General features: G+C 40.8%; 6 protein-coding genes, 2 long non-coding RNA genes and 1 other non-coding gene across 16 annotated transcripts; 2 read left to right on the forward strand and 7 right to left on the reverse strand.

The window, feature by feature from the left end:
- Window positions 1-16289: 16289 nt before the first annotated feature.
- PPP1CB (protein phosphatase 1 catalytic subunit beta) lies at window positions 16290-47317 on the reverse strand. The gene is made up of 8 exons (XM_039568941.1): window positions 47024-47317; window positions 33056-33187; window positions 29463-29693; window positions 29011-29115; window positions 24176-24247; window positions 20948-21099; window positions 19262-19396; window positions 16290-18641 (listed from the first exon to the last, which is right to left on the reverse strand). Exons 1-8 carry the CDS (start codon window positions 47073-47075, stop codon window positions 18537-18539), a joined length of 984 nt encoding a protein of 327 aa, XP_039424875.1. The 5' UTR covers window positions 47076-47317; the 3' UTR covers window positions 16290-18536.
- Window positions 47318-54005: 6688 nt separating this feature from the next.
- Window positions 54006-71815, forward strand: LOC109143810. Its single transcript, XR_002044182.2, has 3 exons — window positions 54006-54070; window positions 57824-57949; window positions 71497-71815. It is a non-coding gene; the product is annotated as an uncharacterized LOC109143810 (long non-coding RNA).
- On the reverse strand, window positions 71120-74065 carry LOC120411789. 2 transcript variants are annotated; one of them, XR_005604311.1, is made up of 3 exons: window positions 73941-74065; window positions 71715-71781; window positions 71120-71276 (listed from the first exon to the last, which is right to left on the reverse strand). It is a non-coding gene; the product is annotated as an uncharacterized LOC120411789 (long non-coding RNA). The 2 variants fall into 2 exon arrangements; XR_005604310.1 differs by lacking the exon at window positions 73941-74065 and adding an exon at window positions 71875-71957.
- Window positions 74066-87911: 13846 nt separating this feature from the next.
- On the reverse strand, window positions 87912-169724 carry PLB1 (phospholipase B1). Of its 3 annotated transcripts, XM_019282398.3 has the most exons (58): window positions 166239-169719; window positions 162444-162481; window positions 161278-161341; window positions 160737-160795; window positions 159272-159303; window positions 158348-158391; window positions 157312-157396; window positions 156765-156816; window positions 155534-155620; window positions 154987-155049; window positions 153598-153680; window positions 151134-151200; window positions 150375-150479; window positions 148802-148891; window positions 144502-144570; window positions 143611-143691; window positions 142056-142122; window positions 141296-141354; window positions 140152-140225; window positions 138619-138662; window positions 137664-137772; window positions 136720-136771; window positions 134713-134793; window positions 133114-133179; window positions 132317-132417; window positions 129548-129629; window positions 128776-128880; window positions 128034-128129; window positions 127511-127582; window positions 126835-126894; window positions 126375-126435; window positions 125595-125653; window positions 123730-123797; window positions 122689-122732; window positions 121348-121456; window positions 117594-117645; window positions 117368-117448; window positions 116196-116261; window positions 115694-115794; window positions 114752-114833; window positions 114223-114327; window positions 112479-112574; window positions 111304-111375; window positions 109650-109721; window positions 107330-107390; window positions 106561-106619; window positions 104000-104058; window positions 102758-102801; window positions 101449-101548; window positions 100006-100057; window positions 98165-98245; window positions 97138-97203; window positions 96490-96584; window positions 95248-95329; window positions 93813-93917; window positions 92614-92709; window positions 89050-89124; window positions 87912-88583 (listed from the first exon to the last, which is right to left on the reverse strand). In XM_019282398.3, the coding sequence occupies exons 1-58, from the start codon at window positions 166285-166287 to the stop codon at window positions 88362-88364; spliced, it is 4401 nt and encodes a 1466-aa protein (XP_019137943.2). In that variant the 5' UTR covers window positions 166288-169719; the 3' UTR covers window positions 87912-88361. The 3 variants fall into 3 exon arrangements, with proteins under 3 accessions (XP_019137943.2, XP_039425917.1, XP_039425918.1); XM_039569983.1 differs by lacking the exon at window positions 98165-98245 and having other exon boundaries at window positions 166239-169720; XM_039569984.1 differs by lacking the exons at window positions 87912-88583; window positions 89050-89124; window positions 92614-92709; window positions 95248-95329 and having other exon boundaries at window positions 93819-93917; window positions 166239-169724.
- A 13440-nt stretch (window positions 169725-183164) lies between these two features.
- FOSL2 (FOS like 2, AP-1 transcription factor subunit) lies at window positions 183165-200723 on the reverse strand. Its single transcript, XM_039569008.1, has 4 exons — window positions 200150-200723; window positions 193918-194172; window positions 190223-190330; window positions 183165-188774 (listed from the first exon to the last, which is right to left on the reverse strand). The coding sequence occupies exons 1-4, from the start codon at window positions 200246-200248 to the stop codon at window positions 188265-188267; spliced, it is 972 nt and encodes a 323-aa protein (XP_039424942.1). The 5' UTR covers window positions 200249-200723; the 3' UTR covers window positions 183165-188264.
- A 16386-nt stretch (window positions 200724-217109) lies between these two features.
- BABAM2 (BRISC and BRCA1 A complex member 2) lies at window positions 217110-388893 on the reverse strand. Of its 2 annotated transcripts, none has more exons than XM_039569042.1 (12): window positions 388789-388893; window positions 385247-385406; window positions 369057-369133; window positions 357011-357105; window positions 341572-341766; window positions 337604-337678; window positions 303415-303524; window positions 265809-265908; window positions 263774-263844; window positions 262217-262299; window positions 247570-247723; window positions 217110-229314 (listed from the first exon to the last, which is right to left on the reverse strand). In XM_039569042.1, exons 2-12 carry the CDS (start codon window positions 385372-385374, stop codon window positions 229251-229253), a joined length of 1152 nt encoding a protein of 383 aa, XP_039424976.1. In that variant the 5' UTR covers window positions 385375-385406; window positions 388789-388893; the 3' UTR covers window positions 217110-229250. The 2 variants fall into 2 exon arrangements, with proteins under 2 accessions (XP_039424976.1, XP_010392026.2); XM_010393724.4 differs by lacking the exon at window positions 388789-388893 and adding an exon at window positions 388429-388551.
- Window positions 388894-389084: 191 nt separating this feature from the next.
- On the forward strand, window positions 389085-460690 carry RBKS (ribokinase). Of its 3 annotated transcripts, XM_039569043.1 has the most exons (9): window positions 389085-389223; window positions 408676-408808; window positions 414095-414158; window positions 416845-416907; window positions 424024-424188; window positions 429214-429305; window positions 430563-430700; window positions 438916-439104; window positions 459460-460690. In XM_039569043.1, the coding sequence occupies exons 1-9, from the start codon at window positions 389174-389176 to the stop codon at window positions 459631-459633; spliced, it is 1068 nt and encodes a 355-aa protein (XP_039424977.1). In that variant the 5' UTR covers window positions 389085-389173; the 3' UTR covers window positions 459634-460690. The 3 variants fall into 3 exon arrangements, with proteins under 3 accessions (XP_039424977.1, XP_039424979.1, XP_039424978.1); XM_039569045.1 differs by lacking the exon at window positions 430563-430700; XM_039569044.1 differs by lacking the exon at window positions 416845-416907.
- On the reverse strand, window positions 460535-466696 carry MRPL33 (mitochondrial ribosomal protein L33). Of its 2 annotated transcripts, none has more exons than XM_039569047.1 (4): window positions 466642-466696; window positions 465759-465777; window positions 463061-463167; window positions 460535-460919 (listed from the first exon to the last, which is right to left on the reverse strand). In XM_039569047.1, the coding sequence occupies exons 1-4, from the start codon at window positions 466661-466663 to the stop codon at window positions 460870-460872; spliced, it is 198 nt and encodes a 65-aa protein (XP_039424981.1). In that variant the 5' UTR covers window positions 466664-466696; the 3' UTR covers window positions 460535-460869. The 2 variants fall into 2 exon arrangements, with proteins under 2 accessions (XP_039424981.1, XP_039424980.1); XM_039569046.1 differs by lacking the exon at window positions 466642-466696 and adding an exon at window positions 466381-466549 and having other exon boundaries at window positions 460607-460919.
- A 26463-nt stretch (window positions 466697-493159) lies between these two features.
- On the reverse strand, window positions 493160-493246 carry TRNASTOP-UCA. Its single transcript has one exon. It is a non-coding gene; the product is annotated as a tRNA-Sec (tRNA).
- Window positions 493247-497591: the final 4345 nt, after the last annotated feature.

Raw genomic sequence — 497591 nt, forward strand, 5'->3', positions numbered from 1 at the left:
AGCTCCACATAAATACAAGCAGAGGCTGAGATTCTCAATGCCATTGGGGTATGCACATACTTCCTGTTAGAAGGAATAGGAACTGGACACGCAAATCCCTCTAGTGGACTTGAAAGCCTCTTCTGTGAACAGTTTGTGACACCAATGTTTATTCTTCCTGTAATTTCATTCCCAAAGTCTTTTCTTTAACTCTGCAAGCTGCTGTATTTAAGAGAGAGAAGTCTATGTCAAGGCTGCAACATATGGACACTGTACTGACCCATAGATAAATCCACACCTGCATATCTACACCCTCATACAAGGCTAACAAGATTCCTTGCCTTTCTAATACCCTCTCTGAACTTTGGATCAAGTTTCCTGTATGAGCTGCTATGCCTTCAAAGAAAGGAGGACATAATTACAGCTCTCAAATGGCCTGAGGCATTCAATTTCTTATTTATTTTTTTAAGGCCTGCATTCAACTTACATGAAAAGGGCAAACAGTAACCTAATGAGACATTTTAGTTATGGGAAATCCTGGGAAAAAAACTGCAGAACAGAGCCTGCAGGCAACTGCACAAATGCTAGTGAAATTTGTGATTCTGTGAGGTTTTCAGAATAATATCAAATGACTGGAATAAATATGTTCAAGGAATGGGCTGGATCTTTTTTAAGATCTGATTCTGCTCTTAAACTGTGTCTCTAGTATAGAGATATGCAGGTGGATGCCTGTTACATACCCAACTGTTAACCCTTTAGATTTCAGCTGAGCCTTCTTCAGGGCTTTTTTTAATCTTCTTAACAAAAGTCCCACTTCAACAATTTTTCTGGGTGAGATTAAAAATGCAATTATCCCACATAAAAAAAACCAAACAAACAACACCCAGCAAATAAGAACAGGCTCTGAAAACTGAACTAGAGATTTGGAACAGAGTTTCTGTGGAGTCTAGGCCGTGGCTTTGGGGAAAGAGTGCCCTAACATGGGCAATTCCCCATCTCTTTATGGAGGATTGGTCACCTTGGCCTCAGGAACTGGAGCTGGTGGCTGGATGGGCTACCCCCCACATGCCTGTGCTCTGGCATAACTGTGGGGCCATCTCTGCCATCTTCTTCCTTTCTATCACAATTTGTAAAAACATAGGAAATTATGTCAGAAGTCAGCATTAGAAAAAATTAAAAGATTGGTCAGTCAGACAGATAATGGTCAGAAAGTATAGGGATTACCCTTGCCCATGTAAACTTATTTAGGACATTGCAAAACATCTTGCCTTCAATTGCAGCATGAGATAAATGATGCCCAACTATCTCTGCTTAAAGGTTGGTTGTCTTTGATGCAATGGTTTTAGGTCTGTTTGGACCTCAGAGACCGCAGCCCTGCTGGGCACAGTAGCTAAAGGGAACAGCCATGTGATTGATTCCAGGGGCTCTCTGGTAGCCAGGACCTGTGCTTTGCCAGCAGCTGGGGCTGTATGTGTGTGTCAGCACTGCAAGAAGCTCACGGGTGAGCCGCAGTATCCTACTGCTTCCTGGAGGTGATCGAGGCCAGGCTGGATGAGGCCTGGAACAACCAGATCTAGTGGGAGGTGCCCCCCTGCAGGGGGGTGGAATGAGATGGTCTTTAAGGTCCCTTCCAACCCAAACCATGCTGTGATTCTGTGAATAATGTATAGACTACATGGGAAGGGACTGGGGACACTTAGCCTCAGCTTTGGAGAACATCTGATTCCTATCTGATGTTGGTTCTTAACTAGCAGTACACAAGACAGAAGAGCCTACTATTCCTCTGTCACAGTATATATGTGAAATTAAAAGCAACTGCAAAATTTAGGGGATGAAATAGCAGGCCAAAAGCCACATTCTGCTTTGAAGTACAACCATGCAATTTTGTTGAGGTCAAAGAACATGGGGAAAAAAAAATCAGGTTTTTATTTTTAATAAGAAGAAATTACTTGAATGAGTGACAAAATATTGCTTAGCTAAACCCCAAGGGACAAAGAAGCTTCTCAAGAAAGGATCAGACATGTAGAGGTTCTAATTACTGACTGCAGAAAGTATGCATGAACAGGATAAAGATGTGAACAAGGAAAGATCGGAGCTGGCATTAATGTACTTTGCTGCCATGTCAAAGAGCTACTATTTATGATCCTGATCTGGATAAGTGATTGAACACTTCCATGAAGTTCAGTACACAAATAGTCCTAATGACTGAAAGGGAACTACCACTGTGTTTAATTAAGTACACACTTCGGTTCTCCACTAAATCAGTGTTTAAAAGGACTAAGGACTGCTAATCCATACAAAAGCTTCCTTCTAGGTTATATACTTGAAGAATGTGATTGAATAAATTGATCTGAAAGGCTAGAGTACAACTACTGTTCTACACTACTTTTCAATAGTGCAAAACTTCCAAAAGAGAAAGCAAAACCAGCAGAACCCTAACATTAGCAAGCCCCATTGGCTTTGAAAGCAGTACTGAAATCACAGGGTGGAAGTATGACAAGAAATGTCAGAATGTTTCTGGTTTTGCTTTCATCTCCAATTAATTCTCAAGTTTGCACAAAGCCTTCTCTTTTGTAACACCTATTTTACTCCCTAGAAAAGAATACAGACTCAGCAAATCTTAAATTATATACTATTTCAAATCTTCTATAATTTACTACTCCTCTTGGCATACAAATTATTCCACAGAGGTTGATTACCAGATTCCACAGAGGTGGAAGGCAAGACCTGTCCTCTCACTCTCACAAGTTAATCTGATTGATTAAACAAATCCATCTGAACAACTGATAGGTACTACTGCCTTCAGACTCTGCAAAATCAAAGTCCATATGGCTACAATACTTCTTCACCAACAAAGTCCCAAAACCCTTGATGAGCAAAAGTCATATGAAGCAGACCTGCTCTCTGCTGAAAACATCAGAAGGAGAGAAGAAGCAGTATCACCTTATTTCATCATTAGCATAATAAAGTGTCTCCTTGGGACACGTCAGCAGCATGAAGATAGCCATGTTTATCGTGAGTTTTCTTTCCTCCTCCTTAGAGAACAGTCTCACAAGAGAGTAGCCAGTTGACTGCTTGAGTGAGAACTCAATTTCTTCAGGTTGTATTGGGGTGAGGCCCCCATGGCATCATCTTCCTCTTCCTCATATAATCTTACACAGGTTCCAGCATCTTACACAGTCCCTGGAGATGTGAGCAGTTTATCTCAAACACTTTCCTGAGGGGCAAACTGAGGCAGACTGCTCTTGCCCTGTCAGCAGAGGGTTACAGAATACGATATACACAATCTCCAAGGGCAGTTCTTACTTCCACTAGCTCAGCTCTATTGCATATCACCTGTCCAAAGCCATTTTCCCTTCAAAGGACACCCTTTCCTTTCAGGAGACAGCTGGCAGCTTTCTCTTCATTAGTAACAGTTTTGAGATAAACCTAAATGAAACTTCAAGTTGCTGAGGCTTCCAGGTCACCTTTCTTCCATAAATACAGGATTAGGCTTTGGAACAACTTTCCTGGAATTCAAATTATACAGTCATTAGATACTGAACAGGATGACTACAATGAGAGGAGCTATTGGAAAGAGCTTCACTGAGGTTTCAACAGTCACTGTGCAGCTTCCTTCAGGATGCATTTATCAGTCTTGCAGGACTTGCAGACATGTCTGTAGGAGTAAACTAGAGAGGGCCTGGCCTTGGGGCCAAGCACTGTCACACAGCTGCTGTATTATTTAGTTTTTAGCATAAACCTTGACACTTTCACCCATGCCAAAATGCCATTTACAAACATGTAAATCCCCATGTACATCCATTTCCACACTGCCCAAGAAAGACCTTGCAATGCACAAGAACTTACTGTAAGAGTGAGAGGGCAGAAGATTTCTGTTATGTGGACTTCCTACATCCCACTACAGACATTCTTTGGTGAATACTTGATAAAATACCTAAGACAAGAGAAACGGACTGAGGTGAGTGCTTGATCTGAAAAGACTCATTATGTACAGGTATGTATTACAGGAACCAACTAAGCTTAGTTTATTATTTCATGGTTATGTGGAATCATACAATCATTTCCATTAGAAACAACCTCTAAGATCATCAAATCCAACCCTTAAGTAGTGGCAGTTCTTCTCTGGGTGTGCCTTCTCACCAAAATCAGTGGGAAGTGAATAGGTGCAAGAGGACACTGACCTTTTCACCAGCAAGGTTGTGCCTACCCTACTCCTGTATCAATGGAAACTGAGAAAGGAGATCATAGAAAGAGGTAGCTGCAGCCCTGGGGTATGCAACAGTACCTGTGGCAGAGAGGCAGCTCAGAAAGGAGGATGCTGTTGCCAGAGCAAAAAAAGAGTGCAGAAGTTCTGGGCATCCTCTCCTGGACTCCCACAGAAAGTTAGGTTTTGTTCTGGCAGAGCCAGAAGGACAGGAGGCACTACCACCATGTGCCCTCCCACAGGGTAGAACTCTTCCTCTGGGACACAGGGCTCAGCTGGCACAGGCAGTGCAACATCTCATCAGCTGAAGCCAGACAGAGCCTGTTTCTGTTTAGCAGAAGTTCCAGCTGCTTTCAGAAATCCCAGTGATAAAGTACAAGCCAAAAGAAAGAAATCCAGATCCTATCTTTCAGTTTAGTTCCAAATTAGCAACTGTAGCCTTTAAATTGTTGCCTTTTTGCCATCATCCATGAGAAAATCAGTTGCTTGTCACGCTTCAATTAATACACGACCCGACAGGTTTTTTGTTGAGATCCAACAAACGACAGTCTGCAGATAAAAATCATCAGACAAACTTCAAATGAGACTTTTATATTCAATAAAAGGCTAATTCCATGCAGTAGTAGATAAACCTTGATCCCAAATAGATGGCTTTTGTACAGTGTGAGACTAAACCTTTGCCTTCCAGGGTTTTTTTTGGATACTACTTGCTAATGATCCATGTGGGATTCTGGCCAGAAAAGCTGACTCACTAGGGCTGGCCTGCCTCAAAGTACAGCCGTCACAGCACCGAAAGCTTCACACTGGGAATGGCTGACATTGAAAAAGAGCATTTTTCAGTGCCCAGGGCACTTTGTGCAGCTTTCATTTCTATTTAGCTACTTTTCCAAGGCTTTCCATGTCCCTTCAACAATACATTTGCTGTGCAGTAGGGATCAAGAAGAGTTAACAAATTATCTTTATAGCCATTCCTTTTCATGGAAGTGAGACTAAATCCTCATAACTGCAAAACTGCTGTGCCTGGGGCTTCTGAAATGAGCTGGACGTGTATATTCCATCTGTTTAAAGAGTAATTACAGGGATCAACATAAGCTCCTTGCTTTTTATGGAACAACATTTGCTCTTATTAGTGAAATAGCATTTTGAGAAAGTCAATAACTACAGAAATACATTGGTTGTGGATACAGCTATATTCTGTAACTCTGAGTTTTATGAATTTGAAATCAATGAACATTTAATATGCCTGGCAAATTACAAGTTTTTTCTCTAAAATACCTGCTACAACAATGGTTTGAATTAAAGCAGTGTGTGATACAGGGAAATCTCCTTCTAAAGCAAGACAATCACTTGCTTTAAAAAGATATTAATACACAGGTGCTTCATCAACAAATAGTTAAATCTCTCTACCTATCAAACATGGGATATTGACACAGGGGACCTTCAGGAACATGCCCGTATGGCCATGAGACAACAACAGATGGTACATGACTGCAGTTAATGTTCCAATCTGTGGCAGTTTGGAGTTCTTAAAAAAAAAGACAGTCTCACATTACCTCACATCATAAATAGAGTGTGAACTGTTGCAATAAAAGCATGAGGGGGCAGCATCAAGAGTTCAACTCTGGAAGAGCAAGCCAAGGAGGTTTAGAAATATGGTAGGTCCAGGGTACATAGACTGAACTCCAGGTGGTTCAATCCTCCAATCTCCCTGCAGCATCTCCACAGTCCTTAAGAACATCATGCCAGGAGGAAAAGTATTTGATAGACAGATGACCTGCCACTGAAAACAGTTTGGGTTTTTTTTTTCCTGTTTCTAGACATTCTAATACAAGTGACTATTGCTGAGTGACACTGAACTCTTGAGAAATACTAATTTTAAGGGGTCATCATTGTGCCAGATAAAGTCTTGCTTTGTGGAAAATAGTGAAAGAAGCATGATATAAATTCTATCACTATCTTTGTTATAAATTACAGAACTCAACTGAAAGATTCTTTTAGGTAGCAAAAGAAACATCTAGATACTATTTTCCTAAATAACTGCAGTTCACATTTAAGTCAGTACAGGCCTATCTCTAACTTTGAATGAAAGGCCACTTTGTCTACTCTTTGGCCAGCAGCATCACACATTTCAAAGATGTACTTGTTTCTTGGGGTTGTTCACACTGACTTGTACTGTTTATAAAACAGTGTTACCAACCATCAGCACCTCCAGCTGAATAGCCATAAAATAGGTAGCCTGGATACCAGGAAAACACTTGCTAAAGCAGCACTGAACATGCTAACATACCAGAGTATGTTAACCTTTACTGCAATTAAACTGCTTCTTTCAGCTTTGCTTTTAATGAGCTTGGGTGTCTAGTGGGATAGAGGTTGGCCAAGAAGTCAGAGGATACTTGAAAATGTATATATATATACACACACAAAAAGCTGCATGAAAGGATGTAAGAAAGGACATCAGCAGAAGCCACAAACTAATAAACGTGAAGCAGAAGCAACAACAATAAAAGCAGATTTTCAGACTGAAAAAAAGTGGATACATAAAGACCACCATAAGTGGGTATGAAACTATACAACTAGCTTATTTCCCACCAGGCCTACAACGCTTAGTACTCCCAGAATGGAAATACAAAAGCTGGATGAAGTCATATGTGGACCATTTTCTTGGAAAATGAAAAAGCCAGTCATACTGAAACAAGGTAAACATCAACTGCAGCACACCACTTCTGCTTTTCCTATAGAAAAATGGATAAAAGCAATTGATTTTCCAACGTTATTTCAGAGAGGAATTTTGAGTGGTTTCCAGTAAAAGTTAGCAGTAGGCTCAGATGCCTATTTCAAAGCAGTGTGTGTGTCATTCCACTACTCTCCCCTTGTTTCTCTTTTAATTTACACACGACAGTGTGTACTATTGCCTACATGGACAGATGTAAAATGACTTCCATAACATTAGCCTGTGATATTAGAAATTTAAGTATACGTACTGGGTTTTTAAGAAATGGGACACATGCAAAATAAATGCACAACTGAGTTTTAGAGAATTACAGACACAAAGTTTGAGGACAGGAATAGCAAGAAGCATCTTGTAAAGTTGCAGAAGTCCAACTGCTACCTCATGTACAACATGCTGACATGGGATCTTTCACAGGTACTAACAGATGGTTCCAATGGGAGGAATGCAGACAGATATCTTTGTCTTCATATGAATCATCTCTCAAAGCCACATGCAAGACCACTGCAGCATACCCAAGCATCAGTCCAGCATAGCATATGTCCTCCTCTGGGATGTGCTAGTAATAAAGCTGAGCAAGGGTCATGATTTTTTTTCTTGTCTCACAATGCTTCTTCCTCTGTTGAACTGACTCTAAGAATTGCAGGCATCAGTTCCAAACACAAAAAGACGAGGCTGGCATCTAGCAGCAATCAGCACAGGGAGATGAGCAGCCAACAATGTAAGGCAATTTAAACACTGCACATCAACACCACAGCAGGACAGTGCTACTGTCAATATGACAACACTGTTGTGATCGAGGAACTGCAGTGTTTGCTTCAGCTACCGCTTAGAAGGGTTATTTATGGGACAGCAAAAACACAACAAAGCAGCTTCTGATATGGGATGAGATTATTTTTCTTTCTTTGAATAAGTTAAAATTAAGATATAAAAAAGCAGTCAGATAAAACAAAGTCTTAGGAAGAACTAAAGTTTTGGCTTTGTTCCAAGCAAAAAACCAGAATCCTTTATTAGGAAATAGTGGCCAGCATTGCCAGTACCGTACACAGGACACTATTACCGTCTTTTAGTAGGAGTTTAACCCTGGCTGCAGGCCTGAATCAAGAACTCTCATCTTCACTCTAATCCTTACTATCACTGTTGGCAAAAAGTCCTTCGCTATTTTTGTTTTCTGCCATCATACTTATCTACCTTCAAAGGTTGTGAGGCAGATTTATTGCTCCGATACTTGTAGATTAGAGGCTACGCTAACATAAAAGCAGGATAGGAATGAATGATGTTTGCAGCACCGAGAAACATTTCTTTTCTTAAAGCACTAACATTATGAACTTCAGCCCCCCCTGAAAAAGTCTTCTGCAGTTTGAAGACTAGAACATGAAAACCAGTGGCTGAAGAGATTACCGTAACAAAGCTATAACAAACCCACATGCACAAACTGGCACACAAATACAGTTCGAGTAACTGGGTACAAAAATTACCACATCCAAACCCCCTAAAAATAGCTGACCATAAATGCCTACAAATAATTAGTTATTGATAAATTACATAAAAAAGCTGCACTTCACCTATCTAAGCCCACTTGTTCAGACGTGGGTGACAAAACAAGTCCTGGTCTCCCTTAAGTGAGGTTCAAATGTGTATTTGCTGTGCACTGATGCCACCGCCTGGCCATTTTCCTAACTCAAACTCCTGCCTCTACTACTGAATTTTACTGAGGTTTTTCTTTAAGGTACGAAAGCAGGTCATCTGAGCGCAAAAATACTTAGCCCATTAAAATTTCTCTATTGTGACCTACAAAAAGAATACACAGCATTGTATGGGAATAAATTGAAGCCTGACAAGTATGTGACAGTCAAGCTCTTGCATGATTACCAGAGGTGCCCAACAAGGTATGCTCAATCCCACCTCCACATGCTGGTCATAAGCCTCAAAGCTTCTTCATTTCCTCAGTTCAACACTACAGAGCCCTGAGGGCAAAAGCTATTTGTTGTTCTCAACTACTACCTACTACTAGAAGAACTGAATATATTTTGTAGCCAGAACAAGTACATGCTATACTCATCCCATGCAGATGTTTGAGCCAATAGTTCACCAGAAGGCTGAAGACACTCAATTATTCTGAGCCCAGCCTTTATTGAAGCATTCTTTTTGGAGTTATCACGCCCTTCTAGTTTCACACGTGGCTCAGTCTGTACGCTAGAAAACCACCAGTCATCAAGTCAGGTAATTTGAGGTGGAAACACCTCACATTACAATATCTGGGCTGAACCGAAACAGCTCAGCAAAGTCTAAATTGTATTCTGGGAGAAGTGACCCCATAATCCTCATGTGGATAAGCACAGACAGGGCTCTCAGGGAGCCAGTGGGGCCCAGAACTTCAGGGATACAGAAACAGATAGGTATGAGTGGATTAATACAAGCTTCTCACAGGGATTGAACATGGTCCTCTGGGGACTAACAGCCCAACCTTAACAGTGTATCTTAACATAAGGGGCAAATATACACCCCAGTGTTGAGGAAGGTTGAAGGACCAGTAAGCAGTCTGTATAGGCTGTGCTTCCACACCACATGACCTCATGCTCACCCACCTGAATAGTGAGAGTATCTGATGGCCAGAAGCATGTGAAAGCTTCTTGAAGGATCAGACCAACCTCTGCTTCCTGCAGCTGGCTCATGACTCGCTATCAAAAAGCAGGATGTGAGAACTCTGGAGGGAAATCAAATGCCTCCTGAAGATACTGGTGTTCCCACCACCTTCCCAGTCTCCTGCTTCTGAGCTGTAATAAGTTTAGCACACAGGCTGTCCAAGAACTGCTGTCAGGCCTGCTCTAAGTTCTAGGCAGCTGTGACCATGGCTGTCTACAAGCTCTTCCTTCTCTATTCCCTTCTCACTTTTACTTTAGACTGCAGCTATGAACAGCACACCTTCCAACATGGCCTCCCCTTAGTAACCAACACCTGAAATTCTTGTAATACTTGCTTGTCTACCTCCCACTGGACTGCTACATATTTGGCAAATCATGTCAGCAAGCAGGACAACACATCCTTTTTCTCCTGCCACCCCAGGGGCACTTAGCCCACAACCGACCCATGACTGCAGCTGCCTACTGAAATAGCAGCTTTATACCTGATATCCAAGTCTCTAATCCTGAAGTGACCACACAGTGATTCAAGGCATCTCCTCTAGAACAAACTTCATGCTGTTGCTCCCAGGGCCTGATTAAGGAACGACAGCCGTGAAACCTTTCGGGCTTGTTGGAATGTAGAAGTGAAAAAACATTACTACAGTGTCAGCAGGTAACTGCCTTTCATTCCAAGTAAACTGACACCTCAACCAGTATTTGTCACTGCTACTGTTCACAGGATTTCGTTCAGTGTTCTCAGCTCATCCCCTACAGCACTTAGAGAGGAGAAGACAGTGCATTGTCTCTGGAAGTTGAGGAAGGTTACACAGGTCCCTTACCCTCCTGCGCAGTTAATGTAATTCCTTGAATAGACCTCACGTGGCAGGAAGTGACCACTTTGAGGCAAAATTGTTTCATGGTAGATTTCTCCTACACCTCACAGCCATATGAAATAGCTTTTAAAGGCCTAAAGCAGCCCTCCTGTTCAGATTAGCAACTCACCATCTCTCACACAAGGCCCCATGTACCAGTTCCATACGAAGCCTCACATGCCTGTCCTCCTCCTCCACTCTAACAAGCTGGATAAGAAAACAGTACAACAACCCGGATTGAATCTCAGTTGCACAGGAAGCTGAATGCTTCTGAAGAGATCTCTTCAGTATCACTGTAGTAAAGACAAATGCTATGACACTTCAAAGTGTTTGTTGCCCTGGTCTTCAAGGCTTCTTCATCCTTCTTGAACTGTACCCCATACCCCAACTGCTGGTCCTCTGGTAGTCAGGGACTACTGAAGTGCACAGCCTCTTCCTACTGCTGCTAGGTTATCCAACCGCCAAAGATTTCACCCCTCTCATGACAGACTGAAAAATTAGTATTTCACTGCAGCCTAAGGTACCACCATACTGCAATACCTAGGAAGGCAAAGAGACTTTGCCACCATTGTCCCTCCCTTCTTTTCTGCCCAATCAGAGCAACAAGAAAGCATGACAAAAAGAATAGAAAGGATGTTGAGGAAAATGTTGTATAGGTTGTAGGACAGCAGAGTAACAGACTTCAGTGGGACTCAGTAGTTTGGATCATTGACACCATGGGCATACACTCAGAACAAACTTCTGCTGCATGAAACTAACCCAAAGGTCCAATTTGCATACAACAGCAGAAGCTCTGCAATCCAAACCAGTACCTGAGGACAACCAGGAGGATTCACTTCAACACCACAAAATTGCCCTGAACTAGTGTTTGTAGACAACCAGAGGAACCTGGCTAAACATCCAGTGATTCCCTCAAATCAGGTCTAAACTCTGCAAATCTCTTTTCAGCAGTACATGCCTGTACTACCAAGCCCATAAGTAGAATGAAGAACCACGTAACTAAAACAAACACAAATAATACAATATTTGGTTAGGTAAGTTGTTAAAATTTAATACCAGCCTTATTCTGATAGCATCTCCCAATTAGAACCCCACATAAAATCTAAGCCCAATATTTATTTCTTTTCTGTAGTTTTGATTTACACCAGACCTAAATATACTTCATACTTTCTTATGTATTTTCCACCAGTCTTTCTCCAGTCACTGGAAAACGATACAGCTAATCTATATTTTCACCATACTTGGTTAGACTTGAAAACAGAAGATGCCAGAGTGGGGAAGAAATTCAGAAATCTTCACCTAAGACAGAGCTTAACTTTTCTACACTTCTCATGGGAGCTCTGATTCTCTCTACCCCTCACTACACCCCTTTCAGAATCCTCAGATAATTTAAGAGATTTCACAAAGTCTGCCAGATTTATGGGAAATAAATCTGTACATCTAACTGGGATAAGCCTAGTTTCAACGCAGCAAGATCTGAGTTGGTTATGAAGCCACGCACCACACACATACTTCAGTACCGATCATGGAATAAGATTTTCACAAGATACAAGAGCAGGACAAACACGGAATAAATGCCAGCTCTGCAGTTGTAGCAACAGCTTTCCATGCACTATCCTTCGAACACTAGATGGCACCTGCATGCCAGACCAATTCTAACAAGAAAAAGTTGTTACATCAACTGCATTGGGTCTTTTTTTATTAAATAACTGTGTTAAATCCTTGTATAGTATTAGTATAAACAAGTCAGACCAAGTTAAAAAGTATGTGTTCTTACTCTAAGTGGTAAAGGCAAGGCAAGAGCCTCTAAGCCTATCATGTCAGTTGTTTATCGTACCTTTAGGTAAGAGCCTTGAGTAGGAATGAATACGGTATTTGTTCTCCAGTACTGCTTCAAGAAAAGGGCCTTAGGTCTTTCAGCTCATTCTCTTAACTCAGCCTCCTGGAAACCAGATGCAATTAAAGCGCAGCTAAGATGTCTATTAAAATGTAATTCTCCTAAAGTGTTCCCTCTCACAGCATTCCACGGAAGTGTTACGCATTCCATCTTTGTGGAAGTTGCGAATGGTCACCCAGGAACAGGAACCCGAAATATAAAAATGAAATATTCTGGGGTAGCTAATGGAAAACTACTGATTTATACATGCCCAGAAATTTGACAAGACAGTGAGTGAGCTACATGGGGAACTGTAGAAATGCTGCTTGGATGCCAGAAGGAGCAACATGAAATACTTGTAACTATTTTCACATTACGTTTGCTGGGACTCCAAAACAATGGAAAAAAACTTACACTGGAATATATTCACTTGCCACAGTTGTCCTCTGCATTCATCAAGGCTATACACTCCTCTGCTTCACATCAGGAGCTGCACCAGTTTTATCCTCAAGATACCATTTTTTCTGGTTAAGCCTTTTCAATAATTAATTGGATCCATCCACAGCATTCTCTTTTGCACCCTTAAGATTCAAACCTTTAAAGCAACAGGAGCATGGAGAACTCTCTACCAAGAAGAAAAATCAGTAGCTTAATTTTTTTGCTTTCTGCAAATATAATTTACTATTTTTTGAATATGAGCCCTCTGTAAGAATAGACAAACTATAATCCTTTCTATTTGCTTTACCTCCTCCATTTAACAGTAACTTGGGTGAAGTTAAAACACAATCTTAACATCTGGGCACATCTAACCTATTTAAAGAAGATTTTTTTCAAGTGGTGCTCATTTCTACAGTTCAGCCTATGAGCTTTTTATCTTTCACATAAAGCTTACATCTTCACCTGAAGACACAAAATAGTTTTTGTTGTTCTTTATCACCTGCTTTCTGATATGGCTGCTTCTAAGACTTTGTCTGCAGCAGACTAAAAGGAAGCTTGGGCTGCAGATTCTGTTACCAAAGGCAGTGGAACCCAGGAAAGGGGCTGTGCTAGGCCACATGCAGTGCATACACTCTGCTTAAAGCTCCACCTGTTCTGAATGTCTCAGGCAGCACTAAGTTCTTCCTGGAAAAGATTATTGTAGTCATGTACTGGCAAGGGCTTGTGGCAAATTTATTTTGAATTGTTCTTATAAAGTCTCATTTCTTGTGACACAGAGATGCAGAGATTAATGAGCTGAAACAGGATACTAGGAAAAAGAATGAAGTGTCCTTATTACCCATTAACATTATTATTTATTTTAACAGGGCACAAGAAGATACAAAACAAGTAACCAGACAGCTTAGCTGGTTTCCCAACACCTTGAGGGATCTGCAGGAAAGATGCTCAGGCACTACCAGTTCCAAAAATCCATAGAAGATGAGAATTTGGCAAACCGAAAACAAGTACCTGAACTTGTGTCTTACCTGCATAACTTATTTATTGCTCCAACACTGACTTACAGCCACATGGCTTTCCAGTGTTCAGCCCAAGAAGGCCTGAGGCTCCTTCAGCTTTGATGATCTCGTACATGCAGTGAGAACGCTTGGTTACAAGCCCATGAGTTGCACACAGCCACCTGGTTAGATGCTGTCCTCAAAACCTTGATAAACCTTAGGAACAAGGCAAACAAAATCCATGGGTTTTTTCCAGGAGAAAAAAGTATACAGCTGCACTGAGATTGAACTGGAAAGCTTCTATTGCTAATTAGCAGAAGCAAAAAAAATGACAGCAGGACAAAAACATCCAGGGCTTTGCCTAAACGGCCCAACCCTGGTATTGGTTAATCGAGTTCCTTTTTATCGACAAAAACAGCTATGTGCATGAACTTTATTGCAAACTCTGACTTGTACTAAAAAAACCCTCCCTGCCCTTTAAAGAGTATTAGCCCATGTGAACTCAGACATTTGATTGTGCTGTTGTCATCTCTGCCCCAGCATATGGAGACATTCTCTCGTCCTTGCTTTTTTCAGGAGTGCATTTGAAGTCAAATATTCATATTTATCCTCATGTACATTCCAAAGCAGCTGGATACCAATAATGAACCAAGTTACAATTCAAGTGAGTTCAAAAGCAATACAACATTGACAGTACCACTGTCTCTGCTCTTTGCTAAGCTGCAATGTTACCTGGCAGGTTTGTATAAGGCATCTTCATCTCTACTAACCTGACAAGGACAGTCCCAGAAACACCAGCCATGGACACAAAAATTAATAGTCTGCCAGGAAGAAGTTCAATACCTAGTTAAAGCCTAGGCTTTTGCAACTATTATCTACATAAACCTCTACAAAGCAGAATCCCTTTTCTGTTAACCTCTGAGCTTTACATTAAAGGACAAGCATGGAATATTTGTGTCTGTCATCTACAAATTCTGAAGATTCCAGCTATCCAGAACAGTTACTCTCAGGTCACCTTCAGTTCAATCATACTTGACAGCATTAGTGTCTTTTCTATTTCTATTACTACAGAGCAAAAAAATGTGTCTCCCAGCCCTGAACCAATCATATGGAGCTCCAGCAATTTAATCTGCTTCCACTTAGACTTATCGAAAGATAAGCCACTGACAGGAATGCTTCTTCATGTAAAAGATACTTTTCTGCTCATCAACTCTGGCAGAAACAGCACGGTGGATTTCTGTGATCAAACAAGCTTACAACAGGGATGTAGGTTACTTACAATACAAGCAATTTCCTCCTGCAGATCTGAAGTATTTCCATCAGTTTCCCAGGCACTTAAATACACAGCAATGCACAACACTGGGTTGCTACAAACTGTGTCACACCTACCTGTTGGCTTCCCTTTCAACATAGAGTACAGTACAAATGGAGATTGTCTTCGTAACAGGATCCTGAAACTTGGTGACACCCAGCAGCAGGACACTTACAGTTAATCACACTCAACTTGGAAGAAAAATGACCAACTCAGACTTCAGCAGCCACAAGTATTCCTGTGTGTCTAGATGCAGCAAACCAAACACAACCCACTAGTTTAAGACCCCTTACAATGTAAGGCCCCTTACAGAGTCTATTTCTACAGCAGTTTTTGAAACTACATCAGATCAGTACAAACAATGCTACCTCAACAGAAATAGTGTTCAAGGTATTAGAGCAGCACAATCACAACTACATGAAACCTTTTCCTCCTTTAAAGCAGCAAACAATTACTAATGCATAGAAAACACTGAGCACTAGAAAGCATACAAAAAAAAGTGATGTAAAACAAGAATCTTGTATCAATCAACACAAAAGAGACCAAAACAGCATCCCTTGCAGCATAGCTTAAATTAGTGTTTGGGAATCACAAAATGCCCATCAACCAGAAAAGAACAAGACAAGAGGTTGTGTGCCATGTGTACTCTACTATAAATAGGGAATGAATATTACTGTCAGATAAAGGTGTGGGGGGGAGAACACGCCAAAACGTATCTCAAATGGTGTAATGTTTTATATGCCTCTCAACAGCCCATTTGAGAATCCTCCCATTTATTCCCAGCACACTACACTGGGCTATTTAGCAGCATTTAAGGCTTGTACAGACAAGATGTTTATGTGAAAAAAAATTATTAGCCATTAGACCACTAGCAACTTCCATGGAAGAAAGTTAATTTTATCTGAGTAGAATTAGTTTCAGGTTATCTTTTCTACCTCTCCCAGAACAGACAATATTAAAAGCAGAGATCTATACTAACCCTGCAAATGTAAGCTGAAGTGGCTAGTTCTGTTATGTATCAGACTTGCTTTTAGTATGGAATATCAGTCATATCTGTAGGGGTGAGATTATTACATCATGTGTGTTTTCCAACATACAGGATGATAAGGGATATTAGCAGACATCCCAACTCTCCAGAAATCAAAACAGCATTCAAATAATTTCCAAATGACTGCTGCTATATAAAAATAGCAATTCTTCAGAATACCAGTACCAGATGTGGCTTACTAGTGCCATAAAATAAACTAAAAATATCCTATTTCTTTAGGACACAGAAGAAGGCCCGAAGACTTTATTTTTCTTTTGACATAGCATCTGTAACACAAGCGAGCATGTTAGGTACTCACATAACATACAGCTTTACACCTGGACATTTTATGATACAGAAGACATTGTTCCAGAAACTAAAGAAAAGAACGGAAAAGTGTTAATCCAGATGTTTGGTTACACAGAGGCTGGCACTTGGTAAAACCCAGCATTTTCAAAACTTGCAAAAGTAAACCTCAAGTAAGCAATGACTTAGCAGGAAGTTACCATGTCAATGCTTACAGGTTAGATTTCATTAACTACCTCGTCACAAACTGCAGTTACTCTCACACAGCTCTCATCACTGACTTTCAAGAACAAGTGTCTTTGAACAACATCAAAAGAAATCTACTTCGACATTTTATTCTAAGCATTGAAAATGGTGTTTGCTTCAAAGTGGGGTAAAATAAACCATTGTTCAAAACCACAGACCAACCCAGTATAAATCAGTAACACATAGATATATTGTAAGATTTCCTTTTTTTTAAAATACAACCAACTCCACACATTTTGAGTAACAGTCAGGTATGTTAAAATAACCAGTCAGACTTCATTCAAATGAATTAGACAATTTTTACTAAATGAAAAAACCTACATTTAAAATATGCATTTAAAACAAAATGGAATTAGAAAAGAGACTTAAATCCATTTTAAAGAACTTGCTCACTGTGTCAGAAATCAATATATCTCTTGCATTATATAATGTGCCAGTTCATAAAACGCAAGTTACCAGAATCCTCAATTTAACATTTTCAAAGACAATACTGAAGTCAAGAGTTTTACATCTACTGATGCACATTTAGAATGGTATAAATCTGCAGCCTTCCCCCAAAGAATCTTACAAATTTGACAGTATTCAGTAAAAGCTTTTGTAGTTGTGTCCAATAAGGATTGCATCCTAAAGCATCACAAACCTGTGCCTTTCATTTATCCTACTATATATTTTGTATCTTCTCTATACCTTGCCATTTGCCAATGTTAACTCTTTTAATAGAGGAGAGAACTGAAAAGAAATACTGCATAACTCTTGATCACATACAGAAATTATTGCTACTATAGTACACTACAAAGCAGAAGTCTATACAATAGTATATGAAATTTGATCATGAAAATCCAAATGATAGAATCTTCAGTGACATAAGCCTTACAGTAAGTTGGACATTCCTGTAGCATTTTCAGCTCACCACCCATCATCTAGCCTATTGTATGTTGATGAACAACCATTTAAACACACCCTCTTATGAAAAAGAATGTCAGCTTTCAAAGGCTTAGCAAATAAGGATCTTCATGTTCTGTGGAACTATGTAAGATGAATTTTGATACAGGTAGGAAGTTACCTGGAAGCTAAGCATGCCAAAGGTGTTTCATGCTAATAAAAACTAAAGCCAAGGTACGACTTAATCAAGTTACCAACTAATAGGCAATACCATTTTTGTCCTAAGTTAAATGAAGTGCCATCGCACAGTGTAACGTCAATAATTTAAAATAGTGTAGTGCACAAATTCATTGTGTGGCAGTTTAAGTTAAAAGGTCAGGACAGGTTTTTCTGTCTTGATGTATGTTGGCTGACCAGCTGTCCAGTCTGGGCATTTGGGACTCAGTTTGCCTTTCAATCACTACTTTACTATAAACTTTGCATTATAGTGGGGCACATGGCATTATGATGAAAAAACAGGGGATTAGGGGGAGGATAAGAGATCAATGGCTGTTCCAGAAAGCCCCTCCTCATACCAATTTCAAAAAGCCAGGAAATAAGACTAGATACCATATTTGCATCATTCTAGCTACAAAATAACCAAAGAAAAAGCAATCAAGCAACAATAAGACCACATTACACAAATGGAACATCATGCTCTCATCTGGTTTAACTATGACACCAAGTTTTAATTGGGATGTTGGTCAACTTTAAAAACCGTGGTAAATGTGAATATGTAGTTGCAATAGTTTTTTCCTAATTTTTTTTTCCTCTCTATGCTGGATATTAGAACTTGGAGCTATACTTGTTACAATACAGTGTCGCACATCTTTCTACTAGAAAAAATTAATAAAGATCCTTTACCCGTCTCTTTAAGTTAAACGTGTGACATCTTAAAGGGTGTCAAATGGCTGGATGGTTTTACAGTGCACACTTATTATATACTGTAATATGGAGTTTTGTCCTTGACAGATCTGATGGTGTTTTCTACATTATTTCCTTTCTTCACCTCTTCTTCGGTGGATTAGCTGTGCGAGGTGGAGTGACTGGACGCCCAGAATTCAGTCCACCATACTGGTACTTGGCTTTCTTTTCAGATGGTTTCAATATCTTAGAGAAAATAAAGAAGTTCCTTTGAGTCAGCAACAAGTAAGAACATTTCAAATACTGTTAAGCCCACATGAAACCTTGTTCAGTAGGAACAAGAGGGGTGAGGATAGTGGGGGAGAGGAAATCACATCGCAATCCTGCAAATTTCTTACTTCTACATGCAACAGTAATACTAACTCTAAATTCTTCTAGTGCTAGCACTATGTTGAGGTGGGAAGGGGAAAGAAAAGGGGCTGAAAACACATCCAGGAAGGAACTAAAATCTGAACAAAGCAGCCATACTAGAAGGCTCCCTATAATCCATTAGTTTGCATAACTGTGTACTCTGATCACTAGGTATGACAAAAAAAATAACCCAATTAAATATTAAACTTTGAAATGAGCATTTGAATAGAATTAATAACTTAATATGCAGTAGTTTGGAAAACATCAAATCCCAGTTTTCTGGAGAACAGTTGGTTTGCAGTTCCAGTTGTTCACAAATGCCAGCCTCCTGTGCAGTCCTTGCTGTAACCTAAGAATATTGCTCCATGCTAACCATCAGCACATCAACAAGCGCACTAACTCGGTCCATACAGCCCGCCACCTACAGTCATACTTAATGCCCACATATACCATACCTGGAAGGAACACATCAGAGTTTCATCCACACTCATCATGCCCCCTGCATTGTCAAACTCTCCACAATAATTTGGAGCTGAGAATAGGGTGACCAACTGCCGTTTAGCAAAGAATTCGTATCCATCTTCAACCACCTGTCAACACCAGAGTAAACAATATGGCTTACATAAGCAAAGTAATTTTGAAGAAAAAAAAAGAATCTTGAGGAAAACTGGACTTTATATTAGAAGATGCAGGAACTCATCAAAAAGCTGATTTATGTCTTGACTTTCAGACAGGACAAATTCACTCATTTTGTCTTACCTGACATTGAATGCCAGACCAGGTAACATACCCATGCCCATATCTGACACTTCAAATGTTAAACACACATCAGCTTGACTGTTCAGTATTTTCATAGTTGAAGTCCAATTATGCACTGCCAGTGTAAGGATTCCCAGCATTTTATGCTTTATACACAGAATGTGGATGTTTGACCTAATTAGTTTGGAGCACACAAGATTTGGATATCACCTTCACTGCAACTTGTAACAATTAAGTTTTGCTTACATTGGTTTTGATTACACACAACCTCAAGTGTAGGTGATTTTAGAGCATCGAAATTATTTTTAAAAAGAGTGATTCTGCCGTATCTTCCCTAAGAGCACAATGCAGCTTTAAAATAATGCAAGTAGTACGACCCATCAACTAAGGATGTTCCTTCTTTCCCAAAATAAAAGCTTCATGTTACAATGTAATAAAACTAGTGCACCCAACTGCTTACTTTGGTGCAATCATCATGATCTTTTATAAGACATCAACCTTCTTTTATAAATAACTGAATCGACTACATGAATATAGGAAATTGGCAGCAATCTTAATCAGCAATTAAGAAATCCAGTCAGCATATGGAATGAATACTACATCTTCTCTAATGTTTTAGCAGTAAAATTACTAAGATAAATATTTAAGTGTTCTAATAGTGTACCCAAGCCTAACAGTGACACAGAATAAAGAGCCTATTTTTGTTTCACAGCAGGGGAAAGCTTCTAAAATTGACTAAATAATGGAACTGAAATGTTATACAGGAAATTGAAACCTGATGTCCACCTAACTAGCACTCTTGCTTAAAGTAACCTAATAAAAAAAGTGTACTAAAGATTGACAATGCAAAAACAGCCTGACTGAAACGTGCAGAAAGAAAAACAATCCATGCCAAAGTACTCCAGATGGCTGAACCAAAATACAGGCAACAGTAGAAGTTTTTATGTACAGAATTGTTTGTAGAGAGTCAAAATGCATTTAATATTTCAATGAAGCGAAGCAGAGGTAGTTTAAGCCAGAACTACCAGGGAACTGTCTACTGCTGAAACTGAAAAACTCAAACTTCAGTGTAAATCTCAAATTCAAGTCACTCTGCCTCTTTAGAGCCTGGCGACTTTACCTCTGATGTTCACATACATCCGTCTAACATTCAACAGTACAGAAGGAAGAGATCAGTTGAGAAATCCAGCATTAGTATTCTACTCCACTGACATTAGACACACAGTTCAACGTGAGCCAACAGAAGGACACAGCCTTTACAGACCCTGTATCAGGAAGACCTTTTTTCTCTAGAAATAACACAGTGCAAATTAAGTTTCAAATATATACTACTGATAAGGAGCAGGAGAGGTTTTAAGAAGCAACAGCAGCAAAATTCATACCTGATGAGCTCGACAGATCAAATCCAGATCATGACGATTCAGAAATTTACTGACCACATCAGCACCAAAAGTGAAAGAGACCCCACGATCATTTTCACCCCAACCTTGCACATCTTTGTCTGGGTCAGACCACAGCAGGTCACAGAGCAAACCTTTGAAAGATAGCACAAGTGAAGATGCCAGTCTTAGGAGATATTTTATGATGTAAACCAGTTCTATTGTAATTACCAGAGTAACTCTCCTAAAGAAAATAAGCCTTAACAATAAATGCAGCAATATTTAAACTGCAACTCAAATAAAGAGTACAGTCTGTGTCAATTTGGAGTTTTCCCCCTCACCACTGAAAATGCCTTTAGATGAAAAAAGTCAGAGCCAAACAGTTCTCTGAAATAATTTTTTTTTTTAATAGTCAGTGTGTTTACAGTGAACATTTGAGGAGTTTAAAAATACTGAAGTGCTTGTGTATTAAAAGGCAACCATCAATTTCACAGCTCACCAAGAAAGCTTAGTGTGAAAGCTGCGGCAAATTTAAAAGTCCTATGCAAGGCCAATCAAATGCAGCAAGTAAATTTGTACCATTACATTTATGAACATGGAACAGCTTTGATTCTTACCTTTCCTACCATTCAGGAGGAACCCTAGATGACTAAAACAAAATGTAACACAGCAAAACACTGATATATTGCTTCAGGTAGCGCTGTCAATTTGCTTGGACCCCTGTTGACTTTTTCAAAAAGCCTCGTGACAGCCAGTCTGGAATTTAAACTAGAACAATAAGCCTCTCTGGCATTTTAGCACTGGTCAAGATATTTTTTTTTGCTGCCAACAAAAGGTCAGCTAACTCTGGAGTTAACACTGGCTATTTAAAAAGATTTCTCTAGATCAACTGCAATGCCTTTGCACATATAGAACTTTCTATGAATTTTCACATAAGAAAGAACCAGGCCAATCCAACCACAACACAAACAAACCCCCAAACGTTTGAAAGGCATTTCATAGCTTTCCATGAAATTGTACTTTCTTTACCTGTGATGACCCATAGGTATTTAAGTACTTAACAGCATTGTTTCACAATCTCCTTCATCTGACATTCAGAAGTTTGATTTACATTTACATCTGGTTACTTGCTAAGCAAAATATTGAAGACGTTATTTCTTAAATAACAGATCCTTCAAGCTGTAATCAAGCAAACCAATGTCTGAAACGTATTGTGCAACTAGACCATTTCATATTTACATATGTTTATCAAATGGTCTTTGGCGCCAGACACAGCTCCTCGCTAACAACAGGCTAAGATTTTATTTGTTTTTAGAAGACAAAGAACAGAACAAGTACAACTGCATTTTAGGCAACATTTCTATCTAGAAATAAACTACTGAATACAGACAGTACATGACACAAACTTAACTTTACTGAAATGTAGTTCTGTATTGAGTAACTTGTTTTTCAAAACAATAGTTGCACTGCAATCCCTAATGGTTTCTTACCATGAATTTCCAGCAAGTGACAGAAGCTGCTTGTCTCAGCTGCTTAGCAAGTGCTTCCTCTTCTATCCTCTCCCCAAAATCAAATCATCTTTAGGGTCATACATAACAATACGCAAATCTGTCCTAAGAGATCTTTAAACTGCATTTGAAGTTGAAAAGGCTTTTTTCATCAGGCTAGAAGAAGCCATCATAATGATCTAATCCTGGCACAGCCACATGAACACCTACCAAAACTTCTGTATCAACACAAACATTCCCTGAGTGACACTCCTTCACAAAGGGATAGCTTTGAAGGGCTTGAAACGGAAGTTAGACTACTTCAGTTTATTTTTCATTTTCCATGAGATTTACTTCCATTATGTAAAACTGGTTTCCTTAAATAAAGGATGAAGACCTTTGTCACTGTAGCATAGCACACATGCCTCTGATGGGACATTTCATTTTCACTCTGACAATACACACACAGCTATTGCTTCTGAAAGCAAAATTAACACAACAAAACACTACACAAAACAAGAGCCTTTAAAAGAAAAAAAATCTCTATACCTATTTTTAGGAGGTACTAAGAAGAGAGATGATTTTAGTGGAGTGTCCATGGAAACAAGAACTACATTCTGTAAGGGCATTCCTGAAGTGGGGGTGGCTCAAGCAGTATTATTCGCCTGCTGAATAGAACCATCTTTTCTGGTAACGCTGATCTATGCAAAGATTGGCTTGCTTGTACTGACATTTATTTGGTTATGCATTGAGTGAATAAGTAGCATAAAAGGACAAGCAGTGTAGTAATTTATACTCCCAAAACAACCATTCACCAGTCTACAATGCTTCTCACTGTCAGGACTGTATATACTGGCTTGCACAGAAGTGGTGTTGTTTAAGGGACAGTAGATATATTAACATTAGTCCCTGAGTTACTACCATGCATCAATATTAAGGAACATTATAGGAAACAGAATTCTTCTACTACAAAGTTTAACTGTAATTGTAACTTATGTTTAAAAAAAGATTTAGATCTTGTATCTCCCTCTGAAAGTTAATTTCAGACCACTGTTGAAATCATCACTTTAAAAACTATCCCATTGTACTGCTCAATAGTCTTCTCAATCCACTAGTAAAAAATCTGTAATAAATGAGACACTGAGCAAGATTGATTAAACCATTCAAAAGAACATTGCACAGAAACCACTAGCAATTTGCACCCAACATTTATAAACAGAACAACAACCTATCAGAAGAAAATTTCACAACTAATACATTGATAGATGCAATTGAAATCCCAACTGCAGTGAAGTAAGAGCTGTACTTCTCAAAATTAAAGAGGAAGGAGACAAATAAAGAGAATCCCAGATACTTCAACACTCAGGAAGCTTTGAACAGTTATGTTATTGGATAGAGTAAAAGATTTGTGTGTGCCCAGCCAAGGCAAGGGGACTAGCTATTCAGTTTCCTATATCTTTCATTAGATTTCTAAGATGTTTTTAGGGAAACTTGTGAATAATGTATCCAAACTTGAAAAACATACCCTACTCTGTTATGACAAACAACAACACCACATACAACAGCTTTGAACATATCCAACAACATAGCCATCATGAGGAACAAGACTCACACCCTACACAGGCACCAAGGAATACTGTACTATGAACAGAGGCTGTGTTAAGTCACTACATTGCTTGCACAGAAATTGATCAAACCTGTTTCACCATTAAGACCTATTTACAGTAAATTCCATGTCACTCACCTGTGTCAGGAACATCTGTAGGTCTCATAATTCTCCGGATCTGCTCCATTGACTGGAGATCTGGAGACAGTCCTGTAAAAGTACAAGAAAACAAGTGACTCATATACACATTTTACCTGTGGAAAGGGTTCCAGAGAACACAAGGTTTGAGGTTCAAAGGCACACTGCATCCATTGTTTCCACTGCAACATAAACAAAAGGCAGTTTGCTATAAGACAATTACGTTGCTGAATAGAGGGACAGAGAATAACGCAAGTGAAATTAGCAAGGGGTTCTAATTACCATCCTTTTAGCCATGGAAGTTGTCATCTACTGTAGCTCAGCTGCTTAAGTCAATTATAAAATCACAGTACTTTGATTACTCAAAAAAAAAAAAAAATCACTTAGTACAGACACAGCTATCTTTCTACAGTTTAGCCATTAACATGCAATTACAACTAATTGCAACTAAAGCACGGAATTCCAAAGCCACCCTTTGAAGAGTTTACACACCCTAAAGCTCCTCTGCTTGGGGCATACAGGCATAAAAGAGAGCCTACTAAATGCCCTAGCATCTTAACATGTCCTTAAATAAGGGTCGTAGGTGTCTTAAATGACTTAGGCCAAGGTATCTAATTAAGAAAGCTGCAAATTTGAAAATAGAACATGAAGACCTAATTTGTGATGAAACATATTTCATGTTAACAAACCATATCCATTTGACTCAGTCCAGAACTCTGAACAGGACAGAAGAAAGTTGTCATTGGAAAGGGGTCACCATGTAAAATAATTTCAGCTAGTTTGCACAGTGGCAATGTGTATGTTACAAGAACAATGATATCTGACAGGAACCAAAGCATTTGATACAGACTTGAGGAACTTTTCTTCAAGCATGAAGATTTTAGATTATTTTTGTTGAAGCAGTCTTATGGTAAAAGCCTTCTATCATCATCAGCTTGCTAAAGCTGTCTATGCTATTACCTTGAGGTTGCAAGGACAGCAGAAATCTGACAGTGAACTACTTAAAGGGAGTATTAGTCAAGTCTATAAACACAGCAATACAGGAATAATAACGTAAATTCAAGTAGACAAACAGCTTTTAAACTGTACTGAATGTATCACTTCCCCTTCCCCAGATCTGATCTATTTGCACACACATTACATTAGCACTCAGCACCATACCCAGAGATTGTAAGGGGCAGTCTCAGTGAAATAAGCACAACTAGTTTGTGACTTTCTATGACGTTACAGCTCTCAGCATTTCAGGTTGCACCCAAAATACATCTTTAATCCCTGGAAGTGTTCAAGGCCAGGCTGGATGGAACTGAGCTTCCTGGTCTAGGGGAAGGTTCCTTGCCCACAGCAGGGTCATTGGAACTAGGTGATTTTTAAGGTGCCTTCCAACTCAAAGCACTCTATGATTCTTTAAAAGCAAATGTTATTACAAACCATGTCTCAGCCCTGTGGCTGTTGATTTTTGTGCTATTTTACACTATTGTAAAATAACAAAACCCTAGAGAATTGCCTGCAGGTTTGCAGACTTCTTTGCAACCATTTCTTTTCCCAAGTATTTTCCTAACTCCCCCTGCACAAAAAGAAATGGCTAATGTCCCAAATTCATACCTACAGAGAAAAGTCCTACATGATCATTGTTAAATGAACGATATAAGAATGCAAACACAAGCTAAAGCTCACTCTAAAGCTGCTGCCACTACAGTGATTGCTGTAAACCTACAGCGTACTAAAAGTATACTATTAAGTTGTTTTGTCACAACAGCTAAGCACAGAATAAGTATCTTTCAGTATACTTAGTACCCTATCTTTTTGAAGCATAAGACCACCTCTCCCCTAAGGGAAAACAGAAAAAATTGTCATTACTCCTGGCAGACTCATCAAATTTGATTTTAACTACTCTGACTGGGCAGAATTGGTAAAGTAAGTGCGATGGGTACTGACTTTATTGTGTAATCTTTGTATGTAAATCAAGTAGAGTTAAACATCAACATCCATTTCATTGTCATTAATGCCACAAGAAAAACAAAATTCCAGAGCCTGAAAATACTACATAAATGCAGTATTTTACTGTACAAACACAACTCCCATCTCAGAGCTTAAATCCAATGTGGTAAGACCAATGTATTCCATCAATATGACACTACAATATGGACTTCATTTATAGAAACTTGAAACTAATCATGTAAGTTCTCTAAAGATCAGAGCTAGAGAGTGGTGTCATAGATAAGAGGACCAAAGCTGTACAAAATACAATGCAGAGAAAAAAGGAAGTCAGGAATGGTTATGGAATAAGCTTTAATGAAGTGAGATAAAGAGTAAAGTCAGAAGTTAGTTGAGAGGACAGCCTTAAAAAAAGGACAAATTATGAGATGTATGAGGAACATGGGAAGAGAGGGAGGTGATGGAAAAGATACGATGAAAGATCTTTTCAGTAGCATGAACTTTTAGAGACAGGGATAGCAAGAGTGGTTTGAGTTATACTGTAAAATGGATAACTCAAAACAGATGCCCAGAAAAGTTTAGGTAAAAGAGATGACTCAGGATATGAAGCTATTGTAGATAGCCTACTACTAGGGGTTGAAGTTAGGTGCCTTTTGTTTTACTATGTTATGCGGTTTTGCAAAGTTTTATTATATCCCAGAGGACAATATTTTTAAAATAAACTATGCAAAAATGCGCAATATAGTAAAAAAGGCACCTACCTTATATCTACATGCTAGCTTCAACCTCCAGCAGAGTTGAATGGTTTGTGTTGCTGCCTCAGTGTCTATTAGAGTAGTAACATCATGAAAAGGCGTTGACAGTCCATTACTTCATTGGATCTGGAATGCAGTTTGGATAGGACTGGAGAAGAGTGGAAAAAGGGCAAAACTTATTTCTGTGCTGAAGGTCCACTTCCATTTATTAGGAGCACACAGCACATTAGTAACCTTTTCACTTTACTTCACAGCTGCAGATCAGTTGACTGACAATAATTTCAGTTACAGACTAAGCCCGTACAAGTTTAAGGGGCAATTAGCAATGAGTAAGGAAGTAAATACTGCTTTTTCCTAAGAGGATCCTTAAAGCATACTACGCACAAAATAACCTCTTCTTTAGTCAATTAGGAAAACTTAATTCCCACCCCCCCAATTACAATGAAACTTTAAATCTTTTTTCTTGAAAAATAGCTCTCGAGGCTTCTTTCTCATAGTGCAGGTCTCAAAATGCATACACACAAAACTACCAGTTTTGTCATAGCATTCTGCTCAACCTGCTAAGCTGCTTTGATTATCTTCCACCTAAACTTAAATGTTTGCCTGAAACACTACAGTATTTTGTTGCTATTCCTTCACTGTTTTCCAAAAAACCCCCCAAAATTCAAAAACATATGTTGATAGTAAAACAGTAATTCTTTTACACGCTGGTTTGGAGGCAAATTTATTACATGGGTTTTTAGCCACTGATACTTGTCTACCTAGGTGCAGAAGTGACTTTATATCTCATTCTTAAAACTATGAGATCTAGTCTTTAAGATAGGTATCAGTTCTCAAAAAAAACCCACCACCACACTGCTTGAGAACTAGATTAAAAGATGAGCTGTAAAAAAAAGAAGTATTTTAACATGTCAATGCTACCCAGAGGCTGGCAGACCGAACTGTATTACTGCATTAATTATGTTTTTACAGGGACTTAACATCTCAGAGCATATTATGTGTACAACTCCGTTAGCTTTCTCTAGCAGGCATTAAAGGCAGAAGCTTTCAATACAAGATGCAAGAATACTCCAGATCATTTTTAAAGCACATTCCATACAGGCATATCTTGCATTGATACCTGTAATTAATAAAGGCAGGATGGCAGCCATCAACAGAACCTCATGAAGTCTGGAAGAGTCTGCTGAGGAAATCTGGGGCAAACACTGTTTCTAATTCCAAAGGGAGGTGTTCAAACTAGATGTTTCTGCAGTGCTTTCATTTCCACTAATTTCCATTTCACTGGCAACACAGGTGTGACACCTACCAAACCATTTCTAGATCACTCAGTGCAAGGCTTATTAATGGAGGCAGTTGCAAATGCAGCTGCAAAATGGCAGGATGGCTCCTACTACAAGTAATTTCAAATTCTTGACAACTGTTTGACACTGCAAGCTTCTGAAAACCAGTTAAGCATCACTGCCTGTAAAATCATGGGGAGGCCTGTTCTACAAAGAAGAGAGCCCAAGTAAGTTCCAGTATTCAGACAAGTCACAGCCCTCAGTCAGATCAACACCAAACACTTTTTTCAGTACAAGAACAGAGCAGCACTGGGACAGGTACCCATGGAATGCAGACTGTCTAGCAGCAAAGGCTTTATGGAGTCCATGCAAGCCATGTCCATTCCAATGTTAACAAATGTCTTGCTTCAGGCTGCAGGCTTGACTGTGTAACCTCAGAGGTCCCCTCCATGAAAGTGTTGTGAAAACAGGCCAAAAGTATAGACCCAAAAGTAGAGAGCCAAGGTTACTTGTGAAAGCCATTCTTCACTGCTGGGGATGCTAGTGTTAGCTAAGGCTGCACTGATATACAGTAACAGCTCACGTGGCAAATTAGGCAATAATTCTAGCATTAAGTATCCTTCAGAGAGATACACTGAGGGAATACTTACAGATGCACTTCCCCTCAGGCACAAGAGGGCCACGTGTATCATTAAGAATGACACCTGTCTACTGACAAGCACACAGAAAAGCGTGACCTTTACAGACAATACAAGGTTAAATATCTCCAGCTAAATATCAGGTATGCACAGCCACACTCCATTTTTGTATAGCATTAACCCAAAATCAGTTGAGACACAGCCTTTAAAAGAAGCCATTAGCTTACCTCCATGACAACAGAAGATCTTCTCATCCACAATGGCTGCAATAGGCAGACAGTTAAAACAGTCTGTGAAGGTCTTCCACAGCTTAATGTTAAACCTCCGCTTGCCTACGAGAACAGTGTGTGACATTAGGAAGAGAAAGCTGTTTTTTTAAAGCCAACCTGTAATACATATCACAGCCTGAACAAAAATGTTAGCAAACTGTCTTCATAGGGTTTTATTTCTGTTAGCATACTTAGGTCTCAATCTCTTACAACAGCATTTCAAGGACAGTAGAAGAAAAAACAGTAATGCTCCAGAGTGACTTTAACCTTGGCTGGAAAGTATTTTTAGAAAGTTTCAAAGCAGGTTCACAGAATATTGAAACTCTTGCAATACAAGAGTCACTACTACAAGTGTTTCCAAAACACAGTATTAGTCTGTTACAGTCTTTCAAAAATAGTATTTTTCTTACATTCATCATAAAATCCATAGATTCGATTGATGCTCGCACACTCATGATTTCCTCTTAGGAGAAAGAAGTTTTCCGGGTACTTGATTTTATATGCCAGTAATAGGCAAATCGTTTCCAGAGACTGTTTGCCTCTGTCTACATAATCTCCAAGGAAAAGATAATTAGCTTCTGGTGGGAATCCTCCATATTCAAATAATCGAAGCAAGTCTGTATACTGACCATGGATATCACCTGAATAAAAACAAAATGTTTACTGAAGATTAGTGCAACAACATAAAGACTTACACAAGTCAAGAACTTAAGCCAGCTAGTTAAGTTTTTATTCAGTGAACAGTGATCTTAAAAAAGGCACTAATATTACCTTCAAAAAGTGGCAATATGCATCACAAAGGTAAGAACCATGCTAGCATTAAAAAGCTGAAGTACTCACAGGATATAAATAACTTGCCATATCTGCAGAACTGCTATGTCAGGTATGAAGTCAATCTGAAACCCAAAAGCTACAGAAGTCTTTACAATAAAGCATAAGCTTTCTAACCAAGCCTTAACTTGTATAAATTAAAACAAAGTTAGAAAAAAACCCTCTAATTGAACAGGTATATGACCAGGAAGCCACTGTATCAGGAAAAAGTCACATTATTTTCTGCAAAAACAGATCAGAAAGAATTCAAACAGACTGGAGAGAAACTGAACATTGTGATGGCAAAGCACACTTACTTCAAAGGTCAATTCCCATAACAGTGCTGTACTAAGAATCCCATCCCCCAGCATTTAGGCTAAATCTTCCTTTGACGCACATAACAAGCAATACAGAGACTCAAAGACTGCCATCCCTTACAAGGTACTCAACCCTACAGCTTGTTCTTAGGAAAAATACCTGTCATGCTACTCTTCACACTTCCAGCTTTAAAATTAACTAGGCTTTCTACAGAACAGCTCTGTGTGGCAATTATACCACCACAGTGTATCACATCACAGCAGCCAAAGCTAAACTATCCATGAGCTGTCCCCACGGGTGAAGATGCAAAAGTGGCTCTACAGTAACTTGCAGCACACATGCAGCATATTCCAGCTGACTGGAAAACTCATTACCAGAGTGACTGGATGCAAAACAGATATGCCAAAAGCCTTCAGTACAAGCTGTATGCTATTTAGATTCAGTACCTCCTGGTACTGTACACTAAGCACTACATAAATGTATTTTCACTATTGCTGCTAGTTCAGTGGCAAAATCTTGACTTTGCTCACCAGAGTTATTTTCCAGTAGAGCACGAGCTACTATGGCCTCAAAAGAGGAAAAAGAACAACCCACACAACTTTTTTCACCCTAAAAAAAAAAAAAAAAAAAAAAAAGGTTCCCAAACCTGTATGCTCCCTGGTTCAATTCTTAAAAGCATACAGTGGTAAGAAGAATACATGCTATATTACATTCCTTTAAGCTTTCCATGAAAAATGCAGCACTTCTTCCTTTAGGCAGCACTCTTCCATAACTATTTCTCACTCGGGGAGAAGAATCACTTTCCAATTTTCTTCTAATGAAGGTGATCAATATCTACTACTCAATTTCAGACAACTTGAAGCTTCACTGTCTAAAATCTTTTTCAAACATATGTTGCAACAAGAATGATTCGTATTCTAATTGATATTTAGAAGTCTCCAGGTCACAGCCTGACAAAACCAGAAGACTCCTCAACGAATCATTTCTATGCTGAGTCTAGGGTTCCAGAACCATGTTATCAAATCCCCAGACTCCAGCACTAACAGAATTAACTACCAAGTAAACACACTACAGAAAATACTATCATTGTGTTGTCTATAACTACTTTCAGTTACACACGTGCACCAAAGGGACAAATGCACTTAATGGGTAAAAACATTTTACAGAAACGATTTTATAAAGGGACCAAGGCATTTACCATTCCATTCAAGGCACTTAGCATTTTAAGATACAGCTTCGTGTGAGCAGAAGTTGAAGTCTGCCAGATATAAAGACTTATGTTAAAAACCACATCTATTTTAAAATGGACATTTACATAAGAGCACCTTTCATCTTACATTAAAACACAGCCAATTGAAGATGTAGAGCTTATTTTGAACTGACTTGATTGTAAGACAAGACAATCCTATAATGGTTCCTCAGGCATTGCCTGAACACACTAAAATAATAGTTCAAAGCAGTACCAGCTGCATCTTTTGCTTTTGGTGAAAGCAATCATCTTTCTTTCACTTTTATCGAAATGCAGCTTTGACAATTGTTCTAATATTAAATTTAGATGCACCTGACACTTCCTGGTGCTTTCACTGTGTTTGGAATCCGATTTAAAGATAAAAAATGCCCTATTTAACTGTGCATTGGCTACCCTATTATTGCACACCTAACAATGCTTTCAATTGCCTCCATTTAAGCAGATGAGGAAAAGCTAACTTTGAAGTAGGCCGACTATTCTTTGCAGACCTTGACTTATGTACAATCTACCTGAGTTTCCATGTTTTCTTCATCTAGGAATACAATAAGACTATACTACAGTGAAAAGTCTAAAGAAAACACAATGTGATAAAGCTGCACTTTACCTTCAACTTTATGTCATTAGGCTAGCTGGGCTGGTTTTTCCTCCCCACCCTACCAAGCAATTAGTCATTTAAAAATGACTTTGCCATTAGTGGTTTGTTTGTGGGTTTGGCTGTTTTATTTTGGGTTTTGGTTTTTTTAATTGGTAATATCCTCTCTTAATGTAAGAAACATTGCAGACATTGCATCTGCCAGGAAGAAGCTAATCTATGTTTGAGGATGTAAGAAGTAATGAATACAAAGAGTGTTTCCCCTTTAATATTATGACACTTTAACAAGTCTAATTCAAGGAATACTAAGCTTTCGAAGACATTGCCTATTGTTAACAAGCAAGTTGAAGGATGATTACAGTCTGGTATTTACAACACTTTTTAAACATTTTCTACAAGCTTGTAGTTACAGTGTACTTCGGAAGAAGTCTAGCATCTTATAAAGGCTTAGCAAGGTAAAAAACACCCATGTTTTAGTTTTGTGTTTCTTAGTAATACTGATGTTTGCTAAAACTTGTGAAGCACAAGGAATTTGTTACATGGTAACTAAACCTAATTTAATAGTCTCCATTCTGTTTTACTCTCCCAATTGAAAGACTAACAACGCTTTCAATTTTTTAAGTGTTTCATTTCACAAGGCCTTTATTTTGTTGATGCTTTGAAGTGAGCAACTGCAACATGCAACATTTGAGTTTTTTAAAAGCACCTAACTGCTTTCTGAAATAGTGATCAGAAGAGCAGCAGCTCTGTGCAAGCAAGGGACAGGTTGCAAAATTTGTACTACATGAGGGCACAAGCAGCCCTTATTGTCAAGGAAACTTGCTCCAGAATAGTGTAAGAGCATCAGCAATCTACCAAGTGCTAGCCGCCTTTTCCTCACTTAATCCAATCTAAATTGAAAACTATATTCAAGATTTTGAAGACCTCCCTCTAATCTCAAGATCATTCGCCTGTCTCAGTATTCTTCCAATCCCCCGACCATAGAACTAGATTAAAACACCTACATAAAACACATACATATCAAGTTTACATACCACAAATTTTCAGAGGTGCCTCTAGTTCCAGAAGAATAGGCTGGCTAAGAAATATTTCCCGTGATTTTATGCACAAGCCCCGAACTTCTGCTTCGGTCATCTGAACAATCTTCCCAGGACGACATCCTCGTACTGAAATGAGATATTTAACAGTTCAAGGTAACTACCACACAGATATACAGCAATAGCTAAATGCAGATGATCTGTACTTAAAACCTGTATTTGACAAAAAGCCAGCATCACATTCCACATACATACCAAATACCTTGGAATTATGCTGTCCAATGAATTGTAAAATTAATCTCTGATACTGTGTAATCTGTGCTTAAAGATCTTTATGCATCCAGGTTCTCAGAAGAGAACAATTTAAGCTGTGCTTTTGTCCATATCTGTATAAATAGCAATTCTAAGAAGTATTTAATTTAACAATCCCTTTTATGCTAGAGTATTCACAAAATACTCAAGAAATTCACAAAATTCTCAAGAAAAATCTTGAGAACGGAAAACCTGAAAACATTTCTGCATTAGCACAAGGTAAACTTCTTTAGGACTGTTAAGTTCAACAGGACTAGTTAAATACAAAGAAAAAAATCATAGGCATGATTATGTTTACACTTTCAGCTGCTTTCAGGAACATCACACTAAAACTACATATGAAACTTTCATATATAATGGCTCTTAAATAACTGAAACCTTTACAGCCAAGAACATTCTAATTAGAATGAAATTGAATTCACAAAACCTGTAAGTCAGGTACTCAAGACCTATATTTAGCATAAGTTTTCAAAAGCATTCTCATGTCACTGCACTCCAACCAACATCCTCTGGCAAGTTTATCTGCAGCTGCTTCTTTCTACAAGTATCTGTATGATTCCTCTGTCAGAGGCTTTAATGTGTCTTTAATGAGGCAGCAAAATAGAACAAATGTGTCTTCACTTCGGCCGATCCAGTTCAGTCTTGCATCTCAGCATAAACCAAACTTCAGAGTTCAAAGTAATAAGCCAGAATCTATTGCTGTCTACCACAGGTGAACATCCTGTCCTGCCATCTGTTTTAGATGAAAAGAACATTCAGCATTAAACCATGGTAGTACCTACAAGGGAAAGTAGTATGAAACTTCCGCAGCTCGAATCCAAATGCTTTCAAATTCAAGCACAGTAAGACACTACTCCATAAAAATTTTAGCTGCAACTTCAGTTAGTCTAATAAATTTGTGAACAGAAGAGCAAAAACTAGTTTTTCATGCACAGCAAATTCCTAGGTCACCTACTTACTCTCTCCGAAACAGAAGAGTAAGCTTGCAACTTCTTTTTTAAATTAACACAACCTTTTCCTTTTATTTCTGCTTAGTTCCTAGAAAACCTACTTTATATAGGAGATCACTATAATTACATGTAGCATTATCTACATTGTGCAATGAGGAAGAAAGGATAGGAGGGAAAATGGTTTGTCCTAGGTCACCTAGTACTACAGTCCAAAGTGTTAAGCTCAAAAAGCTCTGCTCTGGTTATCACTGCATACTTGTCCCAGTGTAAGTGCACATGTGACCAGGCCAACACAGTGCTATAAATATTTATTTTTAATAAACACCAGACATGCATTAAACAGAAGTTAGGAAGTAGTCATGGGGATGTGTGAAAAGGCAGAACTGAATAGTGGTTTTCAAAAGCAGGGAAGAGATGTGAAATTAGATCCTGGGACAGCTAGTCTGAGTGCCAAAGCAGCAGAAAGAACAGTCTACCTGAAGTTGAGGATATATTGGAAATGCTTAGCTCATTAGAACCTCACAAGAAAAAGGCTGAGGCATATGGGACTTCTTTCTGAATCACTACCAGGTGATAGTTAACACATGGTAAGTCACATTGCTCTTGCTAATTAAGATTTCAACTATACTTGAGAAAACAAACAGCATTTTAGTAACACTTTTCATGTTGTTATTTTTCATGCATTAAGATGTTGAGTTACATATTAGAAGAATACAAAGTCAGAAATAATCAAGGCGGCTTGCAAGCAATATATGCCTACAGGCTTCCATTTCATCACACCTCAAACATCCGAGCAATGTTCTTACAGGCACATCTTCAGCCCCATTACTAGCAAAAAACCCCAGAAAACTCAAGCTTGACAGCTTTGTACAGGACGTGACTATCCAATTTGTGAGGTACCAAAGTGTTCCAATGAACTTCATTTCAAACGCTTACGTTCCAATAGCTTATAACGATCCCCTTCGGAGACCTGAAACTCCTTTTAATAGGCACAATGAACTGCCTTTATACATAAGCTCCCACCTGAACAAGCAGAGTCTTCATATTACAATGGCTATAATTTTAATTAAACAATTGCTCTATTTTAGACCCATAGCTTGCAAAAAAGTCACACCAAAGAGCCATGCAGCACAACCAGCTTTCCAGTCATGTCTTCCCACTACAGACAGTGGATTCTTTTTACCATAAACAATGACATTCTCTTCTGTATTTAACTACTTTCATTATGTTTTCCAACACCAGAATTATGCCATTTCATACAGATCAAAACTAAGAAGTGGAACTGCACACTTATTATATCCACTCTAGTTTTGGAACTCAAACCTGGGAAAGCCCGCTACGTACAACATCAATGTTACCAGAAGCAGCACCAGACTAAGCATTGAGATCAAAATTGAGGTAACAGTTCATGTAGGGCACCCAAAATACTTAAAATAACTTGGATCCAGTCAATATTTCTTACAACACCAGCCTTTAGCTCCCTTTGAAACTCACATGGAGGTTTAAACTTGGAACATTTGCTTTATAGGATTGATGCTTTGAGTGGTGCTGGATTTTTTCATGAGAAGACACAAGTGAACATGCAGCTCCTGACTTCATAATTAACCGCCAGTCAGTGCCTTGATGCTAGCTCTTTACTTCTAACAGTAAAGCCCTAAATGCTCCAAGTCCTCAACAGACAAATCAACCAAGTAACTTATTACCTCACTTCAGATTTTCCAGGCTAAGAGACACTTCTACAACTCTGACAGGTGTATCACTCTCAGAAGAGGAGGCAACACACACCTGATGATCAGTCACTTCCACCCTTTGGGAAGGGTGCAGATCTGAGCCCTCGCACCTTTGCCAAGGCACTCTCCACCCAAACAGTCCCCAGCCCCAGAGAAAACACATAAGTTCAGTTACATTTGAAGTAATACAAAACCTGGGGCTTCATGACAAATAATCATCAATACTAGTTAAGATAAAAGCAGTTTTCTCCCACAGTTCACTGATCAGCAAAAAGGGTACTACATATTGAAAAATGAGAGGCTCCTGTGACCCTGAAAGCCTCAGCACTTCACTGGATTCACAAAGACACTGAAAGGTTTGCCAAGTAGTCATCTGGAACAGATGTGCCACAGCTGTGGTACAAGTACGACTAAGCACTTATTTCAGCAGCTTACATTACAACTAGAATTTTGTTCAAGTTCCCCTGACTAAACTGAGCCTTGTATGTACTGTAAACAACACTGCATTTAGTTTTTCAAAAGCCAAATCCCCAAGAACAGATTGAAGGGGAGGTTCTAAGAACCAGATCAAGAGTGTAAGAGATGTTTTTCATACTCATTTACAAATTACTATAGCTAACCACTCAAGTCATAGCTTCACACATTGCAAAATCTGGAGCTCACAAAAAGCCTTTAACAGCATTTGGAAAACCACCATTTTTAACGGCTGACAGTTACCCAGAGCAGAAATACCGTATCAACATTTAAGGTAAATTAATGCAGATGCTGTAAACAAGCTTTGATTTACATAAATTAGCCTTTCGATATGGACAGTAGGGACAGCAATTCCTGTTGAAATACACAAAAACATGTGCATAGTGCTTTGACAGAACAAGCCTTTCCTGAAGTGAGCTTCAAGCAGAGTGACATAGCAGGGAATTAAAAGAAATAAAAGCAAATATATGCATTGAATACTGAGACTTATTTTAGCACAACAGATCCTATAGTCATCCAAAAGCTGCTATAATTGATACTAGAATAATCTCTGCATCTACACAATCTTTTGTAAGCAACCTTAAGAAGTCCAGTAACAGTAATTAGCAATCTAAGACGTGAGCTGCACAGCTGCAGGTAAGAAAAACTTCGACAAAAAAGAACATATTTTTTTTAATCCCTCCAAACTCATGCCAGAGAGTAGTAGATTATGTAAGCCGATACTGGAAAGAAAAAGGAAAGTGGGTCAAAAATAGGCTGTTGGAAGTGCCACTTACATCGCTTCTTTCCATAGCCTTTCATGAAATGGAAAAAAATCTATTTAACCTGTTCTGTCATACAGCTTCTGGTGTGCCTTTCTCTAAGCAACTAAGTTGCTCATTTTGTGCCATCACTAGTAGTTTCTTCAATTACTAAGTCAGCTGTGGTATGCACAGCTACCCTAAGCATTTACATGGTGTTGGTCTCCAAGATTGCAGCACCCCGCCTACTAGACGTAACACTGACAATTTTACCATAACATAAAAACCCAGAGACTCCTCCCTAGTATCATAAAGAATTGGGTCAGCATTATTGCTAATAAGCACTCTCCTTTCTCTATACTCTCCTTTTTTTTTTTGCAGACAGGCATTTATGTGGCCACACAGTAGCCACACAGTAAACTGCATCAGTGAACTGATATTTTCTTTCTAGAACAAAGACACAACAAATCAAAAGTGTAATCTAAACAGTTCCCCAAGTTGAAGACTACATCCTCTGTGAACTTGAGCTAGGGCTAGTGAAAGAACAAGCAGCTGGTTCTGCTTCTTTTCACAGTACCTGCAGTCAAGCTTATTTCTGAAATCATGGCTTTAGGAATCTATTCTGCCAGAGCAGATCTAAAAAAAAAAAACAACCCCAAACTACAACACAAGATTGCAAGCATGCAATTTTACAAATTGCGCACAAGCAATTCCCTTGAGCTTACACTCCCCCCCCATTCTGTGGCATGTGTAATCGTTGGTGATTAACAGTTCCAACATTTAACTTTTTTTCTTTGTACTTAAAAGTACTTTGGAGTATTTGGCAAATGTTGAACAGCCTGCCAGTAGTAGGAGCAGAACAGATTTGGAAGTTAAAGGTGGCATTACCTATGACTTGGGAAAAAAAACAAGCAGTTCTCACACTGATTTTGGAAGCACGTTCTGAAGTTATCTGCTCTCAGTATTTTTAACATCCAAATTACATACTTTTGTGAGTTTAAGTCAGGAATCCTATACTGGGTTTTAAAAGCAGCTCTCAATTTTGAAAGCAAAACTTCTACTCCCTCAAAATATCTTCAGTTATTTAACTTGTTCAGCTGCCATCCAGAAGCGGCCACTCCCTACCTTGCAGCTAAACAGAGTTAAGCCAGCAACACAAGTTTTAAACTTTCAGAACTGCTGTGACAGAACTAAGCTTAGAATGGCTCTCATTCACGAGTTACACTGGTGGACAACAATAATATAAATGAACCCGTTAGAGCTTTGCTCAATTCAGCAGGAACATATTGCTGAATACACAGCTCTTCTGCAGTGTACCCAGCAAAGCCCTGTACCCTTCCTACCATACATCACCCAAATTTCCCACTAAAAATAAAACAATCAGTCTTCTAGGGAGTTACTTTTCCTGAAAAACTGTGCTTTTATATCCAAGTAACCTTAAAGTCTTTCTAAAATTGCCTTCACCAGATGACCTTGACATTAAGTATTTTGCTGAAGAACAGCAATTGCCTGTGAACTCATTTTAGCAGGCTTATTTAACATCAAACACAAATTCACTGCAGAGTAAGAGACAGCCCAAGCCTTTAATGGGAAAAAAAAAAAAAAAAAACCCTAGCAATGAAGTGGCGTTGTTCTACCCAAACTTGAATTTACATTCTTAAAATACATACTATCCAGCAAAATTGATACTCATGGAGAAGAATGTAAAATTGCTTCAGGGGATGCCCCAGTAAGCCCATGAAAACATGCAAGTGTACCTACACCAACCTTTACCCATTCCTTTAGCTTTTCATGGACCACCTGCTTCCTTACATAGAAGTTCCATAAACTAACTGATGTCCCAGTCATTCCGCATCATACATGGTTCCAAGAATTGCTGAATTCAATGTTGAAGGACAAGATCACATGTTCTGTATTTACTGTTTGCTTAAGTACACTTGAACCTAAAACTCAAGCAACCAGCAAAACAGAAGGTAGAAGCCTCTCACTATGCTGTTGTCATGGGTTAGCAAGCATAGTCCCAGAAGGGATGTCCTTGCTAAGGGGTGCTTACAGCTTCCTCTGGGAACTGATAGAACCTATCAGCTGGCCAGTTTGAATATGGACAATTCTCTGAGCCACTTAAAGTTGTGATCACCTCTGTGATCCACATTTAAGAATAGGCAAACCCTCCCCAAGCTCTCTCTCGTTTCCGGCGCTGGGACAGGTGGCTGCGGGCCCCGTGTGGGGGCCAGCGGGCCCGGCCCAGGCCCTGCTCGGGCCAGGCTGGGCCGGGCCACGGCCATCCTGGAGCCGATGGACCTGTTCCAGTCGTGGAACCCCCCCCACTGCCTTGCCGTGGGCAGCCGGAGCGGCTCGGCTCTCCCCCCTCTCCACTTCGATGAGAAAAATTCAACATTCCAGCTGCAAAGCTGCAAGGCTGAGGTGAGATTAACCCTTTTACTGCTGTGAAGAGCTGAAAACCTGAGGGAAGAGAGAGAGGAGATGCTTAAAGCTGAAATTCTGTTGTGAAGCTATGATATATCAGAGTATCCCGTTGTAATTCCATGAAGATATGGGGGGTGGAGTGTTCAGCTCGTAAGCAAAAGCACCTGTGCTGAGATAGGCAGATGCTGACGCAGCTGTAATTTCATGAGAAGTTTGGACAGGGAGAGATGAACCAGATGAGGACTTTGCTCCAAACGGGAAAGGAGAAAACCTCAGTCCCTAGAGATGAACCTGATGAGGACTTTTGCTCCAAATGGGAAAGGAGAAAACCTCAGTTCCTAGAGATGCTCCCAGAGATAGTCCTAACAATGAAGATGAGGAAGACCCTTTGCTCCCAGGGAAGGAGAAGGGCCTCTGTTTTTGTTTCTGAACGGCTCAACCTTAAAATTGTACCCCAAAAAACTTCAAGAGTGGACCCTCGAACGCGGGAAAACCAATTGCTATCTGTGTGTGTGTGACCTTGAACAAGCTGCAAGTCGGGGGAAGGGACTCATGCAGGCAGAGAGACTCCTCTTCCTAAATGGACTGAACAATATTTGGAAGTGGGCGGCTGTCTCGTTGTGATACTGTTTTCACAGCATGAGCAAGAAGAGACTTCTCTTTCTAAATGGACTGAACAAGGTTATTATGGCACTGGTAAACAGACTGAACATCTTAAGGGTTGTCTTTTCACATTGTCAGTGGGAGAAGGGAGGAAGGTGGGGGAGGAGGAGAGTTCTGAAGGTGGTATAATTTTTTTTTTCCTTCTTTTAGGTCTGTTAATAAACTTCTTTATATTCTTTCAAGTTTGGTGCCTGCTTTGCATTTCTCCTAATTCTTATCTCTCAGCAGATAAACAGTAATGAGTATTTTGGACCAAACCACTACAGCTGTATTATACAGTGATAGCAATTCCTGTCCTACTCTACTTGGAAAGCTAACCTAGCACAAAAATTTCATGAAACAAAGAATTTTAGCTTCTTTCTCAAAGGCTGACTTTCTTTTCCCCTAAAACAGGACTAATAAAATTCCTAAAATTCAAGGAAAGCAAAGGTAAATTACAAAGTTACTTCATAACTTCTGAGAAGTACCAAAGAGAGAAGTTACTGAAGCTATGATACAAAAAGCTTGGTGTAACTTCTGAACATCACTGTCTCTGGTACTTAACCAATACAGTTACATGGGATATAAACACAAAGAGCTTTGTATCAAGCTTGGTATAAAAAAAAAAAACAAACACAAAATACCTTCCCCCAGCGCCCCCCCCCAAACCCCCAAAAAACACAGAAAAGATGGTGCTGTGAAACTAAGATGTCCTAGGCCGTGTACTAAGACAAATCACACAACAGAAGGTTCATTTCAATGTTCAAATTATAAACCAGATACCTGTTACATCTAGAGGCACCTCAGGCTGTAGTTAAGAGTAGATTCCCCTATACATCCCCCTTCATTATGTACTGCATCTGACCTTACTGAGTAACAGCCAAATATAGTATGCTGCCTTCTCCACAGTCTGAGGTTTAGCAGGGTGCTTTCTTCCCTTGTAAAAAAAAGTTACATACCTACCTTTCTTGGTAACTAATGAGCATTTAAGACAACTTTTAATACTTAATAGTTACAGTTATCTTAAATTAGAACAGTGTTTCTCTCCTTTTACACTATCATTTTGCTGTGCAGTGAGCAGGACACTGAACGACTCAAGTAAAACCTGTGCTGCAGAGTATCTAAATGAAACAGTTACTGAATCATGCAGCCTTCAAGTGGCCAAATAGCCAGATAGAATAAAGAATCCCAGCAGACATTGCCTGATGCTGGGCTCTTGGCCTCCAGTGCACTTTTTCAAGCCAACCATTCAATTCGTCATGCACTTCTAAAGCTAAAGATGAAGTAGCTGATATCTGCACTGCTGTACAAACCCAGAAACAAACTTAATTCTTCTGTCCCTCCTCTCTGGTTAATACAATACCTACCCTCCTAGAAAAACATCAAAACCATCGATTTTCTTTTTCTCTTTAAAAACTAACAATATATATATTAAAAAAAAATCCTTTGCAAGAAACTCCTTTAAAAGTTATTCTTGTTTCTTTTTCTAGTAACAAATTATCCAGTGATTTCACACCAAGCCAGGTAATAACTCTTGTTTATTCAAGATTCATCACCATGGTTTGTTTACACTGTTTTGCAAGAGATCGATAAGGTCTATTTTTCTTCTCTACAACTGCCTCTCTTTTTCAGCATCAGTTACAGAGCCTGGAACTGCAAGCACTACTACCATATCATAATACCACACCGTCAGGCTGGCTGGATATATTAATTAGTTAGGACACTAACAAAATAAGAAATATGTTATTGACCATAGCATGTTTGACCAGTATGCTCGATACCCTTTAAAACTAGTAAGGAAAAATCTCAATTATTTCATAAGAATTTAAAATCCAACTTTCATTTTAAAAGTTAACTTACATTCAAATTTCTATGTTTATCACAACCTGTAAGGCCTCTGAAATCACAAGAAAATGAAGCCTGCAGCCTTCTTAGAAGACATCACATGAGACAGTAAGAACACCAAGGCAATCACAAAAATCACCCTTTTAGCTGAACATTGAAGCAATAACCATTCTCTACATCTACTAGTAGTCTGACAATTGTCTTCTTGGGTAAGTACTTCCTAGCTTCCTTGGTGCATTGGTACTATCAGAACTACTAGCCCTCAGTCTCACCCAAAATAATTTTGTTTTAGAAAAGATCCACATTAAGTTCAGTCAGATTAATTCAAATTGTAATTTTGATTAGGTTAGCTAGATTTAGGCAAGCAAGGAGTCTCACCTAGACAAGGCAAATTTGTTTGTACAGCAGTATAAATGAAGCCTCAGTGCAGAAAGCCATCTTGTACCTAAGGTTACTCTGTGTCTGGGTTTCCCTAAATACAGCCTCTCTTCCATATGGTAAACTCCCTAGTGTTTACGAAGACAGACACCTATAAATTTAAAAGAGCAGAGATTCATTCCAGCTGGGCTGCCTTACATGCAGAAATTTTAAGAAACAGACAGTACAGGAAGCCCAACACCCTAAAAGAAATATGAAAGTCTTACTTAACACCATTCACAGCACTCTTTACAAGTCAAGGTTACACCTATTCCAGTATACTTGCTTTGATATAGAGGCAATCTTTTCCACACATCACTAAATTTAAAGTGGCTCAGAATCTGGCTTAAATGTGAACCTAGTGCACCCATTTAGCTCAGCATTGTTGCCAATTTCAGGGCACATCCCAGACAGGGATACATAGTATTTCTAGATTAGGCAAAACACAACTAGCAATTTCAGTTGCAGAGTCCAAGAGAAAAAACTACATTGAGAAAAAAATTTCTCTGTTCACATTGGAGAGTACTATTCAAGAAGACTCTTGAATTACAGCCTTCCAATACTTACAGAGGGCTTATAAGAAAGATGAGAACAGACTTTTTAGTAGGGCTTGTTGTGATAGGACAAGGGGACTAGATTTATACTGAAAAAAAAAATATTAAGACTAGATATAAGGATGATATTTTTTTTCTATGACAGTGATGAAACACTGAACAGGTTGCCCAGAGAGGTGGTGGATGCTCCATTCCTGGAAACATTCAAGGTCACACTGGACAGGGCTCTGAGCAACCTGATCTAGTTGAAGCTGTGCCTCTCACTGGAGAGGGGCTGGACTAGGTGACCTTTACAGGCTCCTTCCAACTCAAAGCATTTTATGATTCTGTATTCCACATCTGACGTACTCATGGCAGTCTTGTGTGTGCATATTCCTGTGCTATCCACAGCTAGAATGGACTGGGAAAAAATCTATCCACCAGATGGCATAGCTGGGAAGGTAGGAAGGAAAAAATAAAAACACGAAAAAAGTACACACACTGAAGCAAAAATAAGACCATCATCTTTTCGTACTGTAACATAACATAGCTAAACCTACCCCGTGATTCTGAATACCAGTACAAGAAGGAAACACTCTTTAAACAAATTTGGCTTATTCACTTTCATGGTCACTTATCACTCTAGAAGTCTTCTAGCAAAGCTGTGGAATTCTGTGTTTAAATGACCTGTAAATCTTTGCAGATTGACTCATGACAGACAATAAAAGTCAAAGTGTCTCCAAGATAGTGAGGCAGACATGTCAGAGCACCAGCATCTCCCTCATTCTTCTAGTAAAGCAACAGGAATTACTTTAAATCTGGTAGACAGTACCTGGTAGACAGAGACAAAACAAAAGAAAGCATTGCTATGTTCAGACTTTATGTATACACTTGAGTTTTACTTTCCTCCAAAGAGTGGTTATTTATATATCACTAACTAGTGACAAAGTACTAGACATTGCAAGAGAAAGTGAATTCAAAAAGAGCTCTTACCATTCCTAAATTCACCACTTAACCAATGAAAAGAGGATAAGAACTTGGTATGTGCAAAAGAACATGGAAATTAAAAGCTAGTGTCCTAGAAGACAATCAACATGCATCACACTCTGGTTCAAGTAAGTCTTTACGAAACTCCCCAAATTTAACTCAAGAATTAATCAATCTGTCTTTCAGCACTCAAAAGATCTCCAAAGTAAGTAAGTGTACATTCAAGATAAGCATACAGGCACACTCCTTGAGGACTGGGAAGATGTTCTTGATGAATTCTCCCAAGCAGCCCAGCTGTAGGCCAGTTCATATTGGTATCTCAAAAAAAAACCCCAAAACAAAATCACAATTAAACATGAAGAAAGAAAATCCAAGGAGGTAACTCCAAACAAAAGGCAAGTTAATGTGTCATATAACCTAGAAGTAATAAGGATAAAAACAGTTAGAGTAACCTAATTAAAGTAGGAGCAAGATCTCCTGACAGTTAGTATCACAGGCTAGAAACAGGTGTCACCACCCAGCAACCCAATGACAGCAGTGAAGTTTCCTGCTGCTGTGGCTTTTGATACGTATTTGCTACCTCTGAAAAATTATGCGTAGCAGGCACTGAGAGGCAATTGTAGACTGTTACTCAAACTTAAAGCCATACATTTCACTTAAAGCAACCAAAAGGACTAAATACATATTGCATGACAACATTTAATGAAAGCGTCTTCTTATTATTTCACTGTGCTTACATTTACACCACAAAAGCCATGTTTCCTTATCCTTTTAAGTCAAAGTTGAAGTGTGAGTAATGGAGCCAAACAACTTGCTTTGAACAATTTAACTGGAGATAACAGTCAACAGATATTTTTCCACGCAACCAGCGTGGGGAGGGATTCATACTCACTTTACCAGAACAGGTCAGCTAAGCAACACAGCATGAGCTCCAGAATGTGAGCTGCCAATTGTACAAAAAAAAAAAAAAAAAAAAAAAAAAAAAAAGCTTCATTGTGGAACACTACTGTTTGAACCACAGCTTAGAATGCTATATGCCAGCAGTGCAACAAATAAAAGATGTAAAAAAGGAAAAATAATCCACACACAACACGTTCCTTTAATTGCTGCAATTTTTTTCAAACAAAACCTGTAAGAATTACCTGTTACGTCTCAGACACAAGATGTTGTACAACACACTCCTCTACTGTTAGAGGATGACAAGCAAAGAGAAAACACCCCACTCCCCTTAAAAATCTCCCTAATCTCTGCTCAGTTAAAAACAGCAAAGAAAAATTATAAGCAAGGCTTGGTTCAGAAGTTGTACATACATACATCCCTAACGGTTAAAGCACTATGGAAGACAAAAAGCACAGGCTGCTCAAAGACAAGGTAAGAATCATAACCCAAAAAGCTACAAAGTTGCAACACAAGTATTTATGGCGTATATAAACTGTATGGAACACATACAGTCTTTAAAAGTCTTCAGAAAAAAAAAAAAAACAGAGTAATATTTAAGAGGGAACAGAACAATCCAACAAGTTGCATGCCAAAACACTGCAGAATCCCCTCCACTTAAAGCTATCTATATTTAAATAACTACACTACTGTGGAACAAGTACCTTTCAGATATATTATTTAAAGTGTCTCAAAAACCCCAGAACCATAAATATATATGTATCTTGATGTCCCCCTAAAAAGTCTGCCCTAAAAAGTCAACATTTACTCGGTTATTATTTAGTCTTAAAAGCCTACCTATTAATCTGGGTTTCAACATCCAGAAAAAGGGAGTTTTATCTGCATTAGCAATCTAAGAGAAACTTCAACTGATACCTGTTTCTTCATACTACACTACACACCTTAAATCACAAATATAAGCACAACTGTTCAAAGACTTTATATATTTTTAAATACTAATTTTGCTGCTCATAATTTTCACATCGAAAAAGATGAGATAGAAGCTACTAACAAGTCCTTAAAGCCCTAAACCCGCTGCTTTGTAGTAACTCGGCTGAACAAAACTCAGCCTTACTAAACTTGTTTCACTTCCCGAACTATACATGCTCCACAAATTCCTTTCTATAAGCCTTCTGCAATGTGACCCAGCTATCTAAGGAGTACAGCAACCAAATAAATGAACAGCGCATACCCATGCAAGTACCCCCGTCTCACCTCCAGCATACCAGCTATTTGTTGAATGTGGAAAGAAAGACTAATGGGAGAAGAGGCCCAAGAAGACTAAACATTCACGGCATAACTTAAATAAAAGGAAAACGCTAGCAGTAATTCACCAGCTTCTCCAAAAACAGGCAATAAGTCAGCTTCTTCGTTACTTTAAAGGGCAAAATCACTATTTAATACACACAAAACCCTACATCACGAGAGCCACTTCTGGAGACTGCCCCGTAGGCACGCTGAGGAATGTCAGCGCACTAAATCCCTCTGCTCCCACCGACACTCACGTACACACAACCCCACACCTAACGCAGTTCGCAGACGTAATTTTACACACGGAGGACTGTGACTACAACCCGACCGGAGGGGCGGGGGTGAAAAGGCCGCTCAAGAGCTCAGCTAGCGAGGCGTCCCCAGCTCTCCCCTCAGCCCGGCAGCTGCAGCGGGGTGAAGAAGGGAAGATAGAAAACGAGGCTTTTTTTTTTTTTTTTTTTTTTTTTTGCTGTTAAATAGGAAGGCAGCCAGACAGGGCGGGCACCCCCGCGCACACCAGCCCCTCCTCCCTCCGCGGGGCTGCAGGGCCGGGGCTCCGGGCACCGGCGGGACGCGCAGAGCCCGCTCCCGGCCGCCACCCCGGGCCCGCCGGCGCAGGGAAGGAGCTGCCCCCGCTTGCCCCGCACCGCACCGGCAGCCCCGGCTCTTCCCGCGGGGAGCGGCGGCGGTGCCCTCTGGCTCCCCGCGGCACCCCGCTCACCTTCCAGCAGCCGGGTGATGAGGCTGTCCACGTTCAGCTCCCCGTCCGCCATTTTGTGGCCACCAGACTCGGTCCCGGGCGGGGAGAGGGCGGGGTGGAGGGCGCTCCACGGAGGAGGAGGAGCAGGGAGCGGCGGCCGCAGCGACAGTAGCTCCCCCCACCCCCCTCCGGCGGTCCCCGGCGGCCGCCCGGCTTCTCCCGCTCCCTCGCAGCTAAATGGGGGGACGCAGCCACCGCTCCTCCCCGCGCCTCCTCCCCTCCTCAGGAGCCGCCAGGGCGCATGTGCCGCCTCGCCCGCCGCCGCCGCTACGCGCCCCGGCAGCGCGCAGGCGCGGCGGGCTCGGCGGCGCAGGCGCGGAGCGGGCCCGGCCGTGCCCCGGTGCCCGCCGTGCGCCCGGCGTGTGCCCCCGGCCTCGGGCGGGCCGCAGGAAAGCGAGTGCCGGGAGCCTCCGCGTCACCCGAGGGTCACCCCTGCGCCTGCTGGCACCGCACCTGTGAGATCTCGCCGTTTATTAAAGATTAAAAAAAAATCTGTCATAACTGGAATGACGAGTCGTGCTCTTTAGAATGCTCTTCTAATGCAGTTGCCAGAGAAAACTCCGTGGGTCCTGTTTCACTGCGGCTGGACCTGCTAAGAGTACTTTTTTGGTGATTTCTGGAAGTTGTTTTTTTTTTTTTGAGATGAGCTCTCTGAAGACATGTTTACATACTTCTGTCAACAGATGCTTGCCTTGGATGGACAGAGAAGTGCTTTAAAATGTAGGTGGTGAAAGCCCACTGTGAACTCGGAGAGCAGATAAATACATGTATGTTGACAAAGTAACAAAGTGCAGATGTTCTAGAAAAAACAGACCTCTCCTTTATATGCCTAAATATAGACGTTGATGTAGAAACTTATCTCTGTGAGCTTGAACTTGAATTTTTCCATCAGTCCGTCTAAGCCAGCAAAGTCCTGCCACCTTATATAATGTCGAAACCCAGTTTTTTATCTCTTGATTAGAAGAAAATGAGTATGAGCAAAACAAAAGCAATTAGGACAAGGTGGGGCCATGATTAGGTATCAGATGATGCTAGGTGTCCAGACAGTCAGGTGAAAGAACACTCTTTTGAAATGCCTACACAGGTGGGCAGGATATATGGAAATATAACTTCAACTCACCTGCTAAAAGCACATACAGCTATCCTTTCTTGTTTTTCAAATTCTGCTAGTGGTAGTGGAAATCTAAATAAAAAGATCCTAAAATGTTTTTGTTTCATTTTTCATTAAACTAGGAAAAATAATTATTCCACTTTTTAAAAGTTCATCCTTATCCCAACTACTTTATTGCTGCCAAAACTAATAGATCTGCAGTCCCTCTTGAGCTTTTAGGAATTGTCCCAGTTTTGTTTCACACAACCGAACTGCCCTGAAGGTTATTTTAAGCCATCAAAACATCAGGTTCAGACATAATAATACATTATCGCAGAACATTCTGCATTGACAATTAAACGGGGATATGAAATTATCTTTCACTGTGGCATAAAAATATAATTAATACATCTTCCCAAGTGCCACAGAACGATACACTTTCAGGTACACTGAGCAAAACCTAATCCCCTAACAACTGTTTTTACTAGGCATGTCAGCATGTTCCAGAAACAATTCAGCAGCGTATCATAACAACAAAATAATTTAATAAGCAGAGGTGCTATGAAAAAGAACTAGCTGCAAAAAATAGCTCGCTTCTTTCCATGTAGATTCTATGCCAGTGCCTTGTTTTATTGGGAACGTGGCTGGGTGACAGTTACTGCCCAGCTGTACCTGGGTTGTCAAGAGGGTGGAAGGTCACCTCACTGTGCTGCATAAGCCTGTAAAGTTTGCACCCCCCTTCCTTTGTAGCTTGAGCAGGGACACAAATGTGTGTGTTTCTCCCTCAGTGGGTTAAAACTTGACGTGTCCCATTGGCATAATCCAAGTACAGTAAACAGAATTAAAAGATCAGAGAATGAGGCTCATTGTCTTCTGCCATACAGAAAGAAATAGTTAATGTGGAATGAATGCATTTTCTTTGGTCAAGGGTAGATGGTCAGTAATTTTTGGCATTGTACTATGCACAGATACAGGCCAAAGACAGCTAACTGGTGATTCAAGTACAAGGGGGAACTGGACTGATGCTTTGTCAAAATCTCATTAATAATGCTCACCTTTCTAACTTGTCTTACAGTTATTTTGAAAATTCCTCTCATGTCCACCAAGATGGCTTTGCTCCTAACCTTCCCCTACTTGGTCTCAGTAAATACCCTAAATACCCCATTGTGTCAACTTCCCTCTCCTTATCCACATGCTGTTTCAAGGTCCTTTGATTTGTACTGCTCTTCTGTTCAGTCTGTCAGATCAGAAATTTCCAAAGAAAAATGGCAAAACAACTATGTGTTAGCAAATGTCATTCCCTAAACTGTGACTGTGTAGACCTGAGTTCTCACTTAGGCTACTGCGAATTTGAGAGTTGCTTCCCCAGCTACAGAGCACTGACTCAGCATCTCTGCTGTTACCTACTCTTTCCTGGTAACCTTATGTTGGTTCAGACAGAACTTTTGCTACTCTCTGCATTTTAAACTTAGTGCACTACATACACTTTTATGTTATTTACGATGTCATTGTAACTTTCAAAAACCATTGCCCTCCTAGGTGTGTCATCAGTTACCTGGGTAGACAGTACATGGTAGTATTTTACAGCATTATCCCATCACTACTGCTCGTTTCTAATGTACTTTATCACGTTGGCAAACTGTAACTCAGGGCTAACTGCAGCTCTTATGTGGATGGGAGGGAGAGGCCAGTAGGAGCCATGTGGTTAGTTTTCCAGTGTGTAATTAGGAGCATATCCTCCCTGAGTGGCAACAGCTAAACCACTGCTGCCTCCTCAGCGCCCTTTTCCAGCTTCTTGCTTGAAACAGAAATTAGTGATCCAAATCTCCAAATCGACAGTGTATTTTCTTAGGAGAGTTTGTTTACAAATATTTATAGATCCTGTCTCTTTAGTCAGAAACGGCAAGAAACTGTATCAAGGTAATCTCAAAATAAACAAAATCTGCAGATAAATTATCCCTGTTTTGCCCAAAAAGTGTAGATTAAGAGATAGAAGAAGAAAAACTAACAGATCCCACCATGCAGTACTTTATGACCCTCTTTTGTTTCTCAGTATTTGCACTAAAACTGGGTAAATAGCTGGTTTTGGTTATAATCTTTTAAGATGTACAAATAAAATAATCATTCTTCTACACTGAGCTAAAACCAAGACTTTCTCAACCTTCCTGAGAAATTAAGGAGGAGAGTCCCAAAGTAGCCAGTGGATTGCATTTGGAGGCAAGGATGTGAAGAACTCTTCTCTGAACTGCTACATCCATACTGGTTCTCTTGGTATCCCTGCTTGGAACTGCAACACTTGGTATAATAATTAAATACCCAATGGCCCAGGGACTCAAGTCTGGGTCTGTGTCCAGTGAATGCCCCGTAGTGCTGTTCTGTCTCTCTTGATATAGCTTTTGTTTGAAACACATCATGAGGTCTTTGATTGATACACAAACGCTTTGGCAATAGGATTTTTTGAAGAACAAGATTGTTTTGTAGATTAATACTGACCCTTGATTCCTGTGAATGTAGTTATGCCATCATTGCTTTCTATGCATATTTAAAGGCAGGGCAGGGCAGGTCTAGATGTTCCCGGGAAACAAATTGTTTATGTCAAGAACCAATGCTGAAACAGTTTTAAAAATTAGAATAGCTATACTAAGACCTATATTGAAATCTTGTTTTTTAAAAAAGAGCACCCCCCCTGCCCTATTCTGACAGCTCCCGGGTGGGTTAGAGAGTCTGGAAGGCAGGAGAGAGCCTCCTGGGAGCTGCATGCAAAATAAGGACAAGGTGAGGCATAACCATGGGTATGTATCAACAGGTTACTTCATATCTCTGTGTCACACTTAAAAGTGTGAGAAGGGTTGTTTTATTTTATTTTCTTTAAATTATGTTTATTAGCATGTGATACAATTTCAATTCCCCTGACAGCCTGTCCTACTGCCCACAAACTGTGAGAAATACACAACACTTACTGAGGCGTTACTCCCCAAGTGAGGAAGGGGGACGGACTTCTGAAGCAAAACAAGGAAAATAATTTGGGCCTGCAAGATCTGCAGTTTGCAGAATGTCAATCAAGCTTACTATTACTCTGCTTTGGAGAGAAAAAAATCTTCTGTTACTGTTTCCCAGGAAGAAACAGCTGCAAGAACTGAAAGTGTCTGCATCTATTTTCCTCGGCAAACATGGGAATATTTAGTTTCAGCAAAACCAGATGGTTTACGCCCTGTGAGTATGCTGGCATTTGACACCAGCAGCCAGTTTCACAAAGTGCATGCAGAGAGCTAGAAAGAACTCCTTTAAACTCTGGGACCTGACACAAGAAATGAAAACTCTGAAGGCAGAAAAAACAGATTGACAAAACCTATATCCAGGGATCTCCAAGTGCTCTCTAAATATCAATAATCAGACTATGAAGTGATTAAATTTTGACACACATTTCTCACAGAGGGTTACACTTAAAATGAGAAGGTAAATAAGTTCCTCCAGGTTATGTGGTGAGTCACAGTCTGGTCTCCTGCATGCTCTGACTGTCCACGTCTCTTCTTGTTAATGTGTCTCCAGTGTGCTGTGTCCTCAGCCATATTCCCAGGACACAGTTTTTAAATGTGAAACCATTACAGTTAATAGCACAGGGACAGGATTGCAGTGTATGCAGCATAGATCACCGTAGCTGGGGCATCTGAGTGCTCTGTGGGCAATTTATAATGTGCTAAGAGATTTATGAGCAGCCCTCAAACCTCTTGCTAGTGGCAGTTGCAGTGGGTGTTAAGTGACTGAAGATTCTTAATTATTTGATGATTTTTATTGATTTGTGTTGTTATTGCTTAACATGACTGTAGTAACAAGGCATCTATCAATCTGAAAGTGTTTTCCAGCCAGTGAATTATTCAAGTGTGTGATTCTTAGAGGTAAACTGTTCTGTTGGACTGCTGGGAGGCTGATTTGCTCAAGAGTACTCACACCTTGCAGGGCAAGCCTACGGGAGCTTTGGACATCACAGTCACTGATGGATGCAGCACAAGTTCCTGAGCCAAACCCGCCCCTGCTGACTAACTCCCTGTTGTCTGCTGCATGTAAAAGCAGCCTTGGGAAGGATTGCTTTTTACCTGCAATTTCAGGGGGAACCTTCCCACAAAAGCATTTTCTGGACAACTTTGTGAAATATGTATTTACTGTGAATCACTAGGTATTGCTTCTTCTTAGACCTACAGCCATAAGCCCTAAAGGGATTCTAGTCCTGGATCAGGAGACAGCAAAGGCCTGCACTATCTCCTTCAGTTTCCTGGAGAAGAGTTGTGCAGTGCTCCAGTTTATCCCATCGTCTGCATGATGGAGGGTGTGCCACCGAGCACACCTGTCCTGCAGTTGAGGCAATGCTATAATTTAATATACTTCATGATCAGCATTTTGAGAGTTTGAATTTGCTATTTCTCCATTATGTAATTACATAATAATAATAATTTAACTAACATAATGTACGTGGTGTTTTGCTGTTGCTTCTTATGTAAATTAGAGATATTTAGCAATATGTTGCAAAATGGATATGGGTATTTCAGACTGAGATCTAAGAGGTTACTTTGATTCAGAATGAAATAAAAAGAAGCTGTTGGAAAGACCTATTTTATAAAGAAATAACTATTTAATTATAACTCTTCATCCCATGGCTTACTCACTAACATAGAAACTGCAGAGCTTCAAAGAGTTTAAATTTTTAAAAAAAGACCAAACAAAACCCGTCTGTACTTCTGTCTTTTTAAAGAAATTCAGATACTTAAATGTAGGTTCAGAAACTGAAATTATATACAAATGGGGAATTTGAGGTTGAATTTTGAAAAAGCAGTGTGAACAACTAACTAAACATTAAGGAAATAGCTAATCTTTAGGTAGGAAAGAACACTTATTTTAGTCGTTAATCTGCTCATAAGAAGCAGAGACACTCTATATTTAAAGTACACTCCAGAAGAACTAAAAAGAAATTTAAAGTAAAATTTAGATATCAAAATATATCAGACAGCTTGACTTCTACCCAATTGTAACAAACACTTCTCATTCCTATTAAATTATGCAGCATTTTTATTATCTATTAAGTAACCTAATTTAACCCTGTTGTTCCAAAAATAGTTCACTTGCATACAGTACGGCTCAGAAGAACAGGAGATGGGGAGACCACAGCAGTGAGTCACACTGACAGGTTTAGGCCTTGAGTCAGCAAAACCTGGTCTTACTCTCAAAGCCTGGATGGGCTTGATTCAGAGGAGGCCATAGCTGTCATTTGTGTTTGGGGGTTGTACACCATGGTCTCCCAAAAGCGTGTCCCAGGTCTGCAGACACACACATGGCCGTGGTGGCCACACTGTGCTTTCCCTGGTGGCAGCACTGGCTGCAGGTGGTCATTCCAAGCTCCTGCTCTCCCTCCCCACTGTGATTTGCCACCCTTGCCACCGTGCTGATGTGTCTGTGGGATTGCACTGAAAGTCAGGTGCCTGCAGTGATCCAGATGAATAACAACTCCCTCTGGCTCTCTGGAAAGCAGTAGCTTTAACCCATGTTGCTCTGGGTGATCTGGTGTATAGCACACCTCCCAAAGACACATGTCTCAGCCCGGCTGAAGACTGGAGACTGTGGTATGAGGCTGAAACTGGCAGTGGCTGCTGGTGGAGGGGGCTGGCTGAGCTGTCCCCCAGAGCGATGGTGTGGGGTGGCTGTACCATCAGTGGGCTAGCAGGGAGGCTACAGCCCCCAGCTGCGGCTCTCACATCCTACTGAGTCATCCCATGACTCCAGATAAGCCATGTGCCTTATCGTGCCTCAGCCTGCCACCTGCAAATCAGTGATAACAAAATTTAAATAATTCAGAAGAATGTAGCAAGGCTTAGTGGAGGTTTGTAATACGTTTTGGACTCGTTACATACAGTAGAGTGGAATTTAAGGTATTGCTGTTACGGAGTGTGTTGCTAGTAGTGCTGTCTTCCTTTAATAATCCCTGCAAACTCCCTGTCTTCCTACTTTCATTACCAGTGCTTGGCTTTGGTGTCATTGTGTTGCTTGGACACCTTCTAATTTAAATTTCATGTTTTGATTTCTGGGTGATAACTTCAAACACCAATTTTCTTCTGCTACGCTATGCAGCCTTTTGCTCATTTTAATGAAACCTAGCAACCATAATGTAAATTGGAAATAACTACAGCCCATTAGACTATTGAAATCCCTGAAGATTTGAATTATTCACTATTAACAGAACTTGTATAATTATAGGTTAAGATATCACTTAGGCATTTAGCATACATCAGCTCCACTGTTAATTTTTAGCTCTTGATCTGTATTAGTAACCTCAGCTTGCTAAATTAAAGGATATGCCTCCAATTAGCCTAAATTTAACATTCAAGAACACATCTCTGGTGGGATGATGCTTATAAGTTTAGAATATCCAGGCAATTTCAACTGATCTACTAAGTCTCTATCACAAGTGGAAGAGAAAACATTTTCTTGCAAACACTTCTGTGACTTTCACAGGGGTAAAAGAAAAAAGGACAGAGCTGCATTTTGTGTAAAGTCCAAAGCCAGAAGTGTGACAAGCATTGCAGCCCTCTGCCCCTGTAGGGATCCCAAAAAAAGTTTGTACCTGGGACAGAGGCAGTTGTGTCATTGAATGAGGCCTCAGAAACCAAAACACTTAGTCTGAGGCAACAGGAAAGCATTGAGATACATAGAGAGAGAGAAAAAAAGAGAGAGCAGTGACACTTAGCAAAAAACCCCAAGCCAAACCAAACTAACACTGTAAACAACAAACCAGCAAAAAGCTATTACTTTTCCCCAAGAACTTTGGCTGTGTTTAACACCGCAGGGCTGGGTAGGACACTTCTGTTTGTGCACTGTAGATGTTAGCTGTGTACTGCAGTGCAGGCAGTTGTGGCACCTGTGCGAGGTGTGGTCCTCGCAGAGTTTGGTGCTCTGTAAACAACACTGCACAAGCTGAGTTTCAGAGCTAAGCCGTGCAAGTCCCTCATTCAAAGCTGAGCTTCTTCTTTGGGATTGTCCCCAAGAATCACAAAAATTAATTACTTTCTTGAGCAACTTTTTTCCAATTAAATGACCAGAAAAGTTAGTGTGACAGAGTTAAAATCTCATGTACTCATCCTTTAAAATAAAAGCACTTTCTGATCAGAGTAAACTGTAATTGGCTGGGATCTTAATAACAGGCTTTCAGCCACCACTGGGTAGTTTTAACTCCTTCCTGAGAGTCAGAAACACGCTGCAGTACTTTGATAAGACTCAACATTTGTCTTTTTTCTTCCAAGGGCAGTGAGATGACTTTCTCTTTGCTAGTGTATAAATTAACTCTTCCACCAGGAAGGAAAGATTCCTGGTAACCATCTGTGTATTTTTCTTACCATTTGGTACCTGCTTTAGATGATTAGCTTGCACTACATAGTCCTAGGTAATCACACTTTCACTTCTGGAAAGCCCTTTTAAAATATGTAGCTAGAAAATGGTTTAGGCTTCAAAGCAAATGATGAGTCTGTTCACACATGCTGGTCAGAAGTTGGAATAGAATCTTAAAGCTTTTGTCTTGGCCAACACTGAGAAAAAATAGTTTTTGACAGTGTCCTCTCTTATATCCATAAATTCAATAAAATAAAATTCAGTAAACATGAGTGATCTTGGTAATGAGGCGAAATGCCAGGCACTTGGTAGCTGTATAATTGTGTCATAAGTATAATTCAAAAAATGGTTGCTAATATTGATGAGTGTCTCCATAGGAAAGCTCTGGATGATAAGAAATCCTCTTCCTGGGAAATCTGCTTATAAACTTATAATGGCAACCATTACAGAGAAGGGAAAAAGCACTAAACTGGAAAATGCTATTAAGAATGTAATAGAACCCAAATTATTCAAAGCTTAGTCATTACATTCATTCAGCTAAACTTGTTGCAAAGTGTGGATTTTATTGGAAACAATTGAAATCAAAAGATTATACTACCAATACCTAACTTTAGTGTGCCCAGAGCAAATGAAAAAGAAAAAAGAACATTTTCAGCTCACAGCACAATGAGGATTTTTCCAGGGTTTGTTTTTTTCACTTAGGAAATTGGACCATGTTATATAAAACCTCTTGTCATGTTAAGCAGTCACTGTAGTATGTACATCTTTTTAATTAGACTTCCAAAATTATGGGGGTGCCTCACTCCTTAGACAGTTCCTTCTGGCCATGCCAAATTCCAAAATCTTAATGCCTGTAGTTGTCCTACCAGCCTCCAAATGAAGGCTTTGGTTGGTGAATCTCAGATTTGTGACATCCCCCACGTGCTTGCAGTCATTTCAGAACATCCAGGGGTGGTCCAGCACAGGCAGTACTGATACTCCAACTCCTTTGTTTCATGAGGCTCCTTGAACTCATCATTCCTTTGGCTGTATTGCTTGTCCCTGATGCCAGGATTATTTGTGTCCTGCGTCAAGTAGATGCCATCTAATATAAAATCCATTAACAGCTCTGAGAGCAAGGACCGAAGCTGAGGTGCCTGACTAATTCAAGGCAGCTCACTGATGAGCACGTGGGATTTTTCATCACCCTTTGGAGGCTGCTTATTCTACTCTGTGGTTGCTGGGAATGCCTGTATGCCTGACTTGAGTGCTTTGAATCACCCTACATGGACAGGGACTGACTTCTCAGCCCTTGCAATGTCTCAGTAGAGCTGCCTTAGCAGTCTGGCCTCCTCCTCTGCCTCTCCTTGTGTGGGTTTATGCCTGAACCCTTGCAGATTCCTCTTTAAAACTGTCAAATGTTTAAGGAGTTTGGATTTCTCTCATCTACTCTGGAATTTTGCCTTTAATTACTTAGAACAAAGACTTTTCCCATTCTAATTAAACACCTCTTGCCTCAAGTGCCGACTATCCGTGCCTTTGCACGATCATTTACTTTCAAGATTTTGAAAGTATTTTTCACTTGCATGCTCCAGATGGCTTGTCAGTGACAACATTCATGCATTTAGTTCTTTTCTCTCATTAAGCCTGTGGATTTTCAAAATATTTCTGGAATGCAATCTTACAGTTTTCTCTCTCTCTTATTTTTTTTTCTTTTGCCCTTTTCAACCCAAATGCAAGAAGAAGTACAAAATAGGTGTTTTCATGTCTGAGTTGATGTTGATTCTTTTTGGATAGGGGAAGAGTGGAAAGGGTACAGGCAGAACTTATTTAAATTAGTGATGTCAACAGTCAGAAGTACAACAGGCAGGTAGAGTACTGCTCAGTTGCTGTAACTCTTTAAATTTGACCTCCTGCCTAGCCTTCCTGGGCACACCTGCTCTGTGAATTGGAAGAATGAGCCAAGATATCAACAACCCGAGCTGGTAAGGCTTCCTCACAGAGCATCACACAGACGCAGTGTAGCCACAGCAGCCCATCCACAGACAAGGAAACAGTCTCCTGCAGCTGGGTAAGGCAGCCAGAGCCAGCAGCTGTATGGGGCGAGGGAGAACCTGCTCCGTGCAGGACGCAGCCTGCCTGGTGTCCCATAACATCTTCTCTTAAATCCCTTTTGTCCCACCTGCACCCATGCACCGATTAGTGAGGAAGTTAGAGCTGGCATGAGTTATGCAGGAGAGAGTGAAAAGTCATATAAATGTGCAAGTAAGTAGGAGTAGGACAGGCAGGACTAATTTTTCGCATGTTTTTGTACTTCCCAGGGTGTTGCTTGTCTCATCACACCACTCTCTGCTGGTGGGGGAATCCCATTAATGCAGTCCTTCTCTAAAGGATCAGGCCTGATCCTCCCTCCACAAGGCTGGCATCCTTGTGCTGACTTGAACTGGGTGAGAGTCAGACCCACCGTGTGGCTGGGGAAGGGGAGGTTTCGGAAAACAAATTATACATTGTTAAGTGGTTAGAAGACACGCTGGTTTAAATAAGCACTTAGCTCGCATTTACGCTTGAAAGTTTTGTCATGCTGGTAGAGTTCTGCCAGTAAACTCCTCCTACATAATTAGAGGCTTTTTGCCTATAAGATGCATTCCAGTCTGGCAAGTGATATAAGCCATAACATCAAAACCACCACTTTTTTTTTTTTTTTTTTTTTTACATTTTTTTTTTTTTTTTTTTTTCTGGTGTATTTGTGTCTGTGTAAGGGCTTTTGTTGAAGCAGTTATGTTATAAAAACCACCCTACAAAACACAAAACCTTCAAGCACAAACTGGAGCCTTGTCTACCCAGCCAGATGTTACTATGCTTTAAATACAGTTATGGAAAATCAAGGTAAAGTTGTTAGAACGTGCTGACCACAAATGAACAGTCATCAGAGATTAAGTTAAATCCCACTCAGCACTATATGAGCTAACCATATATGCAGAGTGGTATAATCTAATTTGACTTTTTCATAGCTGTGGTTGGACAGGGACTGTTTGGCTTGCTTTAAACTATATTAAATTTTAATAGGGCCGGAGTGAAATCTGCTTTATTCCAGTTTATTTTTCACTAGCATTATAACATATTTATTCTGACATCCATTACTTTGGTTGTCATCTCAATTAGGTGTGTTAAGCGTTCTTCCTTTTAGGCTTTCATGTTTATTTTCCATTTTTTTGATACCATCAACTCTAAGCCTATCTGAGATCCCAATGGGAAAGAAATGTCTGTCACTTTGATACTCCTCTGACTCTTTAAATGCAGACCCCCTAAAATTTTTTCATCGCCTAAGTGAAACTATTTTCAAGCATTAATATAGCAGATTATCAATACAAATGACAATAAATCTTCTTAGCTGAATATCACTTTCTAAAGGATGTCATTAGGCACACTCAGATTCATTTCCCCCGTGGACAGTAATTTGGTCTTGCATTTCTAATAGTCTACCACATTTTAATTACTTTTCTTTCACATGAATGCTGCTAGCTTTCCCCAACAATGCTAATGCTGCCCTTCAGAAAACAATGACAAGTTTTTATAATTGGCAAGGCTAGTCCTGAAGAAGTCACAGAAACTTATTTATTAGGCCCCATTGAAAATCAATACTATCTTACACGTGCAGTGCAAGTTTCACTCACTGATACCCAAAGTCCATCTGCTAATGAAGGACTGGAGCCAGATTTGCCCTGGAATCAATCACAGTTTGTTACTGCATTCAGAGGAGGTAGATTTAGGCTTACACTAAGTAAAAGAGAAACCTAGTTTTTCTCTGAGGTGCAATTAATTCTGCAGTGTGATGTGGACCAGATCAACCAGCCCTGCTTATTTCCCAGGCACGAGAATGCCCGTGACCGTGCTGTAAGTACCAGCTAACAGTGTGACCAGGGAACAGTTTGTTAAGCAACAGTCAAAGCAGGAAATGCACAATGCTATATCCTGGTGATTCCACTGGCAAATGTGACTGGACAACGTAAATAGCCAAGCTGGAATTAAACCAGGCATTGTATCTTTCTTACAGAAAGCACTGGGGCTTTCCTGCTTGCCACAGAGAGGGTTTGTTCCTCATCCCAGGCAGGTATTGTGGCTCATGATGCATTCGTACTGCGTCTGGCAAAGAGAGTCTGTTGTGTCACTGTGACCTCTGTAGGACTTTATGTGATGATAATCCTTGGAGAGATCCCTGCCACCAGCACTTAAAGCTACGGAAAGGACGAACTGAAAGGCTGAACCAGGAACCAGGAGTGCAGTAGAGCACTGGCACATGCTTTCAGTCATGGGATACTAAATAGACACAGTGACTGAGGTTTTCAGAGGACCATGAGAAAGTCAAACACTTGGATATACTTTTCATTGTTTTTTGCCTGCAAAAACAGTGAAGGACTACTGGCTGATATTCCACTTCAGGCCAGAGCCTCACACTGAAATAATGAAATTCTTGCTTCACTACTCAAGCAAACAGACCCAAGAGCATTTTTTCTAAACACAAACAAAAGCAAATGCAATTTTGTTGCTGGCACACAGCCTCCATGTGAATTGCACCCATTACTTTTGCTTTGGTGGCTAGCTGAAAGCAAACACATACGAGCCTACATAGCTGTTTAAGGTCAATCCTGCCAGGCTAACAGTAGGGTTTTCTCTGACCATCTATTTATCATCTATCATTGTCATCTGTATCACCACAGGAGAGTGTCATCTCCTCTTTGCTCTAAGTGTTTACTGTTATCCTCTGCAGCACCAATTGATTTCCCAGTACAGATAATAATAAACACCCAAACAGTTACATAATCCACCTGCAATTTTCCAAGAGAGGACATAAAAAATTATGCCTGTGAAAAGCAGAAACTTTCATCTTCAAAGAATACTGTGTAATTTTGGGAAATAGCCTTAAATGTGTAATTCAAGTGTAGAAGTGGGAACTACACAATTCCAAAGAAGATTCATTAGTGGTTATGTATCTTTTAGCTCCAGGCCACTGTGTGAATCAGGACCAGGTGAGTGGTGACAGAAAGTTGTTACTACCTGGCAGACAAGAGGAGAAGACGTGGTGTTCCATCCCACTCAGATTTTTCATGGGCTGCTGACCACAATACAAAGACCCTGGATTGAACAATGTGCACAGATTAATCATCTGACTCTGATCTGGGAATAATCCCTTCTGATTGGGGTAGATAAGCAATTGCCCTGCATGGCAAGTAGTCTTACCATTGCCCTTTCTGCACTTATTGTATGAAAAATGAGGACAGGCAGACCTGTAGGCAGTGCAAATTGTCCATTTGGGTCATTGATTTCAGAGTGATTACCATCGCCTGTGCTGCTGAGGAGCTGGCCCAACAGGGTTTATATACGTTGATGGAAGCCAGCAGATTTTTTGTGAGCATTACATACACTTTTTATATATGTCTACTGTAGATTAATTCTCCCATCTTTTAAAGGTACAAAATATGTTTCTCAAATCACTTGCAATCAATCAATATCCAATGCATTGGATTTTTTCCACCCTCTTGCTATACCAGATTTCACTAATTTTACAGCACATTTGAGTAAAACACATGGGTTTAGATTTTTATAGTGCCTTATGGTATTTTTGCTGGGAAAGTACTTTCAAAGTGGGGTGGGGTTTTTTCCTTTTCTTTTTTTTCTGTGTGTGCATTCATTAATCCAGTCTCAAATTCTGATATTTCTGTCCTTTTCAACATTTGATAGATAAGAACAGGACATACTACAGTACACTCAGAATTCCCATTTTACTGCAAACTTTTAATTTGCCTCTATAAATCACATAACCCATTCTGCTTCTGGTGGATGATATGTGTCCCCAACAAATGATACACCAGGTATTAGTGGTATTAAAATCTAAGAACTCTAAACTCCAACCTAATAAAAAGTACACCTGTCATTACATATTTCAATACATGGGCAGAACACCTTTTTTAACTGTCTTGAAGGAAGCAGCACAGGTGCAGTCTCATGCTTAAGAACAGCCATTTCTGCTCCTTCACATCACACGAACAGCAATAAATAGCTGGTGTGATTAATGAGATGAACTAAGACCATCTCCAACCTGATTTGAGTATTTAGTTAGTCAAAGCAGTTGTTTACTTCCCATATGACAAAGCAACAGGGGTTACTATAATTAATAAAAAGTAATGATAAATAATTTTGAGAATATGAGCTTTATGAATGTTTACTGAATGTTTTAACAAACAGATGAAAAAACCCCAAACTCCTCCAAACATGAATACAAACCCCATGTTTCCCTGCCCTGGCTTTCTGGATGTGAGCCGTAATGCCCCAGTGGCTCAGCTCTGCTCCAGTGTGGGCAAGAGGAGGGGACACCAAACCCACGTGAATGAGGCCGCTGGCCAAACTCCCCATTTGTAGCACGCCTCTGAGGCACGCACACCCACGGAGCTGTGGGTGTGTTTTCAGTGCTGTAGGGCACCCAGACAAGCTGGGGAGAGAGCCTGGGCAAGAGGAAGATTTGCATCTCCCCATGGAGAACATGAGGTGGAGACAGACCTGACATGGGGGCCATGTCTCACGGCCTGCACTGTTGTCAACCTGAGCAGCACAGGCCAGCCTGGTAAAACAGCACCATGTTTACCCTTTGGTATTCCTAAATGAGATCCTCTAATGTCTCTTTTCCATCTCTGCCATTTCATGTTTATGGGGTGCCACATACCTTCTCACCTGCCTAGAACCTTCAACACACAAGACAAAAAATAAAACCCCAAAGCATCTCATCCCAGCCACAGAGCTATGCAGTTTCTCAGCATTTGCTTGGTTCTTTTTTCAGCAAAGAAACGTTACTCTGGGGGAGAGGCACAGGGACCTATTGATCTGCTGACTCAGATGTCAAAGGGGCAGATCACACATAGCATCCCAAAAGCTTTTCTGTTGCTGAGTACCCTACTTCTGCAGGGGCTTAGCAGCCCAGACTCCTGAAGAGGGATTTACTCAAGTAACATGTTGCTTTTCCCAACAGCATTTTCTCTTGCAAACACCCATCTTGTCAATGAGCAATTCCATAACCATTAGTGACTCTGGCTTCTCAGTGGACCAAATATATGTTTTGTGTGCTTGAAGAAGATTTGGTGCTTTTGACTGGAGCTGCAAATAAAATTCACTGAAACACAGAACCAACTTTGGCTCCAAGAAAAAAAAGTCCAGTGACGTAAAAGTTTGGTGATTGTAATGGAGGTTAAAGTTATTTGACCTGGGTTGAATTTCAGCTTGAAAGAAGGGCAAATTGAGAACTTGCAAAGACTTGAAGAATAATTCCATAAACAAAAAAGGTACTTTATCAGATAAGCATTCCCATTAATTTTTATTCAGTCTCATTCAAGAAAGTTATTTTTTTGGTGCCAACAGATTATGTTAAGATTAGTTCTGAACTCCTACAGAAAGAGGTTGGCTGTCTCTGTTTCTGAGCCATGACTGAATCCTGAATGAGAAGAGGACAAAAGAAAGGTTTTATGGCACAACAGCAGACAAATGAAGAGCCTACAATCCTGGGAGGAGACTGACAGGGGCAGGCTTGAGGAGAGGCAAAGGCATCACCATTTGCCTATCAAGGGTAGTCTGAGGTAGGGGAAAGTAGTAGGTAGGTCTTTCTTTCAAGGTTTGATGTGGACAGGAGAACCTTACAGGCAGCTGCCCAAGCTCTTAGTGCAGAGGCCTTCTCTTCCAGAAACAGGCAAGGTCCTATCTGTGGCCTTGTCACAGAAAATACATGAAAAATAATATAAATAGTATCCACTGTACATTGGGATTAAAGAGAGAGAGCTGTGACATAGTGCTGATTAGCACATGACTTTATTCTGCTTTTTTGCTTTGCTCTTCTTTTACTGAAGTTCTCCACTATTTTTACTACTCCCTCTCTCTCATTCAAGCTGTGTTTGAGAAACCATTCCTCTCCATGGACTACAGCAGGCTTTGGATCAAATCCTACAATACATTTGCAGCTTGTTGAATTACTAAACATACTTGCTTCACAATCTTTGTGCTATATATTGCTTCATCAGATGAAACAATGATAAAATTTGATCCTATGGTCTAATTCCAAGGAAGGCAAACACCCTAGTCAGAACTAGCATGCCAGCTCAGCTTTTGAGTCCTTTGGAAATCTGGGCTCCTCTAAGCCCGGGCTTTCACTGCTGGTAGTTGGCCAGATTTACAATACAATAAATTACTTGCTCCTGGAGAGAATTTTAATCAGATAAATGCAGTGATTTCTTTATACTGTCTGGAGGCAGTCTCTGAAAAAAAAAGTATACAGCCTGATGTGACTGATTTAGTGTTATTTTATAGACATACATGCATTCCCTATGATGGCTTACTTTTAAGAATGTTTGTTTTTTGAATAGCAATATCTGTGTTACTATCACTATTAATCCAGGAAAAGGAAATTTGTGGCTCAAAGTCCCTTGTCCATATGAGTCCTCACTCCCAGTACACTGAAAGCTTGAGGTGAGTCTAAATTTATGGCTTCTCAAAGCCTGTTAAGTATAGGAAAGGTTTTTTCTCTTCTGATTTACCTAGTAAGTAACCATAAAGAAGCCTAGAAGGAGAAAAAAAATGGTTCAGAATAGGTTTCTCTGCAGCAAACACTCAAAGACTGTGAAAATACTATAACGGTATCACTACTAGAAGATAAAGCTGGCATAAAGAAATAATATGTATTTCAATGTTGCAAACAGTGAGGTTAAAAAATTAATTAAAGAACCTTGCCCATATACAAAAGATGGTAGGCTAGTCTAGTCTCAAACCTGTAAGTGGGAAAAAGATTTGAGGTTTAAAATGAGTGTCTCAGCTGGTGCTTTGGACAAAGACTTTTGACCAATAATTAAATTAGTAAAATCATGAGTTAAGTTGTTTGGGGTTTTGGGGGGTTTTTTTGGTTGGCTGGGTTTTTGTTTGTTTGCAGGGTTTTTTTGGTTGGTTGGTTTGGTTTTTTTGGTTTTGTTAAATTACTAAAATACTATACCTGCCTTTAGACACCAAAACTGCCTCCGTGTGAGAGAAACTAAGCGCACACAACCATAACATGATGGCCGCTTCTGTAGCTTTGTCAAGGAGATCTCACCTGCAGGGGCTAGGGAAAGCTCCTGCTCAGGGTTCTCAAGCTAGGACTATAATAAATACATGGAGACTTTGATACACCTGTCTTTCTTTCCTTCCCCCTTCCTTTTCTTACTAGCTTTGGTATCAAAGACCTTCACCCTGTAACACTTGTTACTTGGACTTCGGAGTAAACGCATTCAGTCCCCATGAAACCCTACAGAGAGCACACTGCAAGTGGGTTGAGTGAGCAGGGAAGCACACTCAGCCACAAACAACTCTCATGCCCGTAACAATTCCTCCTAACTGCATCTGAACATCTGTCATTCATCTCTCTCTTTATATTTGCTAGCAGCTTTAGGAATATCTAGGCCACTAGGCAGATTTTCTATTCAAAACCTGTGGCCCAAATTCTTAAGAACACACATTATATCCCCTTAAAAGGACAAAGAGGAGTGTGTCTGCTTGTTTACATTTGTTTAGAAAGCAGAGCCAATGAGCTAAATTATGATGCATTGGCATAAGAAACAGTGGAAATCTGCTTGAGTAAGACAAAGAGTACCAATATATTTCTGTTTTTTGATCAGTACCTGCCCTGCATTCAACACGCCTTATGATGGTTAATTCATTCAAAAGTATAAATAGTACAAACTAGGGGATCAAGCCTAGAAGCCAGCAGCTGTGTCCCCTGCCTCCTCACATCCAAAATGCCTGATGTTAAAGAAGACTGCAGCACAGCTACTTAATTGTTCAGCCATTTAAAGGGCAACAAAACCAGTCAAGCTTTTCTGAACCCTAGTCTTACATTGGCTGTCAGTTCTCTAAAAAGCATCTTTTCACCTTAGAACACAGTCCAGAACAGTAAGAGACTCCACAGTGAAGCCTCACATACAGGAGCATTTAATGAAACTAACACCCAATGGTATAAGAAAGACAAATTGTGTATTTCAATTTGATTGAGAACACCCTATGGCCACTGGAGTGGAAGGATTTTTTATACTGATGGCATGGGCTGGGAGTGTGCTCATCTGGTTCTGTTCCCTGGCCTTAGCTAACAACTTCTAGCATCACCTTGGGCACACTCATTATCTCCAGGTTACATTTAGGAAAATCCCATGAATGGCTTTCCAAAGCTGGGGCTTTTTTGCAGAATTCTTGATGATGTGAAATTATTAAATCAGGATTAATGGTGTTTCTAAAAATACTTGTGCAGCACAGGTTGTTCAGTCCGATGCAGGAAAAAAGGTTAAATTATACAATGTAAGCAGACGTTCAGCTTAGATGATCGTAACAGTCCCTGCTGGACTTAATATCCATGAATCAATGTATGACAGGGGATAAATGCAGTGGGACATTATGTGTTTACTGATTCCAGTCTTTTTAAAACCTTTTTCCTTTCTTTTCTTTGAAGCCTCAGACACTGACGATTATTCTAGTCTGAATCACAGAATGATTTGCTTTGGGAGGGACCTTAAAGATCATTGAGTTCCAGCCCCCCTGCCATGGGCAGGAGGACACCTTCCACTAGACCAAGTTGCTCAGAGCCTCATCCAGCCTGGCCTTGAACACTCCAAGGATTGGGCATCCATCTCTGGGAAGCCTGTTCCAGTGCCTGCCCACCCTCACTGTAAAGAATTTCTTCCTAAAATCTAATCTAAATCTGCCCTCTTTCAGTTTAAAGCCATTCTCCCTCGTCCTATCACTTAAAAAGATTAAAATCTTAAGAGATTAATGGCTTGATCCTGCAAGGCAAACTTTTTAAAATATGGTAGATTGGAAGAATTCTTTGTCAAAAACACACAGAGTAGCTGCCTTTGACAAAAGAAACTGTTTTCAGTGTGAGCTTTAATTTTGACTGTTCGTCAAAAGTAGATAACTCAGTGCTGACTTAAGGCAGTGGTAAAGCTTCCACATGACTTCAGTGACCCAACCCTTCACCACTGCTCTTATTCCATCCACCCAGCACAATGAGTCAACTGATTGCATTTAGGAATTTGCTGTACACCTGCAATTTATTGTGCTGTCATCTCAGAAAGAAGTACTGTTGAAGAATGACATAGTCTTTCCTTTAGAATTTACTGTACCAATAAAATTAATCACTCAACCTCCAGTTCCTAGAAAACTCCACAGAGGAAATCAAATTCTAAAGAGGGTCCTTTCTTATCAGTACCAACCAGGTAAAAAGTGAATCACTGCACAGGCCTCAATGTGAAATACAGATGGCCCTGGAGTGGCAATCAAACTTTAAAAGTTCATGTTTCACAGAAACATCAAGGTGGGGAGTTGGAAAAGGTTGGACTGATTTGGAAGTGCTCCCACAGTTTGAAGCATTTTTTGGTTTAATGTAGTTAGCAGTGGTTTCAGGATGCAAGGAAGAGCCCACCCGGGGCAACTGTGATTTAGATAAGGGAGACACATGCCAGTGGCTGAGTCAGATGAGTGACAACACAGAAAATCCAATCCAGCCTTTGCTTTGAGTCTGGCACCTATCAAAAGCTGCCTCCCAAGGAAACGTATGACACGAAGCCACGATCTGGTATGGGCATACCACCTCTGGAATGGTGAGGGCAGTGAATGAACACAAAGCTGGTTTGTCCCAAGCCCTCCCATCCATGAGGCTCAGTGTAGAGGGGTAGGTTTTACAGGACCAAGGGAGTCCATACTGCCCTTCCCATACTGTTAGCACCACTCGGCATAGCACACACACAGTGTGACTCCATGGGAAAGTGGCCACACCACTGAGCTTCCCCCCTTGCTCCATCAGGAACGGTGTGCTTTACAAGCACTGATGTGCAAAGACCCGTAACTCGTCCTTGAATGGATTTGCTACTCCATTCAGGAGTTAGCAAAGTAAAACATGAAAACTCAACAGCCTGAACATTTTTCCAGTGCCTCACAGTTAGTGTCTAAGAGTTTTGAAGAAAAAAAAATCTGTGCCAGGAACTTGAAATCCCATTACCTATTAGACCCAAGTCCACACTAGTCCTGTTTATTTTTAAGAGAAAGCTTAAGGTTATTCAGCTATTCAGCTGAATGAGTAAGGAATATAATTTTCATGAGTCATTAGAGGATATACAGAAATCAGTAGAACTATCCAAATTTTGCTGCTAATTTGCTATGGTTAGGTCACTTAAACTCTCCATTCTCCCTTATTCCTGCCCATAAAGTAAAGACAATTCTAATGACTGATCTTATTACAGAAATACTGGAAGATTTAATGAGCTAATATTTTTTCCAACAGAGGAAATATGTAAAGTACTCAGTAAACGCTGAATGTTATCACTAGTGCTGGAGCAGTGGTGGATAGTAAGAGTGCCAGCCCTTTTAGCTAAGGGAGAGATAGAAAAAAAATCTTTCATTGAGAGAGAACCAAAATTGAAAGGGGTTATATTTTTACAAATTTTCACAATTGCATGTTCCAGAACTTGCTTAAAACATTGTGAAGTCACACGACCTATTTGCTGCGTTTCAAAAGCAAGAGAGTGACTCCCTCATCTCCACAAACACTTCAATCTTGCTTTTACTGCTTCTTCACATACAACTTGCCATTACATATTTTAAAATCCCTACGCCAGGCAAAATTAATTAGTCCAAAAGTCTTATGGAGATTTACAAACTTGCTTGATAAATCCTGTGCTTCAGCCTAGGATGGTTTTTCTTTGCACATTAACAGATGAAAGCTACCAGAAATTATTATAAAGCACAGGGTAAGAAGCTCAGGTAGTATAAAAGTACTCTTCAGTTGGCTTAGGTTGACTTATACTTTGAGGATCTGGACACAAACCAAGAGGAAGCTTGCCAACAGAGCTTTTCCTCAGCAACCGTCTCTTAGAGAGGCCATTGCAATCCCAAATAATTTCCTCTATTAAACCCCTGTTCCAGCTCAGGAGTTCCTTCCTTTTGCAGCAGCAATGGGAAAATGCAACCAACAGCATCAGATCCATCTGCACGAGTAGTTTAACTACACAGATCCATGATTAGTATTTCAATTTGTGTACTGTGCTTAACAAAGAAGCTTGAGAGCCAGCTTCAATTCATAAGGAAACATATTTTTCAAAGCCATCTGAGCTGACACGTTAACAAAAGAACACTATCTGACTCACTGAAATCAAGATCCTCCTCAGCAATAAAAACCTGGGGAAAGAGAGGATTTGCATCTTGCCCAGGATGTCAACAGGATTTGCTCAATGACAAAAGACACACTGATCACTGGCAGCCTAAACCCAGCACAGCAGGCATCAGCAGTTAGTCCTGTCCTTGTAGATATCTTAAATGGGTTCATAATTTCCCTCATTTCATCAATTTCATTAAGATGAGAATGTTCACATCAGTAAACATACACATTTGGACAAATAAGCTTGTATGATGAGATTACACTCTGTACTGGAGTTTGCAGAACAGCACTGCTCCCAGAACGTGCAGCTCTGCGCCATCAGCTGCCATTACTTTTGTTCTCAGTGCCCCTGTCATAACACACAGGGCCCCAGCAAGTAGTAAGTGATGGCAGCTGACATGGGGAGTAACTGAGGCACAGATAGAATTGGTGTTAGTGCTCCTCTGCTGCCAGAATACAGCCCAGGTTTGTGGTTTGGGTTGTTAAGGAGCCCAGCAGATTGATGTTTTTTCCTATTTTTCCCTTCACTGTAGCATCAATTTTGTTAGGTTTATAGCTCTCGCAGAAAAATGTCCTGCTAAACACAGATGACAAAATATATAGTACATACAGAAAACATATCCTGTAGGGACCTTTCAACATCATCTCCAGATATCATATTTTTCTGATTATAAAATAACTCTTCAATATCTCCAGCTGTGCATGGAGACATGACATAAACCCAACACAGTAGTATCAAGGAATTGATCTGCTTGCATCTTCTTTCCTGCCACCAGCTGTATGAGAGTCATTTACTTAAAAGCAACTTTGGAATTCAAGTATTTTGACCTCAAGTATATCAAAACACCTCTAGGCAACCTCCATGCAGGATCAGCTGAGTATAGCCCCATTTCTACCGACATGAGGAATAATGTCATTTGATCTCAGTCTTTTTATCTTTTCTAATGCTTTTGTCTCTTTTGCCTACTCCTCCTGTTACCTGGTGTGCAGCGTGCCCCTTAAGAGATCCAGGATACATTGTCTCAGAGAAACAGCAATTAATTATTAAACCTGTCTCTGTAACAGCCTTCCAGGTGTTGAGACAATCTGTAAGCTAAGCACTGATGTTTATCTCTGTAACACGGCACTACTGCATGAAACCTGTCAGCTGAACTGCTGCACAAGCCTTTTCATTTTTATCCGTTTTTACTTTTTATGGAATCACCTTACAATGGAAAAATGCCTTTTTACAGAAAAGAAATAGACAATCTGTGGTTAAATCCTCCCTTTTGTCCACTTCTGGGCAGGCATATGTCACCATGCAAAACATCACCCTGATTTCAGTACTGTACTTACCACCTTTGCTGTGTAAGCAGTCAGGAGCTGGAAACCTGGAGCCAGGTTCAGATCCAGCACTTGCCGTTTCCAAACCAGCTCATTTCTTGTGGGATTACACATCTTTACATCATCTGGCTAATTTTAAGGTTGTCCATGGAAAGGGAATAGAGTGGGTGAGGGCTGAGAATCTGCTGCTGGCAAAAAAACTCCCAGAACTGTGGGGTGAGATTTTGTGCCCTGCAGTTGCCCGATGAACCTTTGGTGATTAGATTTCTTTTGTCTGCCTTTATCAGTATTATTACAGTTATTTTTTTCATGGTCTATAGTAACACGTTAAAAATCCCTCTCAGGGATCTAAAACTATTGTCCTAATCGCAGTGCAAACAACCTAGAAGTAACTTAATAAACACTAGAAGAGTCCAGGTTTCTTACGGGTTTGTCTCTCATGGTTATTCAGAGGTACAAACTGAGGCACTTTTTTTGATGCCTAACTACTGTACCTCCCTTATGAATTTTTTGGTATCTACTAAGATACATTTTATCTGCTACTTTTCTTTCTGGCATGTGACTTCAGGGTTCCTCTCTGCTCCAGCTGGCTGCCTACTTGCACAAAACTTGCAGAAATTCAATTAGCTTTGAGCCCATCTCCAGCAGCCAAATTAAATCAACTGGTGTGTTCAACAGTTATCTGAAGATGTACAGAACATGACCACCCTGTTTCCTGAGGAAACCAGACTAGCAATTCCTACTTCTAAGAGTTAATCATTTGCAATGGATATATGAAATAAATGGGAAAAAGAGAAGATGGCAGAAAGGCTGAAGTTAGGTAATAAAGAGCCGAGCATTCCATTGTGCAAGAAAATGAACATTAGTCACAGTCCAATGCTGACAGCTGCACCTCCTTTGCAACCAGGCAAGGCATTTAAAGGAAGGATGGGCAGCCAGGAGGAAGGTGGCAAGGTGGGGTTTGGTCCCAAATCATCTTATATGTACAAGGCAGCGTGGGGGGAAACTCCCCTTGAAGGGATCTAGTAGGGACAAGCTGTTTACCCCTGGATCCAAGTGCTGATCCAAGGAGACTCACCTGCCTCTGGCCTTGCCCCATGACATGCCATTCACTCCAGCCATAGCCTGGGGCTCATCTTCCAGCTGAGCATCTCATGGAAACAATCCTGCTGCCTCAACCCAAATGGAGCAAGGGGAAGCTTCCTTTATAAATTCAGACATGAGCAGGTGGAGAGCTGCTCCTGTGGAAAGTCAGGAGACACAGTAACTTTTTCCATTGTTTGCAAAAGGGGTGTCTGCCCACACCCTCCACAGGGAGGGGAGGTCTTGGAGAGGGACTGTGTTTTCAGGACCTTCTTTACAAAAGTGAAATGCTTGCATTTTTCAGTATGGGGAAGGGAAACGCAGTTAATGTGTGTTGAGAGACATCTCAACATGTTTCTGACATTTTCTGTGTTACAGGAGACATCTGGGCTCTCACTTTTCTGCATGGGTGGATACTGGAGGTTTGGATGGAAAGAAACCCCAAATTTAAAGAGCTTCTGTAGCATGTTTTGGCTGATGTGGGTCCACTGAAAAGCAGCAGTAAACAGGTGCTGGTGGCTGAACGGACGGATACGTAGGCCACGATGATAGAGACAGGACAGAGTACAAGATTCTGCGGAGCTAGGACTACTCACAGGTTTGGCTGTTTCACGTATCCATAAGGCAATGTCACATTTTCCATTTGGTCAAATGAAGATGGCCCTGGAATAAATAAATGTGAGAATTGTTAGCTGAAGCAGTGACAAATCAGACGTGTGTACTTTGCCTCTAGAAAAGCTGCTTTTTTTCCTCTACCTGCATCAAGAGCACAAGCTGGCTCCAATCAGCTCTTTCCCTTTTCTAGCTCTCTGCTGTCAGAGCTACCTTGTTCCAGGAGAGTTTTTTCCCCACTGGCTAAGCCTGATGCTTTAAGGCCTGTGCAGGCTTTAAAGCTGCTTACAGATTGCAAAGTGACCTTTCTTAGACTCCAGACTGAGACTGACTCACGTGAACTGAGAGTCCCTGAACATGGGGGGCAAATAGTCTTTCATATTTCTAAACTGTCAGATAGTCATTAGTTATAAATAATAAACATCACGTGGCTTGCAAAACATATATCCAGCCTATTTAAGAGTACTTAATGCTTGCGGTAAGTTTTTTACCTCCAAGTATTTTTATCTTAACTGTGGTTTCAGCCCTTGGCCTCAGAATTGCCTACGGGAGGGAAGGAGAAAGGTAAATATCATACATTATACTCTTGAGAGGTGAAGAAAAGAAAAGGGGCAAGCAAAAGACAGAACTTGGATGAGACCCAGGAGAAATGAGGATGGACTTGTGCACACATTAGCCATCGTGGTTGCAGTGCTTTGCAGAAAGGCTGTGCTTGCTGCCTGCTTCTTGCCAGACACCAGGCAGGAAGACTTTGTGCAAGCCCCATCCTCAGCATCTGACCTCTGGGAAAGGCAGGACAGGAGGCAGAGCGGGTGCCTGCTCCTCCCAGCTGCACCCCAGTGCTGACTGCGGTGCCAGTCTGCAAGGCAGGCAGGGGTTACACAGATTGGCTCCCCAAGAACATAGCATGATTCCTCTTTCCTCTCTCCAGTTCACTAAGCCCTCATTTCCTATGCCTCTGCTAGCACAGTTCAGGCTGAAAAATAGTCTTCGTAATGGCCAAGCTTGTTTGCTTTCTTTGGGGATGTTTATTTAATATCTCTTCACTAATGAGTCAGGCTTTTTCTATGATCCACAAGGCATCAATATTGCATGTGCTCAGAGACCTGAAGGCTAAGAAATACATGGATGCTAAGCACTGCGTATTTCAAGCGGCAAGAGTTTTGTTAACAGCAACAGCTAAACAAGCCAGGGAACAGCCTGAACTTCTGGAGTCAAAGCGAGATCAAAGCACACAAAGGTTAATTGGCAAAATGCCACAGGAGCCATTTTGCAGTGGGAATTTATGATTTACAAGTGTACCAGGAAAAGACTGCTTTAATCACTAGATTATGCTAAGTACTTACCAAATTTAATACAGTAAACCACTATTTTTTTCCTACTTCAGCATCAGAAAGCTTCCCTTCTTAAATATAGAAACATATAATCAGATTCTTATCAAATGGTTTTCCCCTCCTTCCCCAAGAAGAGCATTAATATTATAAATAAACACATCAAGATCTCTGAGAAAGGGCTGCAGAGGATGGGGAGAAGTTCTACCTCTTCCTCCCTGTCCCTATCCTGTTTTGTGCGTCCCACAACTATTTGCTTGGAGGCACTTGTCCCATTTGCCTGTGCTGCCCTCTGGGTTGTTTTCTCCATGACTTGGAGTTGTCCTGTGAGCACAGAAATCCCCTGATGCCCTTCCGAGTAGCCCTGTGTACCTCAATTGCCCAGCATGCTCCTTGGACAACAACTTTGCCAAAACAAGGGGGGAGGGGATGCTAAGGAACCCCAGAATCACATGTTCCTGGTGGCAAGGACATGCCACCCAGAGGGTCACCCCACAGCCAAGGGACGCTGCTGCAGGAGCAAGGCAGCAACGCTGGCTCACCACCTCCCAAAGACAGCATGTTAAAAATTCCATTGTGAGCTTAAATGGTATTCATAGACACCATCAATTACAGAGACCCTAAATGCATTGAATAAAAATCCATTTAAAGATCAGTGCTCTTCAAGACTCCTAAAAACAGCTCAAAAAGATGATATCACTATAACCCTCTCCTGAATTTCATGGTTTCAAGTAGATCTCTGATGCTCAGCAGGGTTTGGTTCACACTGAGGCTCAGCGCCTGACACCGGTATCCATCAAAGAGCAGAACAGAGACAGCAGGAAGCAAGCTCAGACTGACCTTTTCTGTTACAGGGAACAGGGCTCACAATTCCCTTACCTTCACGAAACAAGATTCAGCGGCATAACATCAGTACAGAATTAGTGTAGAATAAACTAAAAATCAGTCTCACAACCTTCAGGATTGGTAAAAATCAAAAGACAGCACAGGAACAGAGCCCTATCTCTAAGCCAAGGCAAACAGCTGACCTCTTGCTCCGTTTTTAAACTCCAACCTGCCCCTCCTTGTCTTTGACCATAACTGGGCACAGCTGGGCGCCCGCCGCTTGCCTCCAGCCGGGGGGAGGCTGAGGCAACAAACAGAAAACATATGTGAGCTACAGCCCTTGCTAAATGAGCTGTACGCACTATTTTTCATTCTCGGTGTGGTGGCATTTGAGGCAGTTGTTGGAGTGCTCACAGGGGTGCAGTTTCTTTGGCTAAAGCTGGCTTTTTGGTCATCTGAACCTAATTTACGCAGCTGTAGCAGATGTCCCAGAGCCAAGGACACAGGGATAGCAGCAGGCAGTGCCAGTATACCAGCAATATGATAGGCACAGTACCTCAGTCGTCAGTGGATACATATATTGTTATCCTGATTTTGACTCTCAGGTCTAAAATGAGTTATTTAAAGTTATTTAACCTCTTGAGTTTGGGTTTCCCTGGCTACTTATGTTTTTATTTGTGTTTACCAATTCATCAGTGCTGCGTGCAAAAATAAGATAGTGCTTACAGGCTATTCTCAAGAGAAGAAGCATTTTTCATTCCGAGTTTTACTGGAGCAATGGTACTAGAAGCAGTAATAAGGCATAAGTTGCAGTAATGCTGCTTATTCCCTTCATAACTAACCTACAAGGGTGGAGGAATATTAAGTACCATGTAGGTCACTGATTTTCTTATTCATGCAAAATCTCCACTGCAAGTTTAAGCAATGCCCATACCTATCATGCAACAGGGTAAGCTGTGATGCAGTTTGCTTTTTCTTCATTAATGTCATTTGTTTCTATCCCTTACTCAACCCCTCTTTTTTTCTTTATTTTTTCTTTATTTTTTCTTTTTTTCTTTTTTTTTTTTGTTAACTGTTCTGCAGAAAGTCAAACCACAGTCACCTTTCTTCTACAAACAAATCCAATTAGTTAAGATTGTGGATGGATTAAGATTTAAGACTCCTCAGAGATGCCTGGATGGAAACCCTCTAGGTTAGCTAGTTCTTATTCAAAAACACACAAACAAGGATGGAGGACAGCACCACATTTAACTTGGGGACTGGTGGGTGGAAACCACCAGATAATTAAAGATCTCTCTTTATCACCCTTGAAAAGGGTGGATCAGATAAGCCAGGATATGACCCATTACCGACAAGGACAGGTATGTAGGTCACTGTGTCACATGGAAAGACGCAGAGCAGAACCCGAGCAGCAGCCTGCACGCAGTGGCCCAGATCAAAGCAGAAACTGGGGACACCTTCAGAAAGAGCTCTGGCCATGGATTGGGGAACAGCAGAACAAAGAAAAGCACCATGCCCAATTCTCTTTTCCCTCTGGATAGACAGATTGCCATCTTGGCTGCTGTCAGGAGATAGCTGATGAAAAAAATCAAACCCTGTAGTGAAGAATTCCTAGGATTTTTTATGGCCAGAAATAGGGAGAGTAAACAGGTGCAGGGAGTATGCAAACAGCTGCACGTGCAGCACGAGTGACTTCTGCTTGGTCCCACTCTTCCTGGAGTTCTTTCATCCAGAAAAACTGTCAAAGCGAGGAGAAGGGAACAAGGATTTCTCTCCTAAGGCACGGAACACAAATGAGGCAGATGGCAGGATTGATACAAAGGTTTCAGGCATTCAGTTTTTGAAGGAACAGGTTAGGAGAGATCTGAATCCAGCTTCAGCAGGGTGAGCCATCAACTAGTCTGCAGCTCTGGCTGAACAGCTGCTATTGCTCTTGGAAATAAAAGTTGCCAGCATATAGGTGCCAATAAAGTCCAATGCCAACATGGTCAGTTAAGACTGATGGCATGAGATCATCCTGGAGCACCAGCTACCCAGCAGGAGTCAGTAAGGGTAGAAATGCTGACAACCACTTCTCCACTGCTTTCTAGTGATGCCTGTTTAGGTCCATGTGACTCCAGAAGGCACCATGCTTGTCACCTGCCGGGCAGTTCCCTTGATTATATGGTGTTGCACAGCAACGGGATATGACTGTTTCCCTGGATCAAGACGTGGGTATTTCAGGACACAGTATTTTAGATAACTGTTTACACAGTCACAGCTGGCTGCAGTAAAGTCATCAAGTGTTTCTGAGGTTACTTAGTACTGCAGGAAAACTGAACAAGAATCTGCCTGAGCTCCTTCACCATGGCCTCTGTCCCAAAGGGTGCCACAAACCCATGAAAGTGGCAAAGGCTCAGCACTGCAGCAGAAGCTACTTTGGGTGCTAGCAACTTAAATTTTGGCAGCCTTTGGTCTAAACAGCTTGAATATTGGGGGAGAATTGTAACACTGCAGAAGTCTCTTTTATGATGAGGGGGATTAAACACTGGAGCAGGTTGCCCAGAGAGATGGTAGAGGCCACACCCCTGGACACATCCAAGGCTGGCTTGGACAGGGCTCTGAACAGCCTGATCTGGATAGAGATTTATCTGTTCATTGCAAGGGGGTTGGACTAGATGACCTTTAAAGGTCCCATCCAACCCAAAGACCTCAATTGCACCAGCTATTCTGCCCTCATCAGAAAGGTACTGTTGCACTCTCTACTTCTGCTGCTACCAGCTCTGAGCAGAATGGTGCCAGTTTAGCAAGAATATCTGCCACCAACAGAGCTTATTGGAGGATAAGACCTATCTTGTGTGAATGCTGAGTTGGGAATGCATTTTCTTTTCACACTGTAATAAATCTGAATGTTGCAACCCCCTGGAAAATAATTGTTTAGGGTTGATCATAATGCAGAAACAATTTTTTTGAGTCTGCCTATGGAGTTTTTATGTCTTTATGAAAACAAACATTTCATAGGGAAGAAAGAAATTTATTCTAAAAAGTCCCCAAAAGTGAAAGCGAGACACTTCACCACCATCCAAACTTTGCAAAACATGAATTTCTGTAGAACTGTATTTTTTTACTGGCCTGCTATAGCTGTAATTGGTTATTGTTTTCCTGTCCAATTCTAATCAGTATAGCAATATCCAACAAGGTGTGTTGAAAAACGACATGGTATTATATGGGCAAAAATGTACTTATAATGTATTTGTAATGACAAAAGAATGAGGTTGGTAAATGTAGTTTATTTCACTCTGTGGGAATGGTATGAGAGATCTGCAAAAGGCTGGTGGGCACCAGGTGAGCCTATGCTAAAAGAACTGCAGGAAGAGCTGTACCATCAAATCTCTTCTAGGAAGCAGTAGGCAATGTGAAAATATTAGATTAGGGGCAGAGTGGTCATTTCAAACAACTTTGCATTTTAAATTGGCCAGCAAGCAGAAGGTTGAGAGAGACCACGAACGCAAAACTGGGTTCCAGTATTAGCCAGTCAAATTCTGAACTGATGTCAGGAACACGGTGATGATTATATCATGATTTTCACAATATTTGGTGCAGATTCCTACAGCTCTTGCTCCTGCAAATCTGTAATTACATGAACATTCCTATTCCCATTTAAAAGTAAAAAATATTTCCAGCCTTGAAAGTTTAGAAAACATTAACCAAGCACTCCAAACCAAAAAACATAAATAAAAAAGCACATCAAACTAATTATTAAATTCCCCCAAACTCTCAGGGTTTTCAAGCACACATCTCATGCTGTGTGATGGTCTGAGTTGAGCTGATAGTGCTGGCTGCTCAACTGGAGAAAATTTGATTTTCTTGAGGGGAAGGTGACTAAGAGCGGGTATCTGTTTTTAAAGATAAGAGGCTAAAATACAGTGGCTGTGTGGTTGGTAGGAAGGAATAGCTGTAGTTCTCACGTGGCTTTTTTGTGTGTGTTTGAGGGATGGAGCTAGGAGAAAGACTAAAAGTGGATACTAGCTTTCATGACAATCTTTACTTGCTCCCTATCTTTTTCATATATTTCTTACACGACACTACAGAAGTTTTTGGACACCTGGGAAATGCATCACTAACTGAGATATATATACACATATCCATGTGTGCATATATTCACATATATGTATATGTGTACTTTAAATGTCTGCAACCCTTTAGTCACCTAGGCCCTTGTACGAAGCAAGCGCCACAACATGCAGGAGGTTAAAATAGGAATGTAGCTGCCACAAATCCGTCTTTAATCCTCATTTAATTACACAGGCCAGTGGGGCCTTAACACTGAGACAGCTCTGTGCTGCAGAGAGCTCCAGCACGTGTAAAGGGAGCAGCAGCACTGGATGACACAGGACCGTGGAGGACAGACAGATTGTGAAGTGAAGGCTGTAATTAGGAAACCACTATATTGTGAAGCAGGCAGCCTAATGAAAGCAGCTGATGAAACCAGCTGACTGCATCTATATTGACAAGAGCCTGCTAGCATCATTAATATCTGTTATCATTTTCCCCCCACCCCAGCACATCTCTGAATGTATAGAGTGAGGTAACCTCCCACACCATAATGACCAAAATCCTTAGAGAATTGCTATGCTGAGAACTGCCCTGAATTTCTGTGTTGTGATGGCCACTATGTTGGGTATGGGGGGGAGAATTTAATCTCTGGGCCCACCTATGGCAAACAGCCAAGAAAGGATGGCTGCATCCTACTCCTGCTTCACACATGCTCCCTCCTGTGTGAAGGACATGGAGGAAATACAGAAAATACAACTAGGCAGTGATAGATGCAGAGGAGTAGACTATGCTCAATCCCAGCAGAAGGATAACAACAAATGCAAGGCACTTCCACAGAGCTCTTCCTCATCAGGCTTAAAATGCTCCTCACTCACTTTAGTGAGTTCATCACTCCTGGCTCTTCTGAGAGGGGGTCAGAGTGCAATGACCCATTGTCCTCTCAGGAAGACTGGGGCAGAGGAAGAGAGCAAGGTGCTTCTTTGAGGCCTGACACATGAACAGAAAATGAGTCTGCTATTTTTCAGTGCTTAATTCTGAGAAATTTAGCTTATATGCCTCAAGAAGACCTTTGGAGATTCCTGGCTGATCTGTCCCTTGCATCTGGTACCCTATACTTTTTTCGTCCCTGAAAGCATTTTGTGCAGTTTGGCTTGGAGAAGCTGGTTCTCTGTGTATGCTGATGGACTAGTCCCCTGCTTTTCAGTTTAGCTGTTAATGCAAGTGGAAATACATCCAGGAAGAAGCTTGCCCTTTTGCTGCCCTTGATGCACCTAGATTGAGCCTACAGGATTTTGAGTCTCCAGAGCTCTCCGTCTAGCAGCTTGTGAAAACATTCTGAATTTACAACCCTTTTATCCAGCAAAGAAAATAAATCTTCCTTGCCATAAATGCTAATGTTGGTGCACTGAGAAATCCAAAGGGAGGCTGCAGAGGGAGAGAGAAACATTCCCCATGCAATGATTAAAGTGCCAGTTCATGAAAGCTGACGTCAGCGAGTGCTTTCAGGGTGGCAGAGCGTTTTGCATTTATCCTTTCCTTGTTTGTGCTCCATCTGGATGGGCTCCAGTGGAAAAAAAAAAAAGAGGAAAAAGGAGAAGCTAATGCCTTTCTAATACACTTCTGAATTCCTTCGGTTTCACACAGGGAGCAGGCTCTGAAACATCTAACTTCTGCTTGCCCAGTTCAGTGAGATAAAAGAAACCGAAGGCAGCTGGAGCTTGGGCCAAACTAAATCATAATTAGATTATCATAGCAAACAGTCAGCTGGGGCAGCTCAAAGGAAGACCAAAGGAGGGCACATGGGTAAATAACATCTTAGGATTTGATAACTTGCAGGGACAACCCTGTTTCCCATCAAGAAGATTCACCTCAACCCACAACTGTTTAATATAAAGTTATGATGTTTCAAAACTCAAAAAAGCTACAGGTTTCTACCAAAAATGGTCTGGTGGGAAGACACCCAAAAGCAGTTCCCCAACTCCATGGTTGGGGTAGAGGATAAGCACAGACAGTACCAGGCTTCCTATTGAAGCAGATTCCCCTTCCCCAGGATTGAGCAGCACAGGGAATGCCGCAAACTCCCTCTTTCCATGACTTTTATTTTATTTCTAAGCTGCGGTTGGAGTCAGTGGGAAAGGCTAACCAATCACTGTGGTCACACACATGCTCCAACTGCTCCAACAATTACACTGCAGGGTTTCTTGCTGGAGATGGCTACTGATAATTTGGTTTTACAACTACAAACTGGTACTGTCATGCAGCAGGGATGGTGATTGCCCACAACAGTGGTTTTGGTCTGTGGTCACTCTCTTAGCTAGCAAAATTACTCGGTAGAGGCAGCTCATGTTGATCAATACTGGAGTTAGTTTGGCAGTGAAATGGCCCTTAAACACTGAAATAACAGCTTTGCATTTACTGGAACTATTCAAAAGAAACAACTTTTCCTCCTCCTCAGACATGATGATGATTTAGTGTTAGTTCCCGTTTCAAAAGTCAGGATGGCAGTATAAACAAATCAAAAGGTTCCAAATCAGCAATATTTTTCAACTATATGCTTTCAACTGGAAAATTAAGTCAAAAGGCAAACATCCTGCATTGTTAAATATTCTGAAACTAAAGAGCCTTTGAAATAACATTCTGAAATGAAAACTTTCACTTTAGGTCCACTTTTCCCCATCATTTTTCTTTCATCAAATAAAAAATGACAGACCAACAGCACAATAAAAAATTTCCACTTCATGAACCTAATTCCTTCTCAATAGCATCCACTTTTTTCTGTTCTGGAGGACATACCACCACCATGTAAACAGATCTGAGATCGGATCCCTGAAAATCCTGACCCTTCCTGCTCTACTCAGTGTGCAAGGATCCCTTCAGAGCTTAGTGCAACCTGCAGCCTTGCACCTTACAGGCGGGAGGTGGAACCCAGTCAGCTAATTACTGGGTGTGGAATGCAAGCGGGAGCACGATGGGAGGGCAGTGAACTTCCCTGTCGTCTCCATTCCCCACCCCGCCATCCTCTCGGCCCGGGCTGCCACCACAGCGCTGCCAAGCGCTCAGTGTCTCTGCGTGTAAATGGAGCATGGGGCGGACCCGATCCTCAGTGGAGTTCGCTGCTCCCCACCCCTCTCTCCCCCCTGGAACAAGCTGCCAATATTTTGCCGTATTTGCATTCAATCTAAGGCGAAAAACAGGCGTCAAGCTGGCAGAGCCACCAGTTGCTCCGTGTTAGTGATTGAGTGATAAATTGTGCAGTGGTTACACAACTGGGCTGTGTCTGTGGAGCCAGGACTGCTGGGTTTAATCTCCTGCTCAATCACTGACTCACCACGTAGCCTGGAGAACATCATTTCACCTCTGCACATAAATTTCATCATCTTTAGTTGGGGGGTAATAAGGCTATCCCACAGGAATGTTAGGACACACAAATTACCCTCATAAATATTTGTGAAATTCTCTAGATGATGCTTCAGCAAATGCATTAAGTTTTTTGTTGTTGAATAAGCAACAGCCAGAGGAATGTCCTAATTGTCAGGCTGGCTTATTTACTCACCTTGTACCAGAGATTTCTGGTAGCTCTGGCAAAAGGGTATCTCAGGTAGGGGAAAGGGTGAAGAGATTGTTTGGCTACTGCAGTAGGAGCAGCAGCAGGAAAAGGTCAGCTCCCGCCACAAAAACAAGTACGTGATAGATAAATGTTATGTCAAAGGCTAAGTGGCATTGGTGGCATTTTCAGCTCAGATGCACAAGCAGCTTATGCAGATGACACAGTGATGCAATACGTGTGTCTAATCCTGTTAAAAATGTTCCACAAAGTCCCACGTCATTTCTCCAGAGTACACGCTGAACTCTGGGTTTAGACTTTGAAAGCAGTTAGATACCTGAAGTTCTGCTTTTGTGCCTTCCCGGAGGTGTTATTTTTGTTGCCTACAGTGAGCATCTCACTGTCTGTCCTCCACCGGAGGCTGTCTGGGAAGCACAGCCTGGGTGTGTCAGCGCCTCTGATCCCCAGAGGGTCTGGGATGAATACTCAGGGACACTATATGATTCATACAGTCACTCAGTTTGGCTGTGGGATGTTTAGTAGCTGCTGCAACCCAGGCCCTAGAGGCTGTACTTGCAGACAGGCAAGGTTTCTGAGGGTTCCAAAGTCTATGTTGAAGTAATATAAGATGGTTGCTGAGACAGCTAAGGAGAGAGAGAACCTAGAAACTTTCAGAAGATGCAACCTTGATTTTTGTTGTCTAATCCATCCCAGCTGTGTCCTCCCCACTTACTCCTAACTCCTGTTTTTTACTTTGGTCTGAAAGCTGATTCAGAGGATACCTGTGGGCAACCTGTGGGTAAATCCTACCTGTGTAGGTAAATCCCTCATGGGTGGAGAGCTGCTGAACCAGGCAATTCCCATGTCTTTAACCAGTGCAAGAACACAGAAAGTACCTTCTGCCTCATCCACCCACTGTGAAGCCCTTACACAAGGCCCAGCTTCCCTGTCGTTGTTAAATTGAGCCACTGCTGAGCAACCCTGGCTGCTGTTTCATGTTGGGGATTATCTCCTATCACTGCCTAAGCCCATTGGGGCCCTCAGGTGGTGCTTTGTGTCACCTAAGCAACACAAATGGTAGCTAAAGGGTTTTCCTCCATGGCTAGTTTTTAGATTTTTATAAAATCTTTGATGGTTATGATAGAGATACTTTGAAGGTATCACGCCCCTTTTCTTCATAGCCAGAATAATTTTACACCAGTGAGAAAGCACTCTTAGATGTTTGGAAGCAGCTGGTTTCTCCAGCTGAAATAACTCACTCCAGGGTCAGCAGCAGGAATTCCTGACTGCCTCTCATGGAACCATGTCCCTGCAGCACCCCTAGTCCAAAGGGACTATTAAATCCTTCTTGTAGGGAAGAAGAAGGCCTGGAAACTACAAACACTCTACAACAGAAACACATTCACGGATCCCATACTTCATCCAACAGAGGACATTAGCACATTTCCATACCCAGCTTCTACCAATCCTGCTGAAGGCCTGCTATTAGGGAAAACCCACACAGTTCAGCAAACGACATTTTCTCAGTGAACTTAATGTAGTTATGACTTCATCATGAGTGACAGTTTCATAGGTCACAGAAATGGAAAGACATAAGGAAACTTCCTGTAGCCTGTGAGTAGTTCCAGCCACCCCTTAAATAAGCTTACCTGTGTTTAATTTGATTTATTTTCTAAAACTGCTCAAGCCCTGTGCTTTTCTGTCTTTTCCCTTGGGGTACTGTTGTCTCCAGTGGTCAAAACCAGAACAATTTTTCATTTGTGCTGTAATGGTCATCAAAAGCAGCTAAAGTTAATAATTATCAAAATGAGTAGGAGAAATCTACCATTCTCAGAAAGACAGTGAAACATCTGATGTCCACCAAAGTTAAGTGGTGGCAAGGACAGGTAAATGGAAGATACTCAGCATGTGATAAGCTAAAATGTGCCAGACTTTCTTTCTCCTTCTTCCACCTCCCCCTTTTTAGATACAGACTCCTGGACTCCTGCTAGAGATGCTTCTCAGGTCCTGATTGAGCAAACCGGGTCCTTGGAACAGAATTAGTTTTAACACAATAGTTCACAGGAGCATGCTTCCCTGTTGTGCTCAAGGATCCATGATATCCAGAAAACTTGTTTTATTTAATTAATATATGAACTACTTTATGGATAGAATTTTTGTCCTACTGGTCCCAAAATCCCCGATACCTTCCTTCTAAAAAAAAAAAAAGGTGGGGGGAGGGCAGGAAGAGCAAGCATTGCAAACCTATGATCCTCCAATAGCAATTCTTTAAATACTCCGGGAAGCATGAATCACAAAAATGAAGAGTTGTAAAAATCCAGAGCTTTTCCTTTCTTTAGGTGGGGTGGTTTCAGCTCAACAGTTTAGCTAAATATCCCTCAAAGTAACAAAATTCTTGCCCAGATGTCCCAGGCTATCACATACTGCCTAGCCGTTAAAATGACATCATTTGTCATTAGCACATCTCACCACCTAGAAGGTGGTGGGAGGAAACATTTAGCAGTCTCCAAAGCCACGCAAAATTCTCTGCAGTTGTTTTTTCTGAACTTTCCCGCTCTTCCCTAAGTTCACTGAGCACCTAAACTGGACTTCGAGGCAAACTGACCCTAGACCTTTCAAAGCAGGATGCAGGCACTGTACCATGATGAAAGGAATGTCCCTCAGCAGTAACAAAGAAGGCCAGAATTTAAACTCCAGAACTGCTGAAGCTGCAGGCAAATGTTTGTCAACACTTGTCAGGCTTCATCTCTTCCCTGTTTGAAGAACAGATTATTTCTCAAGACCAGGGAACACTGTAACATTTACTCCCAATGTCCTTCTCGACAACCTGAGCTGTTGGCCAGTAGCCACAAAGGTCCTTTGGACAGTGGCCACTCATGCAGGCTGAGCTGTGGCTCTTCTCCAGAGGGAGCATTCATAAAGGCTGTTTTCTCAAGGTGTTAGACAATCACTTCATACAGAAGAGGTGCTTTTCAGTGGTGGGCAAGACCACCATTGGTCAAAGCAAAATTCTTGGCTAAAATGGCAACCAATTCATCCATTTTTCCATACGGAGTTGAAGTTCCTTCTAAGCCTCTCTTCTTTTGTGCTTCAGTAGGCAATCTGTCTATTCTGCATCCACTGAGGCAAAATGCCATAAGGGCATTTGAAACCAAGGGCATGTCATTACAGAAAAAAAAAGAGGGATGGACAACTGACAGGTAAGATTACTGCCTGATTTAATGTGATACTGAATGCAAAGTATCCAGACCTAATCAGTTGTCATTCATTCCAGATTAATGTTACCTCTGCTTAATAAGCATGGAGGGAATGTTCAGCAGTAACATCTTCATGGAAATAATTTTGCTCCTGGAACAGCTGCAAACTGCACAATTCTTGAGTTATTTTTTTTAATGCCGGTGCAGTTCATCACATACTTTAGTCTACAGAAGAAAGATGCCAGAAGATACTTCCATAGACTAAATAAGAAACCTGCCAGTTCCTGCTCCAGCTCCTGCATTCAAGCTACACCAAAACTACAGAAAGTAGGGGAAGTCTCCTGTTGCATTAGCAGAACAGAGCCAGTATAACTTAAGCTTGATGGTTTCCCAAAAGCATCAGTAATGGCAGCATTCCTTACAGGGCTAAATGCCACAGGGAAGTGCACTCCAAAGCAGAATCACCCAGGCTCCTGCACAAGAATTATTTCCACTCTAGAATCCTTCAGGATTCTAAGAACCATGCTAAGAACCATCTTTCCTCTCACTTCCCAACTGGCTGCACGTCTTAAAATTTAGAACAGAGTTTATCATCCTAAGTAAGAAAAGGGGATGTTTAGTTATTCTAGCAGGTGGCACAAACATGAAACCCAAGAAGTGCTTGTACCCATCTCTAGGCAGGACAAGCCTGATGTGAGAGGCTGCAGCATTTTGTGACTCTAATTCATGCTCCAGGACTCCCATGCCACTTCTGCATGCACACATGATTTGGAAAGGTAAATCAGCGCTGAACTACTGTTCTTGAGTTTCTTTGAGATACCTAGTACTGATGAAAGGCTCTGTAGAGAACTATTACCTTTTTACTTCTTCCCAAAACGAGAGTTGTATGAGCAGTGGCTATCCAAGTTCCCAGTAGGGAAGACGATCCACAAGAACAGCATTTAGGGATGAGAAGAGATAGTAGCCTTTGGATACTTGCTCTGGTTCCTCACATGAGCTTATGTTTCCCAATGTGTCTGAGGTGTAGGTGCTACGGAATAGACTGAAATCTTGTCCCTTGGTTGGAGGCCATGTTTGCTTCCGTTTCCCAAGCTAAATAAATATCAGGTAGATGCTTAATGACCCACAGTGAAGACAGGGACAGGAAGAGCATCCCGTGCTGCACTGGAACAAGATGCAAGTGCTTCTGTTTTACATTCTAAATATATCCCCATTTTGTGCTGCCTGTAGAGGTCACAGACACACATCTGTGGGTAAGATGCAGGTAAATAAAAGTCCTCCTGTTAATAGCCCTACCTTTGAGAGCAGACCAAAGAAGAGCTGAGAGCAACTACAGCCTCTGAATCCTGACTATGTAACTTGTACTCTGCCCAGCTCTTTTTACCTTAGCAAGGACAACGACAGGAGTGAAATGAGGAGTCTGAACAGCTTCTGCGTGCATAGTAGTAAATTTAGGAAACCCAGAACACTTTCTTCTTGGAAACGTTATAATTTTCTACTCATTTGCATTTCTGGAGTGGAAATGTAGTACACAACACAAAAAACTGCACCAGTGCAAATCTCACTTTGGCTTCAATAAAATTAAAATGTAAAGTATTTACCATAGAAAAAAAGAAATATTGGGAAACAAGATCATGTGGAACATGTGAACTATCTTTTGTACTAATAGATCATATGAATTGGCCTGCAGGTTTAAAACAAGGAAAATCCAATTTCCAAAAAGGATGATCTCTCAACTCCTGATCAGAATTTTTAAAGAAAACCAAACCAAACCAACCAAACCAAAAAGTGAAAAACAACTTTGCAATCTCTTCTACAGATAATAGCTGTGGAGTGTCCAGCCTGGGAGACCTGAGCTCAACAGAGGTCCTATAAGAAGGGTTAAGCCAAGGTGGCTTGCAGGTACCACATTTTTGTTTAGACCCCCTTACTACATGCTCGTGAGGAAATTCCTTCATCACAGGAAGGGTCATTCTGGAACCAGCTCCCAGAGAGGGGAGGGCAGGAGGAAACAGGACTGTCCCTGGGCTATTTAGCCCTGGAGGAGAAGTGACAGGTATGGCCCAGCTCCACATCCAATCCCAGATGGGAGGAGCCTGGAGTCCGAGGGGGTACAGAGCCTGCAGTTATTCTGATGCCTTAGCTTTTAACTTTTATATTTGTGAAATCCTGTACTGCTCTAGTGTGTAACTCTGAAGCTTCATACAGCCTGTTAGCTGCTGTTCTCTCATGCTGGTTAGACATGACAAACCCTCTCTGGGCCTCAACTCAAGGACACAGTGTTGTCCCCAGCCCCAAAATGCGTAAACTAAAGCCAGGGGTGGGGGGGGGGAGGGCAAACTTGGGGTAATTACATCATTAACTGAAATTATAATTGGAGAATTAACCCTGGTATGCAAATGAACCAAACTTAAAAAACTGTGAAGAACCTGTGACCCAGGGTCCATCTTGGGTGTGGTCTTTTGACTGCCCAGGCTGTACCTTTGAAGGCCCTTCAAATAAATACCTCCTTTTATTCTCTTAATCTTTAGCCTCTCTTTTCAGGCAGCCACTTCCAGGCATCAATTCTGTCAGGAATGCCATGTGGATCCAAGTTCCTCAGAAGCTAGCTTAAAGATGTTTCCATGGCATTGTGCTTGCCCATGTAGAATCACCTTAGCACCTTCAAAGCGATGGTCTTGCTGGAATCTAACATGTGAAATTGCAGCTGCTCTTTAGCTCACTTACACCTTACTATTGTGGAATACCAGGTTGCAATCATGGACTTGTCTCTAACATTTTAAATACAGGTTTATAAGAGAAAAGGACAGGTGCACAATTAAGAAGCCAAGATGTGTGAACAGGTGTTCTTGCTTTGTGCAATCGACATCCTGAGCAATATTCATGAAACAGGGAACTGGACCCCAGAATGAAAAAGCTTTTAACCCTTTGTCCTGGTTTCAGCTGGGATAGAGTTAGAATTTTTCATAATAGCTGTTTCTGTGCTGTGTTTAGGATTTAGTACAAGAATAATGTTGATAACAAATCAATATTTTAGTTGTTGCTAAGTAGTGCTTGCTCTAAACCAAGGACTTTCCAGTTTCCTGCGCTCTGACAGCACAAGAAGCTGGGAGAGAACATGGCCAGGATAGCTGACCTGAGCGGGCCAAAGGGATATTCCATGCCATAAAGTATCATGCTTACTATATAGACGGGGGGGAAGACATCCAGGAGGGGCTGATTACTCACCAAGGATAGGCTGGGCATCAGTCAGCAGGTGATGAGCAATTTTATTGTGCAGTACTTGTTTTTCTTGAGTTTTATTCCTCTCTCTTTTTTGTTACTTCCCATTTCATTACAATTATTACATTTTACTTTATTTCAGTTATTAAAACTGTTCCTATCTCAACCCATGGGATTTACCTTTTTCCAGTTCTCCTCCTCATCCCACTGAAGGGTACTGAGGGGGATTGAGTGAGCAGGTGTGTGGTACTCAGTTGCCAGCTGATGTGAAACCACAGCAGACTTTGAACTTCATCCTCCACCCGACTGGTGTGCAGAAGATAACTCTACAGTACATTACTGATCAATGTTATTTGGCCCAAAAATCCCTGGGCAACCAAGAAGCTTCATTCATATCCAACAGGTTTTTCATTCTGCTGCTCTCTGTGTCAAGCCAGAGAGCACCCTTGTCAGAGAAAGATGTTTGCTCCACTTGTGTTACAGAGGGGTTGTTTTAAGGTTGTTTTCTGTGTCAGCCTTACGTTGGCGCTTCTTGGTTCTTCTTCGTGACACAACCCAGCCAAGTAAAGAACCCACCAGGACCCCAGCTACTGCAGTCACAATGACAGCCCAGTAGGGGACTGAAGATTCTGTTTTCTCCAAGCTGAGATCTGAATTTCCAAATCCACTATTTCTTCGCGTGGAGAGAAAAGGTTTCTCCTACAAAGGGAGAGCAAAGGCTTTATTGACCACGGACCACTCAATGTGGGCAGTATTACAACAATAGGCCACTGCCCATTCTTTAGACAATCTGCTCTTTTTGCCTTCTCTCTGTCTTAGCCCAAACATTCTCCTGCTCTATTTCCTGAAAATTCTGAGAACACATAATAGAAGCCACCTCATAATCAGGAGTGGTGGCATCTCTTCCCAATTTCCTTGCTGCAAATAACCAAATGGAAATACATAGACTCATTAGAACTGGCTTTCATGAGAGGCTTTACACTCCAGTGAGGATAAAGTTTTTTGTCTTAAATCTTAAGTAGATTTCCCTGTCTGTAACAAAACAAGAGTATATTTTAGCTGTTTGTAGCCCTCACAAAGATACTCTTTTAAAGAGCTTTACAAGTGTGAAAAAAGGAGAAGAATAGAGATAATCAATGGAGGGAGCACCTTGACCTTTACTTACAGGGTTTGGACACCTGAGTTTTGATCTGTCATGGGTAAAGTTGTTGTAAGTCTGCTTTTCACCAACTGGCTCCAGCTGAAGAAGAAAAAGCAATGTTAAACATAATGATGAATTTTTTATTCTCAGACTCTCTTGACTCAGACAGTTACACCTTCTTATCCAATCTTTTGGTGCTTGCAGTAACGAAGAAGTGTGGTAGAAGGAGCACAGGAAAGTTTGCAAACATTTTAACAGTCATGAACTGAAGACATTGACAATCTAATGTACTGGCTGCAGACTAACTCCCTCAGAAGCAAGGAATAGGATAAGTCTTTATTCCTTTTGCGTTGCTCTGAATACTACATATTTTAAATGTTCCGCTAAAGCGAAGTAGTTCACTATTACACCCAGTTCTGCCATTACTCATCTCAACTGGCAGTATAAACCACAAAGGATAAAACCCACATGACAGATGTTAGACATATGACTTAGCACATTACTTAAAGAAAGATGCCTAGGTGTCACGGTGATGGGAGTTGCTTCAGAAATGACAGAGATACCGAGAGAGGATGGGACAGCGCCAACCTTTGCAGTCTTCACTCAGACAAGAAATTCCCTGGGAGTTTTAGCTGAGGCTGGGTTCACAATCTTGCAAGAATCGAGTTAAACAGAGCCTTTTATACTATCAGTTGTCAGCTAAGTTGCAATAGCTGACCACAGGCTCACCCCGAGCCCATTTCCAACTCAACATAAAATATGCCCAGGCTAATAGCAGGCAGTTGTGCTTGGCTAGGAGTGCACATACCACCGGTTGCCATAGTTAAGCTAACGAGTAGAGGCTTGCTCAGTCATGTTAATCGAAGTGTTTACAGCAGTTGTATGGACATGCCTGAAGTAATGACTTCAAGATTGGTCCACAGAGAACTGCAAAGTTGTCATCCAGCACCTCTGGGAATACAGCACAGAGGACAGCTGTTGCTTCTGCTGTTGTCCATAAAAGCATTTACTGTCCTCAAGAGATTAAAGTGTCAGCTGTATGCTGAAAAGAAACAATACAGCAACAAGCCCAACACAACAGGGAAAAAACTAATTCCATCCGTAAGATTCTCATATGGAAACACAGGGAATATTTTCTCTCTTTAGTTCATTTTTAATAAAAAATTTTTAAAAATAGAAAGAAGCTAGCAGAGACTGTAAAATAAAAAGATATGAACCACAGAAAAATATAACTAGGGAAGAGAAGAAAGCTAGCAAGTGAAGAGAAGATGAGAAGCAAAACAGGATGCCAAGTTTTGCTGATTGTTGTAGGGTCCTGATGGACTCTTTTATGACTCCTAATCACTTGGCCCACCCACCAGCTAATGCAGTGAAGACTGAATTTGGTCGTTTTTTTGTACCTTAAAGGGAACAACAGTTATTTGTATGATGCGTGGCTCATATCTTGCAGCATTCTGCCTGCAGGGCAACTGGTTATTTGTAGAAAATTGTAATTCTTCCCATGCCAGGGCACTTGGTAAGGATTCTGGCACAGAGCCCAGACAAAAGATGATAAAATATAAAATTCTGTAACCATACTTGCTTACTTCATCTCTATGCAATCTGTTCTTCAGGAGCATTAGCTTCTGAGCTTTGAAGATGACAGTATCCTCAAGTCCATGAGCATAGAGGACAAGTTCTAGCAGAAACCCACAGCTCCTCTAGAGCATGTGGCAAGCATGGAGGCAGAACACAAGCCAAAAACTCTGTCCATGTGTCTCTTCATCTTGGCCAAAGACCTGACAAGGTGGGTTTGGGACCAGTGGAACCCCTTAAGACGCCAGAATCTTCTGACTTGAGAGAGCAGGAGCACACTTTGTTTTGCACGAAGCAAAAAGGGCAAAGAACATTACGGCAAAGGAGAGACTCCGTAAGCCATCCCAAACCCTGCATACCCACACAGTGGCCAGGCACAGTCTGGCCCTTGATGTGCACTGACAAGAATCCGTGTCATTTGGCCACAAGCCTGCAGCCTGCCGAGCTTTTCAGGGAACAGGGAAACAATACCGCCTTACAGTAAGCTTGCACAGCCTTGCCGTACAAGGACTGCGAGGGAAAAGCAGGGATGTGCCACAAGAATGAGATTTAAATAGTAAACAGTAACATCTTCAGTTGGCGTAGACCGACAGATCTCTATGGGAGGGAATAGCTGTGCTTTGCATCAGTAAGAACCCCATCCCTGCCACCTCAGTAGAAAGCTTTGTGTCAATATCCTTATACGCGTAGGAAATGAATGACAGTCTGGACAGAAAAAAACACTGGTGGCATAGGAAAAAAGACTGATGGTGATTCAGGAATGAGTAATGGCCAGTAGGAATACCACATGGCAACAGAAACCCAATTTAAGACCGCCATATGCCCAGGTACTGTCTCTTTTGTTTTTTTTCTTGAAACCCTCAGCCATGCTCAATTTGAATTTTTCTACATTTTCCTGGAGTTTCTGGCCCACCATTAGCCCTGTTTAAACTAAGAAGCAGAGCGAAGTGTACCAGCCTGCTGTCACCTGGAGTCCCAGACAGGGAAGCCTGCTGGAACACAGGCAGATTTGCTGTGCATGCACAAATCAATTACTCTGAGCATGTGTGTACATTGTACATTCTATAACCCTGGACCTGCAGCTCATATGCCATACTGGGCAGCTGCACAGATTCCTGCCCTGAGTTTTCCAGTCCTTCTGCTCAAGCTCATTCTGGGGTATCCTGTAAGTTTCTTGTCTTGCTCAAACTTTTACTCGGATGGAAAAGAAATTCCCCTCCATTTATGCTTGTTTCTTGTACAAACAGGAACGCAGGAGTTCTGCTAGCACAATGTGTTTGGGTACTGGTGTTTACAAGACAAGGGGAGGAAATGTTGCTGTGGTATGAAAATGCCATAGTCTTCCTTCCAACATGGGGAAACATTTCTGAAAGCAACTGTGACCTTGGAGTTATCAAGTCTAGCATGTGCCTCTTACACCTTCTTCCAACACTATTTGAAAGCTATCATCTCCCCCAAAATGACAGATGGAATGTGATTACAAGCATCATACGTTTAATTTCAGCCCCCCATTACTTTTAGTGACTCTACTAAAACTGCCTCAGATACAAGAGTGGGTGGTACAACATGTCCACACTATTAATGGCAGCAAAAATTCAGTCACATATACATTTTCCTAATAAAATACCTAATAGAATACACAGAAGAAGGGGAAGCTTATTGAGTAGACATTTTCAGCAAACCTACAGAACTGAATGTTTAACTGTTCAGACTGACTTTTTGTTTTAATGCAAGTTATTTACCAAATCAGAAAGGAATTTTTCATTATATTAAGACTCTCAGGACTTCCCATTTTGAAAGAGCAAAGGCTTACACTGTTTCATGCAACATAATCACTTTGGATTACGTTCCTAAGCAATGCAGAGTGAGAAGAATCTCAGAGTTGAGCTACCCCCTCTTGTTAGGATATCAGTTTTATGTCTTGCTTACTCTTTTGTTTCAGACACCTTTCTCATGATCTTTTGTAGATACTGCTACCACAAACACATAGGGATCTAAGTTGTAACCCCTTACCATATTATTCCAGAGAGCCATGGCCATCTCAGCATAACCTCTTACACTGAAATGAAAGCAGTCTGCAGCAAAGAAACTCATATCTGGCTTGCTGGTCTGCAATAAAAGCAAAAATGTATTTCTCATCAGATTTCAATCTCTGAGATCGGACATACTATATCTAATAGTGTACTGTACTTGGTATACCCACTTCACAATTTTGGTATCTTCCTAAAGGCAATATGCTCATGTTTTCACACTTAGGTAAAAAATAAACTCAGGTACTCCTAACTATGGGCTGATTACTGCACCTTGAGACCTTCTGTGTAATGTAGCCTGCTCAACTTCACATAGAAATTTTCATAACAAAACTAAACCTGTCATTAAGCCAACAGTCACAGCTGTTATATGGACACTGCCATTGACCCACATTCCATGTTGTACAGAAGTGATAGAAAACTGCTTATTATTGCTTTTTAAACTTCTGTGACTCAGACTTACAATCTTTCAGGTGTTGAAATGTCTGCTGAATTTCAGATAACAATAAAAATGGTGGGCTTATCCAGCTGTGGCAAATGTCTCTCTTAGGGGGAATTTGCCTCATCACTACCTGTATGGTGACCGTTGTTTGATCTTCTGGCTGCCAGAAAAAAAAAATGCAGATGGTACATAAAAAGGATCAGTACTATGCAAAACTGGGTTGTTTTGACCAGGATTCATGCTGGATATTTGTATCCCAAACTACACAGCATACATAATGCTAAGGCTTGAGAAAAGAAGGAGAATCAGCGTTTGGTTTCAAAGGCTGCTTCCTGTTTCTAGGCTTGGATGAGTCACAGATTCAAGTGCTGCTCTCCATTTGAAGAAACCCTGAACAAATTCCGTAACCTAAATCGGGAAACTGTGGTGAATGCTAACCAACCGCCTCAACAGGGGAAGCAACATGCAGTTTAGAGGAAGTTAGAGGGTGCCTCGTTTATGGGTGCACACTATGAATGTTTCCTAAAGCCATTTTGATTCACAGGCAGCACTGTGAATCCTCTTGCCTTCTTGTGAGACTTCCTGTCTTCTCCTCTCTCACTCTTACCCACAGATTCCACGCTGCGCCACTAGACCGTGCAGAGAGAAGAAAACACAATCCTTTGTGGCATGGATCTTACTGGCTTAAGAGAAATCAAGATACTGGCCCTTGCATAATGGGAAAGCAAAAGAGGACTCACGCTATCCAGGGGCAACAAGGTGTTCCGGAAAAATGGCTGCATGACCACTGCAAAGTCCTCCCGCTGTTCGTACCGACCGCTGTTGATCAGCTGCAGTGCTTCAGCCTGGATGCGGTGGAAGTAGTGAGAACAGAAGACTTACTCACAAGGCTCATCTAACATTTGTCAGCTATCAGAAACATGCAGTTTACACATCTTTCAGTGTAGGAAGCCGTAAATAGTTAGTGTAAATCCAGCTAAATGTTATAAAGCAGTCAAGAAAACAGCTGAGAAAATAATTTGGTTCGTGAAGAGATTTTCATGAGGAAAATGCCCAGAAGCTGGGTTAATTCAAAGAAAAAAAAAAAGACATAAAAGATATAGATTTCTTAATTAAAAAAAAAAAGGAAAAAACATAGAAAAAAAAGTAGTTCAAACCTTACTGATAGAAACCAAAGCTGAACAATTGCAATGAGATTAAAATTTACAGAAAATTTAAAAAGAGGAATAAGGCTAACATTTTTAGAAGTGACAAATGAGTCCAGAATGCCAACTTGAGGCTGAAGTGCACCTGATTTTTCAGAAAGGTGTGCTTGAATTAAAATAAAACTTAAACATTGAAAAATTACCTGCCACTTTCAAAAATTATGGTCACAGACATTCATACAAATAAAAAACCCCATCTCATTGTAACTTGCCATCTTATGGCTACAAATGCTAATGCTCCCAGTGGTATCTCAAAACATTCCTAATCCATCTTCCTTAGTTAAGAAAAATGACCCCTCTAGTAGGCTTATACAAGCATTTTCCAGGGTGAATTTCTTGAGCTTTGTCAGAGTCGTTGGACAACAGCCACTGCCAGAGCCAGAATGGAGAACATAATGTGATCTGATACAGTGATTCCTGTATTCATAAGAACATCGATGGAAAAAGCTTCTGCTCCAGTGGCTATTTATAGCTTCTGTTAATTTTGAGTGAATCTTACGCCTGAGGCTATGAAAAGTTACTCTCAGATATTAAGCTGGCCCATGGTTGGTTTACTTAATTTTTTCTGCTAAGCTGTTTCACGAAACAGCTGATGCAAGGTCATTTGTCACTCTTGCAGTGACATGTTAATTCATGTGAGCTACTCACTGGGCTCATAACAGACAAACACATATCAACAAAGCAGTCATCATTACTAACTCCTTTTCGGCTGTTGAAACAGCAGTTGGAAACAGAGCTGGTCTCCATCTGCATCCAGCTCAGAACCGAGATCAAATCGTAAGGCAACATGGAAAGACTTGCACTGCTACTAACTGGTTAGCTGGGTAGGGTTTCGATTAGGCTGTAGCCAAGTTTTTTTCCAGTTATCCCTCTCTGTAGTGCTGAAGATATGCATGAGAGGAAGGCCAGTGAGGGAAGCAATACAAAGAGACACAAGTGAAGATGACCAGTTACAGAATCAAAGCATTACCTGAAAATCTCTGTTAACTCTCTTAATTTCTTGTAATTCAGACGAATTTTCCTCTGGGTTTAAGAAACATGGGCAAACTTTCCTTCAATGAAAGAAATACTAGAATTAAAAGCTAGTCTAGAATAGCCTATTCACAGTTCTTTGGCAGTGTGTGTTTGTTCAAGCAGCTCAGGATAGGTGCTCAAAGCTCACATGCAGAAGGGAGAGCCACCTCAGTGGCTTACAAGTGGACAGATACTTCAGAAAAGAAAAATCTCTACTGACTTACTTTTCAAAATAAACACCTGTTGCAGCCAGGAAGAGCTGCAGGACCCACAACTCTTGAGTCAAACAAAAAAGGGTTTAGTATGCCACACATTAGCAGGAAATCACGTGTATTAGGATAAGAAGAAAACCCACCCTATGAATGGGCTTACAGCAGATTTTTAGACATCTTAGAAAAGACAAATTTTTCATGTAGTCTGAGTCCTCGCACCACTCTGTTTTATTATGTTACCCTCATAACAAGAGGTAATAACTTGTGCTTCACTGAAATTTATATTCTAAGAATGTCCTTGGAATGAATATGAAGACATCAAGTAAGATAGTCAATTCATTATTTTCTCTTCCCGTGTGTTCCTGTAGTTAATCACTTGCATTATTAAAAATCTGTGCCTAACCTAATTTGAATTCATTTGGCATCACCTCCCAACTACTGGTCTTTGTTACACCTTTCTCTGCAAGACTAAAGAGGCTTTTCATGTCCATTCTGATGCCTTTAAAGACACTGCTGCTTTCTAAATAAAGTCCCTCGACCTTCTTTGAGTTAAGATTTTGGTCTCCTTCATTAGATGTGAGGAGCAGTTCCTGGTTGTGCTCTGCTGTATGCAGCCCAGCCTGCACCAGAGGTAATGCAGCACAGGATACAAAGAGAGGCATCAGGGATGTCAGCCTGTGCTGCTGACCAGGGGATGGCTGGGCAAAATAGCCTTCAAAGTTCAGCAGCACAACAATCATATGTTGACTGTTGACTTGTGCTGCGTTATGCTGCCTTAGAGCTGAGAAGTGATAACTCTGCTATCCACTCTGCCTTTTAGTTGAAATATTGGAAGAAGTAATAGAAAGTTGATGAGAATTAGTGCATCTGGTAAAGGCAGCAATGCAAGAAGCTTGGAAAGCTCAGTGTGGATGTCCTCCTGTAGAAATTGAGACTGAGCCAAAAAAGTATCACTTTCTAGGCAAAGAGCTGTTTTGCTCACTTACTTTGCTCTCAAAGCACACTCTGAAGAGCTTGCTGTGATTTGACGCAGTCCAGAGAACTCTAGCATCTCCACCATGTTGATAAAGACTCTTGGGAGCTGCAAGGATTATAATAACCAGACATACAGACATGTTACAAATAACAGAACATGATACCACTACAAAGAGGGAGAAGTGCCATCCGTAGGTCAGGGAGTCAGGGCAAACTGCACTGGCTGCAGCCAGTGGCATGTGCAAGGATGATGTATAAAAGGAGGGGGAGGGAGACATACAGTGGATGTCAGCCAAAAAAATTCCAGCAGCTAGTACAAACCAGCCGAAATGCTGCTTCACTCCCTGGGACATTTCCATTTGCTCTAGGGTAAATGAAACTGTTTATGGTTGGTTTAGCCATGAAAACTGGCTGTAGGGTCATGGTATGTCTGGTCCACAGCATAAATATGGTGAAACACAGTTTTTCTGAAACTGCAGCCCTCTCTCAGGGCATGAGCTAATACAGTTGTTGAAATGCATCACGGAGGAACAGTCTGACTCCAGCTATTTGAAAGATGATCTTGTATGAAACATAATCACTGACAGTCTGTCAGAGGTGAGAAAAACATCAGTGTACTTGCCAGGAACATAACTTGCTAGGGTATCTGAAAAGCTTACCTCCTTATAGAAAATATCCAGAGTGTCCTGAAGGTGCTTTATATACTTTTGCACTGAATAGGTTTCCTGTTTAAAAAAAAAAATGAATCAGTCTTTTTAATGAACCAAGAAGGTGGTCTGTGAGAAGATACACCGACTTAACGCTCCTTTTTTCTTTTGCTGGCAGATATATTTCCAGATCAAGAAGTTTATTGGCCCATGTACAGAGGTTATATAGTGCTTGTGTTTTTATGTCATTAATATATTCCCCTAATCTCTGTAGGAAATCCTGAGGTATCTTGCCAGAGCCTTTCCCTGATAATGACTATATTGATCACATTTTTGGATTTTGCGTTGTCTTATGAACAGAACAACATCTTTTTTTTCAAACTGCCAGTCTGGAGAGACTGATATGAAGGCAGTCAGACCCCACAAAGCCCATAAGCAAAACAACTTTGTGACTGTAGCTCTAGAAATGTAGCTGTGGGGACAAAGGCTCCAGGTAGCAGCCTATAAAGTAAAGAGCAAAACAGAGAAAAGCACCTGGTCATTTCAACAAGCTTGGGTCCAGACCCCCAACCTGTGCTACATGAACTGTTTCAGAGGGGGTGACCACTGACAGCTAAAGAAAAGACATGTTTTTCACTATAAACTGATATTATTTTGAGTGTCATTCTGAAGCAAGAATTGGGCATCCTCAGTAATTATTGTGTGGAGATGCTTTCCAGAAGACTTCACTTGTGTCCCATAACATGCCTAAGATACCACACTGATTGCTTTGTCCAGTTAAGCAGGGAGAGCTCTTCATCTTAATCTTGGTGTTTTGTTCAGTATGGGCAGGTTCCCAGTATTTAAAAAACGCATTTCTCCAGAGCTGCAGTGACCCGGTGTTAAAAGCTGTGTACTTGTTTCTGATACAATACAGATGAAAGGGGCAGGACTTCTAAGCACTTCTTAAACAAAGAGGAACTTTGGCTCCCTGAGAGAGAGAAAGGCTATATTTCCAGGGCTGGTCACCTGCCAAATGCCTCGATTCAGAGATACAAACCTTGTCCAGGCAGTACTGGCATAGGTCGCTGCCTCCAACAAGGACGGTAATCAGCTTCCAGTCTTCCTTGAAGTTAATTTTCTAGTGGCACATAAAATAAACAGATTGCAGCACCCATTGCTTAGGCATGCAGAGGTAACATTCACAAATGGGGCTAAACGGGGCACAGACAGTAGGGCAGAACAAAGGAGGTATGCTGAGTTAAGCTGGCAGAAGAAAAGCATCTCTCCAGGGGGAAAATCTGAACTGTTTGCTAGTCTACTGCAATTCACCTTGGCTTCTGTGAGGAAATTCCCTTCAGCAGACAAGCTCTGTCAGGGTAACCAAGCATGGAAATGTGTCTGTGGCAGCAAGCATCCCTACATGAATGTCAGGACAGGGATGGACAGGAGAGATTTGCCAGCCATGGCTGCACACTGCAGGCAGCGTGGGGATAAAGCCGTGTGGGAGTGGAGGCTGGAGTGACTCATGAAGCTGTGGAACTGGAGCTGCTGGGGATCCCTGCCAGCTGGGCAAGAATTATCCCGTGGCCAGGAGGGGCAAGGGGTGCCCCAGGGAACAGACAGCTGGATTAAAATAGAAGAGTCCAGGAGGCTGGTGACTTCACTGAGCTCATATAAGGGCAGCTGCAGCATCCACGTCACCACAAGCTAACAATAGGCGCTGCTGAGAGCTGGATCTCATCAAAACATTTTGTAACATTCAGTACAAAGAAAGGAATCAAAGGCAACTATTTTTAGTGTGGTGCATTTACATAACAAACATCTGCGAAAGGATCCCACAAATAGAGGGAGGGCCTGGGAATCACCCACAGGTCTGAATTCTCCTCTTTAACCGGCAATTTGCTCAGAAGGACTTTCATGAAGAGGCAATGCAATGTTATGGCAGGGACACAGCCCTCTCGCTTTTTAAAAAAATGCATTAAAAGCTGTGAATAAAACAAAGTACAAGAGCCTCTGCTCTTCTATTCTATTGAAAAGCCACGCCAGCTCCCTTCACTCTGCCAAACAATTGGCAATGCAGAGCAACTGACAGTGGGGTGAGCATGCAGCATCCATCAAGAGTTCTGGCATGGAGAGACACATGCTTTGACAAATCCTGCTTATTCAGTGCCTCCCTTTCCCATTCAGCCTGAGCCAAGGAGCACCAGGCACTCCCATTCCCTTAGAGGGAATGCTCTCCCTGAACCAGCAGCTCATACCCAGTCATCCACTCAAATTCAGCCAAAGCTTGGAGCAGGGCAGCTTTGAGTTTCTCATAGATTTCTTCCCCTCCTCACTTTTGATGCCCTTTGTAGCCCTCAGTGGAGTTGGCATAGCAGACTGGTCCACAATGCTAGATCCCCTCTAATTCTCTAAAAGATTATGGTGTGACAGAGATTCACCCAGTCCTGAGGTTTCTGGTCACTGATTAATTATTTGCCTGCTCAAAACCAGACTTTTCAAAAAACCAGAGGGCTTTTTCTCCTGCAGACTTCAGTAGTCCCTCTTCCCAGTATTGTGAATATCGTGACTCATGTTGGTCTGCAGGTACCTGCTCCAGCAATTTTACACTCAACCTTTACGACCTTCACTTTGAAGGCTGCTGCTCAACAAAGCAATCCTGTGACCTCACCAGAGCCTTCAGATTTCTCCCCTTCCTCACTACCATCCTTACATCTCCTGGCTGCACTGCACCCTACATTAGGGGTAATTCATCTGGTACATTCATTGGAAAGCACAGCAGAAACAAGGACTTTTCTTTCATCAGTAAAGCACTCTTCATGACTCAAGCTTCCCATTAATTACAGTCATCTCCCAGAGACCACGGGAGCACTGAGGCGTGGCCCAAATCCCACTTACCGAGCTGCTTCTCATCAGCTCCACCAGTGCACGTGCTTGGGCTGGCATATCACTAGGAGAGAGAATGGAAGATTTTAGATGTGTGCCCTAAAAGCATGTCACCTTCTTGATCTCTCACTCCTCCTTTCAGGGGATCTCAGGATCAGCAGAAATCAGTATAAGGAAAGTGATGCCTCAAAAGGCTGAGCAAACACTGAAGGACCAAGTTGCACAAGTGAATAATCTGATCTGAAAAGCCTTCAGCTTTTCAGCTGGGATGGCTGCCAAGTGGCACGCAACTGGTATGAGTTCTTCCCATCTCAGAGTTGGCTTAAGTGCATTTTGTTTGGAAAAAACACTAATGCCCAGATGCACAGAGACATTGAGTTGCATAACTCCCTTCAAAGATCTGCTGGGGGAGTTTGGTGCTGACACAGAAGCTGGGCACCTAACCAGCCTTCCTGATCCAGCCTTAAATTCCTATTGCTTGTCTTATGGCTGGAAGATATTGCTTACACTGTGGGACTGCCAGGCTGGAGAGTCCCAGTCCAGCTCTGGACAGGATGCAACATCAACAGGCCAAAGCAAAAAACCATGCTGAGACACCAGATGGAAATGAGCTCCTGATACACCAGAATAAAACTGTGCTTGAGCTAATAAGCCCTGCCTCTCTCCAGCAACTACACAAATGCAGTTACATTATTTGGATTCCCAGAACCATATTGATCACGCTGAGTCAGCTTTGCTCAGGGTACCTATGAAATATTTAGTAGCTATACAGGCTTTGATAGCTATCCTAAATCTCTCCTGCAGCAGATTTAACGGTTGTTAAAGGTGTCACAAAAAGCTTCGGAAACAAATTCTGTGAGTATTCATGGAACAGGCACAGGGTAAGCCATACAAATTCTTTCACCTTTTGGTTCTTAACAGACTAGCAGATTTTTTTCTTCAGGAGGAGAAAGGAATTATTTCCCAGCTGCTCTTTTTTTTTCCCCTTTGCACTGCAAACAGGTATAGTTTTTAATGCCATTAGGGTAGCAGTGGGCTTCTATTAGTTAGTTTCAGGCACATTTTCAAGAAATCAAGGAATAAAAGAGATGCTCATGAATTTTTTCTCATTACAGATATTGCCTGACAGTGAATTAGGGACCTGCACACTGAAGACAGGACAGAAATAGGTACTGGTTGAATTAGAAGCATAACTAAAGCATTGGCTCAAAAACTATGGGCAGAAATCAAATAAAGAAAGGAAGCTTGTGTCTAATTTTTAAAAAGATAACAAATAAATCCCCCAAATACTGAATTGAATTTAAAAAGTAAAAACCCGAAACTCACAACTAAAAACATCAGATCACAGAAGCATGCCGAGTACCAGCAGGTCACCAGCATTACCTCAGCCCTGACATGCATCACAAAGGTCACCTGCCAGTCCATCACATCTCACTCCTTTGCAATTGTCCTTACCGTGCTGTGGCATTTCTCTCTGCTACATTGAATCCAGCTGTTTCCTTGGAACTGCCACTGGAGAAGCCAAAGAGGTTCGGATTGAATTTCTTCAGGATGTCTTAAAAAGAAAAGCCACAGTGTTTAACCACTCACAGTACAACCAGCAGCGCTGCCTCCCACGCGCAGAAGCAGGAGCCAGTTGAGTGGCGAGAATACGGACCTGTGTTTTCCCCTCATTCGTGTGACTTCACAGGAGCTAGAGACATGGCTGCTTTGAAGACTCTAGTTACTGTCCAAATTTCATCACTGCAACTATTTCTCCCCATGGGCCTGAGAAGTCAGGGCCTGGTGGCCCAGGAGATGCACAGGTGGATCTCAGGCACATCACCACTTTTGAATTTAAGTGTCAGAGTACTTGTGGCTACTTTCTTTCATGTACCAGAAGCAGATGCCCTGAATATGGCCCTCTACCTCTCACTCCTCCAGCTAGATAATACTACTTGTGGCAGTGAATTTTTTTCATTTTTCTAGATTTCACTGAAACTTTCAGAGGGGAAGCACGATGTCTGAAAACTGTTACTGTTACTGTGTCTGTGATGCTGTCTGAACACTCTTTATAGAATCTCATTGATAATGCATAAATGAATTGCGCCTTCTATTTCTCTTCAAGCACAGTGATATGCCTGGTACAAGGCAAAGCACATCAGATTTTATTATTAACAATGTCAGGTATTGTCAAACTGCTCCACAGCATAGATCACATACAAATAGATCAACCATTGTAAGCCAAGTCCCTTCCAATTTATTGTCACACTGACCACTTAATGGTTTCTCTGGCAACTACTAGGGCAAAAAAAATTATAGTATTTTTAGATTTTTTTTTTCACTGCTATGTAGCAACTTGAAATCATCAGGAAGAACCACAGCTTTGTCAACAACCCTGGCTAGATGGACTGCTAATTGTTTCATAACCCTTCATTTGTCCACAGACATTACAGTCAGTCACTAGAAAGCACAAAACAAAATAAGGGAGGAGCAGGTCTGCCATGAACTTCTGTCAACTTCAGCACATTTACTCCTAATTCTTTTGGTCAAAAGGATGATACAATCACATGCAGGTCCTGTGATGCGGAGGGGGTGAATCAACTTTACAGCTGATCAGGTCAGTCTGGATTTCGTCTGTGACTCACATGAACTGCTCATACCCACAACAGACGGATATCCCCACTGTTTGCAAGGAGAGAATGACCATTTCCAGATGTTTCCTAGCATCCACTTAAAGGACTTTTAGCGTACTACCCAACTTTTGCTTTTCTAGGATACTCACTGGGTAAAGTAGCCTGGATCTCCAGGGTCTCATCACCTCCAATACTACAAAGGGAAAGAACAAAATCACCCAGTAGGGTTAATCCTGCAGCCATCTGTCTTATTGTCACCATATGTTGTTGTAGCGGCCCAAGAAGGAAAAAACAACCTCCCCGCCCAAAATACTTACTTCAAACAGTACTAAGGAGATAAACCACAGGAATTCAGGGAAAGTAGTGAAAGGATAACTCACATTAAATAAAGCAGGGCAGCAGCTAAGATAGAAGCCATGCCTTCAGGCTGGGAACAGACCATATTGGAAGAACTGATTTTTTCATATGGACATGCAGGGATACCTATCATTGAAAGGCATATGTCCTCACTAAAGCTGCTCCATGTTACCTTGCTGAAACTACATTTGCACGCAGTTATACATAGGAGAGACTCCATTAAATATTAATTAACTACCTATTTGCAATTCTGCAATGCCAGTGACAAAGAGCCTCTGCCTCTGCCATTCAGAACTTGCCCGTGTGCAGAGCCAATACACTCCTGCACCACTTCTGGCAGCCCCTCCTGAAAATATCCATGCCTGCAGACACATGCAAAGGGACGCAGAAAGAGCAAAGAGGACAATGTATACATGCACACACTTATCAACCATCCATCTGCCCATAGGGAGCAGGCAGTTTCCTTCCACTCTAGCATGGATATTGAGCTTCACAGCCTCTGATGTGCCTTGTTTGCCCACTTTGCAATAGCAAAGGTGTTTGGAGCGTCTTCACTGAGTATGTATGTATGTATGTATGCAGTGCTCTCACCATGTTCATGCCAATCCACACTCACTCAGACCTTCTAGCATTAGACACTGCAGTAGATAATCACAGCAACAACAACATTTTGAATAAGATCCAGAGAGACTAGCAAAAGGCTAAAAGGTACTGTGACAGAGGACCACGCTTGTAGCAATCAGGTCTGGTTAACGCACACACAAAAAAAACCCCAAAAGAAAAAAAGAAAAAAAAAGCAGCAAGAAAAAGCCCACAAAAAACAAACACAACCCACCCCCCCCCCCCCGCCATAAGAATCACTCCTTTTCTCTTCCAGTCCTGCCTCCTCCAGTCCTTACCAAACAATACTTGCTGTGTCAGCATCCTTGCCCTGAAGTTACATACATAAAGATGCAACTACACAACCAGGTGACCCACACTTTTAACTATGTGCACAAAAATAGAGAAAGAAAAAAACGAGCATTCTCACTCACCTCCAGGAAAGTCCCCTCCAGTCTGTTTGTAGGTCAGGTACTTTGGCTCCTACTGCAGTCTGGAAAAGATGGAAATAACAATTGATAAAATACTAAGAGAAAAAAAAGCCCTATGAATTTAGGTAGGATAGACATCATGTTTTGAAAGTGCTGAAGCAATCTGGTAACATTACTCTGCATCCAGCCAAGCTTTTGCAATATCCCAGTTCTAGCATAAGTGGTCCGTGTCCTTACTGACCACCACACACTGGCCTGTGGGCAGCCCTGCATCTCCCATACTTCAGTTTTCTGGGCTTCTCCTCATATGTAAAAGGAATTCACCTAGATAGTAAACCATGGAGCATCAGAGGAGATATAGTCCAGGCAGAGGACATCAGACTGTAAGGTCAAGGACATAAGACGCTAAAGCTACTATTCATACTGTTTTAGCAACCCAGTGGGACCCAGATTAACATCAACAGCTTTGTATTTGTTTGGATTTTTTTCTGATGGAAAATGCTTCATCCTGGCATTTCCTGAAGAAAGATGATTTTGAGAGACTTAATAATCCAGAAAAAAAGCCCCAAACACTGATGAAAAATTCCCTTCCAGTTTTAGCTGTACATAAATCAGAGGAGCTGCTTTTTAATCTGCCAAGAAAACAAATCTTTGGTGTACAATCCATTTTTCCTCTCCTGGATCCAGTCTGCTAGTCTAACACACAAGCTTGATGAGGTGTAGACAGGATTTTTTTGGCCAGTATAGATAAGCATGTTGGTGTGTCTATTGCTTTCACTGTGCACTGGGGCTGAGAAGTCAGACAGATGAATTCTAACCAGTGACATGACTAAACTGCTCAATGTTTCATTAATCTCCAACTGTATCTAGACTGAGACAGCCTTCCTTCCTGCACTGTGAACTTTCATATCCTTCAAAATTAAATAAATACATAAAGCCATCAGAACAAACACCTCTGTGCTGAATTTGAGTAGCTCACAGGATGGGGACAAACCTCTAGCAGGGTCAGCACCCTGACTCTCATTCAGGGCAGCAGCTGTGAGAAGGGGTTCTTCTGCAGCTTTACAATTTTTTAGTGGTCTCACCTAATTTTGTATTCTTCAAAAAGCCATGGTACCAATTCAGCCATAAACACTGACTGCGTTCAGGGATCGTGTGGGAAGTACCAGGAGGACAATCAGTGCCTTGGTGGACTTGGCTGCTGCAGTCCCCCTGTGTCAAGGATGCCATATGAAGTGCACGTGGCTGCTGTGGGAGGTATGAGTATGTGTACACGTGTGGGAAACACTCTGCCAGTATTTCTGGCCCCCACAAATAGTTCACTTTATAAAACCCCAAAACACATCTTACTGTGGCAGTGTAACTGGTAGGAACTGCATGAACAATGGCAATATGAGAACCTACTTTGCTCAGCTCTTGAGACCAGAGACCTCAAGCATCATAATCCAGCCCCTACGACTATGGCTTTCTGAGACATTTCACATACTAAAAGAACTTATATTTTAAAAATAAGAGGTATGGGATAGTGTCATGCCTAGCATTCAATATGGGGGAGGAAATAAAGCAATTAATTTTAAGAGTCATGGCAATGGATAGGAGGGAGACTCGTAGGGTTTTCACTTATTTCTTCTAAGAAAAGCTCAAAGCTTTGCAGCAGGGGGAAAGCCAGGATTACAGCAGGTCAAGCAAAATCAGTCTCAGAGCTAATGAGAAGGTGCATGATGCATAATGAAGACATGCACACCTGCCTGTAAAATAAGCCTGATCATTTAAGGGCTTCAGACCCTTCAAGTCCCTCTGAACCCAACAGGAACAGAAGCTGCTAGAATGAGCACTGGTTTAGTTCAGGAGTTAAAATTCATAGGAACTGTTGACGCAAATGTTTGCTTTCATCCCATGCTAGAACAATTCTGTAGGGCTGTGGAATTCTAGAACTTTTTCTCAGAAAACTTCAGTGCAGATCTGCAGTATTCCCTGCTATTCTTCTCTGGGGCTTTTTTTTTTTTTTTTTTTTTGTATCTACTTTTTTGTTTTCAACCTCCATTTCTTAGTACTTGAAATACATCAGAGCTTTAACTGGAAGACCTCTAACTCAGGAAGCAACAACTGAAAGCAAAATTCTGAAATACAGAAGTATCAGACTTATCTCAAGTGGGAAGCACTTCATTCTGCAATAAATTATTTCCATGGGAGTTTCCAGCAAATGTCTTATTGCATCAAAAATATCAACTGCTTTCACTTTTTTTTTCCCTCATGTCAGAAGAGACTGTTCCTATAAAACAGCCACTTCCCTTTTCAAAAACACTTGAATAAACTGTATGCAACAGAGAATGGGATCCCATTTCTGTCCTGGCCTGAATTATTCATTGCTGGATTACACAATTGCTAGTGTCACTCATACCCCTAGAGGCTATTTCTTTGCAAAGGGAACCAGGAAGATGAGTTTTGCTTTGCCAAGCCAAAGCAATTTGCTTTCTATCTGATGATGTCTGACTTGACAACATCTAGGTGGAAAACGACAACTGCTCTTCTCATTCTAAATGTGGGAATACAGCAGTACTCACAGTCAGGGAATCTCCCAGTGCTCCAATGGCTTTGATGTCAGCAGGCCGGAGTTCATGTACTGTAAAACAGGAGAAGAATAAAACCAGGATTACTGACAACTGACAAAATACTGGTTAGGAGAAGAAATATGCAAGTCTTAGATTCCAATCTGATGGCATTTTTGCAGACTTTTAAGGCAGAAAAAGCCTCAGGTTCTGTGTGTCAGCTAGGCAAAATGCGTAACTTCTTGCCTTTGCTTGCAACAGTATATTACACTAACATGGAAAGAAATGGACCTTAAAACAGCTTAGGTAAAAAATGGAAACAGACTAGATATGTTTACAGATGCATACATTCAATCACTTTTAATTGGCTTACAGGTTTGGGTCATAGATCAATATTTCCTATTAAAATCTCCCTGTAAAGTCTTAAACTACACACAGCACTTGCACTGCACTGCTTATCAGAGTAAATTCCAACTTGCTAAGTCACTAACACCCCTAAAACACTAAAAGGTCAATTTTAATCTGCCATGTTGCTGTATGATAAATGATGTATATTATATATGCATATGATAAATGTGATCATATTTATCCACAGAGACATACCTGCTGTCATGTAGAACTTACTGTGAATGGCAAGACAGATTTTTTCCCTTTGTTGCTAAATATATCAGCTTTTATTGTTTACTTTCCATCTAGGATGTGCAATTTCAACATCTTACTGTCTTTAAAAACAAAAGATGAAATTTTTCCTATGTGTGATTTTAGGTTAGGAGTTCTTTCCCACCTGATGTTGGGACACGACTAGATGGAGTATGTCCAGGACACGACAGTTCACTGCCCCAATTCTGAAATGACAAGTTACAAAATTGTTTCATCTTGTAGCTAAAAGATAATGTGGAATTCATATATGGTTTAGTTGTACAGTGAAGGGCAAAACCAAGTTAAAACATACATCCTAGTTTGGCGCCTATGTAGCTCAACAGTCTTTTGCACCTCTTTGTGGAATACAGTCCAAACAATAATTACTTTTGGTGACATTTTCTAGCCAAAGCATAAAACTTTTCCAAAGGCAAAACATTTCATCTTGAAATACTGCTTATGACAAAGTTCCAGAAGGAGAATTATTTTTTCCCTCTCTGCAGCCTAGAAATTTTGGCCAAGACCTAGAAGTTGGGGTCTCCAGGTCTGAAGTCTTGCTCTATCTCAAAAGATAAGAGATGTAAAAGCAAATAAAAATCAATAATAAAATTCCCTGCAAAGTTATAATGTTATATTAATGCATTATATTATTAATAAATTATTATATTAGCTGGTGAAGGGTCTGAACATCAGTCCTATGAGAAGCAGCTGAGGAAATTGGGGTTGTTTAGTCGGGAGAAAAGGAGGCTCAGGGGTGACCTTATCACTCTGTACCACTGTGTGAAAGGAGGTGTGGTGAGGTGGGAGTCAGCCTCCTCCCAGGCAACTAGTGAAGGAACAAGGGGAAATGGACTCAAGTAGCAACAGGGAAAGTTCAGGTTGGCTATTAGAAGAAATTTATTCACTGAAAGAGTGGTCAAACATTGGAACAACCTTATATATTCTATTACTATATTATCATTCCCCACATACCTTGCCAGGACCCTATTATTTTCCTAGAAACTTTCAAAAAGGGCTTGCTTTTACTGAATATAAAATTTGAAAAATCTTCAAGGCTTTAAAAGTTCCAGTAAAGAAAACTGTCAGGCTCTAAATAATTGTACTTTACCATACATTTGTTGGTGGCATAATAGTTATTATGTATATTCCACCAACTGAAGAAATGGAATCAAACACACATTGCAGAACACCTTAGCTCACCAGCAGAGAGAGCTGATGAATGTCCCCTTCTGCTTTTTGGTAACAAGCAACCATATTAGCCAAGAAGGCAGCAAGGGAAAAACTACAATTGTTACAGTGGCCAGCCCTTGCAAGAGCAATGAGAGCTGTGTACACTGATCGAAGGGCCAGCCCTGCTACAAGCAGGAGGTCAAGCTAGGGATGTCCTGAGTCCAACCTCAGTTATTCTGTGATTGCACAGTTCTACCAGACTAAAACTACATGGACCAGTGGTCTTCAGAAAGCATGGCTGCTGTTAAAAAACATCACAACAAATTCATCTGTTCTTGTAAAAAAATGGTGCAAATAGGCTCCGCTATCAATCATTAAAGTGGTTGCAGAGGCTAGAAAGGACAGATAGGCTTATTTTTAGATCAGAGAGGAAAGTGCTGCTTTACCCTCTCTCTACTTCTTTCCTTTATCACTTCAAAAGCTGTTGCTGTTCAGATTCACTGGAAGTCCAAGAGTTACCTATTTGTCGCGGGTTCGGTTTGTGCTAACCTATAACACTATTAAAAGCATAACTCTAGCTCTACAGATAAAAATCCCATTTCAATCCTGAAAACCATGGCTTTCTAAGAAAATAACTGCTGTTCTTTGTGACCCTCAAGACATACAAAGATTTTGATACTTGGGTTAGTCATGAGCACCCCCAGTATGTCAAACTAGCCCAGCCCATTTTGACTGCCAAGCAAATAACTGCTCCATTTCTTCAAGTCCTACACACAACGTTTGTTTTTGCAGTTTGTTTAACATACCTCATGATAGTTGCTCAATCATGGTGGAAATTAAGTCCCTTTGAAAATGGGATTCCTATCACCTTTGCACAGAGTCACACATCCAATATGTAAAGGTGACTGCCCTCTACAGGTTAAGCTTACTTGAGTGCAAGGAAGAACGGTGCCTCCAGAACAGAATATCTAAATCTTCCTCAGATTATTTGGGGGTCAGGATTCTAAGATAACTTCTCCATACCGAGAGGAACTTGCTCTCTGAATTAATTATGCATTCTAGGTTACTTACTTCTGGTTGCAGTTTTGATACAAATGCACCAGTAATGTAATTAATTTTGTTTGGCTTTTAGGAAAACATTTGTTTACACTGGAAAAAGTGCAATGTAAGGCAGAATTCTCTTTCCAAAAACTGGTAATAGTTTATGTAATCTATAAATTCAGGATGATGTGTTAAGAGACAAGATGCAGCTTTGCATAGTTTGCCTAAAATGCAGCAAATGGTGTAACAATTACCTCTATTGGCTCTCTAGTGGGCTCCACAGGTGTGTAGTTGCTATTCTTGTATGTTCCCAGGAATGGACTGTTCTGGAGAAAGAGGAAACAAAATCAGAGAAATAAGAGAAACTAGGCAATAAGGACATGGCACAAACCACAGCAAGTGATACCAAGGTATCATATAACCAAGAAAGTAATTGCCTAAGCTGTAAAATTGGATTCTGGACTTCGGAACCATGCTCCTTCCTTAAAATTCCTAACATTTGTTTTTAGAACCTTATCATAAAAATTACATATGCCAGATGCCAATTGCAGCTTAACATTTTCCTCTCCTAATGTTCCAAATTAGACTTTATTAAATGTTTAGTCCCTTCAAAAAGCACTGAATTAAAATCTAGACAAAACTGGGCAGATCTTCTGTGTCAGCAGCAGGGAGGTGAAAGATTGCTTACTGAAAACATCATTCTTCCCTCCAAGGGAGGCTGTAGAAATTTCATCATTATTTTTGTTCCCTACTGATGCAGCATGCATTCAGGAAGACACGCACACCATATAGGCTAAAAAATTTCACCTGGAGGCCCACTTACCTCAATTGAGAGGAACTCAAGTATCTGCATAAGGAAATCTTAAAAAATACTAAAATTAGAAGGCAGGCTTTTATTGTACTGAAGTTTGCCTCAAAACTCTGTGGCTATTGGCACTTCCATCAATGAACTTTTCATAGCACTTAGGCTTACTAAAGGCTTACCATTTCTGCAAAAAGATCTATATACATCTTTTCAAGGCATATAAAACTTTTCTTTGCCTACTTCTGAAAAACGACATCTTTGAGTAAGAGTGAAGAAAGGGAAAGAAGTATAAAATCCACATTATTTGGCAGTGAAGAAGTTGCTGAGTTAATTTAAGCTGCTTGGAAAGAGTGCTGGGTAAATGAAGTAGGATCAATTTGAGTGAATCTGAGGACTTCTGAAATATGCTGGTTAATAACTCAGCAGATTTTCCTCATCCGACAGGATGGACACAGTATGGACAAAAGCCTCGTGTATAAGTTGAATGCCTGTCTCCAGAATTCAGAGAACTCAGAACTCTGCTCCCTGATCTGTTCAGTTCTTTGGCCTTCTTGTTGAAACTGCTGAAGAAAGGGAGCCAATTACTGCTGCCTGCAGTGGTCATTTCCACGTGCTGGTACCTAGCAACTGTACTGCAAGTTCAGCAGCTTGTTTTGTAATTGCAGAAGCAGCTTCCAAGGAGTCTGAAGTATCCCTCTTATGGATCAGGCCAGGAAAACCAGCCTGCCACTAATTCAAGACAGATTCTCTGTTTTCAAAGCTGCTGTGGTGCCCAAACCCCACTGATTCTGACGGGAAAGTTAATGCAGCATATTCTGTTGTTTGCTGCTTGAGCTGCCTCTGTACTTCACAAACAACAAAAAACAACCTCTGCTACAACTGCAAACACACAAATCAGCATGTTGTCAATCAGTATTCACGGCCCAGCAAAATGGCCACGGGACACCAGCGCAGGTATATAAGAACACCTGCTCACTCAGAGGTAAACAGAGAACAAAGCTTTAAGTAAACTGCTTCCACATATACCAAACGCCTGCTCTCTGCAGCAAGCACAAGCAGTACAGCCTCCTGATAGCCACCTTCCAAAGTGTGGGTATATTTACCTGAGCTGGACAGCCAAGGATGATGTCAGCCGAGAAATCAAATGAGTTAGCTTTCTGGCCTACAGGCTGTAACTACAAAACAAAGACAAAAGAACCTGTTTTTTTAACCATGTCAGCTCAAATTTGCATAACAATTCTAATTTTAAAAACTCCGACATACATATACCTTTCAAATCTATATAAAGATGCCTGCATTTATAGACCTAGATTTACAGCCAAGGCTGAAAGGCATCTACTTCTCAGAAAGAACATGGCAACTGCAAAACAAAAGAGCAGCTCTAGAAAGAAGCTTAAAATGGGAAGTGGAAAGCTACAGTGGATCAGTTTAAACTCCTGGAGGATTTTGGCAGGCACATGAAGTACCTTGGAACTTCGCCAGAAAGCAAGGTCGTAAACTTTCTTGTCTTGCATAAAAGACGTTAAGAGTCCCTCAATTTTTTATAGCTAAGATGCATGATGGCATCTCCAACAAAAGGCTGTTTATGTGTAGAAGATAATACCAAATCTAATTAGAGGTACTGCTTGATGATTGCTTGCAATCATGTCAGCTGTTAAAATATTACCCCAAAGTATATGGAAGTTACTGTTCAGGATCCAAGATACTGCCTCTGACTGCTGGGTACTCCTGCACTGCAATGCTAAGTAAAATGGGTTTGCTTAAGCAGTCTTTAGTGACTCATTTTCATTGAGCTTAACTCATTTCCAAAAGTAGTAAAACTGAACTGAATTAAAGCCACTTTAAGTCCTAATGAGACATTAAGAACACATGGATTTAAAACAAACTTCTAAGCAATCCATTTTAAATTGACGGATGCAGTTACAATTCTTTATTTGGTGGTTTCCCATAGCAGCCCATAGAAACATCATCCTTATAAAATGCTATCCCGCCTTGCATGAAAACAGATGAAGACGACTCAGACGACAGATGAAGCTGCCCAGATGAAGCCACAAAATGACTGTGATCGTGCACTTGCAGCACCCCACATGCTTTAAGAACCAAGAGATTCTAGGCAGAGAGAAGTGCCAAGCCAAGAGGGTGTTTAACTAGGTAAGGAGAGACAAACACAAGGTCCAGCACTACCCAGGCCTTAATTGCAATGATTATTACAGAGATCATTTTAATGGTAGTCAGGTCTAGGTGAAGATCTCATTATATGCAGAACCTGTCACCTTACCACAGCATTCCAGAGGGCCTTGGCAAGCTGAGAATGGCCTTTCTGGCTCGGATGGAAGCAGTCAGGTGCAAAGTAGGAGACATCTGGATTCCCATCCTACAAATAAAAGCACAAAGGACATCTGGGTGTAGAAGAATCCCCACGGTTCCAACCTGGAGTTGCTGAGGCCAAATCACAACCAGTAAAGAGAGATTCGTGTCACTTGTTGTCCCTGCTCCATTGCAGGAAGGATCCTGGTTATCTGGTAATACAAACTGTACTTCAGCAGACCCGTGAGCTACCAGAAACACTTAGCTAGAGATGATTATATGCCTCCATGGGCATATCCACCCAGAAGCAGCAAAACCACCATTTTCAATTACAGGTACAGCTCCTCTTCAGGTTCTGCAGTTAGGATGGGTTCCTCTCCTTGGTTCCAGCTGTCAGTAGAACTGGAACCACAGGCAACATTATGCTCTGCAGTACCTTCTGCACAGCTGTGAGTTTTGAAAGGATCAAGAAGCGAGTGTTTGATGGAAGGCAGCTGGGCTGACCAGGCACACCAGAGCAGTCTCCTTTCTGAACAAAGCTGTACTTTAATACAGCACTGGAGGGTCTGAAGGAAATGGAGTTTGAAAATTTAAATATTTAAATATCACACAAATACCAAAATTAGGGTCACACATGACCGAAACAACACTTTTGGTCAGAGAAGTTCTTCCTCAAAACTTGAGCGGGTTCTGTTTCAGTGTGGTTTGGCTTGCTTTTTAGAGGATTATTACTAAAATTTGCACCATATCTTTTGCCATGTTTAGAGACAGAGTTTTCAGTTCAGGAACATCTGAATGTTGTGTGAGATAAGAAAAAGAGCATCCTGAACTTCTTAAAATCTGAACGAATGCTTGTGAGACTACAAAAAATGGTTCAAAAATATTTTGCTGCTTCTGTTTTTATTTCTGTGTTCCCTACTCTCAGTACCAAGATCCCTAGGGATGACTTTTCATAGGCACCAGCTTCATGCACAAACAAACAAGACAAAAGGCCTGTGAAGTTTTCAGTCAGTTTTCCAAATTTGCCTGTAGCAGCATCTTGGTTTTTCAAAATTTCACCAGCTATTGGGAACATTTTCAGAATCAGACCAGTTCAATTATGCCAGAGCAATCCCTGCGCAATATTTTGCCCCATTTGCTCTTAGCTCCAGGTACATATGAAAATAGTTTCAGCTTTAGGGAAAGTTTGAGTCTTTTCCTAGATTTACAGCTTACTGGAACTTGCCATTCAAGGAACTGAAATATACATCAACATGTACATATTAACTACATAAAACTACTTCCACGAGATCATAGGTAAACTTCCCTTTCTGTCAGACACAGAAAAATGAGTTATGTGGCATAAAGGGGAGCTAACACCATAGTCTCCACTGAGCAATGCAGCTATGCTGCTTTAAGAAGTGTAACTTAATAACTCTTTTATTAATCAGGTTGTATTTTCAGGAATAAAAATATTTATGTACCTTAAAGAACATACACAAACAAACCTCTTAAATCAGGTTTTGACTCATTTTCCAAAAGAGTAATTGGAATTGACAGAACAGGTAAAACTAAGAAGTTCTGACTATCTGAAGAAATCTGTTGTACTATACCAAAAAGCAGCAACTTCTCATAAGAAAAGCACAGAACAAAGTGAAACTATTTTGCATATGGTCTCTACAGGTAAGAGACCCATCCTTAGTCCTTTAAATGCAGAAGTCACCTTTAGATCATACCTGATCAAGAGAAGTCTCGAGATTTTGGAGGAAAGGTTGGATGACCACTGTGAAATTTTCATGAGTGTCATATCTGCCAGACTCTATCAGTCTCTGAACGCCAAGCTGCAAGAAACAAAAAACCATCAGCCATACCTCAACATCTCACATCACAACTACTTTCTTTGTTTGGGTTTTCTGAAAGCCCTGGAATCAAAAGGAAGTTTTACTTGTGAACTTAAATAGCCTCAGACATTGCCAAAGGAGGGCTGAGATGTTGCAAAGGGGCTGAGAAGGCTGGAACACTGAAACTGTTTGTCAGGGACAGGATTTTGGTGACTAAACTCCCACCGATTAACCTCTACCAGGAAACATAGTTTTTCTGAAGACCTCTGCTGCTCGTTTTGGTCACATGATAGGTTTGGATAGCAGCAAATGACCTCCTGCCAAGTTCATAATTTGGATGAAATACTAATATGATATATGCTTGGTAATCAAGAGCTCACCTCCACTGGAAATAAAGTAACTGTACCACTCTTGATAGCCATACCTGGTAAGCTTTGGTGGCATCCCTCACCATCGTTAAATTTTCTGAGTTTTCTTCTCCTGTGAGAACACAGCTACACAGATTACTGTGGGGGAGGTTAGAGGAGAGAACAGGAATAGAGAGAGTTAAACATCTGATAATGCAGAAGCCACCCTTTGCCACCCAATGCCCTCATGACATTACTTCTTGATCCTTTCAGAACTCACAGCTGTGCAGAAGGTACTGCAGAGCATAATGTTGCCTGTGGTTCCAGTCATGTTTCTGTGAAAACGTTTTATTGTCCTTGCTACTTAGTCTTATTTTCTGCCTCACATGAATGATAATACTCTAAGGAATTTTGGTTTCACACCCAGATATATCAAAATAGTGCACACTGCACAGAGGGCAGTTTGTTTTATTAATTACACCCTGGCATCCAAAGGCCCTGCAGACTGACAGAGGTCTGACACCAGACCCCCTGGGAACTAGAAAACAGGTCTTTGAAATGTACTGCCTGCTTTACCTCTGAGCTGATACTGTTCCAATCAACAATTCCTTTTGCATTCCCAAGACAGAGAATTTCTCTCTGTCTGAAAGGTCAGCAAAGAATGCAAATTACCAACTGCACTAAAGCCTCTGAAACAGGAGAAGCCTGTTTACTCTGGAAATACACCATGTTCCCACAAAAAGGCCTGCAAATTCAAATGTTTGTGCACTTCAACCCCATCTTGAAGAACCCTGTATCAGTAACTTTAACCATAGCCTTTGAGGTGTACATCATGTACAGTTCTAGATATGGAACACACTTAGGTCAAAGCCAAGAGAAGGAAATGCCATCAGGCAGGGTGATGTCAGCACTGCATGGGAAGTCCACAGGACTGTGCTGCTACCTTTAAACATCAGCTCAAATTATGAGAGAAGCATGGAATAAAAACACAAATGGGACAAAAGGAAGACAAGCCTTACTCTGCCAAGTAAGTGGGGCACTGAACTGGAGTGTCCACAAATAACTGTCTTAGAGGGAGGATGTCCATCACATCGACCAGACTCACTAGAGCTTTTGGAACCTGAAAGGCAAGTCAGACTTTAGCTTAGAAGGAACAGGTTACACAGCCCACAGTGCATTTATTTTACCCCAAGGTCCAGCCATTTGACACACCCCTTCCCTTTCTCCACCACTGGAAGGATAAAAAAATTTAAAAGAATGAAAAAGCAACAAACTCCCCCAACTCAGCTTTCTATTCTTTTCCCACACCATAGCTCAGTGTTACTATCTGTCATTTCAGACTGCATCTCACTACTGCAGATAGACAAGACAAAAGAAAATGGTTTTTGTAGAAGTCAACAGCATACGTTTGGTACCAGAATGGAAAAAAAACCCCACAAAATCAAACAAACAGAAGAGCTAGCATCAGTCAGTCATGTCTCAGTGTGAGCTAGAATGCTGGGATAATTTCACACTACTTGCCTCCTTGTGCAGAATATCAAGAGTTTCTTGAATCCTTTTGATGTAATTCCCAGCTGAGTAGTGAACCTGATAGAAACAGAAGAGATTATTGTCAAATGGAGACACGAAGAATTTAGGTTGGGAGGCTGGAGAATCACATTAATTCACTTCCTCTTCTGCCCTACAATGCTGTGGTCAGTAGAATGTTCTTGCTTCTTTCTAGAGACTAGGGATTTTAAACATTGCAATTAATCTAAAACATAGGGAGGCTCGGTGAAAGTTTGGATTTAAAATAAGCCTTGTTGAGTAGCAGCATATTTAACCCAAATCCACTGGGCCCTTCACATAAAAATGCAGGAAGGAGCCCAATCTGAATGCATGCTGAACAGCACAAACCAAACAGCCATAAGCATGCTCACAGCCACTGATAAGCTCTCATAAAATTATGGGAAATCATTGCTTGTCAAGGTCATAGCTATAAATAAGGCTATAAAACTTGGCAGCAGCAGCAAAGATGCCTAGCAAGGCTCCTGCAGAAGCAGCACATTTCTCAAGCACAAGGGGTTGCAGGAGAATTGAAAATGCTCACAAGAAGTTAGCATATTAAAGGCAAGAGAGTGAGAGCTGGCAGTGAAAGGTGGCCTCTCCCTGCCGCCTGCCCACTCAACTCCCATGATCTCCTTATGGCAGCCCTAAAGGCTTTTCCACAATCCAGAGAAGCATAACATTCAAATATGACTGAGCACTGCAGCAACTCCCCTTGTACATACACCTCACCTGCTCCTAGCACCTCCCTACACTGTGAATTATGGGGTGATGACAATTGTAGGGTTGCACTGCTTTGAACTACCACTACCATTCTTGGATGTCTAAAGAGGCCAAGCTAGCAGCAGAGCAGTTACCACATCAGAGGAGTGAGGCATTTCTTCCCTTCCATTTTTTGCTTATGATCAAAAGACAGTAGCCAAAGCAGTGGTTCTTAGCCTGGAGTAAGCCAGAGAAAACAAAACCATCCTACTCTGTTGCTGGTAATTTTTATATCAGGGTACTGCCAGCAACAACCCCTGTCAAAACATAGAGCAGCCCATCTATAACTCATGTTATCTCTGTGAAGCCTTTATGGATCCATAGGTTTCTCTCGAGGTGTTTCTACACCGACACCCCCGTTTCAGATAACCACTTCCACTACTCACAGGGTCTTTGCAATAGTTGCACAGATCGTTGCCTCCAATATGCACTGTTATGAGCTTCCAGTCAGCACTGAAGTCAATTCTCTGTGCAATAAAGAAGAAAACGACGACTCTGAATTTCTTTAACTCTGTGATATGCATGTGGGGTCATTGCAGGTGCATCTGTTGTGTCAAGCAACACCTATTTCTATTCACGCTTGTATGTTTAAAGGGGTCTCAGACAACTTACCTGATCAGTTTTCATAAGTCTCACGAGATTTCTTGCTTGGGCTGGCAAGTGCCTGGAAAGAAGGAGAACTAGTGAGAGAAAGAAACTCCGGTATTGAGAAATCAACATTACCACACTTCAGACATCTTAAGTCAAGTTATCAGATCCCGGAAGGGTTGAGTGAGGACACATTACAATACTCATGTTGCTGTGATCAAATTACAGGTTCACATCTTGGTGATAAAATCAACATCAAATCAAACTTGAATACAGATTTTACTCAAGTTCAGTAATTTATCTGGAACCATAAGTTCAGCTCCTATTACAGTGCTTAGCACCTCGAACAGCTGAAAAGCCAGACACGGCAACAGTTGTTACAGAGAGCCTCTGCAGAGCTAGGCTGTTACCAGCCTATTCTTTGTAGACTAAAAGAAGGGAATCCCCAGTCCCAATATTTAGCTGACCTCCTGAGCAACATGCCCCTGAAAAACTTACGTTTCAGAGTTCATGTGCACACTGTCCTCATTTTTGTAGTCTGAACCCAGAATCAGTACATAACTATGTGAAACAGCTCTGTGCACACAACTTTTCCAGGGTAATTAAAAATCAAAAAACCCTTCAGGATTACTCAGACAAGTTAAGATGACAGCCTTGCTGCTTTCCAATAGCCAGGTGAGCACTCTTTCTCTTTTTTCTGTACACACACATATATATCGATAGATTAGATAGATAGATAGAGAGATAGATAACTAAAGCGCAATGAGTTTTGAGTTACCTAGGCTGAATGCTTCAGCTTTGTTTCACTGCCCTGACACATTGGTCTTCAAATATGCATAGAGAAGAGAAGAGAATGGGGTCAGAAATCATTGACCTTCCAGGCAGGTCTGTGGTTTGGAATGAGCTGCATCTCCCTCCAGGCTCTTGTTAAAGACACCAGCTGTCTATCATTTCTGGGAGCATATCAGCTGACACTTGTTTTGTATGGCAACCAGAGTTTAGCTCTCCTTTGCAATGCTTTGTTTACTGTAGGAAAAAGAGAGGCCTCTCACCACCCTTTTCCAGTTGAATACTGATCTAACACTGGCATGGGAGCATCTACTAAGGAATGAACCCTGTCATACATCTACTTGTGACACAGACACTGCGGGCATGTAGTAGTTCTTATCACCATTACCCTTGTCCAATGCCATAACCTACTTATTTATATCCCAAAGCTATCACAAGCCACCACAATTTCCTTCTGTTCTTACTGTGGAAACCCCTAAGCTAGGGCATTGACTTCAATATTGACACAGAAGAAAACATCACTTCTTGATCTGACAGTCCACAACATATTTGATTTCTCATGCAGTCAGTGAGGTGCTGGTGCATCCTGAGCCAATGCAGTCAGCAAGATCCAATAACATCTTGAATGAAGTAGTGCCAGCAATCATCCATCCTTGAACTGCAGTTTCAACCAAATTTAGATCCTGACCAATGGAAAAAGTTTGCTAAAGGGTTATACAGATATTCACAGTTCCTGTCACCTGTTTTCTCCTCTCTCTTAAATTCTTAACCTCCTTTTTTTTTTTTTTCTCACATGAAATCAGATCCCTCAGCCAGGTTCTGCTTCAGCAACATTATTCAGATCTTTCCTTAACTCTGTCATGTACTTAAGTACTTAAGATACTTAACTCTATCATGTAATTAATGAATGCAGATAGGCTTTTTTGCTGAATGAGACCTGCATTACTACATTTTCACTTAGTTCAATAAAGAGCTCTTCAAAGCAGCCATGCCATTTCTTATGCCTGGTTTCCATAAACTGGTAAGGCTGCAAAATTATCTGATTTCAGAAATGTCCCAGCACCTCTGGAAAGCACTTTCCAGATTAGCACCATAAAGCAAGACAGGCCAGGTAACAATTCTTAAATACCAGCATTAGCTGGTGGACTTCTTGTGCCCTGTGAATCACTGGAAAATGGATGGTTTTGGCTGACGGAGAATAAATGCTGGATTGTATCATCATTCCCGGGTCAAATACCTAAAGCAGGAAAAAAGTTTCCTTATGTTGCAATACATTCCAGTAGATGAATTAATCTTCTCAGGTACATCAAGAGCCAAAACATTATAGAACAGAGCCCCAAAAGGAGTATCTCAGAGCTCAGGGCTAGTAGTTTACAGGACTTTACTTTTGCACAACTTTCTGCAGACAATTATGAGACAGAGAAACATCAGAAGACAAGCAGAAATCTGGCATGATTGTTGTCTGTGTCTCCTTGCTGAATGTTTACAAAACATGGTTACAAAACAAAGATAGCTCGATTTCATGATGTTTATCCAGACCAGTCACTTGCAGGGGAAGAGAGAAAACTAATTGGTGTAGATGAAGTAAGCAATTTTCATTAGACTGGCATGGATCAACTCATTTCAAACAGCTAACAAATAGCTATTTAATAGCAATGCCTGGGTTGCTGCTGATACAAGTTGTCTTAAGTTATAATGGTGACTTAAGAGGTTGTGTATCCTGCTTCAAGTCCTCCCACCAAACCAAAAAGACTTTTTAGGGATTTAGCCAATAAAGAATGCAAGACAGGCACCTATCTCGTTCTTTCATGCAACAAGCAAAAACTGGAGGTAATCTGGATGTATGCTGAATACAGTATGTTAATACAGTCTCATTAATGGCTGATGCACATTTCACTGACATACACGGATACATTTGGTCATCACCAGGTAAAAAAAGGCCTTCTCTCAGTTCTGGGGGGGCTGTAGGATACAGCAGGGGACCTAGTGCCCTATTTCTGTCATGAAATCCATGTATTTACTGAGATTACCAGAATGACTCAGAAGTTACTCAAGGCCTACAGGAGAGCAATAAAAAAACCTGATAAATCCTAATAATCTTTGTTTAGATACAGCAAATGCAAACACCTCTCTTGGCTCCAGAACTTCACTTCCAAGACTCCTTCAGAAAGCAAGACGAATTTTTCTTTAAACAAACAAATTAAGGTCTGGGTAATATCAATTCACAATGTCAAATCCAGGCATGGTCTGCCAGATTCTGTGCCCAAACTATGACTGAATTTCAAGCAGCCATCTGTTTTGTTAATTAAACATCACTGACTTTGAATAAGTATCCAGGGATTTCTATGATAAGCAATGTAGCAAAGCTCAACTCATGGAGCTTCCCAGGTGTGACTAAAAGCAAAGAGCCAAATTCAGATGACTGCAAGACATTACAATCCCTATTATATTGGCAGAACAGGCTGCAACTGCACCAGGTCTGCAATGCACCAAAACCCATGTATGACCATTAGTAATTCTCTTTTCTTAAGCTTCCAGACTGTTTTTTTCCCTGCCTCTTTCTTGTCCTCTCCTGCTTGCTTATCCAAAAACCTGAGGCCATAATTATGTAAGATTTCATCCTGTTTCGCTCCTACTTTCTCTTTATCAATTCATTGCATGTTCAATTTCTACAAACATTCATGTTCTCAGAGATTTATTGACCAATAAATAGATAAATGAATAGATATTGAACAGGAAGGGTAGAAACCTCCAAAGAGAGCTTACCGGTTTCTTGTTTGTGGATTTCATAACCAGGATTGTTAGTTTCATTTGAAAGTTCAGCTATGAAATAAACCCATACATTTAACATGTTTTGAGCCAATTTTCAACTCTAACTCAACTGGTTTTGCTTGCTCTTCAGAGCAAGCTGTGACAGCACATGAGACAGTTGAAAGGCAATTAGATGAAGCATCCATCACCTAAAAATGTAAAACAAGAAGCTACATACTCAGCCTGTGCTCCAGGAACTGCTTGGTTAAGGAATGCATTGGAATCATTCTCACTCCCGGTACCAGTAGAGTAGCCCATGATCTTAACATTGAACTTTCGAAAGATGTCTGAAAAACAAAGGTGGCAATGAAGGCAAAGAGACTCCAGCTGCTCCCTGCCTACAGGGACTAGCACACACCAGCACTGCCACAGTTTTGTCTCTGACAGCACAGCTGCTGCTGCTAGATGGATTCACCAAGCAGTGTGGAGGGGGTCACCAGCTGGCAGTGACTCAGACGGCAGTGTGCTTGCAGTGCCCTGCACTGGCACCAGCAGATAAGATGAGCAGAATTGAGGACTACCACGTGCAGTTCTCTCTCATGTTGTAGTGGTTAAAGCCTAAAATAAAATTCTCAGACATACGATGTTGACTTTGTGAAGTGAGTGCAAAGGGTCCTTCAGCCCAGCAGGAGCTGGTTTTCAGCTAAAGGATCTGGGTCTTCTTCACTGCTGTGCAAAATCTCATGCTACTGACACATGTGAGGAACAAAGCCTTAGATGCATGGTTCTGATGAAGTCCCACCATGTTCTCCACAGTAGTTTCCAAAAGGAAGTTGACAGTAATTTACAGCTGAGAGTGAACATGGCCACATCGCAAACTATAAAATCTACTCTAATCTCAAAGACTGAGTTTAATCACGTCTTAATGAGGGCTTTAGCAAATGTAATAGGACTCAATGAATCAATTAATTGCTTGTTCTAATTATATTCCTGTTACATTCTGCTTAAAATAGTGGTCAACACACAAAAGAACAGTTTACTGGCCCTCTTCGAATGGAAGTTTATTATTGCAGCTGATCCAAACTGAAACTCGAGAGGCTTTACATTAACAATAGACTGAGATATGAAAAGTTGCAGGTTTCAATGAAGAGGAAGTTAAAATTATGTATATAAAAGACGTGTTATGAGTAGGCAGCTTTATTTACCAAAGAGGCCTACTCTATGCAAATATTTCTTTTGGAAATAATTGTGATGGAATATTTATTAAAAGCAAATATTAAGTACATCATGAGCACGGACATAGCAAGGTTATTTAGAAATTCAAATAATACTCAACAAAGAGTTGAAAAGGAAGAGGGAAAAGGAAGTAAGGGAATTTCTATCAGGTTCTCAGCGTCATTGATGAAGGCAACTTTTTATTTTTTAATCGTAGGATACTGTTTCTTTTAAAGGTAGTTCTTGTTAATTACACTAAACCAGCTTTGAGATACTTAAAAGCTCTCTAGAAATCCATCAGAAATGAGCCCACTGCATCTCCTCGATCTTGCCATATTTTATATCTAGCAAAGCGTTTACTTACTAGGTAGAGTTGTCACATTCTCCAACGACTCATCTCCTCCAATACTAAAATGAGAAAGGAAAATCCCAGTCACTCATCTCTTATCTGGACACACACAATAAACAAAGTGAAAACTTGCCATACATCATGGGGAAGAGCAAAGGGTTATTAATTTAGTAACTATTGATCAGAATCCATGGAGAGGACAGAAGTGGAAGTGCTATTGGGGAGAACAGGTGAGGTTTCAGTGGTGAAGATGCCCGTCAGAAAGATTTAATGCTCTTGCAGATGTACAGGATCAATAGTCAATCATTTATCAAGTGGAAGAAAAATGCCTGACATAGCTTCATACTCAAATGATCAAGCCTTAAGTATTGCAGATTAGAAGGTCAACTTTGAGGCCCACTCCAGCCTCATGAAGCCACTCTAAGGCAACACCAAACACAGACAGCCCTTGAATGAACAGAGAGGTTCAGCAGTGGTTCCTCACTCTCTTCTCCTGCTTTCTGCACAGGGATATATTTCTCCAGCTTTTGTGTTGACAGGACATACTGAGGCCACACTCCAGCATACACAGAGGTATTAGTACAGCACAGAACTGCTTCAGTCAATATCAATAGAGCTTTATCACAACAGCAAAACAGTTTAGTCTTTTATGACTGTGTGTTGCTGTATGTGGCAAAAGTTCTCTGGCCAAACTATCTTCCATGACACTACAAAAAGTTCAGAAATAGAAAACTTTGAGAAGAAGTCCCAAAACCAACCAATTCTGACTTGTTTGTTCCAGTGATTCTTCTCCAGTTTTGTAGATTTCCAACCTGACATCCCAACATAAAAATGCAAACTGTTGCAGGCAGCCAAAAATAAAAGCATGAGAGAGATCAAAAAGCTTGCTTAAAATCCACTGCTGAAAATGCTTTCTGTCAAGCTACTGTTATGACAAATCCTGGATCATGATACACGTTCAAGAAATGCTAGCCTGAGAAGTAACTTTTTTTTTCAACTTTCTGACAGCTGTAAGACCCCAAATACATCTCTTCATCACCTTGGCTGAAGACTTACCTCCAAGACAGTCCCCGGTATTGAGTGGTCACATCCTGGAGGGTGTCTGAGGCAATTCCTGAACCAGCCTGGACATTATTTTTCAATAACCAAATGAAATTAAAGCACAATTACTAATGCAATAGTAACTTGTAACACCAATACATAAACAAATACAACTTACTAATTTAAATAGAATTACATAGTTGTTTTGTTTACTTTTGAATTGAATGGATGTCTTCCAAAGCCTTAAAAGGCATCTGACTTTTCCCAAACCTTTCTCCTGAAGAACACAACAATACCTTTCATAATTATTTACAAGCATCATACTGTATATATGACACACAAAGTGTATGATGGAGCTGTGGAACAAAGACGTGGGTCTAGATGAGATAGATAACTTTTTTATGGTTGCATTACTCAACAGTGATGAAAACATCTCAAACACATGAACTCAGCAGAGAAAATAAACATGTATCAGAAAGAAGCACCATAAAACATCTATACGTACCAGTTTGAAAACCATTGTGCTAGATATGGAAAGACTTATAGCAGAACTGGAGCCAGGAGGAAGCACTCTCTACACTTACCCTGAAGAAAGAGGCAAGCTACTCCTCTACAAGTACAAGCAACTACATCCCTCCTAAAACCTCCAGAATTCAGAAGCAGAGTTCCTGCCAGCTGTGATTGTATAGTTTCATTCTGAATCTAGGTGCAGGTTAGTACTTCAGTACAGCACAAGACCAGGCAGCCTATCTGCTGCTACCTTAGATCAAACCAAAATACTACATTTTCTCCTATGTATAAACTTTATTGAAATATTAGAAGATTGGTGTCCAGAATAACTAGGCGATAAACCACTGCATGTTCTACGAAAGCAGATTTTATTCCTAGCTCCTACAGACTATACTTAAAAGCAGAAGAACCTGCATATTACAATACAGCACCCTAGATATTACAATACAGCAACCACAACCATATACAGAATATCTTTCATTTGTTAATACTGCAGGTTTACATCAAAATGCTTCTATTTGTTTCAGTAGCCTCCTGTGTGTAGAAGTTATAGCAACATCTGCCAGAGCATTGTAAAGGTTCATGGTTTGTGTACACAATGTCTTTGTTGTTAAGGCTCAGATTCAGTGAAAGCTATGTTCCAATTACATCTTTCTGTCCAGTGTTTCCTTTGACCTGGCTGTAGAGTTTCAGTCTTTGACCAGTATGAAAATATGAGGCAGAAAGGCATAACTGGAATTGAGGATGTCTGGATTTTGAGATACATTCCTTCTTGGCTACCGAAGATAACCATCAGCAGCAAGAACTATATTGTGATCAAGAAATCAGTTAGTAGTTAAAATAGGCACAATAAAATGACTAAATATCTTCTGAAATGCATTGAGTCACAGGGCTCTCATGCCATATTTCCTTATCTCATTAATGCTAAAATGATTAAAATGCTATTATCCAACACCACTTAGTTGCATTCTGCTCCTGAAAGAACCAAGGTTGAAGAACAGGCTCATCAGTCCATTCCCATTCAGAAAAAAACTTTGGAAAGCACAGTAACCTAAGCCTTGTGCTACGTCCCATTCATTTCAACAGCATCTGATCTCTTCTGGCTCCAATTCAGCAAACTACTTAGGCACCTCTTTAAAGGATTTGCCTGTGTTTTTGCCTGAGTTCAAAAGCACATGAATATGTGTGTCAGGGAAATGGAGTGCTGGAAGACTGACACCTTCTTTCTGGATCTGGCTGCTAGATCTATCTGTTATCATCCATGAATGAACAGATCTTCGCTTCTGGGTACAAGAGCTATTTCCCCTCCACCGGAGTGCGCACATGTTTGTAGCTTTACCAAGAGAACAGTAAAAACACTGTCTTCTTACCGTCAAAGAATCCCCAAGGGCTGCTACAATTTTCACATCAGCTGGCTTTAGGGAATGCACTGCAAAGGAAAGAGATACAGTTGAACCTGGTTAGGAAATAGCTATTTTTTTTCTCTACTGTGTGTGTGAAATACTCCATTGCACATTGTGATGCTCTGTCACGTTGTTTTTGCAATACCCAAGTGATAAATCAGAAGTTCTTTCCAGCTCATCCCCTGTGATTGTAGCACCAACGTACGCATATTATTCAGTATTTCAATGGTTAATGTTGCTACTGAACTGATATAAGAGCAAGGAGCAAATAACAGTAAGTGGCAAACAATATCCAGCACCAAAGTGAAGGTAAAACAATGCAGAATTACACAAAGCAGGAGCAGCACATTGAAGATATAAAAAGACTAAGGAGAAGACAGCATGAAGTTATTTGAAAAATCAAATATTGCAAAATTCCAGATGAACATGAATTAAGCTGTACTTCCAGTTTCTCTCCATGAGATTTAGGTAGAATATCTTATAAGCTATGTCAGCACTCGAATTTGGATTTTATCACAAATTATTTTGAAGTTCTCCACTGGCAGTGAGTTCAGTGAAGCTACTTAGTCAGAATGCTACCTTGCGTGACAATGTGGCATTGTATCTTTTAAGCATCTGCTGAAAAACATGACATCCTTTCTAAGCAGTGTTTTTCACAGTCCAGCAGTCATTTCAGCAAAAATTAACATCACCTTGAAGGACGGCTGAAGGTAATGCAACTTCTTAACATAAAACAGGCAAGACTACCTGAAGCTGCAGGAGGGGAGGATGGAGACCTGTCCTCGCATAGCAGCTGGCTTCCATAATTCTAAAGAGAAAAAGAAAGCTGAATAGCATTTGGCTAGCAAATACAGTCAGTAGTAACTAGGATCTTCCCAGCAGAGGCCAGGTGGATAAACCAGAGCCTCTTTAGCATGTAATTAACTAGACAGGTTGCTCAATTCAATAGTCATATTCAGAACTGCTCAGAACAGCACAGTGTCCTGTACTGACAACAGTGCTGTCTGAGCACGTGTTCTTACAGGTGTTTCCAGAGGCATTTTGTCTAACTCAGGGAGTATGTCCCCACTCTGTGCCACACACTCAGCCTCCCAAGCCCCTTTGGCCAAAGACTGATTTCCCCTGTGCTGCAGAACATAACTCATTTGGTTACCACACAGGAATAGATGCAGCAGAGTAACAGTGGGATGGTGATGTTGACACTTACTGGAGTTTGGTTAGGGTATGTGTAATTACTGTTCTTATACGTCCTCAGGAACGGCTGAGCCTACAAAACAAAGCAATTTGAATCAATGCAAAGCATCAGAGGAACACGCGGAGATTTCCATTCTCCAAACTTCCATTCTCAGACGTCTGTAGATGATTAGCAGCTTGATGCAAATAAAACCCCAGGGATTTAAAAAAAAAATAATAATAAAAGGCCTTTTTAAAATCTGCATAACAACAATGTAAATCTGGGCTATATTTTTATAACAGAAGTTAGAGAATACCCAGCTGTGTGTGGCTCACAAGAAGCTTGTGGCCCCACTGCAAGGTATTCCCAGTAACTCCTGCAGAGTTGTGCTGAGTGGTGCCATCATTGCTGTTTCCCCCCACTGAAGCTCTGTCAATCAGTGTGGGTACTTGATGATTTGATTAGGTAGGCCAAACACCCTGCCCCTGTGTTTTGGCCAGCTGTGATGTGTGACTGTGAGGAAGTTTACTCCTGCTTGCCCTCCATCATCTCCTGGGTGAGTGTTCATACTGCTCTTGGTGGCAGTGGCGCAAACTGTGTGGGGAAGAGCAGATCACCCTCACAGAGACAGAGCTCCAGGCACTGGGGAAAGACTCACACAGACTCCCAGTCACCCCCAGCACCTCCACATAAACACAGACACCCTTACCTCAGATGGACATTTGAGAACAATCTCATCTTCTATGGGCTGACTATCTGTCTTCTCCCCTACAGGCTCCAGCTGAGGGAAAAAGGGGAGTGCACAGAGGAAAAGCAGATGAGTACCAGAGAGCAGTGGGTGATGCTGTGCTGCCAGTCACTGGAAACTAGACAACTGCAGGGCACCGCACCAGTGCTGGCAGCTGCCTCCATGCACTGTTTCTTTGTGTGCTGAAGAGGCTAATTCCCATACATCTTGAATGAGGCCTGCTGATCAATGTGCCTGGCAGGCATCATCTTCCTGAGGGACAGAGCCTGAACACACCCAGCCTTAACATACCCCAAGATTTACTGGTGTGACATGACTGGTTTAACAATTCAGGCGACCTTTCTCCATGTGATCACACTTTTCCTTCGTAAACACTGTTCCAAGAGATATGGCTAGCTACCTAGTAGCTCCCTGGGGTTTTTTTGCTGCCAAGGCCAGGATGAAGTGAACAAGGAGGGACCAACACAACCTTTAAAAACCTTACCATGTTGTTCCACAAAGCACGTGCAACCTGGGAATGAGCCTTTTGGCTGAAGTGGAAACAATCTGGGGCAAAATATGAAGAATCTGGTGACCCCTCCTAGAAAACAAGATAGGTGCTGTCACAGAGGCAGCAAACACGCAACAAGCTGTGCATTATGTCTTCTCTCTTCCTGTGAGATAACCCAGCAGGCTCCTAAACAAAGTATCTGCAAAGGCCTCTGAGGCAAACAGAATTAAACCAGGCCAGAGAAAGTTAGTAACTCAGAATGAAGAAGCCTTTTAAAACTCTTTAATATAGTACTCCCAAAGTAATAAGGAATACAGACCATTGTGACTCTGAGTACAGAAATACATGGGCACAGATATCAACTGTGTTCTTTATTTCCCTTGAGATTTACACATTACGGTGCTTTGAAACATGTGGGTTTTCATACCAAATGTCATTTACCAAAGTACTGGAAAGGAGTTGATGTGTAGGGAACTTAGAGCAAGTGCTTCCTGATGAAGACTTTGAACTACAATATCTACTTCACGGTTGTCCAAGTGCAGTGCCCCAAATCAAGGTCTGTATTCCTGTTGCCCATTATCTCCACTATTCCATAAACATTTTCTGCAGTTTTGGATGGTAACTGAATATAATAATTACTATGTCAGAAAACTGCTGGCTACATTTACAGTTAAAGTTTTGACAAGTCAAAGGCATTGTACCAGGATTTAATGTAGGTGTGGTTTTCTTGTTTTACCTGTGTTTTTGGCATTTCCATATTAGTCATAAATGGCTGTATAACCACTGTGAAATCATCCTTCGTGTCATACCTTCCACTCTCCACTAACTGGCGGGTTCTCTCCTAAAGAGTCAAGGAAAAGTCGTCATTGTTCCTTCTTCTGTCCTCAGCTCATCAAGTTGTTCCACCCATTTACCCCTCACCCAGGGGTCGCCCCTCCCTCCTGCAGAAGCTCAGACATGACCATGGTTTTCAGCTTGTGCCAGGCAGCCAATGCAGACGCCTTTTTGAGACACTCATCCTGGTCTTCTTTGCAGACGGGCAGCCTGGGAATGGCTGCCTGACTGACAGGGACTGGCAGCCTGCTCAGGGATTAGGTTTTCTTTCAAAAAGATGTCCTTCCAGAACCACCGAAGTGTTTTTGGTTTGGCTGACATGCCGTGCCTGAAAGCTTGTTCCTGAGTTACCATGTTGTTTGGCTTAACCTGATTTCCAATAACATAACAGATCAAAAAACTGCTGGCTCTCTGCTGGCTCTCTGCTGGCTCTCTTAATGACCACAAAAATACACTCCTTTCTACGGCTCTGTTACAATTTTTCTTCTCATCTGTTTTGTTGGTTTAGTGAAACAGAATTGTAAAGATCTTGATCCTACTTTTTAAAATCACAACTACAAATATGTCATTAGAATGAGTGGAAACTGTCCCCCACTTTTAAATTAGCCCATCTATGGTCCCCTTGATCAACAGAAGGATGACATTAAACTTCTAACAAATGCAATGTGCCTTACCTGATACTTTCTGTTAAAGTAGATCAACTTCTTTAATTCAGTGGAATTGTCCTTAGGGCTTATGACACAAGGGCACAGCATCCTGTGGAATAGGAGCATGGCACTGAGATTTGCTCTTCTTTTTCCCCCTGCTCCTGAGCTGACAAGCTGCAGGATTAAAAGCTCTAAGAGGGATGTCTTTGAAAGGCCATCGAATGAGAGCATTACCTCTCACCCCTGAGTTTCTGCACAGTCTCAATTCTTGAGCAGAAACACATTTATTGGGGATAAATTAATGAACAGAAAGTGAGGAAAAGGCTCCATGCAAGCAAAAACCACACCATATGCCCATGGCAAGGCTTCAGCAGCAGGAGTTTTCTCTGTGAGGAGGGGCAGGGCTGCCTGCTCTGGACACAGCTCCAGCAAACCAACCACAGGGCATGGCTGAGCCTCTCAGCCAAGCTGGTGGTGTCTCTGTGAAAACTTGCTTAAGAAAGGGCAGAAAACACCAGAGAAGGAGAGGAGAGAACAACAGCAGGAGCAAGGAAGAGGTGCTCCATGGCAGAACAGGCACTCTGTGGATGGACATGACTGAAGGACTCATGCTGGAGCACAGGACAAGAGTGAGCAGGAAGGAGTGGCAGAGAGATACCAGACCCAGACCCCAAGCCATGCCTCACTGAAGGGACTGAGGGTACCCTGCAGCAGTAACAAGGGTGGAGGGAGAGGTTCTTGGAGCAAAGTTTAACCTGAGAAGGAGGGAGGACAGGTGCTTTAACTGTTCAACTTTTTTGTTTGTTCATTTCCCAATACCCGAATCAGCAATTAAATGTTTATGCTCATGGAAAACAAATACAATTAAATTCCCCAAATCAGGTCTGTTTTGCCTGCAGTGATACGTGGTAAATAAGTGGCTTTCCTGCCTTTATTTTGACCCATGAATTTTCTTGCTCACAATCCTTGTTTTCTCCCCATGGTTCCAGGGTGGGGTGAATGAGCAGCTGTGTGGAGTGCTTGGCTGGCACGTGGGGCCAACTCACCACAAAAAACTACTCATAAGTACACTTGTGCAACATGGCTTGCTTCAGCAGAACTGTGCAAGCACCCCTCAAGATGGAGCTCCCACAAATTCATTCTAATCAGCTGAGAGAATCAGAGGTTACAGGATGTTTCACAGTGAGGCTGGTAGAGCACCAAAACAGTCACCCAGACTGATGCTGAATTCTCCATCCTTAGAGAGCCATTTTAACCTGAGACATTCTAAGATTCTGTGAACCCCAGTTGGTCACCTTTATCCCTCCCCTGAAGTTTTGGTCTTCCTAGCACGTGGATATTTTTCTTGGGATGTTCTCATCATTACTTGAGAAATCCAAATTAGAAAAAGGACTCCTTTCAAAAATCCTGACCGTGTGACCACAGTAAAGCATCCCTGAGAGAGCTCTTAGAGAAATACCTCTTACAGAGATGCAGTTGATACATGTAAAATATACACAGATCCCTGCCATGTCCAAACTTGACTTAATGGAGACCAACTAACAGAAGATTTTACTTCCACAGTACATCTATATGAGAACAATACAAATCTAAATCGTGGTTTCAGAAACATAAGTTAGGCAACATTAGTAGAAACATCTTCTCTTCAGGTTGCTTGCTACTCTCAGGAAAAAAGAGACTACTTTCAAGATCAAAATCTTCCTTCAGTTCTTCTTCCATTCAGTGGAATGGCATTTATTATCCCACACAGGGTCTGCTTATCACCCTGTAAACTTGGCGTGCTGCCAGACAGGAAAATGTCAGCATGGCACCTGAAATGATGGGAAAAGGTTACAGCTATCATGAGATAATATAATCTTAAAGGCTTCACTAACTATCCTTGTCCAATGATTAGGACCTTGAGATACCTGTGAACTCTAACCAGTAACCTTTGTTAAAAATAAGCAAACAAACAAACAAATAAATAAAACTACAACTGGCTACTGGGAGCACCAGCACCCTGAGTTTCAAAACCAACTTTCCACTGACAGCCACGAGAAAGCCCTTAAATCACAGCAAGAGGGTTGCATCTCTGTCCCTCTTGTAAAGCCAGTGGCTGCCTACATTCACAGGACAAGGTTATTCTCCCCATCTGTCTAGAAGAGCAGAGATCTGCTTTTCTGAAAACAAGCAGGCCCTGCCAGAAGTGACTCAGGGGACAATGCTGGACCCTATCTGAGTCACCAAAAGTCCACTGAGGGTGCAGACCTGCCACCTCAGTAGTGGACTAACACTGGCCTGAAAGGATTGTTGAGCCATAAAGCAGCAGGTGGCATAATTAAGCATCCAAAACAACTACTTGAGAGACTAATTGGAGCTAAAACTAATTATCAGCAATGAGATTACAGAGATTGAAAATTGCAGAAACAAGAGGGAGAGTTTTAAGTGCAGAAAAGTAAATCTGTAAATGCAACTAGAAAACCTTGTGTCTTAGTGTCTTCTCCACCTGCACCAAAGAGTGCCCAGCTGAGCTCTTTCTGCTCTGGCTTGAACTCACTTGCAGGTTAAGTGAGGAGTCAAAAATGGCACCTTCATAAGAAGTGGTAACAACAGGGCTCAGATACAGAGACAGTGACAGAGAGAGCTTATTCTAAATGCTGTGTAGGAATCAAAATGTAGGTACATGCACATGCACAGAGAAAGATGTTTGGTGGTCTGAAATACTAGAACCTGTTCCCTTTACGACAAAACTTCCCAAGAAGACGTTGCAGCCTTCTGTGACAACACTGAGATCTGTAACATAAATCATCTGCAAACCTCATCAGCACTTTTGGGCAGCTATTGTTTTCCGATGCATGCAGCTCCCGGAGGCTTTCTATGGAAAGCAACGTCACCAGGTTCACATATGCCCGTGGAACCTGCCAAGAGAACAAACAAATCCAGAGCAAACTCCTGGAGCACAGAGTGCTGCTTTTGTCCCTACACAGCCACAGCAGACCCTGGTAGCAGCCTGCTGATTGAAGCATCATGTATTATTTATAACAGAGGTGTTCAAAGTGCTTTCTCAATAATTAATCTCCCACACAAGCAATACCAAATTACAGCCCCTGCCTGCACTGCCTAGTTCTATTCTAAATGTTGATAGCTGGTCACTTGAAAATGACGGCTTCAAAAATGTCCAAACAAGTTGTTATAGGTCCCAGCAAGACTCAGACATCTGCTAACCCTTCAAGTACTCTCATCATTCTTACCTTTATGTGGAATATTAGAATCTCTCTCTTAATGACCACAAAAATATACTTATTTGCAGTTTAAAAAACAAGCAAAGCATTGTCTAGTCAATTAATATAGTTTTTTTAACTTTGTTATAACATTTTTTCTTATTATTTGTCCACAGCACATCAGCTAGAACTAAGAACATCCTTATTCCTTTGGTAAAAAACTTCTCCAGCCCTTTTTGCCTTTCACAAAGATTTTCCTGCAGGCAAACACCTCTGCATACAGTAGTACTCTGCAGATGAAAGCAAGGAAATAAATTCTTAATCAATAATCAGTGACTGCTTTGCTAACAGAACAAAATCCCTGCTCCCGCATCCTAGAAAAGTTTGACTTACCTCTTTGTGAAGTAAGTCCAAAGCTATTTGCAGGTTGTAGGTGTAGTTTTCAGGAGAATGGTGTACCTGTTAAAGCAAGAGGTTTGAATTTTATTATTAGTTTATTCAGGCAGGGACAAGAATGACTAGCTAGTGTCTTTCACAGTAGTGTTCATGTTTCCTACTCTTGGGTCAAAAGTAACAGAGTCATAGGCAAAACTGTCCTGTTTCTGCTTTTCTTCCTTCCCATCACAGCTATCTCACTGGCAAGAAAACATCTGGCAGCCACTGGATACCAGTGAGGGTGAAAATTCACAGGGTATTGTCAGACATCACAACATCCTCAACCCCCGGGATTGCTTGGGCTGGTCTTAAAAGCATGGCTAACAACTTGCTAACAGGGGCCATATCTGGGAGAGAACAGTTTGTGTAAAAGTAAGTTTATTTCTGCTGTATGAAATATTAGAACATGTTTCCCATATGCTCCTTGCCTGCCACGAATAATAACTGGCAAAACTTAGGTGTTTATCTGGGAACAAAATCACTTCATATACTTGTCTTTCAGTGCCATAATTTCTTTGCTCCATTTTAGTGGTTTAAACACTCTAATTTTATTGTCTCAAGTAATCCAACATTTATTTTTTCACTTTTGGAACTATAACAGTCCAATAAACTTTCTTACGAGAAATGCCTGTCTTATTTTCAGCCTTTTTTCTCTCTCATTTAATTTCAAGCAGAAGTTCATTGAGAGCTCCACTTGCTTACTCTATAGAAGTAGACAGCTCAGATCCCTTACTCATTTCCTAAGTCACAGCTCACCAAGAACATTGTGGCTGGCACTGTTTGTACTTGTGCCACACAAAGACCACTGTGATCCTTGGATGCAAACACGTTCTCTCCTTGTCACCCACCCCAGTCACATGAACAGGCACTTTGCGTTTGGGCTGACAGCAGAAGGTAGGAATGGTTAATTTGCTCCTTCCTTGTTTTATAACCATCTTACTGTGCTGCTTTGCTGTTCTTCCTGATCCAAAATGAATCATGGATAATGACAGTCATGTGCTCAACTGCCTGTGAGTAGGTAACCCTCATCACTAAGTGAGGAGTCTGCCACAGCCTTTCACCTCATCTACAGTCACACATACCAAAGGCTGGACACTGTACATACGTTACATATACACAATATGTACACATTACATATAACTGAACTAGCATGAGCTGTGCTTAGAACTTTTCCCATAGCACTGAAAATATTAAGAGAGTGCCAAGTAAGACTTAGGAGGGTGACTGGCCAGGCAAGGCAAAGAGGAGTAAAAGCTCTTGACCTTTTATCCACAGGAGATAAAGCGACCATGCAACAAAAAGTAACCCTAGTAAACAGCAAAACAAAGTTGCAACAGTTATGTAATTTACAGGTGATCTAAGGGTATCTCTAACATTATCAAAACATTATGCTGAGCCACCTGAAGGTCTCAGTACAGCTACATTCCAGAGCTGCACAATTCAGACCTACCTTACTTTGGCCTCACCCACCAAGTTCCTCCCTCTCATCCCCTGCAATGCATAAAGACTGTGTGACTTGACTGGCCCAGTTCATGCTCCAGGTAGCAGGGAACTTACTGGATCTTCGCAGTGTTTGCAGAGGTCGTTTCCTCCTATGAAAAGTGTTATGAGCTTCCAGTCATTCTGGAAATTTATTCTCTACACAGAGGAGGAGATGGAACAGAAGTTACTAGTTTAAAAAAGAAAAGGAGGGAGATGCAGGCAACGTACTAAACACAAATTTCCCATTTCTCAGAGTACATGGCTATCATTCCCTGGGCATCCAGAACAAAAACAAGTTTGCAGTCATGACTGAAGATGTAGAAACTGCTATGATCTAAACCAGATTTATAATATCAATGGCATCATGGAAAACTATTTGCTTCAGAAAACTATTGCTCAAAATCTATCTGTATGCTCTTAGTAATATCTTGTGTATAGTGACTCCTCTTGCAGCCCTAGAAGCATATCTTCATGGCAAAAATTATGGTACGTGTTTTACTGTGTCATAAATAATGCAGCTATCCTGCTGGAAAACCCAGGAGCACTGTATATTTCAGTCTTGCTTTGAGACAAACTGCAAGGAACAGTGGGGCAATATTAACTCTATCTAACAATAATGGTAAAACATTACAGCATTTTTTTTTTCTCCAAGGATTTTGCAAAGGGACAGCTAGCTAAATCAATGTAATTGTGCTACAGTAAATAAACACCTTTTTAGCTTTGAGGTAAGGTTCAGATATGCTTAGTACCATGTTGTGGATGTTGTGCTCAATATCCTAATGCTTTAATTTCAGTGTAAAACACCAGTAAAAAAAGCACCAATAGTGCATCAGCCTCAAGCTGTTTGAAAACATCTTTCTTCAAAGGCAGGAGGCAACATATCCCAGCTCATATACACCTTGTTCAATAGTTTGGTCTCAAAATGTACAAAATCAAAAAGAGGGGAAAATTTCCTCCTGCACTCAACAAGTGTTTTTAAAAGAGGGGGGGAAAAGGATCTCTTAAATCAAAGATATATGACCTCTACTATGAGCATGCTTTCTAGTCAGAAAAGACTTCACTAGCTAAATAAAAATGTTTATTAGTTAAATAAAATATATTTCCATTAATTTCTGTTAACATTTTCAAGCCAATAAATTTGACAGACTAATGCTCAGAAGCCTTAAATGGTTTGAATGAAAACCATCCAACCCCTCATTGTTAGTTGCTGTTCCTTTTAATCTCACTTCAGATGCAGCCATCAGATTGAAATCTTGTTAACAAGAAAGTGAACCAAAAAGGAAGGTACTGCAAATATTTTTGCCAATATCTACACACCAAAGTATTTACACTAAACATGCACACAGATATCTTGAAGGCTTTTTGGCTGCTTTCCAGCTGCACAACTGGAAAGCCAAACTATTAAAATGTAACTTAGGTCACAGATTGCATAGCACATTTGTCAAATTACAAATAGCAAACACTGAAAGGACGAACTGAGGTGGGAAATATGCAAGCAATCCTCAACCTAATGTGTATTTTACAGACCATTAATCAAATAATTCCTAACAATAAATGTGTAAGTCAAAAATCAGCTGATGACTAGATGAAAGACGGGATTCATTTGTTTTTCTAGAAAACAGTCCCTTCCTCACTTCACATGTTCACTCCACATGATTTGCTACTTGAAAAGCTTGCCCTCAAAATCCTAGCATGTATCATTTTTGCTGGAAAAACCACCTGCTTACAAGATAATTAACAGCACCACAGCAAAATCCTCACAGAGAAAAGGTTCTGTCATCTTACAGGGTGACACAGGTTGGAAGGGGAAGCATTTACAGCACTTGCAGTAAAAATGATGAGAAGATTACAATTATCTTGGTTTGATAGTAACTATCATAGCCTGGTACAAATTCGATTAAGAGTCATTATAGATTATTTTGTGCTGACTTACACTCTGCACTGAGAAGAATTACACTGTACTCTGCTTTACCTACAGCTTTAAAGTTTGGCATTCCCTGTTGAGATCTGCTCTTGGTCTGTTAGAAACTACTGATGCCATGTCACTTCATTCTAAAGATATTAATGACATGTTAAACTCACTGAATCATTCTTCATGAGGTCCACCAGTTTCCTAACCTGTTCAGGAACACCGCTAAAAATAAAACAAAATCATAAAATAAATTTACAAAAATATAAAGAAAGAATCCTGCATAGATAGCAGCAAAGAGGAAAGCTGATGAATGGACATCAAACACCCAAAAACCCCAGAGAAAGTCCATTTTTAATTGAATGGAATATATGATATAGCCAACAAAGCCCATATTTTGAGACAGTGAAGAAAAAAGAAAAAAGAGAAAATAATTAGCATCCAACAGGCACTGGGCTACTTTGCAAATGCTGCATAGTTACTCTTTTACAAGCTATATAGAAAATGCACTTTTCTCTTCCCACCATCAGACAGATGCTATCAATAGACATAGCTCTGAAGCATCTGTGCTCATACCAATGTTATTATACAGCCTCAAGGCACTGAAGTAGGTCTTATAAGAACTGTTACCAGTGGAAAAAAAAGTAGGATATGAATTGCACTGAAGACAGTGCACAGCAGTCTCTAGTTAATTCCCAGCTCTGGCAGACCAGGAATTAAACAATCCACAATTTTCTCAGTCTCTACACGAACTCTTGGTCCTGATGGACAAGCAGGCTTGAATATACCACCTATAAAGTGGAGATATCTTTTGTCTGTCTCACAACAGGAAAGTTTTCTGAGTAGTGCTTGTAAAATGATGTGGCTTTCTTGGTTGAAAATGCTAGAGAAAGTATTGCTTTTGTTCCTAACTTATTTGACATAGATTAGAAACACTGCAAAGTCCTCATCACATTTCTTGGCCTTCATGCTACAGTTAGGATAAAAAATGTCTCTGGGTTTGCCTATTAGACTTACTGTGCTCCTGCCAAAGTCCAGGGCTTGGGCCTTTTTTAGTCACAAGGAATTCTATAGAAAAAAATCAAATTTCTGTTAAAATTAAAAGTTTCCCTCTTACTCTGCACGAGCCCCTGCCACGGCTTGGTTGAATGCAGCATTTTTTGAATTCTCTCTTCCAGTGCCAATGGAATACCCTACCAAGGATGGGTTGAACTCACGAAGAATATCTGCAGAAAAAGACAGCACCCTAAAATATTGCTTCTATCAGCAGCTAACAAATGAGGCAATAAAGATTAGACTTTAGCAAAAGACCATTATAAAGCTTTAGGAGATAGCTATCCAAAAAAATATTGACCTTTTAAGTATAATAAACATGGAGATTCATCACCATATGACCATTTCCCCGCCTTCGAGATTCCTGAATTTCAGTAATTCAGAGATCTCATGACCTAACATGACCATCTTGGCTAGCAATGCCATTTTGCCTGGTAAGCAAGGCTGGGTAACCATATACTCAGGCAGGAGATCCTCATGCCATCATGCTCTAACTGCAGACAGGTTGGAATCAAATCCTTTAGCCTGATGGCCCCAGATGTATTAACCCCAAAGACCCCAGATTCCCTTCTAGATCTTAGGTTACAAACCAGCCTTACAAACACCTCAGATGTAAAGTGTCCTGACCTTTAAAAAGCATGTAAAATCTGATCTTGTAATGTGATTCTGCTTCTGCCTAAAACAACTTTCTCATACAGTCAAAACGGTTTCTTTAGGCTATGACCTAAGATCTTTGATTCATCTATCCCAAACACATTTTAGACAGAACTATAACCAGCAGAAGAACACTGAAACAACCAAAACCTAGGAATTACAAAATACATATTTAAGTCATGCACAGCATATTACAGCCTGGTTGTTATGCAACTTTTACTCAGCACTGGACATTGAACACAAAGCGATTGCTTGTGTCATGCTACACATTTTAACCCTTCTCTCCTGTCTCCTTTTATAACAGTAGGTATTCTAATAATAAACAGCACCACATATTTATGAAATTTACAGGAAAAGTCACTTACTTGGCAGTGTCGTGACTGTGCTTATGTTTTCATTTCCTCCAACACTGTTAAAAAGAAAGAACAGGAAAAAAGTGTTCCAAGGTACGATGGACTCGGCAAGGCAACGGACAAAGTAGGAGAGTGCGCCCCTTTGGGGTTACCACACATCTACAGAGCACACCCAGACTCTGGGGGCCTGTCCCCAGCGGGTCACAACATCAGAGACACTGTCAGCACCAGCAGAACAATCATATTAGAAGCCCTGCACAACAGCTGTCCTTCCAGCTCTCTCATGTGTTCTGGCACACGCTCAAACCTAGCTGAAAGAAATGCGATTTTTTTCAAGGCTGCCACCTTTGCTATTGTTGTACCTATTAAAATATTTATAGCTTCCATTTTTAATTAACAAATCTAACCACAACAAAAAGTTCTAAAAACATCTATTTCAGAGTGGTAAGTAAAACCAGTACCTTTTCCTTCCCCCATTGCCTTCCCCGCTCTCCCATTTCACTCAGCTTGAAGAATACTACTAGACTGGAGAAATTGACCGTTATGTCTGTGTGCTCCTTGTTCTCCTTCATGCTGAAGAAAATACTAGTAGACTTGTTGCAAAAAAATGTCAATAGATTACTATTAAAAATATTAAATGTTTGTTTTAGAACACCTCTATTGTATCCCTTTAATGTGGAACAGATTTTGAGGTGCACTAGAACCATCCCTGGAAGTGCTTGAGGCCAAGCTGGATGGGGCTCTGAGTAACCTGATCTAGTGAAAAGTGTCCCTGCCCATGGCAGGGGGTAGGAAGCAGATGAACTTTAAGATCCCTTCCAACCCAGGCCATTCTACGATTCTGTGAATATATCCAAACTTCTTCTAGAGTTACAGTGGCTTAAAAAATGATGAACAGAAGATCAGCCTGACAAGTTTGGTGTTAAATCATGCAGTTGCAGATTAACATGTGAACGTGATTGCCCTTCTTCAGAGCCTTTTTGATGTGTCTAACAACATGCTGCATATGTAAAAGCCTGTATTGACTCATAATTGATAAACTGTTCTCCATGATGTAAGCAGTACTTAAAAGGATCAAGGAAAGAGATACTGCATATGAAACAACAGCAGAAAAGATTTTTTTTGTAGACCACCAATTTTAAATGAGACTAACGGGTGACGTGGGCCACACTGGGCAAGAGCAGACAGGATACAGAAAGAGCAGGGACAGAAATGCAGAATGAACAAGTGATGTAATGGCAATTGAGTCTAGAGGACCCCTTTCCAGGATCTCCTACAACTGTGAGATTGGAAAAGAACTTCTTAACAAGAACCCCATTTTCCCATGTATCCAGGTCAATTCCAGCCATGCCACATTGTACTCTAGATAGCCACTAGTTGAATATTTTCTTTATCATGAGTAATAGTACAGCCATGTGCCTTCATGCAAAATGTGACATCAAATCCAGTTTCCACAAGCCTCCATTTGCTACAATAACAACTATATAGGTCAAAACTGAAGACAACGGATTCTCTCCCACTGGGGGGAAAATTCCTGCAACTCACCTCCAAGAAAGACCTCGGTACTGAGTCAGGACATCCAGAACATCATGGGGTTTGGATCCTGCCCCATTACCTGCCTGGAAGAAGAAGAGGAGTTCACCTTCAGAAAATAAGCATTGCTACAGTAACTAGTTCTCTGACTGATCCTAGTGAGAATAATTAAAAAGCATATTAATGAAGGAAGCTATGTCATCTTCCCAAAATAGAACAGATCCTTGTTCTCAAGAAGATCAAAGGCTGAAGGTATTTTAAGTCTGTTTCAGTGAATTACCCTCTTCTACCAACCTTGTGATTAGATCAAGTGGGGAAAAATTTCTTGAGAATGTTCAAAATACCCATATAACTCTAAATTTACATAAGGAGTAAATAAGATAGCAGTGGTCCTGAATTAATTCATTATAATGTTCCTCACATTAAAAAGTTGTACAGTGATTTTACATCCTTCCCAGTTTCTCCAAGGAAAGACTACAAGGATTTAATGTGATAATTAGCACAGAACACAAAGGAAACATGAATTATGACATGAGCAGTGAAGCAGTCACCACTGATTGGAGAATCACACCACTGTAGGGGTAATGAGCTTACACAGTACCAGGAATAGTGCTAAAATAAAAAAATTCCCAAGGTAAGTTACACTTGACACATCTGGTGTTCTATTGCAATTTTAATCATATATTTAGTTAGTATAAATTACTATGGCTTTATAGGCTTTGGTATTATCATATATATATTTTATCATATTACATAGATATAGAGATACACACAATCAGCTGCAGAACTTTTTCTTTCTCTTCATGCTGCTTACTGATAGCTTTCAGTCCCAATACCTTGGGAGCTGCTAAAAATGAGTAAAGGAAAGCAATTGCTGCAAGTCCTCTCTAGCAGACTAGTTTTGCTGCTGCACAATCTAATCTTACATCTCTTCCTTGTGTGGCACTCTTGTGGACTTTAAATGGGAACTGTGCACTCAGATCAGACTCATGATCTGATTACCAATCAGCCAGCCAAGGTGGAGTATGGAAAAAAAAAAAGTGAAAAACGTGTTTGGCTCAATAGGGCATAACTGTACATATTCCATTTCCCAGGTTAAAAAATAAGAAATTTAATTGCTAGCTTTATCAGTGGCTATCCAGTGATTTTTACTTACTGTGAGTGAATCTCCCAGGCCAGCAATCACCCGAATATCTGCCGGTTTCAAATTATGAACTGAAAAAAAAAATAAAGGTAGCGTAAAGGAAAGAAAGAAAATTACAAATTATGATGGTTATTAGAAGTTTTCCTCATAATAAGTATAATAAAGCATTGCAAAGACAGTATTTTTAATATTCATGACAGCATCAGCTCAGAATGACAGAGACTGATAGGCATCAAATCAGAAACGATTCTTGGTACCATAGCTGGGCAGTAGCTACAGAGACAAAGGACGCAGCAAGACTTCAGTCTTGCATTTGTTTGTCCTTGAATTTCTTTTAACTGGTGAAAATGACTGAAAAGCAGGCAGAGCTCTGGTGCCAGCACAGGGTGGATATTTGGCACCATCACCGCTTCTGAGGAAAGACAAAACCTACCCAAGGACAGAACTCCATACGGGTTTTTGTACCTCAGACTGCATTAACAAGAGCCCCCTACAGTTTTTCCACCCTGGGAGTGAAAGACCTGACTGCCTCCTATCTTTTCCACTGTCACTTCTTGGTTTGTACACGGAAGACGCAGTCGCATAAACTTGCATCACCCTCGAGGTCGTGAACTCACATCTTGCTACACAACCACTCACATTGTTCCAAAAAGGCTCTTAAAAGCCACAGCCAACAAAGTGCACTTCTCCATAGCTCCTGAGCAAATCCAGCTCTATTCTCTTTCTGTCATCAAATGAAGTAGCTCTGTGACAAAAAGGCTTAGTACCATACCTGAAACCGGAACCGTATCAGAGGGAACCCGGTCACTACAGGGAATATTTGTTCCATAACTCCTCTCCTGCAAAGACAGACAGGGCGAGATTTCACATCAGTCTCACTGTACTCTGGGCACGATAAACCATTTACATCTCAGAGCATTAGATCAATGAAATCCCCACGTACTTTGCATACAACTACCCAGCAGGCCTGCCCTCAGAGTGCGCCTTCTGAAGGTGGACACGAGCTCAGCCTGCTCGGAAGTCGTGCAGCCTTACGAGAGCAGCACAACTCCTGCCACCAGTGGGGGTCAGTCGTTTTAGACTCTGAGCCATGCTGTGCTCAGCTATGCAACATTTGGTGTGCCCATACCCTGAACAACTTTTGCAAGAAACTGACCATCTCTGGAATATCCTAGCACAAAACCATACCTCTGTCAGCAGGCCATGAGCCTGCCTTCTCCGTACACAGTGCTGTATGTGCAGCCAGGGATTTGCCCTCCTGGCTCTTTTGGGTTGCAGCCTACTGACAGAAATACCCCCAAAGTCTACTGTTAGTGAAGGGCTGACCATCAGTATACCAGAGCAAACCACCACACAAGACTCACAGATGTGCTTTTGCTCCAAATCTCTCTGCAGAATTCCTTAAGTAGGCTAACTTGCCTCAGGAAAAGATACTTGTATGTCCTGTCCCATTGTTCTGGATTGGGCTTTTAATTTTTAATTTAAAAACCCAACAAAACAACCACAAACATAACACAGTATTGCTCCTTACCTCCTTAACACCTCCTTACACTACAGCTATTTCCAAAAACTAGAGTGGTAGGTACCATTGCCCCATGGAGAGGTCTGTACACCCCAGGTAACTAACAAAACAGATGACACTACATTAAAATGTGAGCAGAAATGCATATTACAACTCCAGTGATGAACAGGCCATCTTGTCTAGATGTGGCCCAGGCACTGTGTTCTGAGGCATGAAAATGAACATTATCAGCTCACTTTGTAACTGCTTGAGAACATCAACTTCTGCTCAAAATCGAGTACTCTGACTTATAAAACACAATCATGGGTCTTTTTCTCCACACATCTAATCTGAAACTACCTCACAAAAAAGAAAGAAAAAAAAAAGAAAAACCCATATTCTTCAGTTTTACTGTGGCATAAATAAGATGAAATCATAAACACAGATGAATCACTGTGTAAACACAGTGGTTGGATCTGATCTAGTTTCTTCCATGGTAGGACTAAACAGCTCCATTTTCACTATTTTCTTATCCCAGGAAAAATAACACTTTCATCCAGATGTTTAACATAGGCTCTTCCAGTGAAGGCAAGACCCACTTCAGGCTAGTTGAACACATCTACCTTACTCAAACTCTACAGAGCCCACCAAGGAGAAAATGTGATATTAAACTGACTATTTAGTCAAGCATGGAAGTAAAAAGTTGGAGCTTTGCATTTAGTTTTCTCAGGTAGCACTGTTTATTTAGGCTACAACCCACTCTAACCCACTTGCCCCACTCCCTGGAACACACTCAGTCCATCTCATGCAAACAGTCCTACTGTACCTGAGATGTTTCTTTGGTGTTTGATGTCCTCAGGGAAGATGAGTAGTTACTATTTCTATATGTAAACAAATACGGATTTTCCTGCAGAGTGAAGAAAGCATGTTTACCAATGCTAGTGGAAACACAGTCAGCTGATGTTAAAGTCTTCTGGCTATATTTTACGTGAGGAAAAAAACTTTACAGTATTAATTTTTGAATGAACATTGCATTAGTGAAGTAAACCAGGTTAGACTTGAAAGTTAAGCCCTGGTCTGAAGCCTGGTCCTAGGTATGCTCTAGGCACAGCACCGCTTCCTGCCTTAAACCTAACATCAAACAAAACATGAAATTCTATTTCTTTGATATTTTAATTGCTGTTCAGAAGCTTTTGGATGCCAGTAGTATTTTATCACTATCAAATTATTGAAGTCAGAGCTTAAATGCAAAAGCATTCAAGAACCTTCTCTTTCAACATGAGATGCTCCAGTCCTGACTATTGACAGCTCCAGGGACTGAATGAGTAAAATCTGGCAGCAGAGGCAAATCTAGAAAAGCTAGAGTATATAAAATACATGGATTCGATTTTATTGGTGACACAGCTTTGAATACTGATAATGAACCTCGTACCTGCAATTAATAAATTCAGATTAGCTAGATGTATTTTGAACCAAAAAAATATCTGACAAAGATGATTTAACTAAATTTTGTCAGAAATTCTTTTTTTCAGAGTTTCATCTGTAGAAAATAAAGACTCCGTGTCAATGAACTTTAGGAACACTCAGTTTTTAACAGTGCAATAACTTGGGCAAGAGCACATTCCCAAGAACTTCAGAAAACAACAACAGTATTTGAAAACTTGGAAATTCTGCAAAGAGTAAATAAAATCACAGAATAACAAGGAAGCCCTTTTACCTGAGATGGACACTGGACCTGAACAATTTTTGTGACACCATAAGGCTGCTTCTGTCCAACTGGCTGCATCTAGAATGGGAGAGAACAGAGGAATTGTACACATGCTGTGTGTGGGAAGGAAGGGAGAGCAGCAGCAATGTGAAGGCTCTAGTGCCTGGAGTTTTCCATCAGGCTCATATACATATATCTAAAAACATATATTTAAAAATTTATTTTGCTTATGATAAATATTTATCTAGGCACAATATACCACACGTATACCTTCCAAAGCAAGGAACTGAAAACAAGTCCTCTCACGCGAGCAGACTGTCTTCCCATCACGACTAAAACTTCCATCCGAACATTAATTCAGCTTTTGGGAATGTTGACTCTATAAGTGTTGATCGTTTACCCTACCTTTCAGAACTGTTTCATTATCTACACTCTCATACATGTTAGGCAACACCAAAAGGTGCATTCCAACTCCATACAGAGACTTAATAACATTTATGTTTGTTGACCTTCTTGAAACAAGATGGAGAGGGGATTATTGTAATGAAAAATGATGGAATTATTCAGAAAATACTGACAGCACAAAGGGGCAAATACCAAAAATAATCACTTCACCTGTTCAGACAGCTTGCTGAGTGCTAATTAAATTGCAATCACACACTGAGGAATTGGCTGAGGGTTTAGATCCCTCAGTGCATATCTGCTCAGCTTGGCATCAGCAGCTGCCTGGACCAGCAGCCTACACAAGAAACAGGATGGAAGGGACTAGAAAATACAACAGCAGCAGGCTTGATGTCACCAATACACTCTGGGCAGGAATGCTATATTCTATTTTGATTGTTCCATCAACAAAAACAATGGGAAAATTCAGAGAAATAGAGAAGAGGCTTACAGAGTTTATATTCTTTGAGAGAAACATTTGAAGAAACAGTCTGCTTTTTTGAGACAGGAGGGGGAAATAAAACAAATTTCCCCAAAATAAGCAAAACAATGAAGCTCAGAGGAAAGATACATTGGGATACTTTCCCATCCTCCTAGGATGAAACAAAGTAGCTATTTAATTCCATTCTTAAAAGAAAATATACTTCCAACACAGAATCATCCCACAAAACATGGGATACCTACAACGTGGTATTTCTTGACCAGAAATTAAGATCAAACAAGTATTAGACACTTGCATGTGTTGGGAGTTGGGTGACAAAACCAAATTTCTCGAGAAGGCAGTAAGTTCCAGCTGGCTCCGCCACCCTGCTCTCCCAGCAAAGACTGACAGCTCCCGTGCAGCTCAGCTGCCCGGTCCTGGTCAGGGAATAGGGCACCAGGGCTGTACGGTGGCCACCAAGCCTCCCCTGAATTGCAGCACATCTGTCATGCAGGCCACTTAGTGTGTGGGTCTGCCCTGGTACTCAGCAGGGTCTGAGGCAGCACAAACCCCTGAACACAGAAGAGAGGCACAGGCAGCCTCCTGCCGCGCTGTTCCCTTGTGGGTTCTTGCCTGGGTTTAGTTTCTCTTTTGGTTGCACGATAGGGTTGGGGTTTATTTCTGTTACACAAAAGAGTGCCAAAAGACAAGAAGCTCTTACTCTTGTGAAGTTTTTTACATACATGAATGGAGCTTTGCCCTCAGATAAATGGCCAGAGGTAAAACTGATTAATTTTGACAAATGCCTATGATCAGGCTCTCTGTGGTAAACATCGAAGCTGTCCAAGTACACAGCCAACCTCTCTCAGCTTTTCCAATGTCATTTAGTTGACTGTTCTCTGGTGTGCTTTGCAATTGCTGATCCTAAAGAGTTGGAAGTGTGCTGGTGAAATATGCAGCCCTGCCTAGGACAAGCCCTTAGGATCTGTTGGCACAGCTCCTTCTCTGCCAGGCTGCAGTGCAGCCCTAAGGCCAACTGCCACTAGATTTTCAAGGTTTTGCCCTTTGGCCAATAAGCAGGTAATTATTCCAGGAAAACCAACCTGGCAGAGAGCAGAAGGGAAACCTCTGAATGCAGTTTTATTCTGCTGTGTTTTCTGCAAGCCAACTGATTTCCTATCAGCTCCCAAGACTGCGTTAATAGGTTGTTTTTTTCTTAGTTTTTAAAGAAGTCAGCATAAACTGTTGACTGGATTTCCCAGTAGAACTGGAGTGACCTTTATGAGGTGTGGACACCTGCTAGTCCTTTTTATGCTGAACTTGTCTTTCATATCTGCTTTTACATTGTGGCAGAATACAGGCAGACAAGACAATCATAGGCAGACAAAGAAACAACCCTGAAAGGCCCCTTTCTGATGACTGCCAGATGTACCATGAAAACTCCACTAAATCAAAGAGAAGTCAGGAAAAAAGATGGCAAAACGAGTTGAGGGGAATGTTACCATTCCTGCAATCTTTCTTCAAACCAGTGGCAAGATGTGGTTTTGCCACATTTTGCTCTTTCTCCACATTACCTAGGCTGTTCCCTCACACTGAGAAAAAGCACTGAAATAAAACGAAGTAGGTATTTGTCTCCTTTATGACAATGTTTTGGTCCTGGTGGCTCCCCAGCATGCTCACCACCCAAGTCTGGGTAACTGGCCCTGCTGCAGCCAGCCTTAAAAGCACAGCCTCGTTTTGCTTATGGTTTTTCATCTCTGCTGTTTCCACAAAATGCTCCTGGGAATTAGAGTGACAAGAAAAGGGTAACATGCCATTGAATGGGTTGCTCAAGAACAGAGCACAGGAGGACAAATAAAGTCTGTGCAGAAAAGGTTAAGAGACAGAAGAATGAAAGAGAGGGCATCTATTTTATCATGGAAGAACTGAGGTAGAACTGTGACATCATCACAAGGAATATCACAGATAACAGCAAAGGAGATAACAGCATGGCTGTACCAAGGTTACCACTGCAACATCTTACCAATTTTACCTCCTTGCCTCCTACTAACTAACTAAAGTCATACTAACTTTAACTAAAAGATAATGTATTTTATTAAAGTGACTGCATTGTTCTTCTAGATATATCATCTGGTGGAAGAGAAGCCTCTTTCTGCAAATTCTGCTTCTTTAAATGATCAGGGCTACAACAGCATTATTACTGATTGAATTAGCATAAAAGAAAACAAGAACATGCCAATATGTATGAATTTATGTTAAAATGTGGTTTATGAAAAGGTGGTTGCAGTATAGACATCTTCTCCTTCATGCTTAGGATAATTTGGACAGACACAGAAATAACAGGTACTCTCCAAAGAAAACCTTATTAACACATGGACTGCAAAACAAGAAAAAAGTATTTTATATTTTATCTAACTTAATTGGCCATGGAATGTTCTTCATAATTAAAAAAGAGATTGCATGTGCTCTCTAAGGTTACTAGAAAAAGAAACAGGAAACATTGAAAGTTTTAAAAAAGAAACAGTAAAATCAACATTTTGTCTAAAACAATGGATGTAAGGGCATATCCAAACAGTAACATCCTGCTTCGTTCCGTCGAGTCCAAACCCACATGCCTGCTTTTTTGTCTCATTCATATTGAAAAGCAGCTCACATTTCTTCACTTGCCCCTATCATCAACTTTAAAATGCAAACTCCTCCAGCTGTACATGCATCCACTCAGTCTCACACACACAAATGCTGTGTGTCAGCAGCTCAAGCCTGCAGTGGGAAACAGCCCCCTACAGAACACTGGTCATAGTGTTCAAAGTCAAGTGGGTCAGAGAGTCCACATTTCTTTCAGACAACCTCTCTCACCTAATAGAAGACACAATTTGCTGGCTTTCCTCAGCTGAATAGGACATCCAGCTCTTGAGGATGTAACAAGAGCTCCTCAAGGTTGTCTATCACCTTTTCACTATGAGCAACAGCAGCAGAAAGATGATGGTTAAGGAGGAGACAGAGGTCTGAGACTCATTAGTAAGAATGGTGGGGGGATACAGGATAGAGGACAGAGTAGACAGGAGTATAATTGCTATAATCTCAGGTTAGGACAAGCCTCAGTCACCCAGTGCTGGGCTGTCAAAGAGGTACGATTAGCAAAAAAAGGACCTGTCACAGCTCATTTATTCCGCGAAGCTTCCCAAAGGGCTACTTTGAAAACCTTTCTAAAAAGTCCTTGGTAGAAAATAGCAGCCAATGAACAGAATGAGATTTGTCTTGGAAGTGTGGGGCATTTAGCATTATTCAAGAGCAATCTCCCTGCACAGCTGAAGATAGCAGTCATGGGATAATTGTTATATTCTTCCTTCCCCTCCCCCTTTGCTACTCAAAGCCTGGCTTGTGCAGGGTTGCTACCAGGCATCCGTGGCAAGTTCAGCAAGAAACAGTCTCTGTGGTACTGCTTACCATGTTGTTCCAGAGGCCCACAGCCACAAAAAGATAATCTTCCAGAATTTCCACTTCTGTCTTTGATGTGGTAATCAAACCATCCTTGCCCTGAAAGAGAAAGTACTTTGAGCATCATAAAATAATTAAGAGTATGGAAAGATGTGATATTCAGTCACAAAAGTTCTCAATCTATAAAAAAATATTCATATCCACAAGAAAATCAATCTTTGGTATTCTCACAGAGCCACTTGCCATTGATCCCAGTTACTACTGGTGTGTCAAGACAGAAAGATGCTGTTTCTGTAAATGATTGTTGCACATCAACCGGAGAAGAAGAGCAGAGCAACAGCACAGCATGATCGCAGTAGTGACACACAGTAGAGCAGGAAGACACAGGTGTGAACACATGAATCATTTGGAATAATGATTCCAAACAACACTTCTTCTAGCCAAAACATGCATTTAAAGATTAGAAACACGCAGAATTTGTCTTAAGAGAGCATGCTGAATTTTAAATGAAATGTAACTGTTGGAAGAGTTTGGAAGGTTACACATGGTGGCTTGCAGGCATACCACAAATCATACGAAATAGAGAATCTATCTATGACATATGATGGCATTCAAAGAAATAACAGAGCAAATTACTGACATAAAAAGTAATGCCATGAAAGTTAGAAGTCTGCTATTTGCATATGGACAAGCCATCAACAAAAAAAAAAGCCTGGCAAAAGATGACCTCAGAAGCAACAAGATGATTTTGCAACATAGCAGACACTGCTCTTCCTGGAAGAAAAATTTCTTCTCCCAGTTCACTTTGTTCTGATACTGAGCTGAGGGGAGCAATGGAATTACCTCAAATTCATGGAGCTATTATGATGCTCAGAAACCAGACCATGACTCACTACCAACCTATTTTACAAAAAACCACCTAATGTGTTGGATTTTGATACCTCACTCCAAGTGAGCCATTCTCGAAAAAGTAAGACTCTCCCTCTTCATTGCCAGATCTTAGACAACCTTGACCTTTGAACTTCCCTTTAAAATCACTTAGGACAAAACCATGCCTGACATTGTAGGCAATCCCATCTTCATTCCCTACTGGCTACACCAGGAAATATTAATTCCCAAGTTCCCAGACTCATTGCAGGGAAATAACCATACTTTCCAATATAGTTTACAAACACCTTTATCTTTTGTCCCTCTAACTCTCAAATACTTCACATTACCCACTTTTTGCCTTTGTTGTCAAACACATTGAGCATAATCAGGGATGAATATGGTGATGACTACAAAGATATGGAAAAATCAGCAGCACTGACAGTTTCCACACTTGTGACCTTAGGTGCAGAGGTGTCATAGCTTGATTTATCCAGGCGCATAGCATCCAAAACACAGGACCTCTGACTGGTGCTGTTTAAATCAAGTTCCACTCTCAGAACTTCTATGTCTGATCCTGAGGTGTGTTCTTCCTGTGCCTGACTATCCTTGTCTTCCAGCATTACACAGCCTAGGACAGGAAAGCCTGCTGAATATTGCACTCAGTCTCAGCAGACACAAACCAGAAAGAATGCAGCAGCTTGAGTTTACTCACCAGTCTGAGCAGCAGATTTCTTTCTTGGAGAGAAGGCTGAAGAACAACAGTGAAGTCATCCTTTTGATCAAAACTCTCAGACTCCAGCAGTTTTTCCAAAGCATCCTAAGTAGACAACCATTTAATGGGATAAGTATTATCAGGTAGAGAGTGTAATGTATGTGTGATTCGTCAGGGCTTAAAGTAAATTAAAATTATCCCCATTCCTAATAAACCACAGAAATAAAATTGTGTAATTCAGAACAAAGACAGTAATTACATGAAATCTTGTTACACAACAACTGGAAAATCCTTGTAGCTATAAGAAAGATGGTTTACCATCATTTTCTTTGAAAGGGAGGCAAGCTTAGCAAGGCAATGAAACGTCATGTTTATTGCCACCCTGGCACGTTTAAAAGAAACTCTAGCACAACTGTCTTTGTCTTAACAGAAAGTTTCCCTCTTCTAAATCATGTGGCATTTTACTGGGCAAGATGGATCATTTCTCTGATGGGATACAAAAAATCCTAGGTTGCCAAAAGTTATATAGACATTTAAAACTTCAAGAGATACTAAGATCACTCAGGTATAGAGAGAACCTATTGTCAATATTCCTGAGGTAAGAAATGGGATCAGGATTGCTATGGATATGTGACAGAAAGGCTGTCACTCAACTTCCTCACTGCTATCCCTCCCTTAACTCCTTGCTTCAGGCCAATCTGGAAAATGAATAGAGATGTCTAGCAATATGAGAGCCAAACAACACCAAAGATACCATACCTGATAGGACCACCTCAGTATGTTATCACCTAATGCAGAGCAACTGAGCTGATTCCTGCCTGGATTGCTGCAGAAAAGAGTTAAAAACATGAAAGACATTATGAACTTTTGATAAACAAGGTGGATGGCATGACTTCTTCTGAGCCACTGACAAGCACATGCTAAAGACTAAATTGTTTTATGGGTAGAAAAGGCTACATGGAACATGCTAATTTTTGATATAAACATAGAATGATATATATTCCCATATCCAGAGCTTTGTATCTCTTTTTGATTTGAAAGCCTAGTCAGTTGACAACTACGCCAGACTTAGATTAGCACAGGATCTCACAAGCTAGCAACATGCTCAAGCCTAAAATAGCAGCTGCACTGGTTTTCAAACATCTCCCTTTCTGCAGTCACACAGGAAAATTGAACAAACTCAAAATACATCCACAGGAACTTTTTCTTTAGTATTTGGCATGAAGACCTGCACCTAGAAACGTGGATGGAAGCTGCAGAAGGTTATACATGCTAAAGGATGACTGGCACAGTCAGATTTCTGACCTGCAACGTGAGATGTGTATACTGCGTATTTTTGAGGCTAGCTGGAGAACTCTGGGAGTTCCCAAAGCTGTAGACAGGAACAATATAAGATACACGAAAGATTAGTCAGGTTCCAGCAAAGATATACTCCCTTGAAATTTCCTAGATGGACTGGAATCTGAGAAAGTTTCTGGGGGGTTTGCAGATACAAGCAGTAAGTATGTGTCAGGATCCTTTTCACAGAGCTCTAGCTAAATCCATAAAACAAGAGTTTTCTGATGAAGTGCTATTATCACTGCTGGTGAGTGAAAGAAATATGAACTCAGGACCAGAATCTTACCCAAGCCTAACAAAAGAACCTCATAAAATACATGAAGAGAGTTACATGCCTAAAGATAGGGTTCATGCACTACTTCTAGTGCAGATGCTTCTAGTTAGTAAGAAATTAGTAAAGGAGGGACCTTTAAATCCCCATTATGTCCCAAACTTCAATGCCTAAAGTTCAGTACTGACATGGGACTGAAACTGTCAACCACTATTATCCTCTTTGACTCTTGAAATTTCACATTTTGGTATGGATTTATATTTTTCTCTCAGAGCACACCTCATAATGACAACTTAGTAACCAAATGCTGGAGGTCCTTATCTGGGAGAGGACCTGGGCCTTAGGCTGTCTAACAAGCAGTAAAGTCCGAGACTTGCAAACTTGTGGAACCATTCAACCAGATAAACACAGCTATGAGAGCATGCTGACAATAAGAAAGCAAATTGCCTTAAGTACAAAAGGAAATATAAAAATTCCTCAGAGGAAAAGAAAAATAGATCTATTTAATTTTACTTTTTAAGGTCTTTTATATACGGTAAGGCCCATATTCCTAAACGCATCTTTTCCATATTTCTCACATTTTTCCCCTTCGTGTTCGTGCAGGAGAAATAAGCTAGAGTGCCCCATGCAGTTGCTTTTGACAAGGAAAGCTTCTCCTCTGCTTGTATTTGTTAAGCACATGGTTACATAGCAGCCAGACCTCTTCCCCTCTTCCATCAGAACGTCTCCAAGGTTATGTACTTGCAAAGCTTGTGAAACGCTTCAGGATGACTATATTAGTACATATGGTGTCCTATGCCATGAGCGCAGGGAAAAAAAATTACTGTGGAGTAAGATGGAGTGTAATCTCACCAGCTGTAAACTACTCCATCATAACTGCTCATGTGCACACTCCTACTCCATACTAAATTGGGACACAAACTACTCACACTTTTGTTACAAAGTACGAAGAAAGACAGATAAATAGATGCAGTTACCATAAGGAACTGGCAGCTTGGATGTTTTCTACCCTGCATACCCTAAGCCCAAGTAGTATCTTTCCAATAGCCTAATAACGTCCTTTAAAATCAGTTACCCATTTTGTGAACACTGATATGTAGAAACTTAAACTTTTGAAGCTTTTGACTTGAGAGTTGCAAAACAAAAGTATCACTGAATAAAAAACTGGGGGCAGCTAGACCATGCAATCTTGTGGCCACAATCTCAGCGCTGGGTCTGGCTGGGATGGAGTTAACTTCCCTCATAGCAGCCCATATGGTGCTGTGTTTTGGATTTGTGGCTAAAACTGTTGATAACAAACCAGTGCTCTGGATCTTGGTGAACAGTGCCTGTACAGTGTTGAGGCTTTCTCTTTTTCCCGCACTCTGACCCCATATTTAAATACGCTGTCCAATATGACAGGATTAAAAGCACTAGCTTCCTAGTAAAAATATATCTTTCAGAGAGAGTATATCAGAAACAAAGCAAAGACTTAAAATCTTTTACATACTTTTGTATTAAGGGCAGAAAAACAGTTCAGAAGATTGTGGCTCAGTCATAAAGTCAATGCATATACATAGCTGTTTGTTGAACACCAGCAGGAGACAGCGACAAGAAGTTAAAGAAACCTGTTACCTGACATTACTGTAATTTTGGCATGAGAGAGAGGCAGTTGTGAGCTCAGTGGAATCCACTAGATTTACGAAGGCCTTGGGAACCTGAAGTAATAAAGTAAAAAGTATTCATGCTAGATTTGCAATTAAAGATCAGCAAGCAGCAATTATGGCAAACTACATCTACAACCTCACATGTATTACCTCTGGCCTGGGATTCTGCCTACATAAAATCAATGATCTAAGTCTTTGGCAATTCTGTCCTGAACCCTGCTCCTATATAGGCCTGCTATGTAGTATCATCATTTATCAAGTACTTGTGACCGTGATTTCTTGACTGAGACACAGCAATTCATTTTACATAACCAGAATGGCCACCAGCCAATTCAATTGAACTCAAATGAACTTGGAACTACTGTTTTTGTGGTAACAGAGCAATGCAAAGCTGGGGACGAAACATCCTGTGTAACAGCACAAGCACTCATGCAACCCACCACACCTCTCCCCCATGCAGAAAGCAGCTTTTCATTTACATAATGACATATCACTTTTACAAGTGCACATAAACAGATTCTGGAAATAATAGTGGAGAGAATCTGAAGAGAATGTGGGGGTGGAACTTCCCCCAAACACAACATTTGTCGAAGTCAGTTGGAGAAAAACGAGTGGTTATGGCCTGATGCAACTGAACCGTAGCAGGTTTAGAATATGCTGTAGGCCTTCAATGCAGCAAAACAAAATTATTGGAAGATGCTATTGAAATAATTCAGTTAAACGGTTTATAGTCTGCTTTAGTAGTAATCTATCCTCATCTAGTCTACCATTCACAAGGCACAACACAGAACACTTCCCAGAAACCATCCTGGATAAGCAGATAATTCTTAGCTCAGCCAGCTAGAAAACCTTTATAAAGGCTGAGATTTTAAAATGAACACAAAATAGGAAAGAAGATCTATGATACATATTTTAGTGGGTGTTTTCCCTGGTCTGTAAAGGTCATCACCAGTTAGTTAGCAGCCTGTACACTGCCTAGGTGTTCCACACCAGTAATTAGATACCAGTTACTTTCACCAACAGCCCTGTTAAACATGACTTTCAGACCTAGACAGATGTACTCCAATTTTCACAGAAATCATTTTTAAAAAACCCAAAGACTGAGTGATTATCTTGTGAGAGATTATCTTGTGTTGCAAAACAGAGCAGTTACCCATCCATCCTTTCTGTTTGCATGCATCAGCTTTTTAAAAGCAGGAGTAAAGCACTTATTGAAAACATTCGGAGCCAGTGGGTTGAAGTCAATGAGACTGGTGTTCTAAGCCATGTGAAGAGTGGTACAAGCCCTAGTCTAGAAAGGGAGACTGGAAAAATACACAAAGGATTCAGCTATTCAGGGCTGATGAATACGTCTTACCTTCTCATACAAAAAATCCAAGACAGCTGTAAGTTTTTCCAGGTTTTCTGATATGCAGTCCTTCTGCAAATGAGACAAAAAATGCCATCAAAACTACTAGAAAAACCAGTTATCCATTTCCTAGAAGTCACAAACCCTGTGTATTGAGCTGTGTACAGAAGGGTTATTAAGAACCACTCTCTTCTAAATTCAGCCTTAGCCAGCAACAAGTAAATAGCATGGGAACTAGTCTTGTAATTTAGCTGCCTATAAATAGACAACTTGACATATATTGAAAAAAAGACAGGGATAGGGAAGAAAAGTATCTTTATACTTGAGGTGGAAAACAGTTGTTCCACTATGACATTTCAGACTAGCGACGGCAAATAAGGCACAGATGTTTATAAATACAAAACACATCATGTGCCAGGAGCTTACATGACTGGATAGAGGTGCCCCAACATCCCAGACTTAACTATGCCTTTGGTTCACTGTGGCAGAGAGCAGAGCATGGGAAAATGTCTGAACTACCTGCCTTGACTGTGAAACCACCCCACAAAGTGCTTACCAGTTGTGTGGGAGCATAGGAGGAACATGGGGTTTCCGCACTAAAAAACACTGTGATCAGTTTCCAATCATTTTGGAAATCCGTCATCTGGGAGAAAAAAATAAAGGAATAGGATGATAGGTGATCTATTTGCTGTTTTCCTTTCTCACACACAATTTGCTATGGCTTCAAAACCAGTGAGACCAAGCAGCAGTCCATGGCCCAGCCCTGGCCACCGTGATCCCTTCCATTTGACAAGCCACCCAGCTTTTCCCTAGAGGAGACAGCAAATGGGTGGTTAGGCATCAAGTGCTGCAATTAAAGCTGAACACACACCTACAAAAAGCTCAGGATAGAGCCTGGAATTGCTGCTGCTGTAGGAGACTATTGGAAAAGACAGGCATGGACAGCTCAGCACAGAACTTGATGCTGCCTCTTTCCATCACTGTTGCATCTTGCCAACAGGATTACTGTACATGAACTGCTGAGAAGCAGTCACACCAGTGGGACAAAGACTGGAATAAAAAATCTGAGAGCTAGAGCCCTGCTCAGCTGTGCTATGTTTATTAGGCAATGCTCAACAATCCTGAAGAGCCTTGGTGAGAACCACAAACATGCATGCTAAATCCCTACAGAGTAAAGAGGCAGCATCAGAATTGCCTTGGCAATTACATTTTCCCATTATTTCAAGACTATTTTACAAAATAACATGCCTCATGGTTAAGAATAAAGGAGAAATGAATGCTTAAAGCTCCAGGATGGGACCTAAAAAGCACTCAGCCATGAGAGAGCATTCAAGCTCTCACCAGCATCAGCCAAAGCATATCTAGGTCTTTATTGTCCTTTTTGAAAATATGTTCCCAAAAGACCAAAAGGAACTGAAGAGACAAATACTGAGAATTATTATTTTGGGTTGGCTTCTCAGAAATACTGGCACAGTTACAGAGTGTAGCTAGCAGAAATCTCACATCTTTAGCCAACAGAAAGCAAACATATTGGCTTCCCTACCAAGCTCTTCAGCCGCTTTCACAAAAGTAAAAAAAGGTGGGATACTTTCAGAACAAAACTCTGCACTTGAAAGGCACAGAATTGATTCTTATTTACAACAGAAAGACCAAAGTCCGTTAACCTCAAGAAATGGCATTTTCTGTTTTGAAAAGATTTTTGAGTGCTGTTTAAAGTATTAAACCACTTTTCTGCCTCTTTCTGCTTCAACACCATGCTTTCTGAATTGTCCTTGCTTTAAACAAACCTGATTCTCTTTCATGAGCTCCACTATTTCTTCAGCTTGATGCAGGAGGTCTCTGAAAAGCAGAAAGGAAAAGAGAAATTATGAAGGCGTCAGTAAGGTTAAAGCTTTGGCTGATTTTTAGCATTGAATCAAACAACATTTGAGGATTCAGGTTGGATTAATCTTTTCTCTCCTAAATGTGTTAAGATTAGACAATTGACTGTGCTACCCAGAGAGCTTTGGGTGATTAGTTCATATTCAGCTCTCTGACTTTCAGACATGTGCACTTAGATGAAAACAGCAGCTTAGTAGGCACATCTCAACTTCTACTTGAGCCAAAAGTTTGTTTTGCAGCTATAAAGAGACCTGACGTTAACTCAGATGATCAGACCCCAAAGCTGGGCTTTGTTCCTCCTGATTCCAAGAGGTGCCAACTGAGCCACAATGGCAGCCTCTGGCAGTACTGAGCATATTCTGTGCCCAGTGAAGTGCTCCAGAATCAAAGACTTCCATCCTCCCCGTCGCCAGCTGGACATCAGCAGCCCAGCCAAAAGCCCCTCAGACTCACCTGGCTTGACTGCCTGGTGTTGCTCCTGCCGTGCCAGGCGGAGGGGACAGATGCAGGACCGAGGGGTTGAAGGTGCTAATGAGAGCTGAATGACACACACAGGTTAGGCCATTTCTGCATCCAACAGGCTGCTACTCTGCTGATTCATTAAACACAACGGAACTAAAACAGCCAGAACATGTAAAATCTGAGCACCTCCTGGCAAGCATGAGAGGTATGCCCAAGCCCCTCTGCAGCTATTCTTCTTGGTTTTGTTCCTTACCTTCTGAAGTGAAGGCTTGATGTCTGAGTTTGCCTCCAGACTCAGGTCAAAAACCTCCATCCCCATCTCACGTCAGCCACAAGTAGTGAGGCAGGCTTAAATAGAGGTAGCTGTAGAAATGAAGCTACTGGGAAGGGCTACCCAGGGAGACTCATGAAACACCAACGAGTTGCCATGTTTTAAACCCCTTTTACAGGGAAATGGACATGACACCAAGGAGCTAAGATATTAGGAAGATGATTTGGATGGGAGGACCCTGGAGCTGTATTTTACACAGCATTTCAGTGGGCATGAAAGTTTTACTTGCAATGCCCTTTAAGCAAGTAAAGGCTGCCTTCAAAGACAGCCAATAGACAATGAATTCACAGATGTGGTGCATCTATGGCAGCCCCAGCATAAATCCTAAGCACATGGCAGTTCTGGGCAGGCAAACCCACACAAGAGCTCACCAGGCCAGCATGGGCCGCAAGCACACACCAGCAGAGACTGTGGAGCAGGTAGAAATAACAGGCCAAAAAACCCTGTTGGGCATTTAAGAATCTTGCAGCCATCTGTCACACCCCTTCTTCACTGCCTTTTGTCTGCCCAGTCAGTCTCTTTAAAGCCAGCACAATAACCCAAGCTGGCTGTACTCATGTCCCCAGGTACACCACCCCTCAGGCTTCCTTTACACCCCTGTGCTGCACCTGCTCAGCAGCCCAGCAGAGCCCTGGAGCTCCTGCCAGCAAGCTGTTAAATTAATTTCTGAAGTTTTAGTGTGACAGCAAGACACACCTGCTAAAGTTGCCATGCTTACTTCAAGGAAGTTCTTTCCTGTGCTATAGAAAGAGAAAACAGGAAGTTTCTGTTACTCTATTTCTCAAAGAAAAATTATATTACATCACAGCCACAAATTCTTATCAGTTATGCTGCATCTCAGAATGTAAATTCATGGCAGCTGCTGCAAGTAAGAATGGGGCCTTTCTTTCCCCAAAACTGTCATGTCATCAGCTACTGCTGAGTAAGAACACAGTCTCTCATCTCAATTTTTTCTGTCTCTGTACCCTCTGCATGTTGCAGTACTTGTGCTTGCTTATACACAGGTATAAGTGATGCAGGGGCCTCTCCGTGTATACCCACATACAAGTGCACACAGATGTTTATGCAACCATTAAAGAAACTTAGTCTCTTAAAGTTTATCTGTGCAGTGCTAAATCCTCATCTGGAACGCTATGACTCAAAAGATCTGCACAGACTTGCAACTACAAGGTTTGGCCATGTGTTCACTCACTGAGCTAGATCTTCTGAAGGGGCATGGAAGAAGGAAATGGGGTAAAGCTTGTCCATTGAAGCACTGGGAATCAGCCAAGCAGAGGAAAGGGTATCTGGATTACTGTGTTCTTTCCTAGCTCTGATAAATCCCTCATTTCTTGTCTCTAACTAGTGAATTATGATGATTACTACCTAGGATTTATCATGCAATAATGATTCTTTATCAATGGTATTGCAACCCTAAGGTAATTATATATGCTGCCTAAGTACAAAAAATTTCTATTACCTAAGACCACGGAAAGTTACAGTGTCTCAAAATACTTTCCATTTTACATAAGCTTTCTCCTCCTCCCTATAGAACAATAAAAAATATTGCTTGGGCATAATTCCTGCACCGTGATAGTATAGAGGTTGGGATAATGAAACTTATAAAAGCTAACTTGTTACCTTCGGAGTAAATCCTCACCAGATTCTGGTGTCTGTGAACAAAGAAGAAATAAGAATAAAATTAAGCAAAGCATAAACTAGACCTACATATGTTGTTCCCCTACCATATTCCACTCCTGTTAGAGACAGTACTGTTTTCTACATACTCTTCTCCATTGTGTTGTAATCACTCACAGATTTAAGTTATTTTCCAGAACTTCTCTATTACAGTGCATTTTCATAGTCTGGTAATCCTTTCTTAGTTACTGCTTTCATTAATGATTTTTTTTCACATATGGCGTAAAATAAAATTTGACTAGTTGAAATCAAATTCCATAAAATGAAATGCTGTTCTAGACCAGCTTTCTCTGGATCTACTCCTACTCCTTTCCAACAAGGGACATGACCTGAAGTCATTTAGATAATTTACATAGATGGCACTCAGACAGAAGAGTGTCTGTTAACAAGAAAGAACATCAATAGAGGAACTTCACTGATTTCAGAGAGTTTGAAGAGGTGACAGTGACAGAGATGTTTGCTCTAGGAAAGCAAACATTCCTTAAAAGATCACTTACATGTTTTCCTATGACACCCTCACAAGCAACAAAGACACCAGCACAAAGAAGACTTGCTCTAAAGGGCCATGTATCTGATATGGGTGAAGCACCTTTGCATTCAGGACAATAAATTTTTCAAAAGAAAAGGTACTCGCAAGGAGTCCAGAAGTGCTGATTTTCTAAAGGAAAAGTATGATGTCTTGCTGGATACCATCTCAAATCTGAAAGTTGCTTTGTAATAAGGGAGACTCTACCCCATTATTCACAGTTACAGCTTCTCCAATGGCTATCAATTTTTGCTCTAGAGGCATTTCTACACTTCCTCAAAGCTTGAGAATTGTGGTTAAATGCTTCTAATTCGGCCTCAAATCTATTTCAGATATCCACTTCCAACTATTAAGACAAATAAAGATCATCCAAATCTGACTATATTATTACAGGCAGGAGAACTTTACCCACTGATCTATACATCAGAAGCATATCTTTGGGATCCTTGTAGACCTCCTGCCTTCTAGGTAAGAAACCAGTCTCTACAGAAAACACTTAATGAAGTGGAAAATCTACTGCATTTCTCAATAATTTGTATTTGTTCCAGTTTGAATTTTCCCAGCATCTTCTTCCAGTTATTCAATCTGTTATGCTCATTGTTAGGAAATCTAACGTGCTCTAATCAAATATCATGGTTCTCTGCAAGAGCACTGTGATCACATTTCCTCCTGCACAAAGTCAGCTGGCTATTTTTAGACTCAGGGTATACTGCAACACTGAACAGCAGGTACTTCCAGTCATTTTTTCACCAGAATTCTTTGATGCTTTTGGAAAGATTCAAGTCCTGAACAGCCTGAGACCCCAAACTACATCATCAGCTGACTTCATCATCACAACGGAGGAAATGGGTCACGCTCAGCACATTTCCTGCCTGTACTTACTCTTTGCAAACTTCCTATTGAAGTGACTGCTTTAATGTCAGCCGGCCTTAGAGCATGAACTGCAGAAAATTAAAAGACTTCAGGTTACAAAAGACCCCAAAACAGTAACCCTTAACAGAAAGTTACATTCAGCAGTACATTAAAACATAACAAAGTCGTCTAAAATGTAAGAAGTCTATACTGATGGCTTTGATTGGAGGTTTTAAATAAGTCAGAAAGGATGGGAAACTTTACTCAGGTGTTCAGTAAATACTTTGGGTGTTTAGAGGCACTGATATGCTGAACTATCAAGCAAGAAAAGATCAAAAAACACTTCTGGGAATGATCGAAGTAATAGTGGCATCCCCAATTAGCAGCTGAAGAAACAAAGGTAGAAAAGTAATCATGAATGGAACAAAAACCTAAGGAGTTTGTAGAGCCTAGCTCCACTTCAGTCAATCCCACACATATGCATCTCTGCAAACATCTGATTTCTGCCCCAGCCCATTCTCAAATAATTTTGGGAGGGAAAGCCTCTGCGGAGACAATATCAAACACAAACCTGAAGATGAAGGGGTCTCAGGGAACACCACCTGCTCACATGAAAACTGCAATCTTCTTAGAGCCTTTGACATAAACAAATAAATACGATTGATTGCTTAGACCTAACAAGGAAATTTGTAGAATGAGGGGTCCTATGGGCTCCATTCTCACACAGGACCAAGATTCTACTCACGTAAACAATTTCACAGAACGATTACACCTCTGTTAGAAATACATGGGAACACAGATATGGACAGCTGTGTTTTCAATTAACTCTTCCAGAACATGATATTTTCTGCTCAGTTTTCTTACTGATTGCCATAGAACTGGGCCTGAGCAAATGGTGAAATGTGCTGAATACATCCTGTTACATCCATTGCTGCAGTGACTGCTTAATCTGGAAGAGGTCATAAGGACAGCTACTGCAGGCATCTCTGTGTGCCAAGGGGCATCTGACTGACATAGCAAAATGTTACATCTCCAGTATGCAACAGGAAAGGCAGAATGAACCAGTTCTGGCTCCTTAGCAACACCTGGCCAGGTGATCAGAGGATGTGAGTTATTCACTCAGTGTGAGAGAGAGCTCAGTACCAGCAGGAACATTGTTTAATGCCATCCTATATCCTTACAGTAGGCACAGCCCTTCACTGAGTGCTTTAAAGGGGCATAAAAGGCAATCCTCACCTCCTCAGGAGGTGGCAAGGAGTTCCCTCATTGCAATGACCATGAGTGGCTGGCTGACCATCACCAGTACCTAAAGGTGAAATCTGTATAATGACAAGGGCCACCATGGTCCACATACATTCCCTAGAGCCCAGCTGGAGGACTTTAATGGTGCAGACCCTTTGCACTGTTATAAAGCAAAGAAGAGTTTAATCCTGTGTTTCTAAAAGAGCAACAGAGCATCTAGGAACAAGTGCTAACCACAAAAGACCTACGAACAGGATATGCAACCTAATAACAAGCACTGCTCGGAGAAAACCTCATTTCCTGATTACATTCTGTAATCTTGCAGCTGCACTATCACATTGCCGACTCATTGGCTTTGCATTTCTTCTTTGCAGAAGCAGTTTAGAGCAAAAAGCTGTATTCTTTCTACTGCTTGCCTCAGAGGAAGCAACAGCCTGATAGGTAATGATGGGTATTGAAAACAGGAAAAAAACCAAAGCTGTACTCATACTTTACCTCTAGTTCCCCATATTCTTCCAGATCATCTGCATTACCTTAAAAACATTAAAGAAATGGTTATGCTATTTTTTTTTTTCCTTAGATAAAAAAAAGCTTCATAAGACTCAATATACCTAAAAGCACAGAATCTGGAGAGGAGGCACCTTTCTCATCTGCCCTGCTTTCCAAAGATGAGGCTCATCCCAACAACCAAATCATTTTCTTTGATTTTGCTATACTAGAATAAGCTTTTAGTTATTATAAACAGGTGACATCTGTTGAAATCACTGGAATTTATAGGAATAGGTGATGAACTTCGTGCAGATCCCCTCAAACAACCCCATTCTCCACAGGTCTTCTCTACCTGTTTTCCTCTTCAGCACATTTCATATACTGCTATAGTCTTATTTTGTCCAAATTTAGAGTAATTTGAACAGGTACAAGGTGAAACTCCTTAGAAAGGAGCAATTCACGTTAATCTGCATCTTCCACAGTCAGGGAGCAGCATGACACTGTTGTGAGTTTGCCATAGCAATACAGAAACAGCTGCAATTTCTTCTCTTAATAGAGTGTTGGCAGACAAAATAGCCTGTGGAGCCAGGAGTCAGGCCTGTAGCTGTTTCCTGTTAAGGAAGAATTATTCTCTTTCCTTGAGCATACACCTGGATTTATACAAACAGATTTTGGTTTATTCTAAAATTTCCACAAAGCCTAGGTCAGCTGAACTTCAAAGCACTCTCTCAGCTGTTCTTGCTTGCCACACCGAAGCCATCAGCACCCAGCAAGTCTTATACAGTATTTTAAAAATTGTCCTTTAAGAGTCAGGAGCTATTTTTGGAATATTTAGCCCTTCTGAGTACTTCTGGCTTGTACACCTTTCTTTCCATGTCAATGACAGAGTAAGAGCTGAGCCGGCTCAGCCCAGCAGGTGAGACATCCTTGGGTGTTGGGCAGCCAGCGGTGCTCATGCTGCAAGGAGATGTGCCTGGCATGAGCAGGGGGCACTGGGCAGCCTCTGGGGACATGGGCACCTGTGCATACAGGTCAGTGAGGTGACACAGAACCACTACTGCCCCCCATGACCACCTCAGCCTGTCACCTGTGCCACACTACATGACCTTACTCAGTAGCTGTCAGCAACTTCCACATGCGGTTTTTTCCCCTACTTGGATTTCAGCCATGAGCTTCTTGCAAATTTATATTATTTTTACATTACTTCGTAGAAGGTTGAAACAGCTTCCTGGCTGTTGTGTGACATATTTTTAAAATTTCTGCCTGTTCAATCTGTGGTTTTTGATGATGCTTTACTCAAGGCAATAACCAGAACCCCAACTCTGTTTGGGTTCCTGGAGGCACAAGCAATGAGGGACTTGTCTGGATCACATAAATCTACTGCAGAAACTCAGTATCTGAGAATTTTAACACTAATTTCAACTATATTTGAGAATAGTTCCTTAGGTTACATTGAGAGAGAAAGAGGATCCAATCCCAGTTTCCAGGATTCAGGGAGTTGGAGGAACAGTTATAATGTGTCAGACTGAAAGTCTATCTAATCTGGGATTTTGCCTCTGACAATACCCAAATACAGATGGTTAGGCAAAGAACAAGGAAAATACAGTTATACTTCCATGTTCTACCCACCCAACTATCCATACTGTTGTGCTCCTTGAGCAAGCAATTACTTAATGTTGAAGAACTCCATGACATCTTTCTTCCATGGATTTGCCTATTTGTTTTTCTAATACTTTCACAACTTCTGGCTTCCCCCAAGTCCTGCGGCAAAAGGGGGCTTCATCATTTAACTGCATGTTGAAAAGAAGTACTCCTCATTTGTTAATGACCTGATTGTTTCCTTGTTGCTCTTATAAAGAGTAGTCATTCCCTTGTTTCTGCAAAATTTGCCATTTTGCATGTGCCTGTATGTCTTTATAATATACTTATCCCTGCTTTTTCCAGGCTGAAGAGTCAGTTTCCTTGATCTCATGTCGAAGCTGCTTCATAAGCCTGACTACTCTCCCCCTCTACCCTCCTCCTAGATTTTACCACATCTTTTTTGAGAGGAAAAATCCAGATGCCTGTCAAGATGCAGGTGAACTGTGGCCCTGTACACAGCAGCAGCAACATGGTTTTTATGCTGTTCTCTCGCTAACTCCTGAATTAATTTCTCTCTGTCACTAGCACTGATGTCTTCAGACAATTGTGTTCTGAGGTCAAGCAGTATCTATTTAGAGTTCACCATAGTGTACACATAGATAAGAGTAATATACAAGGGGAAAACTTAGTTTAAGTTTTCATTCTGAACATCCTGAACAGTTTTGCACCAGCAAGTTGGAACCCACCCTTCATCCAGACCACTTCTGAACACGTGCAGAGCCCACATCCCAACACCGATCAATATGAGCATCACAGTTAATGAAATGGACACGTTCATATTTCTGCTTGGCTCACTCCCTTGGGTGGATATCACTTAATCCTGGCAGTCCCTCTATATTTGGCATCAGTTTGTTCAAGGATTTGGTCACTACTCCTCTTGTCCCCTGTGCTGAAAGGCTTGGAGTGCAAGGCCCTTTTTAAGCTGTTATGTAAGGACACCAAAGAAAAAAAGAAATTGTCAGGCTTCAGCCTTCTTTTATACATCAGTCAGTCCTACAGACTCCATGTTTCAGAAGAACTTGAAATAGGATGTGTCGGTTTTCATTCCTTCAACAATAATTCATTGTTTCTCTTCAGATTAATTTTTGGCTTAGCTGATCAAATTTTAACCTTTCCAGTTTTCTTAGTTTGTTTTGGATTTACACTTTCCATAGGGCAACTTTTTAAACTCCTGTTACTCCCAGTACTATACTTACTCCCTTACTATACCATGGAATAATTCTAACGTGTGTTTTCAATTTTCCTGACATAAAAAAAGGAAGTATTTTTCAGACAATTTTCCCAAAATTTGGGAGAAAGATTCTAACTCCTTCCTCCCTTGCTCTTATCGTTAATGTGTTTCAATGAACAATTCTTACAGGCTCTTATTAATCAACATATTTTTTCCTGGATTAAGTTTTCAGAGGAACTGCAGTCACCATGCATATTTTTCCCTAAGTTAAAAAGCTCAGGTGTGATAATTTCTTCTGATTACTTTAGGAACCAAAACCTAACAGCTTATTATTTATCAGAGCACCTTATAACCCTCTGAAGACACTGACATCACAGCCTTCTGCTAAGGTAAAGCACTATTACTAGTTATCATTATTGTCTTACAGGCTGAGACCTGAAGCACAGAGCCAGTAAAGCCAAAACATACAAAACATTTTCAGTCTTGAGCACCTACAAAACTGTCATTGGCACCAAACGTGGACTTTAGAGACCTCGTATAGGGAACAAGGTCTCCAGCCTACCCTGAATATTACAGAAATCTGAACAATGCCTTGAATGCCAGGATGATGGTTAACCATTCACATAACCTTCTATCACTGAAGATTATCATAGTTACAAATTCAGAGAAAACCTCTGTTCCTTGCTTGAATTTCTGCACCATTTTGGCACAGATCTCACTGCTAGTCTAATTGTTTGATGTTTCTCTCACCAGAAAGCTTTAGTGCATAAGATACATTCTATCCCCAGAACAGTGCAAACCAATGCATACATCTTTATCAAAAAATGATCAAATATACCCAAAACTGCATTTAAGATCACAGTTTTACTCACAGATTTTCTCCATCCTGCTTCTAAAACTCCTGCTACACACCCACCTTGCAACAACTAAAAATAGAGGTTCCCAAATACTGTGCAATGCAAATTTTCAGAGGACTTTTCAAAACTTACCTTCTGAGGAGAGCAACCAAAGGAACAGCACACCTAACAACAGCTTCATGATAACTACCTCTATGAATTGATAATCCTGGAGTGCTGTGTGTTAGATGTTAGGGCTGAGAAGAAAGAAATTCTCTTCCTTTTCCCTCCTTTATATCTTAAAAGTTGGTAACTCAGCAGCCATAAAACTTATTTGCTTCTACCTTTGGAAAGCAAAGCGACAATAATATCTCATTTCATTGCCCATCCAAGGGTCAAAGAATGGGTACAGCTTCTCTCGCGTCAGAGAGAGGTGGCCATTTTTCAGGGGAGTTCTCAGCAAATCTAAGGACCAAGATCACATGAGTCAGCTTCCAGCAGGGTCAAGGCTCTTCAAGCAATACATAACACATTAGTTTGGCATTAGCCTGCTTCTGCCAGGCAAGGAAGGAGCCTCTGCTCCTGAGGCAACAAGGTCAACTGAACCCTATGTAGCAGCCCAGACCCACCCAAAGAGGAAGGTTGTGCTCTTCCTTTTGTCTCCTTCCCTACCTGCCTCTTTCTTGCCTTCAACCAGACTCATGCTGTGCCTGTTTCCCTTCCCCTAGTTCCTCTTCTGGAGGATTTTCCTTCACTGGGTTATGCCTCACCAGTATTTGCCAAGACAGAGCAGTGTCAGACAAGCAGGATCGGTAACTCTGCCCTCACACTGCACAGGTCTCCAAACCCCTCGCTATGACACTCTTACAGTAGCACGGTCACTTCTGCAGAGTCAAAGAGCATGCAGAAATGCCAGCTAGACCACGATACAACTCCCCAGTGAGACTACCACTATGCCTCCATTACAGTGTCAGGGTCAAACCTCTGAAGAGCAGCCTGCTGTCCTCACACAAAACAACAGAGTGACCTTTGGCCTCTTCTGAGCTCTCTGACACCCAGAGAGAGCTCCTACATGAATAATGGGAGTCTGCTTAAATAAACAGCCTTAAATGCTTAAATAAACCACTAACACACCCAACTCAGGCAGTCTAACCCATCCTTCAAAGGGGTTTTTGTTTATTTTGCCCTTCTGTTGTTTCATGACAGAAATTTGACATTCTTTGAAGGAACACGTTGGAGGTAGATCTTGTGCTCATTTCACATTTCAAAAACCAAGAATGCTGTATTAATTCTGAACATGAACAGCTATTGCTCAGAGCAACCTTCAAGGAGGAATGTACATAGACAAGGGAAAGAATTCCTCCACCCCCTGAGTCTCCACTATCAACTCAGCAAAAACACACCGGCACAAGGAGCTTCTCACCTCAGACACAGCTGTACATTTGAGCCTGAGAGGGATAAGCTCATTCTGCCTGGGGGTCTCACACCTGAAACACAGTTTGACACCGAAACTCCTTTGACCAGTAAGGTAAGGAAAAGTTAAAGGCTTACTCACTGTTGGGGCACAGCCCCACACCAGCAAGCCCTGCTGGGGCTGAGCTGCAGTGGAACTCCCAAGCAAGTGGTCAGAATGAGGGAGGTTCAGGTGAGGCTGGTCAGGACCATTATCACATCTCAGTCAAGGTGGCATTGCACAGTCTCAGCACAGATGGGAGTTACCTTGGGTGGGTCTCGTCATTACATACAAGGGTCTGTGGCTTCTTCATTCCTCAAGGGAAAGCTCTCACTATCAAAAGTCTGAGAAACAGACTTCTTGAAGAGCTGGAAGCATTTAAAATCCCAGAAAGTCTCTTCCTCATGGTACACAAAGCAAAACATGAAAAGAAAGGTAGCATTAATTCATTCATTTGCCATAAACCACAGATCCAAGAGTAAGTTTAGCCTTTAAACACTGTGACATATGACACAGTGACACAGACAAACGCTTTAAACATGTGACATTGTTAACTTCAAGGCTTGTAAATCTCTTGTAAACACTCCTTCCCACCACTGAAGCATCAAAATAGCTCCTAGACTGAATAGCAAATAACAAGCAGCAGCAAAGATCAAAAAAGTTTGCAAAAGGGAGAAGAGAGAATTTTCTATTAGATGGAGAAGGTGTCAGAGACAAATTAAAGCTTTTGCATTACTGCAAGGGCAAAGTTAGATGCAGCTACAGAAGGCAAGCAGAGTTCCAGACCATAAACCAACACTCAGCTGATGGTATTTAGGAATACCCTAGGGAACTGCAGCTATGTAGCTGATTACCTAATGATCAACACAGAACATCTTGTGTGTACCCTAAAGCGCCTGCTGCTGCTCAGGTGGGACAAGGAGCTAGATGGGCCTGATAGTTAACCCTGCCTGAATCGTGTGACTTGTCTTGTCCTTTGCCCTGGATGGAGAGGGCTCATAACACAACTGGCACAGAAGAGCATTGCATGAGGGTTGGTGGTGAAGAGCAGAAGTTTTGTGCCTTGGCATGCTCTCGAGCAGAGGACCTGTTTCACAGGTCTACGTCCAACAGTGCAAAATACCACAAAAACAAAAGTCAAGCCCCAGTTACAGTTTTAAAGTAAGCAACACCCAAACAGATACTCAAACACAGGTGCTGAAGCATATTAGCAAAACTCTTTGGTTCATTGCTACATCTTTGGGTGGCTTATAATATACCTAAAGCTTCACCTTTCATACCCAGTGAGGGAGCTATAGCTGGGAAAGCCATGGGTTTTTTTTCTAGCTTGTCTTTAAGTTTTTCCTTATCTCCTCTGTTAAACAGAGCTTCTGTCTGCATTTATTTTACTCATACAGAATACCAAAACCCCAAAACTCTTTCAACCTATCTAGGTCCTCACCTATAGGACTGCTGTTTTAAAATACAAATAATGAAGGTATGGCTGCATATTAAAAGAAAAAAAAAAACAACAATAAAACCAAACAGACAAAAAAACTCCATAGAACTCAACCATTCATAATTAAACCCAAGATGTTTGTCACCACAAGCACAACCTTGTACTGAGTAACTTAGGGAGGTAGCCAGCTCAATTGCTAATAAGCAGAGGCCATATATCAGTGGATAATGTCACTGCATCCACAAAACTATCACATTGCACTGGCAGAGCAGAGGACTTCTTGTGGAAATACAAAGCAGATCGAGTTTCCATTTCATTTGAAGATAGAGCCTGTCTGTGACCTGTCACTGCTTCAGCTAATCCTACTGCCTTGACAAAGCATCAGATCTTGAATTTTGTGTTTAGGAAGCATATCCCTGAATTGCTCCATCTATGAAGTACTCATCTGTGATGGGTAGAACATGACAGTGCTAGAAAAATGTCAGGAATAAATCATACACAACAGCAAGACACTTCATGTGTCCTTGTGATGTTGTGCCGTTGCCTCCTCTTGCCTCTGTGATTCACACTGCTGGTAAATTTAGTCCATATTCTGGACCTAGACAGAAGATCTTCCTCCACAGAGGCGTTCAGACATGCAGTAGAGGGTGAGGAGATCAAGTGAGGCCAAGGGCAGCCAGGGACATGAATCACCAGGCAGCAATTCTGCGGCAGCAGGCAGGAGGGCTGCACAGCTTGCAGGAGGCTGCTACCACCTGCTGGAGGGAGTGCAAATCCTCCAAGGAAAAGAAGAACACAAACGTTAATGTGTAACTTGAAAGCACCAGTCTGCCTATGGTCAGATTACTGAAAGCGGGAAAAAGGCCTTGTAATGCTTAGTGCAGTCCTTCAGAAAGCCCAGGCTTTTGGAGTTGAAGGCAAGGAGGATATAAATAATTTCTAAAATGGCTTTAAAAAAGAAACCTTGATAAAAACAAATGCAAACACAAGGCCTCAAACACACTTCCCTAAATTTTTCTAAGCTCAGCACATGGTTGGACTCTTGACTTCTATAGTTAGATCTGAATAGCTGCTATAGAGACCTAAGCTGTGGCAGTAAGTACACAAATAAGCAAGGTCACCACCACAACTATAGCCATATTTTGGATGAGCTATGAAGCAGTGCTCTCCTGCAAGCACCTACCAGTACCTGAAGGCAGCAATGTAACAACAAAATCTCCAATCCAAAGTTAATAAATGAATGAAACTTGAAACTTCTTCCTTGTGCCTGAAGTAGGGCACAACTTCCCACACAGACTGTTTGATTACTTGCTGAGGGCACAAGCCCTTTAGCCACTCATCTGTGGCTGGCACTAACGTACAGCATAAAGTCCATCTCCACAGACTGCTCGGGGCTGCTGAGAGGCTGGTGCTGCCCAGCCTGCCTTTGCACCTTGTGTATCTGCCACAGGTCCCTCATTCCCCACTGCCTGTCACAAAAACACACTGTGCCCTTTGCAGCAAAAGCTGGAACTGCTCCTCACTGCCTGTTCTAGCAGCCTCTGGGCCTTTGATGCAGGCAAGCTGCAGATCATGCCATAGGGCTGAAATCCTCCTGGCTCCTTGTGGGCAGGAGCCCCTGAAGCCCGATGATAGCTGCAAGGCTGCTGAGAACTCTGAACAGCTGGAGAACAGCAGAAGCCAAGATTTAAAGATCCTCTGCTAAAGACTGCTTTTACTTACTTTTCTGTATTGTGAGGACTCGTTTGAGTCTGTAAGCAGCAAGAAGCTGGGGACCAGATACTTCCTGTGGCCTCCTCAGTTGGTCCCTTGGTTATCAAATCAGGAGATAAAGCTCATTTCTGGGGAGCCCTGTTTACAGCCACAGACTTGAGAGTATTCACCAGTGCTACCACAGCCTAGAGAAAGCAGTGCTGGCAGGAAGGCAGATAGAAGAGGGAAGCAGTCTGCCTGCCTCTGATAGACAGTGATGGCATTTGACAGCAGGAACCAGAAAATGCGTGCTCCCTTGATGTGTCTCTGGGTGAGTTCATTCATGCTCACACGCAAAGTACCTAATTCTCAAAACTTACATGGAAATCAGGCACCTAAATAAACACCACTGTGAACTGAAGAACAAGTCTCAAAGCACTGTGGTTCTCCATAAAATGAAAACATGAGTATTGCCTTTCTCCCATTCTTTTCCATTAAGCTATAAAATTCCCAAAACAGTGCCAGCTTTTGGCTGTTTGTAATCATACCACAAAGGGGCTCTGTTTTCAGCCAGTGCTATAATTGCAGCAGCCAGCGTGGGAAGCTCCTGGCTCACCTGTGCTCTCTGAAGCTCTTCCCACATGAAGGTGCAACATACAGACTCTGTGGGGTCAGCCTGTCTAGATGCCACGGTGTCCCAGACTTGCTAGCCCATCTATGCACACTCCCCCACAGAAGTTCATTTCTCAGCCTGTCTTTACATGTCAAAAAATGTATTCCTTTGACCTCAGTGAGCCAGTCCCAGATGTGCTATATTCCTTTTGCATCATTAATACTTGTGCTGCTCTTGAAAAAGATAAGAGTATCAAGTGGTAGCATAGTGATTGAGATGGGGAGAGGAGGTAAGGCTGCTTTTCCTCATAAGGGATGAGACTGACTTTTCTGGCTGCATTTGCACCAAACTCTTAGAGACCTTTACATTCCACAGCGCTCAAGGTTACTCAGTTTTCATCCATTACCAGCAGAAGCTCCTGGAGCCAGAAGTGCATGGCTTGGCGTGCTCCCTTCACATACTTCACACAACACAAATTGTGGCAAATACGTCCTCCCATTGTAGTGCTCACCATCTATGCAATGCTCTGATCTGCTCTCACCTGTTTTGTGGCTAAAAGAGCTGGGCTGTCCAGGTGCTCTGTGTCTTCTTGCTCACCAGTTCTTTCACCCAATGGGGGGAGCTGCACTGAGGCAAGCCTGGGGGTAACAGATTCAGTGCTTAGAGAAGTGAGTTGAAAGGCCTTTGGACACAGACACATTTATTTTACTAAGGGACCAAGCAGCTGAAGCCTTCTGTAACTGTGAAGAGGTGCTTACAGAAACTAAATTTCCTTTTGTGAGGCAAAGAAATCGTAGGAGAACAACAAGCAAACACCATCAAGTCAATCTTAAACCCAAAGTCACACACAGCTGAGCACTCCAGAAAGGGAAGCAGGTAAACAGACGCAAAATAAATAGGAGGGCTGAGCATACAGAAACTACGGAAGCCAGACTGGACTAGAAGTATTTACGGTGCAGGGCAGAAAGGAGTATCAGTGCTCTGGCAGGAGCACATGGACACTCGGCCTGAGCGACAAACTGCGTGCGGAGGGTCACGCCTGCTCCAGCCAGCTGTAACTCTCGCCGTTGCCACCAGAGGACACCAAATTCCCACATTGTCACTCCTGAACACAACGAGTATCCTGAGCCTTCGGCTGAGAGTGGGGAAAAAATGTCACGGCCGCGGAGCTGTACCTCCAGTCCTTCGGAGGAGCAGTCCAGGCCAGAGCATTCTTGATGTGACTGGCGTTTGCCCGGGTGTACCATCACACAGCAGCAGCTCCGTCTCCTCCCTCCCAGTCAGAAGCCAATTTCAAGCTTGCATATTTTCAGTGACTGCATGCTTTGAAGACCAGTAATAATACAGAAAATAACAGTGATTCAAACCAATGCTAGATGATCAGAGACCAAAAGCCACTGCCAGCTGAACAGATGCTCTTATCCCATATTTCCATTGAAAGAGCCTTCCAAAATTCACAGTTCTGCCAGGCTTCATCCTGACATTTCAGCAGAATATTGCAAGAATGCCATCAAGTGCTAGAGGCCTTTGTTTTTAAGATGGAAAGGCTGGGCTCTGGAACCAGCTACAGGTGCAGGCATGGGCCTGTCCATAGGATTTTCTGAACAATTAATCTAAACATTATTATTTCAAGTGATCTCAATAAATTGCAAAAGCTGCTCAGAATCAACTGGCTAAAATTCAATAAAAACACAGCAAAGTACTATGATTGGGAAGGAGAAATTAAGTGCACAAATGGATGACTTGGAATAATTGGTTAAGCAGCAGTACTACACAAAAGGATCTGGAGGAATTAGAGTGGATCATATAATGAGTCAACAGTATGCTGCAGTTGCAACAAAAACATTTCTTTTGGAATATATTAATGGAGTGTCATAAGTGTGCCACGGAAAGTCATTATTCTGCTTTACTCCAAAACAGTGCTCACTAATGCTAAGCTCTGTGCCAAATCTGGAGCACTAGCAGTTTCAGAAAGATGGAGTTAGAGCAGACCAGCCAGCCCAACAGGAAGCTTAAGAAACCCTAGGGAAAGCTGGATGGACTTTTTCGGATGGACTAGGAGAGGTTTTTCTGGGAGAGAAAGAGAAGAGGGAGGATGGCTACTCTGATCACAGGGGGCTGTTCTAGCCAGCAGTAATTACTATGCATCTGTTTTCCCTGGCGGCTCAGAAGAAAGACAGGCAGAGGGGTCTGAGATCAGTGTGGAACAAAGGCAGACACCAAACCTGGGACTAGTTTGGGTTTCATCTCAACAGGCATCTCTGTTTTTCTTATATAAGAGGGAAGGCACGCAGGCGGGGGATGGGAGAGGTCACGAGTTTTGATGTGACTGTCAGTGACAACCTGGAAACTTGCTTTCAGGTGAGGAATGGTCCTTTTAACACAACAAAGCGGCACACCCAGGAGTGCATACACAGACCACACCTACTGGAGCCAGCTTCCACAGGGTTGTTTGTACAGCAAGCAAAGGAGAAAATAAAGATTGGAGATGGAGCTTGCTTTTTGCCCACTCCTCCCCCAGGTCAACCTGTCCCTATGAATAGTATAGCAAGGCTGTTCACATATTACTGCTTTCTGCGGCTCCTGGGGACCTTCAAGGTCCTGCTAATAGCACTGCTGTAAGATTTCCACCCCTTAGACCTGGTTTCCACCCAGCACATAAATAAATTTGGGCATGTCCCCATTCAGCAAAGGCCTTAAGCTTATGCCTACACTTTAAGCACAAACTTCAGAGCGTGTGTTCCATGACTTCTGCAAACAAGGCCTTTATCTCAAAAAACGTAGATAAAACAACTTTTCATTTAGCTAAGCTCAAACATTTCCCTCAAACTCCTTGAATCTACCTCCTCTCTGACACTGAAAGAGATGCCTTGCATAAGAAGACTCCCTTGCTTCCTCTCTGCTGTAATTCATCAGCTCTTCCCTGCTCCAGGGCACGTACCTCTAAGGACAGATGAAATCTATTCCTGTTTGTTACTATGCAGAGCTAGATCTCAACAGCAGTGATAAAGGCCCTTGCACATCCTAGCTTGCTTTCTGATACTTCCCTTTTCTCTGGAATTCATACTCCTCACCCGCCCTTACTCCCTTCCCCCTTCTCTGTTTGCTCATACTTCTGGAAAGATGACTGAAGGCTAACCAATGAGTAAGGCACTGCTGCACGTCATCGCCTGTCTGCTGCAAGAAGGGGTGAATAAGTTCGTTTGTCCACAGGTTAAAGTGAGGTTGCCATCCTAACAAGGAGCATGTAATTGGGAGACCAAGCAGTCGGAAACCTGCCCTCTCCTCTCTCTTGTCTGGACCTTTTAATTTCTCTTGTTTTCTTCATTGCGTACAGCACTTTATGCCTGCACAGCATCTTTCAAGTGAGGATCTCAAAGGGCTTCACAGACCTTAATTAAACATCATAAATCCGTAATTGATAGATGAAAATTCTGAGTCACAAAAAGGTGAAGTGATGTGCTCATGGTGAAACAGTGAGTCAGTTGCAGAGCTTGGAGCAGGGTTATGGCGATCCCAATCCAGTACTCAGCATCTTCTTCCCTTGCCAGACTTCACGGAAGACTTGGAGAGTGAGTTCAACAGCTGCCTGATGCTGCTCCCAGTGGCCATTCAGCCACTGGTGGGGAACAACCATCAATGGCATTTGGTGCTGCGGTCCCAGACCCGCTAAGGGTGGAGGCTGGGTTGCAGGAGTATTGCGTTATCTGGGAACAGCCCCAACCACCCCACTCCCCACTGACTGTGACCCCAAAGCCAGCCTGGAGCCCAGGGCTCAGTTAATGGCTATTTCCACATCCCAAGGAGGCAACCACAGGATAAGACCGGTCCCTTCAACCTACCCATATGGTGGCCTGACAGGGGAAGGGCCTTCATGTCCTGATCCATGCCTGTAGCAGCAATGCTATTACCCCTACCACAGACCCACAGGGACACAGTGCAGTCTGCACCCAGGGACCCAGGCAGGCACCCAGCCAGCTCCTGGCTGTCAGTTGGCCCCGGGCAGGTTCCTTCTTTTTTCCTGTTTCCCTCTCAAGCCTGTGTTTTCACATCCACAGCCTGTAGGCTCGGCAGGGCTGGGACCCTCCCAGCTGGGCATTTGCACAGAGTGGCCCAGTCCGAATCTGGCTGGGCTGGCAGGAGAGCACAGCCCTGCCTGCCCATCCCTCCTTGGTGCCGGGGAGCCGGTCCCTCTTGGTGGACATCGTCCCAGTCTGCTTTCCAATTATAGCATTGCAGGGCTGTGACTGCATTTAATTGTCTGCATTTTATAAACACTAAACGGCCTTGGCTGACGCCCGAGTTAATAATCCCCTGCAGAAGCGACTTTGGCCGGCCGGCTCCCAGCTGGGCCCTCACCACGCCCACCAGAAAGGGTCAATTAAAAAAAGATGGGAGAGGATAAAAACACAGAAACACAAGTTAAAAGATGATGATGCACCTGAGGAAATGACACATCCCCCCTCCTGTCTGCCATCGAGCTGTGATGCCGCTGCTGAGTTGGGCTTTCCTGAAGGCACCAAACAGGAAAGCTCTGCTCCTCAAACCCACCTGCCTGCCATGGCCAGTGCCAGCTGCCCACACCTGAGCACCCTTTCTCAACCATCCCAGTGACTGCCTGGATCAGGGTCCGAGAACGGCAGAAGACCTGTAGCAGGACAAACAGATCAGCTCACCTATCATGTCAAACCGACATTTCTTTCCTCCAGGTTTTCCCCTCACTTAATACTAGCAAAGGGAAAAAACCCAACACAACTCACCTCAAAAATGCAAACAGAATAAAAATCCCGAGAGTAAATAGCCAAGGCTTTTATGTTAATGCAAGAGTCATTGACAGCATCAAAACAAAGGGAAAATCTCTGAGTCAAATTTGCAGATGATGTAAATAAGTCTATTGAATTTCAGTGAAGGGCACAGGCTGCCCTACAGCATGTATATAGGTGTATGTGCTGCCCTCATCCCCCTCTGCTACCGCATCCCAACTCAGTGGCACAAGGGACACTGGAAGGGGAACAGATGACACTTCAGGAGGATTTGTACATATCACCGCTAAAGCTCAGCATTTCTATTTTAAAAAGAAAGAAAAAAAAATACAATGAAAAACCCAAACAGGGCGAGTGCACAGCTGCAAGGCGGCCTGGGTAATTGTGCAATGCTGGGAACTCTTAGGTAGTTAATAATTATACTCAACCTTCGGTCTAGTTCCTAACAACACCCCTAGGCGTGTCGCTCTTACAGAATAAGGGCACACGCCCTGCTGTGTCTCCTTGCTTAACAGGAACACAAAGTACAGTAGTAGGAGGTGTTTCCTTGAACTCTGAACAATTGGACATTTAAGGATTAATTACTGTTAAGGAGCTTTGGACTGGCAAACACACTAACTCAGCTCTTGGCTGCGTCTCCCAGCCAAGTTCTCTCAGTCATCCTAATTAGACATTCTGATACCATCTTTAATTATATGATCTCACATGCTATTTTTTTTTCTTCTTTTTCTTTTTTTTTCTTTTTCTTACACTGAACCCCTGTCTCCTGCAGCACGCCGAGAGGGCAGAGCACGAAGGGGTGAATTGGCGGTGAGGAAGGCGCCAGGCTGGGAGTCGCTCCCCTCCAATTCTCTTGGTGCAGCAGCAAGACCATATATACACTGTTGGCACCCGAGGCGATTGGGACCCGAGCTCCTCACACTGCTGAAAACACCCCAGGTCTTTCACAAGAGGGAGGAAAGCACTGAGCCTACCACAGCTCCCTCACTGCTGTGGGCAAGACGGGACGTATACTGTATTTGTCAGTATTGACTGCAGCCTGGCTGGAATAATCCTGCGCCGAGTGATATTCCACACCAGCCGCGGCAAGTGCGTGTGTGCGCGCATGCATACACACACATTTGCTCCCCTGTACACACCTTGATCTTGTTGAAACAACAGGAGGAGCATAGTGCGTGTTATTAATGTTTTTCACCTTTGTAAACATTGCGCTGCTGGGGCGCTGCTCCTGCACCCCAACGTGCAGCACCCAGCGGTGCTGTGGGCCTGCCCTCCCATCCCCCTTGACCCAGGGCCTGCCAAAAGCTGCTGAGGCTGCTTCACATTCAAGCTGATCCTGTTGGACTACAACGTCCTTCCTAGGAAGGGAGCCGGCTGCATCCGAAAGCCAGTAACCGACATCACTTTTTTTCCTGTGTGTTGTCATTAGCTGCCCATCCTCCAGCAGCCCCCCCTTTCCCCAGATGCAAGGAGGGAAGTTTTGGGCTGCGTGCTTTCAACTGAAACGCTGCTCCGCTGAGCTGGAAACTCGGTATACCCTGAGGTCAGCCGAGGTTCACTAAGCTGGGGAACTCCTTAAATGGTATAGTCTGAAAAGCCGTCGCCCTTTGTTTTCGCAAGCAGCACAGGGAGAGATGGGCAAGTTCTCACTGGGGCTCTTTCCTAAATGCTGGACTCGCAGCCTTGTGTGGCCGTGGGGGCAAAGAGGCAGCTGCTCCCTGCTTTTCCCAGCGCCAGCCTGCTCCTTGGAAATGGCTCCAAGATCCAGCCCTGCCTCTGCCTGCCAGAAGAACCGGCTGGCCTCAGCCGGGACGCTGCGCAGCTCCCGTGCTCGCCCCGTGCTCCCGGAGCTGGTGAGCCTGGTGCGCATCCTGGCAGGGTCTCTGCCCTGCCCGTCCTGCTCTAGGGTCTGGGCTAGCCTGTGGGCGTAAGCAACCGCTGAGCACTTCATCACACCTTTCCAAAATCAGGGGGGAGGAAAGGAGGCCCTGGCTGTCCCACAGGCAGGCAGCAGTACCCCACACAGGGAGGAGCCCTCTCCTCCCAGCTCCTAGGCGTTCCTTGCTGATTCAGAGTCAACATAATGGGGCTGAGATGGCGCCATTGATCCTGCTGGGCAGGCGGAGCCGCTATATGGTAGGGATTAGTAATGACTTTCTTCCCCATGGCACCGGGTCACAGGATTTAGCCCTTTGTACAGCCCCACTGTGGAAACAGTCTGCCTCCCTCCTTACCACCAGAAACGTGCCTGTGGAGCTGCCACTGGTTCTGGGGAACAGAGAAATGGCAACAGCTGCGCAAAAAAATTCAGAGTTGGAGCCATGTGACAAAAGAAAACCAGAATTGGAACCAGTCAGTCACCAGGAGTGGAGGATAGACCTACCCTACTAAGGCAGCCAATCATACTGTCAGGAGGTCCTTCCTTTAGTCCTCTAGGACAGGCAGCCCTATGCAGTCAGGGACCTCCTCCAGCCAGGTACATCCTGGAGGACCTCAAGTTGCCAAGACCTTCGCTGTGCAGCTCCTGCTCTGTGCCACCACAACCTTGTTCCTTGTAGCTGCCTGGGAACAGCCTGGCCACAGGCAACTACAGCTCCAGCAAACCCCTCACCTACACCAGGACAACAAGAGCAGGGGGAGGAAGATCATCACTCCAGGATAAGCACCCATCCCAGCTGCAGGTGCTGACAGAAGAGGACACACAAGGTCAAGGGAAGCACCTGAAGCTGATGTTTTGAAGGCATCACTCTCCTTTCTTGTTCCCTCCCTTTTACCACAAGCAGTGTCACAGGCAGATCTTAATTTCCTCAGCTGCCAGAAGTGAAGAATGTAATTAGATACCAGTATGGCCTGAGAAGGCTGCTCAGAGCAGAGATTTAATCACAGTCCTTGTGGCTCACAAACACGGTGTTCAGTCAGAGGCTACAAAAGGCAGCCAACGTCTGCCATCACCCCTGTGACCTGGAGCAGCCAGGGAGCAGTGAAGGGTTGCAGCCTTCCAAGTGAGCATCAGCCTAGAACAAAGGCTGTGGCAACCGATTCCTGAGGCACGAGGCTGTGGTGCTGCTCACTCCTGGCCCTGATGGCCTGCCCCAAGCTCTGCCTTTGAGGGGCCAGAGCAGGGCTGTGCCTCGCTAGATCATAGGGCAGTCTTAGATGTGGAGGGCTGGTGCGTTCACCTTTCCCCTAGATTATTCATGGGCCTCTGGCATGTGGGCCTTTAAAGCCCACAGGCTGGTGTCTGTTGCTCTACCCTCATTAACATGAAACAAACAGTTTCAAAACTAAATCAAGTACATTTCAGAGGAGAAAATATGATGTAAGCAACTCAAACAGGAATTAGTGAGTTAGAGCACCCAGTGCTTGAATAGCTTGAGCTACCCAAAAGAAAAGAACTGACCTATTTCTTCCCTTTGCCCAAACCCAGCATCTCCTCCTGTGGCCGTTCACATCAGTAATCACTAGCAGGAGCATGTGTCATCATTAGGAGCCACTGATGAATTTGCCTGAGTCTGGGAGCCCAACCAGGGTTACAGAAAGGGGGTGGGGGGCCAGAGGGAGCTCTTTGTTCAGTTAATGGATTGTGCCTGACCTGTGTGCTCACCTAGGATCATCAGCTGTAGATCCTTATTTACCTTTCCAGGGAGCTTGAAAAACAACTTTGGTCTGGGAGAGGAAAAACAGTAGGAGAGCCTGCAAAAGGCAAATAGGCAGCAGTTCCTGGCACTGCCTGTGGACTTGCAGAGTTGTACAGTCATTTGTGGGATGCAGGATCTAGATCACAGCCATGTAAGGCCTGTCTCCCTCTCTTCCCCCACGCTAGTCTGTGGAATGGAGCATGCAAAATTAAAAAGGAAATCTGAGACTCACACTGCAGCAAGCTGAACAGTTTACATTCTTGTCTGCCATGATAGCCTCCTCCCAGCTTAGTCCTTATCTGTTTGACCTTGCATAGCCAGCATCAAAAAGCTGATACTTAGTACAGAGGAATTCTGGGGTTCAAATGAGATAGCACTGCAAGGGGGAAAGAAATATGCTCGCAATATGTTCCTTCAGGACTATATAGAATGAAAAGCAGAAGCACAGAATGGTTGAGGTTGGAAGGCATCACAGGAGAGTGTCTAGTCCACCCTTTTGCTGAAGCAGGGTCACTTAGAGCAGATTGCTGAGAACCATGTTGTCTAGTTTTGAATGTCTCCAAGGATGGAGACTCCACAAACTTCCCTATGCCAGTGTTTGACCACTTTCACAGTGAAAAAGTTACTTTCATGTCCTCTATTACAAATTGTGACCATTGCCTCTCATCCTGTCACTTGGTACTACTGGGAAGAGTATGATTACATCTCCTTCACTTCCTACTCCCATCAGGTATTTACACACTTTGGTAAGATCCTCCCTGAGCCTTCTTTTCTCACAGCCAAACATTCCTAGCTGTCTTGGCCTCTCCTCCCAGCCTTGTCCTGTCTTCATCAAGGAAAATCTTCCTGAGGTGTGCTGGATCTCACTACACTGGAACACGCATGAAAAACTTTCATTTAAACCTCAGCCCTATGAGAGGGTGCTGGCAACTTCCACCCATCTGATAATCCATCTGCACTGTTCATTGTCCTGACACTGGCCAGGCACTGCTGAATGGGGGCCTCACTAGTGCCACGTGAGATTGAGCAGAAAACACTTGTTATGAAGTTGCAGGACACACAGACATCAGCAGAGTAGAACCATATCACGGAGGGGTTTTTTTATCTTTTAATGCATCGTTTTTTCCACTTTGGGGTATCTGATGCAATAACCATGTCACCGTTTTTCTCTGTCACATCCTTCCCACATGGCAGTGGAAACATCACTTCAAACCAGTATTCTGGATGCCCTCCTTTCCCCCACTCCCACTCCAGCTCTGCTTGCCGTTAAGCTGTCTTCAGATTTAACACATGCTTATTCTTTCCACTCGCTGCAGAATTTCTGCCGTGTTCCTGTAGCTGCTCCTGCAGGTTCTAGATAAAATTTTTAAAGTGGAAAAAAAAAAATTCACTAACAGCCTTCATCTGACAACTTGACATCCTCTGGCATGATAGATTCAGGCAACTCGTCTAGGCTTTCTCTTGCCACGAAAGCTCTGTTCCAGGTGGGGTCTCCACTCCATTTAAGAAGACCAAGCTACCCACACATGCTGCTTGGAGAGAGGAGCCAGTGCTTTGGTCAATGTGACCACTAGGAAAAGTCCAGAGATAAGTCTCACATTCTGGGAAGAGGACAGGTGAAAGAGAATGGAGACCCTCTTTTAATTCTTGTACACACTAAAGACATTGTTGGGATGTATGCTGATCCTGATTGAAGAGTTTTTGGTGCAGATGTCCCTCACAGCCTTTCCTGCAAAGGGAATGGGTGATCTCTCTTCCAGTGCGACTCTGCCTACCCTGTGGTAAGATACAGATCACTCCCTCTCACCACAGGGTTAGGGCATTGCAGGGTAGAGGGAGGATGAGCCTGTTTCAGAAGGAGGGGAAATTCCCTATGTAAAGTGATCTAAACCAAGACGAGGATGTTGGGAAAAACATAATTTCCATGTCAATGTGGTAGAATTTGGCCTCCCACAGCTAGAAGACTGGTGGAAAAGAGTTTGCTCTGCTGTGCAATTTCATCCTTCAAAACCAAGTTACAGTAACTGCTGTGGACATTCCGAGGTCCACAGCTAATGATGATCACAGGCAGTCACAAGCAGCCACTGCTGGGACAAAATTGGGTGGGAGGCCGGGCCTCACAAGCAGCATTTGCAGTCAAGCAACATTAAGCCTTTCTGAAGGGTACTGTCAGCAAACAGGAGCTTAGGGAGCACTTCAGGTTGGCAGGAGGCAAGCAAGAACATATCCTCCTGTTAGCCTTTCTTTGGGAGGGGGCGGAGGAGGGATACACTGCCAGAGGAGCTGGTTTGACAAAATCAAGGCTGGATGCCTCTGTGCAGCAGCGTAATGGGAAAGCCCTTCGAGAGGCAGGAAATCCTGGAGGCACTCCCGTTGGAGAAGGCTTGTGTGCAGCAGGAGATCAAATGGGGACTCCCCCATGCCTGAGGCCCAGTGGAGATAGATACTGAGATGATGCTCCTGAGTCCTTTGGCACATTTGCTTGTAGTTGCCATGCCCCCCAGAATATCTGCTTTTTCCTTTAGCCATACCAGGACAAGTGCATTTAGAAAAAGCTTCCCATAGGCTCTCCCTTACCCCTGTGTCATGCTTGACCCTGTAGGAAACCCTAAGGCTGGGTCCTGCTTTACAGCTCAAACCCTCCTACGCTGATTTCATGTCAACTTTCTTACAGTATGGATTCCTGAGAGCTGAGCTCATTTCACACAGGCATGTGCATGTATTCCCTCTTCTGGTGACTGATACCTCCAGCATTCCCTATAACTTCACAAATAGTTTCCATTCATCTTATAACTTACTCCAACATCTCTGATTTCCTTCCTCATGGAACTGTGAGAACACAGGGGTTAAAGAAAAAAAAAATGAAAAAGAGGGTAAAAAAAAAAAGGGACAGGGACCAGCAGGAAACCAGAGCAGACATTACTCCTAAGGAAGTCCATGAGTAAGGAGAAGCTTGGTCTGGTGCCAGCTTGGCAGGCCATGATTCACCTATCTCCTCCCCACCAATGTTTCATTTTGAACTTGAACATGACATCCTCCACTCCTAACCTGATGTATTTGCGTTCCTTCCACTCCAGAGGCTGGAGCTTTCCCCAGGCAAGCAAGGGAATTCCATCTTAACCTCCTCCTTGCTGCCAGTGAAGCAACCATGCTCTCTGCCCCAAGTTTTCAGAGCAGGAGCTTTGACTCCTTCTAGTCAAGATTTAAAACAAACAAAAAAAGTCATCTCAGCACACATTTTCTACCTCTATCCCATTCCTTTTTGAAGCCAAGATGAAAGGATTAGTGCTTTATTTGCCTTTTAGCCTAGGTGGGCTGCTCTGCTAGCCTCTGCCCCAGCTACCATTGTTGCAGGTAACAGCTGTCGGGATTGCAGCTGCTCCTATGAAAGAAGCCTTGTAATGTGCTGCAACCAAGGCACCTGGTAGTGCTGAACCCATTTGTTCATAGTGAAGGAACATGCGAGCTTTTAATTGTTCATGTCAAAGGGAGCTTTTTAATGACTTCAATTAACAGAGAGAACTCCAGTTAGTTCTTGCTATACAAAAGTGTCCACAATGTCATTAAAACGAGATTTACAAGTGTCATAACTGTCAGCAGCATAGTCAACAATACAGCCAATCATTACAACTGAGCACCAAGAGAAGGGGGGAACATCATACCACCAAGGAGTTGGATGAAAAGAAAGGAATATGGCGGGAGAAGGTGCAGAGGAAAAAAGAAAAGTCATTTTTTCTTTTCAGTCTAGATTGATTTTATTCTACAAAATGCTACTCAGTTAAAATTGTAAAAGCAAAACCATTTTAATATGTTCTTTCTTTCGTAGCAGCAAGCTTTCTCTAACAAGCTTTTTGTTTTAGTGCAAATACTGTAGGCCTGTAATTCAGTAAAATAACAAGAACAGAAAAGAGATGACACCAGAGAGAATGCCTCAGAGCTGAAATTCCCCAGGACTGCAAGAATGACATCAAGATCACTACAAGCAAAGAAAGGTCCCACTTCAGCAGTCATCTTTAAGAACCTCTGTGGCAGAAACCATTTCACTGCAGACAGTAAAAAAGAAAACCCACAGTCTAAAACTTTTGAGGAAAAAAAAGATAATGGTGCCCCCAAACCTTCAGCAATCTGCACGGTCACCTGTTAGTCACTGAGGCTTCATTTCACTACTGACACCTGCTTCGCAGCAGCAAAATGCTGCTGATGCTTTCAATTTGTCCCAGGTGAGTGGAATCAGAACCAGGCCCTTTCTGTATCCGAGGGTCTTAAAGCAGACTTTAGTGACACTAGTAACTTATCGCTCTAATAAAGATGCACTATCCCTTACTGATGTTACTTTGAACTACACAGTATATCAAGATATATACAACACTTTATCCTCTCACTGAGCAAAAACAATTGGATACCTATTTTCTACACATTTTAATATGGTTTTAACATCAAGTAACCACAAACAAGAAAGTGGAATAACCCTTTAATCATACAGGATAGGAGGGGAACAATTAAGTAAAACAGGATGGGATTTTATTATTATCTTGTATTCTGAGATTTGTCCTGAACTCCACCTACTGTTCACAGAGGAATGATAATGCATCTTTAAAAACATATCTCTTTTTACATTTTATACAGACAACAACAAAACCCAGATTCTTTTATTTAAGGAATCAAAAACAATTATTAGCCTAAAAAAAAAAGAAGATTGTAGTATTTTTAATGCTTTATTATATCCAAGTCTTGAACAGAAAAAAAAAGATGTAAACATGATAAATAAATAAGAAATAAATGTATATTGTTCCCCCCACCTCTTAAAATGTTTGACTTGGCCTTCCTAACAAAAATGAACTTGCGTCATGATAATAAGATTTCTTACATTTCAGAAGTCTGTTTTAGAATGAAAAAAAAGCAACAACCAAACACCAGGAATGTGATTTGGGAGGATGTTAAATTAGTGGCGGGCAGATCTGCTGGAGCAGGCACAAGACGGCTGCCTGCCAATAAATAGTAAGAGACCAGGGAGAAGGGAGGTGTCTTAGGTTTGTTTTCATTTTGTTTTTTTCTTTTCATTTAGGATGAAGGCCAGGTGGATCCTACATACAGTAAGCAGCAAAATTAAAGGTTCAGATGAACTAAATAGATCATTTAAATAATAATTATAAAAACACAACAGAGAGCTACTGTCCCCAGCATGTTGGTCCCAAATCCCATCACACCACAAGTGGCTTGAGACTTACCCAGTCTCCACACCTACAAGAAAGGAATATATGAAGGCAATGCCACAACTGGGAAAGGAGAACGGGGAATGAGGGCAAAACTGGAATAGCAAGCATCACCTAGAAGCTGAATATTTCCTTCAATGCAGCTGCTTCTGCTCCTCCCAGTTTGGCGTTGATTAATGCAAGATGTTAGGAGAGGCTTTGTTGTTAGGAGGGCCAGTCACTAGGGGGCTGACCCAATACCAGCTGAAATTCCCTGGGCCTTTTTCCATTGACTTCAACAACTCTGTGTCAGCACTAGTTACAGAAGCTCCCACATCCCCACTACATGCAGAACATGGAGACACTACATTTAGGAATCAGCAGGGAAGTTACTCATGGAAAATAACATTTTGGGCATGGGAAGGACAATCAGTTCCCAAAGAGCACACCAGAAAACCTGAAAAGAATGTAGGGCTGGACCAAAATGGCAGTAAAGTTGTATTCGCCTGCCAGAAACTCAACAACAGTAAGGCTGATCCACAAAATACAAAAGGCTGGAGACCAGCAATCCCAACACAGACATCCTTTGAGAGACTTGAGGGACTAAATGGGCAGGCACAAGGCATCTGGGGCTTTTTCCAAACAGTAGAAAATAATCCTCTTTTTTGAGCAGTTTCACATGGCTCCTGTCAATATCACAGGTCAGGAAAGGGGAGCATCTTGTCCTGTCTCTGAGCAGGTCAATGACCAAGCAGGAGGCAGTGGGCAAGGGCCGGCTGCAGCTCCTTTTGGCAATGATTCAGTGACCACAAGCAAAGGTAGGTTTTTGTTGTTCCACCAGTTAGATCTGAGAAGGCACCTGACTGCCTGAAACCCCTACAAGGGGTGGATGTTCCTGATCTCACAGGAGACAGCAGTCCTGGTCAGCTAGCCTCAAAAGTAGCTGCATCATTTTAGGATTCACCCACCACTTATCAGTGTTGTGTTCTGCTCAAAAATGCATGGAAATGACATGCAGAGACATTTTATTAACAGTTTTAGATTCTCAGTCCAGAGTGGCCCAAACAAGATTTGGCAAAATGGAAACAGAGAAGCTGCAGTTTCCCCTAAAGTGGTATCATCTACATAAAACCCTAGGAAAAGTGGATCCTCTGTGCTAACTATGGGAAATTTAAGATCTACTTTATTAGAAAGGAAGTTTGATGTACATGTAAGGACAATACAACTCCTTTACTAATTTTACTTACTGTGTAAGCTCAGTTTGAAACCTCTAGCACCAGTATAAGAATGGAAGTGTTTAAGCTAAATAGAAAAAGCCTGAATCCAATCAGCTTTATGAAGCAAAAAGATCACTCACATCTTCATTTCTGGCAGGTTTGGTAAATACCTGGGTTAAAAATAAGAGTTATAATAAAAAAGCCGAAGTCCACCTTTAGAGCCATAATAGCATCCCTTTGAAATTATTCAGGGAATGGGCAGTGGCCAGAGTTTGAGGGAAGCCAGCCCTGCCGAGTAAAGTTCCAGTTCCACAAGACTGAACCCTATTAATTCCCAGTGGAGTTGGTGGGGACTGCAGCAGTTTTGCATCTCATACAACTAGCCCTATAATTGTTGCATTTCTCCAGGTCCAGCCTGAACAAGAAATACCCTAGTTTTGGTTGATTAAAAAAAAAAAAAAAAAAAAATATATATATATATGTGTGTGTGTGTGTGTGTAAAAGAAAAAGAATCTCACACCAAAATAAATAGCTGCCACCACAGCTCCCATAGGCAGGACCAAAGAGCTATCTCCCAAGCGGTTTAGCTGGCAAGCTGGGCAATCCTAGTGTGCACAGGGTCATGGTTTGTCAGTGCCCTGACATCAATGGGAATTGAGCTTGGCTCCAAGTGGAAACAGGTTACACACACTACTGTTTTCAGTAGTGACCATGAGCACTGGGGAGCTTGTGCCCTCTGTGAGCACTTAGTAGTAGTAGCAGTCAAGCCCACAGGCTAGAGAAGACAAGGACCCAAGGCTAGGGAAAGAGCCCTTTGGTTTGACTCTTTGTCTTCAGGCCAATCAACCCCAACAAAACAAGATCAATTGTAATGCAAAACAACCAGAGGCCAAAGACCAAGGTGCAAATAACGCTAATCAATTCTCCTCAGCTGTCAATTTGTCATTTGCCAGAGCTTGTCAGAAGCTCTGTTTTAGTTCAAACAGGTCAACATTTCATCCATGCCATTCCTGCCTGGTCAGGAGCTGGGGCCCTGTGGCCTGTGCTGGTGGATACGTGCTGCTTTGTTTCCCAACAATGAAAAAATCAGCAAGGGTACAGCCAGCTAATTTCACTGTCTTAGCTGCTGCCAGTCTCCATCCTAGATTTATAGGCATGTGGTGCCACCTCTTTTTTTTTGTAGCATGTTCTGCAAATATGGCCAAGGGGAGGGGAAGGTTTACTAACAGGAAGAGATCAGCCTCTGAGTCAGGAGCCCTGATGGGAAGGAAGATGTAATACTCCCTAGACAGCAGGCAGCCCAGGAAAAGTAAACAACAAGCAGCAGACTTGATATCCAGCAAACTAGGGTAAAACCCTGCCAGTGACACTGGTAAGTGCCAGCCCAGCAGCTTTTCTGATGCTACTTTAGCCCTGAGATGCTAACTTGGTTTATGGAGGAGCCCAAAGGAATAAACATATCCACAGTTTTAAAAGGAAAGGCTTGCACACAAGCCTTCTGCTGTCTCTGTGCCTCAAGCTAGAGATTGTAAGATCTGCCCTTGCTGCTGAGCTCTTGGGCTCCTCTTGGTCCCCCTATCTCCTGGTCCTCCCAGCTGTCACCCTCCTGTTTGGGCAACCCTACGTGTTTCCCACAGCTACTCCGAAGAGGGAAGATCCTAACAAGACTTTAGAGTTCAGAGCAACTGGATGAAATGTAATGGGATCGACAACATTGGAAATGATGAGCAGAGAGAGAGAGCGAGCACGCAAGAGAGAAGTTGTAAGATCAACTAACCAGAATGATTTAAGCACAAAGCACAACCGATCAGGTCAATCCACAAAGGAAAGGGACAACTAGCAACTGTCTGCAGCTCGCCTTCAGTCCTGGCCAGAAGTGCTCCCCAAGTCCACTACGGCCACAAAGAGGTTTCCATAGGCAGTCCCTACAGAGGGGACATCACCCTCTCCAAACGGCCCTGGCGTGTCAGTCCCACCCTTGCCGTTTCCTGCCTCCAGGGAGCTGGCGTTGGTCCTCACTCTCCTTCCTGGAGCTGTAGCACTTCCCCATCCTTGTTCTTGCTGCCCTTGTGCTTGAACGATCCTGTGCCTGTCTCTAATCCCATGGAGGGGGCTCCCCCCATGGTGCTGTGGGGGATGTAACACACTGGCAAAATGGGGGGCCACAGGGGGATTACAACGCCAGCAAGGTGGGAGAGTTCAAGGAATCTGAGGACTGGTCCCCGCTGCTGCTGCTCCTCCGGTGAGCTTTGGAGCAGGACTCAGAAGGGGAGAGAGGAGACTCCTGATCCAACACGTTAGGGTAGGTGAACACCAAGTTGGAAGAGCCAGGAGTGATGGCTGGTGTTGAGGTCACCACAATGGGAGTGTTGAGTGCCTCCTCCCCATAAAAACCTCCAGCAATGCTGATGGGCTTAATGACAGACCTCTGGGCTTTGTCAAGGACCAAAGAGGAGGATGGGATCTCTTCCTCCACAGGCTCCTGCTTCACCACCACTGCTCCACTTGCTCCAGTCCGAACGCTCTGGAGGCTGCTGGATGGTGGGCTCCGACGTTCCTCGGGGCTGATTTTGCACACGGGGCTGTGAGCCACCAGCATAAACTCCAGCTTCTCCTTCTCCTTCTGGAGCTCAGCGATCTCCTTTTGCAGCACTGACTTCTCCTCCTCCAGTACTTCAGTTTCCTGCAGACAAAAGGGGAATAAATAAATAAAATACCAAAGGCTCTGGAACTACTCCTCACCTGGAACAGGGCCACCAAGTCCAGATCCCATCTGGCACAGGCAGATACACCCCAGACTCTTCATGAGCCAAGCAGACACCAGGTCATTGCCAGTCGAGCATCTTGTGTTTCATATGTCTATTAGTAGGCTATTCCCAAACTTCACCAAAACTTGCTTTAATTTTCTGATGGCCAGTTTTTGCCACTCTGTCTTGGTGTGTGACTTCAGTCTTCTCCCTTGCTCTCTGCCTGACAAGACACCTTAGCAGAGGAGCCAGATCTCCTCCCATTGTTTTTTTATGTTAGGCTAGTCATATTCTTTTCACTTTGACAGAGGTAATGTACAGCAGTCTCTAAACTGTTTCCATTTTATTTCTGTAGTGCATACCCCAGATTAGGTCTGACACTTGTCTAACTCTTGCCCAAAGGACTAACACTGGATTATCCCTTGATGCATCCTACAGTTAATGCATTCACCTTTCCCATGGTCACGTCACACAGATGGATCATAGTCTGTGAGCAATTAGTACCTTCCCATATGAGGAGCTCAACTTCACAAAACTCACACTCAGTCCTTCAGGATATGACTTCCCACTGTGCACACTCCTCTCACTTCTATCAGTTTAGTCATATTTCTATAGGATATCCTGCCTCCCCTACACTGAGGATACCTCCTAATGTGAGGCAGCAGCACATTTCACTGGTGTGCTTTCACTGCTGCTGTGCTTGTTAACAAGGTCATTGGATAAAACCAGCCCCAGGCTGGCTCTTGACCAGGAGCACTGGAGCCTTTCCTTCAGCTTCTTTCAACACAACCCAATCTTGCCTTCTCTTCAACCAGTCCCTTACCCTTGGTTCTTATGCTCAGCCCTACCTTCTCCAGCTTTACTATTACTCCTACAGCACCAGGGCACACATCTCTGTGGTGCATCCTTTTTGAAGGAAGTCAGTTACTGCCCCACCTCCAAACAAAGGCTAAGCCTAAAGGATATAGCTTTAATAGGTAAACATAACATCTGCCTTGATTTCTACTGCTTTCAGATGATCCTAACTCTTCAGTGCTGTTGTCCTTAAAGCCTGCCTTTGAGGCACAGTGTCTTTATTTCCACTTATGAAAGGAGACCAGAGTCAGGGAGACTTGTGCTAGTTGAGAGGTCAGAAGGGAAGAGAACTTCTTGGACATTCTGGGCACTCAGTAAAGAGAATCTTAGGGTCCTAAGCTCCAGGCCCAAGTCCCCCTCATCAGCTACTCTTGCTGTAGGAGCAGTACCACTGGGCAGCCTTGGCCGAGGAAGGCAGGGCGTGTTTGAAGCATCTTCCTCGAACATGCTAGTGGAGGAAGAACAATGCCCTTGGAGCTGGCCCCAAGGGTGGGCGACGAGGAAGGAGAAACGTATGCTGAGCACGTACCGCCTGGAGTTTCTCTGTTAGCTCTCGACGCCTGTTACGACACTTAGCAGCTGCCAGCTTGTTCCTCTCTCTCCGGATCCTTCGCTTCTCTTCTTCCTCAGGCGACAGCTGTGGGCAAGTGCCAAGAAAATCCGATCAGATCTGAGCAAGGCATTCCTTTAACTTTGTGAGGATTTAACCGCAATGCACAGGAAAAAAGCCTGATCCAGCAGGATGCTGAGTGCTCCCCCTTGTCACTGATGTCAGCAGAAGATGAAAGCACACAGTATCTCTGCCTGCACCAGGTCTTAGCGGAAGGGTGAGGAGAAGGAGCAGGGCACAGGGAGAAGATTGTGTAAGAGGACAGTGAATCTGCACCAAGGCCAAACAGATAAAAGATGCTCTGATTGTTTCACAACTTGGGTGGTACGTTAAGCAAAACCAGAGCACGATGTTGTAAGTGCCTCTTTCTTGAAAAAAAATATCTGCTGCTTCCCACACAAGAATAGTTGTTCGCTTGAAGGTCGGGGATGGTGTATAAGGGGAGACAGGGAAATCAGCAGAGCTCCCATCAAGTCCGTGAAGCAACAATGATTTATACCACCCAAAAATCTGACCTCAGATTTTTGAGCACTCAGCGAGATAACACACTGCTTCTTGCATCAGCAGGCAAGGCTCCAGTGATATCAAGGGCTTCCTGAGGCCAGCTGACACCCTCACTGATGTAAATCAGGAGCAATTCCATAGAAACCCATCCAACTACAGTCTTGCGAAACCAGAGGAAGTGAGCAGGAGCTCACAAGACCTGGTCAAGCTATGCATAGCTTTGGGAGTTTGAGATGAGGTTTTACAAACCCCAGCAGCAGCGGAAAGGTTTGTGCCATGGCCAAAGCCAGGGAGCCAGCACAGCAGGGCACGGAGCAGGTGAGCATGGCCCCGCTCTCTGCTGTGGCACCCAGAGTGCAGACAGCCCAGTGTGGGGATCCAGGGCACGTGCTCAGCCCTGCACTCCAACCTTGTGCCCGCACTTCAGCCTCAGCCGGCCCGTGTGTGCTGCAGGGGCTCTGGCCTGGTGACCGCAAACGAAAGCAAAACCCTGACACCTGGCAAAGCACATGTCAGATCTCACAGAGAGCCAGCAGAGAATGGAAAGAAACACCTCTTCAGAGAAGGTTCAGTTTTAATATCTTCATGGACTGTCACTGTCACAAATGAGACATTCACCGTTTCACTATCTTTTCTTTTTATTGTTAGTTTTACTCCAACCTCAGCCTAGTTTTGGCTTGCTCTATCTCCCTAATTTTGACGTTTGCAGTTTCAGTAAGTTTACTTCAGCCTCTGGGCATTCAGGTCGCTCATTTCTGCTTTTTTTCAGGATCTGATCTGTGCCTGTGATTTCACCTGCATGTAACATGAGCCCCTGGATGTTCACTAAGCAACACAAGCAATTCTAGGACTGCAGGGGACAGAATTTATGCCCAAAAGCTTTTTCCATCAGCAGCTCACAGTGTCCATCCTAGGGTGGGGGATACCTCCACTCTGCTGGGCAGCATATTTCCCCCAGTAAGGAGCCCCTCCAGGCACTGCTCTCCCTGCTACAGCTCTCCCCACTCACTTCCCACCCCATATGAGTGCCAGGTAAAAATGTGTTTGCACACAAGTGTCCACAGTATGTCAAGGCAATGAGCATGCACATAGAAGCTATGCTGACTTGGGGGCTGTGTTTACAGTTTTCAAGAGCCCTTTCATGCTTTAGAAGCACAGATCTCATTGAAATACATTTGGTGGAGCAAAACTTCTGCTCCCAGGGCCTTCAGTAATTTTTAAATTATCTGTTTTGGAGACTCTGCTGTGCAAAAATCGCACAGACGGGGCAGAAGCCCCTAATCTGGATGTTCTTAACATTTTACCAGGTCTAAAAAGGAATATTCCATCAGTGGTTGCTGGATTTGTTTGAAAGCGGTTGGATTTGGCACACCTTGTGCCCCTGCTGTATGTGTTCTCCACAGCTTGTCCAAGCCCAATACGTGCATTCACTGTCAGGAACGTTCATCAAAACAGGCTCTTTTCATAGAGCGTTACACAACGTTTCCAAAAAGGCACTCCGATGTGGTGTTCAAAGCACCAGCCGTGGAAACCTGAGCCAAAGGGCCACAGGAAAGCGCCGGGGTACTGCCTTAGCACGTGTCTAATCAAAAGGACTTGGCTTTGAATGACCCACAATGAACGGCTTGCAAACAAGCCACAGGCCAGGAATTGCTTGGCAGGCATCCCTCAGCAAATAACTCTGAACAACAAATAAAGCAGAGAATATGGTGATCTCTTCACGGCCAATTTGTGAACACAGAGGCAGCATTTGTCAAACAAATTAGTTGTTGCTAATTATTCCTCCAGTTCTCGTGAGACTTTCCTTGTCTTTGGACACCAGCCCTGCACACAGGGAACTGGGAAGTAGCTCCAGCTGGTGGAAAAGACTGGCACAAACCCCAACCACCACAGCTACCCCATCCTTCTTCCCAAAAGTGGGTCCTTGGTGCATCCATACCAGCTTTCCACACAGAGGTACTGCTAAACTCTGCCTTTAACCGCTTAGGTCTAAACCAGACAGCAACTCCAGATATAATAATTGGACTGTGAATCAAAACAGATGACGTGGAAGTAAAAGTAGGGCTGGTGAGTCTTATTAGAAACAGACCGCACGCAACAGCATGCGCTGGTGTACGGAGGGTGCGCAGTGTGTCTCACTGCACTGCTCTGCAGCGACCCACACAAATGCTGCTTGGGAACAACTTGGGGAGATCGAGTTTAGTCAGATCTATTTTTTTTTTTTTTTTAAAGAGAAGTCAGCCTAGTGCTGTGAATAGCTGTTCACCAGACGGCCCTGGAGAAGGGTGATTCTTACTAAGAAGAGAACAACAGATTCTGATTTAAGAAGAGAACAACTTCTGATTTCCAGAAGATGAGATGCCTGCACCTATCCAGGGTCCCAGCTTAACAATCCCATCAGGAGGTTGAGCACAGGGCAGCAGTGGTTGAAGCCACCCCATGCCAGGTATGAAAATACCTCTGACTTTGGAGCAGAAAAAATCTCTTATGGGATCCCCACCTCACTGCTGCAAAAAGATCAAGAGATTACATGTTTGTAGTGGGAAGGTGGATTTAGACCCCAGTCACCAGAAGGCTCTTCATACTAGAGTTGAGGTGCTCTAGGGAAGCTGTTCCTCCCTGCATGATGCTGGCTGGTACTGGGGGTATCACACAAATGGAGACTGGAGCAGTGCTAGCTGCTACAGAGCTGACAGAAAGCACTAGCTGATGTAATTTAGGTGTCAGATTTGTAAAGGACCTACATGAAAGCTCCTCTGCTTTCTTGGAGGTTTCCTTCTGCCTGGAGCGGCAGAGACACTCAAACTGAAACCCAGGGCTCAACTTTAGTTTCACCTGCTTTTGAAACCAAGCCGCAATGCGGGCCGGTGGTGTGAAGTGTTTGATGAAGACTGGGTAAATCTCACCATATGACGAGGAAGCAGCAGTAAAAGTCACCCCTCCAGCTTACACCCTACGCCACCCTAAGAAGCCCCAGCACATGTACAGCACCAGGGATGGACCTCAGTGCTCCCCTGTGGCGCTGGGAGATCTCATGAGGGGGCAGGAGCAGGAAATCTCCATACATCTGTTCTCAAGGCACTCCCAGCTGCTCCCCCCACTGCAGTTACCTGCTCATCTCTCCGTCTCCGTCCCACTGTGGTCCCGATGGTTTTGATGACACCAGGACGCTGGAGAGCCGTGTGTCCGGCCACTGAAGACAGCGGGGGCAGCGGGTGGCTGTAGGGGTGTGAGCGGGAGTAAGGGCTTGACATGGAGGTGATCACGGTGGGCTGGACCATCCACTGCAGGTCTTGGCTGGTTGTGATGGCGTTGATCGTGGGGATAAAAGCACTGCCTGATCCTGGCATATCTACTCGAAATTTCTAGGAGGAAAGGCAGAGGAGAAGAGGGACAGAGAGAAGAGAAGAAACCGTCAATGAAAGCAGAACATAAGTGGTTACTCTGAAACCAGCTAGGCCCTCAGGAGTGGCACCAGAGAGGATCAAAGCAGCACCTGAGGCAAAAACACCAGTAGCTGGTGCCTCTGCAGCATCTTAAGCTGCCCCTGCCTGCCACAGCCCCCTGAGGAAGGAACTGGGCTCAGGCACTTCCCCTCCAGAGCAGCTCTGCCTTCTCCCAACCCCCTTCCTCTTCCCCCACACACCTCCCCAGCATACCCTAAGCCAGTCTCCCCTCCCAGGCACCATTCCCACTGCTGCCACCTCCTGCCAGTGCCCACCACTCCTTCCGGCATGGAGCAAAAGGGGAATTAAGGAGTTTCTAGAGAAACACTTCTCTTCAAGTGCAAAGAAAAGGAAGAGAAACTTAAGTTCTGAAATGCTGTTACCAACCAGTGCAAAGCCGCCTTTCACCAAAGGATTGCCCTGAAATTTGGGCTTGGTCCGCGTAAGGTTTGGTAAGGCAAAGAACAGCAGCTTGCTTCTCCTTCAGTAGCTCTGTGCTCACTGAGAAACTCAGCCCTGGGATGGTTACGTGCGAGGATATGTATTTTAATAGCAGCCTATAAAATAGGTCTTAGGATTCAGATCGGACAAGTTCCCTGCAGCTCTCTGCACTGTCTAGACAAAACAAGGCAGCAGTAAAACCAAGGCAGCAGGTAATGATCGCCTCCAAAATACAAGTACACCTTCTTTCAGACAGAGGTAAATCCATCTGGATAATATGCTGGCACTAAATTGCAAGAAAAACAATCACTTGTCCCCGGAGGGGGAAGCAGGGGAGAAAGAATGTTTTTGTCTATGCTGAGCTCCTTCAGGAGGCTTTCAAAATGGTTAGACTGGAATTAACACAGACAGGCCTTGCTCCAGCAATCACTGAGCAAGGGACAGGGCTTGTAGGACACACAGCTGCCACCACCACTGGTCTGTAAGCCTTGAAATGATTCCATGAAAAATGCACATTCTTGGGTCAACAGCCTAGCTTCCCAGAGAAGTGAGAGCCCTTGCATCAGCCTGACCTCACCTCAGGTAAGCTTCCCAGATAAGGGACACCACTTCAACACAGATTTCCTTTTCAGGGTGTGCCTAGTCAAGCACCTTAAGTGCTTTGTTAAACCAAGGCTACTGCAAATAGTATTTCACATGCTGATAGCTACAGCACTTCAGGCCAGCATTAGCGAGCTGCCAGCACCTGAAGACCAGGAGATCCAGTCTTAATACTGACAGCTGCAGACTTACACCTTTGAACAGCTCAAAATCTAGCAAGAGAGGATGAGAGAAGGAAGGAGTGAGTCAAGTTAAGCAGGCGGGGAAATTACACAGAGAGGATGACACTGGCACCAAGACCTTGGCAAAACCCCCAACAGGACCTCAGAGATTCACTTGGAGCTGAAATCCAACACAGCCTCAGCTCATCCCACATTTCAGAGCGCATGTCTCTGAATTCAGAGTGCATGTCTCTCACCTCTCCCAATTAGTTACAGAGGCTCAGAGCTGCAAACTGTCGACACTGCATCAGAATTTATGGGTGCAAATCCCCCACTTTGCCCTGCGTGGTGTCGGCTGTGACCACATGGCACAGAAGAGGATACGCTGGTGCCTCCATAACCAGAACGCAAGAGGACCTTAACCTTGCAGAAGGGAGGAAGTGCGAGACCAGTTGAACCACGAGCTCAACTCAAGGGATGTGAGCCCTACTTCCAGATCCACAAGTGGCTTCTACCACGACCTTTACCTATCTGTGCCACCCTCCCTTCCGTATCCAAAAATCAAAGCGAAGTCTTGTCTTCTTCGTAGGGACACTAGAAAGCTATGACTGCAAAACATTCAGAGGCCTTCTGGTGCTTTGCCATACAGACACCATTTGCATTCCAGAGCTAACCTTTGCCTCCAACACCCAACGACATGCTAAAAATTCCCAACAGAGGTTGAGAGTCAGATCTACCACCAAATCAAACACAAAAATACAAGCATCGGATACAAAAATCAGGCTCCAAGTTATTGACTCAGCAAGTACTCCATTTCCAATCAGTTCTGTATTCAACCTAGGACCCTTCTGTAACATTAGTGTAGGTCTCCTGGACAGCAAATGGGAGCTGCTCAGTTCAGCCACATCCCTCTGCAGCTCCGCAGGGCTTGCCTGCAGACCTGGGGGGAAGAGACCAGTTCCTCTCTGTGCTGTGCCCCATCTCTGTCACCAGCTTCCCTTCTAATAACTCAAAATATCTTAGAAATAAAAAAAAAAAAATCCCCCAAACCTGTATTCTGTACTTTCCAAAGGCAGTATTTTTCTGGGATAGTTAAGGGACACACTACTGTGGCAGGCTGAGTCTTCACACAGTGTGCTCGGGCTACCACCAAATTTTACAGGCACTGCTTCCTGACTGATCAGTCTTTCCTCACAGACCTCGCTTTCCCTGCTAGGACACTGCACCAGATCAGCTCTGCCAAAATACTGCTGACCCCCCACATTCTGCACAGTGGCCATCAGCTCTGACCCCTGGGATTCTGCTGGTTGCAGTGGCAGGCCCTGAATTCCCTGCCACCTCCCCTGCACAGCCCCTTTGACCACCAGCCTCCTCACATAGAAGTGCCAGACCTTTCCCCAAACTGCAGCCCCAGCTTTGCTCTCCTCATCCCTCCTCCTCTCAGAGAGCTTCAATCCCTGTGCCAGCCTGACAGCACTGCCTGCCCTCACCCACCGCCCAAGTTCTCCTCTTTCCAGACCCCGTCCTGCCTTCTCCTCTCACTGGCCATGCACAGCTCTCCTCTCCTGACCCACGAGAGGCTCCTGGAAGCATCTCTCTTTTCTTCCTCTCTACAAGGAACTCAAAGCACTACAGAAAGACGTGGCGATAGGCAGATTGCAGGGCTACACACGCAGCACACGCTCAGCTACGAACCCAGCACTCTCCTCCTGACCCAAGCAAACGCAGATGAAGGTATCATTAAAAAACCCCAACAACTAAACAGCAAACAGAAAGAGTCCTGTTATTAAGTCTGCCAAGAACTGAGGTCAGTCTCTGCTCTGCCTTAAAAATATGGGGTTGGATGAGAGCCTCCTCAGATCCATAGTCGGGGGAGGCTCCAGCAAGTCCTGCCACAGGCAAGGACAGACTACGTTAGCAGCTCACAACTTAGCAGCACAGGAACATTTCAAGCTTTGGCTTGTGGTTCCTTTCTCCACCTTAAGGTTTCTATACAGCACCCCGTTGTGTCTTTGCTCCACTCTGGACTTTCACTGACATCTGTAACTAAGTGCTGAGCAGCACCAGAAACCAGTTGAGAAATGGGTATAATGGCTGGGGGAAAAAAAAAAAAAAAAATCAAACCCAACAACAGAGTGACTGAAAAACACCTGGAGCATCTTCAGCATTACTCGGTTATCAAACAGGGTATATGTGATAGATCTTATAATAAATACAAGGCCCTTGATGGCTCTCCCATGTTAAACATCTCCTCGAAGGAAAACTAGACACAGTGCTATGATATCTCAGGGGAAAGCTGACCACTCTCAAAGAGTACACAAATTCTTCCCATTAAAGTCTGTTTACCACAAGGCAAATCAGTGATTAGGAAAATAGCACAACACGCAACTTAAAGGAAAAATGTTCCAGTGCTGTGCTGTATGGGAAAAAAATAATTAAAAAGCATCAAAGTTTTGGCTCAGAGACACAGTTTCCATTTTAACATGTGACTGATGCATCTTTTCTTGCTTTTGGAAAAAAAAAACCCCAACACAATAAAGAAAAAAATTTCAGCAATGCATATTTTCTGTAGTGATAAAACTGCAGATCTCCACAGACCAGAATCAGCAGAACAGCCTGACTGCTAGGGTAAAGGCGACGCTTACATTTGATCCTAATCTACAACATCTGTAAGGATCAAGGGAAAGACGGAGCACAAGGCCTTGAGAAATCTCCCGGATTCTTAAAGAAAACATTTATGTTCTCGCTAAGCCAACGTCCTGTTCAAAGCCCTGTTTCAGATAGTAACCCTAGAAACTGGGCTCTGGTCCCCGTATCAAACAGCACGCACGCGAGCTGCCTGGGGAAGACGCGGAGCCCCAGAAAAAGGGGAAAACCCAGTTATTGCTCAGACTGTGACAGCTCAAATATGAAGCGGTGACGGAGTTTCACGACCTCCTGCAGCAAGTGCTTGAATCTGGCGCAGCTGTTAAATCACAGGAGGAAAGGGAGAGTGAGAATTTGCAGTTCTCCGGGCGTTTCCAGCTTCTCAGTCCCCCTTCCCGCTCCCCCACCTTGTCCTGGCATTTACTGTAAACTAGGGAATAAGCTTTAGCTGAGCTGGAATCCCTGGAAACCCCAGTCCGCAGCCCGCAGAGGGCACCAGCGAGATGCGTTTGGAGCAGGCGGGGAGCGGCAGCGAGTCATTTCTGGTAAAACTTCTTTAATGTGAGGAATGTCACGGGCTGGTACGGCTGGCAGAGTTTAAGACTGGACGTTTTTTCCTTTTTTTTTTTTTTCTTTTAATTATCCTATGACTCCTTGATGCGAAGGCTGCACTGTGCTCACACCGCCAGTTCGCTCGTACAAGCCACACAAGAAATAATACTGTGAGAAAAAAAAAAAGGGTGGGGGGAGAAGCCCGACTCTGAAAAGGCAAAAAAAGAGTGAGGCTGGGCCAGCTGATGTAAACAAGTTATGAAATAACCCAGGTTTGTATAACTGGCCCGATTGTGTAATGCCTTCCCCAGAAGTGGTGGATTTAGTCGATCTAGGCATATTAGTAATTCCGAGGTATTTTCTTAGGAAAATGAAAGGAAAAAAAACCCCAAACCACAAGAGTGGGCTTTCAGGTCCGTGAATTCACGCCGCTTTCAACAGGAAATATCCCCCATTCTCGAAGCGCCGCCCGGCAGCGGGGCTTGCGTGAGGAGGGGGGCCGGACAGCGCGGGGAGCGCTCCAGCGAGCCCCAGGAAACTCCCGCTCGGGAAAAGCCACAGCCGGCCGGAGAGCGGCCGGCGGCTCCCGGCAGAACCAAGGAGCGGGCGGGCAGCGGGCAGAGCAGAGCGGCACGCCGCCGGCCGCGGGGTCCCAGCGTGGTCCCCTCGGGGTCCCAGCGTGGGAAAGGCAGAGTGTCAGCGCCTCTGAGACAAAATTTAGCGGGGGATAAGGGGGCAAGACAACGCAGGCGCTGGAAGACCCAGAGCTCACTTCCAGCCATCCCTCCGTGTTCCACGGCAGCTGCAACAGCTCCGTGAGTAACTCGGGCGGCACCTCCCAAAGTCCCAGCGAAGCCACCCAAAGTACTGCGGGCGAGCCCCGGGCACCACCCGGGCAGGCGCGGTGAACGTGGACAGCGAGAAGCTCCTGACAAGAACAAAAGCAGGAAGGAGGAAGAGTTCGGTGCGCCCCTGTATTCGCGTTACCGACCTCGGAAAGGAATCGCCCGGAGGAGCCCTTTGATTTCCGAGCGGGTCCCGGCCCGCCGCTGCGGCGGGTGCCCGGGCGACAGGCACCGACACCCGCTGCACCTGGGGCCGGGCCGGCGGAGACTGCCCGCCGGGCGCTCCCTCACCGCACGTCCCCGCTCGGGGCAGGCCGTGCCTCCCACAGCACCCCGGCCCCGACAGGCGGGGAACTCCGGTCAGCGTCCCTCTGGACGCGTCGCGGCACCGGCTCCGGGGCGGGCGGGCAAAGAGGGAAGGGAAGCGGCGGCGGCCCGCTAAGGGCGGCGGGACAGGGCGGCGGCTGCGGGCAGCCCCGCGCCCCGGCACCGCCTGCGCCCCCGCGGCCGGCGCCTCTCCGCCGGGCGCCCGCGCCTCCACTGCGGAGGAAGCGCCGGCCGCTCCCCGGGCGTGGCGGTGAACTCCCGTCCCGGGAGCGCTCGGAGCAGCCCTCGGAGGGACCGAGGGAGAGGGGCAGCGCCCGGCCCTACCTGCTGGGCTGCGCCGCTCGAGTAGGTCTCGGGGTGTCCCGGGGAGCCGCTGCTGCCTCTGGAGGAGGTGTCGAAGTTCCCGGGGTAGTCCTGGTACATGGTCCGAGGTCGGGCCGGGGGAGCCGCGTCCCCGCCTTCCCACACCGACACCCGCCGCTCCCTCGCCGTCTCCCCGCCCCCTTCTCCCTCCCGACCTCTTCGGCTCTTGCCTTTCGCCTCCCAACGCTCGCCGCGGAGAGGGAAAAAAATAATAAAAACGGCTTTGGAGTGAGGGAAGAAGGTGGGGGGAGAAAAAGCTTTAAAAAAAAAAAAAGAAAAAATAAGAATACAAAGAGGCAACAAAAAAAAAAAATAAGACTGGTGATAGAAGTGGCTCAGTTGGCAGCGGAGCGCTTGCGGGACGGGACGTGACGGCAGGACTCGGCGGCGCGGCGGGAGCAGAGCCGTGCGCGCAAGCGGGTGTTCGCCGATGTCCTCTCTCCGCGCTGCCCGGCGAAACTCGCCCCGCCGGCGGAGCGGCTCCGGCCCCGGGGGCTGCAGGCGGAGCGGTTCTCCTCCGCCCCCCCAACCTCCTCCTCCTCCTCCACCACCACCACCACCACACACCGGCCGCCCCTTTTCCCGGCACGGGGGTGACTCAGCCGGGTCTTGCGCCCCGCGGCTCGGCGGCGCTGCGAGCGGGAGCTCCGCGCGCCCGCGGTGACTCAGAGCAATGGCATCGCCCCGGCCGCGCTCGCTTATTATCCGCCCGCCGCCGCCGCCGCACCATGTGCACTCGCACACGTCAAACCCGCGGCGCACCGGCCCCACCTTGCCAGCGCGGAGCCTCCCACCTGCCGCCGCGGCGGGGGAGGCGGGCCTGCCGCGGGGGGGACGGCGCCCGCCTCCGCCGCGCCCGCCGCCCCGCCCGCCCCGCTGCGCCCGCCCCTCCCGGTCCCGCGGTTCGGGCAGCTCGGGCGGGGCGGGCGCGGCGGCGAGGGCAGAGCAGCGCCTTGTTCCCGGCAGGCCCCGCCTCCCCCCGCCCCGCTTGGTCCCGTCCGCTGTCGCACGTTGCCAAAAATGGTCATTTGCGTCGCACGACGCCAGCCGGGTTTCCTTGCCGCGGATGACGCGCTGCGAGAGGGATTCCCTGGCGCCTTAAAGGGACAGCGCACCGCTGGCGCAGGGGAGCGGGGAGGCTGCTGGGGCAAACAGAGCGCAGATCTGGCCCCACACACCGGCCTGCCCCGGCACGGGGTCTCGGGCGCCGTTTGATTCAGCCCTCCTCCCTGCAGGAGGGTGGCTGGCACCCCGGTTGCCCCAGTGCTTGGTCCGTTTTTCAGCGCATCAATAAACCAAAAGGCGAAGTCGTCTAGTTTTGGTAGCATTGTTAAACTAGTTTCAATTTTTTGTTATTTCTTTTATTTTATATTTCTATTATTTTGTTCATTTCGTATTTTCGTGGTGAGTACTTTTATAGTCTTAATTTCTTTTCATTAACTATATTTTTCTTTTATTTACTAATATTATGGGTTATTTATTTTTTATTTTCTTTTAAATTTTTAAATCTTTTTTCCTAATTTTCATTTTATTTTTTTATTATTTTTATTCTTATTCACATTTGATATCTATTCTTACTTTTATTTTCTTCCCCCCCCCCCCTTATTTTCTTTTATTTAAATTTAGTTTTTACTTTTATTTTTATTTTTTAAGTGGACTCCTCCATCCTCCTGGGATCTGCAGAGCCACTCTAGGTCTCCAAACCAGAGTATGTCACAGGAACATCAGGTGACAGCCCTGGGCTTCCCTGCAGTAGAAACTCGTGGTACAAGGACTGTAACAGCCCGCCTCGGGTGGCTGTGGCATTGCCAGGTCACTGACTAGCACAGGCTGGAAGGTGGCAGAAGCAGATAGAGCAGAGCCATCCACACAGAGAACGCGGGCTCTGAGGTGATCTGCAGCGAATGCAGCAGTGATGCTGCTTTACAGATTGTTTAAATGCCGCTCTTAGACACAAAATGTCTCGTTCCCACCCTCCCTGGAGGATTTGCCCAGCGCTGGGCAAGTCCTTTTTGCTGGTAGGGAGGGAGAAGTCATCGAAGTTCAAGCTATAAAATCCCATTTAAGCTGTCTCACGGACAAAGTATTTTCCCACAGGAGCCCATCTGAAAGCAGTGGGCTTTCCTCCACTCATACTGTGCTCCTTGGAAGGGAGAAGCAGCACCCCTCTCAACCCTGGAGCCTTCAGGGAACTCTGAAATGAAGCAGCCCTTGGGGGCTAAGTCTCCAGAGCTCGGTTATTAGCACTGAGCCAGGAAATTGGGACTAAAATTCCTGCCGATGCAGTTTAGTTTTCAGCACCTTCATTTTTCAGGCAATTGAAATTCTCCCTCCAAATTAGCTGGCCTATTTCAGGCAGCACCTGACTTTGGGGGAGGTTGGGAAAGGGCTGTAAAAATATTCCCATGTTTTCAACTCGAACTGCATTAGGAGTGAGGGGTAGGAAGGGGGAGAGGTGCTCTAGCAGGCGCAGTGAGGCTGTGACGTGGTTTTCCCCTTGGGTGGCAGGTGATCTGCACATGCTGCTTTCTGCTGGAAAGAGAATTAGTTCAAGATGTGAGAGGAATCAGGCTGCAGTTGTCAGGAGATGAAGAGAGAAAGGGTAAAACAGGCGTCAAAATAAATAAACTTAACAAAAGCCGTGGCTGGGTTTTGGCTGGTCACCACCCTTGGCTCTGCCTCCCCCTCAGGTGGAGGATGCTGCTGGCTCCGAGGCTTACCAGATGTTAGGAACCACTGCCATCACCTGAGGTCACCAGCCCTGACTCTGGTCCTGTTTCACATCAGGCTGGTGGGCTTGTAGAATTCAGTCTGCTGAACAGCAAGAAATGCGAAAAAGTATTTGGTGTAGGGAAAGAGTGATGGCCAGAAGCAGGGAAGCAAGACAGGGGTGCTGGAGCATTAGTGTTGAGGCATTTTGCAAGAGGAAAAGAGAGGTGTTTTTCATCTGTCCTCCTAGAATTGTTTCTATACTTTTTCCTCAGCAGTTCATTAAACCTAAACTACCTCCTCTCCTCATGTTTCAGTTCAAGCTCATTTCAAGTGTTGCTTTCAAACATTATTCCAGTGTAATTTTGGCACATCTATCCGGTCCTGCCGAATTTGCATGAGACCTAGTCTGGGAACAGCTCGCTTGAAATGACATTCGAGGGCTGTTTTAATATTTGGCTGCAGTTAATATGGATGTAATTAGTTGACACTTGTAAATCCTCAGGTTAAAAGCCCTGTAAGAAATGCAGGAAGCTGAACGCACACCTGAGGCCAAGCCCTCAGCTCCTGTAGGGTGCTGAACCTCCCTGCCACAGCTGGGCCGGCACCACCTTGCCCTCCGAAAGCTCCTGACCCACACCCATCAGGTGTGATGCTGAAGCTCTACCGTGTATTTACATTGACTTCCCCAGAGTTCCTTCTGCCCTGAGAGCACAAAACCCTTCTGGCTGAGACGGGCTCACACGTACAGAAGGGATATTTCCATATCAGACCTTTGTAATACTTTTTATTGTTTTGGATCGAAGGAACTCAGACTAGCCTGGCTCACAGTGCCCCAGACACATGCATTTTTAATCCACATCCAGACCAAGCTGCGTTGTGCAATAGGCTCCCTGCTTCCAAAAAACAAGAGATAACATGTAAGTCTGCCTAGTCCATTCTTGCCTGAACCAAAGACAAATTAAGACCAGCCCAGGTTCCAGGGCAGGAGAGGATCATTGTAAGGCAAATGAGACCTTGGCTCCTCATGCTTCTCGATTTCGGCAGCAATTAGGAGACTGAAACCCAGACCTGGGAATGCTTTTCACGGTGTTTTTACGGGAGCAGAGGATAAGGGTACTTCGCAGCAGCTTAGACTTGGCCGTCGGCAAGCACGTGGCAGAGCCGGCCTGAGCACCTCCTTCTCCAGCATCCCCAGCACTGCCGGGCTGCACCAGCCACACCGTGCCACCTGCCTGAGGGCAAGATCATTGATTTTCAATTAAAAAAATATGCAGCCACGATTCTCTTTCTTCTTGCTCTTCTTCCAATCCTTAAGACATCTTCTGTGAAGGAGCCTGCAGTAATCACTTCACCTTAAATGTGCATTGCCACCAGCGTCAGAGAGCTCGGGCGTGCTGTGGCTGCTCCTGAGGTGGGGCAGGGAAGCTCCTGGACCGAGGGGTGGCTGCAGGAGAGGTGGAACTGCAGCTGCTACACACTGGTGGCGTGTGGGGAGCTGCAGGACAGCCTAAGAAAGATCACACACCTCTTGTCTCCCTACGGTTCCTCATGTACTGTTCTAAAACTCACTCCCATCACTCTCCCATCTCCCTGCAAACTGGTGCTTTCTCGGTCACTGTTCATTATTACACAAGTGACTCTTGCCTCCCGAGACCTTTTCCTCGAGCTCTCTGGAGAAGCAGTGTACACATATCCAGGGCTCTCCAGCCCTTCCTGACAATTCTACTTTCATCTGTGCGTGAAGTCTTCTTTCATATTGTCTCTTTAAGTGCTAAGAGCAAGTGTTTTGATGTTAACTTCTGGGAACGAGCTCTTAAGCTACCACCTCACGCTTAATTACAGTTATTTATTAAGTACTCCAGCATATCCAAGGGAGAACGGAGGTTTTCTCCTTCAAAGGGCTTCTGGATGTGGTTCGTCAAATATTTTTTGCCAAGCACAGCGCTTTTCCTACCCATGTCCTCTTGGACCACGGAGCTGTCTCCCCTGCTGATAACTCCATGGCATGGGGGCCTCCCTCCAGCAGCACAGCGTATCCTTAGGGCAGGGAGTGACTCCCCTCAATTGTTCTCAGGTGACTGCAGCCACACTGCCCCTGTGTTCAAGCACGCAGCTGGCTCTGCCCCACATTCCCAGCAGGATGGGTGCTGCCATACTGTCCAGTTCCGGGTAATGACACTAATGCTGCCACTCTTACTGCTGCCAGGTGATGTGGTGGGCATCATCTAACTCTCTTCCAGTCCTGGTACAAATAAAAGCCAAGGACAAAGCCAGATGCCACAACGATCTTCCCCTTTCTGAAGCAGGGCTGGGTGACGCTGAGAGCCTGGGATGCAGGCAGGGCAGCAGGAGAGCAGTCCAACAGCAGGATGGGCACCGGGCGCCCCTGGCACTGCTCAGTCAGGCTGGCAGCGTGGCCGTGGTGTGGCGGCAGCAGCAGCCAGAGGTCCTGCTGGCTCCCACAGGGTCAGCTCTGCAGAGATCCCAGACACCGACAAGACCAAACACTACTTCAAAGCAGAAACAGCTTCAGCCCTCTTAAAATGTTCCAGAACAAAGATCCTACCGACCCAATGAGTAGCAGGTGCAAGACGTGGATTGGGAACCAGGGCTTATTAGGAGCAATCACGACGCACAGTTTACAGCATTTTGCTGGTGTAGTGAAGCAGAAAACAGCTTCAGGAGATCCCTGCCTAGGGATGAGCAGGCTCGCTCCTAGCCCCAGAGTACATGGGATGTGAGAGATGGGAACAGAGATCCCACGAGTCTAGTTCTAGACACCTCTTGGCACAAGATGAACAGTCTTATCTTGATACTTGTGTTTGTTTGCCCAGCTCCAAACCTGTTTCAGCAGCATGAGAGCCTGCCTTGCCCTGCTCCTGCCTCCTGCAGAGACACCACCTCTGGTCCCAGAAGCCAAAGGGCCCAACCAGGCTCATCCACTCTGCAGCCCAGGGACTTCCCCAAAAGATCCCAGGCAATGCTGCCAGCACAGTCCCAGTAGGAGGTCTTTTAGGGGATGGGAGCCCTGCCCTGAGGAGCTTGGACCTGGATCTTTCCCCATTGCCCTGTCTGGTAAGAGATTTGACTATTTTCTTGCTGTATTTTGTGAAGTGGGCCTCAACAATCACCTTTTCTTGTGTCAGAGCAGTGGAAAGGACGGAAAAGCTGCCTTAGGAGTAGAAAACCCCACCCCTGCCAGCACCCCCATAGCTCAACCAAACAGATGCTGAGGACTTCACACCTGAAGTGCCCATGCTCAGGTCATGCAAACAGGGTCGGGCCACAGCCATGCTGATGTAGGGCACCCAGCCCTGTGCAATCGCAGCCTGGGATAGTGGGATGGGCTCCGGACAGTATCCATGCGCTGAGAGTTTCCGAGATTATTCCCTGAAACACGTGGTGCAGGCCAAGTGGATCACCCAGCTGAGCTTATCAGACAGCTCATTGTTCCTGCCTGAGTGATTCAGCCCCACCAAAGTGCTCCCTGGCAGCACAGCACCGAGGAGGAGGAGAAGGAGGAGGGAGGTGTGCAGTGCACACAGATAGTTCTCCTGATAGTGGGAGGCAGATAAGCACACGGGAGTTAATGGCTGAGCTCAGATCTAGTTGAGGCAGTTTGACCTTTCTGCTGGTAAGCCTGCCTTCAGCTGACATGACAGACTTTGACACAAGCACTCAGGGGAATGTGCGGCCAGTAAGTGAGACTTACTTTCCCCACCAAGTAATATTGATTAGCGCAGTGCCCGCAGACACGGCTCGAGGCAGCGGTGGGGTTTGAGGGAGGGAGCAGAAGAGACAGCTGAAAAGCAAAGGTAAAATGAGTTGCTGACTGAACCTATAAAGTGTCCTTTCTGTCTCCTACCACAGCGACCTGTGCACTGCTGAAAACCTTGGAAGGAGGGAGAGGCTTTCCAGTCTGGGCAGCAGCACTGGAACTGGCTGGTGTCCCTGCATGGCCTGGCTCATCTCCATCCCGTGGGCGTCCGTGCAATCCAGTGCCTCCTTCCATCTTCCTGAGCCACTTTGTCCTCTGGCATCCCTGGAAAAGAAACATCTGTTAGGAGCACTGATGATTTCTGAGAATTTGGGCACGTAAAACTGAAAATGGACCAAGGAACCATCTGAGCATCTGGGAGTGGCTTCTTCCTCTCTTGCCATCCAGGAAAGTCTCTGCTCCAGCAATCCGTCTGTAAAGGATGGCACAGGACTGTGCCAGTGCGTGACTCCAAACCCAAATGTGTGCAGCCTCCCTGTGGGAAGCAGTGGGGTGGCATTCCCATTTGGCTGAGGTCCCCATCCCCTGCAGACCCGTGGACACAGGTCTCCGTGGGCTTGGTGATTCCAAGCTGGCTACAACATTGTAAGCCACTATGGAGCAGGGAGTGGTTGGATTCCAGCTTCTTGCTGCTTTGGACATCTTGTTGGTGACATCACGAAGCTGAAATGTTGCTCACGCTGCAGAGAGAGGCTGCCTGGAGTCTGATGACATTTAAGTACCAGCAATACTCACCAGATTCTCTGGGACATGAGGTGGAGACTGCTCTTATGCAGTGTTACCTTAAAGTCCTAGTCTAAACACCTCCCATAACCAACTCCTCGCTTGCTCAGGAATAAAAAATGGAGTTTTTGAAAGCAGCAGAGTGACCCAGAAGCCTGAGTTACATACAGTCTTTATCAAAGGCACTCGAAGTTATTTTAAAGCAGTGCGCGATATTACACCAACACTGAGTCCAGGAAAACCTACCAAATATTTTTAATGCTGGGCTAGTTTTCGGAGGACTACAAGGATGCTCCCACCCAGGATGTTATTGACTCTTTCCACCATGCCCTGCACTTTTCTTTCCTCTGCATTTTTCCACTTGCCACTGTGTACAGAAATACAAGGGAAAAGCAGAGTTTTTCCACCTGAGGTCTCAGAGGAGGACCAGGAGGTGCTTGCTCTGAACAAGTGCCCACCTATCATCCCTCTGGCTAAGATGTGATCCTGGGCTTTGATCACTGGGGTCATGGTAGGAACTCAGGAGCTCCTCAGGAGCGGGGACCTGGGTGCAGGCTGGTCCCTGTGGGCGCATCCAGGCCTGGGGGCTGCGGAGCCCCGGAGGCACGGAGGAGTCCTGCACTCCGCTATTGTGCTGGCCTCTGTCAGATCATGCTGTGCTGGCGGTTTGCAAAGCTTCTATTATCGGCACGTTAATAACCTTTCACAACGTTTAATTACTTGGAAAGGTAATCAGTCTTGTGGTAGTTCTTTAAAAAGCATGCCCATTTCACTTGCTCTTGGCAGAGAACTCTGCTTTTTTGTCTTTCATTCTCGCAATAAATATGTTACAACCGATCCTGCTCCCAAAGGCAGTACCTATCTGTAAAACAAAGAAGATTGCTCCCTGGCTTTCTGGGTACCAGCCCTGCAGCGGGTGCCATGCCACAGATCTCTCCTACCAACACTATCCTGCACTGATTCAGGGACACTCCCTGAGTTTGTGTTTTTAAAATGGATTCTCATTTTAAGGTGCCTGGTTTGACGCTCACAACCAGTCACTCAGGGCCAAACTCTCCACCACTGCCAGAGCTGGCCCCGGTGTTGGCTGCCCATAAAATGACAGCCAAGAAGCCAGTTTTAAGTGGCCAGGTCCCCTCTGCTCAGTCACTGCTGCCCTTCGGCCGCCAGCAGCAGCGCCGGCACAGGCTGCGACAAGCTGCGATGCCCCAGGCTGGGGCTGGGTGGAGGAAGCAGGAAGACCCAGCAGCTGCAGGAAAAGGACAGGCAGAGATCACCCAGGTGGGTGCAAGGGCTGCCAGGGTGTCTCCAAGGACAGCTAACCACGACATTGTGAGGGTCAGAGGTCCAAGACCACCACCAGCCACATCTCTGCTGCATCCAGCACCCCAGAGAAGTGGTAGGTTGCTCTCCTTCCATGCAAGGATGCCACCACTTATGACAGGAGGCAACTTAAACACATTGCCTTTGGGCTTGTGACCCTGTGCTGGAAACTGCAGCAACCATGGAGGTTTGGTCCTCTCCTGCAGCCCACTGGCTGATGGCTGCATCCTCCTGAAGCAGCTTGGGACCACTGCAGAGGCACCCTCAGGTTCCCATGGCTGCCCCTTGCCAGGAACCAGCTGGACAGTGGATCTGCCTCGGCACAGACACCCCGTGGGACTTCTGTGGAGGGCACACATGCATGCACACACCTGCACGCACACCTGCATGCACATGTGCCCACCTGTGAGCCCATGGGGACCTGGTGAGTGAGAGCCTGCTCTGTCCATGCTAGGGGCTGGTCCTGGGGAGGAAGCACAGCACATCAGGCTCAGGCTCCCACCAGCCATGGCCACTGCCTGCAGCAGCGGAAAGTATTACACTCGATTGATTAAATGTGTCCTTTTCCACTGATGAACTCTGTCCCGTGAGCCAACATTTTCCACTTCAGACATGGGGGTACCCACTTTTGGGGAGAAAAGCAGTAAATGGTATCAGAAAGAAACATTGTTCATGAGGGCAGCAAAAGCCTCTGGAATTTTCTTCCTTTCTCCTTAAGGACAAGCTTGTCAAAGGACTGAACAAAAAGCTCAGGGGAGTTTTTTAAAAGGACTCTCAGTCTGCAAGTACCTCTATGTGGAGGCATTGGTGGAAGCCTGGTCCCAGCCTTGCAGCCCATCCATGCTGGTGTTTTTCTAATATTCTTGGAAGTCTTCACAGGTTTGTTTTTTTTTTTTTCCTTTTAAAAAGCACAGCTTTTAACAGCCCTGGGGCAGAAGGCTCTTGCTTGCTAAATCACAAGGTTTGCCACACTGAAATGTAGGGACGTGCCCGCAAACGGGAACTGGCTGTCTTAGCTTTTGTTCTTGACAGTTTGCCAGAATCCTTAAAACAACAGGAGGAGGTTCAGCCACCTAAACATCCCTGCACTCGCTGGCTCAGGGAGCCTGTAAACACGGGCATTAGCATATCAGACCCATGGATGTGTTTGCCAGCAGCACGGACAGTCCCACTGCTGGTGGCTGGGTGGCTCTGGGACAAGAAGGAGCAGGAACGCCTGGCAGTGCCAGTGGTGTCTCCTGGCATGATGGTGGGATCCCGTGTCCTAGCAGTGCTTGGTGATTGCAGGCAGGAGAAAAGTGTCAGGAAACACCACCCAGTGCTGTAATGTTAGATTTTAGAGCCACGTAAGAGATGATCTGGTGGAGATGCTGCTCCACCAGAGACAAGAATTGGATTTGTATCCATGTAATGAATGGTCACATTTTTCCCCTCCCAGCTTGTTTGAAGATCAGTGATGAGAAGGGGCAGCAATGGACCGAAATTTGTAGATCAGAAGAGATAATTAGCAAAATGCTACCCTTAAAGAACCAAAAAGCAGCCTCTAGTGCAGCCAGTGGTGGTAAATGTTCCTCAGCAAAGACCTAGCCAATGCCATTCCAGAGCTGTATATTCTTACCTAACTTGGACAGCACACCTCAGTCTTCAGCTGCAGAGATACCGAGACTTCTATTTCAGTCACAGACTTGGAGAGAGACCAGGTGCACACCTCAGACCTTGCCTACAGTCATTCCTTGGCCACCTCACTGTAATGCTAATGTTTATTTAGACGGGTGGGGGTGGAGATGACCTAGTAAGGGGTTGAGAAGCTCTCCTAAGGTGCATTCCTCAGCTGGGCTCTCAGCAGCCGCCTTGCTGACATTTTTGAACCTGGGAGGTCTGGGGCATCTGCATCCAGGCTCAACCCCAAGGTGAGCTCAAGATCCTCCAACTCCCTTCTGCTGGCTCCAGTTTCCTTCTTGTCTGTCCCAACCAGGTCACTTCAGAGGGATTTAGGATTTCAACAAACTGCACTGTTCGCCTCAAATTCTGCAGGGCACAAACTCTACAGCAAGAGTCCTCCAGTCTTCACCTGCAGCTTTCAGCACCAGCATTCCCTCAGGCTCTCCTCCCTAAGTCCCTGCACACCTTCGAATCACTGAGGAACTCAGGAGCTCCAACCTTTCTTTGCCTGAAGTTTGCACCCCTCCAAGGTCTCTCTTGGTAAAGTAGATGGGATGCAGCTCAACTCACACAGCACCTAGGCTTTTCCTCTGCTCTCCCTGACCATCTGCTCCCGAATTTTCACCACCCCCTGGCTCACCCGACTGGGAGGCAGCACCCTCACTCCTGGCTCTGCCTCGACCCCATCACTTGGATGGAAGCCAATGAGCCCATGCAGGTGAGTGCCCACCTCTGGGGCCATCTCCTTGAGTTTGCAGATCCCACGAGGTGGGTGAACCAAACCTTCTTCCCTCACAACGTCACGGCATGAGGTTATAAAGTTCAGCTTGTCAGTAAGTAAGCCAGTCCCACCCACGACTTCTTTCCACATAATTATGGTTCACGGATATACCAGGAAAAAAAGAGAGCCCCTGCCGGAGATGCTGACGTCTTTTTCCTTTCAGGTTCAATGGCTGCTTTATTGCGGTCGGGTTTTCTTTCTCCCCGCCACCCGGTCTTTCTCTGACTGGAACTGTTCCCCTCCAAAAACATGGTGACTTTTGCTGAAAAGCAATTCTGCCACTTCTGTAGCGAGGCAGCGCTCACGAATGGCACAGTGGTAGTTACGGGATGTGTGGTTTACCTCAAGACGTCACATCTCCTCCCCCTGGAGACATCAGAAGGCTTATTGCTCAAATTCGGCTTCGATTCTATAAAGGAAAAAGGCCCTGTGACTTTCACTAGTACTTTTAATGTTCTAAGAAACCTTCACATTCCCTTCCCCAGGCTGCTTCAAAGGGCAAATAGCTGAGGCACAGATGCTGCCTTTTGGTAAACTTACGCATTCGAAGTGCGGTCTAAAATCCCATGAGTCAAACTGCAGTATTTCCCACCCAGGGAAAGGAACGATTGATTTTGTTTGGGGATTTTTCCCAGGTGAAGGCTGGTCAGAAAGAAGGACTTTGAGTACCGGATTTGCACTTTATGTTCTTAAATACTTTTGGAGAGCAACAGGAGTGAAATAGCTGGTGTGCTTTTCAGTGCCTCTTTCTGTGCTCAGCTGGAAGATGTCCCTGGGGACACATTGCTGAAGACACCCATGGTCTGTGCAGGAAAAGAAGGCACCCTGCTCTGCCACGGCAAACGCCAGCCCAGCAAAAGCTGGGCATGACTGGAAAGCTGTGAACCGAGGCAGGCAGGCTCGGACACAGGTGGCGCAAGGCTGCGTTAGTGCACACTGAGAGAGCTGAGAAAGGAAACCAGCAACCAGCCTAAAGAAAGAATGATGCAGAAGGTAAACAGCTGCCATCACCTGTGCAAACACAGCCTCTCTCATCCCCCTCACAGAGGCAGTGGGGAATGGGGCAGTGTTGTGCAGCCAGCCTGCCGGAGCTGCAGGGAACAGTGCTGATGATGACACGGAGATGCATTGCAAGTCAGGGAGCCCAAGCTGCTGCTGCCCACCCTGGATTTGGTCCTCTCCGTGGTTGTCCTGGCAAGGACAGCTCCTCTTTTCTCACAAGTCATCCCAAGGCTTTGACAACTTCTCCCCTCTGCAGACCCTTGTTGAGCTGAACTAGTAAAAGCACAATGCTGTGACTCCTCTGGGTGTGAGATTTTCCCTGTACAGCAGCTGATGTGCTTTCCATGAGCTGTTTCAGCCTTGTGTGAGCCACAGAGTGTGGGGTCTGCAGGCACCACTCCCGAGTGCTGCCCACCTGAAGCCGTGACGATGTGGGGAAGGGCAAAGGTTGCAAAGGGAAACTATGTTGTGGCCTTTTGCTCATCTCGGCTTTGAAAGTACAGCTGTGGTGTCTGACCAAAACCACGACTGAGTTCCCCTTTGCTGAAATAATTTCTGATTTCCCGTGTGGTGCTCAAGGATGGGGTCCCCAGGGGAGGCACAGGTTTCCCTTATCTTTATATAGAGACCCTATGCTGTGCCTGATGAATGCAGGGTTTACCCATGGGTGCCTTTCTCCCGTGTGCCTCACCGTGTTGGGGCCTGCCCAGGAAACGCAGCTGGTTTCCTGCTGGCAGCTGGGCAGCACCTCCTTCACCGAAGAGCTCGGCTTGTTCCCCTGCCTGTCACTCCAGCACCAGCCTTTTGGGCTTCTCTGGGAAGGTTCTCACCCATGGATAAAAGTACTTGTCTAGGGGATGAGCTGTGCCCCTCAAGTGTGGAGGGTAAGTGACCCAGCCTAAGTCCGGCAGCAGGAACTGGACACCAATCTCCTCACCAGCTGGGATGTGGGATACACACCAGGGAGAGGAAAATGGTTACAACACAACCAGGTGGAAGATGCAACGTGCATGTGTGCATTACAAGGACATTATCTCCTAAGAAGTATGAATAGGGAAGGCGTTCCTTCAACAAAGCTGCCCCAGTGAGGAAAGGCCAGGGACAGGCACCTTTATACCCAGCACCCTGTCTCTGCTGGGGCTGGCAGGTTCCTGGCATGAGCTAATTAACTCTTCAATTGCTGAGGAAGCTCAGAGGACCTTAATTTGACAGTCACCATAAAAGCATTTTGTCTGTCAACACACTCTTTCATCCAAGGATCTCAAAGTGCTTTACAAGTATTAATTAAGCTCACCAAAGTAAGTATAAATAATTATTGTCATTGAACAGCGTGGAGAACTGAGGCCAGACTTGCCCAAGAGCAACTGTCAGGACCCAGGGACAGGCATGGAAGGAGGAATTCTCAGCTGCAGTTGCCAGACTGCAAACCCTCCTGCAGAGAACAGCCTCCAACTGCACACTGGCTGAGCCTGCTGGACTCTGCTCAAGGATGTCCTCCCCTAGAAGATTACATTTGAAGAACAGGGGAAAAAAATGTCATTTTTGTTTTGGAATATAATGCAATGTATGCCACAGCAAAAAATTTAGGCAAATTTAGGCAAAAATGACCTGAAAGTATAAACTCCTCGTATCAGTGTGTAAGCTTTCTGAAAAAAAGCTTTTTCAGAAAAGGAATGCTGTTTCTTTTATCCTGTTTCCTGTGGCAGTACCTTCTGCTGTTTCATGTGAGATTAGTAGTTTCTGAAAGTAATGCATAATAAATCAGGTGTTGAGGAATTAGGGACAGTATTTAAACACTATTTAAAACCTCAAACCTTCATTTATAAAAACATGCTTATTATTTCCCCTTCTCGTTATGAATCTCAGTGCTTGGAACACTTTCATTTTCCTATGCCTCCAACCACCTGGTGTCAAGGAGTCTCAGATCAGGGTTGCTTTGGTTGCAAGTTCAGGTATATTTTTAAGGTGATAAAGACTCACTGTCATAATCTAGTCTGAACCCTTGCACAGCCCAACCCCGAGGAATTTAGTTGTTTACCTTGTAGACAGCCCAACTACTTACATCACATGATTTGGTTAATTTTCATGGATGTATCTGTAGCTGCTGAGTGTCTCTCATGTTTCCCCACCTTCCAAACCCTGCTCCATGTTGCACGAAGAGGCTCCAACACTGGGCAGTTTCCTTACCTACAGGAATGTTGTGGGAATGAATACACAAATATTGTGAGATTTGAAGATATCAGAGCAACGGGGAGGGGAGTCATAAATATACCTCACGCAGATAATAGCAGCTATAAATTCTATTGCCTTGATCTGGCTTGGCACTGGCGCCCTGCAGAACTCCTTGCTCTGCTCGCTCCTCTCTCCATGGCAGCTTCACTGTTTATTACTGATATAATTACAGCACTATGACGTCTTCTGGACCGTCCTGGGTAAAAACAGCCTTTTCACTTTGAAATAAGCACTTTACACAGCAGTGGCAGTTAAACTGAAGAATATCTGTACGAGGTGTGTGATGGTGGTAAACTGATGACTTGTCTTATGCCAGCACAACTTTCCTGTGCAATTGTCTTTTGGACAGCTAATTGGCCTCTTGAGTTCAAACTGAGCCACCACAGCTGGGGCTCTGTGCCATGAACACTGCCCAGAGTGAAGAAACTGAGTAGGTGACTCTTGTCACAGAGGATCCTCCTCATGGCTGTGCTGGCAGTGATGGGCACTTCTCCCCCTGTGGAGCAAAGCCAGGGGTGGTCTCCCAGAAGGGGAGCCGATGTGGGTGTGCTGCGCGTGGGGAGGAAACATCCTTTGCGTGGTGGTGGCACAGTGCAGCCTCTGCTCCAGGCCCGTGGTTGGAGGAGCCCTTCCTCTTCCTGCGCACCCCGAGGGCCCTCTGCCCTGCGGCTCTGCCAGCCCAGGTCCCTGCCCCAGGCCCCCCGTGCCGATGGTGGTGGGCCCACAGGAGCCTCCTCACCCACACGGCTTGGGGGAGCCTTCCATTGCTGCTGAACCCCCGGGCAGCTTCAGAGGAAATGAATGGGACAGGCAGGACGGTGGCACAGTTATCGACCGCTTCGTCAGGAAGGAAGAGCCTCTTCTTTAGTTCTAGAAACCTCCTCACCCAAGCCATTGCAAACTGAGCTCAATTGAGTGTTTCAGATCAGTGTTGCCTGTTTCCAATTACATCTGAGCACATTTCTGCAGAGAAGAGCCAAGGTCTTGATTTATAGGCTTTTGGGCAAGAGAATGCAGTGTTTTTCATTATCTTTATCTCTAAATCTGCTCTTGTTACTTGTTGCTTACAACAAATTTACAGAGTCTAATGCAAAGGTCTTTTGTTAAGGTTTCCTACACTCAGATGCTAAAATCCTTCATTAAAGCCCAGGCTAATTGCTTCTGCAGATAGACAGGCCCATCCATTTCACCTTCCTCAGTGTGCCCTTGGGAAGGGAACACACATTTTGGGATACAGCGGTGGGAGAGCTGGAGACACACCTGGGGCTGAGCCTGTGCAGCTCACCTGCGCTGCCCTCCCACCCAGCCCTGGCCACGGCCGGAGCCTGAGCACCTCACAGGCGCTGTGGACAGCGGGAGAGGCAGCCAGCCTGCTCCTGCACCACTCGCTCTGCACCAGACATTCCTCTGGCTGGATTTTCTGCTGCATTGGCTTCCCACATATTTATCCTGACATCACATGGGCTGGGGCCCTTCCTGCCTCTGCCCAGCAGGAGTTTGCTGTATAAAAAAAAAGTCACTTTTAGAAAACGATGTCTTCTGTGGAAGGAAAAGGCTCAAATGCAGCAAGAAAGAGTTTTATGAGCTTTGCTTCAATACTTGTTGTGCAACATCCTTATGGGATTTCATTATTTATGATTTTATCTAACTACTGCCTATGCCTAATAGCTCAGAGGTGCTGTTGATTAATTTTTTCCAGGTCTTTGATGTACCAGCAATAACTTGTCCATATTGTCCTGTGTCAGTAAAGTGGAAATTGCCATGCCACAGTCAAGGTATCATGAGGTGGCCGAAGCCGGAATAACTGCCTGTGTCCACTGTAGGACCAACGTTTAAGGTTTCCCCGCGCCACGCTCTCCCCGCTGGCACTGCTTGAAGGAGCTGGAATGAGTCAGCTCACTAAAACAGGAAAAAAAGAATCCAACCAAAAAATGCTGCTATTTTTTTTTCTTCTTTAATTTCTATTTTTTTTTCTGGGTTAGTGAGTTGAACTAACTCCATGTGACCAGGTATGCACTAGAGCCGGCAGGATGATGAAGGGAGCGATCAGGCAGCAAGGAGCGGCAAGAGGAGGAAGAGGAGGGAGAAGGGCAAGTGGGGGCAGGCTGTAAGATCATCTCTTGATACCACACCCTACGTATGGACACTGTCAGTCTAATTCCTACAGTACTGGTTCCATCCTTGATGTTGTAATCTGTTTCTGTGAATCTTTTCAATTAGGTAGTGATTTATTGGTTAGTGGGGTGGGTTTGGACATCCTCCAGCAACAGACACGAAATCCCTTACCATGCTGAGCTCTGTCCTATTGCCTGTGATGCAAAGTAAAACTTTTCTCCAGGAAATGATTCTTTTTCAAAATGATTATAAGATTATATGACTAGACTGTTGTGTGATGTAAACCTGTCTGTTCCCAAAAGCTTTGGTGTAGTTACACCACTTACAAAAGGATTTGCTTCAAAATTTTTAGCTGTCCCAGCACATTAGTTGCTGGTTAACTGGAGGTCTTCCTGAAAAGAGTGCATTTATCAGCATAAATGGACTTGTTTCTTCCCTTACGCAGAGGTTTTCAGTCTGCCCAACTTAGAGTGTTTGCCAGTTCAAAATTTATTATTTCTTGTCATCACTTCTCTTACAGTCATCACCTCTCTGGTGTTAGTCCAATTCTGTGGATTTGTCAATCACCACCACAAAGAAACCCAGAGCCAAAATAAACCTGGCACCGCTTTATTTCTGTATTACAAACGTACTGGCACAAACCTTGTCCACAGAATCTCCTATTTCAGCAAAGTGCTTGAAATCCCATTGACTTCAATTAGTAAGTTAAGCAAGTGCTTAAAAGCTGTATTTGAACTGGGGCCTGAAGACCATACCTTGGCCAACTGGATCTGTTGTCTTTTTTTTTTTAAGTTATGCTTTTAGAGGAATTTCCACATTTCAGTTCAGTCAAAACACCAAAAATTTGGATGAGATTAAGGAGAGATGAAAGTTGATACTACATTGTCTTCTGGCATCATTCATTTACAAACTGTTTGTAGTCAGTTAAGCATTAGGGATTCAAGGAGAGTGAATGAAAAAATGAGATGTTATGGGCTCAAAGCTTGGGGGGGTGGGGGGAGGGAAGAGGTCTTGCTCAGCAAAATGACACAAGGAAGGGATTTACTGATGTATCAGAAAAACATGGGCCACTATGAATAGGCTTTACTTCATGGTAGCTGAGGGTGTCTGGCAGTTCTATACTACACACTACTCCTGTTCTCCCTGCACACAATTACACGGGCATATCAGTGTAATGCATGGTTATTACAAAATAACCACAACCTACTAGGAAGAACATTTCATGCTTCTCAGTTGGACAAGGCTCATCTGGTCTTAATTTTTTTTTTAAGGAACATCTTCTATTTTAAGATTTTCCCCTGTTTAGCCAATGGAATCTATGTTAATTTGACCTCTATTAAATCAAATTTTTTCCATTATTCTCTCTGGTGATCAAAGAGCTCTGGGGCAGCTTCCTGAGAGGCCAGAATACCTAGCTGCTGGAGCAGGCCAGCTGAGCAGCACCATGCAAGTTCTTCCCCACCTCCTTGCTGTTGGGAAAGAGGCTTCCAGTCCGGCCACTTGCCCTCAGCCCCAGACCCATGTGCTTCCCTCACCCAAACCTCTCTCCCAGGCATGCTTGTGCTTCCCACTGGGAGGTTTTGTAGGAGGTAGAGCTATTGGGCACTACCCCTTTTCCTACTGGCTTTGGGCACCTTGCTTGGAGCTGAAGGGGAATCCCCAGGAGCTCTGCTGGCATGGTGGCTCCTCTCCACCACATCAGAGCTGTGGTGGCAGCTCCTTTGCTTCCTTGTTTTTGACAAGACTGGCAGGGACTGGTGCCTCCCACAGGGCCCATTCCTGCAGGTGACCAGGAGATGGCTGCTGAGCATACCTGGCATCAGCTGGAGCCTCCCAAGAGGCAGGTGAAGAAGTGTCCTGGCCCTGGGTGGTGCCAGCCAAGGTGGGTGATACTTGCATGGTTGACAGTGAGCTCCAGGGGAAACCCTGCCTATTCCCAACCAGAGTCTAGAGACTTCCAGCTCTTAGCAGTAGTCTGAAGGACTGAAACCTTGCACCTGGTGACTCAGGGCACGGCCATGCTGGTGATGGAGCGGGGTGAAGAGCCTCAAGTCTCTCGGGGAGGGCACTACCTTCAGCCTTGTGCCATTCCTATGTTGCCCTCCCGGGCCTGTCCTGGCGATGGGCTGTGGGATGGGATGTGCCAGCTTGGGCACAGGCCAGGTGGCTGCAGAGACAGAACAAGGGCAGCAAGAGCTTCTGCACTGCTCTTCCTGGCACATCTGCTCCCAGGAAATGCCAGTGGGATGTGGCAGGAGAGGCTCAGGCTGAGGACAGAGCCATTTCCCACTCTCACAGCGACACTGGACATGGCTTCCCCCTGCCCCAGAATGCGTGGGAGCAATGCTGCTGGCTGCAGCACGGCTGGGCCTGGCTCCTGTCCTGCCACGGAGCACCCTGGACAAATCACATCCTTGCTTTCTGCCTGAGTCCCTTGTTTGTAAAATGGACACAAATACTTCACAAGGGTGTTGTGAAACCTAATTAATTAATTAATACCTGTACTGCACTTTGATGTCCTCACATGAAAAGTCCTATATAACTACAAAGCATTTTTAATGTTATAAAGCAAGAACTTCTTGCTGTCTTGCCTTGGCAAAGAGGCTGATTAGATGTTATCAGTTCTGCTGCTCACATGCACAGAACCTGCTGCAATGGGGTTTGGATTCTGGTTTGTTTTTAAAGAGTCACATAGGATGATGGGAAGAGTTAATTTGGCAGTCTGCTCCCTGTGACTTCAGGGAGTGGCCAGAACTGGCTTTATATTTTCTGTCAACAAAATCAGCTAAATAGCCCCAGAAGAAAAAAAAAAAAAAAAAAAAAGCCACACAAAAAACCAAACCCTCACATATCTGTGCATACAGGTGTGTCCTGATGACACCTGCAGTAACAGGAGCAAAAGGCTTTCTAGCCCAAGCCTGAGGAAAAAGCTGTACCACAGGAGCACCTAATCCTCCATTTAAAAAACTGCATACTGCTCACATTTCATAGAAGGCAAATGGCTCCTAAGCAAGAGTCTGTTTGGGCCAAATCTCATTGCCTGTTTCTGTCTGTTCTGCTGTTAAGACTGTCCCTTTTGCAGTTTTACTACTTAAGTGAGGAAGACCCAACCTGTACAGTTGGGACTGAGGAGCTCTGATTCTGCCCTCATCATGAAATGTGTGGTACTGTGATGCCAGAAGGCACCATTGCAGAGCCTGTGCTTTAATCTGCACTCAACTGATAACGAATGTTAAGAAGCTGCACTCTATGGTCCTTCCTTCAGAGAGCTCAGTTATGTCAGCGTGCCGTGGAGGGATGAAAGTACAGCTTTTAGTGTTAAAATTCCCAACAGACCTGTCCTGCACTGCATATAAAATGCACTAATAAGTTAATGACAAAATACAAACGCCTTGACTCCTGCAATTTAGAAAACAGGAGCCAAAGGAGTCTTAATAATCCTGTTTTTCTTTCCCAATTAACACTGTAAACTTTCTGCATTTCCTTGACCTTGAAGAGCATTCCTGCACAATTCCACGTACTCGCCTCCACCTTCAGCCCTTCCAGCACAAACACAATACCCAGCAGTGCTGTTCCAGGCCCACAGCGGCACAGTGCCAACAAGCCTCTGCTCCCTCCCTCTCTGGCTGCCAGCACCCACTTTCTCTCCCTTCCCTGAAACCTAAAACTGGCTGTACACCTGGACAGTGTCATTTACTACGATGCACAGGTAAATACACGCATGAAGCACACTGCAAAGGGCTTGGGCTCCTTGTGTGCTGTCATTTCCAAAGGTTGCCTCAAAGCTTCGGGATGCTCAGAGCTGCCAGCAAGCAATAAGCAATTGCTCACAGGCAGTTGTTTCTTTTTTTTTTTTTTAATTTTAATGACAACTTTTCCCTGTGCTCATGGGGAGTGCTTTTGGAAGACAGCAGGATTCTGTGCGTGCCACTGCATCTGGCAGCACTGTGCCTGAGCTGGGTGCTCCCAGCCTGTCCAGCCCAGTGGAGTGAGAGGGGAGGAAGACAAAGTCCAGCTCAGGTGCGAACAGCTGGGGGCAGGAATATGCACAATGGGAGGAAACTGGGTACATCGCCTTTGCAAAACCAAATAAACAACACTTAGAGAAATGAAAAAAAACAGCCATCTCCCAAAGCAGCTTGGACAAAATCCTTTCCTTCCCCCAGGAACAGAGCATGCAGAGGCTGAAGTGTTTTCACACTGAAAGCATGGCATCGTTTGTGAGCTTTTTCCACAGTCTACAAATAAACAAAACCCAGGGAGTGTTTTGCATTCAATAGTTAATCACAGTTGGCTGAGCGTTTTTATTTTTCTTCACTGTAAAGGCATTCTTGGTCCGCCTCCCAAACAGCTTGTTTTGTCTGAGAGATTTAATCTTGAGTGGCAGGACAAGGTGCAAAGACAAACCTCAAAACAATTCTTATTTTTCTATAGCAAGATGCCAGTATGTAAAAGCTAACTACCCTGCAAACAGGCCTCTCAGGTTGGCATGCACAGGGCTTCTTGCCACAATTGCCAGTCGGCCTGGATACCCTGGCCCACAAAGCAGCTAATTTCACTCGGTTTTAACTCTTTCCTGTTTGTGAACTGCTCTTTAAGTGGTCTGAACAACCAGAATTCAACGCAGGTTGGACCAGTTTCTAGCCCTAGCTCCTCCCTGAAGAAGCATCTTGTTTGTATACAGGGAGCATGGCTCCGGAGGCCCAGCCTACTTTCAAATCCAAACACGGTTTTTCTTCAAAGCAACATCAAGGTACCTTTCATAAAAATGAAGGGATGATGCAATACATATATAGTGCATCAACAAGTACTCGAGCTGCTCTGCTCAGAATTAGCTTAGGCAGTTACTTAAGAGCACCGTATTGTACAAACATCAGCCACATTTTTGCAGCCATGCCTACTAACACAAGTAAATGACTGAAAAAGTACTGCATTTATTTAAATTTTATGGCTTCGCACTTTTAAGATCTAAAACTGGTTAGAAACAATAAACTTATGAAATCTCACCACTTATGCTCTTCATTTTGTTTTCAAGTGCTATTGCCTCTGAACAATCTTTAAAGGAGATAGTATCAGTTTGTGCTTAGATCTGTATCATATTAAAAAATGGGATTAATAAATAAATAATTAAATAATTAATTAAAACCATGTCCAAGTTACCTGAAAGGTTTGTCTTCAGGTCATTTAGTCCCACATTTTGCTTGAAGCAGGACTATCTTCAGTTGCTGGATAGGACCACCATGGCTTTGCCTACTCCTGGCTCACCAATCTCCAGGGAGATGCCCCAGCCTCTGGGGGGCACTGCTTCCACTGCGGGACTGCATGTTCTTGTGGAAACACTCTGCTGTGGGCTTGGTCTCCCGGAGATTTGTGCATTTCATGGTGCCACTTCTCGAGGCAGAATTTTTGGTAACTTTTCTCCATAAACACAATCCAACAGAGCTGACAGGAAGCAGTCAGGAAACTCCCTGCAAATTCATTTCAACAGCTTCTTGCAACTTCCCTACTCTGGTGCATGTAACGCTAGACACAGGGAGATACTTCTGATGTTTCTTTAAGGTATATGCTTTAAAATCAGTACAAGGTCTTAGCAAAGATGGGGGTCTATACAAAGCCATGCTGGTAACCTCCATCACCCTCTAAGTGTTTCCCCTGCATTAACTTCCCTGCTTCTTGAGACTGCTCCAAAGTACCTCAGGAGCAGAGAACATGAATAACACTTCACACAGTATATAGCTAATGTGGGGACCCTTTTGCCACGGTGTATCACAGTGCCAAATACATGGTTCATTTCTGCAAAGAGCCATGACCCATGATCCACTTCTAAAGCACCACAATAAAAATAATGCCCAGTTCAACAAAATGGCCATGACAAGTGCAGAACAAACACTCCTGCCATTCACAAGCATGACAAACCAAGCGATTAGATTATTTTTGAATCTCTCTTATAAAGTACTCCAGCAATGGGTAATGCCAGAGAGGGAATCGGATTTGCCCGAGCAATGTTCTGACAGATACCACCTCCTCTTCAAACCAGGCACCTCTGAGTGCTCCTCACAGCCTTGCTTTGAAAAGCCTTCTCCTCACAAGCAGGCATGTACCCAGCTTCGTATGAGCAATCCAGGTCATTGCTGAACACCTGTCCACTGGAGGAGAGGAAGGCAGGATCAAGTTGTGGGGGTTTTTCATGCAACCTGCCCATAATTAGCCCCAAGCAGCAGCTGAGTCACTCCCAGGAGTCCTGGGTGCTATTAGGACCAGCCACGCCACGGCCCAGTGTATAATTATATACCAGCCACCACTGTGCGGAAACGGCTCCATTTACTATCTGACCCCATTAGACAGAAGCTGTCATTTCTTCTTGGCTACCAGGGCTGTGGGTGCTCTGAGGAAGACGAGCCAAATTCTCACAGTCCAAACTCATTCACCCAAACTCACCTCCTTCTTGCTGAAACCAGCAGATGCCATCCTCTTTCCTGGTTCACCTGTGAGCTGCCCAAGAGCTCCCCTACGGTCAAGAGGCGAATGGGTGTGATGAGACACAACAACTACTGGATACAAGGGACAGGGAGGTGAGTGCAGAAAGTCTAGGAAACACAGCATGACAATACTGCCTATTTCATCAGAGAGCAGGCTCAGTTGGCCAAAACACACAAGAAATCACCCCTAGCTGGCAGGGCTGTACTTGAGTTGCAGCTGGATTTTATGGCTGCCTTTTCCTATCAAGGCATAAAGAGGAAACGCCTGGCCTCGGCAGCATCAGCAGGGTGGCATTTCCCCCTGGCACAGCTCCTGTGTTGTTGGGCACAAAAATGAACCTAGTCCCATCTGATGAGCAACCAAAGCCCGTTACCTCCTGCAGCCGGGATCTCACAAGCTACACACAGCACCTGAGCCAGCAGAGGCCCTTCTGCTGCTCCTCTGAGGAAACGCAAGAAATGGGTCTGGGTTTTTGGCACCCCAGGTTGCCAGCCCGTCACACCGAGCTCAAGTGAGGTTTGCTGGGAGGGGTGTGCAACGCTTGGGCTGCTGCTGACACTGCAGTTCAGAGAAGAAACACACGACTCCAACCTCCAGTTGCTACTCTTGCACCAGTGCTACATCCCCTTCGAAAGACACAAATAACCTCGACAGCTCTGGGTTTTAAACTAGTCCTGAAAAAATTTTGCTGAAAGGGACAGTGGAATAAGGGAAACAGGATGTCAAATTAGGATCAGCTTGAACCATTTCAAATAAACAACGAGGAAATAAAATGTACCCTGATTGCTGGCAGGCTTGAAGGCTTACAGAGTACTTGCCCCACCCAAATCAAGGGTTTGAAATGGAGCAGCAGTGGAACAGAAACCCCTGACAGTGTAAGATTTGCTGTTCCCTGGTATTGCTTTGCCATCCTCAGGGACAGAAAAAGCATCATTAGGGTTTAACTAGAGTTGGATGAAAACATGGAGTACCCCAAGGATCAATTTTCACTGCGGGCAGCTGCAGCACAAGGCATTAATTCTTCAACCTTTCTGATGACAGGAGAAACACGGGGAGCTGTAGACACAAATAACTTTAGACTCGTAGTGTGTATTTTGCAATGAAATGCTTGCTTTACTTCCTGTTGTTTAAAACTGCATTTATTCCTTAGCACTGCAAGAAAAACCTCCTGTATTTTGTACTGGGGGCACATTTAAAGGCCCATATATTGTAGACTCAGCAAGTGGCAGGGCAGCTGCCATACCTTGCTTCCTTTCTGATTTCTTGATGATTTAAGGCCTATTTTCAGCAGCCAATATTGGTTTTCCCCCTTGCCTTTTTTGCTTGGTAACTACCACTTTAACAAAATGGTGTTTGTGTAGTGCCTTGGAACCAAGACCTGAGCTTTTTAACATCAGACAGGGAACAGAATAAGAAAAGCAGGACTAAAATCACCAATATGCCATGGCCTTTCAAGGCATATGCTCAGAAATACATGGCAGAACTCTTGAGTTGTTGCAAAATAATACTTAGACTGCCAGATTTTTATTTCCTACATAGCTAAAATTACTTGCATGTTTCTGATATTTGTGTTTACCTTTCTCAAGAACAAAGTCTGAAATTATTCTCTGAATCTACAGAAATCAGTAAATTAAAATATTACAAAAACCCTGCACTGTTTGTAGACATTTTTCAGACTTTTACTGTCTTTCCCTGTAGGGGAAAACCCTATTGATGAAAAGTATAAACAAGATAAAATGGTGTCTGATCAGTGCTTTATTTAGGCTTCCTGCAGGAAGGGACAATTCACCTTGCCCCCGCTAATTTGCTAACATGGAAATTAAATGAAGATTTGGTAAAAAAAAATGTACCCAGTGCCATCAGCATGATTATCCTCTCTGCTCTGGTAACAGCCTTTCCTCAGAATTCTTCTGTTGTGGAGAACACAACACTTGGCTTAGTAAATAAAAAATAGCTTCTACTTATTTTTACAGCACATAGTTCTACACTTAATGTAGGCTCACAAGATGTTGGCATACACCTTGTTGCCTTGTCAAAAAAAAGAACTCAAGTTTGCTAAAACCAGCAGTAACTAGTAAGGATGAAGCAAAATTGCCCCAGAAGAGGACAGATACCTGAAAATAAAAACTGAAAAGGAGATGACTTAAGGGATTTTCAGTAACATTTAAGAAGTAAGAGTACCTTTAGGTTTAATGAGCATTACAATACATCAATTACAGAGACATAAGCAATTTAAGGGAAGAATGTTCACTGGCAGTTCAGTTTGGTCACAGACTTCATTTGCTTCACAGGGCAAGGAACAGCACCCCATAATTAAGAATCATGGTCATAAGTTGTGTCCAAAGCTTGCTACCTCCTTGCAGCACATCTTTCTCACAAAGCTAGAAAGGTAAGAAACTCCCTTCTCTACTGACAAAGGACTCGTCCTTTCATCTTCATGTACCACAGCTGCACAGACACAGTGCTAGAAATGTATTTCACACCTGCACTGGTGACCCTCACGTGCTGCTACAGGTTTCTGTTGCCTGCTGCTTCTCTGGTTAAGAGTACTGACACAGAAGGATGTCTAAGCTGCAGTCCCTACTCATCACTTAAAACAGGTTTCTGAGCTCTGCTAAACCCCCAGCCTTGGTATTAGGGGGCACTGCTCAATGGAGAGTACTCAAGATTTAATCCTCTCTTTCCTAGGTAAGAAAGCTCTGTGTAAAACCACCTGAAGTGAGACTTAAAGCACTGTACTTTATGGCTAAATCTCATCCACTGACTGAGTCACCAAAGATGCTTATTGCTGTAGGCTCTGGACAGGATTAGAGAAAGGGAATATACACAGAAACATCCCTAGGGAGGGTTTAACAATGCACAGATCTGTGCTAGCTCCAGCAATGTTCTATTCTCAAAAACTGACTCAAGTCTACTCTCTGTATGAATGGGAGTGCAGATTCAGCAAATGAAAAGTGCCAATCAACAAAGCAGTGGCCAGGACAATGGAAAGATCAATGAAGGCCAAGCCATGTATGGTATAGTTAACTTTGATTTATTCTTCCAGCTGTTTGTCTGGTCCTTCCAGCAAGTTGACGAAAGTCTGACTTTGAATCCTAAGATTTGGTATTACTTCTAGCACAGTGGATTGTGTATGCAGACGAATGAAGGCTTGACTCTTAAGTTTGTGATTTAAGGACCTTTGGAAAACCATGCATTAGGAGGGCTTAGTAACTCAAGACTTACCACATTCTTTCAGTCAAAACTAGGACAGAACAGAGTTTAGGCTTTTCGATACCTTTGCAACATTGCTCTTTTTCTCCTGTGTTCTGTGGTTCTCATAAGCAAAGGAAAATAGCCTAGGTCTGACTGCTCCCTTCAACTGCACATATCACATAATAGGGAAGGAAGCGCTGAGAGTCTCAGGGCCGTTAAACTGGCCACAATGGAAATTATAAAACAGGAGATAACAGAAATAACTACAACTCATTATCCCAGCCTTCATGGCTAACTTAAATGCCTTCAATGGATACTTGGTGTGATATAAAATTATTCAAACTAATCCTCTCTTCTGGTATAGTATTTAAATGGAAATTCTTCTGGAGAGAAGCTTTCATTCATTCCAGTGTCTCTCCTCTCAATACCCCACTTGGAGAGCTAACACCCAATACTTCTGAGAACTATTAGAAAGGGATCCATAAAATACCATGTAGGTCAAAGAGTGCAGGATGGCCTTGAAATAAAGAAAATGTTCATTAAGTGTAACAAAACCACCTTTTCTTCTAATCTAAAAATTGATAGACTTACATTAAACACAAACAGTACAGTTTTTCATCTTTTCTACCTTTTTTTTCCAAAATACTACCAATTGTAGCATGACATTAAAATTAGACTGAAACTATTGATTTGTTTCTATGTATGTTAGTGAAAAGTTGGTGAAACTATTGAATTCAGCACAATTAATTGCTGGTTTAGGCTTTTTGTACCCTCAAAATATTCTCTTTCACGGCTCTAAAACTCTTCAATAATAAAGCGGTTCATTGTCCAAAACAACTAGGACTGAGGTGAAGGATGCATTTTTGGTTGAAAACAAACCTAAATTCTGAAGGGTGGACCTCTTTTCAAACGACTGTGCAATTGCTAGCCTTTGAATGACAATAACTTCTGAAAAGATAAAAAAAATACTGGTGCCACTTGGGCAATCAGGTATATAAAGCACACAGTGTGTTCATGGGGCAATCACTACAACACTGAATCAAAGGCAAAGTTATAAAATGTAAGATTCCAGGAATGTACTGATGCAACTTAAGGGTTTGGTTTATACCTTTTGAAGATGGCTAGAGATTGTTTCTATCAGATTTTGAACATTATGAGAACAAATGTTTTCCATTAGCCACCTGCCTTCTCCCACCCCATTCACAAGGTTGGCTTACTCTTGAGTATGTGTCTCTGGCTTTGACCTGAAGAAATGTAGATGTGAGATCATCCCAGTATACTAAACAATATTTTGTTCTTAAGTCATCTGAGGTTGTTCAGTTATGATTTTGCTATTCACATAGACCCATTACCTTCCACATCTGCTCTAAGCATGCAAAAGCCTCATGCAATGTCTCCACAGAGGGAATTCAGGCTCAGACCTTTGAAACTGTTGACAGTCCTCAGATAATGCACTGAGAGTCACAAAGGGGTGGGTCACAGGACAGAATATATCTCCTCTGCAGACTTAAAATAAAACTTCTGATTTTGTTTGCAGCTTAATTTTCAGCCAGAAACTTCAGTATTAAATTAAAATTTCCCCACAAACTAGCTAAAAATACCTGTAGTTTTTAGAGGTGAATTATCTGTATAATTCTTAATTGTTAAGCTTCACTACTCAAAACCCATCTGTATTTCCTAGGTGAATATAAACCCTGAAAAGCACTATTTTTCATGTGAAATAACAAGTTATAGAAAGGGTAGGAGAATACTGCCAATCAAGTAGTTTGATGAGATTTCCTTGCACGTGGTGCTATAGTGAATAATTTAAAATTAAATGTTTTCCAGTTCCACTGTATCATCTGCGTACTGTTCATTTAGTTCCTTGTATTTAGCAGAAGTAGGGCACATTTTCCAGATACCATTTATAAGCAACATACTCTGTTAATTTTATTCCTTACTGGAAAGTACCTTGGTCTGTTCACAAATTAATTGGGGAAGTGACATCGTGACCATTAGTCCCAACTGGTGCGCCTGACACAAGCAGGAAAGAAAGGATGAATAGCTGGGATTTTGTGTTTGGCATTTCAGAATTAGGGGAGGTAATGTTTCCAGTTATATACATCTAAAAATAATTTCTGAGAAGATATGTTGAACTTAAGCATTAAGCTAAATACCTACAGCCCCTATGTTATTTCATCAGTTATTTTCCAAGACATCATTCATTCCTTTGTTGAAAGTTTGCTTCTTAGCAGTATTTATCTTATTTGGAAAAATTACAGGTCTATGAAAGAGCTTTATTTTGTTATACTGATTTATATAACTAGTTACTCGCATGTTGGTACTAAAGAAGCAGAACTTTTTTGTAATGGCACGGGGTGCTCATTAGGAAAACACCAAAATTGTACAACTGGAAATAAAAACAAACCATAAAAGCCTAACATTTCACATAAGATGAGCTTTCAACAGAAGTATCAGAAAAACCACCAAACCTCAAACACCTTGCCATATTAACTTCAGACCAACTGGAAAGGCACTGAGAGTTGAAGTGTGCAACTCATATCCATACCTGTGAGAGTAACAAGCACAGTGAGACGCAAACCTCCAAGGCAGAATATGGCACTGCACAGTCCATGAGGCATTCCCGGTACATATGGCAGTTTTATGTTTTCTTAGGATAAGCTGAAAATGTTAACTAAATATACACACTACATCATACTTCCATGGGGGAAAAAAATACAATTTAGACCACCTGAAGACAAGGAAACAAGGCATAACATACATGAAATTGTTGGCACAAGAAAGTGTTATCATATCAATACATGCCCTTTTAAATTTACTCCAACAGATACATAGAGGAATGGTGGTGGCAGAGACAAAGGGGCAGGGCTAATATCAAATATTCAGTTCTAAGCATGCTAGTGAGGTCTTTGTTTCAAAAACTGAAGCTACTAAAACCACTTCAGAGGCAAAAAAAGCACCTATCAAGATAGTCCAATCCATTTCCAGGCATTCTTCTTCTGGGCTGACATGTGCAGATTGAAGGATCTGTCCAGTATAGTTTCCATGCCCGAAGCTGCCTAAAGCTTCCCATTAGCAAATGCTGCCTCCTGGAACTGAGGGACAAATGTCTTGAAATATGTCCTAGTGAAAAGAACAGAAAATATATGATTAGGAAGGAGTAATCTTAAAAGCATGAATTGAAGCACTTGATGTTTCCCACGTTTCCTACTTCCCCTGTGTGGAAAAGGCTTCACACATGGTATGAAAGGCCCAAAGACAGACAAGGCAATGGAGCAGGAAAACAGTGAAGTCAGAATACGTGCAGGAGATAAGCTCTTGATCTGTCTCCTAAGAGAAACCTTGACACTGTCACTGCTGATGGCAGCAGTTTACATAAGATAATACCAGCAACATTGGATGAACTGTAATTCCTTTTAGTAAACTTCAAAATTTATAGGATAATGTCCTTTTCTGAAGTGTGCTTTGTATATTTTGGATCTTAGTCTATCTTCTTTACAAAGGATCAAGTGACTCATATAGTTAATCCTATATATCCAAAACTGAGTTAGAACTGTACCTTTGAGTTTTTTGTCCTGAGACACTCAACCATGTAATAAATGTATTTTAGATGTCCCAGGGATGCCCTTTGTTTGCCAGTTATTGTAGAAGTTGCTTCATCATTTTGCCTTTGGTTTCTGCCTACTGCGTTTTGCACCGAACTTTCACTTTCCCTTTTTTTTTAAATTTTGTTTTCTATTTGTATCACTGGTCTCTATAAATTTCTCTCCTGTTCTGCTCACCAAGAAGAAATCTAAAGTGAGAATAGCTGCAATGTCATTTATTAGATTCCTGATCTCTCTGCTGCTTTACCTCCTGAATGAAACACACACCAAGCAGCTTCACAATCATAATGTGTTTCATAACTGCAGTAGAAGCTTTGGCAATCACCGAACAACAATCATACTTCCTCACACCTAAAAACGTTGCAAGACCACAAAGAGAACGCTCCTCTCTCTTTGTGAGGTTGTGCCTGGCAAATTAATTAACAGATAGCTGCAGTCAGCTTTTGTGCACAAGCTGTAAACGCACATGAGATGCTGTCCAAAGGTTAAAAGAGCAAAGGAAAGTAAAAGCATTTCTGGACTGAGGAGCTGATCCCAGAAATGGAAACCAGAAAGAGGACAACCAGCACACACACACATTTTATAGCATACAAGATTGTGCTGTGTATTTACAGAACACACTCTGGTTTATTGAAGCAAAGTTCAGAAAACAACCTTCATCATCATGCCCGCAAAAGTGATTGTTCATGCTGGCACACACTCATACATAAACCAGCTGAGAAGGTCTGCCTGTCCCCTGATCTCAACAGCTGAGTGCCATTTCTGTATCTGTGTTTTTTCTACCATACCTTTGAAATTGCAGCTTTTGTAAGTCCTGGTGAATTCTATGTATTTTGCTAGCTCAAGAAGTATCACCTGCATGTTGCCAATGTCAGGGTATCTTTTACTTTTTCTTGGTTTATCTGTCCTTACATTTAATCATGCTTCTCTGCTTATTTTAAATAGCTTCTCCCTTCCCCTTTGACAGCTTCTCTGCAGACTCTCTTCCATTCACATGATCTTAACTGACTTGATAAATGTTACTTAAAACTTCCCCTTCTAAAACTGGAAAAATTCTTAATTATTAAATGGGATACAATCAGAATTATTTTCCTACATTTTATTTCTTTTCCTTTATAGCATGTCTGTACTTTGTATTAAACCCACACTTACTGCATTATATGCAGCAATTATATATGCCTTTTCTGTTAGGTAAATTCCAGAACGAATGCTTCTGATACCACAAACACCCTCCCACACCAACTTTATCTACACTTGCATCCTTTCTTTTCACTGATTCCTGCAGTAGAGCTTGTATCCTTTGCTGCAAAACTAAGTCCAACACCCCCCTACATTCTGATCAGACGTACTGTTTCAAAGAGGATGTTATTTCATTGGTAGCTCATATAAACCTCTTGGCGATGTTGCATACACTACAAAAATTCCTTTGGTACTTCATCATTTTAAGTGTCTATTTGTTTTCTTTTTATACCTCAAAGTACATGCTTAAAGTTGCCCTTATCATTTTGGTCTTCTCCAGACTGAAGCAAATGCAGTGCCACAAGTGTACTCAGGTTATGTTCCTCCATTTCTGTCCCTCTCCCACACACCTTAGATATTTCAGATGAAACAAAACCGGAGATAATTACGGTTCATCACACATACACAAAAAAAAAAAAAAATTAACACCGCTCCCTTAACCCCCCCAAACCAAAACAAAATAGGCCCTGCTAAGAGATCCACAAGTTCAGTATACTTGATCGGACTGTATCAGCTACAGCACACTTAGTAGATTGAGGAGGAAGGAGGGAGAAGTAGGAGAAGGTAAATGAAACTCCTTAATGAACAGTGGAAAATTTTTTCTAAATTTTTTCTTTTCATCCAAAGTTTGGGACAAAACCATGTGTTAAAACACCCGATTTTCCTGTGAAATGGAAATTACAAGATTTTTTCTCCTCTGCAGAGATTACCAGTAAGGAGGAAAAGAAGCACCAATCACCTTCTGAGTAAGTTCCATCTATCAACCATCTGGCATTGAAGTCAAAGTGTACATGTTTCTGCCCAAATAGGACCTTGACATGAACTATTATGTCACAACAGACGACATGAAATAACTTTAAGAGCGATATAAACTTTTTTGAAGGACAATACTCTGCTATAGACTGCATGGTAAAGGACTCTTTCACATGGAATGCTATTCCTTATAGAAAGACTTTATATCAAGAGACAACACTCACACTCCAGCATCTTGTACATTCAGGCACAGAGAAACATTGAATATAAACACGAACTTTGGAAAAAGATGCATTCCTCATACCCTATTCGCATTAACACATTCACATGAATTTATACCCTCAATAACTATGATGTGTGCTATACCACAGGAATTCATATAAAAATATCTGAAATTTTTTTTCAGAAACTTTGTCACACGATATTCTCAAGCTATCTCCAAACTATTTTGAAATTATTACTTTTATACACACTAGATATGTATTTCAGCTCTGGAGAACTGCTATTAAAAAACCCAACAACAGTAATTTGGGTACCTGCTGAATTACACTGAAGATGAAGAAAGCTAACTTGACCTGTGGTCTCTGAAGGCTGTGTCAAATGGCAGAAATCAGCTTTTGACCAATGCCTTTTCTCATTTCTGGGAAAGATGGGAGATCCTTCTTTCTCCTGCTTTCATCTACCATGTTCTTGGTAGGTCTGCATCACACTGACCTCACACCAAGCTCAAAAGACCTGCGTAAATTCTCCTTTAAGTACAGAGAAACTAATTTGTACAAAGTCCACAGATACTCTTTACGTGAGTGTTGAGTACAATGAACACTCACGTAAAGTAAAACACACATTGAGTGTTGCATCCTTCTCGTAATGGTTTAGATCTCAGCTTAAACAGTTTAAAGAGTTGCTTTCTTTTCAGCCTAGAGTGGGTGCCAATCTTCACACACTTACACACACTTGAGCTTCTTACTGTAAGACTCCATTGTTTTTTGTCTACTCGTTTTTGTTCCCTCAAATGGTCATTTTCCAAGTTCAAGGTAATAAGTTACGAGGTTTCTATGGAAATTTTTCTTCAAAACTCCAGAAAACAATACATTTTGCTGTAGTTAACCACTTGGCACAGTACAATGAATTCCAGGTGCTACACTCAAGGACATCTGTTGAGAGTAAAGCACTTCTCTTTCCTTCACCTTATTATCCAGTGGAAAGAAAGTCTTGCTATTATTGCAAGTGGTAAGTGTCTAAAAGAAGGTAGAATTGGCTCACCTGCTGCTTACTATTTTCTAGTGATACGAAGCACTGAGTGTGGTACAAGGTCTCCAGAAGCCCATACATGTCTAAATCCCATGGTGTGGGTTTGCTGTGCTTAAAACATACTTGACTCAGAATTCACATGCTTTTGTGAAATTTCATTCTAATAGTACAATTTTTTACCCAGGGCAACTTAGTGCTGTGTTTTTTAAATGCAGTCGGTAGAAAATCTGCATTGACCACTTGATAATACCTTTTGCCTTCACGTATCTATGCTAAAAATCTGCAAAGATTTTAAATTATGTAGCTGCAATCTCCCATCAAACAACACTTCCTATGTATTTATGGTGAAAGCATCCTAACACACTTGATTTCTGCTGTTGCTTTTGCTGGACTGGTACTATAGCCAACTATACAATTGTGTTCTAGTTACCACTGCTAGTGTAATAAAGTTAAAACATTTGTTTAGGTGTTTCTACTTCTGTTAAAATCTTCACGTGGTAAATTCAGAGCAGAACATCAAGACTCAAACTCTGTGAGGAAAAAAATATACACAATGTTGTATCAATGAGATTTCTGCTTTTTATGTCTGGGACCCGGACAATCATCATGGGGTGATGAATCATCTTCCCAAGTGATTCACAAAATAGATTCCCCTTAAACTCCTCAATTCATGAGTGCCAAGTTTTCCAGCAGGCTGATCTCAAATTCAACCATGCTAGCCCTATTTGCACTCATGTTTTATTTGTTTCAGCTCAAGATGTGGGACTTTCAAGGAAAATGAAGGGCATGATGTAATCATGATGCTCCACATCAGGAACAGACTCAGCAGTACAGCAACACTTCTGCTACCGGCACAGCGACCTTACTGGCAAATTAAAGCTTTTGAGCCACAATCTTCATCTTTTCACAAAGACACAGAGACCTTATTGCACTGCATCAGGCACATGCATTGTGTTCCTTCTCATCTGAAGGCAGACTCAGGTTATTGCATTTGGATTTTTTTCCTACTACTGGCTTTGAGACCAAACTTTATTCTTAAATATTACCCACTACTTCAATATTTTAATTAATTCTTGCAAAATATTTTAGTAAGTACTGCAACTGTGGTTTAATTCTGTAAATATATGGCTCTAATTATAGACCCTTAGTGTATTCAAAATCATAGCAGCCAGTGTATTTGACAAATACATCCATTTTCTCCTATTCTAGGCAAGGCATACAAGAAAACAGGAGTTCTTTTATTCAACTTTTTCAAGTTAATAGATCTGACTTGGGCAGGCACTCCTGTAGTCATGGTGATTTCTGAATAGTTCTACTTAATCCTTCCAAGTCTTCTGAAGTAAGGTCTGTAGGTAGTACCCCATTCTCCTCAGTAGTTCTCTATTGTCTGAATTGTCCAGCAGGTAAATTGAGTTTGTTCGAATAATCCTGGGACTGAGGTAAGGACTGAATTGTATCCTGCCCAGCTGTATTAGATACAACCAAGAATCTCAGGCATTTATCCCAACTGCTGTTCATTTCTTTTAAAGGAATTGTACTTCTAGGATTTACATCGTTTTGCATCCTGTATTTCTTTCCTGCTGTACCCTAGAAGAACTGCTTCAAGACATCTACAAGATTCTTCAATTCCACTGAATCCGGACAGAAAAACATCAACTCCATAGATGACTGATCTTCATAAATTAGCTTGAACAGCAATGTTCTCCCTTTTTCCAATTAAATTTGGTGAAAACAAGAATTAAGAAGGGTGTAGGTCAGAGTGAAGGATAGCCTGAGGCTTCTTGAGGTTTTTGACCTATTCCTTCCAGACTGGTATGATTATGCTGACACTTGGCAATAAAATCTTGTTACATAAATTATTTCAACAGCATAGCCATATTAGAATTATAAAAGAGCTTCTCCAGGCTTTATCAATGTCACTTGATTATTCACTTTCTGAAGCACAAAGTATTTTTGCATGGATCATACGTACATATGTAGTGTGCCTTTGTATTTTTATGTTCCTGTTGAAACTTGTTTTGGCACAATGAAAACTTGTTTTGAAAATACTGAACACCTACAACAATACCTTCTGGATGCCAGATGAGAGGATTTGTCCTCCTGTGACCACACAGGCACATCCAGCTGGTTTGGTCATGTAACTCCCAATACTTCACCTCCTGTACAGAAGGTATTTACCGTAACTTTCGAAACTTTCAAAATTTGCTGTTTCTGACAGAACAAAATCAAAGATGCCAACCTGTCTTTTTTTTAATATATATAATTGTTTTCTTTCTAAATTCCTTTTGTCAGGACCTACCTAATTTAATATCATTAGCACTAATTAACAAAAGGAACTTAAATTAATAAATTGTTACATTAATTCCAACAGTGGGTATGTATTTAGGTCATATTCCATGTAACTGCTCATTAGGTCCTTAACCTGTACTTACGCCCTCCTCCAGCATCTCTATGCCTTGCACTGAACAAGGACTGAATGCAGAAGTGTGGAAATTTACTGAAAGCCCATTCTTTTAATAGGCCTCAAGCCAAAGTTTGAGGTGTAGCTTTTTCCTTTAAAACTCAGACACGAGACATTTGAACCTCTTTGCTATTTTTACTATATATAATGCATTAAAAACATATTTCCATTGGGTGAACCATGTTGTCTATTTATTCACAGGCACTTCCATAGCATTCCTCACCACGCTAAAGATACATGAGCACTCACAGCAAAGCTGAATAACCCCAGCTCCTGCTTTGGGATAACTATGGGGTAACAGGAGATTGACTCTACAGCAGACATTTTATGACACCTGTATTAGGAGAAAATGATTGTTGTATCATTCTCTCCACATCTAAGATATTACAGAAACTGAAGTGACAAATAGTTCGCAGCACTCTAACTTTTGATTCCCTAGCTGGAACTGGGCTTGTAGCAGGCAGGCCCACAACAGGGCTGGGTGCCAGGTGGCAAAGGCTCAGGAGCTAATTATAATCAGGACTATTATGGAATGCACCAGGCAATCAGGAGACAGCAGCATTTCTAAAACACCACTCAAATCCGAACATCACAAAAATTTATCCAAGCACAGTGGCAGAATGACATAGGTACCTTCCAGGATTTCTTTCTCACTTCAAATATACATAACCATACTTGGCATGTATTCATGTTTCTAAAGTAAGATTCTTGATGGTATGCTCTTTGGGATGTGGTTTTAATTTCCTTACTAGGCAGCTTTATCTATAGCAAATATTTTGCTTTTATGTGAAACACAATGTCTACACAGTTCTCCATTTTATACACCTCCAGAACTGGTGATGCCAAGCAAACATCTGAAGTGTTTATACAACAGCAAGACAATAGTTCTTAAATTATGGCTACTGTAACTGCTTAAACACACAAATGTACAAAGGAGTCAGTGCACAATGCCATTATGCTGCTAGCAATTTTTTTTCCCACGTGCCAAAACAAATGCATCACAATCCCTCTTCCTCTTCTAATACTTCTCTCTCTCTCTACCTCCTTTTATTGTGAACTACCTACGAGGAGATTAGTAAACTTCTTATGCCTATTTCTATCTGCCAGTCTATGCAAGGCACTGACTGTGCAACCAGGCTGATGGACAGAACAGTAGTCAAGCATCAAGAGAACTGGAGGTCTGCAGTGGGCAGCCATCAAAACGTAAGTTTTTGAGAAATACGGTTGTTTTCAGCTTAGTTTATAATATTGCACAACAGAAACAGTCTCCAAAATTACAAACAAACCAAAACATGTGCTACCGAAATCATAACAGGAAATAGAAGTGGCAGAACTAGTGAAATCAAGTACACATCAGAAGTTTAAACGTTAAAATTCACTCAAATCCAAAAGCTGTTTTCTGTATTTTACTAACAATATCTTTTTGCTCCAGAAGTTCTTTCTGGAGTTATTGCCATTTCTGATTCAAGTCACACAGAAAGGTACAAAAAATGGTTATATTTAGACATGTTTTTCAACAGTTTGGTGATTGCAGAATTAACAGGTGGCTTTAATCCGTATGAAGCAAACAGAAATAAAAATTAAATTTTCATTTTTTTATACATTTGCATCTGTTCCAAAAACCTATGGTGTCAATTGATCTTATAAATAAAGTGAAGAATTCAACATTGGTTTGCTGTAAAAGTTAAGATGACTTTGCTGCCCAACTTACCATAAAGCAAAATGAATTCTGACAATCTGTTCAAAGCACGAAACAACCATAAATATAACAATCTGACTAAAAGCAAAATATAAAGGAAGAGAGTTCTAGGGAACTTCTGTGGAGCCAGGATTGCAGATCATTATGTAGGCTGGCAATTAATGTTTATTTTAAAGCAGCAGCATAAGTAGGGTCATCACTTTGCAAAGGATGCTAACTTTGGTTCCAAGAATATATGCATTCCCAAATGTATGGACCTTTACTGACAATTACAGATAAAAATTACAGCTACTGGACATAATCAGTTAATATAGACCAAGGCCAGTAACTATGAAAGCAAATTTTAAAAATCATCTGGAAATCAAGATTCTGGTATTTAATGTCTCACAGATTTATGATATAGATATTTAAAAATTTACAAAGGTGTATTGCACAGATACAGTGAATCTGTGTTCCAAAGCATGCATAGAAAAATGAACCTCTCATTTTGAAACAGTTTCATCAATGCCTTCTGCTTGCCAGTCAGTTCAAGAGATAAAACACTTCACTTCCTTCACCTTCTCCACAATGTACATAAATAGATTTACTTCAGTCAGTTGAAAGCCTGTGGTCTTAGATCATAGCAAATTTTGCTTCTGCTTTCTTAACTTCCATTTTCCCCACAGGGTAGTGAGTGTCTGTGAAGGGTGCATTGGAATATCTCTGTCACAGCATGGTCACTCCATTTCCTTATCAGTGGATCATGAGAATGATATTCCAAGGCCATCATGGAAAAACTCAGTCTTCATAGAGTCTTTTTAAATAGAGTGTTAATTTGCAGGAAATTTCCAGTCCTATGAGCTACAGCATGACAAGTCTCCTCTATTTTTCCTAGTTGCTGAAGTGTCATAGCCATATTTTTCCACTCCAGGTAAAGGTTAACTTTTTAAAGGGATAGTGTTTATTCAAGACACATATTATTTCCTCTCATCTAGGCTACGTAAACGCACAATGAGCTCTACTGTTGGAGAGCAATTATTAAACAAACTCTTTATTAGATTTGAAGGAGAGAGTCAATGTGAGACAAGATGCAACTAGGAACCTCTTCAAAGCATAAAAGGCAAGGTAAAGAATGTGTGAAAGTAGTGATGATATTAAGTAGTAAGAGAAAGCAGGAAAGACTGGGCAAGAATACATTCAGGATTGAAGCTTGTAAGGAAAGACAAGTGTAGAGATGCAAGAAGAGAGGAGCTCACAGTAGTAATAAAATTTGAATTATCTTTAAGAGATTATTGAATCCCTTAATTGTAGTTCAGAGGCAGAAATGAAGAGTTACACCACAGATGCATCCATAACGAGTCTGACAACCAGCATCCCTGAAAACAAAGTTTGCTTGCAGGTGAAAGTACTGATTTCATCATGCCATTCGCTTTGCTTTGCCAGATTGCTTATCAACAGGGGCCGAAGGCAACATACCAAACCATAAAAGAAACCTCCTTGGATATTCATTAGGACAAACCAGTCAGAAGGAAATGGATGAGATGCCACACATCTGTGATTATATAAAACATATTAAAGCAGTTGTTTCTCCGTGCTATTCAAAAGATATATATTTGCTATTAGAAGTAAAAAAAAAAAATGTTCAAAAGGTTGGAGACCCATACAGAGGGGAAAACCTGACAGAAACAAACCTTAACACTAACAAGAAAATACAGAATAAAACAAATAAAAAATTAATTTGAGGAACAAATTAGCTCTGGCCCTCGAAATAAACACTAGTCAAACAGTATAAAATGTGGTCAAAAAGTAAAAAGAATGCTCAGGAGAACTGAAGTCACAAAGAATAAATGAAATGGAGGAGCTTGAAGAGGCTGCCATACCAGAATCCTGCTTTCCAAGAGATGTACCAAAAGATCTGACTCATGCAGAAATGTCAGCCAAAAAGGTAATGAGCAAATGAACAAAACACAACCAAATCAGCAGCCCCAGATTACATTCACACCCAAGTTCTAGAGAAACTCAAGTGTGAGAAAGTTAAACTCTTAAATAGCTTGTAACCTCCTGCTTAAAACATCTTGGTACCAGAGAAGTCTGATGTCAATTAAAAAAAAGGTCTGGAGGTCTGGGAGGATAGAAGGAACTCAGTGTGACCCAATGAATCTCATGTCCATACCTTACAAATTGGCAGAGACTGCTAACAGAAACCATAAATTCATAAAAAGTCCAAAATTAGTGGACTCAAGTAAATATGATATATTCGGTAGGAGCCAAACCTGTGCTTCTCAAGTCTCCTATTTTCTTAAGGTATCAAAACCACATGGACAAGAGAAATTCAAGTGACACACACTGTTCAACTTACCTACAGGTATTTGGGAAGGTTTTTCAAAGGCACAAAACCACCTGAATTACCACAGAAGGAGAGAAGATTCATGAATGGATAAATAGCAGGTCAAGATACAAAGAAAAGGACAGGAATAAATGATGAACACCATTAGGGTGAAGTCACCTGAGAAGTGCACAGAAATGGGTGTTCTGTGATCAACACAACAACACAGACCTGTGTTGTTCATATTTCTACATGATGCAGAAGTGAGCAAAGGAAGATGGACAGGTTTGTTAATGCTAACAATTTAGTCAGGGAAGGGAAAATGAGGCACAATTATGAGGAACTGCAGATAGTTCTTATAGTACTGGAGACTAGGAGATAACATACCAGATGAAAAGTCAATATTGACAAACATGAAAGGAGAAATATGTGAGGAAAAAGACATAATTTTACTTACACAAAAAACACAGGCTCGGAAAAACAGACACAAAGGAGATGTTGGTGCTAAAATGACGCTGTAACTAACCTTCATCTGTATGCAAAGAAACAAATCAGATGTTATTAGAACCAGAACAGAGAGTAAACTGGACAATATCACTACATCATCATATAAATGCACGGGGAATGTATCATGAGTAACACACAGCTCCCTGCCTCAGAAGGAAAATCACAGAAACAGTAAAGTGAGAAAGAAGTGGGACAAGGGTGATCAGAAACATGGAGAGGTTCTGGAGAAGGAAGGAGTGAGCAGAGCAAGAGAAAAGGTGACAAAAGAGACATGAAGAGGTTCATAAAACAAAGGTTATGGAGGGGATCAGCAGATTAACTTTGTGCTGCCTCTCTTCATACAAGAGGTAGAGGGTAACAACTTGAGCTAGGAGGAGGCAGGAATGCAAAAAAGCCAACAGAGTTTGTTATTCACACCACACCTGTGTGATCCCTTGCCACAGAATTATATGATGTTATGATGTTGGTACAAAAAGCAAGCAAATAGAAGGAAAGCTACGTAGGGTTACTTAACAGAAATGCTTACTTAACAGTAACTTAACTTGCACAGTAACAGTTACTTAACAGTACTGGATAAAGAAATCTTTGAGGATGGTGGAACATCCAGTGAAAATATGACTACATGCTCTTCCATGCTTTTCCACAAGCATCCACTACTACCTATTGATACAGACATGATAGTGGGCTAAATGAATGCAGAGTTTTACCTAGCTTAATGGAACAATTTTAAGTATTACTCAAAGGACAAGACTATGGAGTTCACCTACTATTTTTATTTAGTGTTTATTTTGTAACTGATCAAGCAACAGTATTTATCTGGGCTATTAAATCTCAGGCCCTTCCAAACCCATGTATTTCTCTCTACCCTTTTATCTCGAGAAAGGGAGGACATTTCTTTGCATAAGTTCCTAACTGTAATTTAATGCTTTAATATAGAACTAGCAGCTTTCATAAATGTATAATGGAGATCTCTAATAAAGCCAAATCAGACAGTGACTGTGTTTCACAGTATTTCTAGAACGCCACTTAATCCCAGTTATCCAAGAACCACCTACATTAAATTCTAACCTTTCATTCCTACAAAGCAGTTGTCTTCCAGCAAAGTGCTATTATATTCCACTTCTATCATGCCAACTTCTCCAATCTCTTCTGTGCATTTCCCTTGTCAATATAGGAGTGTACTTTTTTTGCAGAAAGAATATTTACTATATATCAAAACGCACATATGTACAGTTCACACATATACAGTTATCTATACAAAATCACAGAAAAACTAATTGCCTAACAGATTTTATTTCTAGGCACTTCCTATAGCACCTATACTCCTCATCTTTAAATAGTTGTTTTTCTTTCCTACAGTCAAAGCTTTAATGAGAAGTGACCAGAAACAAATACCCAGGCCCTTCTGTCTTGGCTGAAATCCACATAATGCATGACAGCACTGAAGATCCCTGGCAGGCACCTGTCAGAAACTAACATACCATAACTTAAGAGTCAGACTTAATTATCCAGGGAGACATCTAAAGAAAACTACATGAAAAATATGACTCCAGAAGTGCAACTATCATGTGTATGTACTGTATTCTGTAGTGTATGCAGAGGAACTATGTAAAAATAATGTCTTGGGAAAATGCTAATTAAAGTCCTATCTAATTCACCTATTATATCTTAAAATCAAAATAATTTTGTTATTAAGTTTTGCTGGTAAATCAACTGCAGAACACACTACAAGCATAAGTGCAATCAGTATTTTAACAAATGGAGCTTTTTCCATTTTCCTTTCTACTGTTCCCATATAATTCTGATCAGCTGACACTCCCACAGTTTTGATTTAATGGTCTATAAAATCAAATTAACTTCTTCATAAGCTTCACCCGTCTGGGTCGCCACATCTCTGCTTGTTATGGCTGTCACAGTGTATTGGCCCTTTCCTGTTCTGAAGAGTGGCCCACCAGCGGCAACAAAGTGTCAGCTACACTCGATTTCAGGCAAGAAAATCACTTCAGTTCAGTTTCTGATGCAAAACTATCAAAAATCAGAGTTAAATGAGTGACCCAGCTCACCACCTCAGCCCTTAGTTGTACCTATCCTGGTGTTCTTCTCCACAAAGAATCCTCTGAGCCTTGCAAATGTTTGAACGCATGCACACACACCTAGGGAAGAACGATGTTCCTGGCTTCTATGCTTCTGTTCCTTATTCTCATTTTTATGAAATTCCTTTTAAGTTTAAGGTAACACACAACAAAGACTGTCATGAAAAAAGCTTCGTGAGGTGAGTATATGTAATGCAAATAAGTTAGTTTTTGGAAAACTGCTCTTTAAAGATGACTAATGTCATAATGTGTTTTCATTAACATGAAAATCACATAATACAGGCAAATACAATTTGATACTTTTACAAATAAGCAAAAGAACCCCTTAAATACAATCCAAAGAATAAAAAAATATTTATTACCTTAATTACACCTATCAAGAAGAGAAGATTGTAAAAAGGGTGCAATATTTACATGTAAATTTTACAGTGAGATTCATGGTAGCATAGCTGGAACTCAAAAGTTTCATTAAAATTGTGAAACTTGTTATTTTAAAAGAATTTGAAATATAGTAATAGATATTCTGCCTAAAATGTGAAAGAAATCTGAATAATAATAAAAAAAATGGACAAGTTGAAACTGGTTAATGTCAAAATAACAAAAAAAAAAATCACTAGGGTACTCAAAATTTACTGAATACAACAGCAAGTCTTTGACATACTACAACTGATGTCTAAACAGCAACCCAAAAACTGTCCCTTTTTCTTTTCAAATATCCTTTTATTAGACTAAGAAATGCAATTTTTAAACTTGTAAATGTAATCATGGAATCACAGAACTGTTAAGGTTGGAAAAGACCACCAAGTTCATAGAGTCCAACCATTAACCCATCATTGCCAAGCCCACCACTAAACCATGTCCCTAAGTGCCACATCCACACACCTTTGAAACACCTCCAGGGGTGGTGACTTCACTACTTCCCTGGGCAGCCTTGCTTGACAACCCTTTTGGGGAAGAAATTTTTCTTAATATCCAATCTAAACCTCCCCTGGCACAACTTGAGGCCATTTCCTCTTTTCCTATCACTTGTCATCTGGGAGAAGAGGCCAACCCCCACCTGGCTACAGCCTCCTTTCAGGCAGTTGTAGAGAGTGATAAGGTGCCTCCTGAGCCTCCTTTTCTCCAGACTGAACACCCCCAACTCCCTCAGTCACACCTCACAGCACTTGTACTCCAGACCCTTCCCCAGCTCTGTTGCCCTTCTCTGCACATGCTCCAGCATCTCAGTGTCTTTCTTGTAGTGGGGGGCTCAATTATTCACATGACACACATCATCTAACTTGATGATACTCAAGGAAAAGGTATCGCTGAGGCTGAAAATGCTATGGCCCAGTTCACCAGCCTGACACTTCCTAACCATGGCACACTTTTGCTGAGCACAAACTGAAGCTGCAGCCATGCTGGGGATACATACGTGGCTTGCACAAGATGTGCCTGCATATTCCTGAAGATGCACTTGACCTCACAGCAGAGCAACAGCCAATATACAGTTGAGAGTACTTGAGCCCTTTTAAGCTTTCACCCTCTGAATGCCCTAAGGGATATATAAAATTCATACCACATTCAGCAAACACCGATGAATGCTCAGGGATAACAATCTTATTCAGAAACCCGTTTTATCAGCCAGTTTGGAAAGAAAGGGAATATGAACCCTTGGAAAAACTTCTTATTGTGATACCAGTTTTCCATGCTCCTGCTATTTTTAATGATGAGTAGGTGGATTTATGTAGGATAAAACAGTAAACTGAGTTTTAACTTGGTCTCCCCTGAAGTATGACCTAAGTCTACAGAGCAGCACTGGGTCGGACAGAAATTGGGCCAGAGTACATTTAAGAACTGAATTTCATTTGTATAAACAAACAAGCTTTATTTACAGTATTCCTCCATAAAATCCCAGGCTTCAAGTCTGCATGTTCTTTAAAGACTCCATTTATGTACACTTGAATGCCTTTTTAAGCAAGAAGACAAGAAAGCTTTCCCATGGAAACTGCACAGAGATGTTTTACTTCACACATACACCACAAACAAGGCTGCTAACTTTCCATAATTTACTGTATTTTCTTAGGCTTGCCATTGTATTTTAGGACCAAATCTTTTGGAGAAGCTGCTTACGCAGGAGGCCACAGACATAAAAATAAATGACCTAAAAGAGGCAAAGCCTGAGATACCAACTGAGAGGAAATGGCATCCCAGCAGCTTGTAAGGAAATTTTAATGTTTTTGGTTTCCCTGTTTCTAGCTGGAGGAACAGGTTAAAATTTTGTGTTAGCTGAGAAACAAGCAATCTGGAGGCAATTGAAATCACATTATTAAATCAGGACTTGATTCATCCTTCAGAATTAAATAAAGCCAGAGGGCAATCCCTGGGCTAAGACAATAGCAAGCTTCAGTTACCAGATGCTATCTCTCAGTGAAGAATCTAAGTCAGTGGGCTGCAAAGGAGCCCAGTGATTTTAAAATCTGCCTAAGAGGACACAGAAAAAGAGAGTCTGACTTCATGGACTTTATCAAGACAGATATAAATTGGTCCAATTACTTCAGCAAGAACATGAACAGTTTTTCTCTCTGAATAAAAAAGATCCAGCTAAACTGATACTCTGATATGGGAATTTGCCTTTTAGATTTAGTGATATGTCTCTAGGTGTGAATGCATGCAATCTACTTTTATATGTATGCATTTTAGGGGAGTAATTTTGCTCCTACCTATAGTTACTCCTGATTATTTCAAGGCTACAGCAAAGGGTTAAGTTCTAACTTCAAAAGAGATGCCTACTTCTGCTGGGGGCCACAAAGATAAGCAAGGATACCAAGACTTTCAAGTTTGGTCCCTGCACTGAAGGAACTGGATGGGCTCACCTGTTTGGGAAAAAAACCCCAACAATCCACAGCAAAACAACCTTGGAAGAAGGCTGGGCACAGAATCAAAGTCCCTTTGGAATGAACTTATGACAGCTCTGCCCATGAATAAGCAGGCTGTGTTGAGTTGCTGAAAACAGAGGCAAGGCTTGCCAAAACTGAGGATGAAGAAATCTGTGACTGATGCCGTTTCAAACCTGATGATTCTTCTACAGTTAGTGCAAGAGCAAGCAAAAGCTGCTCTTGACTGTGTTTTTAGCCCCAGAGAGGAAGATAGTGTACTGGTCCCTGAAGTTTGAGAAGAAGGGTGAAGAATTTGGTCAGATACTGGAACACCAAGCGGGAGATCCTGTGGCCCTAGAGCAATGGCCAGGAAGATAAACAGAGATGTTTTGTCTCAAAGAATGCTAAGCACTTGGGAGACCATTTTGCTAAGAGGGAAAAAGACTGTATATAAGCACAACCTAATTGACAGTATTTAGGAACACAAACAAGTTGTCTCTGATTTAACAAGGGCTAAATTTACTTCAGCAGAGCAGAATGACATTGTTTCTCAAGAGTAAATAATGCATTATTTTTTCTGTTTTTATTTGGGAAGTTTTCATGTGGTGTTTGAACTAAAACATTTCTTTAGAATGCTTTCCTATATATCAACATATATTCCCATATAGTTGGTCCATAACATGTCTGTGGTAAAAATAAAATAGAATAAGAAGTTATTTGGTTGTGTTGAAACACACTAACCTATACTGAGAAGCCCCAGCAAATATTTTAAACACTGTTTACATAAGATGCTCAATTGTGTTAAAAATCTTTCTTAAAATACGCTCACACGTATCATAACATCATACTTGTCTTGATACAGATTTATTTATGGTACCTACTCAGGAATCACTAGCTGTTCCTGCAAGCCAAGCGCTTTTAACTGGAGCAGCTTCTCTGTCTCTTTGCAGCTCAATGATTGCTATTTCAGACATCTCAGCACACTGTCTTCCCCCGCTTCTCATCATCCTTCTCATATTACGTATCCAGTGTAAAACTCAAATGAACAGGCTCAAACGTAAGAGTGAATAACCTCACCAGAAGTACATGTGATAGTAAGTGTACACATTTAGTGCTTTTTATCAAAACTGTTGTAATACTTCTAAATTTCAAGTGCAGGGCAGAGAAGTCCATTTGTATACACCCACTCATAAGTGAATGCACTTAGCAGACAGCACATAGGTACTTGTAAGCTTTCAGCTACAAAAGAAATGCATTTTGTAATATGGTCATAAAAAAAGCCACAGCTATTGTTTCTTCTTCTTCTTCTTTTTCTTTTTTTTTTTTTAATAAACAAAATACTCATAATATCCTGCTAGAGAAAAGAGGAAATTCCACACACACACAAAATCATCAAGAAATGATGCTCCTATAAACAGTATGGTGCCAAAACCAAATACTAGCAAAAAAAATTTTTTTACAATGCATCAAAATCCCAAATTAAATGTTACTTGATGTTGTCCATAGAATTTAAATTAGTATGAAAATCTACAAATGCATCAGTCAATTGTTGTTTGCTTCCATCATTTCCAAATTACAGTCTCTGACCATGCCACTCATTTGATTTACTCAGCCTGAACTATTTTTGTTTCGACTCTTCTTTATGCATATTTGCTGATTTAATTTAATCTTCTGACTGTCATTCAAAACGTTCATCCCAATACGCCTTTTGATTTATGCAGTTTGATGCTTTTACATGCTGAACAACTCATTATGAGCCTGCTTAAATCTCTTACTGTTCTAACATTTTTACACTTTGCAAAATCAAAATTCTGCAGCAAGGCTGCTTCCCATGTTTTCCCATTCAGGTAAAATCTGTTCTGCTTCATGAGAAGACAGGGACAATATCTAGCTTTGGGGACACCACTGTCTATGGCAGCTTGCCCTTGCAACAGAACCCTTCTGTGAGGCTGCCCTGTCATCATTAACTAAAGGGGTACACAGACTGAAGTGGTCTCTCCTTAGCCCAAAACAAGGGCTTGCAGAAAAAATATAGAGGAAGGAGACAGAGATTCTCTGTTTCCATCCAACAAAAAAGCAATAAAGCAAGAGATATTCAGATTTTTAGATAACTTTCTCAAGATCTGATAGGACTGCCTCCTATGCTGGAATGGTGGTTTGCTCTACCTCCTTCTGTTCTTCCATGTCTTTTCATTACAGCCTAATTCCAGATCTTTCAGGTTTTTCTTCCTTGCTCTCTCCAGCTCACATGCTTCCCTTCAGGGTCCCCTCAACACCCACACAACCCCAGGGAGTTACCTTAACTGACTGCTACCATGCAGGTTACTCCTGCTGGGGGCTATCTCGTCTACTTAGACTGGAAGTCCTCTGGAGTAGAGACTGTCACCACTCCGTGCCATACAAAGCCCAGCAGGAAGAGCCTTCTTTTGTTCAGTCCTCTGGCACTAATATAATAAGCATGAGTATCTGTCTACACTCACCTACAGGAACACCAGGACTCAGAGCTTTTGTAACACTGAAAATGTACACTTATATCCATGAAATTTCTACCCACCAAGGACCATGAGACAAATGGAATGCTTAGTAGGAAACAGCAATCTGACTTACTTTGCTCTCTTGGCCATTTCATTGCCATCCCATCGGGGGCTGTATGGGTAATTCTTCTGGGCCTGGGAGTACAGCTGGCCACTGTTAGTGAAGTGGTAGACGGACTGAAACGTTAGGGTTGGCTGGTCTCGAGGAAAGTACAGGGGAAGGTCAACTGCAATTCAGGAAGAAAAAAAGGTCATTAAAAAATACACCAGGGTATTTTTTTCCTTTTTTCTTATTGGGAATATATCAGACCATTCTATTGGTTTAAAGGTGTCAGAAAAGGAGAAACTCATGGTTAGTTCTAAAACATCCTTCTGCATCTCTTATAAGTAATGATTCCAACCTATTGGCTGTATGGGACACTTTGCTTTACCAAAACACTTTTGTAAAGTACATGATTTAAAAAAAAGTTTAGCTCGTGCATTGCTATGTTAATCATAAAATTTCCACCAGAATTATTTAGTTATTAAAAAAAATTACTTTTATAGTGAAATCTCCCCTTTCAAAAATTCACAAAATACACTGTTATACTTTCCATTAGAAAACCAAATTTATCTTTATCTGCTTTAACCAATATATTTTAGTGTCCCCATGGACATCAAAAGCATTATCCTTCTCATTCTACAGCTGTCTGTGTCCTAAAGTGGTCAAATGATTTGATATAGAATGTAGAAAGATTCAGTCATATGAGCTGGAAAAGATTTCAACTTGCTGTCATCTGCTAGACAAGAAAACACCCACAAAACCAAAAACACACTGCAAAGTCATTAATACCCAAAATATCTCACTAAAAATAAAAATCAGAACCTCTTAGTTCCTTTGCTTATCACTGTCTCATGATCAGCTAGGTCTGGTGGAACAATAAAATAGTCTACAACAGTTAGAAACTGTGTATTTTTTATGGTTAGAACCAGTTTTTAACTTTTTCATTGTTAGAATAATAGTTTGTATTTTCTTTGTCTACTTTTTATTTCAGGAGGCTTGAGAAATATGTAGTTAAATTGAGTTATGACAAGATTTGAGTTACTAATATTAAATGTCTAATCTAATTAACAGAAGAATGTGTATTTCTTTTAAAGGTGTAGGCTTCATTTATAAAGCACCTACAACTTTACTTTTCGCTATCCTCCAAATCACATTTTTTTAATTCTGTACAGCGAAAGAACACTGCAGTGGAATTGTATTTTAAATACTTCCAGAGATTCCAGCACTTCCTATGAAATCCCTGCTCACAGACTGAGGTATCAGTGTAAGGCAGGTTTTATTTTCCAGATTCCATGCTATCATCCTGCTAGTTCCTCCATCTTTCAGTTTATCTAATCACATCGAAATACTCAGATGCACATCAGCCACACCGTATCTCTCTTTTCCCTACACTACCCTCCAAGCTCTAGGAGTAAAAGCGTTTGTAGCCATGAAGCACACTAAATTAAACGCGCTGTTCCAGCCCTAGTCCCGAAACACAACAAATCCTCCCGCGGAGGACGGCGCCTGCTCAGTTCATGACCAGGGTCTGAGCCACACGTGACAGGTCCCGGAGTCCGGGTGACTCAGCCCACACAGCAGCTTCCAGCAGGTATTGAAGCGCTAATGACATGGGCAGAGTTCTGCTAATTTGAGGGCAGATCACTGCTTTAACAAAGGTTAGATTCAAAGATTGCTCTGTCAAATTCCGCTTTAGAATGTGATTACTGAATAACAACCCTGGAAAACATTGGTGTAACGTGGCCATTTATCAGCAAGCAAGCTGTCTCCTCCCCTCACAAATGGTGTGTGTGCCTCGGCCTCTGAAGGACTCTACCACGGAAAAGAGTAAAGAAACAAGGAGACTGATTCTCTATTTAAATATTATAAATATACTACTTCAGCTCTGAGTGCTTATACTGCTTCTCTAGTGCATCTTTTGCCTTCTTAAGTACCAACTCCTTAAGAGAAACCAAGTCTGTATACTTCCGTATTTTATCACCATGTGAGAGGAATAACAAACTTCAGCAAAGCATTCAAGTAATAGTTTGAGCCTTCTACTTAACTTTTTAGTTGAGAATTTCTAACTTCCATTAACTTTCCCTTCAAAACTGCCATCTACATAATACAGGCAAGCAGCAACAGTTTTTTCCATTACCTAAAACTAAAGGTGGGCTCTTAAGACAAAGTATCTAGCACTAGAAGCGCTGCTTAAAATGGATAATTAAGGCAGTGCTCTCATTACAGTGACACCTGTATTTGTTATGAGAAGGTACCACCAAAATATCTTCTATTAACCAAAACCTGTATAGGAATTTTCAGGAATTACTTAGATTATAAACTGATCACATAAATCAGATAATCAAACTAGATTCAAAATTGTGCATCCTACATCTGGACAACAGCAGTATTATCCTGAACTGCAAATACAGTTTTGAAAATTTAAACTGCCTTTGCTTTATAACACTACCCTTCACCTGAAATCGCCAAACTTCCAGTTTTCTAACCCAAGTGTTTCTTTAATACAAGGTGTGGATGTGTCCAGACCAAGTAAAAAAACCTGTCCCTAATTCTGGAACACAACCACACCTAAAAGACCAGTAAACAGGAAATAGCCTTGAGTTTAAAGTGTTATACTTATCTCAAGGTAGCCAGCTATTATTTCAGCAATAGAAAAGGAAGGCAAGAACTTGCTTCCGTCCCAGTGGATGCCCGTCCATTGACACTGTTAGTGCACAGAATGAAAAAAATAAGCAAATACCAATGGTAATTAATGCTGGCAAGGTGTGTTGGACATGAAAGGTCAAATTCTGCCCATAGTCACACACAGTCTGCTAAAGAAAATTTTTCTTTTTACCTGGTCATATGTAGGCAGTCTGACTCTCAATCTGCACATAAATACAAAATCAGATCTGCCTTCATGCAGTATCTAAGGTGACAAAGGTGTTACTGTAATTACATGCAAGACAACATTCACACTTTGCCATGAAAAATGCATCACAGTTAAGAACAACACATCAGTTTTGTAAATTAACACCTGAACTAGGCAAACTGTAAAAGCCTGTGTTGGTTTGGCATGCTAGTTACTTAAGAACTACAAAAACCTATTCATGTTGAATACAAGTACTATTTCCAAATAACAGCTGACTCATAAAGTACCCTGGTGATATGTCTGCAGAAAATAAGCAGATGACTCATGTCTGTAAATTCCTGAAAGTACCAATAGACCCCTTGCTTAGTCATCTTTTGCTTGGATGCTGGGTTCACGAGCTCTGTAAACTATAATGAGAGATCTAGCTCTTAGTAGGACTCTCTCTCCCTTTTTTCCTCTCTTCTAAACAGTGCAAATTATCTCCCTAAAAATAACTTCATCTGCGTAAGTGAGTCACTTCAACTAGCAAGCTTATACAAGTCATGCAGTTAAGCAGTAATATTTGGTTATGAAGGTAAAAATGCTGCTGTCAAACTCAAGATTTAAAATGAAAATTATGTCAGAGGAAGTCCCATTTACCCCTTCTCTCGCAGAAATAGAAACATTTCCTTTGGAAAATTTAAACAATTAGCTCATTCAGGAAAGTAAAGCTTTCTAATTTAGTTCCATGCTCGAAGTAATTTAAATCTTAGGATTTCTTACTTTGGCTCTCCTAAGCATCACACTGTTAATGTAAGAGGAACTCAAAGAAGCAGACTGGAGAAAGAAGCCAGTAAAACACTGCTTTCTCCTACATTGCAATTTACAGATCATTTTTTAAAAGTCAATTTTTAGACAGCCATAGTGTGGGGAAAATCATGTCTTTATGCAAGCTCTACATGAGCAGAACTTGGAGGGCTGTTTATGGGTAATTAAGCATTGAGTAAATTCTTCACTGACTGAACCCTAATTTTCCCACACAGTTCATAAGAAAGCAAAAGAAAAAGGACTTGCTTGTTGAGAATGAGTCATGTTGTAAAGAAACTTAATTACAGTTTATAAATAGTTGAAGTTGCTCTCTTTTTGAAATGTAAGAAACTATCTAGAAGTAACACAGAAATTTGCTTCTCTTGACTTAGTATTTAATGCGTACACATATTCAAAACATAGTTATCTTAAAGCCAAAACCTGGTTTATTAATAAGTTACAAACTGTGCAAGGTATCTGTAAGGTTGAATTGTTCATATTCTTAAAAAAACAGCAATCTGAGGCCTGGAAAAGGTTACCTAGTTTGTTAAGGTTACATGAACAACTACAGAGTTGATTTTGACTATCTTATTAACTTTAAAATAGTATCTTTAGCATCTAATTTTACAACTCGTTCAACAGGATATGAAATGTGGAAGGAATGTCTCAGAAAAAGCATGTACCAGTGCTGCTACAGGTTTTCTGAAGGAGAAGTGCTCAGAAGAAAAGGGCAGGTTTACCACAGTGCCCTCCTCTCCACCTTTAAGCACTGGAGAAAAGAGATTGGAAAAAAAAAACATGCTTGAAATGCATACTGACCATTAATATATTTCAAAGCACTTAGACAGTAACACTCACAAATTTTTCCATATACTGTTCTCCTGTTCTAGGGAAAAGGTTTATTTATCCTTTGTATGGTACTGGATGAATCTAGATATTTGTTTTCACAAAAGCCAACCTTTACTCACTGAATTCATTGTTTTAATCCTTGGATGCTACTATACTGGTTATCTTACTAACCTTTGGGATGCTTGAATCTGCAGCAGTTTATTGCACCTGAAATTTGTTTTGCTCTTGTGAACACTGCATGATCTGGATATTTTATTGCTGATATTCCTACTTCGACAAGATTGCATGGCCTGCACAACCTTAATGAAATCCATACTGGCTTTATGGAATGGCCTTCAAACAGAAGATAACACAGTATTGTTTCCAGTTCTGAACAGTCCTAGGCTGCACAGAGATGGCCAAAGGAGACACTGTTCTGGCTTCCCCAACTGACAGACCCTCTCCATCTGCATTTATTTACTGCCCAACACTAAAGCCTTGCTCCAATTAAATGTGTTCATTTCTGCATGAGCTTTTCAATGTGATGATTCTAATCATCATAAGAATGATGTTAGCTACATAAAATATTTTTAAAATGGTTTCACAGCACACTCATGAGCTGAGAGGTTCTTTAGGGATTCCAGAGCAGGAATGAAGGAGCAAGGAAAGAACAGTTGACATGTCTACTGATGCTGAGTACCAGCCTGTGGGATGCAATTCTTCCAAGACTTAATAGCAGATAATACTTCATATAGCCAAACACAAGTCCTTCCAATCCTGACTGCCATAGTAGATACTTCAGAATCAATGATTACTGGACATGTGAGAAGTTTTGTTTAAATTATTTCACCAGAAAAACAAGGAGAATATGCCAAACTCAAATCTCCAGAGAACACTGAAGAATCTTAGCCTGATACTAGCCGTTCTCTTCCCAAAATTCCCTGACTCACTCCTTACTTATCATCCAGCTTTGGCAAGGGACTGCCTCTGCACTCAAGTACTTCTGATGAAGTAAGTAATGGAAACAGGAAACACATATTCCAGGCTCCAGAACTGCATTTCTGTCTCTTATTAGTACATATTCATCATCTTTCTGCTTGTTCTTTTTTTGGTCCACTGAATTTCACATTCTCTCTGCCTTACATGCAATTGAGCTCACACTGCTGGAAAAAACAGTGGATTTGAATGCACTACCTCAAACTGAAAAGTTCCTTGAACTCAGAGCTCTGCAGTTTTCATGTGTTGATATGGATGAGACCCATGTGAATTTACAGTGCAACTCAGTGGCAACACACACACCATATTCCATAGTATCACTTACATATCTCCCAAGCCCTATTTTAAAGGAAACTTTCTACTAGATTTTCTGACATGACTTCTCCTATGAGAAAGCTGTTTCAGACAGTCTGTCCAATGGGTGAAAAATCTTTACCTAACTTGAAGGGAAAAGAGCTATCTTCAGATTTTACATAAAAATTCCAGTGCAGAAGGCCTTTCAGGAATCATATTGATCATGGTTCCTACAGAGAAACCTGAATAGATTCAGCCACAGGGATTTGGGGGACTGTAGTGTCCAGCACAAAGCTCCACAGGGCAGGATTTCAGGCTACTTTGCCTAGTGAATCTTTCCCTGACTCGTTTGTGCTGAAGACCTTTAGTCTACATTCTACTGGCAAAAAACGAAAGGGGAAACTTGGCTCAAAACACACAAAGAATTACTGAATGCCACAGCTATCCTGCTTTGGTGTGTGATGATTTATTCTTGCAAGAATGAGAGAGTAAGGATGACAAATAACATATCAATGGCATTAGTATGGGACCTTAGGTTAACAGAGAGCAGTCACAGGAATTTGAATTTGTTAAATATTATTAGGGCTGACATCCCTTCTGGAGAAAAACAGGTTCTTTGCAGGAAGATGCTATTTTGAAATCAACATTTCAAGATTTCAAATCTGAAAGGAAAAGCTGTTTATGGAATTTTAGCTGAGACACTTATGGCACTTTGGGTGTGTTGGTAATCACAGCTGGTTTTGAAATAATTAGGTCTGCCCTTGCTACGGGAAATATCCACCCCATCAGCAAAGTCAACACTTGTATAGTAAATGAGTAAGATGACTTATGTACAAAATACTTCCAAATAAATACTATAGAAATACAAGTAAATATGCCGAAAAAAAGAAACAACTACTTTATTAACAGTACATACAATACTAAACAATAAAAGACAAAATGCTTCAGGCAAAATGGAAACCATGAATTGTGATGGACTATAGTATTCTGACACATTAGAGAGTAGATTTGTTTAATTAGCTTTCTTTGTTTTGGTTTGTTAGTTGGTTTTGTCTGGGTTTCTTAAAATATAATGTAACCCATTTTTATTTGAGGAGGACTGAATGACATTTCTGTATCCACCTTATGGTTCTTCTTCCACTGATAGTGGGAACTATAATACAATCTCGGCACCAGTGGCAACTAGATTTATGATTACAATTGTTTTGATTTTCTTTCAACATAGGCATATTATATGGTTGTAAAAATATCCCATGTCTTTATTATAACCTGCAACTTTTTTTTTAAGTACTCCATCCTTCATACAAACCAGCACTTTTTAAAAATATGGAAAATAGTTTGAATGACTTAAGTTACAGTCATGTGCTGCAAACAGAGTATCTCATTATTTGTTTAGTTTTACAGAGGAACTAAATAACACATCAAATCAAGATACTCTTCAAGCAGTTACCAGCTATGTGGTCAAAGACCCTCCTAAAGAGATATAACATAATCCGAAAACAGCTTTACAACATCTTCTTGCTTTCAAGTGTCATTGTCCACCCCACCTATGTCACACTCTTACTGGACTTCTACAGCAAGACTGGACTACCTCCTAAAAAGATCCTGTGGAATATCTCATAACTCTATATTGACCCCAAAAAAATGGCATAATGGCCTTACAGGTCTTTTCCTTCTCTAATCCCTGTAATCATATTTATCTTAATTAAGAAAAAGGCTTCTTATTTTAACATCACCAGCTTCAGCTACTTATATTTTGTTTTATTTTTACTTCAGATTCTCAAAGATCTTCATTCCCTCCTCCTTCCGTTTTTATTTCCTTTTATTGTTTCTGCTGTTACAGTTTCTATAGTAACTTCTCTAAGTGCTGATGAGATCGATGTGACTAAAAGCTGTCTCTTCTCTGTCTGAATTGTTTGAAGCTTGAAACTTAAATACGGTTGCAGTTGTTATGGGTGTAAAAGCAAGCCATGCCCTTTCTTGGCACAGGCTGGTGATCGCTGCAAATAATATTCCTCTGCTTTCTGAGCAGAGATACACTGCTAATTGCTGAGAAGTTTTACATTACTTTCCAACTGGACAGGAATACTTCCAAACCATGTTTTTACCTGAAAAGCAGAAATGCAAAATCATTGTCTTCTCTCACCAACATTTTATTAAGATTATGAGGCTTGCAAGTAAGTTGTTTTTTCTGTTTTAAATGCTGCCTGGGATTTGAAAGGAAACTATTTAACTTCCTTCTCACCTGTGGTCAGTGTGACATTATCCTGCAGGTCAAGAGGACCCTCTGCTCCCACACCTGCTATCCTGTTCTGTCAACCTTCGCTTCATGCAGGCTTACAGCTTTCAAATCCCAACCCGGTGTAATCCCAACTGGCCCAACTAGCCAACTAAGCCACTCCAGGTATTTTTAAGTGCAGTACAGGCCCATTGCATCTTTTCACTCCCGAACATAACAATTATCACTTTTACTCTTGAAGCCACCTTACACAGTTCTAAAAGCTTACCCTTCTATTACTTTTTAATGACCCATAGAACTACTTTGTGGAACATACTCTTTTATGACACGCTTTCTAGACCACCAGCCATTTTTGGTGCTCTTTTGTGAATGCCCCATTTGAGGATGATGTAAAACAAACAGCAGGATCACACCCTTAAGCTTCAGGGAGCAGACTTATGGCTGTTCAGGGATCTTGCTCCACCCATGGAAGAATCCTATGGAATAACGGTCCTGGTGAGAAGATGGGCCCATGATGACCTCCTCCAAGCTCAAGAACAGTCTATCCTAATGAGTAGAAAGGCAAACAGTACCAGCAGGAGGCCTACATGCATGAGCAAAGAACTCCTGATAAACGTAAAAAGGAATCACAGAGATGTGGACACTCCCTGAGCATGCAGAGACAGGACTGGAAATGTCACAGCTGACCTAGAATTGAATCTGGCAAGGGGAGTTAAGGACAACAAGATGGGCTGCTACAGGAACAGCAAAAGGATGACTAGGGAAAAAGATGGGACTGCTGCTGAATGGGGTAGGGGGACTGCTGACAAAGGAGACAGAAAAGCAGCTCAAGCACTCCCCCCTCCTCCCATTTTGACATTTATGCATGTTTTTGACCAGTTCCATCTCTAAACCAAGGTGTATTCCTTATTATTCCAAAATGAATGATATTTATCTATTTCATAAAAGGTATCCAGCAATTGTCTGTGTGTGCTATTGCCATGTCACATATGGATTCTCAGAAAAAATTTATTTTGGTGACAATGTAATTGTTACTGCGTAGAAAGAGGAAAGAGAGGGAAGAATGATTCAGAAAATGTTTCTTATATTGATGCAGCTCTTATTTCTAGAAATTTCATATCTCTAATAATCCTGCGGTGTTGTGTATCATCCTGTTTCTTTTCTGAAAGCATTGCCTGTTACTGAACCCAGGACTCATCCAAGAGACCTCTGCTCATCATCTCCTTTCTGGACTGAAAACAAGATATTTGCTTTCTACTTGCTACTATGAGCAATTTCGAACTTGCTGTATTTCCCACCTTTAAAGCAGTTCTCATCTTAGAGAAAAATTATCTGTGAGTTACCAAAGCATGTAAACACAAAGCAGACATGGAGTAAGAAGAATAAGCACCACAATCTGTACTCAAGTCCTGCCCCTGCCAATTACTTTTTGTGACCTAATTACTTGTTTTCAAAAATTGACTAGATAAAATAGGATTATATCCTTTTTCCATGTCAGGTACCCTTTCTGAGAATTTTAGTTATCTGTCATATAATTGGGCACATAGCAGTCATACTCTAGATATATATAATCAAATAAGAAAAATCAACAGTTCAGTTTTCTGAAAAGTGCAATTTTGTAAGAAGTTATTACAAAGCCTTTCAGTCCATTTGTTAAAGTGCTTGTAGTTGCTGGAAGAACATCAATTAATGTCTGCAGCAATATACTACAGTTTTAAAAGTGTTGCAAATACATGCATTTCTCAGAAATTAAAAAAATAATATCCACACCAAAATGACATTTTAAAATACCTTGCCAGTCCACCCACATCAGGCCATCTATAAGATTCTTATAAAGCCTAATTGGTATCACAACTGTTGTTTCCAGTTTGTTTCTGTCCATACCAAGTTTTATGACTTGCCTGCTGCCCATTCTCCCTCTTTCTGCAATTACAAACAAGAACCTACAACTAGCTTATACTGAGTGACATGAAAACAAAATGAACACAGAGAAACAGAAAAAGAGGAAAAGAAAACCACTTTTCAGGCTCACTTGCATCCATTATGAATAACTAGATAAAAAACCAGCTCATTTGGCTCATGTACAGCTAAATACCCAAGGTGGAATCAGAGGAACAAAATGTTTAAAGTACTCTTAGTGTCAAAAAGTATAATTACCTGCTTTCAATAAAAATTTCCAACTAAATCTACCTGGCAGTATCCCTTAGAAATAAAGGAGTAAATTACGCCATGGAGAAAAATGATCAGCAAAAGACTCGTTAATTTTCCAAATGCTACAATTCAGTCCTGTGATTAGCCCCTGTCTAAGCCCATGCCCAGTTTAGTGCAGAACTTTGTGCCTGTGACTCAGGCTACTTTTCTATCACACTGCCTGATCCACAGCACTGCAGTGTACCTGCAGTTTTCATTGACTTCAGTAAGCAAGACACACTTCACCACGCAGGAAATGTCACAGAGAGTGCTTTGCTTTGAGTGATTGAAACAATGTACAAAGTTTTGAAGAAGCCCTGTCAGCTGACGGTGTATTTTGCTGTAGGCAGAACATGCTCTCAGAAACTCTCAAGACAAGATTCAAAGAAATACATGGAACCAGCTAAAAGTACTGAGTCAGAGGAGAAGACTGCCAAAAAAAGGACACTTCTCTGCTTACTCCCAAGAGTAAGATCCAAATAGCTTTTGACTTTCTCCAGCCACTTTTAAATCACTGGGGCTGATTGTTAATCCTCAGTTTCTCATTTAATAATGAAATGACAGAATGAAATGAAATATAATAGTTGCGGACTATTTTGATCAGCATTGAACTTCTCATTCTAGACTCCTGAAATATTTGTTTTGTTATGCTTGGCATTTCAACTGAACTATCCTGCTTTCCTGACAGGACCAGATACCACCTTGTTATCCACATGGTCATGATCTCTTTTACCTTCTTTGGTTTTCAGAGTCATAAATTCCCATTTTCATTTAAGGAACAATGAGAAGAATAAAGAAACAGCACTACATAAGAAAGTCAAAACACCTCATTAGATAAAAGCTCACAGAAACAATATAATGTAAATATTCCACCCAATATTCGGCCTATTTTTTTAGGACATGGCTCAGGCAAACAAGGTTATTTTTCCGTAACTTTTCTTGAAGAGACTGACAAATGTGTGCAGACAGCAATATCCAAACAAGAGTGCATCAGAAGCTGGCCTTGATAACTTCCACCCAAAAAGCCTGAATCCAGAAGCACAAGTCCACCCAAAGCCTGATACTCATAAGGTATAGTCTCCTCTTCGCTAATTAATGCTGTAGGTCCCTTGCTGGCTTTTCTCTTCTGTTTCAAAACTTTCTTCGTGCTAAGATGCTGCCTGTTTCTGATCTATCCTCTGACAGAGGCAACCACCTAACTGCACAGGCAAGTAAAAAGGGTGGACAAAAAGCTAGTTCAATTGGCATTCCCATAACAAGAAGGATCATCAGTTAAACTCGAGCTTTTACATGACCAGCACTTTGGAACTCCTGGGTCAGTGGCATTATCCACACAGAAACTGGAATCCCTTACAGTTAGCCAAGGTGACTTCCACCAAATGTTCCCACCAACTTCACCTTGACTGAGATCCCACACAAACTGGAAATATAAATGCTGGCAGCCTTCAACATTCTCCATCCCCTGAAATACTGTTCAGTGAAACAAACCCTTTTTAGTTTAATGTTTGTCTTTTTCAAGACATCTTAAACAACCACTAACACAAGCAGTGTTTTGTTTACTACTGCAAACTGGTCCAGCTTCTGTCCATCTCCTTAGTGCTGATAACCTAAAAATCTTGCAAGATAAAAATCATCTTTGAAAAGCCCAAATACAGGTTGCTTCAGAGTTCTACTCTTGTGTTTAGACAAATAACACTATTTAATTCTTAATTATGCACAGATAATGTAACTTGTGTTTTTATCTAATATTGATCTGGTTATATCATCAATGGCTGGACTCGATCTTAAAGGTATTTTCCAGCCTAAATGATACTATAATTTATATATGGTATAAATACATAGACTGTATACAGGAACAAGAATATGAGGAAATATCTGTCTCCAAAAACTAATCATAGCTGATTTATAAACAAGAAGAGAAAGTCTATTGAAAAGCGAGCAGTCTATTGAAGTTTACTTACAAAGCTTCATACTGAGACTTACTCATAAACAGTATCAGTATCAAAAGCAGTAAGCCTGATTAACGATTTCCTTTCCCATGTGGATGCATGAACTTCTCTAAATGTTTATTTCTTCTGTCTTATATTTGAAAGCACTTGATTAATTCTTAAAACTAAACCACAGAAGAAACAGTTCCTTTAACTAGTCTTTGATCTAATATAATAACTCCACCAGCTTCATTAGTCTAATGATTAGGTTTGCAACTAGGTAGCTCCTTGGTGTTTTAAGGTAGAGTGGGTAGACTCTGCTCTCCGTTCTGTAACTACAGCATCAGTCTTTTGTTTAGCATGTGAAATTGTTCTAAGGCTATTTGGCTTTGGCAATTCAGAACTATTTTTGTGTTTCTCTCTTCTTTAACCCACTTTACTCAATAAAACTATTCTGAATAATTTCAACTTCTAATGTTTTTTGCTTCCTAGTGTCCGAACAAGTTTGTAACTCTCAATGCAAACAGTTACAAAACAATGCCAAAGTTACTTTTGAAACCTCTGAATCCATCTTCTAAAGTAAATACGACTCATGTTAGTATTTATAAATCTCACAATTTCAAACCTAAAATTTTAACCAAAATTTAGATGCCAATAAAATTTACTATGGTTCCTTTCATTTGTTTTGCCACAGTGCTTGCTATATACTGACATATTTATTCTCCTCTGAATACTTTATCTACATACTGTAGTAAATATATAAAGTAGAACAGTTTTCAACTTATTGCTATCTCTCCCAGACATTTTATTAGATGCTTGCTAAATATTCAACCATAATATGCATAGTTAAGTCAGTGGTTAGGAGATGAAAGCCTACATTACTTCACTCAGGAAATGAAGTGCAGGTTTCGGTCCCTTCACTGCAATATCCTTCAGTGCATGGAACAGAAATGCTTTTGCAGTGAATTGTTCAACAAGTGAGTGATGCAATGGCATACACAGCTAAGCCACTGTATGATTTCTAAGGCCACAGGGTTAATACATAGTGATAAACTATTCTGTTATAATTGTAGCTTTCGTGCCAGTTTAATTGAATACTATGAATATTACACAGTTAAAACCTGCTCTGTTATTTAGCAGAAATTTGAATTTTGATTCCCCTGAAATCTAAGTGATTCAACATGTATTAAGGTATATTATCCCACAGCACAAATCAAATCCACAGGAATTTTAACACTGATTAAATTAATCCAAATATGTGGGGGAGTAAGAAAGGTAGGAAATCTTCAAGAAGGCTGTACATAAAGAAGTGTCATCTCATAGACGACAAGTGTCCAGTGACCAGTTCTCAATTGTAGTTGAAATGTAAGTAAAGACTTCATGAGGATAATATTCCCAAAGATACCACTTTAATTCTAATTCTCTGTTTTCCCCCCAACGGAAACCATAATAATATGACAGAAGTGTTTTAATTTCAGGTTTGAGTTTTCTAGACCTCTTAAGGTCATTAATGTATGGTAAGGTAATCTTAGGTGACGTAAGGAAAGGGATTAGTGAGACCATTTTTCATGATCTCCAATACAACACAGGGTGAAGGACTGCTCTGAACAACAGCAATCCTGACTTCCCGCGTTAAGAACTCTGGGAGAAATTTCTATGATGTCATTAAGACAGCATTAGTTTTCCACATGAAAAGCTAGACCACAATAAAAAATTACGTAACATGGAAGACTCCAGTGCTAGAATGCTGTCAAACACCAATGCTGCAGCTGCCCAGATTGCAATGTAATAATTTTGAACATAAATAAGAAGTCTAACCATCAAATCTAAAGGGTAACATGACCAAATTTCCCCAGATCAAAATATCTTTGATATCTGTTTATTTCACCTTAACACAAGGAAAACAGAAACTGTAACTTAAGGTAGTATGTAAAAGGCAGTATCAAAGCCACATTTACTAATTTCCACATGGAGTAATTCCTATATATTTAAATTAAGAATGTCTTTTTGGTAACAATGCAATGTTTATTTAAAAATTTTAAATGACAGCAAACCTAGCTACATTGTTAAGACAGTTTTGCCTACACAGTTTCAGTCTAGGAATAACTTTTGGATCCTAATGACAATATGCTGTTGTTTCTTATGTAATATATTTTCTCTATGTTAAAGTGTCTTTACAGTTGTTATCAATGCATTAATTCCTTACAGTTACAGATGATTTTAGGTATTCCTGGGCTGAGTATAATAACAACAGTCCTCATCACTGACACTTTTGAAAGGCCATGTTACAACAGTGAACTTAATCTTGAGTCAAAATACCACAAAACATTCCCAGGACACTTTTGGCATTCTGTAAAGCCAACATTTCCCTATTGGTGTTCATCCTCTCCCCTTCTCCAGATACAATTGAGATTTTGTGTTTTCTAAGTCACATCAAAAATAGATTAAGCACTGGATAAAAATAGCTAAAACTTTTAAATTGTTTCCTGTAATTGTACATTTTCCCTTTTGAACTTGTATCTTCAAGAGGATAGACATTTATGCCTGAGGCAAAGTGTTACTCACTGTGAACAAGGAAGCAAAAGTCTTTCCACATCAGCAACAGAGTAAGCTTTGTGAATCCTTCTGCATCATATTCCACCACACCACTATCAACCAAAAAACAACAAAAAAATGAATACAATTTTTATCTTCTAATACTGAATGATGAATATGTAAATTTTGTAATACAGGGATTTTTATTTTTGCTTGTTTGTTCAGAAACTTCCAGTATTTGCTTTATTAACAGTTACAATTTTCTAGCTAATTGTAAATTAGATTAAATTTTTAATCTTGGTAATCATCTTAATTATGCTGTGGTATTGGAGGTTTTTACTCAAAGACAGGCCATTTTCAGTTTAAAATACACTTTTAAATGAAAGGAGACCTGCTACTACATCTGCATCCTAAATTGATAAAAACTGTAGACACACAAATTCCCTGTATCTTACTCAAATTAAGATTATTTGTTATTTCTGTAGGAAGTGAGAGAGTAAAACTGGAAATAAGCAGGGTGAGAAGAGTTTAAATTTGAAAATTGGAAAGAGTATATAAAAAAATACAAAACATGAGATCATAACAAAAAATTCCATACAGAACACTTGTTTGATAGATGGATTAAAAGTTTCAACCATCAGAAGCTGGTATTCTCTAAGTCTCAAACAGTACCAGAACTCATGAACCAAACACAGATGTCCTATAATCATAGGCACACACCTGGCCATTTCTAGAATGTAGTTTTCTCAGAAGAAAAGGAAATGTTTTTCTAAAGACTGAGCTTGCACTGACTGTCTACTCATATGTCCAGTTCAAGTCATTGTCACCTACTTATCGTTGTATTAAATTTGGGTGCATGCTAGAAGTCACTTGTTTTCCTAGCCTCACTTGAGAGACCTGAGATTTGAAGGGCTCCCAAATATCCATGTCACTGGCATCACCCCTTGGAAGCAGAAACCCCTCATCACGATTAGCTAAAGGCTTGGACTCCAGCTCAAGTCAGAATTTTGGCAGGAAACCAAAGTGCCAACCTTTCACAGTGCCAAGGAAGCCCTGATTAATTGATTTCTGAAGCTAATTTGTCATCATGCCTGGCCATGGACCTTTCATCTGCAGGAATGCAACATGACCTAAGAGCCTCTTCTCTTGAGAGACGAAATACTGGTTGGTGGTGGGAACAGCTGGTGTCCCAGTTCTGCCTTTACTCTGAGCAGCGGTTTCTGGCTCTTGCAAGGCTTGGAACTGTACCTGCTTCTCCATTCTCCCACCTCAGTCACTGCCTATTAATGTAAGACCCCTCCAGTAATTTATTCAGAAACAAACACACTTCTTCTGCACAAGGAGAAAATCCCTTCTGTCCCCTTCCCATCATCACCTATTTTCTAGAAAAATCAGATTGGCAACTGGCACTGAAGTGAAATAATGCTGAACTACATTCCAGTACTGCTACAGAGAGACAATCTCTACACATCCTTCTGTGAAAAATGACTAGATTTCATCTTATCCAGTGGACAGCAGCCACACAACCACGAGTAGAAAATGAGTTTCCCCCACGCTACAGAAAAAATGGATCGAAAGAAAACTTACGTTCCAAAGTGACTCAGGAAAGCTGCAATGTACTCTCTTCTCTTATGGTATCCCTGAATAACATATTGTACCTTAAAAAAGAAAGAAAACAAATCCAGAGATATAAAAAGATTAAAAACGCAAAAGCCCAGTTTGTCATACATTTCTTGTTAAGGAAGATTTATGTTTTACCTAGTAGTAGTTCTGAATCCTATATTTAGCATGATTTCCCTAAAGAATCCTAAAATGCCTTTAAAACAAACTCTGGATCTTGCACACAGAATATCTTGTAAAGAAATCTCTTCAGTCACTTCTGAGTGAAACTCAGACTTTCACAATAGATTGAAGCACTGTTTAACCACACAAGACAAAGACTGGAAGAAAGAAATGCTCAGCCTTGCCTTACTGAAGTTTGAGTGGAAAGCTGCGATAGGCAAATCAGTTATCTGAACTGACAGCAGGCTAAGTGTCAAAATAACATTCTGCTTATAAAAGAGAAGTAAATATCAAATATCTTTCACAACTGATCTTTGGTGGTTTCTGAAGACTGCACCTCCAACAAAATCTTCTGAACACTAAGCTCTTTCACTGGTTTCATGCTGACTCAGGGAGCCACCTACTCAACTGCGAACATCAATTTCTGAGGCATTCTGGGTTTTGAAAGAATTCCATCCTGGCACAGACAAAATCCAACAATGCTAAATTTGGAGACTTAAGGCAAAATTCTCCTCACACCATGTATGTTTTTTTGTTGATTTGCATGGCTTTACTTAGGAGAACAGTGTGAGCAGGGCTTGACCCATAACAGAAACAATGCATGTGTCATCGGGCTGCAAGGACATCTGGTTTACAACTGGTGACTTGGAAGTACTTATGGTATGGTTCTATATGTGATTCCCTGCGTAAATTCTTTGCTATCCAGAACAAAACCTAGCATTTTAGGAACCTTTTTTCCCCCACTGAAAAGAACAGGAAGAGTATTTTCTTGGCTATGGCAATACTAGAATTCCTTGGCTGGCAAATGCTTTCCTAAAATTACTGAAAAAGTCTTGACACAACCATTGCTGAGAGCTGTCTTGTATAACTTAAATTCTGTTTATAAATTGAAACATTTTATTTTATAAAACACTGTGATTATTTTGAAGGCTTTGTGTAGGATCTGAAATGTTATTTTGGGAGGAGGAAAACATATGATAAGTTTGCTTAAGTGACTTTGTTTAAGAAAGGATAAAAACAGTACTGTGTACTTGCAGATTTTAAAAACAGAAAGTAATTTTAACAGAAAACCACAACAAAAACAACTCTAATGATGGATTCCAGCAAAATTATGGAAATACTATCTGAAGAACTTTTTCTAAAAGACAAAATTCTTTTCTTCATTTAGACAATTGAAGGTAAAAATAATATACAAATAGGAAGTCTGTAATATGCAAATTTCTAGATGTTGACCCCTAAGCCTTCTTTTGAAAATTACAATTAAATAATGGAGAAACTTTCAAAATACTATAATCATTCTTTTTTGTTCAAACAGTAAGCTAACTGGAACACAACCTTTTCAGCAACCTTAAGTAGCTATTACTGTATAAACATCCAAAGAAACTGCTGATTCAGTTCATCTGGAGGAAACATCTGAGAAGAAAAATCACGGAAAGTACTCAAAACCTACAATAATGACTGGGGTATGAGAACTTGCAACTAGAAAAATAATATGCAAACTCCATATCTGTATTTACTAAAAACCAGTATACTACAATGCCGTGTTGTACAATACAATAACATTTTATCCTAAATCATAACATGTGGCACTAAGAAAAAAACTGCTCCAGGATCTGATCCCAAACTCACTTGTTTACCTAAAGGAGTCATTCTATTCAATGTCGTGCTTAGGTGCTCAGCTCTTACCAAGAAAGTATAGTTCAGCCTAAGTATGTAGTCCCTGTGTAGTTCAGCCTAAGTATGCCTTGCTTAAGAATACCTGGCAGAAGAATAATGATGTCTGTGGAAATGCAGTACAGTGCATAAAGGAAAGGAAAACTGATTGTCTCTAGCAGCTTACCTTGTTTGTTAGCAGCTGGCATACTTGGGGTACATAGTCAATGAGACAACCTCCACCAGGAAAGGCTGGGATGTGAAGGGCAGATGATCCTCCAAGGGCACTAGAGAAAGAAGTTAATTTAACAGTATGTTACATGTACAGTCCCTGGGATTTGAAAATTATTTCTACACAGTCCTCTTTCCCGATGCTTAAAGTCAGAGGGCCACGAGGAAGCGCATTTTATGCTGTGGTGATAATAAAAAGTACTGAGTGATACCATCTATAAAAACAGGTTATACCATGACCCACTGTAAATGAACCACTTAAATCAAGAGTATCACTAATGCAAAACATTCTCCCAGGAAATAGCTTTTTCATTGAGAACAGTTCTGCTTCTTAGTCCTCATCAGTAAGATGTGCAGTACTGTAGTTCAAAAATCTTGTTAGTGGGGGAGGAGAGGATTTGAAGTTCTCAGCTATTCCAAAAACCACCTTCAGTCAAATCAGCTAAGAATAATCAAAATAATTGGGACTGAGGAGTAATAAACAGCCAGATGCAAATATCAATCACATCATCTACTCCAGTTTTGGATTTCCCAATAGAACACAGATGTTAACCTACTTAATCAAAGGGGTAGTGGATCAGAAAGATTACCAGGTACATGATGATGTAAGGAGGATGCTGAAAGAAATGGGTTTACTCAGTCTTCAGAGAACACTGCAGAGAGGGGGTACTGAGGAGGGAAGTTGAAGGCATACTGAAGCCTTCAATTATTTAATGGAAAATTATAGAGATGATGGAGTCAGAGGTTTCTCTGAAGTGGGGCTCAGTGGTGCTCTGTCCTCAGAGGTGCTCAAAGCTCAGCTGAACAACTGGCACGAGCTGCCCGCCTCTGAGCAGCGGCTTGGCCAGATAAGCCTCTTCTTGCCAATCTACATTGGTTTATGATTATATTCCATGATTCTGTGATTTTGTTCATCCCCAGTAGGAAATAATAAAAACAAGGATATTAATTCTGTCCATGAACATACTGGATATCTGAATGGTAGGAATCCACAGAAATAAGGTAACTTCAGAGATGTTTTTAGGCAGCTTAACCATTTGCCTTTATCAAAGGGCAGAAGACTGAAGCACACCTGCTATTACTCAGGATAATGGCTTCTTTGGTGTGGAAAGATCTAACACTTATTTAAATCAGGCTGTATAAGGCAACAACTAGGTAAAGTCCATGCTACTTCCTTCTAGCAGTACTGACCTAAATCTTTCTTTGTAGTCCCTTACCAAATCAAAGTTTGCATTACACACTGTGGATTACATCATTCACTAACAATCCAGAACCATCTTGGACACCATTAAAAAGCTTCAAGAGCTAAGTTACTTTGTGTGGCCTCCTGTTTACATGCTGTTTCCATGACAAATTACACTGGCTAGAAAGATAAGTTCTCTGCAAAATAAGGCTCTTACTCTCCAACGGGATCTGGCCTTTTATTTTCCTCAGTACTTGATAAGAAATCACTTTGGTAGGTATAAAGTCTACAGTCATACATCCCTTTGAAGGAACAGAGCCTACATAAATCAAAAAAATCCCAAACTCATAATGAGGTATATGGAAATCTGCTACTCAGGCAAAACAGTCTGGGTTTAGCAGACTGTTCACCACATGGAACAGCTCCGCAGGTCTGGATTTTGCATATGCAATGATGAAAAAAGAAGCCTTGAGTACACCACAGCTACATAAAAACACAAACAAACTTTTCCCGCAGAAGTAAGACTTCAATGGGATTTTTTTAAACAGAATTCAGTTTTCTTGCTGCTACCCCCTTACTAAAATTACTCACGAGAATATAATTCTGCAACTTGTGGATGGTTGAAAGCAGTGAAGTGTGACTATGAGATGATTAGAAAGTTGGAACATTTCTGAAACAGTAGTTTGTTCTTACAAAATTGAAAATATAGGGGGCCCATTCATTTCTAACATTGGAGAATGGAAGACTTGTCCCTCCTCGTATGTTACAAGTGGGTTGTGAACCTTATTTTAAGATCCTGACTTTCAGTTTATTAAACTCCTTAAATGTTATGTAAATATATCCATAAAAGCCTCCAATCTCATACACAGAGCAACTGGTACTGTCCATTTTGCATCCTGCCTTGCCTCATCTGACACCAAGTCCAAGTTCCCTTGCACTATGGACATACCACTGAAAATGCTCAGATGACTGCTACAGGAATTACAGGCTTCTCTCTCAGTTACAATAGCAGGTATGAAATTAAGAGGCATCACTAACAGACTACACATGCAAAAAAAAATCTTCCACTCCTACATCATCAGCTTATAATATATCTTCCAGACTGAATTATTATGATTTGTGAGCAAGGGTTTCCCATTTTACCTGTATCCATCTCTTGAAAGTAGCCATCCCGTAAAAATGTGTTGACATAAACGGAAATCCAGCCCTTTTCAAATGAAAAACAGACTGCTAAAAGGTGTGGTTTCTGAGAAAGAGGTCCCTCCACAGAAAGAAGGCTGGAATTTCTAGTATAATTATCCTCTGAAAACAGAATAAAGCTATACAATATGTAATTTATGTTCTGTAGAAACCATTATGGGTAGGGAAAATTAAGAGTGGACAGGCTTCTTTGTTCCCTCTATTGTGTCAGAGAATCTGCTTATTAAATATTTTAATAAAATACTGCATTTGCACAGGACCTTGCCTCTGACCATCTCAAAACTGTCTATAAACATTTAGTAATTAAGATTAATCTGCCTTATTAAACTGATATTTACCTTTTATTTTTAAACACGTAAAGAAGCTATTGCTCAGAGTTTGATTTGACTATGCTGTACTACAGTGTCTCTGTCATGTTAAAGGAACATATTTGCACTACCTCACAACCCTGAGACCAGACAAGAGGCTGTAATAATTCATTTGACTTACAATAAACCTGTAAATGAAGAAAGAAGAGACTTACACAATGTCACAGAAGGACCTGAAAAGGTTCAAAATGGAGACAATTAGGCAAGGGAATGTCACCATGCCGTTCAATATCTAAGGCTGCTTTTTGAGGTACCTCATAGTCCAAGCAAGAGAAAAAATGCCAAACAAAGTGCTGTAAGAAGCCTTTTGTAGTCAAGGGCATTTCATTTGCCAGAGTATTTCACCAGCACAAGCTAAATATTGCTGTACATCAGATCTGCTTTCCAGAGAGTTGGGCCTCTTGGAGCATAGATCTTAAACACCTCTGTCTGCAATTGAGCTTTCCTTCTCTGTATCAGTGTTTTGCACACCTTACAAAAGCCCCCCATGTTCATTTTATCAAGACAACAAAAAATGTTAAACAAAAACCATCAAGAAGTATGATGAGGAAGTTATTTGTTTTTAAACAAAGACAATTGATCCCCTACAGCTGCCAGAGTAAGGCTAGTATGAGCACAATCAATCGAATTGTGTTTGATTTTCACACCGTTTTTTCCAATAAACTGCTACTTTTTAAAGGCTAGAATTCTAACAGTCTGGTATTTTCTGTAATTTTAACAATTCACGAAGCAACAGTCTTAGGGGATGCTATATCATTTGGACTAGTACCAGATGAAGATTAAATACACGGTAGATCTACCTATCTCAGAGATAAGGTTGTACAAACATGCTGGAACAGAGACCTGTTGGCCTCAGAATTTTATTTGCTTGCTCTTACTCTAAACCTACTCAGCTCTGCAAACCAACTTCATACATCTCATTTCAAGACAGAGCAGAGACTCCTTTGCAGCAAGGCCCTGTCCTCCTGGGTTTCCAGAGTCAGACACAATGTGGTTCTGATCCATGGTCTGTGAATTAAATTGGATTTTGTAAGGAACTTACTACTGAATTCAACAAGTGCAGCAGTCAGCCTGCATTAACAGAAGTTTTGTTCTGTGACGTTGAAATACAAGTTCAGAAAGTGTAGCTGGAGTATGTTTACATTTCTGCTGTTGACTGATGCATTCCAAGTGACTTGCTCTGTCTCTCAATGGATCTATTTATTCAGGCCGACATGCAAAATTCTTTCCCATTTTTTGATAAGGTATAATTAATTAAAATGCCTTTCTCAAGAAATGATCCTCAAAAAATGGCACAGCATTAATTCACAATTTTAGAGAAGTGACTGTTTTTGTTCTTGAGTATTTATGTGTAAGGAAGCAGTTATTTACCCTTCCTTAAAAGCATCACTTCGTTAGAGAAGAACGGTACTTCCAAGTTTCAAGCTCATAAGACTGGGTGCTTTAGTAAGGCACACTTACAGGCATGTAGACAGATGCTCTTACTCCCATCTCTACCCCCTTCCCTACAACTCTTGGGCCTGCCTAGTTCCCCTAAATTCTTTCTTTCACATCATCTCTTCCCTGCAATTCATTTTGCTTCCCTCTTTCTCCAAAGAGAAAAAAATGCAGGTTTCTCTAGATTGCTGGGAAACTTTTGAGCTAAGTCTGAAAAATGAGGATTATTTCAGACTACCTCTACATCACAGTTTAAAAAGTTATGTGCTAACACAGGTTATGCTACTACAGCTAAGGACCTGTGCACGCATAATACAGTTTATGTTTTGTGCTCCCCGCCTTACCTGTTCCGATTCCCTGTTTCAAAAAATTGCATAAGCTTTTCTATGAAACAAGTATCACAAAGAAAAGAACATCTACAGAAAAGTTACACTCTTAAAAGAAGGTACCTTACCCAATAGGAGCTTAGTTTTTTTTAGGGAGAGTAGAAAATGTGTATTTGGGTAAGGAGGTCCAGAATTGTAAGAACGATCATACTTATCCTGAATGCAGTGTGACATAGCATTAAAGAGCTTTATACCAGAAGAAAATGGTACATAACATTGACTGCACTCAACATTTCTAACTCCAATATATTCTTTCTGCAAAACACATAGAAAATAGGGAAATGACAAGTTCAATGATTGTGAATGATGGAGTTATAGATTCTCCTAACTTTGAAAATGTAAACAATTTAAAAACTTGCCTCTGAATGGGAAGACGTTTTATAGGGGTTTAAAGTAACGGCGAGCTTTTCTCTCAGTGTGGCCAGTGTTAAAGCATTGTCAAATCTATGTACTAGTGATGGGAAGTAGACTTTAGACTTTATAGACTACAGCCTTTTATTTTACCAAAATACACCCTTTTTAACTCTCAGTAATACCTGCCGTATTTTGAAACTGAAGCACACTGCAGACTGACATGGGCATTTAAAGGGTTTATTACTCATGATGGCTTTGTCCAAGAGTAGCCTCAAGCATGTGGAAAGAAATTCCCTTCTTTTTGCTCTTTTTTAGTATTTTGAGAGACATGTTAAGGGCTTTGATCTCTTTCCCTGTTCTCTTTCTCCTTTGTTGCTGAAGTAAATAGTTGACTTTTTTTTCTTTTGCAGTTTCATCACTTTAGTACATTACACCATTTGGCACAAGAGACACAAGGAACCACATCAAATAAAAGCACGTGACCACAAAAGCTGCCTTACCAACCATGATCCCAGATTTGCTGTCAGTTTACCTTTTTTCAGACTTGCCTGACTGTAACCAAATCCCTCCTATCACACAAACAACGTGATGCTTGGCAGAACTCTTAGCATAGTGCTTCGATCAGCAACCCAAAGCTTAGCAGTAAAATAACAGAACATTTGTACTGAAAAATTGGACAGGCTAGGTTGGAGACAGTATTTTCTTCCCTTTCTTGTAATAGCCCATTTAAGGCAAACATAATTAACATATTGCTTGTCCACTCAAATCTATCACAAAGGGAAGTGTGTCCAAAAAAATTTCCATTATATTTTTAAAGAAACAACTTTTACTTAGAATGACTTGTACTCCAAGACTGGTAAAACAGAAATGTATGCTTTCAGCTAAGAGATACAATCTGAGGCACCTATATTATTCAGTGTACAGGAAAAAACCCCAAACAATCACAAATAGACCTGGAGGGAAAACTATGCCAAATCTACTTATCTGAAGAAAGAATCCTGGTCAAACTCAGACTCAGCATCTGGCCATTAGAGCTGAAAGGATGATACCATCTTTTTTTCCTTGACCTACTAGAGGTTCAGAGTAAATACCTCTGAGCTTGTCCTGACTAGTGACTGGAAAAAAATAAGAAATAATCACTGTAAAGAGCAAATACTAAAACCAGAATATATTCTAGTTTCACAGAATGTGCAGAAAACTGCAAGTCAGACTTACTGAGCTTTATTTCAGTTCTTCTGCTGACTCTGTATGTTCTAGCATGTTAATTCAACCATTCTGCTTCTCTGCTTGCCCACCTATAATGTTCAGATGCTTATACTGAAGTACACAGGAATTTAATAATATTCATAGAATAGTACAAAAACTGTGGGATGAAGTCATCTGTAAGTGCTAATAAATATTATGTTTGGGTTATTCCAACTTCTGTATTTTGCTGCAGGTAAAATTGTAAGAAAGAAGCAGATGTCTATAATGTATTAGCCATTTTAGACAAAGTGGTTATACTTATGCGTTAAGTGTACAGATTCTAGGTTCTAGCAGACTTCAATCTACCAGACTTACATGCAAACCATAGCTAGAGTGATTCAATCCTGAAAGATCTATGGGGATAAGAGCTTTGTCCTCAGGATTCTACTCCTTCTCAAAGAAAGTAACTCAAGAAGCATGAGATTAATAAATGGTTAGCCCTATAATTACATTAGAATATGTTTCTTTTCATCCCTTCACTGACAGTACTCAAACCTGGAGGGAGAAAGAACAGATACTCTTGCAGTATCAAGTTTTTCTTACTGCAATATGATAGCATAAAAATTTGAAAATATTAGTATTTCCTCTGTATTTGATAAATCAAGACTGAAATTTTTCCCTTGCTTAATGGGTCTTTACACACAGAAAGTTTCTGCATAAAGGGGACTGCCAGATTTCTACTGATGTGTTGTGTGAGTGAACACCTGGGCTGCCAGTGCTGGAAAAGGGAGTTCTTCACCATCCTCACATCTCACATTCTCTGAAGAAGCACCGCCACGGGAGGGTAACACTTATTACCCAGCTGATGGGACACTTGAAGTCACACAGTGGTACCACAGGGCATACAAGCACTCTGCCTACAACAGGCACCACGCTGCTTTCTTCTCTGGGTGACAGGACCCACTTGCATAAACTGACCTGTGGCTAACAGCAGACAGCTGGGCAGGCAGGCAGCCCAGCACAACAGATTGCCCTCTGGCACCTCCATCAGACCTCAGGGCACAAACCTGAGGAGAAGTCCAAGCTAGCCAACAGAAATTATCAGAGAGGCTTCAAAGTGTACAGGTTAACTTAACTGGTGTCAACAATATCGCTCTATAGAACAGTATAAAATTAGGGTCGCTTATTCATTCTGACAACATGAAACAAAAGTGAAAAGCATAAAAGCAATATATTTCAAACTGTTTCAAAGTATTAATATAGAATTGTTTCTCATAATACACTACTATCAGGTTCAAAAAGAAAATATGAAAAGTTCCACAGGCTATAAAAAGAATGTGATTCTCTTTAAGGCTAAAACTTTCTGACAAATGTTGCTTTTGTGTTGCAACTTACTGAACTGATGCCACCCTTATTTTTTCTGCAAAAAAATCACCAATAGCAACATGTATTGCAAAAGTACTGTACTTAGTTGGGGCAGATCATAATGAGAACCCATAACAAATGACAGAAGAACTGAATTTAGAGACTCTTCTTATGCTACCAAAAGAAGATCTTTGGTGTATCCTTCCCCCTCCCCCTCAAAAGGTACTGCTTACTAGTATTAATTCCAATTAATAATATTAATTTTTTTTTACTAAACAATAATTTATTAAAGAATATTTACAGGAAACAGATATAAGAAACCCTGAATCAGTTGCTAGATGCCTCACAGTTTAAACAGGAGGGCATGGCTCCTGTCCCTAAGAACTTTCACAGTCCAGTATTTCAGGCTACACTGCAGAGAGAGGAATTGAATGAGAGGGTAGGAAGCACATCCACTGCAGAAAGGAGACTTAAATAATTTCCAAAGCATTTTGCTTATTTCTTAAAGGTTGGAAACAAATTAAGAGAAACCTGAGTGAGAAGTAAAGAAACATCAGAAAAGATTTTCACAGAGAATTAGATGCAATAAGGAAATAACAGCAAATGAAACTCCCAACCAACCAGGAAAAGTTGTAAGAAAGAAACCCAGAAAAATAGAGCAGCAGCAAACACCACTGAACAGAAAAGGTAGATAAGATAAGCAACATGGGCAGATAAGTAAATAAAGAGAGCGCTGTGCAGTCCTGTTTTGTTTTCATTTCCACAGAAGTTGAAAACTGTATAAATGAAGATTAAAGAAATTAATTAAGATGCCAAGAGAAAGACCACGTAGCCTAACCTCCTTCAATTTTCTTCTGTACGGATCTCAGAAAGAAAAGCAAATGTGAAAGGGGCTGGAGACTCGTCACAACTATGACAAAACAAGATTTTGCCTGAAGAAAAAGTCAACTATAACTGAATTGTAAAACTTTTCCATCCTGCACTGGTTTGAGATGGCAACATAAACCCAGCAATTTGTTTAAATCATGCACTATCCCCATTTCTCCTTGCCATGAACTGTGAAGGAGGAAAGTTGAATCTGCCATACAAAATTTATTTTTCAAATTCCTATTCTTCAGAAAGGCAATTTTAATGGCATTACCTGTTTTGCTATATATTTATAACCACCTGAACTGTGAATATATTAAGGGACTTCTAAATAGCAAGTAAAGTAATACTGGGCATTGGCTCTTCTACTTTGAGGGAAAAATGTGGTGACTTGGAAGAGCTGTGTCAAAGGAAGTAAAAATGGCATAGCATGAGGACAGGAGCTAGAAATTATAAACTTTTGCATAAAGAAGAAAAAGAAAGAGAATACTGGAGTGCTGGTATGCTGCGAGCAGTATTCTCCTCTGAAACAATAGGACCCAATAAATTTAAAAAAGAACCTAGGATTTATTTATTGTAAAGGATCCCTGGAAATTCCTCTCTGCACTGAAGCCTGGGTGGTATGTTACACAGCGCTTGACAGCATTTAAGATACTGATCTACTCTTTTATAATCCACTCTGCTTTAGTGATGAAGATCTCCCAAACAATTCAATTGAACAGAATATTTATCACAAACCCATGTACATCTTCTCTTACTATCCATCAATGAAGTGGATAAAATAAATTAATAACTGCTCTAAGATGGTATCAGCTACATGTACAAATATATGCCCTATCTATCTGTAATTTCTGATCACTATTCCAGCATGCATTCAGTAAGATCCAGCTTACTATACTGTGACTGATCACAAGGCAGGTAATTTTCCAGTACTTGTACTAAACCCAGCTAACCAGCAGTATCTATTACAAAGCAGGAAACCGACTCTCAAAACCTGCATGACTCTATTGCCTTCCCTGCCTACTGTTCTTCCTTTTTTCTGAAGAACAACACTCATTTCCTATAACATGCAGCCTTTTATGTTTTGTGATTGCACTTGCTCATATCGTTCCTTATTTTATTTATGTCCCCTAATCTACTTGCCAAATTACAGTAATTATCTCTTCTTGTTAATCTTTTCCTATATTGCTTAATGCCTAACACTTCCAGTGACATAGCCATTTTGTAGAGCATTTATTTTTTGCCTCCACGCTAAAACACCGCTGTGCTGTAAACTTATCTCATGTAATTTTTTCCCATTCTCCTTAGGCCAGACAGTAATCCTCATTTGTGAATCTCATCTATCTGGAGAAACATTTTGTGTGAAACATCCTGTCCTCTGCATCATCAGCATCACATTTAATTAGCTTACATGAAGAACAAGAAATACATACTGAGAGGGCAAGAAAACTTGCAGAAAAATTTCAGAAATGAAATGAGAGCAACATGCTGGAAAACTTCTGGATGTGAAGCTGAGCATTTGGGTCATTGATAAGAATGCCTGAGGGAGACAGAAAGTTAAAGGAGAAAAATGTTTTTCTTTCATACATCTGGCTTCTGACACTGATTTCCATGTGTATGCAGCATGATTAAAGGGCATTCTTGCTCAGATCTTGAAATTGGCTTTATCTTATGTTCACAAATGATGTGGAATGCTACAAGTCTGGTCTGGTGCTCCTGCTAAATGCTCCAAGAAGCCGAGTGCACTCTGGTTTTATGTAAGCCAAACACACATGTGGACACAAGGCAAGAGAACATCAGTTTTTCATGTAAACATAGCCACTGTGGCTTGACAAGCTAATATGAACCATGTTAAACCCTTACTCATTTAACAAGGTGATATCAATCTGCTCAGACAGTTTTTACAGCCCCTTTCAGAGTCTTTACCACAGGAATTTGTGTAAGTCTGTTTTGTTCCTATGAACACAAATAATTCAAAATTCATCTTAATACATTCTCTTCAAAACAGAGCCAAGCAGAGCTATAGATCCCATTGCACAAGGGCAGCCTTTGTTAAGTGGAAAGATAGAAAAATTCTCAGAAGAAAACACGGGCACTTTGAAATTCTGGTCTTACAACAGAAGTAACAACGGTTCCTTCTGTAAAAAGGCAGACACAGGTCTACTTTTAAAACAGAAAAGGCAGAAAACAAACCCACAGGTTTAAAACTGAAAAAATTGAAGCAGCGACCCCATACATACACAAGAAACTGGAAATCTCCTAATTTGTAACGTACAGCAGTGTTTAAGTTGGTCAGAAGGTGAATACAGATATTACCAGGATTTCGTTTACACTGATGCCTGGATTTTGGTCATGGAGCGCATTCATTATAGCATGTGCTGCAAGGCAAAGACTGGAGCAAAAAATCCTTTTCACAAAGACTCTGCTTTTCCCAGAAGAGATAATGAACGTGCACAGGGCACATCCAGACATCAGTCAGGCCCTGAGTCACACACAGACACTTCCACCCCCTAAACCTTCTTTAAAGCTGTCCCTCTTTCCCTCAGAAGCTGCAAATACTTACATGGCCATTGAAAGACAAAACTTCCATCTTTACATTAGTATACCTTATCACCTTTTAAGGATTTGATTATTACTTAACATTTAAGATGTTGAGTGGTAAGATAATGGGATGGCCTAAATGTCATCTGCAAGTAGATGTATTTACGAATAAATATCAGACGCTTTGATAAACCCACCTCTTTAGTTGAAGAATAGCATTTTCAGAAAGATTGTCAGCTTTTAAATAATTTCTGTTCTGTCTTTTAGTAAGACTGAAATACTAGGATTCTACATCTAGAACTGCTTCCTAAATAAAGTCTTCTCTTTTTGGAAATTATATTAAGGCTCTTGAGTCACACAGGTATGTAAAAAAGATCAGACAATTACCAAAAATAAAAGCCTTGAAGCAATACTACGTCTTGTTAAAATACCTTTTACCCTAAAAATGCAAAGTGTTTTAAGAACACTAAATACAATTTGTGTATAGTACTTCTATGCTTCAAATACATTAATATACAATCCCTGATACAATTTATGTCAGGGAATGAATACTACTGTACACTAACAAAAACTGAGCAGAACTCACAACTACTTCAGAAGCTGAGAATGACCAGAATTTCTCAAGCAGGTCCTCAGCATCTTTCAAGGCGAAGTTTACTGTTGGGTCATTTCAGTTAATCCAAAGTTCTGCCTTCCATCAACTAATAACATCACAGTGTCAGTAAAATCCTTTGGATGCTAGCTATGCAGGCAGGTTAACTGTTTCCTCATTTTACAAAATTTAAAGAAGATGTTGCACACTGTCTGTGCTATCGATCTGTAACCACAGGAGTACATGATTTCAGACCAAGACAACTTCACAAGCTTTTTTATTGCAAAGATCTGTCACTCATGAAAAGTTATTTTTGAATTGACTAAAGAATGGAAAAAATGAAACCTTCCATATTATCTAAATCTATAAATAGTATTTTAGAATTCTAGTTTACCTGGGGCAGAAATAGCTGATTTGGGGTTCCTGCATGCTTAGGTTATTATTTTGTTATGAAGACAGAAGCTCTCAGAAATCATATGCTCTTTGCTTTTCCTACTATTTCCTGTCTTCAACACACAGGCCATCACTGGATGTTTTAAAGTGAATTATAATGAATGTGCTAGCTTATGAGGATTTTAGATCTGCTGAAGTTGGAGTAAAAAGAAAAAAAACTGGCCCTACAAAACCAAAAAAATACAGTTGTGAATTTAAATCTCAACTTTCCTGTATATAGCCTGTGTTCATTTGGCTTCCTTCTTGCAAATGACTGAAGGCTTTTCCTTTAGTAACTAGTACTATAGTTAGTGTTTCTTTGGATACTCATCATTTTTAATTTCTTTAAAAATTGCAGGGGTTACACTGACAGCAAAGATATCATCTCACACTTTTGGATTTTTTACCTTTCACTAAGAGCTCAGGGTGACGATGCAATGCGAGGATACTATACATGCCCAATTTCACTTCAGATTAAGAATCAGGCAGAGGGGTTTTAAAAAATCAGCTGTTCTGACACAAATGAGGGAATGAGATTTGATCTTCTTTTACTGAGGTAAATTCTTATCCACCTTGGTGTAAAACAATAATGTACTTAAAACCACACGATTTGGATCTACTGTACCTAATATATTGTTTTCAATCTAAAAAGAAAGCAATAGTAAGACGAGAGGTTTTAATATTATTAATCTAACTCTGACTTCACAAAGGACAGCTAATCCATGAACTGCTCTTATTTTATCCTTTTTCTTTTTCGCTGGTTCAAACTTGGCATTTGTATATCCTGGATACAATACACTATTTATTTATTTATTTCAGTTACTACAATTTACTACAGAAATTCTTGGACACTTAAATCCTTATCTGAATGTCTCCTTGATAAAATGAGGTATTGCCTTTTTACCCCTATAACCACCTGCACCTCATATATAAGTTCATATACAAAACGCATAATATTAAATCAATACTTTTTTTCTCCAAACTCCCAAAAGAATCACAATTTGAGTTTTGGTTCACACATCTACAGTAATTTGATCCTTTTCTGCACATGTGCTATAACAACACAACGTTACCAATGCTAATGTCATACCAATATATGGATGTGACCTAATAAAGGTTGATGAATTACTTCTTTATGAGTTTTAGGTATGTAAACATCAGCTATAATATTCCATGGATGTAATCTCTGTATTTCTTTTATTCCTGACTACCTGCCAGTCAATGTTTACCTATCTGTATTTGCATGAATCAGGACTGTTCACAGGACAAGCAAGAAGGAAGTTCACAAGTAGCCAGTAACAAAGTCTGATTTCCAGTGGACTTCTACAATGCATTGGACTGACTTTTAACACGGGTTGTGTTAAAACCACAGCACAGCATGAGTTCAGTCCTTATAAACACCAGAGGAACCACACTGGAAAGATGTCCTAAATGCCTTTGCCAAATGAAAAGCTTCAAATGCTGTTTATGCCTTGCAAGACATCAGAGAATGAATTCAGGAAAGGAATCTTGACTGAAGAGAGGCTTTTTTCCCCCTGATGTTTAATAAGGCATGAATTCTGATTGAAGCACTTCCTAAGATTATAACATTCATAATTTATTTCTCCCATACTGACTCTCTGGTCACTGAACACAGTGAGCTTCAGCACTGTATTCTGCACTGAATACAGAGGGGCTTCAGCCTTTCCTTCAGGTGGCAGTAACGGCATCTGCCTCTTCTTAGTGATTATATTCATGAAACTAAGGGAATTTCCTATTTTCAAGACTTCTATCTTTCTGTCTTTTTTTTAATTGACCAGCAGGCTCAAAAGAGTTAGTAGGACAAAAATGACAGACACCTGTATGTACAGACAATATGATCATATTAATTTTATAGCAGACAAGATCAATTTTCTTAAGAAACCAGGTTAAAAAATAACCCAAATTTCCCACCACACAAAGCATCTAGGGAGGAACTGAAGTCCTTGGCAGAGGTAACCAGCAGGAATAGAGCCAAGACCTTAAGCTCTGTCTATGCAGAAAATGACAGCAATTCCAAGAAACCCACCCCCAAACCAACCCCACTGATTAACCTGTAAGCTTAAATAAAAAACTGAAAATCAACTGATTAAACTCACAATGCACATGCCATTCAGGGAGAAGAAAAATTTTTCCTCAGACACTTCCTGAATAAGAACAAGCATAGGAAACTTCATCCCATTAGGTAAATCATTTGTCAAAACCACTGTTCTGAGAGCTTCTACAAATGCCTTCTTAACCACAATCCCAGGAGTGCCAATATAATACTAGCAATCTATTTTCTTTACCATTAGTGCACACAGATGCATACTCAAAAGAGTAAGTTCATATAAAGTTCTGTAAACCTGAGGTGTCGAAGGAAGGTACAACTTGACACTGTCACAGAAAAAAATATTGATGCCTCTTGAAGGATGGAAACTGAATCAGTAAGACAAATATGTTAGTCCTAAGGAAGCTTCAAAACAGGACTTATTTGAAACAGCTATCTCACATGGAAAACCTCAGCCCGCAACTGAAATTTTTTTAAATACAAGAAACAAAAGAAAAATATTTATAATGGAAAACATGAGGCAATTTCCAATTGCAGCAAATTTCAAAGGTTGTTCGCTCTTCCAGCTTTACTGGAAAGCAGGAGTTGCTTAATACCACTGAAAACATCTGACAAAGGCCTAGTCTAAGTTTAGAGATATGACCTTTTTTCCCCTCAAAGGTCCAGAGCAGGAATCTATAAATCTTTATAGTTTTGGACATGTGTATTTATGACTCTCTTCTTGGGCAGTACCCACAGTGTAAAATTTAAAAGACTCCATCAGCCAGTTGGCTTACACTTTTTTTTTTTAAGCTGGGAACTTGTATTAGAGAAAAGGCTCTAGAATTTCTGGTAGTTTCACAGTAAGTTTACTAATCTTGCTTAGTGGGTAGGAGAAGAAGGTGAACGAATCAACACAAGAAAAATAATTGTCAAAATACCAAAAGGTGATGGAAACTTGCCTATGTTCACTGGGTACAGTAGAAAATATGGAAGCTTTACCACCACTTCTTAGGTTAGAAAATATTTTTGTACTCTGCCCATCTCCTTCAGTTAGAATTTTAAAATCTAATGCAAAATGCATGTGTCAGGAAAGGTCCAGTAATACCAGAAACCAGTTCTTCTACTACCCAACACCAATGCCATTTAAAAAACACTGTACAAAGAAAGACCTACTGGTACTTGTTCCTATTGCCCTTGGTTTTTCCACCACTTGACTTTTCAGAAAACTCTGAGCAGATTTTTCTGTTCTTATATGTTGAAAAGGGGGGGGGAAAAAACCAACCAGTAACCTGCTCTCAGGGGGTTTTGCTTAGCAAAATTTTCTAGCAAAAGCTACTCACCATTTGATTTGCGACTGATTTACTGTAAAACAATTGCCTGTTACGCAAGGGTAGCTAGCTCTTGCAGGACAAAAGCCCTCCAGCACAAGTCACCGAAGTTTAAACTGTTTTCATTTGGTGAGGGCACAGGATACTCCTGAATGTAGCTCTACTTACTCTTTTTTAAACTTTCCTTTATTTGCTCATAAGGCTGCACAAAGCCTGATCATCCCTTGTGGGAGTCAGTGAAGGTCATCTCAAGCACTGTGCTCTCTGTTGTACTGCTGATGGACATCACAACTCAATGACCATTTAACATTAGCAAACAGTAGCTCAAGAGCCACCTGTACCTACAGAATCATCACCACTGGTTTTAAGCAGAGCAAAACTAAGTTTTTTCACTCAGATAAAAAAAAGTCAAAGGAGGTGGCCCTGGAAATTACAAAGATATGATGAAAGCTAGAGTTTTTTCCTGTGAGGGCTTCTCTAACTTTTAGGCAAATGGGTTCATTTCAGAACCTCTCTCCCAGCATGTATGTGTGCACAGGCACTGTGTAAAAGCTGTACTGATTCCTTTGCAGTTAGGGGTAGTCCTGTCTCCCAGATCTATGGCAGCTCTTAGAAAAAGTCACTAAGAAGCCTAAGTAAATAATTAGCTCTAACAGTGGGGTTAAGTCAGCAGGAGGGTTCAGTAGTGACTTGTGTTGTTTAAAATGTTCATAAATGACCCGACAAACAGGCGAGCTGCCAGGTGGCAGTTCAGGGATGACATGTTATTGAGGGTAGCCAAAACAAGCTCCAACCAGGAAGAGTAATGAAAGGGCTTTGAAGCAGAGGAACTAGATGACAGTAAGAAAGGAGATTCAACACAGATGAGTACGAAGTGATACAGGCAGAAAAAAACAACCCTAACTAAATACAAAATGGACACCAAGCTGAACATTCAGCTGCTCTTAGGGTTATGACCGAAGTTCAGTTGAAATGTCAACTCAGCACAAAATAAAAAGCCAAACAAAAAAGAAATATGGGATTATGAGGAAAGAAGTAGAAAGTTGTCTGCAGCACAACTCAGTCTGGAAGCCAGAAAATGAGGACAGGAGACTGATTACTATAACATGATGAGTGATGTTGAAAATATGAATAAGCACTGACTAGTTGCTGTCTTTTCCAATACAAATGTAGAGGCCAGCATTACACCTAGCCAACAGGAAGAGCTAGTTTCAAAACTAAAAGGAGGCACATCTTAATGCAAGATGTAGCGGAGGTATGAAATTCCCTGTTGCAATATGTATGCAAAGGTAGGCTGGACAAGTACATGAAAGAAAAATTCATTCAGGATTACACATCAATCAAATTTCCTCAGCCACCAATGGCTTAGGGCTGGAGAATTCTTAGGGCAAGGTATCATATGTGCTAGCCCTGTTTCTATGAACTTTGTTATCATATTGCACATGCATGTGATTTTCTAGTGGGGTGGCATATTTAGGTGATACTGCAAGGCAATTTATGGTGCAAAATTTTAATCACAAACATGTACCTCTCTATTTACATAAAAAAAAATTAAAAGGATTGTCACAGTATTATGTGATTAAAATAGATACTAATCATTTAAATGACGGTGTTTGCTTTAAATCGCAGGAAAGGTAGTTGTTAGTGTAACCTGAAGCAATGAGGAGAAAAAGGCACAGCTTTAGAATGGTTACATTTTCTTTTCCCCCAGAGAAGGTTTTAAAGTAACTAATTTTGTGATCCGGAAAATGTGGTATACCTTCAAAGAGTTTCAGATTTAATGAAACTAATGAAACATTCAAATAAATAAAGATCCTCTTCTGAGACCTTCAATAGATCTGCAGCAATGACCTGACTTGCCTGACATGAACTCAGGTTGGGTGGAACATCTGGAAAAGCACCCCATCTGAAGATGAAGGACCCTGCCCTCTTCTGCAAGTAAAAGTGATATGCCAGGGATCACGATGATTTTAAAAATGCACAGCTCTGCAAAACACACTGTGCTACCTTCCCCGCCCCAGCTTAACATACAATCCCTCTGACAATATCAACAGTTGCCTAACATGACATTTCACATACCACCATGATTTGGATGGCATGTGCTTGAAAGAGAACTTGAAACACTAACACTTACTGTGATGAGATTTAAGAGAAGACTGAAGGAAGTAAACTGAGAATCAAGATTACAAAATGGCTCTATTCATTCCTCTGTGGGGATGAAACAGTATGAACAAAACAACCAAACCCCAAATGCTATTTACTTTGGGAAACAGGGAATGTCAAACTTCTCAGAGTAGGTGGAGTCAAGTAAGGACACAATTAGCCTAAAAACACCACCAGCGACTTGCGGCACACAGTGATATCCCTGCGTACAGGTACGGCTAGCTGCAAGATGCCCAGGGAGGAGGACAGGCTGTCCCTGGAAAGGAGTGGGGGGGGGATGCACCACCACACAAGCAAACCCCATCCCCCAAATATGGCTGTGATTTAGGGATGCACTTACGCACTAGTGAAGATCCACTTACAGGCAGCGCTGGAGTTTCGATTAAAGGCCTCTTGCCTTTGTTACTGAACAAATTTTGTAATTACCTAATGCTACTGCTTGATTCTATTTGTGTGCTCTTTGTTTTCGAGCCACTGCAGTATAGAGCAGAGATGTGGGTAATAATTACTGCTACCTCTGTTTAATCTTTTTTTTTGACAGGCTTGAGGAGAGAAAGGGAAGACAACTATATGCATTGTACTTGATGCTACGTTCTCCTTTGTTTGCTGTTTGGGAGAGTTATAATGCAAACTTGATACTTGAGGTCATTTTACTAAAGGGAAGTGAGGTCAAAGTATTAGCAAGTATAACTAGATAGTCCAATTTACTTCATTCTTGCAAATTAGCACACCTCAGTGCTGAAATCCACAGTCCATGAAACAGGACTCCATAGGACAGCAACAAAAAAACAATCTCATGTGAGTCCTCCAAACTTAAGGTAAAAGCCCACAGGAAGTTCTGTCTAAGTATGGGAGGTAAATTCAGTAGTTATGGTCAAATTAGTCTTTGGCTATTTCACTGGGAGTTCAAACAAGATTTGTCAGAATTATAGTACAGAAGAGATTATCAATCTAAAGGTCTGTTGATGAGGAATTAAAAGACAGCCAAACCCACTTCCAAACTATCACTCAATTTCTCTGCTACATCCAAACCAGATAAAAATCAATCATTAACAGATTCCCCAGCCCTCCCTTTCTTACTAACTTGTTGTCACCCCTGATCACTGTAAAAGGTTATCGAACTGATGCTACCTTGCTAAGATACTGCCAGTGTCCCTGCAGCAAGTTACCAGAAACTTCCTACTGTGAAAGAATATAGGTTGTACTTCTAAGCACAAACAAGATCAGGAAAAAAAAAGAGTACCAAAGGGAAAAAAAGAAGATGCTTCATGTTTACACTGAAGAAAGATCTGAAGGTGGGTACTATTCAAGAATCGTGTAAGTTGGAGGCAAGGCGGGGGGGGGGAGGGCAGCATTTGAGACACTTCAGATTTGTAATTACATTGAAATCCTTGGCTGAAAGGTAGAAGTGGTCAAGAAGAATGGAACTATCTCATTCTTTTATGAGAGGCAGATTTCCTGAAAAACTGTGTTGCTTGTTTTTAGCACCTGAGCTACACAAAGACACACTTCTCAAACATAAAGGAAATAGAAATGATTTGCATCTCTGCTCTGACTGACCTGACTACCTGAGAGTAGCTTTTTGTTAGAAATTAGTGGTTGCAGTAGTATTACTGAAGAGGCTGGAGGTCATGGTTATATACATCACAAACTTTTCAAGTACTGCATACTAATATCTAGATTGTTCCTTGTAACTAACTCACCACTTTCTATTCTTCAAGACTGCCAAACCCATGACACGTAACTGTTACCAACTGATTTAGCACATCCATAAGTTTCTAATATGATTGGCATTGTACATAATTTCAGAGCATGAAAGACAAAATTGGTTGGGAAACATCTAATTTTCATCTTTCGACTTGACAATACACGAAAAATAGCATCTGAAATGCACAAATTTATTGCCTAGGTAAGTGACTTCAAAATCCATGTATTAGTTGGGAAAAAAGGAAGACATCCAGGTCTTTACATGTCAAACTTATACTCCTGTGGCTTGTGTAACACCTGCTCCAAATTGCTTTCTCTTTGGAGACGTACTTTGAAAAGTGACCTGTCTAAAGCTGTGGTCAGTACTTGGAAAAGGCTATCTAGCCTTCAAGGGACCATGTATTTATTCAGTACCTAATTAGTTCAGAACCTGAAGAACACTGATGCAAACCTGGCCAGGACTAAAAGTAACTAACTGTAGCTCTTCCAACCAAATGCTGGGAAAGGTTGGAACTTATGTCCATGGTCTGATTTTTCTAACTTTGCAAGAAGAAATAAACATGCAGTACATGTAAAAGCAAGGGAAGCCTGGAGAACAGCTGACTATAAACTATTATTTATCAAGTCTCAGGGTAGATGTTTCGTAATCCCAAAGATACAAAAATTATTTTCATTTAAAATTTCATAACTTGCCTTGAAAACCCAGCACTCTACTATCTGTCTACCAGGAAATCCCCAGAACTGTTCAATTATATTAAATGATCTTCAGGACCTGGTATTTTCATCTTTCCTTCAATGTAAATACACATTAAAGGGGAGATGAAACACAGACAACTCCAAAAGTAGTAAAACACGGAGAATAAAAGAGCAAAAGCTCCTAGGTGGGGGAAAAAGGAACTATACTTCAAAAAAGTATTTCTATTAGTTAGAAGAACAAGACATAGTCTATGGTTTGGTTTTTTAAAATTTGTAAGTTTACTTAGTTTGGTTTAAAAAGCGCCCTAAAACCCAAAACTTCTCCTCCTTGTGTTACTTTGTTTTCCCTTTTTCATATGGTACCAAAACCAGACAAATGAAACAGATATTTCTTCTCCAACAGTTAATTAAAGCAGATCATTTGCGTATTTTCAACACAAACAAGTTTTAAATAGCCACAGCTGTGACTCTGTGTCATTGTGACTGGTATCCTAATCAAGGTGCAAGTCTCCACAGCAAGTACCACATCAAGACTGCCCAGACACTGCAGTCAAAGGACCAAATTAATTTCCAAAAGATATTTGTCTTTTTCCTTCCTACGGATTCAGGTTTCACAATGCATGTATAAAATTTTAAGCTGAACTTATCAAGGCCTACTGCAGCATTCTGAGGAGAACTGAAGTTGAATTTATGCCATGTTACAAGTTGTAGTGGTTTGGTCCAAAATACTCATTACTGTTTACCTTCTGTAAGATAAGAACTAGGAGAAAAGCAAAGCAGGCATAAAACTTGAAAGAGTATATAGAAGTTTATTAATAGACCTAAAAGAAGGAAAAAAAAAAAAAAAATCGTACCACACCTTCAGAACTCTTCTCCTCCCCCCACTTTTCCCCCTTCTCCCACTGTAAAAAGACAACCCTTGAGATTTTCAGTCAGATTACCACTTCCATAATAACCTTGTTCAGTCCATTTAGGAAGAGGAGTCTCTCTTGCTCATGCTATGGAGACATTATCATAACGAGACAGCCGCCCGGGTTAGTTCTCTGCTCGCATCATGTGAGAGTCCCCTCCCACGACTTGCAGCTTTCCCCACAACTGCTTTCGAGGGTCCACTCTTGAGCTACTGGGGTACAATTTTAAGGTTGAGCCGTTCAGAAACAAAAGTTCTCTTCACCCATCTCTGGGAGCATTTCTATCTCTGAGAATAGAGGCCCTCCTCCTTTCCTGGGAGAAAAAAAAGCATCTTAATCTCTAAGACTATCTCTGGGAGTATCTCCAGGAACAGAGGTCTTCTCCTTCCGATTGGAGCAAGAGTCCTCATTGCTTCCATCTCTCCCTGTTCAAATTTCTCATCAAATCACAGCTGCTTCAGCATTTGCTTATACCAGTGCAGGTGCTTTTGCTCACAAGTACAAGTTGAACGCTCCACCCCCCATGCCTTCATGAAATTACAACAGGTACTCTGATACATCATAGCTTTACAACAGAATTTCAGCTTTAAGCATCTCCTCTCTCTCTTCCCTCAGGTTTTCAGCTCTTCACAGCACTAAAAGGGTTAATCTCACCTCGGCCTTGCAGCTGGAATTTTGCTTATCGCTGTTGGTCACATGATCTTTGCTGGACAGTGGTGCAGCTTCAGCTGAATCTTGGCCACACTGGAGAGGGGGAGCCGGGCCGCTCCGGCTGCACATAGCAGGGCTGGGGGGGGGGGTTCTGCAGGTGGAACAGGGCCCATTGGCCCCAGGATGGCCATGGCCTGGCCTGGCCTGGCCCGAGCAGGGCCTGGCTTGGGCCTGCCGGGCTCCGTACGGGCCCTGCAGCCACCTGTCCCAGCACTGGAAACAAGAGAGAGCTCCCCTGGGCTTTGTCCATTCTTAAATGTGGACCACAGAGGCAGTCAAAATTTTAAGTGGCTTAAAAAATTGTCCATATTCAAAGTGGCCAGCTGATAGGTTCTGTCAGGTCATAGAGGAGCTGTAAGCACCCCTTAGCAAGGACATCACTTCCAGGACTATGCTTGCTAACCCATGACACAAGTGTAAGAAATGACAAACAAGGCATGTCACAGGATCATAGACTGGGCTGGAAGGGACTTTAAAGATCACCTAGTTCCAACCCCCCTGCCATGGACAGCCAGAGACACCTTCTACTAGACCAAGTTGCTCAGAGTCTCATCCAACCTGGCCTTGAACACTTCCAGGGATGGGGCATCCAGAACTCTTCTGGGCAACCTGTTCTATACCCTCACAGTAAAGTGAGTTCAAAACTCCTTGAACATCATCAACTGAATTTCAGGACTACTTTTCTGAAATCTCCCTATGAGTTCCTGTAACACAGCTTTACCTTCCCAAGTCTTAGCTATTTTTGTCACTTCAAAACAACTACAAATGCACAGAAAAGCAAATTTTAAGTTGCAGATAGATTTTTCACATGCATTCAATTTCATGGTACAATCCAAAATATAGATCCTATTACCCAGTATACACTACTTAAGTTTCTTGAAAAGTTATGATAAAGGAACAATTTGAAGTCATTCCCCCTAGCAACACATAACAAAACTCATGACTTTCCCTGTAGAGCACTGATTTTATGATTAAATACATTTATCCAAAAAACTTTTTATTATAATATCCAAGTGATAAGCAAACTAATTCTACTTCCACCTCCATGCCAGGTGTGAATGAACACACTGACTGGAAAACTTACACTTCCTCAAACTAATTATTTCTCATGTCCAAACAAAGGCACTTAGCCTAAAAATGCCACACAAGCAAAAATGATACAGCATTTAAAAAGAAATCCCCCACAGTCAATATACTGGAAGTCATCTCTGAATCATCACTGCCCTTCAGGTTTCCACATACCCTTTTTCACCTCCATTAGCAGAATTTGGATCTGCCAAACCTGAAAGTGGGAAACAAATTCTCCTTTTGTCCTTCAGGATTGCAGAGTTATCCACCTATCTATTTACTGGTATAATAAAATCAAAATCTGGGTTGAGAAACTTACCACAAGATCAACTGTAAAATATTACTGTGGTGGCTAACAACAGTTTCTATGTTATTAATCCAATCAGACAGGTCTATGCCTGTCATCTTTGCCCAGATTTGAACTCCTGTTGCCCAAGAGAATAGAAATTGGTGATGCAGGAAGAAATGCTTAACTGTACAGTATTATTTGCGTGTGGCTCAGCAAGCACTTAACCACATATGTGAAGCTCTGCCAAGATGTCCTCCTACAACAAAAGAACTTACGAAAAAAAAAAATGAGAGCACAAACACAATCAGTAGTTGGCAGATTTTGGGTGGAACATTATTTACCTACTACTTGTTCTTAAAATAGAACCCAGTATTTTTACAGGTTTTAAGGACTGAATTAAATTAAAAGGTCTTTTCTGATTGGCTAAAGATATAATTTTAATCAGCTTGCCAACTGTATTATCTATTTATCACTAGGTTACTGAGATATACTGGTGGGGTTGAAGCTCAGAAACATACCAAATCATTAAAAAGATCTTTTTCATGGTGGAAAAAAATGTACTTCTGCACATACCGAATTTTGTTATTTCCATTTCGTTAGAGGACACAGTACAAATGACACCAGTGGTGATGCCAGAGGAATCTGTATCAGTGCATGCAAGTGTGGATAGCCTCAAGCCAGCCTATACGGTTAAGATAGGGCAGTGATTGAGAAGGGTAACTGAGAAGATATTTTGCATTAAGAAAATTGACTATGGAAGAAAGAAGACATTTCTAAGTCTTGCAATATTTATCTGGTACGGACAGAGATTATCAAAGGGAGTCTCTATTTGCTTCTAGTTTCCCAGTTGGGAAGTCTTTCTGACACACATGGATACATTCACACAGCCTGACAGTATTTAGTACTATCTTATCCCAGAAGTGTACCAAGAAGATAAACAAATTAAAGTTTGCAAAAACAGTAAAACATTTTATCACTGGAAGAGCACTAAGGAAATGGTGTATACTGTATTCCTTGCACAATTTCAAATCAAGCCTGGATAAAACTCCTAAACATTTAACAAAAAAATCCTTTCTGGTACTGAGAGAATTGAGACATTCGAGGGATGGCTTGTTGTCAAAAATAAAAAAATAAAATACATTTTAGACACGGACCACCACTGTCAATTTGACCACCTCAGAAACGTGAGTTCTCCTTTAGTCCCCAAAAGAATGGTGAGAGAGTGGTGCAGAAGACTTTCCCACAAATCTTCTCAGTTTCCTTCCGTGGCTTAAGAAAATAACTTCATGGCACCACATACTAAAGGGCTATGCACATGCAGTACAAACATAACCTGGCCAAGATAACTGCAGAAGAATAAAAGGATATACACACATATAAAAATGAAAAAAGCCACCCCAAACCACGTCCTTTAACAGGTCACTTGTACAAAAGACACTGCTGCTAGCACAGTGTGCTTATAAATCCTCTATACCCCTACATTCTTGACTTTAAAGGGAGTCAGCTGTTGGACCTTGTTAGATATTAATTAACAAAAACAGGGAGTTGCCTTGGTGAAAAGTAAACAGCATTCCAGTTGCACAGTCTGATGTAACATGGGTGGTTGCATATAGACTCTAACATTAAACTATTAAACTAAATATGCTGAACAGATTGGTGGATGAACAAAAATAGAATGCTAGACTTTCCTAGCATTAGTATAACAAACAAAATCAGGAAAAATTCTATCCTTTTTCTAACATTTTAACTGTACTCAGTTGTACGTGGAAAGTACTCAGCAATGCCAGTTGCATTGCCAGGATCATTCACTGCTAGTGACTAGCGTTCTATTTCAGGGTATTTATTTACTTTTTTAAATTCTGCTATAGTATATGAAATTAAGAAAGGAAAATACAAATTAGCATCTGTGTATAGAAAAGGCAACTCGAAGCTTTCAGTAGACAGAGCCAAAAAAATGAAGTAAAAGAGATTTCCCAGTATTATGTGCCTTGGTGTTGTTGCAAGGCATTATTAACACCACCCATAATACTGACCCAAATTCTTTAATATTTGGTCCCATGCACTGCTCTAACTGATATCATGTACCAGCTAGTCCAAAAGGACTATGCATTAGTGACAGTTGTCAGAATGCAGCAAACTCATGCCCTTGTTCCTCATGCTATCCCTTCACTGTGACAGCAGTGAGATAGGAACTTAATTTAACTTTCAACTATCATGACCTCGAGCCAGAGCAAATCCTAGACAGCAATATGTCCTTAAGAATTCACCCTTCCATGCTGCTGGAGAAGCATGATGAGACTAACTAAAAAAGCCTTTGCTTCCTCACTACCACAACACATGGCATACTGCTAATGACATTGTATAATACTGCTACAACCAACTGCACAGCTTCAGTCTGAAGGTACATTTATGTCCCAAGGACTGGGACAACTGAGGCCTTGGGATTCTCAGACTGGACTTTCAGAAGAGGTCCTCCCCTAAGGAGGGTGGCAGAGCAGCAGACTGGTTCCTCAAGGACCCTGTAGGATCTCCACTGAGAAGTGTTCAAGACACAGACGAAGACTCTGCAACACAAAACCTGAGCTAGCGCTGGTGGTAGTCCCAGGCCAAGCAGGAAGCTGGCCTAGATAATTCAGAGTTCCTCTCCAACAAAGAACTCTATGACTCTGATGTGAGAACTACCACTTATGTGCTGCAAAAGCATTTTCTACAAAACCACTCCAGCTATCCTGGGTTAAGGAATTCGATATATTTTATGAATTGATGTGACCTCCAAAATTTTAATGCAATACTATGAAAAGAAAAGAAAGAAATCACAGTAGTGAGAAATATAATCTTTTTAATGCCGAGAAATGTAGTCTAAATAGAATACTATCACAGAGGGGAAAAAAAGTTTGTTCAATTATACATAATCCAGGCTTTGATAAATACAACATAATAGAGTGTTTTTGCTTTCACTGTTGCATTAAAGTCCTGAAGGTTTTTAAAATGGAAACAATTAATTGCGAAGAGAAATAATGTTAAAAGAAATGTAAAATAAACCGTGTTTTAAAAAACTAATGTTAAAATGCTTTAAAATAAAGGACAACAAAGGCAGTGAAATCATAGACAACACTAAATGATTGTTCTGGATATGCACTGATTCTGTGTATCAGACAATTAAAAGGGCTGTTAGGTTTTTGTAGATTAAATGTTGCCTAAGCTTTCAACAAGACGTGCTCTGTCAGGATGTACATACATCGTTCAACTCTCCTTGCAGTTTCTATGTCAACTGCAGGAAAAACTGCTACCTGACATGCAAAAACCATAGCCTCGCTTCTTGAAAATGAAACAAATTTTCAGAAATGTGTGCAGAGTTAAAAACAAACAGCTAAAAGAGAAACCAGAAAATAGAGATGGAATGTAAAAAAATAAAAAAACAATGGAAGGCAGTATGAGAAACCTAAGTGATAGGTAAATTAACAAAACCAAGAGTACCAATTGATAACAACAGAATTTGAGGAGGTAGAAAGCAAGTTGCACATTCATTACAGCTACAAAAGAAACACAGTGTTTGAGCAATGGAACAAATGAGGAGGATCACTACATAATTACACATACATGCCATCTAACCATCTTTCCATTATAGAGCAAAAGAAAAAAGAAAAAAAAAAAAACAACCTGGGAAGTCAACCAAAAACATGACCTGAAGGAACTACCTCCACAGAATGTCCCAGAAAGTCCTGCCTGCCTGGAGAGGTCTAGGGAAGAGCAGTGGGCTGCTGCTGCTGCTGTGGCACACACAACCTCCCAGGACAGACAGAGGTTGCACAGCTGTTTGGGTTAATATCAAAGACAACCTCCAAGAAAGGAAAAGGAAAGGAAAGCAAGCAGCAACCACACTGAAGAGCAGAACTGCTTTGCACGCAGTACTTAACATATGGAATAAACAGTACTGAGGCAACACAAGGGAACAATTAGTCTGAATGGTTTTGTAAATATCTTGGACAAATACCAGAAGAGAAGAATACTGAGGAAGACACTGACTAATTCAGGGGAGCGAAGGGGCCTCGATGGCTTTTCTGGCCTCCCTCTGTCCTTATGTGCCCTGTATTTATATTTGAACACTTGCATTACCCAGCATATAGGCTATTTAAGGTCAGGAAAGCATTGCAGTAGCACAGCTGCCTCCAGCAAGTAGTGCTTGACATCACTAAACCACACAGAAGAGCACAGCCCTTTCATTGGCTTCAACAGCAAATATCTGCAAGCAGAATTGTTTCGCTCTATTTGTACAGGTTTTTCCACTGCACTGTGGTGTCTGTAACTTCAGTACTAACAGAGTTTTGTCCACTGAAATTGTTAAACAGCTGAAGTTTCCTCTCCGTGTATTTTTAGTGGCCCCTGATCAGAAACCAGCTCAAAGAATTTAGTTTTAAAATCCAACTTAAAAGAATCTATACTTTCATCATGTAAATTTTCAGTTCTTGCCAAATTTAACTTGTCTTCCTCTGTGGGATGTTTGACACGTACTGCATGCAAATATTAAATATCACACATGAGATCTCTCATTTAAATTCTGTAATATTCTTTGCTGACACACAAGTATGTTTTTCCAAACTATACATAAAAAGAGTCCCATTCATTAACACAACGGCCACATGATTTGTTGCCTATAATCTGCACTTTCATTTAAACATAGCTGAAGTTTAGTATAGTTAGAGGATGCCTGTGGCAGGTTCAAAATTCAACAAATTTCTGGTGTTTGTTAAGGGGACTCTTCAGAGTAAAGCTCCTAGGAAAGAAGTTCTCAATATTCTTAAAGGGGAATCTGTTATCTAGGAAAAGACTATTCAACAAAAAAGTCTCACATTTGATAATGTCTTTTATACATTTTCTCCAGGTAGGTCCAGCGTACAAATGCTAAAAGGAGCTGGGGTTTCAGCTAACATTCACATCAGCCAAACAGCTTGTAGTAGTTAAGTAGCAGGACGGACTGTGACTGTCTCATATGCCTTAAATAAAATAAGCAATACAATGAATCACATTCTTGACAATAATTAGGGAAAAGGAAACCCCCAGAAATTCTGTATTCACATTTTAAAAATCAGCCATAATTTATTTTGGGAAAATGGCTTCTTCCTACAATGGATAATTAAGGAGGTATTAATGTTCCTTTCAAGAAGGCATCAAGTTTAAAATGCCACTGATTATTTGCAGGAAAGATGGGAGGCAGAAAGCAAAGGAAACTGAGAGGTGGTACCTAGTACTACTGTGGGGTCAAGAAGCTTATGGGAAAAAGGCAAGTTGGCAGGGGAACCAGCCTTTCTGGTAATGTCAAAGAATGCACTACAATCCTTTATCACACAAACAGTGGGGCCAAGACCACTACACTTTTATTCTCCCTCCTGCCCATTAGGGCAGTTCCTCTGCCATACTCATCAATTCATGCTCCCTGTACCACCACATTCCCTGCTGAAACATCAGTAACAGGACTCTGGTTCCTAGAGGGTACTACCAGCTCTTCCCAAAGGGGGGGATGGGAGGCAGAGGGAGAAGACAACAGAGATAATCAAAACTGAGGTCTTCCACATACAGCTTAATTCTGTGTTTCACACTTGTCAGGGGTTATATATGAAAATCCTTAGCTTTTCACCTTCCAGTGGTCAGATTTGTACCAATTGAATGTGGCCATCTGGAAGCAAGCATTAAACAGTAGATGAATTTTTGTTAATTGTTTTAAATAATAAAATAGAAAAAGTCTGAAGACAAAACAGTAATGTGCAGATCACAACAAAAATGGAGTTCTCTGAAAACAAATTATTTAATCACCATATTCAGAAAGCAAACCACATATCCCAAATAAGCAAAAATCAATTTCAAGAAAGCATACTTTGTTAAGATACCATGTTCTGTAGTGGTGGGTTTGCATTTACATCAAGAACTGGGAAAAATACCCACGCAGCAACAAAAGTGCGTTCAAAGTGTACTCTAGGAAATATGAATTTTCATAACTGTTGAATAAATGTGCCTTTCCACACCCACTACATTTGCTGCCAAGGTTCTAATTAACTCATTTAACTACTATTTGACAGTGTTGGTAATTAATACCCAGTTAGAATGAATACAGTAGAACAACTAAATCTCAGCTGTGATCTGAAAGAAAAGCTTTCCATGACCTACTCGTGCCACTTTCCACCCTTTGCCAGCAGTCCTGGCTAACCAAGGAGGTCCCAGTGGATTGGATTGCAAATGTAATGACCATCTGTAAGAATGATCAGAAGGAGGATCTGGGCAACTACAGGCCTGTTAGGCCTTGTGCTGGGGAAGGTCAGGCAGCAGATTATCTTGAGTGTCACCACACGGCAAGTGCAGGATAATCAGGGGATCAGGAACAACCAGCATGGGTTTATAAAAATGGTCCTGCTTGACCAACTCGGTCTCCTAATGTGACAGGGTGTCCTGTTTAGTGGATGAGGAAAAGGTTGCGGATGTTGTCATTGACAAGCCTCTGACACCATTTCCCACCAAATTCTCTTGGAGATACTGGCAGCCTGTGGCTTGGACAGGTGCACTCTTCACCGGGTAAAAAACTGGCTGGATGGGTGGGCCCAGAGAATGATGGTGAATGGAGTTACATCCAGCTGGTGGCTGGTCACTAGTGGGGTTCCAGAGGGCTCAGAACTGGGGCCAGTCCCATTAAAAAACTTTACTGATGATCAGGACGAGGGGATCAAGTGCTCCCTGTGCGAGTTTTCAGATGACACCAAGTTGGGTGGGAGTGCTAGTCTGCTGGAGGGCAGGAAGGGTCTGCAGGGGGATCTGGACAGACTGGATAGATGGGCTGAGGCAAACAGGATGAGGTTCAATAAGGTGAAGTGCTGGGGCCTGCAGTTGGGTCACAACAAGCCCCTACAGACTTGAGGAACTGTATCTGAAAAGCTGTCCAGTGGAAAAGGACCTGGAGCTGCTGGTCAACAGTGGCTGAACATGAGCCAGTGTGTTTCCAGGTGGCCAAGAAGGCCAATGACATCCTGGCCTATATCAGAAATAATGTGGCAAGCAGGACCAGGGCAGCGATTGTACTCCTGTACTAGGCACTGGTCAGGCACCTCAAGTATTTTGTCCAGTTTTGGGTCACTTACTACAAGAAGAACATTGAAGTGCTGGAGTGTGTCCAGAGAAGAGCAACGGAGCTGGTGAAGGGTCTGGAGAACAAGTCCTATGAGGAGAGGCTGAGGGAGCTGGAGTGGTTTAGCTTAGAGATGGAGGCTCAGGAGGGACCTTATCTCTCTCTCCAACTACCTGAAAACAGGATGCAGCCAGGTGGGAGTTGGCCTCTTCTTGCAAACAACAAGTGATAGGACAAGAGGAAATGGCCTCAAGTTGCACCAGAAGAGGTTTAGATTGGATATTAAGGAAATTTTCTTCACCTAAAGGATTGCAAAGCACTGGAACACTCTGCCCAGAGAAGTGGTGGAGTCACCACCCCTGGAGGTATTTAGAAGATGTGTAGCTGTGGTACTTATGGACATGGTGGACTTGGCAGTGTTAAATTTACATTTGAATGTGATGATCATAAAGGTATTTTTCAACCTAAATGATTCTATGATTACATTTACTGATAAATTACCAGAAGCCTCAAACTTGTCAGGTGATTTTAAAATTCGATGCTGTCAGTAACTTTGAAGCACTTTTCCTCTGCCAGAGCAATTTAGCTCCAAAGAGGCAGTCTTTGGAATTAAGTCTGTTTAACAACAGAGAAGCTACTGCTTCAATTGTGATTTCCCAGCAACTTTGTGTCTGTTACTTTTTTTTAAAGCAGAATTTAACACCAGTACCTTATCGATGAAACGACAAATAAATTGGCACTAGAGAAACTCCAAGTTCCCCTACATACAGATTCTACCTGGACCCGATTTTTCCATTGCATTTTGAAGAAACACCTAGCCAGCAATTGTTTAGGTTAATATTTAACCCCAGTTACCAGACTCTCCTGCTTACTCTATTACTGCCATACCAAATGCCACAGAATAAAAAGGTGACACCTGCTTCAAATTTCTTTCATCAGCCTAATTAATGTTACAGAAAACATTTCAAGGAGTTCAAACTGTCCCTACCATTGGCCCAGAGTTCTTTAGAACAAAAGGTCCTACATAAAACCCCCCCAAATATTCCTATTAATTCTTTGGTATGAAAAAAATCCTGCCACCTGTGACAGACACAGTTCAGTACCAGCATGGATTGGTTCTGTTCAGCAGGCTTTCTTTCCCCTACAAGAACATTTCAGGAAATGAAGATGAAACCTGCTTTGTGTGCTCTAATGTCTTCGGAAAGTATGCAAGAAAGGCACTTCAGTACTGCACAAGGAATGTCTGAATGGCAATAAAAATACTCTGCAACCCTCTAAACTCTAGGAACAACAGAGGCAGTAGAAAAGACAAAAATGTCTGGATGCATCAAAATAAAAGAAGATTTTTTGTAAAACTGAAATGAATTTCAGTATCAAAGTAAACACAATCTAAGAAAATAATTTTAAAGATAACCCCTATTGCAGATAGAGAGGAGGATTTCAAAAATACTAAGTACTGACCCTAGCTAGTAATGAAGATGACAGCAATTTTCAATACTGTTGCCAGGATTAGTTTTGACTAATTAAAAGTGCTTTTGACAATCTCACTGTACAAAGATACAAGTCTAAACATATGGGCAACAGTAAAGAATCAAGAACACCTTTATGAATAATAATGTCTGATGTCCTAAGAAAAAATTACTTTGTTCTCTTTTTCCTTCATTATCACTCCTTGTAGGTGGATAAACATGCCTAGAAGCAGTGATACCACAATAAAGTTGCTGAGGAAGATATTTTAGTAGAGTACAGCTTTATAATGATGCTTAGAAATGCCTGTGTTGAAACATGGATTATTACAATGAAAGGTGGCATACTCACAGCACATGACAAATAACATGATACAGAATTGGATGTTTAATTAGGGTAGCCTGAAATAAATTATATGTGCACAAGTGAAAAAATGCAACAACTTAATGGAGAGATTTGATCTAAAGGAATCAAATGTGTTTAAAACTTGTGCAATTTCTGTGGACCATTCTACCCTAGTCAGAAGTGTGCAGAGGGAGTTGAAGAGAGCTGTGTTGAATCATGTTTTCATTTTCTTTTGTGATTTCTTACTAACTAATTTTCCTATATGTGTATTTCAACCATACAAGAAAATACTTTAGGTGATAAAGTGCTTGATATATCATGTAAAAATACTCTCTCCACCATCACATTACAGAACCTTATACATACAAGGCTGACACTCAGAGCCTGACAAAACCTCCAGGAGACACAAACCCCTCCCAATACTCAGCTCTAAGTTATGCTCTGAGACTTGAGGCAACACTGAGCTTTGGACTGCCACAAAAGGTATGTCAGACCAAAAACTGTCCCATATCTCCTATACAGAGAAATTGGTACCTCACTGCCTAGCAACAAAATCAGTCCCACTGAACTGCCTCAAGTGTTTCACACCTCGACAAATACATCTAATTGCTTAGTCTCTTAACTGACTTAAAAATCTCACTAACTGAGCCATTTAAAGACAGCATTAACATATCCAGCATTAAAGCACCATTTAGATGATGGACACATAATCTTAGCTCTCCTACAACTATTTTCACTAATTGCTCTATAGCAGCTTCAGAGGAGAAAAAAAAAAAGAAAAAAAAAAAAAGAACAATCAGTACAGTTGAACACCTGGAATAGAAGTACAAGTCAATCTGCTTTGACTGCCAGTCCCAGTCTGTCCTGATCTCTTCTGAAGCTGTCAACAGGCCATCAAAAGTTGGTTGCAGCGAACCAGATGATTTTTAGGACACAGGAAGAGTTGCAAAGCAGAGCTAGACTGGCAATCAGGCTATGGGACTGGCTACAGTTTATGAATACTTGGCTGATGGGGGCATGGCACACACAGCAGGCAGTAGATATGTCTGATGCACTGGCCAGGCACTGACCAAACAGGGCTTAATGGAACAGGAAGCACTGCAAAGCAATGGTCATTCCTGCTGCTTCCCATGCCTGCAAAGATGTTCTGGGATTTGAAGAAGCCATGGACTGCCCTGGATGACTACTAACAATTCTACTGAAATCATCAACTCAGATGCATAAGCACATTTTAGTATGCCAAATTGAAGATCTTACTTCTGACTTCTACAAAGCAGACATATAAAAAGGCCTAAGCACAACCATTCATTTAGTGACTGTGTATTCATAATCATTCTGAAACAGCAGGCTTCTACTGGTGGCAGCATGGCATGCCAACTTTAAAGGTGAAGCCCTTCACGGCTCCCCTGTATCTCAAACACAGCAAGAGGTGGTACTTGACAGTAAATGGGAAATATTCTATGGTTTTCCTCCTCCAACTCCCAGCAGAAAGCACAGCTAAAAGATGGGAAACACCTTAAAGCAAACACACGTTTAATTTTCTCTCCAATTTTTTCTTCCATCAGTGAAAAACACAGGAACATTCAAAGCTTAAGAGTTCAGATCAGGTTCTTGTTATTCTCCCCTGCCTGTGTGAGAAGGTTAAACGCAGTCACCGAACTTTGCATACCACCCTCAGTCACGAAGAACCCTCTGGCACAGCTCCCAGACCAGTAAAAAACGACCATTTCAGTCCCTAAAGCATGGAGCCTGATCCATTTAAGCAAAACAACTTCTAATGACAGCTGGTTTTCTTAGCATATTCACGTCTGTGTATTTATCAGAGAAAAGCCCTCCAGGACAACAGTGTTTATTGCAGGATTATTTCTGTGAACACAGGGAACACAGCATTCACTGAGCAACAGTGTTTCTACCCTTATATAGTTTTTTCTTAAAATGTGTACCAAGATGAACCCATTTTTATGTTCTTTAGCATGGATGGCTCATGAAGGAAAAAAACTACATACATTGAATTATTTCTTTTAAGAAAAAACCCCAAAACCTTCTGATCCACATTCATGTGTAGTATGCTGACACACACTTTAAGCATTAATATAGAAATCAGCTGTTCAATCCTGCACTGACTTTTTGGATTTAGACTCTAATGACTTTTAATAAATGGGAAACAAAGATATGATGGGAGGTTTCATTACAAATTTCTGTCCCATGTGAGTATCTAGTATACCTTCACTAGAAAGGCAATTTTGAACAAGCAAGATGTTTTCTATCAACAGGTTTAGAGACACTACAAATAACTCATGGAAATGCAACAGAGACATAAAGGATAAATATCCCAGCAGGCCCCTAACATGCCCCAGAGCACAGCTGTGCCTACCTAGCTCAGCTGTATGACTCTCTTCCCAAAGCACAGCAGCTATCAGCAGAGGACGGAGAGCATCCTGCAACAAGTCTCCCGCCCTGAGGTGCGAGGAAGTGAAGGATGAGCTGGGGACACACTCACGGATGCTGACAAGCACCAACCTCTCAAGTTGTGCGGTCAGTCTGTGTGGTTTCTCAGCTTACCACTTCCTCCAGAAGTGTGCAGAAACTGTTTTCTATGATACTACCGTAAAGACAGTAGTTTTCTTAAAATAAATACGTCTCATAAATATTCCATGTTTCATTTGAACTTGATCTGATTTTGAAATAATTGAAAGTAACTGTAACTGGCATCTGTTTATTGATGTAATGCAACAAAAAGTCAGAAGTATTCTAAAAACTATAGAATGTAAGCTATTTTAAGTGACTGATTTCAAATTAAGGAAACATTAAAAGTTGCTGTTAATGTGTTTTGAACAAATAGTATCAAAATGAACTTTTCAAATTAGCAAGTTTTAATGAAAGAATTAAACCAGGTATAGTTATGAATAGTTACTGATGAGAATTTATAAATTTATACAAATGCTTCCCATCCCTAAATCTGGGGTTGGTTGTTTGACTATAAGAACTGCACTTGACACTCTTGCAGCCACATCACACATCACACCACACAAGTCAATAAAGAACCAGTATTGACTTGAACGATCCACAACTCTTCTCTACTGCATCTCTACCTGCTGCTTCAACATCTGGACTTTTTCAAGCCAACCAATGTACTAACATCTACACCCCAAACCATAAAAAGGGGACATTTCCCTGATTTTGGAAATCTCTCTTCCAGAGTCTATGACGAAGGGCAGTCAAAGTCTTAGTAGTATTATGCTTACTATCGATTTAAAAAAATAGAGCAAATGTGTTTTACAAAAACCCTTCAAAGCCAAAAAACTATATTCACATTGCTAGGACTCAAATTTGCTGACAAGATCTGTGGGTATGTATCATTTTTAGAAAGGGCAATGAAGGAATGTGTGTTTATATGGCAGAGCACAAGAGCAATGAAACCTCTTGGGAAAGCAGGAGATAACTCACTTTACACAAACAGGCCCTTTTCCTCTTATTGCTCTACAAACCTGAAATGTTATTTCATATGTCAGGAAAATGCTATTCCTGTTTGCTCATTCTTCCTAAAGTGAACCTATTTTAGTATTAGCAAAATAATTGTGGGAATTTGGTATTTTTCATGTTTTGTTGAGTACTTGGGAATGTTATGTTGGGAACTACCAACGACTACTTGGTACACCTCAAAATCTGCTGCATAGGAAAAATACACTGGTAATTTGCTTACATGGCTTTTGTAGATCCAATTACTGTGAGCAGCAGGAAAGAACTTTTATAAGCAGAACACAATTCAAATGTAACATGCCACGGCCTCAAGTCATTAAACTAATCCTGAGGGCTTCTTGAAGCTTTTTGTACTTTTGGCAAAAAGTATAAAGAAGTACACATTGTTTCTTCAGTTCCCAAACACTGGGAAGTTAAATATCTAGACTGTCAGCCCCTGCTAAACACAGTAGAGATTGATTTTGGGAAAGAACAAGAGAGAACGATATCTTTTCTATTAAAGCACAATTATACAAACACTCGAAACATACCCAAACATTTTTTCATGGCACATAAAAAGTAGCCAGTAGCATAAAGGGCGGTGCAACAGCTCACAAGCAACTTCAGTAATTATGAATTATCAGTACCTAGATACTGTGATGAAAATGTTACAAATGCAGAAAGACAGATTGACTTAGGTGAGTGAAGTATCTCAACTTCAACACACAGATAATGTGACAAGGTGTGGCACAGAACTCCAGGGTTAACTGGCATGATTTTAACATGACTGCATCAGCTATAAATGACAATGCCATAAATACATTAGAATGTCAGATACATACCAACACTACTCAAGTATTTTTCTGCTGTATCGCTCTACATCACACATCTAAAATCAGATGCTCTTTAGGGCACTGAGAGAAAATGCAATACTTCTAGGAAGACAAAGAGTTCTTTTGTATCGCTATTCTGCTTGGTACTAAGAGGTTAACATCTTTCTAAAGATAGTGTTGAAAGTGGGAAAATACTCAATGTATTCATTAGCTCATGGATGATGATTTAGACATATACCTGGGTGGCCTGAAATACACTTAACCATCAACATGTGACTACAGCTGAAAAGACAATGGAAACTAATGGTAGCCCATTCGCTTTTAAGAGTTCAGAAAAAGAATCCTTTGGAACAAGGAAGGATAATTACATGTTTGACCACAATTATTCCCTCAACTGATGCTGACAAAAAGTAGTGAATTGATGAAAAATATGAAATGTGAAAGCCACGAAATATATTATCTGTGTGTTTGCACATGCACACGTAACCTACGTTTCCTTAAAGTATCTCAGAAGTCTTATGTCTTTATCTAAATCAAATTCTGGTTTTTATTTTCTAAACTGCATCCAAGAGTTTATCCAGATCGATACTCTGTCGAGCTAAATGTCAAGATACCATGTTTCTTCACTCACACAAACTTTATCCCCAAGTTATTATAAAACTGTGGTAGACAGTATTTCCCATCTTTTCTTCTCTACACAGAAGAGTCATCACCAGTTCAGAGGAAAATCAACTGCAGTACTAGCAAAAAAGCCAACACATCGCTGAAACAATGCTAGACCAGTTAGCATGTGGTATACCTGGAAAGTCTAACATAGTTATTTTTTTTAAGCATTACAAGACTGAGATACTGAAGACAAGGAGAAGCATTAAAACATTCTTAATTCCAGAAAAGGAAGAAAAGAAATTTAATGAAAACAGATTGACTTTTAGTCTTCAGTCTTCCATTTTAGGAGGAAAAATCTGTTTCTCAGCAAATCTATTTGCCAACTGGTAAACAGATCAGTAAGGTTCAATGCTCTTAAAATGAAATATTCAGATATTCTCCTGAAAAAAGTAATTTACTAAAGCTGCAAATTCCAAAAGCATAGTTAACCAAGCTCTTTAGCTTCTACAACAATACTTTATTCACATGTATTATGTTTATATAGAGAACTACCTTCCCAAAAGGAAAAAAATTAAAGATTCCCCCCCACAAAAGCTATCACTATGTTGTACCACAGAAGACATTCAAAATATACTGCCACAGGAAAGGACAGCATAGTCTTCAGAGACTGTGATGCTACAAGAATACCACATACAGACAGAACTAGCTGAGAGAAGATGTGTCATTTCTCCACCACACACACACACACACACACACACTCACAGTAACCACTGTAACTTTAAGCAATTTAAAGCAATAGTATGTTATCATCTAGTATGCTATCACATATATTGAAAATATATTGAAAAAATTGAAAAGTTCTGAGATGAAGTAGAATAAACATTCCAGAAAAAACCTGTCTCACTCACTGTTCAATACGTGGGGAGAGGTACAGCTTAGGAAAAACCTGAGTAGCTTCTGCATCCTCAAAACTAACGGAGAGAAGTGCAACATCTTCTCCAGGGTCTTCATTCACATCCTGTATGTATAAAAGTAATATAAAATGGTAAACAACAAACTGAATATTTAAAAGCTTACAGATAAGAATTAATAAGTCAAATATGAATTTATTTAGGAGATGTTTGAGTGTGGAAACTAAACTGTAACCACTGCAAAACAGGTTGCAAATTTATTCTTTCTTACTGTATTTGCACTTTAAAGATATTTTGTTCTGCTTAACTTCCTTTAATGTATCAAAATAAAATTACTGAGTTACCAAGTATACAGTACTGTAGCTCTTCTTCAATTAGGCAAACTATAAATTTCAGTAAAGATACAGATTTTGTTTTTAGGAATTCCTGGTTTGACATCAGGTGCAAATGCCAAAGAATTTTTTAAAATGTTGTCATATCACTGAATTATCACCACACATTTTGTATTTGTTATTTTTCAAAGTAGTTTATGGTCCAAACTTTCTGGTGTAGTTTATTCAACTCCTCTTGTGGATGAAAAACATTTTTGCAATTAGAAATTTTTATCTAGAAGTCAACTGTCCCCAAGTTTCCTGCAAATTAAACCTATGCATTACTTGTAGCAAAGCATGCAGACTCCAGCAGAAAAGTACTGTAAGAAAGAAAAAAAGCATGCTAAATACTAGTCAATCTTAATGTATTCACAGTTGAGGCTTTCTTTATATCAGAACAATCAGTTACAGCTTTGGGATCATCTAGAACAAATTGTTCCTGGTTAGGACCTGACATCCCTCTAATTCATAAATCACATACAGTATGAACAAGTGTATTTCTGCCACACACAACTTCATTTAAGCTCTTGACCTCTAGTTAGAAAGTAGTGAGTTAGCAGCACAGTCATCTTCATTGACAGCAAAAAATACAGTGCCACTTTCTGCTCTCAAATAAATCTTGTGACATGTTTGTTCATATGTACACAGCAACTTGCCAAGATGCCTTTGTTTTTATCCGTTTTGGAAAAATAGGAGAGGAAATAAGATATGTGCTCAAAACAGGATCAACATGGTGCAGAGTGCCCTGGTATGCTCTGTCCTACAGCCAGCTGTGAGGAAGGAACAGGCAAATCACTTAAATATTCTTAGGAGGCCCTGCCCTAACTGGGGAGAAAAAAAAATTAAGTGACCACTGAGTGGTTTCAGGAAGGCAATCTCGTGCCATTTGAAGCTCTGGCAGAACTGAAGCTGTTAACGTCCAGAGAGACGAGCTGCATACCAGCTATTATGTGCAGAACACTACATGCCAAGACACTTAGTGATAAGCTGCAGGGAAGAATGGGTCTTAAAAAAGCCTAATTGTCTTAGATGAAAAATGAGACAGAACTGACAGTGTTTTCTTAAATTCTGCCTTGGTGTGCAGCTCACTTCTGACAGCTGAAAGAAAACTGTACTCTTAGAACTGCCTGTAAAATGGTCACGAGCACACTATGGCTGGAAATCAGAGCACGGTTTTAACCCTAAGTTTAACCCTAAGGACAACACTCCCTATGAGTGGTGAGCACAAACAATAGCTGCTGTCCTGCTGTGGTATGATCAGTTTATGGATGGCATTATGTGACGTAATTGCCTTTAACAGCAATGGACAGGATCTTGTGACCCAAAATGTTCCCTTAAGTGTTACATTTTTAAGTGGTACTATCATATGAACTAGAGAAAACAGAACTGATTACAAAACCTTTATCAACAAGACAAATAACAACAAAATATACCCAAGAGTACAGTCCACCCCGACCCTTTCCCCAGTATTTAATGTATTTCCATCATTAAGGAAAAAACTTAAATAAGGAACAGCTTTCAATCCTGAAGCTGAGTATAGCATTAAATGGCTTTTTCCCATTAATTTGCTAATTGTCAATCAAACGAAAAGAACTATTAGGAGAGATTAAACAGCAATGCTTTTAATGCTAATAAAAATTAAAAAGATTTTATTTTAATGGGCATTCCTCAAGAGATGACAGGTACATAAAATGGTTAGGTTGATGAGAAGCTCAATGTAACCCCATGACATGCACTTGCATCTCAGAAAGCCAACTGTATCCTGGGGCCAGATCTAAAGCAGTGTTGCCAGCTAGAGGAGGGAGGGGATTCTGCCCTCCTACTCTGCTTTGCTGAGACCCCACCCGTGGTGCTGCATCCAGCTCTGCTATGGACAGTAAATCCCTCATTTAGTCTTCCGTTTATGATTAGTGCTTAAGTAGACATGAACACACAGCTTGACACCATGTGTAAAACCAGTTTCTGGAATACTATCAGGTGCTTACTGATTGCAGAAAGTCAAAACAAGGAAACAGAAAAACTCAACTTCAAAACAGACTATGTGAATGCCACTACAGCATCCATTAACACATACAGTAATATTACATTATATTTTCTGTGCTCAATAGTGAATTTCATATGAAGACTCATGCCAGGGGAAAAAAACCCACACAACCATATAAATAATCACTGTAGCTTTGTATGTTAAGCTGCAGTAAAACAGAATGTGTAGTAAGAGCAACAAATTGAGACATGATATTTTTCCATTTACAAAAATACGCACAACAAACATGACTGCAAACTCCTGTTGCCAGCAGAGCAGCATGTTATGTTCATACAACTACTGCCCAGTGCAAATCCACGTAAAGAAATTGGCATTCTTCTATAACTACCACTTTTCAAATGGATGTGTATTTTCAGCCCTGAGAAATGAAAATTGTTACTTAAAAAAGACCCAAAACCCCAAAACAGCATTCCTGTAGGTTTTAAAAGATGCAGTGCAGTAACACTATGAAGCTGCTCAACCTTATTGCTCAGGTGGCCACAGATTTACAACAAACTCCCTTCTATCTGACACCATACCATTTATTCCTTTCAGGCTTTGTTACTTTTATTTATGGAAGAAGCTGCTTGGTAGAACTGCATTCGACACTAGCATATCTGTTACAACTGCCGTTTATAAAAACAAACCAAAACCAGACGTCTTGAAGATTAATTGTGGAAAACTTTTCAACTAATAAACCTTTTTGATGTTGTCTGTGCCAGTTACAACTTAACTCCTTCAGTGATCTCTGTCCTGGTCATCTAGAGAAACCTGTACATGATTAGGTGAGAAGACGGAACCTTCTAATACCAGGCCATGACATTTGCCCAGAACAGGGGCTGAGATCTTTTCATTACACCACAGTGTCCAAAGGCAAATGTTGTTTTAATGCTTCTTATCATACCCTGCACAGACAACATCTTCCCTTTTCCCATTTCTGTGCATGTATTTATATCAAAGAGTAGATCAGATCTAAACAGAGCAGGAAAGTAAAAGCCACCTCTGTTCTTGTTTTTCAGTTGGCTTCAAAAGACAGGGTGACATCCAATTGCTTTGGCAATATTATGCCCTTTTAGGGAAAAAAAAAAAAGAGGCTGTTGGACTAAAGTCACATCTCATTTTTTAGTACTTAAGTAGCCATGCTTTTTCTTCTTATCATCTGTATTTAACTCACAACATGATAGATGCTTTTATTAAACAAATTAATTTTATATTCAAGAAAAACTGATTTTGTAAAAATGCAGAATGGCAATTTTCCATAAATGTTAAATTTCAAGGTTAGAACTGACATAATAGAAATGCCATTTTATACTCACAGAACATTCTCTACACAAGACTACAGAAGGTATTATTAAAATGAACTTCTAACTGAACAGAGAACACATCCTGGGCCACAGGAATTTTGAGGTTTAAAAACTGAATGCAAAAATGCTTGAGATCATTAGTTAAATATGAGATAACGTACACCTATTAACTTTTCCACAACAGTCTCATGCCTGATAGCAAAAAAACCCAACCTCTAGAAAATTGCAATATAAAAGATCCAACACAGACTTTCATGGTGCCTTTCTGCCACCCTGCTACTATCTACTTCTTTTTTTTTTTTTAAATATTTTTCTCATTTCTGAAATTGTCCATTCAAATAAAATATGAAAAAAATGGGCATACCCCTTATCACTGAAAATAAGTAGTTTTCTTTCTCAAGAACTGTAAGGGGTTTCCTATGTTTACAGAATACTTTGCACAATGGGGCCTCATCCTTGTCTAAACCTCCAAAGCAATGTGGTGAGAAAAGAACAACAAAAAAATCTAGACATTTTCAACCCATAGGCTTTTTTTTTCTATTACAGAAACCTAGCAGCAATTTACAAAAATAAATAAAACTTTGATAAACAGAAAACTCAGGGTAGTTGATTCTAATTCACCCTTTTTCTACTTAGCTAGTGCAGATGAAAGGTTCATTCAAAATTCAAGAACAAGAGACCAGGTGAAAATATAAATGCAGAACAGAACAGATGAAAATGGAAGTTCAAAAGCATTTAGAAATTTTTCTCCCACATACCTCATGAAAAGACTTTGAGTATCACAAAACTCCAAAGAAAAACTTAAAATTCTATTTCCAATTGTTTCAGCGCTGTCTTAACAGCCATTTGTTAGTTTTCATTTGTATTAATCTCAATTTACATTCAAATTCATGTTTCAATGTTTACAGCTGCTCCCTTTCCAAGATCCTTAATCTTTTTACGAAGTTAGTATGAGTTGTTTATGAAAATTACCATCAAAACCACTTTAAATACACTATCCAAACGGCATTGTTTTCTCATATCCTACCTACTGTAATTGAAAGCTGGGAATTTACTGGAACTGACAATTTATTATGAGTCAGATGGTTGATAGCCAGGCCAACCAAAACATCTGCTCTGCACAGTCACAACTGCTATAACCCATTTCCTCTTGTGCCTGGAGTCCTACCAAGTTGTACATTACAGTTCCTTTTCCTTAAAGATGCAGAGTATGGAAAATCAGTTATTACCTTTTCTACATTATCAAAAAAGAACTGCCTTGCAGCCTCTGATTAAAGCACATTTTCAAGAGGAGGCATTTCTGTATTTGGCACACAAGTGCAATTCCCTGCCCCAAACAGTAATGCTTAAAGTGGTGAGTGGCTCCAGTCTTGTCCTGGGCAACAGCAGGACCTGTCCTTCCATGGAAGACTCAAGATGGAAGGGGCATGAGACTGGGAGGAGAGCGTGCAATGGGGCGATGCACAGATCAAGGATGTGGCACTGAGAGCCTGCTTTAGTGTGATTAACTCTAACAAAAATGAGAAGAAAAGAAATTTAGAATTTGGTAGAAAGGAAGGGAAAGTATGTGCAGGAAGAGTATTGGCATGCTATTGGGGAGGACAAGCAGCTTCTGACTTAGGTGACAATAGGAAATAAGACAAAGGAGCTGAGCTTCTGGTAAGGCTGTAAAGTTTGTACTGTGAGTATACACGGCAACCAGTGTGGGGATAAAAGTGAGGGAAGAAAGAGAACACAAACTGTTAAACCTATTGGATGTTCCTTTGAGAAATGAGGTGCCTCACAGATGATTAATATTGTAGATGCCTCCCAACAATATGGTGAGGCCAAATCTGCTTCAGGAGGGAAGTTCCCAGTCTCAGCTGATTGCCCCTACCTCTTGCTGGAGGTTTCTGACCTCTCAGCTCTCACAACTCTTCAATAATTGTTTTTGTGGCATGACTAATCGAAGGAATGGAAAACTCCAACAAATGGGGAAGGGATCACTTAAAATAAACAAAGGATAAACTTACGTGAAGTGATGGAGGTTGTTGGGGAAGGTGGAATAGAAAGGCAGAATATGGATGAGAGCAGAATGGAGTGAGGAGACCTTGATCTTAGCATCTGCAGCCAGCTTATACTAAGTGGGTCTTTCAACAGACACTTGACTGTGGTACCTCTCCGCCCTACCAAGGCAGCTTGGTAGCTGACTTCAGCTTCACTGAACTTGAGTGTGAAATTTATATTGCAGGATCCTTTCTGAGAAAAGAAAGGTCTCCAGAAGAGAAATGCATGAGAGTAGCATGCATTCAGAAATTTAATTTATCTTAGGGTCAAATTTAATTCATGTAATTCTACATGATACATATCTGTAACATTAACAACTGATCAGAGAAGAATTTAGTGTTGAAGCTGAAATATGAATTACACCGGAGAATACACAATACTGTTTGCTTCATTAGTATTAACAGGCCTCTTGCTTCACAAGAGTTAGCAATGTTTGCCTTTTCCCACCAAATGGCAGTGTGCAATAACATGAAAATAAAGCATAAGCAACTTGTACCCTTATTGTGTACAATAGGTACAGTTGTTTCACTAGCCAGCTTTGATAGGAGCAGCTACAAGTTCTCCCAATCTTTTCCTGTATCTAGTGGTTTTTTGCTTGCTTTTTCTTAAACAACAAAACACACCAGGGGAAAGCAAGCTAAGGAATGTGGAGTGGCAAATGAGACTGAGAAATCTGCTTCACTCTAGGGAGAATAATTACTCCAGGAAATTCTTTCTCCTGTCTTCCAGGAAACCCACCAGGTCTGATCAAGGAGTGTTGACTCTTTAAATAGGATCTTTAATGAAAACAAAGGCAGTTACCTTGAGTGCACTGCTCATGGCATCAAAGCATTCCATACACAGTCCCTCTCCCAAGGTAACGCAGCAAAACACTCGCCTGGCAAACACTCCAGGCAAAGCACGTTTGAGCTCAGTGTTGTTACGATTTTAAAAGTTACATGAAAATTTGTAGGCTGGGAACAACTTTGTAAAATCTGAAAAGCAAGCCTCTAGGACAATGTATTGGGTTTTCCTCATTAAACAAAATAAAACAAGTACCTACTGAGCATTAAAACGATCTGCAAGACCTCCAAGTATACCACTGGGCATCGACAGCTGAACATAAAAACGACGGATGTTACAAACAGTGTGACATCGCAGGGGTTCTTTCCATTGTCATTGTTCAGGGTTTTCTTGTTCACCTTTTCCATATGAATCTGTTTTGTCTATATTCCTTTCTTTTCTTATGGTCATGGTAATTTACCACTACTTTCACAATATGATTGACTGTTAAGAGTTAGGTAAAGAATGCTGTTAGGAAAAGCTTAAGAAAACTACAAATGGTTAGAAAGAAAGAATAACATTCTTGTCCATGAAAATAAATGCTCGATTCAAAACTTTCAAGATTAATGAAATTTCAGATGATAAAAATTAATTTAGTTTGACAGGGGAAAATGCTGTGGTGACACTTTCAACACAACACCACTGTTTGCTTAGGTCTGAAAAACAATCTCAGAAAACAAGGCAGATTTTGCCAATGGTCAAAAACATGTTTTGGCAAGTTTGAGACTCAAATCTGAAATATACAATCTAGGTGTGGCACAGTAAAAAATTAATATTGGATGCAGTATAAAATTGATACTTTTTAATGGATTTCAAGCAAGCTAAAGTGTTTTTTACACATTCATTTTCACTTACAAGAGATACAAAGTATATTTGCAAACCATTGTATCATGTTGACTAAAGCTAAGTCTTCATTTATTAAGTATGCTTTGATGACATTATAGTAGAGAATATTTAATATTTTTAGAAGAGACTGATACGTAATATGCTGATGATCTTAAATTTAAATTCATTGAATGAAACTTAAGTATGAGTACATTTGCTCTACCTACTCCAATATCAGGTATCACATTCAGATTAAAATAAGATTAAAAACCAGCATTTACAGAGTTTGGAATACATGTGCAAATGAATTAAAATTTAAAAAAAAAACAAATACAAAATGGGAAGAAATATTAGAAATCTAGACTGCTGGGTAATAATTTCGGACCTAGCTTTTCTGTGCTTTCATGAAAAAGCATTTTTCCTCTTTAGAAAATTTAGGACGTCAGTTTATCAAACACTACACAGGAGTGCTGCTTACATTTTTGTTTCATTTCCTTCTAGCCTAACTTCTAAGCAGACCACATAAACCATTAAGTTAATATAAAACACTACACTTTTGCCATTAAGTAAGTTACCCTGAGAGACGCACCGTGCCCCACTACTGTGATGAAGTTTTGTAGGCAAGAAAGAGATTCCAATACCAGCATATCTTTCCTAGAACCTCAAGAAAAGCACCTTGAGGTTGACAGGAGTGCCTGCCTCTGCCATCACCACTGATAATGGGGTGAACAAAGTGTTCCGAGACTGCAAAGCTGAGTTTTTAACTACTCTTAAATAGCAAGCAGCAGTTGCATCCATTCAAACCAAGCTAATGCCGCCATGTCTTTACAAAACAGCTGCTTCCTCAACCTGTAATTATGATACATTTTTTTCATCCAAGCACTGTTTTTAAACTTGTTTTCCTTATAAAGATTTGGGGATGCATAAAGCCTGGAATTCAAATCCTTCATTAGGCTTTCACCAAGACTCAAAACTCTCCAGCCAACTTTTCAGTCGACTGGACTGTAATTTATTTAGAAAGCAACATTTGCATTCCTTTCCCCCATTTTACTGATTTCTCATCTCTTTAAAAATAGCAATGTCATTGGAGAGGCCAAAGAACAGTCATCTTGTGTCCAATGGAAAACAAAGTCTCCTAATAAATACCCAAGTACTTAACTAGAGGACACAGAAATCATTAATACAATTCTAAATAAAATAATTTTCTTGCTAAGCCAGCTTTTAAATCGGCATATTTACACGTGTAGATTGACAAAACAAACATAACAGATTAGTATACAGGGCTCTAAGAAAGATTCAGAGGTAACAATTATATTTGGGAAGAACATAATGTATTTGTGCAAGCAAGGATTCTAGGTGCAGAGCTGACTCTTAAAACAACAGCATGACACCAACAAGAGTACTGTTTTAAAGATAATGAAATAGTTCATTGATACAATTAATAAATCTCACCAAAAAAAAAGAAAGCAAAAGTTAAAATGCTGTGAACGAGACATCATTCATAAGTATTTCTGTAACTGTGTTGTGGTTGGAAGTCAGCATAAGTATTTCTTTTCTAAATCAATCCAACTTTTTAATAAAAGCTTTTTCCCTTGCTCTCCACATATTCTTCCATCTCCTGGTTCAGTGAATATCTCCGCAAAATCAGAAATACTATAGATTACATGGGTCACAACAAGAACACCAGAGTAAAGCCATATCCTGAGCTGTGTCTTCAGTGAACCAGGAAGTACCAGCATGATTTCACAGATGAAAAAGTGAATAATCAAAGTGTAAGGTAAAAACAAGCAACGTTAAACTTGTTCAGTGGTCTTTCACCACTGCAGCTTAGCACTGCTGACCTGATTTAAAAATATGAAACATTTTATTTTAAAAGAAAATGTCAATATTAAAAATATTAACTGCTATGAGTTGTTTTGTCAATTGCTGTTTTCCTGAGAGTAACAAGAAAGTTACTTATTAAAGTTCACTGGACCTTCGATTCACGAACTGTTATTATGCATTCCCATTTCAAAGGTATATTTGTATTTCTGTCCATAGAATTCTATTATTCCCTCGATTCACAAACTGTTATTATGCATTCCCATTTCAAGGGTATAATATTTTTAATTCTCTTCCAAAGAATTTTATTATCCACTTGTCTCATTATTCCATTTATGTCTACAGGCTCTTGAAAATAGGAGTGTGTATCTGTGGGGGGCATTCTCTGCTTTGGACAAAGAATATGGAAATCAGAGCATCCTGCCCCCTTGAGTCCTATTTACAAACATTCAGCTTTCCAATAAACAACATACTTGGTCTGCACACAAGTGTAAATGTATACAGATGTCACAAAGAGTAATAACTCTAATACTGTAATAAAAATAAAATTCTTGCAGTAAGAAGAGAAACACAGCTTTTCTCTTGTATTTGTGTGAAGGTGGATCCTGATACAGGTGAGAAGCAGGACACTGGAATGAGGGATAAAAGCCGTATTTGTAAAAAAAGGTTGTGACATTGGTATTTCAGAGTTCACATCTGTGCTGATACGTAAATCAGGTACATAATGTGAAAAAAATTCACTGGGGTAATCTCTTTCTATATATAATAAAAAAGTCACATTCGGTGACATGCTGTGTCAAGAGAGGTCTTTGGAACTTACAGTGTGAGACAGTAACTCCTGTACTTTGGCACACAGCTCAGGTGAAGGCTGAATCATCTGTTGTTGTTTACCTTGCCCAAGACAGTGCCTGAAACACGGGGTGTCCAGCTCAGATGTGGTCCCACTGAATTAATGGGATGGTTGCTAGAACAACACATCATGTATTTCCAGATGGAAGACTGACTCCACCACTGACATTTCCCTGATTACTGACTCCGAAAAGATAACCAAATCTCTTCTCCTATCTGTTCTATCAGTGCATCCATCACCAACTTACGATAAAAAATTTGGAGAAGTATAGTTAAACTCTTTTATGGTGTCTGGAGCCGTATTTCAATAAAAAAGATTAGGGTTCAAAGGCTACTAATATTGATACCAGCCTTGAATTTTTGAAGTCTTTCCTGACACTTTTTCTCTCTCACCTGTTATAAAGTTCAGGGGATAGTTTTCTGTAAGTGCAACTTTTAATGCTGTCACAAGGCCCGAAGTCGCCTGCATAAGCTCAATAGCTTCAGCACAGCATCCCAGCATGCACAAATCAACAGAGAAAAATATTGTCTGTTCTAGGTCTGATATTCATCTTTCTGGCCATAAAATTGAGTAGTATGTTTTTTGTCACAGAGGAAGATCTGATTACATACAAGTGAAACTTGGATCACAACAAGAAAGTTTGAACTGGAAGCTTCTTACCCTGTCCTGTAGCACTGGATTGTTTTACTGTTTAATTTGTTTTGTGTTTGAAACAATATATTAAAGAGTACATTATTTACAGAAGTTTTCTGAACTAATGCAATTTTGATGTTCAAACTTCTCAGCTGATGGGATTTGCCTGATGGTTATCCATTTGGTTCCACCCTACAGTTAAGAGTTCATGGGGACACACAGACAATGGTAACTCTTCTACTTCCCACTTCTTCATGAACCTCAGCTCCCCTACAGGCAACAGTTTCAAAATAATATAGTCCTTTAGTTGTCTTGCATGTACACCTATACTGGGGCTCACTACGATACCCCTTTGGGGACAATATTAAGAATTTTTAAAAAAGCTTAAGAAAAGTGCAGAACTGGAAGTTCTTTCAAAATAGCATGTGAAAATCAAAGTAAGTGCCAGCTAAAAACCAGAGAAGCCAATACTTAGGATGTCACATTTACATATGATGTAAATAGTAGTATTTAAATTCCTATTTATATTAATAAACTGTAAGTCTGAAACCATCGAGCCTTTTCTGCTAAGAAGCTACTTAGAAAGCAGTTGTGTTTTATCAGTGACAAAACTGCAGTCAACAGCATTTTAAGGATCAAGGGAGAAGGAAGATTCAAGTCACATGCATTCTGGGAACTCTCTGAAATTGCCAAATTCAGCTCAATTTTTCTAATTAATCTTTCCACTCTCAGCAACTTGATTTTTGCAAGTCTGTGTAAAATTCTACCATCTTGATATCTCATGTACAAGATTCCTCATTTTTTACATTATGGCATTTATCTGGAAATGAAGTGGTCTCATCTTTTATTTCTAGGGTTCAAATGCAATGCAAGAAGGTTATCCTCTCTTGTTACTTTCTGAATATTAAGACTAGATGAGATTTCGGCCCACTGTTTTCACTTTTTACGCAGCACCTTCACAGCGGTCACAAAAGACAACCCTCTACACGCACATTCTGCCCCAACCCTCACAACTACCCAATACATCCATTTTCACATCTTTGGAAAATATACTATGGGATACAGGAAACTACTTGAAGCTAGATATCACCTCTAGCTTCAATTAAATAGGTTGAGAAACACTGCTTTAACTATAAATATAGTTCAAGTTTTAGCCATCAGAGAAAAGTCTAATAGTCCACTCTAATTAAGACTGAATACATTAAACAAAACCAGTAACTGGTTGCAGTATGTTCCTTTTAACATCTACAAGTCAGTCTCCTGTTAGAGTCACAACTGAAATATCATACAAGCAAACAACATCACATAGGGAATCCAGTTCTAGATAAAGGCATCTACATAAAATCAGTTCAACATCACACAGAACCAGTTCAAATGTAAGACCTTGTCAATTTAGGGAACATAAAAACTTAGAACTGTGAGTGCAGTAACAGAAATACACTGTGCATTTCAACAAACAAAAATAATTATGAGCTATCCATGGAGCATGTAAATACATTTTGTCCTCACAATATAAAGAACTGCTAGTCATCAATACTGAAATTCAACACCACCTTAGTTTTATTTCATAGCTATGCAGAGAATGGACCTTCCTCTACATTAACTTCCCACTTCTGCAGCCTATATAGCCATGGGATTAATCCAAAAATTCTGCTAGCAAAGCTATAGCCATACGTTTCTGTTACGTGCAGTTAATTAGCAATATAACAACTCATGTTGAAGTGAAAAATATAATAGACTTGACTTCTTCAATAAATCTATCTGCATTTTCATTTATAGTTGTAAAAGCAAGGAAAATAATTCAATGATTTACTTCAAAAACTGTTCTAAACATATGGTTACATTCAATACTTACCTACGCTTTAAATCCAGAAAATGTCACTGTAATCTTAGCATCACTGAAAGCAGTAAATCCTGGAAAACAAATGAGCCTACCTAGAAATGCAACCTCAATTCACACCAGTTTTATTCTACAATCTAAATACAGCTTCACCGAGTTACATATATTGGGAATAGACCCTAATTTTTAGTTCTGCTGGGTACTTCTTTCAAAAGTGTATCTGTTTGCTACAATAAAATGCATAGTACTTTATTTATATTGGTTTCAAACAGTTCAACAAATAACATTGACTGCAATCCATGGTAAAGTGTCCTACAGCTGAGTATGTTCAAAACCAGCATTGTGAGAGAAGAGAGAACCACTTATTTATCTTCACCCTCCTTTGCACAGTGCTATCATTGCAATGATAAAACTCTTTAGACATAGCTGTGGCATATACAGGCGTGCCTACCCATATGTACGTATACAGGCTCTTTTCAAAGAAGTTACGCTCTAGTTACCAGATGGGCACTGCAGTAATTAGCTCAAATGAAACAGAAGTGAAGATCCTTCCATTCTCTCACTTTTTTGCTGCTTCATTTGGGATTCACACTACAGTCTTGCCAAGTTCTGACCTTTCAGCCCAGACAGTTACTCACGTCATGAACACAAACTTCCCCTTAACTGTGAAGCTCAAGACTTCTCCCTCTCCATGCAGCATTGTTAACTGTTTGGTCTGCAACAGAACCTACACCTTTGATTTATACTTGGCACCACAGCAATCTCCAGAAAGCTCTGTCTAGACCAAGCCTTCATTTCTTTTGATTGGTCCCCAATCTCTTTGAATAGCATTAAATAGAAATTGTTAATATTCTTTGCAAATGACCATTGCCCTGGCTCCCTGCAAACACATGCTTTTTAGCCCCGCAGTCTATGTCAATCAATACGAAAACTTTTAGAGCCTTCATAGTTTGCCAGCAAACTATGTGCTTTGCATCTGGGCTTTAACACTCTCCCAATGTTATCAATGGCAATATTTACACATACATTAAAAGAAACTTTCAATATTTTCCTTCTTCTCCTTAAAAAAATCCTTTTGTCCTCCTCTACATTCAATTCCTTGATATCCTAAACTAAATGAAAGGCTTCCTAAGAGTTTTTGTTTGATTTGGGTGTTGCTTTTTAAAATACATTTTAAAATTTTATTTCCATGGCATATGCAATCTTTCTGGAAACAGATGCTTCAATTGCTTGAGCTCCTTCAGCCTGAAATACAAACTGGCTACTTAAACACATCCGTCTTGGTTTTCACTCAGAACAACTGCACTTACTTGACACTAGTTTGTCTTAAGGCTATCTGTGTCCAAACAGATGTGCTTATGACGAGTGGTTATTTGTTTGCTTTTAATAAACATAGAAAAGATATCCTTTTCCACTAGGATTACTCAACACCTACAGATTCGTATCTCTTTTCTTCCCCCAAAACTTTTTATTTTCTTCATTCTGAGAGGAGCTTAAACCCCACTGCATTAATCAAGGATAGAGTGTTCCCACATTAAGAAATACTCTCTGCAGGTATTTTTGTATCTATGAAATTGAAGATGCTTTACATTAAAACTTTAATCTTCACAAGATTACTATAATTATTAGTTGCACTATAATAACTGGTTTTGTGGCAACCACATGTTTGATGCTCTATTGTTAAAAGAAGAGCAGTCCCTTTCATAAGTCTTTACTATCTGGAAGGCAGATGTATAAAGATACCAGGAAAGTCCAGAGACAAAATTAAACATCCCAGTTTTTTTCCTAGTGTTTGTTTGCTTTGTATTGTAATTGACTCATTTTTTATAGCTCACAACAAATTATCTTAAAACAAGAAAAGGAACTAACTGAAGTGCATTCTTTGCTGTAGCCAGTTTCACTGTAGAACACACTGATACGTGAGGTACAGTTACTTAAAAACCAGGGAGAAGAGAACAGACACACTCTTGACACGGATGCCATACTTCCTTAGGAAACTGAGCTAAAACTACAGCTAAATGAACACCTTGGTTTATCTGATATATGGTAGGGAAACCCTTGACATAAAAATGTATAAAGAATTCCTTCATGGAAATGTGTTCAGAGGATATCAGCAGTACTTCATTCCCTCTAGAGGTTGTAATTTCCAATTGAAAAGCCATTCTTGAGAAGGAAAAATGGAAACCTCTGTTGTTGTATAGGTAGACAGATGTCCGAGACAAGTACAATGGGTATTTGCAGCCAGTCCATTATATGCTGTACTTAAGGTTCAATAAACCTGGAAAGTGGAGGCTCAAGATTGATGGTGAAATGATCACTGTTTGTATAGCTCCTCAGAAAAAGTCATCCACTCATTTTCTGAGACAACAGTTTAATTCAAAATGTTGCCTTGATTAATAGGGAAGTGAAAAACAGAACAGGGGTAAGTTTGAGCTATAAAAGTTCAAAGTCTATAAAAACTCTTCATGTGAGGAATATAATCATTCAGATTACTCTTGATTGAAATTACCTTTGGAAACAGAAAAACTGGATGTCTATCAGGTGAAGGAGAAATACAGAGTGGGCATAGACACATCTAGTACTCATCAGTCTATAATGCACTGCGTGAACAAAGCAGGTGAGGTCTTATCTTACTACTTGTTGAAGAAAAGTGAGATGACACTATTGAAAACTTTATTTCCTACCTACTTACGTTGGTGAAGAACCACTCACCACCAGACTGTAGCAAAGGTGCTACACCTTATATAGTATCTCATAGTGTCAACAACTGTCCCCTTGTTTCAGTTCAAATAAAATGCTTTGGTGCACCGTTCACTAACATGATTGATACAATTCAAAATGTTTCTAGTCTGAGAAACACTTTGTTTCACTATGTTTACATGAAGGGACCTTTCTCTAAAGCCCCATACTTTGTGACCTAGTAACTTGATTATACACAAACTGCTAGTAAACTAATTGACAAGAACATAGAAACATCTGTTTCCTTTGAAGATGAGAGACACTGTATCAGATTAGATTTTGAAACAGGCAAAATAGAGGAAATATTCTGCTGAGTCTTCATGGTACAGAAGTTCATTTCTAGTTATAGTCCATGGTTTTTCCACCAATTTCATATGAAATATGAAGTGATGCCACTCTTCTGCTACCATATTTTCAAAGGCAAAATGCATTATCCAGAACAATGAATAAAATCACAACTTAACTGTCATGACATCATAGATAAGTCTGCACTGACTCTTCAAAAATTTTTTAACATTTCAATATATGAACTATTTCTCACATATTCTTTGATGTTCATGTTCAACTACTTCAGCTAAAAAAAGATTTATTCTTAGCAGAATATGTACATTCCTAGTGACTTAAACACTGCTCTTTAATCTAACATAGTGAAATTATTGTTAATGCCAAGTCCAATAGGAGATCCTTTTTCTTGGCTGTAATTCTGCAGGGACCTCAGGTAATGGAATCAAAATCTTGAGCTTTAAACAAGTGCTGGCACAAACCTAGCTGCAGTAACCAGAGCAACCCTAAGCAATGTTGTAGTTACCTGGTGTCTGCTTACTAGACTATCTTTTTATGAGCCTCAGGCAGTTGGTGAATATATATCTTTGCATTAGTTCCCACTTAAAGTTAAATTTAATTAAATAAACTTAGGATGTTCTAGTCCTCACCACAAATGATGTGCAGTATTATTCTAACAAAGAAGTTTAGTAGATATTTGCCAACTTTGAGAAAATCCTTGTTAGTGGATATTGCAAATAAACACTGATCTTTAATTTCACTTGTATTACAAAATTATGTCACCTCACATATTTTGAATGGGTGAAAAACTTCTGGTTGCCTTCATATTTTATCAAGTCCTAGTTTTCTTCTTTTTTTTTTTTTTAATACAAGGGAAGTTAAGTATCTTCCACATTTCAGCACCTGAAAAAGTAATGAAATGTGGTCTGAGAGTACCCAGCTCTCATATTGAGTTACCGCCATTAATTATTAAAGAAAACAAAACTCAAAAAGAAAGGTAACAAACTTCTGACACTACTACCAACAGTAAGTTAGGCATGAGTAGGACTGATCTGCTTTGGGACCTACAGTGTTGTTCTGTCTGAAAGACAGCACTGAGTCTATAAACTGAAAAGAAACAGGTCTTAGACAACATACTACTTCTCCAAGCATATAGAAATTCCAAGGACTTTGCAAAGAATACTCTAGGTACGATTAATATACCTTCCAATACTGCTTCTCGAAGTCAAGATGTTTTACTATGCTTTTCACTTGATTAAATAAACAAACTTTATTAATTAAATAAATTCCATATAAGAAAGGTTTTGTTCCCATTGACATACTGGGGGCCTAGCAGGTTCCAGCACAGTTCAGAGCAGGTAAGAAAGATGAAAGCCACTGTCTTCAGAAGAGATTCTCTTAGCTTACTGTGGTACTGATCAATCAGACTTCTGGTTTGACCTCTGTGTTGAGAAAACTGGGCTAATACAGAAATGATAACGACAGGTTTTGCATTCTTGTCTGAATTGATGCTGAAGCCATCAGCAATACTGACACTGGTAACAGCCACCTCAGCATTGGGAATAGCAATTCTTGTGTAGTGAACAGTTGGTATCATAATAAAATTTCACAAACGAGTTTCTTTCATAAAGTGCTGGATGTTTCATAGGGTAGCCAGAGGAGCTATGAGGCCATTCCTGAACTCAGTTTTGGTATGATCAACCTCACATCACAACAGCTTGAACTGCCATCTACATCCAAAAACCTGAATGCTCACTTGTCAATGTCAGCAGGAAGAGAATGACACCTAAGTCTCACCACTGAAAGCTTACTTCATGCTAAATGAATTTGATGCATGTCATTGTGCACGTGGATAGACTAGAATATAATATCCACTGTCTTCTATCTCATTTTGACATATTGAACTGACATTAAATAATTTAAATAAAGAGCACAAAAGCATTTGGAAGGTACTATTATTCAAAATATCTGTAGTCTTTAATTCATACATACATGTACTTTAAGCTACTAGTAGCAATTGAAACTATTACTTAAAAAAGACTAAAACAGTATTTAAAAGATAGCCTATGATTAAAGCAAAAAATGATTAAAACAGTAATTAGAAACCTTTGCAGTTTGTTTGAAATTTAAAAAAATTGCTCATTTCCTCTCTACCTCCAACACTGCTGTACCAAAGGATATTACTTGAAGACTTAAAAACAACTACTGAATGACAGCTCCTTAAATTGCATAAAGTTCAACCATGATAAACAAATACTCAAATGGACAAAGGTTAGCACACAGAATAGCTTGTACTCACCTATTAATAAATATCATACTAAATTTAGGTTGACAGCCACAACTAAATTAGCATATGAAGTAATTATTGTATTTGATACTCTGTGGCTTAAAAATCACAACTACCAGAATCTATTTCTGGTCTGTCACTACAGTACTATAGCAAAACTTCATATACCAGTTTCCTGATCTTAAAATGTGGAGATCAATACATCTTATCAGTCATGTTACAGGGCTTAAGTGAGTATTTCTAAACCTTTAGATTCTGACTGCAAAGTTCTCCATCAATGCCACAGAAAAGAAACATATTAATCTCAATTCCTTTAACTACCACCAACTGCTTTGTGAACAAGAAAAGATTTCAAGTTGCAGAAGCATTTCCAGTATCAGACAACTATCACTGGCAATATAAAATTCTTTTAATAGAAAAAGAATGAAAGAGTAATTGGCCTGATGAGCCGAATTTCAGCCTGATGCTTTTATAGGAATAATAAATCTCTAAAAGCAGGATTCATAATATTGATGCAGAAATACCGAGACAAACTCAAAACTATTAATGCTGCAAAAGACACCACTTCAAATGCTTTTACCTGTCTGAACCAGTTTTGCTGCTTTGACACACCTACAATTCTTGTATATATTTATCCCTCTGAAACACAGAACAAGCACATAACACAAAGAGGCCTTTATATATAATGCCATATAATTACCCTTCACATTTCAGATGGTTTGAAAATCTGTGTTTATGAATATAATTCTGTGATCGTGATCCTGTTGACTTCAATGAGGGCAGAGTCCACCTCAAGGAATAAGAAACACAGTCGTCTCTTGACTGACCTGAACTGCACCAATTGGGCCAATTAGACCAGCCTTTCTATAAAGCTATCCGAAATATTTGTTTTTAAAAAACTGCACGCAACTAGTTTCATAACAGGAGACATAACACTTCTTGCCTTGATCACTTTCCAGAATCATAAACCTCTTCTTTTTTTTCTAACACAAACACAGGGAAGTGAAACTACCAGCTATTCCTTTCCCACAACATGAAATATAATGCAAATTTCTTTGAAAAACTGGGAAGAAAACCCACCAACCATGAGGTACACACCTGCTCTTCACTATAGCCAAAACTCTGGTTTAAAGCTAGAAATCAACTCTTTTTTTAATGGCAATTTCAGTATATCAGTAACTCCTTGTTTCCAAATGCAGGTGACTTCATTCTCATTACAGAATAATCAGTTACTCTGTGTAACTGTACTATTATTGTCAGTATTTGTGTAAGAAAAACTGAGAATCTAGATTTAGTGAAGCCACATCATCATTCCAAAAAGTTATATGGCAATTTGCATTCCATACAGTGTAATTAACTATAAATATATTGCTTTGTAGGCATTATTTATCGAAATCTATGTTTTACATCTTGTGTTTGCATCATATCTAGCTTTCTATAAAACACACTGTAGGAAGAATACAACAGAAAGGAGTAAAATTTACTCTCATTGCTCTAGTCCTTTACAGAAAATAATAATAATAAAAAAAAAAAAACAAGAAAAGAATGAATCATTTTGCTGCTCTGAAATTACAAGTACACATTAAGCATCAGTTCATTTATTGAAAAGCAGCCTACCTGCTTTTCAGCATGTAAATGCTTCCAAAGCACTGAAGAGCTGTGCAACCAATAATTTGTTGTAGAAAGAAATTTAAGACTGCAATAAGAACCAAAATTGTATCAATCTGGAATTGTATGTCACTAACAGAGTTTAAATACTTCCCCCTCATTTTATATATGAAAACCCAAGAAATTATGTGACTTGCCCTCTCAGCTTCTAAAGGAATCTCTTTAAGAACCTCAGGAAACAAAAAATATAAACATTGCTCTTCCTGATCCTTCATGCTGATAATCTCATAATGACATAAGGAAAGAGAAGACACTGATGCTCACTTTGAGGCTTTAGAGATATTTGGTAATGCACCAAATACATATTTGTAATATACCAATCTGTGCACCACCCATGGACACACAGGGATGCAAAGGGCACATACTGTCTTCTTTTTGTGCTCAAGAGTTTTGGTCACTCAAAGGTGAGTTTGAGAATTCTGGTATTACTGCTAAACTTGAAAAGGAAATACCCTGTTAAAAATAGAATGCAAATTGAAAAACAGTGGCTATTCACTTTTGAACTTACTTCGTGATTTCACAATCTTAAAATAAAATGTATCATTTTCCCACCATAGATATCAATGCCCAGTAATTTGTCATCATTCTCAAAAGAAATACAAGACATATTGAAAAACAATAAATAAACATTTTGCTAACAATTATGTTTGTAGACCACCAGGATAGAACTGCTATGAAAACCTCTTATCTTCATATGCAAATTCCTGGAACACACACAAAATCAAGTTCATTTACTTTTTCTTAATTTTACAGGCAAGCTTCTAAACAAATGCAATTGATAACAGTCTCTAAGTACGGTGGGAAAAAAGATAATAAAATAAATCAGGCCTAGTATCCAGGGAAGGATTTACACAAATAGGTAAAAAGTAAGTAGGTGCCTAAAAATTACCATTTTATGTTTCTGATGGCAGAAAAATTTGAATTTTAAATCCAATATTCATTTAAAGCTAGAACATTTATCAGCACAATTTATCAGACTACTTCTTCCCCTGCCAACAAAACCTTTTTTTCAGATACGGTATTCCTTCACGTGCTATTTGGAAGGAAATACTTCTCTGCAATAAAAATTCCTTCTGTATTTTTTTTCACTCCCTTCCAACTTACACCAAACAAGAAAGCATAAGAGACATCCTTTTATGGTTAAAAAGATCCTGACCAAGGTTCTTTATGTTCTTGGACTAGCAATGCCCACATTACTACAACACTTTCTTGACTTAATACAGTTTGAAGATGAGGATGATGCTTTCCATGCTCCAGGCTGAACAGATTTATTAGGAAGACATGTGCTGACAGACATGCTTAAGAGAATAAGGTCATTGATTAATCAAGAAAGGAGTCCATTAAAAGAATGGAATTAATATATTTGTAGATGGTTACTTAACGGGACACTGTGAAGGTATTTTTGTCAATTGCTGAATATTCCCTTTTCAATCAGCATTAATAAATGCTTGGTTCCATATTTGCCCAGCTTTCAGCATGTTAGAAGCTGGATTGCAATTTAAAAAAAAAAAGTGAACAGTCCTGAACTAATAATTTATTTTAAGTGATAAATTGAGCATATACAAATATTTTGTTTTCCATGTAATAGTTTTGCAAAGATCTGTACACCCTCACACACAGGAGAAACGAATAAATATCTGGAAACAACACCATCAACGTTTCAAACGAGTGATTTCAAAAGTTTACATGTAGTAAGCTTCCAAAATATTAATCTCAAGAAGAATCTTTTTCATTGTATTTTTCAAAGAATACAAAATTAGAACACAAAGATGAAGAGATAAGACTTGTTTCCAGTCTTACTCTGTGATTCAAAAAACTCGAATGTTTCGTACAGCTGTAAATATCTTAATTGAAAGTACATTCCCAAATTGCCTTAATATGGTAATGCAGAGATTATTCATCTTTCTCTACAAATTCAGACTCTTGTTTGTTCTGTCCAACCCCAAAATAGCTTTTGCATATTAAATGAGCAGTGAAGAGTCTTCAGAGTGAAAACTTACTATTGATTCTCTTAGCTTACATTAAAGGAGAGATTTCCTTCACAGTAACAGTGATGACCAACTCAGTGGAGGAAGAAGAAAATCAGCTGCACCGTGAGCTACCACAAATGTTCCAAAACTGACCACCTGACTAAAGATTTATTTTTAAACTGTATAATCCCTTCGATGGGCATTCCCAAATTGATTTAAACAACACTGACAGAAGATGAAGCTGCAGGAAGGAGTTCACAAACAAATTCAACCAAATGCCTTGGTGCTAAGCAAGTGTAAATATTCTACTTGGGCATTCATACCACTTGAGCCAAGTTGTTCTAAAACTTTCTGGATGATGAAAAAGTTTTGAATGTCAGCAAGTTTTTCATTCTAGTGTAGACATACTGTAATAATTTTTCTCCCATTTAATTTCATTTCAGATTCAGTGCATATGCAAGCACTCTTTTCAGATGCCTCCCCATTCTCTTCGCTCCTTTCCCTGACCTGTTTTTAGTCTGAAAAAATAATTAAGTTCACAGAAGCTCTATGAAGATCAGCAGTCAGATAGAGGAGAGACACAGCTGGTTATTCCACCAAATACTGCAACAGGTAAATTCAATTTGCTATGACTGGCAGCAATTGAGGGGTAAAATACTGAAAACACTTCCCATCTTCTCACTGGATAAATTGCTACACAGGACACACGGGAGAACAGTAACAGCATAGCACAGAGATTCAAGAAGATGAGAGATTAAACCTGTACAAAATGAAGCTTCACTATTTCTACTGCTCACAAATCTGGTCATTTTACTTAAAACCTACATCTGTGTGTGCCAGAAAACTGCTCTAGAAGGAGTCCTGATAAGCACACACACACTTTCTGTGTTGATGAAGAGCAAGGCAAAATTAGTTAAATTTTTTTTTCAAATCCCATCTATACAGATCACTATTAAAATTTTCCAAGTTTCCTGGGAATGCATCCTTCCAAACCTAAGAGACTGCAATTTTTTCCATCTTACATGGATCTTTGCTTCTTAACAGGCTTCGAATGACTCTCAGTTATTTTCTATTAAATTATCTCTTCGTGCTATACTTTCTTTTATATTTAATATTGAAGCACTATATGAATACAATGCTTATTGATACACAGTTACTCACCTTCTTGTAACAGTGATAACATTTTTGTATCAGTGGCATATAACTTTCTACACCATTTTTCCAGGAGGGATAAGTTTATCCAGCTATATTCACAAAATTCATAAAGAAACCAAGGGAAAAGTAATTCTGCATACTGCAATGCCGCCTCACATGAGTCAGAGAAATAATATATGCCTCCAAGTTGCTTTAATAGGTATAGTCTCCTAAATGTGATACTATCATTGCCTGAAGGCCTGTAAACGGGCCTGCAGCTTGATCACACATCTTTTCAAGAAGGAACTGGCAACATGTGGTAAACAACGAAAAAAAAAAAAAAAGAAACAAAGAGAATATTTTAGCTATTAAGTTGCTGCCATACAGTAAAACTGATGCTGCAAGAACACAATTGTAAAATGCCAGTCTTGTTTATTACAAATTCAGTTTCACAGCTTCTTATGAAACATTTGCTATTGCACCAAGAGAATCTCTGGTAATTTCATTCCAACATTTCTTTTGTTTTAGGAGAGCTCATAAAGCACTCAGTCCTAAAGCATTGTATTATTAACGCCTCAGTCTTTCATTTCTACCAAACAAGTAATATCCACCTATAATTTCCACATCTCAAAAAAAAGTTTCAACAATTTCTGATTTTATATTAAAAAAAAATAAAACTTGAAAAGGCAGTTTGAATTGCCATGTAAAGATGAATATTAATACAAGACAAATGGCTCTTCTGTTCAGTAGCCCTAGTGCAGTCAAGGTTAATTACACAGAACAAAGCCCAGAAATTACTGCCATTTTAACAGCCTTTTATTGACATTGTCAAAATAAATGATATGCATAAAATGAAATGGATACACAAAGGACTACATTCTACCTAAAAAGGTAGGTGTTCCATTTGTAAACAAAGATGAAACACAGCCTTAAGAATATAAAATTAAAATTGTACTTTAGTTTAAGTATTTCTCACACTGACTGCAAGTCAGATTGCATGTACTCTGCTCTCTGCTCTGCCATTTATTCGCTTTTCTAATTTTTTTTTAGTAAGTGGAACAGTTACAGTGCTTTTCTTTCACGCAGAACACAGCTCGATTCTGTGAACTTTAAAAAGAAGATATAATTGAAGTTCTAAGTATCTTCAGAGATACAGTTATTGTCCAAAGGTGAAGAAGTGTCTTTATTTGTACTCAAGAACAGTAAAGAATGTTACAGCAGCACAACAGTAAGAATCCATAATAGTGGAAAAATGGGGAGAAAAATCTCCAGCAACTCTGAAGTCATACAACTCTTCCTGCTGACAGGCATGGCTTGTTTTTCCTTCAAGAAAAGTGTGTCAAAATGAACTGGACTTAAACAACTGCTAATTGTAACTGTGATGAATTGTATAGGTTAGAGGAAGAGAAGGTAGAGGAAGAACACTGCTCTGGTTAAATCCTTGGACAAGCTCTCTACTCACGGCTCAGGACTCCACTCTGAATTTGCATATACCTAGCTTGTGTTTCAAGTGCTGACTGAAAAATAGAGGTTTTTTTATCATATGTCACAACTCCTGTGAACAATATATTAAATTAGAACTCGTGAGATGATCAGTTACTATTTTCATCTAATCTATGTAGGGAGAAAAAGTGACAATACCTACATGTATGTGAAAATGGTAACCTGGGTGTAATTTGACCTACATTTCAAGAGCTTATCTAATCACTTAACAATAGTAAAACAAAAATTAAATAAGATTTATTACTTAAAAAAAAATAATGAATCTAGGTGATATGAGATAGAATTAATGATTTTATCTAGGACACACATTATAAATGCTAAACAATGAGAATAATAATTTGGAATGAGCGTGTTTATTCTTTGTTAACCAACACATTGTCCTCAGGGTTTTGCAAATGAATCACTGATTATTTACATACCATCAGTCAGTCATCAGTTTTAGTCAAGACATCAGTCATATTTGTCTAACATTCTTCTACACCAGAAAAGATGTTGCAGTAAAACACAGAACATCTGATATCTCTGAATATATAAACATATTCAAATATATTAAAAGCACATATATTTCGGTAGTTTATTACTTAAGATAACTACAAAAGCAAATAATTAAAATGACAAAATATGGCAAGAGATGGAACAGCATTATCAAATTAACTCTAGTTCACTATTTTCCTTCACCAGAAGGACTTCCTATTGGTATTGTTATGGGTATACTTAAGTATTATATGTGCACTCCAGACAGTTCATTTCGCAACTCAAAATCAACATTTAATTCACATCTTTTTGCCCAAATTTTGATGCACTGGTAACCTGTTAAGGCCTAAGGAGTGCACCTTATTGCACCCAGTGAAGCCAAACTAATGCTCCTCCCCACTGCCCCTTCCCTCCCATGGAAGTGCTGTTTGCAATGATTACAGGTCCCAGCACATGAAAGATGTACAAGTTCTAGCATGAACACCTAAACTGTTAAAACAGAAATAGAGAGTCAAGAGGTCTAAGTTTTATTTGTTGTTCTTTCACTGAGATGCTGCTGGACAAGGCAGACTTTCCTTCAGCCTTCTCCATCTAAAGTCTCCTTCTAAAATAGAAACTACCTACATACACCTTCTGTACAAGCAACTACCTTCCTAAACAGAAGTTACTATAGAAATTAAAAGCTTGATAGGAACATGGCACATTATCAGCTAGCAATTGGTGAACAAAATGCTGTGCATTCTTTTGGTAACACGGAAGAAAAAGAGCAGAACATTATAGGTTTTTTTGTATTTTTACTTTATGTTTTATGGTATTATGATTAATGACATTGCCAGTATCAATTAGACAAAAATAAAAGTGATGAACCAGTCAACCTCAGAATGTTTACTACTGAGGGTAACTTATTCAACATTAAAGCTTTAATTTTTTTATTTTTATTTTTAACTATGAGACCGAGTAAACACGTGTAGTGTTACACACTCCACTACATGGTTATTTTACTGACATATATTTAAAAAAAACTGAAACAAAACCTCATTTCAACACAGACAGCCATCAAAGAATTTTGTATACTTAACAAAAAAAAAAGCTACCAATGCAAATCACAGAATTCAAACCAAGCATGAGTAAGAATCATATGAAATCACCACACAGACATACATTCATGTTAGTACTATTCTTTCTTATGAAGACATAGTCTAGTAAACTGAAAACCAGAACAAAGAACCCCAGAACATTAAACCAACCTAGTCCTTGTAACAGCAACTGGCACTTTTGTAAACAAAATTTACTTTAAAACCTCAACATATGAGCTGCTGTAGGATTTAAGCCCTGATCTGAAGCCTTAGGAAGAACCCCAATATTTGAATGAGTATGGCTCATGGCTGTAGGCTTAGTATGGAAATATCCCTCATAAAATCCTACCATCGTGCTTTATGCACTTCTGTATCTGCAAATACAGGTTTGCTGGTTCATGAGTTTTACAGATTATTTGCTACCTTCAAATTCTATGCTCAACAACTTCTCAAATATTTTTTCCTTCAAGAAGAAACAGCAGTGGAGAATAGAATGCAAGAGTTTTAAAAACATACATTTCCAAGATCCACTTCCCAGTTTAAGACCACTGTACATTGCTTGTTCTACATACTATGGGCGGACCATGACAGATAAAACAAGCACCATCATTATGTAATAACCTGCAATTATCTTTATGGCTATTGAATTCCATTCTTCCTATGCAATACATAAAATGCAAATGTAAAGCAATAGTACAAATTACAAGCCCTAACAAGGCAGTAAATCTGAACCAAGTCACGCAACATAACGTGTCTATAAACTTTCCCACCAGATGCAAAAAAGGCTTTCAAAAGCTGCTCTTTTTAACTTATTTTTCTTAATTTTTTTAAAGAAAATTAATGAACCCCCCCCATCTCTAGTCATAGCTGAATAGCAAATAAATAGTTCTACCAAATTTGAGGAGAATTCACAGAAATTGAGATGAATATTTTAAGATTTATCAGTAGATGTGGCGGTCCTTTACTACAGCATTTTAAAAATAAAATGCTTAAAAATAAAAGAACTGTCATCAGAAATACAGTTGATTGGAGATTATGAGTCATATTAAGATCATAACCTATAAAAATCATCAGCTGTGCAGAATGAGCTGTTGCAGTTGACATATCTTATTAACAAAATCTTCCAATAAATTACAGAAAAAGCTCATTTAAAAAAATTGCTTTTGGCTTTCAGCATATGGAGCTTAAGGTGCTCCTAACACTAACATGTTTTATGTGGTTTTAGTGACTAGATGCTACAAACAAGTCAGCTTGTTCTGGAAAAGTTGTACTAATAAATTTAGTGAGAATGAAGGGAGGTTTCTTTCTTCCAGAATTCAAATGTAACATGTTTTGATCATAAAGTACACTTTTAGAGAGCTTTGCTTCCCTTGGTTTGTGGGCAGAAGATACTAAGAACAAAATCATGAAAGGATGACTAATTAAATCATAGTGTCTGTAAGTACTTCTGCAGCTTCACTGAACTACAGCAGTTATCACTTTACTCTTAACTCTCCAATACCAGAATCAGCAGATTCTGTGACAAAACAAGAGCTCACCTATTCTGAAAAACTGTGAGGTCAATAATACAACTACAACGGTAAGACCAGCCAAGAAGCACAATACAGTGGAATATGAAAGATCTTCTACACTTTTACCTATCGTGACAAGTGAAATATCTTGCAACATAAAAAGCCAAAACAAAACCCCCAAACCTTTACAGCTGACAGATCTTGTGCTTTTAAGCTATAATGAAAACCTAGACACTTAAAATATTTCAGCACCGAAAAAGTCTAGTTTTCTGATTCCACAACTTTTTAAACTACCAGAAACATTTCATGACATGAAGACATTTTTTTTCCCTCCCCATTTTATTTTTGGCCTCAAACAATATGTAAGGTCCACTGCTTGGAGTTTTGCCTGCTTCTGGCACTCGGCTGCTACTCTGACAATGGCCAACATATTGAGGTAAAGGAGCACTTCCTCATTGGTAGTTTGTTAATATTTTCAATGAAAAACATGGACAGCAAAAATAAACTGCAGATTACTGGGCACTGGCTAAAATGAAAGATTCTAAGAGACAAGCATCAATGACATCTATTACTGAAAAATGTCTGCTGCAAACAGCTTATATTTATTTTCCCAGCCTCTAGATCATGCAATTTACTGTCTTCAGCTGCTACAAACTCTGCTGTTTCAAATACTGCCAGTACTAACTTGCACAGACCCACTTCTAATCTAAAATCTCAATGGCCCATTTTAATTATGTGTTATAAAGTTTGCCCTTATTAACAGAAGAAACCCAGACAATCTTTGATGATCCAATACTCTGTTTAAGTAAGTTAATGCTGGTATGGTAATCAATCTAGTGAATATTGTACTGTCATCTACTCTAAAAATTTAAACTATTTGCTCCAAATGCTTGCTCAAAATAAGGAATTCATTACGGAATGCAATTCAGGAAGTTAACTTTGTGCCTTTGTCTCAAAGTCTTAAGTAGTATAATATTAACAGCTATCCAAATTAGCCTAAAAGATCTCTATGTAAAGCATGGTCAGAGTACTGTGAATCATGAGAACTACATATTATTTCAGGATTATCTATCAGTCTCATAAACTTCCAGTTTTGCTATTGGTAAAAGAGTAAAACAACACCAGGCACCACAGACCTGACAAGCTTCATATGGTATGCAGGTCCATCATTCTATCCAATACAACACAAATATGTTTTGGAAGGTAGTCAAATAGTATATGCTGCATAACATCCTACGCTCCTTTGAGAGGCAGCTGCCTGGCATAGACTAAAAGAGTCTAGTGCAAAAAGATCAAGTCATATCTGAACTCCACATCGTTCTTGCCACTGACTTTGTGACCTCAACACACTACACATCAGGTTTTAGTTAAGTCAGCTACAAACAAAATCAATGAAGTTCAAAACCAAAAGAAAATATTATTCTTTTTCAGAATATTTATCTCAGGTTTTTTAAACAGCAGTAGAACTTTTTATACAAGTGTATTTGTGTTTTGGTATTTGCAGCAGTTTAGCACAAACCTTAAATGCTGTCAAATAAATCAAACTGCTAAAGCACAACAGTAAAGAAACTGGCCTGGAAAAAAAATCTCCTTTGACCCTGCATATTACACTTTTGTTTGTTCTCTACTATAGTTAATTACTCAGACATAGACAAGTATTGCAGCCTTTTCACAGTACCTGGAATTTGGTCTATGTTGTAAACAAAAGTTGCAATGAAGTCTTTTAAGAGACTTCCAAATGATGAAATCAGAGTAAGGAAAAAAACACAAATATGTTCTTATCTTTCAATTTGAACTTGAGGATAAACCTCTTCCATTGACAGTCTTACACACAACTGTTTGGCCCCTGGCAACGTGTCTAGACAATGTCTGTTATTTATTTCACTTCTAAAAGATATGCACTAAATACAATGGTCATCACAAAAAAAAGCACCCCCAAAAGAAACAGGTCTGCGCTGCGTATTTCCTTTACACTTCAATAGTGAGAAATTATTGGAAGGCTGCTGGTCACAGCACCATAGCTAAATTAGTCCTGATCTTAGCTATTCACCAGAGAACAAGCAGCAGGTACATACACATAGGAAATGAGTACTTTAAAAGATATATACAAGAACGTGGTGTTGATCAGGGAACATCTTACTTAGTCAACACCTAAAAAACCCCCATGGAAATAAGAAGAAAAATACCTAAATGTCTTGTTTTTAGCAGCATCACCGGCAACGTACTCTGAAATTCACTAATACTGCGCAATCATAGTGCAGTCACATAATCAAGTACAATTTGCAAATTACTGAGCTGGAGGTTTTTACTGATTTGTCATTATGGTTACATATGTGCCCCTAGCTGACAAAAACGACTAAAAATGAAACAAAACTACACAGAATGAATGTACCCAGGTAGCCAAGAAGGTCAATGGCATCCTGAGTTGTATCAGCAATAGTGTGGCCAGCAGAACCAGGGCAGTGCTTGACCCCTGTACTCAGCACTGGCGAGGCCACACCTCAAATGCTGTGTCCAGTTCTGGGCCTCTCACTACAAGAAAGACCTTGAGATGCTGGAGTGTGTCCAGAGAAGGGCAACAGAGCTGGGGAAAGGTCTGGAGCACAAGTCTTAGGATGAGGGGATAGGGCATCTGGGTTATTTAGTCTGGAGGATTTGAAGCTCAAGGAGGACCCTTATCTCCCTCTACAAGCATCTGAAAGGAGGTTGTAACGAGGTGGGGGTCGGCCTCTTCTCCCAGATAACAAGTAACAGGAGAAGAGGAAATGGCCTCAAGTTGCACCAGAGGAGGTTTAGGTTGGATATTAGGAAAAATTTCTTCAGTGGAAGAGTGATCAGGCACTGGAACTGGCTGCCCAGGGTAGTGCTGGAGTCACCACCTCTGGAAGCATTAATTTGATGTGCAGATGGGGCACTTAGGGACAGACATGGGGTTATTAGTGAACTTGGCAGTGCTGGGCTAATGGTTGGACTTCATGATCTTAGAGGTCTTTTCTAACCTAAAAAATTCTATGAAAATTTGGAAGGGGTATTTCAGATGTTGAGCCTGTTACCTTTTCTATTACTGTGGCGTACAAAGTCTCTGTAAAGAGGCAGAAATGTGAACTAGAGACTGACTCTCAAAATGAGTATGTACACTGAATACTTCCCTTTATAAAATACTGTGGAGAAAATTAAAAATGCTGCAACCAACAGAAAATAATTTAATTCAAAACGAACATGCTGATTAAAAATCCAACTGCAAAAAAAGGCAAAAGAAAAGTATACAAGGATTTTCCTGAGCCAAAGCCACATTCTTTTCAAATAAGAGAACGTTAATGAAAGATTTATCATAATAAATTTCACAGTAGTTTGAGCCATCAGCTTGATTCTGCGGCTGTTTCAACACAAAGTTTTCACTTATATCAAATGGATTTGCATAAGAAAACAATTTGAAAGTGGATACAAAGGTCCACATTCAATTAAAAACCTTTGCATTAAAGTATAACTTTCTAAAAGAAAAAATAATGGATGTGCTTTTTAAGTGTAAGCCAACATTTCTTTTAGAACAGCTCTTTAGCATAGAAAATACACAATAATGCTTTTTCTTTCAAATGTAAAGGAATATGCCAAGAGAAGTTATGAAGAGAGATTTTTTTGCTGCAGACATTATAATGGGTATAATGTTTCCAACTAAATAAAATCTGAAGAAGTTTTACTAGAATAACTGAAGAAATTTTGCTACAATTTTAGAATTCAAAGGAAGAAACAGTGTACCCTGCATTGCTCTTTTGACTATCCTCAGTCTTCTTAATATACTCAGCTATTTCCCTTAAAACACACACACACTTGAACTCAATTTTAAATTTAGTGCCATGAATATCTTCGAAATAACCTGGCAAATTCTCCTCTCCAGTCCATAACAATACAACTTATGTTACACCTTCAAACTTTTATTCTTTATAGGAAAAGTACTATCACCACAAAGATGACAGAATAACATCTTGTATTTCCAGAGTGTATTCTCAACAACCACAAAGATTTTGTAACATTGCATACTGATCTCACAGCTTACATTCTTAAACCTGAGTACTGGCTTATGACACAAAGCTTTAGAGTCATGCTTGTAGTGTGATTACCTACTGACATCCATAAAAATCAATAAAAACTTCAGAAGAGCATTAGAAATCACTGGGATACTATGAGTGATTGATCAGGTGAAATAATGGTCTTTAGTATTTCACCAGATTTTAATACAAGTAGTATTAATTAAATATAAAAAAGAGGATGTTAGAGAAAGCACAACACAGGTTTGAACTTCGCAAATCCCTACAGAGAAGCTACTGCACACTATAAGGTGGGCTACAGACTAGAACAAAATTCAAACACATTAAATTCTGCAGTAAAACATAAAGCTGTTAATACACTAACAGCCTTCAATTACTGATTGTTCTTCCACCTTTCAGGGTAATATATTAGCAATTATTTCTACTACAGCAATAGACACTCTATCCATCATGTACCATAATCCAGAAGGTAGCATCGAAACCACCATAACTGGCAGCCATGATGGGAAATAAACTATTTTATTGCAATACATTAAAGGTCTATTTCTGCCAAAAAGTCTCATCCAAAGAAAAGACACAGACAGCTTAAAAAAAAACCCAAACCACTTTTTTTTTTTCAATAGCTTTACAAATTTGGAGCAGTCAGAGCACAATTATTTCAACCACAACAGAGTAGTTCTGATTCTACCTGCTTTTATGTTGTTTATGTTCTTGTCACATGAGATGACATTCATCTAGCTCAGAATACAGGAAGCTAAAGGCAACAAGGGTATAAGATCCACGCCTGCTACAAAGCACATTCTCATAACCAATGCAGGAGCCTAAATCAAACAATTCTTCTACTCTCAACAAATACTTCTGGAATAAAACAGTATTTCTTCTCCTGTTGCTACTCAGACAGACTACACATCACTTTCCTACTACAGTTAACTTGCCAGTTTGCACTGAAGAAGCCTGACTAAGAAAACTAAGGATTTCACTAGTACATTGTCCATCAAGAAGGATCCGCTGGTGTAAAAAATCAGGCTATTATATACAAAAAGACATCGATTTTAAAATCCCAAAGCTAAGACATTAAGGCTTCTGAAATGTCAAAATAAAGGCAGACTGGGAAACTTTGATTATGCTACCTGCTCTGTATGTCTCTTCACCTCACACTACATATGCATGCAAAATAAATACATATTTTCCTTCAGACTAATGAATCACTCAGTACTCATGATGAACAAAGCTCCAGGAAGAGACTTGTGGAGCACTAATGATTGTGGACCACAGTATATGAACCTTGTTTACAGAAGATGTTTAGTGAACATGATTGGGAATTACAGTAAGGAGGAGTATGCTGTCATGCATTAAAGCATTACTCTTCAGAAACAACAGCAGGTGGTTCTGTTTCCATCACGGGGTTCCTACATGATGACAATTATGTAAGTCATGCATCACCTTCCAACCTCCAAGTTACCCCAGAAACTGAACAGAGAGGTACAAGACAGCCCTGCATTTGAAGCTATAGAACATATTGCTTCTGCACTTGACCTGAAATTCTTGATTAATTTAAAATTCTTCCTGAAAAATACGGCACTTGGGAGTTCTGGCAGGAGCAGACAGCACAGTTCACATTAGACATTCTCAGTCTTCTTTTTCCCACAGAGTCTTTCAGAAACAAATCCCAGCTATCTCCTGCAGTCTAGGTGAACTGTTGCTGTGTCCTGCTTAACAACAACCTTCCCAAAAAGGCCTCAGCCAAGCCTCTTATATCTGACTGGAAACAGTCCCATTCAATGAGATGAAAAAGCCCAATGAAAGACAGCCTCTGGGAGCAGAGCTGCTACTTATAAACACAGGAATAAACTGAAAGTATCTGCATACTTTTGAGAAGCAGCTCATTACTCAAACAGAAAACAATCTACAGAAGGTAGAAAGATCATAGGATTCCAATCTCTAACTGCCATCAGAAATTCCAGATAGTTGTGCCTGCCTTTATTTTCATGGTTTGTAGCTTGAGACATCTTATTTGGTGAAACACTGAAAACTCACACTTGCAATTGTGATCTAACAATAGCTGAAGACAGTTCTAACAATAAGATGAAGAGGAGGTAATGGAATCCACACTGACAATTTCATCTCAACACATCAGTTTTTAAAGATTAAGTAGCTGTTCCTCTTTCCAAATATTTAAAAGTAAATAGCTGATTAAGAAGGCAGACACATGGTTTAAAGGAAAGATGAGTGCTGGCAACATCAACTGACTCAAACCTTGTCTGCAGTGGAAGTTCTGGCACTTCATTCTGACAGTCATGATAGACAGAAAACCGAATCTCCCACTGCATTCTCTAAATATAGGAACATTGACCTTATGATGGGCTTCCACAATAGCTGCTTCAAAGAGAGACTGACCCTGTGTTGTGAAAACCACTCATTTCAATTTCTTCCATGGTGCTAGTTCATCACAAATTGCTTTTTCTGTTTTTATTTCTCCTCTTAGCATAGAAATAAATGTGCTTTTTTCCTCAACTCGCAAAAATACTTTATAGCCCTATTTTCAAAAGGATCTGGTCAAATTTGTGTTCATTGTGAACAGTGAAGCAAAGTGATCACTGAAGCTTTCAGTTCAAGTAACCAGAATTTGCTTTCATTCCCTATTAAGAAATGGTATATTTAGTTTGATTTTCTGCTTCTACTGTCAAGACTACTGGTACAACTGAGACTGTTCATTAAAAATCCAAACACTAACACGTCATGAAATTCCACAGATTCCTATAAAAGATCCCACTAAAGTGGCACACAAAACAACAGCATGTCCAACATCACCTTTCCAAAACAAAATTCAATCTGATTTAGAAATGGTGAACTTTCAAACTCTTGGAGAGAAGAAAGGTGGGAATGTCAAAATAATTACTAAGGAGACTGCAATAATTCATATTCTCTCACAGATACTGTCAACTTAGACAGTCATTTTACCTTGAGAAGGTATGTAGGAATATTGCTGAAATCGACAGGCAACTTCAAGAGGAAGCGAGCCGAGAATTCTCCAGTCTGTGGAAAAAACGTAACACTAATGAGACCTGGTAGCTAAAACAGAACAGCAAACATTCTGAGGATTAAATACTATCCAGAAAAATGACTAAGAGCTCATTCCAAAGAGAAGGGTTGAGATTTAAAACAAAATTGCTGAACAGAAGTACTGGAGAGGGAAAAAAAAATTTACAGATTTCACAAGTGTCATATGAAAAAACACTTTAAAGAACATTAACTATCATTGCCAGTAAGTCAACAGCAAAAAGTAGTTAGAATAAAACAATGTGCATGACCAAAAAATCAGACTGTATTTTGTTATGCCCTAAATATAGATGTATCTTGGCTGTACTCATTTCCGGACAAAGGACTGGCGAGACCTGCAAAGAGTCTGAAAGCAAAGCTAAAAACCTGATAAATTGATACGAGCATATAGATAAAACAGAGGCATCTTTACAAACATTGCAGACATACGTACAAGAATTTGTGTTCAGAAAGATGAGCATGTATCAAAAGTATCCTCTGAATAAACTTAGAGGAAAAGAGCTGAAGTAGGAGGTTTTAAATAATTTGTTTTCAGAATTATGTAACTCTAAACACCTAGACAACCGTGTACTGAGAATTTGCCAAGCGTCCCATACACATTGCTCTTTTTTACGTATAAAGGGTATGGGAAGGAAATGGAAAGGATTTCCTTTCTGTTTCATACACTTCCTTAAAACCAGACTTTGTCCACCTGGTTATGAAGCAACAAAGTTCACTGTTTTTTAAAAACAAATGCCTGCCTGATTTCCTCCATATTCATTTTTTATCATCTCAATTTTTTTAGTTCAAACCACAGAGCAGCTGTATTTGTTAGGTAGGTTGAAGTAGCAGTAAAGAAAGTGTTAAACATTAATTTTATGAAATTAAGCACAAAAAACTGGAATAATTTGAGACAAGCTAGCCAATTTGTCAGTGCCACTTTGTTTCTTGGTCTATCTACCAGGCATGAACTAGAGATAACTCATGCTATCTCTAAGTCACTAAACAAGAAAAAACAAGATCTGCAATGAAACTGAAATCTTTCCAATGGTACCTTTCAAGTTATATAATTTGCCAAAAGGGTTTGTGTGACATTGGGCTGTAATCCAACCTTACACCAGCTAGCTGAGAATTGGCCTTCGTTTCTGGTAGTCACAAAAGATAGGCAAAGAAATTGCACATAGAAACACTATGCAACAAAAAGTGAGTGCATATTAACACCCAACTGTGAAACCTTTCCTGATTACACCACTTGTGAGAAGAGATGCCAGCTTTCTGATGCGGTATTACTGATGTACGCAGAAAAATCACCAACTTCTTGCGCACATATAACATGAAGACTGCTACAACGACAGTCAGGGCCCTTACTTTTTATCCAGAGTGAAACAGATATTACACATGGTGCTTCTCTTCTGGACTTTCAAAAAATGCCATACAACATTTGCCATAAAATCCAGAAAATTATTTTTCGTATAATACCACGTCTGATGAACTGGGATGGCCACTGAACAGAGGAACGGCCTCTGACCAACGCTGCTCTGATCATCAGCTGCTCCAAAAAGTCTAGATCTTTCATGTAATTCAATCAAGATTATTTTGCAAACTAATACTTCCAAAGGTGTTCTGGCTGGACAGGGAGCAGCCCCTGTCCATGGTGCTCACCACCCCAGCCCCAACCAGCTGGATACAGGCATCAGGTTGAGACAGATGAATTTCTGGCCAGAGCCCTGAGCAATTAAATATTTAATGTCTCCTGCATCTGCTGGTACTCCGCCAACATGAAGCTAATAAGCTAGATAATAGTTTGTCAATTCATCATATGTCTTGGAGACTTGCACTTTAGGAAACTGGAGATAGTGGAACAAAGGTATAAGAGCAAATTTCTGCTCCATTTTGGGACACAGTGCTGAATTCAGGCCTTCTCTTCAAAGTTTTTTTAACTCATGCACCTAAGATGATTGCTTTCGTAACACTGTGCAAGGCTCGTATTTGATTATTTCCAAAATCTGTTGAACTACTATTGATCCCTGAGAGACAGCAACAACATGAATTTCAATTCATGCCTTCTAGGCAGAGAGGATAAAAGGCCATTTATCTCTTGCTTTTTAGAAAAACACTCCTATTTTGCTGATCCTTGAGGCTAACAAATCAGTTGTAAAGAACAGGAAAGAGAACCACACAAGTTAGTTTCACAGTTGTGTTTTAGGACACTAGTGAACAAGCCTCTGTCATGTATAGCAAGTTCATAGAATCTTCAAGACTCTCAAGAGTCTTCTTGAGAGAATGAAGACACACTATGGAAAAATCTAGAATAGCTCTGCAATGATGAAAAGGATTTGACTCAAAATGTATTTAAGATTTATTTTACTGGAATATTTTTAATTAAAACAGCATTTAAAATGAAAGAAAAGGAAGTTCTTTATTCAGTTACTGAAGACTGAGAAGACCTGAAAGCTACTTGAGTAGCTATGTCTTTCCTCTTTAAAAGGAAGAAAACCCCCAGTTTTCTACAGTCTTAGTAGAATTTTTGCAACTGGCAAAAGCTATGATAAAAATCTCAGTACAGTTCAGAAAGCCTTCTGCACTTCAATAAACCAGTCTGGTGAAATTTAGAGATATAACAAGTTGTTTGTGATGCAAGCTACAGACAGTAACTGTACAGAAACATCTGTGAATAAGTTAATTTCAATCAAATACTCTGGTCTATAAACATTAAAAAAAAAGGAGGTCTGAATTTCTTTGATGAAGAAAATTAAACATGGGTTCAAATAAAAAAAGCCTAGATGACTTGTCTAAGAAAAGAAAACCAGATGAATGTGTGAGTTGTAAAGTAAACATCCTTGCATCACCTGTAACTTAAGGATGATTGAAGTGACATAAAGTTGAATTCTAGGCCTTGATAATAGGAGTGCTGAATTTTCATCAATTTTCAGACTGCACCTACTTTAGAAGATAGTGCTTCAGAAGGCCTGTTTATCTTAAGAGTATGGTATTTCTGAAAGCAAGAGGGAAACAAGTTCATCATAAACACTATTAGATATTTCCTGACATATCTTACTCCAAACTTCCCATGAGAAATATATTACCAGCAGAAAAACCCCTGATTTTTGCAAAGCTTACTCTGTGGCAGAGATTGAATTAAAAAAAAAAAATCAATTCACACAGTAACCAAAATGCCTACATTGCCAATGGCCACATCTTAGAGATACAGAGGTTTCTATAAAGCATGGCACATTTCCCATGTGGGAATATGGGATATAGCTTCAGGAAACAGATAAGCCTGTTTAATGTCTGTCATATGAAAGCATGTCCCTACAAAGTCACTGCTCTAGCCCATCTTGCCTCCTCTTGCAAAAAATTAGTTGGCTTAGTTTCTCCTCTCCAGTTTAGGTTCTTGGAACAACTCATCTCAGCTTGCACAAGCACAAGAGAGATACCGGCAGCTGCAGCTACCAATTAAATCAACTCAATCATAATGTGGAAACACACCCTAATACATCCTAGCCCTAAACAAGCTGGCAGGCCGGCAGGGTGTCATACCAACACGGTTATTCTGCCTCTCAAATCTTCAAAGCTAACTCAAACTTCCACATTAACGTTGTACTGTGCCCTCTAAACATAGCACAGGCTTTTCAACAGTTTCAAAGTTTTCACCTATAAACCAGACAATGAACAGCAGGTTCAAAACCAGTTCTCACCTAGAAATCTGGTTCAACCAAGGTAATGGAACACAGCAACATACCAAACAGGGAGTATAGAAAATGAGCTGGAGTCAAACAGGAGTTTTCTCCATTGGACACAGAAAGCATGGAGATCCACAGTAAGAACTTAAGTTTTCTGAAGCAGGAGTTGTATTTGCTAAAAGCATTTTAGGTGAAATAAGAGCTTACCCAGTTGTTTTTTTTGCCAGCATAGATTTCCATGTTTTCTCCATACTGGGGCTCTTCAAGTAAAGTCTGATACTCAAACATGAGACGAGAGCTCTCCCGTAATCGGCTGCACTGAAATTGGTGATATTGCTGCAAAAGCTCTTTCACAACAAGCAGGAGGCATTCAGGGTTTGAAGGATTCCAGGAAGCTAAATTCTATTGAGTAGAAAAGAACAAAGACCAAAATTGTTTACAGGAATAAAAGACAAGCAATCCCCCTTCCATTCTGATACCAGAGGCACATATGCATATGGAACCTCTGTGACAAAGCTAAACCACAATATTAAAATAAAAAGGTTCTACCGTGCTTTGGAAGAAAACCAGGTGAAGCAGCAGAAGCTTAATGTCAAATAGGAGACCTACCATAAAACTGGTAACAGGGCTACTACCAGGCTTATATAGGCCCAAATTACCATTCTATTATTTTCTAAAATTATACTGTTGCATCTGAGAACTGGCAAAGTTGGAATTAAATTAAAACTGATAGGCAATACATAAGGATTAGGTAAGTACCACCTTGCACAATAACTGATTCAAAAAGCAGTCACCCAAGTCAACATGGTAAATTAACACCAACTACAGAAACTGCTCTGCTCCATTATCTCAAATAGTGGCTTCATTCACAGTGGTAGAGCAAACGGGTTCTCTTCTCTTGCCTCGACCTTGTGATTTATTTCACCTTAACCGTCTCTTCACTAGAATAACCTTGACTCATCCACTTAACACAAATGTCATCTGTACACAAAAGTCTCTTTAATATGCCTGGCAGAAATTTTTATTACAGGTTCGCTGTGTTTCAAGAAATACACCTAACAGAAATAAAAATGATAATACAATTAAGATAACTGTGTCAGTAGCACAGTAGCAATGTTATCACTGCTTTAATTGGGTTAGACCAGTCGTCTACGCACAGTAAGTTTTATTCAGGCAGTATTTGGTGTTACAAACCATACCTAGTAAGACCAATGCTGCATGCCTCCATCTACGTGACCAAAAATGGACCTATGTGAAAGGCAAATGAGGACTCACCCTGTAGTCCATGATGTTAGGACATGAGACAGCACTGATTGAAAGTACTTAAGTGCTCATATGCTTTGCACTTGGATCTTCAAGAGGTTTTCTTGATACAACCTCAGAGCGTGTTAACAGAGTCATGTGGCTTTTGGTGAGCTTTGAGTATAAGCAAAATTAATCTGCATTTCATAGAATCATGGAATGGTTTGGGTTGGTAGGGACCTTAAAGATCGTGTAGTTCAGGGAAGGAACACCTTCCACTAGACCGGGGTGCTCAAAGCACCTTCCAACCTGGCCTTCGACACTTCCAAGGATGAGGCATCCACAACTTCTCTGTGCAACCTGTTCCAGTGCCTCACCACCTTCGCAGTAAATAATTTCCTCCTTATATCTAACTTTAATTTACCCTATTTCAATTTAAAGCCCTTAACCTTTCTCCCACCACTCCATGCTCTTGTAAAAACTCCCTTTCCAGTTCTCTTGAGGGCCCATTTAGGTACTAGAAGGCTGTATATCACACAGACATTTGACAATAAACTAGCTGCAACAGAATTTTAAATTGCATTAATTGTACAGTTAAGAAACTCAGAACTAGCAAAGATGTCTGCATTTTACAACTAAGTGAAGATATAATATAGTAGCTTAATGAAATTCCTTATCTATATTTGTATTCAGTGTAGTTGGATGGCATGTTATTTCTTCCTGTTAAGTTACAGATATTTCATAAACAAATTTATATTTTGTGTAACACAGAAAGTAATAAACACAAGTAATAAACACAAGTGAACAGGTTGCATAAAGAAGTTGTTGAGTCTTTGTCCTAAGACATACTCAAAACGTGACTGGACAAGGACCTGGACAGCCTGATCTATCTGATTCTGCCCAGGCAGGGCAGCTGGGCTAGCGATCTCTATCTAAAGGCTCCTTCCAACCTCAGCTATTTTTAGCTTTATGAAGAGGTTTAAAAAAAGCTCAAAACTGAAACAGGATCTTAGCAAGGTGAGACTCCACAGCTCTGGCCTGAAAAGAAATGAATGAGTTTGTGTACAAATTTTATCTTCTGATACCCTGGAAAGGCAGATAGAAAGCTTAATCAGTTACTCACCAGGCACCATGCTTCAGCTCTACAATGAAATTTACTTGTAGCCTGATCTCTAACTATTGCGGCTATTTCCATCAAAAAGGGTTATAACTTTTATTATTTCTGATGACTTTAGATATGTCCCTATGGAATAGTTTTATACAGACTTCAGTGTATGTGTATGATGGCTTAATATCTCAAGCGTTTCTCTTTCCACAACTTAGTATTTTATCCCACTGAAGTAATATATATGATGTTACCAAAATCAATTTCCCATTTTCAGCATCATCACTTAAACCATACCAGTCTAATTTGTCAGTGAAAGCAGCATGAAATAGGTATTGCTGTGTTTTAAATGCATGAACAGCTACAAGATTGGACTGTATTCCTCGTGCTCACTCTGATTCTGGTAGAAAGGGTTGCCCAGCATGGCTAAAAGGCTATCCTTGAACCTCTGCCTTTAGAAGTTAACCCAGTGTCACAGACTTCACATTTGACCACGGCTTGATGTAAAAGCACTCTGTTTTCTCCCCCCTACAGACAGTAGGAACACCTCTAAGATGGGAATATTATCATTGCCGTGTCTTAAAAGGTAAACAACATTCCAGAGGAATTGGTGAACTGGAGACATACTAATCCAATTCTTATAAGTTCCTCAAGTACTACAGAGTGACTGAGAGCCTTGTTCTACCTTGTCTGCCACCTACAGCTAGTGAAAACTTGTTTGAACTTGAACCCATTTAAGCTTATCCAATTCTACAAAATACTAGAGAAAATCTTGTCAGGTAGACAGCATCTTCTAGGAAACACATTTTCTATCATGCAGTCTGAAACCAGACTGCATATAACCTTAAATTTCCTGTTCCCAAGCTGCTGCTCAAATAAAGCATTTCCAGAAAGCCAGAGGATGTAATATGCCAGTATGTATTGATATCAGCCAGACAAGTGGGAATAACCTTTCCTCCTAATGACATTGGTATAACACAATAGAAATGTTCTGTCAAAGGAAATGACCAACAGTATTTTAATAACTGACCTAAATGCAACCGAACCTTTTGTTTTTTAAATAACGTTACACTACAGAACAAAAAAAGAGCAAGAGGAAATCCATTGTCATTTGTGCAGTACAGAGCTGAAGTAGTGCTCTTTCCAAAGAATTCAAGAACACTGCATCAAAACAGTGTTTATTCTGTATTGCCTTAAAGCTACAGGAATTAAAATGAACGATTTGACTGTAGGATCCTTACTAAACACCTTTCATTCAGCAACTCAAGTTTTGAAGCACAAACTGGTTATAAAAACAAATCACCTGAAGAACAATTCAACTACCCACCCAGGACATACATGAATTGTAATGGATTCTCACTGATGAAAGAATAAACATACAAGAACTACACAAATTTTCTGAAACACAAGTTCTGATTTATATAAACCATTCTTAGCTTTAGAATTATATTATTGTAGTGCTTGTTATTTGTCATTTGGCCACCACATTTCCATCCATTTTGTTAACTTTGCAGAAGGGCTGTACTTTTATATCTAAACTCATAAATTTTAACACAAACACTACAGAATACAATGCCATGTTTACGTATGAAATTTCTTTTTACATATCTTAGTGTAACTTATTTGCCCTAAGCACTAGGTTCATTCACCTGAAAATACTTTTAAACAACTTTACTGTAATCCAATTTCAACAGGATGTCAAAACAGGTGTTATATTGTTCTCAAACAGCACCTTCTTTAATCTTCCTTCTATTTTTGAAATCAGAGATAAAGTAAACAACTACCTGCAAAATACACTCTTGAAATCTAAGGCAGAATTTGATTTGTCAAATTTACCCCTCTTAGAGTGTCTACACTGCTACAATTTCAGCGTCATAGAGATTCTTCTGTGGACACACAGTCACTTCAGTTGATGAGAGTAGTGTAACAGTAAGTTGACCTTCTTTAGAGGTAAAGGGTCTTCTAAGTAAGATTTTATTTAGCAATGCAGTATTGTATTCACTATTAGACTTTGGAAATCAGCAAAATATTAAACCTGGAGCAAAAAGAGTAGTAACTGAGTGTGCTTCATTTTCTGGTTGTTTGTCTGAAGGCTGTATTCCAGCTCTAGCCAATCCAGCTTTTTATGAGATAGTATTTAAGAAGATTTAAAACATTAGAAGAACAGTGTGAGCTTCTGGTGTTTGTGTTTCATTGCTTCAAGTTCTGCTACAAAATTCAGACCTAGCATAAGTATTAAGGTCTGATGCAACTTCAAGATTATGAGGTTTAGTTGTTACAACTTTAAAAAAAACCCCGGAAATAAGAACATAGATCACTGAAGCCAAGAAGGTATGAAAAACCCAAATACAAAAATAACAAGCAATTATGTATATAGAAAAAGACTTAATGCTTTCTGTGGCTTATATCAAAATCATCTTCTGCCTTGCTCACACATCTATACATTATCATTTTACCAAAATCACATGTATTCTGAAAAGAGAAGGTTTTTTTCCAGAATTTGCTATAAAACTGTGAATAAAATGAATTTTATAGAGAAAAAAAAATGATCACAGTGACTGGGGTATTGACAGACTAAGTTACGTATTTCACTTAATAAATCCTGTCTAATTTGAAATGAGATTTCTGCAGACTTTCCAGAGAGTTAATAAAATTTAACAGAACAATGATTAATGCATTTAAAATAAAGAAATCCAGACTTGGACCCCTTGCCTTGTTTGCCAGTAGATATCTTTAAATGAACTCTGCAGTGCAAACTCTCTAAGTTACTCAATAGTTAGCCAGTTAGACTGAAAGTGGCCCACTGTACAACAATATACAAGTACAAATCAACTCAAACTGCATCTGCAACTAATTCTGCATTCATGCTGCTCTCACATGAAGGCCTACATGCATAACTCAGATTGGGTAGGATCTTCTTTAATGTTATCATTTTTTCAGAGTATCATTGAAGAACTTACCTGTTATTTCTGAGCACACAGATGGAGGCTCAATTAAACCACTCTCTTCAGTCTAGATACTGCTTGCATGTCTCTCCACGGTCTCCACACACTAGGAGCAACTTCATGCATCAGATCTTAATTTCAACCTTGTAGTTTTTAATTTCAGCATTTTTTATGGCTTTGCCATACTGCAACTTGTGTAACTTTCATTTTCTAAAAAGATCAATTGTTGCCTCATCTTAAGAGGTACAGAAGTTTCAGTAGCAGTTTTAATAGCATCCAAAGATGACTGTATATTCTCGTGAACACAAAAGCCTGATAATGTCATCTGTGACGACTGGGTAATCCCCATTTTTCCAGTTAGGAATGAATGAAAAATGATCTACAGAAATGAATTCAAAATGGCCTTCAGAAAAAGTAATGGAATGAAAACATCCATATGATAGACACCAGACTCCACAAGCATCACAAGCACACACAGTTGTAGCTACTGCCATACAGAAGATGGCCAATAACTATTTACCTATCCACAAGTAAGCAATTCAACATAAGGAAGTTAAATGCCCCTTCATGGCAGAAGTTTTCCTGGCTGACTTTTTTCATTATAGGACGAAGTTTCAGGACAAGATATTCAAGAAAACAGTTATCTAGACCTTAAAGTGATTAACCAATAGCATGTACATTCACTAAATTTGCCCTCTACCTCCTGTTGTGTGGCAGTAGGAATGGAAAAATAGTATTCAATTACTATACAGAGATTAATAGCCCATAGGTGTCCATCAAACTGTGTCTACATTGGAGAAATCCACATGATTCAGGAGATCTGTTCTGATGATCTGCCAGATACTAAGGTAAATAATCGCACCAAGGAGCATTGATTTTCACTAAGAAGTATAACCCCAGAGATTTTTTCGGGCTGCAGATTCAATCTGTGAATTCCCTGTCTCCTGATCCTGTCTGCTGACAGAAGTTGGCTGCACAGTAAGCGAACAGTTTGAATAGGGTAAGGTTTTTCAACAATCAGACATGACCAAAGAGTTGAGAAAATGAATTCACTTGACGTTGGTATAAAAGGCATAGTAGAGCTGTTATAAGGCCACCCACAGGAGGCAATTTAAGCCATTTCAACAGTAACTCATTTAAATAAGTAGCAATGACACCAACTGATTTCCAAAAGAGACAAGGAAAATTTGCAGCCTGACAGTATCAGTTCTAGTGAGATCTTACAGGTGAGGCAAGTGAAAAACCCCCAACAAAGTAATTCTCAGGCCTATTAGCAGAGTTTAGCTTTCCAGAACTGCCATACTATTCAACTTCTGGCAAAAACCCCACATTTAAATTTTGTTCTGGAACATTTTGTGCTTTGTAGTCTTTCCTTTATCCTTCCAAAAAAGCTAATCAAGAACCTATGCAAAATACTCAGTGTCCATGATTACCTACTCCCCATTTTTTTTCACAATACAATGGGCCTCATGTTCCATAAAGCTGCTAATTCATAGACTCCTTCACAGGTTATTGCTTATTTCATAACTCCAGGCAATGTCTGCAGCAAAACACAATTCTACACTATCAGAAAGGAAATACGGTAACAATTTCTAATTGATTTGAAGTTGTTTTTCTTTGAAATGTGTTTAAATACCCAGGTTGCCAGAATATCTTCCAGGAATGTGATTTTAAAGAAGACAGATTGTAACTGTTTTTCCTGGCTATACTACAGGAAATAACAGCAAGATCTTATTTTAAGTTAGTGTACTTTTATATTTCTAAGCAAGAAATTAACTTTCATGAGAAAATGTCAGTAAACAAAACCTCCCAAGCCCGTAACAGTGGTAATGCATTTCTATAGCATCTTTCATGCAGAATTAACATAAAGAATAAAGTTAAGTACAGATTTGCATTTTGTTTATATCTCTGCACACCACATGCACACAACTTGCATCCTACAGTGGCTTAAAATCAGTACCAATATAAGTATTTACCTGAAATGAGAAAGATCACAGTGTGACATTAGTACTTATCCTCCACATAAATACAGAGGAGATACTGGTCCAGTGGTTACAGCATTAGTGTAGAAACTGGCATACCTGGTTTCAGTCCCCTCTTTGCTCTACTCTTCATAGGCCACCACAGGGAAATTGCTCACAGAAAAAGGCACAGGATAATTATCTACCATATGCTCACATCTTTCTATCAACAGATATTTTTCACAGTATTTGCAGGGCTGGAGTGTTATAACAACTTCAAAGGCTTCAGTTTCTTAGCAGCCAGCACTTAAACATCCTACAGGCTGCAGCTTCAAATCAATCACTGTAAACCTACATGCCATCTACTTGTCATCTTGTTTTCACAGGTTCTTCATATCCCTCTCCCCCAAAGCACCACTGGAACAACTTTCTGGAGTGATCTTCTTGAAATGATCATTTTTGGGCCCAAGCAAACATCAAAACTTAACATTTTAAAAAACAGTTCAACTCTGGAGCACTTCTGTCATTGCAAATACAACCAAAGAATTTACAGTGTGCTCTACTACTGTGAACACCGGATAAACCATTTGCACAAACCAAAACTAGGGATTGTCAGTATTTATTTTAATTTTTAATTTTGGCAAGAGGCTGTGAAAACTGGATACAGAAATTAGAATAGCTTATAAACACTTAGTAGAAATCCCAAATACCTGAAGGCCTTGAATTAGCAAGAAAATACAGAGCAGGAAAACAACATAATAAGAAATTAATTCTGCTTTCAGAAAAGCATCTTATGTCTTGGATGAAATTATTTTCCTTTTTTTCTTCCACTGGCTACACAGTGTGATTCTTGATAAATGATCCAATACCCAAAGCAACTCTATAAGAGATCCCAGCAAATCTGACACATGGAGAACACTCTTCTGCATTCACCTAGAATAAATGCAACACTGCCCCTCAAGTACTGTTCACCCAAAAAAGGAGTAAACTCAGCTTCCTAGGGTTACTACAAATTTTTTCTATTCCCTGCTGTAGGAACAGTTAAGAGACAGCTGATTTTGGTAACTTAAGGGTGCTCAGGAAATCCAGAATCTGTGAAGCCAAGCCCAGGAGAACATTTTTATGTTGTGCACTCTTCCTGAAAGAGTCTGCCTGGTTCTCCCACAGAGCTCTCTTAGAAGATAATCAGACCCTTAAAAGCTACAACTGCCTACTATCTAATTAATCTCCTGAAGACTTGGCATGCATAAGCATTTCTTGTCCTACTTTGCTAAGGGATTAGAGCAAGTTCTGTTTCTCTCCAGACCTCTCAGCACAGCTCTCTCAGAAAGCAGATGATACCTTTACCTGATCCAAGAGGGAATTTCTTAATTCCCTCAGCACATAATAAATTCCACGTTAGTGAATCCAATGTCCTAATCATTAGTTTCTCCACGTGAGTACACTGCACTTTTCCCCCTGGGAGTTGGCTACCAGAGGTGTACATATTTAACTAGACATGGCAAGTAAAAGGAACAAAGCATGAAGACAAGAATAATTCCCCCACAAGACATTGGCACATGCATCTTTTACCTAAAGACTCACTTACCATGCCTTGATGGCAGTGTGAACAGGCCTCAACTCCTCAGACCCTCAGTGGACCAGAGAACAGACCACTGTTGATGCTTTACCTCAAGAGTCCCTTTCAAATAGCAAGTCTTTCACTCTTATCGGCTCTTGTGGTTTTTCCTTTCCTGTCGACACAAGTAATTTTAGCTACAGCAAAAAGGCAGAACCTTCACAGCTAATGTTTTGGACAGCATCCACTAACATCCCATGAGCACTTATCGTTGGGTGGCACAGGCGGAACTGTTTCCTTCTAACCATTTTTCCCCTTCCAAAATCCCGCAAATTAAAATCAATGTATAACACAATGGATCTCACTGTTGTGAGAGCAGTATTGGCATCTTTATTTTCACATCTGTACTACAAGAGAGTTTATAAGCCTTGGAAATACAGTTCCTAAAGAAAACATTTACAGAATACTATTGCGTAAACCATAAGATATCGGAAATCACAGTTACTTCTCTACCATACCAGAAAAATTATTGCAAATTAGTTATCTCTTCTCAAAAAAGCAGCATGAGAACGCTCATTAGATTCCTTTATGAATGTAAAAGCTGCATCTCTGGGAAGATGGGTATATGGCAGAGTTCATGTAAAACTGTACAAACACTTATACTGCAAACAAAAGACTCAAGATGCTGACTAAATTTGAATTATATTTCTGTAGTTATCTCTAAAAAAGAGCAGATATGCCTGAGGAACTGAAATAGAAGATAGCAAGGAAACGCAGACATAAAAGAATGTAAAGAATGAGTAAAACAAAAAGAGGTTTTGAAACAAATATAGGCTGAAACTTAGACCAATAAAAAGGAAAGAAAATATATCTTCAGCCCTCTTCCATTTGGGGAAATGAAGAGATCTTTTGAAAACCATCCTGAGTTTATTTATCTTTTTATTTCTTTTGAGACATTTATTTCTTTGCCCCAACAATATCTTCTGAAGGAAAGAACCTTCAGGGTACCAAACTTAAACTAATTTAATTGGAGAAAAGTATAGTCATAAATTATAACAGAATTCACAGTCCAGAATGAAATCAAATACAAAACTGCATTATTAGACCGAATGGCCATTTCTAACTGATCAGCTAATTTAGAAGTTTTTTCTACTTGCATATTCATAAGCACTGACCAACTTCCTCTACAGAAAAATGGATTATAATAGCACATCAACGTGAATTCAATGGGCGTACTACACAGAATTTAAGAGTATTCTCAATTCAGGAAGACTGTCCTAGAGTCAGTCTTTTCTCTCAAAAAAACCCCAACCCAAACCCAAGCCCCTTGTAAATGTGTTTCTAAAAAGCTAACAAGCTGTTGCCTTCAAGACACGCCATTTCTGACTCTTTCTAGAGCTCTTGTAAGGAAGCAGAGTGTATTTTGACAGTAACATCACACATAAGGGCCAGAATCCTTTCATTTTCCGCTAGTTTCTCTAATAATACTTTTTTCACCGTTTCTAACAAAACATTGCTCAAGTAAAGTATGATTACATATTAAAAAACTGAAGCAAAAAATAGTCAGAAGTACATTACCAGTTTGCTGGTTTACATTCAAGAATTATAAATGTCAACACATTGGCATTGTACTCCCAGACTTCCACATATAAGACATTCTGCTTTCGTATGTCTGGCATGGGATATCCAACTTTATATATTTGGTATAAACTATGGCTTGAAAGTGAATGATTTGCTGGAATTCAGTATACCACCCTTACCACTAGCAAGGACTGTATTTCCTGCAAAGGAAAGACATACAAGCCTAAACATCTTTTTCAGCATTTTATATTAAAAATTTAAACATCTTGTTATTCTGGTCCAACCTTCCAGCCCATGTAAATCTATAACCATGCAAAATATGGCCAAACTCACATGACAAATGAAAATAATCTTTATTTTTTCCTAATACAATGCTATGAATGGAAAACCATAAAATGTTTTCTTCCCTTATTTTACTAGTGCACAATGATTAAGTCCTTCATCATGTGCACTTTAGTTAGTATGGCAGAAAAACATTTTCTCCCACTTTGCCATCCTTCAGCCAAATGTTCATGCACATTCCAATGTTCTCCAAAAACTTGTCTTTCCTGGACTGAAATACTATATTTTAAAAGCTAATATTCTAGACTTTTCATATTCTAGGGAGAAATTGCATTATCAGAGAAGCTTGTGCCAAAAAATTAAAGGAAATTTTTCCCCCGAAGCCCTTTGCAGAACTAAGGAGTTACTTTTGCCTTCTACACCAGCAAGATTTAAGCAAGAAAGGCAAAACTACCTGGCTTAACAGATATTTTGTTCCCTCAAAATTAAAGAAGTATTTTCAAACTATGGATTTTTTTTTTAATTTCTGGATCCACTAGGTGAAAAGTCCAGCCAAAATGCTGCAATTAAGTAAAGCAGAACTTGTAACCTCAGCATATTCTCTTTTTTCCACTGCCTATCAATACCAGACAAACACTCAGAAAGGCTGCAGCAGCTATATGCATATATACATATACACATGTGCACACATATCTACATCCCCCATATATACAAATAGGTAGGATCAATAGAGAGGGACAGGAATAAAAAGTTTTCAGAATTTGCGTTTGTTTCAGAAAATTAAACAACAAATAACATTGGATTATAAATAATCAAAACACATTTTGACATATTAAGTCAAGGTATGACTGAAAAGTGAACACAGTAAATGGGAATATAAAGTTCAAAATAAGGAAAAAACCTTTTAATAAATTGGAGGATCCAATTCTGCATTCTGTTTCACCTAAATTCCCCAAGTTCAACTGAAGGCAAAGTAATTTAAATGCTTTCAGTACAAGAGCAGCAGGTTAGGGGTCCAAGAATGAAATCTGCTGCTGCCATTTGAAATAGAGCGCCCAAAAGAGCTAAACAGGTTGAACTTACCCATGCATTTCCCAGACCCAAGCAGAACCCACTGCTGTGGCTTTATATTTTAAAATCACACTAGAAAAACCATTGAGCTCATTGCCCTTATGGGGGTCTCTCACACTAGAATGTATAACATCTGAATCTTTGCTAACAATACAACTGACAGACTTTTTAGAACAAAGTAGTTCAAATGGTCTTAGTTAATATAAGCAGTGTTTGGGCTTTTTTGGAGTTACTGTGGGCAGTTAACACTGTTTAACTGTGGGCAGTTAACACTGTTAAACGTGTCTCATGCACTTGAGTAAATAAAGAATAATCAATGGAAGAGGGGGATATTTAAAGGATCTCTTCACTACCCAGTAAAAGCTAACTCAGAAACCAACAGAAATAATGATTACGACTTTGAACACAGGCACAGAAAAAAATACAACCTTCGTGACAGTCATCATATAGCCAAATGAGTCTAATAAGCACAAATACAAGAACTTAAAAACAAACATTGGTCCACACAAGATACAGAGTGTGACAGCCAATACTCTTGGGTAACACAGTGAACTGAATTAACTGCACAGTGACCGGAATCTGTACTCAGTATCAACAACTACACAAGGGAAAACAATTCTCCCAATGCTAGGTACTGGCATTAGAACTGCAGTGGCCCATTCTCTAAAGACCTCGGATGACAATCTCTTCCTCCCACACAAAAGCAGCACTAAGTATTCCCCCAAGGAATATGCTATAAACTAGCCCACAAGGACATATTCTGCACTTAGTAGGCTTCAGGAAATGCTCATGTCCTCTTGTGTCCATTCCCACTAAGGCTAATGAAGCCTTTTCGATAGCAGTGGGTGGGCAGAATAATTCTGGGGAGACTAGCTGGAGACCTGAAGTAGAATACTAAGGTACCCATTTCCTTGAACTGATAGTTACCTTGCTTACACTTCCATTGCATCCTCTTTGCCAAACAGAAGAGACTTCAAAATCATTGCAAAAATGGGGTTAACATTTTGAATAAGCACTTCAGTTATTAACTGGCTCACATTAACAATCAACTAGGCTAACATAACAAACAATTCTTGTTACTCAAACTGGCGTCATTGTAATGAGCTCCAAATTAATCTCATCCGTACACAATCACTAATCTTGCTGTGTGCTAACTGAATTTTTAATCAGAACAGAGTGAATCATAGGTTGTTTTTAAAATACATTTCTAATACTTGTCATCCAAAATGAATAAACACTAGAGCAGGAAAGAACTTTTCTGTTTACATTCTGAGAAGCTGATTTTATTTATGCATACTATACCTGCAAGTATCAAATGCATTTGATAGGAAAACATTCTTAATGATAATAAAAAGTAAAAATGTTTATTTTTAGTAACTCTTTGAGCATGAACAGCACCACCAACCTAAAGAATTAGGCCCCTGACCGTAATTAAAACTGTATGACAAACCAAAAGGACCACTTGCCCTGCTGTTGAACTGCTCCACAATGCCTACATCATCCTTCAAGGTCAGCATGCACACGATTAGACCCTGTGACCAGCAGAGTAACCACTACTGGTAAGATATATAATGAAGCACATAATTTACAGCGCTGAACTTGAGACTGAAGTTGAGCTTCAAAACCAAGTGACTTTAATGTTTGTGTAAGACACAAAAGCAAAGCTAAATTTCAATGTGCATTTTGAATTTGATTCTGCAATTACAGTATCAATTCAAGAAAGCATTAGCTCTGCTTATAAAACAAGAGTGCTCAACACACCGCTCTACTGCTGAAATGCTGGCCTGATCATTTAGGAATTCTCCAGGAAAAAAACCCCAAAACATGAACTATTCATCTACAGCACTTTTTAAAATGCAGTATTTCTGGAATCTTGCTTTAGCTGTCTAGCTAACAGCTGCTTAACTGAACACCTGTTACCATGCTCAGATGAAAATCTAACTGGAAGGTCTGCCCATGGCCATGGAAACTGAAGAGCGACTGAAACGATCTGCAACACAGCCATTCAAATGTCTTCAGGGAAGCCTACTGACAGCCTCCATTAGAGCCACACAAGCTTGAGGAATCTGGCGTACCGGGTTCTCCTTTCAAGCTAAGCATAATGCCTGACTCAAGCCATCTAACAACACGTGATGACTTCTACTTGGAAAACAAGACACTCAGACAGATGAGAGCAGAGCATGCAGGCTCAATGTCAGAATTCCCACAGATCCAATGGCACATATTACTTACTTAGAGACTGTTCTTCTCATTGAATAACATCTACATGCTTTTGTGCATGGTAAATTCTGTCTTGATTGCCAGGAACAGTTGCATCAGATGTATTTGAAAACTACTCAAGATTAAGAGCATTCAGTTATGGTCAACGTGCTAATTTGTATTTTACTTCTAGTCAGTAGACAGCTAACTTAACACATTTAAGAATTCTGCTAGTATCTTAGAATTCAATTAAAATTATCTTCATTACACAGCTCTCACATTTCTGGAAAAAAGGGAACTGTCCAAAGACTTAGCATAATAAGTAAGCTATTGTTAATGCAACATTCTGAAGAAAAAGTCTACAAACCATACGGAACATTAAACAGTGAATGCAAAACCAAAGGCACACTGTGTAGACCACAGCTGCAAGGTGGGAATAACATGCTCCAATGCCATCAGGATGAATTGAAGGCCAATGACCAAGGATCTTATCAAAAAAAGGTTACATTTACATAGTGAACAGTTCAGCAAGGCATAATGACCAAAGGAAAACTGTTGGCTTGCAGATTTCTTCTTTGGTTTGTTCTAATTACTTTAAAACATGCTGGTCAATATCTCAATATGTATCAAGAAGCAAATGGCTCTTCCAACTTGCTTTTCAACAAAGAAGACAGGAAGTTTGTTCTGTGCTTAGGCAGAAGAAAAGCAGCACTCCCAAAAGAAGCATCATTAATGAACAATGTAAGAAAGAAAGAAAAATAAGGATGTTTTTATCCTTGCAGGTTTTCCTGTAGAACACTACTGTTACTGACTTCTTTTCACATGAGAAATACGGCACCACACCACTCTGAGCAAGCTTCTCCATCTGAACAGCATTTCTGCAAGATGTCCCAAACTATTTTATATCTCATTTGCAATTTGGTATTAATTTTTGTTTTCCAATACATTAAAAGGTGTTTCTCTTTTTTTAATATCAACTACAAAAAAGGAGTTGCTAATGTGAACACTGCTCAGGAGGTTGTAAGATTGTGAAACAAATGAGAAAAAGAGGAAAACAGAACTGGTAAAAAAAGGAGTATGAAAACAATTCTAGAATTGTCATAGAAAGTAAAACCTTTTCTATAAACTAGCCTAATGAAATAGCTGTTCATCAGCACCATGTCTCCTTCCCAAAGGAGTTCGCAAGCTTAAAAGCAAAGTTATCAGAAGAGGAAAAGAAATATGACATTCACCTTTTAAAAATTCTATTAGGTATGCTGAAAATAATTACTCAAACCAGTTCTTCTGATTTTTGTATATAACTTACTATGAAGTGAAAGGTAAAACCAAAACCCAGCACTTGCCATGTCACACATCAAGGACAGGTTCAACCTCCAGCATGACACCTGTGCCACAGCATGACAGCCACTGACTTCCTTTGGGGAGCTCTGGAGATGTGCTCATAACGCACAAGAGGAGCTGCAGGTGAGGGCTCTACAAGGAGTCTCTTTAGTAACTACTAGTAAGTTTTGAGAGGGAGAACTATTATGGATTCAACTTCAAATCACTTTAGAAAGCAATGTGTTTACACTCAAAATACCTGTGAGACAAAAGGTGTTTTTCTTTTTTCTTTTGCATTTATAAAATTTCTGTTGCTGCAGCTATTCTAAAAAAGCAAAGTCTCTCTGCAAGGTGTAAGGTTCTCAATCAGTAAAGTACTTACGTGCAAGGCAGAAGGATCTGGCAAAAATTCAGCATCCTCTCCAAAGATAAAATCTGGCGGCAGGTCAGGATAGTGAGCATTAAAAATTATATCCCCTGAAAAGCAATAAAGGAAAACACTGTTTGCACTTTTATATATGTGCTTATAAATAAAATATAAAATAATCACATACAACACACATTTTAAACACAGAATTTGACAGCTACATTACATATATTTCATGTATATATCCATATAATTTTTACAAAAAATTCACATGCAAGATAAGCATCAGATGTTTTGGGGGATGAAGTCAAATTCCTGAGGCGCAGCTTCGTCCTCCTCTGCAAGCAATGAAACATGAAATACATGATTGCTTTCTATCTCAAATGGCAATTCAAACACTATTGAGGGTTGCCTCAAAACACTGAGTTAAAAAATTGATTTTGTTTTAATAAAAAGTAGCATATTTAGATGGCTGTGTTTTGTCTATTAAAAGTCAATTGCAAACTACTAAGGTCACGACTTTCAAAATACCAAAGCTTTTAAAAATTAGTAGCACTTACTCCCTCTCTTCTCCTCACCACCGCCAACTCTTAGAAGGAAGAATACACAGTTCAACAGGAACCATTCCAACTACCCAAATTCTGGCCAAGAGAAATGCAGTATTGCACATTTAAATGGAGAGACTAAAATTAACTGAAAATATAAAACTTCATCACAGCTTGGCACTGAGCTCTCATCTTGCCAGTGTCACAAGATATGCAATTAAAAGAAATTTGGGTTGTAGTATTTCACTAGTACACATACTTCAGAGTTCATATAGATCAAGAGGTCGTCATATGCATCTGAGCTTTCAAAAAAACCCACCCACTGTTCAAGAAAAAAATTTTAAAAATAAAAGTGTTTCTAGCCTTACTTGTCTACCTCCCCATCATTCTTTATGACAATATGAAAGAATAACTGAGCTTTTGCATAAAACAGATCTATCAGGTAGCAGACATTAGGAAAAAAGGCTGCCTACTATGTGTTATGACTCGTTTAAAATCCACACAGCAAAGTAAAACCAGCATGGTAACCCTTATAAACAATTCTGTTCAGAGAAAGTTACACCACTTTTTATTTCTTAAAAAATTGTGAATGCAGAACTAGAGGAAAGCACTAGATGAACAGATTTTGCAAAGCCACATCATTGCTGGCTCAGTGATGTCACCATCTCAAGGCATTTAACATGACAGTTTTAATTGCGGATATTCTGCAAACTTATCTTGGCCTTAGCTGGAAGCAAGGATACCATGAAGATGAATTGCAGAGGATGAAGGTTCATGGCCAAGAAGCCACTGGCCAGTCTGGGGTAGGTATTCTCTACAGCATGGCTCCAAATCACAAACTCACTGATCATGCGATGAGTAGAGCACAGTGTGGGTTTCTCCTGTCCGCACTCCCACCTTCCTTTCACAGCTGTCAGGAGCACGTGTAAGTACGGGGTGCAGAAAATAGCAGAGGTCTGCCAGTTAAAATTCCTGACACACTCAACATAAAAATAAACCCTTTAATTTCATTTGAATTTTGTTTAGAAGAACGAAACAGGCACCAGTCCTGGAGGAAAAGATATAAAATTGCAACAGGAAATGCATCTATATTAAGTAAGAGAAAATAATTACTAGATTGCCTCAACTGTAATACAGCACTGAAGAATTCAGAAAAGTTGATGTTTACTAGATTGGGTAGTTCGTACACCAGTATAACACAACCCTTTTCTTGATATTTACTGCAATTAAAATGTCATGCATGGCTTCTTTCAACAATCCCGTCAATTTCTACATAAAGAGCAGTGAACTTGAGGTTATGTACTGAAGGAGATTCACCTTAATACATTCTTTGACTGAGTTTTGAAAGAGGCATGTTATGAATAACTTAGAACACAGCACAGTGAAAAAGCCTGGCCTGTTACTTAGGCAGCCCAATGCTTCTCCAAAGGAAAGGACTGTACCTGTGCTTTTGCCATGTTCCTGTGTGATGCTAAGTAACTCATCTAGCACACTTTTCACACTGCAGGTGCTAGCTGCATGCTTTTCATTCTCTGCATTCCTGCTTTAACAGAGTTGGTGAAACAGAGTAGATAGATATATCTACAGCTCAGCTCACTTAGGAGCTGCACTCCAACTACACACATACTAAAAAAAGCTCCTTAGAATAAAAGAAGGATCAAAATAACAGTGTCTTTTTGATGTTACACCTCCATATCTGATAAGTGAAAAACTATTACAGAACCTCACATCATGAGGCAGCTTCAAGACTCTGCTTGAGTAGTGAGATCGGCAATAAACCGTATCCACCTCTACGAGCTGCACAGGAAGGGGTGAACCTCAGGAAAGCTGTGGCAGTAGGTACAACATGGAGGTTCAAGTAGGTACAAACTCTTTCCTTTCACAGAGAGAACTCACAGCAGCTCCCATACATCAATGTATGCAGTGCTCAATACAACACTAAATGAAAGTTGGCATTATTAGTTTAACATGCTAGGTGGTAAACTTTAACAATTTGGGGTTCAGGTCAGCTGCATATGCCATGCAACCATTCCTGCTGGGGGATGGTACCCTCTCTCTGACCCCTCATGTGTGATGTGTGGTCACACTGAGGTCAGGTACATCATGTTGCAGCTGGACAAACCACTCTATTACCTATCTCACATGCTCATATTTGTTCTTTACCACCTTCTGTCAGACCCCTTCTTCCACTAAATATTAGTGGCATTATGAGTCCTTATCCACTGTGAGTGACCAATGATGCAAATATTTGGATTTTAAAAGCGTTCATGACCTACTGACACCAAAGAACTATTCAGGTACAATGGACAGAATCCAGAGTAAAAATTAACATTGTGATATTTGATTTTCTGTTACTCATAATTACTTATAATTGCTAAAATTGCTTCTACCTGTCCAAGGTAAACATGCCTCAAATCCAAATTCCCAAGTCCTTTTAATAAAAGTCACTTTGAGACCAAATATATCAATATTAATGCCAATGTGTATTTCAAGATTATTTTTCCTATAGTATATTCAATTTCCAAAAGGCCATATGTTATATAGCTACATAGGTTCTCTAGGCTTCAAAATAAATAAAACTAGTATTTCAGTGCCTGTTAATTATACATTCACAAAACACTATTGCTGAGACCATACTCAAAACATTTTACAACCCCATGGAAACTAAAAATGATGCCGTTGTTCTTATGTTCTAACTAAACAGAAAGGTATCATTTATGCTCTCCTTCTTACAGTACTATAGGTTTTTAGCCAAATGTAAACCCTAATTTATTGTGCTACAATCAAACCTCACACAGGCTGGCTGACAATTTAATAGAGACAAAGAAGTACAGAACAAAATGTTGTTTCCAGTTCAATGTTAACAGTTAGAAAAGAGCAGCGATTCTCTATCATCAGTGGCTTTCGTTCTGGAAGTTAAATACAGCATCTTACTATTAAAGATCCTGAGATTTGACCTTAGAACAAATTTTTAACATATTTAAAAATGAAAAAAGCATTCCCTCAGTCAAGTCTCATTCTATTAAGTTTCACTTCAGCCATGAATCCAAAGATGTTCAGCTAGTTCCTAAAACAAAAGGAAAAAGAACCTTTTTTTTAAACTGTATCAGACATCCATACACATCACCTCCAGTCTCTCCAACATTTCTGCTCCGTGCTCGCCCCTTCCATACAGTCTCACTTATGTCTTGCTTAATTTACATACTAGAGCAGAAAAGGTAACACCTTTGACTCTAAAAGGCTTAGGCACCAAGGAAGGAGTTTGCCCTATTCAGCTATGAGGATGAGCTATTTTCCTAAGTTCCACACTTGCAGCAAAAACACACCGTAACAAATCAGACTACAGATAAGAGAACCCATCCTAAATCTGAATTTTGTTCTTGTTAAATATCAAAATCCAGAGAAATTAAAACTGCAGTCAACAGTTTACTTGGCAGGACTGTGATGCATAAATGAAAAATGCTTCATTACACTCAAATAAAAGGTATTTAAACAATCCCAACAGCCAATGCAAATCTGGTTTTACTTGACATAAATATTAACACTAGCCTCTGCAGTAAGCTTACAAAATATAAGGTGCTAAATATTTTGAATCACAAGCTAACAGTTTGTCTTGACCTACTAGAAAGAGCCATTTTTATAGCAAGTACTATCTTTAATGCTTACATGATGTTTTCTGTGGCTTACCCTCTTCAAATGTAATTGTGCTGGGGTAAAAAAAAATAACACTTTTAGCCACTAAAGTCATTTGCAAAATTTTTGTGCTTAGAGTTTGAGAATGGTTACCATTTTGACCTTGGAGGAAAAAAACCAATGAAAAAATCAATATAGGCCTGCATTCTCTACTCTTCTCACCAAAATGACATAAATACCCTTTTTCTTGCATCTCCAGCACGAGTTTCTAGTTTTGCATAAGTTTCAGTTATGTTGGCCCGTATTCCCTCAACGGAGGCCAACTGCATGGTGCTCCACAGCACTACTGACCATGACCACTCCAGTGTAAGAGCAAGGCAAGCAAAACCTTCACTTAGACCATACTTATCTCGTTGCTGTAGATATACCAGCCAATAATTACTTTGATGGAATTACATTTCCAATTATCCAAAAATATTACTTTCTCTTCCTTTCTTTCTCCTCGGGCAAACAGCATTAAATATTGAAATCTTTTACTTCACAGGACTTCAAAAGAAAAGTTCATATGCTCCCCACAGACAAAATGATAGAAACATTAATACTTAAGTCTGCAATTTCTTTTAAAACACACATGGGCTGTTCTTTTCTCATCTATCAAAATGAATATGCAAATCTAACAGAGGAATAAGAATTGACTACAACCAAGACAGGTGTTTCTCAGCAAGAAACAGAGAAGTTTCTGAAATCCCTACAATCACTTTCCACTGTCCTACCCAGTTTTTCCTCTCCTGGTAACTTCATTTTTGGGTTATTTTTCTTCTTTTTTAGCCCATATTATGGATTTGGTAGTACTGAAAAATGTTATACTAAGAGTGCCACAGCATTAACATCCCTGCTTAACCAATGGCAGCAAAATTAGGAAGCAGACTACCAGTTAACTTCCCAAATTCTACATTTGAAAGGATATCTATATGCTTCAGTTTCTTCTGACACCAAGAATTTCTAAGTCAGCACTAAGTATGTGGAATAAACATGTGTGGCCACTGCAACCTAGAATAAGGCCAATTTGAATGGAATTTGTTATGAAGGAGATCAACCCGTTTGGCTTTTAAGAAATCCAAGTGCAACTTTATAATGAAATGCATTCACAGATAATAAGGAAGTTGCAGAAGCAAGAGACCAGACTTGTGCAGAATTAGTTCTGGGAAAATACAGAAAGTGCTCTTGTTGAGTATTAAAAAGAAAAAGCCAGTAGAATTATATTATTCATCAATCAAAATTCTAACCTGTCTTTTCTAGTAGCCATGCAAACTGTAGACAAGAACCACTACCACTGATCAGTCTCTTCTATAAACAAATCCTTACCTAAACCAGCTGGTTTTAATTGTCTTTACAGATACAAAAATAATCAGTTACTCACTACAACCAGCAACCAAGATACCAAGTCAGTGCAGTCAGCAGTATGAAAGGATTTAAATTAGCTAAATGCAGACCTGCCTGGAAACCTTGTCACTGGATTCCACCCTAAAGAATTTGCTCTGCAGGCTTTAAGTCAAATACAGTAATATAATACCTATAGAACCCATTTCTAATTGCTTGGCAAGAAAGATTAGTTCCTGAAATGACAATAAAACTTGTTAAATACAAAACTACTACTACTGAAAGAATATACGTGAGTAATTCTATTGCACTGCTGTACTGCTGCTGACAGGCTATTCTCTCAAGTAAATGATGTTTTTGAGCTTAGTTTCTGGCTTGATGTGCGAATCAAGATATCCAGAAAGGGAAAGGCAGAAAAGCCAGCTTAAAGACTCAAAACCATCTCATAATAGAAGGACAATTTGAAAAAAAAGATATTTGATTGTATTAGAAAAATCCAAACCAACTTCTCTGCACCTCTGTGACACTCCAGAAGAAATTCTAGCTACTCCACCACTCACAAAGCTGTGAAAGACCCAGTCTCCACAAACTTGGTGCAGCTGATGAAAACAAGTTGTTTAGTGTCATTTGAGATGCCTCAGGGCACATTTACGGCAGCTGTGACACATGGTTTTCAGAGAGAGCAGTGCCCTGTGGGTCAGAAGCTGAAAGGGCAAAGCAAGGTATTCTTGGGAACCTCAGAGTTAACACACCTATAGTGAGGCTAGTGAATCAAGTCCCACTTTTCCAAGAAAAGAAAAAAATCTATAGGAAGCATTTGAAGGATGTTAATTTGATTCTTGGAAAAAAGGATGCAGATGTGGGTCTTTTTTTTTTAACTTCAACTGACAAGTGCTGCTGTAGGAGAAAAAAAAAGCTGTAAGACTACAGAAAGTATATTGTTTTGTAAAGTGGGCAAACTTGCAAAAATGGAATAAAAATAAGTAAACTGGATCCCAAGCTGAGCAAGATGGCATCAAGACCATATCAGAGCTCAGTAATTTGCACTTCTGTAGCTGGGCAACTGCTTTCTCAGAAACCTTAGCACTAGAATTGAAGAGGACAAAGATGAGAACACCAGATAATTCAAGATGGGATAAGATACTGGTAGAAATTAAGGCCAGGCAACACTGGAGAAATTAAAACAGAGACACTGGGTAGATGAGAAAAGGAAAAGTGAAGACAAAGGATAAATAGACTCAAGCATATGGATTAGAGACCATTACCAGTATGTGCAGCCCAAACAGGTGAAAAAGGGGGAAAGAGCAAGGTGGGAAGGCACTATGGTAATACCACTGGGGAGGCCTAACTTAAAACCTTCTAAACCTCTCTAAGTCCACACTTGTACATAGATACTTCTAAGGTCACTTCTCTTGATGAAGAAATACACTATCTAAGACTTAAAACTGCAAAATCTTCTGTAATTTACTTGCTCAAGAGAAGTCCAGAACATAAGAAAAAGTGAGCAAAAGTGAAAGTGATTATTTAAAACGGGAAAATATTGTTGTAAACTTTGTATTCAAAGAACAAATAAATATAGTGAAAAGATTAGACTCTCTCTTGACACTCTCATTAGGTACATTCATCAGATAATGAACAGGTTATTGAGGGAAAAAGATTTATTACTTCTGCCACGTAAAGCCAGAGGCAGCCAAACTTTAGAAAACACATTGCCTGGAAAAATCTTTGGTATGTTGCATGACCCAGCAAAAAGACACTTACCACACAGGTAAGGATAACACCTAAGTATAATCTGAATTACAGCAACTGGAAAGTCCTTCCCGTTAAGAGCCTCAACTAAAACACAGCCTGTGTAAAATAACCTAATGGTGCACAAAACACTAACACACGCATTGTAGCAACATACTTATGTGAATCTTAAATCTTACAGTAACTTGAAAAATCATTTTTACAATTATTTATTGGCACAATAAAAGGTGTTTAGCGAATAACTTGGCAAAGCAGCCTTTAAAGGGGCAATAAGGAGGTCGGGTTGTTCTCTATACTTATCTTTTTGTTTGTTCTTAATTACTTCCTTAAAATTGAAAGCCACAAGAAGACTGGATGAACTTACTGAAAGAGTTCCATCACAGGAATAAAAACAGAAGGAATTTTGTACCATGTTTTATGGGCAATATTCTTAGACTAGTTAGGCAGCAAGAATGATTTCCTCTGCTAAGGCCCATAACTAAAAAGAGTAAGAAACTAACAAACAAAAATCAGAAGCAAAAAACGAAAAACTAAGCTTCAAATGAGACAAAGGAAATGTTCCTCAGGATCAAGGAAACCAAAGTGGTGGCAGTAGAACCCAGAGCTATAATCCACTCACATAAAAACAGTGAAAATCAGACAGAAGATGAAAATACTAGAGTTCAAGAGGCCACAGAGAACAGTAGCATTGCAAGGGCAACACATTGTTTAATCACTGTGAAATTCCAGATGACAGCGCTCAAGGTCAGAGAGGGAAGGAGGCATCAGTGCCTGAAAAAGAAAATGTGAAGAGCAAAAGAAAAAAAAAAAAAGAAAAAGTCAGATTCCCTAGCAAGCAGCAATGAAAGCTTGAGTGAAAAAGGAAAGCCAAACCCAAGATATTCCAAGGTTTTCTGGAACAAAACTGCAATTTGATTCTTAATGTCATATTTTAATTGTAAAGACTATTGCAGCTTATAACTCTGTTTATCCTGACAATTTCTGCTGATATCTGCCTTGATGTTTTATCAACTAAGACCAAAGTATCTGCAGGAGTTACAGAACACTTCACCTCAAAATACACAAATAGTTTCTCAGAAAGAATACTAAACTTTTCTAAACAGATACTGCTGTTCAGTTAACAATAAAGGATACCTCTGCAAACCACGCAAAGTAAGTTTTGTTCTAGGAACACAGATTCAGCCTCTTACAGGGTATTACAGACAGGCTTCCTGAAATTAAAACTCCAATTAAGAACTTTGGAAAACTCAAATACAGAGAAACGTATGGAGCTTAATGCAAAAACATTGAGTAGTGGATGAACTTATAAAAACAATATAGATGTCTCAGATTTCAACTGACAGTCTAGCAAGACTAGGCTCAAGTTTTCTAAGTATTCCCACCATGAAAACAAACAAAAAAATTACTTCCCTTACAGAAGAAAATAAAGCAAAAGTGCCTCCTTGAAAGCATCACTGGAAAATTTCTGAAGTGTGATGGAAGACAATTACTATGATAAACTATTTATCTTGAACATTGCCATAATATTTTCTCCTATATAAAATTGTGGGTATCTCCAAGGTCCCTGGCTGGAGCTGAGTAACTGTTCAGTGTAACATTCCAGCAGCTCTGCATACACGCAAAAGTAAGGTGAACGACATCTTAAAAAACCCCATTAAACAAGCCATTCTTATGTCACAACATGTGTGCTCCTACCCAAGTTTACAAACCAATTCTTTTACACTACAGGTAGCTAGCCTTGCCTGCAAGTACACTTTCTCCTTTTTCAAGAAGCTGTGAACTTTCTGGTGTTTTGGAAAACAGGACTGCACTGTGCAGTTACACTTCCCTAAAGCTGCACACCAACAGTTTCCAACACACTGGGATTGCTACGAGGGTGCCTGTGCAGTGGCAGCAGTTATGATTGATGATATGCAAAGACCTAATCTGTTGCAAAGAGGATATAACACAAACCACAAAGGAACTACACACTTCAGCCTGTGTTTGGTACCACATCTGAAGCCCATACAGATGCTGAACACTTTTAGCCAATCTTTTCATTCTGGCAGATTTCGCAACTTTCCTTTGCAGAAAGACTCTGCCCTTGAAAGATAACATATCCAGCAACTGCTTCAACAAAGTATCTAAACATCTCCGTTTGCACACTATGGCTGTCTTCCCCTGACATCATTACAGATCTAAACACAAAATTATTAAAGCTTTCTTGAATCTGCTCATATCACTATTTATTCCACTTGCTGTGAGACTTAATGATTCACAGCATTTTCAAACACGTAACACTGAAATGTGGAGGATTATTAGAACTTGAATTCACAGCTGTTATTAGGTACCTCTGAAAAAGATACACTTGTTTACACCATTTTCAGTTGTCTTGGGTAAAATACATAATATGGTTAAAATGTGTGGTTTGGGCTTTACAAAGCTGGAGAGAGCAGCAGCACTGTAGTTTTTTTGTTTAATTGCATATGTGACATAAAAAAAAAAAGAACACTGGAGAAGAAAGTCCAGATTTCTTGATACTGAAATGTAATGCATATTCCATAACCATATTTCTAGGTACTTGAACTGGACTACAGTCATTTAATATATTAATATAGTCTTTATGCCTGTGCACTTGCATATGGGATTTCAGTCTATCCATTTTCTTTTACGGATCAGGAACAACTTTAGCCTCTACTTGAAATAAGACATCTCTCAGAATGTACAAACATGGACCTGTACAAGAGAAGATGGTCCCATAGAACATGATACCACTCTATAAAGCATGTCATGCAGTGAAGCTTATTTTGACTGCATCTTGAACATAGTCGTCAAACAAGACTCAAGTGGAATCTACTACGCACTGCAGAACACATCAAACTCAACAGGCTGAGTTTACTACACATTGTAACAATTTTTTAAATAGAAGTTCTACCTGGGAGGGCAGTCGGCTTCACATAATACAACCATGATTTAGAAGAATTCTGAACAAATGCAGAGCCACTTCTTTTTTCTTAAAATAATTGCTAGCTAGGACTTAAATCTTCCAATTTTATTTTGTGAGAAGGAACAATTAGTAAGCCTCTTGAGCCATAATTTCACATATTTAGAAAAGTCAAAATAGCCATAGTAGGCTGATACATGAGCCTGGCTCCTCTCTTGAACACATGAGTAAACTTCCAGATCAACTTCTGGGAAAGACAACTTTCCTTACAAGTGCCAAATGGAAGCTTTAGGGTACTTCTAGAATATAAGGAGTTTAATTGTGTTGATTTCTGGTCATAAAGAATAAGGACTTCCAGTGCATGTCATAATGTAAAAAGAACCCAAAAAAACCCCCAAAACTGCAGAAGGAATACAATAACATTCTTAATATTTAAAAATGTCTTGGAGACCTACAGCATGTGTATGATGAACTAAATGGATACTATCAAAGCAGTGTTTTAAATGCTTACCATTTCTGTTCACACCAAGTACCTGCTCCTCCAGATAGCATTCTTTCACAGACTCTCAGGATAGCTAAGGCTGGACAGCACCACTGGAGACTGCCTAGTCTAACCCCTCAGCTCAGAGCAGGGTGGACAGAGGAGATTGCTAAGGGTCACGTCCAGCTGGGTTCTGAACAGCTCCAAGGATGGAGATACACAAACTACACAAGCTCTCAGCACAATCTGTTCCACTTTTTGACCATCCTTGCAAAATAATTTTTATTGCGTTTGAATGGAATTTTCTACATTTCAATTTGTGACCATTTTCCTTCAGTGACTGCCACTGAGATGAGCCAGGCTTCTTCATTTATCCCCATCAGATATTTATAAACATTGGTAGGATTTGCCCTGAGCTTTCTCTTATTAAGAAGCCACAGCTATTTTGGCCTCTCCTCATACAACAGATCCTCCAGCTCTTGATCATCTTTGTGGCCTTCTGCTGTACTCATTCCAATGTTCATATTGCTCCGGTAACAGACAGACCAGAACTGGACATAGTACTCTAGGTGTGGCTTTACCCGAGTTGCCCATAATCTATAAATGCCAAGCTTTGAATTTTACTTTATCTGAAATTCTTCATCCTCTTTCATTTTCCACTTGTTAGAGATAAAAAACAACACAATCATTTTTCAGCAGCTCAAGTGTTTAGAAAATGTTACCTTCTAAAAATATACAAAAGCAAATTTTATTCTAATCCTTTGAAACAAAACACCAACTAAGACAAACAGAACACATACTAAGAATGGGCAAATGAACTAGCTGTCTACAGGTCCTCTAAGCATAAAGATGATTTAAGAATACCACTAAATCAGAAAATTCAAATTCACATTTCTCTAATCTGGTCAATTATACCAGTCATTGTTTAAAGATACCCAATAAAACAGCAGACTGACATATTTTATTGGAGCTTCATAAAGAAATACTCCTAAAAGAGACAGAAAGAAACAACACAAAACATATACAACTTAAAAATGAATCTAAAAATGGTCATGAGATTGTACTAGTCATAACATTTTATTAGAAGTACCAGGGGGATAGGTTGTGACTTTTGGCTTTTATTAGTTCTACTAATTTTTCAAAACTGTAGTCTCACAGAAGCCTTTAAACTTATCTTAAATATTACATATTCTTGATAGTTGTGTGTTCTTGGAACTGAAGCTTTAAGAGAAAATAACAAACACATCTATCTCAAAACTCATAAAGTTAGACAGACACACTGGAAAATCAGTGAGACACAGAACAGTGAAAGAAAAGCCAAGATGCAGCTGCAAGATTTTTTTAACTTACATTTGAGTGTTTCTCCTGCATAAGGGATATGTAGTTTAAAACGATCACAGCTGGGTCCAGGGGTCAAGGATGTGCAGCTAAAAATGAAGATAAGAGAAGAAAGAATGTGCTAAGCAGTTACAGATGGTAGCAAACACTAACATTATTCTACAGGATACAAATGACTAATAGTAAAGATATTGTGACTACTACAAATACTCATCCTTATGAATCTGAGGAAGAAGAAAAAGTGGGAAAGATGCAGGACGCCCATTCTCTTTTGATCAGCAGTTCCCATAATAGCATAAGAAATGTTAGGATTTGTGCCAACTCTCTCCCATTTTGTAAAGAAAACATACATGCAAAATGCTCTGGTCTGAGTGTGTAATCAGAATGCTATCAATTAGTCAGTCAATGCCATCAAGTTCTCTGCTTTGTATACAATTTTGCAAGTCACAACTCTGTATGTCACAGCAACATGGTTACCTGCTCCCTATCCCTGCCACCCATATAAATGGGATCAATCTTAATTTTAAGCCACCAACATTTATTAATTTTTTACCTATTATAACATTAATGTTTTCCCTTGTGGAAAAGTCTCACAGTAGTCTTCAAGCAGGCAAATTTCACAATCAGCTGTCTGAGGCTGTAACAACTGAGCACATATGTTCTTGGTCTGTGACTCTCCTGTTTATGTGGAGCACTGGGACAGCAGCCGGGCCTCATGGTGGTAAGTGAGCATTTAATGAATAGAAAAGTCACTGGAAAACTGTTTAGTGCCTAGGCCAGAGGTGACCAACTTTTTCATAGCTTTTAAGTCATAGACCAAAATTTGCAAATAACAAACCCCACAATCTCAGCTGTAAAAAGAGAAACAGGGATACACATTGTTTCACTGGCAGGAATGGTATCTCTGCTGTGGGCTGCTGGGCATCTGACGAGTCCCAGGAGCAAAAATACTGTTCATTGCTTTATGTTTCTAGGGATCTTGAGAACCCTGAAATCTTCTCGCCAGCCTAATATAATTGATAATTGTTCATAGCCCCAGCACAATTGTTGCAGGCCACCTAAAGATCAAAGCCATACTGGTCAACTGTAAGAAAAACAGTGAGTAGATAAGAAGGTAGACAAAGGTAAAATAACTTGCCTAAACTTATATATCAGGTCACTGGAAGAGCTCTAATACATATCACTGACAACGTATTGAAACAAAACTAACATTTTCTGGGCTATACACACAGCCAAAAGCAGAAAGATGGGTAGGCCAGAAAATTTTTAAGAATTCTGATCCTACCTTATTGGAAACAACATGGTAACTCCCACAGCTCTATCTGTCACCCTGCACAAGAGGGATCATGGCAAATGGAACAATCTTAATTCTCACTCACATACTCAAAACAGTTCAGAGAGCCATGTCTCTCAGGTGCTGGCTCTACAGTCTCTTTTCCTATTTCCACTTGCAAGTTATGGAAACCATATGCACTAACTTCAGACTGTTTATATTCAGTGAGCTACAGTCAAATTTGTGCCTGCATGTAGCTTCCTCAAAAAGTAGCAACCCTGAAACTACAGATCAATTAACTTAAATGAAGTTTCCACAAAAATACTAGAAAACATAAGCAAACCGCTTATGTGCACCTAGAATCTAAGACAGATACAATTAAAAGTCACATGCAGTTAACAGCCTGCACTGATTCAGCAAGAATACACCATATTTTTTCAGTATCACTACAGAAATTAGATAACTGCCCTTTCAAGCCAAAAGGAAGAAACCCATGTCCTATCTCTGCTGTAGAAAGGTTTTTGCAACATCTTGTGAGAGCAGCATGCGAACAATCTAGAAAGACAGAATTTAGATAGAAGTCCTATCAGATATGTGCAGACTTGAATGGAAAGCAAGTTCCAAAAAAAGATTAGTTCACATCTTACTTCATCCAGGAAGAACGCCTTGAGTTGGTTCTCTTCTGCTGGAATAATACTTCACATTTTATTGAAAGACTGATGATGGAAAAAAATGATGCTTGGTGAAACCTGCTGATGATGCAAATGTGAAAGGGAATACAACATGTTGGACAATAGAACCAAAGATGAAATACGTTTTGATTTAATGGCTGTACTACTTATTTTTAAATTTCATCCAGGCAGGGCTTATTAAGAAAAGTGAGCATCACCAGCCTCCCTGGGAGTAAAATCAACTTAAGAATATGAAAGACTGGATCCATAGTGCAATAGAAACAAGAGAATATAATTTTTTTCCAAGCTGCACTTTTTTAGTAGGTGAGAACAGCAAAATGGGAGTGCCCACTGTAAGGGAGTTTGAATGGCCGTGGATGAATTTAACAGCTGTACTGATATTATTGTCTACTTCCAAATAATTTCTATGGCTTACAACAGATGTAAGGCCAATCCTAGGAAGCATACTGAAAAAAAAACCCCAGAAAACCCTGCAACATAAAATATCTTTTTCAAGTTCTAAAATATCTCTGCAACATCATTTAATATTTAACGAAAATTTCTTTCAAAGTATCACAGGTCACAGTCTGAGACATTTCTCTAATACCATAAAAATTACACTATCATTAGCTTTTCAACAGACACAAAAATTTCTGATCCCGCAAATACCCTACAATCTTTTCTTTTAGCACAATGGGCCATTTGGAAATACTTAAGGAAAATATAATATTCTTTAACATTAAAATAAAAGCCTGATTTAATGGTAAATGTCCCTAAAAGCAATACTAAGTACTTTCCTATATTATTGGAGTGCACTAGAGATGTTTTTAATTTTACTGGTCTAGAAATGATAAAAAGTGACAGTGTTAACATTTTTTTCCCCCAGATTGCTCTGGCTGGGCTGCACAAGAGACTTCAATAACTGAAACAGGCTGAGCAACCAAGCAGAAATCTTATATGCATCCATTTGAAAGGAGGCAGTTTCTTTTTAGAATAAACAGCAAAGGAACAAAACTCCTAAGGCAAATCAAAACTTTGGTACATGTAAGAGTCTATGTGTGACCTTATTTCAACAGAAACCCCAAGTAATGGCCTGGCTATGGACATTATCTCCTGCTTGAATTTCCTTAACACACAGAACCTCTTAAAGTTATATACATGTCAGACCCTGACACATGACCTCTGTCTTCCCCAAAACGTAAGAGTTTTGTTTTTTGGAAATGTGATCCTTCTCCTTAATGTGGTCCACACAAAAGTCACACTTGAAAGGGAATTACTTGTAAAGAAGTCTGTTTAAGATTATTTGTTGTTCTTTCTTTACAGGGGACTGACATACAGAACAATAAACCTGGTGTTGAAAACTAATTTCATAAGCTGACTCTATCTCATGATATATGGGTGTGCTATCTCCCTCTTTATTCCTGGAAAAATATTACACTGGCTTGCATATATTAATCTAAGTAATCAATATTTTACATAGGAAAGCCACTGAAGCAAGAATTAATGCTCTGGTGCTCAGAGCAGTGATACATCTTAGTCTTCATGAGATGATTAATGCTATACCACAAGATCTCCCACAATGGTTTCCCTACAAAAATATCAAAGAATCATCAACTTGAAAAGTTTCCGGGAGCAAGGAATATCATTAAGTGTATTGCTTAAAATCATATTGCCCTGTTCAAGGGGGCTGTGCTGAGACTTATGGGTGGAAATTGGTAGATGGAACTGAGTATACAGCAACCACAGCTGAATACAGTTTGTTCCCTTTCGCAGCAGATTTTAGCTAAATTCCTTGAGCAAATGCAGCAGATTAACTTGAGCGGAGATACATGACATCCTTATGAAGTAAGTATTCCAAGTAGGAGACAAGTAGAACATTCCTTCACTGAGTGTTTGATGCACCTTACAGATTGCCTGTGACTATTGGGAAAAGGCTTATTTCACAGTTAATACAATACACATAAACTAAACTGTTCTTATTCAAAGTCACTGTTAGCACCAGATGTTTCGTTATAAGTGTTCAGAATTCTTTACCAGTCACAAAAAGAAACAAAAAAGGTTATCCAAACAAAACAACAACAACAATAATAACAACAAAACAAACCAGGAAAGTCACTCAGTTTTGCTGCTTGGAATAAGGCCTCAGTCTATAACAATAGGTATAGTACAATGTATTTTTCTGCAAATTGATCCTTCTCCCCAGAGAATTCTAAAAGCCTTTAAGAATGCAGTTCTGCTTGAGTTTAACAGCAAGGTTTCCTCTTATACCAATGTATTTGTGATTGGCTGTATTGTTGAATTGAGACTTCTTCTGTTTTGTTTAAGCTTAAAAAACCCCCCATTTTGATACTTTACAAAATTGAAGCCACAATGATATGGAGGACTCTGATAACCCTAGATTTCAACAACATCTTCCCATCAACTAGTTTTTTAAGACTGTCACCTGAAAGCATTCCCAAGAGAAGCAGTTTTAAATTACTTGCGCTCTGGTAAGATCTTATCCAAAATTATGTTCTGTGACATCTGATGGGATCGCAACGAAACAAAAGCACAAGTGTTTATCACCTTAATCCTTGAAGTCAGGAGATGAATGGTTATTCTATCCAAAGACCTTAAAAAAGCCCACGAAAACCCAAACCCATCAAGAGCTCTCTTCAAACCCGCTACTTCTTATCCCAAAATTCCAGTCAGAGGTTTGTTTTTTATGCCACTCCTAAAATCTCCTGCTTAGAACCATATTAGCAAACATCCAGAATTGCCAACAGAAGTCTAATAGCTCTACAGGAAAAGGAGTAATCTCCTTTTTATTTCTTCTTTTTTTAATATGTGGTATAGGTGTAAGCCCAAATAGTCATGTCAGATTTATCTGATGACTATCAAATTTACAGATTAAAAACTATGCAACGCCTTTAGTCACTCTTCCTTCATAGATCACACAGAAGCTTTACTGCCTTTACTGTCAGAAGACAAATCATCAGTGAATTTTACTGTACAATAGCAAAGTCAAATTAGACGAAGAATTTTAGCCTCTATAATTTCAGGAACCTAATATTGCCACTGCCTAACTTGAATAGTCAGAGATGCAAAAGCTTCTTTAATCTCATGATGCTTAGGCTGCTACACTCGCTGTTCTTGAGGATCAGCACTTCTTTGGAAAACAGACAACTGTTTTTTGCTCACCAGACTCCTGGCGCAAAAGCCAAGAAAACTTCACACTCCATTAAAGACACCTCGATGGAAACACCGCTAAAAACCAACCAACACAAAGAAAAAGCAACACCACAGAGTCAGTTCTGAGCACTGGCTGTATTCCCAACCCTTCCCACTACACCTAGGATATGCTTCCTACTGTTCCTATATGTGTCCTATAAAGATACTGTTATGGGGAAAAGAGGTCAAGTTACTTTCATAATACAAGAGGCTAAGAATGAATATTATTTTAGGAATGATGAGACACAGTTCAATCAGAGTTCCAGAGGCTGAAGGTTTTGCCAGCAAGAGTCAAATACAGTTAAGAAGCAAAGACAATTTGATTGTTTGTTACTAATAAGAGGCAGCAAACTCAAAATTCCACCCAAAACTTTTATATGGCATTTGCTAAGAAAAGCACCTCAGTGTTCAATTCCAGTAGAACAGCCTTTGTCGATACCTTCAGATTCTTATTTCCTCCAATTTTTGTAGATGGAAATCTGCTCCAGTGTTCCTTGAAGACACAGTATTTAATCCCACTTAATTAAGAATTAATTGCAGAATTCACAACAGATGGGTACACCATGTACAGAGGCATGATAATAATTAAAGTGTGTGGAGGGTGGAGGTGAATAGAAGGAAGGCCAGCAGGTGACAGGTTTTTTGCAAGGAACAGGAAACAGAAAAATGGTGAAAATCACATTTTAGAGCATTGACACTGATGACAAAACCCTGTATCAGGTGGTAGCTCCCTGCAGCACCCCACAAAGCTTTACAAGCTCCTACACAGTATTTAGAGTATTGAGCAGCTGCTCTTGAAAACAAACAGATCCAACCAATATTCTATCAATCAGGCAAAATTTGAAATGGGAAAAAGATGGTCTAGTCAACCAATTTCCATCTTCAGTTTCCCTTCTATATAGACATATGTATTACACATTATGAGAGAGAGAGAGGGACTTGGACTGAAAAGACACACACCACTGCTTTTGGGAAATTAAAACCCAGTTAAATTTAATCACTACTTAAATGCATCTCTTAATTAAAATATTAAAATCTGAAAGTCAACTGATAATTATTAAAAAAACTTCCCAGTAGATAAACCCACGGATCTCAGGAAACTCATTTGTACCCTATCTGGTTTCTTCAAACTTTGTATAAAATTAAACTATAGACAAAGACTACTTCTGGTATTGCAATACAGATGATGATGCTGTTTTTGAATCCTGATAGTATAGGTGATATTCCACTATTGCAACAGCATTTCAAACCACAGTTATCATCTGAGAAATTCCAAGGTGTCTCCAGATATGTCAACTATATCCTCAATATAACCTTCATCTACTGTAAATGCTGATTTTCCTATACATATATTTATGTTTTCTTTTAAGAAGTTCATCGCACTAACTGGAACTTTTAGAAAGCAGTGGGATGTGAGGCAGAACATACATACCAGAAAAACAAACCCTACTTCCCTTCTGCACCTATAGGGAGATTTGCATTTTTTAAAAGTAAAGTTCAAATAACTATTTAAAATCCATTCAGCTGCCAGCAACCTGCTTTCACTAGAAACACTACAGAAAAGCATCTTATGACTATTTTAGTAAAACAAATACAGCACTTGTATATTAACAGAAAACGTAGTTTTTCTTAATATGAGTGAGGGTTTGCCAAAGCAGATGTTGCAGGTGGGGAGAGCTCTGGGACTTCTAGAACTACAAATGTCCTTCACAGCTGCCTGAGTCTTGTGGCAAGAGTTCTGCAGTTGCCAAAATATGGCTGCCTCTGCTGGAGGGAGATGTGCAGCCCAGCTTCTATGAGGGAAACAGAGGAAGCACACCTATATACACATTTTGAAATAATCTCAGAGAATTTCTACATTAAATTAAAACACATATAAACTTCACATGATTCTGGTGGTTTTTTAGCACCAAGCTCCCTGTTCATTTAGCCTAATATGGCTGGGTTTAGAACAGCTCCTTTCCAGTCACCATAGCAGGACAGGTTGGAAGGGGCTACCACAAAAAAAGAAACGTGAAGTACCACATCCACTGTACTTGCAAGTGGGCTTGAAAGAAAAGCTCTGAAGAACAAACTATCTCAAAAGTTTCCATTCACAAAATCTCTTTAGTTTAGGGTGGGAGATGATTATTATTTGGTCTCAGGGAGCTAATTATGATACTAATTTAAAAAAATAATTAAGCATTGACGAAGTTTTCAACAAAACATTTTGCAAACATGCTTTAGAAACACTGATAATCAAACTGATTTCCTTTGTAAGCAAGATCTTTTATACTCCGGTAATTGCATGTAATTCTTTTTAAAGACCACACATGGCACACACGCCTCAAAAGAATGAAACAGAAACAGAAAATGGAAATTTTAATGAGGGAATGATCAAAAATTGAACAGAAATAAAGACAATTGCAATGGGATAACACTAATAACACAGTAGGTTTAGGTAAATACACTAGTGAATTCGCAATATCATAAACTGTCACATGTTCATGCAAGGAAAAGGCACTACTTCATTATACTTTAAGACCAGCTGTACCCCAAATCCTTGGATCTCATAAGCAAATTTTTAGCAGAGTATGAGGGAGTGGCAGATGCATCCTTTGGATTTACTTCATCTCCCTCCCCTCTTGACACATTCAAACCATGTTTCAGATTTTCACAGCTACCATTCAATTATCTATTACTTTGCAATGAGTTACAACCTAATAATGTGTCACATGTTTCAATTCTGCTGTTCACTGAACTCCATTTCTGGAGAAAGAAAAACAGAATCAGACAGGGAACATTTTTACTTTTAGATTACTCTAAAAGAGAACCATTCTTCACCAAGTATGAAATTACAGTCAACCACCTGGAGTTTCATATCCTTCCAGTGTTCACAGAAAAAGCATACTCACAGCAAATCACAAAAGTTGAGCTATTATAAACATCAGCTTTCTTAAGTCATGTAGCATTGCTCACAATATTGGCAGTAGTAGCCATAAAGACTCCCAATCCATTTTCTAAGTAATTTATTTCATACCATAGAAGTGTTTATTTTATTGCAAAATGCAATGAATTGGTATCAGGGAAAAACTTCAAGGACTAAAATCATAGGCCATGTTTATATATTTTCCCCCTTTAAGAAAACTAAACAACAAATAGGGGATTGCCCTGCCCAGGATGGGGGGGTTGGAACTACATGATCTTTAAGGTCCCTTCTAAGCCAAACCATTCTATGATTCTATGAATATTAGGAGGGATCCAGTGATCCTATGTCTTTCATATTTCCTTTTCAAAGTGTTCTTCTAATTGCAGAGTTTTAGATCTTTTTGATCACAGATACCTATATTAGTTGATTTCCTAATTCATAGACTCTCAGAAGAAATTTATGTTAATACAACAATGATGAATTCAATTCTTTGGATGTGAAAGTTACGTCAAGCAAGGATCACCACATTTAGAACATAAATCCACAGTCTGCAGTATTCAAAACGGCAACTTCAAATTATGTATATTTATATAAAGTATTACAAGGCTGGAGACACAGAAGAAAGCCTATGAAAAGATAACATCTAAATAAAAGTGTCAGTAGTTCTCCTCTTTCTAGCATTATTTTAGATTAATTACAACATTAAAGATATGCAGTAGACTAAAAAGAGCAGAAGGAAAAGGAAATTCACAGGTAAAATTACACCAGGCCACCCTGTGGAACCGCACCTGCAGAAAGCAAGCCCCACATCAGCGCATGTTACATTTTCTCCAGAAGTCGTGCTCTGGAACCCCTAAGCTCACCTTGTCTTTCTCTAACTTCTCATTCTCACATTAATTCTCACAGTTCACAGCCACCTCAACAGTGCTACTACTGTTTTCAAGATTACACCATAAAACATAAAATTACGCATCACTCTTCCCATGGTCCCATCTAACTACACCTAAAGAAAGGAGGTGCATGTACATTTTTCTTGATGGCGGTCCAAAAAATCCTCTTCTTCCCTGCAAATGCTTGTCCTTGCCTTCACAGTCTAGTTTACTGTTTTCTCCCAGCATCATGTCTTATCAGCCTCACAGGCACAGAAAACTACACAGGACCTCCTGCAATGACAAGACTATTTATAAGCACAGCACCTTCAGATCCCAGTGAAAAGAGGGTCCAGTCTGCCCTAAGTTCTCGTAAGTCTGAGTCCCCAGCCCACCAGAGATGCCTTGACCTGTCTTTATGCCACTTCCAATACCTCCCCTACACCCCTAAGTTCTTCCCTTTTCTGCATCTATCTATTAAAACTGAATTTTGCCTATGTGCAACAGGTTAAAACTAAAACAATGAAAGACAGGTACAGGGAAGAAACTACACCACTAGAAATCTCTAAGGAAATTATTCCTTCTAAGTGTCTTCACTGTCTGTTTGCAGTTGGCCTGAAACCATATCACTTCTATAGGGTTTAAGTTAAGGCTTATGACTAACATTCATGGCAGCCTGGAAAACAGGACAGATAATCAACATCTATTAGTTCAAAAATTCTCAGTACAGAAGAGTTCTTAACAAAGAACATGAAACAATGTTTCACTCACACCACCAAACCCCGCCTCCCTCCCCCCCCCCCCAATCCATGGGTGAAGCGCACAAAAAACTCACAAATGTTTACTGAAGAGACTGAAACTAACATTCTAGAGGAAGAAGGGGTAGAAAAGAGAGAAAGAAATAATATAAATCGGGAGACATTTTGAAAGGTCCCTGGTAGCCCTAACTATAAACAAGACCAATCTAAGCAGATTTTTCTAGTGAAAAAATAACTGACCATCCAAAACAGATCAACCATTACTCTGTCGTATTTTTGGTTTAAAGATATTATTTCAGCAATGCATACAGTGATGCACAGGAATCTGGGGTTGAGTTTTTTAGGCAATGTAAGTTTAGAGGGCTTTATATTGGGCTTATTTTTTTGCTCTCTTTCCCATAATACGTATTGGTACTACATCATATGATGCTCTCTTTACACAGAAAAGAAACACTTGTATCAAGTTTCTTCTCATTTTTATTAAATAATAGAAGTGATAAATATGGCATTTATCTTTTTCAAGGTCAAACAAGAGGAAGCTACTCACTGTCCCCATCTAAAAATACCAGTAAAGACATATTGTGTAGTTATTTAAACTGAAAAAATCTCAGGAAAATGCATACAGTCTTTTAAATGAGAGCCCAAGTTACTGCAATTATCTAGGGCTACCTTCACTTTTTAAAATCCTTTCTTTCCTCATAGCACTTGAAACTGACAAACACACTCTTTTTTTATTCTGAACTTCAAGCACCTTGTTTAAAACTGGTGTGAAAAGAATGCCAAACTTTGTGGAGAATATTTACAAAACCATTGCCAAATGTACGCCCTGCACTTAGATCTTCTACCAGACAGACATTTTGCCTTTGTTTTTTCATCATTCAGAACCAAATGCAGGGCAGTGCAACCTTGGAGACAAGTAAAGTCTTTTTTAACCAGCACAGAAAAACTGCTGTTCACAGTTCCAAGTGCTGCTCCACAGCACCAATTCTATCAAACTGTCCCATCAGAGCTTCAGTCTTTTACATTTTACTTGAGCGACAACAAACTTCTAGTAGTAAGATTCTTAGCAGTGAAGAAATGTATTTGTCATCAGAAACTGGAATGAAACAACTTACTTTGTGAAAAGGTAATAGTTCAAGACTTGTCCAATATAGCAGTAAAGGACTCGTAAGACCACACCTCTCCTAGAAACTGCCACATCCTTTCAAGTACACATTTTACACAAAACATAGCTATTTTGAAAAACAGCTTTTCATAGTACTTGTGTTCAGAAGAGTCAGATTCATTAAACTTTATACACAAACAAAATGTAAACACATGTTAAAAAAATTACCTACAGACACCAATGTGAATGATGGATATGAACCTTCCCCAAGCAACTGAAGCTGAATTTTTCAATTTAAATTAATCAAAAGCAAAAGATCAAGCAAAAGCTTTAATAACTGCTACAGTACTGTAATAGTACTTCACAGCTAAAACCAACATTATTTCACAAAATATGCACATAAAAATGCATATTTACTTTAAAAAGGGAAATGCCCAAAAGAAAGGGAAATACCAAAGCATATTGCAGTCTACTTGATAACACAAAAAAAGTAAATCATCACTGCTCACTAGGAAGCAGGGCAATAAAGTTATAAATATCTTATTACAGCTTGATAGTAATTTTTTATGTTGAAATTTACTCCAGAAGAAATTTACTCCAGAAAGAATTACATTCTTTTGACCATTCTTCATACAGGTTTCTTTCAGGAACATAACTACTTGCACACATAGCTCAATGTCAAACAGAGAGGCAGAAATTAACAGTGTATCAGACAGGCGAAAAGAACAAAATACTAACACGGTTTACTACAAATCACTTATATAAAAATTCCACAATTAATCTTCTCATAAATATGGAATAAATATAACCATATAAGTATGAAATTTAAAATTTTGTTCTGAGTGGATAACTAAAAAAAAATAGAATCTTAATATATGCAGCTTTAAATCACTGTATTCATTTTGAAATTTTGCCTGGTGGAACACATCAAAGTAATTTCAAAAAACAAAATCAAGTTTGTTGAGTAAGAATAGGCTTGCAGCATAATTTGAAGCTCAAGCATGGGCCCTGATGAACAGCTGTAGGGGAAAAAAAGAGCTCTCAAAGGCATTGACCACCACAACTATGTCTTTCACTCTTGGAACGCACCATAGGAAAAGCAGCAGTCTCTTAAATAACTGGATTCTACATTATACAACAATTAAACACCCTTCACATAGGAAAATATCCTCTATTTCTAAATCTACATAATAATCACTTTTCCCTATTCAACATCTTTCCCATGATTATATGTGTAAATGCTAAGAAAAATGCCTCAGCCACAATTCAGTTGGTTATGAGTAGATTTTAATATCTAATTAAGATGGGTCAGTATTTCAAAGAGACACTAGTAGAGATTAACTGAATGATACAATAAATGGCATTGACTCAATTGACAGCAGTATTTTCTTTGGGTCTAGAACAAAGTAATATCCTATGCCAGAGTTAAAAACGCTTTGATCCATTCTGTCATCTCAAAGAATGTCTTTTATTAATGCAACAGAGACGCCTGCCAGGGTTTTCTTATCACCTGAATCAATGCTGCTAAAGGTGCTGTATTTCAGACGTGACCTTACACCCCAGTTCTACTTTCCTTCACTGTGGGGCCCTATTTACAAGAAAACTTGGCCACCTAACTTTTATTAGTATTTCTGTTGAAGAGTTTCTTTCTTTCCTGTCATGCCATATTGCTGAGCTTCATTTGGGGGTCTGCATCAGCAGGGGCCATATAAATTCTATAAATGTACTTGGTCCTGAATATCCTACTCACAGATGTAAATATATGTAAGTGTCTTATGAGACTGGTACTGTCTAATAAGTTTGTAAAACACACAGACATTATGAAACTGTAACATATTATTATAAAACATTTACATACTCAAAGACTGCAAAACAATAGGATTTCCTTACTATGACATATTTCCCTCCCACACTTGAAAGCAAAGTAAATTAACATATCATCATACTTCATACATCTAACATCAGCTCTTTAATACAGTTTATAAAACACAACAAAAGTTGTCAATCTCAGCAATAAGTCAGAGTAAGTGCAAAACAAGTTCCTTACTAAAACTATCTGACATATGGTTTGACTTTTCAAATAATTAAAGGCTTAATATGCTTGCCATTTACAAATCAAAATCAACTGACATGATAGGCTAAAATCTGGAAGTTAATCTTCTACTGGTGAAACAGAAAGGAAACTCTTTCTGCTTTTGAGAATGTCTAAACCAAGGCTCTGAGTGGGCAAGGCCTTAGAAATACTACTTTATTCTGTATGTTACCATCATTCCCTTGTTAACCACAGCTCCTGTTTCTAAAACCTAAGAAATGAGAATGGATGGATCTTCAGTTTGAACATTTTATTTTGCTATACATTGTAAAGCACTGGTTCATTAGGGAAGGGGTGTAACAACAGTAACTCCTGATTTTCTCTAAGAGTTAAGTGTGGTATGTGACAGTGGAGCAACCTATAGCTCCTCCCCAGAAGCTTACAGATACTTTTATTTTCAAAAGTAATAGCTATTGAAGTGATCACCTTAAGTATTTTAAGCTTTTAAAGGTTACAGTAAAATAGTATTTATTTATTATTAAAAATCTTCCACCCAACACACCAGTTAAAGCAGGAAATATTTGCCTGTTCTGTAATAAACTCAGGCTAGGCAAGGGTCTTAACAGCCTAGACTAGCATGGGTACAACCCCTTTACTGTGCCAATAAATGTACAATCACCATGCAAAAGCAAAATTTTCTGAACTCATACTACTCCCAAATGGTCATATTCGTTTGAGATCAAGAACTGCTCTTTATCTAACTTCAAACATTTAATCTAGCAGCTCTGCCTAACCTGCCTGGTTCCACTTTTTAAGTTTAAAGTCTGATTTCAACCCATTGAAACTGAAGGGAATTTTGCAATTGATATCCTCAACTTTTTCTCTAAAAACAGTTCTCCTCATTTTCTTCCCATTAATGCCCAACTTCAGTGGTCTCACAGTTCTGTTTCTTCATGCTGATATCACCTACATTTGCCTCTGATTTTGTCTGCATTATTTTCCTTCCTTTTAAAAAAGCATCATGAAAGTGAAAGTATACAGGGGCTTGGATAATCTTGTGATGTGAGGACAGGGGAGGAAAGTAGGCATATGGCCTTCAATTCATTTTTGAACTCTCAGAGCCTTACAAAGTTTCCTATACAGTCAGTATCCAGCAACAAATATTTAAATCTACTAACAAAAGCTGTGGGTTGGGGATTTTGTTATTTATTAACTGACATGAGACTCTGAGAAACAGTCTGTGAAGTATCAAAGAACTCCTGTATCAAAGGTTAAAGACCACTGAACTAGAACCTGAGTTATGGAAGGGACATCTCTGTAATTCTGTGATTCATCCATCTTATGGTCAGTAATTCTGCACTGTTTACCAGTTCAGCAACAGCATAAAGCACTAAATCACAAGAATTTTGTATTTCCACACAAATGCATGAATTGAAAATTTTCTGTTTAAATAACCAACTATTTACATTTACAATTTACTATTTGTGACAAACAAAAATCTTTCCTAAAAACACATGCATGAAATTTACATTTCAAAGACATTTCAGGCAATTGTTAATTAACTGTTTACAACAATGGTTTTAAGAACCTAACTGTACCAAAAAAAACCAAACAAAAAACCCCTTAAAATAATTCTGAAGTGAATGAAAAATCTTGATTAACCTGATTCCATCTCCTAACAACCTCAAGCCAAAACAAAGCCCCAACATAAAGAATGAGAATCATGCTTACATTCCAGAACAAGGAAAAAAGTATTTCTAACATGTGCATTTAGGTGGACCAGTGTCTTTGAACAAGACATGAGACAACCTCTGTCAGGTGCTGTACTTGTGTGTGGACTCCACGTTCAACAGAGTTACTATACAATTTGAATCACTGTGTTTGGGTGACAGGTGCAGCTGCTGGCAGCTTTAATTTTTTTTGAAGAATAAACTCTTGGAAAACATTCAGGTTTTAACAAAGCAAATACAAGATCTTCTTGGCAAGATCAGTGGCCAAAAACTTTAGACACCTATTAAAAATTCCCCTGAAAAGAGTCAGCTAGAAAACACCACTTTTTATTATTTTAATCCCTTATTTTAAAGGCAGGCAGCATAAACATTCAGTTGGTAGAGAGCAAAACCCTTACCTACCTCCCAACAAACAGTTGTGTTTTCTCTCTACTTTTCTTTTTATTCCTTTCTCCTAAGATTTGAATTTGAAAAATGTAAGATAGCTCCCATCTCAGCTTTCCTAGAAGACTAGTTCAAGAGAAACCAAGATCTAGCATGAAATGACAGCAGCAGATGCAGAACTGCTCAGCCTGTCTTACATAATTTGCAAGCCTAAATGTCAAGTCAGTCAACACTAATAACAAAAGTCATGGCTTCTTAGACCTCCAAGTAAATCTGTACTTTGTCCCAGCACCTCACAGGGCTCAAACTAACCCTAGAATTCAAACCTCCTTCTGGAAAAGCCATTGTTACAACCAGAAAAGCACCTCCAAAGCTTTTCATGAAACCGTAATAAAACAGCCTTCAGAAGAACATTAAACAAAGTTTTCAGCAGAACTGTATTTTAAACAATAGCGATTTGTGGTGGTTCTGAACATCTATTGTATTATGCTAACATCCAAAATGATACACAAAGCAGTAGTTTGTACAAGCAAGATGATTTGTATACCTGAAGCAAAAGTAATTTCAGGCTCTGAGGTCCTGTAGCAAAAAAATATCCGAATCAAAAACGTGCTGTTAAGATGCCCAACTCTATAAGAATAAAGCAATTTCTGACATACGTCATCTAAACATTTCACTCTCTTCATGTATTATTCACAGAAGTTATACACCAAAGTCTGTTTGTATATGCAAATCCCCAAATTTTACCACTACCTGAAAACTAATCTGAACGCTTTTTGAAAATAAAAGGAGCAGCTTGGCTTATTTCAAACACTTGGCCCTAGAGCCACCTGATGCATTGAACTTGAGGGAGATCACATAAAGGAAAAGTTACTTTTTCTTCTGTTTTGGCATATTCATGACTACAGGTAAGATCACACAAATTTGTCTTTCGAATTTTGGTTTACAAAGAAGATCAAGTAAGCAAGTGTTAAACAACAGAAAAAAGTGTTTATAACTATCTCATTGCTGAAAACCAGCACTATCAAGTGGCAGCGACGAAAGTGTTCTAACAAGATTATCATTGCCAAAAATATGACAAATTTAGTCTCCCAAACGAAAAAATGGTAGCAAGACAAAAAATAATGTAGCTAGTATGTCAGCTAGTATGTCAGCTCCAGCTGCGTTCAAAATGCTTAAACACATGAACCTAATCAAACTCCGTTCTGAAAAGACAACTTAACTGGGAGGGGTTGGGTGTTCTTTTTGGATGAGGAACTCACCCAGATTTCAAGTCTGTAATCCGTAAACAATTAGTAGCATCTAGTCCTACTTTTCCATTTCTGACCACACTGGAAATGAAGGGCGAAAGTGCTGGAGAAATTCTGTTCAAGGCCACTTCAGGTGACATTTTAATACGTTCCTCCTTCCTTTTGTCTTGAGCTGCAAAGGGACAGCAAAGGGAGAATATTAAATTTAAAAAATACTACTTACTTGATGTAGATTCACATGTACTCTGCAAACACCAACAGAAAAAAAGCTAAGCATGCAAAAGACCACGAATGTAGAGTAACTGAAGTGTGCACAGGTTTAGAATGAAAAAATAAAGAGGTAGGTTTTTTCCTCCCACCTCTGCAACATTCAATGAAGCCTGTTTATTCAGTATGAACATAAAGCCAGAATTTTGTCCTAGGCACTTTTAACTAAGGCCTGATCCCTCTGAGAAAGAAAACTGAGGGCCACTCTGACACTTCACAGCCTAACCCTTCTTTTGGGCATTCCCAGTCAGTCGGTAATTGACAAGTCACACTTTTTCTACTTTCCCTGAAATCAATGGGACTTACATTAACAGCAATGGGCCCAGGGGTTTGATGCCTCTCTGTATTCTCACCTGCAATTTCTAAGAGCACTAGTGTGCCTATAATCAGTATTACTTTTATGCTACTTCATTAGGCAGCAATTTATAGGACTTCATGATGCCTTTTAAAAGCTAACACTGCTTCTCTTTCAGTGCTATCACCATACACTTTGAAAGGCATCTTCATCTTCCTTCACGTAACAGATCAGGAAGCTGATGTATGCACATTCTAAGCACAGCTTGTTCAGAAGTGCTTGCAATTGTGTGACCTTATGCTAAATCAATTAGGCCATTAATTTAGCACGCTTTAGGAACCCGTTGCTTTCTAGGTGAAATGCAGAAACTGAGCATACACACATTCGAATTCATTGCACCACAAAAAGACTAGAGTACATGGACAACAACAGACTGTGGTAGAAGTGGGAGGAAAAAAGGATAACCAACCTATTAAAATGTTAACATATTTGATCACATTCTAAGGCACGGAGCTTCACATGAAAATTAACTGAACTCGGCAATTTTAGAAAACAAGGCTGTAAATGACTAAAGGTGACATAAACTTGCCACTGATAAGTGGGACAGAAGAGCTTATACATAAACCCTGAGGATTAAAAAATATTTTTAAAAATATCCACTTAATTGGGAAACACCAGTATGCACTGCATTCACTTTCTCTAAAATGCTGCATATGGACTGCTGTATTAGTAAGTGTTCTATAACAAGAGTGTGAACAGCTCATGGCAATAACTGCAATTTTCTGTTGTTTCTCACACTCAGTTTACAAGCATTAATTAGTAACTAATGGGTATTCTACAGAATCTACTAAATCTCTGTAACTGGGAGCAACATTAAATTTCACGTTCTGTTCTCATGAAAGCCATTCACACTGGAGTAGCAGGAAGCAATGATCAAGAGTGTTTGTCCTAGCTACTCGGAGTGTATCTTAATAAAGCAAAGGCCAGGCACTTTAAGGTAAACAGAAACATTAATAAAGTAAGACTTCCTAAAAATAGTAATTATCTTTAATACACTGGCTCCTACATTTTATGGCAGTGAAGAAACTGAAGACTAAGTATCCATGCCCTGACACATAATGTGTTCTCATAGATGATTTAATTGACAGTGGAACAACTTAAGTTTGTTTAGCAAACACCTACAGCAGTTTAAGATACTACCTCTGGTTTGCTACTTTTCTACTAAAAATTTCTGCCTGCTCACCTTTATTCTTCCCCAGAGGGAGACTGAGAGGACACAAGCCCATACTTGACATATTTCAGTGCAAAGTCTAATGGCTTCGACTAAACTGCTAATAAAAAATTAGTTTAAGCTAAAATACTTTGCACAAGAATGGTTACAACAGGACACATACTTCAGTCTGCCAGCTCTGCTGTAGGGAAGAGTAATTTCAAGCAGGGGCAGCTGGACTGATGAAAGTAAGAACTTCTTAAACCATGAGAACATGCTGAAAAACAAGCTATCCTTCTAGCAATCCTGAAGTTATACATTAAGATCTCAGAACTGGTTCTGATAATGACACATTTTACGGGGACTGTAAGTGTTATGAGGGTGAAATTGCGAGACATGATATGTGTGGTGATCACAGCTGAACAGATGCATCTTCCAAAATGAACTTTAAAATGAGATTCCTTATCTTTTTGTTAATAAAATTTGCAGATATTGTCAAAACAAGATTTAAATGACTGTTTGGCATTTTTCTGTATTTTATTGCATCATTTTTAAAAATCACAAAACCTTCTATTTAACAAGCCAGATACACAATACTTAAAGGGTTGCTATCAATTAAACTCGCTGATTTATTTTGTAAACAAAGGGCTTTACAAACTAGAACATAATTCGTACCCATTTCCTAAGTTTCAGTTGTCACATACATTTTTTTTCCTCAGCTTAAGTTTCCCACAGTACTGGCAACTGAACACAAACAAACTCAGGGGAATTAAGAAAAACAAAATTCGCTGGACTGCTTCCCTCCCAAAACAAAACCTTTGAAAGAAGCAAACAAACTCATAGTTGAATCCTCTTAGATTCAGCTGGCTATCACTGTGACTTGGGGCTAATGTTACACAGGCTTCAGAGCAACCATGAAGTCCCGGGCACTGCTTTGGGCACCAGAGAGAGTCCGGATGCAAGATACTCTGTCGTTCCACCACCGGCCATACCATTATGGGCATTAAGTGAAGCTTTAAAAAGGAAAAGGTGACTATTGTGATGGAGACCTGGAAGCGTGACAGGACCTCTCCTGTCTAACCCTCTTGGCGTGGCCGTCGGCAAGCTTGGTAGTGTGGTTTTCACTTCGGGGGTGGCAGGAACATGTGCCTGGGTGTGAGTGGGGAAAGGAGGGGACCCACGACCGCCGCCTCCTGCAGCCGTGCCCGAACACATCCATGGAATGCGATCAGCAATGTGGATCTGCGGAGCCCCGGGTAAACGCCGAAGTTACCTAAGCCCCGGCACGGAAGAACGCTCAGAACCCCGGAATGGGTGAGGCTGGAAGGGACCACAGTGGGTCATCTGGACCAACCTCCCTGCTCAGGCAGGGTCACCCTAGAGAACACGGCACAGGATTGCATCCAGGCAGTTCTTGAATACCTCCAGTGATGGAGACTCCGCACTCTCCCTGGGCAATTTGTTCCAGTGCTCGGTCATCCACAAAGAAGCTCTTCCCCATGTTCAGGGAGAACTTCCCGCCCATCAGTCTCGTTCCCGGCTGACCCCGGCCAAGCCCTGCTCCCTCCCCAGCCGGTGCCACCACCCGCGGCGCTGCGCCCGCCCCGCCCGCCCCATCGGCGGCGCTAACACCGGCCTCCGCCGGCTTCGGGCCCAGAGCCTCCCGCCGCCGGGTCGCCTTCGCCGCCGCCGTCCCGGCAAGGGCTGTGGCATTGCTCGCTCCCGCCCGCTCTCCCTGCCCGCTCGCTCGCCCCAATCGCGCCCGTCCGGCCCCGCCATTACCTACGGCGGCCGGAACTCGCCGCTTGGCAACGGCGTGCACGCCCCCGCGCCCGCCGTGCGCGCCTCCGCTCCCCCGCGCCGCCGCCGCCGCCTCTCCCACCCGGGTCGGAGGGTCTTCACTGGCCCAATATTGGCGTCCGCCGCAGGTGCCTGCGCGGGCCGTGTGGCCGCGCAGGGCGGGGGCCGGCGGTTCGGTCCGTCGCCGCCGCAGCGGCGCGGGGCAGGCAGGAAGAGGAGGGGGGGCGGTTGTGGCAACAGGCGTTCGGCAGGGGCAGCCCTGCCGGGCGAAGGTCCCCGCGGGCAGCCCGTCGCCCGTGGCAACCCGAGAAGCCTCGGCGGGGCCCGGGGCGGGTCAGGGTCAGGGTCCAAGGGCCGCCCCGGCGCCATGGCCGCGGAGGTTGTGGTGGTGGGATCCTGTATGACCGACCTGGTCAGGTTAGTACTGGCTGGGGGTTTCCTGCCCGCACTGGGCGGAGCGACCCCGAGGTCATGGGAGCGCAGGGCGTCGCGGTGCCCGGGGCGCAGCGCAGGCACGGCCGGGCTTCCCGGGACAGGCCGGGCCCGGCCGGCATGTGCCCCGGGCCGAACCGAGCGGGTGTCACGTCTCTTCCCCCAGGCCGGGATGCAAGAAGCGGGGTCGGCGCCAGGCACGGCGGGCGGAGCGCTCGGCCCGGGGCAAAGGGAGCCGTGGCTGTGGCAGAGGAAAGGACTGAGCCCAGGCGCAGGTTGCCCAGAGAGAGTGTGGAGTCTCCATCACTGGAGACATTCAGGAAGCGTCTGGATGCAGTCCTATGCCGTGTGCTCTGGGATGACCCTGCTTGAGCAGGGAGGTTGGTAACCCCCAAGTGACCCACTGTGGTCGGTTCCAACCTGACCCGTTCTGGGATTCTGAGATTCTGTGAAGCGGGGCGGCTGCGCCCGGGTGATGTCAGCTGCAAATAGTGCTTTGAAAGAAGAGTGTGGGAACGGGGAGAGGTTTGAACGTGCTGGAGCTTTGATCAGCTATCTCTGACTCTGGAGAGAGGAGAGACTTTGGTTTGTGTTTTCAGCTGTGCCGGGTGGGTCGGTGTTGGCCTTGGCCATGGAGGCAGCGTTTCGTAGGCACCTGCACGGGAAACCTGGAACTGTTGACACTCGTTATCAGGAGAGGAGTCTGAAACAATTTTATGAAAGTAAATAAAGCTGGTCAACTGTAACACATTTTCAGTTCAAAGCACACTTGTCTGCAGTGGAAAAGCGAGAAAGTAAGGTTAATATTGCAAAGAAACCATGGTTAGCTCCATGAAACAGTAGGTTGTAAATTGATTACTTGCAGACAACGTTTTGTGTGACACTTTGAAATGAGATTGAGGGAGAGGGAGAGAGAGGGAGGGCCTCCCAAGGTATTCATATCCAAACATACCAAGAAGTGCATATAGGAAGCCCTCAAAAATTTAGCAGCTCTGCACCCCAAAGCTATTTTTAAAATTATTTTATAAGTTTTTTTAAAAGAATATCTTAATTTATCTTTATTCATTTTCTGAGCATTTTGCTTTTTGAATTAAATACTTGGGTCTCATTGTCTTTTTTTCCTTCTTTTTCTTTATTGTACATAGGTAAGGTCTGGAAAGTTCTTTTAAAAATTGAAGTACGGAAGTTCATGAAAGCTCTTGGTTCCAGTAGCCTAGGCTTTACAGTCAATACTAAATAACAGGAGAATTCAAGTAAAATTGCAAGAATTCACGATGCAAATACTAACCTGAACTGGCTGGCCTTGTCAGTCCCAGTAAACTTGCAAATCAGTCTTTGATTTGCACTGTTTTAAACACATCTGTCTCTATACTCTGTATGCAGACTTGGTTAAAATAGGATTTAAAGTATGTGTATCTGCACTGCATCAGCTTGTCCTGCTAGGAATTCTGCAATTAAAAAAAATCCTTTATCAACAGACAATTATACCAAAGCCTGTGGGTCAAGAAAGTGCAGAACACATGGTTAGAGGAACATGCTGAGGAGTGAGTAGTGCTTAGGCACAGACTTGTGTTGCAGAAATGATGAAGGCTCTTAAATAATCGTAGAACCTGTGTCAGAAAGATTTAATGCTTTATGTAATTTGCAGAACATGCTGGCAGCTTTCCAGGAAGAATAGTTGTCTTATAAGTCAGAGTAAGAGCTGTGGAACTGATCTTGACGTTATGTGTGAATGAGCTCTCAGATGCATATGACGTTGCACTGAAATGTAAAACATGGTGCTCTAACCTCAAGACATTCCTTTTCCTTTCTGTCTAAAATGTGGGGAAAAAAGTAATCAAAAAATTGTCTGCCAGTTTAAGCACTGCTGACAACTGCAGCTTTGGGCTTTTCTTGACACTTAAACGAACAAGAAAACTCCTTGCTCCTTTTTGTTTTTTTTTTTTTTGCTGCAAGTTTGATATGCTAGAAATGCAGTCACTTATTTGAAGGGATATTAACTGGCCATACTGTAACCAGAGATTACACCATGGGCTGGAGTGATAGATGCTGTTACACTGAGATTAAGTGGCTGAAGAAAAGCCATTTCACTTTTCAGTGAGCTGAGAGGGTTTCTTAAAGTGTACAAATGCTATCACAAGTGTATATGCAACTCACCATTATTAGCTTCTGCTTTAAGTAGCAGTAAAGGGCTTTTTATGAGTGATAAAATAATCTACTTGAGCTGAAAAAGAAGGGACGGCTTCATTCTTTCTGTTACTAGCACAGGACTTCGGACACTTAATGAAATAAGAAAAACTGTGTTTAAATTTAGCTGGCAACACTTTAATCTGACTAAAATTTCCACGTAGTACCTATGTAGACATTGTTTAAATGTATCCTGGGTTATGAAAATCTGGGTAAAATTACCGGAAAGTACTAACCAGTAGGCTTGATTGTGCCTAGGTGGAACAGGAAACTATAAACAAGCTTTATGAAATATAAAAACTGCCAGGTTGGGGTTAGGATTAGATTCCAGGAGCATAACTCTTGACTGTCTTTGTATCTGGGATTTAGAGGGGGCTGCATATTCTAGATTTAAAGCTGTGGTTCATTTCAGTGGGAATGAAGGAGCATCAGGTTTTTGTGGGTGTGTCCTTTGTGCTGATGTTTCTGTTTATAAAAGACATGGGCAGCAGTGATCATGTTAAATGCCTATCACCCATTTGGAGGAGCATGAATAAATTTGTGAGTTACACAGAGGAAGCCGGACACATTTTTGTACACATTCTGTTTAATGGGCATATTCACCACTCAACACTAAAGCCTACCTTTCTTAGAAGATAATAATATTGATTGAGACTCTGCCAGAGCTAGACAATGCTGTGTTATAACAAACTGGTAAAATACCCTGTTGGCCCTTTAGGACACAACCTTGGCCCTCTGTCTGGAGAGCTAGAAGCTCAGGGTCAGACTTGAAATGGTGGTAGCAAACTTTAAATGTTAAGCATTCCCAGGTCTGTAGAGGCAAGGTACCGAAAAGCTTTAAGCCACCGTTGGAGGTATCATAGCCAGATTCACCATGAAAAAAAAATTAGCATATAATGTTTTTACTCAATACAGTAAACTAATGATTTAAAGATGTGTAACCTCTGTGTGAAATGGAAATGTACAGTTTGAAATGTGCTGAATCTTACATAATGACCAAGACAGAAAAGGACAGGGGCCTTTGGTTGAAGACAGATACACAGATGTAATTCTGAGAAATAATCAAATTCAGAAGAAAGGGTAGCATGTCTTAAAATTCTTCTAAAAGGAAGGGGCCCAGTGGTTTGCTTTTGAAACACTGTTCTCATTGGAAATTCTTTTCTCATTGTCCTGTAGCGCTGCAGTGGCAGAATGTGGGTTTTCTAAAGTGAACTTCATATGATCAAAACAGCCTCACGTACATACATGCAGTAAACCACACTCTTCTGGCTTATTAGGACCAGAAGCAAAACATACTTGTGGTCACAATCACAATCAACACTTCATTGGCAATAGCAGGCAATAGTAGTAGAAAACAAAAACAGCATTATTCTGTATGATCTAGATATCAAACCAGACGGGTAGCATCCACAGTATTATTTAAATAGTTTCTCTTCTGACTCATATTTGCAGACTGGTCGTGGCATTGGCATTTTAATTCATATTAAACCAGGACAAGACTAAACATATAAACCAATGAGAGTCAGACACACTAAAACAATTAGAATAAACAGGAGAAACTTTGGCATGGCAATTGAAAACAGCAGAAGCATAGAACAAAATGTAAGATGGAAAAGCAGTCTTTGGATAGTCACAACAACAACAGTCTCTCAGTTTAACTCAAGAGAATGACACCACAGTCCAAATAGTGGAAAACTGCATTTGCAAGAATGTTCAGAATTTCAAGTCTTAGTTTTCTGTGGACCTGTTTCCTCTCATCACATTTCTTCACTCCCTTTAGGGAGTAGAACTAAAAGTTCTGCTTCCAGCCCCCTTGTTGTAACAACCACCGTTAATAATTACTGCAAGTACTAAACCAATTGACTGTAAGCATTCAGCAAGACAGAGAGACAAGGCAGAGAAGCACTGAGCTCCATGAAGAGTAGTGTGTTGCTGAACTGCAGTGGACAATGGTGACAAACACACATCAGTATTAACATCCCAAACACATCAAATCCTCTTTGCTAACTGAGCACAACCTGTGCTTGGGCCAAATGGCAAAGGTATCTCATAAGTGAGATTCTATGTCTTCCTTTTAAGTCTCTAGTGGTGACTATAGTCTGCTGAAGTGCTGAAATAAATGGCTCATTGGCACATTGGAAATGTCCATGATCCAAAACTATGTCTGTACTTTCTTTTTTAAAAGTGCAGTATTTGAAACTATAATTGCAGACTTTTTTTGATGGGAATGCGAAAAAGGCATTTTCTTACGTTTCTTTTGAGTGATCAGAGGAAGTCTCGCATATGACTTCATTTTCTTCTTTGCTATGTTTCCAGATCTCACGCATGTTCTCATTTCCACCATTTCTCATGCATGTCACCAACTTTTAATGGTTTTGTCTTGTTTTGATATTTTTTTCTCTTCGGCTTCTCCTAGCAGCAAAGTATTCTAGAATCCTTCAAATCCATTTCATTTGTGTTTTTGTTTTAATCTGTAATGCTTCCCCTGCAGCAGCCACTCCTCATTCTAGTCAATCTGCCATTGCCAGCAGCATGGGAAAGCACAACTGTGAAGGAATACAAGCTTAGTCCAGCAGAGGAAATTAATCTTTGGATCCAGTGAAAGACATCAAGGCATGAGTGAATGTGTCATCTGTGAATTGTTTCATTTATGTAATAGTGAAAAATCTGGGCTTGATTTCAGACCCAGTGCTGTCTGCCCCTTGTCTTCTTCTCTGACCTAGCAAAGTTTGGGTGCATATTAGATGCAGGATGTACAGGCTCAGCATTTGATTGTTTCTCTAAACATTTGGGTTCTCTGATTTTAGAGAACCTAAATGTTTAGAGAAACTCCTGTTTGCCTTCTCTTGTGTGGCAGGAAGAAAGCTGTGTCTTGGAGGCCCAAAAAGAAAAATGGGATAAAAATCAAGTTGATGAAATCTTCAGTAATGGCATTCAGTAAGAAAATTGTCTTCTGTGCGTATACAGCTTTTGAATATCTCTACTGGCCCAAACACTGCTGATACAGGGCCTGATCCAAGCTCATTCATGTCAAAAGAAGCTTTTCACTGCTGCAAACTGGCATTAAATTGTCTTCCTCCAGCAAAATCCGAGTGATAGTTTACTTTAGGGTGAGACACAGTTTAACATTCTAGCATGTTAAAGGTGTTTGGTGTTATACCCCAGACTTGAAAAACTTCCAACAAAGTTCCTCTAACAAAAAATGACAAAATATTGAAGAGGGGAAAAGGAGGGAAAATGTCTGCTTGGGTGCTTCTTAAATTAACACAGAATAACTAGGGCAAGGCCACCAGGGACTTTTTTTAACCCATTACAAGGGCTGCATTTGCAACTAAGGTTATGAACCCCAAGCAAGAGACAGTGCGCCATTGATCCCAGCTGGCACCTTCTGAAAGAAACTGTTGTTTGTGCCACAGAGGATGCTGTGGGCCCTCTCTGAGAAGGACTGGTGGTGCTAGAACACCTGCTCAGCCTTTGCCTTTGGCTCTTATCCATGAAAACGGGTTTTTTCCTCTGCTTCCTAAATGGAAACGTGGAAGTTTTAAAGTCTTGGGAAATACGAATGTGAAACTGGTCACACAATGTCTTTTAAGTTAAGCACAACAAAAGTGTTGCTTTCTGGATTCTATTTAATTGATATGAAGACACCTGCCCTTTCATTTGGTGTCTTCATTTTGTGTTCTATGCTACTGTGTACTGTAATTAGGTGCTGTCTTTACTCCAGAGGCAATTCCATTTCAGCAATAACTAATATGCCTCTTGTGTTTTAGACTCGTTTACCTGGTTAAGTTTTAATAGTATGTATTTAGTAGTGCTTTTGAGCTAAAGAATACCCCTTGTGGTACTGCAGTCAAGCTGGTACTACATGAATCCCAGTCACCAAGAGCAGCACTATTTGCCTTACTGGGCATTTGGAAAACATTTTGCAATTTAAGGACAGGAAGAAGGGCAGTTTGCTTTGTAAAAAGATAGGAATAAGTACAGAGTATTGGAGTAAGTTATTAAAAGGGGCAAAAATAATAGGAATTACTAAAGGTTTTACTGCAGAAGGTGTGAAGAGTCTATCTATAGAGTTGAAGTTGAAATAAAAAGCAGGGAAATTACAGTCCCTAATAGTGACAGGTCCCCAGTTGTCCAAAGGCCCCTTGTTTTTCTGCATCTCTTTCTGTCAGCTCTGCCTGTCTTCTTGCTTTCTGCAATTTTCTCACATGGCTGCATGGCAAAATTCAGGGAAAACTCTGTTTTAGTCCTGCTGTCTTCTCCCAGCACAGTATTTTGGAAGATAATGGCACTGAGTGAGTCCTCTGTTACCTCCTCCTTCCCATGAATGAGTTCCCAGCTGTCTGCTTCTGTTCCTACCAGCTGCAGTGTCTGGTCTGTTTAAGTTTGTAAATTGCTTTGAGATCCTTCAAGATAAAAGGTTCTTCTTAAGTGAGATCACTATCGCCTTGTACATTTCTCCACTCCCTTTTCTCAGTTCAAGCTTCTTTTCTCATCTCAACTTGGGGTCCGGCACAGTACTCAATGTTCCCAACTCATGGCGACACAAAGCTTACACACAAATTTCAGCTTCCAATCCTTGAGTTGTTTGACGCCTCTTAGAGTACTTCAGAGCTGAAGGTTAAATATATGTATTTTCCTGAGCTGATGCCAAAATGCTTAGCACTTGCCACACTGAGATTGTACTGCTGCATTTGCGTCTGACTTCATGTTATTTTGTGTGCTTCAAGAGACTGTGGAGTTCTCTTCCTCCCACTTCTGAAGTACTTACTCATTCTAGGAAGCATTCCAGCTACAACGTTGCTCTGAGATCCTACACTGTATTCTCATAGCCATACTTTGTTCGTGTTCTTGTGGTTAAACTGTACGCCTGTCAGGGCAGGGATTTGACTCCTCTGTGGTGTGGTGAACTTACAAAGGGGAACCCTGACAGGAGTTCAGAGGGCTCTCTGTTCAAAGGTTCCTAGGTAGTAACACAGTGTTTGGGCAGGAGAACCGTGTTTCTGTTCAGCTGCAAGTCTAGTTGTTGTCTCTGTCTTCTATAGGTTAAGTGGCTAGTAAGAGAGTTTTTCACTGTGTAGTACTTGTGTGTGTTTATTCCCAATGTCATTCACATTCCAGTGAATTTTCCCTCTTTCCTATGAAAGTGAGGTCATCTTAAACCTGTGTTTATGATATTGCAGTCATTTCCATGGCAGTAGACTATGATATCATCAGTGGAGGATTATGCCTTTCCTATGTGTGTTAGCAATTAAAAATTATGGTTTGTGAGATAAAACTAGTATTTACTAAACTTTTAGCTTTAGTCCATGTTAGGCTGGGAAACTATTGCTTAATCCTCTAGAGAGTTGACTTGGGTAATGGAGTAAATGAATCTAGAAACATTTTGATCCTAGCAGGTGATACGTTTTTGGGGTGTATTTTCCTAATGAGAGAGGAAAATCAGCTACTCCATCTTGTGTTCTCTTGCCTGGCCAAGAACACTTGTCTGAAACCCAGTGGTACGCCTTATGGTTTTGTTATTCAGAGCTACCTAAATGTTTGACTTAAAGATTCACAATTTTCTACTCTCATTAGAATGTCATTTTTCACCTTTGGAGGTCAGTAAGCTATTAGACACTACCCACAAAAGTTAAACAATGCGATCATCAGTCTTTTAATCTTTTTAGTGGGTGCCCTATTTTCCAGCTATCAGTAGCTGAATCTCTTTGTTGAACCTTCTTGAGTGTGTACATGCTTTCTCATGGGCTGGTGACAGCAGAGGCCAGTTTCAACACCATAAGCAAAAGAAAATTAATCCATTTAAAATGTAGACTCCAGTGTTAGAACAGTTGCTAATGCTGCAAGATCAGAGTGGTGGACTCAAAACATAATTTAAATCTTCCCTTCAAATAGTTAAGAACCTTTAAGCCAAGGAAATAGACTTTCCTCAAAAAGAGTGTGAAAAGAAAGGGTAAAGACATTAGATGAATGTTTGTAGAGAAAGCACATCCTCAGTCTGAGTATTGCAACATAAGACAAAATTAATAGTAATTTTTTGGTAATGTATTTTAATTTCAGAAACACACTACATTTATGCACATTTAAGCCTGTCTATTTGCCCACCTAACACAACTGAACTCTCATAAAATATCTCTTTCAACAATCTGGGTAAGACCATTGGGAAAAAAAAGTCAAAATGGTGTACCCTAAGTACATACATACTTGCATGTGTCCAGTTGCACAGAAAGTCTAGGATGTGAAAAGGTTCTTCCTGAAATTCTTACCATATGAGTGACTACAGCAGAAAGAAATTGCTTTTCCATTGTCATTCATTGAAATGGAACCAGGCTGGAATAAAAGGATAGGCAAAATTATTGTATGTATTTTTTGGAGACTAAAATTACTAATGCCGTAACAGACCTGCCTCTTATTTACTAACAGTACAGTCAGGTGATGTTACAGCAACCTGCTGAGCATGCATCTTCCCTATCATTCTGCTTTCCTTCTGAGGCTTTGTCTGTCTCTGGAAAACCCAGAATTGATACCTCTGTTGGAAGAAAAGGAAAAGTGAGGAAGTAAAATCATTGTGATGAGGGAAGAGGCTGTTGGGATGACAGCTTATTTACCAATTGTCCAATATAACTGTGAGAAGGGGGTTGTGTTAATTTCTGCTACAGAAAGATGCCATTTTATCTCAGTAATGCTCTGTAACATATGGCCATTGCTTCACATTATAACACTCCACTTTACAGAGAGCACAATGATTGCCTTTTGCTCTCCGTAGGGTTCTTAGCAGCTGAGCAGTTCCAAGTAAGTAGCATGGAAAGCAGCAATACACTGGGCACTAGCAGAGTCAGTACTGCAGGGCATTCCTTGGGCTTCTGCTGTATTCTGTGATACACATTGAATATTACGTTGTGTTGTGAAAGTATCTATAATTTCTAGCCCCAATAATTACTTTTACTATATAACTTCCACAGTTTTTTAATGATTTGGTTATTGTCCTACTATTACTGGAAATGGTTTTGACTATTTAAAATAAAATGTGTCTTGCCTTTTCAGTCCAGAGGTGTCTGACATGCAGGATTCACTACAGTCAAATGGGAAGTTGTCTAAAGGAACTCCTTAGAAAACATTTGTCACAATGAACAGGTGTTAGGCACTAGATTTTAACACCCAACACAGAGAATATTGTATTTTCTCCCCATTTGTGAGACACAGAATGGTGTGATTAATACTCCATTCTTTCTTGTTAATGAATTACTCACTGGCTGTACTGTCAATGGCAATAACCATTTTCCTAGATGCATTTCTAGACATAAATATCTTCGGGTGAATTTTAGTGCTCCTGACAGTAAAGAGCTGCTGGCACAAATCAAAAGCTGCAATAAAAATCCTACAGAGTCGATGGTAACAAATTTGTGTAAAAACACCCTGGGCAGGCATATATATTATGTTGCCTCTAGGAACTGTCTGAGCTGTTCTTTCCATAGGAGCTTACCAGTAAGGTTTTGTTTGCTTGTTTTATATGGCTCCACTTGTTAGCTCCTATATCAAGCTGCAGTAAGTTATTTGATGCTGACATCCTGGTTCCCTTGAGGATCCTTGTACCATATACTTCGAGCCTGAAGAAAATACAAAATTACTTTTCACTAGTATGTTGCCAAAGTAGGTGCAGCTTTGTAGAACACGTTGATCTTTGTGACAACTAATTATAAAATAAGAAGGTGGTAATGTTCCCTGATATATCAATGTGCTCTCTTCTGTATTTTATTCTTTCTTCTTTCCATTTCTGAATTTAGTCCTTTTTGCCTCCTTTTTTCCCTGTGTGACATCAATAGCATGTCACTGTTGAACCATGAAATTTCCTCTAATTTGCTTTCACCTCTTCTTGTTGTCCTTCTACATCAAGTTCTTAGAGTGCACTTCTCTTCTGTATTGCTCTTTCCCTGTCTCTCCTAACTTTCAAAAATAACTTTTGTGTCCAAAGAATCATAACTCCCTTTCATTAATTTATTCCATCCATCACTTGCTATACTTCCTGTGTTCTTTCAGATCCCTGTTTACACAAAATGCATAAACCTTGATAGTATAAACAGCAGAAAGAAAAAAACATTGGTCAGAGCTGAAAATAAAGGAGAAGCAGATCAAGTTCAGTGGAAAGACTGGCATTTTCCATGTTCTCAGCAGCAATGAGATTGAATATTCACTCCTTCTTCTAATTGTCTGATGCTGTTAGTATTATTCATTGCGAATATCCTGTTAGTATTGTTCAATCATTTTTAAAATCCATTTTCATTTTTCTTTTTCCCAGAAAGAACTGAGTAAAAAAATGACCTGTTGGAAAAAAGCAGTTGGTGGTTTTGCTGGAGCTCATATTACTCCATATAGAGGCAGGAAAAATGTGCAGTTTTTTCTTCAGTTTTTATTCCCTGTTGCTCATTAAATTCTGTGCTTAAATGGAGGCACAGGAGTTGTCCGTTGGTAAGCATCAGAAGCCTGGGTTATACAGAATTGCACTTTTCTTTCTGATATTTAGGGATCTACCGTTCCCAAAAGAGCTTAAATTGTGAAAAAGGTAAAGGTCCTTACCTAGAGAGGATTCCTAACTGTCACAGCAGAGTTAACCTTGGCCAGGGAAGCCCACGCACACTCCCCCCACACCCTGCACATTGTCATCTTGGCCCGACAAGCCTTAATGTTTCTGTAATTCCAGATTTTAGTTGATGCCTTTATAATGAGATGGAACTTCAGAGAACACTTTAGGTAAGATAGTTTCAAAGTAAAAACTTGACCAGAAATTTATCCTGAAGTGGCTGAGCAGTTAGACTTGATGATGGTTGTAGGTCCCTTCCAACTGAATTATTCTATTCGAATCTACTCCCATATAATAAATATATTTAAGTATGTTTATTGCTTTCATTATCTATGATACATTGAATAAGGGTATGTAAACAATGTCTTATTTTGCTTATACTTTTCATTCGTGACGCATATGGATTCTGCAGGAAGCACTGCACTTACAAACTTGATAAAAAATATCATACTCGACAAAATTACTGTCCTGCCTATGAGCTTTTAGAACAACATCTTATTGAAGAAAATTATTAGCACTTGGACTGCACTGTACTTCATCTTGATGAGTCTGTAGTGAAAACACATCCATGATGTTTCTCCTAATATTATAGTTCATAAAGTGCAATATGCTTGCGTGCAAAATACTTGGTGGTGTGCAGGGGTTCTTTTTATTTTTTACCTGAAAAAGACTGACAGCAAGATTTTGTATAGTAGGTGCCCTGTTTTCTGTATGGTAGTAAAGGAAAAGTAAAGACTACTTTGTTGATTTACCAGCATATAGAAAATCATGATGACAAGAACCAAGGACACTGTGGCTTATCAAACCAACCATATTATTTCTACTTTGTTCCCTGTTGTCTGATAAATACTTTTTTTTAAGGAGGTATAAAAAAGATTAATGTTCACATGTCTTGTTTATCTTAATCTGTCCTTGGGCATGTAAAGATCACTCTTTTCTTGAGTTGCAAAGGTTATTTTGTTTTGTATTTTGTATTGCTTTAGCACTGGTATTTCATCATGATATAATGTTCTGTTCAGCACAGGAACTGTAGGCTGCCTGCTTCAGTTCTGGGTGAGCACAGCCTGTTTCAGAGACAGTCTATTCTAACACTACCGTCAGATTGCATTGAAAATAATTATGTAACTGCCATTCCAAAAATAATGTAATCGAGAGACATCAATGAAGAACAACGTGGGAGGCAGATAAAGCTAGAGAGTAGCAATTCTGAAAATTTCCACAATCTTTGTTAAATACAAAACAGATGTTTGGTAAGAATGATGGAATGTTTGCTGAGACTTAAATATCTGGAGATAGATTTATTTGAGTTTTAAAATCTCTTTAGAGCTTCAGCTTCAGAATTTTACATTCCACAGATTATGAACTCATCAATGTTGTGCCACCTTTTCCCCAAATTTAACTGCTAGTGAGGCAATGTGTGAGGAAATGTTACAGGTTTGTTGTTTCATGAGAAAGCTTTTTATTTTTGGTAATTAGTCAAATAAATAATTTCTTTATGTTGAAGTTTTCGTATTCATAACATAATTTAGGAATTTTGATGTCTTGGTAATACCTTAATTTCACTGAAATGCAGTACAGCGTACTACCATAAATGCTTCAGAGCATTCATTCATCTGGATGCCTTTTTACTTGTTTAATCTTTTAATATCTAGGAGGGTAAGATCTGATTCTGTGCAAAGGGTCAACAAAATTGTTCACTGAAGTTCTTGAAGAGCTGTGGACAGCTGTTCTCATTCTATGTGTTACAAGTTTTGGTCTTTTTCACTTGAAGCTGTGATTGTACATAAAAGAAGATACAACTCTTGTGGCCCTCCTACGTGTAGTCACAGCCATTCATTTAATTTTCTCCCTTGCCAGAGATTTTCTACAGTTGTTCCACTTCAGCTGTTTACCCGCTCAGTAATGAGATCTACAAACCAGTTTGTCTATTTATATATATCTATATGTCTATTAATGTGCTTATATAAACAGTTTGTATATTTATGTGTTATTTGTATATATTTCTGTTTAGTAAAATACATATTTCCCCTGATGGCAAAACTCATTGAAAAGATTCCTGCTGCTTTGCACCAATTTATCATTCACTTGTTTGTGTTGTGGTAACACGTTTTTTGATGTAAAATCAAACTGATTTTAAAAAAGCCCTCTGAATGGATGATGGTGTAAAGCTTTTGCATCTCACTGTGCTGCAGAGGGGCTACTCTGTGTCAAGTGCTGTGCCTGATACCAGCTTGGGTAGTGCTTCTACAGTGTTCATTACTGTGGGGTACAGAGGGAGCCCAGACCATCAAACAGCCAAGCAATAGGCAAGTATTTGAATTGTCTGAAAATTTTGGGTTTTTTAAAAGAAAACCTTGTCATGCTCAGGGACATAAAAGGGAAAAAATATTAGAGATTTTCTGATTTTTAGGGGTTTTTCAGTCATTAAAGGTCTGAAGGAAGTCTACAAACCTAGAACCAGATTGCCCCGTCCTTGAACCAAGCTGTAGTTAACTAAATTCCTGAGGTAGTTTCTTTAGAAATCTTGGAAGTTTTCTACCTTCCAATAAGATATTTTAGTGGATGATTAAAAGGAGTGAAAGCATAAATGAGTCAAGAACATCAGATTTTGAGAAGATTGTGGTCTTTCTGTCTCCGTGTTACGGATACTTTCCCACAGCTTGTGTTCAAATCTTCAAAATGAAGCTAGACAAAACAGACCGAGGCTAAACCAAAATGTTAAGCCAGATCCCAAAGAGGTCTGAGACGTTTTCACCACAATGTTGTATTAATATTAGAGGCAAGAACTATTCTCTCCTTTGTATTTGTTCAGTTGTGAGAATCATGAAAGGCCAGTAAATTGTATGTACTAGACAGTGACTAGTTACACCTACTCAAATCTCACTGGGATTTTCCCCATTCTAGGGAATTCCCAAGAGTGGAGAAAGCTAGTTTTGTTCAGTGATTCAAAGAGAACAGAATCAAAGCTAAATTCTAGAGCTTACCTTATATTACTTTTTATTAAGTCAGTTTTAAATTCAGTATTTCTGCTGCTATTTTTCTGCCCCTGATCATCTTTACCTTTCTTCAGGAATTAAAAAAAAATCTGAGTGTTTCTTTTGATACTATTTAAATGACAGTCATTTGATGCATTTTTGGTGATACTTAATCTAATGTAGAAATTCTCTTCCCCTCCGAGTTGCCTGATGAGAATATTGTTGGGGCTTTTTTTAGAGAAAAATACTCAAGTGCTTTTCTGTTTTTCTGATGCATGTCATTTATCTGAAACATACTGATATTCTCTGCTTTTCAATATATCTGGTGAGCTAAATATACTGTACTACTTAAGTAAACCTTAGCTACAGAGCATTAAGTGTTTTCAACACAAAGTAGTATGAAGTGCAATTTCCAACTTTGGCTCAGGACAGTCTGGCTGTACTGCTGCCAGCAGAGGCTAGAGGCTCTCCTGCTCCTCCCTTCACAGGCCACCTTGGCTGCTGTATAATGAGTTGGATGAATTAGCTGATCCAAATGGAAATGACCCTTTGAACAAAAATGTTTTGAATTAGGAAGCTCTGTAAGCAACAAAAGCAGTACTAGAGAAACAGTGGGGAAATGGTGCTGAGAAGAGGGCATGGCTTCACATCAGTTTAAGCCAACAGTAATAATACATCTTTGTAGTTTTCATGTGTTGAAAACAATGAACAAACAGTGGTTAGGTGTGAAGAATCAGAAGCAAACCATGATTAATTTCAGGATTAATTTATGCAAATTCTGCTTAATATACATCTTTCCCTTTCCCCTTCTTCATATTTTCTATCTCTGAATGTGATCTAGTCACTGCTTAGAGGGGAACTTTTTGAGAAAACCTAGAATACCGGGAAAGGTGCATTAATGACTCAGTACGTTGTGCTTTCACCTCTGATTCAGTGCTTCAACACAGTTATAAAGGGTTCTGTTCTGGTTTCAATACCATCCCTCCAAAGGGATGTCTGTCTGAAAATACAAATGCTAATCAGCTCTAGCCTCTAAGGGAACTCGTGGCACACACTGGAAGAGAGGGTTGAAGTTAGTGCAGTGGTAGAACTCTTATGTGTGTGCCTTTATTCATCCCAAACCTCTGAAACATAAGTGTATGTAAGATTCTTCGTTTGTCACAAAAAAATGTGGGCAGCATTCCTGTGTGCTTTACATTTAAATATTGTTTTGTAAAAACTCAGTTGAAATTCTCAGTGATTATATTCCTTGCTTGTAATGTCCAAAGTAAATCAAGATGTTTCAGTCTGAACTTTCCTCTATAAATATGATTCAGTAGTACAGTGCACAATTTGCAAAACATACAGTAATTTTATTTTACTTAGATGTTTTGGGAGTTTTCAAGTTCAGTTTGTGGTTGTTCATAAGACATAAGAGCTCAGTATCCTTTGCAGCATTTATCCTCTCAAAGCTGAGCAGAATTTGTCATGTAAGCAAGGAGGAGTCTATTGAATAGTAACTTGGGTTTTTCAGGTCAGTGTTTTCAAATTACGTCAAAAGTTGTAAATGGCTTTGCAAAACATTTTATGTAACAATCCTGAAAGCCCATGTGACATTTTTTCTAATTAACTTATTTGGCCTACTTTTGGAGTAACATTAGCTGTTTCATCACTTTTAGGCTATTTTGGGTGTTCTTTGTGACACCATGAATAAGCCAAGAATTTATAGGGTTTCTTAATCATACAGATTACTCATTACTGCCTGCTCATACCAGAAGCCTGAAATGCTCATTAAAATTGTCTGATGTGAATCAAAAGTTAGTATAGTTGCAGAATTAAATGATGAGAGAATACCATTATATTAGCAAAAAAACCTGTTTCATGAGTACTGGTTTCAGTGAAAGTTAAAACTGTAAGCTTATATATAGATCAGTACTCCGAATTTGTTTCATATGGAAAATAAGAATAGGCTTCTGGAGCAGAGAATTGCTCTGGAATGATTGGCAATCATGCCTAAAATGAAATATGGTGAAGGGTTTGTTTGTAGGGAGCTACAGGAACTTGCTGCGTGTTCTTGCTTAGTCTGTTTTAGCCTATTTTAAAATTTGACTAGTTATAAATCCCTCTTTCAACTTGATCCTTTGCCCTTTGCCTTGTACCTTTCCATCAAAACAATAAAAAAAGGTCATCTCCCTGTCTTCCACAAGCTGTTTGATTCCCACAGGCAGTTGTTATGCCATGCTGCTTGGAACACTGAGACCGAAATTCTCATCTCACCAAGCCTGTTTTTTCACTAGTGAAATTATGATGCTTCCACTGGAGTTGCATGTTGATGCCAACATAAAAGAGAGACAAATCAAGCCATAGTCTGGCCACTGTTAAAACAATATTTATGGTTCAACTTACTTTTTGAATATGAACTCTGAGCAGTGCTACTAGGAGATGTGTGCTGGAATCACAAAGATTGTTAATCTTTGCTTAAAAATATATTAACTTTTTGTGGAAGCAAATTCTATTTAGAACAAACTATAATCTTTAAAAAAACCAGCCTAAGGAAGAAAAATGAATTGAGAATTGATGCCATTTTCATGCTGCAGAATTTAAATGAGAAGACAGTGTGAGCTGGTGGATTAAGCTGATCTTTATTTTTGGTTTTGCCACTGGCTTCTTGTGACCCAAGGCATGAAAAGGCAAAATGCCTTGACTAAATTCCATACCCGCAAAACAGGAATAATGACGTTGTTCTGCTTTTTAAGGTGTAGTGAGATGTGTGGATGAGAGGAACTATTCAAGAGCTGCTATTTGTACTTATTACCAAGGCTGGGTGAAACATCCTTCCTTACTGAATGGCACATAATTTTAGATGTGTATGTGCAGTACCCTGGCAGTGGCTGAAGAGGAGCTTCCTCAGCTGAGTTTTGTGGCCTTCATTCTCTGGTCCACAATTGTCTCTACTTTGGCTTCCACTGGTGAAAATGGTGATAAATTACAGATGTTACCATTAAGGAACATTGTTTATCTATTACTATTTTTCGATTCTCTTTATTGTTGCGCCTTTTTCCCTAAAAGCGTACAGTTACTTGTTGGAAACAATTTCCTGGATGCTGCTGTGGGCAAACAGCTTTAACTTAGCTGTATTAGGATCTTAGCAATCCTTTCCATATATATATAAGGTAATAAGTATGTTTTTAAAAAGCTCTTGTATTTTTACTGAAAACGGTTTGAACATTTGCCAACAGAATGTTCCCAGCTCTGCATCTCTGGAAATGAGTGCTATGAGCTGTACGTGTGACTCTCCTGGGGTTTATCTGTGGCCACCCACACAAAAGAAACCTGGTAACTGTGTACACTATCCTCACATTAAAATCTGGGGTGCTGTGTCTCCCTTAGTGAGTCTACATCCCTACCTCTATTTTTTTGGAAATTGTAACTACTGATGAAGCACAGACCTGTAGCAACTCCTTCAAAGCCAAAATCTAAATTTCTGGGAGTTTGGGACTTGTTTGACTTTGCTAGTTTCATTTTAAGTTTTCTTGACTTTCTAGTGATCCTAAACCTTTGGACTGATGAATGCTGAAATTGAAAATTAGAGGGAGAAAAAAATGTTTGCTTTTTCCTGAGAGTTTTTAGTAAATTAGGCTGTGCTCTGTCATTAGTTCTGTAAGATTCTGCAAACACTCATATGCCCCAGAAGGTGCAGCATAAGCTCAAAACGTAATATACACATACTCTTCATATCCTTTCAAAAAACAATCTGTAGTGATTGCCTGATGCAGAAGCATAGAATCATAGAACATTCAGGGTTGAAGGGAGCTTTAAAGATCATCTAGCTGCAACCTCTTCTGCCATAAGCAGGGATGCTTCCCATTAGACCAGGCTGCTCTAGGCCTTATCCAACCTGGCCTTGAACACTGCCAGGGTTGGGGTATCCACAACCTCCCTGGGCAACCTGTTCCAGTTTCTCATCACCCTCACAGTGAATAATTTCTTCCTAATATCTAAACTTTTATTCTGAATTGGAAGGCTTGCAGTTTTCAAAGAGTCACAGAATGGTTGAAGTTGGAAGGGACCACAGTGGATCATCTATTCCAAGCTCCCTGCTCAAGCCGGGTCATGCTAAAGCACATGGCACAGGATTGCCTCCAGGCAGTTCTTGAATATCTCCAGTGGGGGAGACTCTCTGGGCTCAGTCACCTGCACAGTAAAGAGGTTCTTCCTCGTGTTCTGGTGGAACTTCCTGTGCATCAGTTTCTGCCCATTCCCTCCTGTCCTATTGCTCAGCACCACTGAGCAGAGCCTGGCTTCATCCTTTTGGCACCCTCCTTCAGATACTGATAAAAATTGATGAGGTCCCTCTCAGTTGCATCTTCTCAAGGCTGTACAGGCCCAGCACCCTCAGCCTTTCCTCATAAGAGAGATGGTTCAGTCCCTTAATCATCTCTGTTGCCTTCAGCTGGACCTGCTCCAGGGGCTCCATGTCTCTCTTGTCCTGAGGAGCCCAGAACTCAGTTTCTGAATTTTGAAGCTGCTGTGAGATTTATTGGTAAAATGATGTTATAAATTGACAAACAGAGCTGAAGTTAATCTCTTAATCATAAGGGTGGATTCTTCTGTATTCTTTCAGGCTCCCATTCCCCATGCCCCCTTTCTATCCTGCAGACTTCTGGAAACTGTCTGAGGTAACTGTTGTTGACTAAGCAGGTTGTTAGTACATCATAAAATGCCTTCCCTCCCCACGTGTTGTGAACTTGTTTGTAGCATAAGAGATTTTAAAATTACATTTTTGGGCCTTGTACTTGGAATGCATGGCTTGAGGAGGCAGAAATTTTGGTTATCTGAGTTTTGGAAATGCATCTTTGAGTTAGGTATTTTAATAGAAATGACAGAAGTCAAGTAGTCTTTGCATTCTGAGAAATTCTTCCATACAGTCGCAATGGTGTCTTTTATTCCTTTCAACTTTTATTGGAGACAGCAAAGCATCTGGTAGGGTTAACAAAACTGCAGTTTTGTTTTGTTTTTTTCCAAAATGGAAATGAAACCAGAATACACTCCTGATGGCATTCGGCTTGTATTAGTGCATCTGGTTCTGGGCATCCATCCGCAGAAGGATGTAAATGTAATTGGACTGTATTCAAGGAAAAAACAAAATGCTGAGAAGTTGTAAAGCTTGATTTGTAAGAGAAAAACTTAAAAATGTTGAATATGTACAGTGTGCCTGCATGACAGCAGAGGAGAGGCAGGTTTTGGTAACGATTACAATTCTGAGGGGTGTGAACACCAACAGAGTGAACACTTACTTAAGGATAGTTTAAGAAGGTATAATTAGATTTAATGGAATTAAATGAACTTGAGCCTAATGTTACAGTAAAAAAATCACATGAACAGTGAGACCTATAGATTTATGATTTATCTGCATTGAGTTAGCACTGGGAAATCCCAGTCAGGGATCAAGTGCTTCTTCTGTAGAAACATGAAACATGAACAAAAGAAATGCAGTCCCTCTCATAAGGGGACAGGAAACTTGAGTGGGTGGCATATAAGGAATAAACTCAAACTAGTGGGATGTGGAGTAGAACCCTAAAAGGTCTTTTGAGTAGTTCTGAATCTTATTGGCTGACTGTTGAGCAATTCAGGATTATAACAATTTAACTCTTATTTTGAAGATGCTTGTTATCTTCAGTTGCTAATGTATGTGAATATTGCTTTAAACTGGAATAGCCTTACTACGCGATTGCCAAAAGCTGGAGAAACTATCCTTGGACATAAGTTTTTTGTTGGTTTTGGTGGGAAAGGAGCCAACCAGTGTGTCCAGTCTGCTCGACTTGGAGCCAAGACCTCTCTCATCTGCAAGGTAAGCACTGACTTGTTCTTCGATTACAGCTGAACTGAATGTTCACAAAAATTCCAGTAAACCTTTCGGTCACTTACCAGAAAGCTTTTGGTATGTTCTTAGCTTTTTTAGATCTTTCTCTAATTCTCTTTTGTTTTTCTTATTTCAGCTATAAATTTAAGAATGGAGGAGGCTGTTTAAGAACACTGCCAGAACCAAAGACTAGTTGGCTACAGATCTGACAGAAATTGCATGTAGAGAAGGATTGCAAAACTTAGGTTGATATACCATGGAAAAGAGAATTGGGAAGAGTTAGAGATGTTCAAAATTTAAGAAATCTTGATTAGGCCCTACTCTTTACGTTCCCCACTGTTACAGCGATCAGTACTTCATTGATGGTATTCAGGTTCTAGAAGCTGTGGTCACTCTGAAATTTACTTTGTAGATGATTAAAAATCAGACACTGACAAGCCAGTGACAAATTTTAGAAGGAATGTGAAACTTAGTGCTTTGAGGGTTGAGTCATTATCTCATTACTTGAGATTAAGATAAGGTGTTCATATCTGAATTCTAGCACCGTTGTGTGCTATGGGATATTTTTGCCTACTTTTCTGAAACATCTGATATACTGTAGCTCTAAAGACTTGCTCACAGACCATTGGGCTGATTCAACTTGGCAGATGCTATATTCTTAAAATCTTTTTCTTTGATTTTTGTCATTAAACATTATAAGTTTTGAGTGATCATTACTACGGTTAAGATCAAATTTTTCTCTCTGTAGCCTTATTGTCTATCCTCTGCTAACTGTAGATGAAACTTCAAATTGACTGGACATACTTTGTTTTTTGCCATAGCTGGGGAGGATGCTAAATTTGTTGGATCATTGTCTGTCAAGGATTTATTGAGAGGTACTGGAAACATCTCAAAGAAGCCTTCCTCACTGTTTTTTCAATTCAATATTTAGACTAAACAATGTTAGCTATAAATTTAAATTACACCTGAAAGCATTTCTGTGGGTTATTATCACTAGTTGTTCCACAGTGTGGGTTTATGGTTTTTTTTGGCAATGTTTGTGCTTCTGTCATATTGTGTATATTTGATCATCTTTGCATTCAAGAATGATCAGATTCAAGTACAAGATGAACTGGCAGTGAATTCCCTTCTAACATTTTCTGCTAAATGTTAAAGATTTTTTTCCATTGCAAGTGTGAATTTTGTGTTATTTTTTTTAATGGTCTAGGCTTTGTTCAGTGCAATGGAAACATACACATTCATAATAAAATTTAGTAGCTACTATATTTTCTAAGTACTTTTCAAAAACATATTTTTGTTATTTCAATAAAACCCAGTGTTCTTTCTTTCTGTCTTTCTTTCTCTCTCTCATTCTCTTGTTCTCTTTCTTTCTGTTGTGTATTTGTTGGAGAAAATGTTAGCTTTTTTTTTTTTTAATTTTGAGAGTTATTATTTAGTTTTTAAAAATTGCACTTTATAACCTTGCAAAAGACTATCTCATCTCATGGAAGTCTCATATACAGTCTTATAACTGCATAGGTTAATGAGCTATAGTATAAAATTTCTCACTGAATAAACTAAGAAGAATCTGGCAATAATGAGCTTCTACGATTAAATTATTTTTACTGCAACAAGTAATCTTAAGTATTTGGTGGTTCTTTAAGCTGGATTGCCCCTCACACACAGGCTCTGTGCTCAGTAACATGCTTCTGTTTTGGTCATATTTCCCCAACGTTTTTTATCCAGGATGGGTGCAACAATTGGTTCTACAATCTGAAGTTCAGAAAATGGAATCACTATTAATACTAAAGGGACATTCCATTGGAGTGTGGCATCCTCTTAGTAGCAGTGTAATTTAGACAGAGGATGTCCTCAACAAGACTAGAGATAGACATCTCACATCAAGTGACAAGGAATTCTTCATACCTCAGAGCTTTAAAACACAAGAGCCAGTGACTGGTGAGGGTTTGAGAGAGAGAGTATTATAATGACAAACAGTTGTGACTAGAGACGCCACAGAGTGCTGTGGAATTTAATGTAAAAATTGTAAAAAAATGTTTAAAAATTGAGTTTGAGTAGTAGAAATGCAAAGTGTTCTGCTTCCTGCCTGGATGTCTCTGCAAATAGCCGCTGTTACTCAGAGTTATTGACGTGTGTCACAGTAGCAGTCAATTTGCTCCATAATGTGAAACAATGTATTGATGGAATAGTTACAGAGAAATGTAGAGGATTCCTTTCAGGGTACTAAAGGATCTAAGCAAATAAATTAATTTCTCAGGTTCATACAAGAACACTGTTGCAGTACTGAAAAATTAACATTGTTCTAGAGAGATTCCAAACTCCCCAAAATATTTTCTTTCTTTTTGTTTGACCAATCAAAAAAAAAAATCTGTTAGGCATATTAGAATAAGATGGTGGAGGGATGTTGGTCTGAAAGACATTGTATGTGCTGAAAAAGGTCCTGCTTTACTTCTGACAAACAATTCGGAATGATCTTCACTGGACATTGCTGGTATTGCATATACTAAATTCTATTTAAGCCATGGCTGCATTTGATTCTTACCTAGAAACAGGAAGTGTTGTATTACCACGTTGTATAGTCTTTTCTTTTTAAATGATCCAAATTTAAGTTAAAGTGCTGTAAGCTAAATTCTCACTTTGTTATATGAATATAGCTGTATCTCAGATGCAGCCCAGAATATGATGGATATCTTCAATTGGTTTTTCTGTTTTGTATTACTGTCTTATGCTTGTCTTTAGCACCTGTTTAATTCCCTAATGACGAAGAAGAGTAAACACTCTAAATTAAAAAGAACATATAAAATAAACAAAAATGATAAAGAGGTACCTGCTTTTTGCTTTAAGTAATTTTCAGGTACAGATGAGTTTGATTCTTAAGCTGCTAGAATTCTAACTGCTATGATGCCAACCAGCTCCCTAGCTCCATGTGGAAAACATGATCAAAAGGAGGAAAAACCCAGACTGGAAAATACTGATGTAATTTCACTTATTCTGATATGCAAACTGTATGACAATAATGCTTGTACAAATGGCTTTTGTTGTTAAGAACTCAAGAAAGAAGAAATGCTATTTCAGCACTTAACAGTGTTCTGTGGTCAGCAGACTAAGACATTTATTTTTCTGTTTATCCAATAGTCCATCTAGCAGAGTCTGTGCAAATACAGAAAATATTAAAAACAATGATATATAATTTGACATGGTCAGTAAATATGCCTTTTATCTAAACTGAGTCTGAAGCCCAATACTCATCTTCCTTGGGGGTAAAGCCTGAATGGAAAGATAAAAGTCCTTCAAATGCACTAGGATTAACTGGGTTGGATGCTGATGAACTAACATGGAAAAAAGTTTCCAGAGGAAAATGACCTCCATGGACACCCCTTGGAGGGCTTCCCTCCAGCACTGAGGGAACATGTCTTACTGCGAGCAGAAGTACCATGGCTGCTCTCAGCTTTTTTGACAGTTGAAAAGCAAGGGATGCCTGTCTGTCAGTCACATAGAGCTGAAGGAAGCTCCAGAGCTGAAGGAAGGAAGTTTCAGTTGAGCTTTTGGAAGAGGGTTATGAAATAGTTTGTTGCTGAATTAACTGAGCAGATCGTGATATTTATTGTAGAAGAATCATAGTAGCAAGGGAGGGAGAAGGTGATACCATCAGACAGAATGTATTCCAGAGCACAGCTGTTAGGCTGCAGAGGTGAGCACAACTCAGGTTTAAATTGCAGATGGCTGCAGTTATCCAGCCTAAAGCAGTCAGAAGATGCAGCTTCTGACAACCTGCCCTGTCTGGCAAATTGGGAGTAGTCAGAAATACAGAAATACTCTAATATGCAAACAATGAATAACACAGTGACCCAAGAAAATATTGGGTTGTTTGGGGTTTTTTTCCATGTACTAGAGGAATGTTCCATCTGGTTAGACTATTCTGGCCTTAATTGCTGTCCTCCTGCTGAAAGACTGGGACCATCCTTAATAATGCTTTAGAAAAAGCCCTTATAGATGTTGTAGGAAATGGAAGTTTCAAATCATGGTTATGCAATCAAATATGTGAGGAGAAGAATCATCCATCTGTGACACTTTAAATTTTAGAATTCTGAATCATAGTGTTCAATTCTTGTGATCACTAGCTGGTACTCAGGCCTTCTCCATGCTTTCTGAAGGACTGAGCTCATAAATAGAAAAATTTCTAACAACAGCTGGTAGAGGCAGCTGCTTTGTGCTTCTAGTAACCAAGTACACCATTAGCTGTGTCATACTGTTTTATGAGAAGATGGATAATTGGTTAGGGCTCCTCTAGACCCATAACCAGGATCTCGATTTGGCTTCTAATCTGAAAGACGTTTCTTTTTTCCTCTTGCAAAAATACTTCCCGTAGCATTGGGTTAGTCTTTGATACTGCTCAGATACACAACTCGCTCTTGGAATTGGGAGCACATGCTATGCATGCTGAAAACAGGCTAAAAGTGGTGAATCAAAAGCTTTGTTGGCATTATAAATATATTGAAAATCCTAGCATGATATTAAGTGAGTTAAACTATTTTTTTTTTCCATATACCTCATCTCCTTTGTTCAGCTTGTGTAATGTAACAAAAAGAAATTTATATTAGTCTGAATAAACAGCAAGCAGAATTGTTTTCAGCTAAAAAGATTAATGGAACTGAAATTACAAGCTTTTTAACTTGCTGTTAGAAAAACAATAGACCATAGCTTGACTCCCTAATGCGACTTGATCTGCTGTTGCTTGATAATGCAAACAAAAAATGTCGAATTTCTAAACAGTACATTTAGTACTGAGAGTTGTAGAAATTGGTAATGCAGTGTTTATTGTCACTTTCTATCCCATAGACACAGTTTGATATTTTTCCACCGAGGTAGAAAATTCAGAATACAAACTGCAATTAAGAAAGACACCAGAACTGATGTCAATGCTTTCAATTCAAAGCTGAATAATTCAGTACATGTCCAGATTTTAAAATCCCCAGAAGTCTCAGTGTAAAAGGAGCACAGGGATTGTATGAGGATGAAACTTGAATATAGAAACATGGGTGTTTGTAACAGAGGAGGAGAAAACTGCAGAACACTGTTCTTATTCTTTGCTAATACTATTAATACATGTGTACTATTATTTCTTAATTTATTATTTGTTGATTAATAAGGCAAAGGGCTTCAAGACTAAAAGTGTTGTATTTAAATTACATTAGAGCAATTGGTTGTCTAAAGATGGTCTATCTACCCTCTCACCTTTCTGTAAAGAAAACCCTGCTTTTATCTTTTGTATAGGTTGGGAAGGATTCCTTTGGCAATGATTATGTTGATAATCTGAAGAAGAATGGTATTTCTACAGGTAAAATTTTATTTTAAAATTTATTTTTAAACTTTAAAAACTGGTAGTGGAGGATTTTTTTTTTTTTGGCCTTATTTTACCATTCAAAACTGTGAATAACTCTTTTGATACAGCTGCCAAGAATTACTGAATATGAGAGAGAATCTTGGGACTTCTGAAATCAGCTGTACCCCTAAAATTAAAATGCAGTGTTATTACCTCTAAACCTCAGATGATTGCATCAGTGCAAGTCACCTGAAGATAACTTGCTGTTATGCAATTGTTTAGTCTGGCATTAATGATGATAATGCCTGGTGAGAAATTGAAAAATTCAGTCTGATTATTCATTCTCAACTTCATGTTGTCAGAGGAGGGATGGATGGAATTTCAATGGTAAACACAGTACATTTCACCTTTGCTTTGTGAACTGACCCCTGCAGTCATTTCAGAGACTGCAGCTGATGTTAGCACACATACACACAAAAATCAATGTTAAAAGGCTTTCAGAAAAAGGGAAAATTAAACATACACAATATTCTATTATCTTTGCACCTTTGTAAAACCAATTCCCTCTCTACTGTGCGCTGCTTAACTACATGATTACATTTTTGTCTGTATGACTCTTGTCTCCTTCGGGGTGGACAAGGATGGACAAATGTAATCACTAGGTGGCAATTCAATATTCTGTTTTCCTCTTCTGTTTAATGTGCATCCACGGGCTTAATCTACTGCATTATTCAAATCCTGCCTTAAAGAAAAAACTATCAGTATTTTATGGGCTTTTTTATTATGCTTATCAGTGTAGCATCTAAATATTTCACAAATGTATATATAAGTTTATTCATTGTGTATCTTTCAACTTAGGCAAGAAACCAAGCAAGGAAACCATAAAAACAGTGTCTGTTAGTGTACAGTTCTGAATGCCTCCAAAGCATGCCTACCTTGTGTCTTTGATTGTGTAAATAAAGCAATTATAATGCATAGCACTTAATTAAAATGCATATGCCACAAAGAACCATAATGTTTTCTGATTTAAATGATTGATCTTGCAATCTTTACATGAATTTTTAAATAGTCTTTATAGCAGCAAAAGAAAAATGTAGGGGAAAAAATTCAGAAACTCTATCATATGGCAGTTCATTGATACCTAGGTAGATCAGTTGAAGGGTTGGAACGTTTAGGTCCAAGGTACCAATTTCTCCTGGTTGAGTTAAGAATATCTCAGAATGGTGTTTGATTGTCAGCTCCTACATTGATCAGCCCTGGAGAAAAATAAGATATATTGCTGGTGAGGCTGATCCAGGATCCTAACTTGTATTTCAAGATCTGAAGGCAAGGGCAATTCAATCAGCTTTTTGCTCAAGATGGTCTTATTTCTATCATAGGCTTTTCATTCTCATTTAATCCTTTTACAGCATATCCTTGTTGTTGTACATAAGGATACTGGGCGCTGGATGAAAATCCCTAGTATAATGCCAGTTCTGCCAGCTCTCATATCTTGGGTCCTTGTTGTATGTCTTCTTTATGTTGCTCTTCTGTTTACTAGCATATCAGCATACCCCTTTTCTTTCCAATTCAAATCTTTTTTGTGATTTTCCCCTTTCCCAGTCTTCTTGTCTTCCACAGCCAACCAGCTGCCAGTGCTGCTCAGACCATTTAGATCTTTACTGATTTGTTGTTCCCTTTCACACATTTGAACCAGGCAACTTGCTGCTCATGCTGCAAGAGCATTGAGAGTACAGAAGGCACAAATTCTCTGCTTTCAATTCCAGTGTGCAGACAATTCATGGTGAAAAGAAGCTGTAATTGCAAGGGAAGTTCTGCAAGACTTTAGCAAAACCAAATGAGCATGATGTAAGGTGTTTTTTCATCCTTGTTCAAATTGGAGCAGATTGTTAAACTGGCCACAAAGGCCACATCTTGAGAAAAAACCCCACTTTTGCCCAGCATCAAGTCCATGTTCTAAAATGTTAGAACACCAGAGCTCCTTAAACAAAAGGTTACCAGAATTTGTCTCAAATGGAATAGTAGATTTTTCTCAAAGAGAGTTCTTGGGGAAGAAAAAAGAAACCCTCAGCTTCTTGGTCAGTTTTCTGCTACAGTGCTACTGGTTTCTACTACCAGTTTCCCACCATTGGTTAGCATTTGACAAATTGCTGTCATCTGAAAACAGGTTCTTATAGTAGTAAATGTGGAACAGTCTTTCTAACAGACAGTACTGCCAGCATCATGTTACTTTCTCTGAATAACAATCCAAAGAGGAAACACAGAACCCCATCACTGCTTTCCTAGCACTTGTTAATATTACTGCTGAAATGCAAATCTACACAGAATGAGATGCTGGGTTGTTTTAGTATTTTTGTTTTTCTTTAGCCTTGATTCTATTGTTTCATTGGATAAAAGAAATATTTCCAAGTAGGAGTAGAGTGCCTGAGATGGCTGTATAAATAACATGCTTTCTCTAAAGCAGAGATGTAGCCAAATTAAAGAATGTTGGACTCATATTTCTGTTTTGTGGGTGTAAATTAACACTTTTTGTTGTTGTTAGCTTCACTGGCATTGTTGCACATGAAAGAGTAATTAGCATTTTTAAATTGCTGGAGGTTATGGGTTCATTTTAGATTTAATTCAATTAAACAGCATCACATACTATTGGCTGAAAGTAATGTATTGAACTAGTGCATGCTTTAACTTTTCCCTTTCTTAGCATTTGTAGGTCAAACTATAGATGCTGCTACGGGAACTGCTTCAATAATTGTCAACAGTGAAGGTACATATTTCTGCTCTGAATTGTCCTCTTTGTTCTGCCTTTACAGCCATAAAAGAAACCTTGGCATTGTCACTGTTAATTGTGGATTTTTTTTTTTTTTTTTTTTTACTTTTTCAATTTTTTCATTATTTTATTCACACTTAGTTGCAGTTCTGTTTACTGCAGGCAATGTAGGATTAGGTGCCTAAAAGCAGCAGAATCAGATGCTTAAATTAGCAGTGTGATAGCCATAATTCAATCACCAGCTGATCTAACTAGTTTTGCATTTCCTGAACACACAGTGTATTAGAAGGTTAAAACTCTCCTTTTCCACTACAGCTTAGCCAGCACTTTTACTACAGAATCATTTAGGTTGAAAAAGACCTTTTAAGATCACAGAGTCCAGCCATTAACCCAGCCCTGCCAAGTCACCACTAAACCATCTACCTAAGTGCCACAACCACATGTCTTTTCAATACCTTTAGGGTTGGTGACTGTGCATCCTATTCCAGTGCTTGACAACCCTTTTAGTGAAGAAATTTTTCCTAATATCCAATCTAAGTCTCCCAGGTATAACTTGAGGCCATTTCCTCTGGTCCTGTGAGGGAAGGGTTGCCTCCTCAGGACATAATGACACTGAGTCATTATGCCCTCAATCAGGAAAAGGAATTGTCCTCAGTATAAGAAGAAATATTTCTGTTGATCTTGTAATTTTACCACAGATTTTGATTTCAAGTTGCATCTGCAGTGATGAGTACACAGTGAAATGGCATATTTTTTTTCCGTGTTAGTTTTCCGTAGACTGTGCCTTCGCTCTCATTTTGCAGGGAAAGAAATAAAGATTTGGCTTGTTTTCATATTTTTTTTCAAGACTGCTAAACTATCCTCAGAAAACTTTATATCTTTTCCTCAAGCATAATTTAATCAGCCAGCTGATCTACTTGTTTTATATTGTCCTGAACACACAGTATGTGAGAAGGTTAAAGCTCTCCTTTTCCACTACAACTTACCCATCACTTTTACTACAGAATCATTTAGGTTGAAAAAGACCTTTTAAGATCACGGAGTCCAGCCATTAACCCAGCCCTGCCAAGTCCACCACTAAACCATCTATCTAAGTGCCATGTCTTTTCAAGCTGTTTCCTCAAGCTATTGAGAGCCCTTAAAAGAAGTGTGTCTGGATCAAAATATAGAGCTCAGGATGGGTAATGTTTATGCAAATGCAACGAATTAAATGTGATTGGATTAGTTCACTTTTGGAGTTGCTAAGAGGCTTCATTTGAACAGTTACCACAGTTTAGCTGACACATCAACTTAACAAGCTTCTATGTAACCTGATGGTTGTACATTGGGCTACAGCTCAAAATGGGAAAGGAAACATAACTATTTACTCATACAGCAAAACTGGGAAGAAACTGTGACTAAAGGCAAGCCTACACAGGAATATTCAGGAAAATTAGGCAAATTAGTTGGAGATGTGAGTTTAATTTTCCCTAAGTAAGATTAATCCAAGCCTTGCATGACAGCTCTAATTCAGAAGTAAGGTAACTCTAATATATTGGATAACCTGGATACCTGCCTGTTAACTTGGCTTGGATCAGCAGGTAGATTACACAGCAACTCTTGACACTTATTTCTTATGCTGCTTACAGTCACTATGGCCATTGTAAACAGGAGGGACTGTGGGAATCCAGTAGTGCTCCTGGGCCTCACTGTTTTGTACATGTTTTGCACTAGGCTTGCTGTCCAGAGTAGTTGAATAAGAAGCAGTCTTATTATTTCCTAATTCATACACATGGCCAACTAAGATAAAAACAGTCTAAACTTGAATGAACAGAGGATGACCTGTTAAAATTTTACCATCAAGAATTTTTCTGAAGGATAAGGAACAAAACAATCTTGTGGATGTAAAACCTTTATAAGCACCAGGAAAGGGAAGTGGATTGTTCTGAGCCACGGGGTTCACAGTGGGCTATTTTACGTGTTAGTGTCAGTGTGAAGGGTATATGGCAGTCTTGTGATTCACGCAATGGCATGAATAATGCATAATGTCATGTAGTTTGTGCCTCTGAATACCTGAAAAATTGTATGCTAAGTTAGCACTGGCCTCAAATTTGATTTAAAATCTAGTAGAAGAGCAAACCTGGTCAGAACTATGCTCTAAAGCAAACAGATGCACAGAATTGGTAATGGTTCTCGTTGTTACTTCTCTCAAAAACCATCTGGCGCCTGAATTGAGTAAATTGCAGTAAAATAGCAGTACTTATGTGCTTTGCTGTTGCAAGAGACATTTTGATTTTTTTCTGTAGAAACCTGGCTGATTTGACCTAAACAGGCTTTACAGCAGTTTTCAAAGGGCTTGTCTACACATGCATGTTTTACTGCAGTGGCTGTGCTGGCATAGCTGAAACACCACAGCACTCAGTGGACTGATGTAAATTAATTTCTGCTAGTTCAAATTATACCTAAAAGGGAAGCATTTGAAGTTAGGGTTGGTGATGGTGTTTTGTGTTAACATGAGGGACAAATAAAAAACATAGCTATCATCTCTTTAAATTGACAAGTTTTCATTGCCGTATTGTTACACACCTAACCTACCCTTCTTACCAATTCTTTACAAGCACTGATACTTGGGAAAAATACCAACTCAAACCAGCTGAGAAAAATTACAGGGAGAAGTAGGAGATATGCAAGTAGAGGGTGTATGAGACTGTGATGTATGAGTGAAGGCAGAGCAAAAGAAAGCTGTAGCAATCCCAGTCAGACAAGGCTCTGAAGTTAATCTTTCCTGATGTTACCTCTGTCTGTCTAACTGGTGCTGCAGAATTTCTAGGAAGTTTTTGACTGGTTACTGAATTGCACAAGTATAACTCACCCGCTATTGTAATTGGCAAAGTGCTAAAAATTTGAAAATTGTCAGGCACATTTGATACTCTCGAAGTTGATTATATTCTGGGACAATGCAGTATAGTTTCAATAAAAGATAGAGTGGTTCAATCTCTGCTTTAATGCAAAATGGTGGAGAGATGTTTAACAAGTTTATAGAGCTGCACTGAAAAATGTGCAGCCCAGAGATGCTGCAAAGGTTCCCTCTGGGCTGATCTCAGAAATCTGTGCAGAAATATTTCTGGGACCTTGTGTTCCTTTCAGTTGTTCTCTTTTATGCTACTGCCTGTTCAGAAAGTTTTGATTTGACTAAACACAAGCTTCAGTATACCAGGACCCTGTACACTTCAAATCTGTACTTTCTCTCTTAAGGATAAAAGCTGGTACATCCAGCTGCTTTTCTTAACACATTTTCTTCAAGGTGCATCACACCACTTTGAACCCCAGGTTTTGTTTCCCCTTTCAGTCTGCCTTCTTGCCACTAGCTCTGTCACTTAGCACACCTTCTGCTAGCAATGTGATATTGGATGGGAAGAGCTCCATAAAGTGATGATGTGTGTTGTACTTTTACACACATGTAGGGAGGAAAAAACCCTCTTTGTGAATAATTTTTTACATGATTACCTCTGAAGGTTATTGCATCTTTGTCCATATCTGGCACTGACTGTTGTTGCTGCCATTATGTTGGCCTAACTGGACTAGAGGTTTGAACAAGTCTGACAGCTTTCATATTCATATTCATAGCAAAAATTCAGTGGAGGCACAACAGAGATTGGCAAGTCATGATTAAAATTCCCTTGATTATTTCAAGTTAGGACTTAGAGCACACCTACACAGAACACTGCAAGATAACCCTCACTTGAGACAGGCATTGTGCTGACTTTATGATAAAGTTATTAATCATTCATGAACAGTGAATAGACATTATTTTGTAACTTGAGTGTACCTTCAGTACCAAAGCACAAGTAGTAAAAAAACATTCAAAATATATATTTAGGTAAGGCTAAGTAAACACGGCAAACTTAGAATACATATGCCAGCTTGTTTATATTATACTTTCCATAGAGAAAAATCTTTGGTTTGAACCTTCAGGTTTATGAAGAAATGTCACCTCAATTTTAGAGACTTTCTACATATTAACTTTCTTCATTAACTTGATTGTTTGTGTGCAAGACTCTTCAATACTCCTATTAAGTGGTTGCCTAGAAATTATGATACCATAACACACCCAAAACTCACCTTCATATTTATGAACTATGTGATTTGGCAGCACATGTTTTTCTTGTAACATTCTTTTCTGATCACAAATATAATTTTCTTCTGTATGAATTATTATGCACAAGCTCTGCAGCTATTGTTACAATTGCCTTGTTTGATGTATTTGATATTTTGATGAATTCTAAGCACTACTGGTGGTTTTTAGGCTTGTCATCAGTTTTAAAGAGTGATATTTATTGCACTGTGGTGTTTACTGGTTTGACATTTGATTTTTCCACTGGCACTTCCCATCTGGTGTCATCTGTAAGATGACCCTTGTAAAAAAACAGTCTGGCTTGAGTTATCCATCTTTCTAAGAACTGGCAGTAGTCATTTTAGAAGCCCAGCTTAGGACAGTTTTTATGTATGCAGCATTCATCCTGATTGGACCCAATCCCCATCTGGTGTAAGCTTGTGCAAGCTTATCGGTTTCATTTAGCTGTTACAGCTTATAGCAAGTGTGAATGTGGCCCTTAATAGTCTAGCTGATGTCTGCAAAAACTCAAAGTTATATAGATGTACCCATCAAAACTGATATTTTTAGTCTAAGAAAAGAGATTTTAGAATTAACGGTAATGCAGTAAATGTATTATTCTCATTCTTGGTGTGGATAATGTTTGACCTCACTGGAGTGTCTACAGCTTAAGGCTTCCCCTAGGGTTAACAGAGGTACATAGACTCTTCTGGACAACAGTTTATCTCCTCCTCAAACAGATACCTAAGATATGTAAGACTAAAAAACCTCTGAAAATATTTGTCTCTTCTCCTTGTTGAAGGCACATAGAAAAATAATTTTTAGAAATTAGTTTTCTTAGACTTTTCTAGTGTGTAGGATTTTTTTAAACTTAAAAAATTAGTTCATGTTGGACAAGATGAATCTCACCCCTCTTTGCCATCTGTCTTTAACTCTGTTGTCCCTGATGCTGAATTCCCATCTGATTTCCCTGGCAAGAAATAATTGCTTTCAACAAAATGGTTGCTGTTAATAAAAATTTTGTATTAATTGTGCGTGCATGGGTCCAGATTCTGCCTTCATGCAGAATGCCTGGTGCAAGTTTGTGGTGACTGCTGTCATTCAGTAAGTGTGGTATATATAGCTAAGAACAGAATGGGGGGGGGTTTCCCTCCAGCTTGGGTTTAGTCCGTCTGGACTGTTGCACCACAGTAGGTACTGCATTTCCCTGGCAGGTTTGAAAGCAGACTTTAAGTATCTGACCTTTTGTAGTTATGAAGAAAAGCTTCAGACTGTGATCCAGTGTAGCATGGTCTACCTTGAATTTGCACATATGGGTTTCAGCAAACAGCCCTCCTTACTGCCTTGGGCCATTAGCTCTAAATTCTAATAATAATATACATGTCAGTACAGCTAAATAGTTCAGCAAGATAATGCAACAAGGCATGTGGATAGAATCTGAGATTCTAGGAAGCACAGAGGCCAGGCAGAAATGAAAGAGATTCTTGTTCCACTGATTCCCTGTCTTTTACTGCTTGCACTGCTGCACCCTAAAGCTATCAAAATATATGCCTGGCAAAATGGGTGCAGTTTGCCTTTGAATATTTCCTCAACAGGATTCAGATATCTTTGGGAACATTTACTTATTGCAGAAGGTTTTTTGTTTTCTTTTCTTTTGTTTTTTATCCAAGATGCCCATCATTGTCTGTTGAAAAGCAGGGCGTTGGCTTTAAGTGCTGAGGTTTTGCTTTTCATATGCAGCTGTTCTGTACCAAACCATTGACAGCAGAATTGCTTTGGAAAGCTTCGGTCCCTCCCTCTGAGATCACTATATTATTCTTTCCATTGTCCTGCTTTCTTTGCAGAATGTATTTAGGGAGAGAAGATTTGCACGTTCTTAGTCAAAGGACTTTGAAGTCACATTCAACAAAAATAATGTATTTAAAAACATAAATATTTATTTGCAGAGTAATTCAGTTCATTACAGAATTGGTAGCCTTTAATGATTGGCAGTCCTTAAAGGAATCTTCAGCGGGGGCGGGCTGAGCCTGTAAATCAAGGAACAACTGACTTATTGAAGTTAATACCCGAGTGATTAATAATAAATTTTAATTTGAAGGCACCCATGCCTGAAGGTCTCTAAGTGTTGTAACAGAGATTAAAAAAAGAAAGAAGCTGCAATAAAAGAAGGTGATGTGTGTGTCTGAAGAAAAACAAAAGAATATTTGGAACCTACGTAAATGAACCTCACCTAACTGTAAAACAAACTACAAGACTAAAAAGGATCTTAGTTGTGCTTTGAGACACTACCGAGCTTCCACACGCACAGCTTTGCTTACACCATTCTCCTGGCCAGCTCTAAGGGCAGGAGAGGCTGTTGCCCACCCTGTTTACTCACTTCTGATAAAACTTTGCCTAGACACAGGCATCACCTTTCTGGGCTTCGGTGACAAACTGGTTCTGGTTTTCATGATGCTTAGGAGCCCTAACTTGAAATGTCTCAGGTAAATGGTGCAAGCCTGCTTCTCTGAAATCTAAAGAACATGCATAATTTTCTTAGCTGTGAAATACTTTTTGTTCCCAGCTGATGGGAAAATTAAAATTTTTATGCCATTTTTGGCATATGAATTCAGTAATCACATTGATGCTTTTCTCTTCCAAATGCTACTGGAATATTTCAGGAAGATGCAAATATCACCCTCAGCTTGTATCTACCATCTCCACTGTGACTAGTACAGTGCTTCTTTAGAGTTCACAGAAAACACCAAAATAAGACTGGGGAATGCCCATACATGATTTTCCCCAAAGGAATATATATTGCATTTGTTGTGCAGTGTTAGTTCATTAGCACATTGATCTTTTTGATTATCCTCTGAAATATTTGTGTATTTGAAAATGTCAGCAATGCATACAATTTTATTGGGGTTTTTTGGAAAGTAAATTGAAATACTCATCTGAAATGTATTATAAAAAGTGTAAGGAATTGTTTTACATACTTTATTGCCAAAGTTAAAGTAAAAAACATGGTATCTTCTCTTTAGGACAGAACGTTATTGTCATAGTCCCAGGAGCTAACCTGCTTTTAAATTTTGAAGACCTGAAGAGGGCTTCTGATGTCATCTGTAAAGCCAAAGTGGTTGTTTGCCAGCTAGAAATAACCCCTGCTGTTTCTCTTGAAGCTCTGAAAATGGCACGTGCCAGTGGAGGTAATTTAGCAAAAGCCATTCTCTCTCTTACGTTTGTGCTACATGAAAAATACTCTTTATCGTGCTTTCTAAATAAAGATCCTGTAGTCTATTCTGGTTTCTGTCGTATTAGTTTTATTTAGAATTGAAACAATAGCCAAAAAATTCATGCTATGCTAATGAAAACTGAATTCACTTAAAAAATTTTGCAGTGTTAACCTTGAATAGCAAATCAACTCATACCCTTATAATCTTCCTGTATATGTCTGGTGCTGCCTTTCCTCCTATTTTTGTGTTGTGACTAAATACAGTATAATGTTGTTAGGTCAGGAGTTTTGGGTCTGACTCTGCTATGATTCCAGAGCAGAACAGGAATAATGAATGCAGGTCTGTAAAGCTGCACACACAGGAAAGTGAATGAAATTACCTCAGAATCAGACTTAGGGCCCATGTTCTCCCAGCATAGCAGTAGGTATGGCTGTGGTTTTTTATATAGTAGTTTACATCCTTAAAATAAAAAAAAAAAGAAGCTTTTTCTTCCTAACCAAAATTCGTAGAGTGTGACTGGGCATGATGCCATTGCATAGAGACAGTCATGGTCTGTGAAATTATTAGAAAATTGTTACTGTTTGGTACTTTTAAATGTAGGGCATTGTTCCTTCAGTGTAGTGTATATGTAGATGAAAGCTGACATTTTGCTTGAACAGGATGGGGTTTCATTACCAACATAATGTTTTTGTTTTTTAAGTGCCTGTAATGCTTTCAGTTACTCAAGCACAATTACCACGGTATTTGAACACTAAGTAAATAATTATGCAAGAGAGGCATCTATATGAGATTAAAAAAAATTTCTTCCCTTCTATCCAGAAGATCAGACTGGGAGGGGACAGCTCATAGCATAGTCAGTCATGCAGCGGATCAGGGATGGAACTGGGATCAGAACTAACTGGTTTCTTGAAGCTGGACCCAGGCTACCTCCAGTAGATCACAGCATGCTGGAATTGTGGGCTCTCCAGTTCACCTTCTGCACCATGACCTGTTGTGCACCTGTTGCACTGTATTTTTTTCATTACATTTTGTGAAAATGGATAGCAGCATTCTTAATCTAGTGGTTAATGGACTATAGTAGAATCATGAATCACTATCCATGACTTATTCTGTCTATTTCTAACTCTATAAACAGTTTTGGCAAGATGCTTCACACTTTTGTCACCCTCCTATGGCAAGACACCAGTCTGTGACAGAAGAAAAGACAAGATTTTTTTAAAAGCAATTGAAAAAATTAAAACCTGATACACAGAACAGATATGCAAACACTTAGCAACTGTAGATAGCACAATATATCAAGAAAAGATAGTAGTTCACTCTGGGCCAGCTGTAGTTCTGTGCTGTCAGTGTGTTATCATTGTGCAGCTCTTCTGTCAGGGAAGTTTAGTTGCTTCTGCTTTAAAACAATAGGCTACACATGTTCAAATGTCATGTGCCATCAAATCTAAGTAAACAGCTGAGTCTGTAGCACTGTAAAAACCTATCTGTAGCCAACAGTAAATTGTTAATGCAATTTCCCTTCTTTTAGCTTGCAATACCCTCATGTATTATGTAGCACTTCATGTTAGAATGTTCACTTGACTATTTTTGTGTAAAACAGATGCATACCCAGATGCCTCAAACCTCTGTTACAATGGGGTTTTTTGCTTGCTTTTCTTCATTCTCACTGAAAGAAATAAACAAAAGAGAGAAAGAATATGGAGACGGGCAAGAACTCTTTGCTTCTCTTCAGTGAAGGTGATCTGGTTTTGTAAGCTGGAGAGGGACATCTCATGTATGACATCCTCTCATTGTGGCATTGATTATTCATTATTCTTGTGACAATCGTGGTGGGAAGGAAGGAAGGAAGGAAGGAAGGAAGGAAGGAAGGAAGGAAGGGAGGAAGGAAGGTAGGAAGGGTTGTGAATAACTATATGAAGTAGGTATAAATTGGAGTGGAAATCTGGCTGGACAATTACGGGTTTTTAGTGGTTGATGGTGAGAAGCTGCTGCTGCTTCCATAAAGTCTGGTTCTGGGCTTCTCTAATGACAGACTCCATAAAAGATGGCTGATAATGCCCAGCATATTAATACTGTCATGGAGAATGAGCTGGAAGCAGCCTCAGTTAAAGGTTCCATGTCACTTGCAAGAAACAGATCTATTTTTTGGACTCTTCAAGTTTTTAATCTTGGGCTACAGTTTTTCATAACAGCTGTTTGTCTGTGGTTAAACTCTTTGTGATTTCTGCTAAAGCACTGTGGTTGCAGAAGCCAGGCAATAGAAAATGCCTCCCACCCTACCCTAGCTTTTGAATTATGAATACCAGCTACCTTAAAATTTACTTAAGACTTGATAGCAGGGGAGCTTCCTTTTAAAGATAAGCCTTCACAGTGCTATGGAAACCTGCCTGATTTTAACTGTATTATTGGCCTCTGGAAAATAAGTACCTTTCACACAGACATCAGAAAATTGTTAAGAGCTTCACAGCTAGCCAGGCATCTGTCCATACAAGCACTTGTCCATTTGGGCAGCATGACTTCCAGTGTAACTCCTGAATCTGGTTTTAGCAACTTCTTTTACACTGTTAAAGATCTGTTGTAGGCCCAGGAAGCACAGAGCAGGAGCCTGCTTGATTTCAATACAGACAATTTCTTTGTCTCAGAAGAGACAAAGCTGGATGGGAATGCTGGGGATGGAGAGCTGATTTCAGACAAAGGAAACGTAGGAGAGTTTTCCTTGAGTTTTGCAGGTGGCAGAGGAAGAAAAGGAGAAGCTGAAAGAGAAAGAAAATTGGAACAGAGATTAGCATTTGTTGAATAGAGATTGGAATATGGAGGTAGAGTCAGGGAGCAGGCCGATGGGGGATGAACAGATCAGAGCAGCCCTGCTGAGAAGGACTTGGGGGTGCTGGTGGGTGAGAGGCTGGACAAGACCCAGCCATGAGCACTCACAGCCCAGAAAGCCAAACGTGTCCTGGGCTGCATCCAAAGCAGTGTGGGCAGCAGGGCCAGGGAGGGGATTCTGTCCCTCTGCTCTGCTGAGACCCCACCTGGAACACTGCATCCAGCTCTGGGGTCCCAGCATAGGAGAGACAGGGACCTGTTAGAGTCCAGAGGAGGCCACCAAGATGATCAGAGGTGTGGAGCACCTCTCCTACAAGGAAAGGCTGAGAGAAGTGGGATTGTTCAGCCTGGAAAAGAGAAGTTTTGGGGTGACCTAATTGCAGCCTTCCAGTACCTGAAGGGAGCCTACAAGAAAGATGGAGACAAACTTTTTACAAAGCGTGTAGTGAAGAGGATGAGGGGAAGTGGCTATCCAACCCAGGCCATTCTATGATTCTGTGATTCTATGAAAGAATTTGGGCAGAAAATAAGTTCCTCAGGAGGACCAAACATTATCCTGTTCAAAAGCCATGCTCTTCTTCACAGCCTGAAAGAGGATCTTAGGGTTCCTCTATCTCCCCCCATGCTCAGCAGATAGTAAATATGGGAGAAAACTAACAGTAGTGTATTACAGTGTGTTCATGATGAGTCTGTAGTACTTAAAATGCAAGTTGGAACACTTCCAGTGCTGCTCCTGACCCATTTGTATGTCAGTGTGATGCCACATGACTGTTTTCCAGTATGTCCTGTTTCTTTGTTTTACCTAGGAAAGTGTGCCTTAAAGTTTTATGTTTAAGAACACTTCATTAGGGTTGCAGTTCAGAAAATAGGAAATGCAAGAGTTAAGGTTGCCTGTGAAACCTTAATTTGTCTCCTTTCTGCATATGCATTATGTTGCAGTCTTTAATTATGTGATCACATGCTGTTTTTCAGTGGTATGTGATCATATAATTAAAGAGTTTATTATAATACATACTGTATTGTAATAATATAAGGGAGCCAAATTAAGATTTCATTGGAATTCCTAATCCTGGCATTTTCTGACTTCTGAGTAAAAGTCTTTGTAACTTTAATATTTTTTTTAATGAGGCAGGTAGAGAGGCATGATAAAGTTGTACAGTCAAAGGCTAAAACTTTCAAAGTGTTAATCACCTAAACTTCTTGGTACTCAGATTTCAGAAGTCTCTGTGCATCTTTGTCTATTAGGGCATTAACTGGGATTCAGAGGTGTTCAGGGTGTCTGACATGCTATAGCTTACAGTCAAAATATGTGTTTAGGACTGAAAATTTAGGCATCCAATTTGGAAGATTTGATCACTGACTATAAGGAATATTTCTGAAGTAAGAGTGTGTGCTTTATTTAAAAATGATGGTCTTGTGGTTAAGACACAAGTATTAATCATAGAATTGGCAAAGTGAAAAACCAAGGCTGCAGACTTCCTGTGTTAATAGTGAGTAAGTCACTTACACTGTCCTCCCGACAAACCTTTTCTGCTGCTACAAGGGGCCTTAGGCTACTACAGTTTAAAGTTAGGTAGTAAAAACTCACATATTCTACCATGTGTTAAGTTTAGGTCCAGCTCTGCCAGATAGCATATTAAAAATATACAGCGCCTTGTCTACACTACAGTTTTATAATGTGGCATTTTGAACAAGTTAGGTAACACATTCAGAAGCACATTTAACTCCCTGTCTGGACATGCCCTTCATTACTCCATAACTCGTGATTCTTCATGTACAGAACTCAGATAAAGACACTGAAAAATTCTAGAATTAAATCAGTTCTTGTAAAACTTATTAATATCGTGGAAGAAGCATCATCAGTTAAACAAATTGCATTAATGTCTAAGGCTTTTCTCTTTTTTTTAAATTTAATGATTTCTTGGGGTTTTTTCTGTTACTCTTTTCTCATGTTCCCATCATGACAGGTGCCTGCACATGAATTAGAATGGAACTTTAATATAATAAACAAAGCTTTTAGCAGTTGTGTAAAACGAGGATACAAAAACCGAGAGTCATTCATGTGTTAATAATAAACATTGGGGTCTGTGATTGAAACACAATGGTCTTTCAAGTGGTGGTTTATGAATCTAAAACGCTACAGATTTAGACTTTCTTTTTCTTTTTTTTTTCCAGTAAAGACTTTGTTTAATCCAGCTCCAGCCCTTGCTGATCTAGATCCACAGTTTTATACCTATTCTGATATCTTCTGCTGCAATGAAACTGAGGTAATGGTCATATGTCATGTTAAAGAAGGAGTATTAAGCAGGAAAATTTCAGAAGGATGCTCTTCTCAGAAATGCAGCATAGGGAACAGGAAAATTGAACCATGTTCCTCTTACATAGGACTTTTGGAGGTGACAGGTTTGATTCCTGACCTAACCAGCAAAGAGTAGTATTCCAAAATAACTTTAGCTTGCACTTGAAATTAAATTAGCTGTTTGCAGCCAGAAAGTTGGGTCCAGCCTTCCTTGCAAGTAGATCAGCAAAACACATCCATAAAAGGACACTTGTTAAATGTTATCACTGAGTGGTAAATATTAAAATAGTTCCTTGTCCTTGTTCTGCAGTCCCTTGATATGATTAGCAGGAATGCATTAGCCATAGTGTTCTGACAGTTTTAAACTCTCTTGCCAGGAGGTGATGCACGCTTGCTGCACTTGATGGTAAATAGTAGCTTCATATGCCTCTTCCTGTCAGATCTATTTTCAGTGAATCTTCTCTGGCCTTCAACTGTATGTTTTCCTTTTTTCTTTTTTCCCCCTCCTTTCCCTCTCTGTTCTAATTCAAGTGTTATTTCTCCCAAAGGAAATTGGTTTTGTCACAAGAGACAAATTAACTTCATCTCATAAGACCTTTGTTTAAATTTACTATTTATTAGCATTAGGCTTGCTGTGTTCCTTCCCCTCACCCTCTCTTTATATTAACAGGAATGTGGGAGAAGTAACCTAGTGGATAGGAACCATGCCTTGGTCAGAGTTAAAGTTATGTCTAAGAAACATGGTTTCTGCAATGAACATAATCCCTTTGGGTGGAGAGGAGGGGGAAGAGCTAAGAGAAAAGCATGGCCCTGCTTACTTGTAGCATATTTTGTCTGATGACAATGTCTGTCAGTGTAAATTTTTGAAGACTCAGTTACCGTCTTTTGAAATTTCTGTTAAACTCCATCACAAACTGTATCAGAAGTTCTCAGCCTGTGAGTCTTCTAGCATTTAAAGGTCAGCCTAAGTAACCCAAAAGGACATCTAAATTTTATTCTGGGATGTTTCATTATGTGTCTGCCAAGTTCACATACTCCAGAGAATTTGGGAATTAGTAAAATAGCAAGGTGGGAGATGCCACGGCACTTCAGGTCTCTGGAAGCCAGAGTTTCCAGGATAACTGGCAGTGATACAATTTGTGGCTCAGACACTGCCCAACAGATACCAGAATTCAATTCTATGTGGTGAAGAGAATGCTAAGGCAAACTATTTATTCTTGTTCAGGGGACTCGCGGAACACCAGTATCATGTTTTCTTGATGCTGTCAGGCAGCTCTTATGCCTGGACTATGCCTCTGGATTGGCTAAATGGTGCAGTGGCTCACATTTTGGGCTGAGAACATCCATACTCTCCCACTATTTAGTAAGTGTCATTCGTTGTTTGCTTTTTCCATAATGCCACTTGTTAATTTTTTCCCCTGCAAAAACTTATCCCCCATATGTTAGAAACAAAACTTTGTTTTTCATTACTTGTCTGTTCCTGACTTTTCTCTCTTTGTATCACACATGTTAAAGTTTTCCTTTTGTTGTATTTTATTGCTAGGGGACAGTCTTGAAAGAGGCATTCTTTGAGAAGTGTAGCTTGCTGGAGCCAGGGGTATTATTATTACCACCACATGGAGGAAAGAAAATTACTTCTATTAGAGAGCAAGAAATACAGGTGTATAATTATAATAGATCCCTGCTCACTCATCTACCTTTTCCTGCAGAGCTGGGGGTACAGTTTGCATTCTTTTCTGCTATTTTCTTTTAAAAAGTAATTACCATGTGAAGATAGCTAGAATCACTGAATGCAAGGTCAGGCACAGAAGTATGCTCTCTGCTGTTGAGGAGGCTCATCTCTTCTGAATTTAAGGAAATGCTAGACATGTGGAAGTTCCTGCCAGCCATATCATGGGAGCATAAATCCAAGTGTAGGACTCCTTCAGCATATTCTGAGAACAACAATGGCATATAAATACCTTTGTTTTTAAAAAACAACCTTTTGAAACTTTGCAATGAAATAGATTATGTTAGCACAAATGTAATATTCAATTTTGTTTGATTTCATTCTGTGTGTCTGATTTATTGAACTGATTTTCAGGGATGGACTATTACCATTTTTTCTTTCTTTTTGCTGAGAAAAAAGGAAAATTCAAGCATTTGTTTTTCTTATGTCACAGGTTTGAAAGTAGTTTTTTTTGTAATTGTTATATGTTCATATACCATCTGTTTTCTGTTTTCTTTCATGACTTGCTTTAATTTCAGATCTCTGTAATGAATACACTTGAGAAGTTTGATATACAGATAAATGTTTACATACCCAGTAAAGGTTAGCAGTCACATCTCTGTATGGCACTTAAAAGCAACAAGTTAATTCTACAAATCTTAAAGATAATTCTAATTTTTTAAACTTTATCCATTCAACCAGTGACATATGCATCTCCATCATTATCTTAAATCACGAAGTACGTAAGACTTTGGTGATCCTGAACATATACTGGGAAGAGATCTTTTTATCCTTTTTTTAAATTTCCCTCAGTATTTACTAACGGTCACAGTTAGAAAAGAGCATTTGGATAAGATGGACTTTTTGTCTAAGCCACTATGGTCATTCTTTTGGATTTTTAAAAATTACTATTCTCTATGGCCAAATTTATTGAATGTCCTGGTTACAGCTGCCTTCCTGAGACGTTCTGTTCCAGCTCCATTGCCTCTCCTAGTTGGTATTTCTAAGTCTCAAATGTTTTTCTTCTAGCCAAAATCCTATTTATGCTCCAAATTTACCTTTTCTGGAATATTTTATTTTTTATCTGCTATTTTAAGCTACTTCCAGGAAAAAAAAAGTGTATTTCTGCTTCATCTTTACTAAGTCTTTTAAATAGTTAATAAATCACCTTGGGTTTGAAGATGAATTCTTTTGAGCTACCCAGTTCAACTGCTTCTAAAACATTCTTTTTAACACAGATGTGTGTTCTAAGACAAAATTAAATTTACACAGTTTTGGGGTTTTTTTATTACTTGGTTTGCCTTTCTTAGTAATTTACCTTTACAAGTATTTATCACAATTTTATCATAATGTCCCTCTCTTTCTTGTTCGTCAAGAAGTACTTTTAAATCATAAAATCCTGTGGTTTGCAGATAATATGTGAATAGTATGTTTGTAACAGAAAATTATGTTGGCTGTGAAACAGAACACCAGCCATATAGTTTGACGTCTCATAGACTGTGTGAAGTGTTTGTTAAAGATGAGAAAAAGGGGATAGTCCTTGTGATTAGCTGAATTATTACTGAGTCAGAAGTTTCTGTTTTTTACGGCTCTAAAGGTCAGGGTCTTGATCTGCAATGCCTTTGTCACAGAACAGAAGTTTAAAGATGTCAGCTATAGTGTCAGCCATGGGATGTTGGCTCTCAAACATAAAAATATCAAATATAACATCAACACTTGATATTCCATTCTTTATTAAATGCCTTAGGATTTAATGAAATCACACACAGTATCTGGTATTACAGCATAGCTCGTTATGGATTTACGTGCTAGAGAGAAGCAAACAAAATTACACTATCATTATGAATTATCTACCATTAGTTTGTCTAGAAGGCTCTTCACAAGCTGTTCTTTTCACTCATGCTTGTTGCAATAACAGGGGTTTTTATGTCTGACATTACTTTCTTTTTATGTGGTTCATGAACAAAAGAAGTCAGAACAAATCTTGCAAGGTTATCAGTTCTTTCTTTGCTTAGCCTGTAGTTCAGTTTTATCTTTTCCCAGAAAGATCAAACTTGTTGAGACTAGTTTGTTAATTCTCAGATGCAGCACAGCCTAATCCCTGAGGTTTGTGCAGGAATGTGCTAGTTCTCCATTCCCTTAATTCTTCTAATGCAAAATAAATGTATCCAATGTCATCCTGGTGAAAACTAATGATTGTTCTTTTCAGTCATCTATAAATGTTGAAAAAGAGACAACCCTATGCAAGATGAGCTCTTTGGAATACTTAACATTTTTTTTCCCACGTATTTGTGTGACTCCTCTAGGCATAACCACAATGTCAATACAGTTCATGTGTTGTTTTTCTGTCTTAGCGTGTGCATGCAGTTACATAGCCCTGCAGGTTAGGAACCAAAATATATTGCACATCAGCAATTTCAATTTGATCCTGAATGTTTTGAAGAACAGCTGCTTCTCTGTTCAAAGAGTACTGAGGAGCCCTTCAGGAGAAGAAAAACTCCTGAATGGTTACAGCAAATGATTAAGTTTGACAAGCTATTTTTAATGCAAAATTGGGAACTACTTTCTCCCCAATGTAAAATGGGTATCAGATTTCTGATCTAAAGAAGGCCATGCAAAGATTTAATGAAATGCTAGCGGAATGCTTTGGAGCTTCAGTAGTAGAAAGCAGTACAAGTTAATTGCTAATTTTGTTAAATAAAGCTGTAAGATACATAAAAATAACACAGAAAAATACATACATTCTTAATGTTTCCTTTTAAGTGTTACTGTCTATTAACAGAGGATGGATCATTTTTTGGAATAAATATTTGTTAGTATGTCCAGAATCAAGAGACATTATTGCCTTTTGCAAGATTCAGAGAATATCAAGTTTATAAAACTTTATCTGTAGTCTGGGATGAGGACATTTAAGACACTGCTTATTAATACAGAGAGATTAATACTAAGGATAATCTTTCTTAAGAAAATATAATTGATATTTCTAGGGGTCAAAACAAAACCAGATCCTTTAGAAATAAAATATTTCAGAACATCTCTTGAATTTGCCTTTTGTGTTTTAAGTAATGGAAAGCTACTATTCTGCCATTACACAGAAGTTGCCAGCAATTCACAGTCTATTTTATTTCCATCTTTGTTCTAAACCCCATTTTATCAGTTGCTGGAAACTATGAATTTTCCCATATTTAGTCTAAAATGAAAGATGTTACTTTTGGGAGGGAAATGAATAGCTTCAGGCCAATTCATTTCAATCAGTTTTTAATTATTCTAGCACGATAAGTATTTCTGCCGGTATGTATGTAAAAATTTTATAATTTGAAACAACTGGAACTAGCTTGGCTTGTGGCCTGACCTTGCAACTTCTTATACACTAAATCTGTTGCACTGCTTCTTGGGGACTGTTCACATGTGTTAGAATTAATGAGATTGAGTTCTTGTTTTGTCATTTTCAAAAGAAATCTCCTAAGGTACAGGCCAAGTTTGTAGCCAAGTGACTTACTGTGTTTAAATATTTGAAATTAAAAGTATTTTAAATTATCATATGTAGTTTTAGATGCATTAGCCTTAAAACTGGGACAGTTTCCCTGTTATTGTTTATTATTTCTCTTCCAGCAGTACCTGGCAACATTTGCAAAGTTGTTACTGTGCTAGGTGCACATAACCCAGTCCAAATGATAGACTGCTCCCCAAAGAATTAAGACTTCTTAGTTTATATTTGCTGAGGATTAGAGGATTGTGGAAGTTAAGAACAGACCTCTGGATGTTCAACTAGTCCAACACCCTGGTGAAGCCTGTCCAGTTTAGGATGGATTGCTCAGGGCTTTGTCCAGTCAAGTTCAGAATCTCCCAAGGCTGGAGACTTGTGTGACCTCTGGGCATGTGTTCCACTGCTTCATCACTCTTGTGGTGAAAAAGCTTGTCCTAATATTGGAATTTCCCATGTTCTAGTTTGTGCTTGTTGTCTCTAGCCCTATCCCTGTGCACCTTCAAGAAGACTCTGGTTTCATCCTCTCTATTCCCACCTACTAAATTGCCCTAGACAGCAATTAGATTTCCCTTTAGCCAGGAGTTCTTAAGGCTGAACAAGCCTGCTTCTCCCAGCCTTCTCTTGTATGTCCTGGTCTCTGGTCCTCTGACTGTCTTGATGGCCTTCCACTGCAGTGTGCTGTGGTAGGTCAGTGTCTTACTTGTGTCAGGGATCCCAAAACTAGATACAATGCTGCAGATTTGTTCTTGCAAATGCCAAGCAGAGGATCCAGAACATCTCCCTGGAGGTGGCTGCCCCAAATGCACCACAGCTAGGAGCAGCTGGCAAATGTTCATATGCTAGGCTCATTCTCAGTTTTAGCCAGTGTAAATTACTATTGCTGTTGAAAGAAGTTAATTGTTTTGGATTGACTTTTGGGGGTAATGTGGGATTGGGGGTGGTGTTAATTTTAACACAGATCTGCCTTGCAATCCAGTTTGTTTCCAGGCCACACAAATGGCTGTCCTGGCACAAGAGAATGGGCTATGTGGACAGGAGTCAGGCAGGGAAAAAACAGGGCCATTTTCGTTTCTGCAGCACTTCTGGTTTGTGTCATCCTACCATGACTAGACTCCACAGTCTAAAGAGAGATGGAGACTTAACTAAGATTAGTGAGGATTATGGCCAAGAACCTTCATATCAATGAAATTAAAAACTTTAGTTAAATTTTTCTACCACTCTTGTAAACAAAATTATGAAAAGAGTTTGTAGGTTAATTATATAATATCCATCATAGGTTTATTCTGACAGCAGTTGTGTGGAATGTCGTCTTGCTTTAATAGGTCCATTTAACTGAGTAGTTTTATGAGACTAGCTGCAGAAAAATAAAATTCTTCATTTGCTGTTCTTTTGTACAGTACTATGGCAAATGTCCACATTGGGCTTTTAGTATTGTTATTTAATTTTTTCTTTACATAACCAATAGTTATTTCCCTCAATTGTACCACAGTTTGTTTTTTAAATAAGATTCTACTGAAGGGAGGAACTTAAAAACTCACCACAGTATTTAACATCAGTTGACATTTACCGCAATCTCTAATTATTGGCACAGAATCTGTCTGGCTTCTGCTGCTTTTATGGTTCTTCCAGTTTGTTCCAGTGTTTTTTAGTTGTACCATCCTGCTGTAGATGAGTTAGATGACAGTGGTTTGAAGCAACCGAAGATCTACTTTTATACAGACTGTCTGTTCAAAATAATTTTGTTTATTGGTATAAGCACTGTAAAGATGAAAAGAAAGATTTCTACAAAACCTTTCCTATAAAACAATTCTTTCACTACTCAAGCAAAAAACCCTGTTGATTTGGGACATAGGAAGCACAAAGAGGAGTACTGTCTTAATGCTAAGCATACAGGATGAGCATTTCATTAGGAAGAATATTATATTTAAATACTTTATTTACCTTGCTCATGAGCTTACAGAAGTATAAGTACCAGGTAAATAAACCAATATTAGATTTACTGTTTCTCTACCAAAACCAAACCCACTTTCATCCTGGAAACTTTGCAACAGAGGTAGAATGTTTGGAATTATAGCCCCTCATAAAGTGCACTGAAAATTCAGTTTGCCTGTTTCATTCAAGGATTTGTCTTAATACATTTTTATTCTTTTAACACAATGTACAAGGTGTTCTGAATAGAGGAATACACAGTTCCTGCTCCAGAAATCTTAAAACTCATGAAGAGACATGGAATATGTAGACACTTGAATAGAGTGTACATATGTATTTTAATATTATATGTCATCTATCTGTAGTTACTCCAAAACCATTATTATAGTATTGGTTCCCTGGAAACCTTGCAAGAAGATACATTCAAAAGGCTTTGTGAGATACTTTTTAAAACAAATTTTCTTACTTGAAAATACTTTTATAACCTTTTAAATACTGAAATATGTTTAATATGCTTAAATAGTTTATACTGCAAGAGAATTTAGAGCAGCATGGTGACATGCCAAAGAGAAAATTGGATAGATTTAGTTGCCTTCTTATAATTTAAAGCTTACTATATTCTTGTCTGGGATCAGTGTGGTTAAAAAAAGTGATTTTAAATTGCGTGTACGTGTTGACCACGCCTTGCCCCTGTGCAGTGCACAAGTTTAACAACCAAGTCCTGCCACACCAGGCTCTGCCTCATAGTGATCAGATCAACAGTGCTTGAAATAATCTGTGCATTTGTCTAAGTAGGAACTGCAGAACTTGGTCATGTAAGTTTAAAAATTAAAACCGGTAAGTGTTCTGCTGGGGATACTATGAAGTTTAGGGAGTGTGTTGGCATAATGTGGCCCTTCAGAGCCCAAGGGTGGCTGCCCTCGCCTGGGTCGGGCTGAAACTCAGGAAATGACAGTGGCGAGCAGCGGGCGCTGACTCACAGCTGGGGGCGGTTTGTTGTAGATGGCTGTAGTAGTTCCTGTCCCCAGCTGTCTGCCCGCCCTCTCTTTACTACAGGCATGGCCTGTGCTCCATGAAGCACTTGTTTAATCACTACAGTTTACAGTTTGTTACATCAAGAACTGCGAGCACTGAATTCGAGTTTCAGTCATGCAGAGGAAGGTAGTTTGAAATATTTCAGCAGCTGTTTCCCAGGAAGCTGAGCTGCCCATGCAGCAAAGGTCAGGAGAGTAGCTGCTGAATAGGTTCCAAAGAAAGTTTTCCACTGAAAATAAGCCCTAGGAGTATGGAAGTTATGTTCACCTATGAAGCAGTTATCTGAAAATGCTTCAGACTGCATTCTACAAGATCCAGCAGCAACCTCGTAATGTAACCTACAGTAAGGCTTCCCTTTTCTCAGGCAAGCAGGACAAATTTTAGTGAAGACATCAAAATGTAGTCTGTCTGTTTACATGCAGCTGAAGGCATACAGTATTATGAAGGAGTACTGCCTGGTAGACTGTTTCAGAGAAAAGACAATTTCTCTTCCCTTTCTTCCTGTTTCATTCTTGTTCTCTTCCCTGCCAAAAAGAAGAGAAAAAGCACATGACAATACAATGCCATCAAGAAAATGTATAAAGTGGTGAAAATGTTGTTTGAGTCTGAAGTCTTCATTGCAGACTTTGGGGAAATTTTGCTCTTAGTTGGGTGGAACTAGAAGAGATTGATTTTAAGACCCAACTGGGAGACGTTTACTTAAGCTCACCATCAGTTAGAAGAAGAGTTTAGCTGTGTTAGTACAGAGCCAGCACAGTTGACAGAAGGGTATGGACATGGCCATAACATAAATATATAATAGACTTTTAATGGGCCTTTGTCCAAAGAAGGCTTCAGATAAATTTTAGGTATTCTCATACAAAAATATATTTTAAATTGAACAGAGTGGTCAAAATTGAGCAATTTGTTTTCCCTGGAAGAGATTTTCCCTTGTGATGTCCCTCTAGCTGAACACTGAGAATTTTTAAAAGTATTTAAAAAGTTTCTCACTTGGTGATAAATATCCCTCAAGAATAGTGACCAAGTTGGCTTGTAGCATTTCTTCACATTAAACCATAAAATGCTTTTGCCAAGACTGTGTCATTGTGTCCATTTCACAGATGAAAAAACTGAGGCATGTGGGAAAAATGTGATTTTACGAAGGGTTTTATGCCAGGTAAGTTGTAGAAGCTGGAACAGAACCCACACCTCCTGTGTCTCTCTGCCTAGGCTGCTCTCCATTAGTCTGCTGTGCCTGAAGTACACACTGATTTCAAGCAAGGAGCAAGACACAGCTGAATATCAGTGTAGGAAGTGGTTTCATGATCATCCTACAATACACATTTCAAAAAGCTACTAAATACTGTTTTCAAATGCAACTGTTGTCCAAAAGTGAATGCTGTCAGATTATGATTTTCGTTTGCGTGGGTTGTTTTCCAGGCAGAAATTTTAACGGGCATCCCAGTTGGCAACCTTGAAGATGCTGAAAAGGTGGGACGCATGCTGTTAGAAAGAGGGTGTAAGCTCGTAATTGTTACTCTTGGAGCAGAAGGCTGCATGATGATATCAGGAGATGAACCCATTCCAAAGCACGTTCCTGCTGGGAAGGTCAGGGCTGTGGACACTACGGTACGTTTTTGTGGTTTAACTGTCTTGCTTTGGAAAAGACTGCTTAAGCACTAGGGGAAAGCAGTGAGTAATCAGCCAAATCTTTGGGCACTAGCACAAAGGCTAATTTATGATGTGAAACTGATATCTTGCTTCCAGTGTCTCATATATTAAATGTCAGTTCACCTGAGTTTTATAGTCTGTATTGTAGATGAGCTAGAATTATTATACATACTAAAGGTGTCCTCATGTTGCTCCTTTACTGAAGTACCTGTCTCTCACTGTAGTGTGTGATGCCACTGGCCTGAGCTGCAGTCCTGTTTTTTCACCTTTGCCCTGTCATTTAATTCATCTTGTCCAGAACTCAGACACTGTGAGAGAATGGAGATACTTCTCACAGTCTGAAACTGAATGTTTGATTCTTCTGACAAAGCATGAATTACTTACCAAGTCTAGTGTAAGGTGATTAAAGACATAATTTTTGCAGAATATAGTGGAAACCCCCCCAAAAGTTCTTGCTGCTTCATGATGACTGTTTTATGATGCTAGGTAAGGGATACTTGGTCAGGCGCATTTTAATCTTTGCCATTAGGGTACTTTTTTGCTTCATGCTCAGAACTAAGTGCAGAAAACATACTCTGTGAAAACACAAAATACAATACCCCCAGCAAAAGATAAAAACAGGGCAGGCAATAGTTAAGATAGCATTGCTATGAAAACCTTACCACATTGCACATATGGGGCTATTTTGTGTTCCTAGTATTATCTGACATAAATCCAAAATAATTCCAGTGGAGTTACTGAGAGCCGAGCAGGTCGTGTTATATGTACTAACTATACATTTAAATGCCTGTTATAATAACGTCATATTACATATGTTCTGTTACAATAGTTCATTAAAATCCTGGAGATTTTACCATCTGGTACATTCCATATCTGAATTGCATTAATAACAACTAGTTCTTGTAGCATGTTTTTTATCCATGGACCTCATACTGATTCACAAAGAGGAAAGGCAACTGCTTAAAGGATGAGGAAACAGAGGCACGGGGAGCTGAAATTACCTAGGTCAGTAGCATGCAGTAGCAGAGCTAAGAGTAAAGTCACTTCATCTTGGTCAGAAGATCGCTCATAGGTTTGGACTGTGATATTCTGATACTGTGGAAAGCGTTGTTTCATTGTTCAATATAATCTTTTTCTACATAACTCCAAAATAGAGATACTTTGGTTTTATTTTCCCCTTTTGCCCCTTTGTCATTTGTAAGTTTGACATTGGGTTAGTGCTGGTTTTGGAATGTCTTAAATTGCTACATAGGGGAAGCAGACATCACTGTACTCTGCATAAAGTTCTTGATAGGGCACTACAGAACCCAAATTGCCTCTGCTTGCTTTTAGCCCAGAATTAGAAGTGCCAAGGAAGTGAAAGCTCCCAAAGCTGCCCAGAATCAGGATTTATTAGCTTGGGAGCAACACCTTGTGAACCTGGCAGTACAGTTTCTTGCTGCTCTGAGCTGTTAAATCCACTACTTCTATCGAAGCTTACTGTTAGAGTTTTTTCTCTATCACACAGAAGTGATGTTGAATAAATATGTGTGATCTGCTTCTTCTTCAGAAGAAAATTGCTTCCAGATCAGCTATTGTTTGATATCTTAAAGATAAGGATTTGCTGCTCTTGGAATAAAACGGCAATACTGAAACCACACGCTGTGGATGAAAAATGCTTTTTATCTTGCGTAGCAGTTCAGAGTTCCATGTCTGAACTAATGTAATGCTCCTGGTTTGTTTGGTTTTTTTTTTTAAATTCTTTTTATTTTAAATAAAAACAGTTTCTTTTAATTTACTAAATCCTTGCCCTGCCTCCTTGTGGCCAACAGGTTATTGGCTTCCACATAGCAGAGGATTTTCACAGTTAATTTTGTTAATCTACTTAAATACCAGTGGGTTGTTTTCAGTAAAACAGCTGTTCTTGGTTTATTCTTGCAGCCTGAATGAAAAAATATGTGTTTGGCCTTCCATTATAAAAGTCTTACAGTGCTTAGCCTGATTATCACTTTGCCTGAAAGCAAGTGGTTTTAAAGCAACCCTTATAAACACTAAAGAAAATAATGTCATCCTCAACTAACCTGGATTTCTCTATTATTAAAATAAGCATTAAACATTCTAGTAGGACATGTTACTTTCTTCAAGGCATGTCCACAGTAGATCCTTCCCCAGGAGAAGGATCAAGCTGTGAGGTAGCTTACCAAGTAGCCACCTACCCACAGGGTATTCAGAGTTGTCATGTGTATGCTCTTAGCCTGCCATTTGATACTAAAAAAAAGTTGCTACCTTAAACTGCCCTGACTTCAGCATCTCGAGGGACTAGGCACGATCACATCTGGTTATGTGCCTGTATCTGTACTGATACGATTTAGATCGCAGAAGGTAAAGTTACTGCCAGACAAAGAGTTAAATGACGCGTGTACCCTATCGCAGAATTTGCAAAAGGATGCAGTCCTTAATAAAAAACGGAATTTTCCATTTAGAAGACACACGTAAGATACAAAATTATCTTCAAAGTCCCCTTTCGCTGTAGAATTTTTCCATACCTGCTACCACTGCCCAGAGTCCTCTCTGCTGCACTGCAACTTCAGTAATGACTCCTGGTAATTTCTATTGCCCACGGCAATTTTAGGAATTTTTGAACAACAAAATACTTGGGTAGGTACAGCCACAAAGACTAAGAATTTGAGTTCCTTATCCCAGTTTGTGTGCTCCCCATTCTCCATGTTCACAGGTTCATCAGAGACACTAAGGGTTCATAGACTGTAGAGCCTGGCTTTTCCTCCCTACCCTTGAGGTGGTTAAATCTAACTGCTTATTGGCAGAACACTGGGAAAAGCTGGCTCCATCTCCCACTCTGTGGTGGAACATGAATCTTCAAGATTGAAAATCTGGCGTTTTTCACCCACACTAAATCAATACTATAAAGAGGGAAAAAAGGCCTGTTGATTCTTTTTTTTAGTACTAATTATCTTAGTGTGGGCTTTAGTTATGTATGCAATGCTTCTCATGACTGTTAGCAGAGCTCTCCATACGCAGTCCAAAACATGTAGAGCACGAATAGTCATTCAGAGGGAAGTTTTGCAAGACATGGTATTGTAAAGCTGAAACATCTGTTTCTCCTGTTATAGCTAAATAGTGCAATAAGCTTTTGTTAAGAAAATTAACTTTCCCTTCATTTTACTAGTTCCTGCTATCTACTTTCTATATGCAAATTTTGAATAAACAGAAAAATAAGTGAATTACTGAAAAATAATCCTCGAATTTTGTGTATGACAGAAAGATCTGATTAAGCCCACCAGCTATATCAATTTGTATTTGAAACAGTTGATGTACATGAGACATTTGACACATAATAAAGTACTAATATAGGTATACATTATATTCTATTTTCATTACTTTAAATAGTTGCTTTTAAATTTAGTTGAGTATATTAAGTTAAATATATGCATTTATTTTTGGAAGAACCTATTTCCACTTTAGGTGAAACTAGTACGTGAAGCTACATTAAAATAGCTGTGAAGGATAATTATATAATTCCATTTATATGACACTTCTTCTGTTGGTAGCAGAAGGTTTCACAAATCATTCACAAATTTGATAAGCATTTCATAGAAAACAATAATATCATATACACACATTTTACACTAGCATGTGTGTGAAGCAGTTTGCCTCTGCTGAAGCAGAAGCACAGCTGAGGTGGAGCACGGCAGCTGCTCACAAGCAGCTGTGGGACATGACCTAACACCATCGTGTCAGAATTGTACTTGAGGTGAAGGGGATGATCTGTGTGATGAACCACACGATGATCCTGGATTTTGCCATCTGCTGCTGCAGCAGCCCCGAACAAGCCGTCTTGGCAGAGACACACGTGGTCTGATGCGAGAGAAGGCCACAACATCATCCATACTGGAGAATGAAGCTCTGCTCTTTTTGCCCCTTCATTCTCACTCTCCCCCTCTGCTTCTGACAATCATGCAAAGTGTAATTTACAGCACTATTTACATCTATTTACATTTACTAATTATATTCCATTGAAACTGCCAAGGAAAATTTGTCAGAAGAATGTAATTACTCAAAGCTGGAATTTGGCCAGCAGTGAGATTAGTTCCCTTCCATTTTGAAAAAAGCACTATGGGATAGTATGGAGCTGAGCGCTTCCAGTGACATCTGGGAACCAAGCCAAGTCCCTGAGGTACTTCCGGAGGCCTGCTTGGGGCTTGGTATCTGCAGGTGGACTTTGCAGAAGCATTCAGGCTGTCTGGAGCTCCAGGTTACTCAGAATCTGGGCTTCAGAACCATGCCATGCCTCCTCTGGAGGTGGGGCAGTCTGGTGGTCAGTGGCTATGGCAGGCTGGAACATGTCTGCTGGCTCTGGGATTTGCTCTGTGGTTGCTCCTTGCAGTTGAAGGTGGGGTGTCCTGTCTAAGGTCCATGATTCGAATTGGAGAGCTGGCACTGGCAGAATCTCTCCTGTGCAATGGCATTAGTGGAAAATGGGGAGTTCTCAAAGTAAGCTGGAGCTGCTCCTCTGTTGGCCCCCCATTTAAAGAGCAGTGAGATCACTTTGGGGAGGAGGTCATCTAGGGTTAGTTTTTGTAACCTCTAGTTTGCTCCATAGCCCAGCTTGGATCAAGATGCTGAATATATACTTGCACCAGTTAGGGTGACTTCGTAATTTTTGTCTCATCTGGTCTTCTAAATGCATAGCATAGTTGCTCTATTTAAGATCTCTTCGTCAGTTGACCTCTAGGTTTACACATACCAATGTTGTGTGCAAAAAGTCCTGCATTAGTACACTCACAGCCAGGGAATCATGCATCTGCATGTCTGGCTTAGGCATGGATGCACTTGGGCACACCACATTTAAATGAAAATTTGGAATCACTTTTCACAGTGCTGCCCCTAGGAATCACAGCAAGTCAATAGTCCCCCTTCTAAATGTCATGGAGAACCTAGAATGTTTAGCTTCACAGTATTTCTAAGCACAACCATTACATTACCATGTAATTTCTTATATTACCAACATTTTCCCTGTCTGGTTATGCTTTTTGGATACAGAGATTGCATAACCTACTAAAAGAAGCTCACAGGTTGAAGTGCCATGCTTGTAAACATGATGAAACTCATTTAAGAGACAGAATAAAATTCAACATTTAATCTACTTTGCCTGAAATTTGACATGAGCATATGTTTTATTCTATATAGTCCTTTTCTGTGCAATATTCTCAGAGATATGATACATACTATTTGTCATAATCATAAATGTTACCATTATTTTTTGTGTGTCAGTTCTGCAAAAGAAAGGCTCATTGCTACAATAGGAATTGTCATCAGATGTTATGTGTTCAAATCCTGTTGTTTCTCTCAGGTTTCTTATTACAATTTATTAGATCTGTCTTTTACTAGGAGAGAGTTATGAAGACTGTCTTTAAACAGTAGATTGCTCACTGAGCAGCTTTGTATTGAACTCTGAAAATGTTATGCAACTTTTATTTTAATAAAGCCTCATATAAGTGTATAGCTATATAATTTTAGATATGTCACAGTATTCAGGCCTGTGCAGCAGTTGTGGTCTAAAGAAGGCAGTGTGGTTTAGCAATTTGAACAAAGGACTGATTAAGAGTTCCAGGGCTCTGCAAAAGACTTGCTGTAAATCCTTGGAAGAGTTACGTGTCTTCTTTGTATCCCAATTTATCTGTCCATAAATTGGAGCTGCCATTAATGTGTTGCATATAAGCCATGAGAAGTCTGTTAGAGATCAGAACAGAACCTGGGAGGCCTTTTTCCCAGGCTTGTCATATAACCTCAGGCCAGTTGTGCTTCTTTGGGGGCTTTGCAAACTCATTGAAGTGCTTCTGCTTGAAGTTGAGAGGTCTTGTCTGTAAAAATATGGTTTACACTAAAATTCTCTGACTTAGCTGTATCTTCTGGTTTGGAGGAAGCCAGAGCCAGAAGAGTGAAGTGGACACTGAAATAAAGCCTTAGAATATAAATAAATCCAAAACAGTCCTCCTAATAACAGCAATTCTTTGTCTCCTGACTTTGTGGCCTAACGTCTGAGGCTCAAGGGGATATAAATACAACACTCTGTGCAATGACTAATTACTCAAAATTCTGTGCATCAGCAGAAGTGGGACTTGTGGTTGACTCTAATATTATCAAATGCCTTTGCTATTTAATAATCTTGTAGCCGTACATTATTTAGCACGCCGTTTGCACAAAGAACAGTGATTTTATTTCAGCTATCTCTCAACAAAGTAAAAATGCAGCTGGTAGTAAATGAAGCATTTGGCAGACAATGTGTCTGATGTACAGTTCTCTAACTTGCTAAGAAAAGAAAAATGTTAAATGTTTAACCTTTTCCTACCCAAGGATGTAGCAAGGAGTAAACCTTTGTGGTTTTCCTTTTTCTCTTTTTCCCTAACCCTAAAACGTAGCTTTTTTCTTCTTTTTCTTTTTCTTTTTTTCTTTTTTCTTTTTCTTTTTCTTTTTTTTTTCTTTTTCTTTTTCTTTTTTCCTTTTCCTTTTTCTTTCTCTTTCTCTTTTTTCTTTTTCTTTTCCTTTTTTTTTTTTTTTCTTTTTTCTTTTCCTTTTTCTTCTTTTTTTTCTTCTTTTTTTTCTTTTTTCTTTTTTCTTTTTTCCTTTTCTCTTTTTCAGTTCTTTTTTTTTTTCCCCTCATCTTCCCTCTCATTCTCAAGAAAAGAGAAGTTACTATCAGGCAAACATCCTATTTATCAGTAGAGTTTATTCACACACACCAACACAGAGTAATTATGCCCAGAGCTCTCATTAACATCCCACAAACCGACAGCATAATAGCTTCCTTTCTTTAACATGCAACCCAAATAGGTTAATAAGTAAGTTTAGTTCCAGTCATAGCCCACTTTCTGACTTAGCCTTCTGCATTCCCTCTTTTACAAATACGGCATCCATTGAATTTTGGAACAGAAAAACCATGAGGAATAAGTTAATCTGCCAGGCACTCCAGTCAGCGATCTGCACTGTAAGTCTAAATAAAGCTGCATCTATTATGTTCTGAAGTTCAGCTGAACTGTGAAAGGGCACATGACTGAAATCACTGCATGTGAGTTGACTCACAGTTAAATCTAGATGGGACTTGCTTGGTTCCTCAGGAGTTTCTGCTTCTGATTCAGGCCTTCTAAAGACACTTCAGTTTGTTAAGGCTTAGTCAGTGGCCTAAGTCTATACAGGTATCCAGTAACAAGAGGGATTGCAAGAGTAGCATCCCTCCGCATTGGCAGTCAACTGAGAAAGTGTAGAGCAAGCTGGATGCATCCTCTTTTCCCTTGGAGAGCAGAAAGCTATATTATGCCCCTTGTACAAATTGGAAAAGTGGAACAAAAATGTTAGCTGGGTGCACTGAAGCACAAGCTAAAAATGTTCTGCTCCAAGTTATATGGGGAGTTGGAGTGATGAAGCCAAAAATGAAGCACAGGCATATATTGTCCCATGCTGCTCTCTTAACTTCTAGATAACATTGTCATGGAAGGAAACACTGTTTATCTGCCTAGTAACTGTCTATTTTAATCTGTAAGAACAAACAATGTAAACAAAATGAGCAAACAGAAGCAGGCTTGTACAGAACAATTTGCAGCCTTGTTTTCCAGTGGAAGATTCCATGGACCACCCAGGCTTTGCTCTAGTCCTTTTCTCAACCAGGGAGCATCTAATTAAATCCCTTTCCATTCCTGACTCTAAGTGGAAGAGAGCCTACAGTCCTGTACAGTTTCTTTCCAGATGGAAATGCATAATTTAACAGAGATACAGCTGACAGGGAGAAGTGGGCCCAGAGCAGTATTAGCATTTGCCACAAATTGCATTAAATTACAAGGGGTACTTAATGAAGACATATTATAAAAAGAAGATTAAAGCCAATATTTAGTTTTTAAGACCCTTCTAAGATTGTAGAGTGCCAGGCAACAAAAAAAACTCACAGTGAAACTACTTTAGTGATACCAAGAGTTTGGTTTAGCTACACATTATCAGTAACAAGTCATGACACTGTGTCCAGTTGTGTCCTACAGCTTTATTCCATATACATGTATACATATACAAAAAGTTGCTAAGCATCTTACATTATTTACTACGTGGGTACTTACAACATTAAGAAAGTACTATTCAGACTGCTGATTTGTAGATAGGGAACAAAGCATGCAGACACTGGCTTGTCAGTGGCAAGTGAACCTGTTTCCCTTGTTTAACCATGACTTGTTCTCTATGCTTCTCTTAAAAAAAAAAAAAAAATAGGACTGGAGGAAAATTTTTGTCAGGCTATCAGCTGTCTCATTTTTAGAACTGGACATCATTGTAAATGTCCACATAAAGGAGAAAGTACATAGAAAGGCAGAGTTGCTTTGCATTGGATGCTCCTCCTCAAAGAGACTGTAGGGAGTTTATGGAAATATGGTACGAGGACAAGTGCTTTCGCTCCACTACTGGCATACTGAGAAATAGTCCAGTTTGGAAATTAACCCAGTTGATTATTATTCTGGACATAGAAAGGTAGGGTTGATGGCAGCATATAGGTAGCAACTCAAATGTTTTGTATGTGGGCCAGAACGCATGAATGATACCACATCCAACATCTGCACCTGAGAATATAATCCGATGAGGTCTAGAGAGGCTGAGTTCAGAAATATCTTTGTGCTATTTCACTTCTGGGATGCTTTAGTAAATGAAACAATGGTATCATTTATGCAGGTTGAGAGCAGAGTAGGAAATTACTTTTATTGCTTCTCTTGGGCTAACTATGTTGTACAACACGAGTGAAAATCATTGCAGCAAAACATGCTGCATCCCTTTTTTGATTTGCTCTCCTCCTCTTGACTTTATGATGAGTCCAGTTCAGGGTCTCCTCCAAGAGGATGCTCAGTCCTGGTATGTAGCTCAGCCTGTGTCGGAGCAGATCCTGGGCTGCCAGTGCATGCACACGAGGCAGTGCCAGTTGTAATGGTAGATAGCACTTCACGATATCTGTGTTGCAGAAAGGATGAAGAGGAAGGAAGACCAACTGTGTGCAGCCATCCTTTCTAATGAAATTCCTGCAGTTAAAAATAGCTAGTGGAAGCTGGCGCTTCTGGCACATCCAGAGCGTCACCTTCCCAAGTATCTTTTTCTGGCCTGAGCTGTAGGAAGTTGCAAATGCAATCCGCTGTGTAATAGTGCAGCATATTCTTGGCCAAACTCCTCATCATTTTTTTCCTCTTCATGGTTAGCTAACAAATGTCATATGCCTCCCTTTCTTCTTTAAAACTATTCTCTGCAGAACCAGGTATCATCCAGGCTGTTGTGGAACATAACTTACTCTTCTCAGTTTCTTCCCATCAGTTCTGGCTGTGGTGAGAGAGAAGGCAAACCTGGCTCTGGAGCCCCTCATCTGCCTAGTTGCTCAGAAATGCCAACTGCAGTAATGATGATATTGAACAATATCAGATTTCATTATTTTCCCCAACAGAGTTTTCAATGCCAAGTAATTTTGGTCACTAAAGAAACCAGAAAGGTTTGAGTTGGATTGGTGATATTGCATAATTAGGTTTTCAAAAGAACAAGAACAGAGAAATGAGAACAGTGGGGAAATCAGGCTTCTTTTGCAAATTCTAACCACAGAAAATGCCAGAAGTTGTATTTCTTATCAAGAATAAAGGAGTTAATCTTTAGTTGCCTGTCCCATGGACAGAATACATTTTAAAACTTTCATTAGACAAATGGAAGGAAGCTAAAACCCTTAAGTTTTGGTGACAGGTAGCAGTAACCTATAGGAATGTCTTTAATAGCAATTTTTAAGTTGAGTGTACTGATTCTGCCACTTTTCTCAGGGTTTTCTTCTGTGTCTGTGTGTTCCAAGGTAGATATACAGACATAAAACCAGCTATAGAACAAATCATCTGTAGAAAAGCAGATTCCTGAATTTTGGCAGCAAAGTTTGTCAGCTACCCAAATGTCTATAAGGAGTATTTTTAAAATTCATTTCAAAGCACAAATAGACACAGAAATACAGGAAAAAAGTGAGGAAGTTCTCTGGAAGCTCATGCCTCATTGCTGGTATCTGTGATTTTGTTGCTGAAATCATTAAGCAGGCAGTGTGTTTCTTGGAAAGATCCATTTTACAGGCAATCTCACAGAGAATGCCCTTCTGTCAGAAGCAGTGCCTTGGTGGTCACCTACTGCTGAAGACCATGAGTGAGGTGTCAGAGGGAGCCCTGTTTTCTGCATTCCTGCCCCACAGGTTAAGGACAAGAGAATGAGTGGGTAGCAGAGAACAATACTGTTGAGCAGAGCAGCAGTTCTGGCTTGTAAGGCACATCTAACTGAAATTCAAGAGAGGAGATACAGCTTGAGTAGTCATCGAAACGATTACACAAACTCCGTTGGAAAAAGAATGCAGGGAGCTGGCAAGGGGACGAAGCTGGGGAGAGCTCAGACAAAAAACCTCCTGAAGTTTGGTGGTTTTTTTTTCCCTTCCAGGATGTGTAGTTCATGGGTAGGCAGATGCAGTGGCCAGCCAACAAAGGCTAGATGCTGTGGTTTTGAAAGAGGCACTCGAGCATATGGAGCTTTCGTGCAAAAAAAAGAATGTTATTTTGATCAATTCCAGGCGAGATGGCAGTTGTGTCATTCTGAGTGCTTCTCCTCAGATTAGATGGGATCACTAAGAGTCCTTTGGCATTTTCAGTCTGAGAGGAAAAAACCACATGTGGCTAGTGAAATTGCCCAGCACAGAGATTTCCTTCTTCTTATTTAACTGTTAGATTATGGGTTCCTGAAGCCGTGTCAGGCTCATGTGTGATACTGGGTGACACAGTTAGTGACATTTTGGCCAGTTCTCTCCTGGTTGGGGAGGGAAACCCGCTGCCAGAATTTCCAGCGTACTATCAAAATACCATTATGTATTTTGGGCAGAGTTTTGGCTGTAGTTTCATTTCATCATTAAATGATATTTGTGAATTAACACATAAGCATGAGCATTGTTGGGACGAAAGCACAATTTGGCACAAGTGTGACATGAATAATGAAAAGAGTGAAGTACTGCTCAAGGAAATGAGATAAGTGAAGCTTTTGATTAGAGTAGGAGAGTAGCTACATGTTGTTGAGGCTTGATAAACCAGTTTGAGAAGTACAAATCAACCTTCTGAGGAGCTGCTATATTTAGCACCAGGTTTCAACCACGACTCTTGATTCTGTGCAAGTTTAAATTTTGGGAAAAGTAGATACAGCTCCTATAGCATGTTCAACTGAAAGTCCATCTTCTGTCTATTAGTGGTGATGTCTGCGCGCTTCCCTGTTGTTGACACATTGTGGTTTGTAGGCTGTACTTTGCAAGAGTGCCACTGGAGAGCTTTGTGTTCAGATGAAGTGTAATGAGAATTTTCCAGTGCTGCATTTTGTATGTCATACATTTTTTATTTGCACCGCAGGGGGAAAAAAAATAGTGTGGAGGGTTTTTTCTGCTGTTTCTGAGTTTCTGTGTGAGGTATGAACTTCCAGATCAAATGAAAGGAGGTCACAGATCAAAGCTCAAGAGTGGAACCAGGGAAGAAGCAGGTAATGAAGGCAGAAGTAAACTCAGTCTTAAACAGAAAATTTACACAGAAGTGTATTCCAAATTGAAAAATTCCATGCCAATGTATCTGTTGTTCTGACAGTGTTGGAATCAGAGTAGTGGTGAATTATTTGGTTGACAGGAATCTCACAGGTTCAGCAACATTGATCCATTGTTTTTAGAATGGTATATGGAGCTCCTGGTTCAGTGCTCTTACTCCATTGTGTAAGAAAGAAATAAATTCGTCACCTCTCATTAATGCTGTCTGGAGTTGAAAGGAGTTTATATGAGCATCATCACACTGAATTGTTTCAATGATTCAGAAAACGGAGTGCTCCCTGTGGGTGAATACTTTGTTGGCTTTCTGGGGTTAGACTAACAGTTTACTACACAGAATAACTCAGTTCTCCAGTGCTTAGCAGTATACTGGAATATTATCATCCCGGAAAATGAAGCTCTCCTGCGACCTTTCCCAGACTTCTTCAGTGTGCACTAAGAGAAAGCAGTCACCTCAAAGACACTTTGCAGTATTTTTCTTGTAAACAGTGAGGTGGGAGCTCCTCTGTTCTCATCCTGATTGAGTCCAAGCAGAGCTGTGAAGGTCCACTTACTTATTTTGCATATCTCAGATTTAGGGTTCCCAAGCAGTGCCTCACTTTCAAAGGATGGGTAGCTCATGTGACTCCTGTTAGTCCATGAAAGATCTGGAGCTTTGGATTCAGCCCACAGATGTCTCAAAGTGGGTGTTCTTAACATCCTTGATCTTAAGTTGGGTTAATTTCCCATCATATGAAATGAGAGCACTATTACCTGCCTTCAAAGTAGATGCTGTATATGGGCTTTGAAATGTAAAGCAGATACTTTCATCTGTGCTTTTTAGATGACATACAAATTAAAAATTGCAGAGTTGTGAATGTTGTATGTTTTATTTCCAACATTCACCACAAACCAAACATTTCAGGGGAATTCATGCATCTGTAATGCTTGTCACTGATCTTTTTAGAAACAGTGCATAACTTAATGTAGTAGGATGTTTCAGAAAGGAAAGAAATTGCATGCAGGAGGCCTTGTATTGAGATTAATCTCTCAGGAATGCAGGGGGTTAACGGTCAGGCTGATTAATCACTGTTAATGACCCATCAGGAAATCTGTGAGGAAGTGGGTAAAAATTCCTGATGGCTGATGTGAAGCATTGTGTGGTATGCTTTGGTTTTGATGTTTCCCAACTGATAGTCTACACTGGGTGTAGTTTAGTTACCTCTAAGTTCCCAGACCATGTGAAGGACCCAATGATATGATGGCCTTGTTCAACTGGAGTAAGTGAACAAGAAATTTACCCCATTCATGGCTGTGCAAGTACATCACAACATAAATGCAAGAAAGTCAGGGATTGCTCCTTCCCACAGCTTCCCAGAGCAGAGTCTGGTAAAGATACAGAAAGGAAGTGTGACCATTCCCTCAATCCTCCGGACAGAGCCCACAGGGTACGGGGAGAAGAGTGGAACAGGCAGCTTTCCCTGTGTGAACAAGGAGCCAGAGTATTAAGACTTGGATACACAACTGAGTTAATGAATTGCCTGGTGTTGACTGAGGGCGAGGTTCCACAGTTGGCTCAAGCTGATCCAAGACCATGCTGAGAGGAGTGTTTCTAACGTCTTTCTCCTTTGCTGTGGACTAACTGTCATGTGGTAATACAGCAACTTGCTGATCTGGGCGGAAACTATTGTTTCTTGGTCAGTGTTGGCTGGCCCAGTTGTCAGAAGGATCAGAGAACTGATCTGCTTCACTGCTTGGCCACACAAGTACTAAATCTGATGTAGGGGAGGGCGTGGGAACATGAGACAAGGATAAAAACATGAGTGGGGACTGAGCCTTTCAGCAGAGCATAACCATGGATCGGCTTAAGCCTATTATGAAACTGCAGTCTGAATCACTGGAATTAAGAGTGCACTGTCAACCTACAGGGAATGCAAATTAAAATGTGTTAGCTTACACCTCCTGCCGTTGTTAAACACTGGCTGAGCCCAGCCATTCTGCACGTGGCTGGGAGGAAGGAGCTCTGATGGGGCAGCGTCCTAGTAGGTCCCCAAACCGCATCAGACAGCATCAGGGCTGTGTGGGGAATGCAGAGGGGAAGAAGAAAGGAACAAACGAGCACCACTACCATGAGTCTCTCTATATATCTTCCTTTGGCTTAGGGTAACATCTACTTTTTCTTTGTGACAAGACTGCAGAAACACTCAGAGGACAGACTGAGCACAGTAATAGAGTTGAGGATCCAGACCCCAAGCTCTGGGGTACAGTGTGCTTTTCCTAGATCTTCTCCTTTATTTTCAACCGAAATACCTTTGCAGTGCTGTCTAGTCAGTACCAAAAGCCTAACTTAGACCTAGCAAGGCAAGCCCTGCTATTTGATTCAAGTTCATTTGGTTCTTATTGCTAAATTTGGTAGTTCCCAGTTAAGGACTTCTTATCATTTTGTTCTGGCTCAAAATTCCATGCAAAGATACAGGAATAACTGTGTTAGTGGGAAATCTCTTTGTAATTTTCAAATATTTCATGTTTTAGAGGTTTGTAACAAATGGTCTTCTCCTTTAAGCACAGCCGTGGAGAGCCACACCAGTATCTGCAGGGTGCCCTAGAAAGACAGCAATGCTTCCACACAGGATCAGCAACCCCAGACACTGTGGGAGTAGTCACCCTTGTTAGGCCTTGATCTGAGGAAATAGTTTGAAGATAGTCAAATTAGTTTAATTTCAGGAGAGTTTCGAGATAGTGAAGTTAGTTTAATTTAAAGATTATCTTAATTTAAACTGCCAAAATATCTTTCCAGTGAAACATGAGGAAATATGTGGGGAGGAAAATATTAACCTCCCAGAAAATAATTTTAAAAGCTATTCCACAGGCAAATAAATGCAGAAGTAAAAAAAACCAGCCAGGAACATTTCCAGAAATAAATCATTCTCCATCACATAGAGGATAAACATGGGTTCTTTCAGGAAGAAGGAAATAATAAAAAACCAAAAGCTGTATAACTGATTCAGCCACTGTGAGTGGGGTTTTCATGGCAAGGTTTTGGTAGTGGGTGACTACAGGAATGGCTTCTGTGAGAAGCTGTTGGAAGCTTCCCCCATGTCCGATAGAGCCAATGCTCCAAGAGGGACCCACCACTGGCCAAGGCTGAGCCCTTCAGTGATGGTGGTAGCACCTCTGGGATAATGTAGGTAAGAAGGGGTAAAAATGCTGCTGTGCACCAACAGCTGGAGAGTGGGGTGAGAATGTGTGACAGAAGCAACTGTGCAGATACCAAGGGCAGTGCAGAAGGAGGGGGAGAAGGTGCTCCAGCTGCTGGAGCTGAGATTCCGCTGCAGCCTGTGGTGCAGCCCATGGTGAGGCAGCTGTGCCCGTGCAGCCCATGGAGGACTATGGGGATGCAGAGATCCACCTGCAGCCTCTGGAGGAGACCCACGCCAGAGCAGGTGAATGTCCAAAGGAGGCTGTGACCCATGGGAAGCCCATGATGGAGCAGGGTCCTGGCAGGATCTATGGAAGAGGAGCCCACATGATGGTTTGCTGATAGAACTTGTGACTCTGTGAGGGACCCACACTGGAGCAACCTGTTCCTAAAGGAGTGAACCATGTGGAAAGGACCCACTCTGGGGCAGTTCATGAAGAACTGTAGCCTGTTAGAAGGACTCATGTTAGAGAATTTAATGAAGGACTCTCTCCTGTGGCAGGGACCCCATGCAGGAACAGGGGAAGAGTGTGAGGAGTCTTCCCCCTGAGGAGGAAGGAGCAGCAGAGACACGTGGTGAACTGACCACAAACCCCATTCCCTGTCACCCTGTGCTTCTGTGTGGGGAGGAGGTAGAGAAATTGGAAGTGAAATTAAGCTTGGGAAGAATAGAGGGTGGGGGGAAGGTGTTTTAAGGTTTGCTTTTACTTCTCATTACCCTACTCGGATCTGATTGGTAATAAGGGAATTTCCCCAAGTCAGGTCCATTTTACCTGTAATGGTGATTGCTCCCTGCCCTTATTCCAATCCACAAGCCTTTTGTTCTATTTTCGCTCTGGTGTCCGTCCAGGGTCTCCCCACCACATGCTGTCACCAAAGGATATTTTACTCCCTGAGCATTTCAGCTGAAATCATCCCTTAGCTGAGACATAGACCCTAATGGCACAAGACTATCTGAATATATCCAAAGGCTGTAAATGTTTCTCCAGCTCCACTAGTAACCTTTCATCAAAGCACAGCCCAGGGATTCTTGTAGGGAGACGTAGGCTTTTCCCACTTCTGAGCAATGGATAGTGAGTGCCTTTGCTGACAGCTATTCTTGTGTTACATAGGGCTAATTTGCAGTTCGGGTACAGAGTAGGCAGAGGTACAGCAAGGAATGTTGAGCAGATGTGACAGAGTGATAACATCCTTGGCATAATCCAGTATCACACAGTTGTGGAGTGCTATAAATACAACAGGAATTCTCCAAGGCCCAATTCCTTCGACAGAGTTGGGCATCTCTGCATTGCCATGGATGTAGACTGCACTAAATCAGTGTAATCCTCAGGCTTTGTTCATTTGTGCACTTTTGTGAATGCTCCTTGGAGACTATAAGCAGCATTGTGAGCAATGTTACTGACCACAGTAGCATGTTCCCAGTTACGGTTCTACATCATAATGCAGTTTTTGACAGCTTTTGGATTGATGTTTTAATTTATTCACTAAATGAAGAGTTTATCATTACAGGCAAAACATTTCTCTTGTACTGCTATACAACATCCTTTTCAGGTGTTTCTTTGGGCCTTGGTAACATGCTCTTACAATCTATTTAATGGAGTGAATCCATGTTAATAGCCAGACTGCACTAGGACTGTGACTTCTTAAAAATCACCGGAGAAAAGTTTTCTGAGGTTCAGTAACAATGTCGGGTTTCGGGAGCCAGAGCCCTCTCAATGTTCTTCCATGTTGCTGTTGCTCTTGCCCAGGACAGGCTGAGAGGGCGAAGGCTGAGCAAAAGATTGCTCTGGAACAAGGTGGTGCAGCTGCTGCCACTCTGTGAATTGTAGCTTTTGCCCTCTTGGCTGCCAAATTTTTTTGGTGAGCAAGTTATCTTATTGCATAAGTGAAATGCATCCTAATAGTCTGCGCATGATGGATTGAAAAAGGCTTTACGTGCTGGAAAGGCTGTTGAACAATATAGTTTCCACTTACAAAGCACTTTCCTTAAAAAGCTTCTCAGGGCAGCGTCGTATAAAAATAGTTATACTAAAGTTGTGAACCAGCTTCTGACAAATCAGGACTAACAAAAGCTAAGGTATAAATAGAAGTGTTTTCATGGGTCTTCTCTTCTCTAGAGGCACAGAATCTCAATCAGTGCGGGATTGTAAGAAACAAAAATGCCCTTTTCCAGACACACAGGAAAACAAGGACCTTACAGACTAGTGGCACAGAATATAAATAGGTTTTCAAAACTGCTTCAAAACCATAAAAGTTAGTCAAAACCATGACATTTGTATTTAAGAATGAGCCACACCATATCAGACAATTTTTAAATCCAATTCTTTATTTTATTTCAAACAAACTAGCATCTCCTGCTTTACAGAAAGGTTAAATATGTTATACTTTCATAATTATGGAATGAATTGTCTCCAGGCACTCAAGGATATGAGGATTATCTCAAAGTCTGCAGTGTATTAGAATTCCCGGAAGACAAATGCTGAAGAATGTAAAATATTACATACTCTGTATTTATATTTTGTCAATGGGCACTCTCGTCTGGTCATTTTCAAATTCTTTTTTTTGTGAAGTAAGTTAGAATTATTTTTCTTAGAGCAGGTTTTGAAACAGCTAAATGTAAATCTGCTATTTGCTATTCCAGTGTTTGTGTAATCTTGATTTTACTCTGAGCCTATTTCTTCTAGTACTCTGTGCCAACCTTTTCTGAATCTACCAAACCCAATGTAGTTTAATCCACAACACCAAAGAAGGAAGGTCTCTTTCTGTAAGCCGGATATAGTCCTTACTGCAGTTAACCTTGCATCTGAATCAGTTCTGCTATTGCTCTTTTAGTCATGTTTGACCAGTCATGTCTGCACAGACCAGAAGCAAGGCTGAGCAGGGTATCTACATAATCAATTTGATGCATGATGCTGTTCTTAGTGCAGCAGCTCCTGTATTGAAAACACCCCCTCCACAAAACGTTCACTTACCAACAGCTGAATTTATGATACCCTTCAGGTCTGTAATAGCTAGGCTTTGCAGATACTGACTGCTTCAGTCTATGCATGGGAAGTGAGGATTTCAGCAGAAGTTTACTGGCATCAAATCCTTCAGTATATTCTCCAATCACCCTGTAATCTTTTCTCTTGCAAAAAAATGCTAGGGGGCCTTTTTCGATTCTGGATGGGAGTCTGCTGTTCTCTCCCTTTTCTGCTTTCAGAGCCATTTATCATTGTTCAGCCACACTAAAGGGGAGATCTCCAACCATCTCACAACCTCAGAGTGTCACGCACGAGCAGGGAGCCACAGGAACATTGCAGGGAGAACGTACACTCCATCTCACTGGCATAGGAACTAAGACCTGTGTGACACGTGGTTAGTCTTTTTTGTTCCAATAGCCAACAGTGCAGCAATTATTAAAAAAAGTCAGACAGACAGTATTCTGCTCCATGCTGCTGCCAGGTAATAGTTTATGCTATTTGACACCAGATATTCTGAGTATTACTCATTAAAATATTTGGCTACTTCCATTTCCCAGTGATCACTGAAAACAATGTTCTTCCTGCTAGAGCTACAGCAGAACAGATCTGCATGCTGAAATCCTACTCCTGTCTATAACAACAGCACCAAAATAGCTTTAATAATTAATCATGCACTGATTAGATTACGAACTCTGAGATGGGATGGAGATTTTTGTATTATGCATCAGACAAAAGGCACTGGCAATGCTTAACTAGCAGTCACCTGCTCCTGCTCCACCTGCCATTGTGGGAGCACTCCGGAAACCAGAAGGGAGACAAAGGCCCAACAGAAATTGATAAAAACCTTCACCTGCCCTTGGTATGTTCAGCAACACAGAACTGTTGAAACAGGTGCTGCTACAGCTGCATGCAGGGGCACTGCTTCGCTTATTAACTTGTCATTTGCCAGGCCATGCTCTCCATTGTATCCTGATGGAAGAGAGCATTCAAACGCCAGGCCAAGCAAGAGTTAAGCAGGGAGTTTTCTGACTGGAAACACCAATTCAAACAGCCACTGTGCCATGGCTGGGCAAGGAGAGGCCAGGCCTGGGGTAGGGCCCCTATCCTGTGCTCACCCTCGTTAGTGTCGCTTGCAGTGTCCTCACTGCTCTGCCCTGTCAGGTGCTTGCAACATTAGAAACAAATTTCTGTGTAAGTGGCATTGTTTTGCTGGAATGATATTAAATGCAGCTGATTTCAGGGCAAGTATGAGTTTAAGACTGAGAAACACTAGTACTTGAAATTGGAAAATTACTTCCTAGTCTTAACTTCCAGTAGAAATTTTGCTGAGCTGTTTTAACAAAGTTTTTCCAGGCCCTTTGCTCTTGTCCCATGACTCTTGGGGCCTATTTATGACAACTAAAGAGGCAAAATCCCTCAGGGGAGATAGTCCATATGCTGGATCTGGAAGGAAATAAGATAATACTAGTGTGTCTAGTTTAATGCCTTCACTGGAACAAAAGTACGATTAAAAAAAAGGGACCTTAGGACCAGTTTTATGGTACCAACAAGAATTGGTATCAGTCTGGCCTTAGAAATCAAGCCAGTTTTAGGGAAGGAGGAGGAAAGAACACTGTAGACTGAAATGAGCAAATCAAGTTAAAAATGGCCATCAATCAAGTTAAATTTTGCCAGTTGTTGGGGACACTTCATAGTGCTGAACATCGCTAAACAACAGTTATTGTTAAAAAGCACTTGGGAGGTGAACAGCTGTCATTCCCTGTTGACCAGAGCACAGCCAGTGGTATCTGGGCAAGAGGGTCAGAGCAAGCTGGGGTGTCGCTGGTGCCCATGTGGGACAGATGTACTCCCTGCCTCCCTAGGGCTCCCACGGGGCAGGCAGGGCATGGCCTGGGAATGACGGGTAGCTCAAGAGGGCCATGGCTGCCAGAGCTCCAGGTGAATGCCACCCACTGTCCTCATCCCTCATGGTCAAACTCAGCACAGGTGGCAAAGCTTGCCCCAGGAATAGGAGTGGTTTATGTGGTAGACACAATCATAGTTTTTAATGTCAGTGGGACCTTTTTAATAAACAAAAGCTAAGTTCTGGAAGCATCAAACTGTATCACTCCGCAACTAGGAATTTACAGACACCACAAGCCACATGGCTTATTTTTTTTCCCCTTTTCTCTGCCCCTTCTACCACTGACCTTTATGAAAAACAGAAGTTAAATAAGAGAAAAATAGCTTTAATGAAACATCCAGGTTGAGAAATCAAAATCGGACACTCCAACAACAGGAAGTTTCAACAGCAGTGTTTATAACAGCATCTTGCTGAACTGTGGCACGCTTGCTTTTCTTTAAGTTTTAAGCCATAATGTGCACCTTGACTCAAGAGCTGGGCACAAGGATAGTATTGTGGCATTAGTTTAACTTTGCAGAATTTCCTAGGCATAGAAAAGTGAATTGAACTCAACCACGGAACAATTTCCTGACCCCTGCAATCAGTGCTACAACTTGTGTCTTTCCTGTAAAGGCATCTGAATTGTTTCCCTGTGCAAATACACTTCAGCTTGTTTGTTATTTTATTCTAGGGTGCTGGAGACAGTTTTGTGGGAGCACTAGCCTTCTACCTGGCTCACTATCCCAAGTTATCCATGGAGGAAATGATCAGGAAGTCTAACTGTGTCGCATCAGTGAGTGTCCAGGCACCGGGGACACAATCTTCATATCCTTACAGGAAGGACTTGCCTCAGGACCTTTTCTAATTGATTGTCTAGCTCACTGTACTGATTTTATCTCATACCAGACAGCATTATTCTCCTGACTGCACTGAGGTTCTCCTCTGCTGATTGGAAAGGCCAGGAGAGTCTCTTTGCTTCTTATTTCAGGAATCCTGTGTATTCCTGTTCTACAGCAGTAAGATGGGGTGGGGGTGGTGGGTCTTTCAAACAGAGCACAGCAAGTCTCTCTGGCCCCACACAGCCCTGAGCTTGTGGTCGTCCCACACAGTGCGCTCTACTACATGAAGTTTACAACAAAACACCCGGAGGGTATTGGGCTCTTGGCAGTATTTTTACTTGATTTTATCAGAACTTCTGATGTGAAATGGCAGCACATGAAGCAGAGCATCAGCTTTGAGACTGGAACTTCAGCGCTCAAACACCAGGGCCATTGTCTGGCTCACAACAAAGCCTGTATATCAAACTTGGGCCCACCTGTGCCCACGTGCCTCAGGTGTGGCACTGCACTCTGTGCTTCCCCACACTCGGGAGGGTCCCTCCAACTGCAAATAGGACAGGACTGCTACGGAGGTAGGCCTTGAAAAATGTTTCTAGCCATCTTGCTCTAAACACAGGCAAGCTAATTACAGAAAAAAAACCCCTCACATCGGAGAACTACTTGTCTGTTTCCTTCATGTTTGACAAAAACCCAGGAGTGAAAAATCCATGCTACTAACCTGGCTGAAAATAATACAGCCCTTTTAACCATGGTAATAGCTTATCCAAAAACTCATCTAGGTTCCCATTACTTCTTTCCTCAGAAGGAGCTGGTGCAACATTACCCCTCCAAGTAATGACACCAGCTCGTGGTCACTACTGTCGCATCTGTGGCTGGTAGGTTAGAAAAACTTGCAATCCTGCCATTGAATTCCTGCTGTGGAAAATGTTAATTTTTATTGCTTTATAAAACAATAGTTCCTTTGAAGATTACAGCCTCTTTCACAATAGAAAACACAGACAATGGGATTTGCTATTTAATTTTTTTAAATCGAGCACTGTAAAAATAACTCAAAAGATAAATAAATGTTACTGTGATGATCTATGTCCAGACATCTCTCTCTACATTGTTTTATTCACAATGGCCTTCAAATCACAGGAGACGGTGATCCCAGTTCATTTCCTCTCTTTTCAGCCCATGTTGCTGGATTTCTGAATCAGTGTTCACCCTGTCCTCCCCCCAGACCATCCTCTCCTCATGTATAAATCAAGTCCAGTCATTGTTCACACAGAGCGAATTTTTCTCTTCTCTGTGAAGAGGACACGTTGTTTTGCTACAGGGGAAAAAAAAAAAAGAGAAAAAAGAATCCGTTAAGAAGCCTGAAGTGTTAAAATTCAATTCAGCCAGCCCACGTTCCTTTTCTCCTGGCTGCCTTCACTGCTTAAATGAGTGTGGAGCAACTGACTGGCACAGCACTGTTGTTAACCAACTCTTGAAGGAGTTTAGTGGTGCTTTCACTTTACCACATGTAATTTTTAGTTCCTAAGATGTCCACTTTACCTCTGTGAGAATAAGTATCAGGATGCAAGTGACTGAAAACATTCAACAGCTGCTCTGTGTGACTATTCTGAGTCACAGCTGCTCGATGTTGGGACAAAAATAGGTTCTTTCTGCTTTTTACTACTCTTCAACTGCAGCGCCCAAACAACTACAGATGATGAGCTGGATCTAGTCAGCCTCACAGGCTGACTGAGAAGTTAACCAATTGTCCTGTGGATCTCTCAACAAGGCACAAACTGGCCCTGTCCACAATGCCTGGTGCAGGTGTTTGCAAAGTCACTACAGGTTAAGCATAGTCAATACATTAATAAAACCCAAAAATTACAAAATAAATCAAAGCAAAGCTTTACAATGCCATTTGAAAATCAACACTGTTTGGTTGAATTTCATTACATGAATTCCATTGAAAGCTACGCAAGAGCAATCCACACAACAACAAAATCTCTTCTTCCACATAAAAGTTTCGTTTTAAGAAATACTGCAGATACTACAGATTCTGTTGCTGCAGTTGGGAGGTAGTGAAACTTGGGCAAGCCTGCCACTACTTCACTAAAAAGCTTCATTCTGCGGACGTCCCAGGTTTCTGAGAAGTACAAAACATAAGGTGAAAACACATGCCAAGTGAAAATGCTTCCTAACATATTCCTGATGTGAGTTGTTATCTAGACTCAAATTTACTTCCCTTCACACATGCAACACTTTCTCACATCAATTTCTCACTTGTGTTCTACTACAGGCTACAAAGATCAGAGCTTTCTTCGGCAACCTACTACATGTTCTGTCTGAGTTCTTCTCTTTCTTCACTTCCCTAAAAGTTGCAAAGCTTCTGGAGGATCACTCTGCACGATGTTTCAATGCAATAATTTATTTTTCTTATTCAAGAAAATAGTCCCAGAGATCTCTGATTCCCCTTCTGTGTGGAATTCAAAAAGAAAGCCACAGCCTCTGTCACCTTTGATGACAGCATATTGCTTCTCTGGTGGTTTCTCTCACCTCTCAGAGCTCCTGTACTGTTAGCTCTGAGAATGAAAAGGTAGTCCTCTAACAAGAATATGAAATTTTAAGAAAAAATAAGCTTGAGTCATGTAACTACTGTCCATGCATTATGTACTTAGAGCTGCTTAATAAATTTCTTATATTCTGTAACTTTAAATAAGCCTTTTTTGCATTAGCTCCACCATGTTATTTCTGACATAGTTTGGTTTAAATTCTAAGTTTACCCAAATTAAGCTTTTTAATATTAAATTCAGCTTTTTAATGTTAACTACAGAAACTTGAACCCTTAGTCACCTTTCAAAAAGCTGGGTGAGCAAAAGGCAGTTTGGCAAGTGCTATAACCTGTCCAACAAATCAGATTCTTAAACTGAGAATATCTGCAAGGACCAGGGGAACATAAAAGAATCCACTAACTGTCATCTGGAGAGTGATAATCATTTGTGGAATGGGAAGAATTTGTGCCTATTTCTTTAGAAGAAAAAGTCCATTTTGTAAGAGATGGTTAAAATTTCTGGTCTAGAGCTCCCATGGCAGCTGAACAGAACACTTCTGTTGATGTGTACTTTGTGCCTGCTTGTTGGAGGTAGCACAGTCTAGCAAACCACACAAAGAAACAGAATGAAAGAACTCCTGTGTCACTTGACTTCGCCAGTGACATGTGGCATGGCTGTCATCAAAGTCTCTGATGTGTCAGGCAAGTTATTGCTTTGTTTCACTGCCACAATCTGTAAAATGAGGGTAACATTTACTTCCCACTGGAATGTCATGAAGAACAGCAACAATACAGTCATTTGAGTATGAAACATGTTATGACATATTCTGCTTAGATGGGAAAAATCCTGTTGCATTCAAATCTTTTCCCCCCCAGAGTCAGAGAAGCTTATACAAAGCATGCTGACTTCTTCCCCAAGTTCTTACCGATGGGATCGTATCTCAGTAAGACCAGTTTTTCCTGCAGTCGGAGTCTCCTGATGTTGAAACAGTAGCCTGTCTCCGCAGCGCTCTTCATCCTCACCAGAATGTATCTAAAGTCACAAGGGACGTCTCTGTGTCAGTGCACAGGCATTTAGTGAGGGCCCACATCTGCCAGGGCACTGGCCAATGGACAAGCTTTCAGCATACACAGTTTGGCACAGTCACACAAGACACTTCATTTCAACTTCAGTGATGGGAGTATGAAAACTCTGTATGCTTAACTTTTAACACAGACAAACACTAAACCATAAGCTCCAGCATCAAGCTTAGGTAAATAATTCCTCAACAGGATACAAGCCTAGAGAAAAGTGAGGTAGGAGGAATAAAAACAAGAAAAAAAGAAATGAGGAAAATCAGCATATGATTGAGTCACTATGGCTTAAAAGCTAATGGCAAGAGAGGAAGGATGATGGTCATTAAAGATGTTCAGGCTGTAGATAACACTGTATCGCAGACTATCACTTCCTCATGCAGAGAGGAAGCTAAGCAGATAGGCTGGCACAAGAGGCATGCAAAAGGGAAGCAGAACCCCTTGACACCATCCGTCCTGCTAGAGATACAGAGCTTGATGTTAACCCAGCCATGGGAACCCCCTTCCCTACTGGAGGGCTCTCGGTTTGCGGGGCAGGCTGGCAGCAACTGTGGTGTCCTGGGAGCAGGAGACTGAGGAAGCTGCTCCAAGCCCCCAGTCTGGAAGTATGCCAAGATCCAAGCAAGTTCCCAGACAGAGAGCATCTTCTGAAGTTTCAAAAGAAACGTTAAACCCTTTAACCAGTCTGTAAATTACGTCTTTCTCTTCCATTTCAATGAAGAAATGGATACACCTCTGCATGTGGGCATTCAGTTCACTTTTCATTTGCCTTTATTTTCCTGTTTCTAACACAAAATGGTCTGTCAAAATTAACCCATTCTTCCTCACTTGTGCAGCTCTGACCAGTGTACTTCCTTAAGCTCTTCCTTTTCAGCTTTGCAATCGAATTTGAGTTCAAAATAAAGACACTGGATTCCTGCAGACAACTGACCAAGCATATTCTTGGGATTATCCCTCTCCTGTACACTACTGCAGGTGTGCTGTGAAGCACCAGTAACCACAAAGACTCCTTTCCCTATACCTCACTCACTTCCTCAAAGCCTCTGTGCAATTTCCCCTTTCTGGGGGAATCAGTGGCATCAGTGTGACCAGGCCTTGAAATTCTTGTGCACTACACATTTGAGGCCAAGCCTATTCTGAACAATACACCTCGTTAAAAAGAATTACTCCCCTGTGAAGAAATGGAAGAAGGAGCAGAGGCAGAAAACAAGACTGGAAAGCTGTTGGGGCACAGGAAGAAACCCAAGGGGGGTAGAGAAGGATAAATAATATAAGAACATATTGCTGAAGTGCATATGGGACTGTAAAAGAACAGAGAAAGAAACATCGGGATAAAAAACAGAATAAAATGAAATGAAATGAAATAAAATAAAATTGAGCGTGTGGTAGAAATCCCTACATTAACATTAGTAACACCATTTTAAAAAAGCTCCTTTTTCACCTTGCAGAAATCTCCCGCTTTGCTCTGTTTGTTTTTATGAACAGATAACAGTAGAATGATGAGTGTCAAACTGCTCTCTGTCAGGCACATACTTGGGAAGCGCTTTCTTAATTTAAAAGCCTGACAATTGTGCAGAAATTCTGTAACTGAAGAATCTGCTCAAATGTGGCAAGAGGCTGGTCCTGGCTCTATAGGGGGCAGATTCTTAAAAAAACCAAAATACAGAAAATGTACCAAAGATCCCGGGCCTGTGGGGTACCAAATATAATACACTCACACAGAATGCAACTTCTGGGAATGGGAAGACAGGGATGTGTTCACATAAATGTACCAGTTTAGCCTCTTGGATTTGTCTAGCTAATTTTCTTAAAAACAGCATTTTGGATCCAAGTCAGTTTCTCAACATGATCTTGTCTCCTTGTGCCCACACTGTAAGAGTACTGGTGTGCTCAAAGTACATATTCCTTCCTTTCCAACCCTTAACACACCATCAGCTTTCTTTACAGGTCAGAGGACTATGACTAATTTTCTTCCAGAGCCCACAAACATCTCTGCTGAGCTGGACTACAGAGCAAGCTAAGATGCCCAGAGCCCTAACTGCACCCTGTCCACTCCTCACATATAAACACAGGAATGTGCTAAACTGAGGAAGTGTTCTGCACTCTGGCTATGGGAAAGCTTCAGAGCACCTGCCCAAAGTCCACGCCACAGACAACAAAGATCCACGCTGTACCTCAGTTTCCTCTTCTCAGCTAAAAAGGTATGACAAATGAACAACAGGAAGAGTATGTGGATCGTTTACAGCCTCTAATCACAGAACACAGAGGTGTGCCTCCCCCTGTGCAGGGCGCTTTGGAGATTACAGCTGAGCTCAGTGTGACAGCCCATAGGACAAAACCTGCCTTTGCTACCCATGAACCCATGGGAGAGTGTCCCACCATTCTGTACTTACCTGTGAGAAGACACACATACAGAATGGGTGAGAGGAGGCAGCTAGACTCAAGGACTGCAATTCTCTCGGGTATATTAAAAAGATCTAGAAAAGCTTAACATTTTGCAAAGATATAACATACCAGCAATCAAAAACTGGTGAGGAAAACATCACTTACTTAGATTTGCTCTTGGCCACTGGGGATTTTTGCCACATGAAGAAGAGAAAAACAGAAGAAACAGTTAACATTTTATCTTGTTTCCTTTTATGCAGTAAATAAAGATTAAGTGTTTTCCACTGCCTGACTTTGCTAAAGCCCCAGAGAGATAGTGCAAAGAGATTTACTGTCACGATAAAGCATCACTCATTCTTGCAAATGCTGTCAGTTCCCTGCTCTTTCTGCCATCATAGCACCTTTGTAAGTGTCTGTGCAAATGCAGTGCCCAGCGTGACAGGCTGCACTTGCTGCAGCCTCCAGATGTTCTCAGTGAGTTTTCAGTTTCAGTGCTGAGTATGAATTCTCTGGGTGAATGTGAAGTTAAGACAGGTGTGAGCAGCACTGCTGGTGCAAACTGCAGTCCCCGTCTCCCCGACTTGTTTCCACCCACTCCTGCTTCGGCTCCTGCTCTGGTGCCAACACAGGGGTTTGCGTGGCCACAGGTGCAGAGCGGGGAGCCCTTCTCAGCCGAGCCCGACCTTCCCACGAGGCTGCTTTTGGGTTCGCTGCTCTCACCCGCAGCATAGCATGAAACAGGCTGAATTCTTTTTCTGTCAGCTCACTGAATTTAAAGTAATCATACCTCTGCAGCACAAATGCAAAACCCCACTAAAAAAAAAAAAAAAAAGAAAGCTCATCTATATTGTGTCTGCGCAAGTCTTGCTGAGGTCACCCTGAGCTTCCTCCGGGGCACGCCGGGAGGCCCCGCGGCCGAAGGAGGGGAAGGGCCGGGAAGGGCCGGGAAGGTCCCGCCGCCGCCGGGGCGCGCGCCCGTGCGCCCGCCCCCACAGCCGCCCCCGCGGCCGCCGCCGCCGCCCGGCCCCGCCGCGCCCGCGCCACTCACGGGCCGCCGCCGTCAGGAACATCGCGCCGGGCCCGCAGCCACCGCCCCGCCCCTTCCGCCGCCACAACCGCGTCCGGGGCGCGGGGCCGGGCGGGCAGGGCCGGGCCGCCCGGGGGCGGGACCGCCGGCGCTGCCGTGCCCGTGCCAGTGCCAGGGGGCCAGGCGTGGGGAATCCCGAATGCTGTTCTGGCGGCCAGAAGGGACAGCAGTAGCCTGGGCTGCATCCAGCACAACCTGTGGCCAGCAGGTCGAGGGAGGTGGTCCTGCCCCTCCGCTCAGCCCCCTCGGGAGGCCACATGTGGAGTGCTGTGTCCAGTTCTGTGCTCCTCACTACAGAAGAGACATGGAGCTATTGGACAGTATCCAGTGGAGGGCAACAAAGGGGCTGGAACATCTCTTACAAGGAAAGGCTGAGGGAGCTGGGCCTGTTTAATCTAGAGAAGAGAAAACTGAGAGGGGATCTCACTAGTGCATGTAAATACTCAAAGGTGGGTGCCGAGAGGATGGTGCCTAGTGACAGGACAAGGAGCAGTGGCCATAAACTAAAACACAAGAAGTTCCACCTCAACATGAGGAAGAATTTCTTTACATTGAGTGTGTCAGAGCACTGGAACAGGCTGCCCAGGGACGTTGTGGAGTCTTCCTCTCTGGAGACATTTAAAGGTGCATTCCTGAGTGATCTGCTCTAGGTGACCCTGCCTTGGCAGGGGGGTTGGACTAAATGATTTCCAGAGGTCCTTTCCATCCCTAACAATTCTGTGATTCTGTGATCTCCCCATGCAGACCTATCCAGGCACGTGCCGACAGCCCATCCATGTGTCTGGCACTCGCTCACGGCAGCAGGGCCAGTGCAGACAGGGACATGCCCGGCTGTGATGGCCCCCCAGCCTGTGCCCCCTGGCTGGCAGAACGTCTCAGTTCTGCCCCACTGCATAGAATCATACAGCACTTTGGGTTGGAAGGGACCTTAAAGATCATCTCATCCCAACTCCCTACCGTGGGCAGGGACACTTCCCACTAGACCAAGTTGCTCAGAGCCCCAGCCATCCTGCACATGGATGGGTCACGTTGAGCTTCTCATCAACCAACACCCCCAAGTCCTTCTCCTCAGGGCTGCTCTCAATCTGTTCTCTCATCCTTCAATGCATTTTAGGCTTTGGAATAAGTTGCCCAGCGGCATGATGGAGTCACCATCCCTGGAGGTGTTTAAGAGGTGTCTGGATCTGGTGCAGGGAGATGATGTAGTGATTTAGGGGTCACAGTGATAGTGCTGAGTTGATGGACTAGATAATCTTAAAGGTCTCTTCCAACCCTGATAATGCTATGATCTACTAACCTCTGCCTGCCTTTCTTTTTTACAAAAAAGGGGGTGCTGCTATGGTGTCAAAGTCCCCAAGTCATTAGGCAGCTAAACCTATCAGTGTTCATGAGATACTGTACAAAAGCCATGGGCAGGGAGGCTCAAAACAGGCACCAAGGCAAGTCTTCATATTCCTCTGACCCCTTAGATACTGAATTGTAATATATTATCCTCTAAAAAATTCACAGAAGGTCTGTGGCTTGCTCTGTTTCCATCAGTTACGTTAACTGTTATTGATGGAATTCAAATCCTTGAATATTTAGCAATTACTAAGGTAATAAGAATGTCAGCTTGACATATTTAGATGAAAAACATGCAGTTGATTTTATATTCTATGGCATGAAAACAAATGGCTGACCCAATAAAACACTGGCACAAAACAACATCTCCAGGAAAGCATTGCTGCTTGTGTCAAGTGTTTACTTGAGATGTTGTTCCTTGATTCAATTCAATTATTTCCAAATACTTCCTCTTAATGATACAACATTTCAGTCTTTACTATGTGGCCTTCACAAATATAAATCTAGTAGTTACATAATCTGCCCATGAATATCAGAGTGAGAACTTGAAAACATTCAAGATGATAAAATGTGAGTGCTGTAAGACTCCTTCTCTTTGATCTGTGTTATTGCCTCAGTCAGAGCACAGACTGAAAAGGAATAGGATTGCCAACCTCCTGACTTCACTGCCAGGAATATAAATCAACATTAAAGATGATTTCTAAATTAAATAGCAAGTTAAACATTTGTAGAAATATATCATCAAATAGAGGTTACTGTCTCTTTTTAAACCTCTTGCCTGTTGGCAAAAAGAAAACTGTTCCAGTGACATTTTCTCTGCTCTGCTGTGACAAGGGCTGCATAAATATAGACACTGTGGATTAGAATAGACTTCGACAGTCTTCAACTTCCTTTTTAGCAGCCTCTTCTGTAGACAGTTTTCAATAGCTATGGGTAAAACCCAGGGAGTCTGAAGCTGGTATGTGTGGCAAGGTGTTGACAGTGTTGCATGCCCCTGCTGGCAACAGTCATTGCTGACCTTGAGGAAAAGTTATCCTGGCTGGAGGAAAGGAGAGAGAGAGAGAATTTCTGACCCTGGCTCCGATTCAGGTTTGGCATGTGGGCTAGGATAAGTCATGTTCTTTGAGATCTTCGATGGCATGTGCAGTGCAAATGCAGATTTTTCCTTCAACTTTGCCTAAAGAAAGCTAAGAGTGTGATGAACTGTAATGCCAGCCTGGATAATTCTGGTACTTGCTTAAAGAGAAGTCACTCATGACTCCAGCAGAGATGATGCTTCTGCCAAACTGATCAATGTCACTCAGAATCAAACATAGGGTGGGTTTTTATGTCGCTAGAAAAACAAAAAATTGTCATGGTATAATCTAACTGATTTCTTCCATTTTTATGCTTTATATTCTAGGTTGAGCCCTCCTTCACCTCCAGGAAGTGAGGAGATGGCTGCTCCCTGCCAAGAAAGCGCAGCCAGGTTTCTGGCACATTCTGAGCAGGCAAAGGGCTGGTGTCTGAGGTTGGCAAGGGCGATGCTTCTTCAAGTGCACGCGGCACCTCCAGTCACTCATCGCTCAAAAAAGTCACAGAAGGGGAGAGGGGGGTAGCAGATGAAATGTTTGCAAGGTAAATATCCTCTTGGCACTAGATCTTCTACGTGAGTTACTGTAATTAATGCATACAAAATCCAGTGCTGGAAACAAGAGAATAACACTGAAGCCTGGGAAAAGCTCCACGTGTCCTTCCTGGTTTCCCACAAAAAACAGGCAAACAGCTAACTAAGCCAAAAAAATGCAGACAGATTGGTGGACATAGATTTTAAACAGCCAGGGTAGTTTCTCCTCCCTTCTTGCTTTTCCTTTCTCAGCGTGTTACCACTTAGCAGTGTTCTGCTGTCCGCAGTGTTAAACAAACACTCATGGGCACTATTGTGCAAATCACTCATCCCAGATAACAGATGGATTTTTACATTCTTTCTGCATATCTGAATCCATTATCCCAATAGGGCCCAGAAGAAAATGGGCATTAGCTTAATGCAGTTCTGAAAGAGGAACTGTTCAGGTCAGGAGAGCGGGAATTATGGAAAGAGCCATCTGAAGTGCTAAATCACTTTGAGCTAGTGACTAAATCCATTTCAGCTGCTGGTCTGTTTGAAGTGAGCTAGTAATGGCCTTTAGCCTAGTTCTTAGGTGTGTCCATGACACAATATCAATTTATTTGCTGATAATCTTGTTAGAAAACGTGGAAAAGCAATGGGTTTGGACAGTTCTCTTCTTACCTCCAGAACTTAGTCCCCCTAGATCAGATGTGGGGCACTCTGGTGTGGTTAGGGCACAGCTCTGTTTTCAGAGATTTACCTGTACCCTGCTTATTCCTTCCAGAGCATTGGTCTCTGGATCTGTTCTGGAGCTCCTTTCCCCAGCACCGACGTCATTCGTATGTAAGGGGGGAAGAACAAAGACAGCACTCGCCTGTTTCTTGTGTGATTTTTCAATACCCATTTCCCAATCCCGGCATCCAAAGTAACAACATCCTTTCAAACCGCCCCCTCTTGAAATGCCACAGTCAAACAGCTGCAAATCAAAACACCTTGTAAACAAGTGACTGAAATCCCGTGGGATGCCCGAGGGCTTGGGCACGTCTCAGAGTGATTATAGTTCCTGCTATACAAATTGGAGTCCATGTAGCACAGTTTGTGCCAGCTCCGAGCTCTTGCTTTTTATTTTTAGCCCTGTTTGTCGAGGGGTTCTCATAATAAAAAGAATGACGTTCTGTATCAGTGACACACAGATAAAATTAGATAGCAGCCGGAAGTGATCCTACAACTAATCCTCCCCATTTTTTCCACAAGCTTTGGGATCCTGTGGGCCTCAAGGACAGCTTTTCTCTGTGTGAATTTCACTTCCCATCAGCAGGCAGCTGAAAAATTGGGCTTGCATAGGACTTGTGTGCAAAAGAAATGAATGTCATTGTCAGTGCTTATGCCAACAGCTGGGACCATCTGGGACACCAAAGACAACAGTGTCTAGATGTGTACAGCTGATCAGAGGTTGTTTTTAGCAAGCCTTGAAACTTTCTTCCCTTTTTGGGGCAACAAAACGATGTTTTTGCCTTCCATGCATGGAGTTTTGTACACAGAGCAGCTTAAGTCATCAGGGTTCAGTCCTGGAAGCGATTAGTCCCCCAGACATAAGGCACCCGCACTGATGCTGAAGATATTATTCCTTTCTTTGGAAGAAGCTGCCTAGGGGAAAGACAAGATAGGAGGTGCATTAGATTGCATCTCTAAAGTAGACCTTCTCTCAGTAGAGCAGGGTCTGTTCTCATTTGTTTTGGCACGTTTTTTTTTTTCCCTTCTAAATTTTGGATTGGTTTCATTTTTACTGTACTGTAAAAGAAGAAAATACAAGAGGTTAACTGGTCAGCAGATGCTCTCTATTGCTTAGAAACACTGAATTCAATCAGGCAGTGTACCTATTGCACCTTCAAAGGAAGGTGCAGTTGTTTGCTATGTAATACAAAGGATTTAGTTGTGGTATTAGGAAAAAGAAAGAGTGTATCAAAATCAAAGCTGTGAACCTGCAAGACCCGATACTTTTAAGCAGGGTAGGTAAAGGCAAAGGGAGAGGATAGTTATGTAATGTGAACATGGTGTGACACAGACAGGGAATAAATTTTTTTCCTCCTGGAGCTTGTTGGATAGGAATGTATCAAGTGCCTGAACTTGGTTTGTTTTATGTCAAAAATCTGCTCTGGAATGAATTGGTGTATCACTCGCATCGCTTTAAGCTTTAGCTTTTAGCTTTAAGACAGAGTGATCAGCTGTAAGGGAAAAGAAAACAGGTGGTTCAAATGTACAAGTGGATCTAGAGAACAAGAAGAGGGATACAGCTTTCTGCATCCCATGACCTCCCTAAAGACCTTCTCACTTGAAGGAAGGTCACAGGGTTCAAAGCTGTTTCTCAAGTGCAGCTATGTAGCATTGCCTTGATGTCATGCAGTATTATAAACAAGTTATTATTTCATTCAGTGTTTTGGGAAATGATGGGACTGGAACAATACACCCACAGCAGTTCCCTCCCTTATCCCAGAAGACTGTTTAGTGAGTTACTTATGAGCTGTACCTCACTGATGTCTGTCTATCTGTCTGTCTGTGTCTGGTAAAAGTGTGTCTCTGAGGAATTTTGAGTAGGTATGTTGGTGGATTTTATGAAGGGCAGAGAGCTGGGAAGGAGGAGAGGGACATAGATTTGCAGTGTCTTGTGGTTTGATGGATATTTGATGTATGAACATTGGGCTTAGAAGGCCCCAGGGCTTCATAGCTGCAAGCACTGAATGCATCATCGCTCCTTTTTCCACAGATTTGTGCTTCTGAAGCCAGTCACTCGTTCACACCTGATGGGATAGCAGAAGAACAGAGTTAAGCAGGGCAGTGTTCCATTCATTTCTGTCTGCTTAGCTCAGGTTCGAGCTAGACCTGGGATGAATACTTAAAAACATAGGAATCATCATAAAGGAACAAGTACTAGAAATGAGGTTCAGCAGGAATGTATGTAGAAATCTGTTTGAAGTCTTAGGCTCTTGCATAACTGTCTCTGGCTAGTTCCCTAAACCCTTTTCTTCTGCTGTAGTCTCCCTAGACCCATTTTCCTTAAAAACATACAAGCAATTTGAAAGCCCTAATGACGCACAATGTGTGTTCTTTGACCTTTGCACAATCCCTGCAAAGAGACTGTCTTTCCTCTTTCTATTTCATAAGCAATGACCATCTGGCCTTGCCCCATCATCCCCAAATATAAAGAAATAGTCTCCCTCCTATAGAGGGGAGGCAGTCTACCAGGTTAAGAAGATAAAGACTGTAACAATATTCATAGGTGGCCTGTTTCAAGGGTTTTGTTGATCAGTAAAGATATGTGTACACTTCAGTCACCTTTTAGCCCATGTTATATTCTTCAGTGATGTCAAACTACTAGATCAAATAATGTAAATGTAGCTCAAGCTATCTTTCTGGAAATACTCCTTGTCTGGAAAAGAACAAGCTATTTCTCGACATCTTATATAGACCAAGATATTCTTGAACTGCCCACAAAACAAAGCCAGACTGAATCACATGTTTTCCCTAAAAGTTACCCTAAACAAAGGAATCAGAAAAACTATTTACCTTCCTTTTTTCCCCAACTCTCACAACATGGACTCTAACCTCACCATTACAGGAAAAACTGCTCTTCCCAACTGTGTAGATCAGTAAGAGACTAGGTGTTGCTCTCTAAATGTAACTGATCCCATAACTCTAGCCCAGATCTTTAAGGTTACCTTGCTATCTAGTCTAACCTCAGTATGTGTCCAAGGGGCATAGTTGCCTAAAAATCAGATATGTAAATATGATTAAACATGGCCCATAGCATCTGACCTTAGATAAATTCCTGTCCAAATATTCTGCCTGCTCACATGACCCAGTCCATGCTGGGATAGGACTGGTGGACTGATATTCCCAGCCCTGCCCTGCATTAGCTTCTGATGACCTAGTTCTGGATAACTGAAGATCTCACCTCTTCCTCAGCACAAAAATACTCTTGCATCATTTTGAAATCCTGTTGCAGCCACTGAAGAGTTCACATAAACCAGTACTGTTTGTAGTGACCTCTTGCTTCCATGTGAAATAGTGGTCAGAGCATTTCATGCTAGCAGTAAACCAGAAGAATTTACTGGAATGGGATTAAATTTGTTTTCAAAGTGTCTGCAGACCCAAATCAATTCCAAGGGTTTTCTGAGCTGCTGAACAACCAGAGGCAATCATTGCACTTCTCTGTTGCCAGTTGCAGCCTTTTACTTCTTCTAGACAGGAACTGTCTTCCACTCTGTATTTGTACAATTGCCAGTGTTGTGGTGTGGCACCTCATTGAACCCTCTGCATCAACAGGATGGCCTTGGTGAGCCTTGACTTGCAAGAGAGCCAGCAGGACACCCCTCCAGCTGATCTCCTGCCTGCAATACCTGTGGGTGAAATACAGGCAAATGCACTTGAGTTAGACGTACATCTGACGCCAACTGCATCTGGCAACCACTCTGGCACTGCAGAGGACTGCCCCAGGATTTCTAGTTATTTTTAATTCAGCATCAGATTGGACCCAGTTCCTCCTGGTTAGAGATCTTTTTGCAATAACAAAGTAAGATTACATGAAGAGCTTAAAAAAGAATTTCACCCCTTCAGGGCTAAATTACTTCCACTTATACACAACTGTCATATCTTTAAAGGGCAAACCCAGAAAGCTAACACTGAAAAATATAACTCTACAACTGAGATTATCTGCCTGCCTTCTCTAGGTAATCATGTCTCATATCTAGAAGGTCTTTCATAGCAAAACCCAAAATTCAAGCTAAGTAGATGGAAGATTTATGTACAGAGTAGGAAACAACAGCTGCGGAGGAGGTGTATTTGGTTGCTGGAGCCAGTTACAAAGACAAACCTCAAACACCATACGACTGCTGTTCCATAGCATCTCACTCAACGTCTGGTAAAACCACTCCATGTTCACCCAGACTTTGCAAACTACTGCTCACCAGCTGAGAAAGGCATGGTGATGTGCATGTTATAGAAGCATCTAACACTGGCAAACAGTTCACTTCTATATCTAGCTCAGCATCCATTCCAGACATTTTATAACTGAGTATTTTTCATGAAGCAATAATTGGAAAGTGGGAATAATGATACCCCTCTGTACCAACTTACCTGTCCCACAGGAGGTCTCCCGCTGTTCAGTTCACATTTAGGGAATTTAATTAGGAGCCGAGTTACACAGGAACATGAAGAGGCCACACCTTCCCTATACTTTCTGTGAATATTCCCACTCATATGATGAGAGAGCAGTCACATAGTGGCTGCATTCAGCCCTGATTATATACCTGGATTAATAATTGAAGCACTTAACCCCAGGGGCAAATGGATTTCCCTGAAGAATGCAGAAATTATGGAGAGGGGAGTTCAACATATCAAATGTCCAGAAGTGGAAGTGCTCATAGACCTTTGTTCAAAACTTTTCCCTTCAAGAACATTTAACTCTCTTCAGAATTATTGTCTGTTTTCCTCTCAACCCCTTTTCAATAATGGAATGGAGAAAAGTGGAAGAGGAGAAAGGCAAAATGAGGAAAAGAGTAAACATTTTTCACTGGGCTGGGGTTTTTGTTACATTAAAAAACACGATTAGTTTACATAGAAAAGTCTGAAGATTTCAGACTTTCATCCAAAAAAGGGCAATTTTCGTATTTTTTTTTCTAGTTCTGCCTATAGAAAATATCCCCTGTAGGGTTTTTTGGTGGTTTCTTTTTCATTCTTTTCATGTGAGGTCAGAACCCAGCACTGCATTGTCTTCAGAGAGCAGCACACTGAGACCAGTGACTAACTGGTACCTTGACAAGAGTCCCAGCCCATTCTTCAGCCACAATTGTATCTCACATCTCCAGCTGCTGTAAATGCTTGGGTGTAAACTTAGAAACTTAGGGGGCATTCCTGTCTCCCTACTACATTCATTCATATGCAGCTGTACCCCTCCCAATGAAGTCCCAAGATTTAGAGAGACTGAATTGCTTTAGGCCTCATGGGTTCATTCAGTCAGATACAATTTATCATTTAACCCTTTCAGGAGATCTACCAGCAGCCAATCTTGGCTTAATTTTCTCGTTCTTAGAACTGCTGAGTAGAAAGGTCAAATAGTGTGAAATACAAGAAAGAGCAAGGGCCGTTTGCTTGATTCTGACTTTTTTCTCAAGAAAAGGAGACTCTTGCAATTGGCATTGTGGTTCAGGATGCTCAGGGTGTGTAACCTTCTATAACTCTGCTGCAGTCTCTGGTTAAAAGGGAGGATAGAGTAGCTGCCTGCTCTGCTGTGTTCATTGACATTGCTTCCTGTGAGGTTGTCTCTGTTCCAGAAGGAGCCTGTAACTCACTGATCAACAGAGAAATTAGGTTGGAGTGGCTGGGATTCTCCAGAAAAAGTTAATAATTTTCCAGTATGACTGTGGCTATCCAGAAATCCAAGAGAGTGGGACAGCACACATACAGAGACCATCTTCAAGTGCATTTGCACCCAGGACTCCAGCCCCTTTGGAAACAGGTGTGATTGCCCCATATGCATGGCTCAGAGTTGTCACTGGGGAAATGCTGCACCTCCCCAGCCTCTGATTCTCCCACGTGATATGACACCCATTCCCAGTCACAAGGAATGAAACAGCCCTGGCAATTGTTTGGTACCAGCAGCTGAACTGTTTTGAAAATCTAGCCTAAAACTCCCAAAACAAAGCTGAAACCACCAAGGCCTGGATCTTCAACTACATGGCTTTCTGCTGAGCTCACTGGCATCCTTAAGAGGTTTCCCGCTGATTTCAATGAGTTCTGTGGAGGAAGTTTTAGCTAAAACAAAGCATAAAGAGGTTGGGCGGAGGTCTTAACCTGATACCATCCAACCTTAGATATTTGAAGTCCCATCCACTGCTGTAGTCAACTAGGGTAATGTGCCACTCCAGAGAGCAGGTGAAATCATATCCTTCCATCAGCAGTAGACTGGCATGAGAACTGAGGTTTAGGTCTTCCAGTCAAGAGCCTTACATCAGGCAGTCCTCCTGTGTGGTCTCACACGGTTCATTTTCTGTGTCACTCTTGGCATCTCGGAGGTAAGGACAGTTACACTTCCCTGTTTGTACCTCTTGGCAGCTCTGAGATAAGGACAGTTTTATCTTCTCATGTGTAAAAAAGTTGGTGGTCTTTACAAAGGAGAGAAGTGATTATACTTCAGCAAAACAAACCCTCTGTCAAAGGAGTGCATACAGATGGACTTCTGTCTCTTCACCCTCTCGTCTCGTCCAGTACAACCACATTACCACACTACCAACTGACTCGAGCATCCTAACCATTGTTCATTCATATTTATTTCAGCTCCAAGCAGTGTTTAGTCTAGAGGCTAAGAGCTCTCTGCAAGATGGGTTTAAGTAGATACACAAAGAAAGGCAGCTGAGAAGTGGGCCTGTTTCCCTTCTAGCAGCTTTTGTTATGATTTTAGATGTGAAATCCACTGACAGGCTGGAGACTGAACTGCCATGCTGAACTGCCTTGTTCACTGATTCGAAAATCTTCTCTCTTAAAATGAGTCAGACCAAGCCCTTATGACATTATCCCATGATCCAAAGAGTGACTTCACATTTGGTCACAAGAAGAACAGCATTTTTACTTTTTTCTAGCTACATGGAACTGGGAAGGCAGTTTCAGGCAGTGACTCTATTCAACGAATGATACACAGTCATCACTGAAGGAACTTTCCATCTCTCTGTGAATTACCAGATGAAGCAGCCTTTTCTAATCCTTGTTCTATCCTTTAAAGTCAGGAGACTTAATTTTTTTTTAATTCTCTGCCAAAATCTATTTTTGAAGCTGTTATTGCAGTAGCTGCCAGATACAAGGAGGCAAGTACCTGCCCCCATTTGTCTAAGAGAATCAGTGAGTGGGATCACACAGGAATAGACTGAATCTCCCAAATGAGGCTCCTGAAGCACTGTGCAATCATTAGTGAGTTAAATCCTGTCTGAGTTAGTGTTAAGTCCCTTTTGCTGGTGGAAGGCAGAGAAAGACAGGTACGACAAGGGGCAAAAGGCATCTTCTGCAAAGATGGCATCCTTGAAGAACAAAGGGAGTGAAGGTGTGTCTTGTAGATAGTGCTTTACTCAGGTTGATGTTGTCACTAGGAGTCTTTCCATTGATCTCCTCAGTCATTGCAAACATCATAATTAGAGCCTGCTTAATAACATTGACAAACAGTGTATCTGTTCAGCTACTTACCTTCTTTGAGGTCTCTTCCAACCTAAATGATGCAATGAATCCACATACAATTCTGCTGTCAGTTTTTGAGTAACTTGCTCATTAGTTTAGAGATTGCAAAATGGGAAGGGGCCAGTGATATCATTAGTCTGAGCTCCTGCAAACCATAGGCTGCAGTATCACTCTGAATTGCTTTTTCTTGGAAATGCAGAGTGACTTTCAGGGGATTTTTTTTTTTTTAATATTGCAAATGAATGGAGAAATCTACCAGAAGCCTTACATAAACTGATTAATTACTCTCACTTCTAAAATATCAAGGTTTTTCTCTAGTCAGAATTCATCCAGTTTCAGTTATCAAATCTCTGGTTTTATGTCATCACTAAGAGACTGTGACCAAGTCAACCCTTCACATGACCTCTGTTTGAGCAGATTGAGCTCCTGGAGTCTTTCACTCTAAGGCCTGCTTTCTAGTTTCTTAATCAGCCCAGTATCGCTTCTCTGTACTTTTCCCAATGTGTTACCATCCTTCTGGAATTATTCACAAATAACTTTTTCATTAGTCAAGCTGTTCTTCAGATGGTTGAATAATATTTGTCTGATGAATTTACAGTAACCTTCCTATTGGTTAGTTATATTATTTGTGAGTTGTTAATGTGGACAGCTGCAGAGGTCTCTTTTCCTACAGCTCCACTGGCCATGGAAGGCATTTTCATGCCTTGTTAGTCCTTCTTCTGGACAAGCCCCGGTGCCATCTGCCATTGATCCCAGCTGTGCTACAGGGAGACACCAATATGCTAACTTGTAAAAATGTTCCCGTGCCTCAGGATGGAAAAGGACATAAAACCCAGCTCCTCTTGGGTTAGCTCAGTTCTTTTCCTGGTTTCCAGCAGATTTCCAGAATCTTTTCATATGCAAGAAATTCTGGAAGAGATACTATACATCAACTGTACTCCTGAACTGTGGATCTCCTAAAAGGAGGGGATGTGTATCACCCCCAGAAGCTCAAATGTCTGCTTCAATGGATGCTAGTTACTGTATCTGGTGCTGTCTAACCTCTCAGTCCCAGTGATTTGTCTCAATTGCCAGGCTCCATGGTCAGTGACTGACGTGCTGGGTTATTTGTGAACAAACAGAAGGCTGGTGTGACTTCTGGGCAAAGTTTCAACACTGTAGAAGGCTGTCCTCTCCCCAGAGTGTCCTCAGCCATTCTGATTCACATTTGAAAAAGGTAGATGCCCACAAGAAAACTGTATCTATGTAACAAAGACACAAATTTTAGCTCAGCAGAGTATCCAGTCCCTCTGGATTTCAAATTAACCCGGTTCCCTTCTCCTTGGCTTGCCATCATTTGCTGCAATGAAGCAGACTCAGGAATTTCCCATTTAGCTTTTTGTTAGAAAGCCACCTGTTCAGTTTCATGTTCTAGGCTTCAGCTGAACTCTCCTTTCTTGCCAGCTTGTGTTTCCACTGAACACACAGCTTGGTGAAGAAATAGCCCCTTCCCTATCCTGTAGCCTCCCCTGACCCTGCTGCAAACAGATAGGCAATTGTGGTTGTGTTTGCTCTCGGTCTCCCTGAAGCCTTTGAGGTACTGCAGCCTCAACTCTTCCCTGCTACATGATACTCAAATCCCACCAACCTCATCCCCTCCAAATGAAAATCAAGTGATGTGAAAGCTCATATCCTTGTGGCTCTCTTCCTGAGATTTTGGACTCTTGCAAGCAGCTCTCAGTGCTGTCAGTATCATAAGAAAAAAAGCCTCTGCTACTTTGAGCTAGAAGATCAGAAAGCCACAGCCACCTTCAGGCTTTGATCTTGAGCCAAAGCCAAAGCCAACCTCCTTTATTCCCCAGACCTTTTAGTTTTGGTTTGATAGACATAAGTGCTCTTCTCTGTTCTTTCCTTCTCTCTATTCCCTGATTTCAGCCTCCTCACACTCCCCAGACCTTGGCTGGAACCTTATCATCCCTGTAGGAAAAGGTGTGTATGAACTTCTGCTCCATAGGTCACCAAGGTAATGCTGGACTGAGGGAGTCTGGGTGATTTGTCCCCAGATGTTAAGACAATGGGCTTTTCTGTCAATGTTTTCCACTACAGGAGGTGATGCACACTGTCCTGGTGACTGAAAATGCCCAAGATTTTCATCCCTTTGCTACAAGGAAAGGGCTACAGCAGACATCTGGGGCCAAAGGAGAAGCAATTTGTTAACCAAGTATAGCCATAAATCTTCATTTGGAACAAGGGGACAGCAAACTGCAAACTATTTCTAGATGATCAAAGTCAATTCAAACATGTCACCTACTGGACCGGAGCTTGGAGCCTTGGGAAAGATGGGGCAGATGACACTGAAGAAACAGGAAAGATGAGCTTCCACACTCCACAAGGATCTCTTGTAAAAGATGGTCCCTCCCTCACCTCTGCTGGTGTCTGGACTTTATGGCCAGTGTCCTCAACTCTACTTTGCCAAAAGCTGAAGAGAGCAAGGCAGAGGGCCTGCAGAGTTTCCCGTTAAGCTCTGTGAGAAGTCTTTCTTGTTTTGCTTTGAAGAAGGAAAATATTTAAAAGCAGCAAAAGTCAGGCTTTTTAATGTGGAAATCTTGACTCTGCCCTCCTCTACCAGAGCCTCCATCATGGGATGCTGAGCAAATAGGGCACATGTTTAAATGTACTCCCTACTATGGGCTGCTCTAGCTTCAAATGTAGTGGCCTGCAGTTAAGAGGTTCTGAGCAACCGTCAGAGTTTCAAAATATTGAGTGGTCAGCACTTCTTGCTCTTCATGTGCCAGTTTCTTGACCTCTGAGGAAACCTTGGGAGTGATGACAGAGTGGATGGTGAGCCATTTGCCTTGGGTAGGGGAGGTGGAGAATGACTCATGACCTTACTGCACATCTCAAGGTAGTGCAAGTCACTGCTCGTGAGCTGCAAGTGAGCTGTAAGCCCTGAGGAACTTTGTGTCCTCCAGATCTGATGGAACATAAGAAGGTAGAATTGAGGGGCACATCTGAAGTACTGCCATGAATCTCTCTGTGTCTCAGAGCTTTTTCAGTCTGTTCACCTGAAAAGGGGGCAAAAGAAACCAAAGGAAAGGAGAAACCTACCTAATACCAAGGCAGGTAAATGTTCTTTCATACTTCTTAAGTGCCACTGAAGGCAAAGTTTTATCATTGCAAAACCAGCTTCTATTTGTCTAATCCTTCCCTAACATTTATGGTAAATCACATTTACATTCCAGTTCTTCCTTCAAGCTTTGTCACAGGGATTTGGGCAGGAGTTCAAGTACCTGGCAGCTGGAACCATGCCCCTACTAAGCCACCTAGAGACTGACATTCCAGGCCTCCTCTCATGGAGAAGAGCCTTGCTCCCCTAACTGAGCTTCAGCATCCTGAGTACAAAGCCTGTCAGATTTCATTGTTAACGAGTGAAGAAATAAATTGGCTCTAATTATTCTATGAAGAGCTTAGATGGAATTTTACAGGAAAGAAGCTTTGTTCAGAGATTATAAGAGGAGACTCTGAGCCAGGATTCCCAGGTTTTATTTCTGGTTCTGCCCCTCATTCACTGAGTAACCCTGAATTCTGAATGTTATATCTTGTTTTCCCCTCATCTGTAAAAAGGGGTGGTGATACCAAACTTCCCGGTGTAAGTGTTTCTAGGCATACTTAATTAACAGCAGTGAAGCAATCTGAGTTTTCTGTTGGAAGACACCATAGTAATAATCTAAGAAATATTTCTAGCTGCTTTGGTATTTAGCATTCTCATTCTTTTTCATGTGTAGAAGACAGCCCTCACAGAGAAAACAGAGCTTTCAATCTCCTAACTGGTTACTGGGCATTAAGGAAAACTAGTGTTTAATTGGGTCATAAATTCACTGAAATTGCATTTCTTCTCAGGCAGTGAAGAACAGACAGACTTTTGCTCAACTACTTGTTAGTCTAAAATTTTCAATCAATTGATTTATGCAAACAAAACTTTTTGCAAATTCTGTGACTTTTGTTTGAGTAGTTTGCAAATTCACTGTGGCTTTTGTTTGAGTAGTTTCTGCTTGCAGAATGATTGGCCAATCAGTTCACATAGTATTGTGTCTGCTCCTTAAGTGGATAATGCTCAGGCTCCCAAATACCTTACAAAACCTTCCAAATACTCAGGTTGCTTAGATTGGAAGGGACTTTGGGAGGTCTTTAGATTAACCTCTGGTTCAAAGGAGAAGGTCAAATAAAGGATGAGGATAGGTTGCTCAGGGCTTTCGACAGTTGGGTACTGAAAACCTTCAAGGATGGTGGCTGCACAACCTCTTTGGGCAGTATTTGGCTGTTCTCATGGTGAAAATGCATTTCCTTAAAGCCAGCCTAAACATCTTCCATTTTAATTAAGGTCTATTGTCTCTTGTCCTCCCACAATGCCCTATGGTGAAAAGCCTGGCTCCATCTTGTTGATAACTTCCTTGTAAAAGCTGTCAGGGTGCTGGTTGTCTCCTTCAAAGCCATCTCTTCTGAGGCCAAACAAGTCCAGTTCCCTTAGCCTCTCCTCAGAGGGCTCTTGCCCTCAAATCTCTTGGTGGTGTTTGCTGAACTTGCTCCAGTGTGTCCATGTTTTTCTCGCATTGGGGATCCAAAACTGGGTTTGGTACTCCAGTGCCATCCGAGTACCTAGGGAAGCTGGATAAACACATCTGTCACCCTCCTGGCTGTTCAGCCTTTGGCTTCTTTTGCTGCCAAGGCACACTCCTGGCTCACACCCAGCGTACTCTCTGCCTGCATACCCAGCTCCTTTTCTGGAGAGCTGCTCCTCTTCCCATCAGTCCTAGCCCGTACTGCTGCAGGGGCTCTTCCTTTCCAAGTGCAGGATTTTGCATTTATCCTTGTTGAATTTCATAAGGTCCCTCTCAGCCCATTCCTCCAGCCTGTCCAGGGCCCTCTGAATGGCAGCTCTGCACTCAAGCATATCAACTGCCCTCTAATACTTTGATGTTGTCTCCGGACTTGATGAGCAAGCACTCCACTGTCTCATCCAGACAACTGCTAAAGATGTTTAAACAGGACAGGCCCCAGGACAGACTGCTACAGTACCCAGCCTGTTACCAGCCTCCAGGTAGGGCATGACATATATTTGGTCCTCTCCAAGTCTGACCATCTAAACCAGTATTTTACTGTCTGTTAGTCTACCCACCCAGACCATAACATCCAAACTTGAATACAAGAATGTTGTGGTAGGCAGCCTCAAGCCTTGCTAAGGTCATGGTAAAATGCCTGCCAAGAAATCACATATGGATAAGCACTGCATATATTATATTTACCTGTATGTGTGTGCATGTGCAGGCCCTTTTTGAAAACAGGCTTGTGAACTACTGCGTAGTCATAGTTTAAAAGTCAGTCAGCATGGTAGTGAATTGAATTTGCGTCTTAGAATTCCACTTCTTAAACATGTGCTCTGTTGTCTTTCACTTTATGGTTTTCTGGTTTACCTTTGACTGGGAAAATTTTAAAGCAACCATCCTTGTCCTTACATCCAACTCCAGCTATGAGTCAAATGGGTCTCTGCATTTGAATGATGATCTACTTCTAATTGTAAGTCATTCTCTAAAGTTTTTCTTTCCCGTAACTTCAAAAGGAGTTCCAATCTTTTTAACCTCTGCATTCCCCAGTAATGTCAAACATATGGTCTACAGAAGATACAGACCACCAATAAAACCATGGGAAGCTCATGGACTGAGAGAAAGGATGTGAGTGAGACACTCCATGAGAACAGGATTGATTACTCCAAGCCTGTGTAAGCTTGTCAACATAAGCAGCATGGATCTCAGGCACTGTCCATTCTGTGTATATCTAGGCTTTAAACCAGATCTCCAGCTTCGATCCTCACATCCTTGGTACTGATGTTCAGCTCTGTCCTGTGCCCATCATCTCATCACCTGTTGTTTGGAATTGTAGCACACGGAGTTTTCCCCCACAGGTGGGAAATGGAAGCTGTGTGTGCTCATCATCATCTCTTCTTGCTAGAAACATGATTTTCTTAATGAAGTTAAGAATTTGCTCTGAGAGCTTCTGGGTGCAGAGTGAGGCCATGCATGGAGGAAGCGGAAATGTGGCCATTTTTTAACTGGTTTGGGGAGTTCAGTCCCTGTGAAAACCTTGAGCTATTGAAGGAGGATGTTGCCTAAATTAACTGCTCAGATGCAAAATTGGAGCCATCCTCTGCAGTACCTCAGTGGGTGCTGCTGAACTCGAATGCAGCCACACTCAAGACCCTTGTTAATGGACAGTGCAATGTTACTTATGCCATGCTGAGGTGTGTACTGACCTATCCCTAGCTGGAGAGATGACTTTCTGAACATCTGGTTCCTCTGTTGGAGATCTCCCATCCAGGTACTGAGTGGCTAAAAAAGTTACACACAAAGGCTGGTGGCGGAGCAGCCAGGACTGGTGCCAAAAGGCAGGCCTCATCTCTCTGTACAGTAGACAAATTTCCAAAATCCCATGTTTGGGCAATTTTTCTAGCTTCCCCTCCTTGGACAGTGCTAGGTATGTAATTGTACCTTAGGCCAGATAACTTACAGGGAATTGTTTTTTCAGACTGGCCTGTCAACTCATGCCATGTTGGGCAGTGTGCTGGAGATGCACATGTCCACAAGTCAGGCAGCCCTAGAACAATGAAATAAAGCAGGGGAAAACTACCATATGTGAAAAATGCAGAGGCTGCTATTTGTGTCTGACACAGCCAGTGCAGCTTGGGTGAGTGGACGGCTAGATGTTTTTTCTGGCTGATCTCCCGCCCAAAGTGCACAGATGACCTTTCTTTGGGAGCCACCTTCTCCCAACAGTACTCATGTGAATGTTGTGGTAATCATTATTTCCATTTGCCAAGAGGTGCAGTAACTAGCCTAACTAGCCCAAATGTGGAGGAGCCCAATCCTGTGACTCCTAGACCTCTGAATTTTCTGTGCAATTAAAGACAGAAATCCTTCCTTTATCAGCTCTGTGACAGCGTTGGTGACAATCAGGCAGTTGCCTGAGTGGTGTAATGAGCCCTCTAAAGCCCCAGAGAGAATGGCTGAATTTACTGTTAGACTTTTGCGCCTTGTTTTCTGGCACAGAAAATCCATCCTCTTGTAATGATCTTAAGTGTGAATGTAGGTACCGCGGCCTGCTTTTTTATGCCAGGGTCATTTACCAAAACTAGGTCCTGTTGGAGTAGGAAGGGAGGCAGTCTCTTTGTGCAGCCTTCCTACCCATGCAAGAATGTATTTGTGTGGTGTAATCACTGTCTTGAGCCAGCTAAACCTCCTTCCCTTCCAGGATGGCATCTGCACCTCTAGGTCAGAGACATTATTTTGGCAACAGCTGAGGATGTTTCCTTGTGTGTGGGGAAAGGTCCTGCTCTTTACATGGTGGGGCCTTGTGACTGCTGTGAAGTCAATGTTGTGTACCTCTTTGGACCTGGAGTAGTGACAGCCAGGAACTCCTGAGAAGCCACAGGGCTTTGACACGCTGCGGACAGCAGCAGGCTTGGCCAGAGATGTGTCCCACATCAGGAGTGAGAAAAGCCCCTTTTGCCCCGGCTGTCGGCAGAGTGTCTGCAACACAGAGCCCAGCCAGTGTTGCCAGGGCCACACTGCTCACCCAGGACCCATGAACTCTGATCACTTCAATGAAAATAATTTGGTGCAATCAACAGAGAAGTGGGGTTTGCAGTTACCAAACCCACCTGCACAGACACACGTGCTCCTGCAACCATGGTCTTTGTGCCACAGTTTCAGTAAGTGAGCAGACAAGCCTGCTTGCAAGACAAAGTGGCGTGTCAGCCGGTGGGGATGGCTACAAATGTGGCTTTCTCCAGCTCTGCTCAACAAGACCTCCTCCTGCTGCTTGGAACAATATGTGGTTACCACAACATGACATCTAGTTAAGAAAACAAAGCCAAGCACAATCCACCCAAACTTCAAAACTTCCCTCTCTCCTTCAACAACAGATTTTTCTTATCAGGTTCAAATTATTTGCCAGTGAGTGCTGGAAAAAGCCATTGCTCTGGTTTGGCCTGTATTTATTTGCTGCACTGAATCAATAGAAGGTGTTTCTGGGAAATGAACATCAGGGGGTGCAAGAAAATGACATTGGCCTGGCTTAATTTACTAATTAAGGCTAGCTTATTCAAGAGTTGGGCCATGGTGATGGGTATTTCGTACTACTCCATTGCAGCTCCTCTTCCTGAGCTGATGTGCCCAGGTGGCATGCTGTAATTTCTGGTTTTGGTGAACTGAGAGCAAAATCCCAAAACCCACAGGCAGCATTACCCAGCCTTTGTGGGCAGCTGGCTGGGTCACCTCTCCACATCCCAGCTCTCTGGGAGAGCAGAGACAGACACTTGGTGCTTGTGCTTGCTCTTACTGTTGTTTTTGAGGAAGTCTGCTACACGTTTGCAATGGAGCCAGGTAGTGGATGGATGTTGTACAGAACTTCAGTCTCCCAGTCTGTCAAGCTTGAAAGTTTTTCCAGCTTTCAATTTTGTCTAGAGTTTCCTTCTTAAGACTCCCCCCTTCTTCAAACAGAGCCTCAACTCTGGCTGGGTCCCAGAGATAGATACCAAATGGTGCTTTTTTCCCTTTCTTTTGCTCTTTCTTCCTTCTCATGAAGCTGGCAGACTCTCCAAACACACATCCAACCAACGCACAGTGCATTCGAAAACAGGCCATCTGGCTGAGCACTCCTTGAGAATGAGAAGACAAGAAAAACAACCCTCTTGGAGCTGGCAGTCGAAAGGCAGGCAGCCCGTACGTGGACTTGATCTCGTGGTGCAATCCAAGAGCTGTCCAATCCAAGGGCATTGCAAAAAAGCTCTTTCCTAATGAGCAGAATACGGCTGTCTCCAGAAGCGGCTCCAAGTCAACAATTTGAGTGGGATGCTGTAACTCTCCTCGCTGCACATGTGCTCATTAATTAAAGCCACTTTGGAAGATGCCCCGGACACCCCCGCCAGGGCTGCCAGCCTACCCTCCCCGAAATCCTGCTTGCTGCTTTGCAGCCCCCTGCTGGGCCCGGAACTGCAGAGCCCCAGGATAAGGATGGGGCCATCAGCGTCCCGCTCTTAACCGCAAAGGGGACCCGTTGCGTCACCGGTGAACAGCTGCGGGGGGAGCACAGCCCTGGGAGAGAGTTGCACTCCATTTGCTTTGCCATCATTTTTCTCCCCTGAGCCAGAGTGCTCCAGGCACAAAACCACTCTGGGCAGGTCAGCAAGCGTCAGGGTCTGAAGCGAGCTGAGCAACCAGTATTGCAATGCTTCCCTATTTTTCTGGTGGCTAAGGACTGGATTCACTAAATCAGGGTGGCTGAGATGAATGCAGAGCCATTAGAAGCCAATCCATCAGCAGCAGAACAGGGAGCACTAATTTCTTAAATTTTTTAAGTTTAAGAAATTACATCACATTAGGTAGAGAACTTCTGGAAGTTGCTGGCCTGGAAGGCTGCAGAGGCAGAGAGCATCAGTGGGCTCAAAATGGGATTAAACAAATTTGCAGGCAACAGGTCCATAAAACGACACTAAAAGGAACAGGCAAAGTGTGTAATCTAACCTCCCAATCCAGTAAAGGTGAATCCTGAGAAAACAGCAAGGGGAGGGAAGTGTCCAGGTGTGTGTGTGCTCCCTGGACCCTGCCCTAGCTGGGAGCAGAGTGCTGGGTGGGGAGGACCATTACTCTGCCCCAAAGGGCCATTCTTCAGTTTTTATTGTAGGATTCAGTCCCTGTACCAGCCCAATCTGAAGGTCATATGAACAGATTGTTGCCTCTTTAAATTACCAGAAGGAAAGTAGAATCCAATTTTTCTCTGAAAGCTGAATTTGTGGAACATGTTTCCGTGAATGTTAACAGTCATAAACCCTGGCTTAATCTGTTTGCTCTCCCAGTCATTACATTTCACACAGTGACAGAATGATTCATTTGACTCTTTATCTTCTTATTTGGGATCTCCTTGTTTCTGCATCTTCCCCCCTAGTACTGATGGGAGCAAGAACAGCTCATAGCTACATCTCAGCTATGTGTGTGTGGCTTCTCAATGGCTAGTTACAGCTCTGCAGCTCCAGATGGCACTTCCTCAGGTTTCTACCATGGCATCTTGCATGCCATTGTGTTTCCAAGGTCAGGGGCTAAAACTCTTGATCTTTTGACTTTATTAATTCAAGAGTAAGGTTCTGTAAGTGAAAAATTGCTTATCTTGAAAAATTATGAGAAAGCATGTACAGCACCAATGCAGATGCTTGGGAGCTCTGTATTTCTTGCCACTAAGTTATCAAAGACATTCAGTGCCTGTTCTTTTTATCAATATGCAATTTAGTTGTCCCCAACCAACAAAGGTGAGGTCCAAAACTGAGATTTTTGCATAATTTTCTTTCTAAACCCTCTGCTTTATGTGGTTTAACAATTACAATGACATGTTCCTAAACTGGAAAGAATAAAAACCAGGGATTTGATGAAGTCAAATATGCCCCTTCTTTGGTGCTGACTGAATTCAAACACAGGTGGTTAGTTCAGAAAAACCTGGGAGTGACAGGGGACAGGGAGCTGTACTAAATCAGAATGAAGTGCAGCAGTGCAATTGCTAAATCATACCAGAGAGAATATAAATAGTAACTGGGAAGCTTCAGCGTGGAAAATAATGGGGTAAGTGGCACGATAAATTAAAAGGGTTGTCTGTGTGATCAAATCTATTCCTTTGCTGTCATGATATCCCACAACTGATAAAGATCTGTCTTCAAACAGTTGAACTTTTTATTCCCATTGCTTTTCTTTGGAGGTCATTCTGAACTTCACTCTGCTGTTGTTTTGAAAGTTTCTGCAAGTCTGGAGCCTCAATTTATTTATGACCAGTGTATGCCCATTTTGAGATCTTTCTTTTTATAAACTCTAACCTGCTATTAGCCACATTTAGTGAAGGTTTTAGGGCATAATTAATCCCCTACAAATATGTGTGTTCTGTTATGCTAACATTGTCCCTTTTCTTTTTTATTTTTAACTTACAGGAAAGCAGAATAATATGCAAAACCAAGATGAAACATGTTTCAGGTCTACATTACAATTCAGACAGAAATTTAAATCAGCTGAAGACACCAGAATAAAATGCTCTGTAAGTGTTCTACGCTATCAGTTACTCAAGGGATACTTGCAGGTAACACGGCTTTCAGTGCACATCGCTTCCTTTGCAGCCTTTGATGTGACCTTGTGAAAGGTAGGTTCCCTTCAGGAATGTGCTCTGAGGTCTGAGGCAACTCAGCTGGAACTGTGGGAGCATGGTGTTTCCATAGACAAGGTTCCAAACTTGCTCTTGCTCTTAAAAAAGAAAGAATATCACAGTATAGTCTGGTGATACTGAGAATACAAATACCCAGTATCAATTGCGCTGTGAGAGTGTCATTTGTGCCTTATATTCCAATTAAATGAATTAAATTTTTTTCAGGTCCTTTACAAAATTAGATGTAGAGAGTGTCCAAACCATCACCAGTGAAAATGATGCCAGTTGGAACACTTCTAGTGAAAAATTTGGTTTTGAGAGAACAGGTATTTTCGTTAAAAAGTGTTCACTGACCTCCAAATATGCCTTCCTTGCATAAACCCAGAAGCCTTAAAAGCAAAAGAGACTTGACTGTTGGCAGTTTGGGGATTATTCCTCTCCCTTTCCCCCAGCGTTTTCCAATGGAAAATATTCAGGGTTTGGGTTTTCAGCCCTTTGCTGAAATGTCAACATTTTCCAAAGGGTGAAGGAGGGGAAAAGAGAAGAAAAGAAAAACATGTTCTGACCAGCTCCAGTCAGAGCCAAATGGCTCAGTCCTGGATTTGGTCAGGGAAGTATGCTGCAGGGGAGAAAACGGGAGTGTCTTGGTTCCACACATAGCCTGGCTGGGCTGAGGGCTGCACATCACAATCCATTCGTGTGAGTCATTACGGTCTCCATTTCCCCAGGACAGTGTGTGGAGTAGCTTTTAAGCACTCCAGGTCAATATGTCACTCGCAAGCCACAGCCACAGCCACTTGGGCTCTCTGTGCGCATGTGGGATGCACACAGGTACACTCTGGTCAAGACCTCCAGTATTTCCATGACATCTTTAACTCACAGAGACAGTAACACCTGGCACCTATCCAGACCTGAGAATTCAGCTCTCCTCCATTCGTAAAAGAGGAGAAAGGAGAAGAATGGCATTTGCCTGTAACCATACATGATTGTCTGTGTCCTCTGCCCAGGTGACACTGTTTTGTGCTGTGCAATGCCTGGAATTTAGCCTTTGAAAGCCTGGGCCATCTGTGGACCAACTGACTCTAGGTAGGCAGAAATGCTGGAAGAGCCAAAATAAAGGCTGCTAACGTACTCGTGCACATACATGTGCCATCATCCTTCTGAGGGAAAAGGAGTGGCTTCATGCAGTCCCCACCTGCATGCTCAGCCTCTGGAAAACTCTCCCTGCAGTTGGGCACCTTCAAACCTGAGAAAGACCAGGGCCATCTCTGCAGCTGCCTCTCCAAGGTGTCTCCCACAGCTGCAGTTGGGGAAAGTGGTAGATGGATACGTATCCAGGCTAGGTCTTTGTCCCCCTCTAGTGACTCAACTGCAATTCCAAGTCCTACTCCCTCCAAGCAAGATGGTAATTTTTCTAGGCCAGGATGTTTCCTTTCTGAAGGCCAGTAGGACATCTAAGCACCACTGGCAAGTCATGTATTTCTACACACTCAAACATTATCCATTGCAAATGTAAACAGTAATTTAGGAGCCTGACTTTCTGTTCTAATAGGCCACATGTGCCTGCTTCCCTCCCATGGAAGATGGCCGTCACAGGCTTCACATGAGACCCCATGCCTGATCTTCCCAGGAGGAGATCCAGCTAGGACCACTGCTACCAGTGCAAAAGCACATGCTCCCAGTCTCTTGTAACCAAACCCTTGCTGAGTCACAGCCCAGTCACCCGTACGTTTAGCAAGTCGTGTCAGCCATCTGTCACCAGCACATCCTCCTCACCGTGCTGTGACTCCATGGGGAAAACAACAGGAGGCAGATTATGTTTGACTAAGGATCCAGGCTCTCGTGCATTTTGGCTTTGAGTAACCCCTGGATTGCCTTCTAACCAGTGGCGAGGCCTTTGGCTCCTCTTAATTTGGCCCTTTGTCAGGGAAGAAAGTGACATTCAGGTTCAAACACTGGAAGCTTTGCCTGACTAATAGTGACTCCAAACAAAGCTGACTCAGATGAGACATGGATGGCATTGTACAAAATGTCCCTCCTACACACAGATCATCTACACGGGGCTCCACACTGGTGTTCTCCTCCAACCAGTGTTTAAAAAACAGCACTGAAATATAATAAAATATATATAAAATATATATAACAGCACTGTTTCCTAAGGCCCTGTCCCCACCCACTGTGTCAGCTAAAGGCTGCAAGAGCAGCCTTGCCATGTCTCTTGTCCTAATGAACACCCGTGCTTCTCTGTGTTCAGCCATGTGCTAGAGGTGCAGCCCTGCAGGGCACAGCCGAAAAAGACAGGATTGCTTCCTGCTTGTGCCTGTGTAACCCACCGGATGAGGCACTGCCCAGGTACAGGAGCCAGACTGGGGGTGTGTAAGCAGTTCAGAGTAAGGAGTCACAGGGGATTTCACAAAGCTAGGTCCCTGCACTGCTTACCACAACCTCCCCAGGCAAGGCTCCCCAGCCTCTTCTCTCGTGCCTGAAAGTCTCATGCCTGGAAGTCTCATGCCTATCAGCTCCATGAGGGACAAATCACCCACACCAGCAATCTGACCATCCTACTTTTTCCTAAGGCAATGAAAGAGTACAGAGTAGATGTGGCCTTTTTGTTCTGGTGGAAAAAAAAGGGAACTCAATGCCAGGCACAGATCCCAGGCTGTATAGTTCAAATCGCGCTCAGAGCACATAATTTCCATTTGTGTTTGTGTGCACGCAGGGCAAGGGTGGGGGCTGGCGGGGGTGTGTGTGTGTGAATATAAGAATGTAATTGTCATAATTTAATCCAAAACTACTTCTTGGAAGGAAAAAAATCAGGCTGACACAAAACAGCATGTTCAGTTATAAACACCACATGAAAGAGCCGTATTATGTTCTGCTTGGTAACTGACATAGAGCGCTAACATTCTCAGCTGCCCACTACTGGGCAAAGGCCTTTCCCAGTCTCCCCCTCACCCCCAAAACAAACCCCCCCAGCCAAACTGCAGTGCAGATACCAATTTCTGAGGCCGCAGAGAAATTCCACATAGAAAGTTCATCATGGGCAGAGCAGGCTGGCTGGCAAGCAGAGCGGCACGGAGCACATAGATGGCCATCTGGGACTCACTCCCAGCTGTGCACGCACATCTGCAAGGCCATGGAGAAGTTGGCACGCACTGTGGGAGCTTCAGAGGGGCTTTTCCCCCTAGATTTCCCGTAATGGGACAGTGTATTCCTGGAGCAACATGCCTTGCTAGCGTCAAGGCTGCTCCTCTCCAACCAGCTCAGGGGTTGCAGAAGTAGCAGCCATCAGGAACGGTCTCAGGGCTCCCAGTGCCCATCCCTTCTCCTCCTAGGTCTTCAGCTGGAGTGACTCATTCCATGTAAAGGAAGCACAGTCATTCTGGCTTAGATCCTCAGGGGTGCTTACCTACCTAACTCTGGATGGCACTGCACCCCTCAAAAAGCAACCAGGAACACGGGAGATCTGATAATTCAGTCAGTATTCTGTAATTCACCAGGCAGAATCACCCTTCTTACTTGTGGGGCCAGGAGATAATGTGAAAATGCCCTTCCAATCCTCGCTGTCCCCTGTGGTGGGGGTGGTCAGGGTGTTGTCCTAACTAGGGGCTCCACAAATCACTGACTGGAGAGTTGTCGTATCAGAATATCACAAAATAAATGCCTTCTGCTTGCAGAATATGTTTTTTAGCTTGATGGTAACCTTTATTTTTCGTGGGGCTGGGTGACATTATTAGCACCCGTGCTTACTGCTGAAGTGAAGCATCTTTGTTGCAGCGTGGGTGGGAGATGGGTTATCGTCAATATGGAGCAGATCTAGAGAATGACTTCTGTTATTTACTTCTTTTCTGTTCTTGTAGGACATGTGACACAGTTTAACAAAGATCTGCTTAGCAGAAAAATCCAATTAAAACCTGAACTGTCCTTCGGCTGTGCTTGGCACACTGCCATTTCAGCACTCGAGTGCCGTGGGAATAAGGTGGAAGAAGAGTAAAGTGGCAGCACTTGGGGATGGCGTGGCGGGCGCTGCCTTTTGCCCCTGGGGATGGTCGGTCTTGGCGTTGCCGGCCGTCTCCCGGGACAAAACGTCTCGGCACACCAGGAGCTCCACTCCCAGCGGCCCGCCCGAAAGGTGGAATTGAACCACTCTGTCGCTAGACAGCTACAGGTTTGAAGCCTGCACCCCAGACCACTGAGGGTCATCCGGGCAACTTCCTACGTCTACTCAACACCATATATGAATTCCCCTAGGTACTTTGCCCCTAGGTAAGGGTGAGCAGTGTTTTCCCCCAAGAGCGCGCCCTCCGCCCTTTCCCAGCGCGGAAACATCCCCCACGGAGCAGAGAGCGCGGCGGCGGCGGGACAGAGGGAGGGGGCGGCTGGCGAGGCCCCGCCGCTATCCCAGAGACACCCGGGCGCTCATGCAAATCCAAGGGCGCTGATTGGCTGTCCCCGAGGGAGGGGCGGGGCGCCAGGCGCTCCGGGAAGGGCCCGGGACGGCGGGTGAGTCACGGCGCTTCCCAGAAGGAGCGGGGCCGCTCCGCGCCCTTCCCGGAGCTCCGGGACCCTTACAACATCGGACGGGGCAGCTTGTGCAACAACGGGGGCGGCCCGGGCCCCGAGGTGTGATGCGAGGAGACCAGGGCACGGGCTCGGTTTGAGCAGTACCTTTTTTTTTTTTTTCTTTTCTTTTTTCCCTTTTTTTTTTTTTTTTTTTCTTTTTTACCTCCAGTGGCTAATGCCAGATACTTTGGAGGATGTGAATCTCCCATGAGATACATCTCAGAACAATAATATCCTCTGGGAGGAAATTCCTCCCTGGCCCCCAGCTGAGGATCAACTTATGCCCCGAAGTATGAGGATTGAAAACACTTGTAATTTTATCCTAGTGAGTGTAACTATAGAGGCTATTTTCATAAACCCTTGAAGAATTACTCACTTATTTGCCTCGAGAGATTCCTCTGAAGCAGAGCCATTTCTGCAAATGCATGTGGTTTCCAGTGATTTTTAATTAGATAATTCTTTTTGGTGTAAGCAACAAAAAACCCCCTAGGCCCATTCCCCCTCTTGCTCGCCCTGGGGAAGCTTAGACTCAAAATTGGTACTCAGTGGAGCAGTATCACAGTAAAAGTGGTACAGAACAGAACCAGAGCCGCAGCCCGAAGCTGGGAGCAGTTTTGTAGATGTCAGCAAAAGAAAGCAGAAAGTATATGGTGGGGCAGCACCGTTCCCACTCACACCCAGGAATGCTGCTGGGCACAGCTTTGCTTTCAGTGCATGGCTTCAAGTCATGGCTTACCCTCTTGGAGCTGAACCAGCTCAGGTATGACCTGGCCTGCTGACTCCCCAGACAGACATGAGCATATCTGAGGCCTTACTGTTTGTAGTGAGCAACTTCTTTAGCAACTTAAATGGGTTTTTTTAAGAGCACCCCAACCTAGAAGCAGGGCTCTTATCAGAAGGAGATGGTTTGAGAGCTGCTTCTGTGCCTGCCAATGCAGGGCAGAAATTTTTCTTTGTTTCCTTGGTTTGTAGGAGTCACATTCCTCAGTACATTCCTATCTCTTTACCTGATACTTATCTCAGTAGCAGGTGGTGTAATTTAACAAGTGTCTTTTGTGCATAAAAATGCACGGGGTGAGGATCTCGGGGTGTGCATAGGAGGAGGTGGAGGGAAATTAGTCATGAGGAGGAAGAGAGGAAGAGGTTAGCACGGGGGTTGAGGAAATCAGGTGTCCGAACTACCCCGCAGGCTTCCAGCCAAGTCCATCCTGACGTCTGCCGGAAGAGGCACGCCAGCTCAGAGATATGCTCCTGTCAGCCCATCGGCATGTGACCCTGCTGACCGATTCAGGCTGAACGAGAACGGCTGCCAGGGGTCGGAGCAGACATTCCTAGCTTCTGTGCTTCGCGTTCAAGGCTCGGCTTGACACCACTTTCACTTTCTCTTTGCTTTCCTCTCTAGCATCAACCTTTTCTGGATCTCTTTCCCTGCAACACTTCATGGGAAGGCTTCTTAGTGTGATAGTGCTGCTTTCATCTTCTCTCTCTTGCAGCCTCCAGTATTTTTAAGCAGGGATGTCTGTCTCTCATGGCTTATGATAAATCTGCCTGTACTTTCCAGAAAAAGTATGCCAAGCACTGAAGTCCAAATTAAAAATAGTATCCAGACAAAATGAGTCCAGCCGAGGAACCAAAGGATCCACCAGAAATGCCAGCTCCTAAAACTTCCCTTATTCTGCAGTGAAGGGAGATGCGAAGATAATGAGGGCAGCAGTTGCTAAAGATCAAGCAGTAGAGGAAGGTGCCTGAGAGGGTCAGCAGCAACATAGGAAATGATGTGGACCTCGGAGCTGATGGGGAAGCAGTAACAAAGCAGTTGTGAGAGTTTTCTCCTTGACCGGATGCTGGTCTGTCTAGCTTCAGGTCTGCTTCTGGAGCGGAAGCTGTGCTAGCCACTGACTTTCCCAGCAGAGGCTGAAAATAGCATTTCCAGGACCTCTGTGTGTCTGGTTTTTAGTGGCCTTTGTCACCTCTGCCCAGAAGGGACTGTGGATGACTTGCTGTGCCTGACAGAGGTGCCATTCTCCTTCTGCGAGGAATGGGGGGGCAGGTACCTATAGGCAATACTTGGTGCAGTTACTGCAGCTGCTGCTCCCTGTGCCTGTGAGGGCCCAGGCCTGACCAGGAACTGGTGAACAGACCTGGCTGCTGGCTGCAGGTAATGGTCATTTCATAACTTCTGATCAGATTTATAAGCCTACAAGAAAGACCAATTGGTAGCTCCTAGGATTTCTGAAAGCGTGTAAATAAGTGAAGAGACCTGTTAATGCTTCTCAGCATCTGATTTGCCTTATAACATTTCGTGGAAATCCTGTAAGCATTCGGCGTCATCTTTAGATCAAGTGTCTGAAAATCTGACCCTTTGCTATTAAAAGTTATAGAACAAATTCAGTTTATCGGCTTAATGATGGAAAAGCTTGCTCTCCTCAATAATGCTCCTAATTAAAGCATTTCTCAGTGTCTTTGGACCTGATTCTCTACCTTATGCAGAGAACTACACTGTGCCAAATGGGTGCAGAGCACTGCCAATTTAGGTTTGATTCAATGCCCATTCAAGTTAATAGAAATCCTCCCACAGAAATCGACAGGATTTGGTTCAGACCCCAAAGTCAATGGGATATTGTGATTTGGCAGAACTGTATGCCCACGCTGCACCAGTATAAGCACATATTCAAGGTACAAAGCCTTGGAGAATTTGGAAGGCCATTGTAAGGGACTTCTGGGGCAGACTGTAGCCTAGGCTAGTTAGGCAATTCACAATGCCTAGGACTTTCTGACAAAGAAGCTTTAAAACAAATTAGTCTGAACTTTTCCTGTTCATTTTTTATAGCACTCTTACAGCTTAGCAATACACTTTTTATCTTTGTGTTGGGGTTTTTTTTCTGTCCTAGGCTGACAGAACATAAAAGCATCTGCAATGCTTTGCTCTTACTACTTCTTCCAACCACCAGAACCTGATTTGTGTCAGAAAAGATAATCCTAGGTCCCTACAGTATTAAAATAATTATTTGGTGTAAGGTGGGGGATGAGGAGGGCTGTTATTCTTAGCAGCAGCAATGAAATTTCAGCAGCTGATGACGTCAGTGCTAAAATGTCAGTGTGAAACAGGCTGGAACAAATTAGGAGTGTGGTGTCGTCACTGCGAGAGCCACGCTGCCCTCCAGAGGGACTGTTGTTGGATGCTGCAGATGCAGTTCAGGAGATCTGGGGGGGGGGGTGGGGTGGGGGACAGACGCTTGTGAGAGCTTCTCAGAAACTTACAAAAAAGGCAGCAACGAGCATCTCAGTACCAGAAAGGTCAAAGAAGATGCTATTCGAACACTCCTGCCCACTCAAAGCGTGAGCTCACAGCAAGGGAAGGGCCACTTCTACAAACCAGATTCCAGGAACTAGAACAGAAAAAAAAAAGACAAAAACCAAAATAAAATTGGACATCTTCTACTCACTTAAAAAACTGAGCTAACTCAATCTCTGATGACACTCCTGTGACTCAAACTGAAGAGAAATTTGGCCTGAGATGACTTTTGTCATGGTGTGCTGCTTAAAAGAGGGCAATGTGCTTGGAGTAGAGGTGATCCTGAGGCATTTTATTACTTAACTGTGCTGTTGCATTTGAAGAATGCCTTCAGTCCATCCAAAAATGCTGAACTCAAGGTGCAGAGAGCTTTAATCAAAACGGGGTAAAATTCCAAATGCATTCATGCTCGTCCTCAAAGAGCCCACATTTCTTGCAGATTTCTTGGCTAGTCTCAGGTGCTATTGTTAGACCCAACCCCATGTCAGTGCAGGGCATGGAGCCTTGCTTAGAGGTCCTGATAACTCGGGGTCTTGAGGCCTGCATCTTTTTGGTCCAGCAGTTGAACTGCCATATCTGCAGAGGTTGGTGGGCTGTGGGATGTACTGTCTTGGGGGACTGACAGGGAGGATTGGGACCATCCTGGCTTTCTTCATGGAGACCTGCAGTATTTTGTAGGAAATATGGGAAAAGTCG

The sequence above is a fragment of the Corvus cornix genome, chromosome 3, assembly GCF_000738735.6.
Source record: "Corvus cornix cornix isolate S_Up_H32 chromosome 3, ASM73873v5, whole genome shotgun sequence".
NCBI lineage: Eukaryota > Metazoa > Chordata > Aves > Passeriformes > Corvidae > Corvus > Corvus cornix.

Excerpts from the sequence above, each read along its gene's own strand:
- PPP1CB (XM_039568941.1), bottom strand. The coding sequence starts at position 47,075 with ATGGCGGACGGGGAGCTGAACGTGGACAGCCTCATCACCCGGCTGCTG. Across the intron at positions 29,694-33,055 it reads GGCACCTCTGAAAATTTGTG|GTGATATCCATGGTCAGTAT; the intron begins GTATGTAAACTT and ends GTTTTTATTCAG. Across the intron at positions 24,248-29,010 it reads GATCTTCTGTTGTCATGGAG|GACTGTCTCCAGATCTCCAG; the intron begins GTAAGCTAATGG and ends GTACTTTTACAG.
- PLB1 (XM_019282398.3), bottom strand. The coding sequence starts at position 166,287 with ATGAAGCTGTTGTTAGGTGTGCTGTTCCTTTGGTTGCTCTCCTCAGAA. Across the intron at positions 134,794-136,719 it reads ACCTCATGAAGAATGATTCA|AGAATAAATTTCCAGAATGA; the intron begins GTGAGTTTAACA and ends TCCTCTGTGTAG. Across the intron at positions 123,798-125,594 it reads CCCTTGGGGATTCTTTGACG|GCTGGTTCAGGAATTGCCTC; the intron begins GTAAGAAGACAG and ends AATAATGTCCAG.
- FOSL2 (XM_039569008.1), bottom strand. The coding sequence starts at position 200,248 with ATGTACCAGGACTACCCCGGGAACTTCGACACCTCCTCCAGAGGCAGC. Across the intron at positions 194,173-200,149 it reads CGAGCGGCGCAGCCCAGCAG|AAATTTCGAGTAGATATGCC; the intron begins GTAGGGCCGGGC and ends CTTTCCTCCTAG. Across the intron at positions 190,331-193,917 it reads GGAGACGGAGAGATGAGCAG|CTGTCGCCTGAGGAAGAAGA; the intron begins GTAACTGCAGTG and ends ACTTGCCCACAG.
- BABAM2 (XM_010393724.4), bottom strand. The coding sequence starts at position 388,531 with ATGGGCGGGAAGTTCTCCCTGAACATGGGGAAGAGCTTCTTTGTGGAT. Across the intron at positions 357,106-369,056 it reads TGCAGGAGAAACACTCAAAT|GGGATATAATTTTTAATGCT; the intron begins GTAAGTTAAAAA and ends ATTGCTTTTCAG. Across the intron at positions 303,525-337,603 it reads TTCCTACATACCTTCTCAAG|GATGTGAATGAAGACCCTGG; the intron begins GTAAAATGACTG and ends TTATACATACAG.
- RBKS (XM_039569043.1), top strand. The coding sequence starts at position 389,174 with ATGGCCGCGGAGGTTGTGGTGGTGGGATCCTGTATGACCGACCTGGTC. Across the intron at positions 389,224-408,675 it reads TGTATGACCGACCTGGTCAG|CCTTACTACGCGATTGCCAA; the intron begins GTTAGTACTGGC and ends AAACTGGAATAG. Across the intron at positions 430,701-438,915 it reads CCATACTCTCCCACTATTTA|GCAGAAATTTTAACGGGCAT; the intron begins GTAAGTGTCATT and ends GTTGTTTTCCAG.
- MRPL33 (XM_039569046.1), bottom strand. The coding sequence starts at position 466,435 with ATGAGCTTTCTTTTTTTTTTTTTTTTTAGTGGGGTTTTGCATTTGTGC. Across the intron at positions 460,920-463,060 it reads ACTGAGATACGATCCCATCG|CAAAACAACGTGTCCTCTTC; the intron begins GTAAGAACTTGG and ends TTTCCCCTGTAG.